The sequence below is a fragment of the Podarcis gaigeae genome (assembly GCF_964106915.1).
Source record: "Podarcis gaigeae genome assembly, chromosome: 7".
NCBI lineage: Eukaryota > Metazoa > Chordata > Lepidosauria > Squamata > Lacertidae > Podarcis > Podarcis gaigeae.
The window spans coordinates 10,447,336-10,946,525 of NC_139683.1; the positions used below are offsets into that span (position 1 = coordinate 10,447,336).

Genomic DNA, 499,190 nt, shown 5'->3' on the forward strand with positions numbered 1-499,190 from the left:
TTCAGTGTTTTCTTTTAGGGAACTCTTCCCCGGTTGAATTTCTGCCCAGCCGTGCAGTGACTGAAAGGTACAAGATCCCTTTAAAGGAGGGGGGAATGTGGTGACTGTGAGCATAGCCAAACACCGCATGGTATTTCTCTCTCCATAAAACACACCCAACCATAAGACACACCTAGTTTTTAGAGGAGGAAAACAAGAAAAAAAATATTCTGAATGAAACAGTGGATGTATGATTTTTGTGGTTCATGCTGTGGCCACAGACATGTGATTTGATGGTGAGTTTGGGGTAGCCCAATGCAAAAATTCTAGAATCCGTGTGGATATGTGCTTTGTAACCACGTTTTTGCGCCATTGCGGCCCCACGAAACAGTGGATGTGTGATTTTTTTGGTAAAGGCTATAGCCATGGACATGCTATGTGATCTGATGATGAATTTGGGGTGACCCAATGCAAAACTCCTGAGGATCCATGTAGATCTGTGCTTTGTAACCACGTTTTTGAGCCATTGCGGCCCCACACAACAGTGCGTGCGTGTGGGTTTTTTTGGTGCGGGCTGTAGCCATGGACATGCTATGTGATCTGATGGTGAATTTGGGGTGACCCAATGCAAAAATCCTGAGGATCCATGTGCTTTTACCGCCCCCTTCCCAGGCAGCCTCCTTTATTGCTAGCATCCCTTATCTCCCTCCCGATCACTTACTGATCAGCTGCTTCCTTTCAATTCCTTGTTTGCCTTAGTGTCTTTTCCTTAGCTGGAGCAGTTTTTTGCTCCCCCTTTTCTTCTAATTTCTCTCCTCATTGCTTTAGTCTTCCTGTCTCCTCTCCTTTCCTTGCAAGTTCGCTGTCTTTACCTCCTCCCTCCCAGGCAGCCTCCTTTATCTCTAGCGTCCCTTATTCTCCCTCCCAATCGCTTGCCGATCAGCAGCTTTGTTTCAACACCCACTTCCCTCTTTCAAAAAAAAAAAAAAGCATGATCTGCCTTTCGCCCCGGGCAATTCAGCTCCAGGGACCACGCATTCGCTCCATAGGACGCACAGACATTTCCCCTTACTTTTTAGGAAGAAAAAAGTGCGTCCTACGGAGTGATAAATATGGTAATTCTTCTCAACAGGTACACCATGAGGCTCTTAATCTCCGGCTTGTGTGTTCGAGCCCCACATTGGGCAAAAGATTCCTGCATTGCAGGGGGGTGGACTAGATGACCCTAAGGCTCCCTTCCAACGCTACAATTCTATGACTATATGATTCTCTTAGCTCAGATTTCTAGCCACTCTTTCTTACTAGCTTTGCTCTGCTCTCTGCACCAGATGAGTGAAAATTCAACCCAAGAGGCCTTATGTGGCAGCTCATTTGGAAGGAACTTTGCAAGAAAAAAAAACAAGCAATAAGCAATTCCGTGTGTTGCTATCTTCAAAATCCCTTTTGAAGATACATCTTGGTTTAATCATTCCTGTTTTTACTATTTATTTTATGCTTCCCACGTGATCCGCTTCTGTAGCAATCTTCCAGACGTTTCTGTCATAAGTGCTTGAGCAAATAACTTTTGTTGGATACAGTCACTGCCGGCCCAAGGTCTTCTGCAAGGCTGAGAACAGTGTGGCAATTTTCACCGGGCTCAGTGCCTTGGGGAGGGTAAAGATTTGCAACTGACCTCTTTGAAAGAGGCTTTGAGTTTAGATGTTGTGACGGTGAAAGTTCATCTTTTCCTTACTATGAAAATGAAACACGCAGGACAGAAAACAGACATTAGCACCAAGTGAGATCTTAATGATATTAGTCGTGCCTGCTCAAAGGCAGGTAACAATACAAAAGGAGGGGGAGGTAAGGAAGAAAACCCAATAAAGGCCAAATGACTTTGATAAGCTACAAAACATGTTAGCAAACTATCACCAGGGATATTTTATTTTATTTTTTTGGAATAGATATAGAATGTGTTGCGGAAATGCTAAGGAAACGCGTAAGGGAAACATTGAGCAGTTTTCACGTTACAAAATTAGTTCAAATGAGGATTCAGTCATGTGCCTATGTATTTGGACTTTGCACAAACTGTGAAATTGCAGGATGAGGAGAGATGCCAAGAGCAGTTTGCTCTGAAAGGGCTCGAGTATCAGAGTGTTTTTATTATTGCAAATCACGACGAGGATACAAATATTGCTAATGGTCCTTTGGTTCTTTTCATTAAACTGTTTCAATGTTTTGTCTGCTGCTGCTGCTGCTGTTAATAATAATAATAATAATAATAATAATAATAATAATAATAATAATAATTTATTTATACCCCACCCATCTGGCTGGGTTTCCCCAGCCACTCTGGGCAGCTCCCAACAGAATATTAATAATGACAATAAAAAGCGATAAAATATCAAACATTAAAAACTTCCTTAGACTTGCCTTTCTCTTATTGTTAACCCTGTTTTCGGTCACATTGTACTGTGTGTTTTGATTTTTGAAAAGTGCTTTTGCGTTCCTTTGGAGAGAAGAACGTAGTGAAACAACAACAAGTTGGAAATTAATACATGAGATTCAGGAAAAGATTTCTCCTGAAATTTGACTTCTACGTACAGCTGTGTGATTTAAACCGTTTACTTAAATGCAAGATACTTTACACCGGGGGCTCTAATTTGCTCCCCCACATCAAGGGGGCTGGTGTCACGTGACCCATAGGGGCCAGTACTTACCCAGGGGCAGCGGGGGATGGAGGCCCCCTCAAAATTTGGGGGAGAGCTTGGCACCCAGTTCAGAAATATTGAGGGGGCTGAAGCCTCTTTCCCCCCTATAGTTGGTGCCCCTGATTTATGCAAACTGCTAAAGATTTCGACCCAGAAGGCTTTAATCCTGTACCCCTTTGCTATTCTCTCAATTCCAATCAACTCAAATCCAAATTCAAATCAACTCAGCAATTTTCATAGGGAAAAAGCTCCCATTTAATGAATGTTAGTCCCCCCCCCTTTGCAAATTGCTTGCAATGCTGTGTGTTTGCGATAAAATCATAGCCATAGTGGGAGGCAAAGGATTAGGCCTTCTGAACCCCCACACTAGGCGCCCAATGCGGCAATTTTTGTAGAGATCACCAACAACATCCCTGTTTCCTGAGGACACAGAGATAAAACTAATACATCACCTGGTTTGGGTTCTAAAATATACTCTGAGTTGATTGTGAATTTCATGCTCTTTATTCAGCTCCTAGTAGCAATGAATGAAACTTTCCCCCAAACGTCTAGCTAAAGGTAAAGGGACCCCTGACCATTAGGTCCAGTCGTGGCCGACTCTGGGGTTGTGGTGCTCATCTTGCTTTACTGGCCAAGGGAGCCGGCGTACAGCTTCCGGGTCATGTGGCCAGCATGACTAAGCCACTTCTGGCGAACCAGAGCAGCGCATGGAAATGCCGTTTACCTTCCCGCCGGAGCAGTATCTATTTATCTACTTGCAGTTGACGTGCTTTTGAACTGCTAGGTTGGCAGAAGCAGGGACCGAGCAATGGGAGCTCACCCCGTCACGGGGATTCAAGCCACCGACCTTCTGATCAGCAAGTCCTAGGCTCTGTGGTTTAGCCCACAGCGCCACCCGCGTCCCAAACGTCTAGCTACACATACATTATTTACACAATGGGCCCTGCGAGATTGGCTAATTCCGAGCTGCTCCTGTAGGCCAATCAGGTTGCGGATTCACTTCCTCCAGAAGCCTGATTGGCTGCTCCTGCAGGCCAATCAGGTTGCTGATTCACTTCCACCTGGAGCTGGATTGGGTGGCTTCTGCGGACCAATCAGACTGCTGCATTCTGGATCCTATTGTTCTAGGATTCAGCTCAGTACATAACAGGTTCAAGTTTTGCTGCCTTGGGGCTTTGCTAAGATGCTGTAGGGCTGGAGCCAAATTTCCTTTTCTTCCCATTAAAACTGGTGCCACTCCTAGCTGGAGAGGTCACATAAATCAGGTGTGCAATTGTACAAAACCTCCTTTTGTGGGTTTCCAAATGGGCAAGTCATTTTAACCTCATAATTAATCCTTGGCACCCATAAACAACAGAGTCGTGTTTGGCAGCAACGATGCTCTGGAACGGCAGCAGCTGAGGGCCTTGACCTTTTCAGACAAATGCCTTTCTTGGGGCAGGAGACAATTCCTTTTGTAAAAACTAAAGGACAGGGAGGGAGGGAGAGATCTGAGAGGTGCCCTTTAGGAAGTCGTGCCCATCTCTAGTCTTCGGATCCATCTCAGGCCCTGTTCAGGCCAAGCCAGGGGAAGGTTTTGTTTGAACTGTCTTGCGGGCAACTAAGTGGGTTAGCCAAGACGCAGAGTTCAACGTTAACAGCAAGGCCTGCACAATGTTGCCTGCTGAACTTGGTCCATGTTGCAGTCTAATACATCTTCCTCCTGTTGTAAACAAAATCTGCCCTTTTTCCCTTATGGGGTACCCAAGAGCCTGTGTAGAGTCCTTAAGTGGGTTCTCTATCAGTAGGAGAAAATAACAGAAGCCAACAAGAGAATATTGAGATGCAAAACAGTTTAGTAATCCTGATCTTTATTGAACTGTTGCAACAGGGTCCTCACTCACCACATGAAGGAGGGAGGAGCAACCCAGAACAATGGTGTGCATGGCTTTATATAGACTTTTTAAATTGCCACCCTGCAGCCCAAGACCACCCCCCTAATACGTCATACATACATCACAGAAGGGGCATCTACAACAGAATCCTGTCGGGCAGGAAACCTGTTGATGTGTTTACATGGAGAGCCTGGCCATCCTTTTGTGATGTTGTTGTTGTTTAGTCGTTTAGTCACGTCCGACTCTTCGTGACCCCCTGGAGCAGAGCACGCCAGGCACTCCTGTCTTCCACTGCCTCCCGCAGTTTGGTCAAACTCATGTTAGTAGCTTCGAGATCACTGTCCAACCATCTCGTCCTCTGTCGTTCCCTTCTCCTTGTGCCCTCCATCTTTCCCAACATCAGGGTCTTTTCCAGGGAGTCTTCTCTTCGCATGAGGTGGCCAAAGTATTGGAGCCTCAGCTTCAGGATCTGTCTTTCCAGTGAGCACTCAGGGCTGATTTCCTTCAGAATGGATAGGTTTGATCTTCTTGCAGTCCATGGGACTCTCAAGAGTCTCCTCCAGCACCATAATTCAAAAGCATCAATTCTTTGGTGATCAGCCTTTTGTGATGATAAATACCCAATTCCTGAGTCCAGGTCACAGACTCACCCTATCCATATCTTAAATGTGCCCTTAAGGCAGGATTTGTAAGCAAAGAGACAATGGTTATTTCATTTCCTCCCTCCTTGCAGAGAAACATTTGAGGTCGGTTTGGGAGAGTCAAAATGGTTTCAGGACTGTCTTCCTGTACTGTTTCAGACATGTGGTTTGTATATTTATGTATGTGTTTGCCTTGTACATTTATGAACATTAAATTTATATATTTGAGACCTTACGTTCTTATAACATTTGAAAAAAGAGCAAAACAGCCTTTCAGAGAGGCTGTCTCCTCTGAGAATTTCTCTGACCCTCCAGACCAGAGAAGACCCTCCAAGTGTCCCTATTTTCCAGGGACAGTCCTGAATTTAAAGAAGCCACCCCGGTTTCTGGTTTGATCCCAGAATTGGAGAAATGTTGTAGGGTATTGGAAGACGTCCTCATTTTCATCAGTGGGTATGGAGTCAGGTGATCTCAAGTCAAGGAAATAGGCAGTGCTTTTTTCTATTAAAAAATGTTTAGGGGTACCCTCATTCTGACTCAAGAAAATCACCATTTTATAGTTCAAATCGGGGAAAATAAATACAGTAAATGAACAAAAGTACAAAGATTCACAAAATGTTTAGGGGTATGTATACTCCTGTGTCCCCCCCCCCCCAGGAAAAAAAGCACTGGAAATAAGTAACTATACAACATTTGGAAGACATCTGAAGGCAGTTCGGTATAGGGAAATTTTAAAATGCCTAATGTTTTACTATGTTTTTATATACAGTGGTACCTCAGGTTAAGAACTTAATTTGTTCTGGAGGTCCGTTCTTAACCTGAAACTGTTCTTAACCTGAGGTACCACTTTAGCTAATGGGGCCTCCTGCTGCTGCTGCGCTGCCATCATGCAATTTCTGTTCTCATCCTGAGGTAAAGTTCTTAACCTGAGGTACTACTTCTGGGTTAGCGGAGTCTGTAACCTGAAGCATCTGTAACCCAAGCTACCACTGTATGTTGGAAGCCGCCTAGAGTAGCTGGGGCAACCTTGTCAGATTGGTGGGGTATTATTATTATTATTATTATTATTATTATTATTAATTGAATAGGACATCCCTATTTGCATTAGAGAAATGTTGGAGGGTTTGAGTTAAGTGGAAGCAGGGCCCTGGAGGCAGCAAAGTAGGGAACGCTACAATGCCACCCAGGGGTGCAATGCCCCCCAAAACCCTATACACTCCTAAATAATCTTGGAGTTGATGACAACCACAAATAAAGGCAGTCAACATTTGTGGCTCCAGGATTATTATTATTATTTCTAAGTTAATCTATTGCATTCACATCCCACTTTTTTCTCCAAGGAGCTCCAAGTGGCGTCCACGGTTCTCCTCATTTAATCCCACAACCAGTGCTGGATTTACGTATAAGATAAACAAGCTGTAATTTAGAGCCCCACTCTCTTGGGGGCACCCCAAAAATATACTTATTCTTAATTGTATTTCAGGGACATGGGTGGCGCTGTGGGTAAAGCCTCAGTGCCTAGGACTTGCCAATCGTATGGTTGGTGGTTCGAATCCCCGCAGCGGGGTGAGCTCCCGTCTTTCGGTCCCAGCTCCTGCCCACCTAGCAGTTCGAAAGCACCCCTAAGTGCAAGTAGATAAATAGGTACTGCTTTATAGCGGGAAGGTAAACAGCGTTTCCGTGTGCTGAGCTGGTGCTGGCTCGCCAGAGCAGCTTCGTCACGCTGGCCACGTGACCCGGAAGTGTCTGCGGACAGCGCTGGCTCCCGGCCTCTTAAGTGAGATGAGCGCACAACCCTAGAGTCGGACACGACTGGCCCGTACGGGCAGGGGTACCTTTACCTTTACCTTTAATTGTATTGCAGTTCAACAATTACTTTGATAAAATACATATTTTGTTATGTGCAAATGGCTTTAGATACCTATTAGGTTCATAAATTACCATATAGCATATATTCAACATAAAAAACAGCAACAATTTGTTGTTGACAAAGGACAGCTGGACTCTAGGTCAGCCAGTGAGCTTCATGGCCCAGTGGGGATTCGAACCCTGGTCTCCCAGGTCCTAGTCTGACACTCTAAACACCGGTGAGATTTTATTTGTGCTTCAAGCCCAAAGGCACAATGCGCAGTTGGTGTTTGTGTGTGCTACAGGATCAAGATAATACTACTTATTCTAAGGCACCAGCTACCGGCCTGCAACTTGGCTTCTCTCGATCTGTGTCCAGTGGTCCTTTGAGGAATGGGGTCTCCATTTGAGGAAGGGAGCCACATGGGCCAAATCAGAGCAGCGTTGACGGGTGTTGCCCCCAACCCACTGAAGCATTTGGGGTTTTAGATGGAGGTTTGGGTACCCATGTTGGGTAGGTACAACGCCAACTGCCTGCGCTTATAGGAGAGGTGCCATGTGTGCATCCTTGGCATTTTTGAACTGAATGGATCACACACACACACACACACACACGATGTCCAAAGTCTGCAGTCTTAACTGATGGATCACATGGCTTGTTTTCCTACTGAAGCTCGAAGGTTTGGCAGCCCTCACAGGCTGACCCTACAATCATGCAAGCTTGCAAGTCCCGGGGGTGAGTTTTTGACCCACCGGAATCAATAACCCAACTCGGGTTGACTTAAAGAGGGTCAGAATTCCACCTCAGCCATGAAAGTAGTTGAAATCTTTACCAGATAAGCCTGAGACAAAGTAAACAAGCTCGGCAAATGATTAGCTCGCTCCGACCCATTCCCCCACCCTCACCCAGCTACAACAATGTCTTATTTGGAAACGTTTCAAACGCCCATGAACATTCGAGTGTGTGGCTGCAATTAACGTTTATGGTGGGGCACTTTGATCTCTGCTGCCTCCCCTTTCGTCGTCCTCCTTTTTTTTCTTCCAATTTAATGAAAAGGGTGGTTATAAAATGTAGTCACTGTTTAAACTTTTCAACTTCGTTCCACTGAAGGCAAGTTGCACTCAGAGGGCGCAAACCAGGATATGGGTGAGATGTTTGTTGCGCATGGAGGACATGATCCAACCAATGATAAGCACTGTTAAAAGTCCTATTTATAGGAGAGAGGGTTCACATTTATTTATTTAACAGATGGTTTTTGGACTTCAGCAAATTTAAATAGACTGGTTTTCCTGGAGAGGAGGTTAAATTAGGATTTTGTTTTTGTAGGTTTTTTCTTTAATTTTCTTTTTCTTTTGTAATTGTTGTTATATAATGGAAATCAATAACACCATATTTAGAAGAAGAAGAAGAAGAGGAGGAGGAGGAGGAGGAGGAGGAGTTTGGATTTGATATCCCGCTTTATCACTACCCTAAGGAGTCTCAAAGCTGCTAACAATCTCCTCTCCCTTCCTCCCCCCCAACAAACACTCTGTGAGGTGAGTGAGGATAAAAAGGCACACCTGTAATGCACCTACTCTCAGCAGCCAGAAACATCATAACCAGACACTGGAGAGACCTGTCAGGAGTAAGCATGGACCAATGGTACCGAACAGTATGGGAAACAGCCTTATTAGAGAAATTAACCAATAAACTGAAACTGACACGGGGACAAATAGAAGAAGACGCCTTCATGGTACGGCTTCCCTTTATCATATCACAGCACAACAAGACAATGACAAGAATCCACCAATAGCATATGAATTAATATGGCTAACCTGACTCAAAAACACCCACCCATCCCACTCAGACATGAAAACAAAGTTCACAACAGCCAATCACGAACAAATAACCACACCTTAGGCCAACCCCAACCTCTCTCCATATATATATATATATATATATATATGCTTTCGTAGATTTTCACGGGTACAGGAATGCAGGTTTTGGTGTCCTCGGGTGTCTTCCCGTGTAAAAGTTGGGGTGTCTAGGCGACGTTTCGACGAGGTCTCACTCGTCATCTTCAGGCTGGTGCTTTCAGCTTCTTGTTACTGGAACAGAGCGGGATCTCAATGTTTGAGTTCCTATAAATACTGTAGAGGGGGTGTGGTGTCTAGCCTCCAATGTTCTGGGCAGAGAGGAAGTTCCCAGGCTAGTGTGCCTTTTCTTCTTTTGTTCCTTAATTACTTGAGAGATACCTTGAGTGATTTCTTGAGTGATATCCTGAGTACCACTTAGGTGGGTCATTAGGTGTGGATTAGTTGCTAAAGTCTTTGTGTCTTGACCTCTTGAACTTTGTGAAGAGTTTTCCTGAGAAGATGGCTGTATTGCACTTAGTTGTGCTTTGGCTTGGCTTCGTGTATAGGGGCGAGCTGTGGTTTTGTGGCTTGTGTCAGCCAGATCTGTGTAGGGATTGCAGGGGGGTGCAGCATCCGGAGGTGCCACCATGGATTGGCTACTGGATGGTGTCAGTAATTCATCTGTGGAGAGGGTCTGGGTTTGGGTCTGGTGTGGTTGATTGGTGTTGGCGTTCTGTGTGCCTCTGGATCTGGTGTCAGTTTTTGTGGGGAGGGCTAATTTCCAGATGTCTGGCAAGCGGGATGTGTCGTCACGCTTGTTCATGTTGTGAGGGTGTTTCTCTATCTCGATGGCTTCCATGATTATTCTCTTGTGGTGATGTTCCGTGTTAAAGAGCAATTTGGAATCTGCAAAATTAATTTCGTGTCCTGTTTCTTTCATGTGTTGGAAAAGAGAGGAAGTTTTTTCTTCTTTTTTGACGGCATTCTTGTGTTCTGCGATACGTGCATTTATTCGTCTGTTTGTTTGTCCAATGTACGTGGCTGGGCAGACTTTGCAGGGTATTTCATAGATCCCTTGGTTTTCCAACTGGATTTTATCCTTGGGGTTTCTGAGGATATTGGCTATTTTTTGGTTGGTGCAAAAGGCTGTTTTGATATTGTGTTTATGGAGGATTTTGCTAATTTTATCTGTAGCAACTAATCCACACCTAATGACCCACCTAAGTGGTACTCAGGATATCACTCAAGAAATCACTCAAGGTATCTCTCAAGTAATTAAGGAACAAAAGAAGAAAAGGCACACTAGCCTGGGAACTTCCTCTCTGCCCAGAACATTGGAGGCTAGACACCACACACCCTCTACAGTATTTATAGGAACTCAAACATTGAGATCCCGCTCTGTTCCAGTAACAAGAAGCCGAAAGCACCAGCCTGAAGATGACGAGTGAGACCTCGTCGAAACGTCGCCTAGACACCCCAACTTTTACACGGGAAGACACCCGAGGACACCAAAACCTGCATATATATATATATATATATATATATATATATATATATATATATACGAAAGCAAATATATATATATATATATATATATATATATATATATATATATACATATAATTTTTACCATATCCTTTCCAACAATCATTTAACATATTTTCTTATCTTATACAATGTTTTGGACTACCATCAGCCACCTCTGAAGATTTTTCAATCTTTATCCCTTATCACTTATCACCTAGTCGTCCTTAACTAATAACTCTCTTCATAGTCTTCATTGCACTATTTCATGCAGTCCTCCTTACAAAACCTCTTGCGGTTCTACTAGCGTAATCTGTTTATTACAATTGCATTTCAAATAGTTCAAATATTTACTCCAGTCCTCTTAAGAATCTCTGGTCCCGCAGATTTCGGATCCTTCCTGTCACCTTATCTAATTCTGCATAGTCCATTAATTTCATTTAGAGAGCCAGTGTGATGCAGTGGTTAAGAGCGATAGACTCGTAATCTGGTGAACCGGGTTTGTGTCTCCGCTCCTCCACATGCAGCTGCTGGGTGACCTTGGGCTAGTCACACTTCTCTGACGTCTCTCAGCCCCACTCACCTCACAAAGTGTTTGTTGTGGGGGAGGAAGGGAAAGGAGAATGTTAGCCGCTTTGAGACTCCTTCGGGTAGTGATAAAGAGGGATATCAAATCCAAACTCTTCTCTTCTTCTTCATTTGCCACTCTTCTTTCATTGGTAGTTCTTCTTGCTTCCATTTCTGTGCCAATAATATTCGTCCTGCCGTTATTGCATATAAAAACAATTTGCTATCCGTCTATTAATATCCTGCCTTGTTCCAAGTCAGGCAACTGGTCCATCCACCTCAGTATTGTCTGAACTGACTGGCAGAACTCTATTCCTCAGCCCTAACTGGAGATGAGAGGCACAAATACAAGATGGGTGACACCTGGCTTGAGAGCAGTACATGTGAAAAGGTTCTAGGAGTCTTGGTTGACCACAAACTTGACATGAGCCAACATTGTGACGCGGCAGCTAAAAAAGCCAATGCAATTCTGGGCTGCATCAATAGGAGTATAGCATCTAGATCAAAGGAAGTAATAGTGCCACTGTATTCTGCTCTGGTCAGACCTCACCTGGAGTACTGTGTCCAGTTCTGGGCACCACAGTTCAAGAAGGACACTGACAAACTGGAATGTGTCCAGAGGAGGGCAACCAAAATGGTCAAAGGCCTGGAAACGATGCCTTATGAGGAACGGTTAAAGGAGCTGGGCATGTTTAGCCTGGAGAAGAGGAGGTTAAGGGGTGATATGATAGCCATGTTCAAATATATAAAAGGATGTCACATAGAGGAGGGCGAAAGGTTGCTTTCTGCTGCTCCAGAGAAGCGGACATGGAGCAATGGATCCAAACTACAAGAAAGAAGATTCCACCTAAACATTAGGAAGAACTTCCTGACAGTAAGAGCTGTTCGACAGTGGAATTTGCTGCCAAGGAGTGTGGTGGAGTCTCCTTCTTTGGAGGTCTTTAAGCAGAGGCTTGACAACCATATGTCAGGAGTGCTCTGATGGTGTTTCCTGCTTGGCAGGGGGTTGGACTCGATGGCCCTTGTGGTCTCTTCCAACTCTATGATTCTATGATTCTATTCTATGTTTAGGAGCATCATCATAATCATCATCCAGACTTTTAGTACTTCCAATATTTCCTAATATGGCTGCACATTGCCTTGTGTTTTACTATTCCATAATATAATAAAACATATTCCATCTTCCCACTAAACAGTTGCCTGTCTGCCTTCTTGTAATCCATTCAGGGCTCACTAATTGGATCATCAATGTCATGTCCCATCCTGTTAACAGCTACTCTCATATTGTAGCCAGAGGGATCAGGACACTTCCCTTTAAAAGCAGTTGCCAGCTGCTGCTGCTGCTGTTCAGGGATCGACCGTCATCTCTGGCCCATAACTCCCAGTAAGACTTTGGATTTCAGATTGCGACCCACAGGCTCTAAAGGCAATGTAAGGGATATGGGGAACAGCTGTGCTTCCACCAGTGAAATATTGGAAGCAGTGAAGACTGGTCCATTAGGATGAATGGACCGCTGCCCTGCCAACTTTACTCTGAGCTCAGCAAGCCCCCACCTTCCTGCCTTCTTTCTTACAACCAGGAAGCGGGATAGCTCTGCCCGTCATGGGCTCTAGCGCCACCTACTGTTGGCCTCCCTGCCTTCCACCCTACCAGACTCAATGAGCGCCAGCGATGACCTACGTGAGGCTTTGTGTTTTGGGTGTGTTCAGAGCTGTTTTCAGCTCTGTTATCACGTGTGCTTAAAAGTCCTTACAGTTTTTCTGACCTGGCTTCTACCCATCGGAAATGCCTATGAAGATATTTGGGTTCCTTAAGGAGCGCTGCTATCTCAAAAGCTTTGTTTCAGCTACATTTCCTGTTCTTCCTGTCCTGCGGAACTTGAAGCCTTGCTCCATACGCTATTGCAAATAACACATTCCTTTGTCAAATGGAATATACATCTCCTTACCTGATTTTTTATTTATTTTTAGCAATATTAGGCACAGAAGGAAACTGGCCTTGACACATTTGAATGGAATATCTGGCAATATTAGGCTCAGAAGGAAAACGCCTTGACTCATTTAAATTGAGGAGTTCTTTGATTGAATTTCTGGTTATCAAAAAAGCTTATGCCAGAAAAACTTGGTTAGTCTTCAGGATACCACATGACTCTTCCTCCTTCCTTCCATATTTTGTGAGCCTGCAGTCACAACAAGGAAAGAGGCAGGGCGGTGGTGATAACAAAATGAAACATTTCCATTTCTTATAGACTGATAAGCACCTGAGACTTCTGTGCAATGTTCATATATATTGCCGCTTACAAATTTACTTCCCCGTACATCATGACTTCTAGTCTAATTTCAGGGGTAGGCAATGTGGGGCCTGCCGAATGTTTGGAACTGCAACTCCTATTAGCCACAGCATGCAGATGTCAGGGATGATGAAAGTTCATAGAATTGTAGAGTTGGAAAGGACTTTGAGGGTCATCTAGTCAAACCCCCTGGAATCTCAGCTATGACAGATGGACATCCGACCTCTGCTTAAAAACCTCCAAGGAAGGAGAGTCCACAATCTCCCAAGGGAGACCATTCTACTGTTGGACAGCTCTTACGGTCAGAAAGTTATTCCTAATATTTTTTTAATAAAAAAAAATTATTGACTATTTTCACATAAAAAATTATTTCAACAATTGTATTTTCCCCCATTTCCCCCCTCCCACCCCACATATCCCCCTCTCCCTCCCACCTACGACTTCCCTCAGTTCCTCTTTCCGGTTTACTAACATATATTGTTCTCTGCATATTATAAAAATGTAAAAATCTCTAAGTTATCCATCTATTACTTTAACAAATAAACAAAAAAATTCCTTCCAGTAGCACCTTAAAGACCAACTAAGTTAGTTTTTGGTATGAGCTTTCGTGTGCATGCACACTTCTTCAGATACACTGAAACAGAAGTTACCAGACCCTTCTATATAGTGAGAAGGTGGGGAGGGGTATTACTCAGAAGGGTGGTAGGAATGGGTGATTGGCAGATAGCTGTGATGAGCCTGTTGATGACTCTTAACGACTGCAATAGGTCTTACAGGAAAAAGCAAGGGGTGAGAAGGTGAAAAATGGCTTTGTCATGTATAATGAGATAAGAATCTATTTTTTTTAATAATAATTTTTATTAAGGTTTTCCAAATTAAAACAAATCAAAACAAATTAAATCCAATCTATTGCCAATAACTAGGACTTCCCCTCCCTACCCCCTCTTGTGTTCCAAATCTTCCAAATAAGCAATTAAATTCAACAAATTCTTATCCCCAAGTTACACTCTTCATCAATAACCCAATTTATCCAAATTCTCATCCCCTAAGATCGATCTATACCCTTCCACGAGTTTCCCCCTTTCAAACATAGTACAGATGGAAATAAGATAAATATGAATAATAATTTTACAGCCTTTGGATTCCAATTTTCCCTCCCCTCTTTCCCCTTTGCGTTTCACCTATCCCTCCACTTCTAATATCTTCCTGGAGTTCCCACATTACACTATGTCCCTCCGGTTCTTTGCCAGTCTTTAATTACAGATGTCCAATCGTAGAAGGAGTCTATCAAATAAGGGCCCATTTCTTCTATCCAGGTTTTTATATCCAGGAGTAAAAACTCCAATTTTGTATCCATAAGCTTGTCAAACCTGAATATCCCAAATGTTGCCCCAGTTCTGTCCAGTTCTTGTTATTTCCTTGTTCTTATCAATCATTCTCCTCCTTTTTATTTCTCTGTTCTCCCACAGAAATGTTCTTTTTCCAAAAGTTTCTAGTGTCTCTGCAGAGGTTTGTTATTCATGGAGCAAAGCATTACATCATGTTCCTTTCATTTTCCAACAAATAGTTCCATTGTTTCCTGTAGTGTGTAGACCTCTGTAGACAAAATATTGTTCCATTCCTGCAGTTTCCCAGGAGATTGAAAGTTCCATTCAGCTGTTCAGATTTCCTGTGAAAAACACATGCAATGTCCCTCGGTTCCTCTAGGTGGATTGCAGTAACAAAGTTCCCTTCCAGAATCACCTCCACCAGACCAAGTAGCTTGTTGACCGATATTTAAAACAGTTTGTATTCAATTTGTAACAAATATAACCGGCAAAGTCCTCATAACAAAGTCTCTATTTTAATCTTCCTTTTTGACAGCTCTTTGACAGCTGTCAAAACCTCCATCACTTTTCTCCAGGCAGTTTCACGAATCGCTCCAGGGATTCCGGGGGGGTTGCTTTTTTTAAAACAATTCCACTTTTCTCCTCCAGCTCAATCTTATAATTTTCCCTCGCGAAGTTGCTGATTCGGCAAGATAAGGTTACACGCGATCTTAGTTGTCCAGTCCTTTGTTTTGGCTCTTCTACAATTTAGGGGTGGGCTGACTTCCTTTTTTCCACCTCCCCCGTTCGCTCCGAATTTTAAAAATTTATCCCCCTTTTTTTTAGTCCATATTCCAATTACTCACGGGTTCTTCTTTAGAGCCGAATTTTCAATAGAAGAAGTCAGCGCTCTCCGCCGGATGGCATGCGGCTGCGCTCGGCAGGGATAGCAGAGAACTCAAAGCACCACGCTTCTCCCCGGCACCCGATCCGTAGCCTTTAAAAAGGCTCCTTCACGAGTCGGGAGAGCGCTAACGGTGCCAGCCGAGTCTCCATGTCCACGGCCTCAATCTGGCCGTGGTTTTTAAGGGTCCCCGCATCGCCGGTGCGGTAGGACCCAGCCCCTGCCAAGCCGGCTCCCTCCGGAGCTCGGAGGGAGCCCGCCATTCGGCGATGGCGCCGACCCGGAAGTCTATAATGAGATAAGAATCTAATGTCTTTGTTCAGACCAGGTCTCTCCATGGTTTTAAGTTTGGTAATAAGTTGCCCAAGCCCCAACAACATCACACATACCATCTCGGGACTATTTAATTGCTCATCGTCTAACATTGTGTATGCCATCAAATGCCAACAGTGTCCTTCAGCTCTCTATATTGGACAAACAGGCCAAACCTTACGCCAAAGAATAAACGGACATAAATCTGACATCAGGAATCACAAGACAGAGAAACCAGTAGGAGAACACTTCAATCTCCCAGGACATTCTATACAAGATCTCAAAGTAGCTGTTTTACTACAAAGGAATTTCAGAAATAGACTGGAAAGGGAAGCTGCTGAATTGCAACTTATTACCAAACTTAAAACCATGGAGAGACCTGGTCTGAACAAATACATTGGATTCTTATCTCATTATACATGACAAAGCCATTTTTCACCTTCTCACCCCTTGCTTTTTCCTGTAAGACCTATTGCAGTCGTTAAGAGTCGTCAACAGGCTCATCACAGCTATCTGCCAATCACCCATTCCTACCACCCTTCTGAGTAATACCCCTCCCCACCTTCTCACTATATAGAAGGGTCTGGTAACTTCTGTTTCAGTGTATCTGAAGAAGTGTGCATGCACACGAAAGCTCATATCAAGAACTAACTTAGTTGGTCTTTAAGGTGCTACTGGAAGGATTTTTTTTGTTTTGACTATGGCAGACCAACACGGCTACCTATCTGTAACTTTAACAAATAAATTTGTGTATGTTTATTCAAAGCCTGCCAAGGAGTCCAACTCATTTAGTTGTTTCTTTAAGTACTTTGTAAAAGGTTCCCATTCTTCTTTAAAGTCACAGTTGTCCTTATCACGTAGTTTGTGCGTCAGTTTTGCCAGTTCTGCATAGTCCATCAATTTCTCTTGCTACTGTTCTTTTGTCAGGATTTCTTCATTCTTCCATCCTTGTGCTATTAAGACTCTTACCGCCATTGTCGCATACATAGATATGTTCTTCATTTCCCTTGGCAGGTCTTTCCCTACAATCCGTAACAAAAATGCTTCAGGCTTTTTTACAAATGTTAATCTAAACATTTTCTTTGACTCATTATATATCATTTCCCAATTTTTTAAAATTTCTCTACATTCCCATCACATATAATAAAAAGTCCCTTCTTTTTCCTTGCATTTCCAACATATATTAGGAAGTTATTCGTAATATTTAGCCTATTCACTCTCATCTGCTGCATCCAGACTCTGGTCAAGGGTCTACATCAGGGGTCAGCAAGGTTTATCTTGCCTGGACCGGATCGGTCCTGCGAAGATCCCTCCATAGACCGGTGCCACGGAAGCGAGTCCCCGCGCCGTGCTGCACCACTTTAGCGCAGCGTGCAAGTGGGCAATTCAGTTTGTGGGCAGCTCATGAGCAGTCAAACGACCTCTGCGGGTTGCTTCCGGCCCATAGGCCTTAGGTTTCTGACCTCTGGTCTACATGATCTCACCTGATTCAGATGTTGTGGAGAAACAGAGCTGAGTGTCATCTCAAATCTATGGACCACTCCCTTTATAGAGATCTTGAATAGCACTGGGTATAAAATCCTGCAGCAACCCATAGAATTAATACCAGGGGGAACAAATACCAAAAAAATCACAACCTTCCATAATGCTGACATAGTCACTCCTTTTTAAAGGTTAAATGCTTCCCCGAATATATATAATTTGTGGAATTGTGGACAAAGCCTTAAATAAGTATTGTTGGACTCTAAAGTAAGCACCGTTGGCTAAGCTTTCGAAAAGGCTATTTCCCCTCACCCCACTTCAAAGGCAAATGAAGACTTTTATCTTTGCAAGGAATGAGCCTAGAAGAGAACTACTAGATGTTTGAGCCAAAGTCTGTTCCAAAGCTCAGAACTGGCCAGAACAAACTCCACCACCGCTACTCTTGAAAGAACCAGATCATTTTTGCAAAGCCGGGAATTTGCTGACATTTTTGGTCCAAGTCAAGCAAGACATTGTCGAAAGAAAGAAAGAAAGATGCCATTGTAGCATTTTTCTCCTGCATGTGCAGGATCCACTAACTCATAAATTAGTAAGAGCCCTCATAACATTTATTCTGAATCATTGGGCAAGCAGCCTTTTAAGGGTATCAGCAAAGGAGCATTTGAGAGGTGAGCCTCTGTTGCACTGCAAAGGAACGGGATACATCTCTTGGTGCATACAGCACAACTCCTGGGTGATGCAACATGCCATTAAAAGGTAAAGGACCCCTGGATGGTTAAGTCCAATCAAAGGTGACTATGGGGTTGCGGTGCTCATCTCACTTTCAGCCAGTGTTTGTCCACAGACAGTTTTCCGGGTCTTGTGGCCAGCATGACTGTGGTGCAACAGAACACCATGACAAACCAGAGTGCACGGAAATGCTGTTTACCTTCCCGCTGCATGGTACCTATTTATCTACTTGCACTAGCTTGCTATTGAACTACTAGGTTGGCAGGAGCTGAGACAGAGCAATGGGAGCTCACCCTGTCGTGGGGATTCTAACAACTGTCCTTCTGATCGGCAAGCCCAAGAGACTCAGTGATTTAGACCACAGCGCCACCCGTGTCCAACCTTGATTAAGTGGTGAACACATGACCCTGGATTCTTATTTTGGGATATTTCACTCACTGTTGTAAAGTGTATGCAATAGTAACTAGGTGGGTGAAGATTTCATAATTGTAGAAACAGCATTTGACTTCCAGATGGCAAAGAACCCATTGATGGTGATACAGCCGTAAACAGCCGTAAGTCATTTGTGGAATGGACTCCCTTAGAAGTTGGTAATAATAATAATAATACCTTTATTGTCAATGTACAACCTGTGTACAATGAAATTAACTGAGCCTTCCTCCCCCCCACACAAACACTCAATCTCATTGCACTCTGTGTGTTGACGCACAACACACCAACCCCAAAAGTCAGTTGCACTATATTATTTTCCGTTCAACAGCCTAACAGCCCACGGATAGAAACTGTTGTTTAGCCTGTTGGTAGAACTAATTATACTTCTATATCTCCTGCCCAAGGGTAGAAGATTAAAGAGGTGCTGGCCCGAGTGTGAATCATCCCTGAGGATTTTTCTCGCTCTCCTAAGGCAACGATCCCTTGCAATGTCATCTAGAGGGCTCAGGGGACAGCCCGTTATATCATGTGCTTTGTTCACCACCCTCTGTAGAGACTTTCCTTCCTTGGAGGTTTTTAAGCAGAGGTAGGGTGGCCATCTTTCAGGGATGCTTTAGTTGAGATTCCTGCATTGCAGAGAGTTAGACTGCCAATCAGAAGGTTGGCGGTTCGAATCCCCGCGACGGGGTGAGCTCCCGTTGCTCGGTCCCTGCTCCTGCCAACCTAGCAGTTTGAAAGTACATCAAAGTGCAAGTAGATAAATAGGTACCGCTCCAGCAGGAAGGTAAACGGTGTTTCCGTGCGCTGCTCTGGTTCGCCAGAAGCGGCTCAGTCATGCTGGCCACATGACCCAGAAGCTGTACACCGGCTCCCTCGGCCAGTAAAGCGAGATGAGCGCTGCAACCCCAGAGCTGGCCACGACTGGACCTAATGATCAGGGGTCCCTTTACCCCTTTACCTTTTAAGCCTTGTCATGGTGCTATTTGAGAGACTTAATTAAAAAATAATAAATGTAAACAGGTTACGTATACCTGTTCTTTGCACATGAACAGTGGCTTTCAATTGCTTTATGCCCGCTGCTAAGGGCATTGATTATTATAGATTTTTTCTAAGTCAAACAAAAATGAAAGGGTTAGGAAGACATCGACACAAACAAATGACAGAGAGAACGTTATTGCCAGCCCAAGAAACAATGCTCCCATTTAGAAAACTCCAGCGAATAGGGAAAATGCTACAGTTGCTTTTTTTGAAACAAACCAGTCAAGGAGCTGATGTGCAGCGTTCACTAGTCTATAGGCTTGCTGTACAGAGGAAGGATGTGTTTTCTGCTGCAGAATACTTCCATCCATCCAAACCTTTATGTTTCTAACTCCACAGACAGATGGGTTGAGAATATGGAGGCAGTATCTGGCCACGACTCATTCCAGGTTTTGTTTTGTTTTGTGTATATCATGCTCTATTAATACCTGTTCCGCTTGCCTTTATACTCTACCCTTTCTGCAAGGAGCTCAGAGTGTTGTGACTGGTTCTCTGCTTCCTCATTCCATCCCACAACAACCTTATGGGGTAGGTTAGGCTGAGACTCTGTGGCTGGCTCAAGGCGACCCTGTGAGTTTCATGTAGGAGTAGGAATTTGAACACTGGTGTCTCAGGTCCTAGGGACACGGGTGGTGCTGTGGGTTAAGCCACAGAGCCTAGGACTTGCCGATCAGAAGGTTGGTGGTTCAAATCCCCACGACGGGGTGAGCTCCCGTTGCTCGGTCCCAGCTCCTGCCAACCTAGCAGATCGAAAGCACGTCAAAGTGCAAGTAGATAAATAGGTACTGCTCCAGCGGGAAGGTAAACAGCGTTTCTGTGCGCTGCTCTGGTTCACCAGAAGCGGCTTAGTTATGCTGGCCACATGACTCAGAAGCTGTACGCCGGCTCCCTCGGCCAATAAAGCAAGATGAGCGCCGCAAACCCAGAGCCGGCCACAACTGGACCTAATGGTCAGGGGTCCCTGTACCTTTACCTCTCAGGTCCTAATTCAGTCCTAACCACCACCCTGCCACAGCAGCTCTTTTGGTTTTCCTGCCTTTAAGCAACGGGGGTTGACAAGATGGATTTGCAAGGCTCTTTCCAACTCTTAAGATAAGACACTATTTAAATAAACAATAGGAGCAAGAGACACAAACTACAAACTACAAACATTTCTCTCTGGGGCTACACTTGCAGAGAAGAGTAACAAGAGGCAAAGAAACAGTGCCTGTGGTTTTCCAGGCAAAATAAACAGAAGATTCCACATTTTCAGAACCAAAATCATGTCCGCTGCCTTTCGATAGAGGGCTCTTGGATGCTTGACCATGAAAACCTGGTTGTCATCATTTCTTCAGGAAGTGCAAGTGGGGGCAGGGAGGAAACACATGCTTTTCTTTTGCAAACATCTTTCTCTTGAAAGTTAGATCTTTCCAGCTCACTTTCCCTGTAACCGGTGGGCCTACTCTTTGGGGACAGTTTCTGTGAAACGCTTTTGTCTCCAAGTACTTTGGGTTGAAAACCGGCCGCTGCTTATTTCCTCTGAGGTCTCTCCCAGGTCTTGATTTTTGAACCGGGTGCATTGCAAATTACGCACTTTCTCTACCGTAGACTGGCTTCCAAGGCAGCATGGATGAGTCATCCTTGCTTCCTTATTTCAGAGGAATGTGTCTGTCGTCCAGTATGTTCATTCTAGATTGTTTGTTGCTCATTAAGAAGCATGTGCAACTAAACCTGAAATAACAGTTCTTCTTGGGAGGGCTGCATTCAATTCCCATGCCTGAGGTTCTCCGCCCCTGACTTAAAGGCATAGCTCTGTTGCTAACATAACAAGTAGTTATGTTAATGGAGTCAGTCCGGTGTGGTAGTTGTTGTTGTTTAGTCATTTAGTCATGTCCGACTCTTCGTGACCCCCTGGACCAGAGCACGCCAGGCACTCCTGTCTTCCACTGCCTCCCGCAGTTTGGTCAAACTCATGCTGGTAGCTTCAAGAACACTGTCCAACCATCTCATCCTCTGTCGTCCCCTTCTCCTTGTGCCCTCCATCTTTCCCAACATCAGGGTCTTTTCCAGGGAGTCTTCTCTTCTCATGAGGTGGCCAAGGTATTGGAGCCTCAGCTTCAGGACCTGTCCTTCCAGTGAGCACTCAGGGCTGATTTCCTTCAGAATGGATAGGTTTGATCTTCTTGCAGTCCATGGGACTCTCAAGAGTCTCCTCCAGCACCATAATTCAAAAGCATCAATTCTTTGGCAATCAACCATCTTTATGGTCCAGCTCTCACTTCTATACATCACTACTGGGAAAACCATAACTTGAACTATACGGACCTTTGTTGGCAAGGTGATGTGATAGTTAGATCTGCACTATTGCTTGGGAGACCAGGTTTCAAATCCTCTATCAGTCATATATCCTCTATCACCCAGAAGCTCACTGCGTGACCTTGGATCAGTGGCGGCCCCTCAGCCAACTTACCCCACAGGGTTGTTGGGAGGATAAAATTGGAGCAGTGAACCCGGTACAGCACCTTAAGTTATTTGGAGAGGAGGTATATAAATGTGATGGATAGATAGATAGATAGATAGATAGATAGATAGATAGATAGATGATAGACAGAAAGTTAGTTTGGCCCTCATACTGAGTCAGGCAATTTGTTTCTCCTGCCCCAAATGGTCTTCTCTGCCAGAGGCTCTCCATATGTATTTACAGGACCACCTCTCCTGATATGCCCCGCAGAGGACCTTAAGGTCCATGAATAATCACAGTTTAGAGGTCCTGGGCCCTAAGGAAGTCAGATTAGCCTCCACCAGGGCCAGGGCCTTCTCAGTGACCTGGTGGAATGTTCTGTCCCATGAGACCAGGGCCCTGCAGGATTTAACTTCCTTCCACAGGGCCTGTAAGACAGAGCTATTCTGCCTGGCTTTCAATTTGAACTTAGCCTGATCTTTTATTCCCATTCCTTACCTCCCCCTCTCCTTTTTATGAAGATTACCCGCTCTGGGATCCCACAGCTAATTCTCCCCTGGTCTCCTCACTGGCCCAAATAGGACTAATTTAGCCAGTTAGCCCTGGTGATCATCTAATGTTTATTGGGTGGATTTCCCCCCTTAAATTGATTTTTGAATTCTGAATTTATTGTTATTCACGTTTTAGTATTTTATGCTGTTTTTTTGTTGCATCAATTAGGTGTTTTAAATTTGTTGTTAGCCATCCTGAGCCCAGTTTTTTATTATTATTATTATTATTATTATTATTATTATTATTATTATTATTATTATCATATATGTACCCTTGGGGGTAGGGGACCGTTGTCCATCACTGGAATGAATGAAGAAACCCAGATGCACTCTGTGTTGTGGAAACTGTGTGAAACACTTTGACACTCAACTGGGATCTTTTTGTTTGATTGCAAAACTACAGTACCCAGAAGATCTTGGAAGCAAGAATCTAGCGTGTTGCAACCTAAAATAACCCAACAGTTGGTTTGTTTTTCAGTCTAGTCCTTGTGGCGATGACATGGCAACTCTACTCCTGCCTGGGAAATGCCGTGGTTATATGAACTGAGCGCAAGCTTTGCGGACAGGCTTGAATTGGGTGTTGCTGAACACTATCCAATAACACACTGCTGCTGAAAAATGCTGCAAATACACTGCAGTAAGGAGACTAGGCTGGAGGGCATAAAATGACCCTCACAGCTTTGCAAAGTCCTGTAAACTTGCAGGTCACCATTCCTTTCCAAACAGGAAACAATGAATAGGAAAGTACCAGGTATGGAGATGAACAGGATACTGCAGACTTGTGCTAGTAAATCACCCTGATTTACTAACACAGGTATTCGGACTCTGTGCCCCGTACGTTCTGAAATGGTCCTCTCTGAGAGGGCTGGGCCATGTGCTTTTCCTAATTGCATGGACGGGCTCCTGTAGGAGCCTTCAAACTGGCGTCAACTGGTAATAGTGAAGCAAGAAAACTCCTGCCCTCCCATTACTACTAGGAAACAGCTTCAAACAGCTGTGGAAGTCCGGAAGTCTGCACAGCCACTTCTGGCCAAAGCCTATTTTTGTTCTTGGCTTGGGCTTTTTTGGATACAGTCGGCTCTGCATTTAACTTCCTCTCCAGGATAATGAACCAAACCTGTTGCTGAACTGTGGCCCCTAGCCTCCTTGAACCTAAAGAGTGGCAGTTCCAGATCTGTTCCCCGATGACTGCAGTGCCTGGAGACAGACAGTCAGGTCTTGCATCCATAGCAGTGACCAGAAGAGGAATTAAAGCTGGGAGGACCACAGAGAGAAGAAACGCCCTGGTGCACCTTCATCAGCACAACCGGGTGCCTTCCTCTGTCCCACCTGCAACAAAACATGTCTCTCCTGTCTCATCCTCTACAGCCACAGCAGGCGCTGTAACTCTCCAATGGTTTGACTTCACCCCCCCCCCAAAGGTGCAATCCTCCATTGTTGCATTCTCCCATACCATTTTGGAGAGGCAAGCCAAGTGAACCACACTGCTAAGGTTCGTCAATGTGTAATTTTCTTGCTTTTTTCAGCTGCTCATTTCCCCAGTCCCCTCTCTGCCCTGTCCACTATGCCACACGGACTCTTATCAAATGTCCTGACTTTGGCCCAATTCATAGCGATTTCTGCCTGTATCAATTCAATTCAAAATCCTTTATTAGGCATAGCACACCACACATTAACAAACAAACATCATATACAAACTGTATAAAATACAGGTACAGCAAACACAATTTATCCTAGTCCTATTCTTAACTCCCAGAAATTAAACAATGTACATGAATAACATAATACAATATAAAATAATAATTCAACGCAACAACATCACCTACCATTAACAACCACTAAGGCTCTTTATCATGGCCCATTCTTTTCTGCCTGTATTTAAGTGTGCAAAAGAGGAACTCCCTTCCTGTTCTATTTAGAGACCGAATGCATTCCGTGCAGAAGAGGTGATTTTATGTGATTTTTTTTTTATAGGACAAAGAAGTATGTGTTTGATTTGCTTATCAGGTCAGTTCAGGAACTGCTCTCGCTAAGGAAACCTAAATTAAGGACCCTTTGCATTTTGGGCTGTGATGGTCCTCGGTTTGACAAGCTTTGTCTAGCAGGGGTGTGTGTGTGTGTGTGTGTGTGTGTGTTCTGGAAATAATCAGGGTGACTCATCCGTACTTGAAAGCCTTGACTTCTTGCCTGCAACCCAGACACTCCTTCAAAGCTGAGGCAACGTGTTGCAAGGCAGTCCTAACGTCTTGCACTCTGTGGTGATTCAAAGCCCCATGACTGCCTTTGAAAGCCTTGGAGAGAGTTCCTGGGGCCGTTCCCATCAACCAAACTGATTCTTCACACTCGCTGACCTGCAGTGGGCTCAATTATGTCTTTAAAAGAATGGGGGGTGAGGTTCATGGCACGCTAACTCTCTGCTTGATGCAGGGAATCTAGAGTTACAGCATCCTCAAGATCAGGCATAGGCAAACTCTGGCCCTCCAGATGTTTGGGACTACAATTCCCATCATCCCTGACCACTGGTCCAGTTAGCTAGGGATGATGGGAGTTGTAGTCCCAAACATCTGGAGGGCCGGAGTTTGCCTATGTCTGCTGCTGCTGATATTTCGTTGTCCCCGAGAGGGGGCAATGACAATAAAGATATTATTATTATTATTATTATTATTATTATTATTATTATTATTTCTAACCCGCCCATTTGGCTGGGGTTCCCCAGCCACTCTGGGTTGCTTTCAGCATATATAAAACATAATAAAATAGCAAACATTATAAACTTCCTGAAAAGGGCTGCCTTCAGATGTCTTCTAAAAGTTATTTAGTTCTCTCTTTTTTCAGTTTTCTTCCCAGTTTTTTCATATATCATTTACATTCAAATAAAATATATTGGATTCCCTGAATCCTTAGACCTCCCCCTGCCCCATCATGGTTTCCATTGCAAAAGCTTTCCTACTGCATCTTAAAATATTCATCCAGATTTTGTTTATATCCCATTTTAACCATAAAATTCATACATTACAAGTGTTATATCAGTCCTGTTAACGTTTTTAGATGTTTACACTCTTTAAAGTAGTCTATAAACTTTTCCCCATTCTTTATTAAATTTCTTGATATCTTGGTTCCTGATTCTCCTGGTCAATTTTGCAATTTCAGCATAGTCCATCATCTTGATTATCCATTCTTCTCTGGTTGGGACCTTATAAAAGTTATGTACAGTGGTACCTCAGGTTAAGAACTTAATTCATTCTGGAGGTCTGTGCTTAACCTGAAACTGTTCTTATCCCGAGGTACCACTTTAGCTAATGGGGCCTTGCACTGTTGCTACACCGCCGCTGCGCGATTTCTGTTCTCATCCTAAAGCAAAGTTCTTAACCCGAGGTACTATTTCTGGGTTGACGGAGTCTGTAACCTGAAGCGTCTGTAACCCGAGGTACCACTGTAGTTCTTTATCTCCTTGACATCTGATGGGAGGGCGTTCCACAGGGCAGGCGCCACTACCAAGAAGGCCCTCTGCCTGGTTCCCTGTAACCTCACTTCTCGCAGTGAGGGAAAAGCCAGAAGGCCCTTGGAGCTGGACCTCCGATGGGGTGGGGGTGGAGATGCTCCTTCAGGTATACTGGGCAAAGGCTGTTTAGGGCTTTAAAGCCAACCAACACGTTGAATTGTGCTTGGAAACATACTGGGAACTGGTGACGATCCTTTACGACAGGTGTTATATGATCCTGGCAACCACTGCCAGTCACCAGTTTAGCTGCCTATATAGATAAATAGATAGATATAGCTGTCCAGCCTCTACAATAAGGTGTGAAGAACCTTTGGTCCTCCATTTATTGCTGAACTACAACTCCCACCAATGCTTGCAACGATGGGCAATGACCAGGCACGATGGGAGCTGGTTGTTCAGCAACATTTGGAGGGCCAAAGGTCCCCCACATCTAATTTAACTGAAAAGGAAGCTTAGTGCAATTGACCACCCTACCCTGAAAGTTCTGTGCTTGCAATTGAGTATAATATGCTAGCACTTCAGAGCAGAACAGCAGAGGAGAGCAAGCCATACACAGACTGAAGAGAAGGTTTGATTGAATTCAGGAAGGATGGAGAACATCACATGCAGAGTCTTCATCACGTGTGGGCAATCATTGGCCCTCTAGACGGGGCTGAACTTCAACTCCCATCATCCCTGGGAGTGCTGGGACTGATGGGAGTTGTAGTTCAGAGGCAGTGAGAGATTTTACTTTATTGGGCTCCATGATCACTACAGATGGTGACAGCAGCCCCGAAATTAAAAGACGCCTGCTTCTTGGGAGAAAAGCAATCACAAACCTAGACAGCATCTTAAAAAGTAGAGACATCACCTTGCCAACAAAGGTCCATATAGTTCAAGCTATGGTTTTCCCAGCAGTGATGTATGGAAGTGAGAGCTGGACCATAAAGAAGGCTGATCGCCAAAGAATGGATGCTTTTGAATTATGGTGCTGGAGGAGACTCTTGAGAGTCCCATGGACTGCAAGAAGAACAAACCAATCCATTGTGAAGGAAATCAGCCCTGAGTGCTCACTGGAAGGACAGATCCTGAAGCTGAGGCTCCAATACTTTGGCCACCTCATGAGAAGAGAAGAAGAAGAAGAAGAAGAGTTTGGATTTGATATCCCGCCTTTCACTCCCCTTCAGGAGTCTCAAAGTGGCTAACATTCTCCTTTCCCTTCCTCCCCCACAACAAACACTCTGTGAGGTGAGTGGGGCTGAGAGACTTCAGAGAAGCGTGACTAGCCCAAGGTCACCCAGCAGCTGCATGTGGAGGAGCGGAGACGCGAACCTGGTTACCCAGATTACGAGACTACCACTCTTAACCACAACACCACACTGGCTCTCTGGAAAAGACCCTGACATTGGGAAAGATGGAGGGCACAAGGAGAAGGGGACGACAGAGGACGAGATGGTTGGACAGTGTTCGCGAAGCTACCAACATGAGTTTGACCAAACTGTGGGAGGCAGTGGAAGACAGAAGTGCCTGGCGTGCTCTGGTCCAGGGGGTCACAAAGAGTCGGACACGACTAAATGACTAAACAACAACAACAACATCTAGGAAGCCAAAGATTCCCCACCTGTTCATTGGATGCCCTCATTGGGTTATATACTATTATGAGAGAAGGAGAGGAAAAAGTCTCTCTCTCTCTCTATTTTCCAGGCTCTCCTGTGTATTTTTATTCCAGAAAAAGAGTGTGTATATTGGATTGATTGAGGACATGAGATATAGCACCCCCTTTTTGAGGATCCAGGCAGAGGTTGACATAGCCCATTGTTTTGTGAATGTGGCACATGCAGCCAATGAAATTGTGGGCTCAGCATTCCCAGAATGCAAGCTGTTAATCAGGCTAAAGGGCTGCGTGTGAGGTTTTTTGCACAGGTGCCCCTGATGCAAAGAGCTACAGCGTAGCTTTCAAAGAGATGCACAGACAGCACTCCTGAACCATCTGGTAGATATTAGAAGACCTTTTTTTCTCTCCTGGTCCTCCTCTGCATCACCCAGCAATGGAAGCAGCAGACACCTCCTCCTGCAAACTCTTTCTGAAACTAGTCAGGAGAACCTGCCGGAAGCGGTTTGGCTTAAAAACTCGAGGTGGGAAATTCTTCGGCAGGGACGTGAGCAACTGCAGGTGAGTCTCTGACTCAAGAGCAGAACAGGGCTTTTGCATGCCATGACAGCCCTTGAGGGAGTGTTGTTGTTGTTGTTTTCCTGGCAGGTTTTGATTCCATAGTGAAATAATTTCGATGCTAGTAATTGAGGTCATCCTCCACCCTACGGATCTGCAATGGGTGTTTGTTAAAAGGGCAATTGATCTGATGTGTAGATGTCAGCTCCCCCCAGGCTATGGTGACAGGCTAGGCTCAAACTAGATGGTTCGAGAGGAAATCCTGCATTGTTGTTTTTTGAAAAGAGCAGTTTTAGCAAGGAGTAGGATTTACTTCAGGCTCATGTCACTAGAGAGAGGTTTAATTTTCCCCGTTACAAACATTTTTACGATGAAATCAAGACACCTATCTTTCTTATTAGATTCACATCCCATCTTTCCTCCCAAAGGAGGCCAGAATGTCAGACAACAAGTTGTTGCAAATGCATTTCTACCACACCTTTCTCCCAAACTGAGGTTCAAGGCAGCCCTGTATAGGGGAGTTTTTAATGTTTTGTTATGTTTTTATATATGCTGGAAGCCGCCCAGAGTGGCTGGGGTTTCCAGTCAGATGGGCGGGGGACAAATAATAACATTATGATTATTAAGTACTGTATAACAACATGAATGGACCCAAACAGCAATGAGAATTCCCTCTTCCATTCATGGTGCTGGAAATTTAAAATGTGGTTAGCACATGGAAACCCCTTGAATTTGCTTTCACGTGAGTGGAGTGAATCCATGGAGTGAATCTTCAGCGTTTTATATTGTCTCCCTGTGGCAAGAGAAGCCATGCTGAGTCATAAACGGTGGCATGCTCTGTAAACAGTATGGTCCCCATAACAGACTCGTGCTTAACCGAGACATGGCTGAGCAAACATCTCATTCAACTTGCAATATGCTGTCTAGTTAAACACTTGCTAACCGCAGCATCATTATGAATAAATGGAAAACTCCAGAGTTACTTGTGCAGAGAAGCTAATTGTGCTGGGTGTGAACGGTGCAACTTTTTTTTTAAAAAAGCAAAATATCCTAATGGGGAAGAGTTTCTGTGTTCGTCTATTTCTCTGCAATCTGACTTGCTGCTTTGCAGCTCGCGATAGCTACAGAGCGGAAATCTCTTTTGCCGAATGGTTTTGGAGACTTGTTATTTGCAAGGGGAGATTTCACAAAATGGGAAGCTCAACTTTTCCCACTACTGCCATCACCTAGAAAGGAATTGCACTCAAGGATGGGCAATCTGTGGCCCTCCAGATGTGGTTGTACTGCATCTCCCATGATCCCTGACCATTGACCAGGCTTGCTGAAGCTGATGGGAGTTGTAGTTCAGGAGCATCCAGAGAGAGACACATTTCCCATCCTTGAATTAGATGTTTGCCTGCTGCACAGACCAGACAAGGGCTGACTCTTCAGCAAGGATGCACAGCCAATGAATGAAAACAGCTGAGCCTTGCCCCTTGTTTTTCTGGTGAGTGATCTACATGCAGAGCAACCCAGTCCAGGCATTTGTCTCTGTTCGCTTGACAACACTCAGAAATTTGATGTTGCTTATAAGCACATAAGCACATAGGGACGCGGGTGGCGATGTGGGTTAAACCACAGAGCCTAGGACTTGCCGATCAGAAGGTTGGCGGTTCGAATCCCCGCAATGGGGTGAGCTCCCGTTGCTCAGTCCCTGCTCCTGCCAACCTAGCAGTTCGAAAGCACATCAGCGTGCAAATAGATAAATAGGTACCACTCTGGCGGAAAGGTAAACAGTGTTTCCTTGTGCTGCTCTGGTTCGCCAGAAGCAGCTTAGTCATGCTGGCCACATGACCCAGAAGCTGTATGCCGGCTCCCTCGGCCAATAAAGCGAGATGAGCGCCGCAACCCCAGAGTCAGTCACGACTGGACCTAATGTGCTGTCAAGGGGACAACACAAGCTGTTAAGGGGACAACACAAGGGACTTTCTAGATTTGAAAACTGGTTTGTTTTTTTAATATATATAAAATAAAAACCACCCAACAGGCTCATCTCCATGTTGTGAAGAAAATAATTATTGTGCATTATTTTCTATTCCTCAAGTTACTGTTGCAGAAACTTTTTCTATTCAGTTGGCCAGGCCCGTCTTACCCATTGAGGCTAATGGCGCGGGGTGCCAGGGCGCCAAGTTCTGCAGGGCGCCAGGTGAGAGTCCAGGGAACACCGAACGAGTGCGTTGAATGAGCAAGGGTGCATGCGCCGCTTCTGCTGAGCGTCGGCTCAGTTTTTCCCCTTTTACCCTGCAGGTGCCGAATTCTGCAGGGTGCCAGAAGGCTAAAAGGGAAAAAACTGATCTGACAGGCCTGCTCACTCGGTGTGCTGCCTGCAAGGGGCAAGGTCCCATATCCTCCTAGCAGCATCTTACCACATTTAGCTTCCAGTAGCACCTTAGAGACCAAGTAAGTTTGTTATTGGTATGAGCTTTCGTGTGCATGCAATTTTTTTTATTTTGTTTCGACTATGGCAGACCAACACGGCTACCTACCTGTCACCACATCTAGCTGTTACCCAGGAGTAAGTGAAGATTTAACAGATCTCGGAACAAGTTTCAAGTGAAGTCATCTTCTTCCCAACCCAACTCAAAAGGAACTCTTACTGACCTGGATTAGTAATAACACCCGAAACCAAGACAATATTATTTTTGTTTTCACTGCGGAAACTTTTATTCCATTTGTGGTTTCAAAAGAGGAATTTTTTCCAGCCACAGATGAAGTCTGAATCTGGAGGAATCCAAATCCTTTTCTATTTCTCATATATATATAAAATTTTCAGGTATACATTTTCCACAGCAGTACATCCAGCGACTTCCCTTCTTTTCCTTCCATGGTTACTTGTACCTTTAAAATTAACTGCATATTTTATTTCCTCTATTCCTTTTGTTCTCTTACCCTGCTAACTCTGCATATTCCATCATTTTCAGCTGCCATTACTCCTCCAGATCTGTTTCTAATTCTCATGCCAGAGTGTGCCTTGACCCACCACCTATGTTGTTGTTCTTATAATCCAGAGAGCTTTAGGACTGGGGAAGGAGGAAAGGGCATGTAGCTTGCTTTGGGTGAAAAATGTCTGTTTGTTCAGTCAGGGAAATGAACACATGGCATCTTACGCTCTTCTGCCATGTGATCCTGCCCCTCTGTTGAGTCCATCAGCAGAGGCCTTGCCTTGTGTCCTGCCATCAGCAGAGGCCCAACTCACAGTGAGAGCAAACATGGCCTTTTTTACAGTGGCCCTGAAGCTGTGGAATTTCCTCTCTCTGGGGGCAGATAGCAGCAGGCTGGGAGGTGGCGGCGATCTTTTCTGCTACATTGGCAGAAGAGCTGCGCATCAGAGGAGTCAGAAAGTTCAGCCAGCTAGCCCAGCCAACAATGGCTACTTTCCCGGGTTGTGTGTGTGTGGGTGTGTGTGGGTGGGTGGAGGAGCCTATTCATTTTGAGACTGACAGTGGGACGCTGGCCCTGATGGGGAATCTAGATTCCATGGAGTGACTGGATGCCGAGGAGTGGTGAGAGCTGGGGAACCCTAAAGGAAACCCCCAGGGGAAGAAAACTCAGAGCCAGTGGATTGATGATGAGATGATGATTTGTGGTCAGTGGGAGAAGATTGGGAAGAGAAGATGTTGGAAGCTGAAGGTAACAGGGTTTAGTGAGCGGGAAGAGGCTGTGGCACAGAGCAGTCCAGAATTGGAGGCAGAAGTGGAGGCTGGAGAGGGGAAGGTCAAGAGGCAGAGATTAGGCCTTCTGAAGAAGCCAGGGAGTCTTCCCCTCCTGCTACAACCAGCTACCCTCTCCACGTGGTCTCCCAGAACCCAAAGAGGTATGAAGAGGGCAGGGCAAAGACAGACAAGATGAAAGAGCCTCAGGATGAGGAGGAGGAAACTTAGAGAGCAGTGGGAAGCCGGGATCCTTCAGTCCTCGCCAATGCCTCATTGGGGCAAGACCCACTGGGAAGAGTGGCTGTGATCACTAGGCCTGTGCTGTTTGGGTTCCTTTGAATAAGGAGTTAACTTCACTGACATCGGCTTTTTTATTGCTGAGCTGCTCCTGAGACTACGGGGAGGAATGTGAGTTAACTTGGCTTCCAAGTGAGGCGTGGGAAGTTGGGGGCCTGTGTCTGCCATGAGACCACAAAACACAGTTCACACATGCAATGAGTGGGCACTTGCTGATTTTGCTGTTTTATATCGATCAATTGCTTTCTGTTTGTTTTACTTTTCATTTTGTACCAATATGCTGCTCACTGCTTTAGGGGGCTTTCGGAGCAAATAAGTGGAATACAAATGTCATTGTCAGACACCGACGCATTGCCCATACATTGCAGCCATTCTGATTTAATCTGTAAAAAATGCTTTGCTTAGCTGGGACTGGTGATTCTGGAGAGAATTCAACTAAGTTTTTGCGTGAACAGAATGAGCTCTGTTCATGCAATAGGATTTGATACTTATCCTCTGTGAATTTGCCTAACCTTCCAAGTTGGTGGCCATCCCTCTTGCGAAAGGAACTGATAAAATATTTCCAGAAAAAAAATGTTTTCCTGCCTAGTGTGTGTGTGTGTGTGTGTGTGTGTGTGTGTCTATCTCTCTATCTCTATCTTTATCACATTTGATGCTGGTGTTGCCAACATCTTGCTGAGAACATTTAATTCCAAGGTGTTATGTAATGAAGTTCTCACCCTGAGCAGCGGGGGATACTGTAGATAGTTATGCAAATGAAGGATCGAAAGTGACATTCAGTGATTGAATAGCTTGTATGCAAATGAAGGATCGAAAGTGACGTTCAGTTATTGGCTAGTTACAGAAAATGGCAAGAGCTCTATATAAGCAGGCTGACTGAGCTCCTCAGCTCAGTTCTGTTCTGGCCTCAGAATAAAGAAGAGCTGTTTGAAGAATGGCTGTGTCGTCTGATATGTTCGCCCACAACTTAACACAAGGAACTTTGCAGGGCCACTTGGGCACGATTTGCACGGACAACTCTATTTAAAATCAGAGCAAACACTTAGTGACGGCTGCTTCCCTTCTTGCTACCCTGGGGGGAAAAACCCTCAGCTGGCCAATAGCAGGATATGTAAACAGTCTGCACAGCCCCCAAAGTAGCAATACTGAAAGGAAAGTATAATATTGTGTTGTCTAGCAAGGAATTGTGTATTTTCATACTCCCCACCACCACCACCCATACACTTTAATTTTGTCCTGGCACCCACTGCTAGTTTTTTGAGATGCTTTTGGGCAAGATATTATTAGTTCCTTTTTACTTATAGCCGGCAGTGGGAGGTGTGTGTGTGTGGGGGGGTGTTGTTTGCTGCCTCCCATCTTAGCCTCACTTTTGCCCTTGTAAACTTCAGCAGGGAGGATGGGGACATAACTAGTCTCTTCCTGTGATTGGCAGGTCATTGTGTGATCCACTGTCTCTCAGCCAAACCTACCTTGCGGCATGGTTGTGAGCATAAACTGGAGAGAGCGGAGAACCAGCAGCACAGTTTGGATAGCTCAGTTGGTTGGACGCGGTGCTGATAACGCCAGGGTTGCAGGTTCGGTCCCCAAAAGGGACAGCTGCATATTTCTGCATTTCAGGGGGTTGGACTAGATGATCCTCAGCGTCCCTTCCAACTCTAAAATTCTGTAATTCTATGGTTTTAGACCACGATGCACTTCTTGGAGCAAAACATGGTATACAGTGCAACAGATGAATAAATTAAAATGCCTGTGTTAAAATGCACCATTCACCTGCCACACATGCGGTATCAAAGGAAGAGCTTAATCGGGGAACTTTAAAATCCTGGAAAGTTTGACGCGCACACCGCTCCACACGAGCGCTTTCTACTGTATTTTTCTTTTGCCTTGCCCGATCCTTGGGCGCGTTTACTCGTAGGCAAGTCCCACTTGAAAGCTACGGTGGGGATCTTCCAATAACCTGAATGATAACAATGTGCAGCCCCGATCCTCCTCGCTTTCGGTTCTACTCGAGAGCTAAATCTCCCCCGTAGAACTGCAGATAATTTCTTAAGATAAACGCGCGCAGACGCTGAATTCCAATTCGCAATCCTCTCTGCATGCCCAGTTGCTGTCGTTATGCTTTTATTTTGTTTGCAATACCCTCTCTGCCCGCTTACTCAGGAGTAACCCCCGGTTCAACTCAACGAGAAGGGGTAAACTTTTCCAAACAATCGCGCGCAGGCAGGCATCGCCTTTCAAAGTTTGCAAGCCTCTCTCTGCAACGCTTTAGCTGTTGCTTTTTTTTTTGCAATCTCTTATATTTTGCAAGAAGAGGAGGATTCCTCCAGGGCTGCTGTGAACATGCAAAGCAATCAAAAACTGCATTTACGCAGATGCCCGCGGGGAGAAAAGCCACGCAAAGGGCCCACGGAAAGAGGCGCTGCGCAGCTACAGGTTGAGCGGTGCGGAGAGATTGGGGCGGAGCTAGAACGATAGGCGTGGCTAGGAATAGGAGGAGGAGGAGGAGGAGGAGCCGCGGGGGAGAGAAAGAGGGACGTGCGTGTGGTCCAGTCTTCCCTCCAGTGGGCGGCAGGAGGGCGTGGCCACGCCCGAGGCGTCGCATTCAAAGGTGGGCGCGAGCGAGGGGGCGTGGCCCTCGGCCGGGAGTTAGCCTATAAAAGCTCGCGCGGCGCCCCTCGCGCGCGCCGATACGCAGAAAGTTCGTGAGGCGGTTGGACGTTAGTCTTTCTCTCGAAGTCTCCGTTTCCTCAGAGACCCCCGTCGACGTTTCTCTCTCTTTTTTTTATTCGTTTAAACTTTTTTGGTACTTTTCCCCCCCTCACTTCCTCGCCTTATTGGGAGGGGTTCCGGTTTCTGGCGCGGATTTCTTGTGAGGAGGCAGGTGCACCCCACCCCCAACACCCCCTGCCCAGGTAAGAGGCGAGGCGGCGGCGGAACGGCGGTTTGCGCATGCGCGTTTGTGGCATTAACGGTTCCGATGGTAGGGTCGCGAGTTCGAATCCCAACCTGGGCGGAGCCGTTGCTTTACGTTGGGGTTTTTTGGGTGTGTGTGTGGGGGGTTGGAATCGGGGGCGGGAGAGAGACGGGACATCCACCTGTCACCATCCTCTGTCGGATTCTGTCTAGTTAGATTCCCAACGACAGCAGTTTCAAATGGCTTTTTCCTTTTTTTTCTTGATCATCATTTTTATTAAATTTTCAAGTTTTACATTTCCAAATAACAAACTTTGAAATGATCCAATGGCTTCCCTTCTTCTCTTTCCATTTTACATGTCATATACATGTATTTGCGTGTTTTTTACCGTAACCATTTAAATCAGTTTTCCACTTTTACAGCCATCAAAAATCGAATTTACCGCAATGCTGCCAACGTTTTCAGCTGTGTACAGTTGTTTTCCACGTATTCAATAAACGTTTTCCAGTCTTTAAATGTATGTTAAATGGCTTTCTTTTGACGGCAAGTGCTCAGAAAAATCTCAAAATTTCTACTTTTAGTTTAGTATTTTTATCTATTTACTTGATTATTATTATTATTATTTTTTGGGGGGAGCTAAATTCCTCCCTGCTCCCTAGCTACACCCATGAATCCCACCCCAAGAATTTGACCGCTGTTATCGTTACATTTATTTATACCCTGCCTTTGCCCCCCAACAGAGACTCCAGGCAGTTTACAGATACAACTAAGAACTTTTCCTTCTCAATATTCTCTGGTTGGCCTCTGTTATTTTCTCCTATGGATAGAAATCCTACATAAGGACTCTATATGGGCACTTGGATACCCATAAGGGATAAAGGAGCATTTTTTTCTTATAACAAACTATAAAACATAAGCGTCAGTCACTTAGTTCTGTGAATGTTTAACAGCTATAAAGCAGAAATTGTCACTTTAAACAATTAAGCATAATAGAAATAAAGCTGTCTGTCCATGATCTATGAAAAACATGTGGCCGCAACAAAAACAACACACCTCACCTTCAGCCTGGCCCTACTCCACAGGGTTGCCGTGAGGACAATGTGATGGGTAGAAGTGGTGGGAAGGGATGCATGTAGCTTTGTGAGGAAAGGTGGGGGTGTAAGGATGATAAGTGAATCTTTCTCCCCAAGATGGGGGTTCTCCAAAGCAGAAAGGAGAGGTCCTTTGCTACGTTTCCCTTTGAGGGTGCCTTAAAAGTCCTTTCCCCTCCCATTTTATGTATTTATTTTCTGCCTTACCTGCATCCCCCGCCCCCAGCTCCCATCCTACTTCTCAAAAGTTGGTCCTGTTTTCTGCTGCTCTGGATCTTCTCTCTTTTCTTCCTTTCCGTCTCCCCTGGCCCAAACCATCCCAGTATGAAGATGACGGGTTTGATGTCTCTTTCAAGTCTTATTGTCACCTCAAATAATGGGCCTTTCATTGTTGCTGGGTTTTTAAAAACAAACAAGTCATAAACAGGTAGGAAAAGTCACATAAGTATCAAATAGATGATGGTAGCCCAGCATGATTACTGTTTTTTAAGAAAATACACAAGGTTACGGGTCATTACTGTGCAAAGGCTTCATAATAAACAATAGAGAATAGCAGATTGTCAACAGGGCTATTTGGATGACCCAAGAGAGTCTCTGTAATAGCAAACTGAATTCAGCTTCACAAAATCTTATCTGATGTTGCCTCAAATAACGGAACTTGCTTCTCTTTGGATGGTGGCAAAAGGGGACCCCTTCCCCAACTTCAGGTATTTTTGTTTGGAGAAGAATAGATCTGTTCCAGTCTTCTTCTTGTCTCATTCTCTTCCACTATCCCCCCACTTTCTTCATTTTAAAATGGTTTACTGTAATTGTTCATGACAGAAGAAACAGCCTGTTGGATTAGACCAATATTTCATCTTATATTTCATCTCCCTGCAGCACCCTGTATCCAACAAATGGTCATTTAGTTGTCTCCGGAGAGCTCATAATGCCGGGCAGAAAGGCAACAGGCCTCCTTTGTTGTTGTTTTCCCTACATCTGGTATTGAGTTATCCTGCCTTTGCACATGAAGGTTCTGCCTGGTCCTCGTGGTTAATGGATCTTCTTCTGAAAAGGCTATTTAGGTTTGGCAGTTTTCAGGTGTATGAGGGTCAAGAAGGAATTGAACCATCTTTTTTTCCTTGATTAGCAGAGGGGGAAAGAGAAAAAAAGATGGGGAAAGCTAAAATGATGAAGCATTCACAAATCCCTTGTGTTTAGGGGCAATATAGACTAGTTCAATATTCTGGGCATAGATGAGGTGTACTATTTCTTATTTCTAGGAAGGGAGCAGAATGCTCTACTAGAGTGGTCTGAAGAGCAAAACAAGTTTGTCACGACCTATGCAGGGGTTAAACACGAGCTTTCCCATGAAAGTTTTTGGGGAAGAGTTGGATTCAAAGTGGATGGGTGGCATCTTCATGGCTCTGTTCCATCCACAAAAATATATTGGTTGCAGTATCTTCCAGGTGCTTGTTCTTTTCGTGGGTAAGATGAAACTTGAAAATATACACTCCAGATCTTCAATTCCAGAGGTGTAGCTCTTAGTCTGCTACAGCACACATAAAAACAACATGTGGCATACGTTTTCATGGACTTGAGATCACTTTCTCAATTGAAGTCAGCTCTAGTCCACAAAAATGTATGCCACAATCCATCTGGTAGTCTTTAAAGTGCCATGGAATTTTAAAATCACAATTTTGAATAGTTCTAACGCCATTCCCTTATAATTATTTGTTAGATTCTTATTTTTATTAAATGAGACTGTTTTCCCGCTGCAACATGACTACCTCTCTAGGAATTTACTAGTGCATGTGGTTTGTTTGTTTTTAATTGATGTGGTGAGGAAAGTGGTTACTGCCTGAAGTAGAGTAACATATTTGTTGATGAAAGCATACATAGACTCTCATGTGCTAGAAATGGCTGCTTGTCTGATGAATGTTGACAAGTTTTCATAAAATGGGATGTTTGGGTGACTGGGGCTACCATGCAAAGCCCATTAAGTTGGAATCAACAAGTATTTTCAAGTCTAAACATGTTCTTTTCTGGGAAAGTGTATAACAACCAAATATATATATATATATATATATATACACACACACACACACACACACACACACACACACACACAACCACCCATGAGTTTCCAAGGGCAGCAGCTTGGGAAACAGTGATGCCTGCTCTTATTCCTGGCACTGTAGGCATACAGTAGGATGACTAGGCAGATGTGCTTTGTTATAAAATTGAAGTGTTTTTTTAGAATGGAATCGTATCAGTTAGTGGTGTGGAGGTGGATAGGAAGAGAGGAAGTGTTTCCCTTTAGAGAAAAGGGTAAAGAAAATGTCTTGCATCCTGGAGCTCTCCTTCTAGTGGCACTCCAGTTTTATGGAGATCCTTGGTGTAGGGTTCCTAACATTTGCATGTAGAGAAGAGAACAAAGACCTGGTATTCTACTAGTTTGGAAAGGACCTCTACAGGAAAGGAAATTCTAGCAGTTTGCGTTTTGACATCAAATGTTCTTCCTTGGAAAACAGTAGAAACAGCTGGAAACCTCTAGAAGTTAGCCAAGTGGGCTGGACTTGGAATAGGGAAACAAGTTGTCAGTCTGTAGGGAGGTGGCGGCAGACACTGAAATTAGAACTGGCAAGTTGCAAACATTTATAAGCAGAACTGCAAAAAGTTGCAGCAGACTGTTATTTATTCAATTTCATTGACTCCTTTGCTGCTGTTGTTGTTTACTAGTGACTGTTTGTTTTAAGAGTTATGCCCAGATCGTCAAATCAAAGAAAAACTCAAAAAAGAATGCATAATTATAGCACCCCTTAAACTCTGCCAGTGTTACCCTGTCTTCCTGTTTCCCTTTTCTATAAAAAGCTGTGTAAAGAAATGCTCCTGTTTCTACTAGACTATGGGGTGGCATTCTTAAGCGTTGTGAAGTCGTTTCTTTTTATAAAAATAAATAAAAATAAATGCAAAATGAGGTCCTCCAGTTGCAGTCAGATGCAGAATGGTGGCCAATTGAGTGTGTGTGGTTAGCATAGAATCAAAGAATACAGGGATCTATTTCTGGCAGCAAAACAGCCCAAAGTCTGTCACAGAATTCCGCTTCTGGTTTTCCCCACTTCCCAATCTTTCGTAATCTCAGCAGCTGTTACTTGGCCCTGTACTAGACTTCAGTGAGGAAAAGAAATTAAAACCTGTACTTTTAAACTGCTTTGTGATTTGAAAGCTTATTGCGGGTTTTTATATTGGTTAACAAGAGTTTGCATATATGACTCATAGGCAGGTTTCTAGTGATCATGATCACAGGAGTTTTGCTATAAATAGCAACCAACTCCGATAAAAATCACCCCATATATTAAGATCTTCTTCTGAGGCCTTAATTCATGTGATGCCACCTTTAGATCAAGTGGGAGAACAGAATCTGGCTTCATTTTCAAAAATATACATTATTAGGTTTTGCGGGGCCAGTAAAAAACCTTCATCTTTGCTAAGGTGATCTTGATTTGATTAACTGGCTGCTCCTTTTGTATGTTAGTGTTGATATGCATTTATCTTTAACCATTTTAATAGAATAGTTTTTAATAGTGCCAGCCATCGTGGAGATCTTCCTTGGGTAAAACAGCAGGGTACAAATATTTTAAAGGTAGTGGCTTAGGATATCTATGCAGGAACAGTAACCAACCCTGTCAAGCTGTCTCCTCTCCAAGGCTGACTTGGGGATCACAGCCTGATAGATCCTTTATGAGGCAAAGGGGGGCGGGGTCTGAAGCAGCCAGCAGTGGGTGTCGGGGGGGGGGGCACTTCTGGGTCCTTACCTTGAAGGATTTTTCTGGTACTGAGGAATTGCCTTGGGGATCTCTCCAGCAGTGCAAGTGCAGCCATAAGTGCACGCTTGAGAACTGAGTAATGGGTGATGTGGAAAAGTCAATACAGGACTGCATCCATAAGCTTTAGGAGGTTTTCTAACTTGATTGGTGGAAAAGTGAATTTCTGCTCCCTCTACTGGTAGCTCATATAATTATACGTATAGGAAGAGTGAATGCTGAAGCAAGGTCTTGTATTTAAAGGTGAACAAAAGAAAAAGCTTGTGGACAATGATTACCGGTAATTACAGTGAGTAAAGATACTTTGTGTGAGCACAATTCTTCTGTAGTCAAATGAAGTGTCTATATGGTATGCATCTTTTCTACCCAGTTGGGGAAAAAACATTACAACTATTTCTAATTGGTGCTGCTCAACTGAAACTTCTACTTACTACTCACTGACATAATTGATTTTACTGCTGTTGAACTCACTGATAATTACTATAGCTGTTAAACTTATTATAACAACTAATCTTTTCAATGTTATGACTACTAATCAACAGTATTTTTTTGAATTGAATTTATTGTTACTATTGACTCCACTATTGACCTTACTACTGCAGAATTTACCACTACTATTGATGCAGATTTTTATGACTGATGACTGATTTATTTATTTAACAATTTATTTATTTAGCAATTTAAATACTGCTTGGTTGTAAGAAAACCTCTAAGCAGTTTCTGACTTGGCTGTTATGGACCCATTCAGTGTCTTAATGCTTAATCAGTATTATTATTGATTTTGTGGGCATCTCATTGGCATCTGGTTGGCCACCATGAGAACAGGATTCTGGACTAGATGGGCCTTTAACTTGATGCAGTCCAATGTTCTTCTTACAATGTTGTTAATTTGCATGGATTAAGGAATAAGATAAGCAGTTATTTAGACACAACGTATTAATAATTGAATCTTTTTAAAAGTATTTGTCCACTTTGGTTCATGATCAGTTAGGTAGTTTTACTTAACATAGAATGTCTACTATATCAGATAAACCTAGACTCTTAAGCAGGTAAAATAAATTACAATCTCAAAATGGGTTGGGGAAGCTGCAACCATTATAGACATTGCAGGAGTATAGGGTTGAATTCAGACACAGTGAACTCAACAGAACTTAGTTATGGCTAACGTACGTCCCACTGATTTCAGTGGGTCTTCTCAAAGTATGACTTAAGTCACTTCCAGGCATATTATTTTTCCAGGTATAGACTTTTGCAGTGAGGAAATTGATAGGGAAATGCACTGATAACTGTGAGGTAACAATTGCTGTATGTGACATCATGTGACCTCACCACAAACAAACCAGAATGAATGGTGACTAAACAACAGGTATTGTATAACCTTACCACAAACTTTGTGCAAACAAATTGGGATTACTGTTCAATAAATGCAGCATTTGAGAACAGCCTAGCTCTGGATTCAACTCAGAGCTTCTAATTATTGAGGATTTGCTGCTGAAGATGTTTGGGCTGTATTTTCAAATGAATGTTTGCAGAGGAAAATAAAGGTAAAGGAAAGAGAAAATTATGAGAAGTGTGTCAGAAGAAAAGTTAAAACAAAATGAGGAAAACTGCAGAAAATGCAGGGAGAAAGATAAGAAATTAGGGAAGATAATCTGTTTAGTTAAAATGGTTAAAGGGTTTGAGTCAAAGGTGAATTACAAACTAAGCTATAGGATTATGAGAAAGTGAGATGCTGTGAAGGATTTTGGACAAAAATGAAAGTTGCATTACAGTAAAGTTAGGGCTGAGCCACAGTTACAAAGAGATGCTGTAGTGAAATTGAAGACAAGAGTAAATAATGTCATTTTGTAGTTAGAAAAGCAAGTAGAGAGGTCTCCTGAAAGTCATTATTTTTATAGAGCATTTTTAGACAGCTTTCCCCCCCTTGGTGTGCTGTTGAAACTGAAAAAGTGAAAGAAAATGCCTAGAGATACCATTGACATTTTTCAGCAGCGTTCCCTGACAGATGTCATCCAGATGTTTTGGACTACATCTCCCATCAGCCCTGACCATCAGCTATGTTGACCGAGCCTGATGGAGTTGTAGATAAGAACATCTGGAGGTTGCCAGGTTAGGAAAGGCTGTGTCAAGGTGAAAGGTCCTTTTAATGGATCGTTTTTAATTAGCCACTGGGGAGATCTGCCTTGACTAGAAAAGCAAAATATAAATACAGAATTGCTAATTGACAAGGAAATATATTTCTTTTGAATGTCATGCTTGTGACCTGCAGCTGTTAGACACGGAATGTTGTACTAAATGGACCATTGTCTAATACACAAAGGTAATTCTTGAGCTATGTCTAATCATAATTTATAGGGGGGAAAAGAGTGGGTGCTTTTATTTTGCAAGCTTTTGTGCTTACAAATCTTATAGCAGCAGCATGTTAGCAGAACTGACAGCTGCAGTGTTTTGCACAATGTTTATAGTTTTGCCTGAAACTGATCGGGGGCTGATTAAAAGAGACAAGCAAGAACCTTTTAATGGAAACCTGTTAGGGGGCAGTCCTAAAGATCCACCAGGATGAGCAAGTTAGGATGTAGCCCCTTTCTGGCTGAGTCCCCAGCTGTGGCTCAGCTGAAGATACACCAAAGCAACTTAGCCAGGTGTGCTGAAGCTGTCTGAACTGAGACTTGTGTAAATCTTCAAAAGCAGACATGGTGAGGACAGGACTTGGCAGGGGGAAACTTAAAGTGGATCCTGGTTCTGTTCACATGTCCTGGCAAGCTGGCAGAATATGCACCATCAAAAAGGGTAATGCAAGTCAAGCTATATTTTAAAGTCTTGTTCTCCCTCTGCTAGGCTTGGGCTGGCTCAGCTGGCAGTAGATTTGCTCCTGAATTTCAGGAGTTTGAATCTGGTTTAACTTTATATAAATTATTTGGACGATTATAATAAATTTAAGAGTTCCAGAAGCAAATTTGAAACCAAACTCATTGGGCAGCCCTAGGCAAGTCATTTCTTCTCAATCTCTGGCCCATAGCTACATATGGATACAATATTACTGGCTTAACTGCCATGCTGAGGTGTCATAATGTGGTATTTCTGCAACTGTAGATGTCATAAACAGCAATTGTGAAGCGCAGTGGTCATGATTAGCATAGACTCCAATTCTGGGATACAGTATACGTGTTTGAGGTTAGAACCTTTGCTGTCAAAGTGCAATGCAGTCTAGTTTCTAGAGAAGAAAAGTGCTTTCTGTCGCTGACCTTGGAGATGTGAAAGGCCATTGTGGCCAGACCTCATTAACATATAAATTATTACTGTCTAGCAGCCTTAATCTTAGCATATTTATATACTACGTGCAGTAAGCCAAACTTGCTGATAAGCGTATTGTGGCATTTCTGGGATCCCCCATAAGAAGCACTTGTCTTGCAGTGGTTACCAAGGTTAGTCTCTCTGCAGCTATGCTGAGTCCAGCCAGCTGGCACTACCTTCTGACTTGTAGAGAGCAGTGAGATTCTCCATTTATATTCTTACTCAAGTACATCTGTGCAAGACACATGGGTGAGATAAGTTTATCACAACATCCTACCAGAACACAACACAACACAACACAACACAATACAGTACAATTAAAATATTAGCTTATATTTACTTAGGAACATAATGTTCAGAAGTGGTCATTTTATTCCGAAATCTTGAGTTCTGATTTACTGACCTTTTATAATTGCTATTCCAACTCTTACATATGATTTCATTATTATTCCCATTTCATCCCCCCTTTCCCTCTCTTTCCTTTGCAACTACAACTCTGCCATTTTCCAAGCAACATTCCTTACCAGTTGTTTGCTCTAACTGCCCAATATTCCACCCCACTCCCCTACTGTCAATCATTCTTCCACTTGCACTTCTGTCACAGTTTGTAATAGGATGAATTGTTTGGTGGACTGGCTAAGTTTAGGTATATTAAATGCTGCTGTGTACATCTAGGTCATGTTTACAAAAGTGGGGTATTGAGAAGAGGAGTGATGGAGCTGGGATTGTAATAGATAAAGTAAACTCCTGATGTAATATTGCTGCTAAGAGGATTTTGATGTTTCAGCGGGCAAATGCAAATCTTCTAAAATGGTTGAATTGGAGAGAAAACATTCAGACTGCCAAGTGTATTCCCCTGGATTATTTCAGAATGTTTGTCACACAAGATGATTCCTGAATGTTGCAGAGCTGGCCAGCTCCGTGCGATAGCATTGACTAGTTGAGAAGCACACTGTTTTGCACAGTTGCCATCATGCTGAAGGTGCAAAATGGATCTTGAAAACTGCCAGGATGGGTTCATTGTTTAATAAACAAGTAGGATAACAAGTAGCATTTTCTAGAAAGCTAAGAAGCACTTAGTACGTTAACTTTTGGTTTGTTGGAAGTTTACTTATTCAGGCAGAAAATCAATATATAAATCTAAATATATAAATTATGGGCAAGAAGGTGAATCAGTAGCCTTGTTTTCTTCAGCTGGATTTTCCCCCAGTTGACTCCAGTTGGACTTGCATGTTTCGGAGGGTGAAATGAGAAGTTACGAAAAGCCACATGACTGCCACCAAAAACAGTGTGTTTCTGCCACTCATGTCTGGCTTTCTTTCTGCTTCTCCATGACATAATCTAATGAAATGTGTGGTGGGATATGATAGCATGGGTTCCCCTGCTCCACATCACTGGTAGACATGGGGAAAGAAATGTGATTTGTTTTTTGGCAGCTTGGAAGGGTATTGGATACATGGAGAGTGTTGTTCAACATCTAAGTTACACTCCCTGAGTTCATTCCAAGCACAGCTTCTTTAAGCCAGCATTTCTACAGCAGTTCTTGCACTAATTTGTGACTACAGAATTTAAAGCTAAGGTAGGAAGCACAAGCACAGTTGTTCCTTGAAAACTTTGTTTAGCCTAGGCTCACTTGAATGAAGTGCAGTATAAAATCAATTATAGAGGGCATATGATAATGTAAAGGCTGAACTGGTTTTTCGGGGGGAGTCGTGGTTAATGCTTTCACATGTTGGATGTATAGTGTTTGTCATGAATATTTCTGCCAGGTCTAGCTGTGCCTGCAAACTGAGGCTTGTTGGAACCAAGCTGAGCACATTCTTTTCCAGGTTACAGGGATTAAATTGAATTTTAATACTTGAACTTTATTTGCTTATACCCGAAGAAGCATCTCCACCCCCTTCGTTCAGCCCAGACACTGAAGTCCAATACCAAGGGTCTTCTGGTGGTTCCCCCACTGCGAGAAGCAAAGTTACAGGGAACCAGACAGAGGGCCTTCTCAGTAGTGGCGCCCGCCCTGTCGAACGCCCTCCCATCAGGTGTCAAAGAAATAAAGAACTGTCTGACGTTTAGAAGACATCTGAAGGCAGCCCTGTTTAGGGAAGTTTTTAATGACTGATGTTTTAATGTATTTTTACTCTTTTGTTGGAAGCCGCCTGTAGTGGGCGGGGTATAAATAATAAATTATTAATTAATTAATTAATTGCTTGTAAGATGGAGGAAACCTCAAAAGCTTTCAGATATTTTTTGCAATTATTCTTGAAGGGATAGCTCACAAAGCAAAGGGAAACTGAGTTAAATCACCTTAGTTCTTGGATACCTTGAAGGTGTTCATTATAGAAGGCCTAAACTGTTGCCAGAGAATATGTTGGTCGTAACAAAACTTGTTCCCGCCAGCTATTGTGAAGCAGCTGATACACTTAAAATGATAGATATGACCATTGAGACCAAATGGTGAATCAGACAAAAGGCCTATCTAGTTTACCCACAACCAGATGTCTAAGAGGAAGCGCAGGGACAGGACATGAGGGCAATAGCATTATTGTGCTGTTCCCCAGCAACTGGTACTTAGAAACATTCTGTCTCTAGAGGTAGCATATAGTGACCATGAATTGTATTCATTGCTAGGCTTATCCTCCATAAATTAGTCTAATCCTCTTAGAGCTATCAAATTAATTAGTGAAAGTTATAGATGTAGGTAGTGAAAGGTGGGTAGATGAATGAACATGGAAATTGATATGGGAACAGGAGTAACTTCTTACAGAAATGGCATGGGTTTTTTTGGTTCATTGGGATATTCATCAAGAAAAAGAGACTGGGTTTACCTTCTTATGTGATTCTATAGATTTGCCATACTTTTCAACTGTATAGGTCAATTATTTCTTGTCTTTATAGATGCACATTTGCTTGGTTTTATATTCTGTTTTCTTTCTTTCCCTTCAGTGTATTTTTTAAAAAACAACAGCCAATGATGTACAACCGTGAAATAATTACAGTACTGGAAAAAATAGCTTTATAACTTGCTGGGTAGAAATATATTTGGAGACATAATTTTTAAAGAGATGAAAGTGATTTGAGATATTGTGCTTCTCACGGTGTGCCTCTGCTCAGAGATGGTTTTTATTCTTTCAGAGGTGAAAGTGGATGTGTACACATTTCAAGCAGCAATTTTGTTTTCAAACCATATTCAACTCTTAAAAAAAAACCTAGCCCCTCTTCTTTCTTTTATTAGGATACTACTATTGGGGAAAGAAATAATACAGTGGTACCTTGGATTAAGTACTTAATTCGTTCCAGAGGTCTGTTCTTAACCTGAAACTGTTCTTAACCTGAATTACCACTTTAGCTAATGGGGCCTCCTGCTGCTGCTGCGCTGCCGGAGCACGATTTCTGTTCTCATCCTGAAGCAAAGTTCTTAACCCGAGGTAATATTTCTGGGTTAGCGGAGTCTGTAACTTGAAGCGTATGTAACCTGAAGCGTATGTAACCCGAGGTACCACTGTACTCCCTCGGATGCTGAAAAGCAGAAAAGGCAACTCTTTGTTGCGTGGGTGAATGGTCCCTTGCAAGCAACCTAAAGAAATACGATGGTACCTCTAGTTGTGGAAACAATCCATTCTGGGTGCTGTTCGCACCCTGAAAAGTTGCAACTAGAGTGGCTCTTCTGTGCAAGTGCGCAGAATGCTTCTGCACTTGGGCGCACGGGGAAACCCAGAAGTATACACTTCCGGGTTTTCCACGTTCGCAAGCCGAAAAGACACAACATGAACCTAATGCAACACAAGGTATGACTGTATTTCTAAGAATTCTGGCCAGTAACAATGTAGAAAATAGTGAAGGCAAGCACAAACCAAAGTGAAATAAGATGTCCCTGATATTAGCAGTAACAAAGTCCCAAAGAACATAGTTGAACAATAAACTGAAAGGGAAGAGGTGAAGGAGGTTGGCTCACAAGATCTGTGACGAAGTTCAAGGTTCTTGGAGATAGTAAAGGTATTTACTCTGGCAAAGCAAAGTTAGCAATGTGGTATGTGAGTTTTCAGGTTAGGGAATTCTTGGGCATAGTCATTTTTTTTTAAAAAAAATACTGAACAGAGAACTTGTTTTTAGACTTTGGTATGATAATCAAAAGATTTAAAAATAAATTTGCAGGTAGAGGATATTTCTCCAAGCAGTTACCTGTTCGTAGCTGGATTATGACTTTTGTGGTGGTGGTCCCAGATAACTACAGTTTTAACTGTTTTAACTTAGCTGATATCCTTATGATTATGGTGGTTTTGTTGATTTAGATGGATCCATACATACACAAATGTGTACATGTTTTTCATGGTGTGCATGTGCAGTTTCTAATGCAGTCCACAAACCAATTTTAATATACGCAAGGATAAAAGTGCAGATAGTGGGGAAAGGTAACTTACATAAACAGTGGTACCTCGGGTTACATATGCTTCAGGTTACAGACTCCGCTAACCCAGAAATATTACCCTGGGTTAAGAACTTTGCTTCAGGATGAGAACAGAAATCATGCTCTGGCAGCGCAGCGGCAGCAGGAGGCCCCATTAGCTAAAGTGGTGCTTCAGGTTAAGAACAGTTTCAGGTTAAGAACGGACCTCCAGAACAAATTAAGTTCTTAACCCGAGGTACCACTGTATCTGAAATAGTCTGCTTTGAGGAAGAATTGTTCTTGGGAATTTTATTGCAAGAAGGGGTGGGGGGAGCAAGTCATCAGTATTACAAGTCAATCTGTATCAGTGATTGGTAACAGTGACTATTTTAATATGGAAAACAAATAAAAAGCCCTAACTAACTATCCAGATAATCAAAAATACAAAGTAAAAAATACAAGAACTCTAGATATTTCACAAAGGTAAATGAAGCATCAGTAGTACCTATACAGTCTGCAAAAAATAGCTGATTCTGAGCTGTTGATGACCCTCCCTTCTTGAAGTCAGAGTTAGAAATCAAAATTTCTGATTTCTTTGTATTAATATTTGTAACATATTTCCAATACATAATTAAAGAAAGATTTTAACATGCCTCACAAAATATTTCTCAAATGTTCTGTTAAAAATGTGAGAAGGCAATAGCGCAAAGCCCATCCGCCTTTTACTTTGGGATATAATAAAGGATTAATCCAGTTACAATTTGGAAAACAGATTAGCGCTTGCAGATGAGAGATGTTGAAGTTCTGATTCTAAGGCTTTATTGTTACATAAACTTGGGAATAAGGTCTGTTGAATTCATTGGTACTTGTTTTCCACATAAACCAGGGAGAATTTGAGTTGAAATTGATTGGGTTAGGTTGATAACTTTTCAGTTACCCTATAAATTTTCATGTCAAAATAGCATTTTTTCCCCTTTGCATATTTTATTTACTTCTCTTTCAAGCCCTCTGATGAAATACTTTTCTGTGTCAAGTGTTGTAACTGTTTAGTAGCCTATGGCTTCAACTAATCAGTAGTGGCAATGGATGAAAGTTAACAGTCTGATTAAAGACATATCGATGCCACACTGTGACTCCTTGAAGAAATGGTTCCCCACATTTGAGTGTCTTATTAAAAATTCCTTGCATGTAGAAAACTATCATGTTAAAGAGAGAGAGAGTGTGTAGTCTTGCCTCTTGCAGCCCTGGGCTAGAATGTTGAAAAGGGGAAAACATTGACTTACCTAGCGTTCATCTCCACTGAATTCATTTTGGTGGTGAAATCAAGGAATGACTTCCCATAGCATTTGATTTGACTTCTGTGTAAAGATAAGCACCTTCAGGAGAAACATGTTAAATTACTGAGAAAAATGCTGTGTGTGTGTGTGTGGTCTATTTCGATAAGTAATTATGACAATGCCAATAAGGATCAGAAGGGAAGCACTTTTCTTATTTTGCCAAAAGATTATCTGTGTTTGCAGTAGCTATGGTCTGTCCAGCTGTCCAGCTTTCAGTGGGAAATGTCATTTCTATGGTTGCATATCAAAATGCACATACCCTTCCCATAGTGTGACTGCACACATTTGGAAAAATATAGGTGTTCTGATGCAGTTTTTAATAGAAGTATTTTGAAATTCTGTAAAATGTGCATAAAATGTGGATCTTTTGATAAATGGTGGCATATGAATCTAATTAAATAAATAAATAGATGAACTTCTGTGTGAGGGCAGTGAATCTGGATTAGCAGATTTTTGACACTTCCTAATTTGTTCATCCAGGCATTTTCTGGTTACTAGTACCAAGCTTTTAGCACAATTGTCTGGCTGTTATGGATTTATTTTATTTCGTCGATGATGTTGTATGTGTTGTATTTTAAACGACTGTCTTGACTAAGTCACCATAGACTCTTCTGTGTAGGGGTGGTATAGAATTCTTGAAAAAAATAAAATGAATTTGGTTTCTGTTTTTCTAGAACAGTTAGATAACAGCCTCTGGAAAAAATGTAGAATATGGGTATAATAAAGATACAGTTGAGAGACTAGTGAGGGTTACCCATTGTCCCTTATAATTGCTGGAATATGAAGAACCATGTTCCAAAATATATTTATTAAAAATTGTTTCCTGCTATTCCTCCCAGAGGAACCCAAGGTGGCAAACAGCTAAATGTTAAAACGGTACAATTTAAAATCAAATATAAACCCATTTAAAACCATTTGAAATCAGTGTTTTTAATTCACTGTTGCCACAGCCAGTATCTCTCAGCCAGCAGGGCTTTAATGTGGCTGCCCCCGTTTTGTGGAATATCATTTCTTTCCTACCTTGACAGACACCTGCACTGTCCAGAAACAATTGAAGACATCAGCCACAGATTTTCCCAACTGGATAAATAGGTCTTTATCATGAGTGTTTACTTTGTATGGTTTCAGTTTTATTTTAAATGTATTTGCTATTTTTGTTCTTTAAGCTGTTTCTGATTATCTTCAGTGTACATCGCCAAGGCAGTTTCTTAGAAGGTGATTGATAGATCAGTGACAGGAATAATATGCTTGGGTTAACAGGATGTTGTTAATTTTCAACTGAAGTTCAGTAATGAAGGGGACAGGCTCACCTCACTAAGGAGGGCATTCCACAAAAAACGTCACCAATACGTTAAATACTTTTCTATATATCCCCTCTCAAATAGGAGCTTTTAAACAAGATGTGGCTTGTAAGATTATAGCTCCTAATTCTAATTTATATACATTGTGGAAACAATGAAACAAATAATTTGGAAATTACTTGCATGACCCAAACATAAACCAGAAAAAGGTTGATTTGATTGGGTCACTTTCAGCTGTTGAAACTCTGTTGTACTTAAATACAAAATGAACTCTATTACTAGGTTCACTAAGTCTAAGCCACTAAATTAATAAAGGGTTAAAATGTAATTCATAATAGGTTTTAGAAGTCAACTATTATTAAAAGTTCATAACAAAAACCAGAATGGCAAATGTATACTCCTGATCTTTTAGGTTTTAATTGTAATATGCCTATAGATCGTAACTTAGTTGACACAAGTGATATAGCAGCCGAGAACAAGCTTGAAAGCAAGAAACTTTGAGAAAGTTTGGGGACTGAAAGTGAGGGTGTGTGTTGGCTGCCTTAAGTACCAGAGCTCAGGGTCCTACAAATGCTGGGAAGAATTATATTCACAGATGGCAACCTCCGCTCTTGGGAGGAGGAAGGCTCTACAGATGGAGATGAGAACTACACCAGTGGCATAGTTGGCTCTTGGAAGACCCAGCCTGTGGAGTCACAATGCCTAGTCATGCTTTTGGAGGTCGCATGGTGACTTTGTTTTCTCCTTACCAGTTTGGCATAAGTACGTGATCCATTTGAAGGGGAATTTGCTGCACAATTAAGGGTCATTAATTCTAACAAGAGTGACAGTGTTGAGCTTTAATCCTTAACTAGATTGGCCACAATTGCATTAATGAGACTGAGGTTGATGGGAACCTATTATGACTGCATAAGCAGGCTATTCTATTTAGAAGACCTTATGACCTATAAAGTAGCAAAAGGTGGAGAGGGGCCCCAGTAGAGAACCTTGTTAAAATCCATCTGTAAATTTGCTAGCATGAATAACTACAGATATAAAGCAAGTTTTGTATTTTGGCCTGTTGAACATAGGAATTTTTCTCAAATTACATATAATGCAAGTATTCTAATTATGCAGTTACATTTCTCCCAGCACCTCATTCTTCTAGCTGTATCTGTGTGCAGTGGATAGATAAAATAATACGCTTCCCACTGTGGCATCCATTAGAAGAGACAAGATCTAATGATTAATTGACATTGACATATCTTACTTTGGAGCTGAAGTTTTCAAATTCATCCTTGAATGACCTCCAACCATTTAAGAAAAAAACCACCTTGAGGTTCATATGCATTTGTACTCCTATTAACTCCATGGAAATGTAACATTTCCTTGTCAACTTGCTCAGGAGAGCAAAACTTTGCCTTTTGTTCTCAGTGCATCAGTGGTAGCTGGTGCCCATTACGATTGGAAGGGCAGAAGGCAGGGAGACCAAAATTGGGTGGAGCCAGAGCCAACAAACTTTAGTTTTGTCTTCAGCCTCCTGCCTGCTGAGTTCTACAAGAATAAAAAGGATGGTGCTGACAGCTAAATCCACCGCCTGGACTGGTTGCAAGTAAGAAGGCAGGCAGGTGGGGGCTGGATGAGCTTGGTGAGAACCAGTGCCCATTTCCCCTAATGAACCAGCTTCCATTGGTGGTGCATTGTAGAAAGACACACAGCCTTCCCATGTCATAGGCTGTTAAGCCTGATTCACTCACTCCAACAAACCCATCAGTGGCTATGGCATTGTATAAATCCTCCTCTATTTTATCATGAGATGAACTTGAAGAAGCATTCCTTTGACTTGCATTTATAAGATAAGTAGTTTGTCCATGTGCTCTTAACTCCCTCTAGAGGTTGAATCTTGATAGGGAGCCTTTGATGTTCAACAGAACACAAACTGCCATTTTCCTCATTATAAGTGGCACTTGATGCTAAACCAATTTTTGCAACTGACTTTCCCTTTGTGGCACATCTTTCACAGTTTCTTTAAATAATCAACAACCAAGTATTTCATTTAATCTATTTTTGTTTTGCAAGTTAACACTCCTTGGTTAAGATTGTGTAGAAATATGTAATCCTTTTTCAAAAGAAACCAGAAGCCATATAAAAAGTGTAACTGTTAAAAGCCAGTTCTTAATGCTTCAGTTCTTAAACCTATGTTGGAAAATTGCATTCCTGTTTAAAGGACATCCAGGACTTTGTAGCTGACCCAAAGCTACTGTGTCTAAACTTTGTTGTGTGTTACACAGGCTGCAGGCTTGTTCCTTTAGCCAGCTCCTGCTGGAAAACTGCAGGAACTTATTATTCAGCTTCCCCTCCTGTGGTTTCCTTCATTATTTTATGCACTTTACTTGAAACAAATAGACTGGCATGTTCCTTTCGGTGTACTAATAAAAAAACTAATAGTCCATAGTGTTCCTAATACTTTCTCTTAATCTAGTTTCTGTTAATTCAAGCAATCTGGGTTCAAGATGCCACGTAAGATTGATTCCTAGTATGAGTATATTCCTAGGTATTAAAATACAGAACCTCTGTGTAATCTTGTAACTCCAGATGAAAGAAACAATGATAAATTTCCATTGCCTCATGTAGTCTATGTGCCATACTTTTCATCTTTGCAGTGTTCTGTATGCCTTTACATTTTTCACTCTTGAGAAATTTCATAAAATTTTAGAAATCTATTTTCATATGCAGTAAAAATTAGTTGTAATCAGGACTGTTGTTCTTGACATTTTTAGGTACCAGCTACTGACAATGTCGGCAGACGGCCCTGACGCTCACATTACGGAGGTGAAACCATTAGTGGAGAGAGAAGAGGTAAGCTAAACCTGCTGATGATGGACCACTGACTCCCACATGAATTTGTCCTAAGGCGCAGGCTATCTTTTGAAGCCCTACTTCAGATGCCCCTGCCTTCTGAGGTTAGGTGCATGGCCACCAGAAAAAGGTCCACCATAGCCCACATGACCCTGAATCTTATGTCTTCTGCCATCAAATAAAGAATGTATTATTTGCCCAAGAATTTTATAACATAAGGTAGGCCCGTTTTTAATGTTTGTTTTACCCTGCCTTTTAAAAATCGCTTCACTTTCTGTTCTTATGCCACCCTGGGAATAAGAGAACCAAAGGACTCGGTTTACATAAGTGAAACAGAATAATAAAGCATCACTTCAAATGACTTAACCTTTGCTTTGGAAATGCTAGCAGCTGAATTTTCATGTTGGCACGCTTGCCAGGAGTGTTGACTGTGAGTGACTAGGAGCTCATGTGTCAGTCCATGTGCTCCCCAGGCCACTTCTCAACTACTCTGGACTGCCAACATCTCCTTGTCAATGACACAAGGGACAGCGGTTCACCAGTACAACTTCTTACCAAGGGTGCAAGGGAGCCTAGGTACCCTACTGGTGATAGTAGCATTGGTGTTGGGAGAGCACAAGATCACACTGGATCATCCAGTTGTCCTCCTGTAAAGCATAATGCTCTAAAGCAGCCTTTCCCAACTTGTTGCCCCTAGATTTTGGGCAAAGGAGACCACACTCTCAGTTTCAAATTTAATGTTAATATGACCTCTGTGAGTTGTGTCCCCACTGGGAGCAAGGAAGGAGCAAAGCAGAAATCCTCCGACTGTGTGCACTAACCATGGCTCGTAACTAATGTTACACTGAATACTACTATTCTCTTGGAGTTCCAAGTTTCACAAACCCTAGTTCTAAAAAGTAGAAATTCTGTTAAGACAAAATTAAACAGCAGTAGGGAACATGCAGCCTGTGGGTTTAATTAGTCCTGGCACTGGTTCCAGTTTGGCCCACATGGATGTTTTGCACAAACCACAGCCACCTGCCCTTCAGCTGACATTCTATATGACTTCAGGTGTGGGGCCTGTACGGACATGGATGCAAATGAATGATTAGGAACTTAATGTGAACTTCCAGTTATTCCTTTGCAAGTTGAGCTTTCTGTCATTGCTGATCAGTGCTGAGAGGAAGCCTCCCTGGGATCAGCTGCACGCAGGGAGTTCCCCAGTAGGGCTTGTTTGCTCCGTGTTGAAACAGTTTGCATTCAAAATGCTTCCTAAAATGGAGCTGTCCCCCCACTCTGCAGAGCAAATGGAGCAAGCTTCTCAGAAGGTATGTTCCAAGCGCCAGTTGGCAGAAGAGTGTGCCTTCAAAGTAGCTTGTCCACTTTCAAGCCACTTCCCAAATCAAAGCTTCATTCTGAGAAGCAGATTGAAATAGGAAAAAACCCTTTGAAAAAGGCACGCTTTGAAGTGCACCTTCAAAGGAGGTCACTGTAACTGTTGATCAGTTGATCAGCAGTCACAGTGAGACCTTTTGAATTTTGGCAGGTGCCATTTGCCCGACATCTTAATCTCATTTCCAATGACTGACATGTGGATTGTACACCCACCTGTTAAAGTTGACACAGGGAGAGTGGGGGAATTAGGGATCCATCCCACCAGGCAGATACAGTTCCCCATCCCTGATCTTCTAGCACCATCATATACAGTGGTACCTCGGGTTAGATGCTTCAGGTTACAGACTCCACTAACCCAGAAATAGTACCTCGGGTTAAGAACTTTGCGTCAGGATGAGAACAGAAATTGAGTGGCGGCAGCAGGAGTCCCCATTAGCTAAAGTGGTGCTTCAGGTTAAGAACAGTTTCAGGTTAAGAATGGACCTCCAGAACGAATTAAGTACTTAACCCGAGGTACCACTGTACTAATAATTATCTCTGTTCTCTTGAGTGCTGGTCCTTATGCACCATCAACACAGAAGAGAAATGTTATCAGCAGGATTGTGGGGGGTGGGGAAGCCTCAAGGTCTGCAATATGTATGGAGAGAGAGAGAGAGAGAGAGAGAGAGAGAGAGAGAGAAACAACATTTGCTGCATGGGGATTCAAACAGAAAGCAGCCCAATGAGGTCTGAGCATGCCCAGTGGTAATGGAATGCTGGATGACTGATGGAGGGGAGGGGGTGGAATACCAAAGAGGGGGAGAATGGAATGGAGTGTCCTGGAAAAGGGGAGTGGAGAGAGCCAGCTAGCCATGAGCAGGAGAATTCCACAATGAAATATTGTGTTGCTGCTGCTGTTTGTTTGCATTTTGAAATTGAAATCAAACCACCTGGATTCTTTTCCTCTGACCCCCTTCTGTATGATGCTTTTCTAGGCAATCACACATCTCCTACCTGACTTTGATGTTCAGGTAAGTGAAGCTTCCAATTTAGTAAAAACTTATTTCAGAACTCTTAAATTACGGACATACATATAATCAACTTGTAGATTCTTAACTATACTTTTTATTTATGCCCTGCTTAGCAAAACTAAAACTACTCCATTATTATTTTAATAAACCTTCGTAAATCTTGTCAAAACCATGTTATACTGTTCTGCTCCTTTCGGAACAGTTTTATGTTTTATGATTGTAATGGTTTTGTTTGTTTTCATAATTGTATATTTTATTGTTGTAACCTGCTCTGGGTTCTTATGGTGAAGGCCAGACAGAAAACCAAATGAAAATATCAATTTATGTAAAAATGCTGTTGCAGCAGCATGAGTTAATAAATTGCTTCAGGTACCCTAGTAGTTACTTTTCTAGCATGCTGTCTCTGTTCCATCTTATGTTTTTTCTGCCACACACATTTCTCATACTGGTTTCTAAAAACTTACAAATAGAAACAGCAAAGGGTGGTGGCTTGAGAACCAGTTGGCTGAATTGTTGATTGATTTGTATTAAATGTGTCAATGTTTGTACTGAAGAAAATAAATGTTTGCAAGATCTTTACTGGGTCAGCTTTAGGTTAAAGATTTGCTAGGCTTCAAATTACCCTAGAGTTAGGTAAACTACCAATTCCAAGTAGAAACAAATAATACATGGTTATACATGTTGTCAAAGCCTCAGAGCAGTCATGTATATTTGTACATTACTGATCTGGGAGTAACTCTAGTTATGATATAATGCAATATGATATGAGACAAGCCCATAGCAGGGAATCATTCAGAGATTCAGGAGCCTCTGAATGCTTTTATGAAGCTCACAGGAGTCCATACGGAAGTTATTTCTTGCGCTGTAGTAGTGTAGTCCAGCCTGCAATCTGAAACTTGTGCCTCCGCTACCACACAACTACAAGTGGTGAAGAGGAGTCAAGCAATCAGTTAAAGTAGCATAGCTCTTGGCCATTCTTTAATGACCAGCAGTTGAATTCTTCATCGTGTTGTGTGTTTAGTGAACCAAACCTTTCTTGTACTGTAACAAGATGAGTTCGTTCTGTTCTATTGAAATAGCTGTATTGATCTATCCACATGGCGACAGTGCAATGGGGGTGGGAGGAAGAGAAATTCTTGTAGTTAAATACCTAGAAAAAAATTGCACAACATTCCCGAAGTTTCAAATCAGCAAGCAACCAGGGCACATAAATAGGCACCTAATGTCTACCCTGTGTTATGCCCTAAGCATAGAAAAATATTAAAATTGTTAGATAAAGGAACTTAGAGAACTGTGTGCTCATTACATGCTAATCAAGCTTGTGATGTACTTTTTTTTCCTGCCCAAACTAGGCTTGTTTGACCATTTCCATAACAAGGCCTATCTGCGTCTAGACAGTAAAAGGCTTGCAGGACTGATTTCTATCTGTATGAAAGCATTCCCTCCATCTTTAAAACAGAAAAAAGAAGCATATTTGGAGGGAAAGGATTCTAGACTAGCCTTCTCACTAACACCTAGTAGTGTCTTCCTGGAAGGATTCTCTTCCATCTTTTTTTGAAGGAAATACCATCCCCCCCCCCCCCCCCGTAGGGAGCATTCAATTATTCAGTACAGCCTAGAGGTAGACTACGTTCATTGACAAGTAGACTTGAGTTGTGGTAAATTTGTATCAGATGCGTAACTATAGAAAGTGGTTATTATAAATGGGATGTCTTTGAAGTGTTAAGACCTACAGTGGTGCCTCGCAAGACGAAAAGAATCCGTTCTGCGAGTCTCTTCGTCTAGCGGTTTTTTCGTCTTGCGAAGCAAGCCCATTGACAGATTAGCGGATTAGCGCTATTAGCGGCTTTAAGCAGATAAGCGGCTTAGCCGCTTAGAAAAAGGGGGGGGGGGAGGAAAAAGACATTTTCGTCTTGCGAAGCAAGCCCATAGGAAATTCGTTTTGTGAAGCGCCTCCAAAACGGAAAACTCTTTCGTCTAGCAAGTTTTCTGTCTTGCGAGGCATTCGTCTTGCGGGGCACCACTGTACTTTGGTTGGAATGGGCTGGAGTTGCTGCTTGGTTGCAGGAGGAGGACTGGATGTAACTTTTGAAACGGCAAATCTACACTTTTTTTGTACCCATGATGCAAAAAGTCCAGTTAACATTACAGTAAATAGGTGAGAAATTTGCTGTATCTTGTTAGAACAGTATTTGTTCAACAGAATATGTGGGTGCTTCTGTTAAAAAATACGTGGCTACTAAATTAAAAATAGATCTTTCTGTAGCCGTATCCACACCAAGGCTGCGTGCTTTATGAGACAGACCTGACTGTTTTGATTATAGGATTATATCTGAAACTCCCTGGTTGTAGCATGGTGTGTTGTTTGATTCTTGGCTTTGTGCCACACATGCGCAACACTGACAAGTCTTAAAGGAGCAAGCTACAGACAGAGTGGGTATGTGGCTTTACATTTCAAACAAATATAGGTAATAACTGTTTGCAGGCTAGCTTAGGCATCTTCTTTGAGTCTCTTGCTATTGTTAGTTCTTTCTTCTGCTGAATTTAATTTGTTCATTGTTGTAAGTGTTGCATGCCTAAATTGACAGCTGCTTACTTTGTTGAGCCAGTTTTGGCTCAAAAGGTTGACTGTTACAATACTTTGTTTAAAACAAAATGAGGAATGTGCAGAGCCCCCTTGAGAAACATGGCTAGTCTTAAATGCTTGATGCTTCCTTAAAGCTTCCTCAGACATGGAGTATGCAAGTACAGCATGCTACCTACAAGGTAGGTTCCCCCCCCCCCCGCCCCCTTAGTGGCACAGTTTCTATCTCTTTGCCAGATCTGAAAGGCCTTCCTTTTCTTGTCAATCATGCGTTCAATTTCACTGTCATCCTCATCAAACCAGTCCTGGTGTTTCTTGGTTTGGTATCCAGTAGCTTAGTGACTGTCTGATTTCTTGCCAAATAAAAGTAGTTACCCTCCACAAGTGCCACAGCTCTTTGTGTATTCCTGCCATTAATGTGGTTGCTCATTTGGAGTTGACATGCAAATGTTTCCTGTAATGAAGACAGTTGCCAAAGTGTAACTGCTCCAGTCCAGTTCAAGCTGTGATGGCACCTCTTGGATGTGTTTGACTAATGCTCACGTGCAATTGTTTAGTCTAGTGAGCAGGAAACTGCCTCTTTAAAAGCAAGAGATAACGTGACCAGATGGCACATTTGTTTTTATCCTTCTATCGGATTAGTGTACCTTGGTCCCCCCCCCCATCCGCCCCCAAGATAGTGTTTTAATACAGATCGGTCAGTAAAGAGCCTCTTACTACAACACTGATGTTGATTAGGGGATGATGCCATCTGTTTTCAGTATGCTACATCTTTATTGAAAAAAATCTTCTCTGAAATCAGACAAACAGGTCAGTTGTGATATGAAGCTTGGAGCTTTGTTGTTGGGAAGAAGGCTTTGATTTGGCTGTACTTTGTGCTTGTCATGAATTCTTTTTGCAAATGTGCTCCTGCATGGGAAAGTTTTCAATCCAATTAACAATCTGGGGACATAGTCTTAAAATAAGCTGGAATTATGGTATTTGTGAGGAGGTAGGAGTTACAATCTATAGCTATGGGAGCCACGTGTTCTACAATAGAAAAAAAAAGTGTCTGTTACTGCACCTAAAACAAACAAAAAGGCGTTTTACACAACAATGTTTGTTGTACTATTTTTTATGCATTGATTTAGTTTGTTTATAGATGACTTCATTTTTCTTTCTTTTTAACAAATCCCAACAAGAATTCTTTAAAAGAAGCACAGTACAAATTCCATATTCAAAACCAATGTTTGTAACATTATTTTACATACTTTAAACTAAGTACCATAAAACAAATTGTATACAAACATCAAGAAACATAACATGCAACATAATTACAGTTCCAACATAAAGATCTCATAAATAGTTCAAGAAATCCAGTCACTTAGCTCATTCCACTTGCACAAAACCAAAGCACACAGCCCCCATCTATGCATGTCAATAAAACACTCAAAACAGTCCATTAACCACATACAGAAAAATAGATCCACCAAATAAAAACAACCCAAAAGCAGCAGAAAAAAGCAAACGCTTTACCATCTCTCACCTGGAACTATAATAGAGACATCCTCACACCTAGGGAGATTGAGTCCTTTCCAACCAGCAGGCAAATCACCTTGTGGGGAGTTGGGTTAAAGCAGCAGTGCACCTGATGCTCATCACCTCATAGGAGCAGTTGAGTCTCAGAAGAATAATCCGTCTACGTTAAAGAACAATGCCCAAGATCAAACAAGTCAAAAGGGGTGGATGTGCCTGCATGGTGGCCCCGAAGGAGAAAGCCCCTACTCTGTATGAAAGGGAGGTGTATACATCCACATCCTTTGAGAAATTCACTGGAGCACAATTTGGTTTTGGCTCTGTGACACATGTCTGTTATGTGTTTTTTAAAAGATGTAGAAAAGTTTGGACTTGATATCCCGCCTTTCACTCCCTTTAAGGAGTCTCAAAGCGGCTAACATTCTCCTTTCCCTTCCTCCCCCACAACAAACACTCTGTGAGGTGAGTGGGGCTGAGAGACTTCATATAAGTGTGACTGGCCCAAGGTCACCCAGAAGCTGTATGTGGAGGAGTGGAGACGCGAACCCATTTCCCCAGATTATGAGACTACCGCTCTTAACCACTACACCACACTGGCTCCTTGTATAGCTTCCTTTTTTTACTTCACTCTTGCAACACAGCAGACATTGTAGCATATTACTATGGATTGCATTACATGATATGGCTCTCCTGCAGAGGACACTTGAACATTTCTTCAGGGCTGCTCTTCCACGTTGCTCTTGAGTAGCAGCTTTACATGATTCTCTGCGCACCACTGCATTACTTGATGGTGTTGTAAAAATGAGATTGTGAATGATGCAGCTCTGTGGAAGTTGTTCTTAACTTTGGACCTTCATTAAAAGGCTCTGACATGCACCTAAAGCGCCAATTGCATGCATCTTTCCTGCCTAATAGTTGTAGTATTTGTATATGTCTCAGTGGAGTAGGGTAGCAGTCACTGCTTCCCTGTGCCTCAGCTGAGCAATCCTCCATGCTGCGCAGGCTCCTGTGAGCTGGGGGTTAGGAAACTTTGTTAAGCAGCAAGGCTTGCTGATGCGCTGGAAAGCAGTGACTGCTGCTGCGCTACCTCACAAATCAGCTATTAGGCAGTGAGGCTGAGTAGCTCAACAAAGCCCCGCTGCCCCTTCGGTTCACGAAGAGATCCTCTGTGGAGCCCGAACAGGTCCTCTTCGGGCTGTGGGATGAGTCTCCACATGAGCCACTAGGACTCTCCAGAGTACTCCCCATTTTATGCGATTTCACATATGCACATGGGGAGCCTGGATCGGAACCCCTGTGTATGTAGGGAGTCACCAGTATATAAAATATCTCAAACTGGTAACAGTAGCGGTACATTTTCCCCGAACAAGCCAGTTTGCACCTGGGGTTTAAGAGAGTGTTGTCGCAGTTTGTGATCCTCAGTAATTCCAGAGATTAATTTTAAAAAAGCAACTTCCAAGTGGAATTTGCATCAGATCATTCACCATAAGAACTGTATTTATGAGAAGCTGGTCCTACACACTGATTTCACCACAAGGGTCAGATAGTGTTCTATACTGCACTCTCCTCCCATATGACCTAAGTGATTTTCAGCTTACTTTTTGACACTTCTAAACACTTAGTCATTTACACTCTTGACTGTGTGCTCTTCCCTGTACCCTTGGAGCACCAAACCAGTGTTAGTTTTAAGACCTTAATCTTCCCCCATGCCCCACCTAGGCCTTTCATGAAACGGGGTGACATTGACAGAACAGAAGGCTTTCATAAGTAGGATCTTTCAACTGGGTCAAAAATAATCTGGCACATTGTGCTCGCCCAGTAGCAAGGCTCTCCATGCAGAAGGATTTCCTCCTTGAGATACTGTATGGCATTAGCATGTCTGTACTGCTACACATAAACCAAGGGCTATTCCAGACAGTAAAACCCAGTATTGCCTTGCCCCTTCCCTGCCCCCACTGTGGATGTCTGACCTGTATGGTATGGGCACTTGCGGTTAAACCGGCCTTAAATCCTACTTAAGAATGACGTCCTTCTGAACTAGTTTGTGTTAGTTTTTCTGATGGGGCATTATGGGAGTTGTGGGCTTAGGCAGAGCAACAGCTTGGCTATATAACCCAGCTTACCATAGGGTCCAAGTAAAATCTGATCCTTATTTCTCTCTGGACTCCTTGAGATTAATATCAAACTGCACTGTCTAAAAATGGTGCTGGATGTGGAAGATACTGCCTATTTATTACATAATGCTGTAAGTACTTCCAATGGGAAAAGTAAAATAAAAAGTAAAATGTATAGTTCTTCTTTAAAGACCGATATGGGTGTTCAGTATGTGCATACTGTAGTGCTTTATATGTGATAAAACTTTGGAGTAAGATGAAGCATCCTTTTATGGTCTGTTAGTTTCTTGAGGTTATGAATCCTAGATGCAGAGAGGTATACTCTTGAGTTATGTGACCTTGAGTGAGCTTTCTGTTTCTAAGGTTTATGTGCAGCAAGGAAAAGATGCTTGGTAAACAAGTTGTATCCTACATTTTGTAATGTCAGCCTTTCAGAATTCTAAATTGTGAGAGGTTTTGATTGTCAAACAATTGCATAATGGGCACTTTTCTGTCTACATATAAGAGCATGTTGTGGAGTGGAACGTATTTGTAGATGTCTGTTTTAAATTTTCATAGCAAGTAAAATTACTAAATTGCTGTAATTTGTAGGGTGAGGTCAGACCTACTTCTAAGCAGTTCTTATACTAATACCAGACAGTAATGGTAGCAAATAGATTACTAGAGAGTAGCAGTAGATTTGTCAGGGGTGATTATTCTTGTATGAAGAAATCTGTCCTATATACATATACAGTTTTACCACAGGAGGATAGCAGTCAACAGTGTAGGTAGCAGCTTTCTAAATGTGTACATAATAATTTCAGACAACCGTTTGAAAAACTATTATTGGTTGCAGGACTGGCAGTGGACAAGAATACTTGTTTATTTTTTTGTATATCCTACAAGAAGTCCTATGTATCCTAAAGCCAATACTTCTAATGGAAAAATATTTTTATTTTCAACCTTTCTACCAGGTCCACTTTGCTTCAGCAGGATTGCTATATCATATGCCTTTAGACCCATTCCCTTGCTAGAATAAGCAATGTAATTGCTGAATATTTTCAGCATAACAAGGTCCTGATAGTGTTCCACTGTGATTGTGTTCACAGGCTTCATTTTCCTAGTTTAGATTGCAGAATTAAGTACTCAAATCACGGTATCAGTTTTGAGTTGCTAGCACACAGTAGTCTTTTTAGCATATGTATGCGGGCAATTGATGTCTAAACAAAATTGTTGTAGTCCTGTGAAGGAATTCTGCACCATTTGAAAGTGCAAGTTGGTAGCCAATCAATGAAAAGTGAAGGATTTACTACTGGAAATTCTGGTAGTAGTAAATAGATCCATTCAACACCAGTCAAAAGTGGTGCTAGGTAGCTATCTGATGGTTAATTAAGGTACCATTTTGTTGAATGTAAAATCCTTATTTTTGCTGCCTACTAATGGTCCCCCTCTCCCCTACAGGAACAAGATATTGAGACAGTACATGGCTCTGTCCATGTTACCATGTGTGGGACTCCCCGAGGAAATAGGCCTGCCATTCTAACATACCATGATATTGGACTCAATCGTAAGTGTGATAATGTATCAGTAAGGTAGAGCACGCCTTCGCTGCTCTCATAACAAGTGTGCACAAACAGCTGCTTCTCTTGTGACAAAGTGCATTAGTTCTAGCTTAGTTCTTCTTATTCATACTGATCCATGGGACTGCATTTGCTGATTTATGTACATTGCCTGCACAGTAATTAAGCACTCTTTTAAGCAGGTCCAACTTCTACATGCACCAAAGCATTTTCCAGACATACCCAGAATACTACAGTGGGCAGCAGTGTCTGGGCGACACATCCAGGAAAATCCAGACGTATGGCAGCTCATGGCAGCAGTGCTGTGTTTCCTACTGTATATTTGTTTAATCTGGTCCTTAGCACTTTGCTTAGGACCATATAAAACAAATATAAATGAGGCATGAACTGAAATAGACAGTGGTAAAACCTTTATGAAAACCTGCTCTTAGAACTTGTGCTACAAAAACACATAGAACTAGAGCAGTGGCATTGATTTGAAAGGCCTCTTTTTACTTGGTACCTATCAAGCAAACTTACTTTTTCCTCTCTTTTTTTAAAAAAAGAATAACTTGTCTAAGTGAACTCCTTGTTTCGAGATTTGGGGGATGGAGGTCTCAATTTGCAAGGTGTCAAGGACTGACAACTGCTGTTCTCTCATTGATGTTTCTACCTTCTCTTCTTGCTCTCTGCCCTTCTTCCTTAAAGACAAAACTTGCTTCAACCCCCTCTTCAATTTTGAAGACATGCAAGAAATCACACAACATTTTGCAGTCTGCCACGTGGATGCACCTGGACAGCAAGATGGGGCAGCCTCTTTTCCACCTGGGTAAGTTCTGCAAACTTACTGCACAGTAATACAAAATCCAGTTTAAAAGAGAAAAGGAAACAAAATTCAATCTTCCGTTAAAAGCCCACTAAATGAAACCCTCTTTAACACAGTAGAAAATAATAATAATGGAGTTGGCCCCGGCTGGACATTTCCAGAGAAGGGAATTTCATCACTGGGGCTTCACTACAGAGATGGCTTTGTCTCCAGTAGCCACATGCCTAAACTCTGAATATGGGAGGTACCCTGAGCAGACCCTTGGAGGATGATTTTAAAGAGCAGACAGATTTCATAAATCATTCTTAGGGATAAACTTTAGGTGACATGAATACTTCATTGAATATTGACAGCATGAACACATGAGACTGTAGGTATGTTTGGAGGGTGAGTGGGGGAAGGGCACAGAGGAATTAAAAACTGTTGGTAGTGGAGATACATCTTTGTCCAAAATTGCTCCTTATGGTGCCGAAAGTATATGGTCTTGCATCCCTTCTTGTTGCAAATGCCAGCTTTTTCTTTCTTTTCTTCCTGGAGTAACATGCTTCATGGTGAGAGTTGGCATATGAATAATTTGGGCGTTTTGAACCAGTCCAGAATAACAGGCTTTTCAGGGCTGCTTCACATATTAAGTGGTAGCAAGCAAACATATTCCATCCCAGCTCCCTGCCACCGGTGAAATGTATATGCCTAGAAACAACTTGCTGTGTGCATGCTGCAGTTTTATGAATGAATAATGTTCTGTCCACAAAGTTCTTGCATGTGTGCGTCCCATCTGCTGTACTTGGCCACGTGCCTATATATGTAATGTCACAATGGCAATTATCTATTGTCAAGGTTAATCCTAGCTATCCTAGAATGAGGGAATGGAACTATTGCTGTAGAGTCAACCTCAGTTCCAAAACATGGAAATAATACTAATATTAATGAAGTGACCTGGCACACAGTATGTATGAATTGAGCTAGTTAAACCTGACATTTTGCTTCTGAAGAACATTTGCATAGCTGTCAAATTACAGATTTGAAAATAAGGGACCAGCAGCCTTGAAAATAAGGGACCAGCAGCCAAAATAAGGGACCTGCAGCCTCACCTGTTCCAGGCACTCCAGTCTTCCTGTCCTCCTGCAGTCTGGTCAAACTCATGCTGGTAGCTTCGAAAACACTGTCCAACCAACTTTGTAACCAGAGGTTCAACTGAATAGAATCTGAATCACATGCACCACAAGGCCTATGCAGCCTCAACTTAAGATGGCTCCCCGGCCTGGCTTTGCACTGCAAAGTTTGCAGCAGCACGTGCAACAAAATGGCATCCAGAATTCAAAAACGCCTCAGCTTGCATTAACTAGCCACACACAAGGCATGTAAACTCCACCCCCCAGTCATTCTTAGCTTTCTTATCGGGTGAGCAACACAGCCAAGCAACACAGTTGGAGCCTCCCTCCTCCCTGGCCGGCAGGGAGGGAAGCTGCTTCCTTTGAAATTTAAGGGACATCCTTTAAGGGACATTTAAGGGACATCCATCAATAAGGGACAGCAGCGGGACATGGTGCTGGAATAAGGGACTGTCCCTTCAAATAAGGGACACTTGACAGCTATGCATTTGTCTTGCAGATTATAGCCCCAGTGGAGGTAAACTGGTATAGTTTGTTCTCTAGCACCAAACTTTTGTTGAATGAGTTCCGGTGCTTTGTTCGTACATTGCCTTTTTAGAAGGCAACTGAACCTTGACTAAATTGTGTCTTCAATCATCACTGTTGCAGATACATGTACCCTTCAATGGATCAACTGGCTGAAATGCTTCCTGGAATTCTGAAACAGTTTGGGTAAGTAGCATCACTCAGGGTTTTCAGTGCAGATTGAAAAAAGTAACTTTCCCATTTCATGACAGTATTCCATGGCTGCCTCAGTTTACCACTTAGTGGACTCTGTCATGCTTATTTCTACCTTGCTGAGTTCTGTAGGGCTTATTTGAAGTGTAGTGGCTCTGGAATCCATTGTATGTCGAATCTTTCTGTAGTCTGGCTGTACAGGGAACCCACATCACTGTGGCTACAGCAGGAGCGCCAACTTGGCCCCATGACCGTTTAAAATTTGAAGCCAGCTCCCTCGGCCAATAAAGCGAGATGAGCGCCGCAACCCCAGAGTCGGCCACGAATGGACCTAATGGTTAGGGGTCCCTTTACCTTTTAATGCCAAATATATTGTTGGTAGATGTTACAGAAAAAGAATAAAAAAACACTGTAAAATGGCACTACACTGTTTTTCTTAATAACTAAAGAAACAAACCTATTGGACAAAGGACCAAACCTGTGTTGTTCCATTGTTGTAGCCATGTTAGCCTGTCACGGCAAAATCAGTTAAGAATTTTGTAGCACCCTTAGAGACTATTGATTACAGAATAAGCTTTTATAAGATGGATCCTAGTTTACAGAAGCCTATGCCATAAAAATATGCTAGTCTTTTAACATGCTACAGGGTCAGTGTGCTGTAAATTTAAGAAAACAATTTAATTTTTATTTCAGCTGCTTTTCATAGATTGCTGCAGATTCACTGCCTTTTACTTCAGCGCTCTGTGTAGCACTTTGCTCACAGCTGATACTAAATAGTAATATTGCCAATTTGTACATTCTGCTTCAATACAGGAATGTTTTCTGTGGGTGCCATGCAACGTTTTCTATGGTTAGTTACCAAGACAAATGCTAAGCAAACCAAATACAACTTTCCATACTTCTAATTGCCCTCATGTGAAACTGGCTATGTCCTGTAGGGCAGAATTGTGAAGCACAGGCAATGGATTAACCCAATCTGAATTACTTATGCTAACACGTATAGGCAACTTCTTTCCAACCCTGTGTATATTTAGTGGTGTGCACCATGCCTATTTGGGTGCATGGCATAAGGGTTATACAGTATTGAAGTTGTATCCTGTTCTTTAGTCCCAGAGATGGAGAGATGGCCTGTTCTGGGCAGGGTTGGGGAAAACTCGTGAATCCAACTTTCTACTGGAGGGTCAGTATGCTAGAAGTGCCCTTTCTGAGTACAGATGGTTCACCAGCTACACCCCCTTTTACACAGAGATGACTTTGCCACTGCACTCTTGTGCTCTGGTAGCTTCCACATTGGATTATTACTTGGAAATGTCAAGTGCAGTAGCAGTTCATTAAACTGGGTTCCATTTAGAACTTGCACAACCTCTGTTTTAACCCAGCTGCAATGGTTGCTAGGCCAGTTCAAGGTTCTCACATAGGCCCCACCTCCTTCCCTATGGGTCACCTTAGAAGTTCAGGGGGTGGCAGCCCAGGAGAGCACATTGTTTGGCAGCCCCTAAACTCTGGAATTACCTCCCCAAAGGGTTGTATCTGGGCACCTTCATTATGTAGTTTATGTTGGATGTTGAAGATGCAACTCTTCTTGGGACCATTGATACACAATATGTATTAGGAGCCACCTTATTCTCCTGACTGTAATCTGTTTTATCTGGTTTTAATATTGTGTATTCAGTTGTTGAAACCGTACCTGGGACCTCATGGCAAACTCTGAGTAAGAATAGTAATTAGTAACAGTAATACTGTGGCTGATACGCTGCATGAGGACAGGCCAGTGCTATTTGTTGCTCCATGTCTGAACAGACATGGAGCTGCTATTCAGTGTAGCTTAATGTAAAATAGATATGTTTGGAAATTGGGGGGGGGGTTTGCTGTTAGAAATCAGACCTTTTTTAAAAACATTATTCATAATTTCTTTATGTAGGTTGAAAAGTGTGATTGGAATGGGAACTGGAGCTGGTGCCTACATCTTAACCAGATTTGCTGTAAGTTGTTTGCTTGTTTCTATGTTGGGTAGGGGTTTAAAATCTCGATGCTATTGCCTGCCAATTACCAGAGTCTATGCTTTCAGTGGTTTTACAGCTTCTGTCATGCTGAATGAAAACTGGCTAGTGCATGGCTTGTTTTAAAAATCAAAGTCCATAGCTTCCTTGCATTTTTGGTATATTAACATCTGGGTAACAAAAGCACAGGGAACAAATTTATCCAAACCACAAGCTAAACTACTGTTCAAATTTTGCACATGGCCCCACTGAAAATTTTTCTCTGATTCCTGCTAGTCCAGGATTAATTGGCAGATGATCTGCCTTAGTTTGCCCTAGATATTCACATTAAATTTAGTTCTCTCCACTTGAACACAGTTACAGATAGGTAGCCGTGTTGGTCTGCCATAGTCAAAACAAAAAAAATTCTTCAGATACACAGTGTATCTGAAGAAGTGTGCATGCACACAAAAGCTCATACCAAGAACTGACTTAGTTGGTCTTTAAGGTGCTACTGGAAGGATTTTTTTTTGTTTTCACTTGAACAGAGTGACTGAAAACAGATAGGTTAAGGTACCTTTACAAAGAGAAATTTCACCTTTCACAGGCCTTCAAATTGAAAAGGGCTCTGTGTTTTCCCCCAAATTGATTTCCTAAAAGCAAAATCTTCCCTGTTTGTTGCTACTTCAGTGCATCTGCATGTTTGTTCATATGACTCTTCAATTTGCAGCTTAATCATCCTGATATGGTGGAAGGACTCGTTCTTATTAATGTCAACCCATGTGCTGAAGGATGGATGGACTGGGCAGCAACTAAGGTAAGATACTGCATCTTTTAAATTTAATTTTAAAACATGTTAATTCTTTTTCATAAAATACCAAATGCTTGTCATTGGAAAGATTTTGCACCGGCACCCAAGCATACCCCTGAGACCTATACGAATTTGTAATCTCCCCTTCATTGACTGATTGGAAAAATCCATGTTGATAGGCATCCTTTTTGAAGTCGCTTTGATACAACTGTACATTAGTTCCAGATTGGCTTTGAAACACAAGTGCATTGCATGATGGAGTTAAATTTACTTTGAACACCACGATTTTTATACATTGAATTGCATCAGCAAATGGTTAAACTGGTGCAATTTCTGTTGTGGTAGATTCTGAGCAAATCATCATGTTCTTAAAGTTGATTGATCCTACAAACTCATGGCAATATGGGAGCCATAGTGACACACAAAACACATACCCTTAAAAGGTCTAATGAATGAATGGTTAACACAGTACTCAAAGTAATTACTCTAGCATGGCAAAAATTGGATATGTAATTTGACTATGACTTGTTTTTGTGTGTGATGAGGTTGACTGTCAATCACTGGAGTATGAAAGACCGCTGTGCAAGACAGTGTGAGCTGTCCTAATGCATATTTTTCTGAATTCTGTAGATTTCTGGATGGGCTCATGCACTGCCAGATATGGTCATCTCCCATCTTTTTAGCAAGGTAAGTGTGTACAGTGGTGCCCCGCAAGACGAACGCCTCGCAAGACGAAAAACCCGCTAGACAAAAGGGTTTTCCGTTTTGGAGGCGCTTCGCAAAACGAATTTCCCTATGGGGTTGCTTCGCAAGACGAAAAAATCTTGCATCCCCCCGCGGGGTTTTTTCGCTTTTTTCGCCCTTTTCTTAAGCCGCTAAGCCACTTATCAGCTGTTCCGCTGATAAGCCGCTTAACAGCTGATCGCTGGAAGCCGCTTGACAGCTGTAGCGCTAATCCACTAAGCTGTCAATGGGCTTGCTTCGCAAGACGAAAAAACCGCTAGACGAAGAGAATCGCGGAACGAATTCTTTTCGTCTAGCGATGCACCACTGTATTATAACATTCAGATTTTGAAGACTCCTCCTGTTGCCTTTCTCATGTAGGGAAAAGGTACTAGTAACTGACATGCAGCAGTATCTTAGCAGTGTTTTGAATTCTGATACTTAAGGACATGGGCAGGTATATCTGTTTACATTTTAGTAGGCTTTATTATGCTAATCCCTTGGACAGAATTCCTCGCCCCTCACTTCATGAAGACTTCTGCTTTTAAATGGTGACAGGCTTTAGCTTGTGCACTTTGCTCCTTGTGGGTTCTGATGTTGAAATTTAAGAGCGCTACATTAAACCTGGAAGATTTAGACACCAGGCAGTTTGTGTAACTGAAATGTGGCAATACTGGCAGGAGTTCAACTGCTATTTTAGTGTTACTGTTCTAAAATGTCTATTGAAAAATAGCCCACTGTAGCATGTTGCTGTTTATCTTTCGGAGACAGGGCTCCATGTTGCATACTTTACTGTCAAGTATTTTACTGTCTGGAGGGGATGGGGATTACGGATGTATAGGGAGCACTTGGAAAAGAACATTTAGCTGTTATAAAAAGCCGGTATTGATCTACCAAATATAATGAGAGCTTTTTTTGAATTTAGGAAGAGATTCACAACCATCAGGATTTGATGCATACTTACCGCCAGCACATCATCAATGATATGAATCAAAACAATCTGCATCTCTTTGTCAACTCTTACAACAGGTAATCTGCTATTGGGGATCATCTGGATTACTTGGGATAACAAGCTGCACCCATTTGAGTCCAATCAGCCACAGAATGCCTTCCAGAATCCGCAGTGAAGAACCTTGGGCCCTCTAGATTTTGTTAAAGGGGACATAGCTCAGTAGTAGAGCATATGCTTTGCATGGAAAAGGTTCCAGATTCAATCCCACCATCTCCAGGTTAGGCTGGGAGAGACCCCTTTCTGAAACTCTGGAGAGCCACTGACAGTCAGTGCTGAGCTAAAGGGACCAATGGTCTGACTGTGTATAAGGCAGCTTCCTATGTCCCTGGATCAGTGGCATGCTAACGGGGTCAGACTGGAATCATAGGTCAGCAATGTCTGGAGGGCCAAAGATCTCTCTTGAAGACCGCTGCTGGCACAATCTTCGTTCTAAACATGAGCTTTGTCAGATGGACTTGCCGTGGTGGTATCCAACATATTTAGGTCTTTTCAAAGAACTGAAAGCTGAAATAGAGCCCAACTCTGACAAGCATCCATGGACCACATGCTTTAGGGACTCCATGTGGCCCTCAAATTGCATCTTATCAACTCTGAGTTATGGCTTCTCCTTGCCTTTTTATAGGAACAGTGCTTAGAAGTTAAATGGAAGCCTTCTGCTTACTTGTCCCCTGTTCATTTTTTTTTCCAGCCGAAGAGATCTAGACATTGAGCGGCCTATACCTGGAACAACTGTTGTAACTCTACAGTAAGGATTTTTCATATTCCATTTTAATTCTGTTGTAGTCATCTGGTTGTGGCTAATTTCTGAAACAAATCTATAGATAAAACTGGTATGTCAAACTGATTGTATAATTACAGATAGGTAGCCGTGTTGGTCTGCCATAGTCAAAACAAAATAAAAAAATTCCTTCCAGTAGCACCTTAAAGACCAACTAAGTTAGTTCTTGGTATGAGCTTTCGTGTGCATGTATCTGAAGAAGTGTGCATGCACACGAAAGCTCATACCAAGAACTAACTTAGTTGGTCTTTAAGGTGCTACTGGAAGGAATTTTTTTATTTTGTTTTGATTGTATAATTCTCATGGTTGCCATTTTTTTGCCACTAAATTGATAGCAAGAATTTCAGTGGCAGAATCAAGAGGCACAATGCCCTAGACATACCAGCTATAATTGTAGTATCATCTTCAAAGGGCTCTTTATGACTGTGTCTTGTCCTCCTTTTCATACCCAATCAAGCTCCTCCTTCCTCAGCTCTTTCTTCTATACCATTTCAAGTATTAATTTGAACAAACATAAGGAAGGGAATACTTTGCACTTTAATCTCGTTTATGAAGAACGTGCCATGGACATGTCTTAATCTCCTACCTTGTTGATGTCTCAACAAACCGAAGCTTACAGGACTTAACCGCTTAGAGGTGTATGTGGTTTATTCCTGGGCTGTCCCAGTTACTGAGGTACACAGCAGTGAGCTGTGACTTGAGAAACAAGTGTCATGGTATGGCAAGTTGTGCAAAACATTATCATGAAAGCTTAGCTGTAAATGGGTAAGAAACTAAACATTTGCTTAAGGCTTGAGAAGCAAAATAGAATCTTAACTACTGTGATTTAGTGACAGCTACCATTAAGGGTAACATCAGATGCCCACAAGCCACCTTGTTGGAATGTAGACCAGGCATAGGCAAACTCGGCCCTCCAGATGTTTTGGGACTACAACTCCCATCATCCCTAGCTAACAGGACCAGTGGTCAGGGATGATGGGAGCTGTAGTCCCAAAACATCTGGAGGGCCGAGTTTGACAATGCCTGGTGTAGACAGTTTCATCATGGCTGCCTTACTGTTTTCTGCTTTGATATGCATCTTGCTAAGGGATGTTTGTCTAGTTATTTTTCACCCTTCTCATAGTTCCATGTCCTCTCTTCCTGCTCGTTGTTACTTTGGGGCTGAGGTTCATTTGTTTGTTTGGATTATGTATTTTTGCTATTGCAAAGTAGTTCGGTACTGCAAGAAATTGGGTCCAGAGTGTTGGGGATTATTTCTTTGAACTATATGCCGGCTCCAGCTTCAAATAGTTCTGTGCATTCCTCTTAGTGACAGTTAACTCACCAACTCACCAAATATCTTGAGATTCTGTGGTTTATACAGAAGCTGTCTGTTTCTTCAGTAATTTGTTACAAAAACTTTTGTTTTAGAAATCTTGTATATTGAGAGTGAATTATATAGCAATGACTGCAATTTCAGTTACTTCCTTTCAGGTGCCCTTCACTGTTGGTGGTTGGAGACAGCTCTCCTGCAGTTGATGCTGTGGTACGTACAGATTAGCTTTAGAGGTGTGTCACAATAATCCATTGCTGGGAATCCATTACACTGATCGCACTGTAATACCAATCAATTTTTGAATTATTGAATCTTTTATCTCTCCTAATGTTCAAAGTGATTTATTGTACTGTTCTAAGCAAATCTGTAAGGTGGCCCATACTTCCAATTTGCAGATGGGAAAATAAAGTCTGGAAAATGACAGCTTATCCAGGGTTCCTTTAAAAACACACACACACACACACACACACACACACACACACACGGAAAGGGATAAACCCCACCCAAACACCATAGTCCCAATTGGTGTTGGTGTGTCCCTGCTCCTAATGTTTCTGGATTTAATACAACTACCAGTGATACAATGAGCATCACATGTAGCTTGGTCCTTAATTCTATGGTTTGCAGGCTTAACCACATTGTGGAGGCTCCCTTCTATCTGCAATATCACTGCTTGGAGGTTGCGGGATGCCTTTGCGAGTCTTTGCTTCCTGAGGCATTTTGAAGTCAGAGCCATAAGTGCTGTGTTGCAGACGTTTTTGCTGTTAAGCGTAAAAATAAAGCTCACTCTTCTCCCCTCCCTTTTCCAAACAGGTTGACTGCAATGCTAAACTTGACCCAACAAAGACCACACTCTTAAAGGTAATAAACATAAGCACTTTTCTCCACAATCAGAGGAGTTCATGTTTTCTAGAGTATTTAAACACACTGACTGCTGCTTGTTGGCAAGTGTCTTGCTTAGACAGGGAATGTTGTAGATAACAGCTGTAAAAAAATCACTGTAGGGGAGAAAGTTGCAGCTGCATTAAGGCCCCACCCCTTTGCTCTACTATAGACAGAATGGCTGGCCTATATTTTTGTACATGCATTAGGACTGTAAGCATTGTTAGACAGCAAACGATGATAATGCTGCCAGTACTACATCCAGAAACCCATTCCATAATGGATTTTAATCCTGCCAGTAGTTAGTTTCAGAAGGTCACATAACGAACTCCAGCAGTTCATCTCCTCCCATTGTTGCCCCCTGGCTGGTGAGAAGATATATCTATACCATGCCAAAGATGGTGAAAAATAGCTTAAGTCCTTGGCCTTTGATGGAGTTTTTCCAGTGTTTGACAGTTTGGTCATTTGAATGTCCTGTATCCTATAGTAATGCTGTTGTATAATTCAAACCATTTAATCAACAGCAGGGGTGGGGAGCCTGTGGCCCTCCAGAAGTTGTTGGACTTGAAACTCCCATCAGTTGCAACCTGCCTGACCAGTGGGTCAGGTGATGGGAGTTGTAGCTGAACATCTAAGAGATCAGATATTAGAGAACCCTGTTTTAAAGCCTTTCTGCATCTAAAGACTGCCCAGTGTGAGAGCTGTCTATATCAATATTGTCAAATCAAAAAGTCTGAACTGAGAGATTGGTAATCCTGGCTGCCTCTTTCATCATATGCAAGATCATTAGTTTACCCGAAGCTACTGATTTTTATTTGCAAGTAAACCAGCTTTTACCTGCATTGGCATTTCCTTATTGGACTTCTGGTGAGGAACTGAGAAATAATGGTCTCCACTAGATGATTCCATCCTCTTTTTATGAGAATGAATAAGTGTGCTGAATTTCAGTTACACATTGTAAATTTAATCTGTCTCCAGTTTATGTCTGTATTCTGGTTACTATTAGGGAAAAGTGGCACACGACACTGCCTTATGTGATTTTGTTTGGTTGCATGAGGTCATTTTGTATCTAGCTGCTCACTGAGGAATTTAACATTTAATGTCCATATCCTTCACTTTCAGCACACTCTTATCCCATGTTCCCATCCAGTCCAGAAATAAATAAAAACAACATGTACACTCTAAAACAGTCTGTTAAGCAGTAATGTGCAGAATCTGCTTCTGGACAAGGTGAATTACTTCCTCACCAGAATATAATAATAATAATAATTTATTATTTGTACCCCGCCCATCTGGCTGGGTTTCCCCAGCCACTCTGGGCGGCTTCCAACAAAGATGAAAGATGCACTAAGCAAGGTAGCTTTGTGCATGATGAGCCCTGACCTCTTGGTTTCTGTGGGATTGCACAGCTGAGTTGCAGTGCCCTTGTTAGTAAAAGCTGAGCATCTCATTCTTGATGAAGAGCAAGTTTATTGGTCAACAACATTCAGGGGATGATCCCCTCCCTGAGGTTACAGATTAATGTTATGCTCCCAGAACAGCCAAGGGATTTAACATGCTTGTCACTAATCTACAAAAGGACGCTGTGACATCTGTACCACAGTGAAACACTGTTCTAATTGTAAAGGCCTTTTTTAAAAAAAGTCTGGCTGATTCTAATTTGGTATGTATTTGCAAAAAGCCTAAACTCTTCCTGTGTGCAAGCTCTGGCATCTGCACTTCTCCTGCCCTTTCCATCGACATCTTGCACAAACATTATCCCAAGAAGCCTATTGCATCGTCCTTTTCACATAAGAAACTCCTTTTCACATAAGAAATACAAAAGTATGAGTCTTAGGCAGGGTGGATTTGATTTAAATCAAATTGATTTAAATCACTAGTCAGTAAGGCTTGAGTTAAATAATTTGTTTACAGAAAGGTTCAACCTTGCTGGCATCCTGTTAATATTTACAACCAGCAGAAGGTTTCATTTTTGGAATAATAAACTTCCAGAGTTTGTTTTTACAGTTGCATCAAAAATGATTGATTTGGTTATACTATCAGAAATACATAGATAATTATGAAATTATTGTTTATATTTGGATAACTTTTCTGCTGTACTTTATTGGAAGGAGAAAAATAACCATTTCCTTAATAACAACTTAAACAATTTATTTAACTAAAACAATAACATTATAGCATATGTATCCATGTTTGTTAACCAATGTGGTTAAACAATTAAAAAAAAAAAAAACTTAGACTGAGTTTTAGCACACATGAAAAACTTTAAACAAATCATTATTTCCTGAATAGCCTTTGGACTATAATGTCACTTAAATAGAAAACTATCTTTAGAAAGATTTTGCCTCCTAAAGCATTTTATTTTAAAAATCCGATTTAAATTTTTAAAAATCTATTTTAAAAAATCATTGATTTTTATCCACCCTAGTTTTAGGGGCTACTGGGGTGTTGCAGGGAATTTGTGAGTAGATTGTAGATCTGGCATAACAAAATAGGATTGTTTAATGAGTAATTCCTCAACACAAAAATAACCCGCATTTAGACATATATTTTAATCTCACTCTTAGGTCAAAGATATATAAATGTTCTAAGGCATTTAAGAGATTGTATTTGTGGGGTTGGTGAGGTAAGAAGATCTCCCCCATTATATAGTCCATTGTCAGCTCTATCAAACCCCCCAAAATTGATTTTTGGAACAGATGCTGGCACCGCTACTGGGACAGAACCCTGAAGTGAAAATACGTTGGCTATTATCTGACTGTGATCCGCATGTCACATACGAAACAGCCCTATTTGCTAAAGCTGGTAAAAGTATTTGTGCTAGCTATATAAAAGACAATGCTGTAAACTGTGCAGGTGATAAATTAATTTGACCTATTGTAAATGGATGTATATCTCTGGATTTCTTTTAACAGGTTTTAATTGACTTGCTGGATCTGTAACTGAATTTGTAATGGCTTTTAGTCGAACACAATAAATAAATAAATGATTGATTGATACTTTTATTAATTTTTGCAGATGGCTGACTGTGGTGGTCTTCCTCAGGTTTCTCAGGTAAGATCTTACTAAAGAGAATGCATGATGGGGTGGGGAACACAATGACGAGAGTGAAATCACACTCTTCTACGAATTAAAACCTAGTATTACTGGTTTGGCCTTGAGTACTATAGCTTTGCAGTGATGGGTTTCTTAGAAACCCTGTTACAGAATGCCAAACTCTGTTTGCAACGGCTTTCTGAAATATATATCCTTTCCAAAATGCTTCCATGGTAGCCCTGCCCTCCAAATGGTAGTCCCCACCCTCTCAATAAAAGATCACCATAGATGCATTGCACTTCTCTCTACGATGATGCAACACACATCAAAACCTCCAGTCTTCTTGCTCAGTTATGTGTACCCACTAGCAGGAGTTTGAACAAGCACACACTTTTTATTTTTTTATTTTTTTAAAATAATTTTTATTAATTTTCACAGCCAACAAAAAACAAAAAAGAAAACAACAACGCACACAAAAAGAGAAAAGAAATAAACATATACAAAACACAAAAAGCGTGACTTCCCCATACCTCCCTTACACTGCATCCTTGTTTTGCAATTTTTCAGCAACCCTTTAGTCCTTTTTTCTATTTGTATCTCTCTCAAATTTCTTAACATTATTATTTACAGCTGTAATTCTCTGTTTCTTACCCCCTGACATCTTAACAGTCCACAATCTTACAACAATTTTTAAGATATAATTTAAATTTTTTCCAATCCTCCTCCACTGTCTCTTTCCTCTGGTCACGGATTCTGCCGGTCATCTCCGCCAGTCCCATAAATTCAGTCACCTTCATCTGCCATTCTTCCAGAGTGGGTAGTTCTTGCGTCTTCCAATACTTTGCCAAAAGAATTCTTGCCGCTGTAGTTGCATACATAAAAAATGTCCTATCCTTTTTTGGTACCAGTTGGCCAACCATACCCAGGAGAAAAGCCTCCGTAAGCACACACTTTTTAAAGGAGATTGGCTTCTGGCCTAGCAGTGATAACATGCCATGGTAGCATTTTCAAATTTCCATGGCTTACTGTTACTGGAAGATTGGAGTCCAAAACTGAAAACAGTTTGGCATTGGTAACTTGCAGCTTTTAAAAAAAAATGTTATTTTCTTTTAACAGCCTGCAAAGCTCGCTGAAGCATTCAAGTACTTCATACAGGGCATGGGATACAGTAAGTACACGTTTGTTTCGAAATAAATGTGCCGTGTCCTCTCAAGCTGCCATACTAAACTGATCTTGCTTGTTGGTGAAAGTTATGTTCCACTATTGTTGGGTTTTTAAATGTACAAGTTTGGGTGCATCGGTATTGGACTCCCTTAAAGGGATATCAACTTTGTCCCAAACTGGAGCAGGACATTAGCCATGTTCAGGTGTTTATGGTGAATAATACTGTATTTTAATATTTTGTTGGAAGGAGACCAGAGTGGCTGGGGAAGCCCAGTCAGGTGGGTGGGGTATAAATAATAAATTATTATTATTATATACATTTGGGGAGACGGCATGTACACAAGCTGCACCACTCACATTTCTACATGTGCCTGCTTGGCTTAGACCTTCTGATATCAAGCAGAAAGGTCTAAAGTGTTGTGGTCAACACACTTTGAATCCGCCTCATGATTATCCTATTCAGAACTCCCCGTCTTGCTTCTTGATTTAGATTTACTTTTTGATTTACTCTGTGAAGTAGGTGAGACTGTGAGACAGTGACTGGCTCCAGATCACCCAGCGATCTTCATGGCTTGAGTTGTACTCAGTAGTCCAGCACCCTAACTACTACATCACAGTGCCTCACATGTGTCACACACACACAAAAACATCCCAGTGCCACTTTTGACCTCCGCACTGTGGTTTACTGTCCTTAGGCTTTCAAACCTCACTTCTTAATCCACTCCCTGCTGCAATACATTTTTGTTCCTAGGCACTTGGGTCAGTTTCCCCTCAAATCTTCCTTCAGGTTCTTGTTCCTTGACTTGACTGTGTGCTTTCCTTAAACTATTTCATGCAAGCACATCTTCCTTCCCCAGTGTTTCTTATTAATAGTCTATAAATATTCTGTATCTTTCTCCCTTATGGAACGCAGGTGCCACTGTGGGTTAAACCACAGAGCCTAGGACTTGCTGATCAGAAGGTCAGCAGTTTGAATCCCTGCGGCGGGGTGAGCTCCCGTTGCTCGGTCCCTGCTCCTGCCAACCTAGCAGCTCAAAAGCATGTCAAAGTGCAAGTAGATAAATAGGTACCGCTCCGGCAGGAAGGTAAACGAAATTTCCGTGTGCTGCTCTGGTTCGCCAGAAGTGGCTTAGTCATGCTGGCCACGTGACCTGGAAGCTGTACGCCGGCTCCCTCGACCAATAGCACCGCAACCCCAGAGTCGGCCACGACTGTACCTAATGGTCAGGGGTCCCTTTACCTTATCTTTCTCCCACCCCTTGGATTACATGCACTTCCATATCTAATTTTCTGTCTTGTGTGTTGCCTGTTCTGGTCACCGATCTTCATAATTTGCATTAACCAATACCGGAGGACTTTTTCTTTTTTCTTTTAATCTTCACCCGTCTCTTGCATTTCCTTTGCAGTGCCTTCTGCAAGCATGACCAGACTGATGAGATCCCGCACAGCATCTGGTTCCAGCGTCTCCTCCCTTGAAGGGGGCAGGAGCAGGTCCCACACTGGCGAAGGAAACCGCAGCAGAGCCCACACTGGCGAGGGTGCCAGGAGCAGGTCCCACACTGGCGATAACGTCCGGAGTCGTGCTCACACTGACACTCACATTGAGCTCACTCCCAACTCTGCAAACAACACTGAGCAGCCCAGCCCCAAGTCGATGGAAGTTTCTTGTTAAATGAAAGGGGCTTGAATTGGAAGTGAGACCTAACCACCACCTACTGTGTATCTTGATACTTAACCTAAAGTGTTTTCTGTAACACATGACTCTGTCCCCCACCTAGAGTTCAGCAGGGACCAATAAAGCAGGCATCTCAAGTTTCTCTGTTCCCTTAACAGAGGTTGCTGCTATTCTGTTCTCCAACTAATTCTAGATTGCTTTAAAACTTGTCCAGTGGTGAAGCTAACAGCATTTGATCACCAAGATTGAAACCTAAGCTACCTAGGATCTTGTTCAGAAACAAAGCCTTTGAAGATGATCCATCTCTTGCCCCCCTCCCTTTTTTACACTATTAAAAAAAAGCCCTTTCCCATTGTTATTTTAAATAATTTGCTTTGGGGGAAACAATGCATGACTTGAGACTTTTAGAAAAAGTCTGAAAGTCAGGTTGAAGGTGGATTTACTCAAATCTGTACATATTAATCGAATGAGATTTTGTCTCTGGCCTTGTGAGTAGTGTTCAAGGCCTGTTTTCCTACCTGATTATATATATATATAATTAAAATAGGGAATGTATTGCCATTTCAGGCAAACAAAATCTTAAGCCTTCATGCGATTTAGCGGCAGTCTTTCTCCTTTTAGAACTAAAACTGCTTGAGCAAGTAAAGGCCAAGGTTCAAATTATTGTCAAAAGTACGCCAGCACTTGGTCTTACGTTTTGGACCTCAAAAGGATGTTTGGAGATGACAAAATCAGTTGGCCTTGTGGCCACTTAGGGTAATGCGTGTGGTGGTTGGGGGACCAGCAGTAAATTGTCTTAGAAGGTGGAAAAGTTGTGTAATGATTATAAAGTGCTCTATAGTCAGCTGCCAGGTTGGTCAGCCCTTTACCATTTCAGGATTAAGACCTAGTGCTGGATGCATACTTTCCACACTATTCATGAGCGAGAAGTGCATGACTGCAATGGAGATTTTGATGACTGTGAATGTAGAGGTGTATTGATTCTGCAGCCTTTCCTGATGTCTGCAGAGCTGCATTTTGGGGAGCAGTGGGCATCGCAACAGATTTCCAGCATAGAATGGTTGTTGTTTTTTACAGATTATTTTTCACTGGCTTTCTATTTGCTACTTCACAATTTGTAATATGGTTCATGATTTTGGAGTATCAAGCATTTAAAACATCAAGCATCTCTACACCTGAATATCTTTGGTATTTCAAAGAGAACTAAACTCTAGTGTAGGCAAATCACCTATTTTTAAAATGACAACTGCAGAGTTTCTTAGGTGGTTCACGGAGAGGAGGAACAGATGGTAATTGAGAGGTGAAACTTGTCTATTTCAGAAAAGTTTATTAATGAATTATTTGTATTTATTTCAAAAATAAATTTGTAACTTTGCAGTGGTTTTGCATCTATTTTGTGTCCTGAAAATGATGGTGATCTTTGAGATAAGGATTAAAAACCAATGAGTTTGACTCTCCAACTTCAGTTGGCCCTGCACTTCAGTTGATCCTACACAACAAAAAGTCCACCTCTGGTGGTTGAAAATGCACCTCACTACTCGTATGGATCACTTAAACTGCCTTGAATGCATTCTCTTATGGATCATCAATGGGTTAAACATCAGGAAGCAGATAAATGGACCATTTTCACATTGCGGAGAAATTAGTTCTGTACTGGAGCTTGATAGTACTTTTAAAATGACCTGGATTGGGTGAGCCATGCCATAGATAAGTTTGCCGATAACAAAAAATTATTCAAGATCCAGAGTAGTCAGAACTATCCAAACTGGGAAACAAAATTGTGTTGCCTGGTTAATATAAGCAAGTGTAAAGCGTGTTGATGTTGAGAATTTCATATTTTAATGCTGATGGTGTGAGATTTGCTGTTTCTGGCCAGGAAAAAGTAACATGGCTGTTTGATGGACAGCTTGCTGTAAATGTCAACTTAGTTGGCAGCAGTGTAAAAGAAGAGAAAAAGCATGACCCTAATTTCCTTCATATAAAATGGCTGCAGTTCTGGTTGACCCATCTAAAAGAGGATAGAACATAGGAAAGGGTATAGAAAAGACCAATAAAATGACTTGTGAAATGCAAAGCCTAACGCATTTGGACTAGTTAGCTTTTGCTTTTTAAAAAAATGGTTATGAAAGCAGGTAATATGAATTGGACAGGCTGAGCAAATAGATTTCTCTCTGTCCCCAGCCCATGTTACTATAATGGTGGGTCACTCAACGAAGGAAATTGGTGGTAGTTTCAAAACAGAAAAGTGGAAGTACTAGTTGACAGCACATTTTTGGAATTTACTGCATACCCTGAGAAGTGATGTTGGCCACTAGTTGGGCATATTGATAAAACTATACCTATGGCCGTTGGCCACAATGCTAAACAGAATGCCCATATACAGAGTCGGATACTGACAGTCAGGTGTTGGAAATAAGTTTGTGGGTTCTGGATCCAGAAGTATCCAGTTGACAGGTTGGAAACAAGATACTGAATGATATACAGTCTGCATCGACAGGTGCTGGTTCTCCAAGGTGTCGGGTAGGAGTTGTTCCCACCTACCTGCTGATGGGACCTTTTCCAAGCATAGCATGTATTCTGCTATGGAAGACTTTCCCCACAACCACATTTATATTTACTCTTCGCCACCTGTAGGTTAGGGTGACCAGGCCCAAGGCAACCTCCAAACTCGCCAGGCCTTGCATGAACACTGGGATATGCACCTTTTGCAGTGACACAGGAAAATCAGGGATGTGCATAATTTGGGTGGATCTGGCTATGTTGAAGGCAGCATGTGCAACCATTAACTTCAACTGGGAAGAAGACAACCTTGAGAATCACGACTGATTTCATTTATGAATAATTTCCTAGGTGACATCTTAAAGTGATTTACAATAGGGTTGGTCGTAGGAAGCTGTCCTGTCTAGAGTCAGGTCACGAGTGGATCTAGCTCAGATTTGTCTACAGCATCCTTTCTCAGACATTGCACTGCAGTAGCCATCATTCCTAGCCAGCATGGTGAGTGGTCAGGGATAATGAGAGTTGTAGTTCAAGAACATCTGGGGACCTATGGCCTTCTAGCTGTTGGACTCCCAACTAGCAGCAGCTCCAACTAGCGTCACCAACGGTCAGTGAATATAGGAATGGGAGTCCAGCAGTAGCTGGAGGGGTTCAGGTCCCCCAACCCTAGTCTACACTGAGAAAAGTCCTTATCAGCCCAATCTGGGGGAGCCAGAGAATAAATATGGGACAATCCACATGCAAATTGCCTTATCTAGCAATGTTGCTGGAACCTGACTGCCTCAAGAAACAATGGAGTGCGCCTCTGGGGTGACGTTAAATCACTGTTAGCAGCACCTAAGTGACCTCCCCAGGATGCAAGCCTGGGCATCACCATAAAAACATTATTTATACCCTGCCCATCTGGCTGGCTTTCCCCACGCTGGGCAGCTTGCAGCATATATAAAAACATAATAAAACATCAAACATTTAAAACCTGATACAGGGCTGCCTTCAGATGTCTTCTAAAAGTTGTGTAGTCCTTTTATCTCCTTGATGTCTATGGGAGGGTGTTTCACAGGGAGGGTGCTACTACCGAGAAGGCCCTTAGCCTTTAACTTCTCGCAGTGAGGGAAGCAGCAGAAGACCCTTGGAGGTGGACCTCAGTGTCTGGGCTGAGCGATAGTGGTGCCCTGACGACAAGACCCACCTCTCAACCTCCCTGACTTGGTCCAAAGGAAAGCAGAGCAATGCATTTGGCACCAGCCCAGCTGCAGCAGTTGCCAGAATGAGACCTACAAGATGCCATGCAACCATCATAGGAATCAATTCTGGATTTGTGTAGGGTTTACACAGAACTGAGAAATTGCACAAAACAAATGAAATACCGTGAAAATCCCTGAAACAAGAAGTAATCGACTATAAATATTAACTTGTGGAAATCAACGAAATATTTAAATTAAAAAAGCTTAAGGAAAAAATTAGATAAACCTAAAATAGAACAAAGCCTTAACGGGATGCTGGCTACAAACCTCGTTTCACTGAACTATTCAGTTTCCTCAGAAGGAAATAGAAAAATCCTAAACTTTAAATGAGCAAAATTCAAACAAGGGTAGAACTCCCAAAATTCTGACGTATTATAATCCTAGCTCGGCCTAGGTAAGGCAAGCACAGTAATAAAGGATTGAGGACTCAAAAGTACAGTTTCTAATACTGAATTTACAAAAAAAGTTTGAAAACCTAAATAGCAAGTTTTAAACAAAGCTCAACTTGAAGAAAGCAAAGCACAATAATAAAGGGTTAAGGACTCAACTGTGAAAATTCTAGTGCTGCTTTTACAAAAATGTTTAAAAACCTAAGTGGCACAAATTCAAAGAAAGGAATACAAGATAAAGCTGTTTTAGATTTGAACAAACTCAAGAACAGGGCTGAAATGCTCCCGTGGTCTAGATGTTACTGCTGATGTTAAAGACTAGTTGATTTCCACAAGATAATATTTATAGTCGATTACTTCTCGTTTCAGGGATTTTCACGGTATTTCATTTGTTTTGTCCAATCAATCAGGTGTCCTGAGCTGCTTTAGCCATCCAGTCAAAGCCATTTCCTGGGGTGTGGCCGGTGTTGCATGCTGACAGATCAACACACATTTGACTTATGCATGGATACATTAATTTATCCAATTGAAGCCTGGATCTTTCAAGAACCTTAATTTTGAATGTATTCCTGACAAGGCAGGAGAGTTTTCCTTTCTCCATCCGTTTTGTTTCTAAAAATCTACCTGTTTGACGAAGCCCACCTAGAATCATAGAATCATAGAGTTGGAAGAGACCACAAGGGCCATCGAGTCCAACCCCCTGCCAAGCAGGAAACACCATCAGAGCACTCCTGACATATGGTTGTCAAGCCTCTGCTTAAAGACCTCCAAAGAAGGAGACTCCACCACACTCCTTGGCAGCAAATTCCACTGTCAAACAGCTCTTACTGTCAGGAAGTTCTTCCTAATGTTTAGGTGGAATCTTCTTTCTTGTAGTTTGGAACCAAACCTCTTCGTGACAGAACTCTACTGCTGTGGGGGGCAGCTCAGGTACAGAAGAGGAGAAGCACGTTCACATGTGCCGTCTGCTTAGAACAAGCTGCCACAATGTGACGCTTTCGCCAAGCGTACATTATGCTATTTCTGAGCCTTGTCCCAGATACAGATAATTGTCCCGTCTACATGGGCCCGGCTCGTTCTGTAAGCAGCTTAGCTTTAAGATGGGGCAGGATGCAATCAAATCCTCCTTGAGATAACTGGGCACACACCTGCTGCTGTGAAAAGCCCTTGGCAAGGCAGCGTGACGTGAACACCGAAGCCTTGTTGGCAGACCCACATTTGACACGGACCAAATCCTATTCCTGCCCAGGCAAAGGAGGACAGTCTGCGTGACTCGTGCCTGGAAGTACCCAGCAGGAGGTTACGATTGGGGTCAGCCTCTTGTGATGGTCTAACGGAAGCTACATTTGCCCTGCTGAAGGGCACCTTTGGATTCCATGATAAATGAATCGACCTGCTGTGTTTGGGGCAGAAAGCTGTGGGGAGCCACAGGAGATACTGCCTTAGTTGCTTTTAACAACCCCCCATTGCGGGATCAGTCAGGGCAGGGTAAGAGTTTATACAGCCATAACTTGGATTCCAAAAACATACCTTGTTTTTGTTCCCTAATGTCGCAAACCCAGAAGGGGGTGTTCTGGTTTGCGAACATTCTTTGGAACCCAAATGTTCCACACAACTTCCACAGCTTGCAATTAGTGTTCCCTAAATAGAATACCTTTTTGTGTTATTTTCACTATAATATGCATCATTACGTGCACTTTATCCTGATATAGACATTTCTGTACACACCGCTTGGCTGGAGAACCGCACCTTTAAATTTGCAGTAGTCCAGCACTTGTTGTTTCTGGAAGTGTGACTTAGGAAGAGTTTCCTTTAAGGGCAACCTTAAATCCAATTTCAGTAGCTGCCTGCCCCATTCATTTCCAAAACCCCGTTTAGCCTGAGACACAAGGAAAGCACAAAAGAGCTCTGTGCAACATGGGAATAAGTGTCCCTTCTCAACAACCACTTTGAACCCTCTCGCAAACCTTTGTCTGTCTCCAACCTCCTTTTGAGGGAGGCATTTCCCACTTAACCCAATCCTGGCCTCCTCAATGTTTTCCCCTTTTCTGTACCATCTCACCTTGGGAGCATTGTTTGCCGTGCAGATTTTGAAGAGGCATTTTGTTCTTCTGGGTCGCTCGTAGCTGCCCATTGCACAATGTGACCGTCATGCGCCATCTCACAATAGGGACTTTCAGAACTCAATGAATAGGGACTGCGCCCTGCTTGGGCAACGCTTTGTTGAGAAGTCTGTGTAGCATGAGATAATTGTGGTGCCTCTTCTGCTGCCAGACTCTCCTCAGATCACAGGCTGTTCCATCCCTTAAACGCAATTCTCCAGCCACTGGAATATTCCCGCATCATCTCTTGATCGTATAGTTTGGTTTCCCTACACCTGACTGCAGCACTTTGGGCTGAATCTGTTCCCTAAGAGATGGCCAAGCCCACAGAAGTTTTGCACATTGTTTAGGCACCGGTGTCTCCAGTTTAAAGGCTCTTGGGTAAGAACATAACCTGATTCTGCAGGATCGAGCCAATGGCCCATTTAGTCCAGTGCCCTGTTCTCACAGTGGCCAAACACATGCGTGTAAGAAGCAGTGACTACATTATTACATGAGCACTGTTCCACAGCATTTGATATTTTCGTTGACATACATTCATTTGAAATAAGATGGGTTTCTGAAGCAATTCTATATCCTCCCACCACGCTGATGAAGAATTCTACGAAACAGTAGTCAATATCCGGAATCACTGTTCAGTGTTGGACATCATATTTCCTGAATACACAAAGCTTCACAGCTTGTCTTTCATCGTACAAAGTCTGTGGTGATTTGGACTTGCTTCTTCTACTGAGCTGAGCGGGTGTTTCACAAGAGCAGCATGCCCTGTAAGCTCACAAAGAGAGTTGGCCCAAGTCACTGGGGAAGTGCTACCCAACTTGTGCTAGGTGCAAGGAATCGACCCTTCACTGTGGTTGCAAGTACGCTCTGGAACTCCCTGCCCATTGATACTAGACGGGTGTCTTTGCTGTACTAGTTTCAGCACCTGCTAAAAACATTGTAGTTTCATAGAATCATAGAATCATAGAGTTGGAAGAGACCACAAGGGCCATTGAGTCCAACCCCCTGCCAAGCAGGAAACAGCATCAGAGCACTCCTGATATATGGTTGTCAAGCCTCTGCTTAAAGACCTCCAAAGAAGGAGACTCCACCACACTCCTTGGCAGCAAATTCCACTGCCGAACAGCTCTTACTGTCAGGAAGTCCTTCCTAATGTTTAGGTGGAATCTTCTTTCTTGTAGTTTGGATCCATTGCTCCCTGTCTGCTTCTCTGGAGCAGCAGAAAACAACCTTTCTCCCTCCTCTATGTGACATCATTTTATATATTTGAACATGGTTATCATATCACCCCTTAACCTCCTCTTCTCCAGGCTAAACATGCCCAGCTCCCTTAGCCGTTCCTCATAAGGCATTGTTTCCAAGCCTTTGACCATTTTGGTTGCCCTCCTCTGGACACGTTCCAGTTTGTCAGTGTCCTTCTTGAACTGTGGTGCCCAGAACTGGACACAGTACTCCAGGTGAGGTCTGACCAGAGCAGAATACAGTGGCACTATTACTTCCCTTGATCTAGATGCTATACCCCTATTGATGCAGCCCAGAATTGCATTGGCTTTTTTAGCTGCTGCGTCACACTGTTGGCTCATGTCAAGTTTGTGGTCAAGTTTGTGGTTGGCGAGCCAACCCACACATGCAAATTTGGCATGCCGTTTAATATGTATTTTTTTTTAAACGAAAGTTTGTGTGAAAAATGGCTGATCTTATTTATATTTATAAGCCAACTTGTTTTTAACATCTGATTTAATGGGTACGTTTTAATCTCTATATAATGTGAAGCATTTAGAGGTTTTGAGGATTAAGCAGTATAGAAATCCTGTTTAAAGAAAATACAGTGGTACCTTGGTTTGCATACGTTTTGGATTACAAACACTTCAAACCAGGAAGTGTGTGTCCCGGTTTGCAACCTTTTTTTGGATTACAACCCATTTTTTTTGGATAATGAACAAAAAATTTTTGGTGAAAGTGTGCCTTGGGTTACAACCTGTTTTGGTTTACAAATGGACCTCCGGAACAGATTATGGTTGGAAACCAAGGTACCCCTGTAAACGGGCAAGAAGTGTTTTATGTAGATGAAGCCCTGCACTTTAAAAAGAGTAATGGAATCTTAGAGTTGGAAGGGACCCTGGGGTCATCTAGTCCACCCCCCTGCAATGCAGGAATCTCAGCTAAAGCATCCATGACAGATGGCCATCCAACCTCTGCTTCAAAGGAAATAATAATTCAAAAGGTCTACACTGCAGCCCGGAGAACAGAAAATATTTGAGAACCAGGGCATTCTGCAGAAAATCCTCTTGTTAAAAAAGCATTTAAAATGACAGGATGAATCAACGCAGACTTAGGCCAGGACAGAAAAAAAAGGATTTAAATCAATAAATGGTTTTGCTTTCACATACAGCAGACGGAAGATTCTCTTTTATTTTCAACCCTCTGTAAAATCAGAGCAATAAAACGTAGTAGTCCCCTCTTGCTCGCCTCCCTCCCTCCCTCCCTCCCTCCCTGCGCATGCCATCATACCCAGCCAACTTAATTAGCAACTTCGGAGTAATCGTGATAATGAGCTAAGTCAGCGAAAATGTCGTTGGGGCTCTTGCAGCTCAGGTTGCAAAAACAGGCGTTGATCCACATGACTTTCTTGGAGAACCCGGTCCCATCCGGGCACTCGAAGCTCACGTCGATGGTCTTTGACTTGTACGGAGTACAGCAGCGATTGTCCACACAGACGCCGCAGTATTTCGGCCGGTAAGCTGCCTTGCTCACGCATCCAGACATAGTATAGTTCATCAGTTCCTGCCTCCTGTACACTGCTAAGCATTTCTTTCCAGGCTAGAAACAACATGAGAGAGAGAGAGAGAGATGACAGCAATCAACTCGACCGATTAAAAATTTTTATTTACGCTTCCAGTAATAATAATACTCATAACAATTTATTATTTCTACCTCGCCCATCTGGCTGGGTTTCCCCAGCCACTCTGGGCGGCTTTCAGCAGAACATTAAAAACAGAACAAAACTTTGAAAACAGAATAAAACTTCTCCAAGAACTATGAAGAGGCTGGAAAGTGCTAGAAACTCTCAGCTCTCTTCATCGCTGACCATTGGCCATGCTGGCTAGCATCCAACAACATCTAGAGGTTTACAGGTAGACTATCCCTGGGTTATGTAGTCTTCGTTCCCAGTTGCAAAACCCCTTGATTAAAACCACAACTCCCAGAAGCCTCTGTGCTTCCATGTCAGGGACCGTGCTGAGGAGGGCTGCACTGAGGAGGAATGGTGGGAGCCTCTCCCTCCTCCTGCTCCTGCTCCGGATCCTGAATCTTCCCACAGTATAGATTTGGAACAGCGGTTTGCAGAGGGACATAGTTCAGAAGGCAGAAGCTGGGAAATACTGAATGGGGAACAGCTAGGAGGAGAAGCACTGGGAGAGAGACAGTTAACAGACTCACTGTCGCTGGAAAGCATTCACCGCTCAGCACAATGTCAAGAAGAGCAGATAAGGTGGCGGCACAGAAAGCACAGTGGTTGTGAGATCAGGTTACAAGATGCGGTAGTGACGTGGGTGACTAGGGAGGAAGTGGGTGAAACCCTTAATTAGGAGCACCGTCATTCCTAGCAATGGATTCTTTGTTCTCTCTCTGTGATCATCAAAGTTTCTAACTGGTAAGAGTGTCCTTTCTCTTTGTTCTGCTTATCTACTGCCAAAGGGGGGGGGGGAGGAAGCTGATTCCCTGAAGCCTCATCATGTTGTCCATCTCTTTGGACAGGATAGAGCTGCAATTGGATAGCCTAAGTAAATAAGGGACGCGGGTGGCACTGTGGGTTAAACCACAGAGCCTAGGACTTGCTGATCAGAAGGTCGGCGGTTCGAATCCCCGTGACGGGGTGAGCTCCCGTTGCTCGGTCCCTGCTCCTGCAGTCTGAAACCACGTCCAAGTGCAAGTAGATAAATAGGTACCACTCTGGCGAAAAGGTAAATGGTGTTTCTGTGTGCTGCTCTGGTTCACCAGCAGCGGCTTAGTCATGCTGGCCACATGACCCGGTAGCTGTACGCTGACTCCCTTGGCCAATAAAGCGAGATGAGCGCCCCAACCCCAGAGTCAGCCATGACTGGACCTAACGGTCAGGGGTCTCTTTACCTTTAAGTAAATAAGGAAGTGACCACACCTGGGAAGGGAATGCGGAAAAACACTTAGAAGCCAAGGACTTACTGTAGAAATGGCGTCATCTGGAGATGCCATAAAAAACTAGTGGCTGTTGCGGAGAAATTGTGGGAGCTTCTTGTGGGTGGATGGGGAAACGAGAGCAATCCTACAAGCAGTACCTTAGTGTGCTTAATGTGGTGAAGCAAGAGCAACAAGGAGGATTTCTGCCTGTATTATCCCATACCTTAATGTGCTTGGCGATGTCCTCTTCACATGGGCGCATGTTACAGAGCCGGCTCTCTTTTGTCAGACGGCACTGGTCGTTCTCGTTCGTGATTCTTTGGGACGTGCCCATCCCGCAGGTCTTCGAGCAGGGACTCCAGGAAGAGGTGTGGAGGATGCAGTTTTTCTGCCATGACTCAATTTCCCCTTCGTAAACTGTAAAAAAGAGAGGAAAGGAACACATGGCATTAGGTGAGCTTATGCGCCAGCCTCAGGAATTCCCTGTGAAGAGGAAATGGCTTTTAAACTGCTCTAATTGGAAAAAAAACATAAATATAATAGGCCATATAGTAACAATTGCAAAGCTATTTACTAGCAACTGCTTCTCAAAAGGGGGTGCGGGTGGCACTCTGGGTTAAACCACAGAGCCTAGGACTTGCTGATCAGAAGGTCGGCGGTTCGAATCCCCGCAACGGGGTGAGCTCCCATTGCTCAGTCCCTGCTCCTGCCAACCTAGCAGTTCGAAAGCACGTTAAAGTGCAAGTAGATAAATAGGTACCACTCTGGCAGGAAGGTAAACGGCGTTTCCGTGCACTGCTCTGGATTGCCAGAAGCGGCTTAGTCATGCTGGCCACATAACTCAGAAGCTGTACCTTGGCCAGTAAAGCAAGATGATCGCCGCAACCCCAGAATCGGTCACGACTGGACCTAATGGTCAGGGGTCCCTTTACCTTTACTTCTCAAAAATTAGATACAGCTTCTTATAATGTCAAAATCAACATTGTGACATAATATATTAAAATGTAGCTTTCCAGTTGACCACCAAGTCCAGTATGTACAAAATACAAGTCCTATATTGTCAGTGCTGTAGTACATTCTTTTCTAATTTTTTCATCTTCTCTTGTATTTTTCTGTCTGTCGTATTGCTTAGAAGAGTGGCATGAAATAATCTTCTAAGTGTCTAATGAAGATGATTGGGTTGGCAGACAAAAGAAACTGGCACTGGTAGATGCTGGCACAGGCAGACGAGACAAGGATTCCTAGATATTCCCCTGTTTCGCCCGAAGGGGCTTCATCAGCTGTGCGTGGTTCTAAATCATATAAACATAGACACTTTGTAATATACATAGCTACAAAAATTCCAAAGTAACATACAAAGATAGAAAAAATGTACATACCGATATTATGTATATATAGGCATTCTGGTGGTTTTTGGTTTTTCTTTTTTCTTTTTGTTAAACCACTCTGGCAATTGTAGCTCTGTGAGGGGACTTGGGGTCTCCTAACAACTCACAGCACCCTTAAAAAACTACGGATGCCAGGATTCTTGGGGGGGGGGGGGAGCCATGTCTGCTTAAAGTGGTACGATGCTTGTTTAAATGTACAGTGGATGCTTGGGTTGTGAACGTGATCCGTGTGGGTTGCACGTTCGCAACCCGTAGCTTTTGCAACCCGCATCTGTGCACACACGGGTTGGGATTCGGCACTTCTGCGCATGCACAAAGCGTGGTTTAGCATTTCTGCGCATGCACAACCACCAAAACCTGGAAGTAATCCATTCCAGTACTTCCGGGTTTTGGCAGTCCGTAACCCGAAAAAACACAACCTATAGCATCTGTAACCCGAGGTATGACTGTATAGTGCGAATGTGGCTTAAATGTGAGCTAGATGAAGCAGTGGTCTGCCCTTGTATAATACAGTGGTACCTCGCAAGACGAATGCCTCGCAAGACGAAAAACGCGCAAGACGAAAGAGTTTTCCGTTTTTTGAGTTGTTCCGCAAGACGAATTTACCTATGGGCTTGCTTCGCAAGACGAAACGTCTTGCGAGTTCTTGCGAGTTTGTTTCCTTTTTCTTAAAGCTGCTAAGCCGCTAAGCCGCTAATAGCCGCTAAGCCGCTAATAGCCGTGCTTCGCAAGATGAAAAAACCACAAGACGAAGAGACTCACGGAACGGATTAATTTCGTCTTGCGAGGCACCACTGTACAGCTTTTCTACCATTTTCCCTGCTGGAGGAAAACCACCTTGGAAGGGTAAATGTTGAGCTGGAAAAGGGCCAGCAGGTAAAAAATTCAGCACCTCTTCTCAATTCCCTCCAAGCCCAGCCCTCAAGTGGCTGTTGGTTTCAATTTGTTTTCTTTTCGTTGTAGAGAAAGGGTGGAACAAGTTATACCTGGGACTCCATGCTGCAGGGAGTTTGCCCCTAAAAGCTGTGGGGAGCTTCCTTCCTCCAAAGCCTTAGAAAGATGCCCCTCCTCACGTGCTCCACACACACACACACACACACACACACACACACACACACCGCCAATACCTGCAGAGGAGATGTGCCGTGGGGAAGTCTTTCTGATTTTCTTGGAGTCGTCGCAGACCCACTGTTCGCAGCATTGCCCCTTCAGCTTAATCTGTTTGGGGTTGGGGCACCAAACGAGGGGTGGCTTGGAGTCTCTGCAGGTGGGGACACAGCCCACTGCTCCTCCGATACAGGTGCAATTGTACTTGCAATTGGGCTGGAAGGACTGTCCGTTCTTGTACCTGACCCCATCGAGGATGCAGTCGAGGCCAACAATTTCTACAAAAGGAAGAGGGGAAATGCATAAAGAGAGAGAGAGAGAGTTTCAAAAGCTCAGGCTCACATGACATCTGATATCACAGCAGCAATCAGGTTTTTAATACACAGATTTTCCCTTTCTTTCTTTCTTTCTTTCTTTCTTTCTTTCTTTCTTTCTTTCTTTCTTTCTTTCTTTCCTGCCTTCCTGCCTTCCTGCCTTCCTGCCTTCCTGCCTTCTTGCCTTCCTTCCTTCCTTCCTTCCTTCCTTCCTTCCTTCCGCACCAGGCAAGGGCAGGTTATCTATTTACTTATAAGGGATGCGGGTGGCTCTGTGGTCTAACCCACAGAGCCCAGGGCTTGCCGATCAGAAGGTCGGCAGTTCAAATCCCCACGGCGGGGCGAGCTCCCTTTGCTCGGTCCCTGCTCCTGCCAACCTAGCAGTTCGAAAGCACAATAAGTGCAAGTAGATAAATAGGTACTGCTCCAGCGGGAAGGTAAACGGTGTTTCCGTGCGCTGCTCTGGTTCGCTTAGTCATGCTGGCCTCATGACCCGGAAGCTGTATGCTGGCTCCCTCGGCCAATAAAGCGAGATGAGCGCCACAACCCCAGAGTCGTCTGCGACTGGACCTAATGGTCAGGGGTCCCTTTACCTTTACCTTTACTTTTGTAAACTGCCCACTCCTTAAATTATCAAGGCGGGATGCAATAAATTAAAACACTGCAATGTAAAATCGTAAAAATGCAGAAATAATATAAATTAGTCAAATTTTATGTTGTGAAGCTCCCTGAGACCTACGGGTATAGGGCCTCATAATAATAATAGCAACAATACAGTCAAACCTTGGTTGTCAAACCTAATCTGTTCGGCTTCCGAAACGTTCGACAACTGAGTCACGGCTTCCGATTGGCTGAAGGAACTTCCTGCACTCAAGGGGAAGTTGGGTCAGATGTTCAGCTTCTGAAAAATGTTCAAAAACCGGAATGCTTACAGTAAGGGAGGAAAGTATTTGGTCCCCTGCTAAATTTGCCCGTTTGCCCTCTGATGAAGAAATGACCAGTCCATAATTTTAACGGTAGGTTTGTTGTAGCTGTGAGAGACAGAATAACAACAGGAATAACAACAGAATAACAACTGGTCATTTCTTCGTCAGAAGGCAAACGGGCAAATTTAGCAGGGGATCAAATACTTTCCCCCCTCACTGTACTTCCAGGTTTTTGATATTTGGGAGCCAAAAAGTATGATAACAGAAGCGTTCAGGAACTGAGGTTTGACTGTAATAATAATAGCCAGTTAAATTTTCTAATTAAAACTTGGTGAAACAATGACGTTTTCAGAAGGCAGTGAGATATATGGATTGTAATGTTAGAATTCCTGCTCCATGGTTGCAGTCATGGGATTATTGTCTGTCACATGACGGTATGTGTTTTGACTCCACAGAGTGGGAAGTGATGGAGACAGGATGTTTGTGTTACTGTGTTCTGTGAAGTGGGACTATTGTCCTTTGTTCTTTCTCTCTTTGCTGTCTGATGCTAGAGAGAGAGGGAGCCATGTTGCAGTGCTCCGTGTGCGTTTATATGTAAATAAAGTAGATTAGCCAGAATGCTGAGTTGCTGAAGTCTGTCACGCAAGGTGTGCAAACTCTGCATATCCCTAAGTGTGCCGGTGTCTGTTGGCATCGGTTGCTGTGATGTTCAGGCTGAATAAAGCTTTTGAAGCTCCCGAATGATTGACCAGGAGGGAACATGCCAGTCGGGCATGTGTCTCTGCCAGGGTCCTACTCGAGTGTAGGCTGAGCTCCTGACATGTAAGTACCCATCTGATTTACACAGATTTCCTTCTTCCCTGGAGAAAAGGAACTTCTTTACATAAGAACTGCCAGATTAAACCAAAACCCTATGGGGTCCATCACCTTCCTTCCTTCCTCAACAGCCAATCAGATGCCTATGGGAAGCCCAACAGGCAGAGCACAAGGGCAGTAGTTCTTTCTCTCTGTTGTTTCCCAGTTTGCAACTGGTACCCAGAGACATGCTACCCCTGATCATGTAAGGAGCATCTAATCATTGTGACTAGGAGCCAATGGCATTATCCTCTAGGAATGTTAAAGCCAGCTCCATTGGCAATAATAATAATAATAATAATAATAATAATAATAATAATAATACATTATTTATACCCCGCCACTCTGGGCAGCTCCCAACAGAGTTAAAAACACAACAGAACATCAAACATTAAAAACTTCCCTAAACAGGGCTGCCTTCAGATGTCTTCTAAAAGTCAGATAGTTGCTCATTTCCTTGACATCTGGTGGGAGGGCGTTCTACAGGGAGGGCGGGCGCCACTACCAAGAAGGACCTCTGTCTGGTTCCCTGTAATCTCACTTCCTGCAGTGGAGGAACCACCAGAAGGCCCTCAGAGCTGTACCTCAGTGTCCTGGCTGAATGATGCTACAATGCTACATCTCCGACCTTTCAGTTTCATAGTTGGACCCCAGCTTCCAATATTATGAGGAAGGGAGAAATCCACATTCATGTGCTGTTAGTACTTGCCTGGTGAGATTCATGTGCTTTTACATGCAGTACCACGCAGTACAACTTGGCTTAGTTACAGTGGTGAAAATCCCTAAATTATTGGTACAGGAACACAATAATGGCTTGTAAAGGCCATGCAGTCTGAACTTGGAGCAACCAGCCCAGACCTCTTTACATGCAGGAGTTCACATGGTAGACCGAAGGAACAATATCTTGGCTTCCTTTCTCCCAAGGTGAGGGGAAGTGATCTAGCTAAGCCTGGCAGGGCAGCTTACTCTATGGCATTAACCCCTTCACGAATTAATTAGACTTAAGCATGTTGGTTATCCCACACTTTTTAGCAACTCATTCAGAGTGAATGGCAATCTACTGGCAACCCAAATTTCCCTTTGTTCCGATTTGGCATTAAAGAGGGGGTTTTCGCGGGGTAAGGGGTGGGGGGTGGGGAACCTCCAAAAAGTGCTCAGATGCAGAGCTTTAAAAGTGAGGACTGTTATGTACTGAAGTTCTCACCCTGGGCCAGCAGGGGGATACTGTAGATAGTTCAGGTCCACATAAGCAAATAAGGGATCAAAAGTGACGTTCAGTGATTGGATAGTTACAGAAAATGGTTACTGTTGCGTTCTAGTGGAGCTCTATATAAGCAGGCTGGCTGAACCCTTCAGTTCAGTTCTGTTCTGGCCTGTGAATAAACAAGAGCTGTTTGAAGAATCGCTGTGTCGTCTGATATGTTCACCCACAACTTAACAAGGACTATGCCTATAAAGTGTGGGGCAAAAGGTAACTGTGGGTGAGCCCTTATACCGAGCCGAAGAATTGATCCTTCTAGCTCAGTATGGTCTACACTGAAGGATAGTGGTTCTCTCCAGGATTTCAGAAAGGGGACATTTTCAATCCTACTTCGAGAGGCCAGAGATCGATTGAAGCAGGGACATTTCATAAGCAAATGAGGTGTTCCAAAGGTGAAATACAGCCCTTTTTAAGGTAATGTGAAATCCACGGTGCAGGTTACGGCTTGTGCCACCGCAGCCTTTCAAAACCAACGCCTTTTGTCTTGAGTTCACAGGTGTTTGTACAAATGCTTACAGTATAGAACTAGTAGTTTGTTTTGCTTTATTTCTCTCCCACAGGAACATGCACAGCTCCTGTGGTTTTAATAGAATATCCTGTTTCAACTGCAGACAAAAATGGGACTGAGCCATTGAGTCTCTGTTTTTTCCATTTTTACAACAATGATCCTGCCCATTTGGGAGTGTGGGTGTGTGAGGGAGGTGCTGTGCTTGTAGGATTTTGTTTTAAATAGAGGGGAAATTCCCAAACTTGAGATCGAGTTGTAAGCAGATCTGCATGTTTTCCCCCACTCCTGGGTTTGCCAATGTTTTGCGCGGCTTCAAAGCCAAACCAGGTTTTCAATACCCCGGCGATCTTATTCCGACACTTGGAGTGTTTACTGTGTAACCTCAAACCTTACAAATTAGTTGGGAACTTGAATTTTCTGGAACAGCATGCAATAAATATTTTGGTCTGGATTTAACCGTGAGCTGGACCACCCAAAGAAGCAAAGAAATGATGCTAAGAAGAAAAAGAAGAAGCGTGAAAAGATGAAAACACAGAAGAGCAATGCTTGTACAAATTGATAGAGCTCACAGAATTAGCAAACAGCCAAAATAAGGAACTGGGACGAGAGGAAGACTAGGTGGGGGGAAACCTTATAGAATATCTAAAAAGAAATGACATTACAGTAAATCCGCAAGTAGGGGTAATTCTTTGAACAACAGTAAGAAAGGACGGGAATTAAAAAAGGGTGGAGAAATTAATGGAGATGCAGGAAATTAAGGCTTTTTTAGAATGCCACTGAAGTTCAGGTTGGAAAATCTGTGCAGAAACAATGTCAGATGAAATATGTATGGTGTACAATGAAAATTGGAAAATGCATAAATCAGTGGTTTTCAACCAGTGTCTTGTGGCACCCTGGGGTGCCTTGAATGATGGTCAGGGGTGCTGCAGGCAACACTGACCTCTGTTTCTCTTTCCTTCCCTCCCTTCTTCTGATGCCCTCTTGCATCTCTGGCTCCCAAAGGCTTGCACAGCTGTTTGTTGCAGCAGTCCTGGCTACAAGCTCGCCAGGCGATTGGGGCCTCTGGGGCTGGCCAGGGGGTGCTTCCCAGGGCCCTGTGGGGCAGTGTGAGGAGGCACCTCTTCTTTGGGGTGGGGAGGGGCAGCTGAGAGACAAGGGTCGGCAGTTGCAGCTGCCTAGAAGACTCCCGCCTAGGACTTGCTGATCAGAAGGTTGGTGGTTTGAATCCCCGCGATGGGGCGAGCTCCCATTGCTTGGTCCCTGCTCCTGCCAACCTAGCAGTTTGAAAGCACGTCCAAGTGCAAGTAGATAAATAGGTACCACTCTGGCAGGAAGGTAAATGGCGTTTCTGTGCGCTGCTCTGGTTCGCCAGAAGTGGCTTAGGCATGCTGGCCACATGACCTGGAAGCTGTACGCCGGCTCCCTTGGCCAATAAAGCGAGATGAGCGCCGCAACCCCAGAGTCGGTCACGACTGGGCCTAATGGTCAGGGGCTCCTTTACCTTTACCTTTAAAAGACTCCCAAGGATATGGGGCTGAGGGAACACTCCACAAGGGAGGGTGTTCGAAAAAGGGTGAGAGGCTGCTGGCTCTGCAGGCAAGAGATGAGATAACTGGGCTCCTGAGCCCCACAAGTGTGCCGCAGGAAGAATGTAGTTGGTTAAGGGAGTCGGGGACTCAAAAAGGTTGAAAACCTCTGGCATAAAGAAAAAGAAAAAGAAGCAACATCGCTAGATGTTGCTAGAGTGGAACAAGGCAAATCCAGAAGCAAAGGATCAAAAAGTGGTGGCCCAGCTAGAGGAAGAAAACTGAACGTTGCTTCACAACATCATTGTTGTGGTTATTCCTATTTTATTTATTGCATTTACAGTGGCACCTTGGTTTTTGAACGCAATCTGTTCTGGAAGACCAAGTTCTGAAACGTTTGCAAACCGAAAACTCAATAGCCGACAGCTAGGCCTCAGGATCCTGCACTCAGCAGAAGTCGCGTGGCATGTTCGACTTCCAAGGCGTGCTTGAAAACCGAAGCGTTTACTTTCGGGTTTATGGCGTTCGAAAACCGAAATGTTCGTCAATGGAGACGTTAAAAAATTGAGGTATAATAATAATAATAATAATAATAATAATAATAATAATAATAATTTATTTATACCCCGCCCATCTGGCTGGCTGGGTTTCCCCACCCACTCTGGGTGGCTTCCAACACAATATTAAAATACAGTAATGCATCAAACATTAAAAGCTTCCCTAAACAGGGCTGCCTTCAGATGTTGTGTAAAAGTCTGGTAGTTGTTGTTCTCTTTGACATCTGGTAGGAGGGCGTTCCACAGGGCAGGAGCCACCATCGAGAAGGCCCTCTGCCTGGTTCCCTGTAACTTGGCTTCTCACAGTGAGGGAACCACCAGAAGGCCCTTGGAGCTGGACCGAGGCTGTTTAGGGCTTTAAAGGTCAGCACCAACACTGAATTGTGCTTAGAAACGTACTGGGGGCCAATGTAGGTCTTTCAAGACCGGTACCACTGAATATCCAGCCTTTCTCAGTCTACTTTAAGAGAAGAAACAGCCTGGGATACGTTCAGACCGACAGGAAGCCCCATGACCCGTATCTCGGGCAAAAAGAAAGAGGTACATCACTTACGTGAACACACTCCTATTTCGTACCTAGGTCTGTCTCTGCTGTAGTCACAGTACAGCCCCCTGTGGACGTCGCAAGTGTCTGCCTCTGTGCAGTTCTCCCCCAACTGCTTGGCACACGTCTTGCAGCACTCACAGCCGTCGGTCATCAGGCTGACGCCTGCCGGGCAAATGGGCGGTGTCTTCGGACATTCACACGGCCACTTGCAGTACTGTGTCCGCACGTAAGCCTCGGTCGCGGAGGAGGTGACAGGGGGTGACATGGTAGTCGTGGTCGTGGCGATGTTCTGGGCAAAGACCTGGGTCAGAAAAGAAGAAAAAGCTTAGCAGGGAAACTCATGAAGTCTTCAGGAATCCAGCGACAGGTTCACTAATCTCTCCTGCTTCACAGATCTACCCGGTGCTGATATTGACTGGTATGGAGAACATAGAAACCTAGGACTTGTACAGAGTCAGACCATTGGCCTACCTTGCTCTGTATTGGCCAAACTGACTGACAGCAACTCTCCACGGTTTCGGGCAGGAGTCTCTCTCACCCATACCTGGTGATGTCAGGACTTGAACTCGGGACCTTCTGCTTGCAATGCATATGATATGCCACTGAGCTATGGTTCTTCTCTGCCATGTCTTTTCCCCACTGCCCATGACAGCCATTTTGTGCTGGCACCCACGGCACTATTATCAAGGTATTTCCACAAGGGTAGGGGAGGGAAATAGTGCAGATATGAATATTGCAGAGCTTGAGGCAGATAAAACAGCTAAAAAACAGACTCTTATTGCCTAAAAAACTGACTCTTTATACAGTGGTACCTGGGGTTACAAACGCTTCGGGTTACAAACACTTCAGGTTACAAACTCCGCTAACCTGGAAGAAGTACCTCAGGTTGAGAACTTTGCCCCAGGATGAGAATGAAAATTGCACGCCAGTGGTGTGCTGGCAGCGGGAGGCCCCATTAGTGAAAGCATGCCTCAGGTTAAGAACAGTTTTGGGTTAAGAACAGACCTCCGTAACAAATTAAGTTCGTAACCCGAGGTACCACTATATGCCCCAAAACTGACTCTTATTGGGGTAAAAATTGTCCAGACCCATAAATATGATACAAAAGCTTCACTCATATGCTTGTCCAAGCATAGGCTCATCTTCTTAGAAATATTAGATTACTCTCAACAGGCCTAGAATCAGAGGTCTGTCTCTCTCCACACAGACTCCATTAGCCTGTTTTCTCTTCAGGAGAGAGACCTCATAAGCACATCCTCTGTTCTCTGTGACTCCCAGACAAAGACTCAAGGACCAATTCCCCAAGATGGCAATTTGCAACTGAACACCTCTCTCACAAGACCTAAGGTTAAACACCACATGAAAGCTAACAGAGAACACCAACAGTTTATTATCAACCCATCTAGGTGCTTAGAGAGCCCTTCTTAGCTTTAGGATATATATACCCCAATGGAATTTTCCAGTTAAACTTTCAACAATACACATTCAAACACGCAGAGAGTTATTTCCATTTCAAGGTCAACTAAACAATTACGCTTAACAGGAAAGCACTGCTTCTATCCAATATTATGATGCTGAGCAGGACAGATCAATAGCCTGACCCAGTTTAAGGATGCTTCCTATGTTCCAGCCTGAAATTTGGTAGTATTCATCAATTTGGTAGCAACATCAGGATGCAATGCATTGCAATTCATGCTTTTGTTTGTTTTCCATGATGGTCTGGAAATTTCATCACTTTGAGATGGGGAAGGTGTGCAAGGCCACAATTGCTTGCCGTTGGGTCAATTGCACTGAGCACATGTTCCCCAGGTCATTGGGCGGTTCCGGAGGGATCAGTCCAAGGCCTGACCTATTTCCTCTGCTTATTCCTGTGAGAAGATTACGCCTGACTTGTGAGTTTGGACGGCTCCCAAGAGGAATAGCTTCTTGCAGTGCCTTTCTGCTGAACAATTACCCCAGGAGAGAGTTCTCAGGAGATAGAACTGGAATGGACGTCATCGTAGGAATTGAATATAGCCTGGTGTTCTCGCAGGCAATTTTCGGTCCCTTCCCCCTATTCATTGGTCTGTCTTGCATGCTAGCCATGGGTTTTGTTCACTTTCCTGGGATCTAAAGTTACCGTGGGTGTTCTGCATTTGCTTTTTCACCCTTAAAAGGCCCGGCCTTTAATGCCAAAATTAAAGCTTCAATTGCAAAGTTAATCATGTCACTTTCATAGGGACTAGAAAGGGCATTTCATTCCCATTGCTTAAAAGGCAGGAGTTCCCACAACCACAGCAATGGAATCTGTTGGTTCCCTTTGTTAATAGCATTTAGTTAATAGTTTTCAGGTTCTCTTGAAGCTTTTCATCTGAAGACCATAAGTGAATCCAAGGTCACGTAAAACATGCCATTCATTTTGATGCCCATTGATCACCGAATAATACTTTCAAATAATAGTTCTCCGCTTTTTCTTACTTAAACAAAAGCAAAGTATTCTATCCTTCCTCCAAGGAGCTCATGTGATGTAAGAATGAAACAGGTTATATCCACTTACAACAACCCTGCATGGTAATAATTTACAAATTATTTATAATTCACAAATAATTTATAATTTACTCAGTGTTAAACCACAGAGCCTAGGACTTTCTGATCAGAAGGTCTGCGGTTCGAATCTCTGCGACTGGGTGAGCTCCCGTTGCTCGGTCCCTGCTCCTGCCAACCTAGCGGTTTGAAAGCACATCAAAGTGCAAGTAGATAAGTAGGTAGCGCTCCAGCGGGAAGGTAAACGGCGTTTCCGTGCACTGCTCTGGTTCGCCAGAAGCGGCTTAGTCATGCTGGCCACATGACCTGGAAGCTGTATGCCGGCTCCATTGGCCAATAAAGCGAGATGAGCGCCGCAACCCCAGAGTCAGCCACGACTGGACCTAATGGTCCCTTTACCTTTAAGTATATAGAGGGACCTTAATTAAGAAGAAGCCTGCAACAGAATCATTCCTCAACCACCCCATACGCAGACAAGTAACACTGGGCATGTTGATAACTAGCTATGAGAAAGCTGTGTGTAGATCTTAATTAATAATAATAACCAGCATCTGATCTTGCTCAATGTATTTTGCTGCCTGAGGTCAGAGGCAGCCCAAGATATTTTGCTGTCTGATGCAAAGGACAAGATGGAAGCCTCTGATTCCTCATAGAAAACCCAACTGGGCTGACAAGGATGCATCCTCCACAAATCTGAGAATATTAGACTGGGATAGGGGTTGCAGGGCAGGTGACTTTAGGGGAATAGTAGGGGAAGCCCCCTGTCTCTCAGTATCTGCCAATGGTAGTGGCTGCCCCAACCTGCCTAATGGTAGAGCTGGTAGTACTTGAGATAACAGACAAGATGGCGAACTCCCCAATTCCCTCAACCGTTCCTCATCAGGCTTGGTTTCCAGACCCTTGATAATCTTGGTTTCCCTCCTCTGCACACATTTCAGCTTGTCAATATCCTTCTTAAATTGTGGCACCCAGAGCTGGACACAGTATTCCAGGTGTGGTTTCACCAAAGCATGAATAGAGCAGTACTATTACTTCCTCTGATGTGAACACTGTGTTTTTGTGGATTAGAAGGAAAGCACAGTTGCCATCTCTTAAAACTGACTCCCTTCTTTGTGCCACTAGAAAGCAAGCTACATTTAGCAAATGACCCATTTTTGTTGCAAAGGGTCAAAGCAAAGGGAAAACTTATTTTGTTGTTCCCCATTGTGCAAAGCACTGGAATGGGACAGTTGAAAATAATTGGCAATGATTACCCAGTAGTAAATAGTAGTACGACAGAGAGATACTTGCTGCAGGCTCCGTTGCCTTTTCTTGCGGCTCCACCTAGTGGTGCAAATATTTTCTGAGCCTGCAATTGCAAGTTTCACTAGCGGTGATGTCTGCAACCCTCCTTTTAGCAACCAAAATTATAATAGAAAAGTATGATCACCACCCAACAGCAGCAGATGCAACCCAAAATTTTAAAAAAGCATGAACCAGCCAAGCTAAAATCAGAATTACAAAATGTTATACTTCTGGAGGAATAAGACACCGTTCAATGTATCAGGGATGGGAACCATAGAACCATAGAATCATAGAGTTGGAAGAGACCACAAGGGCCATCGAGTCCAACCCCCAACAGGTCTCCTGATCTTGTACTCCCAGCTCCCATCATCTTTGCTATAGGCTTACTCACAAATTACACTGAACACAGGAACAAGCTGCCTGGATGAATGCACATGTGTTTGTAACATGGAGCGGACACTTGTTGATTTGTACAACTCTGTACAATTTCAAATGCCTGAGAAACAAGTCTAGATAAAGTCCAGAGATCAACTGGGATAAAAGCAGTGCTTTTTTTGCAGCCAGAACTCACCAGAACTCAGTTTTGGCACCTCTCATTTGGTTGCCATTGCCATTATAAGAAAACAAGGGAGGCGTTCGTGGTGAGTTCCGGCACCTCTTTTTCTAGAAAAAAATTGCACTGGATAAAAGAAGGCTTGCAGGGAGAGAAAGGTCCTCAACAGGCACAGAAAAGGCAATAGATAAAGGTAAAGGGAGCCCTGACAGTTAGGTCCAGTTGTGGACGACTCTGGGGTTGCAGCGCTCATCTTGCTTTATTGGCTGAGGGAGCCGGCGTACAGCTTCTGGGTCATGTGGCCAGCATGACTAAGCCGCTTCTGGCGAACCAGAGCAGCGCACAGAAACGCCGTTTACCTTCCCGCCAGAGCAGTACCTATTTATCTACTTGCACTTTGACGTGCTTTCAAACTGCTAGGTTGGCAGGAGGAGGGACCGAGCAACGGGAGCTCACCCAGTCAGGAGAATTCGAACTGCCGACCTTCTGATTGGCAAGCTCTAGGCTCTGTGGTTTGGATCCCTTCCAGTCAGGATTCAGGCCTCATCATGGGACTGAAACTGCCTTGGTCGCACTGGTTGATGATCTCCGACGGGCTAGGGACAAAGGTGAGAGCTGCTTCTTAGTTCTGCTGGATCTCTCAGCGGCGTTTGATACCATCAACCATAACATCCTTCTGGATTGTCTGGAGGGGCTGGGAGCTGGGGGCACTGTCCTACAGTGGTTCCGCTCCTTCCTCCTGGGCCGTGTTCAGAAAGTGGTGGTGGGGGATGAGTGTTCAGACCCCTGGGCTCTCACTTGTGGGGTGCCTCAGGGTTCTGTCCTCTCCCCCATGCTTTTCAACATTTACATGCAGCCACTGGGAGAGATCATCAGGAGGTTTGGGCTGGGTGTTCATCAGTATGCAGATGATACCCAGCTCTACCTCTCTTTTAAATCAGAACCAGTGAAGGCAGTGAAGGTCCTGTGTGAGTGTCTGGAAGCAGTTGGAAGATGGATGGCAGCTAACAGATTGAGGTTGAATCCTCACAAGACAGAAGTACTGTTTTGGGGGGACAGGAGGCGGGCAGGTGTGGAGGATTCCCTGGTCCTGAATGGGGTAACTGTGCCCCTGAAGGACCAGGTGCGCAGCCTGGGAGTCATTTTGGACTCACAGCTGTCCATGGAGGCACAGGTCAAATCTGTGTCCAGGGCAGCTGTTTACCAGCTCCATCTGGTACGTAGGCTGAGACCCTATCTGCCTGCGGACTGTCTCGCCAGAGTGGTGCATGCTCTGGCTATCTCCCGCTTGGACTACTGCAATGCGCTCTATGTGGGGCTACCTTTGAAGGTGACCCGGAAACTACAACTAATCCAGAATGTGGCAGCTAGACTGGTGACTGGGAGCGGCCGCCGAGACCATATAACACCGGTCTTGAAAGACCTACATTGGCTCCCAGTACGTTTCCGAGCACAATTCAAAGTGTTGGTGCTGACCTTTAAAGCCCTAAACAGCCTCGGTCCAGTATATCTGAAGGAGCGTCTCCTCCCCCATCGTTCTGCCCGGACACTGAGGTCCAGCTCCGAGGGCCTTCTGGCGGTTCCCCACTGCGAGAGGCCAAGTTACAGGGAACCAGGCAGAGGGCCTTCTCGGTAATGGCGCCCGCCCTGTGGAACGCCCTCCCATCAGATGTCAAAGCGATAAACATCTACCTGACATTCAGAAGACATCTGAAGGCAGCCCTGTTCAGGGAAGTTTTTAATATGTGACATTTTAGTGTATCTTTCATCTTTGTTGGAAGCCGCCCAGAGTGGCTGGGGAAACCCAGCCAGATGGGCGGGGTACAAATAATAATAATAATAATAATAATAATAATAATAATAATAATAATAATAATTAACCACAGCGCCACCCGCATCCTGAAAAGGCAATAGAGACTTCCTAATATGTAGTGGGACTAACTAATAAGTCCTGGGACTCAGCTACATTAGTAAAGAAACAACGATTTGAAGGCACTGTAAACATGCAACACCAGATGGCGCCAGAGAGCAGGAAATTTTTATACACCTTTTCCCATAGGGGTTTTTGTTATTATTGTTATAACGATCTAATGTCTGACTTATTTATAGAGTTCCCGCCCCCCCCTGTGTGTACATCCATCCCTGGATTACTTAAACTAAACGGCTAAAACTATACTATCTAAGCTTCCCTTTCAAGCTGCAAAGGGATGTATCCTGCTGAACTCACAAACGTGGGGAAGAAAGGATAATACCTAATAAATATATCATCTCCTAGCATGTATTCACATCCCAACAACCAGCCTAATTGGTCCAGATGCATAATCTGGAGGATTGTAGGATCCTCAGGAGCAATTTTTGGGACCACCCAGTGAGGCTGTAAGGAGGACAAGTGAAACGAGAGAAAGAGAGAGAGAGAGAGCTTTTTATTTTTTAAAAAAGCTACATTTGTTGATGCAATATATAGACTGGCCTATAGAGACTTATGGCTGGATTAGCCCAAGCTGCTATTTTTAACTGAGATGAAAGATGGATTTCTAGTTGCATTGTGCGGCAAAGATGTCTGTGGGAAGCATGTGGGAAAGTCTTTTTTGAGTTCCAGATTCCCACATACATCTAATTAAAATGAGAAATGAAGGACCACATACATTCTTCTTGGTCGAAAAGTTGCTTGGGTTGGCAGAAGCACTTAGTGCTTAGCATTCTTGTACGTTTTCCCAGAAGAGTCACCAAACTTATTTTCTTCTTTCTCTGTTTGGTCAGGGAGAAGGAATTCAGCGTTACTGGCAGGGGGAGACGAGAAGAGTTTGCTGTTGATTCTCCTTCCATTTGGGGTTTCTTCGCCAACAGTATTTGATTTATGTAGGAACTGGGGAATACCTGGTTCACTTTCCCACGTTGACAATTTACAGCCCTCATACCCCACAAGCTTCCCGAAAAAAAAAGGGACATCCATTTTCCCCCAACGAGAGCACAGCAGCCATTTTGGTTAGCGTGATCTCTCCTCCCAAAAAACACTTTGGGGGGACATAGTATTGTGTGCCACCCCAAAATATACATTTTGGGGCATCATGAGAGCACAACACTGAAAAAAGTGTATTTTTGGGGCTCCGTGATCTTGTGTGGATGACTCGCACAGGAAGACTTGCATCCCAGTTCTGGGACTCAACAGATTGGCCCTCCAACCTCTGGGAGTAGAGGCCACAATCTCCTGAGGGAGGCCATTCCACTGTCAAACAGCTCTTACTGTCAGAAAGTTTTTCCTGATGTTTAGTCGGAATTTCCTTCCTTGTAACTTGAAGCCATGGATTCGAGTCCTACCCTCTAGGGCAGGAGAAGGTGAAGTGTAGGTGGGTCACCACAAGGCAAGACACAGTGGTAACAGCAAGAGCCTTTATTGAACTACATAACTGGGAAACAGGGGCAAAGCTACCGCTTATATACATTCCTGAAAGCCTGGGCCACTCCCACTCCCAGCGTGATTGGCTGCCTAAACTTCCAAGCTGCGAATCGAGACTCAGAGTTCAAGGGCCAATGGCAGTGGCCCAAATCCTGAAATGTTCTGTGATTGGACATCTTGTCTCGAATCAGGAGCTCAGAATACTTAGTCCGGACTCAAGCTCAGGCAAACACAGACCACTGAATACATAACAGAAGGCAAGCTTATTCCCTCTTCCATGTGACAGCCCTTGAGATATACGCTAGCATATCTCCTCTCAGTCTCCTCTTTTACAGGCTGAATGTTGGAGGGTATGGGTGAATAATTAATAATTAATAATTAATAATAATTGGTAATAGGCCATTGAAAGCCTCCCCAGGTTACACCCCCAGCCCAAGGCAAACCCTTAACTGTTCCTACTTTGAACCTTCCTGCCTCCTCCCCTGGCTGTGGGACGACCCTGAATTCCCATGATTCCTCTGGCTTCCCTGGATTGAGAGCACATAAGTCTGTTTGAGCATGTGCAGGAATTACCCTAATGTAGAAAAGCAAGCTTTACGTCCATTGCTCCATCTCCTCCTCCTCCTTTTTTGACAGATATTCTGTTGCATGCAATAAACATGACCCTATACAGCCATTTCCCCTACCTGCTTAGATCTTTCTTCTGTTGAATTTCCCTGAAGATATGTGACTGGGGTGAGTGTTTCCTAAACTTAAGTGTTCCCTCAAAGCTCAACGACTTGATTACATGGTTGTCTGCAAAACGTCAGGGGCTGCAAGGAACGAAGGATGTTGCCAGGGTTTCAGCGTTGATTTTTGCGATGCCGTTCCTGTTAGCACATTACCAACTATTTTTACTAAGTATTTTGCAGTTTCTGTATTGTGATTTTATGTTGTGAACCATCCTGAGATCTATGGATGAAAGGCAGTATACAAATAATGATGAGGCTAGTGATAATAATAATAATAATAATAATAATAATAATAATAATAATATGGCCCTCTCAAAGTTGCCCAGAAGGAAATGTAGCCCTCTGGCTGAGAAAGGTCACCTACCCTTTGTACAAGGCTTAAATATCTACCAACTCAAAATCAATGGGAAGAGGGAAGCAATGAATTTTGACTGCATCTCACCCAGCATTAGGGCAGAAGGTTTAAGAAACGTTCTCCACTTTTAATGCCCTGTTTCTAGTCGAGCTGTTTATCTAGGTAGAACACATGTAGCTGTATCAACAAGAAAGTGCAACCTGAAAGCAAACAGTACATTTTTTTATTTTTATTTTTGTAATTCTCCTTTTCTTCACCTTGTAAAGAGCACTGAGATCTGTGCAGAAATAGCCCAGGCTGGAAATTTAGTCAACAAGGCTGCCTTGGCTGAGATTGCGGACTCTGGAAAAGGGCTCAGAATTGTGGCTTTTGGATTCTGCTTATTAGTTCTGGACTCCGTGTTTGAAAGAGAAACAGTGGGCAGAATTCTGGCACACCCAGACAGCTGTGGAGTAACTTGGTTTTCATTACATCTCAGTTCCTTTTGCATATGGAACCATTGCACTGGTTGTGGGGAACATGCAGTTTCTCTTTCGCTCCCACCCAGGAAGTGAGAGACTGGGAGAAGAGAGGGGCACTCCCAGAAAAGGCACACACTTGTCTGCATGGGACAAAAGTTAAGATGTATCTTTGAGATAGGATTCTGTGCTTATCCATCTCTTCTATCTTTTCTCTATTCTTTTCCCCCCTTCATTTTTACTTTTTCTTTTTTGTGTGTAATTAGTTGGCCTTTTAATGAGGGTGAAAGAGGAGAGCGCAAAATATGGTCCGAAGCTCAACATAAAAAAAACTAAGTTCATGGCCACTGGGCCCATCACCTCCTGGCAAAAAGAAGGGGAAGAAATGGAGGCAGTGAGAGATTTTACTTTCTTGGGCTCCATGATCACTGCAGATGGTGACAGCAGTCACGAAATTAAAAAACGCCTGCTCCTTGGGAGAAAAGCAATGACAAACCTAGACAGCACCTTAAAAAGCAGAGACATCACCTTGCCAACAAAGGTCTGTATAGTTAAAGCTATGGTTTCCCCAGTAGTGATGTATGGAAGTGAGAGCTGGACCATAAAGAAGGTTGATCGCTGAAGAATTGATGCTTTTGAATTATGGTGCGGGAGGAGACTCTTGAGAGTCCCATGGACTGCAAGAAGATCAAACCTATCCATTCTGAAGGAAATCAGCCCTGAGTGCTCACTGGAAGGACAGATCCTGAAGCTGAGTCGGACACAACTAAACAACTAAACAACAACAAACTTTGCCTTTTATTGTGATGCAAGAAGTGTTAACAAAACTTTATCATATAAAGCATGGGTAGGCAAACTAAGGCCTGGGGGCCAGATCCGGTCCAATCAGATTCTAAATCTGGCCCGCAGACGGTCCGGGAATCAGCGTGTTTTTACATGAGTAGAATGTGTCCTTTTATTTAAAATGCATCTCTGGGTTATTTGTGAGGCATAGGAATTTGTTCATTCCTCCCCTCCCAAAAAAATACAGTCCTGCCCCCCAAAAGGTCTGAGGGACAGTGGACTGGCCCCCTGATGAAAAAGTTTGCTGACCCCTGATAAAAAGAAAGAAAGAAAAAAGAAACATTTAAACATAAGGGGGCAGCATTGAGGCAAAATTGAGGCCACACTTTGCTTGAAAGACCAGACTGAGAATGAAAGAGGGCAGGGTGTCAGGTGAAAACTTTTGCTGGGGTATCTAGTTGCTTTGATTCACAGTCCACATCTTCCTTGAGTTTCACTTGAGAGCATAGCAGGATATGGTGCTGCTAATGTATTCTGGTCCAAAACCGGCAAGGTGCTAGCTTGATATTTGTGCCCTAAAGTGCAGGAGTTATTTTGGCACACAGGTTGCAAGCTCAGATATGGATCAGGATAGTAGCAAGAACAGAAGAGTTTCAATCTGCATAGGAAATTGAAGCAAATAGGGGCCTTGATCCATAGTGGGAGACAAAGCGTTATATCCCCCTAACCCTCTTCTCCCCACATAATATATCCCGCCTTTCCCCCAGAATCAGGACTCAAAGTGGCTCACAATTCAAACTCCCCTCCTAGCTACAAGCATATAAAAAGTGGCATTTTTTAAAAAAAATAATGAATTGCTTGTGCAATTAAAAAGCCCATATATACATGGCTCTCAGTCCAGATCAGTCCCAATTGCACTGGTGACCTTGAGGCAAGAGGACAACGATTAAGGCTATAGATACAGAAATTACAGAACCACAGAGTTGTAGAGTTGGGCTGGCCTCTTTTGAGCGAAGTGGGAGTTCCTCCACAGCAGCAGGGGGCGCCACAGCAATGCTGTAGAATGGAGAGTGAGAGCTGGGGGGGGGGGTGCACCATGTTTTAGCATCGCACAGGGCACCACTGAAATTTGAGAGCTCCAAAGTCCTGACCACTGCTTTACCTAATGGTAGGGCAAGAGGTGGATATTCATCATGGTGTTCCATTGCACCAGAAACGGTTTAGTCATGCTGGCCACATGAGCCAGAAAGCTGTCTGTGGACAAACGCCGGCTCCCTCGGCCTGAAAAGCAAGATGAGCACCACATCCCATAGTCACCTTTGACTGGACTTCAACATCCAGAGGCCCTTTAGTGTTTTTTTTACCTTTACACTAGACAGAATCTTGGGTATAGACTAGGGCTGGGCAATATTTGGTTTTCAGCATCGTAATACATCAGCAGCGGATGCCTGATTCCAAAGCAACAACTCTATTCTGAATTTAAAAATGGAAAGTGTAATTCTGGTGGTCAACAAAAGAAGTTTAAAGACTGTCTCAAGGCAAATCTAAAAAAAAAAAGTAGTATAAACACCGGCAACTGGGAAACACTGGCCTACGAGCGCTCCTTTTACCAAAGGTGTCATGGGCTTTAAAGACGCTCAAACCCAGGACAAAAGGGAGAAACATGCTAAGAGGAAGGCACACTTGGCAAACCCTCACCATAATCAACTTCTGCCTGGAAACCTATGTCCCCACAGTGGAAGGACATGTGGATCCAGAATTGGCCTCCACAGTCACTTACGGACTCACTTTTAAAACCATGTTTATGGAAGACAATCTGACTCGGCTATGAGTGATCGCCAAAGAAGATGTTGTTGTTTAGTCGTTTAGTCGTGTCCGACTCTTCGTGACCCCATGGACCAACCAAAGAAGATATCAGCATCTAATTACCACAATATGCTGATAAATCACGATGTCTGGAATGCAGCTCAGCTGCTCCGGATATAATTTATCAATATATCACCCAACTCTAGTATACACCAGCAGATCCGAGTTCAGATTCCACACTTAAATTCCACACGTTGCTCAAGACACTATCAGCCCTTTCAGAATGGTTGTGTGGATAATGAAACAACTCCCCATTTCTGCTCTTTGTAGAAAGGACTGGATCCAGCTCCGATTAACAGCAAGTGACCTTTCCCGCTGTTTGAATGTGGGATGTTTCAGCAGAGCCGAGGTTACGTACGAGGGAAATTTGGCACAAAATGAAAGGAGATTAGCAAGTGTGTTTGAAGTCCGCGGAGTGGGAGGTGCTGCCTTACGCTTGGGTAAAAATAAAAATAATGCCACATATTTACTCCGTCCTCCCCTCCCACTCACCGGCAGGATGTCTAGAGTATTTTCTGCTGAAATTGTTTAGTCTGCTAGATCGCAGACGTCCTGGAAGCGAGACAGAAGCTATGCCGGGGGATGTTTCGTTGCAAGAGTCAGCATGCTCCTCTGCCTCATTGGGCAAATCATCTATAAAAAAGAATAAACATTGTGTACCCAATAGCTGCATGTGTGTAGACTGGAGCTCAGCTGAATTCCTAAGTCCACTCCCCTTATTACGTTAGCAGGGCATATCGCGCTTTTCGCTGCTTGGTTTCCATTTAATAGTTTGGGTGCAATCAAATGCATGTCTACTCAGACATAACCCCTGTTTAATTCCCCTGCATTTATTTCATGATAAGCATGTATAGCAGAAACAGCCAGTGTGGGGTCCTCCAGATCACTGGCCATCATCCCTAACCATTGGCCATACTGGCTAGACTTATGGGAGTTGTAGTCCCTTGACATCTATTGGCTACTTCTGAGATTGCAGCTCGCGAATATTTTTATGTCTATATATTTTTATGCAGAAAGCTGATTTGGATGCTTTACGTGGGTCACATACTCAAGTCATGCCACACACTTCTAGCCTACGGTTAAGGAATTAAGTATATTCTAAGGGGAGGGGAAATACACATTTTACAGATGGGGAGGTCTGTACTTGAACTAGTCTCCAGAGCCTCTAAAATTTCCCCAATGAAAATAAGGACATTCTATTCCATACCCTCCAACATTTCTACATCGGAAATTGGGGTGTCCTAAGGAAAAGTGGGACATTCCGGGATCAAATCAGAAACCTGAGCAGCTTCTGTAAATCCGGGACTGTCCCTGGAAAATAGGGACACTTGGAGGGTCTGTAGTCTCTGCATCAGCCTGTGATATCCACGGAAGAGAAATCAACAGCACGTGCAAAGCTCGAGGAAGTGAGCCAAGCCCAAGGCTGTAGGTCTTGCTTTGCTACTGCTCCCCCCTGAAGAGAGAGTAAAGACGCTGGACCACCCCGAGGGAGAATGGACCCCCCCCCACCCACTGAGTTGCAACAGCTGGCCTTGACACCACACTTCTGGGTGGGAAGTTTAAAGGGGGGGAGATTTGTTGGCTGGAGGTTGAACGATTTTTGGACTAAGGGGAGGATGAGGTTTTGTTTATGTTTGTTTATTTGTGAATTAGTGGTTCTCAGAATTGCTTTGTTTGTTATTTGAGTTTTATGGTCGTTATATTATATGAACTACTAATATATTCCCCCTGCTTTCCTCCTCTATGGTAATATATATTGAATATCCCTTCCCCCTTTTCTTTTTTTGATGTAAGTCGTTTGGGAGATAGGCGACGAATAAGTCTAATCAATGAAGTGAAATGGAAAATGAGGAAGGGTGAAGTTGAGTCCGTAAAAATAGCTTCGCGTCAGGACTTGTCCCAGCTTTGGGATTCTCAATCTATAAAGAATGTAATCTGTGAATCTGCAGACATCTTGAACACAGAACAATGCCCCCCCTCTCTCTTTCACACACACAGACATATGATGAGCCACAAAGAGCCACCGCAGTGGAAGAACACTTGCTTCTATGCAAAACCAGGGTTGTACAGACTGCGGAGAGAATAATTGGGTGCACTCTTCCCACCTTGGATTAAATATATGCTTCCAGGTCTTATAAGAAAGCTGCAGAGATAGCGCAGGATAGTGCGCACCCCGGAAATGATCTCTTTCAGCTTCTGCCTTCTGGAAGAAGGTACAGGGTTATAAAGACTAGGACTAGCCGCCTGAGAAACAGTTTCTACCCAAATGCGATTTTTGTTTTAAATGCAGTGTAAGAAGTCTCTATGGGAGTATATTGTATTTAATTATCAGAGTTTTTAGGGGGCTAACCAGGCTGGGATAGCAGGGATAGCAGGCTTGTTGGTTTCCAAATGTCTGATGTAGATTTTCAATTTCGTTGCTCTGTATGGGACAATGACAATAAAGATTATCGTATCGTAACCCTGGAGAGCCACACCCAGTCAGGGGAACATTCCCAGCCCGAGATCCACATTCCATCCTGGGCAACTTGCCAAGGGCCACATGCCTGTGGTACGGGGGCCAGGGGTGAAAGAGGGCAGAGCAATGGATGCAACTCTCCCTTTCGTACACCAGGCTGCATTCCAGCCATGCGAAAACCAGAGGTTTCTACTCTCCATCCATCTCAGAAAGAGACGTGATTGCAATTCAAGGACACAGCCCAGTCAGGCAAAGGACCTGGCAGAGAGTGCAGAACAGAGCCTATGGAGGGCTAAGGACTGGGTGTGGTGGCAGAGAGAGAGAGAGAGTCCCAGGGGCTAAACACATCCAAAGGACCACATTTGGTTCACTGGTCTGAGGTTCTCCATCCTTGGGGTGGATGATGCAGAGCAAGAAGGAACATTGGTCTGATTGCACAAGGCAACTTCCTAGGTTGCCTTGCAATAAACTTCGTTCTAAGAAAGCACCGGCAGGATGCATGTCACTTCTCCAACCGCAAAGCACTGAGCCCAGAGCTGCTTGCCAAGGCCTTAAAAGCAGGCAAGCCACAATCCCATCAATAGAGAATCATGTCAAAAATCACAATGGCATGAAAGCAAACACTGAGAATTCAATAGCAAGTGATGCAGTTCTATACGTAATTGCATGGGACACGGGTGGTGCTGTGGTCTAAACCACTGAGCCTCTTGGGCTTGCCGATCAGAAGGTTAGCGGTTCAAATCCCTGCGACAGAGTGGGCGCCCGTTGCTCAGTCCCAGCTCCTGCCAACCTCGCAGTTCGAAAGCATGCCAGTGCAAGTAGATAAATAGGTACCACTGCAGTGGGAAGATAAACGGCATTTCCATGCACTCTGGCTTCTGTCACGGTGTTCCATTGCACCAGAAGTGGTTTAGTCCTGCTGGCCACATGACCCGGAAAGCTGTCTGTAGACAAACACCAGCTTCCTTGGCCTGAAAGTGAGATGAGTGCCACAACCCCATAGTCACCTTTGACTGGACTTAACCGTCCAAGGGTCCTTTACCTTTACCTCTACTGTATAGGTACTCATCTTGATTCAAAAGTAATTGATCGACGAGCACCAGGTGGACTTAACAACTCTGGGAGAAGCCTTCTTAGAAACCATAGAACTGTAGAGTTGGAAGGGACCTTTGAGGAATGCAGGAATCTCAGCTAGATCCTACATGGCAGGGGGCCATGCAAGCTCTGCTGAAAAGCCTCCAAGGAGGGTCTTCACCCAGTGCTCGGCCTCGACCCAGTATATCTGAAGGAGCATCTCCACCCCCATCGTTTTGCCTGGAAGCTGAGGTCCAGCACCGAGGGCTTTCTGGCAGTTCCCTCACTGTGAGAAGCCAAGTTACAGTGGCACCCGCCCTGTGGAACACCCTCCCACCAGATGTCAAAGAGAAAACCTATGAGACTTTTAGAAGACATCTGAAGACAGCCCTGTTTAGGGAAGCTTTTAATGTTTAATAGGTTATTGTATTTTGGTGCTCTGTTGGAAGCCGCACAGAATGGCTGGGGAAACCCAGCCAGATGGGCAGGGTATAAATAAATTATTATTATTATTATTATTATTATTATTATTATTATTATTAGTGCAGCAGGACAATCTCAGGGGATCACAGCTCCAGCCACAATGGAGGGAGGTCTGGTCGCAGCCCCGGATGAAACACAGGCTCCCTTGCAAACATTCTATGCCCCATTTAGAATAATAGAGTCATAGAAATGTAGAGTTAGAAGGGACCCTGAGGATCATCTAGTCCAACCCCCTGCAATGCAGGAATTTGCAGCTTTCCCATATGGGGATCAAACCTGCGACCTTGGTGTTATCAGCACCACACTCTAACCAACTGAGCTACGCAAGGATACATCATAATAAGCACTACAAAAAAGCTTAACTACACGACAACCTCTGGTTGTCAAAGTGGACTGCTAAGCACTTGAAGACATCTCTAGAGTATTTCCCTTAATGGGAATTCAGTTTATTCTAAAACCGGACTGCCTTCCATTCGGAAATTTTGTGTGTGTTTCAGAATGAACTCTTACGTTTTGAGAATAAACTTAGTGGGGCTGAATTGATGGCCAGCCTAGAAGCATCTCTTGAATGGCACTGAAGAGAGGTGCTAAAAACAGTGACTCCTGAATATAGATAAAGTTTACCTATGAGATGGCCTTACCCCACATGTGCCCACTCGACCTCTTCAGCTGGAGGAATCGGGTCTTCTACTGTTACCACATAATACCTGCTCTGCATTTGTAAGAACTCAATCGTTTGCTGCTGCAGCACCTGAACTTTGGAACTCCCTGCCTCTTGATCTAAAGCAGGCATCTTCACTGTGGTTTTTTTGGGCACCTGCTAAAAGCATGCTTGTTTAGGCAACCACTGAGCCTAGAGCTTGCCGATCGGAAGGTCAGCGGTTCAAATCCCCGTGACAGGGTGAGCTCCCGTTGCTCGGTCCCTGCTCCTGCCAACCTAGCAGTTCAAAAGCACGTCAAAGTGCAAGTAGATAAATAGGTACCGCTCCGGCGGGAAGATAAACGGCATTTCCGTGTGCTGCTCTGGTTCGCCAGAAGCGGCTTAGTCATGCTGACCACATGACCCGGAAGCTGTACGCCGGCTCCCTCAGCCAGGAAAGTGAGATGAGCGCCACAACCCCAGAGTTAGTCGTGACTGAACCTAATGGTCAGGGGTCCCTTTAACTTTACCTTTATCTTTTTGCAAACAGCTTTGAGGGTGTTTTGGGTTGTTTTCTTAACACTCAAGCAGTGTATACATTTAATGAAATGATTTTTATACACAGACACAACTGTTTTTGCCACTTAAAGGGATATTTCTAGAAATAAAGGGTAGAAGCAACGAGGGAGAAAAGCAGAGTGGCTCACAATGACTCTGCCCACAGAGCCAGCTCAACCATAGAGAACAAGTGGAGAGGCAGCTGTAGGGGAAGGGCCATAGCTCAGTGGTAGAACATCTGCTTTGAATGCAGACGGTCTCGAGTCTGACCCCTAGTGGTAGGACCAGGGAAAAACAGCTTCCTGGTATACCTGGAGGTCTGAGCTGGATGGACTGAGTATAAGGCATCGTCCCAGGCTGATGCTCTTTTTCATCAGTGCCCAGGAGGGAGAAGGAGGGAGGCTGTGTCATTGATAGAGGGGCTGCAAAGGTAGCTTTGCAGAGGCTGCTTTCATTGGGTCAGTGTTGCCTACGTCCCTCAAAGCACAATTGAGAGCCTTTTTGGTCTCTGCCACCTGCAGGTGGGAATCGGGAATCCCTGATGCTTAGGGAGAAAGCTTGCACTGGGGATTTTCATCAAGATTGTGGCTGGGGTGAAGGGTTAAACCTCCTCTGTCCGTGCACTGCAGTCTCAGTGCAAATGGCACTCTCCCATGCCTGCATAGCTGTCAACTTTTCCCTTTTCTTGCAAGGAATCCTATTCAGAATAAGGGAATTTCCCTTAAAAAAAGGGGAAAGTAGACAGCTATGCATGCCTGTCATTAAACAAGGTAGCAATGGCAGCCTGTTTGTAAGTACAGTCGTACCTTGGAAGTCGAACAGCATCTGTTCTGGAAGTCCGTTCGACTTCCAAAATGTTTGGAAACCAAAGCATGGCTTCTGATTGGCTGCAGGAAGCTCCTGCAGCCAATCAGAAGCCACAGAAGCCCTGTTGAATGTTCAGCTTCCAAAAGAATGTTCAAAAACCAGAACACTCGGTTCCAGGTTTCGATCGTTCGGGAGTCGATTTGTTCAGGAGCCAAGGTGTTTGAGATCCAAGGTACGACTGTAATGCAATTAGGGCCATGGATAGGATGCAGAAAGGACCTTAGTTCCCTTGTTCCTGGGACTGTGCCATCATTCATCATCATTCCTATGATTTTGAAAGCTCCAATTTCTTTTTTAAAAAAATCAAAGGTCTCCAGGAGCTATTCTTGTTTTGGCCCTTGTAAAGAGTTTTCGTTTTTCTCGCTCCTAAGATAGACTCTTCCTGCCGCTTGCTGCTCCACAATGGGTCAGTTTAGGAATGGCAGTATAAATAACTTAACTGGTGGCTGCTGTTCTTGTTCCTTAAGTAAAATCTGCCTAGTAGTAGTACACATCCCTAGCCCTCTCTTGCTCGCCAGTGATGGACGACGACTGAATGTGCTTTGCAGAGCCCCAGAGGACCTGCAAGACTGCCACTCCGCCTTGCCAGCTCTCCTGCCTGAGCATCCCAGGAAACTGATATATCACCTCCCACTGCAAAAGCATATTCCAAGCATAAAAGAAAACTGCACATTACTCAACATTATTTTAAGTAACACGTTGCATGCCCAGTGTCCAGACTGCATGTCATGCAGCAGTTTCTCCTATATCCCTACCTGGTTTTGACACTGCCCTGGGATGGGCATCTGGAAAAGCTTGCTGTCCGGTATAAATCTTCACGATGAACAAAAACACCGCCTGCTTCTTTGAACCGCTTCACTCTCCTGCAAGCTCTTTGGCCAGATCTCTTTTGCTTGCATTTCCCGGCGCTGCATCATCCCCACAGCTGCTGCCACGTGTGGTGTGTCTGGGGGCTCACTCACCCCCTCGCTCAGCAGCCAAACAATATTCTCCGTCTCCTCCTTTAGGCTCTGCTGAGCTTTCCCCCTGAATAGCACTTCTTGCATCTCCTGTTCTTTTTCTCAATTTTTTATTTTTTGAGGACACCAGGGCACTCTCAAAAGTCACCCTGGCATCTCAAGACCACCCCAGTGGCACAGGGCGAGATCTGCACAGAAATTAGATCTGTCCCTGAAGCAGCGTCTGAGTTCTTCCTTCCTACATCACTCAATCATCATTTGAGCTGTCAAGAAAACCTCAACATATTCCCTCTGGGGCACAATGCATTTTGCTTCCTCACCAGACCAGACATCTCCCCCTCTTTTCATCTGCTTCTTTCCCCAAACTCTATTGCTAGTAAGATACTCAGGGGTTTTGTTCTTGCATTCTCCGCCACCCATCCTGTAGAAAACAGCCTTTTGCATTCCTTTCATCCAGGTTGCAAAAAAACCCCAAACATTTGGGAAGCAAGAGGAAAAAGGAGAAGACCCACCTGCAGAATGCCGTTGGTTGCTAGAATCCAGGGCAAAAGCCACCTCATCACTGGAAGCCAGGATGAAAGACATTGATTGAACCCAGATCTTTTAAAAAGGAAAAAAAGTAAAACTCCTTTTGGAACAAATTAGGCACCTCTTTGAGGGAATGCGGAGCGCAGCCGAGGTTGACAGTGAGTCTGACTTTTCCCTTTGGGCTCCAAGGGAGGTTTTATTGAAGACAGATCTGACGTCAGGGTAAAGGACGAGCCCTGCATTTTTCTTCGGGAGTAACTTTTCCTGCCTTTTATTTTTTTTTTCTTTTCCCTTCCCCTTCCCACACCTCCTCCTTCGCACTGTATTGCCTTCAGCCAGAAGATCCTTAAAGGAAAACTCGCTGCACATCGGTGCGAGAAGCTGTAATTTCCACACCATGCTCAAATGCTCAGAGTTCACCCGTAATTATGGTTATTTATGGCAGCCCTTGGCAGCCAAGGTAGGTTTGGCTGTGTGGGAATAAATAATTTTTTTGGGGGGGAGACAAGAGCTCTGTAGCTCTATCTGCACTGTATATTTACAGCACTTTTATACCACTTTATTTTATTTTCAAAAAAATAAATTGGTTTTCATAAAATTATAAACAAACAAACAAACAAACAAAAATCCTAATCTTATTAGAATTGCACTTATTAGCATTGTTAAGTGACTTCCTCGCTTCCCCTTGGTTGAATTTGAATGCATATCCTTTTAACGGTTTTCCAAATCAGCATTCTTATAAACTTAACTTAATCACTAATTATCATTCTATCTTTTCAGTTCAGGATTGAATATATTAATTCATCACTTAACTTAAAATCCTAAGCCAATCTAGTACTTGCAAGCTATTTCCAGTTAGTTTAACTTAACGTATTTAACTAAATAGTCATAAAATTTCACCCATTCTTCCTGATACTCCTCCTCATTCTGGTCGCGGACTCTTCCGGTCAGGTCGGCTAGCTCTGAAAAATCCATCATCTTTATCTGCCATTCTTCTACAGTTGGTAGTTCTTGCATTTTCCACTTCTTAGCTAGTACTTTTATGCCACTTTAAACAATTACGGCTTCCCCCAAAGTATCCTGGGGACTGAAGTTTGTTATGGGTGCTGAGAGTTGTTAGAGGACCCTGGTTTCTATCACAGAACTAGAAATTCCAGAATAATTTAGCTCTAAATCCTTCATGCTAGGTCTGTGCTTCCCAATTAGCCAGGAGCTGTGGACCCCCTGTTTTTCAAAAGCCAAGCCATGAACTCCTGGCTTTTGAATATTCTGTTATCTCTGTGGTAGTTTTTGTTGTGTGAATGGTGCCACAGACCCCCTGGTGGGTTACGTGGACCACCAATTGGGAAGCAGTCTCCTAGGGAACTCTGGGAATTGCAGCTCTATGGAAGGCAGTTGTTGTTTAGTCGTTTAGTCGGGTCCGACTCTTCATCACCCCATGGACCAGAGTACGCCAGGCACTCCTGTCTTCCACTGCCTCCCGCAGTTTGGTCAAACTCATGCTGGTAGCTTCAAGAACACTGTCCAGCCATCTTGTCCTCTGCCATCCCCTTCTCCTTGTGCCCTCAATATTTCCCAACATCAGGGTCTTTTCCAGGGAGTCTTCTCTTCTCATGAGGTGGCCAAAGTATTGGAGCCTCAGCTTCAGGATTTGTCCTTCCAGTGAGCACTCAGGGCTGATTTCCTTAAGAATGGATAGGTTTGATCTTGCAGTCCATGGGACTCTCAAGAGTCTCCTCCAGCACCATAATTCAGAAGCATCCATTCTTCAGCGATCAGCCTTCTTTATGGTCCAGCCCTCACTTCCATACATCACTACTGGGAAAACCATAGCTTTAACTATACGGACCTTTGTTGGCAAGGTGATGTTGATAACCCTGCTCAACTCTGCATTCCAGCGGGCCACCACATTCCAAATGGCACAGCTTTACCTGCTCAGTGAAAATGAGGCCTTAGTCCTGAGAGAAGGCTTGAGGTTGTGGTGCAAGATGGGACCTAAGCTGTCATGCGCTTTATTTATCTGTCTGCAATGAAACCTCAGTGCTCTGCGACAAATGGAAAACTTTGACAATGCCAGAAAACTTGAAACCAGCATGGCCTGAGCCAGGCGGGGAGTGCCAAACCACGGTGGAGTCACCCTGTCCTCTCCTTGGGAAATGGGATCTTAGTCAAGGTTCTGTTCAAATATGACTTCACACACATTAAGTAAAGCATCCTCCTTGGTTTCGGCAAACTCCAAGAACATACCAGTATGCTCAGCCAGTAACCACAGGAGTCATTAATCACAGTTTTCCCCCTCAACTTGCTGTATGAGGAGACTGTTTACTTAAACTAAGTGTAGAGAAGTGTTTTTATCTGAAAGAGCTCATGTACCAAGATGCCAATATTAATCTTAATTATCACCGCAGAAGCTTACAAAAAGCTTGGCCTATCACTCAACATCCAAAAAACCAAAGTGCTGCACCAACAAGCACAAAATAACCCCTCTGCAGCACCACAAATCCAACTCAATGGTGTAACGTTGGAAAATGTTGATCACTTTTCCTACCTGTGCAGTTATCTTTCCACAAGGGCTGACATTGATGCCGAAATTCAGCATCGCCTGAGCTCTGCAAGTACGGCTTTCTTCTGATTGAAGTGCAGAGTGTTTGAGGACCAGGACATTCACAGGGAAATCAAAATGCTTGTTTACAAAGCTATTGTACTACCAACCTTACTGTATTCTTGTGAAACATGGACCACTTATAAATGCCATCTCCAACTCCTCGAAAGATTCCATCAACAGTGTCTCCGAAAATTTTTACACATCACTTGGGAAGACAGGCAAACAAATACCAGTGTACTGGAAGAAGCAAAGATCACCAGTGTTGAAGCAATGATTCTTCAACATCAACTTCATTGGACTGGTCATGTTGTGCAGATGCCTGATTATCTTCCAAAGCTACTACTCTATTCCGAACTTAAAAATGGAAAGTGTAATGCTGGTGGTCAACAAAAGAGGTTTAAAGACTGTCTCAAGGCAAATCTTTAAAAATGTAGTATAAACACCAACAACTGGGAAACATTTGCCTGCGAGCGCTCCAGTTGGAGAACAACCTTTACCAAAGGTGTCATGGGCTTTGAAGACACTCGAACTCAGGACACAAGGGAGAAACATACTAAGAGGAAAGCATGCTTGGCAAATCCACACCATGATCAACTCCCGCCTGGAAACCAATGTCCCCACTGTGGAAGAACATGTGGATCCAGAATTGGCCTCCACAGTCACTTACGGACTCATTGTTAAAACTGTGTTTATGAAAGACATTCTTACACTGCTATGAGTGATCAGCAAATAAGAAGAAGATGATTAATCTGTACATCACAGGCATATGGACTTCCACGTAATTTGCCGGACCAATAGATGTGAGAACTTGTAGTGGCAGGAGGTGCTACATTTTCCCTGTCATCCAGCTCATTTTGAAATTATTAATATCCCGGCAAAGTACCTCCAAAGTGGAGATGGCAGAGACTGTTGATTTTGGTTCTCTTGCTTTCTCATTTTTCCAGTCTTAAATTTAGTTCTCCACATTTCTTCAGGGGGTGTTGGTTGGTTTATGTTTTTGGAGAAAAAGCAAGCGAGAGATGACATGACAGGCATTTATAGCATCATGCATGGGGGGAGAAAGTGGATAGAGAAGTTTTGCTCCCTCTCCTATAACACTAGAATTCGATATATACGATATCTTTATTGTCATTGTCCCATGCAGAACAATGAAACTGAAAAACTACATAAAACATTCAAACCCTCCTAAAAACTCCGAAACCCCATTTTAAAATACAATATACTCCTATAGAGACTCCTTATAATGCGTTTAGAACCAAAATTGCATTTGAATAGAAACTGTTTCTCAGTCTTTATAACCCAGTACCTTCTTCCAGAAGGCAGAAGCTGAAAGAGATCATTTCCGGGGTGCACACTATCCTGCGCTATCTCTGCAGCTTTCTTATGACACCTGGCGGCATAGATTTGATCTAAGGTGGGAAGAGGGCACCCAATTATTCTCTCTACATAATTCAACCCTAGCATTGTTTTTTCCCTGGCCATGCAGCTCCCAAACCACACACACAGGCCATAAGTTAATACACTCTCCACAGTGCAATGGTAAAATGCCAACTACAGGTCCTTTGAGAAATTGTTTTTCCGGAGGATTCTCAGAAGATATAACCTCTGCTGTGCTCTCTTCATAAGGTCTTTGCTGTTTTCTCCCCAGGTTAGGTCGTCTCTCAACTCCATTGCCAGAAATCAAAACACCGTGGACATCCGTGAATGTTGGGAAGTTCAAGACAGAGAAAAGGACGCAAGTTTTCATGCAGCGCCATGTGGCACTCGCTCCCCCAGGACGTGGATGCTTTTAAAAGAAGACTCGACAAATTTAGGGTTAGCACATGTCTGGAATTTCTAGGACATAGCCAGGATCCGGCCATCGGAAACAGTGTCCAGTCGGAAATCGCTTAAATGTCCAGGGAAATCCGGACGTATGGCAACCCATGGCTACCGATCCACTGTTGGAGGCGATATGCTTCTGAATAACTGTTGCTGAAAGCTGCAGAGGAGGCAAGGGCTGTTGTTCTCAGGTCTTGCTTGTGGGAATCTCAGAGATATCTGTTTGGCCACTGTGAGGGAAGGATAAATAATAAATAAATATTTTTTTATTTATACCCCGCCCTTCCCGGTTCAGAAAACCGGCCTCAGGGTGGCTAATAACAAATTTAAAACACTTTGATGCAACAAAAAACATCGTAAAATACAGTATAAAACGTGAATAACAATAAATTCAGAATTAAAAAATCAATTTAGGGGGGAAGTCCATCCAATAAACTTTAGATGATCACCAGGGCTAGCTGGCTAAATCAGTCCCACTTGGGCCAGCGAGGAGGCCAGGGGAGAATTAGCTGTGGGATCCCAGAGTGGGTAATCTTCATAAAAAGGGGAGGGGGAGGGAAGGAAGGGGAATAAAAGATCAGGCTAATTTCAGATTGAAAGCCAAGCAGAATAGCTCTGTCTTACAGGCCCTGCGGAAGGAAGTTAAATCCTGCAGGGCCCTGGTCTCATGGGACAGAGCATTCCACCAGGTTGGAACCATCACTGAAAAGGCCCTGGCCCTGGTAGAGGATAATCTGACTTCCTTAGGGCCCAGGACCTCTAAACTATGATTATTCATGGACCTTAAGGTCCTCTGCAGGGTATACCAGGAGAGGTGGTCCTGTAAATACAGATGCTGGACTTGATGTGCAAATGACTTGATCCTGAGGGTACTTCATGTATTTATTTATTTTTGTACATGAAGGGCTAGGGAAGCCAATCTCAGGTCCTCTCCAAGGAAGGGCTGGTGAGCTGTCTCTCACTGGGGGTCTTCAGCCAGGAACTGGACACCTATTCTGTTGGGGACGCCCTAATTCTGAACTTCCTGTATCAAGCATGGCATTGGGCTAAACGTCCAAAATGTCCCGGCCAAATTGCAGTTCTGTGGTTTAGTGTGGTCCTGAGTGCACCAGATCAAGGGGCATGCATTCATTCAGGAAAAGAGACTCCATCATCGATCTGTGAAGTTAATCTGTGGGTTTGGACAGCTCCCAAATATTTGAACCCCAGTAGATTCCTGGCAAATTGGCCAGTCCTAGTAAATTACTGGCATTGTTTTTCAAGGTTGCACCCTACCGGATCATCTAGAACCACAGCTCCCATCATCACTGTCTCTTGGCTAAGTTAGTTGGGGATTAAAGGTCTGTGTAGTTAAAGCTATGGTTTTCCCAGTAGTGATGTATGGAAGTGAGAGCTGGACCATAAAGAAGGCTGATCGCCGAAGAATAAATGCTTTTGAATTATGGTGCTGGAGGAGATGCTTGAGAGTCCCATGGACTGCAAGAAGATCAAACCTCTCCATTCTTAAGGAAATTAGCCCTGAGTGCTCACTGGAAGGACAGATCGTGAAGCTGAGGCTCCAATACTTTGGCCACCTCATGAGAAGAGAAGACTCCCTGGAAAAGACCCTGGTGTTGGGAAAGATGGAGGGCACAAGGAGAAGGGGACGACAGAGGACAAGATGGTTGGACAGTGTTCTCGAAGCTACAAACATGAGTTTGACCAAACTGCAGGAGGCAGTGGAAGACAGGAGTGCCTGGCGTGCTCTAGTCCATGGGGTCACGAAGATTCGGACACGACTAAATGGCTAAACAACAAAGTTCAACAATATCTGGGGATCCAAGGTCCATTACCCTGAACCATGGTCACCCAACGAGAAAGCCAAATTTAAGCTACAAAGTATGAACAGTGCTTGCCCCCAAGCACAGCTGTTTTCTCTGAACGTACTCTGTATGTGAAAACACTCCCTGTTCTGTGGATCCTCTCGTCAGAAGTAGCCTAACAAACATTTCCCTTCCAAATAATTATTCTCTTCAGTAAATTTGTTCCTGGTATGCGAAGCAAATAACACGGTAACAAAGGAGCCTCTTTTCATGCTCTGACTATGTAGGGAAATAATTTTTAACAGGCTAAAATGCACCCTACCAACACAAACAACTCTCCAAGCAGAATATAACTTGGCAACGCAGGTATAGTCTCCAGTGCTGGTTTGTCCTTAAAAGACTGTTTTCTTAGTACACTCTGTTTGCAGAGTAAGACCATGGCTGCTTAATGCCCTGACTTTATAATTCTAGGGCTGTCTGATAACAGATTCTCATTGACTGTTGCAAGTGACGTACAGTGGTACCTCGGGTTACATACGTTTCAGGTTACAGACTCCGCTAACCCAGAAATATTACCTCGGGTTAAGAACTTTGCTTCAGGATGAGAACAGAAATTGTGTGGCAGCGGCGCTGCAGCAGCAGGAGGCCCCATTAGCTAAAGTGGTGTTTCAGGTTAAGAACGGACCTTCGGAACGTATTAAGTACATAACCAGAGGTACCACTGTATCTATGAATGTGAATGTATGGGGGATCAGGGTTGCATCTATTTACCTGCCCTGACACCTACTCATTGATCTAAAGCCTGTGTAGGCTGTGATCACACTTTGGGAGAAACATGGAGAAATCAATGGCAGGATCCAGACACAATCCCAATGTCCACACATTCCACACATATAGAAATCGAATAAATATAAATGTGTACGGTAGGGGTTATTTTTTTCGTTTGTTTCTATGTTATGCATTTTTGTGTGTTTTTTTATATTGTGAGATGCCTTGTGATCCTTGGATGAAGGGCTGTATTGAAAATTAATAAATAACTAATAATAATAATAATAATTAATAATACAGTGGTACCTCTGGTTGCGAACGGGATCCATTCTGGAGGCCCATTCGCAACATGAAAAGAGCGCAACCTGAAGCACCATATCTACACTGGTGCGTGGTGCGATTTGGCGCTTGTGCGCATGCACGAGTGGTGAAACCCGGAAGTAACCCTTTCCAGTACTTCCGGGTCACCGCAGGACGTAACCTGAAAGAACGTAACATGAAGCAAACATAACATGAGATATGACTGCAATAATAATAATAATAATAATAATAATAATAATAATATAAACAAACAAACAAACAAACATATAAGCATCCATATCCATGGCTCTCCTACTGAGCTATAGCCCTTTACTCAGAAATAAGTGTCACATGTTTGGTTAAATGCCTTTGCGGTCGTTTTGAAGAGGAGCCACAATGAATATTTTGCAAATTTCTGAATGTTCATGGCCTGGCTTGCACATAACACTAAGCCATGGTTTGTTTAGCCAAAGTTTGGTTTGCTGGGGCATCTGAAGCCTGTCCACTGAGCTTGCATTTCTTTACCTTTACCTAGAAATTAAGGATGGGGGGGGGGGAGGAGAGATTTAGTTTGGTTTGCATTTTTGTTCAAACCTATCTCTTTTGCACTTCCTGATAACGATAAGTGAACTAAAGCACAGCTATCCTTCAAAATCCCCACACTTCTGAATTTTATGATGCAGGTCTGTGACCAAAGAATGTGCATAAAACAGGTGTGTATTGGGTGTAAGTGTACATAAAAAAATGTGAAATAACATACAGAAATGCATGAGTTTAGATACAATTGCACACAGAAATGCATGTGTGTGTTTGTGTGCGTGTGGAGAGGGAGAAAGAGAGAGAAATGCACAGTAAATGCTCACTGAATTTTTGTGAGGACTTCTTTTTTAAAAAAATTCACAAATTGATGGGAGCCATAGTACGAAACATCTGGAGGGTGCCAGCTCTTGTACCCAAAGTAGCATCAAGTCTTTTGCTCTGCTGGCGCAAAGGGCTCCATTATTGCATGTGTGTATATGTCAGTAGCATAGTTTCTGCTAGGCTTCTCTCCTCCTTGCAAGACATTTTCTTTTTCATTCATCCTCCTCTCCAGTGCTGTATGGAGAAAGGTGGCTTTTTGCGGAAGTAGCTCTCTGATGAAGACCCATGAAAATGCTCATCAAAACTCACTCTAAGGAGCTCTCTCTCTCTCTCTCTCTCTCTCTCTCTCTCTCTCTCTCTCTCTCTTTCTCTGTGTGTGTGTGTGTGTGCAGTCTTGACCCTGAAAGCCAAGCTGAGCATTTTTAATTGTCCTGGATCCAGGTCAGCTTGGCTGGCCCTGTTTCTTCTCAGTCCTCTCCTTCTCTTCCCCCTTTTAAGCCTCTAATGTGTTTCCCTGGCATCGTAGCCTCTCCTTGGTCCTTGAAGTTGGACCCCAAAGAAGATGCTGGCTGCACTCCCAACCTCTCCCGGCTCCTTCGTTAAAGAAGAAAGTAATCGACACAGCAGCATTATTCGCAGAGAGAGGAGGAACTGCAGATCCACAGAAGTGATACCAAGCCACCCTAAGACTGTGCAAGACTTTCATTCCTGGCATTGGGTTACTTCTTGATAACACTCAGCTATCTTGATGGGCATAAGACGTATGGAGGCTGATGGAGAACCCAATCTCCATCTGACTAGACCAGCAACCCTCACCAGTTCCAGCTAGATCATTAGTCTGGGGTGCTGCTGAGTTATACTCCTAAATATCTGAAGGTCACCGTGGGAAGAAAGCCTGGTCACGCTACCCCTTCTCCAGTCCTGACCAAGAGGAGCAAAAGAACTTTGGGTTGACTCGAACATTGTCATTGTGTGAGTGGAACAATTTCTGCTCGGAATATTCAAGGATGGTGTGCGCTCCAATCCAATAACAGGCAGAGGGTTCCCATCTCTTCTATAAATGGTCCACACAGTAATGTTTACGGCAGCCTGCTGGATCAGGCCAGGCCAGCATCAAGTGGGAAGCCCATAGGCAGGACCTGAGCATCATCATCATCATCATCATCATCATCATCATCATCAATTTTATTTATACCCCGCCCTCCCCAGCCAAGACCGGGCACAGGGCGGCTAACACCAAATATAAAAACAATTGATTAAAATGATTAAAATACGGGGATAAAAACGTCAAGTCTTCACCAAGGCTAACTATCCAGACTGGTCCTACATAGGCCAGAAAAAAACCAGGGAGGACCCCAAATAGGAGTTCCAACAGAGAAGTAGAAAGGAAAAAAGAAAGAGGGGAGGGAATCAAATTGATTCCAAGCCAAAGGCCAGGAGGAACAGCTCTGTCTTACAGGCCCTGCGGAAAAAATCCGATCCTGCAGGGCCCTGGTCTCATGAGACAGAGCGTTCCACCAGGCCAGTGTTGAAAAGGCCCTGGCTCTGGTTAAAGCTAATTTGACTTCCTTAGGGCATGGGACCTCTAGGGTGTTGCTATTTATGGACCTTAAGGTCCTCCATGGGGCATATTGGGAGAGGCGGTCCCGTAGGTACGAGGGTCCTAACACCATTCTCTCCTTCTGTGGTTTCCAGAAACTGGTATTTGGAAGCATTACTGTCTACAACAGTAGAGGCAGAACATATCTCTCAGGGTCCAAAGCCATTGCAATCTCACCCCCCATGAACAGACGTAGGGCAAGGTGAGGCAGATGGAGCCTTTGTCCCCAAAACTCTTTTTATGTGGGCTGGAAAGTTCGCGCTTATAAGGCTGAGCCTACCACGAGCTTCTCCCTGAATGTCCCCCAGACTTACAGCCCTCCCCCCCCCCAAGCTAAATGGCTTGCGTAGGTGAGTCATAGATTGTCTCCTTCTGGCTGATGTCCTTTATAGCACATAAGGCGTTTGTTGCTCACCTTGCAGACCAAACGGTGCCGCATTTCAGTCTCGGCTCTTAACACCTTGTCCAAGAGGTCCTCAACATACCATTGCTAATGGTTTGAGGACAACCCTGGCTCCCTGCCCACCCCTTCCCCTCCTCAGTTTTTTAGCTTCCTGCTGCTGTTCCCCCAAAGCCAGCCAAGGTCACATGCCCTCTGTGCTTTCTCCATCTCTCCGCTAATGGAAAACACCTGCTCATTTCTCCGCACACAGCAAGGAGCACTGCACTGGAGGCCTTGCCAACAGGTCCTGGCTGGATTGGAACAACAATATTTCTTTTCCCTTTTTTTTTGCAAGCGAGTGATACAAATCTCATGCAAAACGCTTGTCAAGATGGGGGCTGTGCAGCCCAAGGCTCCCAGAAAGAGGGGCAACAGAAGGAAGGAGTCCACGAGAACAGCATGACAACTATCACATCAGGAGAGGTCAACCAGAGCTCCTTGCGATGTGACATTTGCGCACCAGCCCACACTGGTCAGCCCGGGTCAACTTCCCGCCAGACCAAGCCATGTCAAGGTGACATCCCACCAGGCCTCCTCTGCCCTCTCAAGATTGGGGGGAGGCTGAGCCCCCTTCCAGCAGAAATTGGAAGGGCTGTAGAGGCCTCAGCCCCATAGAGATGGCACGTCCGGCTTCCCCCAAAGAATTCTGGGAGCTGTGGCTTATTAAGGGTGCTGAGAGTTGTTAGCAGGTCTCCTTTCCCCCTCACTAGAGCTGCAATTCCCAGAGTGGTTTGACAATCAGTCGCTCTTCCCAAAGGAACTCTGGCAACTGTGGTTCTGCGAGGGAAATACCCGAAGACTATTGTTGCTGCAGGGATGTGGGTGGCGCTGTGGGTAAAACCACAGAGCCTAGGGCTTGCCGATCAGAAGGTCAGCGGTTTGAATCCCCGTGATGGGGTGAGCTCCCATTGTTCGGTCCTTGCTCCTGCCCACCTAGCAGTTCAAAAGCATGTCAAAGTGCAAGTAGATAAATAGGTACCGCTCCGGCCGGAAGGTAAACGGCGTTTTCGTGCGCTGCTCTGGTTCGCCAGAAGTGGCTTATTCATGCTGGCCACATGATCCGGAAGCTGTACGCCGGCTCTCTTGGCCAATAAAGTGAGATGAGCACCACAACCCCAGAGTCGGTCATGACTGGACCTAATGATCAGGGGTCCCTTTACCTATTGTTGCTGCAAAAAAATAAAGGAAGTGAAAAAGCAAATTCTGAAATGGTAGTATTAAATTATGAAAACAGACACATCTCAGAAACCTGTAAGCAGGACATCAGTGCAATAGCTGCCCTTCTGTCTGGTTCCCTGGCAACTGGATTTCAGAGATATACCAATTCTGAATATTCTCAAAATCAGTTATCATTATTAATCCTGATGGATATTCTCAGTGAATTTGCCCAGCCCTTAGTAAAGCCGTCAGTGACCATCACCACACCCTGTAGCAGCAGATTCTCTAAACTGTGTATTTTATGAGAAATTTGCACCAAAATGGTGGCGCATTTTCATGAGGACTTTTTTTCAAAGAACTCACAAACTGGTGTGGAAATGCATGGAACTGGGTGTAAGACTTCAAAAAATGAGAAACAAAGGGAAACCAAAATTGACAGATTCATCCATCTCTAAGTGAGCTCCATTTTGTCTTTCACCTCAGTCAGCAAAAGGGGAAAGGCAGCCTGTAGCTCACTGGCAGAACAGCCACACTGTGTCAGAAGGTCCCACGTTTTGGTACAAGGAAAAAATAGGTATAAAAAGATAATTCCTTTGGATGCCAAGATCCATTTTGGGACAAGTACTCTTTGGTAAGAGAACCCTTGTGAATTCTAAAATGTCCCTTTCCCCCCAGTATAGGGTGGAAAGTCCACACGTCTGTTGAGTTAAAAATTGGTTTTCTTACAAACTCTTCAAAGGTCGGGTTCATGTGCTTTTCCATACATCAGCCAGAAAAGTTGCAAAGGTAGTAAAATTTGGTTTCATTGCAAAGTGGTGAAAGTTCCTAGCACAAGATTGGCTTGTGAGAGCCATGCGGTTTGAGCTTGGAGCAACCAGCTGAGACCTCCTCACATGCTGAGCTTCTCAAGTAGACTAAAAGCTTTTTACTCTTCCTCCCAAGATGAGGGGGAGTGACCTAGGTTAAGTCTGACAAGACAGCTTACTCTATGGTCTTAACCCTTTCATGTATCAGTTAGACTTAAGCATCTTGGTTATATGAGGTTGGTTATCTCACGCAGGGTTCAGTCCCCAGCATCTCCAGGTAGGGCTGGGAAAAGTCTCCTGCCTGAAATCCTGGACAGCTGCTACCAGTCAGTGTAGACATTACTGTGCCAAATGGGTCAACAGTCTGGCATCAGTGGACAGCAGCTTTCAGTGCCTTGGGCCAGCCCTGGTTGTTAATAGAGAAGAGAAAGTGGTGAGTTTGGATTTGATATCCCGCTTTATCACTACCCGAAGGAGTCTCAAAGCAGCTAACAATCTCCTTTGCTCTCCTCCCCCACAACAAACACTCTGTGGGGTGAGTGGGGCAAAGAGACTTCAAAGAAGTGTGACTGGCCCAAGGTCACCCAGCAGCTGCAGGTGGAGGAGCGGGGAAGCGAACCCAGTTCACCAGATTACGAGTCCACTGCTCTTAACCACTACACCAGTGAGCTGGCCCTGGTGATGCAAGTGAGCATTCTGGCCCCTGTAGATCTGACAGCCAGATTGAAGAAAAGGACTGGTGTGAAGCCTTGTATGAGAAACACCCAAGGAATCAACAACAACAAACAGCAGACTTTCACTTGGACCGGCAAGTAAAATAATTATTTGTTTTAGAGTCAGGCAAGCATCCCGTTTGGAGAGAGTATGGCTTGGCCGTTCTAAAACCACCCCAAAATAATTCCTCTAAATCAATCTCTACTTGATAGTTGGAGAGCTAAATTCTGGAACGTTCTTTAGGAAACTGTTAGAAAGAGAGGGCTTTTTTTAGCACTTTGTGTTCAGCTGGCTTGCTTCAAAGGTGCATAGTATATATGTAAACAGGGATCACACACAAACACACACACACAAACACACACTCCACAGCCCCGAAATGAAATATGCACCGTGGATGCTGTCCAGTAGCTTCAGCCAATAAGTCATCTGCTTACAATCTCTTGGCCTTATTTCTGATTTACAAACAGGTCGCTTCATTCTTTATATGCTGTGACACACTTGAGTATCTCTTGGGAACATGCCCAGGACCACGTTGAGGAAGAACTAGGCTGCCACGTGGCTTTTGAACATTCACTGCAAATCTGTGTGCAGCAGCAATTCCTCTTTTGCAAAAGTCACCCGCTGTCATTTTTTGTTCCCTAACTGACTTAGTGGTCTGATGTACAGTGGTACCTAGGGTTAAGTACTTAATTTGTTCCGGAGGTCGGTACTTAACCTGAACCTGTTCTTAACCTGAAGCACTACTTTAGCTAATGGGGCCTCCTGCTGCTGCCGTGCCACTGGAGCACGATTTCTGTTCTCATCCTGAAGCAAAGTTCTTAACCCGAGGTACTATTTCTGGGTTAACGGAGTCTGTAACCTGAAGCGTATGTAACCTGAAGCGTATGTAACCTGAGGTACCACTGTATTTTGCATTTTTGATCTCCCTCTCTCCTCTCTGTTTCTCTCCTTACTGCCTTCTCTGTCCATCCTTCAGACTCCTGCGTGTTCCTGACAGCTGTGCATCAACAGCAAATGGCTTTTCCCCAAAGCATCCTGGGAACTGCATTTTCTTACGGGTGCTTAGGCACCTTAACTCTGTGAGGGGCAAACTACATTTCCCAAGATTCTTTGGGGCAAAGCCATGTGCTGTAAATGCGTGGCGCGTACACATCCAAAGTCAAATCGCAAAGAGTATCTGGTCTGCATTGCTGATGTCTTTGCCTAGTTTTCGCCTGTCAGTGGAGACCAGGAAGCAAATAGATTAAGAGGCTCTGCTTTTCCAGTCACACAATGTTTTGAAGTCAGGCTTCCAGCTATTCTCAAATCTCCTGAATGCCAAGAGCCTGCTGTTTCTCTGGACTCTACGAGGCTCCAACGAAGTCTCGACCTCTGCCTTCTAAGTAAATTAGTTCAGTGGCCTCTCTGCTCACGACATAGATAGGTTCATGGTGGTTCTGTTATTAAGCCTCTGATTAACCGTTTTGACCTCTTATGGAGGAAGGAGAGAGAGAGATTTCTCCAGGGTGTTAGATTAAGGTTACCAGATTTTTTTCCAATGAATCTGGGGACATTTTTCAACTTCAATGGATTTTGTATGGGGACTGATTTGTAAATCCGGGGATTGTCCTCAGGAAACAGGGACGTCTGGTAACCTTATGTTAGAGCACCCATGTGAGGGAATCCTTTTCATAATGGGACTTCCCTCCATGATCTTGCCCCACAAGATACCCTGGCAGATATAAAAATGGTTGTTCCTGCCAGACCTGGGTTTGTTTGTTTTTTAAATTATTGTTTATTCCGAAACATGTGTTTAGTAATTTAATTCACTGAAATGGTAAATGCTTGTAGGCGTTACTACGTGTTTAAATTTGGTTGGTTGGTGACTGAATTCTAGAGAGTTCTCTAGTAGTTCTCATGGGATTGGCTAACGTTGGTCACATGGGAGGTATCTAGTGGATGAGAGGCTCCATTTTATCTGAAGCAAGATGGCTGCGTTTTAGAATCCACTGTGAACACTGCAGGGTTGAGTAGAGTGTTGGGAGTGCTTCTTTACTTGAAAGAAAAAAGAGAGAAAAACTTCAGAAGAAGGTAAAAGTGGGCATCTTTCATAGCAGTTGCAAGGCATGGCCTAATTGAGATACAAAAGGTTGAGTACTGAGCTCTGGAAAGAGAGGAAAATACAGTTGTTTGGGAATTAGAAAAGGAGAAGGTAAGTCCATGCTTGAAAAAGCATATGACTGAAAATAATCTGTTTCAATTTGTCTATAGCTATAAGTTTCTGCAAGTACAGTTTTTTTGAATCTTGAAGTCTGGACCTTAGTTTAATTTCCAAAGAAGAGTGTCAGTCATATACATGATTTCAGCTTCTTAGCTCCAGTTTCGTTTCTCTTGACTTCAACAACATGCCATTGGTGCAATTAGTGGTGAATTTCTGCTGGACTGTCCACACATAACGCCATTCCACTTTCCACAGACGTTTCCCAAAGTTACTTCCATTTTGGCATCTGGAGGGGCACTCCTTGCACTACAGCACAACAAAAGCGAGACACCCACAAAAAAACACCTGACCTAGAACATTGGCGGTATGAAAAGTTACAGGGTTTCAGCAAGGAAGTTATGGAGTGGGCATCAGCTGGAGAGCATTGCGCATAATTACCCCGATATCACCATGAGTCCAGATAATCATGGTTATACAATAAAAAGGGTATCTGAAGGTGGTCCACAAAATATTCTTGGATATGTGTATAATAATCATAGAACTGTAGAGTTGGAAGGGGGAACTGGGGCAGGGTACTAGCCTGTCTTCAAGTTTAGAGAGTGAAAGAGGAACTAGGGGAATAAAATCTATGTGAATAAGCACGGGATCAAGATTTTTTAATAAGAAAGTTCCATTCTTAGACTTGGCAGTTTATGGGATCTTCTCATATGTGAAGCCCAAACAATGCAAAAGGTGTCTAAAAGATTCGGGATCAAATTTTGCTGAGGAAAATTCATGCCCAGAATTAGGAATGCGTATTTTGAATTTGAAATGCCTCATTCAACAACAAAATCTGCCAAATCTGCCTGAATGCTCAATGTCAACTTGGGATACCTAGCGTCAGCCAGAGCTGTAAACAGTTTTTGGTGTGTGCATTTTTTTTACATCCAAATATCAAATTCCTCTGCTACTGCAAACAATTTTTCCTGGAAACACACTTACATAATATTGATCTCTGGTTTCTGGTTTGGAAGAGAAATGCTTTTAATGAATTTATTTCTTTCGTAACAAACAACCATTGGAATGGCTGGCAAAGCAATGGAACTGGTTTGCAAACTATTCCAGTAATCTACTCAAAGAACACACAGCCTTTTTTATTATTGTTATTATTACTATTAGAAGAGGGAGTGTAAAGAAAAGCAGATATTTCTCCATTTTGCACGTGGCATGTCAGAATGCAATTCTCGAATCTCGAACATTTCGCAATTGCCTGGTTGAGTTTTACACCCACTCTATAGCAAAAGCGGTCTTCATGGCTTCAAAGGCAATGATGGGAAGGTAATTTTTGCTAGCTGAGTTACGAGCAGAGGAAGACAGCTGGAAATGAACTGCTCCTGTACATCCCTGATTTTGAACTGCTCTGAACCACATATTTCTGTTTATACTTTACACTCAGGCTTTTAAAGGAATTTTTATAGCAATTCCAGGAAATGTGCAAGGACGAACGGGCAGCCTTGTCAAATTTACAGCTAATTGATCATGTCTCTTCTGTGCCTCCTTTTATATCTTGTTTGTCTATAGCAAAACTGGCTGCTGGGAGCCATGTGCCCAGACCTTCATGGGTAGCATTTCAAATTATGTACTGTGTTTCTTCATTGTTGTTGTTGTTTAGTTGTTTAGTCGTGTCCGACTCTTCGTGACCCCATGGATCAGAGCACGCCAGGCACTCCTGTCTTCCACTGCCTCCCACAGTTTAGTCAAACTCATGCTGGTAGCTTATAGAATCATAGAATCATAGAATCATAGAGTTGGAAGAGACCACAAGGGCCATCGAGTCCAACCCCATGACAAGCAGGAAACACCATCAGAGCCCTCCTGACATATGGTTGTCAAGCCTCTGCTTAAAGACCTCCAAAGAAGGAGACTCCACCACACTCCTTGGCAGCAAATTCCACTGTCGAACAGCTCTTACTGTCAGGAAGTTCTTCCTAATGATTAGGTGGAATCTTTTTCCTTGTAGTTTGGAACCATTGCTCCATGTCCGCTTCTCTGGAGCAGCAGAAAACAACCTTTCTCCCTCCTCTATGTGACATCCTTTTATATATTTGAACATGGCTATCATATCACCCCTTAACCTCCTCTTCTCCAGGCTAAACATGCCCAGCTCCCTTAGCCGTTCCTCATAAGGCATCGTTTCCAGGCCTTTGACCAATTTGGTTGCCCTCCTCTGGACACGTTCCAGTTTGTCAGTGTCTTTCTTGAACTGTGGTGCCCAGAACTGGACACAGTACTCCAGGTGAGGTCTGACCAGAGCAGAATACAGTGGCACTATTACTTCCCTTGATCTAGATGCTATACTCCTATTGATGCAGCCCAGAATTGCATTGGCTTTTTTAGCTGCCGTGTCACACTGTTGGCTCATGTCAAGTTTGTGGTCAACCAAGACTCCTAGATCCTTTTCACATGTACTGCTCTCAAGCCAGGTGTCACCCATCTTGTATTTGTGCCTCTCATTTTTTTTGCCCAAGTGCAATACTTTACATTTCTACCTGTTAAAATTCATCTTGTTTGTTTTGGCCCAGTTCTCTGTCAAGGTCGTTTTGAAGTGTGATCCTGTCCTCTGGGGTGTTAGCCACCCCTCCCAGCTTGGTGTCATCTGCAAATTTGATCAGGATGCCCTTGAGTCCATCATCCAAGTCGTTGATAAAGATGTTGAATAAGACCGGGCCCAAGATAGAACCCTGTGGCACCCCACTAGTCACTCTTCTCCAGGATGAAGAGGAAACATTGATGAGCACCCACTTGGGTTCGGTCAGTCAGCCAGTTACAAATCCACTGAGTGGTAGCATAGTCAAGACCGCATTTTACCAGCTTCTTTACAAGAATATCATGGGGCACCTTGTCAAATGCCTTGCTGAAATCAAGGTAGGCTACATCCACTGCATTCCCTTCATCTACTAGGCTTGTAATTCTGTCAAAAAACGAGATCAGGTTAGTCTGACATGACTTATTTTTCAGAAATCCATGCTGACTATTGGTAATCACAGCATTCCTTTCTAGGTGCTCACAGATTGTTTGCTTAATGATCTGCTCCAGAATCTTCCCTGGTATTGATGTCAGACTGACTGGGCGGTAATTATTTGGGTCCTCTCTTTTCCCCTTTTTGAAAATAGGGGCAACATTTGCCCTCCTCCAGTCTGCCGGGACTTCGCCTGTTCTCCAGGAATTCTCAAAGATGACTGCCAGTGGTTCTGAGATCACATCTGCCAGTTCTTTTAATACTCTTGGATGCAGTTCATCTGGCCCTGGAGACTTGAATACATCTAAACTAGCCAAGTATTCTTGTACTATCTCCTTAGTTATTCTGGGCTGTGTTTCCTCTGCTGAATCATTTGCTCCAAATTCTTCAGGTTGCTCCAAATTCTTCAGGTAATTCTTCGAGAACACTGTCCAACCATCTTGTCCTCTGTTGTCCCCTTCTTGTGATGGCCTGGGAATCTGATTCAGAAGCTGGGGCTTGAATCTGAAAGGCCTGCACCTGTGCCGGATCCTCAGGAGCAGACACCAGATGAATCCACTCTGGGTACGGAGGTGATTGAGGAACCATTGTCTGCAGGTGCTCCTCTCCCAGCCCTGTCAAGGCAGAGAGGTGGAGGGAACTAAGTTCTCTCAGGTGGAGTGCTCACCTTAAGGCCAGGACAGGTGAGTCACCTGTGGGCTGGGGCCGCCCTATGTCTCAGAGGAGATTAAGGCCAGTCAGCCCAGGCCCAGGTTGCGGGAGCAAAGTAGTTGGAAACCTGTTTCTGCCAACACCCTGACCTGTTCTTCTGGAGTTCCTAACCACGCCTGGCTTCTTGCTTTGGACCCCGCTTCGCCCTTGGTGGACAGTCTCCAGACCCTCAGCTCAGGACTGGACTCTGACCACTCCTCATGGTAACCCCCCCCCCCGGGACCAGCACACTTCTCCTTGTGCCCTCCATCTTTCCCAACATCAGGGTCTTTTCCAGGGAGTCTTCTCTTCTCATGAGGTGGCCAAAGTACTGGAGCCTCAGCTTCACAATCTGTCCTTCCAGTGAGCACTCAGGGCTGATTTCCTTCTTCTTGCAGTCCATGGGAGTCTCAAGAGTCTCCTCCAGCACCATAATTCAAAAGCATCCATTCTTCGTGTTTCTTCACACAGATGCCCAATACATATTGTATCTTGACTGTGCAGAATAAAACAGAAAGACAACTACAGTGGAACCTCGACTTGTGGACATAATCCATCCTAGACGCATGTCTGCAACTCGAAGCATTCACATCCAGAAGTGCCACATCTGCACACACGCACGGCGTGATTTAGCGCTTCTGCTCATGCGCAAGCAGCGAAACCCGGAAGTAACACAACTTGAAAAGACGTAACCTGAAGCAGACGCAACATGAGGTATGACTGTACTCTCTCAACACTGTTGGTGGCTCTGATCCGATATTCCAAAAAACTACAGAGTCAAATCAAAAACGATTTGCTAGAAGCAGATGTGCTGTTCTATGATTGTTCTGTGGCATTTTAAGACACCCCACAAATGTATATTTACATTTTTTTTTCATTCACAATACTCAACCTCAGCGTAATGACAGAGTGTGTATCTTTTCCTTCCTTGATCATTTTAAAAAAGAGTAGAGAGGATGCACTAGAGGCTATTTAGAGTAAGATGCTCCTTAGAGTGAAGAATGAGGAAAGTGTCCATTTCGCAAGGGTTGCTTTGCACACAGCTGTTTTCCTGTTTGATACAATTTCCCTATTATTTAATGTTTACAATGCATCATGGGCCTGACGGGCCCTCACTGTATGTAAAATGATGGTTTCCAATTAAAAACATGCTCTTAAAAGTTTTCAACATCTGCATTGTGAAAAACAAAACAGACCAGTGGGAACTGCAACAAAATGTTGCAACATATTCACCTCTTCCAACAGGAATGCTCTTGTCCAGGCTTCCAGCCAACCAGCCAGCCATGCTCTACTCAAAGGATACTCTCAGTTGTGAGAGGTCAAGAAAACTCTTCCATCCCCAACTCATCTTCTGCTTTGCCTCCGCCCCCCCCCCCCAAATGTGAGGGCTCGGCCACACTTAGAAAGCACCTAGAAAACCCTGCTCCAAGAATTTCCCCTTTCCCCTCACTGTTTTCCCAGGGCAAACCTGCTCTTTAATGCTAAATTGGAGCAAACATCAGCCTGGAGAAAACCTGAATGGCTGTTTGCTCCGACTGAGCGCTAAAGAGCAGTTTTTCCAAGGGGCAAAGTGATAGGACGTGGGAAATTGTGAATAAGCCCACAGTCAACATTCTGTGGCTACTGAGCATGCCCAGTCTTCATCAGGACTGGGCATGCTCCCTAGGTTTCATTTTTATTTCAAATTGCATTTCTGCAAATCCCATTGTTCTCCCCAGCATGCCGGCCCCCTCCCCTTGTTTTTAGTGGGCAATCAATTACTGTCGGCACTCAATGCCTGTGTTTGCTGTCAGAGCGCCATCAAAACAAAACAAAACAATCAAACTAGAAGAGCCCTCCTAAATTGCATCACACATGCACATATATATATGGCGTGCCCCTATACTGCATCAGACAATTGGCCCAGTGGAGTCTGTTATGACTGGAAGCAGTCCAAAGTCTCAGGCAAACGGCCTTCTTGGAACAGCTGCATGACTTCCTATTCCACTGAAACCCGAATGTGGGAACTTCTGCATGTCGTGCAACGAAGGATGTGCGCTAACTCAGAACTTTCTCAAAAGTGCATCTAACCTTTCATTATGTTTCCAGCAAAGGACAGACACACATTAAGTGAAAACAAAGAATTAAGGCAGCCTTGGGCCAATCCAAGAGTAGCCAGCGCCTTCCAGATGTTGCTGGATCAAAGCCACCACAAGCCCTTACCACTGGGCATGCTGGCCTGGCTGGGGCTGATGGGAGTTGGAATCCAGCAACAATCAGGAGATTGCCAGTTTGGGAAAGGCTGAATTAACCTCTTTCTCCTTGGCGAGTACATTTCTTCTTTAATGTTCCAATTGTTGATTGTGCTGCGATTAAGACATTTTGCCTGGCAAGAAAGGCTCACATTTATTAATTTTTTTCCTAACCAACCTGATCAAATGACATCATTCTGAAACCCGTATCTGATTTATTTTGTTGGAACCTGAATACAGTTTTCTTTTGTTTTCCATCCAACTGTATATATATATATATATATATATTGCAAGAGCAAAAAGAGCACGAGGAGGAATGGTGGGGAAGGAAAGAAGAGCCAGGCAGCTCAGGAAACGTACAAGCAAGAAGGTGATAGCCCTCTAATAATAATAATAATAATAATAATAATAATAATAATAATAATAATAATAATAATTTATTATTTATACCCCTCCCATCTGGCTGGGTTTCCCCAGCCACTTTGGGCGCCTTCCAACAAAAGATTAAAAATACATTAAATCATCAGTCATTTAAAACTTCCCTAAACAGGGCTGCCTTCAGATGTCTTCTAAACATCAGATAGTTATTTATTTCTTTGACATCTGATGGGAGGGTGTTCCACAGGACGGGTGCCCCTACCGAGAAGACCCTCTGCCTGGTTCCCTATAACCTCACTTCTCGCAGGGATGGAACTGCCAGAAGGCCCTGAAAGGTGGACCTCAGTGTCCGGGTTGGACGATGGGGGTGGAGACACTGCTGCCCAGCGACTGATAAATAGAGGTACATTGCCTCTGGACAAGCAAGCTCCGTATAAGGACGGTCAAATCTGTCAATTTCAGTTTCTCTCAATTTCTCATTTTCCCAGACTTAAGTTTACTCATTTTCCCAGACTTAAGTTTAGTTCTGTCTTTCCGCATGGGTTTATGGGTTTGCGAACTTTTGAAAGCAGGGGACATGTGAAAATTCGTCATAATTTCAGTACAGATTTTGGCTAAAACAGACAGGTTCATATGCGACATACACATTTTCTTAAAGTCATTTCCCCCAATATGCATCTTTGTATATTATTTTCACCAATATATATACACTTTGCCCTGGTATGTGCATTTTTGTACACATCACTTAGCTGGAGAACTGCGTTGCAAAATTCGGAGCAGCACAAATTTCAAAGGACAGATTGTTCCTGAACTGTTTCAGAAAGTGAGAATCAGGAAGGTTTGCCTTTAAATGGGAACTGAATCTAATTTCTTAGTTCCCTAAAATCAGCAGCAGCTATTAGCCAATGCCAGGCCTATTCTATATGAATTGGTCGAATTCTCTGTCAAAGTTCATAGAATCATAGAATTGTAGAGTTGGAAGGGACCCAAGGGACTGTCAGGATCCGGGGGTCCTGAGGCCAGCTGGCTAGGCCGCAGCTGGATCGTCTCCCTCTCAGCCTTCACGCTGTGGAGATTCATTGACCTCTGGCTCCGACGTAAATCAGCACCTCAAGCTTGCTGCCTTGAGCACAATATATGTAGCAGAGTAAACTGCACAACAGAAGGGGCTGGAGGCTGTGTGGATACATACTAAAACTACGGATTTATTTTACATAAATCAGAACAAAGAAACATGTCGCCTCTCCTTGCCGTCTTCTCGGAGAGAGACTCGAAAACAAAAGCAGTACACAGAGCGGAAGTTCCGCTCATGAGACCCAGCAGTCTATGCTGGAATGTAAACAGACATGTGACGCACAACAATCCCATGTCTGCAACAAAAGGTGGAAAGGAATCTCGAACAGGGTCCTCTAGTCACATGCAATGGTCACATCCAGGCTTGACTACTGTAATTCGCTCTACGTGGGACTGCCCTTGAAGCTGTCCCAGAAACTCCAGCGGGTGCAGAATGCTGCAGCGAGGCTCCTCACGGAGTCTCTGCCATGGGAGCATATTCACCCAGTGCTTTTCAAGCTGCACTGGCTCCCGGTGGAGTACAGGGTCACATTTAAGGTGCTGGTTTTGACCTTTAAAGCCCTTCATGGCCTAGGACCCTCGTACCTACGGGACCGCCTCTCCTGGTATGCCCCACGGAGGACCTTAAGGTCCATATATAGTAACACCCCAAAGGTCCTGGGCCCTAAGGAAATTAGATTAGCCTCAACCAGAGCCAGGGCCTTTTCAACACTGGCTCCGGCCTGGTGGAACGCTCTGTCTCATGAGACCAGGGCCTTGAGGAATCTGATTTCTTTCCACGGGGCCTGTAAGACAGAGCTGTTCCACCTGGCCTTTGGCTTAGAATCAGTTTGATTCCCTCCCCCTCTTCCTTTTTCCTTTCTCCTCCTGTGAAGAGGCTGCATCCTAATGTTTTAATGTTGTATCTTAATCTTTTAAATTGTATTTTAATCAACTTGTTTTTATTATTGGTTGTTAGCCACCCTGAGCCTGGTATTGGCTAGGGAGGGCGGGGTATAAATAAAAAAAAAATATTATTATTATTATTATTATTATTATTATTATTATTATTATTATCATCATCATCATCATCATCATCATCATCAGTCCAACCACCTGCAATGCAGGAATCTCAGCTAAAGCATCCATGACAGATGGCCATCAAACCTCTGCTTAAAAACTTCCAAGGAAGTAGAGTCCACAACCTCCCGAGGGAGTCTCTTCCACTGTCAAACAGCTCTTGCTGTCAGAAAGTTCTTCCTGATGTTTAGTCGGAATCTCCTTTCTTGTCACTTTATTGGTTCGAGCCATTGGTTCGAGTCCTACCCTCCAGAGCAGGAGAAAACAACCTCGTCCCCTCTTCCATGTGACAGCCCTTGAGGTATCTCCTTCAAATCTCCTTGAGATATCGTATCTCCTCTCTTTTCCAGGCTAAACATACCCAGCTCTTTCAAATGTTCCTCAGAGGGCTTGGTTTGCAGGTCATCGAGGCCAGGGAAGGCTGAGAAAAACTCTTGCGTGAAAAGCCCTGGATAGCTGCTCCCAGTCCGTGTAGACAATAATGAGCCAGATGGACCAACAGCCTGACTCGGGATAAGGTAGCTTCATGCTCTGATCTCCTTAGCCAGACTAGGCAGCCAGTCTTTTGCTCTTCTGGCTCCATAACAAAAATGCGAAGTCTGCTTTGCCATAATGGAAAGTCCAGTACACTCACCCCATTCAGGAAACAGAAACACCAGCGCTTACCTTCAGCGAGCTGGCTTGCTCTTCGATCGTGAGCACAGGATGCCAACAATTTATTCTGGACCATCAACAGGCCCCAAGGCTTTGGGGTGTTACCTAAGGAGTATTCATTAAAAGCAAAACTGTTCCAGTGTGTACAACGTAACCTGGAAACCTGGAACCTGCCGCATTCCTTCAGTCCAAAATTATTGGGCCAGTGGCAGTTAACTTTGTCTTTCATGTATATTTCCTTCTCTGTGACTGAATCCATGGCCTCTTGCATGTGTTTGGCCTGGTGGAATAAACCATCTGAAAAAGCAATAGAACAGCAGGGAGATTGTTCAGTTTTTGCCCAATACCTCAGATTAAAGGGGCAGCCACAATATAATCATTATAGTAAAGGTAAAGGGACCCCTGACCATTAGGTCCAGTCGTGACCAACTCTGGGGTTGCGGTGCTCATCTCACTTTATTGGCCGAGGGAGCCAGCATACAGCTTCTGGGTCATGTGGCCAGCATGACTAAGCTGCTTCTGGCAAACCAGAGCAGTGTACGGAAATGCCATTTACCTTCCCGCTGGAGTGGTACCTATTTATCTACTTGCACTTTGTGCTTGCGAACTGCTGGGTTGGCAGGAACAGGGACTGAGCAACAGGAGCTCACCCCATCAAGGGGATTCAAACTGCCAACCTTCTGATCGGCAAGTCCTAGGCTCTGTGGTTTAACCCACAGCGCCACCCGCATCCCTCATCATTATAGTATAGACAGATAAATCCAGAACATAATCTCTATGGACAATCAACCATGTGGGTTAGAGTGCCCATTCGCACTCGTTGAAACCACTCGTTGAAACGGTTGGGTTGCATTTTGAAATCACCCACGATCACCCGGTTAGCTCCCATTATCAGTCTATGCCAAATATCCAAACTACGTAAAATGCCACTCCGGCGTGAAGATAAATAGGTACCACTCTGGTGGGAAGGTAAACAGCGTTTCCGTGTGCTGCTCTGGTTCGCCAGAAGTGGCTTAGTCATGCTGGTCACATGACCCGGAAGCTGTACGCCGGCTCCCTCGGCCAATAAAGCGAGATGAGCGCCGCAACCCCAGAGTCGGCCATGACTGGACCTAATGATCAGGGGTCCCTTTACCTTTACCTTGTTATGACTCTCTAGACTTCCATGGTCCCTATGGAACGTATCATTCACGATTTGCAACACAGCCTCCCAGTGTATCTGAAATCATTCACAAATTTCTGCCCAGAGCTCGTGATCAACACGGCAGCCGAAATCCAGCTCTACAAACTCTCCCACCCCCTCCATTCCAAATGTATGAAACTTAAGAGAGAGAACTTAAAACTTTCCTGATTCTGGTCCAGTAACTGGTGACTCAGAGCCTTTAAATGAAGACCTGGTCATAAGAGTCGTCCTCTGGTTGTTGTGTCCCCCCCCCCCTTTGCATAAGAAATCCAGACATCTCAGTGTCTGAAAATGCTGGGGCTCTTTCACTGGAGTCATTCCTCATTAATGTCATGCCCATCGAATTGCAGAACAGCAAGGTGATAAATAAGGCAGGGAAGGAAATCAAAGCCTGAGGGCATGTCTAGCCAAAGAGAAGCACACTCTGAGTGCATGCTCAACAATTCCACAAGTATGTGAGGAGAGCTTTGCAGGATCAGCCCAAAGACCCATCCGACCCAATATTCTGTCTTCACAGTGACCCACCAGATGCCTATGGAAAGCCTGCAAGCAGAACATGAATGCAACAGCCCTCTGCCTGCTTGCAAATCTCAGCAACTGAGACACGTACTCTGTTGATAGCCTTCCCCTCCATGAATTTGCCTAATCCTTTTAAAAAACCAATTACATATATATAATTTTATTAGTTTTTTAACATACCATTTTCAACAGTAATTAAACATTTACATCTTATTCAATTTTTTTACTTCCATCAGTCTAGTCAATCTAGTCTCTTAGTATGCATTTCTTACTTTCCCTATTACATTTAAGACTCATAACCAATATCTCTATCTTTTTCTACTTTGTAAAGGTAAAGGGAGCCCTGACCATTAGGTCCAGTCGTGACCTTCTGATCGGCAAGTCCTAGGCTCTGTGATTTAACCCACAGCACCACCCACGTCCCTAGAGAGTCATAGCTCTGCTCATTTGGAAGTAGCATTCAGAGACACAAGACCGGCTTTCCCTTTTCGCATGTGGAGGTGGAAATTAAATTTGATGGAGCTTGCATTTTTAGAGGTGGACCTACCCAATTTCCAAAAGAGTTCCATTCTCCAGCTATACAATGTGTGCATAAAAATAAATGTATTAGTCAAACTAACCTACAGCAATGCATCATATTAGAGAAAATTGCTTTGCAAAGGTGTATATTTGGGAAGATTGCATACGAAGATGTGCAGATTACAGTGGTACCTCGGGTTAAGAACTTAATTTGTTCCGGAGGTCTGTTCTTAACCTGAAACTGTTCTTAACCTGAAGCACCACTTTAGCTAATGGGGCCTCCCGCTGCCGCCGCACCACTGCTGCACGATTTCTGTTCTCATCCTGAAACAAAGTTATTAACCCAAGATACTATTTCTGGGTTAGCCGCGTCTGTAACCTGAAGCGTCTGTAACCCAAGGTACCAATGTAGTAGAAGAAATTCAATGTGCTCCTTGAATTCTCCTCTTTTTAAAACCTCTTACCTATTGATTGAATATTTTAAATTACATGCTGGTGGTGGGCAGGGCTGAAGCCAGTGTGTGGAGCAGCCGGAACCCAAATGGGCAGGGTCACCCTTCTTGCATTGCAGGGGGGGTCAGACTAGATGACCCTCAGCGTCCCTTCAAACTCTAAGATTCTGCAATTCTATTATTCTTTCTCCCTCTTTCTGACACTCTCTCTTTCTCTCTGTTTCTCAAGAAGTAGGTTAATTCTACTGGCTCTTTTACTCAGATTCTTTGGAAAAGGGAAGTTTGTCTGTATACACTGTCGCTTTGTCTCAGGGGGTGGAGTGGGGTTGATTCAGAAGAGACAGAACTGATCCGAGGGGACGCTGCCCTTGGCACTTCAGTGGCAGACTCGGGTAGATTTGGTGTCGCCCCCCAGCTTTTGCAGTGCCATCCTATAGATCAGTGATGTCCAACAGGTCGATCCCCGGGAGGCTCTGGTTAATCACTGCTGATCACGTGCTCCTTTTCCTTTGCTTTTGCCTAAAAGCAGCCAGCCCCGCCCTCTCCCAGCCCCCCATTTTCGCATGATTTCTGGAACAGAAGACACAGTGCGACATTCCTCCCTAAAACTATTCCGCCTGGCTTTCAATTTGAACTTAGCCTGATCTTTTATTCCCCTTCCTCCCCCCCCCCCTTTTATGAAGATTACCCCATCTGGGATCCCACAGCTAATTCTCCCCTGGTCTCTCCGCTGGCCCAAATAGGACTCATTTAGCCAGCTAGCCCTGGTGATCATCTAATGTTTATTGGATGGATTTCCCCCCGAAATTGATTTTTGATTTTATTGTTATTCACGTTTTATACCGTATTTTATGCTGTTTTTTGTAGCATCAATTAAGTGTTTTACATTTGTTAGCCGCCATGAGCCCGGTTTTCTGAAGCAGGAAGGGCGGGGTATAAATAAAAAATTATTATTATTATTATTATTATTATTATTATTATTACAGTGGTGCCCCGCAAGACGAACGCCTCGCAAGACGGAAAACCCGCTAGACGAAAGGGTTTTCCGTTTTGGAGGGGCTTCGCAAAACGAATTTCCCTATGGGGTTTCTTCGCCCTTTTCCTAAGCCGCTAAGCCGCTTAACAGCTGATCCGCTGATAAGCCGCTTAACAGCTGATCGCTAGAAGCTGCTAGACCGCTGTAGCGCTAATCCGCTAAGCTGTCAATGGGCTTGCTTCGCAAGACGAAAAAACCGCTAGACGAAGAGAATCGTGGAACAGATTCTTTTCGTCTTGCGAGGCACCACTGTATTATTATTATTAAAGCTCATCAATTTTGGCCTGACCCCCCCCCCAAAAAAGGGGTAGATAACTGCCAGTCCCCCCCCCCCTGTGAGTAGATCACAGTCTCTTGGGAGTTGGACGTCCCTGCTATAGGTGGATAAGGAGCCCCCCCCCCCGGCTCTAGCAAGGAGGTGAAAGGGCTCTGGCAGGGTCCTAGTGCTAACTACGTTTCGGGAAGGAGGTGGAAAAACTCTAGGGGGAACCAGTTCAGAGCTTCATGCCTCCTCCCTAAAGCCCTGATGCCCACTTACTGGGCTTTAAGGTGGCACCCCCTCAGCTCAGTCCCCAGTTTGTGCTCACTACCGGCATAGCCCTAAATCCGTCCCTCAGTAATCCAAATGCAGTCATAACCTTTAAAAAACTGGTGATTACTGCCTTAAGTGACCTGAAAACCCAAGTGCTTTGTAGGTGCAAGTGTAAAAGTTCTTGCATATTAACTTCCTCCTCTGCGGACTACTTGACCAAACCACAAAGCCAAGCAGATGTTTGCGCCCTTCCATGTTTGGTCATTCAGTTATCTTAGGTCACATCCACACCAAAGACGGAACGTGTGCAGAGGAGGGCAACTAAGATGATCAAGAGTCTGGAAACCAATGGTTGAAGGAGCTGGGTATGTTTAGCCTGGAAAAGAGGAGACTGAGAGGAGATAGGAAAACCATCTTCAGATATCCCAAGGGCTGTCACATGGAAGAGGGAACAAGCTTGTTTTCTCCTGGTCTGAAGGGCAGGGCTTGGAACCAATGGCTTCAAGTGACAAGAAAGGAGATTAAAGCTAAACATCAGGAAGAAATTCCTGGCAGTAACAGCGGAATGGTCTCCTTCAGGAGGTTGTGGACTCTCCTTCCTTGGAGGTTTTTAAGCTGAGGCTGGATGGCCATCTGTCAGGGATGAGATTCCTGCATTGAGGGGGTTGGACCAGAGGTCCCTTTCAACTCTACAATTCTGTGATTGTATGATCCTACTTAAGTGTCCTGTCAGCTCTATAATTTCCGCTTGTGCAGCCGAACTTTCCCCAGCAAGCATCATTCCTTGCATGCTCTGCACTGTCCCCAAATTTGCTCTGAAGGGTTGGGGAGCCCCCAGAACAGATGTAGGGATGTCCAGGGGAGGATGCAGGGATGGGAGTCCCATTGCAGCAGTGGACATCCTTGCACTGACAGCAGGCTTGCTGAGCACTATATTAGATACAACTCCATACATTTAAAGCATTTTACTTCCTCCAACCAATCTTGGAAACTGTAGTATCTCTCTCAAAGAGCTACACTTCTCAGCACCCTTCACAAACTACAGTTCCTAGGATTCCTTGGGAGAAGCCATGCATTTTAAATGTATGATGTGGGTGTTGGGAGATTCCATTCCAGCTTTTGTTGCAGACATGGGCTTGTTGCGTGTCACATGTCTGTTTACATTCCAGCACAGATTGCTGGGTCCCGTGAGCGGAACTTCCGCTCTGTGTATTGCTCTTGTTTTGATTGTCTCTCCGAGAAGACGGCAAGGAGAGGCAACGTGTTTCTTTGTCCTGATTTATGTATAATAAATCCGTAGTTTTAGTATGTAGCCACATAGCCTCCAGCCTCTTCTCTTGTGAAGTTTACTCTGCTACGTATAGTGTGCTCAAGGCAGCAAGTTTGAGTCACTGATTTACGTCGGTGCCAGAGGTCGATGACTCTACGCAGTGTGAAGGCGGAGAGGGAGATGATCCAGCTGGGGCCTAGCCAACTGGCCTTTTGACCCCCGGATGCTGACAGTGGGTGTGACCTTACCTTTTCCACAACTGTTTTATGTTGTTCTTTGTTCTTGTTCTCCATTAGGATCTAAACCCTCTCTTGGCTCCTTAGTGTACACCTGGTCAGGTAGTTGGGCAGTTGAATTTCTTTTTCTTTCTTTCTTTCTTTCTTTCTTTCTTTCTTTCTTTCTTTCTTTCTTTCTTTCTTTCTTTCTCTCTCTCTCTCTCTCTCTCTCTCTCTCTCTCTCTCTCTCTCTCATCCCCACTGTTCTGGATTGGGCACAGGTGAGCGAAACCAAACCACCATTCACAGGAAGCATTCATGTGTGGCATCCTCAGTGTGCACACATCAACTTTAGGAGCTTGGAAAAATCATTCAGATAAACAAATGGGCTCCCCCCCCCAAAAAAAAACACACAATCCCTAAGGAAGACTGTAAACATAGAGCCAATTCCAAATCAGCTGGGATAGCTCAGTTGGTAGGGCATAGGTTTCTTAATCTCATGTTCATGAGTTTGAGCCTCATGTTCAGCAAAAGATTCCTGCATTACAGAAGAGTAAAAGGTAAAGGACCCCTGGGTGGTAAGTCAAGTCAGAGGTGACTATGGGGTTACAGTGCTCATCTCGCTTTCAGGCCAAGGGAGCCGGCATTTGTCCACAGACAGCTTTCCGGGTCATGTGGCCAGTAGGACTAAACCGCTTCTGGCACAACAGAACACCGTGACTGAAGCCAGAGCACTGTTTACCTTCCCGCCGGAGCGGTACCTATTTATCTACGTGCACTGGCATGCTTTCGAAGTGCTAGGTTGGCAGACGCTGGGGCAGAGCAACGGGAGCTCACCCTGTCACGGGGATTCAAACCACCAACCTTCGGATTGGCAAGCCCAAGAGGCTTAGTGGTTTAGACCACAGCGCCACCTGCGTCCTATAGTGCATTGCAGAGGGTTGGACTGGAAGATCCTTGTGGTCCCTTTCAGCTCCATGATTCTATGCTTCTATGATTAACCAGATCACCTGACACCGCAGGTCACACGTTGAGTTTGTGGGTATGCCACTTTGAGAACGGTAAGAAGCCAACTCTCTTTAAAAGGTTTTTGAAGCTTTATTGAGTGCTACAATTTCAATTTGCTGCACCGATACCCAGCACATGTGATTCATTGAATGCTGCAGTGCCTGTATGCTTTTGGGGCCTGCCCATCTTGTGTCGACGGCAACCATACTTGAAATTTCAGTAATGTATTGCAGACACACTTTTGTGATTTAGCGAGATGATTTGCAACCCCTCGCAGATCTGTAGTGATTTGATTTCATCCAGCGGATCCAAAATCAATAGAAATGTCCGGTTCTATTTCTTGTAGGCCACCTTGTCTCCAAGTGGCTTCTTCTGGGTGGTTTTGGAAAGAAATCCACTGCTAGGCTTGCTTGTGCTGGGCGGCTCTCGTCTGCCTGCAACCACAATGCAAACAAGATGCATCACTCCGTGAAAAACTCATGCAAATCATTATTTCTCATTGAATCCAATATGGTTCGCTAATTATTGTGTCACATTAGTCCAGTGGCGTAGCGTGGGTTATCAGCACCCGGGGCAAGGCAAGTAATTTGCGTCCCCTAACCCGTGGATTTTAGTAGGGGCAGAGAGCTGCGAGTGCGAGCGCGCCCCCCCAGATGTTGTGCCCGGTGCAGCCGGGCCACCCTGCACCCCCCATGCTACGCTACTGCATCAGTCTGCTGGGCAGCTGTCTGGGAACAATGCAGCAAGCTAATAATTATTGAACAGGCTGCCAGCAGATTCCGCGGTAGAACTTATAAATCATCTATTTAATGCTAATTCAATTATCCACAAGTTTTCTGGCAGCAAAGGTCAAGCAAAACATTCCAGCGCAACAATATCACATGGACAAAGCACATCGATTTAGGGTTTCAGAAGTGTTGCATCAAAATAGACCAGAAAAATACAGTGCCTGGAAGAATATTTGGGGTTCCAAAGATTGTAAGTTCTTTTTCTGAAGTGCTGTTAACTTTCTGAATTTTTTTTTTAAACAAATGAGCATTATTTATAAGTGGGATCTGCAACAAAATGTTGCAGTGGAGAATGTACCTGACTCCAGCTACCCCATTTCACTCCATTTCCCCTCTTCTGTGGTTTTCTGAGTAATCTGTGCCCATTTTTTTTGTGGCTCAGTCCTCCTTGGGCTATTTTGGCTCCTGCCCTTAGTATTTTTCTTTTTCTGCTTTTGCAAAGTATTCATCTATGGTAAGAAAGCCACTTCCGAATTCAAGAGGAGGTGGTGTTGCAGGCTTCATGCCCTCTCCACGTACATGGGGGGCTGATCTCAGCCCCCGCGCCGATTGAGGGAATCCCCCGGTCACGTCATCCCCTAGCCAGCCAATCACCTGGTCTGGGGGGCAGGGTGTGGTTTGCCCTATATTACACTGAGGCGGCCGGGGATCTCCCTCTTTTCGTCGCCTCTGCTTCACCGGTTTCCCACCCTCCCACCCTTCAAGGTTTCCCTTCTGACCTTGCTATGGACCTTGGTTGGTCGCCGTTATGGGGCCTGGTAGGAATTTTTTCCACTTGGCAAATTGGAACCAGCCCCTTGGTTTTTCGCCTACCTTCTAGCAAATCGTCACAACTTCCTTGGCACTGGTGGTTAGGCATTGGTATTGTTATGTAGATGGGGGGGGGGGGAGGAAGTGCCATCACCTCCCCCACAGGTCGAAGGGTAGTCCGGTAAAGGATTCCGGGGTGTGTGGCCCTGTCTGAAGCCTATGGAGGTGAGGGCCTAAGGCACGCCCCCCAAGCGGTGACCCCAGGGGACTTCCTAGTTGATGTGCATCAGCAGGACTCCCCCAATTGGTGTTAACCCTTCCCGGACTTCAAGCAATCAGGCTGAAATCATACAGTCGATAGGACCAATGCCTAAGCCAATACCGCTCTTACCTGTAACCAATAAAGTTGTGGCCATTTTTTGCCCATTAACCTAATTAACAGTGTCTTGTGTCTTTATTTCCATTGGGGGGAGGCGGGAACTTGCCACGCAAACCATAGAAAAGGACCTGTCTCCTGTTGCTACCACAGACCTCAACAGGAAATGTCAAGAAGAGCAGGGTAGAACTTTGAACAATTTGCAATTCATCTTCAAGGTCATTGTCATACATGTGTTGTTGTTGTTCTTTTTAACGCTTTAGACACTTTGGGCCTTTAAGCTTAAATATCACAATTGTTGGGGAGAAATAAATCAGGCCATTCACATTCCACTGTGTGTGTATGAGCTGAAGTTTTATTCAGTATAACTTACACTTCAGCACAGTGGTTTGTCATATTCTGAAAGCTTGGACTCCACCCCCCTCTTCCAAGGATCATGTGAACGAACTTAAATTGGGCTGTGAATTGAACTAGTTTGCTTTGTAACAGGATGACCATGAACCAGAATTAGTGGGATGTGTTGGAAATGAACTTTCATATACAGAGGAACCTCAGAACATAGTCTGTTCTGGAAGACCGTTCGACTTCTGAAACGTTCGACAACTGAGGCTTAATGGGTGGTTAGCAATTTCAACGGAGAAAATTGAGAAATGTGCCTCAGGAGCCGTTCGACTTCTGCGGCATGCTCAAAAATGGAAGCAATTACTTCCAAGTTTTCGGCGTCTGAAAACCAAAACGTTTGGCTTCCGAGACGCTCAAAAACTGAGGTTCCACTGTACTAAAAGTCAGGGCTACCCCCCCCCCCAGCCAAAACTCTCTGAAACTCAGTTCCGGCACCTCTCAGGTGGGCTCCATTGCCATTATAAGAAAACAAGGGAGGAGTTCATAGTGAGTTCAGGCAGCCTTTTTTGCTAGGAAAAGCAGCACTGCTAAAAGGAGAGTTGATACAACCTTTCTGAACATCACTGCCCAAAGAGAGAAAAAGGCGTGTGTTCCACTGTACACTTACAGCTCAAGGTACTTTTGAGGGTTTTGATGTAATTGGACCAGAATGAACATTCGGCCTTCTTCAGCCCTTTGTGGTTCTCAAAGGAAGTGGTAAATTCTTTATAGTTGTCACCATCAGCATCTGCTCGAAACATAGGCCAAGAGGATGCAACCCCAGTCATTTTTCTGGAGAACTTATAAGGGCCATTTGGGTTTCTAAAGAAAGAAAGAAAGAGGAACAGCTGTTATTCAACCAGCCGGCATCATGAAGAGTTTGTGCAACAGCCTTTAACACACGAGCATATAGGCATGTATCTATACTCTCATGACCATTATTTACAAATAATAATAATAATAATAATAATAATAATAATAATAATAATTTTTATTTATACCCTGCCCTCCCCGGCCAGAGCCGGCTCAGGGCGGCTAAAACCAGTAAAATTACAGTAAAAACATAATGGGGGGGGGACCCAATTTAAAATACAGGTTAAAATGCAATTTAAAATGCAGCTTCATTTTAAAAGTAGGTAGCCCACACAAGAGGGGGCTTGCAACAAAATGTTGCAGTGTAGATTAGATGGACTTTGTTCTGACTCAGCAAAGGAATTATGTTGTTCTGCTAAAGTTGTGCCTTACACGAATTCTCTCCCTGCATTCATCCCTTCAGGTGAGTCGTCATTATCATTGTTTTCTCAGGTGGGGAGCAGTGGTTGAAAGTGGATGGCAGAAGATCAACCACGGCTGAGACGGTTCATTCCAACAAGAGCAAAACAAAAACAGAAACCTTCATCCGAACAATATTTTTCTTGGGAGAATCATCTCTTCTTTGGCGAGTTCTTGGCAACAGTTTCAAGGGTGCAGGGAAGTTGTGTTTTATTTTGAGGACTCTGTGTAATCTGCCTCATCTTTCAACAGTTCCTCTTCCCTAGTACTCACTGGAAATTGTCAGCGTTCACCAGCAGCTCAGGTTTAAGAAAAGCCATCCTTTTGCAAATGAGCTGAGCTGTCTTAGAATCATAGAATCATAGAGTTGGAAGAGACCACAAGGGCCATCGAGTCCAACCCCCTGCCAAGCAGGAAACACCATCAGAGCACTCCTGACATATGGTCGTCAAGGCTCTGCTTAAAGACCTCCAAAGAAGGAGACTCCTCTATGTGACATCCTTTTATATATTTGAACATGGCTATCATATCACCCCTTAACCTCCTCTTCTCCAGGCTAAACATGCCCAGCTCCCTTAGCCGTTTCTCATAAGGCATCGTTTCCAGGCCTTTGACCATTTTGGTTGCCCTCCTCTGGACCCGTTCCAGTTTGTCAGTGTCCTTCTTGAACTGTGGTGCCCAGAACTGGACACAGTACTCCAGGTGAGGTCTGACCAGAGCAGAATACAGTGGCACTATTACTTCCCTTGATTTGGATGCTATACTCCTATTGATGCAGCCCAGAATTGCATTGGCTTTTTTAGCTGCCACGTCACACTGTTGGCTCATGTCAAGTTTGTGGTCAACCAAGACTCCTAGATCCTTTTCACGTGTACTGCTCTCAAGCCAGGTGTCACCCATCTTGTATTTGTGCCTCTCATTTTTTTTTGCCCAAGTGCAATACTTTACATTTCTCCCTATTAAAATTCATCTTGTTTGTTTTGACCCAGTTCTCTAATCTGTCAAGGTCATTTTGAAGTGTGATCCTGTCCTTTGGGGTGTTAGCCACCCCTCCCAGTTTGGTGCCATCTGCAAACTTGAAGTCTTGCAAAGCTTCAAGAGGAACTGCAAGACAGCTTGCACAGCAGAGCGTTGCGATGTACCCAGCTCATCTGTTTACTGTTTACTGACAACAATACTACACAAGAAAACTTCCAGGAAAGCAAAACTGACAGAACAAAAGCTAGGATTGGGAAATCAGCTTTTGAACTGAGAAGCAGGTCTTGACTGACTGTAAAGTTTTTGCTCTTTTAATAACCACGAACTACTGATCTTGCTATATACCAGTGGGTGTCTTAAAAATACTTGTAGCCAAATTGCTAATTGGAGGCTTCCCTGCGCTTAAAGAGCAGCTTATTGGATGCCACAGATACACTGTCTGACAGTAACACAAAAAACCCTGCACAAACATTACACAATAGAATGAAAGATCAATATGCCCCTCTCTTTTCCCCCAACCAGTGGCGAAGCTGCATGCTCCACTACCGGGGGCGGAGAGCAGGCAGGGATGTGGCTGGCTTCTCCCGGGGGCGTGACACACATTTGGGGGGGTGCGTGTCCGGGGGGCGCCACGATGGCACCCCGGGTGGTGCCGGGGGTGGTCTGCTCCCTCCACACTCCCGTTCCTCCACCAGCACCCCCAACCACATAATGCAAATGACAACAGTGTCTTATCCTGGATGTAAACAAATGATGAAAAAGACATATAGTGCAGAGACTATATGTACAGTGGTGCCCCGCAAGACGAACGCCTCGCAAGACGGAAAACCCGCTAGACGAAAGGGTTTTCCGTTTTGGAGGCGCTTCGCAAAACGAATTTCCCTATGGGCTTGCTTCGCAAGACGAAATGTCTTGCGAGTTCCTGCGGGTTTTTTCCCCTTTCCCCCCCTTTTCCTAAGCCGCTAAGCCGCTTATCAGTTGATCCGCTAAAAGCCGCTAAGCCGCTAATAGCGCTAATCCGCTAAGCTGTCAATGGGCTTGCTTCGCAAGATGAAAAAAACGCTATACAAAGAGCCTCACGGAACGGATTGGTTTCGTCTTGCGAGGCACCACTGTACTTTTCTTTCTTTGTTACACAAGGACATCTTTAACAAACGCTAATTAAAAGAAGAAATGAGGTTCAGAAGCTTTGTTAGGGATGGAAAAACTGACTTCGCAGCCTCTTCCAAGTAACTCAATACGCACCCAGATCTTATGAAGTTGGCTAGGAACTGCATGACGGTTAAGGAGAGGGTCTTTGCTTCCGGAGTATACTGGTTTTCGTACTGGGGATGGAAAGGCAGCCCAAAGGCATACTGGACATCAGGCAATAACTCCAGGCTTGAGCTTGAAAGAAAAATAAGGGAAAAGACTGAATGAAAAACAACAGCAGTGGTCTTATCGGATGGAGAAAGTGAGAAAACAGTTCCATGGTTAGAAGCGGCAGCTACAGAAGACAAGGAGATGGCGGGAGACAGAACTCAAGTCATAGATTTGGCAAAGGATGCAGGAAGGAATTGACGTTGCAGGTCTTGGTGTGGACACACATGTGGGTGTTTACACTCTCCCCTTCCTGTGCTCTCCAGCAATGGATATTAACAGTGCCAGATTTACGTATAAGCCAAACAAGGTATAGGGCCCCTCTCCCCCCCCCCAAAAAAAAAAATTAAAGGAAAAAAACTGGATGTACATTTCCAAAATATAAGATAAAAAACGAATAAAATCTACATACAGCAGTGTTTTGTGTTGTGTAGGCTCCTACGATGTAAATAATAGGCTCCGCCTGCTAGCCTGCTCCCTAAAATATCACTGGTTTGCTCATTTCTGTATATAGGGTGCCTACATTCTGCAGGGACTGGTTGCAAGGCAACATGGGCAAATGGCTTGAGATACCTATTAGGTCCATAAATTACCATACAGCATATATTCAACACAAAAAACCGTGACAATTTGTTGTTGACAAAGGACAGCTTAGGGCAGCAGCTTAGGGCCTCATCAAACCTAAATCCAGCCCTGGGTATTAAGAAGCATCACTGTCTCCAACTGTGGAGGCAGAGAAGAGCCATCCTGGCTAGAAGCCACAGACAGCCTTTTCCTCCGTCAATTTGTCTCATCCTCTTTTAAAGTCATCCAAGTTTCTGGCCACCACTGCCTTCTGGGGGGTGGGGAGAAGTTTCATAGTTCAACTATGTGCTGTGTGAAGGACTTGATCTGTCCTGAAGTTTCCAGCTTTGGAGTGGGAACATAACTTCAGCATCTCATCAGAGCTTTCTCTGGTTCACTCTGGACCAGTGAGGTAGCTGGCTGAAGTGGAATGTGGTGCTACGGCTGGACTCCCTTTTCCCTTAAGGGTGGCATGTGTGCATGCAGGGTCTCCTGGTTTCTCCACAGCGAATAATCCTGGCACCGGCCCCTCTTGAAGACTCTCACTTGAGGCAACCCTTCCAGGAGCCATGGGGACCCCGATTCCCAACCAGGAGCCCCACACTTCTGGCCCTGTGCACCTCCAGTGCCCAGCAAGGGAAGGGCCAGTTTGGAGACGAGGTCCCCTCGAGAAGTTGCTCCACCTGCCCTGAAGGAAGTGAGGGGTGCCTGCCCAGCCGGGCTGTAGCCCGGTGTCTCCCCTACTAACCCCCCCCCAAGAAGCATTTGCTTCTTGTTCTGCCTTCCTTTTGCTGCTGCAGAGCTGGACCATAAAGAAGGCGGATTGCCGAAGAATTGATGCTTTTGAATTAGGGTGCTGGAGGAGACTCTTGAGAGTCCCATGGACTGCAAGAAGATCAAACCTATCCATTCTGAAGGAAATCAGCCCTGAGTGCTCACTGGAAGGACGGATCCTGAAGCTGAGGCTCCGATACTTTGGCCACCTTATGAGAAAAGAAGACTCCCTGGAAAAGACCCTGATGTTGGGAAAGATGGAGGGCACAAGGAGAAGGGGACGACAGAGGATGAGATGGTTGGATAGTGTTCTCAAAGCTACCAGTATGAGTTTGACCAAACAGCAGTGGAAGGCAGGAGTGCCTGGTGTGCTCTGGTCCATGGGGTCACGAAGAGTCGGATATGACTGAACGATTAAACAACAACAACAACTGTAACTGGAGCTGTTGGGGAGGCTGCACTGGGTTGCCATATGTCCTGGTTTCCCCAGGCGTTTTACTGCTTAACAGAATCCCCCCCCATGCAATTTCCGTGGGCTGAAAACCAGATATATGGCAGCCCTAACATATATACACACACACAGCAGTTTTGGGCCTTTCTATCCTTAGCCCCACCCCAAAAGCACCAATAACAACATTGCATCTGGAAAGCAAATTTACCAGCAGCTGAAGAGATCTGAAACCAGATTACAGCATATTTTCCCAACTCTGAATGTTTAGACAGGGATTAGACTGGATCGGAGCTCGCTCATTCTGCTTGAATAATAATGGGCTTGCTTCACTCCATGAGTATTGCAGTTATGTTGGCCACAAATAGTGCTTCTATAGGAGCAGGGATATAGAGGGGGGCACTAACAATGAGATGGTTTTGTTTGTCCACAGTACAAGTCTGTTCAGAGAAGTAACCGCAGCAATGATGTCAAATGAACTGATTTGCAGGGTCACATCAAGAGCTCAGGGAAGAGATACAACAAGAGGAAGAAGCAGCTGAGGTTGATTCCTTGCTGCTCATCTCTGGATTGAGTTTTCAGGGGTACACTGACTGAACATGGAGGCTTTATTAGGTTTCATCAATAAAAAAAACCCCAAGGATATCCTTTCCTGTATTGGTATCCAGTACACATCTGTACTGGAATCGTTTTTTAAGATGTTTTATTGCTTGTGGGTTTGCTGCCCAGGGCTCCTTTGGGAGGAAGCAGGGAAGCAATTTTAAATAATTGTAAGGGAAGAAAAAGTTTCTTTATTATAAAACATGAAACAAAAACCCAACAACCTCAAAGTGGTTGCAAAAAAAAGATAAACCAATAAAATCATTGGTAAGAAAAATTAATGGCAATGATTTAAAACTTTCAAAAGGTTGAAATAACTAAAAAACATCTTAAAAAACATCTTAAAACTCATGTCAGCTTTCTGAACATCTGGGTAGGTAAGAATGTGTTTAGCAGCTGCCGAAAAGAGTACAACGAAGTTGCCTGCCTAATTATCAATTGGCAGGGAGTTCCAAAGTGTAGGTGCTGCCACACTAAAAGACCCGGTTCTTAAAATACAGAAAACATATTACGTGGCCAGTTTTTCTCCTTTCCTTAGTGAGCATGAATCTTATGACATTACCTCAACCTGGGGATTTTTCCCTGGGTATCAGTGGCTGGCATTCCCAGTGAATAATCATAATAACCTCTTAACCAAAGCACTTTTCTCTCATTTCTGCAGAATCTTTCCAAACCTCATTGTCTCTTTAACACTGAATGATTTCACCTCTTAAGGTATTTGCCTTCTGAATTTTAGCTGCTCTTGTGAATAGTTTTGGTTTCAGCTGTTCAGAAAGAAGTCAAATGAACCAGAGAAAGCGATGATGAGATGCTGAAGTTATGTTCCCACTCCAAAGCAGCAGTCTGGAAACTTTGTTTTGCAACCATGTAAAGTCATCTTTCTTTCCTTTTTTTTAAGCAAAAGGAAACCATAATTCTGTTATGATTGGGGGGGGGGGAGTTAGGAATATATTTGAGATTAAATTAGAGCAAGGGTAGCCAATTTGCCATCATTCACAAATAGCTGTCATGAATGTGAGCCTTGTGCTCACTTTAGAATCTGAGCCAATATGGAACTTGTTATTTAGTCTTTTAGTTGTGCCCGACTCTTCGTGACCCCATGGACCAGAGCACACCAGGCACTCCTGTCTTCCACTGCCTCCTGCAGTTTGGTCAAACTCATGTTAGTAGCTTCAAGAACACTATCCAGCCATCTCGTCCTCCTCTGTCGTCCCCTTCTCCTTCTGCCCTCCATCTTTCCCAACATCAGGGTCTTTTCCAGGGAGTCTTCTTTTCTCATGAGATCTGTCCTTCCACGATCTGTCCTTCCACTGAGCACTCAGGGCTGATTTCCTTCAGAATGGAGAGGTTTGATCTTCTTGCAGCCCATGGGACTCTCAAGAGTCTCCTCCAGCACCATAATTCAAAAGCATCAATTCTTCGGCAACCATCCTTCTTTATGGTCCAACTCTCACTTCCATGCATCACTAATATGGAACTAATGAATTGCAAACATGCCTAGAGACAGGCAAGCTCTCTGAAGCTCATCTTGGATTAACTCAAATTCTTTAAAAGAAAATGGGGAGAACATGGGCAACATTTCATAGAATCATAAAACTGTAGAGTTGAAAGAGTCATCTAGTTCAATCCCTGCAATGCAGGAATCACAACTAAGGAATCCCTGAGAGATGATCATCGAACCCGTGCTTAAAAACCTAAATAAAGGTTCATCACCTTCTTACTGTCAAAAGGTTTAGCTGGAGTAGCAGAAAACAAGCTTGCTCCACCTTCCATGAGACAGCCCTTGAGATATTTGTGTTGAATGGCTTATTTAAATATTAAGGTTCATTATTGTTTCACAAGATGTGTCTCTCTTTAAAGGCCAGAGTAAATATCATGACCTAGTTTTACAGCTGTGAAGCAGTATATCAGGTGCTGTTAAGTTGTGTTAATTTAAGCTGTGCCAGCAACTGGGTATAGTATATAAAGAGGAGCATGTACCTCTCTCAGAACCCTGGTGAATGGATGGGTCATACTTATAGATTTAATGTAAGAAGAGTTTTTGTAATTAAAGCCAAGCAAAAGATACTTTTGAGTTTCTTCATTGTTTCCTGAACGTGTGGTCTCCCTGGCACACTTTCTGCAGCACAATTAATCTGCTAAATACGCAACAATTTGAGGATGGCTATCATATCTCCCCCCAGTTCTTCTTTTCCAGGCTAAACACACCCAGCTCCTTCAACCATTCCTCATAAGGCTTGGCTTCTAGACCTTTGATCATCTTGGTTGCCCAACACTGCACATCTTTCAGCTTGCTGATCTCCTCCTTAAATTGTGGTGCCCAGAACTGGACACAGCAATGTTCAGCAATAGTTTGTCCTTTAACTAAGTGCATCAATTTGCCTTTAACAATTTCAGCAACTACGCCTCCATATTGAATAATAGCAAATCTTTCCCCGTTGCGATTCCTCATCAGGGAAGCAGACTTGGTGCCATTGCTATCTCTTTTTAGACACCAGGCGAAAACATTCTCACGGGTTTTAATTGGGAGGGTAGCTGGAAAGCACTGCAAATAACAAGGCCAGTGGAAGTGATGGTATTCCAGCTGAACTATTTAAAATTTTAAAAGATGATGCTGTTAAGGTGCTACACTCAATATGCCAGCAAGTTTGGAAAACTCAGCAGTGGCCAGAAGATTGGAGAAGATCAGTCTACATCCCAATCCCAAAGAAGGGCAGTGCCAAAGAATGCTCCAACTACCGCACAATTGCACTCATTTCACACGCTAACAAGGTTATGCTTAAAATTCTACAAGGAAGGCTCAAGCAGTATGTGGACCGAGAACTCCCAGAAGTGCAAGCTGGATTTAGAAGAGGCAGAGGAACCAGAGACCAAATTGCAAACATGCGCTGGATTATGGAGAAAGCTAGAGAGTTCCAGAAAGACATCTACTTCTGCTTCATTGACTATGCAAAAGCCTTTGACTGTGTCGACCACGCAAACTATGGTAAGTTCTTAAAGAAATGGGAGTGCCAGATCACCTCATCTGTCTCCTGAGAAATCTCTATGTGGGACAAGAAGCTACAGTTAGAACTGGATATGGAACAACTGATTGGTTCAAAATTGGGAAAGGAGTACGACAAGGCTGTATTTTGTCTCCCTGCTTATTTAACTTATATGCAGAATTCATCATGCGAAAGGCTGGGCTGAATGAATCCCTAGCCGGAATTAAGATTGCCGGAAGAAATATCAACAACCTCAGATATGCAGATGACACAACCTTGATGGCAGAAAGTGAGGAAGAATTAAAGAACCTTTTAATGAGGGTGAAAGAGGAGAGCGCAAAATATGGTCTGAAGCTCAACATCAAAAAAACGAAGATCATGGCCACTGGTCCCATCACCTCCTGGCAAATAGAAGGGGAAGAAATGGAGGTAGTGAGAGATTTTACTTTATTGGGCTCAATGATCACTGCAGATGGTGAAAGCAGCCACGAAATTAAAAGACGCCTGCTTCTTGGGAGAAGGGCAATGACAGGCCTAGACAGCATCTTGAGAAGTAGAGACATCACCTTGCCAACAAAGGTTCGTATAGTTAAAGCTATGGTTTTCCCAGTAGTGATGTATGGAAGTGAGAGCCGGACCATAAAGAAGGCTGATCGCCGAAGAATTGATGCTTTTGAATTATGGTGCTGGAGGAGACTCTTGAGAGTCCCATGGACTGCAAGAAGATCCAACCTCTCCATTCTGAAGGAAATCAGCCCTGAGTGCTCACTGGAAGGACAGATCGTGAAGCTGAGGCTCCAGTACTTTGGCCACCTCATGAGAAGAGAAGACTCCCTGGAGAAGACCCTGATGTTGGGAAAGATGGAGGGCACAAGGAGAAGGGGACGGCAGAGGACGAGATGGTTGGATAGTGTTTTCGAGGTTACCAGCATGAGTTTGACCAAACTGCGGGAGGCAGTGGAGGACAGAGGTGCCTGGCATTCTCTGGTCCATGGGGTCACGAAGAGTCGGACACGACTAAACGACTAAACAACAACAACAACAACAACAACAACAACAACAAAGCTGGATATGCCAGTGGTCTTTTTGTGTGCTCATCAGTTCCTCTCCAAGAAGAAAGAGATACCCACAGGCAGCATGGATCTTTGCAAAGACATTTGGAAGAGCCTTTGATCTCAGCCGCACATCTTTAAATGAGAAAGATTATGGTGTCTAGCCATCTGTGTTGTTATCAATGAGCAGTAAACAGAACAGCATATAAGAGGGACACCAAAACCATTTATATATATGGATGGAATTCAGTTGTTCTCTTCATTTGTCCTGCCTCTTCCCCCCTCCCCCCCCACCTTTGGCCAAGTTTCCTGATAATACATATTAAGTAAATTACAAGGAAAAAGCAATAAATCCCCTCTGCTTCCTGAGCTGCGTTGCTGTGGATTTGGCAGTGCGGTGACCAAAGAACATCGAGGGCTAACAAGATGCTCAAGGCAAACACTGGATCAGTGGCTTATTTGGATATGCTTGGACACCAGACAACTTTTGATCCTGCTTTCGATAGGGAGGCAGATGGTGAGTCCCTCCTTGCCAGCGCTACACAGATCTGATCCCTCACACAATTACAACGGACGATAACAGGAACTGAGCAGGAAGAGCAGATAATCTCTCACGCACTGGGGACTTTTGAGGGAATCTTTACAGAGACTTTTCTTGGATGCCATAGCACATGGGTAGGCAAACTAAGGCCCGGGGGCCGGATCCGGCCCAATCACCTTCTAAATCCGGCCTGCGAATGGTCCGGGAATCAGCGTGTTTTTACATGAGTAGAATTTGTCCTTTTATTTAAAATGCATCTCTGGGATATTTGTGGGGCATAGGAATTCGTTCATTCCCCCCCCTGCAAAATATAGTCCAGCCCCCCACAAGGTCTGAGGGACAGTGGACCGGCCACCTGCTGAAAAAGTTTGCTGACCTCTATAGCAAGTCCTGGTGAGCTATTTTTCTAGAAAAAAGAGGTGCTGAAACTCCCCATGGACACCTCCCTTGTTCTCTTAGAATGACTGCTCCCCACATCAAATGGGGGGCACCTTTCACGTGGTTGTGCACAGCCCCCCGGATCCCAGTGTGGCTCCCGGTAGTTTGGGCTGGCTTCACCCTCCCCAGGCTGAATACCTGGAGGTCTCCGCCTACCTCAGCCAATCGCCCAATCCCGCCTGGGGATGCGTTGCCAGGGGATTGGCCAGGTAGGGTGAGGGACCGCCCTGCCCACACAACAGAAGGTGAATCTTACCTGCGAAGTGTCAGTTGGCTCCAGAGCTTCTCCCACCCTGCCCTCCCTCAGTTAAGTCTTTTTTTGCAGGTTAACCTCTTCTCCACAGATACGCGGGCGCTGCTACGTCAAGGTTTCTGTTGAAGGGCCAGAAAGGAATTTTCCTGCATTGGCAGGTTTTGCCTTTGCCGTAGCAAAACTTCACAACTTTGGCGGTTTCAGGCCTTGGGCGGAATCCTTTAGTCTATCTTCTTAAATAGGGTGTGTGTGAAGCTTTGACTCGCCCCCTTGCGGCGGTGATCCCAGGGTTCCCTGTTAAAGGGGTCTTGAGGGGAAGCATTGGCCGCACGCCAAGAGGTTGTCATTGGTCTCCCCTGCGATGGCGGCAAAACGGGGTTTGGGCTCTCTGCTTGAACATATGTTCTCCAGAGCCAGCCCAATCCCCACACATTCTGGGGTCTCCCAGATCCCTGGCTGGGGACTGGGAAGGATAAACGCCCAATGCCTGAGCCAAGGTCTCCTTACACCTGAAACTTAATAAAGTAAAGGTAAAGGGACCCCTGACCATTAGGTCCAGTCACGGACGACTCTGGGGTTGCGGTGCTCATCTCGTTTTACTGGCTGAGGGAGCCGGTGTACAGCTTCCGGGTCATGTGGCCAGCATGACTAAGCCGCTTCTGGCGAACCAGAGCAGCGCACGGAAATGCCATTTACCTTCCCGCCGGAGCGGTACCTATTTATCTACTTGCACTTTGACGTGCATTTGAACTGCTAGGTTGGCAGGAGCAGGGACCGAGCAACGGGAGCTCACCCCGTCACGGGGCTTCGAACTGCCGACCTTCTGATCAGCAAGTCCTAGGCTCTGTGGTTTAACCCACATCGCCACCTGAGTCCCGAAACTTAATAAAGTTGTGGCCAATTTCAATCCCATAACACCTTGTCTTGAGTCATTATTCCACTTGGGGGTCGCCTGGGGTTGGGGGGGACTCTGCCTGTCCACGCAATAGAGGTGCTGGAGTCCCGGCTGGGAAAAAAGCCCTGATGGTGAGAGGGACCAAAAGCTCCGATGCGATGTCAGGCAGCTTCCAATAACTGCAAAGCATAAAAACAGGAAGAGATGGCCAGGCCTGGAAGACCGTAGGCTAATCCGCAGCTATGCTAAGAATGTGGATGTGGTCTGGAAGAGCTGCAGAAAACATTGCTGATATTTGGAAGACTTTGGAAGGGGCCAGAAAGATGGCGCTAAGAAGAGGAATCGCTTCTGGCTTCTACTTCACTACTGTAGGGTTAGAGAACCAGAGCCGTGCCAAGTCTGCTTACCTAGTTTTGACCTCATTTTCCTGAGTGCCAAGCCACCTCCTGACTTCAGGGCTCTATTGACACCGAATGAACATATATTTAAACTGCTTCTAATGTCTCCCTTGTTACGCCCGCCATGAGCTGAGCCTGTGCTTTTTCTTTCTGCTTTCTCTAGCCCTTTTCTCACATAAAGTGAGTGCAAGGCGGGGGGCAGTGCTTTTAGCTTCAGCCCTGTCCTCACACTGGTAGCACTGGCTATGGCAGGAGTTCAGCTGCAACCTCTGCAAAAGGAACTTTCCTCTTTTCGTTGGAGCCCAGCATGCGATTTAGAACCTCAGTTCAGGTATCTAAATCACGCAGCGAGCTTCCCAGCCACAACAGCTAATAATAATAATAATAATAATAATAATAATAATAATAATAATAATAATTTATTTGTACCTCGCCCATCTGGCTGGGTTTCTCCAGCCACTGGGTGGCTTCCAACAAAGATTAAAAATATATTAAAATGTCACACATTAAAAACTTCCCTAAACAGGGCTGCCTTCAGATGTCTTCTAAATGTCAGGTAGTTGTTTACCTCTTTGACACTCCACAGGGCGTTCCACAGGGCTGGTGCCACTACCAAGAAGGCCCTCTGCCTGGTTCCCTGTAGCTTTGCTTCTCACAAAGAGGGAACCGCCAGAAGGCCCTCGGCACCGGACCTCAGCGTCCGGGCAGAATGATGGGGGTGGAGATGCTCCTTCAGGTATACCGGGACGAAGGCCGTTTAGGGCTTTAAAGGTCAGCACCAACACTTTGAATTGTGCTTGGAATTGTGCTGGATCAGACCAGAGCAATCAAGTCTCTTCTCCTCCAAACGCCTGCCCAAGAAAGGTGTGTCTTCAAACAGGCTACTAAAATTATAAAGAAATGGGGACCTCATTGGGGAAACAAAAGCCTGCCCTGGAAGAGGCACTTTTCTGGGCTGCCACACCAGGTAGCCCTCATCTACTGCATGGAGTGGTCAGTATGGAAGAAGATGTTCCTGGAAATATTTGGGTCCCAAGCCATTTAGGCTTTAAACAATCAAGTAAGCACCTTCAATCCTACCTGGGAAACAACTGGAAACCCATGCAGCTGTTTTTAAGTGATGGGTAATATGTTCACAGGGACGCAGGTGGTGCTGTGGGTTAAACCACAGAGCCTAGGACTTGGTGTTCAGAAGGTTGGTGGTTTGAATCCTCGCGACTGGGTGAGCTCCCGTTGCTCGGTCCCTGCTCTTGCCAACCTAGCAGTTCGAAAGCATGTCAAAAGTACAAGTAGATAAATAGGTACCACTCTGGTGGGAAGGTAAACAGCGTTTCCGTGCGCTGCTCTGGTTCGCCAGAAGTGGCTTAGTCATGCTGGCCACATGACCCGGAAGCTGTACGCCGGCTCCCTCGGCCAATAAAGCGAGATGAGTGCTGCAACCCCAGAGTCGGCCACGACTGGACCTAATGGTCAGGGGTCCCTTTACCTTTACCTTTAATATGTTCACAGTCTGCTGCCCCACCAGCATTCTTGCTCGAGAACCTGGAAAAAAGCAGATGATGGGAAAGACCTCTGCCTGCTCTGAGATCTTGGCAAAGTCACTGATAGTCACACCAGACAATTCTAAACTAGGTGAGCCAAGTGTCTGATTCAGTAGAAGGCGGCTTCCTATAATTGTGCAAAAGCAGCAGAGGAGGAATGGGCAGGGTGTGTGTGTGCTAAAAAAAAAAGTTTTAAACACAGGAAGCAATAGAAAGAGAAAGTAGAGAGGCCTCCTTTCCATCCAGTTATTTTAGCTGAGTGACTCCACATTCAAACCACAATGCAAAGGAACGGAAGCCAAGCACGCCTGGTTCCTTCTTGCACCCTCGGCCTGGGGCACATTGGCAACCAGATGCAAATATATAACACAGCCCGAAACACCAAAAGACTCAGAGAAAAGGAATAGAAAAGGACTGGAACACAGAACTGATGGTTGTTGCTGTTTGTAATCAGTTAATTGCCAGCTTGCAGGACTGGCAGATATGGCCCAAATCAAACTCTCATCCTTCTTATCTAGACCATTGTAAAAGTGACAGGGCAGAATTGGAGAACCTTAGGGCTGGGGGATGGCAAATGTGGTCCTCCAGACCTCTCAAGTCACATCCTTTCCTCAGTCATTTTCCTTATCAGTTTTGATTGTTTTGAGCATTTTTGCCAGGTTGGAATGTACCCCTAGGCTCTGATATTTCATTTTGCTTGTCTGGATGAGCGACAGAGAGGAGACCCTAGCTTACTGCAGAGGTTGGGTGGTCATCTGTCATGGATGCATTAGTTGAGATTACTGCATATTGCATACCCTCCAACATTTCTCCGATGAAAACTGTTGTTGTTTAGTCGTGTCTGACTCTTCATGACCCCATGGACCAGAGAACGCCAGGCACTTCTGTCTTCCACTGCCTCCCACAGTTTGGTCAAACTCATGCTGGCAGCTTCGAGAACACCATCCAACCATCACGTCATCCTCTGTCGTCCCCTTCTCCTTGTGCCCTCCATCTTTCCCAACACCAGGGTCTTTTCCAGGGAGTCTTCTCTTCTCATGAGGTGGCCAAAGTATTGGAGCCTCAGCTTCACGATCTGTCCTTCCAGTAACCACTCAGGGCTGATTTCCTTAAGAATGGATAGGTTTGATCTTCTTGCAGTCCATGGGACTCTCAAGAGTCTCCTCCAGCACCATAATTCAAAAGCATCAATTCTTCAGAGATCAGCCTTCTTTATGGTCCAGCTTTCAGTTCCATAAGGATGTCCAATTCCATAATGATGATCTTACTATTTATACCCCACACAGCTTACTGAGTTTCCCAATAAGCAGCTCTGAGCAGCTTCCACCATATATAAAAAGATAATAAAACCTTAAACATTATTTAAAAAAATCCTTCCCTATACAGGATTGCCTTCAGACGGCTTGAGGGTCAGATAACTCCATACCCTCCAACATTTCTCCAATGAAAATAGGGACGTCCTAAGGAAAAGCAGGACATTCAGGGATGAAATAAGAAACAGAGTTGGCTTCTCTAAATCAGGGACATCTCTGAAAAATAGGGACACTTGGAGGGTCTGGCATTGCAAGGGGTAGATGACCCTTGGGGTATTAGTAGTAGTAATAATAAAAATAAATAATAATAATTTATTATTTATACCCTGCCCTTCTGGCTGGGTTTCCCTGGCCATTCTGGGCAGCTCCCAACAGAATATTAAAAACACAATAAAACATCAAACATTAAAAACTTCCCTAAACCCGGCTGCCTTCAGATGTCTTCTAAAAGTCAAGTAGTTGTTTATTTCCTTGGCATCTGATGGGAGGGCATTCCACAGCGTGGGTGCCACTGCCGAGAAGGCCTCTGCCTGGTTCCCTGTAACCTCACTTCTCACAATGAGGGAACCGCCAGAAGGCCCTTGGTGCTGGACCTCAGTGTCCAGGCAGAACGATGGGGGTGGAGATGCTCCTATAGGTATACTGGGCTGAGGCCATTTAGGGCTTTAAAGGTCAGCACCAACACTTTGAATTGTGCTCGGAAATGTACTGGGAGCCAATGTAGGTCTTTCAGGACCGGTGTTATACGGTCTTGGTGGCCACTCCAACCTTCCAACTCTATGATTCTATAATTCTATTAAAGGTGTGTTTTGAGAGAGAGAACAGTTTTGAATGTGATTTTTTTTTTAAGAAAAATGAAGATTAAATGAGAAATGGAAAGGAATGGATTTATGGGTATTTATGTATCATCATTGTCAACAGCAGCAATGATCACGGACTGAAAATAAGAATGAACTGTGCATCCCTAGATCCATGACAACAGAACTCTGTCCATGCTCTTACCTGCTCAGGGAGGTGGTGTCTGGAACGTGGTACATGAAGACTTGCCCTCTGCCATTGCCAGCCCAGTAACGAGCCATGTCTATTGTGGGGCAAATGATGAACTGGTCCCTGAGAAACGGGAAAAGAAAACGATGCTATGGTCAAGAAACAATGGCCAAATGACAACAAGTTGCAACGAAGGTGCCTCAATTAGGGAAAGGAAGGAGAGAGACCTCATAACAGTGAACAATACAAGGACTAAGCAGCGCTGCTGAAACTTGCAAACTTCCTTTTATCCCATTATTCAAAAACAACAAATAATTAAACAAATAAACTTGCACAAATCTTATACAATCAAATAACCGCTCTTTTGTTTTGCTGAAACAAATCTGTTTATATAAAAAGAGTGCAGCCAAAAAAAGGAGGGAGGGGGAAACAATTAGGAAAAAGCTATTTTAAGTATCTTTCTCTTTGCTTTGGGACAGAAAGCCCAGCATGGGAGAAGGTTTAGACCAGTTGTTTTTTTTATTATTATTATTATTATTATTATTATTATTATTATTATTATTATCTTCTTCAAATTTCCCCACAGGCTATGATTGGGCGCGTGTGTTTCTGGGGAGATTCTGAAGTTGCCAATTTGTGGGTTGGGCTAAAAGGTTTTAAATACTGGGCACGCTCTTTTGAGCGTCCTCTTTTGCTGCGTGCATTGGATCACCCACCCATCCTCCCTGAAATGGAGATTTTGCGCTCGACCTTGCTATGCCTGTCATGGGATCGCCTGCTTTTGGGGCAGGGGCCTGGTAGGAATTTTGTCCATCTGGCTGATTGGCTGGAGCCATTTGGTTTTTGCCTACTGTGTAGCAAATTATCGCAACTTGTAAGGTTTGCGGTTAGGCATTGGTTAAAATTGGTTGGTGGAGGGTTGAATTGGTTGAATTCCGTTAAAGGAATCTGGGGGCTTGCCATGCCTTCGTCCAAGTCCCTGGCATCGGGCTTGGGCCACGCAAAGCCTCTGGGAGCATGTGGGGAGAGGTGAGGGTCTGGTGCCCAGCTTCATTTCTCCCCAATATTGTTTTCCCTGACTGGCTTTCGCTGGAATCCGGAAGTCAGTTCTGTCCCTGGGCGTGGGGACAGATAGTCGGAACCAATGCCTAAGCAACCACTCACAGCTATGTATTTAAATAAAGTTGTGGCCAAAAAACCTTAAACAAAAATTATGTGTGATGTGTGAGTTATTGGGGTGGCTTGGGGACCTCAACATGCAACATTCCTCCCAGATTTCATCCGTCCTTAGCATGTCACTGTTGTTCATGTGCAGATGTTTCCTGCAGCGACCCAGACACCTCCCACAAATCTCAACCCATGTTTAAAACATTAGGAGGTTTACAATGTTGCTGATCTGCTTGTTGGAGAAGGGAGCCACTAGCATGAAAAGCAGAACGACAAGTGTTCAGCTGCAAAAGAGTGTTGGACTTTGTAACATCTGTGGGAAAAGGTTCTCTGCACCTCAGCGGCTTTTCTGATTTGTGGAAAAGTTGCGCTGTAAAGGAAGTCTAGGAGCTGACATGCTGGAGAGTGAGGGCGAGGTGGTTTCTTATTATTAAGGACCTATATGGGGAACTGGCCAAATTTAAACCTGCGGAAACCACACAGGAGCGGCTCAAGAAAATGAAAGAAACACTCATAAACCACAAGACACGGCATGCAGGGGCTACAACTTAACCGCTCAGACCTCCTTCTTGCTGTTTATAACCTCATCTCATGTTTGCTAGAAGGACTGCAACCCACAATTCAAAACCAGACTATCTAAGGACTTTTTTCTTTGTTAAAACCTCTTTCATCTTCCATCCACACGCATAGGAACAAGTCAGGAACCCCATCTCTAGTTTGACCCCTCTATAAGGTAAAGGGACCCCTGACCGTTAGGTCCAGAAGTGAACGACTCTGGGGTTGCGGCACTCATCTCACTTTACTGGCCAAGGGAGCCGGCGTACAGCTTCCGGGTCATGGGGCCAGCATGACTAAGATGTTTCTGGCGAACCAGAGCAGCGCACAGAAATGCCGTTTACCTTTCCGCCAGAGTGGTACCTATTTATCTACTTGGACTTTGACGTGCTTTCAAACTGCTAGGTGGGCAGAAGCAGGGACCGAGCAACAGGAGCTCACCCCACCGCGGGGATTCGAACCGCCGACCTTCTGATTGGCAAGCCCTAGGCTCTGTGGTTTGGACCACAGCACCACCTGCGTCCCTGACCCCTCTATAGTAAGTAGCAAACACACAATGTGATGATGGCATCTCGACATCATCAGACTGTGTGTTTTGCTCCCCACCACTCAATTGTGGCAGTCAACAATGGACAATGGGGAACAGCTGGGGCAGGGGAAACACACAAGCTACCAACCTAAAAATGAGCATGAGCCCTAATTTCCCACTTACCCGGTGGCACTTCCAACATCATTTACAATGATCCTAAACAGAAAGAGAGAGAGAGAGAGAGAGACAGAGAGCAAGAAAGACAGAGAAACGGGGATCCTGTTGCCTTCCAGATGTTTTGGACTACAACTCCCATCAGCCACAGTCAGTACAGCCAGTGGTCATGGATAATGGGATTTGTAGTCCAATGTCATTCCTGACTGGGGTTGATGGAGTAATATGACATATGGAACATCACAAGTTCCTCACCACTGGTTTACAGTCTATACTGGCCCTATAGTAAACAAGCAAGCAGATGATAGAAAACACTTTTGTTCTGTAAATGACCACTGGGAGTGGAAGGATGGTGAACATCCAGATGTTGTTGGATTCCAACTCCCATCAGGCCCAGCCAGAATGGCCAATGGTCATGGATGATGGGAGTTGTAGTCTAACAATATCTGGAGGGCCGCAGGTTCCCCATCCCTAGCTGAAAATGGGTTTTCTGTGAACGTTTGTTTTCTCCTGAAGGAGTGGCTTCTAACTGCAGGGAAACCGAAAGGACTAGACTGGGACGTCAAACCACCAGCATCACGTGGAAAGGAGCAGAAGTCAACAGAACAAGGCAGTTTTGCTGCAGTGGCTGACTAAAAAGCTGCAAAATGTACACAGAAAAGCGGGGTTTCTACGCTCTGGATGCACATGCCTTGCAGACTTGCCACGCCTGTTTAGCCCCCTTCAAGGCCAAGACCACAGTAGCTGGTGGTGCTAGTTTGCTGTGGTACCCAATTGTGCACAGCACTGACGAGCTTGTGCCCGTGACGTCACAACCTCCTCTTTGTCCTCATCCATCAGAGCGGTTTATCAGCCTTTTAAACTCAATTCAAACAAATCAAGGTCCCTTGAGTGCTTAAACTTCTAAGCGTCGGATTGCTCTACAGCAGCGGTTCTCAACCTGTGGGTCCCCAGATGTTGTTGGACTACAACTCCCATCATCCCTGAGCTCTGGCCTTGCTAGCTAGGGGTGATGGGAGTTGTAGTTCAACAACATCTGGGGACCCACAAGTTGAGAAAGGCTGCTCTACAGCGAGGGAAAAACCACACTGAAATTCCCTTTTGATATACATTTGCAAGTGCTGCAAATGGGTATTAAGCTAAAAGGTAAAGGTACCCCATCCCGTGTGGGCCAGTCTTGACAGACTCTGGGGTTGGTGCGCCCATCTCACTCAAGAGGCCAGGGACCAGCGCTGTCCGGAGACACTTCCGGGTCACGTGGCCAGCGTGACATCGCTGCTCTGGCGAGCCAGCACAGCACACGGAAACGCCGTTTACCTTCCCGCCAGTAAGCGGTCCCTATTTATCTACTTGCACCCGGGGGTGCTTTCGAACTGCTAGGTTGGCAGGTGCTGGGACCGAGCAGCGGGAGCGCACCCCGCCGCGGGGATTCAAACCGCCGACCTTTAGATCGGCAAGCCCTAGGTGCTGAGGCTTTTACCCACAGTGCCACCCGCATCCCTAGTGAAATCCTAATAGCGAACTGGTTCATTATGTAGTCAAAACTGCCTTCCCACCACACAAAGGAGCTTCCAGCAGGTCTAAGGGGAACCTTAGCAGAAAAACAAAACAACTTTAGATTGGGGGGGGGGGAAGGGGGAGGCTTGGAACCTAAAAGACTTTGAAGATTGAGCATGCTCAGTGGTTGTAGAACTCTGGCTGGCTATTGAGAAGTTGGACACAAACCAGAGAGAGGGATGGAATGGAGTGTATTGGAAAAGGGTCTGGCTGGCTGGCTAGTACTCTGAACAGGAATGCTCCACACTGCCATGTTTTTGTAGGTCTCCACTTTAAAGAGTCACCGCTTGTTATGAGAAAACATTTTGTAGGTGAGGCTTTTCCTTCTCCACTGCCTTTAGAAACAGAAAACGGCATCCGAGCACCGCAGAAGAGTTTCTCACCGTGTGGCGTTTTCCAAAGCCCTGGAGAACGAGGCGTACTCGGTGGAGGAGTGCGTCAGGGAATAAAACCAGGTGGCTGCGTTCAGCACGGCAGGATCGGCGTCTTCTCCGCCCAGGGAGTTTTGGAGAGCTTGATAAAAGGCTACCTTGCTGTGGACGCGGACTTGGCTTACTTCGAATCGCTAGGTGAGAAGGAAAATGGGATTCAGAAGAACTTAGGAGCACAGCTTATATATTCAAAAAAAAACCACACAGGCTGCTGCCTTCCTTCCTTCCTTCCTTCCTTCCTTCCTTCCTTCCTTCCTTCCTTCCTTCCTTCCCTGAAGTCTAATCATGCAAGGAAGGTGAACAGAAACACCTTAGTTTGCACATGTATGAATCTCTCTGCCGATATTCAGGGTCTGCATGACTTCTCAGAGAATAAGCTGCTTGGTTTTGCTATTTCAGTCGAAAGAAAACCGCCCTCTTAAAATAAGCAGGTGGTATTCAGCGCTGGGACACGGGTGGCGCTGGGTTAAACCACAGACCCTAGGACTTGCCGAACAGAAGGTCGGCGGTTCAAATCCCCGCGATGGGGTGAGCTCCCATTGCTCGGTCCCTGTTCCTGCAAACCTAGCAGTTCGAAAGCACGTCAAAGTGCAAGAACATAAATAGGCACCGCTCTAGCGGGAAGGTAAATGGCGTTTCCATGCGCTGCTCTGGTTCACTAGAAGTGGCTTAGTCATGCTGGCCACATGACCCGGAAGCTGCACGCCGGCTCCTTCTACTAATAAAGCGAGATGAGCGCCGCAACCCCAGAGTTGGCCACGACTGGACCTAATGGTCAGGGGTCCCTTTACCTATTCAGTGCTACCCTTGCTCTGAACAGATCCGTTGAAGTTAATTGACATGGCTAACTCGGGTTCATTAATATCAGTGGGTCTACTCTGAGTAGGGCAATGTGAAACACAACCAAATGGCTCAGATTCAACTAACCTGGCATGCTAGGGGAAACCAGGGTAAGAGCAATGGGGCTTTCCACCCCTCTCCTGCCCCCTGGGGCCTGCTGTACCCCCCCAAATATGTTCTGAAGGGTCAGGAGAACTTCCCAAACAGCACACAGGGGGAGGAGACGAGGGTTCGTTCCATCCAGCAAGCAGAAATGCTTGTAGAGCCAGAACGGTCAAAAGACCATGGCATTGAATTCCCCACAATGTCTATAAATTGTCACCTATACTGAGATATGTGCTCATTTCAGGCTTAACAAGAAACCACAATTTCCTGCTTATGTGGACAGGTCACACTACTGACACAGGCAAATAAAAAGGTCGTTTTTAACAGCCAGTGGAAAGCATACTGCTGTAAGCTCCTGCCGTAACTCAGAAGAAAGATCGTTCCACAGGGCCGGCATCACCACCAAGAAGGCCCTCTTCCAAAATGCCGTAAGATCCATCTCTGCAGATGGCACTGCCACTAACAGGGCCTTGTCCAAAGATCATAGTGAATGAGGAGGTCTGTACAGGAAGGCCAGAGGCAGTCTTCCAAGGCATCTGGTCCCAAGTTGTTTGGTAACAAAACCTTAAATAGGAACAATAATTAAATGACCTCTCTCCTCTAAGGGGTAGGGTCAAAGAGGTTTGCACAGCGTGTTAGGAACACACACACCCCAGTTGACCTGAAATCCTTCCTTCCTCTGTTTGTGGGACTTGGCATTCACAGAAGCCTTCACGGAAGATGAAAGTTTGGGATCTCAGAATACAGTGGTACCTCGGGTTAAGAACTTAATTCGTTCTGGAGGTCCGTTCTTAAACTAAAACTGTCCTTAACCTGAGGTACCACTTTAGCTAATGGGGCCTCCTGCTCCTGCCGCGCTGCCATCGCACAATTTCTGTTCTCATCCTGAAGCAAAGTTCTTAACCCGAGGTACTATTTCTGGGTTAGCGGAGTCTGTAACCTGAAGCGTCTGTAACCCGAGGTACCACTGTAATGAATTCTCAGTATCTGTTTCTGTCCTTGTGCTGCACTTTTGTGGAATACATATATAGCTCTGCATATTATTATTATTATTATTATTATTATTATTATTACATTCATATTGAACCTTTTTCTCCAAGGAGAAACACATGGAGAGCATACATGGCACTTTTCCCGCTCCCCATTTTATCATCGCAACAACCCTGTGAGGTAAGTTAAGACAATGACTGGCCCAAGGTCCCCCAGGGAACTTCATGGGCAGGTGGAGACTTGAGGCCTGGCCTCCTGGGTCCTACAGCCTGACACTCTAACCACTACACCACACTGCCTCTCAGGCCTGCCATAGTTGCCCGGAGTACCATCAGGTAGCTGGAGCTTTCTGTGATCCTAATACAGCAGGTTATATTCTCTAGGAGCCACCTAAAGGGCTATCCTTATATTCGGGTGGAGTTCAATCACATACTAGCAAACTCATGTTGGGAAATACAAGCTGGGTTGGAGCTCTTGCACAACAAACCTGCTTGTCAGCCTTTTTTTTTTTTTTTGCAATAAGGAAAGTGATGGGGGAAAGTGTGAGATAACACCTGCTTCAACACAGCATTGTCTAATTTCTCCGCAAACAAATTGGAACAAATGCTTCTTCGTTAACCAGTGTGACCTAATCCCCATGCAAACCAAATGTTATGTACTGAGTTGAATAGGATCCAAAAGGCAGCAGTCTGACTGATCCTAGAACAATGGGATTCAGAATGCAGCAGTCTGATTGGTCCTAGAACAATGCAGCAATATGATTGGTCTGCAGGAGCCACCCAATCCAGCTCCAGGTGGAAGTGAATCTGCAACCTGATTGGCCTACAGGAGAATCCCAGAATTAGCCAATCACGTGGGGCCCATTGTGTAAATAATGTATATAAAGCAGATATCTTGGGGGAACTTTCATTCCTCCTCACCACTATGAGCTGAATAAAGAGCATGAAATCCACACTCGACTCTGAGTATATTTCACCAAATCAGGATGAATTTTCAGTAAACAGGTCATCTGGAAGCTCCAGAATTTGCATGAGTCATTCAGAAATCCAGTCAGGAACAATGAAAGCTGTCAACCACCCGCCCCCGTTCTCAACAGTGCCAAAAGTTTTGGGAGGACTCCCACACACACACATCTTTTAAGGAATAATATGTCTCTGAAATATAATTTCCTTTACCGTCTGTTTTTAAAGAGTAGATTTCTCCCACCCCCGAACTGGCTATAGAGTCATTTCCTGAAAAGCTGGAAAGCTGAGCATCCCCTCTGCTCCATCTTGTTGGCAGGAGACTTGCGACTGGCTCAAGTAAACTGCCTGGAATCATCTCTTTCCAAATAGTTCCAGAGAGCAGCGTTAAATAACTCACCATTTTTCTTTCTTATCATTGGCCTGACTCGAAAACAAAACAAGTTTGTGTATGTGTCAGTTTGTACACTCAAATGGATGTTTAGGCCTCAAACTCACAAATGGCAGATCCCTCATGGTCAACGTATGTTTGGAATGTAACAATTTACGCTGCTGACAGGATCTCACATGGGGGGGGGGGATCTCCCACACTAGAGCTGGACAGATCAGTTTCTTATTTTGCCAATCTTATATTCAGCCTGCCACATCCATGCCTGAATTTGTGATTTATTTATTTTTGAAGAAGAAAAAATCCTCACTAATTTTTTCCAACGTTTTAGTGAGCATTTCGCTTAACACACACACTTTTGCAAGCAATTTCCCCCCAGTATAATGCACACTCCCTTTAAAGGCACATTTTCATCTACAGCTTTCCCTTAATATTTTTTTTTTGAGGGGGCTGGTGGTTAGAGAACAGCCTGCAAAATCCGGAGAAGATTTCAAAAGATGTTTTGGTTTGCACCTGGTTTAGAGAAGTGTGAGTTAGGTAAAGGTAAAGGGACCCCTGACCATTAGGTCCAGTCGTGGCCCACTCTGGGGTTGCGGCACTCATCTCACTTTATTGGCTGAGGGAGCCGGCATACAGCTTCCGGGTCATGTGGCCAGCATGACTAAACCACTTCTGGAGAACCAGAGCAGAGCACGGAAACACCGTTTACCTTCCCACTGGAGTGGTACCTATTTATCTACTTGTACTTTGTGCTTTCGAACTGCTAGGTTGGCAGGAGCAGGGACTGAGCAACGGGAGCTCAGCCCGTCGCGGGGATTTGAACTGCGACCTTCTAATCAGCAAGCCCTAGGCTCTGTGGTTTAACCCACAGTGCCACCCGCATCCCAAGGTAGGCTTGTGTTAAAATTGATCCCCCACTCCTACTCATGATAGGAAACTAGTTGGTTAGGGAGGAGGTTGGACTAAAAGCCTTTCCCCTGATATCTAGTTCTCCACATTTTTTCCTCCGAGAGTGCAGTGGCTATTTTGGGTGCTGAGATCTTGCCCCCAAAAGCTACCTTGTGTGGTGCCCCAAAATGCACATGTTGGGGTGCTATGCTCTCATGTGTCTTTTAGGAATCTGTGATCTTATGTGGGTCACATGACTCACATGGGATCCCAGCTGAGAAGATGCACGTTACGATTTTGGGACTCAACATGTGAGAGGGTATGATGCTTTCTGGAGGCAGTGAGAGATTTTACTTTCTTGGGCTCCATGATCACTGCAGATGGTGACAGCAGTCATGAAATTTAAAGACGCCTGCGGCTTGGGAGGAAAAGCAATGACAAACCTAGACAGCATCTTAAAAACCAGATACATCACCTTGCCAACAAAGTTCCGTATAGTTAAAGCTATGGTTTTACCAGCAGTGATGTATGGAAGTGAGAGCTGGACCATAAAGAAGGCTGATCGCCGAAGAATTGATGCTTTTGAATTATGGTGCTGGAGGAGACTCTTGGGAGTCCCATGGACTGCAAGAAGATCAAACCTCTCCATTCTTAAGGAAATCAGCCCTGAGTGCTCACTGGAAGGACAGATCCTGAAGTTGAGGCTCCAATACTTTGGCCACCTCATGAGAAGAGAAGACTCCCTGGAAAAGACTCTGATGTTGGGAAAGATCTACTACAAGGAGAAGGGGACGACAGAGGACGAGATGGTTGGACAGTGTTCTCGAAGCTACCTGCATGAGTTTGACCAAACTGCGGGAGGCAGTGGAAGACAGAAGTGCCTGGCATGCTCTGGTCCATGGGGTCATGAAGAGTTGGACATGACTAAACAACTAAACAACAACAACATGCATGATGCTTTAGAAAGAAAGTTGCAACAGGTGAGTTGTCAGTCAGAGATACTGAAGGCAAAATGAGAGCTGAACTGGTGTCTGATTCAGTGACATGTATAGATATTCTGATTACCAAGTCAGAATATCCAGCTCACAGCATGGCTTAAAGGGCCTCATTTCTGGCAGCAAAGGTATGGATATGAAAACAAGCTGGGACTGTCATACCTAAAGCCTAGCAGTTCAAAGCTAGCACTGTTGTGCTGCAGTGAACTTGCCAGTATGTATAAGTATAATTCTGTGTTACCTGTTGCATTCACAGTTCCCTGGAGGATGAGAGGAACTGGAAGAAAAAGAGTAGGCTCTGCTCTCTTCTCCCAGGGAAGAATCAATAAAGATATTGAAAGGAAAAAAGAACGAGTGGTTGCCTAACTTGTTTTTGACATTTCGGAGCAACCAAGAGGCATTCTTTTCATCTGGTGATGAAAAGGCAGACAGTCGCGTGCAGTAAAACTGGCGATAATTGGCAACAGGTTGGCGCAGAGTGCTTCACAGGGGGGAAAGAGAAAGCAAGGAGCCATCGGCCAGGATGCTGAGATGAAAAGACTGAGCACAAAAGGAGTGGGCGCTGTTCTTTGTGGGGAAGAAACACTTTCAGGACTGTCTGCCTCCTGAATACTTCGGCACGCTCACAGACGTTTCGTCTCTCGTTATCTTAATTTGAAAAACATGGGCTTCTCTTTTGGCAGCTGGGGAGATGAAGCCCCAGGGACTCTCTGTTACACTGCCCACATCTCTGAGAGCAAATCTGGGATTACAGTCCCTAGTCAAAGTGGCGTCGTGTGGAATCTGTGTGCCAGGAAACCTGCAGGGACCGAGGCCCCCGAACGGCAAATCTGCAGGCAAATGTGTACAAGAGTCACCTGATATCAAGAAGAATCCCTTTTAGTGGGGGGGGGGGGTGGAGTGGCAAGAGGTGATTTATTCTGAAGGTCTGTAAACCACTTGATCAAAAACCTCTCTGGCGTAGAAATAAAACTGTAAACGGAAAACAGCTTAACCCACAAACCAGCTAAGAACAAATATACACAAAATCATATCTGAGCAAATATAAGCCATGGTTGTTGAGCAAAACACAGGCCATGAAAGTGGGACATTTTAGGCACGGGGAGGGCAGTATTACATTTCTATCCCCGTGAAATATACTCGGGGTCGAGTGTGGATTTCATGCTCTTTATTCAGCTCATAGTAGTGAGGAGGAATGGAAGTTCCCCCGAAATGTCTGCTTTATATACATTATTTACACAATCGTCCCACATGATTGGCTAATTCCGGGATTCTCCTGTAGGCCAATCAGGTTGCAGATTCACTTCCACCTGGAGTTGGATTGGGTGGCACCTCAGACCTATCAGACTGCTGCATTCTGAATCCTATTGTTCTAGGACCAATCAGACTACTGCATTCTGAATCCTATTGTTCTAGGACCAATCAGACTACTGCAATTTGAATCCTATTCAACTCAGTTCATAACACCCAGCTTTCCTCCAAGGACATTAAGGTGGCATAGATGGATTTCCCCCCACCTGTAGATCCTTCCAGCAGCCAGCAGCTGCCAGCTGCTATTTCAATTTCCTCAAAGCCATCAAGGGTGATGCAGCTGCACCATCAGGTAGCATCACTCCTATGGAAAGAAACCACAGGGACGGTGCAGACTGTTTAACACCAGTGCAAGGTTCTCTAGCAACAGAGGAAGGGCATCCGCTTCCTCCTCTCTTCTCAATCAGGCTATCTCCATTCTGGCAACTATAGTTTCACTTCCAACCAGGGCTGTCTTAAGTATATCCCGTGTTGCAAAGATCCCTCCGGAGCCCTGTCCCTTTCCCAGAGATGTCAACCTTTTTTTAGGGCTGGAGGAGATGGGGCTGGAGGGTAGCTCCTCTGGAAGGGAAGAGGCAGAGGCTGGACGCAGCGCCTCCCAGCTCAGCTGACCGCTTTGTGCCATGGTGGCAATGGCAGGTAGCACACCGAGCGAGCGGGCTTGTGCCAAGCGAGCAAGGGCGCCACTCCCGCTGAGAGTCAGCGCGTTTTTTCCCCTTTTAGCCTTCTGGTGCCCCGCAGAATTTGGCATCTGCAGGCCTAAAAAGGGGAAAAAACCTAGCCGACGCACAGCAGGAGCAGCACACACACCCTCGCTCTCTCAGAGCGCTTGTTCGGTGTTCTCTGGACTCCCTCCTGGCGCCCTCCAGAACTTGGCGCCCTGGCGCTCCACGCCACTAGCCTCTATGGGTAAGACGGGCCTGCTTCCAGCACAGCAGCCTACCTACCTTAATTGCCTTTGCTCTGCTGATCAGCCCATCTTGTTGAGCACTTCCGATCAGCAGGTCCACCTCCGAAGGTCGAGAATGTTGCAGAGCTGCTGCGAGAGGCTCCTGGAGGTAGACACCGTCAACGACTGGGCTCCAGTACTGGAATGGTCCACTTATAGCCAGGAGCTACGATATGAGTAGAGAGGCAGTCAGTGTTGGGGAGAGGAGAGAGGAACAACGTTAAGAACATAGCTGCTGAATCAGGCCAGTGGTCTATCTAGTCCAGCATTCTGCTCTCACAGTGGCCAACCCAACGCCCATGGGAAGCCCACAAGCAGGAACTGAGAGCAATAACTGTCTCCCCACTTGTGAATTCCAGGAACTAGCATTCTGTTGGCAGGTCTTCTTAGGTGAATTCTGCCAAATTTATTTTTTAAATGAACTGCAGGCTGATTCACCAGAGCAACTTAACGCAGGCATAGGCAAACTCTGGCCCTCCAGATGTTTTGAGACTACAATTCCCATCATACCTGACCACTGGTCCTGTTAGCTAGGGAATATTCCAGCCATGATAATGACAGAGGACTGGATTGATCTGTTAGCTTTGCTTGAGCACATTAATCAGCCGACCCCCAAATCTCTAATTCAGTTCTCCACATTTCCACAGCAAACTGATTTTTAAAAAAATATTCCCATGAAAATTTGCCAGTATTTTGGTGTGAATTTGTCCTAATAAACACATTTTTGTAAGCAGTGTTAATCAATATACACTTTTGGGGGGCAAACAATTCTCTCTAGCATTCTGTATTTTCATTAATATGTGCATTTCAAACACATACTCCACTATTACACATTTTTGTACATTGTTTTATTGGAGAACCGCATGGCGAACAGCCGTGTTTCAGTTCACAAAGTGCTTTGAGAAGTGCAAATTTGGTAGTTTCTCCTTTAAATGTGATTTATATTGTCACCATTTCTTCCTTCCTGGCAAATATTGATTCCCCAGACTAAAGGGTAATATTTACCCACACAAAATGAAATACCAATCTCTGCTACTGTTATGGGGCAGATCTGACCTCCGCAACCCACACATTTTCAGCACTGACAGCAAAACAAGAAAAGAGGCACACCCTGGTTTGTGCATCATTGAGGACTTTGGCAGGCAACTGGCGGAGGCAGGATACAATTTCTTCACTGCTGGCTGAAGGGCATCCCAGTTCATGAGCCAAAATGGAAGCTTGTGCCCGTGCTTTCTCCTGACTGATGGTTGACGCAGGAGAAAAAGCAGAACCTCCCTGAAAAGAGAAAACAGATGTCCAAGTCAAGGTGGTTGTGGATTAAGTTCTTCCCTGATGCATCTTAAATCCTGGAAAACAAAGAATAATTATTTGAAGCAGTAGGGTGGATGAAGCCACTGATGATTGGGAACAAGTAATGCTGGCCATTATCCAAAGGTCTCTCAGATCTGTGAGATAACCAGCCTCATATAACCAACATGCTTAAGTCTAATTAATGCATGATGGGGTTAACGCCATAGAATAAGCTGTCCTGAATGGATTAGCTAGTTTATTCCCCCTTCACCTTGGGAGGAAGGAAATCAAGGATATTGTTCCCCTTCAGTCTACCTGAGAAACTCAACATGTTGCTCCAAGCTCAGACCACATGGCTCCAACCAGCCTCCCTTGAGTTCCTGTACCAGTAATTGAGGAACTTTCGCCACGGTCACTTAGCCAAGTTTTACTGCCTGTGTTTTCTGACTGCTGCATGGAAAAGCACATGAACCTGACCTTTGAAGAGTTTGTAAGAAAACCATGTTTAACCTACCAAACATGCGGTCTTTTTCCTATGCTAAGGAAAGAGGGGAACTTTGTAAGGAACTTAGAAGGGCACGTTTCAAAGGCCTAACACCCTATATTTCCATAAAATCGCTGCCAGGCTTCTGTCACCAAAAGTACTTGCCCCAAACTTGGATTTTGGCATGCAGGGAATTCTCCTTTATATACTGTACTTTCCCATGTATAAGATATGGGTGTTTTTTTTTAACTTTAAAATAAGGTTAAAAATCTGGGAGCATCTTATACATGGATAGTGCATATGCCTATTTTCTAAATTTGGGCTCCCCAAAAGTAGGGGGCGTATTATACATGGAGGCGTCTTATACACAGAAAAATACGGTACCTATTTTTTCCTTGCCACTAACACCTAGCCATGATGGCTATGCTCTGCCTACATAGCTGGAAACAGCAATGTTTCTTAATTCCGTGTAGCTCTGGGAAGGGAATAGGGGCCTCCTAGCAACATTCAGCACCTTTAACAAACTGCAGCTCTCAGAATTCTTTGGAGAAGCCATGACTGTATATAGTATACTACTGTTTTATATGTACGGTGGAAGTGTGGTCTAAGCGAAATCTGCTTCCCCCCACCCGCTCAGGTCCTTATCACTAACATTCAGCTGCATCCTCTCATCAGGAAATTGTCAAAATTGTGAAATTGTGAAAGTATGAAGCCACATCTCACTGGGAATTGACAGGCCCATTTATACTAGTTAACGGGGAGTCAAATATGAGGGTTTCTCTTGCGGAAGTAGTCTCAGATTAGGATATCTCTCAACTGCCCCTAGCAGCTGGTTCACTTCTCTGCCTCCCTGGATAGCTGAATGACTTCTAAGACTGAGTTTCCAAAGTTCTGGTAGTTTGGGGCACATTCCCCCCCTGAAAAACGGATCTGGAACTATCAACTTGGTGTAAACATGACTCACAGCAGCTTACAACATTTTGAAATTAAAATTTTATAAAATAGCAATACAGTGGTACCTCGGGTTAAGAACTTAATTCTTTCTGGAGGTACGTTCTTAATCTGAAACTGTTCTTAACCTGAGGTACCTACCACTTTAGCTAATTGCTGCTGCACAGTTTCTGCTCTCATCCAGATGCAAAGTTCTTAACCCGAGGTACTATTACTGGGTTAGCGGAATCTATAACCTGAAGCATCTGTAACCCAAGGTACCACTGTATAAGAACAATCCACCAACACGATACGGTTAAAACCAGTTAAAAGAGTTAAAGCCAAAACATAAAAAAGCATTATCTGGAATAAAATGGTTGTTAACAACCAGAGATAAACAACATATTGTATTTTTTAATATTTCGTTTGAAGCCGCCCAGAGTGGCTGGGGAAACCCAGCCAGATGGGCGGGGTATAAATAAATTATTATTATTATTATTATTATTATTATTATTATTATTATTATTATTACAAGGGTGGGATGGGGGAGCAGTCAACCACAATTAACTGGACACAGCATTTCATAATCTGGGAGCAGCCATGGAAAAGGCTCCCTCTCGTTTCCCATTTGCATCCACCCTTTGAATGGACACAGAGCCATTGAGTCTTGGTATACGGAGCTATGGGACAAAACTTGAGAGCCACTATGGCGCAGTGGTTAGAGTGTTGGGCTAGGACCTGGGAGACCAGAGTTCAAATCCCCACTCAGCCTATGAAGCTCACCTTGGGCCAGTCACTGCTTCTCAGCCTAACCTACCCCACAGGGTTGTTGTGAAGACAAAAATAGGGAGGGGGAAACTATGTTAACCACCTGAAGCTGCTTGGAGGAAAATGGTGGTATATAAAATAAACTAATGCAATGCTAGGGGAGGATTAGTGCCTTGAAACTGAGAGAAAGGGCGAGCAAGCAAGCAAGAGAATCCTTCTTTTCCTTGGACTACTTGCATCCTTTCATGGGAGGAAAGAGCATGTTCTGGGACAACTACAAGAAATAAGCATCGATTGTCAATAATAATAATAATAATAATAATAATAATAATAATAATAATAAATGCCCAGGGCACTGGTGACACCATCTTCTACTCACTTTTTCCTGAAAGGGAGGTAAAACCTGTGTGATGTGATCCATGAGAGGCAGTCAAGTACAGCATTCATTGTAATGCTAGAGAAGACATGCAAGGGAATTTTTGGTCCAGCCAGTCAAAACTTCCTGTTTCCTCCTGGCTGGAGCATCCTTCCTTTTGCATGTGATAGAAGGTGGGTGTGACCTAACCTGTCCAGGTAACGAAAGGACGAGTCACGCAGCACACTTTCCTCTTTTTGACTTCTTCGTTTGACCAGTTTCTAGCTTAGCTACATATTTGTAACTAAGTCTGCCTTCAGGAATCCAACTGTGAACTGATGTGAGTAAACATATTTTACTGACTTTGAATAAGATTGTCGTGTCTTTATTCTTTTAAGAGGAATTCAAGGGATCTTACTAGGAACTGTCCCATTAAACTTTAATTAGTTTAATGTAAATGCCCAGTGCGCTTCCATCGTCACAAGTCCCACTACAGCAGAGTATTTCGCACAGCAGTTGAAGAAGGGCAGGAGAGGCAGTATCTTTTCAAAGAGGAGTCTTGGAGCATGCGGTTTGTAACTCAAAGATAAGGTTTATTTACAAAACAAAAAACAACCCTGGCGAAGAACCACACATCTCAGCAAACACGCCCAAAAAGGAGGAGAAAAGGGGAGAACAAACACACAGGAGACTATTTATACAAACTCATGTTCCTGGAAGCCTAATGACCTCCAGCTGCTCAGTGATTAGAGCGTTTCTGCTACCCTTTAACCCTTTGATAGCAACACCCCCTCTCGCTCGTAACACTGAGCTGTACCAACCTTAATTCAAATTTAAACCTGAACAGAAACATTTATGAGATTGCGGACTCAAAGCTTTCGTAAAACCGTCTGCGAGATTTTCTTGGCTTGGGCAGTACTTTAGTTCAATTAAACCTTGTTTTACACTTTGGCATACATTTTGATAACTGATATCCAAGTGTTTTGTGTGTGCCTTGAATTGACCTGATTTAGCTAGTTTAATACAAGGTTGATTGTCTTCCCACACTCTGATAGGTAGGGAACATTCTCCAAACAATTCTTGTACCAGTTGCTTATAAAATTCCAGTTCTCTACATACATCTGATAATGCATTGAACTCAGATTCAGTTGAACTTAAAGCTATAAGTGATTGCTTTCTTGATCTCCAACCAATTAGTGCACTTCCAAATTTTATCACCATTCCTGACACTGATTTTCTATCTGGTCCAGCATCTGCCCAACTGCTGTCGGCCCAACATTCAAGTTGTGTGCTGCCCTCTGCTGATAGTTTTAAGCGAAACCTTTTGGTAGTTTGGAGATACCTTAAAACTCTTTTTACTCCTTGCCAAGCATGCATTGATGGTTTTTCAGCTTGTCTACACAGCATGTTGACAGCATATGTTATATCGGGCCGAGTCCACTGTGCAATGTGGAGTAGACTGCCTATCGCTGACTGGTAAACCCCGGGATTACTGAACTCTGTCTGTTGCTCGGCTTGAGCATCCTTTATGTAACTTAGCTCCATTGGGGTTTTAACACCAGCACAGTTGTCCATTTTAAACCTTTCCAGCAACTGCTGGATCTTAGCTTCTTGGCTGAGCCAATAGTTCCCATTTTCATCTTGCTGAATTTTAACTCCTAGATAAACAGATACATTGCCTAGTGATTTTATCTGAAACCTTTCTCCAAGCTTTGTGGCAAATTGTTGTGCAAGTTTATCATCCTTTCCACTGTATAATAAATCGTCAACAAATATCAAAACTGCTTCTTGTTCACATCCCGAGCCTTTTAGATAAAGACACGCATCTGCTGCGCTCTTTCTGAACCCCATGCTCTCTAGAGCATCGTTTAAGCAGGAATTCCAATTACGGGCGGACTGTTTCAACCCATAAATGGATTTGTGTAGGCGCCAGACCTGGTTTGGCTTGTCTCCTTCAAAACCCGGTGGTGGTGTCATATAGACTTCCTCCTGTAAGTCTGCGTTTAAATAAGCCACATTGACATCAAAATGAAACAGCTTATTTCCCTTCTTAGCTGAAGAGGCTAAAAGCATTCTTAATGACTCCGATCTTGAAGTAGGTGCATAGATTTGAGAATAGTGAACACCTTTGCGCTGCGAAAACCCTTTTGCAACTAGTCGGGCTTTATATTGCAACTCCTCAGTTGTGGGCTTTAAACGATATACCCATCGACAACCTACAGCTTGTTGCCCTTTCGGAAGCTCTGTACTTGAAAACACACCGAGAGACTTCATTGAAGCCATCTCTTTTTCCATTGCTTCCTGCCACTTAACGGCTTCTGAGCTTGGAAGCTGTTGTACCTCCATATAGCTATCTGGCTCACACTGTGCCATATTTACGTATACACTTGTCACCTTAAACCGCTCGGGTGGCTTGCCCTTTGTGGCACGATTTGACCTGCGCAATTGTTCCTCTTGTGCCCCCTCTGACCGTTGGCTGTCAGAATCTGTCTCAGACTTTATGTGCCTCTAGGGATAAAGACCTCCGTTTAGATACTTCCCTTGGGCTTGGTGTTGCAGGCGACCTGCTTCGCTTTTGCTGTCTGCTAGGCCTACTGACTGGCGATGTTGGAACACCCCTAGATTTTGGCTTTTCTACCTTAGGAGAAGGACCTTGTGCCTGGTCAGAATCTGCATCTGAACCATGTGCACCATCCTCTTCTGGCTCACTACTCTCTGGACTTTCATTCTCAGCATAAATGCCTAAATCATCTCTCAAAATGTCAGGGTTAGCATGTAAGTGAGTCCATCCAGATTGCTCACAAAATTCAGCGCTCCTACTGAGGACCACTCTTGTAGTATCCCCATTTGGGTTCACGAACCTCCAAGATTTGGCGTGTGGTTCGTACCCACAAAAGATGAGTTTCCTAGCCCTTGGACCTCCCTTTTTCCTTAACGCTTTTGGGATAAGTACATAGGCTGGACATCCAAACACCCGAAAGTAATTAATTTTGGGCTTCTTCCCATATAAAGCAAAATATGGGGTAGTGGCAATTACCGAATTATATACTCGGTTCAGAATATGAGTAGCCGCCTGCCAGGCTTCCGCCCAGTAACTTTGAGGGAGTTTAGCATCAAACAACATAGAGTTTGCCAACTCTTGCAGAACCCTGTTTTTACGTTCGGCCACGCCTCCTTCTTGGGGGGAATAAGGTGTAGACAGACGATGCTTAATTCCCTTTTTCTTAAAGAAATTCTGCAACACAGACCCGGTAAATTCTGACCCTCTGTCTGTCTGAAAAGCAAGTACTCTAGTACCGAATTCAAGTTCTACTGCATGAACCCAATTTTTAACTGTTTCTGCAGTATCTGCTTTTGTTTTGAGAGGAAAAAACCATGTAACCTTTGTTTTGTCATCCAAGAGACACAGTGCATACCTCGAACCTCCCATGCTAGCAACAGGCATTGGGCCACATAGGTCCATATGCACAAGTTGGAATACTTTGTCAGATTTCCTATCTGAACTGGGATAGCTGCATCTATGAACCTTCGCCCTTTTGCATGCAGTACAATCCAAATACTTAGTACATTTGTTCATTTTGCACCCTTCTGATAATTCAGGTTGCCTTTTAACATACTGAAAATTAATATGTCCCAGACGGCGGTGCCATAAATGGACACAAGAATTATGGGTAGGTGAGTTCACACAACCAGCATGAACCTGTTCAACTTCATCTGGACTTGTCTCAAAATAATATAACCCATCTCTGCATTCCACCTGCAAAAGAGATACGTTATTCTTTGAAATAGTGCAAACCCCATTCTCAAACACAGTTTTAAACCCAACTCTATCAAGTTCTGACACAGACAAAATACACCCCTTCAATCCCTTTAGCACGTAGGTATCAATTTCTGTTTGCAAACATTTCAAGAACACTGTGCCTACGGTCTCTAAGGAACGTTTAGTTGAATCTGCCATTGTCACAACTTTAAGGGTTTGCAAATGTCTGCAATTCTGCAAACGGACACTAGATGGCGCCACCAGGTGGTGAGATGCACCACTGTCGATCAACCAGCGTAGATTGCTGCCTTGGCCACGCCCTTGCATCAACGCCATTACTGAAGCCATGTGCTGTGTGCTGTGGGAGTAGCCACGACCTCCTCCTCTTCTTCTACGTCCCCTGGAACTCCTTGTCTGGTAACTAGGGGTAACGGCCTTGGTGCTGTCTTGACCAGGTTCACGTGTGCAATTCCTAATTAAATGGGAAGGGGAACCACAGCGAAAACAGTGTCTAGCTGCAAAAGCATTTACTGTGTGCTCAAACTCAGCATCAACACTCTTAGGCACAGCATAACTCCCCTTTAAAGACAAACCTCTTTCTCTTTGCCTTTTATCCTGTTCATCTGCAAGCCGAGATGAAATGTATTCAAGGGTTAATTCAGTTGAAGGCATAGCTTCCAAGGTTAGAGCTAGAGTCTCATAGCTTTTATCAAGAGAAGACAACAATATGTATGACTGCTGCTCCATAGAGAAAGGAATGCCCAGCTGTCTTAGTTGATTAAAGGCAGACACCATTTTGGCAATATGTTCTTTCACACACGCTCCCGGTTGGAGACGTAAATCAAACAAACATCTTGTAGCATGGATCTTGGCCCCCGCAGTGTTTCTGGAATTTAGCCGCTGCAGAACCGTCCAGACCTCATGCGTGTTCTTTAACTCAGAAACATAAGGCATTTGCTCTGGTCCCACTGCCAAAACTAGTAGACCTTGGGCTTTCCTGTCACGTTTCTGTGAAGCTGCTGCTGTTGCTTTGTCTTCTGCAGACGCGTCTGCAGCTGCCTGTAAAGGCGGTGCTTCAGTACAACTCCACAACTCTTTTGCTTGCAACCAAACCCTCACTCTAGCCTTCCAATCTTGCCAATTTTTCCCATTGAGTTGCGTAAACGGGACAGAAAAACTTTCCTGGGACTCTGCCATCCTCCCTGGGGCTTAGGAACGATACTCACACACCTGTAGACCGTCTCCCAGCTGCTGAGGTGGCTCCTTGAGGAATAAGATGTCTTCCAGCGAGTACAAACTGCGCAGTGCCTGTTTAAAACTTTTCTAGGCACATTGCAGGACTCAAGCTGCTTTGAAAGCTTTCGTTGTCGGCAACCGCTTCTGACTTCGCTCCAGTCCTTTCATAAATCACTCTGAACTGCACTCCTTAGCTCCTTCTTGACGTACAAACATCCATAACCTGTCCCATTAAACTTTAATTAGTTTAATGTAAATGCCCAGTGCGCTTCCATCGTCACAAGTCCCACTACAGCAGAGTATTTCGCACAGCAGTTGAAGAAGGGCAGGAGAGGCAGTATCTTTTCAAAGAGGAGTCTTGGAGCATGCGGTTTGTAACTCAAAGATAAGGTTTATTTACAAAACAAAAAACAACCCTGGCGAAGAACCACACATCTCAGCAAACACGCCCAAAAAGGAGGAGAAAAGGGGAGAACAAACACACAGGAGACTATTTATACAAACTCATGTTCCTGGAAGCCTAATGACCTCCAGCTGCTCAGTGATTAGAGCGTTTCTGCTACCCTTTAACCCTTTGATAGCAACAGGAACGTACAATTCAATCTGAGACAGATTGAATTGTATAATAGTGAGAGGCTCACACGAGCCTGCAACCAGCTATCTGCTGTGCATAAAAAAGGGGGAATGTAACTCTGCTACATAAAGGATCTTGCTAGTGCAGGTTAGGAAGGATATTAATAAACAATATATCCTCTCCTGCCACCCTGAACATTCCCACAATACTTACAGAATAGAACCAGCACCTTCTGTTTCTGCTTGCGGTATCCCTCTACATCACCTGTGGCTCTTAATCTGATGCTATTTCTGAATTTACCATCTCACTGGTTCCTGGTCTATGATTTTGGAATCCCTTAGAACCCACTTTCAGCTACACACCTGATCCCTTGTGCCTGTTTTCCCCACGTCTATTGGCTATGAATGGCAGAACGATGCTTTTACACTTAAGACTGATGCTATTTAGCTCCTTACAAAGAGACGTTAACTTGATGTGAAGAAGACAATTGCAGACAGCAAGCAGATAGCATCTGATCTATAATACTAAAGCAGATTTAGTAAAAAGGGGGGGGGGGAGTGGTTTCACAAATGACTCATCCTAAATTTGAAACATTGGTTAACGCTCTGAGTTGTTGAAACTTCACACACACACACACACACACACACACACCACACACAAATAGCAAGACATGAAAAAGTCATGTACTGAGATATGGTTGACTTTGCCTGGAAAGTACTGCATTGATAACTCTGCAAAGAATATATATAACTGCACATAAATTAAGCACGCAGCCATTCATTCTGAAGCACGTAGCAACTATTTCAAATAAAACTTATGTATAATACTGTGGTGTCTTCTGGTTAGATCCCTGTCTTTCAGCATTGGAAACTCAAGAAAACAACACCCTGTTAGCTCCTCTGTGGCATGCTAGAGAATTTGCACAACCCTCCTAGCCAAATCATTATCCTAGAAGAAAAGGCTAAGGAATCAGCCCTATACAAATCCAGAGCGGAATCTTTAAGGCAAGTTGGGTGGCTCCTTGTACACCTCCCTTCCAGCAACTGTGGCAACCAAGCTGGTGCCAAACATATTGCTCTGCTTTCCTTTGGACCGCATCAGTGAGGCCAAGGAGGCAGGTCATGTCGCCTGGGCAGCCCAGGACCTCTAGGTACACTGCCCAGGCAAAGTCATCTTGGTGCTGCTAACATGGCAAAAACAATGAAGGAGGCATCAATTGCGAGTTACTGGTTTCTGCAGCCACAGCTGGCGCTGTGACTCTCCAGCAGTTTGGCTTCGCTCCTGGAGGCGCACTCTGGAGACAGACATGCCAACAACAAACATCTCCAGCTCAGCTTCCAGTCCAGTGGTAAGTACTGATGAAGAAGAGACGACGAAGAAGAAGAGTTTGGATTTGATATCCCGCTTATCACTACCCGAAGCAGTCTCAAAGCGGCTAACATTCTCCTTTCCCTTCCTCCCCCACAACAAACCCTCTGTGAGGTGAGTGGGGCTGAGAGACTTCAGAGAAGTGTGACTGGCCCAAGGTCACCCAGCAGCTGCATGCGGAGGAGCGGGGAAGCGAACCCGGTTCACCAGATTACAAGTCCACTGCTCTTAACCACTACACCACAACAGACTGATGACAGACAAGAACCCATTGATACGATCTGTCCGCTAGGCCTAGACTACTGCCATGTGAATTCCTGCCTGTTGTCCCCATGCCAAGACATCTGTGCATCCAAAACATCTGGGGTGTGTACACATGTGCATGTTGGCGCATGGGGTTGGAAGGATAGAGGGAAATTATCTTTGTGCTTTCCTATCAGTTGCTACTTTCTCTTCAAGGAGGCCTGATGTTCTCCCTCCTCTCTGTTACATTAGAAGTTTGGGGTGTATGGAGATTTTATAAGATGGTGCCAGTTATGGGTGATGGATTCATTGTATTCTGTCCCAGCCTTCATCCAGGTGGTTCCCTCAAGATGTTTTGAACCACAACTCCCTTCAGTGCAGTGAAAACATCTGCAGGGTACTACTTTGGCGAGGGCTGCAGTAGGGAGTTGGTGTAAGAAACTTTCCTCCCCACCCTACCCCCAGGGAGCAAGTCTGCATGTTTCTATAAATAAGGCAACTCATTTCCTTTTCTTCGGATTATGTCTATCATAGGTGTCTGTTATGTACTAAGCATGGATCCTAGAACAATAGGCAAGTAGGATCCTAGAATGCAACCACTGATTGGCTTGTAGGAAAAGACCAATCAGGTTCCAGGAGGGAAGCAGAATCAGCCAATCAGATGGGACTCATTGGGTAAATAATGTACAGTGGTACCACCGGATGTGAATGGGATCCATTCCAGAGCCCCATTCGCATCCTGAAGCGAAAGCAACCCGCATCTGCACGTGCGCAGGTCACGATTTGCCGCTTCCGTGCATGACGGTGACATCATTTTGAGCGTCTGCACATGCGCGAGCGGCGAAACCAGGAAGTAACGTGCTCCATTACTTCTGGGTCGCCGCAGAGTGTAACCTGAAAACGCTCAACCTGCAGCACATTTAACCCAAGGTATGACTGTACAGTACAGTGGTACCTCAGGTTAAGTGCTTAATTCGTTCCGGAGGTCCGTTCTTTACCTGAAACTGTTCTTAAGCTGAAGCACCACTTTGGCTAATGGGGCCTCCTGCTGCTGCCGCGCCACCGGAGCATGATTTCTGTTCTCATCCTGAAGCAAAGTTCTTAACCCAAGGTACCATTTCTGGGTTAGGGGAGTCTGTAACCTGAAGCGTATGTAACCCGAGGTACCACTGTATATAAAAGCCTGAGGTTTGGGGTGCAATTAAATTGCTGTTTTACAAGCTGCAACAACGAGCACAAAATCACTACAGGACTCCGAGTATATTTCAGTTTCCAAATATAATCAGAAAGAGGCGCTGATTCAATCCTGCACTCTCACCAGATGTGAAGGACTCCCAGGAGACCACTTACTTTTCTGCTGTCCAAGGATTTTGCCCTTCGACTGTCTGCTTTGTAGGGAAACTATTTTAGGAATCCTGAAAAGAAACAGGGAGCTATGTTGGAGCCTGACTCATCTAAGGACAACGGGTGTGATCCAAAGAACATCAGACACACCCAAGCTTTGGCCTGCACCTTATTTTACTGCACAGAGGCGGAGCTGTATTTTTTGCAAAGCAATGTTTCCTAATACAGTGGTACCTCGGGTTAAGTACTTATTTTGTTCCGGAGGTCCGTTCTTAACCTGAAACTGTTCTTAACCTGAAGCACCACTTTAGCTAATGGGGCCTCCCACTGCCGCTGAGCTGCAGCTGCACAATTTCTGTTCTCATCCTGAAGCAAAGTTCTTAACCCAAGGTACTATTTCTGGGTTAGTGGAGTCTGTAACCTGAAGCGTATGTAACCCGAGGTACCACTGTAAAACACAATTTTTTTTGTGCTCCTTTCACTAGTATTTGTGTATTCATGGGCATTTCCCTCAAATATATGCATTTTTGTGCGCTATTTGGCTGGAGACCTACGGTGAGAATTTTAAAGGATGGCTGTGTTTTGGTTCTTGCGTTGTTTTGAAGAAAAGTGTGAATTAGGTTTATTTGCCATTAAATGCAAACTGAACAGATTTTCCCCCACCCACACTGGACTACTGTAATGCCCTCTACATGGGGTTGCCCTTGAAGACAGATCTGATAAAAGATTTGCCTTGGAGGTCATTTTGCTATAAACAAGCATTTGCTTGATCTGGCTAGTTATAAGTTTGCAATACATTCAACAGTTTTGAGTGCCTTGCTGGTTTCCGTATTACAGGCCACTTCCCACATGCGAATGTTTTTGATAACTTTTTTTATATCCAGAAAAGTCTGTGTTCAGCTTTCAACTTTGCTCCAGGCTGCTGCAGTAGCAGCAGCTGAGTTCGCTTAATCCCTCAAAAATAAATAGATCTGTAGGCTTCTATTAAGGGGCTTAATATCCTTCTCTCATTCTTGATGGCAGCAATCTCGCTGGAGGGTTGCAAAAAGAAAAGGAAAAAAGAGCTGCAAAAACAAACACGCAAAGGGTGTCCTTTTTAAAGAAACATATACTAGCCGTGCTGCTAATCATCTTAGTTCTGCTGAGGACCTCAAGAACAGCCACGTGCGAATGGAAACTGCCTGAAGGGATGTTATCTCCACATAGACGAAGTCTCTCCCACCACAGAACTATATCTGCTTTGCCTTGAGGTTCGTAAATGGAGGGGTCAAAGGATATTTGTCAATGGGCTGGACTCAGCCCTGAGTTGATGACCTGCTACCAGGGGTCAGCAAACTTTTTCTGCAGGCGGCTGGTCCACTGTCCCTCAGAACGTGAGGGGGGCCGGACTATATTTTGAAGAAAGAAAAGAACGAATTCCTATGCCCCACAAATAACCCAGAGATGCATTTTAAATAAAAGCACACATTCTACTCATGTAAAAACACCAGGCAGGCCCCACAACTAACCCAGAGATGCCTTTTAAATAAAGGGACACAATTCTACTCATGTAAAAACACGCTGATTCCTGGACCACCCGTGGGCTGGATTTAGAAGGCGATTGGGCCAGATCCGGCCCCCAGGCCTTAGTTTGCCTACTCATGTGCTAACCCCTAGAATTGCTATATGCTCATTTGCTTTTTTAAAAAATGCAGTATTCCTGCATTTCACAAGGCAGCTGAGAGTTGATAGCACTCAGCCAAATGGGCAAATGATCTGACTCAACAGAAGGGAGCATATATAGGTTCACACTTATTGGGTTCACAACTCACTCCACTCATGAGCCCTGTCTATCCCGTTGCTGGATAACAGCATCCATCGGCCACGACAGCTGCAGCACCAGCTCGCTGGTTTGCATACAAACAGTTCCAGTTTCAGTCACCAACATCTCCAACAACAGCTGCCAGTGTCCCCAGTAACAATTCCATTGTTGCAGCCCATCCATGAGCGTTTAGGTGAATGGCAGGCAAATAATAAAGATGATAATAAACCCCACCAGTGTGAACTAGATTGTCATGGACTGGCTGGATGCTGAGGAGAGGCACAAGCTGGGGAACCCCCAGGAGAAGAAGGCTCAGAGCCCAGGAAGTGGTGGTGGGACGACGGTGGGTAGTCAGAGGGAGAAGGAGCAGACTGAGGTGTCAGAAGCTGAAGAGGTAACAGGGTTTAGTGAGCAGGAAGAGTCTGTAGCAGAGAGCAGTCCAGAATCAGAGGTAGAAGCGGAGGCTAGAGGTGGGGGTAGAGGCAGAGATGAGGCAGGCTGCTGAAGAAGCCAGGGGCTCTCCCCCTCCTGATGTGATCTGCTCACCTCCCCCTGGTCTCCCAGAACCCAAAGAGGTATGAAGAGGGCGGAGCAAAGGCAAAACCTTTGACAGAGTCTCAGATTGCTTGGGAAGGACCCATAGGAGGAAGAGGCAACTGTGGAAGGCAGGAAACTTCAGTCCTCACAACTGGCTCGTTGAGGCAAGATCTACCAAGAAGAGCTGCTGGGCTCGCGAGGCCTGAGCTGTTTTGTTTCTTTGAATAAAGAGTTAACTTCACTGATGCTGTGCGAGTTACTGCAGACGCCTGCCCTGACACCGGAGTGTTTTCACCTGGCTAAAATGTGTCCTTGAACTTTGGCAATGCCTCTTGCTTGTCTGGATGGATGATAGAGATGGATGGGTTTGAAGTAGAAGCAAGCCTACTGCGTAAAGGTAAAGTTTCCACTCCTTGCTCTGCCCATCTTTGCTGCTGCTCTAGCCCACAGCTGGTGCATGGACCTCATCTGACTGCACAGAAGAATGTGAAAAAGGTTCCCCTGATACAGGGATTGTGCTATACATAGATAGATAGATAGATAGATAGATAGATAGATAGATAGATAGATGTAAGTGTGTGTGTGTGTGTGTGTGTGTGTAAAGGGACCCCTGACCATTAGGTCCAGTTATGGCCGACTCATCTTGCTTTATTGGCTGAGGGAGCCGGCATACAGCTTCCAGGTCATGTGGCCAGCATGACTAAGCCGCTTCTGGCGAACCAGAGCAGCGCACGGAAATGCCGTTTACCTTCCCGCTGGAGCAGTACCTATTTATCTACCTGCACGTTGACGTGCTTTCGAACTGCTAGGTGGGCAGGAGCAGGGACCGAGCAACGGGAGCTCACCCTGTGGCGGGGATTCAAACTACCTACCTTCTGATCAGCAAGTCCTAGGCTCTGTGGTTTAACCCACAGAGCCACCAGCGTCATATATATATATATATATATATATATATATGCCTGGCTGACAAAGACCACTTGACAACTGAGTTACAGAATCTCTCAAATGTGTTAATTGCCAATGGATACCAGCAAAACAGGATTACGAAGCTAATCCAAAAGGAAACACCCCCCAAAAACCAAGACACAGAAGAAAACAATGGCATGGCCCTCCTTCCTTATATCAAGGGCACTACAGATAAAATTAGCAAAATCCTCCATAAACACAATATCAAAACAGCCTTTTGCACCAACCAAAAAATAGCCAATATCCTCAGAAACCCCAAGGATAAAATCCAGTTGGAAAACCAAGGGATCTATGAAATACCCTGCAAAGTCTGCCCAGCCACGTACATTGGACAAACAAACAGACGAATAAATGCACGTATCGCAGAACACAAGAATGCCGTCAAAAAAGAAGAAAAAACTTCCTCTCTTTTCCAACACATGAAAGAAACAGGACACGAAATTAATTTTGCAGATTCCAAATTGCTCTTTAACACGGAACATCACCACAAGAGAATAATCATGGAAGCCATCGAGATAGAGAAACACCCTCACAACATGAACAAGCGTGACGACACATCCCGCTTGCCAGACATCTGGAAATTAGCCCTCCCCACAAAAACTGACACCAGATCCAGAGGCACACAGAACGCCAACACCAATCAACCACACCAGACCCAAACCCAGACCCTCTCCACAGATGAATTACTGACACCATCCAGTAGCCAATCCATGGTGGCACCTCCGGATGCTGCACCCCCCTGCAATCCCTACACAGATCTGGCTGACACAAGCCACAAAACCACAGCTCGCCCCTATACACGAAGCCAAGCCAAAGCACAACTAAGTGCAATACAGCCATCTTCTCAGGAAAACTCTTCACAAAGTTCAAGAGGTCAAGACACAAAGACTTTAGCAACTAATCCACACCTAATGACCCACCTAAGTGGTACTCAGGATATCACTCAAGAAATCACTCAAGGTATCTCTCAAGTAATTAAGGAACAAAAGAAGAAAAGGCACACTAGCCTGGGAACTTCCTCTCTGCCCAGAACATTGGAGGCTAGACACCACACCCCCTCTACAGTATTTATAGGAACTCAAACATTGAGATCCCGCTCTGTTCCAGTAACAAGAAGCCGAAAGCACCAGCCTGAAGATGACGAGTGAGACCTCGTCGAAACGTCGCCTAGACACCCCAACTTTTACACGGGAAGACACCCGAGGACACCAAAACCTGCATTCCTGTACCCGTGAAAATCTACGAAAGCATATATATATATATATATACACACACACACACACACACACACACACACAATGCAAAGTACTTCAAACTAGCATGAACATTGGCTGCATCATGCAGGAATCTCCGCAATGCCTCCCTGTTGTGGAGGAGGGCGAATAACCTCCAGTGACTTTTGGAAACCTGCTCGACGTCTGACTCAAACCAAGAGAAAAAGGAACACCCACGTAAATCATGCTCTCTCATTTGGAAAGGAATCGAAAATAAAACCGCCAGTATCGTAATGCCATTGCACTAATCTGGGGTGTGACTGTGTTTAGAAGACTGCGTAGGGTTCTGGATGCCTCACCCCAAAAATAATATTCTGGGGTTTGAAAAGGTTCAGGAAAGGGCCAGGAAAGGTTGCAGCGTTTGGGGCTTTTAATTTAGAAAAAAGGTGAGTTAGATGCGACATGATAGAAGTTCATAAAATTATATGTTGCATGGAGAAAGAGGAGAGAGGACTCCCTCGGCCAATAAAGCACCCTGGTCCTGTTAGCGAGGGATGACGGGAGTTGTAGTCCCAAAACATCTGGAGGGCTGAGTTTGGGGATGCCTGCTCTGATGTTATCATGTTTCAAAATTAATTGCTCCAGTGGAGTGAAGCAATTCTGGAGCCTGCCCTCCTCTATGAAGTCCAACTTCAGCAGCAACGGACAGAAGCATTTGCGAATTATGCAACTCTGCGCACTGCGTTATGAATCAGGACACTTCGAGAAAATGCTCAAATTCTGAAGTAGCTGTGTTAGTACTGTGTTGCGTATGTAACACACTGTCCTTTCTGCTGCACTTCCGTGTACAGCTGTAGAATGGTGTTCCTTCCTTCCCTTACTGCCTTATCATCAACAGCACAAGCTCTTACTGGGGGAAAAGGGGATTTTTCCTCCGTTGCTACATTCCAGAAGAGGTCACAGTAGATCAGAACCAGAAGAATATCTGTAGCAGAAGGAGATAAACCAAAGAAAGCCTCGATGGTATTTATGTATGTGACTAGGTAATGGTAAAAGGACCCCTGACCATTAGGTCCAGTCGTGACCGACTCTGGGGTTGTGGCGCTCATCTCGCTTTATTGGCCGAGGGAGCCAGTGTACAGCTTCCGGGTCATGTAGCCAGCATGACTAAGACACTTCTGGAGAACCAGAGCAGTGCACAGAAACACTGTTTACCTTCCTGCCGGAGCGGTACCTATTTATCTACCTGCACTTTGACGTGCTTTTGAACTGCTAGGTTGGCAGGAGCAGGGACCGAGCAACGGGAGCTCACCCCGTCACGGGGATTTGAACCGCCGACCTTCTGATCAGCAAGTCCTAGGCTCTGTGGTTTAATCCACAGTGCCACCCGTGTCCCTCATGTGACTAGGTAAAAAAGGTAAAAAGGTAAAGGACCCCTGGGCAGTTATGTCCAGTCAAAGGCAACTATGGGGTTGTGGCGCTCATCTCGCTTTCATGCAAAGGGAGCCGGCGTTTGTCCGCAGACAGCTTTCCGGGTTATGTGGCCAGCATGACTAAACCGCTTCTGGTGCAACGGAACACCGTGACGGAAGCCAGAACCCATGGGAACATCTTTACCTTCCCGCCGCAGTGATACCTATTTATCTACTTGCATTGGTGTGGTTTCGAACTGCTAGGTTGGCAGGAGCTGGGATAGAGCAACAGGAGCTCACCCCGTTGCGGGGATTCGAACTGCCGACCTTCCGATCAGAAAGGCCAAGAGACTCAGTGGTTTAGACCGCAGCACCACCCACTCCTCTGCTGTATGTGACTACAGCGGCAAGGATTCTCTGTGCACAGAAATAGAAGGAAGAGATAACACCCTCAAAGGAAGAAAGGTTGGTGAAAATATTGGAATACACAGAGATGGCAAAACTGGTAACACTGATAAAGAGAAGCAAATTTAGAATCCTTTAAAGAGGACTGGAAACCCTTTCCAGTCTTTTAAAAAAGTTATTTCCCATATGCGAAGACCACAGCAGGATATGAAATAGCAGAATATATTAAGAAACATGTTAGCAAGGATGAAGTTAGATAAGGCAAAACCTTAAAACGCAACTGTATGTATTTTGGGTTATAAACCTCGATGTCACTAGTTTTGTTGAATTGGAATATAACTGTTGAGTAACAAAATGTAACTTTTGATATGGAAAAATAATAAAATATTATTTAAAAGAGAGAGAGAAAAGAACCTGAAGAATGTCTGTAGTAAAAGGTAAAGGTAAAGGTACCCCTGCCCGTACAGGCCAGTCGTGACCGACTCTGGGGTTGCGCGCCCATCTCGTTTAAGAGGCTGGGGGCCAGCGCTGTCTGAGGACACTTCCGGGTCACGTGGCCAGCGTGACGAAGCTGCTCTGGCGATCCTGCACCAGCGCAGCTCACGGAAACGCCGTTTACCTTCCTGCTATAAAGCGGTACCCATTTATCTACTTGCACTTTTTAAGGGTGCTTTCGAACTGCTAGGTGGGCAGGAGCTGGGACCGAACGACGGGAGCTCACCCCGTCGCGGGGATTCGAACCACTGACCATGCGATCGGCAAGTCCTAGGCACTGAGGTTTTACCCACAGCTCCACCAGCATCCCATGTCTGTAGTAGAAAGAGATAAAACAGAGATGGCTAACGTGCCTTTCAGGTGCTTCCAAACTATAACTCCCAACATCCTTGAGTAGTGACAACACTGGCTTGGGCTGATGGGAGTTTGATCCGATTTATTGTATCCTTTGCCTCAAAGGAATCCCAAAGCGGCTCACAAACAACAAATAACAATAACGTGATTGAACATTGCAGATACAGCATCACTCATATAGGACAATTATCAAATTGTCAGTGCAACAACTGCAATCTACAAAACACCGTTAGTAACTAGAAAACAAGCTAAGCATCAGCAGAAGCCATATGTTATATGATTAACAAATCAATGCAGTGTTTATAATCTATAAAACAGTGTTAGCAGCATTAACAAGAGAGCAGCTGAAAGATAAACAAAGCAGTCTTCAGACTCTACACACCCCCATGACTCGTAATATCTTTCACTCTATTCAGCTCAATAAAAGGTGTGTGCCCACAGAACATGTGGGATCTACCGCGCTGTTCTCCAGTACCTCACCAATGCCCCCTGTCTCTCAGCCTCTGCCACACTGTGGCCCAAGCCAACCAAGGACCAGAATACCAGATTCTGCATGATTAAAAACATAATCATGAACCGCCATTTGACCAAGCAATATTTAGAACTGCATCATCCCATAAAAACACTAAAAGACACAATTGCTTTGCAAGCGCCACCTGACAAATTATAATCAGTCCAACACCACCGGATGCCTGGAAGTAGAGGAAGGTCTTAACTTGGTGCTGAGAAGATGGTAATAATGGTGGTAACAGGGGGCTTCCTTAGGCTTCTCCTACCTCACAAGGTTGTTGTGAAGGAAACATGACCAGGAGTGTGTCAGAAGCCACCGGGCTAGAACAGAGAACCTCTGGATCTTCACGCAGATTTTGCTATCCAAATGATCATTATACAAAAATTCACTTATCCAAACACAAGGATTACGCACCACAGATTCAGATATCCAAACAGCTGGACATGCGTGTGGTACTGTAAACAGATAAGCAGCCTTAAACAAGCCTCACTTTCTGTGTCTTGATGTCCCATGGCAGCTGTTTCACCAGAAATCATGGTGGGAAGGAAGGGAAGAGATCAGACAAATAAGAGAGCATTTTTGCAAAGTTTCAGACAGTTTTCCGGGGGGGGGGGGTGTGGTCATTTAGGGGTAAAAATTCTGTGCTCAGAAACACATTAGAAACTTCCCCATAGGAATCAATGCAAAAGGTTGACTCATTATGTGAATGCTTGCCTAACATACGATTTCCTGTGTTTGTATCAAAAGGTCCCTGGGGTATCATACTACTGAATTCCAGCTTGCCTCCATTTGTGCCAGTAACCAATTGGTGTCCTCTGATTTTTGTAAGATCCAATAAAAAACGTTTCCAGGTCAGTCTTACTCTTTCCCTGAGCAATAATCTGCACTGACTGGTGTCTGTCTAGCTGCTAGACACAACTCTTATGTGAACAAGTCAGCAACGGGGGTCCCATAGCCCTTCAGATGTTGGGGTCCACAACCCCTACTGCCCCGATTCTTGGCCATGCTGGCTGGGGCTTGTGGACTCAATCAACATCTGGAGAGGCAGGGGGTTCTACATCCCAGTTCATCACATATCCAGTTCCCGGCACCACAATTTAAGAAGAATATGGACAAGCTGGAACACTGACAAACTGGAATGTGTCCAGAGGAGGGCAACCAAAATGGTCAAAGGCCTGGAAACGATGCGTTATGAGGAACGGCTAAGGGAGCTGGGCATGTTTAGCCTGGAGAAGAGGAGGTTAAGGGGTGATATGATAGCCATGTTCAAATATATAAAAGGATGTCACATAGAGGAGGGAGAAAGGTTGTTTTCTGCTGCTCCAGAGAAGCGGACATGGAGCAATGGTTCCAAACTACAAGAAAGAAGATTCCACCTAAACATTAGGAGGAACTTCCTGACAGTGAGAGCTGTTCGACAGTGGAATTTGCTGCCAAGGAGTGTGGTGGAGTCTCCTTCTTTGGAGGTCTTTAAGCAGAGGCTTGACAACCATATGTCAGGAGTGCTCTGATGGTGTTCCTGCTTGGCAGGGGATTGGACTCGATGGCCCTTGTGGTCTCTTCCAACTCTATGATTCTATAATTCTATGATTCTATGATTCTATCTGCAGAGGAGGGTGACCAAGATGGTCAAGGGTCTGGAAACCAAGCCTGATTTGAAACGATTGAGGGAGTTTAGCCTGGAAAAGAGGAGACTGAGAGGAGATCTCCATCTTCAAATATCTTAAGAGTTGTCATATGGAAGATGGAGCAAGCTTGTTTTCTCCTACTCTGGAGTGTAGGACCTGAACCGATTGATTAAAGTTGTAAGGAAAGAGGTTCTAACTAAACACCAGGAAGGACTTTATGATGGTAAGATGGTGGGAGGGACTCTTCCAAGGAGTTGTTGGCCCTCCTCCCTTGGAGGTTTTAAAGCAGAAGCTGGGTGACCACTTGTCATAAATCACATTGTATCATAAAACCTTTATTGGCATCACATACATCTTCCAAAACAAATCAATACAGAATTACCACTTCCCCAGTGGCACAAAACATTTGCTAAAAGAAAGGAGGCAGAGCAGTCTATCGTCACATCTCTTGGTCTCCAGGGAGATCAGACGTCTGCAGTGTATTTCGACGACAAAAAACGAAATAGAGATATTTAGCCACTAACTTGGTGAGCTCCTGATCATTCCCCAGTAATAGAAAATGTATGACCTCTCACTCTGGTTTCCAATTAGGGAAACAGAGTTGATCTAGAATTTGCTGGCAGAGATCAGCATATAGTTTACAACTGAAAACCATATGTGTAAGGGTTTCCACCAGTTGATCCTCACATGGGCAAGTTCTTTCTCCTTCCACCTTGTCTGAGAACCTTCCACTTGTCATAAATGCTTTAGTTGAGATTCCTGCACTGCAGGGAGTTGTCTCCCAAACTTGGGTTTCCAGCTGTTGTTGGACTACAACTCCCATCATCCCAAGCTAGCAGGACCAGCGGTCAGAGATGATGGGATTTTTAGTCCAACAACAACTGGAGACCCAAGTTTGGGAAATTCCAGACTAGGGGATCCTCAGGGTTCCTTTCCAGCTCTATAATTCTATGATTCCTGACACCGAAGCTTGCTTTTCTGCATGCCCACAATGCCAGTTTTCTGGGCTGAGCACAGCTGAGTATCATGATGCAACATGCCATTCTGGGCTCTGGGGAGGAAGGAAGGCCTGCAGCAAGCTATAAATACATAAACGGCACAAGCGAGCAACAGGCACTGGAAACCCGTAGTGCACAAAGGTTTCGTATGCACAGGGGGACCCCTTCCTTTGCTTTTCGTACAGCCACAGCCGCCGCTTGCACCGCCGCAGGCCCCCCAAAAAAACTTGACATGAAAACAGCTTGTCGAAAAAGGAGAGCAAAAGTGCCCCAGACCACCTCCCAGCCCAGCTAGCAACAAGCAACAGGAACTTATCTCGTGCAATACGCAGAGCCCTTCCTTATTTCTCACAGAGGAAGTATGCGCCTTGTTTAGCAAGAACGGGGCTGCATGATAGGCTGCCGAGCTCTCCTAAAGCCTCACTTCGCTCGGCTGTGTGCATCAGAACTGAACCTGCTTTCCCCTCTGGCATTTTCCAAGCGACATGGAAGCCAGGCGCCGCTGGTGAAAGGAAGAGGCAAAGGAAGAGGGCTAGGGCACTATGCCTGGCATCTAAACGCAAGGTAAGCTCTGCTGGAATCCAGGGCCGCGTCAGCCCCTTGCCGCACAGAAAGTTGAGCGTTCTTGCCCAACCCAAGGCAGCTGTGGTGGTTCTGCTTGAGAAAAGGTTGTGGGGGGTTATCAGTTCTTTAGGCTGGTACAAGGGAGAAGCTCCTCAATGAGGCAAAAATAGGATAGCAGGCAACCACATCTCTGTATTCACCGATTCCAGTGAAAGCAGTGGGCGAGGTGGGAGCTAAACCTGCCCCAATGCCTCACACGCTTTTCTGCACAGCCTGCCTCATAGGGAGCTGCTGTATATAGAATAAGACCTTTGGTCCATCTAGCACAGTATAGTCTACACTGATTGGCAGCTGCTCTCTGGCAGGGGGACATCCTGAGCCTCAGATGGAGATGCTGGAGAATGAAACTGGGACCTTCCACACAAAAGGCAGAGATGTTCTGTATCGAGCTACCTCCCTTCCCTCACCCATCACATACAGCAGTGTCCCCCAAACTGGGGTCTCCAGCTGTTTTTGGACTACAATGCCCATCACCCCCAACCACTGGTCCTGCTAGCTAGGGATGATGGGAGTTGGAGACCCCAGTTTGGAGGGACACTGTATTGGGGCTGGGGTGAAAGAAAAGGACAGGTGCATCTGTCAGGGCCTAAATTCCCTACAGGGGGCCCTGTGGCTCCCACACTCTCTCTGAGCATCCAAGCAGTGTGAACAGGAAGAAGATGGGGGAGCATTCTCCAATTGCCTTGCCCTGTTGACCAACTGGGTGACTCTCTGCCCAGACCCTGCTTCTTTTAGATTTGGAGGGGGAAAGACAAGATAAACTACTTCTTCACACAATGGAATTTACAGGATGTAATAATAATAATAATAATAATTTATTTATATCCCGCCCTCCCCAGCCAAAGCCGGGCTCAGAGCGGCTAACAACAATAAAAGTAACACAGCATTCTAAAATCAATTCATTTTAAAATCAATTCAAAATCTAATTAATGGGAACCATTGGGCTAGAGTTCTATGAAGATTACCAAAGGAGGGGGTGAGACTGTCCCTTGGCCAAAGGCCTGGTGGAACAGCTCTGTCTTGCAGGCCCTGCGGAAAGATGTCAAGTCCCACAGGGCCCTAGTGTCTTGTGACAGAGCGTTCCACCACAGCCGAAAAAGCCTTGGTCTGGTTGAGGCCAGCCTAACCTCCCTGTGGCCCGGGACCTCTAAGATGTTTTTGTTTGAAGGCCGTAATGTCCTCCGTGGGACATACCAGGAGAGGCGGTCCCGTGGGTACGTGGCTCCTAGGCCGTATAGGGCTTTAAAGGTTAAAGCCAGCAATGGACTCTGGTTTGGCAGGCTTTAAAGGAGCGTAATGCTATATCCAAGGTGACCAACCCTCGTGCCTGTGCTCTGTCGGAGGCAGTGATGCTTCTGAATATCAGAATACCACTGGAGGGGAAAGGACTGTTGTGCTTTGTGGTCTGTGTGCAGGATTCCTTTGTGCATCTGGTTGGCCGCTGTGAGAACAGAATGCTGGAGGGCTTGGACCACTGGTCCGAAGCAGAAGAGCTGTTCTTACCCCCTTTCCCAAATGTATTAGGCAGGGAAGGGGCAGGGAAGGGAAGGGGCTCAAAACGGAATAGGGCAAGCATGCGGGCATCAAACATGGCTGCGTCTAGGATGCCTCATTCGGCCCCACGGATGGAGGCAGAAAACCGTTTTCGCTTGCTTGTTTTAAGAAAGTCAGAAGCGGTTTGAGAGGCACATCACTTCCCATGGTATATAATGCACACATTTTTCTTTCGTCGCACCGCTGCCTCTGGCTACGTCAGTTTTGCTGGTTTCCGAAGCCATAAAAAAAAGCCTGCAAAACCCATTCAGCAGAGGCAAAAGCAGGGTGAATTTCCACACCACAAACAGCCTCTTTCAAATTGCCTTTGCAAATTGCAAGACATTGCAAGAAAAACGGGTGCATTAACTTCCTGTTCCAAAGCAGAGTAAGAAGTCCTTCGGTGAACGTGTTAAACGACAATAAAAGCCCTGCATTTCACAGAATACTTTGCGTGTCTTGACAAGGTCACAATGGAAGATACAAGAGGCAATTTCACTCCAGTATCTTGAAGCTGACCACTCTCTCTGGAGCCCTTTCTCTCTTCTCTAAGCCTACTTTTGGCTTGGGAGAAGGAGTCCATTTTCCTGACTTCCTCTGAAATGAATTACTTAAAATAAAAAAGACACTATACATTTAAAGCACTCCCCTGCCCAAATCCTAGAGCTGTCATTTGTTAAGGGTGCTGGGAATTCCAGGTCTGTGATGGGTAAACTACATTTCCTAGGATTCTAGGGAGGCAGGCTGTGTACGCAACTGGTGGGTGGGAATAAGATCGATGCTCATTCGGCAGCAAGTCTGGCTGGAGATCTCCTGTTATTCTTAAGGGTCTGCTCTATGCAATTGGAGAGGCAAGTTTAGAAGCCCCTTTTCATCTCCTGGAGGGTCACTGTGAAGAACTTTCCACCTTGACCTCAGGGTTGCATCCTGCCTTGGTAGTTCCTAGCAGCCTTATATCTAACCTGGTGTCCTCCATCTGTTGTTGCACAAACCCTCATCACCCCTGACTAGGGGTGGACCTGTCAATTTCTGTTCTCTCCATTTCTCATTTTCCCCAATCTGAAAATCCAGCTTCCCATATATCTGCAGCAATTTGTGAATTTTCTGTTCCTTTGAAAACTCTCGTGAAAATTCGCCAGCATTGTAGTGCAAATTTCTCCCAATAAACCCATTCCTGTCTGCCGTTTTGACTAATGGATGCATTCTAGCAGGCAGGTTCCTGATACAATGCATCTTTGTTATGCTATTTTCACTACAATATAATATGACTTAATAGATGCATGTAGAAGGGTCATCTCTTGGCATCTTCAGGAGTCACTGAGAGAGAACTCCCTTTCTGAAATCTTTTCTGAAAATGTAGACATTGCACTGAGCTAAATGTACCAACTGCCTGATTCGGTAAAGACCAGTTGCATCCTTTTCCCCTCTTTTTGTTGTTGCCTTTTGCTAGTATTTAAACAGCACAATCCTAGGCAAGATAACCCAGAGGTAACTCCCAATGGATTCAATGGGCTTACTCTCAAGTAAGTCTGGTTAGGCTTTCAGCTTTTTTCTTTCAATTAAGAAAAGAATTTCAGTTGACCTGGAGGGCAGGATAATAACATTTATAAATGACGAAACAATCAATACTGCATCAGACAAAATCCCACAGAACAAGGGAGTCCATACATACCTTTTCCCAAAAAGTATGATGAAGATTTGGTATGGAACAAAACAGTAGTTTGGGCTTTCAAGGTCACTATGTGAGACCCCAACAGAGTAAGTAAAAGTCCCTGATGAAAAACCAGAGCTGGAATTTGGAACAGATGAATATGCCAATTCGTATTTATTTATTTGACAAAAATTACCAGCTGATTGGTTTTAAAACTAAGCGGTTTACAAGAAATATTAAAACTATCAGTTAAAAAGCAAGTCAGATACAATTAATAAGGTTTGAAAATAGTTAATATTAAAAGTATATCTAAAAGAGAGAGGGATTAAAGCGCATCGACATTTATGTGTTCGGATAGATCCGCCTAAGCAAAAATATCATAGGTAGGTGTCAAAAAGCATACACAATAGCACCTGACAGATGTCAGTAGGCAGGAACTTCCAAAGTGTAGCTGCTGCCACACTAAAATATCAAGTTTGTTACAACTGTAGAAAGAGTATTATGTGGCACATTTATCAGATCGAAGCAGCTGAATGGGGTCATATGATACAAGGCGATCCTGCAATTTTAGTGCCTATCAATTTCTCATTTTTCAAATCTTCTTTCACCACATTTCAGCATGAGTTTGCAATATTTTTAAGTCCTCATTAAAAAAAAATTGCCGGCATTTTAGTGTGCGTTTTCCCTAAAAGGACCGTTTTTGTTTGCAGTTTCCCCTAATACATTTTTACTTTTGTATGTTATCTTCACTGACATATTTTTTTTTACATGCAAAATTATTAATGAAGAAACCACATGCTGGTTGTAGCCTAGCAGAAACATGTGACAAAAAATTAAAAGAGTTATTACATCAAAATAAAAACTTGGCCCATATAAGGAATAAAATATACAGGGAAAACAGAATCTTAGATCTCAAAGGAGGCAACATGGTATTGTCTCACTGCAAATACAGCTGTGTTAAACATTACATACCTGTCTGAACTGGACAACAGATATTTACCCTTTTCCATATTACTGTGAGGAACAACCACCACTAAAGAGTTCTCTAATTATTTTTGTCTGTTTCATACAATTTACAGTATAACATGTAGTGTTTGGTGTCTTCTACAAAGGGCTAATCTCTGGGGATTTTCTTGAATCACCCTTCCAGAAAATTAGACTTCATAGTCCAAAAAAAAATCCAGGGCTGTAACTGTTTTGCAGAGAAAAAGTCCTCAAATAAGTATTTCTCTTCCCCACAGTGTGATTTTAAGCGGGCAAAGTACTGGAAAATCTGGATAAAATCATGGTGTCCGTGTATTTTTCTGCAGACGGCTCTTAAGAGCCGTGCTTTAATACTGAATTGTAAGCTGCATTTACGCAGCAAAATGCGTCTCTCAGTCAAGTCCATATTTCCTCAGTAACAATTTACTGATAGCTATTCGGGTGTTTGGGGAGAATGAACGAGGCTGCCCTTCTGTACACAATTCTGCCAGTTCATTTACCAAATGTCTCAGTTTTTTAAAAAAACAATAGACGACAGCCTCCAACATAAAATAAATTTGGAATTACTCCAGTCACATGTGCTCTTGGTGGGAGACCCAATAAAGAGCAAATAAATCTGTTCTGCATTATCTCCAACTGTTTTGGTTTCAAAACGCCCCAGATTTCCACACTGAGGAATAACCTTAGCTACAAAAAGACCTCTTAGAAGATCCCCACCATTCAATCTGGTATATTATAACACGGACTCCATGGACTTTTCAGCCTTTTAGTTTTTTAGTCTGGCAGTGACTATTTCATAGGCCATTTGGGGGTGGGGGGTGGGGACAATTCCCTTGCAGACTCTCTCCTGATTTACACATTTTTGTACACATTTTCGGTCAGAGAATCACAAAATTCATAGAAGTGTGGGCTTTGAAGGCTAGCTGTGTTTCAGTCTGCATATTGCTTTGGGGAGTGCAAATTAGGCGAGTCTGTGTTAAAATCGGAACCAAGCCTCTGTCTCTTGCTGAAATTGTTATGAAACTAAGCTGTGCCTTATAAAACCAGCGCTGTCTGTTTTAATTCTTGAGGGTATGTGGATACATTTCAGGGAATGGTTTCCATCCCTCTGTGGTTCAACAGAGAGCAAACTGAGGCAGAGTGGGAGGGGGGGAAACCCTGGAGAAAAGAGACTGATTTGGGGAGACAGAGTGTGTATTTTGTATGCCTGAGTTTGCGTAGACTAAGTATATTGACGTCTTATTGTCCCTGGTGCCCCCAAACATACAAACACACACAGAGACACACACACAGACACACACACACTTTTCATGCTTTGACTGCAACTTCCTATTATGCAAATACAACATCAGTGGAAAATACTGTTTTATACATCAGTTCTTGGCAATGTTTCTGGTTGCGGTTTTCGGCCACTGTTGTGACAACTTCAGGGAAGTTGTGAGAACTTAAGCAAATGCATGTGTTTCTCAGACGTGCAGAACATCAAATAATTAAGAAGAAGGATCAATGCAAAGTATGTGCCTGCTTTCTTCTTCTTCTAACAAGCTACTAAATGTTAGTAAGCAAAGCAGGTGCTAACCTGAAGCTTTTCCATCTGTCTTTGCTACTTTAGCTCTGAAGCTAGCACTTTGAAGGAAGAACAATGGGGAACACTATAAGAACGACCAAAACCACGCCTGAGATCAATATCACACCTTGGCAATCTGGTAAGTGTGCTTAAATTGAATTAAATTACAATTTCAGAGGAGGAGGTGTGGGAAGAGAAAGGGAGACCAAAAATTGTTGACGAACAGCCTACATGACATGACATGAGGGGGGAAAAAATGTCTTTCAGAGACAGCATCAGCATATACAGTGGTACCTTGGGTTACAGACACTTCAGGTTATATACGCTTCAGGTTACAGACTCCGCTAACCCAGAAATAGTGCTTCAGGTTAAGAACTTTGCTTCAGGATGAGAACAGAAATCGTGCTCTGGTGGCATGGCAGCAGCAGGAGGCTCCATTATCTAAAGTGGTGCTTCAGGTTAAGAACAGTTTCAGGTTAAGTACGGACCTCTGGAATGAATTAAGTACTTAACCCGAGTTACCACTGTAGTGGCCTCAGGCAATTGTCAGCATCCCAAACCTCCAACAAGTCCCATTACTGACTCTGACCTGGGACCCCCCTCAAGCAGGACTCAAATCAATTGGGCAGCTGAGTTGGGGAGCTGCCATTTTAACTTCCCACAAGGCCCCCACAGTTGCGGGGTCACATTTTAATCCCCCCCCCCATATCACAGAGCAACACTGTGACATGATGGGGAATTAAAATCACAGTTCCATCAGAGTTTGGTCAAAACAGGGGGCATCTTGTGGATTTCATTAAGGGCTCACTTACCTACACCCATCCCCCAATAAACCTGAGCATTGCCCCGATCCTAAATCTTAGCTCTTGGGTGCTTCACACTTTTGATGCATCACTTGCAAGCTATAGTTTGCATCTCGCAGACCTTGGGGTCCCAAATTTCAGCGGCACCTGTGCGACGCCAAAATTCACACCCCACCCCTCTCACCTTCCATTCTATTTCATCGTTTCGGGGTCCCCTGAGGCCCTGCACCCAGCACGGACAAAACTGGTTGCATTCCCCTAATCTGCCTCTGTATCTCATACCAAAGTCAAGGAGTGCATTTCAAACTACTAAGTGTGAAAAAGGTTTTATAAGACTTTTTTTAAAAAGCACACCTTTAAGCAAAAGAACAAAGATATTCTTTACCTTTCAATTGTAAGGTCAAGCCCGGCCTGGGGCTTGGCTGTTCCCAAAGTTTTAAGAAATGTCAAAAAGAAAAGGAAAAAAACCTTTAGAGCAGGGGTAGGCAACCTAAGGCCCGGGGGCTGGATTCGGCCCAATCACCTTCTCAATTCGGCCCACGGGTGGTCCAAGAATTAGCATGTTTTTACATGAGTAGAATGTGTCCTTTTATTTAAAATGCATCTCTGGATGATTTGTGGGGCCTGCCTGGTGTTTTTATATGAGTAGAATGTGTGCTTTTTTAAAAAAATGCATCTCTGGGTTATTTGTGGGGCATAGGAATTCATTCATTCCCCAGCCACTCTGGGCGGCTTCCAACACAATATTAAAATACAGTAATGCATCAAACATTAAAAGCTTCCCTAAACAAGGCTGCCTTCAGATGTCTTCTAAATGTCAGGTAGTTGTTGTTCTCTTTGACATCTGGTAGAAGGGCATCCCACAAGGCGGGCGCCACTACCGAGAAGGCCCTCTGCCTGGTTCCCCGTAACCTCGCTTCTCACAGTGAGGGAACCGCCAGAAGGCCCTCGGCGATGGACCTCAGTGTCTGGGCAGAGTGATGGGGGTGGAGACACTCCTTCAGGTATACTGGACCGAGGCCGTTTAGGGCTTTAAAGGTCTGCACCAACATGTTGAATTGTGCTCAGAAACGTAGGGGGAGCCAATGTAGATCTTTCAAGACCAGTGTTATGTGGTCTCAGCGGCCGCTCCCAGTCAACATGCATGTGGTAGGAATTGACCCTGGGCACACAAAACTCACCATGTGTTAAACAAGACCAGCAGCCATGCAAGAATATCCTGCTCATGAGAGCCACCGGCTACAAAATCTGGTGCAATGGGTGGTTACAAAACCCTGACAGGCTCTTGGGTCATCTTAACTTGAGATGCCAAAGAGGGCAAGTTCCCAGTGTTCGCTTATTTGTCCCATGTCTGGTATGGAAATCGCTCCAGCAAATACAATTGGTATCCACTAGCTAAGTTAGTTCTAGGTATGAGCTTTCGTATGCATGCACACTTCTTCAGATACACTGAAACAGAAGTCACCAGACCCTTCTATATAGTGAGAAGGTGGGGAGGGGTATTACTCAGAAGGGTGGTGGGAATGGGTGATTGGCAGATAGCTGTGAGTTTTAAGTTTAAAACTTAAAAGACCAAAACTTAAAACCATGGAGAGACCTGGTCTGAACAAAGACATTGGATTCTTATCTCATTATACATGACAAAGCCATTTTTCACCTTCTCACCCCTTGCTTTTTCCTGTAAGACCTATTGCAGTCGTTAAGAGTCGTCAACAGGCTCATCACAGCTATCTGCCAATCACCCATTCCCACCACCCTTCTGAGTAATACCCCTCCCCACCTTCTCACTATATAGAAGGGTCTGGTGACTTCTGTTTCAGTGTATCTGAAGAAGTGTGCATGCACACGAAAGCTCATACCTAGAACTAACTTAGTTGGTCTTTAAGGTGCTACTGGAAGGAATTTTTTGTTTTGACTATGGCAGACCAACACGGCTACCTGTCTGTAATTGGTATCCACTGTCGTTGTTGCTCTTAGTCCAGAAACAATAGGCAATTCATCGCTTCCTCGCTCCCATTTGCACCATGCTTTCTTTGCACCGAAATGAACGGGGTGGAATAGCATAACGGCAGCTTAATTTATGTGGTTATGTAAATTATATAAGTTACGTGATGTCATTACAGCAGACAGTGAGGTGAGCAATGCTGTTTTTAGAGGAAGGTGAACTGCAGGAGAATGGAAACATTGTTGCATGTGGCAAATACATGGTGGAATGGAAAATGATGCCTTCTTACATTCTGAACTGTGCTGTTGAGCTACTGAAATTGCCCAATATATTCAACATCATCCTGTTCTTTAATAATAAATAATAATAATAAATTGTATTTATACCCTGCCCTCCCCAGCCAAGGCCGGGCTCTGGGTGGCTAACAACCAATAATAAAAACAAGTTGAATGAATACAACTTAAAAACAAGATTAAAATGCAACATTAAAACTTTAAAATGCAGCCTCATCACAGGAGGAGAAAGGAAAAAAGAAAAAGGGGGAGGGAATCAAATTGACTCCAAGCCAAAGGCCAGGCGGAACAACTCTCTCTTACAGACCCTGTGGAAAGAAATCAGATCCCGCAGATCCACAAAAAATCAGAAACCAAAAAAATACAAAGCTTATTAGTGACTGGAATAAATTTGTGGTATACATTGAAGGAAACTATAGAGACCTAAAAACTATAGCAGGTTTGATATAAGTCTTACGACGCGTAAACCATTAACAATTAATAGCTGCAGAAATAAGAAAGAATTTTTATGAAGAAGCCCGAAATCGGGAGGGAAGGAGGTCAATGGGTGTGTAGAGGAAAGGTTTAAATATCTAAAGATATAAAGATTCAAGGAAGAAAGCAAAGAACTGTAATGGATGTTATTTTTGTGCTATGTATGGATATTTCTTTTGAATTTGTTGATTTGTTTTTTTTTTCTTTTGGTTTTTTTTTAAGAGAAACTCAATAAAAAGAAATTTTAAAAAAAGATCCCGCAGGACCCTGGTCTCATGAGACAGAGCGTTCCACCAGGCTGGAGCCAGTGTTGAAAAGGCCCTGGCTCTGGTTGAGGCTAATCTGACTTCCTTAGGGCCCGGGACCTCTAGGGTGTTGCTATTTATGGACCTTAAGGTCCTCCGTGGGGCACAAAAAGGTAAAGGGACCCCTGACCATTAGGTCCAGTCATGACCGACTCTGGGGTTGCGGCGCTCATCTCGCTTTATTGGCCGAGGGAGCTGGTGTATAGCTTCTGGGTCATGTGGCCAGCATGACTAAGCCGCTTCTGGTGAACCAGAGCAGCGCACGGAAACGCCATTTACCTTCCCGCAGGAGTGGTACCTATTTATCTACTTGTACTTTGACGTGCTTTCAAACTGCTAGGTTGGCAGGAGCAGGGGCCGAGCAACGGGAGCTCACCCGTCGGGATTCGAACCGCCGACCTTCTGATCAACAAGTCCTAGGCTCTGTGGTTTAACCCACAGCGCCACCCGTGTCCCACCTCCCATGTGTCCGTGGGGCATACCACCTCCCCCAAAAAGAGTCTTCCAGAGCAGTTTACAGATCACTGCAAACAGGACAGTTTTTGTCCTCACTTTAACAGTCTAAAGACACACAGCACAAAAGGAAAACGTATTGGGAGGGAGAAGAAAACAAGCAAAAATGGCACGGCAACAAGGATGGACTGCAAACCCCCTCCTGAATGCAAAGCGCTATGTTGTGGTCTCTCCTTACAATCTCACTTCCCGATAAATTTACGCATGAGCAAACAGGACATGTAAATGTTATCTTGTGCCTTTATGACGAAGGTGTCCTTGTTTTCTCTGCCGATAGCAGCTGTGTTGCTGGTAGAGGAGCCAGCCAAGTCAAGAGGTACCCAGCCCAACTGCTAACTAAACAGGAAACGCGACCTTGATTTTTCTGACTTCCTGTGGTTTTGCATTTCCGCCCTGCGCTATTTTTAAGCCTCAAACTATTTTTAGACGATTGGCAAGACAAAGATGTACTGCTTGCTTGACATAAGAAGATCAACGTGTCATCGCCTGATTAGATTGTAGCAGCCCAGAGGCAGGAGATAGCAGCTATCGTGGCAAAAGCTGCCCTAGTCCTAGCAGTGAACAGGGCTGAATATGTACCTGAAATGTGTTGCCAGCTAGGCTTTGGGAGATGGCATTCAGGTGCCACATAAGTGATGGCAACTAAACAGGGTTTGACAGGATTTTATGCAGCTCTTAGGTAGAGGTAATGTGGGCCTCCAATGGTTCTCAAAATAAATTTCTCTGTGCCACACTTTCAGAATGAAAATTTGCTTTCACAACGCTGAATTTTTCATTGATTAAAAAAAAGGAAAACAAAAAGAAAGAACTCCCAGCAGTGTTTGATTTATAACACAGAAGACAACGATTTATGGCCAAAGATGGTAGGAAGAAACAATTCCGTCAAAGGAAGATTGGCAATTAAAATTAATGGGATATGCAGAAATGGTGAAACTCACCGGAAGAACAAGAAATCAAGGAGGTGGACTTTTTAAAATAGAATGCAGAAAATTCATTGACTCTTTGAAGACGCATTGTATACAAATTAAAACATTTGAGGGACTGATACGAACACATGCAGTAAGAGAGAATTAAGGGGAAGACAAAGGAAAAATTGTAAATATGTATGAATTGGATATGCAGTAATAAAACGATATGAAAAAAATAACCGCAGAAAGGAGGGGAGGGAAGTCGAGGGGAAGGTAAATTAGATTTGTAAAGATTCGGTTTTTCTTGTCAAAATATTTGCAAAAGCTGAAAATGAAATATAAAATTATAGATATATGATTTTATATTTTTTATAATTTTATTTATATATAAAAACACATAGAACACAACTACTTTATAATACGACCATGAGACATCCAGAAAGCAGCTACATATTCCACAATAATAATAATAATAATGACAGTATATTTTACTAGACAGTACTACACTGAAATGTTTACATTTTTCTTTGATTGTCCTTGAGTTTTCCCATCCTCGCCTGCCAGACCCTTTGAGAACCAGTTGGGAAGAGAGGGTTAGTGGGCAGTCTGAATAGCATTTAAGGGGTGCAGTTCATTCATTATGTTACACTAAGATCACATCGCCAATGTGAAAGCACATGGCTTTCCCCAGAGAATCCTGGAAACTGCATTTCTTTTAAAGGGTGCTGGGAACTGGAGCTCTGAGAGGAGCAAACCACAGTTCTCGGGATCCTTTGAGGGGACTCCATGTGCGTGAGGCCACACGGCCACAGGAGTTCTGTTTTTTAAGTGCTAGGGCTCAATTTAGGAACATGTGAGGTAAGCATAAATGCAAGAGAACCTTGGGCATGTGCAGAGTGCATTGATCTCCCCACTGAGTCACCACAGGGACTGAGTCCCCCCGACAACAGATATTAAAGGAAGAGCTTCCTGTTCAAAAGATGACATTTCCAGAGAGGTGTCAACATCTCTCAACAGACTTAAGTACTGGATTTGAATCTATCAGAAATGATAGGGACTTCGGTTTAAGAACGGTCCTGTTTACGAACAATTCGGTTTACAAACTCCACAAAACCAGAAGTAGTGTCTCGGTTTGCGAACTTTACCTCGGTCTAAGAACGGAAGTTCATAAACCGAGGTACCACTGTACTAGGATTCACGTTCGCCCACATCTTCTGAAACATATTCCTCTGGGATAATAATAATAATTTATTATTTATACCCTGCCGGGGTTTCCCCAGCCACTCTGGGCAGCTCCCAACAGAGTAATAATAATAATAATAATAATAATAATAATAATAATAATGTGATAAAATATCAAACATTAAGAACTTCCCTAAACAGGGCTGCCTTCAGATGTCTTCTACAAGTCAGATAGTTGTTTATTCCCTTCACATCGGGTGGGAGGGTGTTCCACAGGGTGGGCGCCACCACCGAGAAGCCCCTCTGCCTGGTTCCCTACAACCTCTTCTAGCAGGGAGGGAACCGCCAGAAGGCCCTCGGAGCTGGATCTCAGTGTCTGGGCTGAACTATGGGAGTGGAGATGCTCCTTCAGGTATAGTGGGTCAAGGCCTTGGATGCACCAAGGTTATGACTGGATTCTGGTGAACATATTGACTTCATATTTTGCATCTTTCACTCTTCTTCAGGTCATAGAAGTGACTTCCTTGCTGTCCTTGACAACTACCCTGATCCGGATATAAGCCAACCTATATTTCACGTCGGAGAAAAATTGCGTGTGATATCAGAGTGAGTACCTTCCTATTTTATTTTATTTTCAAAAAAAGAAGCTTGCATTAAATTGAAGGACAGCTGAGAAATTCACATTATTCAATGCTGTGCTGCCGGGAAGTGCGATTTTGGGTAGGTGTCCCCATCCCCTTCGTGCCACAAAAATTGGCAGCGGCAGCAAAATTGGTTTGCAGCATCAACGGTCAGGGGACATGTGAGGGTCTGAAGAGGAGACCCAACGGGCTCCCATGAGCTACTGGAAATAAAACATACAACTCTCAAGGTTCTAGTCCATTTGAGCTGGGGGAGAAAATGGTTTCCGAACCCTATCAATGGCAACTGATTTAAGTAGTTTCCAACAAATTCCCCCTCCTCTCTATCTCCGCATGTGAAACTGAGGGGGTGAAGTCACTTTTCCTATGTGTAAGAAACAACCGAAAGTCTCTGTTTTGTAAATAACTGGGCAACAAGGAAAGCTCCGCTCTTAAGGGGTTAGGGCTCTGAGGTGTTTTGCATGGCTCAGGTGATTCAGAGGGCGTTGCTCATAACAGGCATTTGCTTGTCTATAAAGAAATAAAAAACCGGATGGATTTTGCTCAAATTTACCTGTTGTGTACCAATCACGCATTGGAGACCGTAGCCCACATGCATGAAAGTCAGCACTTAGTGGAACTTTCCTTTTCCTGTTTTGATTCTGCTGAGGCACGAAAGAAAGCTCAGGGAACTTGCAGCCCGGGCCAAAAGCTGTAACTCAAATGAGAGAATGGGCCATGGGGCTGCGCTGCAAACTTCTGTACTGAGAGCTACAGAAAATGTTACTTCCCCTATCATTCAACAGTCTGCCTGTTAGAATCAGTGGTACGGGCGCTTGAAAAGTTTCTGCAAAGATCCCAGCTTTGCAGTCAAATATACAGGATGGTGTATATGGGATGGGACGTGGGTGGCGCTGTGGGTTAAACCACAGAGCCTAGGGCTTGCCAATCAGAAAGTCGGCGGTTCAAATCCCCACGACGGAGTGAGCTCTCGTTGTTCAGTCCCTGCTCCTGCCAACCTAGCAGTTCAAAAGCACGTCAAAGTGCAAGTAGATAAATAGGTACCGCTCCAGCAGGAAGGTAAACAGCGTTTCCGTGTGCTGCTCTGGTTCACCAGAAGCAGATTAGTCATGCTGGCCACATGACCCGAAAGCTGTACGCTGGCTCCCTCGGCCAATAAAGCGAGATGAGCACCGCAACCCCAGAGTCGGCCACGACTGGACCTAATGGTCAGGGGTCCCTGTACCTTTACTATACAGGATGGTATTAGGCTGACATACTCAGGGCAGACCCACCGAAAACAATGGACTTGAATGAGCCACGATTTGCTTGAGTTTGTCGATTTCATTGGCGCTATTTAGTATGGATTTTTAGTTAAATATCACCCAGAGCATTCAGGCCCTGCTAAAGTTAGCATGTGAACAATCACAGTGGCTTCATATTAACCTTAACATTTAAGCAACTCAAGGACAGTGTATTCTTCAATTCACTTCCCATACATCTGGGTTTTCCCGTACATATTGCCTATTCAGCAAAAATCCGCCATTTTTCAATCTGATTCGCGGATGTGTCCAGGAAAACCTGGACATATGGCAGCCCTATTTTATCCCTAGATAGTGGTGTGTGTGTGTCATTCTTTGGAAATGCTTATTAATATGCTAACAATGCCATCACCTTTAATTTATTCTTTTTATTTAAACAATGTAAGGTGAGTGCAAAGGGAAACGGGTGGCACTGTGGGTTAAACTACAGAGCCTAGGACTTGCCAATCAGAAGGTTGGTGGTTCGAATCCCCACGAAGGGTGAGCTCCCATTGCTTGGTCCCTGCTCCTGCCAACCTAGCAATTCGAAAGCACTTCAAAGTGCAAGTAGATAAATAGGTACCACTCCAGTGGGAAGGTAAATGGCGTTTCCGTGCACTGCTCTGGTTCTCCAGAAGCGGCTTAGTCATGCTGGCCACGCCGGCTCCCTCGGCCAATAAAGTGAGATGAGCGCCGCAACCGCAGAGTTGGCCATGACTGGACCTAATGGTCAGGGGTCCCTTTACCTTTAAGGTGAGTGCATCCTATTGAATGGTCAGCCATTCCCAAAGATTTTTGCCCTGACATGCATCTCTTGTTTACACTGGTGTGTGGCCTGGGGAGACTTTTGAGGGCCACACAGAGAGGCTTGGAGGGCCACATTAGGTCGCTGGACTTGAGATTCCTCATCCTTGACCTAAAGTAGCACAGAGAAACGATCTTCCTCTTGTAACGGGCATGTGGGTATTCCAGACAGATGACAGAGTTGTAAATTGCAAATCTCCGGCAGAGACAACAGCGAAATGAGCAGCTGACATACGATTTGGGGGGAAGGGGGAGATGTTACCTCATCTGGAAACAGGAAGTCTCATTAACTTTACTGAGTTTCTTTTTTTATACAACGGGTGGAAAGAGGAAGTCTAGTAGTTTCACTAATGATCACCTTTATCCCTCATATGTCTGTCAGAGTTCACAACCCACAGGGATATATTTTAGACCATTTTCCCCACTCGCCTTGTTTCGCTACAATGACTGTAAATTTCAATATGCATTTCATATCTATCTCTCTTTCTCTCTCTCTTGCAGCGAAGGAGGCTGGTGGAGAGCTCGTTCCCTCACTACAGGTCAAGAAAACTACATCCCGGAAAAATGTGTAGCAAAAGTTTACCACGGGTGAGGAAACTCCCAGTGTTGTCTTGGCACAGCTGTATTTTGTGCATCATAGAAATGTGTCAGGTAGCGTTGTCAGACTAGGACCCGGGGATCAGGGTTCAAATCACCACTCAGCCATGAAGCTCACTATATGACCTTGGGCCTATAGTCCTAACCTGCCTTACAAGGTTGTTGTGAGGATAAAATGGGGAGGAGAACTATGTAAGCCAACTTGAGCTCCTGGGAGGAAAAGTGGGATACAAATATAATTGATAATAATCATAATCTGTATAAAAAAGCTGGGCAGACAGACAGATACAGTAGATAGATGATGATAATAATAGATATAGATAGATGATAGATAGATGATAGATAGATAGATAGATAGATAGATAGATAGATAGATAGATAGATAGATGATAGATAGATGATAGATAGATAGATGATAGATAGATGATAGATAGATAGATGATAGATAGATAGATAGATAGATAGATAGATATAGATAGATAGATAGATAGATGATAGAGATAGATGATAGATAGATGATAGATAGATGATAGATGATATAGATAGATAGATAGATAGATAGATAGATAGATAGATGATAGATGATAGATGATAGATAGATATAGATAGATAGATAGATAGATGATGATAGATAGATAGATAGATAGATATAGATAGATAGATATAGATAGATGAGAGATAGATAGATGAGAGATGATAGATGATAGATGATAGATAGATAGATAGATAGATAGATAGATAGATAGATAGATGATAGATAGATAGATAGATGATAGATGATAGATGATAGATAGATAGATAGATAGATATAGATAGATAGAAGATAGATGATAGATAGATGATAGATAGATGATAGATAGATAGATAGATAGATAGATAGATAGATAGATAGATAGATAGATAGATGATAGATGGTAGATGATAGATGATGATAGATGGTAGATGATAGATGATGATAGATAGATAGATTAGATAGATAGATGATAGATAGATAGATAGATATAGATAGATAGATAGATGATAGATGATAGATAGATAGATAGATAGATAGATAGATAGATAGATGATAGATAGATAGATAGATGATAGATAGATAGATGATAGATAGATAGATAGATAGATAGATAGATAGATAGATAGATGATACATAAGGACCTGAATAATGTGTTAGGATATATAGTAATTTGGCTTGTGAGCCACTGTATAAAATGAACCTCTGTGTTTCTTTGCTTGCGATAATGGAGAATCTAAAACCAACTATGACATTCCCATCTTTTGACCAAAGTGGATGGAATTTACAGGCAGAGGAACCCAAACTTTTTGTGGGGGAAGCAAAATGAATTCCATCATCCCATATAAGTAGCAGGAGAGTGTGGGTCGTCTCTTGCTCAGGGGAGCAGAAATTATTTTGCTCTTTCCTACCTTAAAATAAATAAGAGGTGGCTGAGAGGTGTAAATTTTTGCATGCACTTTAAAAAAAAAAACTTTGTTTGCAACGCAACACTCCCTAGAACACTGCTAGGGGAGTTCTGAAGAGATGGGGTGGGGTGATAAAGAAGAGCTGTGTAGGAGTTTTTTAAAATTAAATGATGCCTTTAACTGAAGAAAGACTCCCTACTGCTGTGCTTTAACAACAACAAAGCAACCCAGAGTTTTCCAGTGCTTTGCAGGCGACATTTTGGACATCCTCAACGTCTTGCAAAGCCCGTGGACCTAGAGATAGATGACAAGGTAGATAGAGAAACATGTTGCAGGTTTTGGTGTCCTCGGGTGTCTTCCCGTGTAAAAGTTGGGGTGTCTAGGCGACGTTTCGACGAGGTCTCACTCGTCATCTTCAGGCTGGTGCTTTCGGCTTCTTGTTACTGGAACAGAGCGGGATCTCAATGTTTGAGTTCCTATAAATACTGTAGAGGGGGTGTGGTGTCTAGCCTCCAATGTTCTGGGCAGAGAGGAAGTTCCCAGGCTAGTGTGCCTTTTCTTCTTTTGTTCCTTAATTACTTGAAGTAATTAAGGAACAAAAGAAGAAAAGGCACACTAGCCTGGGAACTTCCTCTCTGCCCAGAACATTGGAGGCTAGACACCACACCCCCTCTACAGTATTTATAGGAACTCAAACATTGAGATCCCGCTCTGTTCCAGTAACAAGAAGCCGAAAGCACCAGCCTGAAGATGACGAGTGAGACCTCGTCGAAACGTCGCCTAGACACCCCAACTTTTACACGGGAAGACACCCGAGGACACCAAAACCTGCATTCCTGTACCCGTGAAAATCTACGAAAGCAGAAACATGTTGCTTTCTATACAGAAAAAACAGAGGGGCAGAGCACTCTGATTCAACTTGGGTGGGACGATATTGACATCACACTTCAGCTCAGGAGGAGGGCTACCCCTAAATCCCTCCAATCTGCTTCACTGTGATTTGGCTTGCGTATTGTCTCAGAAAGTGTGGATTTGATAGATATGACTTAAAATGTGTACTGAATTGAATTTCCCCTCCATCCCTAATGATGGGCGTTGGAGTCTAGCAACATCTAGAGGGCCACAGGTTCCCTGTCCCTGGCATAAATCTCTCTTACAAATGCTGAAAGCACTATATTTTGGGGGAACTCCCTTGCCATTCATAACCAGCAATTTTCCAGCTACTGGGGGATGTCCACATTCGCAGTGATATTTTTTTTTAAAGTAGCAGTACCAAAAATACATTACAGTGGTACCTCGGGATAAGTACTTAATTCGTTCCGGAGGTCCATTCTTAACCTGAAACTGTTCTTAACCTGAAGCACCACTTTAGCTAATGGGCCCTCCCGCTGCTTCCACGCCGCCAGAGCACGATTTCTGTTCTCATCCTGAAGCAAAGTTCTTAACCCGAGGTACTGTTTCTGGGTTAGTGGAGTCTGTAACCTGAAGTGTATGTAACCTGAAGCATCTGTAACCCGAGGTACCACTGTATATGGTACTTCCCTAGTTAAGTCTGCATTTCTGTGGACAAGACCAGTTTGCCTTTTCACTCATATAACCCCAGCCTCCTTTCTCCCACAGTTGGTTATTTGAAGGTCTGGGAAGAGAAAAAGCTGAAGAACTTCTGCTGCTTCCCAACACCAGAATTGGCTCGTTCATGATTAGAAAGAGCGAAACAACAAAAGGTGAGAAAATGAGATTTTGCTTTCAACTTTTCCCACTTCTCTGCCTGATACTTCCTCTTAAGGGCAGTTTAAACCGGACTTCGCAAACTTTGTGTCGTCCAGATGTTTTGGACTATGACTGCGTACACACTATATACCAGGCACAGGCAAACTCCAGCCCTCCAGATGTTTGGGACTACAATTCCCATCATCCCTAGCTAACAGGACCAGTGGTCAGGGATGATGGGAATTGTAGTCCTGAACATCTGGAGGGCCGGAGTTTGCCTATGCCTGCTATATACCTTTAAAGTCTTCCAACTCTACAATTCTATGATTCTAGGACAGCTTGAAGACTCAAAGAACCAGCAGCACAAAAACACCCAGTAGGGAAATGAAGTGCGGAACAGATACATTATAAAGACCTATTTGAAGGCGTTCACTGCAAGGACCATGTACAGTTCACCTGGAAAGAAGTTTCAGAACCACAGGGGCCACCACTGAAAATGCCCTATCGCTTATGCCCGCTAATCTAATTGATTTTACTAGTGGTAAAAGGATCAGAGCATCTGAGGTTGAGTTTAAATATTATTTCTTACCCACCCTAACTTGGGCGGAGCTACTAAGAAAGCCCATTTGGTTGGTTTTAACATCAAAGAGGGTCTGTAGGCAAGGAACGTGTCATGAAGATATTTAGAACCTGAGTTATATAGGGCCTCAAACACTAATGAGAGCACCTGGAATTGGGCCCAGAAACAAACTGGGCAGGATCATATGGGTAAAGGTAGACCTATGCATAACTCGAACCCCCAAAATTAAGAGCTTTGAAGGTTAACACCAGCCCTCTGACTTGGACCACATTAAGGCATGTCCAGTATTTCAAAAGTTGCCGCAGCTTAGCTCACTGAGCTTTTAATTTACGTGCCACAGCGATTGTGAAAATTCAATGGCAGCAAAAAGGTCCCCAGCTATAATTTATATAATTTATAATTTATATAAGATTTTGACTAGGGCTGGATCTACACATATATAAAAAAACCACTATGAAAATGCTTTTTAAAAACAAAACAAAAACCATTTTAAAGTATATATTGAATTTGCCCTTAGCTCACCATTGCCCTCTAGTGTTGCATTTCTATAATGTACTTAAAACACACTTAAAATGTTGTATTTGCAGCCATATAGCTGATTCCAGAGTCTGGGGTGAGTAAAATGTAGCCCTGCCTACAGCTGCTTTCATCCCATGTTAGATGGATCTGGGATCTGGAGAGCCATAGGCCCTGCAATTCCTGCGCTAGGTTAACAGTTTTTCCCTATCCATGGGAATCCTGGGAATATTTTTTTTTGGGGGGGGGGCTCTATCAAGGCATTCATAAAGCTAAAAGAACCCCTGACCATTAGGTCTAGTCGTGACCGACTCTGGGGTTGCGGCGCTCATCTTGCTTTATTGGCTGAGGGAGGTGGCGTACAGCTTCCAGGTCATGTGGCCAGCATGACTAAGCCGCTTCTGGCGAACCAGAGCAGCACACGGAAACGCCGTTTACCTTCCCTCCAGAGTGGTACCTATTTATCTACTTGCACTTTGATGTACTTTTGAACTGCTAGGTTGGCAGGAGCAGGGACAGAGCAACGGGAGCTCACCCCGTCGCGGGGATTCGAACCGCCGACCTTCTGATCAGCAAGTCCTAGTCTCTGTGGTTTAACCCACAGCGCCACCCGCTCCCATAGCACCTTATAATAAGGAATTATCCCCACCAAGCTCTAATTCCAATTATTCTTTAGAGGTTGGCATGACAAGCCAAATGGGGTAAAAACAAGGTGTGCTTGCAGTGTCTCTATCCCTCTAAAATGTCTTAACTGCTCCCGAGTTTCTCAGTATCCAGACAAATGGATGATTGTTTGACTTTTCTCCCTTCTCTAGGTTTATATTCGTTGTCAGTCCGGCACGTACAAGTGAAACATTACAGAATCTTCCGCCTGCCAAACAACTGGTATTATATCTCTCCTCGGCAAACTTTCCAGTGCCTTGAGGACCTCGTAAATCACTATTCTGGTAAGAGGGCTCATTCTGCTCAAAAACAAACAAGCATTTTCAATCTTTCAGAAACACAGCTCACTGCATAAGTCTGCTTTAATTCATACGGTTACCTTGGGCTTTTGAGTGGAGAGCATGATGCACAATAGCAAATGGTAATCCCATGGAATGCTCAGATATTCTGCTTTTTCAGTGATGGCTCTGACCTGGTGGAATGCTCTGTCCCATGAGACTAGGATTTAACCTCCTGGCTTTTAATTTGAATTCAGCCTGATCTTTTATTTCCCTTCTCTTCCCTCCCCCTCCTCTATTATGAAGATTACCCACTCTGAGACCCCACAGCTAATTCTCTCCTGGCCTCCTCGCTGGCCCAAGTAGGACCAATTCAGCCAGCTAGCCCTGGAGATCATCTAATGTTTATTAGATGGATTTCCCCTAAATTTCCAAACTTTGAATTTTATTGTTATTCATGTTTTTATAATGTATTTTATGCTGCTTTTACAATTAAGTGTTTTAAATTTGCTGTTAGCCACCCTGAGCCCAGTTTTTGAACCAGGAAGGGCGGGGTATAAATAAAAATTTATTATTATTATTATTATTATTTGACAAGGCTGCAGATCCAATTTCATATGTCAGCATGCTGAAAGATGTGCAGAGACACAGGGACACGATTTGCTCGCCCCTAGGTAGTGGCCATTGCATAACCGTCACCCAAGGGTCAAACTATGAGTCTGCAGGAAACAAATATCCAGTTTTGCAAGATGTTCTCTTCCTACGCTTCACAAGTTCGTGGATGTGCCAATATTGCGCCAAACTCTTATGTGCAATCATTTCTTACATGAACAGTGGACTTTTGGGAACTGTTTAAACTCCCCTACTTTAGAAATATATATTTTTAATTTTAGGAAAACTACCTTTCCTCTGAAAGGACCTGCCTTTTATTTGTGCAGATATGGTGCTTTTAAGGTATCTATCGATTGTTGCAGCTGGTTTTAGTGTTTGCCAGTTGCTTAGGGTGTCTTGCATGAAGCACGCAACTAATAAATCTAGAATAATAATACTATTGAGTCCATGTAGTTCAATATTGCCAGCACTGACTGGCAAGAGCTCTCCAGGGTTTCAGACAAGGGACACTTCCAGCCCTGCATGCCAGGGACTGAACCTGGAACCTTTTCCTGCTCCACCATTGAGCCAGGACCCTTCGCCCTTATTTGCAGCCCTAGAATAAAAATAATAGAATTGTAAAGTTGGAAGGGGCACCAAGGGTCATCTAGTCCAACCCCCTGCAATGCTGCTAATTCAGAGATTTCAAGAGGGTCCTTCATTGTGACTCGCCTGTCTACCAAGGTGAACAAGATCATGACCCAGAACTATTCAGAACCAAAGAGATTTGGCTATGTAATGATATCACTGGTGGTTAACTATGTATGTACAGTGGTACCTCGGGTTACATACGCTTCAGGTTACAGACTCCACTAATCCAGAAATAGTACCTTGGGTTAAGAACTTTGCTTCAGGATGAGAACAGAAATCGTGCTCCGGTGGCGCGGCAGCAGCGGGAGGCCCCATTAGCTAAAGTGGTACCTCAGGTTAAGAACAGTTTCAGGTTAAGAACGGACCTCCGGAACGAATTAAGTACTTAACCCGAGGTACCACTGTATGGTGCTGGAGGAGACTCTTGAGAGTCCCATGGACTGCAAGAAGATCAAACCTCTCCATTCTGAAGGAAATCAGCCCTGAGTGCTCACTGGAAGGACAGATCCTGAAGCTGAGGCTCCAATACTTTGGCCACCTCATGAGAAGAGAAGACTCCCTGGAAAAGACCCTGATGTTGGAACAGGGTGTTAACTGATGTTAAAAACAGTTTCAGGTTAAGAACGGACCTCCAGAACGAATTAAGTACTTAACCCGAGGTACCACTTTACCTCAGCGTATTTCGTGGCATTGCCATTGCAGGGCTAGTCTCCTCCATGCACTTCTCAGGGATTATGATGATGATTATTATTTATTTGCAAGCATGACACCTGTAATCTGAGCTACGTGAGCTCTGAGGCCGATTAGAACGCTGTGATGCTGAAAGCTCACTGCAGGCTCGCAATCTCTTGCCATCAAAAGGCAGCAGCACATCCGAGTGGCAGAATGTGCCCCTCAGAACAAAGAAAACGAAAGTGGGAGGAGCCTTCCTGCAGGGGAAACACAATGCTAACGTTTGGCCATTAATGCCAATATCGCATGCATTCTGCATAGTGTGAAGCCACAACATTTGCCTAGAAGCCATGCCTTTTCTCAGAACTCACTGGTGGCTGACACAATGCAGGAAAGGAAGATGGCACACAGCTTCACAGCTCAGCGCTAGATAAATATCAACAGGCAGCACATTTATATTTAGGTCATTTGGGTGGATAGAAACATCCAACAGCCCAAAGGCAGAGTGATAATCTCATTCTTCATCATGCATTTCAAAGCTGTTTGCTTTTTGCTTTTTTAAGTTTGCAATAGAGGATGTGAAAAAGTGGAAGAGACACAAAGATCAACAGCTCATTTTGTAGCCAGTTCTAGCCTGTTTTGCAGAGAGAGGTTTCCCCACCCCCACCCCAAACACAGAGATGCTGAATGGCCCTAGGTCACCCAGACAGCTTCCTGGCTGAGTGGGGATTTGAACCCTGCCCTCCTGGGTCCTAGTTCAACACTCTAACCATTATGCCACACTGCCTCTCTCTTTTGAGCATCAAAATGAAAGAGCAGCAGAGTTCTTGCTTTACTCCAGCTGTGTTGTAAGCAGTATGGTATGTATAAATCACAGTCACCTTTCCAACAGTATCCCAGTTTTCAAGAACCTAAGAAGAGCCTTGCTGGATCAAGAGGCCAATGGGTCATCTCTCCCAGCATCCTCTTCACACAGTGGCCAGCCAGAAGCCTGTGGGGAACCCACAATTGGGACCCCTCCCCTCTTGTAGTTTCCAGCAACTCTGCCAGCTCAGACAGAAAAACATTAAGGAATTAATTTCATCTTTAATGTTTTCCCTTAATCTTTAAGCTGCCCTGGGAGTTACTGAACTGAAAAGATGAGGTAGAAACATAACCAGAGAGAGCTCTACCTTTCTTTCAAATCAGAACCAGTGAAGGCGGTGAAGGTCCTGTGTGAGTGTCTGGAGGCAGTTGGAGGATGGATGGCGGCTAAACGATTGAGGTTGAATCCTGACAAGACAGAAGTACTGTTTTTGGGGGACAGGAGGCGAGCGGGTGTGGAGGACTCCCTGGTCCTGAACGGGGTAACGGTGCCCCTGAAGGACCAGGTACACAGCCTGGGAGTCATTTTGGACTCACAGCTGTCCATGGAGGCACAGCAATTCTGTGTCCAGGGCAGCTGTTTACCAGCTCCATCTGGTAAGCAGGCTGAGACCCTATTTGCCTGCAGACTGCCTCACCAGAATAGTGCATGCTCTGGTTATCTCCCGCTTGGACTACTGCAATGCGCTCTACGTGGGGCTACCTTTGAAGGTGACCCAGAAACTACAACTAATCCAGAATGCAGCAGCTAGACTGGTGAGTGGGGGCGGCCGCCGAGGCCACATAACACCGGTCTTGAAAGACCTACATTGGCTCCCAGTACATTTCCGAGCACAATTCAAAGTGTTGGTGCTGACCTTTAAAGCCCTAAACGGCCTCGGTCCTGTATACCTAAAGGAGCATCTCCACCCCCATCGTTCTACCCGGACACTGAGGTCCAGCGCCGAGGGCCTTCTGGCGGTTCCCTCACTGCGAGAAGCCAAGTTTCAGGGAACCAGGCAGAGGGCCTTCTCAGTAGTGGCACCCTCCCTGTGGAACGCCCTCCCACCAGATGTCAAAGAGAATAACAACTATCAGACTTTTAGAAGACATCTGAAGGCAGCCCTGTTTAGGGAAGCTTTTAATGTTTGATGTATTACAGTATTTTAATATTTTGTTGGAAGCCGCCCAGAGTGGCTGGGGAAGCCTAGCCAGATGGGTGGGGTATAAATAATAAATTATTATTATTATTATAACCAAGAAACAAACAAAAACATTGCAAAAGGCAGAGGCCATTTTGACTTGCAACTCATATTGCGCCCGTTTCTTCTTTCAGAGGTAGCTGATGGCCTCTGCTGCATGCTCACCACTCCCTGCCTCACCCAACACACGAGCAGCAACGAAGTTAGGCATCAAGAGCTGAGGAACCAAGAAACCCCTGTCGTGATGCGCAACAAGACCTTCTCGTGGAAGGATAAGCAGAGGTAATGTTTGGTCGGGGCAGCTGATGCCAGCCTTCCCCAGCTCAGCGCCCTCCAGATGTTTTGGACTATAATTCCCATCAGTCCAGGCCCAATGGTCAGGAATTAAGGGAGTTGTCATCCACAAAGGTCTGGAGGGCTATTTCAATGCAGATGGTGCTCTGAAATTCTGCAGCTACAAAACCCCAGTTCTGCAAATGGAATAAATTACTCTGTTTGACCAATATAAGCTTACTAAAACATTCATGCTTCGTACGATATGTGCAATAGAGGGATTCAGTTTTGGACTCCAGAATTTACACTTCTGTGCCTAGTTTATTCCTTGTCTGGTGTTGTAGACAAAAAAAAAAAAAAAAGGACGCGGGTGGCACTGTGGGTTAAACCACAGAGCCTAGGACTTGCCAATCAGAAGGTCGGCTGTTTGAATCCCTGCGATGGGGTGAGCTCCCATTGCTCAGTCCCTGCTCCTGCCAACCTAGCAGTTCAAAAGCACAAAGTGCAAGTAGATAAATAGGTACCACTCTGGTGGGAAGGTAGACCATTTCTGTGTGCTGCTCTGGTTCGCCAGAAGCAGCTTAGTCATGCTGACCACATGACCCAGAAGCTGTACGCTGGCTCCCTCAGCTAATAAAGCAAGATGAGTGCCGCAATCCCAGAGTCGGCCATGACTGGACCTAATGGTCAGGGGTCCCTTTCCCTTTAGACAAAAAAAGGGGGTGCTAAAATGAATACAGTGTTACAGACGCTTCAGGTTACAGACGCTTCAGGTTACAGACTCCGCTAACCCAGAAATAGTACCTCGGGTTAAGAACTTTGCTTCAGGCTGAGAACAGAAATTGTGCACGGCAGCAGGAAGCCCCATTAGCTAAAGTGGTACCTCAGGTTAAGAACAGCTTCAGGTTAAGAACAGACCTGCAGAACGAATTAAGTTCTTAACCCAAGGTACCACTGTATCTGAAAAGTGGGGTGGGGAATAAAGGGGTTGGAAACTGAAATTCGGAAGACAGCGACAGGCAATGGCTGATTATTTTGTTAAACCCACACCTACTCAGTGATACAATCATTTAACAATCCCTTCACACATTCTAAGTCATGTTCTCACCAAGGCCTGGTTCATACAGTATTCTGTTGTGTGGATATCAGAGTTATTATTTTTTACAAAGGGTTGCCTGCATGATTTATGTCAAACAAAACCTTGCCAGGGAAGCCACCTCACTTTTGTGGCATGTGTATATATGTGCATATACATGCTGTCCCCAACTTAGTTATAACCAGCCAAAACACTCTGGAAATGCTACATGGATACATTAACTTGATGGCTTGGAGCACGTGCATTTCTGTCTTCAAAAAACCAAAACAAAAAACACACACCACAATGACATCACTAGGGTAAGAAAGAAACCAGGTTTGGAAGCAGGATAAACCATTCTTCTTCAACGAGAAACCATCTCTAGTTCCAATTTCAGAAATGTTCGTGCTGCTTTCCTTCGGGTCCAAATGTTAGACCAGGAGTGGACCAACATGGGTGGCACAACACAAAATGGCCTGGGGACACACAAACCCATTTTGTGGCACATTCCCAGACCCATTTGTCTATCTTCTAGCACTGCACTAAGCCAAACTGCAAAGAAGCTAAGGCAGTTGAGGTACCTTATTGTGTATCAATATCTCAGACAATAAACAACCTTCTCCTTCTTCTTTTTAAAGATCAAATGAAGATAACAGTGACATTGTAGACATGCTTGGAATAGAAGACTCTGGCCTGAGCTTTGGGCTGAGGAACAGCATCAGTTCCTATCTTGCCCTAACTGGAGAAACTGACTCTTCTTACACGAACAACCGGAAGCAGAAAAGCAGGTCTGTCATATTACGGAACAAGTTCGAATCACCCTTCATTTATCACGAGAACCGATCCTGATAAAGCAGAAGGTGGCCAAGAAGAAACTTAAGATACTCCATGTTCAAACGACAAAACTTTTGCACTGTTGGGAGATAACGCGACCGCCATTTTGTCAGTCCACAAGAGACCACGTCCTCTGGGACAGAGCCTGGAGACTGGGCTTAAAGTGTACAGTGAAAAGCAGTTGATGCCGACTGATAAGGAAATGGCTCTGGTTGCGAGAACAAAGGAACGTGTATCCAGCAGGTGGTTTGGGTTTGGCCAGCTACTATTTCTATAGGCTCTTATCCAAGTCAAAGGCAGTTCTTCCCCCACATTGCACACTCTATTTATAATAGGCGCAAGTTATACACAGCAACACACCATCACGTGCATTTTGGGTCATAGAGCTGGAATATTACCAGATCTTAATCTTCTGCCCTGAGGAAAATTATTCCACATGTCAGGCTTTCCTCTGACCTGACCAGACCACACAGGACCTTTAGCAGAGTTCATCACACAAAGGAGCCTGTGGGATAAACAACTTCAGATAATCCAAAGCGCAGGGTTATTTTGCTTAGCAAAATCAGGTGGTACAGTCCTATCCTGGACCTCAGAATGTGGCCGGAAGAATCATTTCTTTTTTACAATTCCGTACATAAAATATTCCATGTAAGAAAAAAACTAACACAGGGAGACCAAGTGAGTTAGAACCTTTTCCCTGATGCCCTGGTTTTTGTTTGTTTTTTTTAATGTAGAGAAAATCTACGGTTTCAAGCAAAGTAGTCCAGCTGTTGCTGTGCTTGCAGACGTGCCTAAATCAAATCAGATTAGGTTCTGCCTTATGAAATCCAGAGCCAGCATGTTTTTAGTTAATAACTGGAGTTCATCCTCAACCTCTCAGAGGTCCCAGATATGCATATATAAACTTATTTATGTGGGTGATACCCTTGTATAATGTAAATTGTATTACAGTGTATGAGCCTTGAGTGAAGCTGAAGAAAACATGTATATAGGTGTAAAAAAAACACCCAAAAACCCAAGTAATAAAACATTATTAAACAAACAGATTTCTCCGGGTAAAAGACTACCATATGTTTCACATACATCTGAACTAAACTAAAGCAGCTGTCTTTGGAAGAAATGGCACTCTCCCATAAGGGATGGGCGAATACATATCAATTTCTCATTTTTCCACTATTAAGTTCAATTCTCACCTTGATTTATTTTTTTAAGCAAGTCCGCATGAAAATTCAGCAGCATTTTAAGGTGAATTTCTCATAATATACACAAATTGACCCGATACACACATTTTAATAATATTTTGACTAATATATGCATTTTTATGCACATTTACTCTTGAATATGCACCTTTGTACACGTTGCCCCTCTGAAGAACTGCACTGCAAAATTCACAAAAGAGCGAATTTTGAAGGGTGACTGTGTCTCGGTTCTTGTTTTAGAAAATGCACATTGATGGATTTGCCTTTCGGTGTGAACTGAACCCAACTCCTCACCCCCTCCCACTACCACAATCTGAGATAATTGGTACTCACCATTAGCAGCACCCTCTTGAAGAGCCCAGAATCCACAGTCCCTGTAACCAGGTGAATGCTAGAGACATCTGCTCCACTGCCATCAGCTGCGATTGTAATCTGACCAGGGTCTCCTCCAAAACTTGCAATGTTTTTCTGGGTCCATTTTAGAGCTGCTTCCTGGTCCAAAAGCCCCCAGTTTCCACTTGCCGCTGTGGAACCTACAGAGAGAGTTGGGGGAGAGAGAGAGAATATGAATGGGAAAAGATGTTATCACTGTACTTATAGGAGATAAAACACAACTACAAATATGTAAAGGCCAGAACTAACTGCAGCTAATATTGATCACAGTTGTGGGTCCAGACAACATGGCAAGAATCTTCTGCAAGAGGAGAGATGGGAATCCCATTGTAGCTTATTCACATTGCACTATACCATGGTTTAGTGTGACACCTGAGTTTTGAGAGGGAACTGAGAGGCTGGGACTTGAGGGAAACAGGGCCTATGTATAAGTCAGGCTGTAAGCAGATGAAGATGTCAGAGGATGAATAGACAAGCGGGAGAGGAAGAAACATCAAGATAGCAGGCTGGGCAGGGGGAGGAATGCACCAAATTTCAAATCTTGGCTGATTGTTTCAAATCCAACCTGGGTTTGCCGGTCTCAGGGGTTAACAAGGTACCTGAATATATTTCCGCACAGTCGGCAGAACAGAATCAGCATGGTCATCATCATATAATAAAGAAGCATTTTTATTATTATTATTATTATAAGGGAACGAAATTCCCCTGGAGTACCATGCCATTATGCTGTTTTCAGCCCGCAAGCAGGAGTATGCATTTAGGCTTTTAACTCTATATTTAGGCACATTTAAAATGGCTGGATTTAAAAGCAGCTGCAGGAATAATTAACATTGGCCACATACTTCTATCCTCCCTGTTAACACTTTCTTCTGCTACATCGATTTTCTTCTGGGCTCCTGACATGCAATTTACACCCCTTGGACACTCATGCTTCCTAAATTCAAATGCAGAGTTTGTACCAACGGTTGCATAGGAAATAATATTAGCTGTGCAGTTCCAACGGCAGCATAGAGGAGGAGATGCACCTGCGTTTCCCAATAGGAGAAGTTGGGTGCACTGGCCACACAATACAATTCTCCATTTGCTCTAATCATGAAACTTATCCACGGAGGTTCACCTTGCAAGTTCATTTCTCAAAATTAATTTCAGTTCTTGATTTCTCATGTATAAGAATACAAGGCAGGCAATGCTGGATCAGTCAAAAGACCCATCTGGTTCTCACAGCGGCCAAGCAGATGCCAGTACTGGAAGCCTGCAAACCAAACCTGAACGCAGGAGCATTTTCTCCACTTGCAGTTCCTAGCAATTATTCAGAGGCGCACTGACTCTGACAGTGGGGTAGAACAGAGTCAACACGTTCCAACTGTCCCTATGCAGCAAGGATAGTGTTATGTACTGAAGTTCTCACCCTGGGCCAGCAGGGGGATACTGTACAGTGGTGCCTCGCAAGACGAAATTAATTCGTTCCGCAAGTCTTTTCGTCTTGCGAGTTTTTCGTCTTGCGAAGCACGGTTTCCCATAGGAATGCATTAAAAATCAATTAATGCGTTCCTATGGAAACCGCCTTCAGACCAGGTCCGGGGACAGTCTGTCCCCCGACCTCTTCTGAAGGCCGGCGGGGGGCGAAAGTCTTTGCTTCCCCCCCCCCGCCTGCCTTCCCAGGACAGCGGAGACTTCTCCGCTGTCCCGGGGCGATCTTAAAATGCTGGTGGGCGGCAGCGAAGGTTTCGCTGCCGTCCCCCAGCATTTTAAAAGCCCCCGGGACAGCGGAGACTTCTCCGTTGTCCCGGGCTGATTTTAAAATGCTGGGGGGTGGCAGCGAAGCCTTCGCGGCCGCCCGTCAGCATTTTAAAAACCCCAGGACAGCGGAGGAATTCTCCGCTGTCCCAGGGCGATTTAAAAGCCCCCGGGAAGGCAGGCAGGGGGGACAAAGACTTTTGCCCCCCGCCGGCCTTCAGAAGAGGTCCAGGACCTCTTCTGAAGGCTGGCAGGGGGCAAAAGTCTTTGTTCCCCCCCCCCGCCTGCCTTCAAAAGCCGTCCGGGAGCATTTTAAAATCACCCCGGGACAGTGGAGGAATTCTCCGCTGTCCCGAGGCAATTTAAAAGCCCCCGGGAAGGCAGGCAGTGGGGACAAATACTTTTGTCCCTTCAGAAGAGGTCCAGGACAAAGAGGTCCTGGACCTCTTCTGAAGGCGGGCGGGGGGCAAAAGTCTTTGCTCCCCCCCGCCTGCCTTCAAAAGCCATCCGGGATAGCGGGAAGCGCTTCCTTGCTATCCCGGACTGCTTTTAAAATGCTGGCGGTGGGGAGCAAAGCCTTTCGGCCCCCGCCGGCCTTCCTGGAGGGGGGGAAGGCTTTGCTCCCCACCGATAGCATTTAAAAGAGGTCCACAGAGATTTCCCTATGGGCTTTCTTCTTGCGAAGCAAGCCCATAGGGAAATTCGTTTTGCGAAGCACCTCCAAAACGGAAAACCCTTTCGTCTAGTGGGTTTTTCGTCTTGCGAGGCGTTCGTCTTGCGGGGCACCACTGTAGATAGTTATGCAAATGAAGGCTCGAAAGTGACGTTCAGTGATTGGATAGTTTTAGAAAGTTGCTACAGTAACGTTGTACTGGAGCTCTATATAAGCAGGCTGACTGAGCCCTTCAGTTCAGTTCTGTCCTGGCCTGTGAATAAACAAGAGCTGTTTGAAAAATCGCTGTGTCATCTGATATGTTCACCCACAACTTAACAGATGGTGTCGTATTTTCTGGCACCAGTCCAGGGCACAATCTTGCCGCAGTTTGAGGTGACATGTTGGGACCTCCTCCTCTCCTTGGGAAACAGTCACAGCAAAGTGTAGACCATCTGCTTTGCATACAGACCTAAGCGCCATCTCTGGGGGACCGTGGGTGCCAGGCCACACACAATTTTTTTTTACTGTGGGTGCCCGGTTGGGCAACCCAATGCATAATGCAACATGTCAGGACACTCCGTCTGACCCTTCTGCTGAGGCGGGGGGGGGGCCTCCCTCAGGCCTTCCCACTGTGGCGGCGATGTGTGACATCACACACATGCGCCAGGCACTCACAGTGTTGGGTGGAATCCAGTGTGACTGCAGGCAGGAGATCCCAGGTTCAACTCCTGGCATCTTCAGGTAGGAGTGGAAGAGATCTCCTGCCTGATGAAGAGCTGCTGTCAGTCAATACTTAGCTAGATGGACCAATGATCTGACTCATGTAAGGAAGAAGAAGAAGAGAAGAAGAGTTTGGATTTGATATCCCGCTTTATCACTACCCTAAGGAGTCTCAAAGCAGCCAACAATCTCCTTTCCCTTCCTCCCCCACAACAAACACTCTGTGAGATGAGTGAGGCTGAGAGACTTCAGAGAAGTGTGACTGGCCCAAGGTCACCCAGCAGCTGCATGTGAAGGAGCGGGGAAGCGAACCCAGTTCCCCAGATTACGAGTCCACCGCTCTTAACCACTACAAGCCAGTGTGGTGTAGGGGCAGACATAATGATAAAATTTGGGTATGGAGGAGGTGCAAGTGTTTAAGAGAACTCTGTGTGTTTTTTTTTTTTTTTTTTTTGTGTGTGTGTGTGAGAGAGAGAGAGAGAGAGAGAGAGAGAATGAGAGAGAGAGAGAGAGAGAGAGAGAGAGAGAGAGAGAGAGAGAGAGATGGCGTAAGGAAATACTGCTTGTAGGTCTTTGCTGGACGAAATTCAGCAGAAGGAGAAGGAAGAAATTTCTCAGAAATAATAAAAGGGAAAGATGAGATAACAACAATGTGCCACAATCTATTGGACCAAGCTGAACTTAACTGTTGCCTTCTGGCTCACCACAGATCGACTCTGGTACATTTGCTGCCATTGATTAATGCAAGAGCAGAGAAGTCTACGCAAGGCATTCAACAAAGAATTCGCAAGGTGTTCATTGAAATGGGAAGGGAAGGTCAAAAATAACGCTTTGCAGCTGGAAAACACAATTGCCTGAGATCCACACAGAGTTGCGACACTTCCTTCTGATTCATACTCACACAAAACTGCCTTGCAAGCTACATTTATAGTGGTAAAGCATTGAGCGAGTGAACAAGGCATATATTTAATAAGTATCTTCATGACCAATAAGGACACACACTTGGGACAGTCTAAATAGGATGCTTATTTTGAGGGAGGGGGTGGAACCCACTGGTTCCCTGGTGATGACGACACCTGCCCTGGTTGGCTATGAACTGCCATTTTAAATATCCCACAATGCTTCAGAGCACCTGAGACACTGTAGTCCCAACTAACTAGTGTACTTCAAGTGAACAAGAATAAGAAACGTGTTCTCATTCCAGTACTGAAGACAGCTGTTGGCATCTGTCTGTCTTGAGAGACATTGGGATGCGCCTCTGGGGGTGAAGCCAAACAGCTGGAGAATCACAGCACCCGCTGTGGCTGCAAAGACCAGCAACTTGTAACTGCTGTCTCTTGTGCTGTTTTTTGTTGCATTAGCAGCACCTAAGTGACCTTGCTGGAGTGCAAGCCTGGGCAGTGTGAATAGAGGTTCTGGGCTGCCCAGATGACAAGACCCGTCTCTTGACCACATCTTGGATGTGGTCCAAAGGAAAGCACCAGCTTGGCTGCAGGAATTGCCAGAAGGAGGCATACAAGACGCCATCCAACCACGTTAGAGACTCTTCTCTGGATTTGTGTAGGGTTTACTCCTTGGCCTTTTGTTGTCCTGAAAACACCCCACAAAACTGGAGGCAAAGGTAAAGGACCCCTGGCAATTAAGTCCAGTTACGAACGACTCTGGGGTTGCGGCACTCATCTCGCTTTACTGGCTGAGGGAGCCGACATTTGTCCACAGACAGTTTTTCCGGGTCATGTGGCCAGCATGTCATTTCTGGTGAAACCAGAGCAGCGCACGTAAACTCTGTTTACTTTCCCACCGGAGTGGTACCTATTTATCTACTTGCACTTTGATGTGCTTTCAAACTGCTAGGTTGGCAGGAGTTGGTACCGAGCAATGGAAGCTCACCCCCTCATGGGGATTTGAACCGCCGAACTTCTGATCAGCAACCAGACTGGAGGTAAAGGTAAAGGGACCCCTGACCATTAGGTCCAGTCGTGACCGACTCTGGAGTTGCGGCGCTCATCTCGTTTTATTGGTCGAGGGAGCCGGCGTACAGCTTCTGGGTCATGTGGCCAGCATGACTAAGCCACTTCTGGCGAAACCAGAGCAGCGCATGGAAACTCTGTTTACTTTCCCGCCGGAGTGGTACCTATTTATCTACTTGCACTTTGACGTGCTTTTGAACTGCTAGGTAGGCAGGAGCAGGGACCGAGCAATGGAAGCTCACCCCGTCATGGGGATTCGAACCGCCGACCTACTGATCGGCAGCCAGACTGGAGGTGGTAGGCCTCTAAATACTAGCTACTGAGGAGCACAAGAGGAAGAAATGCTGTACTCATGTTCTGCTTATGGACTTCCCATAGGCATCATGTTGGTCACTGTGGGATCATGACATTGGACTAGATGGGCCTGATCTGATCCAGTTTTTTAATCCAAACCCCACAACTCCTACACACAGGAAAGTCCTGGTTTCATCTACCGCTTGTGGGTAGGTCTATGACATACCAGTGCTTAGAAAGCCAAAGACTCCAACTCGGTAGTTTGCAGTTACAACGATGACATTGCCAGTTCCAGCGAGGTATGAGCCATCAATGAGTGTCCTCTGAGCCTTGACATCCTCACCACTTACACCATTGTGAAAGAACACCAGCACTGGTAGATTTCCACCCTATGATAGCAACAGGCAGAAAAATGAAATCAGTTAACATTTGGAAAGCATCTACAGTAGAATGACTAATGCAGTGATGGCCAAACTTGGCCCTCCAACTGTTGCTGGACTACAACAGGACCAGTGGTCAGGGATGATGGGAACTGTAGTCCCAAAACAGCTGGAGGGGTGAGTTTGGCCATCACTGGACTAAAGAGAACTGAGGTTGACCTAAAGGAGCCACAGGTAATATCCATTCATGTTGTCCCAACCTTAAGGAGTCACAGATTATGGGTGATCTCCAGCATTTATTGTATTCAGAGCAGACCCACTGAAATAAATGGACTTGAATCTATTGGTTTTGATGGTTCTGCTTTGAGTATGACTACCACCCAATATTGCCTAATATATTTATTTTTATTGTAAAGACTAATGAGCCCCCTCTCTCCATCAAATGGGAGTTCATGCTCAATAAAGAGCCAGGTTGTGTGAGATCCGTGGTTGGACCTCTCATCATTTTGTAACATTAAAGAAGCTGAAGGAAGACTTACTTTTAATTGGGCCAGTCCCATAGGGTGAGCCCTACCACTGGACACAATGAGGGGGGGTAGTGGATGCGCTGGGGGGCTGTTAGGAAGTGGCAGCACGGTGTCAAAGGACAGAGCTGCATATACCATTTTCTTCCATTCTAAACTTCACTTCCTTACATTTCTGCATCGGTTTGCAATTTTATTTATTTAAAATCCCCCATGAAAATCCATCAGCATTTTTCTCATGACACAAATTTCTCCTGATATGCATATTTCCGCACACAATTTCCCCCAATGCATATAGTTAAGCGAGCAATTTCCCCTACTATCCTGCATGTTAGATTCATGAAAGTATGCAGTTTCACAAATACACACATTTTTTAGTTTCACTAGAGTTCCAAACTTCCCCCTAATAGGTACCCTTTTGCACGCATTACTTGGCTGACGAACTGCGCCACAAAATTCAGAGAAGGGCTGTTTCGATGGGCGACTGTGCCGAAGGGCTCACATATCAGTTCGAGGAGTGCAATTCATGTAGTCTCTCATTAAAAGGAAATGGGAGAACGAGATTCTCCCCCTCCCACACCAGCAGAGGCAGTTTTAGGGCAGCGCAACCAATTCTTCCACACTGGGCACTGCAGGTCTTTGCAGCTATAAGGCAGTGAATTGAGCCGAACAGGGAGGGCAGGGAGGGCATCAAATTTTGACCTCGCAAAGGGTGCCACTGAAAAGACCAAAATCTACCGCTGATAGCAGTGGCAGCCCAGTGCTGTTGTGCATGAAGAACACTGGAAAGAGGTATCCCTGATTTAGTACTAATCTGACATTAGGAACCACAAGACAGAGAAACCAGTAGGAGAACACTTCAATCTCCCAGGACATTCTATACAAGATCTCAAAGTAGCTGTTCTATTACAAAGGAATTTCAGAAATAGACTGGAAAGAGAAGCTGCTGAATTGCAACTTATTACCAAACTTAAAACCATGGAGAGACCTGGTCTGAACAAAGACATTGGATTCTTATCTCATTATACATGACAAAGCCATTTTTCACCTTCTCACCCCTTGCTTTTTCCTGTAAGACCTATTGCAGTCGTTAAGAGTTGTCAACAGGCTCATCACAGCTATCTGCCAATCACCCATTCCCACCACCCTTCTGAGTAATACCCCTCCCCACCTTCTCACGATATAGAAGGGTCTAGTGACTTCTGTTTCAGTGTATCTGAAGAAGTGTGCATGCACACGAAAGTTCATACCAAGAACTAACTTAGTTGGTCTTTAAGGTGCTACTGGAAGAGGAAAAAAATTATTTTGTTTTGACTATGGCAGACCAACACGGCTACCTATCTGTAATTAGTACTTACAGTATTAGGTGGGACATAAATGTTCAAATACAAGCAGTCTTCGCTGACGGAGGAAAGAGGAGCTCCATCATCCCCTGGTTGCCAGCAACTCGCCCTGGAGACACAAGGAAGTGTTATTACGAATGGGTGTCCATGTTTGCTTGCTTTTTAAATGAAAAATACTGGAATCAGATGGCCTGGTTCCCTACCAGTGGTGGGCTTTGGGTTTTAAAATGTCTGTGAGATGCCAAAAGTTGGCTCCACCACCCCGCCTCTCGCTCTCCGTTGTTCGTCATTGTTGTGGCACCCCCTGAGGCCCGTGCCGGATTTACGTTTAAGCTAAACAAGCTTAGGGCCCCACTCTCTTGGAGCCCCCCCCCCCAAGAAATTAAAGGGAAAAAACTGGATGTACATTTCCAACATATAAGATAAAAAACAAATAAAATAAAACCTACATACAGCAAGTGTTTTGTGTTGTGTAGGCTCCTGTGATGTAAGTAATGGGCCCCGCCTGCTAGCCTGCTCCCTAAAATATCACTGGTTTGCTCATTTCTATATATAGGGTGCCTACATTCTGCAGGAAGTGGTTGCATGGCAATATGGGCAAATGGCTTGAGATACCTGTTAGGTCCATAAATTTCCACATAGCATATATTCAATACAAGAACAGCGACAATTTGTTGTTGACAAAGGATAGCTGGACATATAAAGGGCCCCATTACCTTCAGTAGCTTAGGGCCTCATCAAACCTAAATCCGGCCCTGCCTGAGGCACATGCTCAGCGCAGGTAGATCGGCCATGTTCCCCTATAAATCTGCCCCTTCTTACAATATGCAAGTATAACTAAACCATATGGATCTTCCCGCTGCCTCATCTTTTCATCCTCTCTCTCTGTTACCTCTTCTCTGTTGAAGGTTAGGACTATGCACATTTAAAGCACACGGCTTCTCCTAAAGAACTGATTGCTTTGATGGATTGATTTGATCATTTGTTCTCTATACCTAAAGGGCTGTCACATGGAAGATGGAGCACCTGCTCTGGAGGTTAGGACCCAAGCCAATGGTTTCAAGTAACAGGAAAGGAGGTTCCGATGAAACACCAGGAAGAAGTTTTTGACAGTCAGAGCTGTTCAACAGTGGAACAGACTCCCTTGGGAGGTGGTAGATTCTCCATCCTTGGAAATTTCTAAGCAGAGGTTGGATGGTCGCCTGTCATGTATGATGATCTAACTGAGGTTCCTGCATTGCAGGGGGTTAGATGAGAAGACCTCTACCATTCTATGACTTTAGTACAAGGAGTATTTCTATAACATTAAATCATTTGTGCCACTACAGTGGTACCTCGGGTTACATACGCTTCAGGTTACAGACTCTGCTAACCCAGAAATAGTACCTCGGGTTAAGAACATTGCTTCAGGATGAGAACACAAATCGTGCTCCAGCGGCACGGTGGCAGCAGGAGGCCCCATTAGCTAAAGTGATGCTTCAGGTTAAGAACAGTTTCAGGTTAAGAACGGACCTTCGGGACAAATTAAGTACTTAACCCGAGGTACCACTGTACTTGAGTGTTAACAGCTCCCTAGAAGCATTTTTCCATGAGAAACACCCATGCTTTCACCTTGCCAGAGATATTTCATATTAAGAGCACAGCACCGTTGACAAAGGATGTCTGCAGCTGAAATCAAATATATGCGGAGCATAAGCACAGAACATTTTCTGAAGCACACTTTTTAAAAAAAGAAAGAAAGAAAAAGCTGGTGTATAAAACCGTACAATATTCTGTGTGTCTTAACCGTATGTTGCTGCACACCTGGATAAACAAGATGTTGACTCTCCGGTGGGGAACAGCAAGTCTGATGTGGTTGAGTCACCCACGCGACTCAGGTGCGCAAGAAATTAGGTCAGCAAAGGTCTGGGTTCTATCACCCACCAGTGACACTGTGCAGGAGGAGGGGGGCCCATGTGGTGTAGATGATCACCACATTTTTCTAACCCCCCTAAAGGAACGAGTATGAAACATCAAGCTGAAATAGACAAGCTGAAATAGACGTGTATGACTTACACTGTTATTTCTTCTTATAAATGCATCTCCTTGGGGTCAGAAAACATATTATGTCAGGGATGAGGAACCTGTGGCCCTCTAGATGTTGCTGCTGCATTCAGAAAACAATTTGCAAACCAAAACCCAGCCACTTTTGGAAATTCACACTTCTCTGAATTTTGCAGCGCAGTTCTCCACACCCAATAATGTGTTTATTATGCATTTGTTAAAGGTAAAGGTACCCCTGACCGTTAGGTCCAGTCGCAGACGACTCTGGGGTTGTGGCACTCATCTCACTCTATAGGCCGAGGGAGCCGGTATACAGCTTCCGGGTCATGTGGCCAGCATGACTAAGCCGCTTCTGGCGAACCAGAGCAGCACATGGAAACACTGTTTACCTTCCCGCCAGAGCAGTACCTATTTATCTACTTGCACTCTGACGTGCTTTCGAACTGCTAGGTGGGCAGGAGCTGGGACTGAACAACAGGAGCTCACGCCGTCACAGGGGTTCGAACCGCCAACCTTCTGATCGGCAAGCCCTAGGCTCAGTGGTTTACACCATGCATTTAATATGGGGAAGTGTACATAAAAGTTTCTTCTAAAAATATTAGTAAAAGTCACATCTAAAATGCATTATAATAAAGGAAACTGCTTTGCAAAAATATGCATGTTTTCTGCTTTGGAAAAAACTGCAGAAGTTCTTACTAAAATACTGAATTTTAAAAAAATACAATTTGATATAGAAATGTGAAAAACTGAATTTAAGACTGGAAATAAAATGAGAAACTGAGAGACTATTATTGATTGGGGGTTGCATTTCATTCCTGTTTAATTGCTTTTTATTATATTTTTATTACTGCTGTTTGCCAGCTTGTGCACTGTTAGCAACTAACAGTTAGGGGTGCAAGTTAACAACTAAGTGCTTGAATAGCCCTGCAAAAATCTGGTTGCACAAGCTGATCGAAAACTATTTTTGTTGGTGTTGTGCCACTGAATTAGCCATAAAAAGCCCAAACCATGTTGTTTCCTAAGGCAAAAGAGTCCAAATGGTGCCCCTTCATGGATAATAATAATAGTGATACCTCGGGTTAAGTACTTAATTCGTTCCGGAGGTCCGCTCTTAACCTGAAACTGTTCTTAACCAGAAGCACCACTTTAGCTAATAGGGCCTCCCGCTGCCACCTCGCCACCGGAGCATGATTTCTGTTCTCACCCTGAAGCAAAGTTCTTAACCCGAGGTAATATATCTGGGTTAGCAGAGTCTGTAACCTGAAGCGTATGTAACCTGAAGCATAGGTAACCCGAGGTACCACTGTACTATAATTGACAATCTGCTATTCTTTAACAGTATCCCAGAACTCATTATCTCACCTGCCGTATGTTAGGGACAGCCATGGAGCTACCAGAGATACTGGTTCAAAGAGGGGGCAACCATCAAATTCACCACCCTGCTTGTGAGTACACAGAGGCATATTGAGTAGGACTTCGATCTATACCAAGGGGACTTTGATCTGCTCCAACATGGAAGTTCTCATGTTCTTACAGTATGTGAAAAAGATTACAGTTGGCAGCCAAGGTGCCAAACACCTTCTCACCGAATTGCGGAAGCATTCCAGGACTCCTCCAGGATGAAAGCCTGTGGCGGACGGAACCGGTTCTCAGCCACTGGAGGACGTGCATAGGGAATCCCAAGGAACTGCCTGATCCTTTTCCAGCTGGAACCCACATGAATTGTTTGAGAAGTGCCAAACAAGGTTCCTTGTGATGGGATGTGGACAGAGGGAGCAGCACTTCTTTCAGCAACGGACAGGAATGCCTCTGTACAGAGCGAAGGGAGAATAAATCAAACCTTTACGAATCTGCTCCCGATTAACTGAAAGATTCCTAATAAGGCTGGGCTCCATTTGGGATGCCACTGTCAGGAGTGCATGCAGGAGCCAGGCCCTGTGACCAGTAGGGCTTCGCAGGACTAGGGCCTTCCTATGTTTGTTCTGGAGAGGCAAGGCATGGCCACACAGGTGAGGCCACTTGGTAACTCACTGCACCTGGTGGCAAGAGCCAGGAAGAGATATAAGGTCAGCATTCCCCTTCAGCTCTTTGCCACAGCAACACGTTTCCTGCCTCGTTGTGTTTGGCTTCTTGCTTCCTGATCCTCGGACCTTGGCTTCTTGACTCCTTGCTTCTCGACCCTCGGACCCTTGACTTTGTGATTCCTTGCTTCTCGACCCTCGGACCCTTGACTTTGTGACTCTCTGCTTCCTGACCCTTGGACCCCTGGCTTCTGGACTCTCATTCCTGCTCCTACCCCGCCATCTTGCCCCAGGTCCTGACATCCTCAGACAGAAGAAGAAGAAGAGTTTGGATTTGATATCTCGCCTTTCACTCCCCTTCAGGAGTCTCAAAGCGGCTAACATTCTCCTTTCCCTTCCTCCCCCACAACAAACACTCTGTGAGGTGAGTGGGGCTGAGAGACTTCAAAGAAGTGTGACTAGCCCAAGGTCACCCAGCAGCTGCATGTGGAGGAGCGGAGACTCGAACCCGGTTCCCCAGATTACAAGACTACCGCTCTTAACCACTACACCACACTGGACTTTGACCCACCCACAAACCGGACCGTGACAGCCACAAAGCAATTAAGTCTGTTTGAGAGCCTAGATCTAAGTCTGGCTTTGGATGGCTCAGTTGGTTAGAGCGTGGTGCTGATAACGCCAAAGTTGCAGGTTCGATCCCCGAATGCGACAGCTGCATATTCCTGCATTGGAAGGGGTTGGATTAGATGATCCTCAGGGTCCCTTCCAACTCTACATTTTTATGATTAAATCTGTTTTAGGGCCTAGATCTAGGTCAAAAGAAGGCTTGGGCAAGTCTGAGCATAGCCCTGCAGATGCAACGACTATTCTCAAACCAGGTTTCATGGGGAGACGTCTCAGAAAGCACTTTGAGATTATTCAATCTTGCAATTTCCAGTTAGGCTTGTTAACAAAATTCTGTTTCATTGATCCATCAGCTTATTTGGAGGAAGGTCCATTTGGAAAGAACGAAGAGTTTTCCAAACTCGACCCCCACCACACCCAATATGTCCTGTGGGTAGTCTAGTTTCTGCCACACTTATTTCATCTCTAGGCTCACAGTTTGGGAGAGGGGTGGATTTTAGCCTAATGAGCACTGGTTGTGGATCCCTAACATACATTGTTCCTAGAAAGTGTCTCAAAGCTGTTTCACTCAGGAAGAAGAAATAATGGTGTCAGTTGCTACTTTGGCTCATCACCATCACACCATTATTATTATTATTATTTTAATGGTGGTTATTTTGTGGGTTAAAATGGTTGCATCTGCAATGAGAGGATTTTATATGAGTGTCTGGGACAACCCAGTCAGATGCGTGGGGTGCAAATGTTGTTGTTGTTGTTTTCATTTTGCAATGAAAAAACATAACCCAACACACGCAAGTACCAAAGAACTTTCACCGCTAGGTTTAAAGAGTTAGAATCATAGAATTGTAGAGTTGGACTCAAACCCACAACCCTAAGACTAAGAATCTCATGCTCTCCCAACAGAGCTACCATCAATGAGCTGTTGTTTTTTAAATAGCGACTACAGCAAACTGTGAAGGTGGTACAAGCACTGCGTTGGCCACCTCACCCAGGATGCCTCACTCTGAGGAAGGACCCCTTTCCTACACTGAGGCAGGGAGAAGGTGTATGGGGCAGCAGAAAGCCACTACTAATGCAACGTTGATGGGGGGGAAGGGAAACGGGGGAGAGAAAATGGAGCCTGGAGGCAGCATGGGATGTTGGCGGCTGATACCCTTGCTCTCATTTGTCACCTTGCATAACTAAGAGTAACAGGTTTGCAGACCAGAATATTCCCTCCTACCTGAATCTAATATTCTCCCTTTTTGCAAGGTCATTGACAGTCACGCTGGTGTACTTCTGTCAAATACTCTGCTATTAAAAGGTAAAGGTAAAGGACCCTGGATGGTTAAGTCAAGTCAAAGAAGAAGAAGAAGAGTTTGGATTTGACATCCCACTTTATCACTACCGGAAGGAGTCTCAAAGCGGCTAACATTCTCATTTCCCTTCCTCCCCCACAACAAACACTCTGTGAGGTGTGTGGGCCTGAGAGACTTCAAAGAAGTGTGACTAGCCTGAGGTCACCCAGCAGCTGCATGTGGAGGAGTGGAGACGTGAACCTGGTTCACCAGATTATGGGTCTACCGCTCTTAACCACTACACCACACTGGCTCTCACAAGATGACTATGGGGTTGCAGCATTCATCTCACTTTCAGGCCAAGGGAGCTGGCATTTGTCCACAGACAGCTTTCCAGTTATGTGGCCAGCAGGACTAGACCACTTCTGGTACAACGGAACACCATGATGGAAGCCAGAGCGCACCATTTACCTTCCCGCTGGAGTGGTACCTATTTATCTCCTTGCTTTTGAACTGCTAGGTTGGCAGGAGCTGGGACAGAGCAACGGGAGCTCGCTCTGTCATGGGGATTCAAACCGCTGACCTTCCGATCAGCAAGCCCAAGAGGCACAGAGGTTTAGACCATAGTGCCACCTGCACCCACTCTGCCAACATAGGCAAATAAGAAAACACATGCATTCTTCCTCTGACCCTTCTGCCACAGGCTTACCTTGCCTGCGATAAATATAGGTAGCTGGCTCCTTCAGCAAAAGTCGACAGTGGGGGCCTTCAAGATCAAGTGTGCAAGTCTGGGTTTCTGGGTAAAATATACATCGCATCACTGAAGGCTGTGGTTCAAGAGTAGTCACCAAGCATGACTTGTCCTTGGAGCAGGCTGTTGAGAACGAGAGAAAAGGTCTGCGAGTTAGGTGGATGGATGGACAGACAGGTAAGCAATGAGAAGCACAAAGCTATTTTGATAGACCGATGAGGAGAGATATCATGATATATAGGTAAATGAATGGAGAATATGGCTGGAGTTGGCACCACCCAAGGTTGGGCATCTGCCAAGGAAAGGCCCTGTACTTGGGAAACCATTTGTGAAGGTGGAGTAAGGATCACAGAAGACAGGGTTGGCCCACTCATGAGGCAATGTGAGGCGGCCGCCTCAGGCAGCAGGAGCTACAGGGGGGCAGGAGGTCCCAATATAGATCATTGCTCAACCCTTCTTCCCTGGCAGGGAGGGGGATGCCATCTTTGCCTCAGGGGTCAAAATGTCTTGGGCCAGCACTGACTGAAGTTAATGAACAAAGCACTCTTGCTGAGCGCGAGACATTTCTGCAGGTATAGTCCAAGGAATTAGGCCCTCAGCAGATCTCCGCCAATGGCTCAATCATAGTGTCTTACCAAAAAGAAAATAGTAATAGTAATAATAATAATGATGATGATGATGATGATGTAATGGTTCTAGGGGTGGCTCGTTGTCACCACTCCTGGCTAGGTTACCTGGTTGAACCCTTTCTGTCTGGACAGCCTCTCACCCGTGGCTGTCTCAATCGCTGGCAGAATCCATCAGTGGGCATTTCTTGAACTTCTTCCAGCAAAGAAGTTCTTTGACGCCAAGTCTCCTCCTACTCTCCCTGCGCGGAAGTCTTCTGCGCAGGGAGGGTGTGGGCAGCGGAGGACCCATGCTCTCCCCGCTGGTCTCCGGTGAGGAGTCCTGGAGCCTCCTCTCCGATTCCCCCATCTGCCCCCCTTCTCCACTGGTGTTACGCTGATTTCCTTCCCCAGCAGATGGGCTGCCTCTCTCCCTACTGGGATCCTCTCCAGCATCCCTCTGGAGCCTTCCCTCCGCCTCTGGCTCCGATGGCAGTTCCCTGACATATAATAATAATAATAATTTTATTTGTATCCCGCCCTCCCCAGCCAAAGCCGGGCTCAGAGCGGCTAACAACAAGTAAAAATAGCACAGTGTACATAAAATCACACAGTCAATTAAAATACACTCTAAAATCAATTCAGAATCAAATTAATGGCAACCATTGGGTTAGAGTTCTATGAGGATTACAGGAGAGAGGGGATCAGACTGTGCCTTGGCCAAAGGCCTGGTGGAACAGCTCTGTCTTGCAGGCCCTGCGGAAAGATGTCAAGTCTCACAGGGCCCTAGTCTCTTGTGACACAGCGTTTCACCAGATCGGGGCCACAGCCGAAAGAGCCCTGGCTCTGGTTGAGGCCAGCCTAACCTCCCTGTGGCCCGGGATCTCCAAGATGTTTTTATTTGAAGACCGTAAGGTCCTCTGTGGGATATACCAGGAGAGGTGGTACTGTAGGTACGAGGGTCCTAGGCCGTATAGGGCTTTAAAGGTTAAAACCCAGAGAAAGATGGAGAAGCAAATGAAGGAAGGAAAATATACAGACAGCTGGATGAAGACAGGTAAAGAAATTTATAGACAGATTGATGGGATAAAGGGAAAAGGATGAACACAATCAAGTTAGGGAGTGGTTTTCGAATACAATTTAGCACTCACCTGTTAACAAGTCATGCATATGTCTATTTGTGCATGCACTCATTATCCCCCCCCCTTGAAAAAACAACAACACCCAAAACTTTTTTCTTTTCTTTTTTTTAAAAAAACTGCTCCAAGAATTGGTGGTGTGCTTTCGTGACATCACAGGCATTGACCAATCCATGGCATCCACAGCCAGCCTATGCTGCAAATGTGCAGAGTGATTTTTTCAGAGATCAACCCAAAAGGAGCAAAATATTTGGGCTGAAAAGTACGCTTGAAATGAGGGGACTTCCAAACTGACCCTGCTGCTCTACAGATATTACCATTTTCATCCTCAGACAAGCAGACAATAAGATTCAGCTGAGTCTGGTTTGGGGTTGCTGTTTTTTGGTGTGTGTGTGTTTTTATAAGCAAAAACCCTAAATAACACTAAGAAGCAGGCTCAAAAAGCTGAATCAAGAACTAAGGCCTAGTTCCTCACGGAGATTGGGGCTGTACAAAACACAGCGATTCGCCCCATCTGTTAGATATTCAGGCAAGACTTTATTTGTTCATACACAGAAAAGCACTGCAAAACTAAGGAAGGTTCTCAGTAACGTTTATCTGCCTTGTAGACCACAAAACCTTTGAACAAAAGGAGGGCAATGCAAGACTCCTACAAAGGAAGTGGCAGGAAACAAAGTAAATAGAACTTGAGGGAACTATATTGCGCTTTTAAAAAGTTGCACAATTCAGCAACTTATTTTGCCTCCTCTGTCGATTAATTAGCAGATCCAGTTTGAAACAGTTCATCTACGTCCCTCTCACTTTTTTAAAAGATTCAATCACCTCTGCAAATATCCTATTGTCCCAGAAGTGCTGGACCTATTAGTGCCAAAGGTACAGGCAATGACTTTCTGAAGCACCACCCGCTTAAGTGAAATCACGTATATTTGGAAAGCCATTGGAAAAGGCCAGAGAAAAAACAATGGGATTAATAGGAAGCTTCTCACCTGAAAGGCAAAAGTCCCGGAAGGTGGCAAAATCACTGGAACCATCTCTGCTGATGTGCAGAATGTCAATTTTTGAAATGGAGGGATCGATGAGAACTGAGGCCCTGTCCACACGCTGCCAGTTGTCCAAAATCACTAGGAATCAAAATGCAGAAGAGTAAAATTCCACAAAGTATTAATTGTTATTTTCCAGAACAACATAGAGCAACTTCAAGTATCCCAGTGGTCAAATATTTAGATGATAAAAGGATCCCTTTGCCCGACTCTGGCTTTGATCTAATAATGGAACTATTCTGTGGCTCAGCTGGGCAACACAGTAAATTAGGAACAGCTAACATGGCTCCCTCCAGATGTTGCCCAAATATAGCACCCATCATCCTTTATCACAGGGAGTCCAAAACATCTGGAGGGCGCCGTGTTGGTTACCCCTGAAGTAAACACAAACCGGATAGAGCTTTCTCATTATGCAGAGATAATACTTAGACTCAAGACCTTTTTATTCCTGGTTCAATAAGCTTTTATGGACTGTGTTCTGGATTTGCCAGGGCATTCACAAGAGCTATTCAGTGCATCAAGGTCGCTGAAGGGAAAACTACTTAATTTACTTTACAAACACTTTTAAGAGTAATAAAGGGTCCCCTAAGCATATAGGGAAGTACGGATCTGTACTCCCATCAGCCAACCCCTTTGAAAGAGGCCCTTGAGAAAGTTAGCCATGTGAATCAGATCTTTGAATTCCTTATCTCATATAATACTTATCTTATACAGTGGTACCTCGGGTTAAGTACTTAATTTGTTCCAAAGGTCCGTTCTTAACCTGAAACTGTTCTTAACCTCAAGCACAACTTTAGCTAATGGGGCCTGCTGCTGCTGCCACGCCGCCAGAGCACGATTTCTGTTCTCATCCTGAAGCAAAGTTCTTAACCGGAAGCACTATTTCTGGGTTAGCGGAGTCTGTAACCTGAAGCATATGTAACCTGAAGCGTATGTAACCTGAGGTACCACTGTACGATACTTAGTCCCAATGTTTTATTTCCAGAGTGAACTTTTGCAGAACTGGGCATTTCAAAAGTACACATTGGGTTTAAAAAATAATAATACTGCAATTCATGCATTCCTCTTTTGCCTTGAAAACAACAACAAAAAGGGGAAGCTTTTCAGCAACATGAATGTAAGCAACATGTTTTTAAAGTATAATTACACATCAATTTTCTGCAGTCAGCAACTGCGTTCCAAAGCGGTGGAAGTGGTATGTCTAGGTCCAGACACAAAGCTGAAAATGACTAGTTATGCTCTTTAGAAAAAGAATAGGCTTTGTCTGGATTCCATTGTGAGCCAAATTGTCTGGTTTCCTTGATGGTTTTCAGATGCATTCATTGCAATAGCGTTCCCATTCACGATCACGTCTACTGACTCAAGCAGCAAACTTGAGCAAGTCATGAAACCCCATGTACCACAATATTATGGCTACAGAGGCAAAAAATTTGCCTTCAGGCATGTTAATCGGGAATAATTCTGTGTGACTCAACTTGTCGATGACAACATGGCCAGAACAGTACGTTTGGGCCCACTTGAGTCTGTTTTACCATGAAGAAATGAGTCTTATTATTTGCTTTTCAACACATCAGAGACCACCTTCTATGAAAGTCTTAATACAGACTTTGCAAATGAGCAGAAAGGCCAGGGTGCTTTGAAATAGCCATGGCACAGGGAAGATCCAATTGCAATCCTACTCACAAGTAGGCAACCATTTCGCACATTGCCTCCTGGGGAGTCTTCCTGGGAGGAGGGTGGGCAAATGTCACTGGTGAGTGGGACAAGAGGCAAAAGCAGGCAAAGCAATGAATGTAAATCTTCGTACTGTAAGCCAGTTTCTACACCCATCCACACACCCCTCTGACTTCCATCCAAGGAAGAATGAAGCAGAGTTTGAGGGCACATTCCAGCTGGGCAGAAACACTCAAAGAAGTTGCAAAGCAGAACCAACGAAGGATATGGCTTGGGGAGGGGGGTGTAGCCTGAGGAGCATTTCAGGGGCCAGACAGAAAGGCTTGGAGGCCCACATTCAGTCCCACTCAGTTGTATCGTTCACATTTCATATGGATCTAAAGAAAACTACCAGTCCCATTTAGCAGAAAACTCAAAACCAGATTCTGCTACCAGCGGAAGTGAGTGGCAATGCTTTATCTGAACTGAACTGTAATACCATGTCGTGCTAAAGGTAGGGTATTGCATGTCTGGGCACACAGAAAATTCAACAAAAGCTCCCTACAAATAGAAATGCTGCAGAATAATGGGAAGACAGTCTGAACCTTTCTCCCTAGCATACTAATGACTGCCGTATGACACTCACCATGCCAAACCAGTCATGTTCTTCGAACCCTGATTCTTTAGCTCATGGTTACAGGAGAGAGCTTAACCCCAAGCCTTGGTTCAGAGTGTGGGAGCGAAAAGGACGGAAGAGAAGTGTCCCCAAGATCCCCTATAGTCACCTGTCTATTAACACTCCACTAAGCCATGGCGCTGTGGTCTAAACCACTGAGCCTAGGGCTTTCCGATTGGAAAGTCGGTGGTTCGAATCCCCGTGACGGGGTGAGCTCCCATTGCTCGGTCCCAGCTGCTGCCAACCTAGCGGTTCGAAACCACATCAGAGTGCAAGTGGATAAATAGGTACCGCTGCGGTGGGAAGGTAAATGGTGTTTCCATTCGCTGCTTTGGTTTCGCCAGCAGCGTCTTAGACATGCTGGCCCCATGACCCAGAATCTGTCTGTGGACAAACACCGGATCCCTCGGCCTATAGAGTGAGATGAGCGTCGCAACCCCAGAGTCATCTGCGACTGGACCTAATGGTCAGGGGTCCCTTTACCTTTACCTTTAATGCAGTGTGGCATCACTGCAAGACCATACAGAGAAATTTACAACCACAGTGTCTTGGAGAGAAAGAAAGAAAGAAAGAAAGAAAGAAAGAAAGAAAGAAAGAAAGAAAGAAAGAAAGAAAGAAAGCCTAAGGTAATTTGGAAGATTCAGAACAGATTTTAAAAAGTACTTCTTCGCACAACTCATTGTTAGACTACGGAACTCAATGCCACAAGAGGAAGTGACGGCCACCAACTTAGATGGCTTTAAAAGGGGATTGGACAGTCTATTGATGGCCACTAGCTAAGGTGGCTCTGTTCTGCGTCCACGACTGGATGCAGCAATGCTTCGGAATACCAGTTGCTGGAAACCACAGGAAGGTAGAGTGATCTTATGCTCAGATCCTGCTTGCTGGTTTCGCACAGGCATCTGGTTGGCCGCAGTGAGAACAGGATGCTGGACTAAATGGGGCTGACCCAAAAGGCTCTTCCAAAGAAGGCTGATCACCAAAGAATTGATGCTTTTGAATTCTGGTGCTGGAGGAGACTCTTGAGAGTCCCATGGACTGCAAGAAGATCAAACCTCTCCATTCTGAAGGAAAACAGCCCTGAGTGCTCACTGGAAGGACAGATCCTGAAGCTGAGGCTCCAAGACTTTGGCCACCTCATGAGAAGAGAAGACTCCTTGGAAAAGACCCTGATGTTGGGAAAGATGGAGGGCACAAGGAGAAGGGGACGACAGAGGACGAGATGGTTGGATAGTGTTCTCGAAGCTACCAGCATGAGTTTGACCAAACTGTGGGAGGCAGTGGAAGACAGGAGTGCCTGGCGTGCTCTGGTCCATGGGGTCACGAAGAGTCGGACATGACTAAACGACTAAACAACAACAACAACAAGTGTCTATCCAGGACTAAACGACTAAACAACAACATGTCCTTAACTTTCTGGCATTGCTTTTTCCTCTGGGTGGGACAGGTGTCTCTACACTCCATCCTACCCCACGTCAATTGGATAGTGCCTGACGTGACCACGACAAAGGGACTTTCTACAGCATCCCTGCAGGTGCCTCAACTCTACACAGCTTCCATGTCGCTGAGAAATTTCCCTATTCTACTCAAACCAGACTGTGCCAACCCGACCACATTTCAGCAGCTGCTTTTGTCGCATAATTGTAGCCTTCAGCGTCCAACGATGCCTGTAATTTTTATTGTTAAATTACAGGCATTCCATGAAGATGGTTACTGCTTTCCATATGTTATTTGTGCTGGAATGCAGGAAGTGTATCAAGAGCACAGTCGGGTTGGGTCATGAGTTATATGGGACTTATGGTGCTGGAGGAGACTCTTGAGAGTCCCATGGACTGCAAGAAGATCAAACCTCTCCATTCTGAAGGAAATCAGCACTGAGTGCTCACTGGAAGGACAAATCCTGAAGCTGAGGCTCCAATACTTTGGCTACATCATGAGAAGAGAAGACTCCCTGGAAAAGACCCTGATGTTGGGAAAGATGGAGGGAACAAGGAGAAGGGGACGACAGAGGACGAGATGGTTGGACAGTGTTATCGAAGCTACCAGCATGAGTTTGACTAAACTGTGGGAGGCAATGGAAGACAGGAGTGCCTGGCATGCTATGGTCCATGGGGTCACGAAGAGTTGGACACGGCTAAACGACTAAACAACAACAACAAGTGTCTATCCAGGACTTCAGTGTGAAATCATCATTCCCACAATCCAGAATTGCCTCCGTTTCCCACTAACAAGTGGTTTCTGAATACTCCGAAAGGTACTTTTCCATGCTGCACAAAGGATTGTGCACTGTTCAAAATATGTGGGTTGTTTTATTTTTTTCTTATTTAGGAGAAATTCAAACCGAATTACATTTATTTCAAGAATGCGCCCTGCACACATGTTTTTGCCAGTCAGTCTAGGTGGAAAGGACAGAATACACCATGTGCTATTCCCCCGCACACCCACACCCACAAAACTCTTCTCGTATAATAACTATAATCTTGCCCCTGGGAGTACTACTTTTCTCTGCACACAAAGCTGTTATTTCATGGCATGGAGAAGCTATCAGATGTGAAATGGAAGCCTTCTGCATTCCTTGGGTGGTGTCTGTTGTGGCACAGGGCATCGGGCACAGGGGAAAGTGAGAGCACCAGATGTTTATCTCCATTTTAAAATAGGCTGCTTATATATAGGGCAGAGCACTCCTCTCCGAAATAGGTACTTACAAGCCCAGTTATGCCGCATACCCACAGCCTATTTGAGGTTATATACCTGAACAATCTCAGCTGAATTACTTCGGCGCACGCTTCAAAAGGGTGTCTAAAGTAGGGATAGCCCTCCAGGTCCTGTCAGACTCCAGCTCCCATCAGCCCCAGCCAACATGGCCAAAGTGAGAGACGGTGGGAGTTGTGGTCTGTTCACAACTGGAGCGCCACAACTCCCCCCTCCGAGGTCTAAGGAAAGATTCAGTCAAGTTCCCATAGAGCCCAAATTAGTGTGTCAGAGATGAGAGGTGTCCTATTCTAACTTGAAAGTGAAGTACCTCATAAAAACCACAAAGAGAAAGCCCTCCTGGAGCAGACCAAAACATACCCTCCAACATTTCTCCGATAAAAATTGGGGCATTCCATTCTTTAATGATCATTTACTACAGTGGTACCTCGAGTTACAGACACTTCAGGTTAAAGATGCTTCAGGTTACAGACTCTGCTAACCCAGAAATAGTACCTCGAGTTAAGAACTTTGCTTCAGGATGAGAACAGAAATCGCATGGCGGTGGCACGGCAGCAGCGGGAGGCCCCATTTGCTAAAGTGGTACCTCAGGTTAAGAACAGTTTCAGGTTAAGAATGGACCTCCAGAACAAATTAAGTTCTTAACCTGAGGTACCACTGTATTTATACCCCACACATCCTACTGGGTTGCCCCAGGCACTCTGGGCAGCTTCCAACATACAAAAAAAATTAAACTTTTTTAAAAAAACAAAAACAAAACCCTTCCCTATACAGTTGTACCTCGGAAGTCAAACGGAATCCATTCTGGAAGTCTGTTAGACTTCTAAAACATTTGACTTCCAAAGTGCAGCTTCTGATTGGCTGCAGGAAGCTCCTGCAGCCAACCAGAAGTTGTGGAAGCCCTGTCGGACATTCGGCTTCCAAAAGAACATTCAAAAACTGGAACACTCACTCCCGGTTTTTGATCGTTCAGTAGCCGAAGTGTACAAGTTCCGGGGCATTCGAGAACCAAGGTACCACTGTACAGTATTGCCTTTAGATTGCTCGGGGGTCAGATAACTCCATACCCTCCTACATTTCTCCAATGAAAATAGGGACATTCTAAGGGAAAGTGGAAGATTCCGGAATCACATCAGAGACCGGGACATCTTCTCTAAATCAGGGACATCCTGGGGAAACAGGGACACTTGGAGGCTCTGCCAAAGTCCCACCTAGTCTAGCCAGGCATCCTGTTCCCACGGTGGCTTGTGGGGAAGCCCTCTAGCAGAATTGGAGCATAAGATCTAGGGTTTCCACCAACTGGCATTCAGATAATATAGTACTTAGCCACCGTGGCTAGCAACAGCTGAAGGCCTTGTCCTCCCCAAATTTGTCTACTTCCCCTTTAAAACTATCCAAGATGGCGGCCATCACCACAACTTGTAAGCATGAATTCTGTAGTTTAACTATGGAACCACGTGTGAAGACCTATCTCCTTTTACCTGTCCTAAATCTGTCAACCATCAGGCTCACTGGGTTGTAGTATTATGGAAGAATGGACACGAGTCTCTTCAACCACTTTTTCCACATGATACCTAATTTTAGCCATCTCTTATCATTCTTCCTCTTCACCCAGCTCATCTTTTTTCTTTCTTCCCTAAGCTAAAAAGCCCAAACATTGTAAGCTTTCTTTATAAGGGAAACCCCTTGATCGTTTTGGCTGTCTGAAAAAGCTGTATTAAACGTCATGAAGACTGTGGGGAAAACCAGCATTCTTAGGTTCGGAACAAACAAAAAAATGGAGGGCCAGCAATATTGAAAAGAGGAAGAACTAAAGGATGCTTCATTATTTCTATGGTGTTCTTGTTTTCTCCTTACCATTTTCTTGACTTCTTGGTAGAACAACAGGTGGACAAACGGTGGGGACTTTAGCTGTTGGAGGAGGAAAGAAGCCATTAAACATTAAAAAGGTATTTATTTGCAAAAAATAAATATTATAATCTTGGAGCACTTAAATCAATGGGACGTGGCAAAGTCCTTCTGTCCGATTATTGGTTAAAAATAAAGTGAGCAGAGTGCCTTTCTATTGCTGCGTCCGCCAAAGACAACGCCCACATCTGAGTGAGGCAAAGAGACCAAAACACTCATTAGGGGATGCATACTGCAGGTGGCGCTGTGGTCTAAACCACTGAGCCTCTTGGGCTTGCCGATTGGAAGGTCAGCGGTTCGAATCTGCACGATGGAGTGAGCTCCCATTGCTCTGTCCCAGATTCAGCCAATCTAGCAGTTCTAAAGCACACCAGTGCAAGTAGATAAATTGGTACCACTGTGGTGGGAAGGTAAACGGTGTTTCCGTGCGCTCTGGCTTCTGTCACAGTGTTCCATTGCACCAGAAGCAGTTTAGTCATGCTGGCCACATGACCCAGAAAGCTGTCTGTGGACAAACGTCGGCTCCCTCAGCCTGAAAAGCGAGATGAGCGCCACAACCCCATAGTCACCTTTGACCGAACTTAACCATCCAGGGGTCCTTTACCTTTTTACCATAATGCGAGCAAAAGTCAATGGTATTTGGAAGAAGGAATTGATGCAACAACATATGCAGGAGCTGATTGGACAGGTCTTATTTACAGTAACTTTGTGCAGTAAAACCTATTCTATGCATATTTATGCTACAGCCCAGTCCGTAGTGTACATGCCAGGCTGACATTATGTATTCATCATCAAATGCAGCCATATATTAAAGCCTGCAAGGTGCTTCTCAACCCAGCTGACATACAGAAGGTTTAGTCAGCCCCCTTGTGGGCTTTCTTCCATGTTCAGCTGGCAGGTTTGCATTCAGCGCTGTGCATGCAGGTCCTGCCACAGCTGACCTCAATTGGGTGGTACTGCCAGTGGATTCAACCACAGAGCCTAGGACTTGCCGATCAGAAGGTCGGTGGTTCAAATCCCCACGATGGAGTGAGCTCCCATTGCTCGGTCCCAGCTCCTGCCAACCTAGCAGTTCGAAAGCACGTCAAAGTACAAGTAGATAAATAGGTACCGCTCCGGTGGGAAGGTAAACAGCATTTCCATGCTCTGCTCTGGTTCGACAGAAGCGGCTTAGTCATGCTGGCCACATGACCCGGAAGCTGTATGCCGGCTCCCTCGGCCAGTAAAGCGAGATTAGCGCCGCAACCCCAAAGTCAGCCACGACTGGATCTAATGGTCAGGGGTCCCTTTATCTTTACTTTATCCTCTGGTACTGCTGCCACTCACCCTCCTCTGTTTCCTTTGCATCATGCCTCATCACTAAAATATAGATTCTTCAGGCTACATATTGCACACGGCTTCCTCCGAAGAATTCCCGTAACAGTAGTTTGCCCCTCGCAGAGCTACAATTCCCAGCACCCTTAGCAAATTGCAGTTCCCGGGATTATTTGGGGTGCTTTAAATGCACAGTGTGAACATAACTGCAGTGGTTGTTGTTTTTTTGCTAGCGTTGTACTATGAAGAACCATACAGGGTGATAGCATAGGTATAAAATAAATACATAAAAATACAACATTTTCCATTTCTGCTTCTCCATTTCTTTGAGTAAACAAAAGCCAGATTTGCTTGAAAGGAAATCTCAAGAAACTCCACCCACCCATACAGGATGCCATTGTGGTCAGCTAGATATACAGAACAGAGTTTCACTGCTCAATATAGTTTAAAGGTCAGCGAGAAGATGAATAAAATATAAACACTGTTTTAGGCTGAAATATGGGCGCCTACAGAAAATGCCATCATCTGCGAGCTGGGTTCTAATTATCTGCCCCACTCTATAAAAAGGCCCAAAAGTTCAGTGGTGTTCAGCTACAAAAATTTTTTTAACTTCTTTACATTCCAGATTGCCTACGCCTTTGGGATATTAAGCTATACAAAGGGAAGCTTTGCTGTCTCTGCGTTAAACAAATAATCGCTTACACATGTGCATCAGACAATATGAATGAAATCTTTTGATGCAGAAATGGGCAGGGCAGACCACACTCGAAAGCCGGGTGACGTGGCACATCTCATTGAATTCCTGGTGTGATTAAATGGAAGCAATTTTCAGGTTGGGGGTTTTTTTGGGGGGGTGTATTTGTGCATGAGTACATCAGCCTTCCCCAACGTAGTTCCTTCCATATGTTTTGAGCAACAACCTCAGCCAGCACAGTCAATGGTCAAGTTGTAGCCCAAAAAATTTGGAATGGCATGTTGGAGAAGGTTAATGTGTGTTTATACACAAACACCTGGGAACCAGGCAGAGGGCCTTCTCGGTAGTGGCACCCGCCCTGTGGAACGCCCTCCCACCAGATGTCAAAGAGAACAACAACTACCAGACTTTTAGATGACATCTGAAGGCAGCCCTGTTTAGGGAAGCTTTTAATGTTTGATGCATTACTGTATTTTAATATTTTGTTGGAAGCCGCCCAGAGTGGCTGGGGAAGCCCAGCCAGATAGGCGGCGTATAAATAATAAATTATTATTAGTAAAGGGAGGTAAAGGGACCCCTGACCATTAGGTCCAGTCGTGACCGACTCTGGGGTTGCAGCGCTCATCTCGCTTTATTGGCCGAGGGATTCAGCGTACAGCTTCTGGGTCATGTGGCCAGCATGACTAAGCCGCCTCTGGTGAACCAGAGCAGCGCACGGAAACGCCGTTTACCTTCCCACCGGAGTGGTACCTATTTATCTACTTGCACTTTAATGTGCTTTCGAGCTGCTAGGTTGGCAGGAGCAGGGACCGAGCAACGGGAGCTCACCCCATTGTGGGGATTTGAACCGCCGACCTTCTGATCGGCAAGTCCCAGGCTCTGTGGTTTAACCCACATCATCATCATCATCATCATCATTATTATAACACTTGTTGCTAGTGTCCATCTGTTGTCTTGAGAGGCAATGAAGTGCACCTCCAGGGGTGAGCATGGGGGTCCTGTGCTGCACAGATGACAGGACCCCTTTCTCAGCCTCGCCAATGTGGTCCAAAGGAAAGCAAAGCAATACATTTCACACCAGCTTGGCTGCAGCAGTTGCCAGAAGGAGGCGTACAAGGCACCAATCAACCACCAAAGGGACTCCACTCTGGATTTGTGTAGGGACGCTGAGGTCCAGCGCCGGACGCTGAGGTCCAGCGCCGAGGGCCTTCTGGCGGTTCCCTCATTGTGAGAAGCAAAGCTACAGGGAACCAGGCAGAGGGCCTTCTTGGTAGTGGCGCCTGCCCTGTGGAACGCCCTTCCAGCAGATGTCAAAGCGATAAACAACTACCTGACATTCAGAAGACATCTTAAGGCAGCCCTGTTCAGGGAAGTTTTTAACGTGTGATATTTTACTGTATTTTTGGTTTTTATGGAAGCCGCCCAGAGTGGCTGGGGAGGCCCAGCCAGATGGGCAGGGTATAAATAATAAATTATTATTATTATTATTATTATTATTATTATTATTATTATTATTATTATTGGGTTCACTCACTCCTTAGCCTTTTCTTCTCCCAAAGATGTCCCACAAGGCAAAGGAGGTTTAGCATCAGAGTTTTCCTCCTCCTTCCTGGGCTGCCTTCCCAAATTGACAAGCCCCATCTGCCTCTCACTCCCCTTTACAGCATTTGCAGAAATTGCCTTCGTGACTGTTGGACCCACTATTGGTCTCTCCTCTCAATTTGCCGTAGCTTGTCTTCGCATGCAGCCGAAGTCCCTAACTTGCCAAAGGTTTTAGCTACCCTCACCTGGTTTAGCCAGCCAGCCAAAGCCGTTTTCCAGGGTGTGGCTGCTGGCGCATGCTGACAGCTTCTAGGAGCCACAGGTGAGTGCAGGGGGGGGGGCAAACTACCCCAGAAGAAGCATTACACCCCACCCCTAACGTGGCTTATACCCCACTACATAATATTACAGTCAAACCTCAGATCCTGAATGCCTCCGTTTTGGAATGTTTAGGCTCCCAAATGCTGAAAACCCAGAAATGCCATATTTTTCGCTCCATAAGATGCACCTGACCATAAGACGCACCTAGTTTTTAGAGGAGGAAAGGGGGAAAGCCCCATTTTGGGGGGTATCAGCTCACAGTTGTGCAGCTTATTTTGCAAAGGGGGAAAGCCCTGTTTTTATGGGGCTCAACTCACAGTTCTGCAGCTTCTTTAGGAAAGGAAAGGGAGCCGTTTCTACAGTTTCCAGACAGATAATCTAATCAGCCAGTCACATGTTACTGGGGAAACAGTCATAGAAACCGTCTGCAGAACATACAACAATGGAGGCCTGGGCAAGGGGCTGGGGCCAGAAAGGGAGCCAGCGATTGACCACACATTTGCTCCATAAGACGCACAAACATTTCCCCTTACTTTTTAGGAGGAAAAAAGTGCATCTTGTGGAGCAAAAAATACAGTAAATGCTCCAGTTTTTGAACGTTTTTCGGAAGCCGAACATCCGACGCAGCTTCCGCTAATTGCAGGAAGCTCCTGCAACCAATGTTTGGTTGTCAAACATTTCAGAAGCCAAACGGGCCTCCGGAACAGATTACGTTTGACAACCAAGGTTTGACTGTATATATAAAATATTACAGCGTTCACGCTGTGACTCACCTGTTCTTTGATACCAACCAAAGGGATGGACCCTGGTTTCTGTTTCTGCAGATATGCAATCTGAAAGCTGCCAGTCGCTTCTTAATTCCTCACTGCATGTTTGGATTCCCAAACTGTTCAGAACCAAGCACAAGACCTTGCCTCCTGCAAGGGGAACGAATATGCATTAATGGCGGCCCCCTTTTCTACAGATGGGTGGAATTCAATGTGGCATTCTTACGATTGTTCTGACAGTGCAAACATTTCTGCTTACCAACGGAACAATCTCCTATCCCCTCTCACCATTTGCTGTTCTGGGGGGTTGTCCTGACCTCCCCAGAGCTGATTTGAGGGTGCATGGAGGCACAGGAAGGGACAGGGGAAAGCTTCATTGTGCTAAAAGGACTCATTGTGCTGGCTCCTGCTGTTTTGGGAGGAGGTCCAGAAATCAAGTTCAGAAAAAATGATGGGCGAGCATTTGTGAAATATTGACTATTTCAAAGGGATGTTTTATTAGCGTTTTTCGAATTTACTGCCTCCCTCTGTGTCTTTCAGATGTGGGAGGTCACACATGTAAATAAATCTGCATTACACAGCACTTCTGGCAGAAAAGCATCTGGCTCTGATTGGCTGAGCTGGTGTGGCAGGCTCAGAAGGTTTTGTCACTCAGGGAAGAAAGCAGTTTGCAGCTCAGCTTCTGTGAGGGAAGGGATAGTTGTCAGTTTGGTGGGGAATCCCATGCAAGATGGCCAGATCATCTTTTATTTTCCCTGTGAAATAAGATAACACACCGCTTATAGGTTTGCAGGGACACACACACAAACACACACACACACACACACACACACACACACACACAGAGAGAGACACCTGTTCCTTGGGAAGCATTTAAAAGTCCAAAGCCCAAGCAACAAGGATCAGCGTCGCAGAGATGCTCACAGTCGAAAAACCTGCAGGAAAGACAGAAAGTATTTCAAACACAAAAACTGAGATCATTTCACAACTAAGTTGTGAGCCATGGTTCACTTCTGTACTTGACTAACAGCATGATCCAATGTATATTTACTGTGTCCAGTGGGCCTTACTCTAAGGAAAGGAGGCATAGGATGCCTAAGGGGTGACAGGATGTCACTTTGAGCTGAGCGATGAAAACTGAACTGCAGCTGGACTGTTGGTGGGGACAGACAATCTCCAGCACATCATTCCAGTGCTCAGAAGTCTGCACTGGCTGTATAATGGTTAGTGTGTTGGACTAGACCTGGGAGACCAGAGTTCGAATCCCCACTCAGCCATGAAGCTCATTGGGTGACCTTAATCTCTCAGCCTAATTTACTTCACAGGGTTGTTGTGAGGAGATCGATAGATAGATGATAGATGATAGATAGATGATAGATAGATGATAGATAGATAGATGATAGATAGATGATAGATAGATGATAGATGATAGATAGATAAATAGATATAGATAGATAGATAGATAGATAGATAGATAGATAGATAGATATAGATAGATAGATGATAGATAGATAGATAGATAGATAGATAGATTAGATCAGTGTTTTTCAACCACTAGTGTGCCGCGAGATGTTGCCTGGTGTGCCGTGGGAAAAATTGAAAAATTCAAAAGATTTAAAAATAAAGTATTTTATAATTTTTCATATTTCTGTTTACTTACTATTTCATAATAAAGTAATTATAAAATACTTTCTTTGGGTTTCTTTGATTCCTATTCAAGAGAATTACTTTATATATAGTCAATATAGGCACAGAGTTAAATTTTTTAACATTTTCTAATGGTGGTGTGCCTCGTGATTTTTTTCATGAAACAAGTGTGCCTTTGCCCAAAAAAGGTTGAAAAACACTGGATTAGATAGATAGATAGATAGATAGATAGATGATAGATATAGATAGATAGATAGATAGATAGATAGATAGATAGATAGATAGATAGATATAGATATAGATATAGATATAGATATAGATATAGATAGATAGATAGATAGATAGATAGATAGATAGATTTTCACAGATTTATGCAAAAACAGGATGGAAGAAACTTATGAATAAGCACATGTAAAACTGACATGGAGTGGGAACAGAGTAATCCCATCTGTGGTCTAGAAGATGGGGTTAATTTAAGCAGGAAGGAAGTAGGTCTACTGCAACACACACAGAAGTGGCTTGGTGCATGCAGGAGATACTCCGTCTGGTCCTGGTAAGAAGCTCTGAGGCCTGTTTAGTCTTCTGATTTTAGTCTCCTGCCTATACAGGACAAATCTTAAATTGCTCAGATGAAGTTGCAAAGAGCCTCGCATTCCAAAGCAAAGATGAAACATTCATACCCGTTTGATACAGTTTTTCCAGACACATCCATCTTGTTGCTCACAGAGATTCCTGATACTCTACGGAATGGTAGGCGGGTGTAAAAGTTCTTTATGGCGCCTTCCAGAGAGACTGCAAAACAAACAACAACATTCACAATTTTAAAAATATTGAAAGCTCCTAGTTTGAAGCCTGCTCCAGTTCCCACTGGTCTCTTTGAGCAGGTACTTGCACTGTGCTACAGGGGCTGGAGCCATTGTAGGGGTTGTGTCCCACCCACAGCTAGGGGGACACGAACAGACCTGAGCCATGTTGTGACCATTGATTTTCCACAACAGGAAAGCTTTCACTTTAGGCTAGGACTTCCCTGGGCAGCAAAAGCCTTTTCTGGCTTCAGCGTGTTCTGTGACAGGAGCAAACCAGCAATAAATCACACCGAGCAAGTTGGAGTTAACTCTTTAATAGCAAAACAGGATCTTCACAGGAATGGCAGGCCTAATGAGCACAGTAACTCATCTCTGGTTGGTCTTGCCCCCATGAAGCAACTGGCGTGTGACTAGAAGTCCCTGCCTCCTCACAACTGTCCATGTCTCCTCCTCTCCAGAGTTTTTTCCCCCAAGAAACCGGAGACTGCACCCGTGTGTCTGTCTTTGCTCCACTTTATGCCTTGCCTGTCCTGGGAGATGAGGGTGAAGGGAAGCTGGTTGCGGCAGGAGGGGGAGACACCCTTGCCTCTTCATCAGCCGGATTCATCTCTGCCTCTTGGCCCCCCTCCTCCCCTGCTTCAGCTGCTGCCTCTGATTCTGAACTTCTGTCTGCCACAGAATCTCCCAGCTCACTAAGCCCTGTTACCTCTTCAGCTTCCAACATCTTTTCCCAGCGTTCTCCCTCTAACCACTCATTGTCATCCCACCACCAATCCCCGGGCCCTGAGCCTTCTTCCTTTGGGGGTTCTCCAGCTGGTTCCTCCCACCATTCCTCTGTGACCAACCAGTCCGTGACATGTTTATGCTTAGCTTTTCTTCCTTGGCCCTGACCTCCTAGGCTCCTGCTTCCAGCTCAGCAGTTGCCTACAGCTTCACCCTCAGATCCTTTCCTAGATACAATTCCTTACTATTTGTAGGATTCGTTCCTGCGCTGCAATAACTTTTTTTGAAAGGTAAGGCGCCGATTCACTCACACAGAGGGTACGGCGTGAATGTGAGAGAGACACCTGCTTTTAACTCACCTATCTTCTGATACAAAAGGTGCGGCTTCCGAGGCAACACCATGTTGCAGTTCTCAGGGACGTTGTTAATGAAATTGTCACAAAATTGGGCTGCTGGATAGAGGATGCAGGGGAAGTACGTTCCAGTTGTGTCGTTGTGCATGTCCACCAGTTGGCAGAACTCATCTTCTACACAACCTAGAAGAGATAAGGACCCCTCAGTAGGTTGTACTGAGAGCAGAGCCACTGAAAGAAATGGACCCAAGTTAGTCATGTCCATTAATTTCAATGGGTCTGCTCTGAGTATGGCTAAAATGGGACACAGCTCTTGGACATCCTATGCTCCACTTTTGCTACAACTCCCATATTCCTCATCCCACTGAGTCTTACTATCTCATAATGTAGAGGTCCCAAATTCTCAGTAGGTTCCCTTCCCCAAATTCAATCTCTTGCTGCTTTTCCTTCTCCCGTACCAATCAGGGAGAGAAAACATCTTCTTCTTTCTTTTTGGGCCAAAAGAAAGCACCTCTCAAAATTTCCACAATGGCTATTTTCTACCTCCACTCCTGGAAGCAGTATTGCCAGGAATCATAAAATTATTAATTATAATTTATTACTTATACTCCACCCATCTGGCCAGGCCTCCCCAGCCACAGAATATTAAAAACACAATAAAACTTCAAACATTTAAAACTTCCCTAAAGAGGGCTGCCTTCAGATGTCTTCTAAAAGTTAGATAATTGTTTATTTCCTTGACATCTGCTGGGAGGGCGTTCCACAGGGCAGGTGCCACTACCGAGAAGGCCCTCTGCCTGGTTCCCTGTAACCTCACTTCTCACAGTGAGGGAACCGCCAGAAGGACCTTGGCGCTGGACATCACTGTCACAGGTGGAGAAAAGCTCTGCTGCACTCGGGTTACGATTAAGGGCTTCCTGCAGGCATCTAGACAGCTACTGTGAGAACAGGAGGCTGGACAAGGTAGGCCATTGTCCTGATCCATCAGGGCTTTTATGTTCTTAAGAAGCAAAGGAGCAGCAGCTGGCAACAGCAGCAGTTGAATGGTGCATTGCCCAAGAGCTCCCCGAAACATGGGGCCACCACTGAATACGTCGTTTGCGAATGACTAGCCCCATGATCTAAGATTTCTTACGTGCAAGACACCAGTGAAGAGCCTGCTCCGCTGAATATCTGGGCTTGAAGAGCCAGTACTCTTGGGACGGTAGGGAACGATTGTGGTCGATCAGGATTTGGCTGCTTTCCATCAGAGAGAAGAGTTCCCTTGCAGAAGCTAATGAGCCCAAAGAGAAAAAGAAGAAGAGATGCTTTAATGCAGCTGGTCAGGATTGATGGAAGTGTTGTATTTCAAAACACCTGCAGTCCACCATATTAGTGGAAGCTGCTTTTAATCCAAGTACTAACCGGGCCTGACCCAGCTTAGCTTCTGAGATCAGACAGGATTGGACCAGGGTAGTATGGCAGTAGATAGGTGCTTTTATATACAGTATATAGCTATACGCAGTGCTTTTTTCTGGGGGGACACAGGGGGGCGCATACCTCTAAACATTTTGTGAATCTTTATACTTTTGTACATTTACTGTATTTGTTTTTCCCAATTTGAACTATAAAATGGTGGTTTTCTTGAGTCAAAGTGAGAGTACCCCTAAACGTTTTTTTAGAGGGGGGGAAGCAGTGGCTATATATAGATAGATATATCTGTACCCCATATTTCCATATTCTGTCCTCAAAGCAGCTAACAAGAATAAGTCGCAGGAATTACAATAAAACCACGTGTCTCAAAATTTCAGGGAAAGGAATTAAAAAGTATCCTGATAAAACTTTAAGACAGTAAAACAATAGACCAAGTCAGAGAAATAATCAGCCTTGCAAATCCAATGCCTGTCGGAACAGGAAAGTCTTCCCCCAGGGAGTTCTAGAATATTGACAACCTTGGGTATAACTGGACTAAACACTGAGAAAAATGGTTAAAAAGCAGTTGCAGTGAGAACTGTGGAGGAGGCCTCCATGGCAATATTGTAGCCACCTGCTATTTGCTATGTGCAAACTCGAGAGAAGTTCTTCTCAGTGGTGGTGCCTCAGTTCTTTCAAAAATATGGCTGGCACCAACTGTTTTGAACATATTTATTTACTTATTTGTTGGGCATTAGTGTCTCAGCCTGGCTGCTGATGAGTTTGTCATTGTCTGGTTCTCAAGAGTGGATTGGCACAATGATATTTTAGTATATGTTCCGTACTTGCTGCTAGAATTCCTGATCTATGATTGCAGTCATGGGATTGTTGTCTATCACATGACAGTGTAATGTTTTGACTTCACAGAGTGGGAAGTGATGGAGACAGGATGTTTGTGTTACTGTGTTCTGTGAAGTGGGACTATTGTCCTTTGCTCTTTTTCTCTTTGCTGTCTGATGCTAGAAAGAGAGGAAGCCATGTTGCAGTGCTCTGTGTGTGTTTATATGTAAATAAAGTAGATTAGCCAAAATGCTGAGTGGCTGAGGTCTGTCACGCAAAGTGCACAAACTCTGTGGATCTCTAAGCGTGCTGGTGTCTGTTGGCATCGGTTGCTGTGATGTTCGGGCTGAAGAAAGCTTATGAAGCTCCCGATTGACCAGGAATGAGGAAACATGCCAGTGTCTCTGCCAGGGTCCTACTCAAGTGTAGGCTGAACTCCTGACACTTGCAGGGGAAATGGGTCCATTTTATCCACTCCTGGTTAAATCCCGCCCCCCAAAGCCGAACATTGAGATTGAGGTATATTATTTTGAAAAGTCTGGCGCTAACTCAAAAACACAATCCGTTTCCCTTGGTGTACGTTGGCATACCTGAAAGCTGTGGCTCAGTCGGAGAGACAGCGCCATCACATGAGCTGGACCTCACTCGGGTCATCATGTCAGAATCTAGAATGAGACGGGACTCAGTTTGAGACACTTTGGTGACGTGATTGTCCTCCAAGACATTACTGAGCTGATAGCCCAATGAGAACTGAGCATGCTCAGTGGCGGCGGAATGCCGGTTGTGTATTGGGTGGGATGGAAAACCTGGAGAGATGTGGAATGGGATGGCATACATTGGGGCTGGAATCTGGGACAGGAGCACCCCAGATGGCAATATTTTGTTGCGGTCCCACGAATTGACCAAGTTCTAGCGGAATAAGCATACGCAATATTCCTTTCAGACTATCAGAAAAAGAAAGAGGGGGATGGGCAGCAAACTGCTTACCTCTCCATAGATAAACACGCTGAAAGCTGGAGAAGGGACTGTTGGCTTTTTCTGTTGGCTCAGAAGCTGACGAAGGAAGGAAACACTATTTATTTCTGCTTACAACTATCACCTGTGTCTTAGTGCTGGCCACAGGGGTCAAACGATTTCTGCACATCTTTAGTCCCCTCTTTGTAAAATAACTACAGAGGTACTTCCGGTTACGAACTTAATTCATTCCAGAGGTCCATTCTTAACCCGAAACCGTTCTTAACATGAGGCGCGCTTTCGCTAATGGGGCCTCCCACTGCCACCGCGCCACCGGAGTGCGACTTCCACTCTCATCCTGGGGCAAAATTCACACCCGGGAGCATCTACTTCAAGGTTAGTGGAGCTTCTTACCCAAAGCATTTGTAAGGAGGATGGTACATAACCTGAGGTTCCACTGTACCTACTTTGCATTGATCTTTATAGTATGATTTTATGTGGTGAACCGCCCTGAGATTTATGAGTATAGGGCAGTATACAAATTTAATAAATAATAATATATCACGGGTGAGGAACCTCAGGCCCAGAAACCTCTCTATGTGACATTTGGGACTCCCCACAAGCCACACCCCTCACTCGCCCTTTTTAGCAACCTTCTTGAGCATTTCTGCTGGAAGACATCCCTGGACTCTTGAGACTGCCTCCTCCTTGCCTGGATGGATGGCAGAGAACGGCACACAAGTCTCCTGATGTACAAAGGCAAAATGTGCATTCATCCCTCCAACACCGTTTGCCTCTGGCCCTGAACAACACTGTCATGTGGCCCCTGAAAAGTTGCCCAGAAGTGATGGGGGCTCTCGAGCTACAAATGGCTCCCCATACCTGCCATACATGAGCACTGCTTGAATAAGACTCTAACTTCAGTCCTTTAGAGAGAGGAGGGATATATTATATTTACACTGCCCATTCCTACATCTGAGTAGCAAACAAGAACAACAGTGCAGTATAAGACTGGCATACTTACACCCTGTGAGAACTTGGCCTCCCAAACTGAATGCATACTGCGTCTTCCCAGTATTGTACTTTACTTTTTGGCAGGAATCGCCTTGTTCACGCGTCGAGCTTGCATCCCAGCTATTAACGTTGCAGATTAATGCATCTGGGTAGCTCATCAGGCCGCATATGATGCTACCTGGTTAAAGCCAAGGAAAGAATTGCAAGTTTGCAGCTGCACCTCCTTGTTGAACAATCTTGCCTTGGCCATTATACTGTTATTTTGACACCGGCGGCCCAGTCTTGGAAAAAGGTCCTGTTTATAAAGGTAAAGGTAAAGGGACCCCTGACCATTCGGTCCAGTCGTGACCAACTCTGGGGTTGCGGCGCTCATCTCGCTTTATTGGCTGAGGGAGCCAGCATTTGTCCACAGACAGCTTCCAGGTCATGTGGCCAGCATGACTAAGCTGCTTCTGGTGAACCAGAGCAGCACACAGAAACGCCGTTTACCTTCTCGCCAGAGTGGTACCAATTTATCTACTTGCACTTTGACATGCTTTCGAACTGCTAGGTTGGCAGGAGCAGGGACCGAGCAACGGGAGCTCACCACATCACAGGGATTCGAACCACCGACCTTCTGATCGGCAAATCCTAGGCTCTGTGGTTTAACCCACAGCGTCACTGGCGTCCCTGTCCTGTTTATACATCACAGCAAACTGCTGCTCTTGGAGCCTGCTGTTTATCTTGCCCAGGAGCAAGTATAAAAATTATCCAAGTAAATAAAGATCAGGCTCTGCTGGGATCGGGGACGGTTCCTTTATTTCCCCTATAATTCCTCCTGTTCCAATAACCAGGAGACCCTTTACACAGCTACACCCCCACCCCCCAAAAAAAGGTTGATTCCATGCCAAACTTCCATCATTTAATAACATTTAATAAATACAAGTTGCCATGAGTGAAGATTAATCACTTAAAATTTTAAAACCTGGCTCCAATTTGAGATGAGATCAACAAGACCAACCATTTCTGCTTTGTTTTGCTTGTTTGTTTGTTTAAAAATGTTCTCATTAAGTGGGATAAATGGAAGGATGAACTTTGCCTTCCACATCTGTAGCCTGAGCAGAGTTACCTCCATCAAGTATGACCTGGCTCAAGATAAACCCATCACAGCAAGCATCTTGGCTGCAGGCGTGGCGGCAGAAGAGATGAACATCGGTCAAAGATGTACCAGCTGCTGAGAGGACCAGATTGCGGTACACGCCAGAAACAACATCCTGGAAATCAGTCCTCTCAAAAGTCTTGACTCCAGCTGTCGTGAACTCTTGTCCTGCGAGGAAATGGGGGGGGGATAACATTTTAAAGAAGGAGCTCCGCAATCCAAATTAGAGCTTCGGGGCAAATGACGTGAGGCAAATACCAGGTTGCTTTCTCAAGGCTTTAGGAAGAAATAGACCTAGAACAGCTGCAACAATCAGTTGCTAGGATTCACAAAGGAGGAGAGTGCTGCTGAGAACTTAGGTCCCTGCTTGTGGGTATCTGGTTGGCCATTGTGAAAACAGGATGTTAGACCAGCCTGTGCCAGCTCTTTTTATGCCCTTCCGATATTATTATCTACCTGAGAGACCGGGCATTTCCACCAAAAGACAATATGTAGACAAATTGTCAAAGTGGGTGTAAGGTTGTGGCCTGTATTCTAAGGCTGGATCTAAGCACCTAAAGAAAAAACATTTCAGGAAAACGTGTTGTAAACCTCAAAGTGGGAAATCACGTGGTCGAAAGACAGAACTCTGCAGCGCCATCTGGTGTCACAGTATTGTTGTTGTTGTTTAGTCAGTTAGTCGTGTCCGACTCTTCGTGACCCCATGGACCAGAGCACGTCAGGCACTCCTGTCTTCCACTGCCTCTCGCAGTTTGGTCAAACTCATGCTGGTAGCTTCGAGAACACTATCCAACCACCTCGTCCTCTGTCGTCCCCTTCTCCTTGTGCCCTCCATCTTTCCCAACATCAGGGTCTTTTCCAGGGAGTCCTCTCTTCTCTTGAGGTGGCCAAAGTATTGGAGCCTCAGCTTCAGGATCTGTCCTTCCAGTGAGCACTCAGGGCCGATTTCCTTAAGAATGGAGAGGTTTGATCTTCTTGCAGTCCATGGGACTCTCAAGAGTCTCCTCCAGCACCATAATTCAAAAGCATAAATTCTTTAGCGATCAGTCTTCTTTATGGTCCAGCTCTCACTACCATACATCACTACTGGTGATGTATGTCACTACGGGTCACAGTATTATAACGCATTTAAAACATGTTTTTTTTACTAATGTAGCTGAGTCCTAAGACAGTCCCCATACCATGTTGTGCTCCAGCTCCCTTCATCCCTATCCATTGGTTATCTTTGCTCAGACTGATGGGACTTGGTGTCCATCTGGAAAGCGAAAGGCTGAAGGACAGCAATAATATGAGAACACACACACCAATAATCTTTGGTGCTCTCTTTTGCTCATGTTATTTAGCACATACCTTTCTTCAGGTATACTCTCACTCCATCCTTATCTTGGCTTCTCACTTTAACCAGGCAGCTGAGATGAGCCACGCTGGCGGTGGCAGCATTATCCCAAGCACCCTGAACCTGTGGTCAAAAGATATGCACATAAAAATTTCTAATTTATGATGGTAAATAATGAGCATTCACACTTTCTAATGTGGGTGCCCTTTGTGGAATCACGCACGGTGCTACAGTTCCCAGGGAACTTTCTAGTAGACAGGGGGTTGGCCTGCCTCTCAGAGTTATTATTTGGAGGTTCACATCCAGCCTCAATATGACGTAGCGCTGTGGGTAAAAGCCTCAGCGCCTAGGGCTTGCTGATCGAAAGGTCGGCGGTTCGAATCCCCGCGGCGGGGTGCGCTCCCGTTGTTCGGTCCCAGCGCCTGCCAACCTAGCAGTTCAAAAGCACCCCCGGGTGCAAGGAGATAAATAGGGACCGCTTACTAGCGGGAAGGTAAACGGCGTTTCCATGTGCAGCTCTGGCTCGCCAGAGCAGCGATGTCACGCTGGCCACGTGACCCGGAAGTGTCTCCGGACAGCGCTGGCCCCTGGCCTCTTAAGTGAGATGGGCACACAACCCCAGAGTCTGTCAAGACTGGCCCGTACGGGCAGGGGTACCTTTACTTTACCTTTATCCAGCCTCAATAATCAAGTTTCTTGCTGGGATGTGGGGCCAGCCCCATTTATAAGTACGGGGTGGAGCCGACGATAGCCAGGCAGTCGGCTCTGGAAATTCACCCTCCCTACCCTCCATTTGTTTAATGTTTTCTTGTTTGCAGGTTAACTTTTTCTTCCTGTTTAGCGGGTGCTGCTATGGTCTTTGACTGGTTGCTATTGAAGGACCGGGAAGAAATTTTCCTGCATTGGCAGGTTTTGTCTTCCCTGTAGCAATTTGTCACAACTTTGGCGGTTATGAGAGCCAATGTGGTGTAGTGGTTAAGAGCGGTAGACTCGTAATCTGGGGGACCAGGTTCGCGTCTCCGCTCCTCCACATGCAGCTGCTGGGTGACCTTGGGCTAGTCACACTTCTTTGAAGTCTCTCAACCCCACTCACCTCACAGAGTGTTTGTTGTGGGGGAGGAAGGGAAAGGAGAATGTTGGCTGCTTTGAGACTCCTTAGGATAGTGATAAAGCGGGATATCAAATCCAAATCCAAACTCTTCTTATGGCCTTGTGCAGAATCCTTTAGTCTTTTCTTCCCTCTTGAGGGTGGGTGAAGTGGTGACTCACCCCCCTGCAGTGGCGATTCCAGGGTCCCCCCTTAAAGGGGTTATGTATATATGGGTGTCACTGGCCATACACTGAAAGGTCATCAGTGAACTACCCTGCTTGGCTGCCTGCTACACTTACGTCTCGCAGAGCACCCCCATATCCCACTTACCCTGATGAGCCCCAGTTCCGCCCGGCGGGGGGGCTGGGAGGGATACACGCCCAAGGCCAAAACCAAGGTCTTCCTACATTCGGAAGTTTAATAAATTCGTGGCCTAATTTTAATTCCATAACATCAGAGTCTTTATTCCTTTCTTATGATCTCTGAGGGCTGAGGCTGTTGCGCCTAGTCACCCAAAATACCTTCTTTCCAGCAGACTGGTACACAGCCAACATTTTGGAAAACCTAAAGGAGGATGGCTGGTATCCATCCAAGCTTCATTCCCCTGGAAGATTCATCATAAAAGAACTGTGTTCGGTTACCAGTCCAGAGGTGGAACAATTGTAGTTCTTCTCCCGAGCACTGTACAGCTCACACAGTGTCCCCGTCCCAGCAGTAGACAAGGTGAGGAACCCACACGACTCATCCTTCTCGCACTCTGAAAGGATAGAAAACTCCTGGCGTAAGCCTTGCATTGAACGTTGGCCAACGGAACCAGGCGTCTTCCACAGTTCAAGTTGGGTGAATGCAGTCTGTTTGTTGAGGATGTCAACTGAACGGGGGCACCGCTCCAGCAACTGCACTGGCTCCCTTTTGCTTTGGAGCATCAAAACTACAGCGGTCAATAAAGCGTCAAAATCAAGATGTGGAAAATATGGAAACAATGAGGAGAGGCAGGATTGAGATGTAGAGATATGCTTCAGAGATCCAGACCGTGGGGAGCTCCAAAAGATTAATAATTATAATCTGGACTATAATTTGGTCTTTTTTATTTTAGTTTTTTATTTTAATTGGAGTATTATGATTGGATATACAGTGGTACCTCGGGTTACATACGCTTCAGGTTACATATGCTTCAGGTTACAGACTCTGCTAACCCAGAAATAGTGCTTCAGGTTAAGAACTTTGCTTCAGGGTGAGAACAGAAATCAGGCTCTGCAGGAGGCCCCATTAGCTAAAGTGGTGCTTCAGGTTAAGAACAGTTTCAGGTTAAGAACGGGCCTCCGGAACGAATTAAGTACTTAACCTGAGGTACCACTGTATTAATTGGATGTTTTTCATTGGAAAATCAATAAAAATGATTTTTTTAAATAAAAAAAACTACAGCGATCAAAACCTTTCTCTAGACTGATGCTCTGAGACTTTACTGCATAACACAGAAAAGAGATCATCTTGCCCAGGAGTTTTGGAAGATCTTCTCCTTGCCTTGCAGGCCTTCCCTCCACCCCTGGCCTGGGTCACAGGGTTGCCATATTTTGAAGAGGACACAATTTCCAACTTCTACTTTTAACTCTGAATCGCTATGGCGACTCTCATTTTACACACCCATAGAAAAGAGGACGTGTCCTGGAAAAAGAGGACACATGACAACCCGGGCAGAGAGGGCAGGGCCCTGATTGGCTCCAGCAACAAACGCTGAGGCTGCATAAGAGGTCAGAGGTCATCTTGGTTGTCTCTTAGTGCAGACCCAGGTCACTGAACCTGAGCTTCTGCAGCTGCCAGCCGCCATCATCAGGACTGCAAGCAACAGCAGAAGATATGTTCTATTTTATTCTCTTGCCAGTTCTGCTGTTTTAAATGTGCATTTTATATTTCACTTCCTTTAATAATGTTTACTTTTGAAATGTTTAAGATAAAAATGTGGTATTGTATTCTCAGTTGTTTTCTGGGTTTTCCTCCCCATTGTACATCCTTTTTTTTCTATTTCTAGATGCATTTTTATCTGTCACACATACCACTTTTACTGTGGTTTCTATGTGTTCATATTAATAAAAATGAAATAAAAATAAACACTAAGTTGGCTGCATTAAATAGGCACTCTGTAGTTGGCCTGGTTTTATTTTGAAATCTTTAAGATGGTGTTTTCAGCTTCTGGTGAATTACGTTGCTTTGAATGTATATTTGACTTTATTCAGCAAAATTTTACTCTGGATGGTTTTATTTGATGTCTTAGTATGTTGTAAACTGCTTGGATACTTTTTTTCTTAAAAATATGAAGAGGTATAGAAATGAAAAATAATAAGATGCAGTAAGATGGGCACTAGCAGGCAGACAGACATCTGAGCAGCTGGGGAAAAGTACTTCTGATGCTGCCAACCTCCTCTGGAGGAGAGATGAGGAAGCCAGTGGTGAACCACCACATCTCACCCCATTAAACTATAATTAAAGTAGTCTGCTAGGGCCCTTTGGAGTGAGACCAGACTAGAATTAGCTGTGCATCTAAGAGTCCCAAGGAGGGAAAGTTCTCAGAAAAGTTGGAATGTTTTCCCAAACTGACTTTTGCAAAGAAGAAACGGAAATCCACTCTCTTACCTGCCATGCACTGTTGGAGCACACTCTCAGGTTCTCCTGGGATGGTTTGAGATCCAATCGTTTCTACCTCCTCTGTCCCGAAGGACAGTTTGGAAGCAGGAACTCTCTCAAAGCGCCTGAAGACTGAAACAAAAGCAGATCCAAGAACAATCATATTTGATCATGACCCGTCCGTTTTGAAGCACACATTTCAGAATGATGTGAAGGTCTTTACCAACTTAAATTCTGTGTATTCTTTGGAGATCCAGATAGCTCGGTGGTGATGGGGTGGGGGATCGGGAAAGAGAGATTGGGGGTCCAGATCCACCAACCTGTATTTGGCTACATACATGCTTCTGAGAATATGGATATCTGCTGATTAGGTCAAGGGCTATATTAGCTTTGATGACACCTATAAAAAGTTGGATGAGTTTGTGTGAAATCCAACACTCATACCTTAATAATAATAATAATAATAATAATAATAATAATAATAATAATAAATTTATACCCTGCCCATCTGGCTGCGTTTCCCCAGCCACTCTGGGCAGCTCCCAATCGAGTGTTAAAAACAATAGAGCATTAAATATTAAAAACTTCCCTAAGACAACTTCAGATGTCATTTAAAAACAGGATAGCTGCTTATTTCCTTGACATCTGCTGGGAGGGCGTTCCAAAGGGTGGGCGCCACTACTGAGAAGGCGCTCTGTCTGGTTCCCTAGAACTTCACTTCTTGCAATGAGGGAACTGCCAGAAGGCCCTCGGTGCTGGATCTCAATATCCAGGCTGAATGATGGGGGTGGAGACGCTCCTTCAGTTACACAGGACTGAAGCTGTTTAGGGCTTTAAAGGTCAGCACCAACACTTTGGATTGTGCTCGGAAGCATACTGGGAGCCAATGCAGATCTCTCAGGACTGGTGTTATATGGTCCCAGCAGCCACTCCCAGTCTAGCTGCCGCATTCTGGATTAATTGCAGTTTCCGGTTCACCTTCAAAGGTAGCCCCACGTAGAGCGCATTGCAGTAGTCCAATGCTATCAGACATGCCAGTTTAATGCTACTGTAGATGTTCATTGGAACTTCTGGAAAAAGCGACTGTTTGTTAAACACTATGGGGATTTTAGCTCTGTTAGAGGAATAGGGCCTCCTAACAACTGTTCGCATCCTTAACAAACGACAGTTCCTAAAGAAAATGATAACATTTCATCACCAGACAAGTAAAAGGTATAATGGCGCCTCCAGAGTAACACATTCCAATGGGTGTTGAATTAAACCACCATATAAAGGCTGCTGATTATTATTTTTCCTTCCAACAAAGCAGGCCTTTGCCTGTGAAACTTCATACCACAATAAATGCATTCGGTTTCAAGAGACTTGAACTCTTTCTTGATTCTTTTGCTACAACAGATTACCTAACACAGCTACTTGCTTGGAATCTGTCTCTTTTCTCCAACCTCTCTTAAACGAATGCCAGAAATTACATTAGGAGCGTGTTGAGGCAGACATTCAAGAGAAGAGCGGTTTGCAGCTTGGCCTCGAAGGATAGGAGATAGAAAGCGAAATTAACCTCTCATTAAAGCAATTTAGGCCAATCACTTCTTGGCCCTCAGGATCAAGTCTTGCCAAACTCCTCAACTTTGCCTCATAAAAGAAAGAAAAAAAGTCCACACGATTTGCCTGAAAAGCCATGTCTGGGAATTAGAACTTTTAAAGGTGTGAGAAGTAACAGCTTCACTCAAGAGACCGGGGATTATTGCCTCATTGCTATGGCTGACTTTAAATAGCTCTTGATCAGCAATGCCAATCTGCCAATCACTGATAAACTTATTTACCTCACAACAGGCCTTGCATCAGAGGATACACAGACAGCAAAAATACGTCAATGAAGGATATAGAAGCTACAGCAAATCACACATGCTCCAGTTCCAAAAACTGATTTTACTATTTCTTTCAGTTGGGACGCGGGTGGCACTGTGGTCTAAACCACAGAGCCTAGGACTTGCCGATCAGTAGGTCAGCGGTTCAAATCCCTGCAATGGGGTGAGCTCCCGTTGTTCAGTCCCAGCTCCTGCCCACCTAGCAGTTTGAAAGCACGTCAAAGTGCAAGTAGATAAATAGATACTGCTCCGGCAGGAAAGTAAGCAGCGTTTCTGTGTGCTGCTCTGGTTCGCCAGAAGCGGCTTAGTCATGCTGGCCACATGACCTGGAAGCTGTCTACAGATAAACGCTGGCTCCCTTGGCCTATATAGTGAGATGAGTGCTGCAACCCCAGAGTCATCCATGACTGGACCTAACGGTCAGGGGTACCTTTACCTATTTGTTTCAGTTAGACCAGACATAGCCAAACTTGGCCCTCCAGCTGTTTTGGGACTACAGTTCCCATCATCCCTGACCACTGGTCCTGTTAGCTAGGGACGGTGGGAATTGTAGTCCCAAAACAGCTGGAGGGCCAAGTTTGGCCATGCCTGAGTTAGACCTAAATTCAAGTGGAACAGAGGGATGAACAAGCAGGACAAACGGAACATGTAAGGCTTACTTGTCTCTCAGCCTGCCTTCCACCAATCTATGTTGGTTCAATCAAAAGGCACCATTTTATCGTTTTAGGGGTTCTGCTGCAACTCAGTGGTAGAGCATTTGCTCTGCATGCAGAAGGTGTCATGTTCAATCTCCATCACCTTGAGGAAGGGCTGGGAATGTGTCCTTTCTGAGACCCTGGAGGTTAACTACCAGTCACCAGTGTCAGAGGGATGATTCTTCGACATCAGCTTCGTTGGACTGGTCATGTTGTGCGAATGCCTGATTCTTGTCTTCCAAAACAACCTACCCTATTCTGAACTTATAAATGGAAAGCATAATGCTGGTGGTCAGCAAAAGAGGTTTAAAGATTCTCTCAAGGCAAATCCAAACGAATGTAGTATAAACACCGACAACTGGGAAACACTGGCCTGTGAGGGCTCCAGTTGGAGAACAGCCTTTGCCAAAGGTGTCTTGGGCTTTGAAGACGCTCGAACTCAGGACGAAAGGGAGAAACGTGCTAAGAGGAAGACACGCTTGGCAAACCCTCACTGTGATCAACTCTTGCCCAGAAACCTATGTCCCCACTGTGGAAGGACGTGTGGATTCAGAATTGGTCTCCACAGTCACTTATGGACCCACTGTTAAGACCGTGTTCATGGAAGACAATCTTACTCAGCTACGAGTGATAGAAGAAGAAGAAGAAGAAGAAGAAGAAGAAGAAGAAGAAGAAGAAGAAGAAGAGCCCTTCAGGTTCATCCACACTTCTTTTTGGTCTGAGATTCCCTCTACTTGTCCCATGACTTCTAGGTATGACCCCAAGCAGGTTTGTTGTTGACGATGTTGTCCTGCCACTTGCCCTGGGAAAACTCACAGCTGAGCTCTGATCAGAACCAACATCAACGTGTAGAAAAACTAGATGGACCTGTGTTCCTGCCTACTTTAGAAAGACTTGCCACTCCATTCTTCAATTGCACCCCTCCGTCTCCTACTCCTGGTGGCACCTGCTGTCTTCGTCCTCCGATACCTGAGCATTAGAAAAACCCGCAGAAACAGGTAACAATTCTGGGTGTGCTACACATCGGAGCCTTGTGGCGAAAACTGCCAGGAGGATCTGAGCAAAAGCAACACCACAAAAGAAAAGTCAGGGAGATCAACCTTTCCAAAGAATCATTTGTCTCCTCAAAGCAAAACCAGCCCACGCTAATCAGAAACAAACGGTCATTGTTGTCAGCGCTGCGGACGGCCGCAGGTGCTTTTAATCAAACCCTCATTTCTGCTTGGAAAGGGAACCCCAGGTTTGAGCCAGGAACAGAAAGCGGGTGGAGGGGAAGAAATAGCCCCGCATTTGAGACCAGGCAGAAAAAGGGCTGCAGACTTTAAGAGGAAGCAGTATTAATTATCACAAGTCATCATCGCCTGTGCAGCACTTCTTTCATTCTCGAAGCACTTCATAATTTTCATCGCATTTTCACAGCAGAGAAATCAGCAAATCTCCGGAGACTGATTTTTTTTGTTATTGATTGATTGGTATTTTATTAGAACAACAAGAGACAGCAGAGATAAATAAATAAGGTATAGAGGAAAAGGGGAAACCAACTGTGAAAAAGAAAGGTGCAAAAGTACTAAGACAGGTAAAATTCAATACATTTCTGTACATTGTTCTTTAAGAGAAAAATGATGTTGTACTCCTGATACAGAGATAAGCTGTGTGGGAATGTACATTTTAGAAGACATCTAAAGGCAGACCTGTATCAGAAAGTTTCAAATGTTTGGTATTTTATTGCCTCTTTATATGTTTCGGAAGCCGTCCAAAGTGACTGGGGCAATCCAGCCAGATAGGCAGGATAGAAATAATAAAATTGTTATTAGCATTAGTATTAATACTAATACTAATAACCTGGGGCTACCTTTGAAGGTGACCCAGAAACTACAACTAATCCAGAACGCAGCAGCCAGACTGGTGACTGGGAGCAGCCGCCAAGACCATATAACACCGGTCTTGAAAGACCTACACTGGCTCCCAGTACGTTTCCGAGCACAATTCAAAGTGTTGGTGCTGACCTTTAAAGCCCTAAACAGCCTCAGTCCAGCTCCAAGGGCCTTCTGGTGGTTCCCTCACTGTGAGAAGCCAAGTTACAGGGAACCAGGCAGAGGGCCTTCTCGGTAGTGGCGCCCTCCCTGTGGAATGCCCTCCCACCAGATGTCAAAGAGAACAACAACTACCAGACTTTTAGAAGACATCTGAAGGCAGCCCTGTTTAGGGAAGCTTTTAATGTTTGATGTATCACAGTATTTTAATATTTTGTTGCAAGCCACCCAGAGTGGCTGGGGAAGCCCAGCCAGATGGACGGGGTATAAATAGTAGTAGTAGTAGTAGTAGTAGTAGTAGTAGTAGTAGTATCACCACCACCATCATTATCACTGTGCAGATCTACAAGTCTGGGAGAGAGGCTCAGGGGTCAGCAAACTTTTTCAGCAGGGAGCTGGTCCACTGTCCCTCAGACATTGTGGGGGGCCAGACGATATTTTCGGGAAGAAAAATGAATGAATTCCTATGCCCCACAAATAACCCAGAGATGCATTTTAAATAAAAGCACACATTCTACTCATGTAAAAATACGCTGATTCCCAGACCGTCTATGGGCTGGATTTAGAAGGCATTTGGGCCCCATCCGGCCCCTGGGCCTTAGTTTGCCTACCCATGGAGCTGAATGGACAAGCCAAGGGGGGTAAAGACACAGGAATTTGCATCGTACCAAATTAGACGATTGTCAACACCAAAGGTGGCTAACCTCTTTGACCAGAATACCAGCATCCTCTTCTTGTTCCCTTTCCCAGGAACTGATAAGCCCACCGCCACAATATTTCCACAGCAAGGGGAAAATGGGAGCAAATAGGAGCAGCAGACATACATCACTTGCAAGCCACAGACATCCCTCCTCTCTGAGTGGCTAAAGCTGAAGTTTAAGTGGCCGCCGAGTGGCTAGCAGACTCACAAACCCACCATTCATGGGGACAACTGCTTGCGTTTCCAGGTTCCACCTGCATGGGATAAAAGCTTGTCTGGTCCACTCACCTGAACACTGGGAGTCTGTAAGTGGGCCTTCTGTTTCAGTCCAGTCCAATATGTTTCCAAGGCTATCCACGCAGAAAGATTTGTTGGTAGAAGGGTCTTCAAAGGAGGGCCTGTACTGACCGTTTTCCTCACACCGCACAGCTTGTCCATCCCTTTGGCAGTCAGTGACACCTTATTTGCAGGGAAAGTTAAAGAGAGAGAGAGTTGGTGTGCCATTTTGTGGAAGGGATTCAAGAGCACCCCGTTAATTTAGGTTTGTACGATTAAAGTGGGTTAAAGCTGTCTATTGCCCTAGTCAACTTATGCAGAATGAGGTGGTGCAGTTCACTGGTAGACGTCCTGGGAAGTATGTAAAATCAAAACAAAACCTTACACATCTGAAAGGAAGGTTTACTAGAGCTCTCTGTTTCACCTGCTAGTTTATCTTATGCAAGGAGTTTTTATGTGACAACTGTTGTGTTATGTACTGAAGTTCTCACCCTGGGCCAGCAGGGGAATACTGTAGATAGTTATGCAAATAAGGGATCGAAGGTGACATTCAATGATTGGATGATTTTAGAAAATTGTTACAGTTACATTGTACTGGAGCTCTATATAAGCAGGCTGACTGAACCCTTCAGTTCAGTTCTGTCCTGGCCTGTGAATAAACAAGTGCTGTTTGAAGAATCACTGTGTCGTCTGATATGTTCACCCACAACTTAACATGTGGTCTGATTGGCCACGGTCCAGAATTCTACATTCATATTGTTCAGTTTGGTTGTATATGGTTTTTTAAAAGTTTTCTTTACTGTTTATGACTAATTTTGTTATGTTGCAGTTATGCACATTTTTTCATGTTGTAAGCCACCTTGAGCATGGTTAGAACTGTGGAAAAGCGGCATAGAAATAAAATTATTTATGTATGTATGTGCAGTCTCATTCTCTATCATAGAATCAGTCTTCCACAAATGTATTGCTATAGGTTTGAGGGATAAGTCTGGATGATATCCTTCCTGGCCTGTTTATCTTATATCCGCTGAGGTTTAGAAGGTAATAAAAAAGACTGCTGAACTGGTCAGACAAGTTTCTTTGTAAGATAATGACCTTGGCTGGCCAGTTAAGTACCTTCACATGTCCTAAGAGGCTGCCATAGAGACAAGTTTGGTGGGGCTTTTCCCATCTCAGCTGGCTGGATGCCACACCATCCTAAGATGGAGAACAATAGACCAATGGGTTCTTGTGTGAGAGAGTCTGGCTGATGCTGGAAGCTGGAGACACAGAGGCATGTCTTGCCTTGTGCTGGACCTAAAGCTGTGTCTTGGGGCTTCCCTGGACCTAGGGAGTCCAAATCTGTTAGAGCATTCATGCTTTGAGCCCCATCCTCATCCTATGCTCGGGTTGTAATATATGTGTCAGTTTGCATTTCTTAGTGCAGAACGTATTGATCTGACGTGTAGAGATCTTTCCTCTTCTGGCTAATTCAAGAGGGTTTTGGAAGCTTCTCTGTGTGAAAGAAACAAGCAGAAGGTTCATGATGTTTGGGTTATTCCTTCAGAGAAGCTGAGTACAGCTGGCTTAAACTCTTTCAGTCAAGGTCATGCTGACTATAAAAGTAAGGCCAGAAGGAGCCTGGGTTTCACTTTCTCGTTCTATCTCTTTTCCTTCTGGTGTGGTGTTCTGCACACACTTAGTGTTAAGGTTTAGTCTTATTATAAGTTATTGTAAGTTTAAGTTAAGTCTGCTGCAACTGGATTCCTTATGGACGGCGCCAATCCTGAATGTATTGGATTTGTGACCATTATGCTCATTTGCCTTCAGTAGCAGTGAAGCTCCACTGGATGAAATATTGACTGCCTCTGGTCTATTTTGGGGGGAATCCTGCAACGTGTTTAAGTTGTTACTCTGCTAACGATACACTGGAATCTACTCTGGATCAATATTGAGTAGAACTCTATGACAATATGTGCCATTGACATTCATTCCAAGGAAGAGAATGAAGCCCTGAAATTGGAAGTTGATTGGGGTGCGTGCAACAGTATATAACAGCCTGGATACCAATGGAAAGATACAGAATGCAAATTTTCCCAGACCCTTACAGTGCTCGGCTCTGAAGGCTCCAGTAGAGGCAGTTGTTTTCCCGAGAGGACATCTGATGCAGGAGGAACTTCCGGCTTGATCTTGATAGAATCCAGAGGGGCATGGAAGGCAGCCATCGTTCTGGAAGAAGGTGCCTGGAGGGCAGACCACTGCAGAGGGGGGGAAAGATGTATTATTCCTATGGAATACAAGGATAATTTTAAATTCAACCAGAAGACACAAATGTATATGGATGGGAATCATGCTGCAGCATCTGGATGTCTGTAGCTCAAAACTAGCTTTTGATTAAAACTAACCTTTGCTTGCTTCTTGGGAGAAAAGCAATGACAAACCTAGACAGCATCTTAAAAAGCAGAGACATCACCTTGCCAACAAAGGTCCATATAGTTAAAGCTATGGTTTTCTCAGTAGTGATGTATGGGAGTGAGAGCTGAACCATAAAGAAGGCTGATCGCCGAAGAATTGATGCTTTTGAATTATGGTGCTGGAGGAGACTCTTGAGAGTCCCATGGACTGCAAGAAGATCAAACCTATCCATTCTTAAGGAAATCAACCCTGAGTGCTCACTGGAAGGACAGATCCTGAAGCTGAGGCTCCAATACTTTGGCCACCTCATGAGAAGAGAAGAGTCCCTGGAAAAGCCTCTGATGTTGGGAAAGATGGAAGGCACAAGGAGAAGGGGACGACAGAGGATGAGATGGTTAGACAGTGTTCTCGAAGCTACCAGCATGAGTTTGACCAAACTGTGGGAGGCAGTGGAAGACAGGAGTGCCTGGCGTGCTCTGGTCCATGGGGTCACGAAGAGTCGGACACAACTAAATGACTAAACAACAACAACAACAACAAACCTTTGCAACCAATTTAACGATAAATTATCAACATTTAGAACAATAAACATCATCATCATCATCACAACAAGTAGTAATAAATAATAATGCATTTCATTTCAAGCAGTAACATTTGCCTAACATGCTCACTTAGCGACTTATCTTACGCTTTACAACAAAAGTTTGAAATACCCTTGATATCTCCGTGAGAAATGTGGAAGTTTTGTCTGCTCCCAAGGATATATGTAGATGTAGCAGAAATAGCACAACTTCATTTGCACTTGCTTGGGCTTTTAAAAAAATATAAATGTCCGAATTATAGGGTTCTAGTTTTTCCTCACTCTTTATTTAACATTTAAGAGGGCTGAAACAAGGAGGGGTGCATAATTCACTTTTTGGTGGGTAGTGGTGAGAAAGGTCTCTTGCAAAAAAAGATCCCTATTCCAGCAACAAAGCAGGGTGAAAATATTCTCACAGGGAGAGAAGAGTTTTGTTGTCACACAGCCAAATCTGATTAGCTGTATAGCACCATGATGTCATTATACTGGCAATGGGAACACTTGCTGTCTGGATGATGCAGCCAGCAGGAGCCCTGTTTTTTTTGGTTTTTACAAAAAATGTGTGCCAATTCAGCTGCTGAGAGTTGATCACAGACATTTTGCTGCCAAAGATGGGCTTGATAGTTTCTCTCTCTCTCTCTCTCTCTCTCTCTCTCTCTCTCTCTCTCTCCCCTCTCCCCTCTCCCCTCTCCCCTCTCCCCTCTCCCCTCTCCCCTCTCCCCTCTCCCCTCTCCCACTTTCCATGTACAAAAGCCAACTGGACCAGTCACTGAATATTTCAAAGTTGGTTAGAGAGCATGGTGCCGATAATGCCAAGGCTGCAGGTTCGATCCCAGTGTTGGACAGCTGAGTATTCCTGCATTGCAGGGGGTTAAACTATCTGATTCTCAGGGTCCCTTCCAACTCTACAATTCTATGTTTCTAAAACTTTGTCCTTCAGCAGAGGAAAATGGCCAGAGATCTCAAGAAAAACAGCCAGGGGGTTAACCTCAGAATCTGCTGCCCAGGGCAGTCACTTCACATTGCCTAATGGTAGGGCTGGCCATATAAGAATGACAGTGAACAGGGGGAAATGGTATGAAATGGTAACACCAATAGCAAAGGTGAGAGGTCCTTCAAATAACATAAGGTCTCCTTTTAATTGAATTGTTTTATTGTGTTCAGTGATACCTCTGGTTGTGAACAGGATCCATTCCGGAGGCCTGTTCACAACCTGAAAAGAATGCAACCTGCGTCTGTGCATCTGCGCAGGTCCCGATTCATCACTTTTACACATGCGCGTGACATAATTTTGCACATCTGTGCATGCGCGAGCGGTGAAACCCAGAAGTAACCCTTTCCAGTACTTCTGGGTCGCCGCAGGATGCAACCTGAAAAGATTTAAACTGAAGCAAACGTAACAAGAGGTATGACTGTATTTTAATTCTGAAAGTTTATATTTTAACCTTTGTGTGAACATTTTTGGTGTTTTTTGGAACTGAATGGTGTATATATATATATATATATTTGCTTTCGTAGATTTTCACGGGTACAGGAATGCAGGTTTTGGTGTCCTCGGGTGTCTTCCCGTGTAAAAGTTGGGGTGTCTAGGCGACGTTTCGACGAGGTCTCACTCGTCATCTTCAGGCTGGTGCTTTCGGCTTCTTGTTACTGGAACAGAGCGGGATCTCAATGTTTGAGTTCCTATAAATACTGTAGAGGGGGTGTGGTGTCTAGCCTCCAATGTTCTGGGCAGAGAGGAAGTTCCCAGGCTAGTGTGCCTTTTCTTCTTTTGTTCCTTAATTACTTGAGAGATACCTTGAGTGATTTCTTGAGTGATATCCTGAGTACCACTTAGGTGGGTCATTAGGTGTGGATTAGTTGCTAAAGTCTTTGTGTCTTGACCTCTTGAACTTTGTGAAGAGTTTTCCTGAGAAGATGGCTGTATTGCACTTAGTTGTGCTTTGGCTTGGCTTCGTGTATAGGGGCGAGCTGTGGTTTTGTGGCTTGTGTCAGCCAGATCTGTGTAGGGATTGCAGGGGGGTGCAGCATCCGGAGGTGCCACCATGGATTGGCTACTGGATGGTGTCAGTAATTCATCTGTGGAGAGGGTCTGGGTTTGGGTCTGGTGTGGTTGATTGGTGTTGGCGTTCTGTGTGCCTCTGGATCTGGTGTCAGTTTTTGTGGGGAGGGCTAATTTCCAGATGTCTGGCAAGCGGGATGTGTCGTCACGCTTGTTCATGTTGTGAGGGTGTTTCTCTATCTCGATGTAATTTGGCCACACGGGAAGGAAAAACTGGATAGCTTCCTCACACATCTCAACAACTTACACCCCAAAATACAATTCACTATGGAAATAGAAGCCAACAACCAACTTCCCTTCCTTGACGTCCTAATCTACAAAAAACCTGATGGCTCCCTAGGACACACTATCTACCAGAAAAAAACACACACCAACCGCTACTTACATGCACAATCACACCACCACCCTGCACAAATAAACTCCGTAGCCAAGACTCTCATCTCCAGAACCAAACGCCTGGCTGACAAAGACCACTTGACAACTGAGTTACAGAATCTCTCAAATGTGTTAATTGCCAATGGATACCAGCAAAACAGGATTACGAAGCTAATCCAAAAGGAAACACCCCCCAAAAACCAAGACACAGAAGAAAACAATGGCATGGCCCTCCTTCCTTATATCAAGGGCACTACAGATAAAATTAGCAAAATCCTCCATAAACACAATATCAAAACAGCCTTTTGCACCAACCAAAAAATAGCCAATATCCTCAGAAACCCCAAGGATAAAATCCAGTTGGAAAACCAAGGGATCTATGAAATACCCTGCAAAGTCTGCCCAGCCACGTACATTGGACAAACAAACAGACGAATAAATGCACGTATCGCAGAACACAAGAATGCCGTCAAAAAAGAAGAAAAAACTTCCTCTCTTTTCCAACACATGAAAGAAACAGGACACGAAATTAATTTTGCAGATTCCAAATTGCTCTTTAACACGGAACATCACCACAAGAGAATAATCATGGAAGCCATCGAGATAGAGAAACACCCTCACAACATGAACAAGCGTGACGACACATCCCGCTTGCCAGACATCTGGAAATTAGCCCTCCCCACAAAAACTGACACCAGATCCAGAGGCACACAGAACGCCAACACCAATCAACCACACCAGACCCAAACCCAGACCCTCTCCACAGATGAATTACTGACACCATCCAGTAGCCAATCCATGGTGGCACCTCCGGATGCTGCACCCCCCTGCAATCCCTACACAGATCTGGCTGACACAAGCCACAAAACCACAGCTCGCCCCTATACACGAAGCCAAGCCAAAGCACAACTAAGTGCAATACAGCCATCTTCTCAGGAAAACTCTTCACAAAGTTCAAGAGGTCAAGACACAAAGACTTTAGCAACTAATCCACACCTAATGACCCACCTAAGTGGTACTCAGGATATCACTCAAGAAATCACTCAAGGTATCTCTCAAGTAATTAAGGAACAAAAGAAGAAAAGGCACACTAGCCTGGGAACTTCCTCTCTGCCCAGAACATTGGAGGCTAGACACCACACCCCCTCTACAGTATTTATAGGAACTCAAACATTGAGATCCCGCTCTGTTCCAGTAACAAGAAGCCGAAAGCACCAGCCTGAAGATGACGAGTGAGACCTCGTCGAAACGTCGCCTAGACACCCCAACTTTTACACGGGAAGACACCCGAGGACACCAAAACCTGCATATATATATATATATATATATATATATATATATATATAGCCCCAACCCAACCCCAATCCCCAACCCACCTTTGTGCATGAAAAAAGTTAATTCGCGAAAATTCAGCTCAGTCTCTGTGGTCTCTGCTCAATTCTTTGAAAACTTGAACTGGGTGTGTTTTTATTTTCACAACCTAAAGCATATTGCGATTCTGTGAATTCTTTTTATATGCTAATGATGGGAAGAGGAGGGGGAAATCCAAGAAAAATAAGTCATCAGGTCATCTCCAGATGTCAGGAACTGAAGTTTCTACCTGGCAAGGCCTTCTAACTTTATATGTGAGTTTTGCGCTGGCAAGATCTCTGGGACTGAATGTCCTTGAAGCCTTATTTATGCCGAGAGCTGTTGAAGAAGGGGAAAGGCTGGAATGTCCAGGTTCCCAAATGTTCTGCATGTACACATGGCCAACACCACACTCAGTTTGCTATCAGAAGGAAGAACTGGGGTTTTTTGACAACACTGAAAGAAATGTGTCATTGATGGACCACAGCAGTGCTCAAACTCATGACCTCAGGGATATGACACAGGTACTTAACCTGTACCCCAAGTCCAACAGCTGGAGGACCAGCCTTGTCTGTAGGCTATGAATGCAAGGTCATCATATTGGTACCAGCTATGCTCTCTGTCCACTCTCAGAAGCTACCTTTGATGGTGACTTCGAAACTACAACTAATCCAGAATGCAGCTGCCAGACTGGTGACTGGGAGTGGCCAATGGGGCCATATAACACCGGTCCTAAAAGATCTACATTGGCACCCAGTACATTTCCATGGACAATTCAGAACGTTGGTGCTGACCTTTAAAGTCCTAAATGGTTTTGGCCCTGTATACGTGAAGGAGCATCTCCACCCACATCATTCAGCCCGGACACTGAGGTCCAGCTCCAAGGGCCTTCTGGCAGTTCCCACACAGCAAGAAGTGAAGCAACAGGGAATCAGGCAGAAGGCCTTCTTGGTAGTGGCACCCACCCTGTGGAATGCCCTCCCATCAGATGTCAAGGAAAGAAACTACTATTTTCATAGACATCTGAACACAGCCATGTTTCAGGAAGCTTTTAATGTTTGTTGTTGTTGTTGTTGTTGTTGTTGTGCCCTTCAGTTTCTATTGGGCAACCCAGTCAGATGTGTGGGGTACAAGAATATTATTATTATTATTATTATTATTATTATTATTATTATTATTATCTGTTGGTCAGAAACACAGTGAGGAAGGCGCTATGCCTAGGTGCCAATTCCCTGGGGCCCTGAGTGCCCGAGCACCCACCAAATTCCCCATGAAGTGGCCGGGCACCCACAATTTTGGCACCAGGGCCATGCACGCTGCATGTCACCCACGGCCCACGGTCGCAGGGCCAAGGTGGCATTCCTGGCGCTATGATACTCAGTCCCTGCTTTGGGGCTTCCTGTGAGCATCTGGCCACAAGGAGAACAGGATGCTTTTCTAGGTGAGTTGCCTTTGGCCTGATTCATCTACAGTGCTCTTCTTATGGTCAGAGTAGGTCAGGCAATATTCCCTAACCATCTTACATATGATAGCCTGGACCTTTAATCACTGTGTATAAGAGGGCAGTGCTGGATTTAGGGTATGCAGGAGATTTCCCTTCACAGGGAGCCGAGCTGAGGTGGAAAAGAAGAAGAAGAAGGAGAAGGAGAAGAAGAAGGAGGAGGAGGAGGAGAAGGAGAAGGAGAAGGAGAAGGAGAAGAAGGAGAAGAAGCTATATTTATACAAGTACCAACTGAGAAGACCCATAAAAACATTGCTACCAAAAGGAATTACAGTCATACCTCGGGTTACAGCCACTTCAGGTTGCGTTTTTTCGGGTTGTGGACTGCCGAAACCTGGAAGTACTGGAATGGGTTACTTCCGGGTTTTGGCAGTTGCGCATGCGCAGAAGTGCTAAATCGTGCTTTGCACATGCGCAGAAGCACCAAATCGCAACCCACAAGTACGCAGATGTGCAGACGTGGGTTGCGAACGTGCATCTGGCACGGATCATGTTCACAACCTGAGCATCCACTGTATTGTGAAAATAAGAAATATTTGGGGTGGGACCAAATTTGGTCCTCACTCAGGACACCATATTATCCAAGTGTGTCCCTGAAGAGGGAATTTGCATGATAGGCTACAGAAACTCAAATTGCTCCTTCTGCATGACAGCTGAAGTTGCAAGAACCCTGTCTTCTCATCTGGCAACCCTCCCTTTATATGAGCTTCGGAGTCAGGCTTCCTCGCAGATCTGAGCAACAAGCAGAACTGGCTATACTGCCTCTCCCTTTGCAGCACTAAAGACCAGACAACGCAGGAGCCTAGTCTGCCATATTTCTCAAGCCCTTTTCAAGCGTTATCCACGGGAAGAAGTGGAGTGTGAATTTGCACCAAAGGTCCCAACTTCAACACCATGCAGTCCACTGCCCCCACCCTAGACATCTATGCTTCGATGCAGACATATTCAATTCTTTTCGCACAGGCTTCCAAGAGAAGTCCCACACCTTGGAGAAATGTGGATTTGCACAGCTTTTAAGAACACCAAACACCTTCCTGAGTCTCTCAATCATTTGTTTTCATTGTCTTCCTGTAATTGTCAGCCATCTCCTCTATCTGCTCCATCTCAGCTTCCCGACATGTCAACACACTGCTTTAATCCACATCTGCTTAGTGATCTGCACCATTTAGCACCATGTGCTCCTTGCTCATGAAATGAGTGTTCCTTTCGTTGATGTCTTACCATACGCCTCTTTAATTTTCTTGCCCGGCATTCCGTATTTTAATTTTACCATTTTACACTATTTCTTCTGACACAAGCAGAACGCGGCTCTCCTTGGGCTCGCAAACGGCTAATTTCCTAATATATTTAAAGTATGGATAATGAAAAGCTCAAGGCTGCTATGTGGAAACAAAGCAAATGGCATGCACCCAGCAAATGACTTGAAAAAAGAATCTAAAGTCTTGGACACCTCTCTGTTTAATTCTTGGACGAAGAAGGGCCTGAACTCTAAGCACTTTCAAATAAAGTTGGCAACAAATTATTTAAGCATTAATCTATCAGTTGCACCTCTGGGAAGTGGAAGAAGGAAGCAGCTTTGAAGGTAGGCAAAGGAAGGCTGATCGCTGAAGAATTGATGCTTTTGAATTATGGTGTTGGAGAAGACTCTGGAAAGTCCCGTGGGCTGCAAGAAGATCAAACCTCTCCACTCTTAAGGAAATCAGCCCTGAGTGCTCACTGGAAGGACAGATCCTGAAGCTGAGGCTCCAATACTTTGGCCACCTCATGAGAAGAGAAGACTCCCTGGAAAAGACCCTGATGCTGGGAAAGATGGAGGGCACAAGGAGAAGGGGAAGACAGAGGACAAGATGGTTGGACAATGTTCTCGAAGCTACCAGCATGAATTTGACCAAACTATGGGAGGCAGTAGAAGACAGGCGTGCCTGGCGCGCTCTGGTCCATGGGGTCACGAAGAGTCGGACACGAAGAGCTCAGAGAAGAAATGTTTCCGAACTTTGCTCAGAAGTGACTGATAACTGCAACACATTAAGAAAACAAAACAGATAGAAATGAAGATGGACCATACCACATCCTTGGAGACTTGGGGCAACTTCTCCAGCATTAAAAACCTTCTGGAAGCCACTCCTGCATCCCAGGTGGACTTCAGGAGATGTACCATTCCCGAGGAAACTGATGGAAGTGTCTGCTTGGAATTGCTCAGGGCCCAATTGGAGGACAAAGCCGCCACTCTTGACCAGTGCCTCAAAGCGCCCAACGAGATTGTCCCCAACCATTGCTCTTTCTATAAGGAAATGAAATACAACAGGGCATTAAAGGAGAGGTTGCTGGGAGTAAAGAATCAGGGCTCAATATTCTGCACCATTTGCAAAACACGTGTTTGTAACACAGGTTTCCATAGACGAAAATATTACAGCAGGATTTATAACTTGGAGATCCCAATGCAATGATTTCAGAAAACAAGATAAACAAGTCTAATCAACAGTTGAGTTCCGTTCACCTTGAAATCATTACACCATATGGAAAGATGGGACACCAAGATTGTTATTCCTTCATTTTCTGTTTATGATATTTTGATAATAATTCTTTGTGTAGGCAGTGAACAGACTCAGATTGTCCTCATGGTGGTCCAGAGAAACTTCCAAAACAAACATTCAATCCGTGTCTAAACACCACTTGCTCTTTGATACATAGGATGTACTTGATACACACAAACATACACCTATAGCTGCTTCCCCACATAATCCAGTCCAGATGCATAAATGTAAACACAAATAGATAGCAGAACTGGATACTACACATAATCATTCCTCCCAAAGCCAGCTTTGGGAGATGTTTGCATTTGGTCCTCATTAAGAAAATGGGGAAGACAGATATACGAAGTCCAGGAGATTCCAAAATGGAAAATGAACGCATGCAAAATTTCTGGGAAGAGCTGTTGATGGGGTCTGGCACCTAATCCAGGCAGTAGCATTAGTTTGAGGGAAGCTACACTTGGAATTTATGGCCTGCCTGGCTTCATGATAACCATCTTTAAATATCTCAAGGGCTGTCACATGGAAGATGGAGCAAGCTTGTTTTCTTGCTCTGGAGGGTAAGACCATAACCAATGGATTCAAATCACAAGTTATTCTGACTAAATATCTGGAATAATTTTCTGACGGTAAGAGCTCTTGGACAGTTGAACAGACTCCTTCGGGAGGCAGTAGGACTCTCCATCCTTGGAGGTCTTTAGGCAGAGATTAGATGGCCATCTGTCATGGATGCTTTATGTCAGGGAACTGCCCTCAGCTCAGAGGCAAGAGGGGGAAGGGCAGATGGAGTACAGAGAGCCTCCAATAATCATGGGAAGCAGCACTTCCTCAGCGGAGGAAGGAAGCCCTGCCTCTAGGGAAGAGCTGCAGGGCTCGGAGGATGCAAGGCAGTGCCAGGACACCTTGCCTGAGCAAAGTGGGGAGGAGGGAGGGAGGTCCCCTTTTACCCAAGCCTTCCTTGCGCAGTAGGCTTTCGCACAGAGAGGGGAGGCATCGCCTAGGGGTCAAGTGACTACTCTGCTGGGGAAAGTTTAAGGACCGCCCACTCTCAGATTCTGCTAGTGATTGAGCAAGACATGAAATAGAGGCGTTCTGCATTGTAAATGTTTAGCACCAATAATAAAGCCTTTGAAAAGACCAGTGAGGGATCTTGCCTAATCACTCTCGAGCAACCACACCAATAGGCATAACACTTTAGATTCCTGCATTTCAGGGGGTTGGAATGGATGACCCTCGGGGTCTCTTCCAACTCTACATTTCTGTGATTCTATTACTTTTTAATGGATGGATAGTCTTTGGCTTGTGCAAGACCATAGGGTCCTTCTACAAGGACTTCACTTTGTCAGATGCACCAGACCACCAACTGATAGCCCAGTTCCCCATGTTATACACTACAAGTGCGGGTGCTATTACTGTTGGTCTCCTCCCAGTGCTGACACTCCCATCCCAGTAGCTTATGCCTCTGGGAATGTGGAACTAGATATATTTTAGTTAAAGGCCGATTAGAAAGAGCAGAGGAGGAAAACCCTCAGTGATGATCATATTTAAGCACGATTCCGTCCCAACTGGATAGTTAAACCAGATTTTCCTCTGCAGTGTCAAATTTCAGGTTGGTTGTTTTTCCAACATTCCTTTAGTTCCAGGGAGAAACTGAAAAAAATAACAATCAACAACCTCACAATTTTCCTGGCAGTTTTCTAGCACACGTCTATGAATAGGGAGACAGGAATCATTTTGGAAGAACGGGACACATTAACAGCTAAACCCACCAATGTTGTGCAAATCTGGAAGCGAAGCAGCTGGGACTTCCTCAAGAAAAGCTCTCCATGTGATGTTCACTCCTAGACTGTCAGCAGCAAGGCACTGGACCAGCACAGAAGAATCATCGCAGACAGGAACAGACACCAGGTGTTCAAAAGCATTTACCTTAAAAAAAAGAAGCAGCCAAATGTTTTGATGCATGACATTTTCACCTGATGCGTGTATTACAAATGGGTAGATCATGGTGGGTTTGCCTACCTAGCAAATGATGGGAGGTGAAGGGCTTAACCAAATGAAGTTGATGGCTCTGAGTAGTCTTTTTCTTTGTGTGTCACAGTTTGAACAGAAAGAGACCGAAGCAGAGAGAGACTTAAGACAGCGGGTTTTTAGCAGAGGAAGAACAGTTGGAGTGTAGTTGCTCTGTGGGCTATTGATGCAATATTATGGTTATGCTGCCTATTGGAGGAGTCTGCATCTTTCCACTATGCTCTGATTGCATATAGTAAACTAGGTAAAGGTAAAGGGAACTCTGACCATTAGGTCCAGTCGCAAACGACTCTGGGGTTGCAGCACTCATCTCGCTTTATCAGCCGAGGGATCCGGCATACAGCTTCCGGGTCATGTGGCCAGCATGACTAAGCCGCTTCTGGTGAACCAGAGCAGTGCACAGAAACGCCGTTTACCTTCCCACCAGAGCGGTACCTATTTATCTACTTGCACTGGTGTGCTTTCGAACTGCTAGGTTGGCAGGAGCAGGGACTGAGCAACGGGAGCTCACCCCGTCACGGAGATTCGAACCGCTGACCTTCTGATCAGCAAGTCTTAGACTCTGTCGTTTAACCCATAGCACCACCCGCATCCCTTCCAGTAAACTAGGATATATGACAAAACACCAGAAAACTCCAGTGCTTTCTATCACTGTAGCATGTAAACAAACTGCTCTTGCAACTTCCTACCACAGGAGAGCAAATCCCTCTTTATGTAATAATTACCGCTCATCCATCTAAGCTATGGGCAGGGTTTGTGACCTGGCGTGGGCTTCCTGACCCTGGGTGACACCCCTCCTTGCTTGCTGGCCATCGCTCTACCCCCTTCCCATTCAGCCAATCAGCTGCTGGCTGGGGGGCGGAGTGAGCTCCAGGTAGGCCAGGCTCCAGCCGCCCGTCTCTCCAGTTGGTCTTTGGAGAGCAACAGGTTGGGAAAAGCTCTCCTGCAAGTTTGCAGACTGTTCACGGCTTTGCTAGCTGGACCTGATGGGAGTTGTAGTCTAAAACATCTGGAGGGCACGGTTTGAGGAAGCAGCTGGAGGGAATGAATGGGATGCTGAACCAGTTTCAGCCAAAGCAGGGCGAGATGACAATCCTACCAGCCTTCCCCATGAATTCTGAAGCGCTAAACAAGGCACATGCTAAAATAAGGCAGGCCAAGTGGAAAACCTTTTATGTGACTTGGCAATCTTTAATATAATGACCATAACGCACTGGAATATATATCCTTCTACATTTTTTTGAAGCTGCCCAAATGAGCTAGGTTTTTCGGTGCACATTTGTTTTCTTAATTATCCCAAGCTCTGGAACAGCAGATGTAAAGGAAAAGGGGGAAATGTATTTCGCAATGCCCCCAAAAGTTAGTTGGTTCTGCTGCCAAACTTGACAAAAGTTGCTTCTTTGTAACATTTAGCTGAGGACCAAATTAGACACGATGAGGCACTTCCCCAATGGATATTGGGAAGGGTGATATTAGTTTACTTGTGCACTGACCCGTTCACATCCACACCTATTTAAAGCACCATTATATCACATTAACATTCATGGTATCCCTCAAAGGGCCATGGGAATCATAGTTTGCTAAGAGGGCTGAGAGTTGTTAGGACTTTCCTAGGACAGTTAGGAAACTAGGGATCTGTGTGATATTGTGGTGCAAAATTCAATCCTGGACTGACTGCAACGGCTGCCAATCGGTTTCCAGGTGCAATTCAAAGCGCTGGTTTTGACCTATAAAGCTTAAAGAGCAGTTCAGGACTGCAATATGGTTAAGAATCGCCTCTCCCCATATGAACTAACCCGGGCCCTGCAATTATTACCCAAAGTCCTTATTTGTGTGCTTCCTCCACGAGAGGCCCAGAGGTCAGCAACACAAGAATGGGCCTTTTTGTGGTGGCTCCCTGTTTGTAGAATGCTCTCCCCAGTGAGGCTGGCCTGGCACATTCAGTACATATATTTAGACACCAGGCAAAAGTATTCTTCTCGTCCCCTTCCCCCGGCCATTGACATTTTAAACTGGGGGAGGGGGGAGATTGTTTTGCTTGTTATTATGTTACTGTATGTATTTTTGTGTTTTTACACTGTAAGCAGCCTTGTGATACCTGGATTATTATTTTGTGTGTGATCCTTGAATTAAGGGTGGTGTGGCACTGTGGGTTAACCCACAGAGCCTAGGACTTGCCGATCAGAAGGTCAGCGGTTCAAATCAGAAGGTCAGCGGGTGAGCTCCCATTGCTCGGTCCCTGCTCCTGCCAACCTAGCAGTTCGAAAGAATGTCAAAGTGCAAGTAGATAAATAGGTACCACTCTGGCGGGAAGGTAAATGGCGTTTCTGTGCGCTGCTCTGGTTCGCCAGAAGCAGCTTAGTCATGCTGGCCACATGACCCGGAAGCTGTACGCGGCTCCCTCGGCCAATAAAGCGAGATGAGCACCGCAACCTCAGAGTCAGTCACGACTGGACCTAATGGTCAGGGGTCCCTTTACCTTTACCTTTATAAATTAAATAAATAATACGTTGACCCTTGGATTGCCTTGGAAAGCTGCTGTGAATTATTATAATTATCATTAATATTATTGCCGAACTTAAAAATGGAAAGTGTAATGCTGGTGGTCAACAAAAGAGGTTTAAAGACTCTCTCAAAGCCAAAACTAAAAAAATGTAGTATAAACACTGACAATTGGGAAACACTGGTCTGTGAGCGCTCCAATTGGAGAACAGCCAACGGTGGCATGGGATTTGAAGACGCTCGAACTCAGGATGAAAGAAATGAGCTAAGAGGAAGGCATGCTTGGCAAACCCTCACTGTGATCAACTCCTGCCCAGAAACCTATGACCCACTGTGGAAGGATGTGTGGATCCAGAATTGGCCTCCACAGTCACTTACGGACTCATTGTTAAAATCATGTTCATGGAAGACAATCTGACTTGGCTACGAATGTTTGCCAAAGAAAAAGGAGGTATGAATACCTGAATATGACAAAAGCCACGGGCCTTCATCTCATCCAGAATAAAGATCTGGAATGCCCCTAGCAACTTGGAAAAGTCTGGACCACAGGTCTTCTCAGGAGGCAAGACGAGCTGGAAGTGGGTTTGAGTTTGAACGCTCTGGAACGGCTGGAGCCCTTGAAGGAGAACAAAGGAAACCAGTGTTATACAAAACACCCAGACACATCGCCTGTTCTCTCTATTATTATTTTACATACATTTTTCAATCTCCTCATCAATGGGGGCAGGAAGCCAAGAATTCAGACTGGACTAGCAGCGAGTGACTAAGACAAAACCCAGCCTTCTCTCTCATTATCCATATCTAATGCTGGAACAAAGGCATTTCACATGCAAACCTGTGCACCTTAGGAGATATTTGCACCATAAAGCTGATGAGGACTAATGTGTAAACTAATGTGGAAATGTGGAAAAGTGAACTGTAGGCTGGAAAAAATGAGAACTCAAGAGAAACCAGCATTGACGGATTCGTTCATCCCTAGTGCTAAGAATCCAGCTGCCCACTAGCTGAGGGATACACCCAGTGATGTCATCTTATTACAAAAAGGACTTCCACCTGCACTATGGCATTTCACCTCTCGCTCCTCTCTCTATGAGCATCACCCCAAAAATGCTCCAGAGGGTCAGGAGCGGGACCTAGAACCAATTTGGGGGTTGTAGCATAGAAGGGAGAGTGAATCTCAATGCGCAAGCAGAAGTCCTTGTGCTAACAGATTGACTTGGTTGGATCCAACCCATAATTTCTCCAGAGGCATCTAAACATATACATTAGTCTGTGCACATTTTAGGCTAATTTGTACATGAACCTGTGTCCCAAGTTCTTTTAAGTACAGTCATAGCTTGGTTATCAAACAGCTTAGCTGCCAAACAAATCGTCTCCCAAACACCGCAAACCCGGAAGTATGTGTTCCGGTTTGTGAATGTTTTTCGGAAGCCGAACTTCCAACGCCGCTTCCGCTTGAGTGCAGGGAGTTCCTGCAGCCAATCAGAAGCTGCACCTTGGTTTTCGAACAGTTCCAGGAGTCGAACGGACTCCTGGAATGGACTAAGTTTGAGAACCAAGGTACCACTGTACCTAGCAAAAGCCCTGTTGGAGACAGAGTGACTTGCTTTTGAGTAAAGATGCAGAGGACAGAACTATAAAAAAGATCAGCTTAGGCTGTTCTGTTCTCATACAGGTTTAAAAGGCAGATTCGTTACAAACACAGCCAAAAGGTGAATGGAGATAAACTGCATGGGAGGGGAAAGTCCATTTAACCTGATGTGCAAATGCAAAACGCATGTCTTCTGCTGTTATATGCGGGTCACAACTCCTCTCTATTCAAGAATGTTGACATGCCCAGATGGTTCATCACGTGCAGCCAGAAGGGTTAGTGGTGTGTGCCAAGATTCAAAACCCCCCCTCCAATATTTGCTTTTATTCTTCCGGGGGGGGGGGGTGACTCAGAATGCCAAGTGGCTGGGAAGGCAGTAAGGATAGCAATAAACCTGGAGGACCAATTGCTTCCAGCAACAGCAGGAAAATAAAAATAAATCTATATACAGAAGTCACCAAATTCTGGAGATTACGTGAACTGACAGTAGCTGCCAAGTTCAAACATCTGGTGCTCATCTGTTTAGCTCAGAGTAAGCACCTCCATCAGATTCGTCCAAAGCTTGGAGGCAAATCTCACTGAAGTCACTAGATCTTTGTTTCAGGCAAACACATTGAGGACGAAGGGGCTGAGGTTTTTAGGAATTGGCGATTTTGGAGGCCACAGGCTAATCCTTTGTCCCTCCTGCGGCAACTCAGGAGTAGCTACATACCCAAAGCAACTCTTATTAAATCCTCTGATTTTCCACAATGTTGTTCATTTGGAAGGTGGAGGTAATAAATGCAGGGGGAACAATTAAGGATATTGGGCCACATCCAAAACTCAGGCTGGAGCAACAGAGCTTCCTCTTCCATCTGCTCCTGTAGACTTCTAAAACATTAGCAAAGGGAGCGATCTTAAAAGATAGTGGACTGGATCAGGGCTTAGGTCGTACTTTGAGTAGACCCATAGAAATCAATGGGACTTGAATTCAGTGTTACTCTAAGCAATAGAGGCTAGTCTGTTGTGATTGTTAATATTATGCATGCGGAAGCTGCTGGATGAATAAAAACTGACTCTTGCATTGAAATAGAAAATCTCCAGTCCAAAAATATGGTTCAAAAGTTTTACTCACAGAGTTTAAAACAACTTAAAACAATGAAAATTGCATTGTTAGTTGCATAATTTCTGGGTGTCTTTGCTTAGGGGGTGACATTTGGCGCGCCGCCCACCTGCAGCTGCCAAGCCTACCCTGAGCCATCGGGGAAAGGGGTGCTATGCAGCTTTGCCAGTCGCATCCCCCCTTTCCCCCTTCATTTTGACAGCTTGGGGGAGGCTTGGGAGTTGCAGGCGGGCGGCACGCCGAATGTCCACCATGGGCGGCTCACTCTGCCCCTGACTGCAGGGTGCGTGCACCACTCCGTGAACCCGAGCGGCCATCCCGCGCCTGGGAGGGCACTCTCTGTTGGGATCTCCGTTCGATAAAGCTCATCTTCCTCCGGCCGAGTCCCGCGACGTGATTGATGACCTGAGCCTCTGATAAGGCTCCAGGCACATCCCCCATTCAGCAGAGAATCAAAGCAGCACGCGGAAGTGATGAGATTTATGGGTACATTGCAAAGAGTTTTATTGCTAACTATGCAGACCAAAACCACATCCTCTCTTTGTGAGAGCAGAGAGCAACTGAACAACAAAGGAACAAAGGAACAGGAAACCAGTATGTCACATCCGTCTCCCGTATCGCAGGAGACTTCCAACAGTATGGAATGTGTGGAATGTAAACAGAGTCTTGTGACTCCAAAGCACTGCTCAGTGGCAAACGGAAATTAACATCCTCCGCACCCCGCCACTTTCGGGAGCGTGCCCATCCCAGGCACCCTCTTTTATTTGTCCCCGTGTCAGTGTCAGTCTGTTGGTTAGCTTTTCTAGTAAGGCTGCTTCCTGTATGGTTTAGTACCAGTGGACCACAGTCACTCCTGACAGGTCTCTGCTCCAGAATCCCACAAACCCCCTCGACGCAATCAAAAAAGAATGGGAGCACAATGAAGGCTACAAAATAAACCCTACCCAATGGACTAAAATCTAGTTTTTTCATGGTTAATTCTCTACTAGCCACAGTCCAGCAGAACCTCCAACCAACTCAGCAAATGCTTAACTTCTGCACTTACAAGGGACGGTATCCGCAATATACAAAATACTACTCCAAAATCCCACAAACCCCCTAGACGCAATCAAAAAACAATGGGAGAATGACATAGGCTATGAGATTAACCCTACGCAATGGACCAGAATGTGGTCTAAACCCCCCTTTAAATCCATATCAACGAAAAGAAAAGAACTCACACTGAAACTCACCTACAGGTGGTACCTAACACCAAGGAAACTAGCGCTAATACGCCCAGGAACCTCACCAAAATGCTGGAGAGGGTGCACCTCCACAGGCACATACCTCCACATGTGGTGGGAGTGTCCCAAAATCCAACTATTCTGGGCAACAGCCATACGAGAAATATGTAAAATAACTAAACAAGTATTAGATATCACCCCAGAATTGGCCCTACTAAACATCTTCCAAGACAACAACGCCCATTTACACCACAAAGAACTCATAACCCACCTACTTTCAGCAGCCAGAAACACCATAACCAGACACTGGAGAGACCTGTCAGGAGTAAGCATGGACCAATGGTACCAAATATTATGGGAAACAGCCCTACTGGAAAAATTAACTAATAAACTGAAACTGACACGGGGACAAACAGAAGAAGACACCTTCACCCCGGTATGGCTCCCCTTTATCACATACACAGCCCAACAGGACAATGACAATAATCCACCAACAGCATACAAATCAATATGGCTAACCTGATCCAAAACACCCACCCACCCCACTCACACACGAAAACAAAGATCACCACAGCCAATCACAATCAAACAATCACACCCGGGCCAACCCCAACCTCTCTCACCACCAAAGAAACACAAGTGAACAACAGAAGCATGCTGACACCAAACTCTACATACATTAAGCATAATAGAAACACCACCACTTGACCCCACCCACATGCATCTTCCCTCCCTCTACCCCCTTTCTTTTTCCTTTTTTTTTCCTTCTCCCCCTAATGCCTCAACAAATGAAACGGATTTGTAAAAATGTTACATGGGGGAAAAAAACAACGAGGCATTACACTTCTGTAAAACAAGAAAATCCTAAATAAAATATTTTTTTTAAAAAAACTTCTGCACTTACTCTGGCAGGTCTGGGAATGGGCTGGATCTCCAAGCCAGAGGCCAGTCTCCGTATCACAGAGCAGCATCTCTTCTCCGACACTGTGGAAGCCTGGAGAGCAAATCACTCGGCATTTCTGAGTCATCGGAGCGTCATCGGAGACACCGCAGAAAACGCCACCGTTGGTGACATAAGGGGCATCGAAAGGCAGGCGGCACCGAGGACCTAGGAAAGACAACGACAGTAACAGTTATACACAAGTTGTCTCAAATCGAATTACGAAGCCGTGAGTGGCAAAAGCAGCTTAACAATAATTCAGACCAAAGGCATACTTTGAGAGAAATGCAATCAGATTTCCTAAAAGTGTTCCCACAATGTTAACTATACACAGGACAAATCCTACGCCGTCTTATTAACAGATGAAGGCCGGAAATTACAGCATGGGCTGTGATCCGAGCTAATGAGAAATAGCCTAGATGAACAAGAATGATATTGTTTTCATAAATGGGTTAATCGCCTTCCATATGTGAATCTCAAGGTGATGTACAAGTTACAATAAAAATGGCATAAAAGAGTAAAAAACCATGGAAAACAGCAATTATTTATTATTATTTTAAAAAAAACCACTGATGAAGTAACCATGCTTCACCCTATCTTCAGGGTGCTTTAGAATCTAAAATTGTGTACGAGAGAGAAAAAGTCCTGCTAATTTTTACAGCAGCTCCCAGTTCTTGCACATTCCTGTATCATTTAGGCCTGCAGGAATAGTGTTTTTGAAACATTTCCACACGAGAAGATAATCCCTTACAAACAAAAAAAGGTAGCAGAAGAATGAGATGGCTTATCAGGAACACGTCTCCCTGTTGTGCTAGCTTTCATCTTGCGAGGATCCGTGGGAGAGCATTCAGAAATGTGCTCTCTCCCACCTAACCTTTTGTAGGCTGCAGTGGTACAGTTTACTCAGCCACCTTATCATTTTTCCATCCCATTCTCCCTGCATCTGTAGATCATGACTTCTTTAATTTCCTCTCCTGGCAAATGTGCACAGCGAGTGGGGATGTGGGTGGTGGTGTGTGTACTAAAATACGTGGCGTTAAAATCCCCAACATGTACAGCAACATGAAAATGCTGGATTTTCCTAACTAGGCTAGATGCACAGAGCAAAATGGGGGAATCTGCCTCATACGGAACTGATTAGTTTAATGGAAACCTCATTGGACACAATGGGCATTCCACAGTTACTACTCGTCTATCTTAAGATGCCTCTTGTGATAAAGAGGATGGGTTTATTGTTCTTTCCCACCCAAGCTGTCACATCTGCCGACAGCCCGTGTTCCCATCTTCAGGTCATGCCCAGAATTGCAATCAGGCTTTTGCCTCATTGCTGGCTTTCTCCTCAGAGTAAACTGAAAGAAGAGTTTGGATTTGATATCCTGCTTTATCACTACTTGAAGGAGTCTCAAAGCGGCTAACATTCTCCTTTCCCTTCCTCCTCCACAACAAACACTCTGTGAGGTGAGTGAGGCTGAGAGACTTCAGAGAAGTGTGACTGGCCCAAGACTGACCCAGCAGCTGCATGTGGAGGAGCGGGGAAGCGAACCCAGTTCACCAGATTACGAGTCCACCGCTCTTAACCACTACACCACACTAGCTCTCCACACTGGAAGGGGTGGGGGTGGGGAACATGACAAAATAAGAATCTCATACAGATCTCGGAATTGAAACCTTGGTCAAAACTGGCCACTGAATAGGATTTCGAAATTTGGATTTTTGGTGTTAGAATAACGAAGCTTCAGATTAATTGCAGGAGAACCCATAAACTCATTTCCAAAACCCAACAGATTTACAGCCCCTCCAAGTGTCCCAACTTCCTAGGGACAGTCCAGGATTTGCAGAAGCCGTCCCAGTTTTTTGTTTGACCACAGAATGTTTCGCTTTTCCTTAGCACGTCCCTATTTTCATCAGAGAAATGTTGCAGGGTCTGGAGTTATGTGACCCCCGAGCCAAGGACATAAGCTGGGGGGTTTTCTGAGGGGACGGAGGGGTATGCATACCCCTAAACATGTTGTGAATCTTTGTACTTTTGTCCATTTACTGTATTTATTTTTCCCAGTTTGAACTATAAAATGGTATTTTCGTGAGTCAAAATGAGAGTACCCCTAAACATTTTTTTTTGGGGGGGGAAGGACTGGACATAAGTAACTGTGCAACCTTTAGATGAAATCTGAAGGCAGCCCTGTACAGGGAAGATTTTTAAAAATGTTCAGTGCTTTATTATGTTTTTATATATGTTGGAAGCTGCCCATAGTAGCTGGGACAACCCAGCCAGATGGGCAAGATAAATAATAATAATAATAATAATAATAATAATAATAATAATAATAATAATAATAATGGAATAGGGCATCCCTATTTTCATTGGGAAAATGTTGGAGTGTATGGATTTAAGTACCTTCATAAGTCTGTACTGCAATCAGATTTTATAGGGCTTACAAAGGGGTCTATGTCATCTGTTCAGGATTATATGCAAATTAGAATAATAGCTTTGGTTATATTGGAAGTCATTTAGTCCAAGGAAGGAGTTTGTGCCATGCATAGAATGGGAAAATAGTATACCAAGGAGAAGGTTAGGTTGAACTCTTCCCACTGAGGGGAGGGATTTGCAGGGCAAGAGAGCATTTTGACCACATCAACCTCCACCTGTAGTCTGAAGTACTACAGTCCAGGAAAAAGCTTTATCATTTGGTTCTGCTATACATATATATATGGACTGGCCCTGAGAGCCACCAACTGGCATGTCCCCACTGGATCCAGGGAAGGGTCACCTGACAGCCTTCCAGCCAATAGCAGCTTCCTGGGCCAGCCAAGTGAAGGGAGGGCTCAAAGATGCTGCTGAGAGCCCAAGCGCCTCACCTAGCCCAGCTGGCCAGGAGGCACACATGCCATTTCCGTCAACCAACTTGCGCAGAGGGGTGAAATGTAACGAGGGGAGGCGGAGATTTGGGGTGTCTAAGTTCTTATGTTGGGGGAGAAACCGGAAGGGGCCACTCCCGGAATCTGCAAGTGACTAAGACGGACATGAACTTTGTGGCTATGCACTGTAAATAGTTTGCACCAATAAAACCTGTAAAAGACAGGTTACTCATGAGCCTGGTTACTCACGAGCAACCACCACCAGCACAGGACAGCAGGTCTCCCTATTTCAAGTCTGGCACTGCGTAACTAGCTTTTCAGTCAACAAGCAGAAAAGTCTCATTGTCAATACGTTCTCCGGAATCCTAAGCGTAAGAACTCCTAGAACTCAGACATCTATCTATCCACCCACCCATCCTATCAATCCAGATCTGGATATATATATGTATCATTAAATTCTCAAAGTTCCCCCATGAATCCACGCAATGCAAACCAGCATTTCCCAGTGTGCAGATTGGCCACAACCGCTCCAAGGAAAGCACAAAACTGCCCAGACTTCCAATTTCACTCACGTTCGCATGAAAGCTTCTTTCCATTGATTCGTGTTCCAGGAACCTCCTCTCCGTTCTCAAAGACACACCAGCTGCTTTCCTGGTCTTCGGTCCGTTGCACGGGTGAGAACCCCCCACTGCTGCTTTCACACTGAGGGACGTAACCTCGACCCATTTCCCGCAAGAGAGCCTTGGACTCCAGCATCTTGCAGTAACTGGGGCCTTTTGAAGAGGAAGAGAGAGATGGTGAAAAAGAGCCCTATAAGGCTAAATGCATGGGTAAAGATGAGTTGTGCATCTGGGCTCGGGGGGGGGGGACACTAACAGTGAGTCCCCCAAAGAGCTCAATGATTAGGCAAGGATTTAAGGGATTGGGTGGTCCTTGACAGACAGTGTACCTAAATATTATCATTATCATTAATTAAATTTGTATACCACCCTCTACCCACAAGTCTCAGGGCAGTTCACGAGATAAAAATTCATCCGTTAATGGAAATAACATACAGAAATGCATTATATTAGGTAGAATTGCTGACAAAAAACATGTATACAGTGGTACCTGTTGGAAAATTCTATTTCACCTTAAGTTGCAGACGTGTGAGATTGTTACATGTCACATGTCTGTTTACGTTCCAGCACAGTTTGCTGGGAACTTCCGTTGTGTATAGCTTTTGCTTTTGACTCTCTCTCTGAGGAGACGAGAGATGACATGTTTTCTTTGTCATGATTTATGCTTAATAAATCCATAGCTTCATAGTATGTTTCTACAAACCTCACGCCACTTCTGTTTGCGCAGTATGCTCTGCTAGTATAGCCTGCTCAGGATTTGAAGTCTGAGTCGCTGATTTACGTCGCACCAGAGGTCGGAGGTTCATCACGGCTGGAAGGGCATAATTCGGAGGTCTGTTCTTAACCCAAAACCGTTCTTAACCTCAGGTGCGCTTTCGCTAATGGGGTCTCCCACTGTCGCAGCACCGCCACTGCACGATTTCTGTTGTCATCCTGTGGCAAAGTTCACAACCTGGAGCAGCTACTTCTGGGTTAGCCAAGTTTGTAACCCAAAGTGGTTGTAACCCAAGGTGCCACTGTACAGTGATATTTTTCTAGTAAAAAAGGTGGTGGAACTACCCATGAACACTTCCCTCCTTCTTTTAGAATGGCAATTGGCACCCACCTGAGAGGTGCCAGAACTGAGTTCCAGAGAGTTCCGGCTGAAAAAAAGCCCTGCAGGCATATTAGGAGAAAGTAACTATAACACACTGACAAGAAAAGTGCATTGAGTTGCTGAAGAATTTTCACAAATAAACTGAAATTGACAGGTTCGTCCATCCCCAGACCAGAAGGAAAGGTAAAGAAGGTACTTACAGTGAGCTCTGCCATTTGCATCAATGTCGCTCTGGTGAAAGGCTTCGCCAGATGTTGGATCCACACACCAGGCCCTGGTTTCTGACTTCTGTAGCACAGCATAGGCACCAGTCTAGAAGAAAGCAGCTGTGTTATCGTTGCAGAACGAGAAGCCTTCTGTAAGGCTGCTATTTATCTAAGGACCGTTATCTGAGAAATGGTGGGTTGCATCTAACAAATTATCCCTTTTGCTCAAAGACTTCTGCTTACGCTATAGGATTCTGCTCTCTCTTCAACCTCAAATGGGCAGCTTGTCATGGAATTCTACTCAATATTGGCCCAGAGCAGATTCCAATGTATTGTTAGCAGAGCAAAAATTTAAACACGTTGCAGGATTCCCAAAAAAACAGACCAGAGGCAATCAATATTTCATCCAGTAAACCTTTACTGCTACTGAAGATAAATGAGCATAACGGTCACAAATCCAATACATTCAGGACAGGCACTGTCCATAAGAAATCCAGTTGCAGCAGACTTAACTTAAATTTACAATAACTTATAATAAGTCTGAACCTTAACACTATCTATGTACAGAACACCACACCAGAAGGAAAAGAGATAGAGAAAGTGAAACCCAAGGCTCTTTCTGGCCTTATTTTATAGTCAGCATGACCTTGACAGAAAGAGATAAGAGAACCAGTTTAAGCCAGCTGTACTCAGCTTCTCTGAAGGAATAACCCAAACATCATGAACCTTCTGCTTGTTTCTTTCACACAGAGAGGTTCCGAAACCCTCTTGAATTAGCTAGAAGAGGAAAGATCTCTACACATCAGATCAATCCTTTCTGCACTAAGAAATGCAAACTGACACAGCTTGCCAATAGCAACCACCACCAGCACAAGAAGCGAGAGGAGGGAGGGAGAGAGGGAGAGAGGGAGGAAGGAAGGAAGGAAGGAAGGAAGGAAGGAAGGAAGGAAGGAAGGAAGGAAGGAAGGAAGGAAGGAAGGAAGGGAGCCTCCTAAATAGTTCATTGGATTTGTGTCCTTCTTAAAAATGGGTGACTTATCCCTGACTTCACTATTTACTAAGGTGGAGGTGAATTGTAAGGGACACTTTGTTCCATCCCACAAATCACCAGGACTGGATTTATTTCATCCCTACCCAAAAACGAAATGCACATTTTCCAAAATTCAGATTGGAAATGTGCACAGTTCAGATTGCAGTCCGATAATTCCTATAAACCAGAGTAGAAAATCCCCAAGGTTTCAGTGCTACTGGACTTGCCTCTGCACAGGAGGGAGCAAACAGGTCTGCTGAAGTAACATTAAACGTCAGTCCAGTCCGTCTCCAGCCAGAGATTAAGGCATTCACTTGGGAGCGTTGACATGGCGTCTGACCTGCATTAAAGTAAAAGTCTTGGTCAGTCATGAAAGTTCCAGTCAGAATATCACCGTACATATTCAGTCGCTTGTTCCCCCATGCAGATGGGATGACAGCTGCAGGGACTGAAAACTAAGGATGCAATCCAGCCAAGTGTATTATCACAGCAAGTAGTTGCAAATTCAGACACACAGGGAAAGCAGTAAGGAGTCAAACCCATCCCTAGAGTAACTTTGATGACTTCAACAGAGCCAGAGGGAAAGGTGTGTGTGTGTGTGTGTGTGTGTGTGTGTGTGTGTGTGTGTGTGTGAAATATGCTCCCTGAATCTGCACTGAAACTGACTCTCAGAACAAAGAGGTTAAAAAATACATCTCATGTATCATGTACATCTCATGGCCACCAATGGAATTTCTAAGGCATGGCATTGGTCCATTGATGTGGGTTGTCTTATACATGGTTAGCAGCGGGCCAATGGGTGATCGGTGGCAACAGCCAGCAGGAGATTGGCAGCAGCGATTGGCGTGTGAATGGTTGCTGCGGCAAGGGCTGCTGGTGATTGGCTGCAGCTGCGGCAATTGGTTGTGGTAGTTACGGCAGCGGCAAGGCGTGTGTGCAACCAATTGCGGTCACACACACACACACACCCGAAAAAGCTCAACAGCTTTGGGCAATTTCCTCCCCATAAAATTTTGTTGCGGTTCAAAAAAATAGGTGTCTGCTTGTACATGAGGACGTGTTATACACTGAAAAATGCGGTACAGATTCCTGCCTTGCAGTGGGTTGGCCTAGATGACCCTAGAGTCAGTGTGGCGTAGTGGTTAAGAGCGGTAGACTCATAATCTGGTGAACTGGGTTTGCGTCTCCGCTCCTCCACATGCAGCTGCTGGGTGACCTTGGGCCAGTCACACTTCTCTGAACTCTCTCAGCCCCACTCACCTTACAGAGTGTTTGTTGTGGGGGAGGAAGGGAATGGAGATTGTTAGCTGCTTTGAGACTCCTTAGGGTAGGAATAAAGTGGGATATCAAATCCAAACTACTCTTCTTCTTCTTCTTCTTCTTCTTCTTCTTCTTCTTCTTCTTCTTCCTTAGGATCCCTACAATTCTAAGATTCTATGACAAGGACAAAGCTTTGAAAGAGGAATACGACTTACACTGGGGCAGCTGTGTTGAGCGCGTCACCAGGGAATCCGATATATAGCGTCCTCTCTCATCCACACACCAGCAGTGACCTAAGATGCAACAAAACATATATCTAATATATGCGATAGTCATATACCCTGGTGCATTCAATTGCAGTGGATGGAATTGGACAACAGGATTGAAATAATGGAATAAATTGCACCGAACTAGCCCTCGGCATCATCTCAATTGGTTGCTATGCCCACAAGCATCCTTTCCTAACTTGTCTATTTATAGATGAACTGATACTACAAAGGCACCGCTTGTCTCCATTTCACTCTCTTCCAGCGGAAGTCAATCCTGCAAAGGATGTGCTGATTCCCCAACATTTGCAACATTTCCAGGGGCCACATGCTGGTGGTAAGGTAAAGGTAAAAAGGTAAAGGACCCCTGGACAGTTAAGTCTAGTCAAAGGCGACTATGGGGTTGCGGTGCTCATCTCGTTTTCAAGCCAAGGGAGCTGCCGTTTGTCCTCAGACAGCTTTCCGGGTCATGTGGCCAGCAGGACTAAACCGCTTCCAGCACAACGGGACCCCATGACAAATGCCAGAGCGCATGGAAACACCATTTACCTTCCCACCACAGTGGTGCCTATTTATCTACTCGCACTGGTGTGTTTTCAAACTGCTAAGCTGGGACAGAGCAACGGGAGCTCACCTCGTCACACAGATTCAAACCGCTGACCTTCCGAATGGTAAGCCCAAGGGACTCAGTGGTTTAGACCACAGGGCCACCCGCATCTCTTGGTGGAGCCAGAGGGAAAAGTGGGCAGAGTAATGGTGGCAACCCTTACCAGTGTACAATAGCTGATATACCAACCACAGAAAAGTTAGCCAGGGTATGGAAAAAAGGGCCAAATGCAGTCCTCTCCAGGCTTCTATGTCCAGGTCTTAAGACTCCCCCATCATATCACACCCCTCACCAGTCCTATCCAACCCCCTCCTCAAACGGTTCTTCAACAGAATCTTTTGCGGGTCAGTAAACAAAGAGGGGCCACAGGCACTATCTATGGCCTAGGACTCCTCAGCTGTCCTAAGTGCTGCCAACTGGCTTTTTTCACCCTCTCTCTCACCTGAGCTGTCATAACACTGGACAGGTAGCCAGTTCCCCAGCCCATCGCACTGGGGGATGTAAGGCTGAAATTCCAAGCGCAAGGCCTCTCCTGAGGAACTCTGGGATGTGGAGAAACTCCTCCAATAGAAATGCAAGGCTTCAAAGAAAAACAAGGAACAAAAGCACACAATCTCAGCAGGTATATTCGGCATGCAGAGGTAGACAAGCAAGCTGCTTTCCTGCAGATTCATAAATAGTTGTTGACAACTAATAAGGTATTTGTTGCATCTGTGGCATGACTTCCCTCCAAGGTCAAATGACACCTTTTCTCCAAGGCGACCTGCATGGTTCTTCCCCTCTTCATTTTATCCTCACAATACCTTTGTGAGGTACATTAGCTGGAGAGGCCATGACTGTCCAAGGTCACCTGGCAAGCTTAATGGCCGAGTGGGGAATTTGAACCCAAGTCTCCCAGGTCTTAGGCTCAATGCTTTAACTGCTACCTCACACATTGTTAACAGCAGTTTATTAATTGCCATCCACAACATCATCTCAAGGCGATGTACAATCAAAATGGCAAAAAAACCAGTTTTTTGTTTGTTTTTTAAAACCCAGATACATTTGAAACAAAACTAAAACAAGACAAAATGGACACTGGTGGCAAAGACTGATTTATCTAGCTGAGAAAGCCTGGAAAAGTGGGAGTTTGCCATGGATATCTATTTCCTATTGTATTTTAGCCCCAGTAGCTGTTTCCCCCAGTTTCGGGAGATGTTCAGCAGAGCAATGGCAAGGTGCTTATGCCACCTTGGGCTCCATGGAGAAAACGGTGGGATGAAAATGTCATATATACATATATATACATACATACATAACAGCCCTCAACAGGGTACCACATTGGCTGTCTTCATTAACTGGCAATGGCTCTCCAGGGTTTCAGAAAGAGGTCTTTTCCAGCCCTTCCCTAAGATCCCATGGAGCGTCATCTTTTGCATTATTCCCCCACCCCCCTGGCAAATGGGAAACCAGAACCAGCTTCTTCAAGATCCCCCAAGGCCCTGATTGGTTATCTAACTCTCCCATTAGAGTCCACCTGGCCAACAAAAGTTGAGGTCCCTCTACCAAAAATAACATCTGTTTCACCAGATCGACAGAAACCATTCTCCCCACCCACCCCCATTCCAAACATACTCGATTGCGCAGCCAGCCGAATGGCGTAATCGCTTCCGGTCAGCAGCCCTTCTGAAATCGTGATGCTCGCCGATGGAGAAATATCGCTCAGGAGCTCTTCGTCTGTCAGTGTGATGCCTTTCGCTACTAAAAAACTCTGTCCAAAAGGGAAGTGGGAGCTGTTGGAGTCCTTAATGAGTTGCTCCACTTTGCTAACGAATTGCATGGCGTCTCGCTTGGTGGCTTCACACTCTCCAGGGCCTGTCAGAAGGGGAAAGTATTGTTACGGGTGTAAGAAGGCATTGCTTTCCGTTCCTCCCTGTATATATTGCGTGCAACGCTGTCTCCCTTCCACTGCAGTTTGCTTTCCGCTGAAAATTACAATATTCACTTCTCTGTTGGCAGTGGTTGAATTATACTATTTACATGATTCATTGTTTAACTTACATTTTCAGCATGTTATTCCACGTTATTCATTTCAGCGCAATGGAAGCACAATGCAAATCACGGGAGGCAGGAAAGGGAATAATTTTTTTGGGGGGAGGCTAGGAGAAAGGGAAGCTCTCAGGTGAGAACAAGGAGGGTCTACCCCTCTCTGTGTGAGATAAAGGTTAAGATCTACCTTTGAGAGAGGACTTTGCATTTTCCTTTCTCTTTCTGCTTTTGCTTTTGTTTAGACTATTTTGTTTTATATTGCACTGTATTATGAAAAGCCTTAATAAAATCTTGTTTTAAAAAGATGGCTACTAGTCCTAACTTTAAATCTAACTCTATGAGCTGCCCTCCGAGCCTGTCAGCAGCCCTCGGTATATGAGTGCCATGGAAGGAGAGCTGGAGAAGGCAACTGCCATCAAGTGGCAGTCTATAAATGTGGAAAGCAGGAACATATTTTCATCATGGGAACAGTTATGGAAAGAGGATTTGAAGTTTACAGCCTGCTGTTCGTTGAAAGAAAATTACAGTGGTACCTCGGGTTAAGTACTTAATTCGTTCCGGAGATCCGTTCTTAACCTGAAAATGTTCTTAACCTGAAGCAACACTTTAGCTAATGGGGCCTTATGATGCTGCCGCGCCGCCGGAGCACAATTTCTGTTCTCATCCTGAAGCAAAGTTCTTAACCTGAATCACAATTTCCGGGTTAGTGGAGTCTGTAACCTGAAGCATATGTAACCTAAGGTACCACTGTATGTAACCTAAGGTACCACCAGAGGCTTTTTTGTTAGGTATTATAGGTGCGGAACTACCAAAAGAAAAGAAAATACTGTTTGTGTATGCAACAACAGCAGCAAGGATGCTTCTAGCCCAGAGATGGAAAAAAGAAGTACCGAAAGGAGAAGAGTGACAGACCAAGCTGGTGGATTATGCAGAAATGGCGAGACAGACAGGAAAGATCAGAAACCAGGAAGACCAAGTATTCTTAAAAGACTGGAATAATTTTCTAACATAACCGAGAGACCACTGTAAACAGTTGAAATCATTGGCAGGAATAATGACACTTATAAAGTAATATGAATTTTGGATACTATGATTATATGACAGATAAAAAGGTAAAGGGACCCCTGACCATTAGGTCCAGTTGTGACCGACTTTGGGGTTGCAGCGCTCATCTTGCTTTATTGGCCGAGGGAGCCGGCGTACAGCTTCCGGGTCATGTGGCCAGCATGACTAAGCCGCTTCTGGCGAACCAAAACAGCACATGGAAATGCCGTTTACCTTCCTGCCGGAGCGGTACTATTTATCTACTTGCACTTTGACATTCTTTCGAACTGCTAAGTTGGCAGGAGTAGGGACCGAGCAATGGGAGCTCACCCCGTCACGGGGATTCGAAAGATAGTTTATATGACAGATAGATTAGTAAAAGATGCAGGAATAAAATTTAGAATTGGAACCCATGGAAGGAAGGAAAGAGGCCTGAAATTTCAAAAGAACCCTTTTTTAATGTTGATTATGTTACGTTTGTTGTGTAAAACTAATGCAAAAATTTATACATATAAAAAAGGAAAACAGGAGGCTGGACTAATCCGCCACAGCTCTTCATATGCCAGTCCAGAATTAATTGTAGAAATCCTCCTAGTTAAACTGCTGGTTAGGAGGAACGGAATAGCAATCAGAGTGAACTCATGGAACAAAGAGGAAATGTTCTTGGCCTCAGATTCTCATTTATTCCTACATTTCCTTCTGTTTCCACTGTCTGGATATAGATCCTTAGCGTTCTCATGGAGATGAGAGACTGCCACAAACTTTATATTAATCTGGTATGTAGCACTGCAGACACAACTGTCACATATCCTGTGTCAGAGCACACCCCAGAGGACTAGGAAAGAGATTCCTAAGGACTGAATATCCCTTGTTCACTCCTTGGTCCTTCCTCTTTAAAAACAATGCAAGGCTATATTCCCAGCCCTTATTATATGAAGGCACGTTTGAAAACCTGCAAGCAATTTCCAGCAGTTGCGGAGTCAGGCTCATGTATTTATTCCTTTGCAATGTCCACTACTCTGAGCCCTCTCAGCAGCTTAGGTCATCCAAGGTCTTCCTCCAAGTCCAGGTACCCAATTCATAAAATGCAATACTGCCTTGATGCCTTGATTCCACTTCAGCAAAATCGCTGTTCATCGTATTACGGACCAGCAGCCTCATACTTGGTGCTGCTCAGGAATTCTAAGAAACCTAAAAAATCGGCGCAGTTCTGAAAGTTTCCATGCACCACATCAATTCAAAGTGGCACCCAACCGAATCTAAATACAGACGGACACCTGATCCTTGATCTCAGGAGCCATCATGCTAATTTGGTTACCATATCTTAAGAGGTGTCCAAATACATAGGAAACAAGAAACTCTCCAAAATATAGAGTACAGTGGGTAACCTCGGTTTTCGAACGTAATCCATTCTGTAAGACCGTCTGAGTTCCGAAATGTTTGAAAACTGAAAACTCAATAGCTGACAGCTAGGCCTCAGGATCTTGTGCTCAGCAGAAGCCGTGTGGCATGTTCGACTTCTGAGGCGTGTATGAAAATTGAGGCATTTACTTCCAGGTTTATGGTGTTCAAAAACCGAAACGTTAGTCAACGTAGATGTTTGAAAACCAAGGTACCACTGTAGATGTTTTGCCCAGTCCAGATTTGGTCTGGATCCCAGTCTTCACTAACTTGGTGTCCTCTGGCTGTTTGGGACTACAAGTCCCCTCATGGCTATCCTGGCTGAGCCTAATAGGTGCCAGATTTACGTATAAACTAAACAAGCTATAGCTTAGGGCTTCACTCTCTTGCCCCCCACCCAAAATAAAATTCTCTATTAATATACTAATAGATGAGATGGTTGGACAGTGTTCTCGAAGCTACAAACATGAGTCTGACCAAACTGTGGGAAGCAGTGGAAGACAGAAGTGCCTGGCGTGCTCTGGTCCATGGGGTCACGAAGAGTCGGACATGACTAAACGACTAAACAACAACAACAAACAATTAATATACTTCTTCTTAATTGTATTTCAGTTCAACAATTACTTTGATAAAAGACATATTTTGTTATGTGCAAATGGCTTTAGATACCTATTAGGTCCATAAATTACCATCTAGCATATATTCAACACAAAAAACAGCGACAATTTATTGTTGACAAAGGACAGCAGGACATATAAAGGGCCCCATTAGCTTCAGTAGCTTAGGGCCTCATCAAACCTAAATTCGGCCCTGATCCAAATCCTCAAGTTGGCCAAAGTTGGCATGAACATTTATAGCGCAATTTAAGCACAAGGTCTAATGACTAGGGTGAGTTACTTACAGTCCGGGATCTTGTTCACGTCGGCTTCCTTCCCCTGCATTTGCCCCCTTTCATCAATGCACCAGCAATTGCGAAGGTCAAAGTGTCCTAGCGGGGTGCTGAAATCACTGAAAGATCCTGGGTAATGACTGAGGTGTCCCTGAAGGAGCTGCCAAAACGTGAACGGCTCCAGCAAGACATTCTGTGATGGATCTCCTGCGGTCTTGCCTTCCAGCACTTCTTGAGGAACTACATCGAAGGAAGAAAATTTGGCAAACTCTGGAAAGACCTTCTGGTGGCCGGCATCGTAAAGGATTTTAACGAAGTCTTCAAAGCTTTGCTGAGATCTCTCTTTATAGTTGAGCAGGATGCCCACCAAGTCACCGAAAGGAAGAGCCCTGCCGTTATTATTCTGGCTGATCCACCTTTGATACCACTCAAAAGTTTGTTCCGGCGGGCCATTGCATTGGACCTGCCTCCACCGACCGTCGAGACTGCACTGTGGGATGTAGACGCTGGACAGCTCAGGCAAGGACGAAGGTTCCAGCAGAAGTTGCTGCACAGTTCTCAGGAAAGCCCGACCGCCTGCCAGCTGGCAATCACTTGGACCTACAGGAGGCAAAGGCAACACGGCTTGCTAAGCACGCAATAAAGAGTTGAAGGTAGCATTGCAACATTCAGTTGTGTCATTGGTCAGATTATTTCCAGAGGGTGGCAACACGAGAACGGGCCTTCTCTGTGGTGGCTCCCCATTTGTGGAATGCTCTCCCCAGGGAGGTTTGCCAGATACCTTTATTATATATTTTAAGGTACCAGGCAAAAATGTTCCCCTTCAACCTGTCCTTTACCTTTACCTTTACAGCATTTTAAATGTGTTTGTGGGAAGGGGGGGGAACTGTTTTGCTATTTTGTTTAACTTATTTTAATGTTTTTATCCTGTATTTTATTCTGTAAACCGCCCTGAGATCTTATCCAAACTACAAGAAAGAAGATTCCACCTAAACATTAGGAAGAACGTCCTGACAGTAAGAGCTGTTCGACAGTGGAATTTGCTGCCAAGGAGTGTGGTGGAGTCTCCTTCTTTGGAGGTCTTTAAGCAGAGGCTTGACAACCATATGTCAGGAGTGCTCTGATGGTGTTTCCTGCTTGGCAGGGGGTTGGACTCGATGGCCCTTGTGGTCTCTTCCTGATTCTATGATTCTATGATTCTTATGAGGAAGGGTGGTATATAAATCTAACAAATAAAATAAGAAAATGAAAATTCATGAGGTAAAAAAAATCATGAAAAGGTATGCCTGATTAATTGGGGGGCAGACAAAAAAAAAGATGGTGTGGCAGATATTATGTTGAAAAGAGGATTGCTTCTTCTCTCACACGTGGCTCCTAGTCTGTTCCTCATGTGTGTCATCAAACAAAACCTGTATTTCCTACAGAAAAATTGGCTCTATTTTTCTGTAGATCTAAGAGACTGTCAGCTCAGCTAAGATTTATTTGGGACGTGTGTGGCGCTGTGGGTTAAACCACAGAGCCTAGGACTTGCCAATCAGAAGGTCAGTGGTTCGAATCCCCACGACGGGGTGAGCTCCCGTTGCTCAGTCCCTGCTCCTGCCAACTTAGCAGTTTGAAAGCACGTCAAAGTGAAAGTAGATAAATAGGTACTGCTCCGGCGGGAAGGTAAACGGCGTTTCCATGTGCTGCTCTGGTTTGCCAGAAGCGGCTTAGTCATGCTGGCCACATGACCGGAAGCTGTAGGCCAGCTCCCTCGGCCAATAAAGCGAGATGAGCGCCGCAACCCCAGAGTCAGTCACGACAGGACCTAATGGTCAGGGGTCCCTTTAAGATTTATTCAGTCATTTGACAGACATGATTTTATCCAAATATGAACCTGCTTCACAGCAGAAGTGCTGGAACTCAGCCAGAGGGATTTCAGCACTGGTAAGCTCAAAACCTGATTACTGCAATTTGCTCTGTGCGGGGCATCCCTTGGGCCTGGGTCCATGCGGAGCAAAATGCTGCAGCTAGACTGCTGCAAGAGGCGGGCTTTAAAAACTAAAAAAACAAGAATCTTTTAGCAAAAGAAAAATCAGAGCATGTACACATGTGGAAATACAAGATAGGGAACTTACACTGCAAGGGCTGTTCAGCCGTTGCACCTTTTCCGGGAATAGTCCTGCCTTCAGAATCGAAGCAGACGCAATTTCTTCCATGGCACTGAACCGGCAGGAAGTTCCCCTCCTGGGTACATGAAGGAACAAACAGCTCAGAACCGGCTGGCTGGAGTCTTTGCAAGCGTTGCAGATCCTCCCTCTGCTTTTCGCATAGAGTGGGGCACCTTGGGCGCGAGCCACGGACTCTGGATCCCGGGATCTCTTTGCCACGTGAGTCCACACACCAGCAAGCACCCGCATAGCACTGCACTTCTTCGTAGTTCCCTGCTTCTGTGCAAACCGGGACAAACAAACTGTCGCCTTCCTCTGCGCAGTCTTTGGATCTCAGCGCGATCCTCACAACGTCACCCAAATCTTCGGCGATGCTCTCGGGGACTGAAACCACGTGTTGCAAAAACACAAAGAACTCTGGGGCTTCAAGGAGAGAAGCTAGAGATCTGACGGCATTCTGGTTATCCTGCAAATTGACAGTGCGGCCAAAACTGTCTACGACAGGTTGGCTCAGATTGAACCTCTCCGGTGGGATTTCCAGAGAAAGTCGTCGAGCCAGCTCACTGAATCCACCGCTCATCCCTCTCTGCCGGAAATACTGGTCCAAATTAAATTTGCCATTGGGGCCAAGGGCTCCTGTGAAGTTGAACTGGACCACGTTCTTCAAGAACTTCCCGCCAAACAGGTTTTCTTGGAACCGCTTGGGGTTGCCGGTGAAGCGGAGGGCAACGCGAACAAGATCTCTCGAAGGAAACATCCCTCCGATAGCTTCGCTGATGGTGGATTCCAGGGCGAGCAGCTGAGAATCGCTTGGTTTGTCTATGATGGAAGATAGCAGGCCAGAATCCACAAACAGCTCCTTGAATGATGGAGGACAAGATCTTGAGGACTCGGCTATCTGCTGCAGCTCTTGAGTGGAGAAGAATAAATGGTCCTGGCCAAAGCGTCCGATGGGGCCATAGAACAACCAGGAGAGAGCTCGCCGTCTCTCGGAGACACAGGTAAGTTCCTTGCCTAGACAAAGGAAAAGATGCCACAGATGTAATAGTTGTCCAAGCCAGATTACAGGGAAGTTTTCCAAAGGAAAAACATCATGGAAGGGGTGTTTCTAGGACTTTAAAGCTCCCTTGTTATTTTTGCAATCATGTTTTATTAAGTTGTTTTTGTTTTTATTATGCATTTTATGTTTTTATATTGTGATTTCCCACCCCTTTGAATCGCCAAGAGACCCGTGGGTAATTAATTAATAAATAACAATATATAATAATACTTAAGTGTTGCTTTTTTTGGTATGCTATTATATTTGCTACTGTGTTGTTTTGCTGCACTGTTGCAAAATCGTTTTTACATTGCTCAGCTTCGAAATGCATTCCTGCTTTCTTTGTGGTCAGCTGCTTTGAGCATTCATGTGGAAAAGTGGTATACAAATGAACTGAATGAATGGATTCTGATGTGTTTTCTTAAGAACAGAAGAAGAGCCTGCTGCAACAGGCCAATGGCCCATCTAGTCCAGAATCTTGTTCCCAGGGTGGCCAACCAGATGCATTGCGGAAATCTATAAGTAGGACCCAAGAACAAGAGAACTCTCCCCTCCTGTAGCTTCCAGCACCTCTCTCACCCTGACCTAGGCACTGTGATCCACGTGACAGTCACCTCCAGGCTTGATTATTGTAACTCGCTCTACGTGGGGCTGCCCTTGAGACTGACCCAGAAACTCCAGTGGGTGCAGAATGCCATGGTGAGACTCCTTACGGGGTCCTCGCCGCGGGATCACATTCACCCTGTGCTATACCAGCTGCACTGGCTCCCGGTGGAGTACAGGATCAGGTTTAAGGTGCTACTTTTAACCTTTAAAGCCCTATACATCCTAGGACCCTCGTACCTACGGGACCGCCTCTCCTGGTATGTCCCACAGAGGAACTTACTGTCTTCAAACAAAAACATCTTTGGAGGTCCTGGGCCACAGGGAGGTTAGGCTTCAACCAGAGCCAGGGCTTTTTGGCCGTGGCCCCGATCTGGTGGAATGCTCTCTTACAAGAGACTAGGGCACTGCAGGACTTGCAAGACAGAGCTGTTCCACCAGGCCTTTAGCCAAGGCACAGTCTGACCTCCTCCCTCCTTCTGTAATCCTCATAGAACTCTAACCCAATGGTTGCCATTAAATTGATTCTGAATTGATTTTAGAATGAATTGATTTTTAGAATGTATTTCAATTAATTTATTGTGATTTTATGTAAACTGTGTTACTTTTATTGTTGTTAGCTGCTCTGAGCCCGGCTTCGGCTGGGGAGGGCAGGATATAAATATATTATTATTATTATTATTATTATTATTATTATTATTATTACTATTACTATTATTATTGCTGCCCCCATCTTTGGAGTCAGAGAACAGCCGTCATGGCTAATAGCCACCAACAGCCCTTTCCTCCATGAATGGTCTAATTCTCTTTTAAAGCCATCTGGGTTGGTGGCTTTCACTGACCACATTTGGGAGTATCTTCTTTTGTAAGTTCTGTCTACCTAAAGCGTATAGAAATTCATTCATGTATGTTACTACAGAGGCAAGAATGCTACTTGCCCCAAAATGGAAAGAAGCAGAAGTCCCAACAAAGGAAGAATGGATACAAAAACTTACGGAATATGCAGAAATGGCAAAACGTACCGGAAGAATTAGAGATCAAGATAACATTTTTTTTCATAAAAGAACGGAAATTGTTTATTGAAGCAGGTAAATTGTAACCAGTTAAAAATATTGGCAGGATTATTGTAATACCCTGCAGTTTCATAAGAGTATGTATTTAAAGAAGATGACTAAATGAGCAAATTACAGTGGTGCCCCGCAAGACGAATGCCTCGCAAGACGGAAAACTTGCTAGACGAAAGTGTTTTCCGTTTTTTGAGCTGCTTCGCAAGACGAATTTCCCTATGGGCTTGCTTCGCAAGACGAAAATGTCTTGCAAGTTTGTTTCCTTTTTCTTAACACCGTTAATACAGTTGCGACTTGACTTTGCGGAGCAACTCATAGGACGCAGTGTACATAGTAGCCTTTTTTAAGGTTTTTAAAGACTCTGGTGATTTTTGAAGCTTTTCCAAAACTTCTTTTGCAGCCATTTGGTAAGTTAAGCTTTTAAAACTTTTGGGGGGGGTTGGATTTTGGGTTGGGGTGTTTGGTATTCAAGGACTTGGTGTTGGGGAGGGGTTTGCAAGAATCTGGAAGCTTGTGTGTTTTTTTCTGCATTTTTATGATTTTTTGTGACCATTGGGGCACTTTGCTGTTTTTTAAAAAAAATTCTGGATTTGAATTTCTGTGTGCTGGGTGGCTGGGGGAACAGTTGGGGAGGGGTTTGCAAGAATCTGGAAGCTTGTTTCCCCCCCCCCCTGCATTTTTATGATTTTCTGTGACCATTGGGCCACTCTGCTGTTTTTTTAAAAAAAATCTGGGTTTGAATTTTGAAATGCTCTTTACAGTATGTGTGACTTTAAAGAGCACTTAATAAACTCTTGTACCAAATTTGGCTTTGTTTGGACTTTTTTTGACCATAGGAACGCATTAATTGATTTTCAATGCATTCCTATGGGATTTCGTGCTTCGCAAGATGAAAAATTCGCTAGACGAAAAAATTCACGGAACAAATTAATTTCGTCTTGTGAGGCACCACTGTACTGTATTTTTCGCTCTATAAGACACACCTAGTTTTTGCAGTAGGAAACAAGAAAAAAAAAATTCTGAATCTCAGAAGCCAGAACAGCAAGAGGGACCGCTGTGCAGTGAAAGCAGCAATCCCTCTTGCTGTTCTGGCTTCTGTGATAGCTGCACAGCCTGCATTCACTCCATAAGACGCCAACACATTTCCCCTTACTTTTTAGGAGGGAAAAGTGAGTCTTATAGAGCAAAAAATACGGTAAGTTAATTTGGATATGCAGAAGATATTAAAAATAAATTTAAAGAACCGTAGAAAGAGGGGGAAGGAAGTCAAGTTTTGAAATTCAAAATGTATAACCTTGAAGTGTGTGTGTGTGTGTGTGTGTGTGTGTGTGTGTGTGTGTGAAGTACAGTTGTACCTTGCATCCTGAACGCATGTTCTCGGATGTTTTAGCTCCTGAATGCTGCAAACCCAGAAGTGAGTGTTCTGGTTTGTGAATGTTATTTGGAACCCAAATGTCCAATGGGTTTTGGAAGTCGAACGGACTTCCAAAACTGATTCCGCTCGACTTCCAAGTTACGACTGTCTCTTCTTTTATCTATCCTGTTGTTCAGAATGAAGCACAGGCCAGATAACCCAACAGAGGTGTTCTAAGGCTCTAGTTTTACATACCACAGGATAAATCCTGCCCTTTCTTTCTTGTGCCAAGAAGTTCTTGCCCATTGGCATCCACACACCAGCACTGCCCATCCAGCTGGCACTGGGTTGTCTCATAGGCTCCATTATCATCACAAGATGGCCTGTAACTCTGTTCAAAACGAATAGCAGTGGATCTTTCGGTTTCACACTTGGAGGGACCTGCGAAGGAAACAAGAGGAAAAGATGGGAGCTAACCAGAATGATTTGCACTCACTTCTGTGTTCGACCAGCAATCTAAAGAGCTTAGAACCCATTTGCTTGCTATTTATATTTACATATTCATAACTCCACGTTCACTTAAGATATCACAGGGCAGAAAACAGACTAAAAATGCAGTATTACAATAAAAACATCAAACACATCAGCAAGACCCGCTTGGCAAAGAATCTCATGTTTGAATGGTCTGTCTGAATAATAGAGTTTTTTAGAAGGTGCCTAAAAGCAACCTCTAGTGGCAAGGAGTTCCATAGGGCAGGTCTTGCCACACTAACGTCTCAGCCAAACCTCAGGACCACCAAAAGTGACCCCATGAGAAGAACTCAGCAGTCGAAGTGGAGGGTAAGAAAACAGGCAGCCCTTACTTTGCACTTAGGGTGAATTAGATGGAAAAGGTCACTTACAGTTTATGGAGTTCAAAGGTTTAGTTCACACAGGAACTATTTAGAGGACGAGTGGAGATGAGAGAGGGAAAATAACAGGCATACTGTCCAGAGCCAAACAAAATGGCTCAGCTTTTAGAGGTGGTTAACTAAGACAGAGAGGCTTACAGAGAAGTGGTGGCTAGATTGCTACATAAACCCTTATGTGGTATAAACTAACACATGCATTAACTAGAAGTTCAGGAGGAAGAAATGTATTTGCTTTCCTCCAAGATTCTGAATTTACACAAAAACCTTGAAGTTGGTAGCCTATTGGTAACTACAGTATAACTAACTTCAGGTGATGTGCTGCCTCTTTTCTGGAGACGCATAAATAGCCACCTGCCAAAGACCATGTGTCAATACTTCATCTCCTAGTGGACAGCAAACAATATACCCTTCCTGGTGCTGCTGACTACAGCCCCCATCAGCACAGCCAATGGCCAGGGAAGACAGGAGTTGATGTAGTCCTGTTGTAGGTTAATTCTGTTGTAGGTTAATTCTGTGTCCAGGGCGGCTGTCTACCAGCTCCACCTGGTATTTAGGCTGAGACCCTACCTGCCCGCGGACTGTCTCGCCAGAGTGGTGCATGCTCTAGTTATCTCCCACTTGAACTACTGCAATGCACTCTACGTGGGGCTACCTTTGAAGGTAACTTGGAAACTGCAATTAATCCAGAATGTGGCAGCTAGACTGGTGACTGGGACTGTCTGCCGGGACCACATAACACCGGTCCTGAGAGATCTGTATTGGCTCCCAGTACATTTCCAAGCACAATTCAAAGTGTTGGTGCTGACCTTTAAAGCCCTAAACAGCCTCAGTCCTGTATACCTGAAGGAGCGTCTCCACCCCCATCGTTCAACCCGGACACTGAGGTCCAGCGCCGAAGTCCTTCTGGCGGTTCCCTCATTGTGAGAATTGAGGTTGCAGGGAACCAGACAGAGGGCCTTCTCGGTGGTGGCGCCCACCCTGTGGAACGCCCTCCCTTCAGATGTGAAGGAAATAAGCAGCTATCTTATCTTTAAAAGACATCTGAAGGCAGCCCTGTTTAGGGAAGTTTTTAATATTTAATGCTGTATTGTTTTTAACAATCGATTGGGAGCCGCCCAGAGTGGCTGGGGAGGCTCACCCAGTTGGGCAGGGTATAAATAAATTATTATTATTATTATTATTATTATTATTATTATTATTATTATTATTTAGCAGCATCTGGAGGGCTTAAGATTGACTCCCTTTGTTTAAATTTAGTGCATTCAAGTTACCAAGCCTTACAGTCTTAGGTGCTACGTACATCTGAATCTGCCAGTTGTAGCCAATTGAACTCCCAGAAAGCGTCTCTGCAGGATCCTGTACATGCTGGTTTCAGCGAAAGAGGGAACAGGCTCCAGCGATGCAAAAATAGTGTCATAAACATTCTCAAGTAGCATTTCTAGACCTGGAAAGGGAAATAGTATTGTAAGTACAGTACCAGATCATGTGCTGAGATATTGCTCCCCCCTCCACAAAAAACAAACCAACCATGAAGGTAACAAGCCTAAAACAAAATCTGTTGTTCTCTTTTATAAAGCTTCATTTGCACAACAGAGCTCCCTGTTCTTCTCTAGTTCCCACACCATCAAATTCCCCTATAGAAGGCTGGGGGCCCCTCCAGAACAGATTTTGGGGAAGGAGCAGAAAAAACAACCCATAGCTCACACTGTGCTGGATGCATCCCATAATTCCCTATGTTTATAAGAAAAGCAACAAAACTGTTTACATTTGGCACATGCTAAAAGTCTTTTTTTTTCTTTTACCCAAGCCTTTTCTGACGGACGCGAACTATATTCATTGTTCTTGGTTTCATTCATCTGTATAGAATATTGTTCTTGAGACTTAAAGTTTGTATGTAAACCTGCTTTGCAGTGTATTTATTGATTTCATGGCACAACCACCTGGCTATGCCAATTTAAAGCGTTATATAAAGAAAGAAAAATTTCAGCATGCGCAATTAGGAGACAACAACAGGAAGATTCTAAAATCTGAACTCTGAGACATTAACATTTTGTTCTTCTTAGTCACGTTGGCGGGGGACGGAGCAGGTTTGAGGTGTTAGTGCTGAAATTTTCGGCTGTGAGATCTGAATTTTGCCACACACACACAACCCAAAGTTCCAAAGTTGAATCTGACTTTCTCTTCAGCCATTTTGAATAATGGAGATTCGCCACATGTCAAATGATTGTGCAAAATTTTGTATTCAGCAAAAGACCGGACTCAGCGAACACCTACCAGTATCCTCCAGCTCTCGCCCAAGACTGTCAGCGCAGTAACAGTACCCAGAGACTTCTGGGAACATGCGGCTGAAGGATCTGAATGTCAAGAACGCTTCTGGGAATCTAAAAGGAAAACCAACATGCATCACAGGAGACATGGCAGCCCCTCTCAACACTTCCACACTCCATCTGATTTTGAGGGGGAAATGGCATTAAGATACTAGATTTGGGTTGGTCGGACATGCTAAACCTTCAAGGATTCATCTTGGGAAGTAAATGAAATGAGCTTTGAAGGACACGATCACCAGATCCTGTATGAACAGAGAGTTTGGTGGCAATGTGCCTGAAGATTTGCCCCTTACTGGTTTGCCCAAAATATGAGGATTTAGCAGCATTCTCATTGAAAGATTTACATTTCTCAGTTGGGAGATTGAGTGGTTATTTGATTAACTTTTTATTATTTTTATAATATAAAACTTTTTATTATTTTTATAATATAATATAAAGATATAACTTTTTATTATGTTGTCCCTACACCTCCAGAAAAGTGGCCTGTTCTGCCTTTAGACCAGCAAATTTAGGGATAAATGTTTTTGGAGGTGTTAAGTTAAATTCTCCAGGGGAGCAAACCCTTATATGACGTAATGCATTTCATTCTGTTTTATTTTATCTTTCGTAATGGCTCGGGCTAAATGAAAATGAATAAAGATTAATAATAATAATTGTCTGGTTGTGGAATCTCGATAGCTAGAGAACACCATATGAGCAATTTAATCTTTTGGGGGTTATTGGAAACCTCACTCTCTTCCTCACTGCAGCAGGCAGGTTCAAAGAAACTCAGAGGAAGACAAGACACCATCTCCCATAATGCTGGTCCTGCGGTCTTCTACAGTTGCTGAAAGAGCAATTCATTTCTTTGGTTTCGCCCCAGTTTGGATTGATTAGAAAGATCAACTTCATTCAGCCAGCCGCGGTGGCTGCAACATTTAAGGCTTTCCTGCCCTCTAGTGTCATCTGTCACTTTTAACGTATTTTCTCTGTGCCATTGAGCGAAAAAGCTCTGCTAAGTTCCTTTAGGTCAGGGATGGTGGCCTCCCATCTGCCCCAACCAGCACAAGGCCAATGGTTGGGGATAATGGGAGTACTAGTCCAACAGAATTATGGTGCTGGAGGAGACTCTTGAGAGTCCCGTGGACTGCAAGAAGATCAAACCCATCCATTCTGAAGGAAATCAGCCCTGAGTGCTCACTGGAAGGACAGATTGTGAAGCTGAGGCTCCAATACTTTGGCCACCTCATGAGAAGAGAAGACTCCCTGGAAAAGACCCTGATGTTGGGCACAAGGAGAAGGGGACGATAGAGGACTAGATAGTTGGACAGTGTTCTCGAAGCTACCAACATGAGTTTGACCAAACTGCAGGAGGCAGTGGAAGACAGGAGTGCCTGGCGTGCTCTGGTCCATGGGGTCACGAAGAGTCGGACACGACTAAACGACTAAACAACAACAAGCCCAACAGCAACAGGAGAAGGAGCACAAGTTCTCCTCCCTTGACTGCATTTTCCACCGGTCCCAGCATCTCGTGTTCTTCCTTTCCACCACCAATGTCCCAGCCCTGGAAATGTGTGCCATCTCTCCCACAACACCCAGGCTCTTCGTGGTCACAGACCAACCATGAGGGCTAGAATGCCTTCCCACATTTACTAAAGTAACGGCATGTCTTTTACTCCTACCTGCTAAAATGGTGAAGAAGGTCAAAGACCATCCTGTCCGTTGTGTTGATAAACTTGCACTGGACAGGCAGGAATTCTCCATCAGCTGAACACTGGGGCGGGCTCTTTTCTCCGACGTTGTGCAGGATGCGGCGGTCTCGGATCTCACATTTCCTAGGGCCTGGCAAGCAAAAGGCATAGGGGTTTGCTGAGACGTCACCTTCGTACATGGAGTCTTTGTGGGAGGGGAAAACACTCTTGCAGATTTCATCTCATTACTACAGAATTCTTGTTCTTGCCATCTGTCTGTCTCGAGAGCCAGTGGAGTACGTCTTCCTTTTGGGACGCAAGCCTGGGCAGTGTGTCTAGAGGTCCTGGGTGCCCAGATGACAAGACCCCCCTCTCGACCTCACTGACGTGGCTCAAAGGAAAGCAGGGCAATACATTTTGCACCACCTTGGCTGCAGGAGTTGAAGGAGACGTACAGGATGTCATCCAAACACCTTAGGTTTACTTCTCAGACGTGTCTTCTCACAAGGCAGCAGAGGTTTAGGATCAGAGTACTCCTTCTTTTAGATGGGCTACCTTCCTAGCCCCATCTGCCCCTAACTTCCCTCTACAGAACATGCAGAAACTGCCTCCTTGACCATTAGGAGTCCACTCAATCCACCAGAGCCTGTCTTTGTATGCAGAGGAAGTCCCTAGCTCACTGAAGGTCTGAGACCCATCAGCTACCCTCACCTGGTTTAGTGGGCCAGTCAAAGCCGTTCCCGGCGTATGGCCGCTGTCTCATGCTGACATCTTCTAGGAGCCACAGGTGAGAGCAGGGTGGGGACCAAAGGTGACCAAGCTGCCCCAGAAGGAGCATGACATGTCCCCCACCAGAAGTACTACCCCTCCCATAACACCCCATAAAGGTAAAGGGACCCCTAACCATTAGGTCCAGTCATGACCGACTCTGGGGTTGCGGCACTCATCTCACTTTATTGGCCAAGGGAGCCGGCGTACAGCTTCTGGCCAGCATGACTAAGCCGCTTCTGGCGAACCAGAGCAGCGCACGGAAATGCCGTTTACCTTCCCGCCAGAGCGGTACCTATTTAACTACTTGCACTTTGACGTGCTTTCGAACGGCTAGGTTGGCAGGAGCAGGGACTGAGCAACAGCAGCTCACCCCGTCGCGGGGATTCGAACTGCTGACCTTCCGATCGGCAAGTCCTAGGCTCTGTGGTTTAACCCACAGCGCCACCCACGTCCCTTCCTAACACCCCATACTGCGCTGCAAACTGGGATGACCTCTGTTTAAAATCTTGATTCTGCTATGAATAGTGGCTGGCTGGGAAGGAAGGAAGGAAGGAAGGAAGGAAGGAAGGAAGGAAGGAAGGAAGGAAGGAGGTATTAATGGACAATCCCATTTTAACAGAACACAACTTACATCGCTTGGGCTTCCCTCTCTGCCTCGTGCCGTAAACCTCCATCCCTTCAGCATCCACACACCAGCACTGACCCAGGCCAGAGTCACACTGTATGGGGTCAAAGTCACCGGAATCCAGACATTGTGGGATGTAGGATGCTGTGCTTCCGTTGACGACCCGGCCAAGCAGGATCTGCTGCTTCTGCAGCTGGCAGAAGGATAAACCTATGGCAGGGAAGAAACGTCATTAAATCTGGGGTATTTCCAGGCTTTGAGATACCACCCCCAAATTGTCCTTATTGTCAGGAGCGGCCATGTGGCCCTTGGAAGTAGGGTTGCCACCCGTCCCTAGGAAAACAGGATTGCCCCGTGTTGTTTTTTTAAGTAAATTTTTATTGTTTTCCTTACCTATTCTTTTCCAACAAACCATAATAAAACCATACATTCCCTTTGACTCTGCCGAGTCGTGACTCCCCTCCCTCCCTACAATTGGTATATTTAACCCCTTTCTATTGCGAACATCATTCTCATAATAATACTATTATACATTGGAGGTATTATGTCAATCCTGCTAGTGTCTTAACCTCTTTACAATTCTTCTTTAAATATTCAATAAATTTACTCCAATTATTTTGGTATCTTTGATCTTCCTGGTCCCGGATCCTCCCTGACAATTTGGCGAGTTCTGCATATTCTGTCAGCTTCACCTGCCACTCCTGGGTAGTTGGTATGTCTTGTATTTTCCATCTTTGGCCCAGGAGGGTTCTTGCAGCAGCCGTAGCATACATAAACAGATTTTGGTCTCGCATTTTAATTTCTGTTCCTATTAAGCCTAATAGACACGCTTCCGGTCTTTTGGGGAAGGTATACCTAAATATTTTTTTGAATTCATTATAAATTGATTCCCAATTTTTTTTAACCTTGTCACAGGTCCACCACATATGGAAATAATCCCTGTCTACCTTTTTACATTTCCAACATTTTCTTTCTTTTTTTCTATACATTTTAGCTAATTTTACTGGCGTCAAGGGCCATCTATACATCATTTTTAGCAGGTTTTCCTTTAGAGCCATACAGCCTGTAAATCTCAAACCCTCCTTCCATAGTCTTTCCCACTTTTCCAATTCAATATTGTGCCCAATATCGATCGCCCTTTTTATCATTGATTTCTTTACTTCTTCGTCTTTTGTATACCACTCAAGCAGTAAACTATATATTCTAGATAAGGTTTTACCTAGGATTTATCTAGGATTGCCCCTTTTTTGGACAAAAGTGCCCCCTGTCCCATTTGGACTTCAAACAGGAAGCCTTTTTCCCCATATCTGAGCTCAACCAGCCAAGAATGCCCTTTGCATCACTCTTGGTGTGGCAGAAGACAAGCCCAGCCAGGCACTCGTGGCAATAAAGAGAATTAAACCTTGCATGGTTTACTCACAAGCTACTGAGGATCTGGTCTGCTTGCTCCCTGCTATTTCAGCTCCATTGCCATCTACACACCAGCAGGAAGTATCTTTCTTCTTGCACTGGATGTTCCTGGTGGACAAATGATAGATTTCCAGTGTCACCAGGCAGTAATAGCTGCCGATCAGAGGTTCTCAAGCTTCATCACTGTAGATGAGCCCAAGAGCTGTCACCAAGTTTTTAATGTTTGAAGTTTAGGAATGTTTTTAATGTTTGAAGTCTTATTCTGTTTAATATTCTGTTGGATGCCGCCCAGAGTAGCTGGGGAAACCCAGCCAGATAGGCACGGTGTAAAGGTAAAGGGACCCCTGATCATTAGGTCCAGTCGTGACCAACTCTGGGGTTGCGGCGCTCATCTCTCTTTATTGGCCGAGGGAGCTGGCGTGCAGCTTCCGGGTCATGTGGCCAGCATGACTAAGCCGCTTCTGGCGAACCAGAGCAGTGCACGGAAACGCTGTTGACCTTCCCGCCGGAGTGGTACCTATTTATCTACTTGCACTTTGATGTGCTTTTGAACTGCTAGGTTGGCAGGAGCAGGGACCAAACAACGGGAGCTCACCCTGTCGCGGGGATTCAAACCGCCAACCTTCTGATCGGCAAATCCTAGGCTCTGTGGTTTAATAATAAATTATGGTGGTGATGATCAAACACCTTCAAAAAAATTACCTGGCCACACTACAGCCTTAGTGAAACCCTCCTGCACCCTAGGGACAAATGTAAGAGGGGCTGAGGAAAACAAGGCAGCGGGTGCCAACTATGTGGTAGAGTCCCTGTATGTGGTAGAGTTCTTAAAGTGGTAGAATAGGCTGCACCACTTTGCAATGCAGGCGGCGGGGAATCATGTTTTCGAATGTAAAAATGCAAGGCTCGTCACATGTAGGGATCTAGCATAGCAAGAAGGAAGCCTGGATAAAACCTCTCTCCCTGGTATGACTGGAGAAACATTACTATTGGGATTTTATTTTACTACAGAACTCTTTTATTAAAAATGGCATCTCCTACCAGTCTCAGGATGAGGATTCTACCACCTTTCTTCTGTTCATGTGCACCAGGCCTAGGTGATAAACCTTGGCATGCTAGGCTGGGAAATGGGGCCATGGGTCAGTGGCAGAGCGCATGATTCGAACGCAGGAGGTTTAGTCTTCATTCTTTGCATTCCATTCATTCATTCATTTATATACTGCTCAATGCCAAAATAGACTTCTAAGCAGCTTGCAAAATATAAAAACCAATTGCACAACGGTAATTAAAAATGTGCAGTTATTAAAACAGAAATACAATAAAATAATAATGTAAAATCATTAACATATAAGCACCCATAATCAAAACATACAGTAAAACACTCTCATTAAAAGAGCACAGTGATTAAGGCAAGAGACTCAGGTAGAGTGATCAAGGGAACACCTATGTACATATGTAAACAGGTGCATCTTCAAATGCCAGCAGAATGCCAATACAGATGGGACATCTCATATTTCAGGAGGGAGAGTGTTCTACAACACCAAGGCTGTCAGTGAAACATTCTGCCTCTATGTCACCACAACCTGATCTTCATCAGACCTTGGTAAGACTAGCCAGGTACTATTGTTCATCTTAACGCCCTTATATTGGGATTCAGCATCATTGTCTTCCTGCCTGAAACGTCTCATCATACTATAAGCTCATTACCTGAACCGGCCATCTTCCAAGCACTGAGGGACATAGTCTTCACCTTCTTGAAAGGCCTTTGCCCTTCGAAGCTCACATGGGCGAAGAGGTTGGCTTTCTGCCTGGTACTCTGAATGCAGGAAGAATGTGCACAATTATTGGGGCAGCTGATCCCAACTTCTTTCCGATAGAGCTGTTACACCTTTTGCCCACCATCCTACAGCAGGAATGGGAAACCTGTGGCTCTCCAGATTTTGGTGCACACCAAACGCCATCAACCCCAGTCAGCATGGCCAGTAATTGGGGGTGTTGGGAGTTGGACTCCCAGCAACATCTGGTGGACCAGTTTTCCACATCTTGCTCCTATGGCCGGTTGAAGGATGACCTTATCTCAAAAAGGACATGGTTTCTAAGCCTTCAAAAGACAGGGATTGAGAACCTGTGGCTGTTCAGATGTTGTCGGACCACAGTTCTCATCATCCTTGACCATTGACTGCTGCATGGATGACACATGAACCTGTGACATTGATGATCACAGGTTCTTCATCTTTGCTGTACCTGTTCCAGTCCTAACCTTTCCTTCTGCCTTTCCTGGAAGAGTGGACCAACAGCAGTAGCAAGTCCATCTGGCCATTCCATTTCTCAAAATACATTGTCCTCTGCATCCGTGGACTTTTGTAATGGCGACATTACAATTCCTGCAAACGTTGACCCATTTTTGACTCCTACGTTCCTTTCTCCTCCTGTAATGGAACTCCTATTTGGGGACTTCCCTGGCTTTTTTTCTGGCCCATGTAGGACCAGTCTGGATAGTTAGGCTTGGTGAAGATTTGACGTTTTCATCCCCCCCAAAAGTTTTTGATTTGAGTTTCCATTGAAAAGAGGCTGCATTTTAATGTTTTAATGTTGTATATTTTTTTAAGTTGTATTTCAATCCATTTGTTTTTATATCGGTTGTTAGTCACCCTGAGCTCGGGGAGGTCGGGGTATAAATAATTTATTTTATTTTATTATTATTATTATTAGTGGTAGTAGTAGTAGTAGTATTGTTACGATCACGTGGAAGTTGGAGCAGGCTTGTTTTCTCCTGCCCTGGAGGGTAGGATCGAACCAATGGCATCAAGATGCAATAAAGGAGATTCTAACTAAACATCAGGAAAAACTTTCCGAGAGTAAGAGCTGTTTGACAGTGGAATGAACTCCCTTGAGAGGTTGTGGACTCTCCTTCACTGGAGGTTTTTAAACAGGTTGGGTGGCCATCTGTCAAGGATTCTTTAGCTGCCATTCCTGCACTGGATTAGGCGACCCATGTGGTCTCTTGCAACCCTACAATTCTCATCAGTGTGAAACTGCAAGTATGCATGCAATTGATGCAGTTCTTGGTGTACAACAGTACACAAATAATTAGGAAAATGTAGGTTAAGTGTACTTACTTTCTACCCTTTCCCAAAGAACTTGGGCTCACAGTAGCAGCTTCTTGGCAATCTTCAAATCTAATATCCTTTTCTACAAGTGCATACTTAAAACGGCTTTTGCTATCTCTGTACTTCTTTTTTAATTGGTATTCACATATTACATAACAATACAAATATACCAAAGCCGACGCCATTTCCTCGCCATCCCCCCATACATTTACATTTCTGTTTCCTCAATCCACATATTATTCTTTTCTCCTTCCTCCCACTTCCCTCCATCCCCTCTCGATTTCCTCCACATTATACAATTTACAATAATCTTTGCATTCTACAACCTTCTCAAATCATCTATATATTCTTAACTTTCCTTACTAAATTTTTCCATCCAGTACTTCACATTTTAATCTAGGCATACTAGCATATCTTTTTTTTTTTTTTGAGCAATATTTTGCCATATATTCATCAAAACATTTCCACTCCTTTTTAAATTTTTGATTCAACTGATTTCTTATTATATCTCTGTACTTTTAATTCAAACACAAAACCTATAACATCCGGGTGTTTGAAGTGACGCTCATGCCTACATCACATTTAATTTGTTGTTAATGCACAAATTCCATATTTTCAGCTAAAAGGCATTCTTAGAAACTACAACTAATCCAGAATGCGGCAGCTAGACTGGTGACTGGGAGCAGCCACCGAGACCACATAACACAGGTCTTGAAAGACCTACACTGGCTCCCATTACATTTCCGAGCACAATTCAAAGTGTTGGTGCTTTAAAGCCCTAAACAGCCTCGGCCCAGTATACCTGAAGGAGCGTCTCCACCCCCATCGTTCTGCCCGGACACTGACATCTAGCGCCAAGGGCCTTCTGGTGGTTCCCTCACTACGAGAAGCCTAGTTACAGGGAACCAGGCAGAGGGCCTTCTCGGTAGTGGCACCCGCCCTGTGGAATGCCCTCCCATCAGATGTCAAAGAGAAAAATAACTACCAAACGTTTAGAAGACATCTAAAGGCAGCCCTGTTTAGGGAAGCTTTAAATGTTTAATAGGTTATTGTATTTTAGTGTTTTGTTGGAAGCCGCCCAGAGTGGCTGGGGAACCCAGCCAGATGGGCGGGGTATAAATTAATAATAATAATAATAATAATAATAATAATAATAATAATAATAATAATTAGCACTGGGGGATTCAAACCAAGCTCTCGCCACCAGCCAAACACAAGTCGCCCATCCACCAGTCCAGCTTTTGAATAGGGAAAGGCATAGCCTGCATTCCTATTTTTTCTAAAATCAAGAGACACCTGTAAGCAAAGAAGAGGGAAGCGTCACTTACCAAAGAGGTCGGCAGATGCCGTATTAACAAAGCAAAGCAGAGTGATGAGAAGTAAGGGCCCCATTGTGGGGGACAGTAAGACTGAGCCCCTCTGAGCAGGTAGAAGGATCTCGCTCAGCCCATCTTTTGGACCAAGCTTTAATAGCTGATGCTGCCAAGATACCTTCAGCTACGAAGTGGAAGACTGGGCACTAAAGTGGGCTAATGACGCAAATTTTGTTTCACAAGGGCCATTGAGTTGGCCCACTCCCACCTGAGATTTCTTCCTTGGTTTCCCTCCAAGCAACTTGAGTGCCCCCCCCCAGCCACTTAGGAAAAAAGGACAGATCTGGAGAAGCATCACATGCGAAAAGCGCAGGGGTCACAGGACTCAAATGAATCAGCAAAAAATGAGAACGGGTAACAACACAATGCATACAACTGCCATATGGGTTAAACCACAGAGCCTAGGACTTGCCAATCAGAAGGTCGGCGGTTCGAATCCCCACAACGGGGTGAGCTCCCGTTGCTCAGTCCCTGCTCCTGCCAACCTAGCAGTTCGAAAGCACGTCATGTGCAAGTAGATAAATATGTACCGCTCCGACGGGAAGGTAAACGGCGTTTCTGTGCGCTGCTCTGGTTTGCCAGAAGCGGCTTAGTCATGCTGGCCACATGACCCAGAAGCTGTATGCCGGCTCCCTTGGCCAATAAAGCAAGATGAGCGCCGCAACCCCAGAGTCGGTCACGACTGGACCTAACGGTCAGGGGTCCCTTTACCTTTACCTTTGGATCCAGGAGCACAATCCCAATAATTCAGAACGAAAGACCATGTGCCAATTGCATCTTTGTGGCTTCCATTACTGAATAGTTAGTACAATAGAGATCCAGGGCCCACGGAACTTGCAATCCTTGCAAGATGGCCATGGGTCCTTGTGTGTGGAATGTGCACTGATCCTGCTCCCACTGTTAGCTTAACACAGAGCTTTCCAAATTGTGTGCTGTGACACTAGTGTGTAAGTGTGTTGTCCGATCTTCTCCCGGAGCTGGAAAGGGGGCTAGTTTAACCTCTGGTTTGCTAGTAAAAGTGAATTACTGTGTCGCGAAATGATGCATGTCTGAAAAGTGTGTCACTTGAGAAAGCTCTGGTTTAATATTTCCCAGACCAAGACACACATCAGGTTTCATATTCACATGACAAGGGGAAAACCCAGGTGTAGGGAAACTCAGAACAATGACATGGTTCTGGTGGAAACTGTCCTAGTATTTTCCTGCAACTACAGATAATGGATTTCCCTGGCTTTAAGCTGCTGCTTTATATATTGAGTCAGACCACTGGCCCATCTAGTTCAGTGTTACTTAATGCAAGCTGGTAGTGGCTCTCTTGAGGGACGCGGGTGGCGCTGTGGGTTAAACCACAGAGCCTAGGACTTGCCGATCAGAACGTCGGCGGTTCGAATCCCCATGACGGGGTGAGCTCCCATTGCTCGGTCCCTGCTCCTGCCAACCTAGCAATTCGAAAGCACGTCAAAGTGCAAGTAGATAAATAGGTACCACTCTGACGGGAAGGTAAACGGCGTTTCCGTGCGCTGCTCTGGTTCACCAGAAGCAGCTTAGTCATGCTGGCCACATGACCCGGAAGTTGTACGCCAGCTCCCTCGGCCAGTAAAGCAAGATGAGCGCCACAACCCCAGAGTCGGTCACGACTGGACCTAATGGTCAGGGGTCCCTTTACCTTTACCTAGTGGCTCTCTAGTGTTTCAGATAGGAAGCTTGCTCCATCTCCACCTGGAGATGTTGATGACTGCATCTGGAGCCTTTTTAATCCAGAATGTGGCAGCTAGACTGGTGAAAGTCCTACATTGGGTCCCAATACGTTTCTGAGCACAATTCAAAGTGCTAGTGCTGACCATTAAAGCCCTCAATGGCCTTGGCCCAGTATACCTGAAGGAGCGTCTTGACCTCACCCCACCCCGGACACTGTCCTCTGAGGGTCTTCTGGTGATGCCCTAACTGCGAGAAGCGAAGTTACAGGGAACCAGGCAGAGGGCCTTCTCGGTAGTGGTACCTACCTATGGAACCCCCTCCCATCAGATGTCAAGGAAATAAACAACTACCTGACTTTTAGAAGACATCTGAAGGCAACCCTGTTTAGGGGAGTTTTTAATGTTTGATGTTTTATTGCAGGGATGTCCAACAAGTCGATCACGATCTCCTGGTAGATCCCCGCGAGGTTTTGGTAGATTGCGGTCAATCCCTGGCTCCCTTTCCTTAGTGTTGCTAAAACTGACTCCTGCCCCATCTCCCCCTCCATGGTTGTATGATCTCTGGAAGGGAAGACAGAGCTTTTTCTGTGGTGCTTTTTCGAACCATAGCAATCTTTTTGTGACTGACTTTACCTCTTCATCCCTTGCCTTTAAAGGTAAAGGGGCCCCTGACCATTAGGTCCAGTCGTGGCAGACTCTGGGGTTGCGGCGCTCATCTCGCTTTATTGGCCGAGGGAGCTGGTGTACAGCTTCCGGGTCATGTGGCCAGCATGACTAAGCTGCTTCTGGTGAACCAGAGCAGCGCACGGAAACGCCATTTACCTTCCCGCCAGAGTGGTACCTATTTATCTACTTGCACTTTGTGCTTTCAAACTGCTAGGTTGGCAGGAGCAGGGACCGAGCAACAGGAGCTCACCCCGTCGTGGGGATTTGAACCGCTGACCTTCTGATCGGCAAGTCCTAGGCTCTGTGGTTTAACCCACAGGACCACCCGTGTCCCTTGCCTTTAACCCCCCTCAAAAACGAAACTTCTCAATGATTTTGAGCTGAACCCCTCAAAAGCAGGGGTAGACCACTGCCAGTTTTTAATTCTGGAAGCTGATCGCAGTCTCTTGAGAGTTGGCCAACCCTGTTTTATTGTGTTTTTAATATTCTGTTGGGAGCCGCCCAGAATGGCTGGGGGCGGATGAATGAATAACTGACTGAATAAATAAATAAATAAATAAATAAAGCGAACTATTTTCTCTAACATGTCATTAAGACCTTCCCACTTTGACTAGGCCCTAGCCTAGGAAAGCCATGCAGAGCATTTTAAGTATTGCTTCATGAACACATTTTAAAGCTTATCCAAAATGTGAGATACACTTAAGACATAGCAGAAGCAAGAGTGGGCATCAAGACTCAGCCAAGTCTCTTGGTACAGTGGTGCCTCGAGTTAAGAACTTAATTCGTTCTGGAGGTCCGTTCTTAACCTGAAACTGTTCTTAACCTGAAGCACCACTTTAGCTAATGGGGCCTCCCGTTGCCGCTGCGCTGCCGGAGCACGATTTCTGTTCTCATCCTGAAGCAAAGTTCTTAACCCGAGGTACTATTTCTGGGTTAGCGGAGTCTGTAACCTGAAGCGTCTGTAACCCGAGGTACCACTGTATATGGATTTTAAAATCCAAGGGAGGAACTTCTGTAAACCTCAGCAAGGAGGTCACTCCATGGCTTCAAGGCAACTGAGAAGTACACTGGTGGAGCCAATCTGACGTGTTTGCACCACAATGACCTTGTCCCACCCCTTCCTAGTAAGCGGCAACATGGCTCATGGTCAGCTGAGTGCTGCCAGCCATCTGCCATCAAGCAGGTCACATGACTGGGCTAGACAGAGCATTAGCCTGACTCATCATAAGGCAATTCCGTACTGCAAATTGCAATTGTCACACGAACTGCACATTTCTCAACCTCCTGAAAGGCTTTGGCAAATCTGATGATCTGTAAATTGAAAATAAAATGTTAAGCAGGCCGTGAAGAGTGAAAGGATGCAGAGTATGCAGAATATTTTAATAAACAGCTTTACATACAGTACCTTACATATAGAACAGTGTATCTGCAAATTTAAATACATTTTTTTTTAAAAAAAAAAATGTACAGTGGCTTGTACTCTTATCCCGGGGGAACTTCAAGTTTATGGCCTGTCATACAGTTCTCGTATGCTTTTATACATATCACCAGCACTGAAATTGCAAGGGAGGCGTAAAGAGTTCAAGTATCGTGCTGCCGTTGGTTACACAACCTCTTCTGAACAGTCAATATTTTAAAATTTTGCATTTCATTTTCTCTTTCTTTTTTACAAATTTCAAAACCTGTACATACATTATTTTCATCTTCTTCATCTCTTTCTCTCTTTTAGAAACTCGTGTTAAAAGGCAACGTTTTAAGTATTTTGTCACCAAGGTCTTAGTCCATTGCAATAAAACTAGACTTGTCAATATAAATATGTCTCTAGATTGTATTATGTATATGAGCGCCTGTATGTGCGTATCACACCAACACACAGAGAGACATATACACATAATAAAAGGTGTATTGTAGCAGAGGGTAAAGCAAAATTGCAGATGAACAGAAGTGAAGTGAAGGCTCTGGACTCGGTGCAGAAACAATAAAAAGAAAAACAAAAACCGCACAGCAACTAGGTTGACTTTGGTTTCACAATGCTTTGCAAACTCATAATTAAGCGTCCCTAACAGATAGCGAAGTTGCTCTCCGTTAGAGGCGCTCAGTACAAGTAATAGGTTTTTCGCCATATACGCTCTACAATGGCAGCTACCAACACTCAGATTTTGACTCATAGGGGGTGATCCTGCAAGTCACTCCAGGGCAGGGGTTGGCTAAGTTTTTGTGGCATGGGCTGGTTCACAGTCCCGCAGATGCCGCAGTGGGCTGGAGTGCGCATGCACGCGCAAATGTTATTTCCGGCATCCTTCCGGTGCACAGGAGGCATGCACAGCTTCCCACTGGCTGCAGGAGCTTCCTGCAGCCAATGGGAAGCCAGATAGCATCGAGGAAGGCGGTCCCCGCTCTGCTCTGCGCTGGTTTAGTGCGGCGCATGGGAGCCAACTGAGCGAGCGGCGGTTAAATGACCCCCATGGGCCGCTTGTGGCCCACGGGCCTTAAGTTGCCGACCCCTGCTCCAGGGTTAAAATAAGCGTGGGAAATGTTTATTTGGAAAAAATGACAACGGTACAAGCTGACCCATTCCAAGCTCCTTGGCATGCAACACAAGTGAATCCCATCGGGAGACACCTGCGCAGATGTTGGAATTCCATTCTGTGCTGTTCCCGACCCCCAAAGGGTTGTCTGCAAAAACAGCACCAAGTCATGGTCCCATCAGCGTGAAGATTTCTGCAGGCCTCCCCCACTTCTCACCACACCCCTCTAAATCTGTTCTAGGGATTCCCAACCCTTCAGAGCAGATTTGGGGACGATGCAGGGGAGAGGAGGCAGGTGCAAGTCTTGCTGCAACAAATGGAAATTCTTGCACTGGCGGGACACATTGCTTGGATGCTACCCAAAATCTAAAAACATGTTAACACGGGAAACGGCCCGATTTCACGGCCCATCCGCTGGCATTCTGAATGTTCTGGTCATTCCTCAATCCAGCTGAGGAGCAACAGTAGTTCAGAGAGCTAATGCTAAGCAGTCGTCCAGGACAAAAAAAGTTCTTTTAAAAATGCACTGTAGCCCTGAATACTGTTGCAGCTAAACGCAAATATGATTTAAGTACAATATTGGATGGTTTGCTGGCTGGCATTATGGAAGACTCTGCTAAGGGAGCAGGGGAAGAGGAAAAGGGAGCAACACACGGCAGACGACTCTCATCCTCCCATTTCAGTGGTTTTCGAAAACTTTATTTGGCACTTCTGACAATTACCCTCCCCATACCTGTTTCTAACAAGGAGCGCAAGATCCCCGCAAGGAAGGTTTAGCTTTAAAAAATAATATTTGTGAAGAGGCCACCACAGAAAACAGTCTCTCTTTTTTTCTTTTTTAAAAAGGGAAGCTAGTAATTTTCATTTTTTCCTGGGTAATATTTGTTGCACCAGGAAAAACAGGCATTGGCTCCATTTTACCTATCCTTCAAGATGCCAGGGGGTGCAAATCTTTCTCTACTACCACACTGAAAGAAAATGTTGCGCTTTCATTCCTTCTCCAACACAGCTTCTTAATTTTTTTTTCCCCCTTAAGGAAACACCAGTCTGAAGATTTCCCCGACATGGCCTGTAGGAACATCCTGGCAGGCCATATCGTGTGCCCCTTCCTTGATGCTTTCCTCCTCTTCCCCCTTTTCTCAAGACCTTCGGGATAACAGGACATCCAGCACAGAACAAAGGAATAGTGTTCAAGCGTCTTTTTATTTTCGTATTTCACCCCTTCATCAGTCTCGCGAAGAAGCGCAAGAAATCCATTGTTAAGAGCCTATCTGCGTATTCCTTTCAGCTTCTGCTTTGTCATACGGAACAAAAGGTTGCTATTTGCTGGACTTTCCCCATGTCAGATATGAGCTGCTTGATCCGGCGCTTGAGCTGAGGCAGCCGTGCAAGGGGGTCCGGCGGCTCCAATTCCCCGGTGAAGTCAAGCCAGCTTTCTAAAACTGCACAGACAAAAGGGATACAAGCACAGTTAGGGATAGCAAGATGCGGCAATATTTAGGCCTGGTTCTGGAGTCGCACTAAACCGGGGAGTGTCCAAGCTTCTCAGCTTTCTGAGAATAAGCCTGATCCCTTTTCCGCTCTGGGACAGCTGTGGGGAGATAGGAAGCACCTACTTCTGGTTTCAACTAACTGTATTGTGTCATTTAATCTGAACAGATCGCAAAAGGACAAACACAGGGCATTCAGCTATTCTCGGTTGGTTAGAGCATGGCGCTGATAATGCCAAGGTTGCAGGTTCGATTCCTGTAAGGGACAGCTGCATATTCCTGCATTGCAGGGGGTTGGACTAGATGATCCTCAGGGTCCCTTCCAACTCTACAGTTCTACAATTCTATGATTCCTACAGCTGTCAACCAAACTGAATACATCCCATCGTTCAGCCCGGACACTTAGGTCCAGCTCCGAGGGCCTTCTGGCAGTTCCCTCACTAGAAGAAGTGAAGCTACAGGGAACAGGGAACCAGGCACAGGGCCTTTCAGTAGTGGCACCCGCCCTGTGGAACACCCTTCCATCAGATGTCAAGGAAATAAACATCTATCTGACTTTTAGAAGACATCTGAAGGCAGCCCTGTTTAGGGAAGTTTTAATGTTTGATGTTTTACTGCATTATTATTATTATTATTATTATTATTATTATTTTGAGAGCCACCCAGAGTGGCTGGGGAAGCCCAGTCAGATGGGAGGGGTATAAATTATTATTATTATTATTATTAACAACAATATTATAAGAGGTTTGCTCAAAAAGTGATGATTCTGAACCTTGCATTGCACATTACGCACCAGTTTCATGTTACCATTCCAGAAACTTTGGAATGGGGCAGGTTCCAAATTTCAATATATGCGCTTATTGCTTTAAGATAGTTACCATCCACTTCCTTTTCGATAAGGTCCATTCTGCTAGCAACTTCGTTCTGTACGTTCTCTATGTGGGTGAGGAGGTTTAGCTGCCACTGAAGATGGGAGTCCACATGTTCTTCGGCTCCTCTTTTTTCATTAAATACAAACACAGTGTTCCCTTCAGCCAAATGCCTCTGTTTGATATCCACAAAACAAAGATTGGGTGGTGGGGAGAGAGAGAGAGAGAGAGAGAGAGAGAGAGAGAGAGAGAGAGAGAGAGGAATTAGCAAAATGCATAGTCACAATTTAAGGCTGTCTCTACACCACACCTGCCCACAGATACAGCCTGATTGAAGATGCTTCCCAGTAGCTGAAGAGTGAGATTAAACAAAACCGCTGCTCTTAAATGACACAGCATAACAAGAGAGCATTGGAGGTGATTTGTTGAGGACTATACGACTACCGTATAGGTTAATACAACTTATAATAATGGCTGTAAAGCAGCACTACACACTATAAATCATATCCTCGTTAATATGCACTTGACGTTGTCCAGCAAAATATGCTGGTAGTAAAAATGTAAGACACAATCCAGCAAATGGATTATGGGCACCTCTGATTTTCAAAGTTTTGGTGAGAGTTAAGCACATGCTTGAATTTTCCCAGTGAAATCAACAGGACCTTAAAGAGTTAGCTCTGGCTAGCAGCTTATTATTATTATTATTATTATTATTATTATTATTATTATTTAAGTGGCATACTTCTAGACCTCATATTTGTAAGGAACGGCCCAGCTATCTATGGTAAAAATTTCACAAGGCAATGGGGAGTATGCACAGACTTCCAGTGTTTGTTTGTCAGAGATTGATATTTTGGTGAGAGAAGAAAGAAAGAAAGAAAGAAAGAGAAGGAGGCTAGCAACTAACATTTATGTTTTGCACATTTCAAAGGGAGTTTGTGTGGAAGAGAAGGGGACGACAGAGGACGAGATGGTTGGACAGTGTTCTCGAAGCTACCAACATGAGCTTGACCAAACTGCGGGAGGCAGTGGAAGACAGGAGTGCCTGGTGTGCTCTGGTCCATGGGGTCACGAAGAGTTGGACACGACTAAAGGACTAAACAACAACAACATAAATTCAAAATGTTGGTGCTGACCTTTAAAGACCTAAATGGCCTCGGCCCAGTATACCTGAAGGAGTGTCTCCACCCCCATCATTCAGCCCAGACACTGAGGTCCAGCGCCAAGGGCCTTCTGGCAGTTCCCTCCCTGCGAGAAGTGAGGTTACAGGGAACCAGGCAGAGGGCCTTCTCGGCAGTGGCGCCCTCCCTGTGGAATGCCCTCTAGTCATATGTCAAGGAGTTGAACAGCTATACAACTTTTAGAAGCCATCTGAATGCAGCCCTGTCTGGGAATGTTTTCAATACTTGAAGTTTTATTGTGTTGTTGTATTTCCTGGAAGCTGCCCAGAACGGCTAGGACAACCCATTCAGATGGGTGAGGTACAAATATAATAATTATTATTTCCTGTACAGTCCATGTGCTGCTATGTGCATCTGGTACATAACTGTAATATGTGCAGATAGATAATTTATTACGGTCAAAGACCAGCTCGCATAACACAATAAAAACAGCGTTCAGAAGGATAAAATATACAACCAGAGCAGATTGCAGCAATAGCTCATGAATTAAAATTGAGATATATACATACACCCGTACAACTGAGATTTGGGCTACCATAAAAATTGACCCTGAGGCACCCCAAAGGGCGACTTCAGCATTTCCCTAGTAAGCTATTTTATTCTAGAGGATGATCTGTGCGGTGTAATATGTGTAGAAAAATCTTTGCGCTCCACACAGCTCTCCATGCACTGTTGATCAGTTACAGAAAAAGATAAACAAGTTTCAGGTTTTGTTGATTCAAGACACCAGGTGAAGTACAATGAAAATTAAAAGTGCTAGGTAGAACGTCAAGGTTCAGCTGTTGTTCGCTCTCAACCTACCAAGCACACACAGAACAGGGCTCCATAGCAGATGACCACAAATGCAAAGGTCGCTAGTAAAGGCATAGACTTTTAACCCCAATGGTGCATTATAGATTAAGTACACATTACACCATCATATGGAACAACTGATTGGTTCAAAATTGGGAAAGGAGTACGGCAAGGCTGTATATTGTCCCCCTGCTTATTTAACTTATATGCAGAATTCATCATGCGAAAGGCTGGGCTGAATGAATCCCAAGTCGGAATTAAGATTGCTGGAAGAAATATCAACAACTTCAGATATGCAGATGACACAACCTTGATGGCAGAAAGTGAGGAGGAATTAAAGGACCTTTTAATTAGGGTGAAAGAGGAGAGCGCAAAATATGGTCTGAAGCTCAACATCAAAAAAACGAAGATCATGGCCACTGGGCCCATCACCTCCTGGCAAATAGAAGGGGAAGAAATGGAGGCAGTGAGAGATTTTACTTTCTTGGGCTCCATGATCACTTCAGATGGTGACAGCAGTCACGAAATTAAAAGATGCCTGCTCCTTGGGAGAAAGGTGATGGCAAACCCAGACAGCATCTTAAAAAGCAGAGACATCACCTTGCCAACAAAGGTCCGTATAGTTAAAGCTATGGTTTTCCCAGTAGTGATGTATGGAAGTGAGAGCTGGACCATAAAGAAGGCTGATCACCGAAGAATTGATGCTTTTGAATTATGGTGCTGGAGGAGACTCTTGAGAGTCCCATGGACTGCAAGAAGATCAAATGCATCCATTCTTAAGGAAATTAGCCCTGAGTGCTCACTGGAAGGACAGATCCTGAAGCTGAGGCTCCAATGCTTTGGCCATCTCATGAGAAGAGAAGACTCCCTGGAAAAGACCCTGATGTTGTGAAAGATTAAGGGCACAAGGAGAAGGGGACGACAGAGGACGAGATGGTTGGACAGTGTTCTTGAAGCTACAAACATGAGTCTGACCAAACTGCGGGAGGCAGTGGAAGACAGGAGTGCCTGGCGTGCTCTGGTCCATGGGGTCACGAAGAGTCGGACATGACTAAACAACAACACCATCATTAGTACTCTTTCAACTGGGTGGATGGGCAGGAAACTGGAGCCTGGGAGCCAGTCCTTGCTCACATGGACTATGGGGAGAGCATCAGCTGAAAAACAGCTATGGATTTGCAAAAAAGCTGAAATGGAAGACCGAGCAACTGTGGAACTGCCTGTGAAACGGGCAAGTTTTAGCAGGAAGAGAAATAAAATGCAGGAAAGGAAGTGGAAACTACATCTTTTAGGAAAAGAAAAAATCATGATATTATGTCTGCTGCTGCCTACAAACAAACAAACAACAAAACACTGAGCATGAGTTCCTAAAATGCCAAGCTGGAAATGTAACTGTCGAGTAACAGAAGAGAAATTTTGAAATGAATTTCACTCCTCTTACTTGAGTGGATGGGGGGTGGGGAGGCATAGTGTGAATAGGAAACAAGTCTGGATAATGTAGTTTTATGCGTTAAGTCATGGAGGCAACCTGCAGTGGGGGAGGGACACAAAGGGAGCAAGCGGTAGGGAGATGTGGCTGTGACTCCTTTTGCTTGAACTGCTTCTATAGACAAGGAAATGCTTTCTGGTGCGTCCAGCCAAAATTTATCTCTGTAGCGTTATCTATTGTTATCACTGTTACAGTGATCGTTAATTCAACTTCTGACCCTCCCCTCACCAAAAGGTCCCAGGGATGGGCTACAGCAATCTTAAAAAGCAAAATTAAAATCAGTTTAAAAGCAAATGCAATCAAAATAACAGAGTGGGTCCTAAAACTATGCATTTCAGGTGTCAAAGGCCAAGGTAGGTAAAGAAAGGCGTCTTCAGCATGTGATGAACAAGCATAAAACTTCCCAATTCAAATTCTGTCCTTCTGTCCAATGCTGGAATGACCCATCATTCCAGCTGCTCTTTCCAAGAAACTTTTAAATACTGTAAAACTGTCAGCATGCTCCTTTGCCCACACCCTCTTTTCTCTAGGCTGAAGATACTAGACTTTTCTCCTCTGATATCTGAAGCTAATTTTGCCTTCATAAAAATTGCCAGAAGGGCAGCCAGGATAGCCTGTCGCAGCAAAAACAAGTTAGGAGTTATGTAGCGCTTAGGAAGTAACCAAAATAAACACAGCACACGTTTTTGTGGACTAGGACACTTGTCTTCAAACTGGTGAGTCAGGATACACTAATGCAGGTTGGGTCTCTGTCTGTTTTTGGACTACAATTCCCATCATCCCTGATCACTGGTCCTCCTAGCTAGGGATGATGGGAGTTGTAGTCCAACAACAGCTGGAGAAACCCTGCACTAGAGGGGCATGGCCTGACCCAAGGTAGGTTGCAACAAGAGGACTACCGGCACGCAAATATATAGGAAAAGGTTAAGAAATGGGTCCCCAAATGCATGTTTGGGTTAAAAGGATGCCCTGTATCTGAAAAGGTTGAAGATACCTGGACCAGAGTCTACTTCAGGCATAGGCAAACTAAAAAAGTTATTGTTGCCTCTGATGGAAGTAGACCAGGCATAGGCAAACTCGGCCCTCCAGATGTTTTGGGACTACAATTCCCATCACCCCTGACCACTGGTCCTGTTAGCTAGGGATGATGGGAGTTGTAGTCCCCAAACATCTGGAGGGCTGAGTTTGCCTATGCCTGGTCTACTTCCATCAGAGGCAACAATAACTTTTTTTAGTCTTTAGGTGCTATGGGATTCTTTGTTGCTTCTGCCTTCACGCCTAACCACACTTACCTGGGAGTAAGTCCCCATTCCCATTGAGTTACTTCTGAATAGTCATGGTTAAGATTGCACTGTAATTCTTGGAAGGTTGCACAAACAAATGGGTAGTTTTACCTGATGGCTGAAACCATCTTCTTTAGATGAATATTGTAAACAGTTTTTATCCTCTAAGGGAAGCTCCTGATCGTCTTCAAAACTGCTGGTGTCGTCGTCTGAGCTTATAGGATCGGCCATCATTTTGCAGTCCTGACTGTAACTCTGGGGTTTCTGGTAACTGTGCTCGCTCGTAATGTATGTTTCCTCCATCTTTTGGGGTAAACTAGGGGGCTCTCTATGGTTTTGACCATGATACGTCCTTTCAGGGGGGTTAAGGGTATCTGGCACAGCCAATGCCCTTCTTTCCACTCCAAGAGTTATTTGGTCTGGATCCTTCCGCACACCTGTGCAAGCCCACAAATGAAGGTCAGGATGGTGCTTGTTCCTGGGGAGAAAAAAAAGAAAAATAAAGGGGTCAAAGCGGTAGAGAAACCAAGTCGATTTAAGCAGCCTGAAGAGGGAATCTGTGTTGACATTTTTTACGAAAGAGATTTGGGTAAGCAGTTCCACGACATGTGAAGTCTGCAGTGTTCACAAGTCCATCAAGTGGAACCAAGTTTGTCTCATGATACACATTAAGTCAGTTGACGTGGGGGCGGCGGCGGGGGAACTGGCTCAAATCTCTGTACGTCAACACTTCTGTCTCCACTTATGGAGGCAGCGAACCAGAAAATGTCTGGTTCGACGCCTGAATGCAAAGCAGGGCCTTTTGTCTTTCTGGAACTCAGTCTGATGTGGCACAGGGGGCAACTTGTCAAAACAAATTACCGAAGTCCTGCAACGACCAGGCATGCTCACCTGAGCACCCAGAGACGGTACGGCTGAACAATGTGACACTGAAATTGGAACACATTGTAATTCCTCGTGGCAGGACCATGTCACCTCTGAGCGTTGCACGGAGCTCAGCACTTTGTTCTTCTTAAACAAATACCTAACGGCGATAACAGCTGGTCGAAACCATCAGGGGAAACTATGGTAGGAGAGCTGAGCACCTCCACATCAAAACTGACCCCAGTAAAAAACCGGAGGCATTCCTTTTAGGTATAATCACAAACGATATTCCTGACAATCAAAGGAAAGTATTCCTTTATGCAATGACAGCTGCCAGGATGCTTATAGCAAAAAATTGGAAAGGGAGAAAAATTCCAATGAAAGAATGGCAAATTAAATTTTGTGAATATATAAATCTAGCAAGACTCACAGCATTTTTAAGGGGACAATCGGACAAGAAATTATTAAAAGAATGGGGATGTGCTAAAGAGTATATGAAAAAACATTGTTTTGGAGTAAGCATATAGGTATGTAATGAATGCTGCTTTACAGGGTTAAAGAAAAATGGTGTAAAAAGTATAAAGATAGAAGTAATCTACATTAGACACAACAATTTAGAAAGAGTAAAATTTTTGAGGTCTTAGAACAAAGGAAGGAAGTCAATATGTGTATATGTATGTAATGACTAGATTAGAATGAAAATATGTTTTTATTTGTAGATGTTTTTCTTTTCTTTTTTCTGTTTTTCTTTCTTGTTTGTATAGTTTTATTTTAGATTCAGTGTTTGTAATTTTTGTTGTAATTTTGCATTGAAAATAAAATTTATAAACAAAAACAAAAACTGGCCCCTGCTCCCCTGAAACCATTCTATCCCTGCCACGCAGCTACCCCAATTTTTAAGTGTCTTATTGTTCTACCAAGGTAAAGAGAGCATATCCCTAAAAAGCAATATGCAACACCAGAATGCATGCTTACTTTAGTATCCCAATCTTCAGCTGCAGCCCGCGCAGTATTTCCGTAACACCATACACGTCAGCCAGGAGGTGGTGCGTCGACACAATCTTTTTGGCATTCAAATGAGAGTAGTTCTCTTTTAAAAACGACAGACCACACATGTGGCCGTTATTCAACCAATCTTTATCGTAGAGATATTTGGCACTCCATCTCTGACCTAGAGACAACGAGGGATTCAGATCTTATTCTCTTGCTATTGCTGTGGAAACTTTTTGTTTTCTATCGGAGGGTGAATAATGCAAAAGGGTGGATGCACAGGTGTATATCTGCACAAGTGCCACCACAGCTGCAGTTACAGGCAGTGAGAAACCATGCCCTCCGTTTAATAAACAGACGAACTAAACACATTCATAAGCCTATATAGGTTTAAAACTCATAAATGGGAGAAGAAATGTGTGAAGGGGCCCTCAAATGAATGTCAGTATTGGTGCCGGGAAGGCTTATGGGCTGTTACTATAACTTGGGTAGGTTCCTATCACAGAAGAGATTTGCCTGCCTGCCCAATCACCTGGTTTTGCAACTTTGGGATGTTCCTGGGTCTGCACCATGAAGCCCCATTTGTGGTTGTTTTGAGGGGTGGTGGTTTGCTAAATTTGGATCCTGAGCATCTTCAGGATTTGGAACACCAGGGGAAGAATTAAAATGGCAGACAGATTGAATTTTTTTATTTAATTGTATCCGTTTTATTCTCTTTCACTGGGACGTACAGCCTTTGGCTGTACAGTGGATTATAAATCATAAATAGAGCAAGAGAGAGGAAGCATTGCCCTGGAGGAAGGGTAGAGAGCCTCCGACCCAAGGGCCTAATCTGGCCCGTCAGGCCTGCTCATTTGGCCCACCAGGCCATTTGGCCAAGCCACACCCACCTGCCACATGATGCCACTATTATTATTATTATTATTATTATTATTATTATTATTATTATTTATATACCGCCCTATACCCGGAGATCTCAGGGCAGCTCACAGAATAAAATCAAAATATAAAACCACGAAATACATAATCAAAATAAAAGCAACCCAATAACCCCCCCCCAAAAAAAAAAACCACACACACCTCACATTTTAAAAGGACATAGGATCCTCATCCTTTTAAAGCAAGACAATTAACAAACCTGGACAGGAGCCATATGATCCAACTCCCCACCCCTCCCTTGCCTTAGATGCATTTAAGGGTAGAATATAGCATTAGGCCTCCACAAGGATGGGACAGGAGGGCAAGGAAAGGCCACACGTTAGTGACCACAAAACTCTGCAGACAAACCCAGGAAAACAACTGCAGAAAGTGTCACACTTCCTTGAATTTACTGACCACATCACAAAAATCTCCCCTTTAAGAAACAACAACCGAAACATATCTCTGTAGATGGAAAACTAGCATGTTGGAGAACTGAGCTAGAAGTCAGAGCAACAACTGCACCATGGATTTCTGCTGACTGCCTAGGCCAGATCCTAGACTATATCATCACAAATGCTGGCTATAGAAACACACCCTTAAGTGTGTGGGAAATGGGAGCAGTGGCGGTCATGTGAGCTACTACAGGGGCTTGGAAACGCTGGGGCTTAGCTTGAAAATTTGCTCCTACCAGGTGGGTCCCTGCAAATGTAGCAGATGTATTGCTCTGGAATGCTGTCTTCCAACAATCCCATGCACACGCTGTGCTGCCAACACAGGCACTCTTCACACTGTGGCGGTGATTAAAAGAGAAAGGAAATAATGCATCATAACGTGAGAGGGAAATTCAGGTCCAACCCTCGCTTGGTTAAAACAACAACAAGAAGCAGCAGTCATGGCTGTTGGAAGCTTTGGTTCAAAGTATCTAAGAAGACACCAGTCTCTGGATGCATTGTCTAGAAAAAGCTAAAGGTAAAGGGACCCCTGACCATCAGGTCCAGTCGTGACCGACTCTGGGGTTGCAGCGCTCATCTCACTTTATTTGCCGAGAGAGCCAGCGTACAGCTTCCAGGTCATGTGACCAGCATGACTAAGCCGCTTCTGGCAAACCAGAGCAGCGCACGGAAACGCCGTTTACCTTCCCGCCGGAGTGGTACCTATTTATTTACTTGCACTTTGATGTGCTTTTGAACTGCTAGGTTGGCAGGAGCAGGGACCAAGCAACGGGAGCTCACCCGGTCGTGGGGATTCGAACCACTGACCTTCTGATCGGCAAGTCTTAGGCTCTGTGGTTTAACCCACAGCACCACCCACGTCCCTAGCTTGTCTAGAAAGATGACTTATAAATACTGAAACAAATAACAGTTAGCGATAAAGAGAACCAAGGACCGTCTCTCACTCATGTTTATTTCACATCTGATTTCTCAGAACCTGCTCAGACCTCAGGAAAACTGCTGGCTGGAGACTGCCTGGAGTCAGAAGGGCCAATAGCAACTCCAGTATAAGGTAGCTCCAACTATTCCCCATAAATTGCATGAGACAGAACTCTTACAATGGTCTCTGGCAGAAGAAAAAGTATCAACTGTGCCATTGTAAGAATTAAAAATATGTATTATCTCCCCCCTCTCCACTGGGGATCTCCACAGAGACTGAATGGAGGGCACAGTGCTAATTCAAACCAGCCTGAATCATACCATTCTATAAGGTTTTTTTTAATATATATATATATATTAATATCCCAAAGGGGGAAAAGTTCTGAATAACTGCATAAAAAATTCCATAGAAAACTGTACTGCGAGCAGACTCCTTACCTGAATCATGAACCCATTTTCCTCATCCATTTCACAGATACACCTGACAATTTCATTGAGAGTATCCTCCTCATCCTGAGATTCTTCAAAATTGGTTGAATCAAAGTCCTGATTGTACTCATCGCCACTCAGCAGCAAGCTCTCGGTAGAAGAGTCGTCTAAAAACTCCATATCAGAGAGGTCTGAAAGTTGAAAACATTACAGAAAACAATACAATTTGGCAAGTGGGTAGCATTGGATTAGATTGTGTGCATTTGGAACAGCAGACATGCAAACTTCCTCTTTGGATGGACATTGGTATGATGCTGTACTCACAAAAACTGCCTACTTCAAAAACAGAGTATCAATCTTATTATTTTACAGGTTAAAAAGATTTAATACCCCCCATGCTTTCGTTCAGAGATCTTCCAACTCAGTTTACTATAAAGCAGGAACTGAAATATAAAACATCATTCCACAGTAAGACACCAATAAACGCCCCCCCCCCCAAGCAGTAGTGCAATCAAAACAGAAAGGACTGGGATTTATTTTTATTTTTTTTAATGAAGTCTTTACCCAGTGCCCAGAAGTTGTAATATTCAACACTAGGTAAGCCTCGCTGGGGAGAGCATTCCAGATATGGAGGCAACAAAACTGAAAAAGCCTTCTTCCTGTTTGCCACCGACAGAAGAAAAATAGGGGTATGCATTGCTGTAGGGAAGCATTTCTTTAACAATAGTAGCCAAAAGCATGAGCAAACTTTGCTGATGAGTTCACTGGATGAGCTCAGGCAAGCTACTACCAAAAGATGTGGCGAAGACATCTAGATAAGAGTTGGGTTTTCCCCCCTACATAAGCAAAGCAAAACAATTAGGTTTATAGAATATATAAGGGCAAACTAGCTATGCTGAGCACTTGTGTTCAGAGGCAGAATCTCTGAAATCATGAGATGCTGGAGCAGAAACAACAGGAGACGACAATCTGCAACGTGTCCTGTTTGCAAGATTCCAGAGGCATTTGGCTGGCTTAGGGAAACAAATGGGAACAGGCTGCTTTTAGAGGGCTGTTATTAGGTTTAGGGGGGAAATCTACATGAAGCACTTGGCTCATTTGAAGAGTCCTTTATAAAGAAAGAAAAAATTACTCTTCAGAAATGCAAAAACAAAAAATTGATAGATAAATCAGAACATATTTGGTTAATTCCTCAATTTCTCTAGATGAAAAACGAAATTAAGATTTAAGCAGAACAACACACAAGACAGGAAACCTACTTTCACCACTAAGGTCGACAGACAGAATAGCCCTTGGGTACTGATAGGATGCGTTCTTCTCCACGGTTGTGCTCCGTAGTGTCAGTGAGCTCCCAGAAGACCTAGTGAATGGAGAGGAGCACCTGTCCAAGGACTCGAGAGAACTATCGTCAAAATCCGAATAATCTGCAAAGTAATCACAAAACACGACCACATGGTACCACTGTCTACCTACATCAAGATGGTTTTTGCTAACACACACACACGCACCCCAAATATAAAAGGTAAAAACAAAAACCACCCTTGCTTAAAAAGTCACTTCTTTTAGCACTGTATCCACATAGTCAACAAAAGAGGTTTAAAGACTGTGTCAAGGCAAATCTAAAAAAATGTAGTATAAAAACTGACAATTGGGAAACACTGGCCTGAGCGCTCCAGTTGGAGAACAGCCTTGACCAAAGGTGTCCTGGGCTTTGAAGACACTTGAACTCAGGACGCAAGGGAGAAACGTGCTAAGAGGAAGGCACACTTGGCAAATCCACACCGTGATCAACTCCCGCCCGGAAACCAATGTCCCCACTGTGGAAGGACGTGTGGATCCAGAACTGGCCTCCACAGTCACTTACAGACTCGTGATTAAAACCGTGTTTATGGAAGACAATCTTACTTGGCTATGAGTGATCACCAAAGAAGAATAAGCACATAGCTTCTAAAACTAACAAACAGGAAATAGCTACCTTAAGCAGATTCACATGGTTTTAGAACACTGCTAGCCTCCAAAAGGCATTTCTGGATATGTTTGCACATTCAGGTAAGAAGTGATGAATTACAGCAGCATGAGTCACTTGCTCTTCCCTTTCCTGCGCTGTAACACGCAAAAATGAAACTTGCATGTCTCCATTACAAGATGTATGAATTCTTGTATGGATTTCATACATCTTCCCGTAGGGCAGGTGTGGAAGTGCTCCCTTCACATGCTACCCAGATGCACAAGTGATTCCTGCAATAATTTCTCACTCCTGTGAATGTGCAACGCAGGTCTGTCGCAGGGTTTTCAGTAAGCGCCCACTCCAGTCCCTGATCACCAAATCTCAAGATGCCAAGATGATTGACAGAGACGTTTATGAGCAGCACATTCAAAGAGCAAATGCCCAAGAATAAGCACTTGATTGACATCCCATGTGTCAAATACAGAGGATGCAACATGTTACCCTTGCACGTAACGCTAAGCCAAAGTATGGCTTAGCATGAATGAGCAAACATGTTGGTGCACATTTAGAAAACAAAAGTTTGGCTCAGTGCTACATCAGAACCTTGGCTCCTGGTTTTTCATGCTCCAAACAAACCATGATACCACTTCTCATAATGTCAAAATCAACATCGTGACATAATATAATAAAAACGTAACTTTTCGGTTGACCACCAAGTCCAGTATGTACAAAATACAAGTCCTATATAGTCAGTGCCGTAGTACATTATTTTCCAATTTCTTCATCTCTCTTGTATTTTGTATTTTTCTGGTATCTAATTTTTTAGAAGTAGTTCTAGTAAATAACTTTGCGATTGTTACTATACGGCCTATTACGTTTACGTGTGTTTTCAATTGGATTTGCTTAATATAGGCCTAGGGACACGGGTGGCACTGTGGGTTAAACCACAGAGCCTTGGGCTTGCCAATCAGAAGGTCAGCGGTTCGAATCCCCGCGACGGGGTGAGCTCCCACTGCTCGGTCCCTGCTCCTGCCAACCTAGCAGTTCGAAAGCACGTCAAAGTGCAAGTAGATAAATAGGTACCACTCCGGCGGGAAGGTAAATGGCGTTTCCGTGTGCTGCTCTGGTTCGCCAGAAGCTGTTTAGTCATGCTGGCCACATGACCTGGAAGCTGTAAGCCGGCTCCCTCGGCCAATAAAGCGAGATAAGCACCATAACCCCAGAGTTGGCCACGACTGAACCTAATGGTCAGGGGTCCCTTTACCTTTACCTTTAATATAGGCATTCTGGTGATTAATGGTTTTGTAATTTGCCAAACAAACCATGAACAAAAACCAAGGTTTGTTATTGGCTTACCATTTGCTGGTTTGTTTATAGAATAACAAAGCATGAGCCCAAGCTTGCATGCAATACTAAGCCAAACCATGGCTAATGTCCTGGTAGAAACAGAAGTAACTGGACCTGGCAAAGGAGCAAAATGGCTATAATGATCTAAATAGGCACCAGCCTGCCTGTCCTTCATGCTATGCCATAGATTGGCTTAGTGTTGTAGGTGAATGAGGACACTGGGGCATGATGCCAAAAGAGCAATTTGGTCAACGGGCAGTATCTCAACAGATCTAATAAACACATCCTGAAGCAAGACTGGAGTAATTTATGCTTAAAGCTCATAATGCATGGAGATCAAACTAGCGAGCAAAGTCTGAAACAACAGGCAAAATCTTTAGCTAGATTTACTATATTCTAAACTGTACCATGCTGCTTTGATTTCTTCTTTTTCTTTTTCTTCTTTTTCTGTTTCGACTTGTGATCTTTCTCCTTCTTCTCCTTCCTTTCTTTATCCTTCTCCTTCTTTTTACCTACATTGCAAATGGATCTTTATTAAACAAAAGGCATCAGTGTAAAACAAACGCAGCCTGTTCCAAGATTAGGTCATGTGCTTCCAGCCACCTGTCTGAGACTGGAACTGTTCGCTTGCAACAGTACTTATGCCTATTTACTCAGAGGCAAGCTCTACGGAGACATACTGGGCTTACTAGTAAGTGTATTTAGGATTGCAGGTGAAGTGGCCAAACGTTTTCGATTTTCAAAGAAGAGGGAGTTTTAGAGATGAACCAAGAACTGAGCTTTGCAAAAAAATAATAATAATCTACAGAGGCAATGAAATTTAATGACAATGACAAGTTGTAACTCAAAATTACAGTCATAGTTCAAGGTTAGTTGTGTTTGAACGAAAGCAGCTAGACAAGGAGGACCTGACTGCAACAGCACTCTCCTCGCCTGCAATTCCTAACAGCTGGTATTGAGAGGCATGCTGTCTTCAACAATGGAGCTATGTTACATATATCTACACCACTTCTACAAATTTATTTAATCCCCTTTTAAAGCCATCTAAGCTGGCAGCCTTATGGGAGCAAATTCCATAGTTTAACTATGTTCTGTGTGAAGAAGTACATTCCTTTGTCCTGTGACCCCTTAAAACCTTAAAAAGCGTTAACAGGTGGAAATAATAATAATAATAATAATAATAATAATAATAATAATAATAATAATAATAATAATAATACTAATATAACAGACAGGCTACATTCCTGCTCTCTCAAGCTACAATTTTGTTTTGTTTTTGCTGAAAATGTTTTTTTTTTGTCCATACCAAGCAGCGACGAGCATCTGTCTTCCAATTTCATTTTTCTCTCCGTTTTCAGCATTCCTGTGGATGTAAGAAAGGAAACAGAAGATTAGGAGAACACTGCTGGCAACAGTGTGTTAAGTCTCTTGGTGGCAAGCACTAGGGACCAAGCTTTAGTTCATTTATACTGCTAGATCTGAAAAGATTAAACAACGGAGGATGAGAAACAAGGAAACAAGGAAACGAATTGAAGAAGAAGAAGAAGAAGAAGAAGAGGAGGAGGAGGAGGAGGAGGAGGAGGAGGAGGAGGAAGAAGAGTTTGGATTTGATATCCCTTTAAGGAATCTGAAAGCGGCTCATATTCTCCTTTCCCTTCCTCCCCCACAACAAACACTCTGTGAGGTGAGTGGGGCTGAGAGACTTCAAAGAAGTGTGACTGGCCCAAGGTCACCCAGCAGCTGCATGTGGAGGAGCGGAGACGCGAACCCAGTTCCCCAGATTATGAGTCTATCGCTCTTAACCACTACACCACATTGGCTTTCACATTCACTGTTCTCTGAATAAGAGATGTAAGTGGGAAATGTTTATATCTGTTGTAAAACAAATTTTTTAAAAAGCATTTGCCATACTAACGAAAAGGAGCACTGAATTATGTTACTCTGAAATTTCCATTTCTAAATTAGCTGCGGCCTCCATGTATGACTATGATCCATTTCATGTGTGATCCTCTGGGCTAAAGAAGCTGCTAGAGATTATTATCTGAATACGTTTTGCACAGAAGGTAGAGTAAAGAAGGTGTTGCAAACAGGATGAGAGGTCCTGACATTAAAGAAGAGATGAATTCTCCAAGCCAGCACAGTAACCAACTTATCCTCCTGCATCTTTTCCTAATTCTTTGCATCCCAAGAATTCTGTGAGGCCTGAACAGCACTGAGAAGACAGATGTGATTTACTTTTAGATAAAGGGTCAGCAATCTTTTTAAGCCAGATTTTTTGAGAAAGTGCCATGGGAATCTCCCATTCCACTTGTCTCCCCCCTCCTCCAGAATTATTTGTTTCCTGAAGTAAACTTCAGTTTTCGTGTATTGCTTTGCTTCTGGAAAAGACCGGCACAGTTTATTTGCAGTCTCCTTATGCTGTATACATTGGCAAGTCATCATGCTTCCATTTCAGAAAACTGGGTGTGGCTGGGTTGCCACCAACCACGCAGAGCAGTATCAGAGATTTAAGCTGTTTCCAAAATGGTTGCTTCCGAAGATAGCTGAATGAAGGTGTAAGCAGAACCATGGCTAACTACAGTGGGTGGAATCCAACTACATCACTGCCCGAGTGGAATGACTTCTGCAAGCACAACTGAACTTCCCCTCCCTCTCTACCTGCCAGAACAGATTTGGGGCAGGGGGTGCGAAGAAGGAGGAGGAGAAGTTTGGTGCGCACAATGACTTAGTTGGATACACAGCTTAGTGGCCCAAGGAGTGGCCCAAACATGGCCATAACTAAAACAGCAAATAGCAGGGTCCTTTTCATACACAATATGGCATGAAAAGTGGACCCACGCACTGAAACAAGAGAATTCAACCAACCTCTCCTTACAGATAAGTGCACCTGAATGATACACACACACACACACACGCTCGTTGCATTCACACAATGTATTTCCTATATGAGTTAACATACTCTAAACATATGCAACGCCAGCTGCATGGACGTTGCTAGCCCAGGGATGGAAAGAAGACTAAGTCCCTACCAGAGAAGAGTGGCAAATTAAACTGTTGGACTATGCTGAAATGGCAAAACTGACCGGGAAGCTCAAAAACCAAGAAGACCAAAACTTTAATAAGGAATGGGAAAGATTTATAATTTATCTTGGAGACCACTGTAAGCAGATGAAAACGTTAGCAGGACTGCAATAAAACTTGTTTTGTAGCAAATATAGTGGAGACAACGGAGTAATATAAAATATGGACTACTGAATAATATGCAGTTGAAAGGGTTGACAATGGGACTTATGGAGGGGAGAGGGTGGGAAGTCCAGAGATTCAGAGGAATCTTTAACTTATACTTGAAAAATCCAATATATTTTTTTCAACCCCCGCCCCACATACTCTAATATACATCTAGACAGCATCTTAAAAAGCAGAGACATCACCTTACCAACAAAGGTTTGTTTAGTTAAAGCTACAGTTTTCTCAGTAGTGATGTATGGAAGTGAGAGCTGGACCATAAAGAAGGCTGATCGCCAAAGAATTGATGCTTTTGAATTATGCTGCTGGAGGAGACTCTTGAGAGTCCCATGGACTGCAAGAAGATCAAACCTATCCATTCTTAAGGAAATCAGCCCTGAGTGCTCACTGGAAGAACAGATCATGAAGCTGAGGCTCCAATACCTTGGCCACCTCATGAGAAGAGAAAACTCCCTGGAAAAGACCCTGATGTTGTGAAAGATGGAGGGCACAAGGAGAAGGGGACGACAGAGGGCGAGATTGTTGGACAGTGTTATTGAAGCTACTAACATGAGTTTGACCAAATTGTGGGAGGCAGTGGAAGACAGGAGTGCCTGGCGTGCTCTGGTCCATGGGGTCAGGTCACAAAGAGTCGGACACGACTAAACAACAACAACAATATACATCCAGAAATGTTCTAAACGCAGTGGCCTATAGCATTCTGCATGACCTAATACACTCTTGAAAGCCGCTGACAAACGTTTTACCTGATGCCACTGGGGCTACTCTGCCATCAGTTGCCGCTTTAGAAGAATGGCACAACACCATCTGATTATCTTCCTTCTCTTTAATGGGGTAGTCACTGCGGAAAGCAGCCTCCGCAGTTAACAGCGCCGACACATCCAAGTTGCGGCTTAAGTCAAGAGGGAGGCAGAGTCCGCGCTTCTCAAGGGAGACATGAGCAACATTGGGAACTACATAAAAGAAAGAAGGGGATATTAAACGACAGACAAGCACCGCGTTCCTTGAGGTCGCTGAGTTACACACCTAACGTGGCACAGATCTCGTCTATTAGCCAGAAGCTCTTGTCTGGCAGGACATGTCTTGCGAAGGTCCTATGTTTAACACTTGGATTCTCTCTGGTTCTTTACTTTAGACTGAAATACATTACCCTCCAGTAATGCTGGCGGCTGATTTGGGGCACTGATGGAGAACACTTTTCTATCAGTGACTGGAGAGGGAGAAGGAACTTTTTCTAGTGAACCATGAGGCAACGAACCAGTCGCTAAGCGCTGTGATCTTCTTCTCCGCTGGCTATTTTTGAAGGATCTAAGGGCACTCACTGGCTGTGATGGACCTAAAAAGAGACCTTGCAATGTTCATGAAGCAGACACAGGTCATCATCTTACTCTAATATTTCTAAGGAGGTCATAAGGCGCTTGCCTTAAGTGGTTCCCCATCTATCACAGCATCGCTCTTTATAAATAGAAAAATGGGGGGTACCAGGAGACTAGAGGAATGGCTTTTAGCTTCAGTTAGTAGAAGCAGGCTTTTAATGAAAAGGCTTGCAATGGGGGGGGGGGGTCCCTTGTGATGGAACAAATCTGGCACAAAAGGTCATAGGCAGCACTAATATACCTAATCTCCCTGATACATTTGATTTCTGACTCTCTCACTTCCTTCTTAACTGCTAGGAGAAAATTATAAACCAGGGATGCTGAACCTGTGGTTGTCTGTGTGTTGTTGGGGCTTCAAAACCCCATCAGCGCAAGCTGATGACCAGAGATGATGGGAGCTGGAATCCAACAACAACTAGAGGACCATAGGTTCCCTGTTCCCACAATAGGATGTTATAAATAAATGCAGAGTATACCATTTCTTAACATTCCTGAAGCAAGCAAAAAAATGATAAACTTTCTGATACAAAACTGTTCCATTGTTTTTGCAACAATGCAATATCTGCTGAATGCCCTCTGTGGGATTGCAGGGCCTGGTAACTTTTCGGCAACTAATATTAACTTATTTGTTGCGCTAGCCTTTCGGTTAGGTTTTGGAAAAGCACTCACAATGTGCGTATTGTTCTTTTACTTCGGTCTGAATGTACTAAATCGGTTAAATCCTGTTTCACTGTTGATTTTTATAGTCATTTATAATTTCAATAGCATGTAAGCTACCTTGGAATGAAGGTGTGTGCACACACGCATGTGTTCCAGCTTATAACATCCTTGAGAAATTAAGTATGGTAGGTTTGATAATGCACTAAGCAATCGTTAGTTAAAACCAGGGGGTAAGTCAACATGCTTGCCAGGTGCTGTGGACTAGAACTTCCATTAAAACACAGGAGCCTGGCGAAGGGTGAATGACAACAAGATCTGGAGTGCATCGTATTAGCCATGCCATTGTAAGCCATTATCATATCACTGATTCAGTGAATCCCAATACTGGGCCTTTGGATTCAGAGTTTTAGAATTTTGCTCCTCACCCCCTTCCTCCAACACTACCACTAATACAGCAAGCTGTGTTTGCTATGCATATTGAAATGATCTCATAATCATGCGTATGTGAGTGAACTATGCTGGATTTGATTTATACACAAGAGTTATACATAGGGAAGTTGCTAAAAGGCATGAAGGGTCCTTTATTTTCCTTTGGTCAAATTCCAGGATTTTTAATTTATTTTTGAGAGGGGCGGAGGTTTACAATGGGTTCAAATTCAACCAAAGCAAAGCACTTTGCAATCTCACTGATTTCAGTGGAAGAAATTCAAGTCCATGGTTAACTCTTCTGCTGAAAGCAACGGGACTGCAATGGTTTGGAGGAAGTGAACTCAGCAAAGTTAATTTCCACATATCTACATTCAAGCGATCACTTTAAAAGCTCGCACCACAAAGTCTAATTTGAAAACCTACCTCCTTTCAACGGCTTTCAATATACAGGGGATTTTATGTTGTGCATTTTTAGCTTCTGTTGTTCTGCTCTTTTATTTATTAATTTGTGGAATGGATGCTTCTTTTATTTTATATATTGTAAACAACTTTAGATCCAATGGAAGCCACTTTATGGAAAATGTTTCTCAAAAAGCAGTGTATAAATTAAAATAAACACAGCTTAAGAAGCTTCATAATTGGAAAAAATATATATAATCCCCAGGTTTAAAAAAAATGAGGAAACAGGGGGAAGACCTGCAAAATGCTCAACTCTCTACAAAAGCTATAACTATGGTTTTCAAGTCTACCACAATAGCTGCAGATTGTTAAGAGGGATTTCCTTTACAGTCCTATCTTTGTATTGTTAAAAGGTACAAATCATCCTCAGTGAAGGTTACTTACCGACATCATGTGCAATCGCAACAAGTGTGGACGGCAACATTTAATGAGGGAAGATTTAGAGTGCCATTGACTGATGAAGCGTTTCAGTGCAAAAGGGGGCAGGGGGAGAGAATTACATTTGCACAAGCTGTTTCCCCCTTCTCAATTAATTAGCAGCACAATCCAACCAGACGTTAGGTGCGTGCAAGTCCCTTTCAAATCAGCGAGACTTGTTAAGTAGCTATGGCTGGATCATAACATTCAGCGGAAGATAATTTTAACTCGGAGATGGAAGAAAGCAGCCCTAGGAAGTTTTTTGTGTGTCATTCTTCATTTCCCAGAGAGATGCAAAAGATCTAGAGCAGCGCTTGACAGAATCCCCCGTTCTCTACTTTACCGCTGACAAGGGATTAAACCCTCTGGCAGGGAAATGTTAAATGGTACGGTCTGAAAGGGGGGGGGGGCAGAAGAAAGCAAGTATTATCCTCATCCATTTCCCTACCAAAGGGATTTGGACATTTCTACAATTGCAAACATTTCACTGATCAGTTTTCTTGCAGTTTTGTACATTCCTGTTCCTCCATCTAAACCAGCCTCTTTTGGACCGTCATCCCAGGGACTGAAACCTATTTTTTTTTGTTTCTCTTCTATAGCACTAAAAGTAAGAGGAATTGTCACACAGAGAGCAAGAGCCAGTAGGTCCAGCAGGCAAATCATGCCAGTAGATTTTCTCGAGGATGAGGGTGGTGGTGGTGGGGGAACAAAAAAAAACAAAAACACCAACACCACACAAGAGTGGCTCATCTTCTTTTGAAGAATCAGGGCCTCCAAAGCAGATCAGCTGTAGCCTTTGCTGCTCCATGTAACATGACGAGTTGGGCTCTTGCCATGAATTTCTGCCATTGTACAAGTGCCATACTGTGTGTGTTTGATATTTCCGTCTTGGGAACAAATGGGTTTACAAAAAAAAAAAAAAAACCACACACAAAAAAAACCCACACACACACAACCCAAAACTTACAGGCAACCATATAGGAAAACTTTTGGAAGCGGCAAAAAGAGTTGGTTTGGGTTTTGTTTCCTTCCTCCTTTCAGATGACCGATGTGCAAGGAGTTTCCAGTACTGGCTACTAAGGACTTGGCGGGGGGGGGGGGGGGGGATAACTTCAGTGGTGAACTTAATTCCATGTACTATCCCATGTCACACTTGCATTCCACTCTCCCAGCCCCCCCCCCCCAACCAGTCTGTTAAAAACAAGTCACATTCAAAAGAAAAGAAAAGAAAAAAGGAAAGAAAAAGAACCACCCCAATGATGATTATTTTCCCAATATGACTGTAATAGAAGTAATTATGGTATGTTTTAAAATGTCTGTGCTCACTAGTTTTATTTATCACAGAAGAAGGAAGCTGGGAGACCAGGGTCAAATCCTCCACTTGTATTAACTCTGGGGAAATTGGTGATTTAAGGGACTTTATACACCCTGCAGAATCTCCAGATTCTTGTTTGCATTTCTTGCTGCGAGCCTTTCCTGAAGACAAAGTTGAGGGCAACAGTGCAGATTTCTGAATGTTGGCAGAACTGCTAATATCAGCTTCATTTTTTTTCTGACTTTGAGGCTTAGGTGATATCTCCTGAATAAATAATAAGAAATTGATACTTTTATTGCAGTTTCTTCATTGCAGCTCTTGTATTCTATTTCGATTTATTTTTTTTTAAAAGCAACTTCAGTACTTAACAACAGCACATTTTCAGAACATTCCCCACCCCCACAAATAAATAAATAATAATAATAATAATAATAATAATAAACAAAGTTAAGAAATAAGCAAGCTGAAACTTCAAAAAGGGGACTCAGCCAAAGACCACCATCCCAATCCAGTGAGCTGCTCCAAGGTGCAGGAGCCAGGATATGACCTTTTAATTTCCTTTTCTCGATTCCCCCCTCGTTTCAACAGAGAAAGACTGATCTCCACATGCAGTCCAATGAATGTGGATGGGCTCATTCTCTATAGAAAGGGGAGGTGGAATCTACACCTGCAGCCTACTACACATGGATCTCTGGATCAGGATTTGAGGCCGAAAACATGTCTTCAGTTCTCATAAACTGAACGCGTAGTGGCTCTTCAATCATACTAATACATTCAACAAAACCAATTTTTTTGCCATGTTTCTGCAGACACCACTACCATAGCAACTTTACCGCTAATTCTTCAAAGCACTACCCGCCCCCCTCAGAAAGCAAATATTCTGCTTTAATTGTTGTCAGCCCCAACAGCTTACAATTAGGTGTGTGGTTGCAGTGTCCCTGATTCTCTGCAAATTCAGTTCAATTTTAAAACAAGACATGAAGAGTCTGGCAGTGTCCCTTTGTTATTATTATTATTATTATATTTTAAAAAAACAACAACAATTAAGGATTTCCACCCCCGAAGTAATCTGAATGTCACCACATGTATTTGCATTAGGATATCACCCGTTTTCTCCAACAACAACAAAAACATAACAAAAGCGTTGCAGGCTAATTAATTTGGAAAAGAATCAAAGCATACTGCATTTTCGAACATGTGATTGTCTGCATTGTATTTTTGCCCAATAAACGTAAAGGATAATTGTGTCAAGACAGACCTATCTATGTTTAACAAATACTAGCATTTTAGGTTTGTAGCTACTTTCCCACATGGAGTTAAAAATGATTTTCCCTCTGGTAGGCAAGATCGCTGTGCAAGTAAAACCTTTCATCAAACCATAGAAGAAATTCAGATTATGTGTCACCGCTTTTGGTAAAAGCAAACAAACACAGCTGAACACCACGCAAGAAGAGCCGCCACACTCCTAATATGCAAGAGCGTTCTCCAATTTTCAAACCTTTGTATACGCAAGTAATGTAATTTTGGTATTGACTGCTTTCTCTTCCGGTGGTTCTGGACATTCAGAGTAAGAGAAGAGGAGTGGACAACTTCTAAAGTGAGCCATTTTTGCTATAGTCTTCTCAAATCACGCACCCGACCTGTCCGTGCCACCAGATAAATGTGCAAACCAGGCACCCAAGTGGGTACAGGCCTTTGTCAAAAGTACAGTAAGATTAATGTTGCATTTGGCATTACGGATGAAAGTCAGGATGGGGTGGGTCTGCAAACGAGTATAAAGTCCTTAAGTTGTCCACCACTCGTGCTCTAGACACTAAAAAGCCACACTGGAAGTACCATATAAGGGCCTGGTGGTGTGAAATGTCCCGTCCAGCTACCAATGAACCAGCAATTCATGCACATTGAGAGTATAATTTATTCATGTCCAGCAAGGATTTGAAGGATTGCAGAACATATCTAGGCTGATTGAGAAACTTATTTACCAAAAATTAATTAGAGCCATAACTTGTAAATAAATGATTTTATTGTTTATCTTCACATGTGTGAAAGACATCACTACAGCAACCATTACTTTCAAAGTTACAAAATTATTTAAAACAAGGTTTTAAAACTTGTTCTAATAAGGTGCTTAACCTCTTAACAAGGACAAAATTAAACATTAGAAAAAACCTTAAACGAATGTTACTCGTTCATCTAAGCAGTTGTTGCTCAAAAGGAAAGAAAACATGGCCCAACCCTAATACAGTTAAATAGACTACTGTACCTGCTTCATGTAACCTGAGGGTTTAGGGTTAAAACAGTTGTAAACCAGAAAAGTGGGGGGGGGGGGGATCAGCAGCCTAATAAGACTGCTGGCCTGAAATTCTCCTCTGTATTACACTTGGGGGTGGGGGGGAACTGAGCCATAATTTAACCATAAATGTTATCGCTGTAGACAGCTTAGCCATTGCAAAGTCATTCTGGCCCGAGACGGATTAATGCTGGCTCCCCTCAAAATACAAATTGGGAACCAGACTCATGAAAGAATGCTCTCCCTCCTCCATTCCTTTCCCTAAATTAACCATAGTTTAGAGTCATATATGCACTGATGCAGACCGTAACTAACATGCACTGGGGTTTCCTATAACCATGGTTTGAAAACCCACTTAAAACCATGGTCACGTGGGTTCTAAAGGAACCGTGGTTTGCATTTATTTAGATGTAACTTTAAACCATGGCTAATACTAGGTGGGAAGGATCACTCTGAGGTGCTCATGTCTGGCTTCCAATCTGCATGCCTTTATCATTATTATTTTTTGCTGGGAGCCAGTGTTACATCTGCCCAAGACCTCTAAGGTTTCACTCCTCAGTCGTCGTTTGTTTCAACGGCGCTAGTGGCTAACTTTAAAAAGGTGTGCAAATTCAGAATTTTCCCTACCAAAAAAGAGAGGGGGAAGCAAAAAGCTCAAGTTTGGTTTCCCGTGAGAACATTTGCTAATAACTAAACAATTTATAAAAGAGAGTCCACATAACCAAAGTGTTTGCAAAGACACATTTCATAGGCTGTTAATTTGAAATGCTGACAACAACCTGTAGATACGCAATTGTAAACTTCCGACAGAAACAAAAACCAGCCATGTTTAGTTTAAAATACACAAGTATTTTGTTGCTACAGAACAAAGTCTGCAAAACTGAGATAGTTTCAATAGTGGCTCTGCTTGGTAAGTTAAGGTTAGTGCTGCACTGTTTGTGGAAGAGTTATCAGGTTGTCAATCATTCCGTAACTTATTTTAATTGGGGGGGGGGGCGCATGTCTACACTGTAGAAGGAAACTGGCTGCAATGCCCCAAACTATTTCCTAGGGGGCAGATTCATTGGGATGCCACAAAAAAGATTGCTTTTCCATTATGTGTTGCCAGGCACATTTGGTAAGAAATAGTCTGTCTAACTCCCTGTTTCTTGCATACTGTGGTCTTGGAATATGTGGGTTTCTCTGCAGAATCAAATCCAGGTTTTGTAAGGGTGTGGAGCATTTGGTGTGGGCGTGGTTAAGAAGTGAGCAAGAGAAGAGGGCTTAAGGGGCTGGGTTTTCACATTTTGAGTGCCTTCCAGCACCTCTGCTTTTATGATGCCTACAACTACTTGATCAGCCAATTTGGGGGCTGCAGCCTTTATCCTTAAATACACGAGAAGAAAAAGGTAAGGGTGGAACTACATGTTACAAAAAACACAACGCTGCCACTGGAAAAATACTAATTCCTATGCTGAGTCTCGCCCCACACCCGCCAACACAAACACACATACCTTCCATAATGTCTATTTCACTTACTGCATGTCCTGATGTCACTTGCAATGTGCTTTCCTCCCTGCTCTTGCAGGGAAAGCACACGACATCAGGACAAGGGCTACAATGGCAAAGCCTTCAAATGGTGGGTCATGAGTCATGCTCCAAGTGCCACCACCATATTACTTTTTGCTTGTACAACTTTGGTTTTTTTAAACAAAAAACCAAAGTGGAAAAGGGGTGGGGGTGGGGTGGACAGTAGGAAAAGCAGAGGGATAGGGAGACAGGAAGTGGAAAAAGAAAAAGAGCGAGAACAGTAAAATAAATTAGAACTGTGTCCATCTTGCAGACTGGAGCTAAACAAGAGCTCTGGATGCAAACAGTTTGAAGGCCACTAGGCTAGATGTTAAGGAGGTGACTCAATAGAAGCCTGCCATTTTTAGTGGCAGCCATGTGTTCTTTGAAACATGCAGTACTGCCTTAAGAAGCTGCAACGCATAGCAACACATTCTCAGCTCTTAAGCAAAAGAAAAAATACATTATGGCAATGCATTGACACCGCAGTGACTCAAAAAGGGCTGTTAAGACCTAGTCACAACTCACAATTGAACCCTAGTTTAGGGATCGGGAGAAGTTGTGGGATCTCTTTCTCTCTCACACACACAAACATTTCCCCTCAAACATACAAGTGAGTTAAGGAGAGTATCAGATCCATTTTCATCTGGCTTGGGAGTCACACAGCTCCAAAGCCAGTTACAGAAGGGCAGGGGGAAATTGACTCCCAGTTCCACGGCCCAATTCCTAAATCCAGGCTCAATGGTGAAATCTGCACTGGGAGTAAGTGAAAGTTGCACATACCATAATTAATGAGCTACCAAAACCAGCACAGGTTTAATGAGGGGAAAGAGTGGGGAGGAAATGCAGTTGCTTGTATAGGTTACTTCCTTTGACCCAATTATTTAACGCAATATGGAGGTATGTTTCAGAAAAGGATTGGGGTTTGTTGGGGGGGGGGGGAGTGGTAGACGAAAAGCACTCTTCTTAAAAGGGGGGTCTTTTTTAAAAAGAAAAAAGAAACGAACTACCCACTAGACAACAAAAATCCACATTAAAAACTATATTAAGGCTCTGATCTGAATAAATTAAAAAGGTGTATAGATTTAGGGCTCTCTTTAGCTACCTTTCGGGCAGAATTAACTAACACAGAAACACTTCCTTGATTCATTCTTGCCTGAAATGTGCTGAACGTGGTAGTTTATGGGAAGGTGAACAGGAGTCCAGGAAACAACCCACATGCACCTGTGACATCATCCTGTGGGTGTTTCCACCCATCCACAAGGGAAGCTGCCAGCAATTGGGTGGGTGGGGTTGCAACCTATGTGGCCAAAGTGAGCAGAACACCAATTCTTGTCCGCCTTCACTTCCTGTTTGATGCACAGGCTTCAAAACAGAACAGGAAGTCAAAGGCACCATCATGCAATGGGTCTGTAAGTGACTCCAGTATGGCTTTTAGTTTGCGGGTTCTGGCCAAGCAAAGGCGCACGTGTATAAACCCCGGGAGGGATCAGTGACCAGAGCTCTACTTGCGGGGGGTGGGGTGCTGCAGGTAAAGTGAATTTAGAGGATTTCCCTCTTCTTCAAGAATGAGCGGGCAGGCTAGGTGAGCTATGTTGGCTCTGTTGACTGGGAAGCACCCAGTTTAAAGAGTTGCAAGCTGGAAAGAGCTTGGTTTTAAGCTGGAGACTGAAATTCTCCCTGACAATACGCCTACTCGTGAGTTAGAAGGCTGGGTTGCAACCACATATGGCATGGGAGGCTACCTGCTTATGGATAGTCATTCTTCTTCTGTTTCTGCAGACCATGAGAATGTTCTGAAGAAATGGAATTAATAAGCATGTAGGGGCTTAGAAGAATAGTTTGTCCTTCTCTGTGTGCACATGCCTATAAACTAACATATCTAGCACATTTTCAGATACAGGCTCATTCCTGGAAGTCATTCCTATGTGTCAACTAATAGCATAAAAGCAGCACCTACGACTGTGGTTACTTATCAAGACTTGTTAATAGTAGGCACAGCCATGCACAAAATGCGTGACCGGAGAAAAGTCAAGTGAGTGGAACAGGCTGGAGACAATGTGGCCATCCTCCACTTTAGATGTGGACTCAAACCAGACCCCTAAGATATTTTTAATGTCTTCTTTTTTCCTCGTATTTATTAAAAAATATACATCCTAGCAAAAAAAGGTATGGCTCATTGAACAGTTTCATAAAACACATACACGTTTACAACACCAATTCTTACAATAGAAAGGAAACTTCTTACAAAAGAAGTTCTGGCAGATGTAAAAAAAGAAACCCCCAAAAAACCCTGTGTCGAAAAGCACAAACTGAATTTGTGTCAAGGGTCTTCTAAGCCACTTGTGGGCACAATTCCAGCTATATTGAAACGGTACCTGGGGACAGACATCTCTGAGCTTTCGATTCTCGGGATGTTCGCTTATGAAAATAAAGGTAGCCACGATCTGGGACATCAAGCTGTCTGATCCAAAAGTCCATACCACAGAAGTCAAGCCCAGACTTAAATCTGAACCTGCTTCCATGCTATGCATCCTTAGGATTGCAGACTTACTTTCATTAACTCCATTTATGCAGAAGTGTAAACATAATTCTTTAGTCCCCTATTTACTTTCTGTCTGGCAGGCAGAGCAACGTTAACATCATGGACCTGATATTTCCCATGGTACATTCCAGTAGGACCCTTGCAAAAGAATCAAACTCTACAATTTCATACCTGCTCCAAGACTGGAGCTGCTTGTTTGTTGCCTTCCTTTTTTTCAGCACCATCAGCGCTGACGGCTTTGGATGCCAACAACCCTGCAAAAGAAAAAGGAACACAGAGATAGGATTGTTTTGAATTCACTTCCGCAAACTTGATGACAAGTATAATCTTACGGGTGGATCTGAGTAGACTCCATCTACATGCTTTATGGAAACACAAGGTTTAAACGGCAAAGTCTGGTGCTTTATTACTGACTGGTAGTTTTACGCTGTCCTGACATTGGCTTGGACAGAACCCTTGGTGCCCAAAGCCTTCTCTATATTCAGGTAAATGCATGCTGGCTTCAAAGTGAGGAGGGAGCATTCACTCAAGCCCTGCCATCAACATCCCTGCACCTGCCAACTCTGCTTCCAAGCTTCAGAAGTTGAGAGCCAAGATATGAAAGGAGATGCCAACTACATTCAGCTGAATAAGCTTAGAAGTGGCCTGTGATTAGGAGCCTTGTTTTCCAGGACCTCTGCTGGACGTGAGAACATCTAGGAACATGGGTAGGCAAACGAAGGCTCGGGGGCCAGGTCAGGCCCAACTGCCTTCTGGATCCAGCCCACGGATGGTCAAGGAATCGCTGCATGGATTGCCAGGGTGCGTACTTTCCCTCTCCCTCACGTGGCGGTGGCGCCTCCTCCTTCCCTCCTCCTGGCTTCTCCCTGACCTGCCTAGAGGAGGAAGGGGGCTGGGCTTTGTTGCTGCCAGCAGCAGCTACATTCATGCGCCGCTAACCGTCCCTCCATCACCGCCGCCAGACCCTGCCGCTCGCAAGACACAGGGGCTTGTGGTGCTCTTGCATCAATCCCCCCCCCCCGAAATATAGTCCGGCCCCCCACAAGGTCTGAGGGACAGTGGACCCGCCCCCTACTGAAAAAGTTTGCTAAACCCTGTCTAAGAGGGTAAGAAGAGCCTGCTGAATCAGGCCAGTGGCACATCTAGTACGAGACCATGTTTTTATGGAATTATTATTATTATTTATTTATTTATTTATTCATATGCCGCCCATCTGGCTGGGCTTCCCCAGCCACTCTGGGCGGCTTTCAACAAAATATCAGAATACAGTAATGCATCAAACATTAAAAGCTTCCCTACACAGGGCTGCCTGTACATCTTCAGTGCAATCCATGTGCACTGGGATACTGGGGTCAGGGCTTCCACACATGCCCTCGACCCAGTTCAAGCCTGCATGCATTCTGACAAACACGTGAATAAGAGTGCAAGGATCTTACAAAAATCAGACTTAGTATGTTCTCCAGCAGCAAGACCTGGGTTTGACTAAAGCTGCAGGAACCCTCCCAGGCTGGTTTCTTTCTTTTTTTAAAAAATGGCACCCCATAGAGGAAAGTCTTCTCTTCCTTATACACCTACTGCTACTGCACTGCAGCTGCAGTATGAGCAAGCACACATGAATTCCTGAAGGGCGTCTGCCAAAGCAAATTTGGCATGTTAGATGTCACTGGGCCCTTCTCACATCGCTTGTTTTATAGCCCTTTGTACAGTGATCTAACAGGTAAGCAGCATCTAATTATAACTGTTGCAACAGTCCATCACAGGTAAAACTGTTGTTTTTATTCAAGGTATTTTATTCAAGGTTTTTATTAAAGGTACAGTGGAACCTTGGGTTTTTGAACTTAATCTGTTCCAGAAGACCATTCGGCTTCCAAAACATTTGAAAACCAAGGATCAATGGGCTGGCTACAAACTCAATAGCAAAAAAAGAAAAAAAGTCTTGGGAAGCCATTCGACTTTCAAAAATCGTTCAAAAACAGAAGCGTTCACTTCTGGGTTGTCAGCATTCAGGTTCCGAATTGTTCGGCTTCCGAAGCATTCGACAACCGAGGTTCCACTGTAACTGAGATGAATAATAACGTATTTCTTTGTTGCTCATAAAATCTGTTAATCAGTAGTCAATCAGAGTTTGAGTTGAATTATAAGGTTTATAATAATAACAATTATTATTTATTATTTGTACCCTGCCCATCTGACTGGGTTGTCCCAGTCACTCTGGGTGGCTTCCAGCATATATAAAAACATAGTGGGAGTGTAGCTTTAATGCAGAGTTGCACTTTGATGCTGTCTTATTTATGCATGATACAAGTAAACCTTGACCTTGATTAAAAGTATAAGGTTAATAAAAGCAGAAAGAGCAGAGCACATTTATATGCTGCCTTCCAAAATATATTTGGATGTCCATGAAGTCAGTTTCTTATTATAAAGGAACAGGGTTTATGTGGTTTTCAACTTGAATTAGAAAACCCAGCAGGCAAGATAACATTTTGGCCTCTTTTTGATGGAGAAAAGCAAGCCAGAAGCCCAAAGCAATTAAACATGCTTTTCAGCTGAGCCTGCTTGTAATTTTCCCTAGATTTCTTCTAATCAACAGAAATTTCCAGTCGTGAGGAACAGCACTAATTGTTTATTTGAAATAATTTCTACCTTGTTCTTTCTCCTTAAGGAGAACTGAGTGGTGTATATTGAAAACAGTAACCAAACATGGACAAGCAGTGAAGTAACCTGATCCCAAGCCATTTAAGGATTTATAGGTCAAAATCAGAATTTCGGATTGCGCTCACAAACGAATAGGCAGTCAGTGAAGTTGGGGTAACATGAACCCTCCTATATCCCAGCCCCATAGAAAGCCTGGCCGCAACATTCTGAAGCAACTCAAGTTTCTAAATGGTTTTCAAACACAGGAACCCCACAGAGCATATTACAATAATCCAGGTATCCAGGTGAGAGGCAACTTTAAGGCATGGATCACCATAGGGTCAAGAAAGGGATGTAGGTGGCAAAAACAAAAAACAAAAGCCTATTTTTAATTATGCAAAGGTCTCCTGGTCACAGTCAAGGCCTGGAAAACCAGGTCTAAGGCTGGGTCCAAGAGAGCCAGAGTATTTGGAGGGAGAGCAACCCCTTCTCACTGTCATTTCTTAAAACGTGGTCCCCAGAAATTTAACGGAGAGTAAGGATTAGACGAAGGAAACAGGGGCATGTCAGAAGTGACTAGGCACTCCCAAGTAATGGAATCCCCTCCACTGTTAAACATATTTCTAACTATAGTACAGAATGTGGAGGGCAAACATCACTTTCATATCCTGGCTGCTACTGAGGACAGAAAGCTGGACTTGATATACTTTTTGTCTAGTCGGTTCTTATCCATCTAAAGAACAGCTAATCAACATGGCAATATGACCAATGCCACAGACATAAAAAAGATCCCATTGTATCCCAATACACACTTGAAGTGCACCTTATGTGAAAGACCCAAAAGCACCAAACCAATGAACAATTCACTTTTCAAAGACTTAGAAAGCTCCCCGACAATGCAAAACAAGTACAGCATGTGAGCATGCACACAATGCAGCACCTTAGAGTAGAAGTATGGATATTTGTAGCAAACCAAGGCAAAAGCAGCCACAATGCCAAGTCTTAAAGGAGAGCTTACCAGTGATCTTGTTAAGCCGAGCCCTCTTTGCCTGAAATGAGTTGCCTAGGTTATTTTTCCTCTTGTGCGCCAATGCATTCTCTGCCTGTGCAAAGGCAATCTTTGGGACGTCCACTAGAGGGAATCCTGCGTTTATAAGAGATGAAACCACAGAATAAGGTCATATCTCAAAAAACCTTGCCCAAACACAAATACTGCATTTTTTGCTCTACGACTCACTTGTTCCCTCCTAAAAAGTAAGGGGAAATGTGTGTGCGTCTTATGGAGCGAATGCAGGCTGCGCAGCTATCACAGAAGCCAGAACGGCAAGAAGGATTGCTGCTTTCACTGCGCAGCGATCCCTCTTGCTGTTCTGCCTTCTGAGATTCAGAATATTTTTTTTCTTGTTTTCCTCCTCCAAAAACTAGATGCATCTTGTGGTCTGGTGCGTCGTATAGAGCGAAAAATACAGTACTTAAGAAATATATTGTACAGCACAGTAAGACATCAGAAGATTTATTTACTGATTTCTGAAAGAATATTCAAAAGTGTGCGAGAGCTTTATCTGATGTTTTTAAACATGGAAGTTCTTCTGCTTGCAGTTGCTGTTTCATAAATCTAAATCACACAGGGAGGTAATAGACAGGTTGCTAACACCCACCCACACAGTCTACTTTTTCTGCGGCAGGGTGGGGAAGGATGTATAAAAATTTAGTTGTACCAAGTGTCTCACTGGATGTAGGCTGCTCTTCCTTCTTCTGAACTTCCTGGACAATTGCTGAGGTTGACGTTTCTTCCTTCTTTGAAGGAACTTTAAACCACTTTCTCTCCTCTTTGTCTTTATTGCTGTTCGCGCTGGTCCGAGGTTTAACTCCCGCTTTGTTTTTGGCAGCGGCCACCGCCGCAGCTTTGACCAGAGCGATCCAGTCCTTTCGCCGCAAAGGAGAAAAGAGGGAGAGAACAAGGGGGTGAACTAGGCCAAAATGAAATCCAACTGTGGCTAAGAGGGTCTTGGGAGAAAGGGAACTTTTTTCATGTTAAATGCATTTTTATAGATTTGCGCATTCAACTGAGCTTTCCATTTTCCATGCAAACTGAAAGGAAATAGATACCCATCACATATTTTGTACAGGCTGCTACGTAACATATAACATGTACACATGCATGCAAAAAAAAGAGAGAAGCAATTTGGGGGGGGGGGAGGTTTGTGGCAGCCGAAAACACCAGTTTAGCTTAGTCATTTTTGTCCCTGGCACTCAAAGATGCTAATCATATTTCTTAAGAATCTATAAATTTGGCACTATACAAAGCAAGACATAGAAAAGGTGCTTTATACTAGATAAGACTATGTGTCCAGCTAGCCTAGCTATGTCTATTTTGACTGGTAGGAGCTCTGCAGGGTCTCAAGGAACTTTCACATCACCAGTGTTCAGAATGAACCTAGAACCTTCTGCATCAGTGACATGCATTTTCAAGAAACTGTAAACTGGGGGGGGGGGGTCCTATTTCAGGGTAATTTGTGTCGGATAATATTCAGTTTGCTTTGGAAATTTTTCTTACGTCCTAATTTGGCATGTTTTTTCACATTTTGTAAACAAAACTTTAAGTTCTGAAACTGCCAAACTTGTGTAATGTTGCATTTGCGAATGGCATATGTTTATTGTTAGCAATGAATTTAGGAAGAAGAAAATGTTCTGTGGAAAAATAAATTTAGAATTTAAATTTTATCCCCCCCCCCCCACTGAAACATCCCTGTTCTGCAGGGAAAACAACATCTCTTATGATTCTATCGTCTCAACTATCTCCACAATTTGCTAAGGTTAGTGCTTAAAAAAGGGAAACATACTTTGATAATTTAGCTAGGTTTTCCTTAAAGCAAGATTACTGCATCTCACTGCAACATCAAGGCTTAATTTCTCCCCAGGCTTTTAAGCTGTTCTTTGAAGGAAAACATCTGGAGCAGTTAGTGATAAACTAGCATCTCCTCTGTTCCATGACCTACTGTTTTGCAAGCACCACAGAGATCTGAGAATCTTTAAAGGTAGCATCAAGTAAAGGTAGAATCAAGTAATGGCTTGATAAACACAGCATGTGGAGCCTGCACATGGATGTACCCATAGTACATGTAATCTAAACACACCTTGCATGAAGAAAGAAAAGTTTTCTGGGTGGGATTATTTCACACAGAGTTCAATCTCTGACAAACTGGCTGCATGTTATTTTTCCAACACCACATCAAAAGAGAGCTTTATTTTACAACAGCCACCTTCACAAGATCAGCTTTGCAAAGGAAGTTTCAGATGCACAGTAAAGCAGACAGCAATCTGCTTTGCACATAATGTTAAGCCATAGTTTAGTTAAATACAGTGGTGCCTCGCAAGACGAAATTAATCCGTTCCGTGAGGCTCTTCTTATAGCGGTTTTTTCATCTTGCGAAGCAAGCCCATTGACAGCTTAGCGGATTAGCGCTATTAGCAGTTTAGCGGCTTTTAGCGATCAGCTGTTAAGCGGCTTATTAGCGGATCAGCTGATAAGCGGCTTAGCGGCTTAGGAAAAGGGGGGGAAGGGGGAAAAACCCGCAGGAACTCGCAAGACATTTTCGTCTTGCGAAGCAAGCCCATAGGGAAATTCGTTTTGCGAAGCGCCTCCAAAACGGAAAACCCTTTCATCTAGTGGGTTTTCCGCCTTGCGAGGCGTTCGTCTTGCGGGGCACCACTGTATCTGAACCTAGCTCCAGCAGAAGAGGAAGAAGAGTTTGGATTTGATATCCCGCCTTTCACTCCCTTTAAGGAGTCTCAAAGTGGCTAACATTCTCCTTTCCCTTCCTCCCCCACAACAAACACTCTGTGAGGTGAGTGGGGCTGAGAGACTTCAGAGAAGTGTGACTAGCCCAAGGCCACCCAGCAGCTGCATGTGGAGGAGTGGGGAAGCGAACCCGGTTCACCAGATTACGAGTCCACAGCTCTTAACCACTACACCACACTGGCTCTCTAATCATGAAGCAAATCATGAAGTCATGGTTTTTTGTTGGCTCACAAACCATGGCTTGTTTTTAGCTATGGTTTGGCACTACTTAACAGTGTTGCTTAACCACTGTTTGATCACCACACCTCAAGATGCTTGCCAAGCAACTTTCCCAAGCTCTGAAAAAATAAGCTGTGGCTTGTATGCTTATCTGACAGAGCACCCAAGGTTTGCTGAACAAACCACAGGGAAAACAAACCACAGCCAGTGATTCCATGCCTTCCAGACACTTATTCCCCAAACTAAAGCTGTGTCACATGAGAGCTATTTTACAGAATGGCAGCATGTGTATTTTGGTGCCATCTGAGTGACACTGAAGGCAGACTACATTACCATTTATGTTTATGGTCCTAAAGTCTATTAATTAAATATATCTGAATAAAAGCAGCCAGGCTGAATCAGACTTGACAGTCCACTTCTAATCGACTACCCTGTTTCCTATAGCTGCCTGTCATATGTCTCACAAGCAGGGCATGAAAGTGACAGCACGTCCCTGCTGTTGCCCTCCAGTAACTGATATTGAGAGGCAAACTGCCTCTAAGCAGAGACCATAGCATTCAAATCTGCTTTTATTGGTGTTCTTTCATTTCTTTTCAATTCAGTGTTTTGCTACACAGTCATCCTGAGGGGAACATGATACTGGAACGATGAGAAGAGGGATAGGTTAGTAATGGAAAGGAAGATAGAAAACAAGCGACTTGATGGGAAACAGAAGTTTTTCTGGCAGGTGGGATGTGTGTATTACTTAGAACTACATGTTTTAAGACCTGTATGAGAGACCTGCTCCTAGATTCCTATTTGGGAGCTACACACACTCAGCATATCTCTACCATTCTTCTTAAAAATCTGCTAACATATCCTCTTCGTGCAAATGTTTGGCTTTATCACATCTCCACTGTCTTTAAATTTTAAAAAATGTACATTTAAATGCAAGACCTGGGAAAAGGAAACAACTGTTAAGACACTATAATAGCAAGTTTAATCAGGAAATAGATTATACTATCTTTAGAGTTGGTGGCTGATAAAAGTCATCTAAGAACCATTTCCCTACGTAGGTTTCATGGTGAATCTGCATACAAGAAATCACTGTAATTAACCCTCAGATAAGAGTTATCACACTGTTTGAAGCTGCCACATGTTTCCTGTGGGATTATGTCAAAATCAATCCAGAGCATGACAGCACCTGCATGTTAAATCTGCATGCAAACATCAGGATGCTATGGAACCCAAACCTTATCTCACCTATTCATAGCGTTATTTCAAAAACCCACATATATCACTAAGGCAGGGAACCTACAGCCAATCCTAGCTCCATGACACATATATCTATACAGCAACACATTTGTCACATTCACACTTTACATATTTAGGCATACATCTAAGTGTCATTGGAAAGCTGCCTATAACCGTCCACTGGCACAGGCTACTCAACTACTATTTTGGCTTCTTATATTCATAAATTATCTCAAAGTCTAAGGCTATTTAGAGGCAAGCTATGACATGGCTTCTCAGGACAAACGTGAACTGAATTTTCAAAATAATAACTAAGATTTGTTTATGGGAGATCTGGTTTCACTTTGATTTTGTGAACTGAACTAAAAAATGTCCAACATTAATTTCCCATGCTGGATAAATCAATAGTTTTTCAAACTGCCAAAGTATTTGAATTGAAATTTGTGTTTTGAAGGGGCGGGGGGAGGGAATAAAGCATACCTAATGTAGTTTACATTTTATATTTAAAAAACTCAGCTTGCAACAATTTGCAACTTAGCTTGCCAATTATTTCTATTGGAAAACTTGCAAATATTTTTAAGAGATGCCAAATCAATACAAACACTTCCTTAAACTGTTTAAATTTTAAAGGCACTAAAAAACTGTGCAGTTACATTTTATATGCATGCATTATTCCCAATGACAGCCACCTGAAAAACATTACTTACACCTTTGGGGCTGCCAGGTTTTACTGGTATTCTATCCCCTGAGTTGAATCCAGGCTAATTTATTTAGCTTCTGCTGAAATCAATGGAACAAGCCAATTAATGACTAACTTGACCAACTGATTTCAATGTGACCTGCAACCAGTAACTCGATTTGGATATGACCCATTCATTGTTATGAATGGATAAGGTTGCAGCAAGACCACTGCCGGATCAGATCAAAGGCTCAACTAGTACAGCAACCAGTTCTCATTGTGGCCAGCCTCTGGGAAGCTTGCAAGCAGGACCGGAGGGCAGCTGCACACTTGTGATTCCTAGAAACTGGTATTGAGAGGCAGTATAGGAAACATGGTTGCCATGGCTAGTAGACACTGCTAGCCTTATCTTCCATGTATCTGTCTAATTCCCTTTTAAATTCATCTAAGCTGGTAGCTATCATCACATGGGAGGGAACTGCCTTGTTTAACTATGCATACTTCAGCATAATCCTATGAAACAATGCATTTTTTGAAATGGGTTATTTTCTGTATGAAAGCATAGCAGTGGGAAAGTTTGTGGGACATTTCCACTCCATTATCACTGGCTAGGGGAAAAGGTCATGTCTTATATAACACTGCCCGGAATTCCAGCTGCTGGGTGATAGTCATCTTGCACGTGCTTTTCCCACCTATGTATTAAGAATCTGTGCTCCAAAATTAAATGTATTCAGATATGCTCATAATTTAGATGCCCCCCACTGTGAATTTTAAAAGAGCTGCATTATGCAGGGCAAAGAGTTTCCCCTCTAAAAGTTGCAAGGATCCACAAGCCTAACCTCTGGCACCTGTGCCTTTATAATGCAAGCATCTGCAGAAATGTGCTTGCATATTAAAATATTTGCCTTCTGCACACACACACGCACACACAATTATGTATGGCAGAGTAGCCAAAAAGCAGCATGAATTCACAACACTTCTCTTGAATGCTACAATGAGTTTGTGTGCTGCATTGGAACGGGAGACCAACCACATAAAGAATGGAAGGAGATAACTTTTGAGGAGCAAATCTCTGTAGAGAATTGTGCAAACCTGAGAGCTTCCTGACAGTTATTTGCAAAGCTTGGATGATCTGACCACCCAAAATTGATCATATGCTACTCCAGATCATCTATTTCTTCAATCACTTAGCATCTCTTTCCTACCTCCGCCATCCCAGACATCTCCAGTGACCCAAACAGCTAGCCAAGAGATACATTTAATAATTTTGATTGTTTGCAAAATCTGAAAGCTGCTACCGTGAGTCAAAGTACAGGAAACTGCATAAGCAAGGCACAGAAACCATGAACTCTAACCCAGAACCTCAAAGGCTGTGCAAAATCCCTTTGTCTTAAGATAAAGCTACTACTTTGTTTAGTTTTCTTACGTTCCTAACCGACCTTTCTTCCACTATGGAGCACAAGGTGGCATGCATGCAGATCCAAGGTCCTCCACCCAGGCACTGACCAGGCCCAAACCAGTTTCACTCCACTGCGGTGGTCTAAGCAAATTTTGCTAGAGGCACATTTCAGAACCACCTTTCAGCTTTACAAGTGAGAAAGCAAAACAGAGAGCGACATTCCACCACCAACAGTTTCATCAGTAACAGATAGCTACCTTTTTGTCACCTTTCAGATGTTTGTCCTCTACAAGAAGCTTTCGTGCTCGCTGGAAACATTATGCCTACCTGAAACATCATCCATCCTGGGCACACCTGAACCAACACTGGACTGCTCGCTCTCACCTTCTGAGGGTCTACACAGCTCTGCCCCACCTCTCTGACAGCTCTCATTTTCCACCTTACTGTCACCTCTTCTGCTGGTCCTGGCACAACCGGGTTTTCATGGCATCTCCTCAGCTTCCGTTTCCTGTGTGCCAAGAGCCCTCCCTCTCCTTCAAGTCCCTCAAAACTCACTTCATGTGGATCGTTATCCGTCACTAATCTCAGCTCCGGCGCTATCTGCTGCCACTCACGCGCCTAATTATATCGAAGATAAAACACAAACATGGAAACAGAAAGAGACAAGTTATCATAAACGTCTCTCCACCAGAAGACTCCGTGCACACATCTTTCATAATACCTCGTATCCCTCCCGCAAATATCTGCCTCCAAACGCAACAGTTTAAATCTTTTTCTAAATAAAAACATAACCTGCAAAATCTATGCAGTTAATTCACTTTGCCGCGCCCACTAGTCATGGTTTGGGGCCAACCAATGTCAGAAAATCAACAGTACCCCAATGCTAGAAAACGATTGGAAGAATAATATTTTCTTCTGCAAAATTAATACAAGGTATTACAACTTCTACATTAAGTGACACAGGGAGAGAAATTTTAATAACGCATAGTATTTTTGTTAATTGGTGGCTTATATATCTATGTGCATATTGTTGTATCACTCATGTAGTTGCTCTCAATCAAATGCAAGAAAATTTCTGAGATTGAAATGAGAGAAAATAGGTGAGGAATCTAAAAGTGAATACTGAAATGCATAAGCATGCCGTTTTAAAGGCTCAGATACTACACCCAACCAAGTTTGCTCCCAAAAAACCCCATTTCTGTTGGATACATACATATTGTTGGACACAAATGTATCTAGTGGTGGTACATTTGCCATTTCATTTCCATATTGCAGCTAAATACTATGAAGCAGCAAGTTGAAAATAGTAGACAGAAAAGTAGTATTTTTGGCAACATAGCAAAAACAAAATTTTGCTGCGTTTATCTATCTGAAATGCTCCATCACAAAATGATTTGAAAGGCATTCTGTCCAACTTCTCCTGCTGGTTTTCTTTTATACAAGTTTCGCGCTGTTGGGCCACATCCTAATCATTTAAAAGCCCTACTCCTTCAATAACTTTTTTGCTATGGCTAGTTGCACCCTGCATTATTTTACAATATAGGCTTACTTCATGTTCAAAATTTCCCACAGCTCTATGATGATAACACATTACGCATAAACAACATTTTTATTGACGGTGGCTCTACCACTGTGCATATCACACGTGCATCTAAGATGGAGCACGTTCTCGAGAACAGAAAGCCTTGTTTCCACCACACGTTTCCAAAAATTAAGAGTGGCTATTTTCCTCTGTTACGCATTGGGGGCCCATGCAATTGTATCACACCGGTTTGCCAAGACAATGGTTCACAACCTACAACCGAGGAATGCAGCCAACATTACATTGCACAGATGCACGTGAAATACAAGGACTATTATTTTGACATCCTGTGATGTTCAAGAGATGTTTGAACTATGGAACATTTTCAGAATCCTGCCTCAAAATGGGTGCCGCTCAACCCTCAACCCGCTCAACTCAAGGGCATCCTGATCAAATTTGCAGATGACAGCAAACTGGGAGGGGTGGCTAACACCCCAGAGGACAGGATCACACTTCAAAACGACCTTGACAGATTAGAGAACTGGGCCAAAACAAACAAGATGAATTTTAACAGGGAGAAATGTAAAGTATTGCACTTGGGCAAAAAAAAAAAAAAAATGAGAGGCACAAATACAAGATGGGTGACACCTGGCTTGAGAGCAGTACATGTGAAAAGGATCTAGGAGTCTTGGTTGACCACAAACTTGACATGAGCCAACAGTGTGACGCGGCAGCTAAAAAAGCCAATGCAATTCTGGGCTGCATCAATAGGAGTATAGCATCTAGATCAAGGGAAGTAATAGTGCCACTGTATTCTGCTCTGCTCAGACCTCACCTGGAGTACTGTGTCCAGTTCTGGGCACCACAGTTCAAGAAGGACACTGACAAACTGGAACGTGTCCAGAGGAGGGCAACCAAAATGGTCAAAGGCCTGGAAACGATGCCTTATGAGGAACGGCTAAGGGAGCTGGGCATGTTTAGCCTGGAGAAGAGGAGGTTAAGGGGTGTTATGATAGCCATGTTCAAATATATAAAAGGATGTCACATAGAGGAGGGAGAAAGGTTGTTTTCTGCTGCGCGGACACGGAGCAATGGATCCAAACTACAAGAAAGAAGATTCCACCTAAACATTAGGAAGAACTTCCTGACAGTAAGAGCTGTTCGACAGTGGAATTTGCTGCCAAGGAGTGTGGTGGAGTCTCCTTCTTTGGAGGTCTTTATGCAGAGGCTTGACAACCATATGTCAGGAGTGCTCTGATGGTGTTTCCTGCTTGGCAGGGGGTTGGACTCGATGGCCCTTGTGGTCTCTTCCAACTCTAGGATTCTGATTCTAACCCTGACCTCATCCCCCTGCTCAGTGCTGCTGCCTCTATCACCATTCGCTCTGCTGGTTTGGGTGAACTTCTCCCAGCGCTGCAGTGGCACTTTTGGATGGAAGCCAAGTAAGCTTCAATCTTTTTGTGGGAAAGTGCCGTATTATACTCCTAAAAATGCAAGACCTGACACAGACGTCAAGCGCTTCACTGCAGGGAATCTAAGATGAGTTCCGTCCACTGAAGAGGGGGTGAGTGACTAGTGGGGGTAACATCTAAGCTATTCCCAATATGGAGATGCAGTACAGTTGCTCCTCGAATTTCATCTAAAATGAAATTTGAAGGCTTCTCCACAGACTCAACAGATCAGGAATGCCCTGAGAATCCAAGAGACTTTTGCTAAGTGTTAACAAAATTTCTCAGAGGCACTCTTCACACTTCTAAATAGCCATAAAGTTTTGCTTAAGGGATAACTCAAAATTTGTAAGTGGTTCCTTACATATGAGAAAGACTTGGGGAAGACTGCACATCATCATGACTCATTCTATGCTAAGATTTTAAAGTCAAGCCAATCCTGTTGAAACGGAAGTCCCTGTATCAGGACTGCTGGCAACCATTTGACAATCCTGTGCTGTTATGCTTAAGAAGGGACCCCATTCTGCAGAGAAAGCATAGGTGAGAGGTACAAACCCTCTAGTTTTCTCCCCTTTTTTTTAGCACGCATTAAAAAACACTGTATCTGAAAGACACCTGGAAATTCCTTTTTTGCCCACTTTAGGTTTGCAGTTTGGCTGCATGGACATCATTCCATCAATCACGTCAGAGCAAAAAGTCAGCTGTACTCAAAAAATGGGCGATGACAAACGGTGTTCGGTGTTTAACTTTCTGCTTGTTACAAAGACATATTTTATCGGAAAGCTCAGCCCGATAGTTCGTTTTAGACAAAGTGAAATTGTACTTCAGAAACAAAATGAATCTAGCTTTGCTCGTCTTAAAAATACCACCAAGAAAATACTAAACAATAATAAAAATTAAAAACCCCAAATGCAAACTCTCTCTGAATCGTTCTCTCTACCCTTCCCAAGGAAGATTGGTCCTTATTTTCCAAGCAATGTCTACTTGAATAGACATTCAAGTAGAATGTCAGTGTATCTACTCAGCAGGCAAAATTTCCACTTTCCTGGGAAAATATTCTACAGTGTCTTGAAGGCCCACATTAAAAAACAACAACCCAGTTCATTCTTAGTGCACTGCATAAGTTCAAAACCTAGATATGAAGATAAAGAGCTGCCTCATGTCAAGTCATATCATTGATCTATCTGGAACAATTTTTATTTACTCTGATTGGCAGTTGCTCTTACAGGTCTCAAACAGAGGTCTTTCTTTACCTGCAGTTATGATCTTTTAACTGGGCATGACAGGGAAAGAAAAGGGACTGCTCTATACCAGTGAGCTACAGCTAATCTAAATCTTGTTGTACTTTTGAATGCCTGTGTAGACCTTCTGGTGCAGGCAGTGCTTAGCAAACTGTAGTTCTACATAGGTAAGCAAAACTTCAATAACCACAACTAGAACATATCCTAGTGTCTACATCTACCATGACAGGCAGCGGAAATCCAAGGAGAGCAAAGAAGGAGAAATATATTGTGTGGATACTATATCTGTGGACCAATGTCATGCACACTTCTAAACCAAGCAACGAATCAGATCCTCTTCAGGATGAGTATTCCCTAGCAATCTCCAAGCAAAGGTGACAGGCTGGAAGGCTTAGCTCATTCCTTGACTCTTCTAGATAAAGAATTCTAGGTAGAACCATGGCAGAGATTTCCTTCCCATGTGACAGCTATGTGTGAGAACCATCTGCCTGCTGATAATGCCAGGCATAAGCAAGGAGAACCAAATGCCAGAAATTGCCTAGCGAGAAACAACGGCCTTCCGCATGAAAACCGGGAACTTTTTTTTAAGGCACACAATGGCAAGCAAGGAAAGAAGCCTTCTAATCAAAATGCTAAATTCTAAGGATCGTCTGATGTTAACCACCTTGCAGACTTCAACCAGAGTGATTAATAGTTGGTTAGTGGGATAACATAGTTTCCTCACTTCCTCACATCTGTGGATGACAAGCAAGTAACTGGAAATACAGAATCCGAAGGGTCTGATCACTCTGGATAGATGAATCAAGAGTGAAGGGGTGTGATTTATATTTTCCACAATTGGACTTATACAGCTTAGAAGCTGCTTTGGCAATTAAGCAGTATATGAATAAATAATATGTAGTGATAATCTAACATGGATGTTCTCTTACCTGACCTTTGGCATCTTCTGGCATAGATTTTATATGCATTCGTTTAAGACACCGAATCACTCCATCGTAAAACTGTACAGTAAAGGTTCCTAGAAAAAGAATGATATGGAGATAAGGAAGTACATTTTAAGCTACATATTAGCACACCACCTCAGAGATGTCACATGGTGCTATACCAAAACTAAAGGGAAAAGGGAAAGGACCCCTGGACGGTTAAGTCCAGTCAAAGGTGACTATGGGGTTGTGACACTCATCTCGCTTTCAGGTCAAGGGAGCCGGCGTTTGTCCACAGACAGCTTTCCAGGTCATGTGGCCAGAAGAACTAAACTGCTTCTGGCACAACAGGACACCATGATGGAAGCTAGAGTGCATGGAAATGCCATTTAACTTCCCGCCACAGTGGTACCTATTTATCTACTTGCACTGGCATGCTTTTGAACTGCTAGATTGGCAGAAGCTGGGACCAAGCAACAGGAGCTCACCCTGTCACGGGGATTTGAACTGCCAGCCTTCTGAACAGCAAGCCCAAGAGGCTCAGTGGTTTAGACCACAGTGCCACCCGCGTCCCTCATATGCCAAAACTACAACAGCATTAAACAGGCAAGATCAGCAATGAAATGAAATTTCAATTACCAAAACCACAACAGCATTAAACAGGCAAGATCAGCAATGAAATGAAATTTTGGAGAAGGGACCGATGGTTTAATTGTCTTTGGGATAAACAAACCATGGTTTAGCATTATGCATGAACCAGTCTAGTGACAAATCCAGGATTGTGAATTCTTGAATTTTTCAGACATGCAACCCAAATAAGATTTGCAGAGTGCAATCACAAATTACCTGGATTTTACATCCATTCGTGTAAAAAGATGACAGTGCATTTCTTTTATTGGGATTCTGTTCTTAAATTCATTACAAACTTGGGGCCAGCAACTGCTAACAACAGTCACCTTCCATAAAGGGTGGGAAGGATTAACCAAAGATGCACTTCCTTTTCAGACTAAGTCCAATTGCTGCATGTATATATGGGGTGGAAATAATGTCTGCCAATGAATACTGGATGTAGTGACTTCAAGCAAAAACAAAACAAAGCACTTGTGGAAATGGAACAGTAGACCAGATGAACTTTTGGTTCAAGCCAGTAGGCTAAGTTATACATACCTTCTTTGTTAATTGCTTCAATCTTTGCAGGATAATATCGACAGTCTGTCCAACGAGCTAGAACCTCTTCTCCAGGTTGAAAATCCTGTTTTAAAAGGTTTAAGAAAATAGTGTGATAACATGACTGAAAATGTATTCAATGCTATTATATAGGGAACTTAAATACCTGAACAAATCATATGGAAGATCTCCTTATTTCTCTGCTTTCCATGAAAGCATATTTATTATTATGACCCAAGACTTCCATATGAAGATATTCTCATAGGGGGAGAGATAAATACTTACAATAAATTCATCATCATCTTTCAGACCCTCTTTCCTCAGCGATGGCCGTTCAAGGGGTCGCAACCGATTGCTGTCCCAATAAATCCATTCATCATAACGATGACTCCAGCGCTCAAAGTGGACAAGCATCTTCCCCTCTTCATAGTCTATCTTCTCAATGCGTGAAGGATACCTTCAAGAAACAAAACAAAAGATGCTGTTTTGGCAGGCTATAACCTCTGTATTTCAACGTACTAAAGACTCACAGGCCTGTTTGGCTGCGCATATCATTTTCCATATAAATGGTTAAGAGAGTTCAGACTGAAACTGCAGTAATTCAAAATGGAAGGCATCATACATCCCAGATCTACACAGCCAGTTGCACCCCCATCAAATGCACCCAACACAAATACTACTGACAGCATAAATATTCAGAATATTTTTGTACAACCAGAAAGTTTCTGAAATTACAGGTAGAAACATGCACTAGTTATCTATTTGGGTTAGCTCTGTAAATGGTCGCAGGACAAATACAGCCTACCCCTATATCTTTTATTTCTCCACCCCAAAGAACTATCCAACTAAATTAAGCATGAACACAGCCAGAGTAGCTGTAACACTGATGATTGGAATAGATAATGTGTACAGCCCATACAAAGGACAATCCTAACCATGTCTACTCAGAAGTCAGTCCTGTTTTATTCAATGGGACTTGCTCTCAGGTAAGTGGGGTTAGGACTACAGCCGTAGTCTCATAAATATGGCCATGGCTTGAATCAGAGATTCACAATACAGTGCTAACAGTGGGAAAATGCTACAATGGTTCAGTGGCGTTATTAAGCCATATCAATGGATCTTTCCTCTCTGCCCTCACTCACTGTAAATGAATACAGTTGTACCTCGGAAGTCAAATGGAATCCGTTCCGGAAGTCCGTTCGAATTCCAAAATGTTCAGAAACCCAAGATGCGGCTTCCGATTGGCTGCAGGAAGCTCCTGCAGCCAATCGGAAGCCCCATTGGACATTCGGGTTCCAAAGAATGTTCATAAACCGGAACACTCACTTCCGGGTTTGCGGCATTTGGGAGCCAATATGTTCGACTTGCAAGGCATTCATCAACCAAGGTACGAGTGTAGTTCAATTACGCATAATGCTGGATAACCATGATGGTTATGTGGTACCTACACAGACAGAGGCAGTATGCCTCTGTACAGGCACCTGTTGGTGGGAATCACTAGCTGGAAGAGTGCAGTTATACTCAGTGTCTGATTAAGGGCTTCTGATACGCATCTGGTTGGCCACTGTGAGAACAGGATGATGAACTAAATGGGCCTTAAATCTGATCCAACAGGGCTGTTCTTGGGTAGTTTCCCATTACATGAGAACAGGGGAAATACAGTTACCAGGTTCAGAACCTGGCTCTAAAACCCATTCCAAACTCTGATTTCAGACCCTGATTTGTCAAAAGCTAGGAGCTTAATTTAAGCTTAATTTACCCAATTAGGTATACAGTGCACTAAGAAAGGAGGATGGAAGGCGACGTAGGAAAACAAGAGTGCAGGGTAGAAAGTTCATTTACATTTCAGCTTAATAAGCTGTATGTATATACATCAAAAATGAGCCACAGCATAGAAAGCCGTTAAAAAAACAAACACGCTTGGCAATAGATGGAAACAAATGTTGCAATAATATTGTGGAAGATTAACCTTGCTAAACAACCATGCTGTCTAGAAAGCATTAACATTTTAAGTAAAAATATGTGGTTCAATGGTTTTACAGCAGTATTTTTCAATGGAGTGGGTTCAAACTTTTAGCTGCTAATTAGCAGATGAACATGGACATGTGGACCAGCCATGTGTATAAATTCTACTTTTTTGCCTATGCAAACTTTTAGAATTACACAAAGATGTGCTAATATTTCCATAAAGTATTTCTTAAGATACTACTTTCTGAAAAAATTTAATCACAGGTGCAAAAAAACAACCCTGAAGCAGAACATCCCTGACAATAAAAAGGTGTTTCTCAATGATGTCTTGACACATACATATATTTGGGTAATTTCCTTCCATATTCATCATGTATGTCAGGTCTAAAGTTCTTAAAGGAAATCTTTTATACTTGCAAAACATCTGATGTACCATAGTACTGACATCAAAGGTAGTGAGTGCAAAACCTTTACTTTTTTGTTAGTAAGAATGTCTTACAAATGTGTGTGAAATGTGTCTGCTACTGTTCCACAAGATACTGCCTAAAGTGGTTTACAACCTACTGAACATCAGCAGCAATAAACAATACAGACAATGCAATTCAAACCGTAACCAACAATTACAAATATCAATATTCATCAGCAGCAGCCAGAAAAAAATGTCATTAATTCAACACATACTATCAAGAAATCTCAAGCTAAAACAAGAATAAAGCAATATAAAAATATATATCAAATGAAAACTAATCAGGAGACAGAGAAAAACCCATGGAATCAATCCCATACACACTGACCACGGAGTAAGTCCCACTGAAGTGTATGGGGTGTTTTTTTTTCTGAGAAAACATGTACAGTGGTACCTCGGGTTACCAACTTAATTCGTTCTGGAGGTCCGTTCTTAACCTGAAACCGTTCTTAACCTGAGGTACCACTTTAGCTAATGGGGCCTCCCGCTGCCACCACTGCGAGATTTCTGTTCTCATCCTGAAGCAAAGTTCTTAACCCGAGGGACTATTTCTGGGTTAGCGGAGTCTGTAACCTGAAGCGTCTGTAACCTGAGGTACTACTGTACAGGGCTGTGGTGTAATACAGAACTAAAATAGAGTACAAACAAGACCGTATACAAATTTATTTCACTAAGGAGGCTGTATCAAGGGGGGAGGGGGCTCCTCCACAATTAATCTACACTCTATAGCTGGCAGTCTCCATCCCAGCTTTTACCTGGGACTGCTCTCTCAATCACTTCACCATCTCTCACCTAGGATGAACAAACCACCGGTCTTCCTTCAAACCACAACATGCATAGCCCCTTGATATTCCTTCGTCTCTCTCCCAACACCCTTTCAAGGCAACAGCATATCAGGCTCCATGGCAGATGAGCGGGAAAGGACGGGTGAAAAGGCTCAGCCTCTTGATGTTACCCAGACTTCCTCCCCTAACTACCCCCACCCCAGCATTTTAGGTTGCCTATTGAGATGTATTCATGCTGTAGTTAGGATTCTTCTGAGCTATCAAATTAGCAAGGATGGAAAAAGACAAAGCAACTAAGATGTCATTTTGTAAATATAAAGCTGTATGCCAGGATTTGTGTACAACTGTCACTGCCCCACAAGACTTTTACTGGTCAACGTGCCAACACACCCTAATGTTAACTCTATGTGGCTTGCAAATGGAAGAAAATGAATTAAGTTTATCTTCCGGGCTACTCTGTGCTGAATCTTACAAACCATAAGCAATCAGGAGAGTAGCTATAAGCCTATCTTTATGTAAGATTGAATACAAGACTTTACACTATAGAACATTTCAGTTCTGCCTTCTTAAAATTTACAGTAAGCCTATTATTTATTTACTATCTTCCCTTAACAGAGTTATTTATTCAGACAACCACCTTTCTAGTGCATAAATCATTTTATCCCTTTTACAGGTGGGGTAACTAAGGACTACAACAATCTTGGCCAGAAAAAGTTACAACCAAACTGCATCCTAACTTATCACGATTTAGAGATGCAGGAATCAGGTAAACAAATCTATTAAATACATGATAACAAGCACACCCAGCCATCCCAATTCCCTAAAATGGCATAGACTTCAATAACTCCCTGCTCCCTGTACAAAAGTCACTCAATCTTACTAGACCTCATTCATTTAAACTAAAAAAATAACAACCCAACAACAACCCTCCATACAGCCATAGTCAGCTTCTGGAATATCTTGAGAAGCTATTTCTTTGCTGTTGAAACCAGTCCCACCCCCGCCCGGCGCCTAAAAATACTTAACAAACTATATCCTACACATAGCTCCACCTGTGCAGGGGATGTTTTTTCACTCCTCTTCTTAACATATTCAATAGATGAGTGCGCACAGATACACGGCTTGGGGAATTTCTTTCGAATATGTGGTTTATGAATATCCAAGTAAATAAATAATAAATAAATGAATATCCAAGTAAATAAATAAATAAGTAAATAAATAAATAATAACACTTCTTCACTGGAATTATGTAGAACAGAAGTAAATAATGTGATGCCCCCCCCCCCCGAGCCTGTTGGACTATAAATCATTCTAGACCAGGGGTTGACAACCTAAGGCCCATGGGCCACAAGCAGCCCATGGGGTCGTTTAACCAGCCCATGGACCCCCACTGCCTGCTCGGTCGGCTCCCGTGCGCCGCAATAAACTAGTGCGGAGCAGAGTGGGGAACGCCTTCCGCGATGGTGGCCGGCTTCCCATTGGCTGCAGGAAGCTGCAGGAGGAAATAGTGGAACCACTGCATAACAGTGTCCTCAGCTCCTCTAGACAGTTCAAAAGGATGTCATGGTCAACGGTATCAAAGGCCGCTGAGAGATCCAGCAGAACTAGGAAACAGCTTACACCTGTATCCCTAACCTACCAGAGATCATCGACCAGGACGACCAAGGCAGTTTCAGTCCCATGATGAGGACTGAATCCCAACGGGAAGGGATGCAAATGGTCCGTATCTTCCAGACGTGCCAGGAGTTGTTCAACGACCACCCGCTCAATCACCTTGCCCAGAGATGGAAAATTTGAGACTGGTTGATAGCTGGCCATATTGACCAGGTCCAAATATGCTTTTTTAAGAAGCAGTTTAATAACCGCCTTTTTCAGCGGGTCTGGGAAGGCACCTAGTTTTAACCACAGTATGGATCGACTCACGAACGGACCTCGGGAACGGATTCTGTACGTGAGTAGAGGTTCCACTGTACTGTTTCCACAAATTGTTTCCAAGATCAGAAAGTGTGGGGACGCAAAGGAGGCTTATACCTCCAGAGAATCTGATGGTATTGACTGAATCACTCAAACCACATAACTAAGTTTAGCTGATGCTTCAGTATAAAAATAAAATCAACCTATAGGTGGTGGTAGTAGTAAATAAATGAAATAGCAAATAAAGTAGTAAATGAATTTTGAGAAAACAAAAGCATGCAAGAGGCTTTGGGCATAGGAGCTTCCATTCACCTGATATGTGAGAAAACCAGATTTTTTTTCCCCTGGAAGCAATACATAGATATCTATTCAAGATATTAACAGCACAGTATTAACCATATCTACTCAAAAGCAAGTCCTATTGAATTCACTGGGATCTACTTCCAGCTAAGTGAGGTTAGGATAGCAACCTTAGTAAATAAGCAAGGATTTATTTTAACTGAATTGTTTTACGTTAATGTTTCCTTTTAAAACAAAATGTGCTATGTGGTTTATAATCAAAGAAAAACAAACTGTAAAGATAAAAGAGACACCAAAAAGAAATGGCTCCTAGTCTAAGAATCGCAAGTCCAACACTGGGCAAGTCCAACACAGTTGGATAGCAAAGTAAATTCAACCCCAACATTTTGAGACACCCCCCTTTGTTTTTACACAGTAGGAACTTTAGTGGGCTACACAGCAAACTCTCTTCCTTCTCATTCACAAGGTAGGGTAGAGGCACCTTTTCATGCCAGCTCCATTATACATCTCACAAACCTGTAGCGTTAACAATGAAACAAATCTTATTGAAATGGACTGTAGAGGATGGGGGAGTACTTCAGTGATGATACACCAAGAGAAAAAGGTAGAAACTTCCATCTGTCTAAGAATTTAAAAATGACACCAATCATAGCCTAAAGCATAAAATTAGAACAGTAAAATATGCACAGCAAGGGAAAATTAACTGTCCCTAGAAGATCCTTTGTCAGGAAAGCGTATAAGAAATCTATCCAAAATTCATTATGGTCATGGGTCCTTTCCTACCAAAATGTGCTCTTATCCAACAGATTTACTTTTAGTAGGATCTTCAACACAATAACCCTCTACTCTACAGAAACACTTCAAATTACCTGTGTCACACAGGCATGTCCAAAGTCTGTTTCAGGGGCCTAATCTAGCCCCCATGACAGTATATGTCCTGGGATAAAATCCAAAAAAAAGCTCAATAGCCCTCACGCATGTTCACTTCATCAAACCTGGCCCTCTTTGTTTGGGCACCCCTGGTATAAAAGCTACATTCCAGCCTGATGTACTGAGCTAGATGGCATGTCCTAGATGGCGTGTCCGCACATGCAGGGCAGAATCCAAAATTGCATGGATGGACATCTGGTTGTGCAGGGGAACTCCTTCCCCCTGCAGTCCTCCACATGTCTCCAAAATCTAACCCTGAGGATCTCCCTCAACTCTCCAAAGTAATTTTAAGGATGTGTGGAAGTATGCAGGGGAAAGGAGAGGAAGGTGAAGTTCTGTTGCATAAGCAGACACCCTTTCCTCTAGTGCGTGGACAGCCATGGAAACAACCTGCAGTAGAAAAACATAGCATCCAAGACTGGCGATGTGAGCAGGCAAGCCAGAAAAGCATAAAGGTACCTCTGACCGTTAGGTCCAGTTGCGGACGACTCTGGGGTTGCGGCGCTCATCTTGCTTTACTGGCTGAGGGAGCCGGTGTTTGACCACAGACAGTTTTCCGGGGCATATGGCCAGCATGACTAAGCCGCTTCCGGCGAACCAGAGCAGCGCACAGAAACGCCATTTACCTTCCCGCTGGAGCAGTACCTATTTATCTACTTGTACACTGACGTGCTTTCAAACTGCTAGGTGGGCAGGAGCTGGGACCGAACAACGGGAGCTCACTCCGTCGCGGGGATTTGAACCGCCAACCTTCTAATCGGCAAGCCCTGGGTTCAGTGGTTTAGAAAAGCATAGAAAGGTGCAAATGGGAGGAGAAAGCAGAGCCTTTGCAAGCCGTTTAAAAAATTTGGACGCGCCTGATGTGGTTCACAACTTGCCAGCTGAGGTACAAAACTCTATAAACAAATCCCTCATGGTCTACATGCCTTGTCAACTATGAGCTGTGTATTAATCTATCACAAAATTGAAGCAAATGGAAATCTTGAGTATCTAGAGGTCTATGGTAGCTCTCTGCAAAGGATAAGCAAATATGTAGTATGCTTTTGTTTCTCAACGCAATGGCAGAAATTACTAAAGGCAAGGGGGTAAAGTGTTCAGGAAGTGATATCATTCCCACTTTGTTTCAAAATGGTAAACACACCAACATAATTAGTTATTTAGTAAATTTATAAGACACCCATCGGCATAAAACCCGCAGCTCCATGTACATTTTAGAACAGCAAAAACTAAGAGACATACAATAAAATCAATATGAAATTGCAAAAGCATCAACTACAATCAATATAATCCATCTGAAACCATAAAACAACCACAGTACATCTTTGAGTGCCTGGGAAATTAAAAGGCTTCAAACTGGTGAAGAAGGAAAAAAAAAAAAAAGCAAACTGGGCAACAGGTAGGATGCCTGGTGAAAGCACTCAATCTACGAGATGCCACAACTAATGCCACCTGCCGAAGCATATTTCTGCATTAGAACCCTATAACTAAGAAGTTCCACATATTTCATAAGGTAAACTCTCATGAGTGCATAAGAACCAACTTTATTTCATATATCTCTTACACGTGCCACTTCAAAGCATTATGTTCTTACTCCCCGCAAAAGTCACTTCGCTCTATGTCAGGGAATTAAATGCGTCTCAAGAATTTTCTGATAGAGAACACAGTGATATTGCAGCTTAATTCTGAAGTAATCCAAGGGACATTCCTGAGATCACATAGATTTTCTTTACCACTTTACCTTGTGATGCAAGTGGCTGCAATTATTCATAGGTTTTTACGACACTTTCTATAAAACTGTCACTCCTGATTCACTATATTACTACAGATAATTAACAAAATGTGGTTACTTCTAAAGTCACACGGGGAGATGGAGAACAGGAATTTGCCTAATACAAAGTCAGGCCACTGCTCCATCTAGCCTGGTATTGTCCTTGGTGGCTGGGACTAAATTTCCAGGGTTTCAGAGAGCAGTCTCTCCCAGCCCTCTCTGGAAAAGCCAGGGATTGAACCTGGGAGATGCTGTACCACTGAGCTTCAACCTTGTGGGTAGGAAGAGGAGAAAAGAATGACAGACAATATGGACTGGATTGACATCTGGAGAACGAAGAACCCCTTGGGAAAAGAAGGAACATTTTTCTCTGAAGCCCAGCTGACTTGGACAAGAATCGACCAAATATGGATAACTAGAGGTCTGGCACCCAAGGTCAGAAAGGTGGAAATCTGCCCAAAGACATGCTCCGACCATAACGCACTGAAAATGGACATGACACTATTACCAACCGGCTCCTTTAGATGGAAGATGAATGACAATTTGTTAGAGATCAGGAGATTATTAAGAAGGCCCAGAAAGCTTTGAAGAACTACTCTGAGATAAATATGAACACTACGGTGGAAAAAAGAACCATTTGGGATGCAAGTAAAGCTGTGATGAGGGGGTTCTTGATACAACATAATGCTGTAAAGAAAAGGATACAAAATGACAGAAAAGACAAGATTTTGGAGAAAATAAAAGAATTAGAGAAGAAGTTAAGATTAAATCCGAAGTCACAGCCGATTTTGAGAGAAATCAAACTCCATCAAGCACAATATTCCAAATTGATAAATCAGGAAATAGAGTGGAAGATTAAATTAATGAAACAAAAAACTTCTGAATCGGCAAATAAATGTGGGAAACTGCTAGCTTGGCAGTTAAAGAAGAGACAAAAATTAAATACAGTTACAAATCTGGAAATTGAAGGAAGAAACATTCAGAACCCCACGGAGATCAGAAAGTGCTTCGAGAAATACTTTAAAAAATTATATACTCAAGGGCCGCAGGACGAGGTTGAGATTAAACATTTTTTGGAGAAAAATGGACTTAAAAAATTGTCACAAGAAAATAGATCACTCCTGAACAGCAAAATAACATGTCAAGAGATTGAAAAAGCCATTCAGAATATGCAACTGGGCAAATCTCCAGGGCCAGACGGCCTGACCTCCAAGTACTATAAGACATTAAAAGACTATCTGATTCAACCAATGATGGAGGTCAGCAACGAAATCATGGAGGGGAAGAGGGCGCCGGAATCGTGGAAGGAAGCTTTCATCACATTGATACCAAAATCGGAAACTGAAAAGACACAACTCAAGAACTATCGGCCCATCTCCCTTTTAAATGTGGATTACAAAATATTTGCAGATGTTTTGGCAAGCAGACTTAAAAGAGTTTTAAATGAAGTAATCCATAAAGACCAGGCAGGCTTTCTCCCAGGTAGACACATGTTTGCTAATACAAGGAACATTATTGACATCTTGGAACTTTTGCAAACAGACATACATACAAAAGCAGTGTTAATTTTTATAGATGCGGAGAAGGCCTTTGATAATATCTCTTGAAAATTTATGAAGGGAAATCTAAAAGAAATGGGAGTGGGACGGGGTTTTGAGAATGGGATTGATGCAATATATTCAGAACAAAAGGCTAAATTGATAGTTAACAATGTGGTTACAGAAGAGTTTAAAATTGAAAAAGGAACACGACAAGGCTGCCCTATTTCCCCTCTGCTATTTATATCGGTTCTGGAGGTGCTCTTGAATATGATCAGAGGGGACCGGTTGGTGGAAGGGATCCAGGTCGGAGCGAAACAATATAAACTTAAAGCTTTTGCAGATGACCTAGTTTTGACTTTGCAGGAGCCAGAATCTAGTACAAAAAGAGTATTGCAACTGATACAAGACTTTGGTCGGGTAGCGGGATTTAAATTAAATAAACAGAAAACCAAGGTGTTGGGGAAAAACTTGACAGATACAGAGTCAGAACGGTTTCAGAGAGAAACAGAACTGTGGTTAAAAAAGTAAAGTACCTAGGGGTAAACATTACAGCAAAAAATCTGAGTCTGTTTAAGGACAACTATGAAAAATGTTGGTCTGAAATTAAGAGAGACTTGGACAGTTGGACAAAATTGAATCTTTCTTTGTTAGGCCGAATTGCTGCTATTAAGATGAATGTATTGCCAAAAATGTTGTTTTTGTTCCAAACATTACAGATTGTGGACAAGACGGAGTGCTTCCGGAAGTGGCAGAGAGATATTTCTAAATTAGTCTGGCAGGGCAAAAAGCCCAGAATTAAGTTTAAGATATTAACTGATGCGAAAGAAAGAGGGGGCTTTGCCCTGCCAGACTTAAAGCTGTACTATGAAGCCGCAGCTTTCTGCTGGCTAAAAGACTGGCTACTTCTCGAAGACACTGATGTACTGGACTTGGAAGGTTTTAATAATGCTTTTGGTTGGCATGCATACTTATGGTATGATAAGGTTAAGAGCAATAAGGCCTTTAAGAACCATATTGTCAGGAAAGCAGTATTTAATGTCTGGATAAAATACAAAGACTTATTGGGAAATAAAACTCCGAGGTGGCTTTCACCTCTGGAAGCTAAGGCCCGAAAAAGACCCAATATGGAGGCCAAATGGCCAAAATATTGGGAAATATTAGAAAAAGATGGAGACAATTGGAAATTGCAGAGTTTGGAGAAAATGAAGGGTAAAGTGCGAGACTGGTTACACTACGCTCAGATTAAAGAAGTCTTTAAAAATGATAAAAAGTTAGGGTTCCAGGTGGAGAAATCGAAGTTGGAAACAGAATTGTTAGAACCAAAGACTAAGGTATTATCAAGAATGTATAACCTGCTGTTAAAATGGAATACACAAGACGAAATGCTTAAATCGGCTATGATAAAGTGGGCTCAGGACATTGGGCATAACATTATGTTTGAGGACTGGGAAAGGTTGTGGACCACTGGGCTGAACTTCACTGCATGTAATGCTCTGAAGGAAAATGTAATGAAAATGATATATAGATGGTACATGACCCCAGTTAAACTTGCCAAAATATACCATTTGTCTGATAATAAATGTTGGAAATGTAAAGAAAATGAAGGAACATTCTTTCACCTCTGGTGGACCTGCCCTAAAGTGAAGGCCTTCTGGGAAATGATATATAATGAGTTGAAAAAGGTGTTCAAGTATACCTTTACTAAGAAACCAGAGGCCTTCCTTCTGGGCATTGTCGGCCAGAAGGTGTTAAAGAAGGACCGAACATTCTTTATGTATGCAACAATGGCAGCAAGGATACTCATCGCTAAGAGTTGGAAAACTCAAGATCTACCCACGCTGGAAGAGTGGCAGATGCAGCTGATGGACTATATGCAACTGGCCGAGATGACTGGCAGAATCCGAGACCTGGGAGAAGAGAGGGTTGAAGAAGACTGGAAGAAATTTAAGATTTATCTACAAAAATATTGTAATTTGGTTGAATGTTAAGAAGGATGCTAGATCATAAATAATTGCCTACCACTGAATTAGATCCGAATTTGACGATAAGTGAGATTAAGGAAAATATAATTTTTTTGGAGAACTGCTAGATTCTATTTAAATGAGCGGATATAAGATTGTAAACAAGATGGTAATTTGCTTAGAAAAACCTTTTTTAACGATGTAAGTGAGAGCGGGTGACGTGAGGGAGTCCAAAGAAGTGATGCAATTATGCTATGATATAAATAATGTTGTTTATTATTTATGCATTTGTATTCGAAAATCTTAATAAATTTTTTTTTTAAAAAAAAAAAAGGAAGAGGAGAAAAGACGAGGCGTCGTCCAAGTGACTTGGGCCTCCCAAGAATAAGGCAGTCCAAGGGAGGCACATCAGTAACCGTTTATTAAAAAACCAGAATAGCCCTCTTCGGGCATCGTTCAACAGTGCCAATCTGCTAAGAAAGGGAGCACACCAGCTCTCCCCCACTGCCCTCTTACTTGGGAGGGTGAAGCTCTGAAGCAGGGAGATAGCTTCCCACTAATCCCCCACATATATTAGAACACTGGAAACAGTGATGGGGCAGACCTACCATGCTTGTTTCCCCGACTGCACACCGCCCCCCCCCTTTGATGTTAATGTAACACTGAAGTAAAAAATCTAAAGGGCTAATATCTAACATATATGTAAGTAGATTTTATTAATGACCACTGTTTCCATACTCAAGCCTACGACAATCAACAAATCCTTCATACTATACAAATAAGAAAATTCCTGCAAACCAGACCCTTCCTGCTGCTTAATTTCAATATCTGATCTATCTAATTTCCGCCAATTTACAGCCACAGCTATTTTATTGCACTGTGTTTTTTATTAATGTGGGGGGGGGGGGTTTGCCTCAACAATGTTATGAGCAGCTATGTAAAAAGTATCTTAATAAATAAACAAACAACCCCCTCCTAAAGGCAGAAAGGGAAGGAAATTTGTCATGGGTTGAGAACACATTCCAAAGTCTCAGGGCAATCACGGTGGTTGACCACAACTAATACACTGAAGTAGAACCTGATCTGAAGACTGCAGATGGCACAGAGAAACAAAATATCTGGGTTGTGAACCTCAGGCTGTCTAGTTTTAAGAGTTAAAACCAGGTCTACAAATTGGGCTAGGAAACAAGCAGAAAGCCAGTGCAACTGGTACAGCACAGGCTGAACAAGCACTCATCTCCCAAATTTCATTAGGAAACAGACAGCATTATTATTCACCACCTGTAGTTTCTGAGTGATCTTCAAGGGCAGCTCCAAATCTTCCAACATGCCACCTTCAGTGCAACTCTAATTTCAGTCTACCAAGTTAATGATTCCAGATACAGCCCTGTGAAATCTCATTGTCCATATCCATAAATATTGCCTATTATCTAGTCTAGTGTCAGGGTATAAAGGTGTTATTTGCTGAATTGCTAGTAAGGAATCTCTCATAGGAGAGATAAAACACATTCATGTGACACCAGAATCCACCAGTACACTTTTCAAACAATCAACCAACATGTAAACCTGTGGTTTATTTTAGTTGTAAGAACTATTTTCTGAACAAGTTCTTTTCACAAATTGTCCTGGTACCTTAACAACTCTTTTTGGAAGAAGTGACCATATTTTAAGTTAGTTTATGAACAAGGAATGAAAATGCATATATATGAAAACAGAAGTTCAAGGCACATCCATCATGCATCACGTGTGAAATAATTTCTGATCTAAACCAGGCACCGTTATCAACTTCCATACCATTTTTGTAGGTAATCAAGTGCTTCCAAACGAGCACCGATCTCAAATGTGATCCCAGGACGATTTGGAGGCTTTCTGCTCATCTTGACAGCTTCTACTCCTCTCTCCTCTTAGCTGTAGAAAGAAAAAGAAATAAAAGGTGTTATTGCGACAGAAAATATTGTTTAAGGTGATATTCCTGTATTTGTCCTTTAGACAGTTGGGTCGCAGTCAAAAAAGCAGCAAATCGAACACGAAAGCATAATCTTATGCATGTTTACTCAAATGTCCAGATGAAGATAATGATGCTTACACCAAGGTGAGTGGGTGACAGATTGCAGTCTTAACCCAAAAACTGTAGCACTGATTAGTTTCTAAAGTCTGCTGGCTAGTGATAGGGCAATCATGTAATGCTCACTTAACTAGTGTATTTCTTAAAGCAGGAAACCACATGAGTTTACACTATGGTGTTATTATCTTTGTCAATTCAGAAAACTGAATGCAGAACACAAACCTCGCCTGCTTAGGGGGCCTCAGAACTGATACATGTCACTCTCCAATGCTTGCTATCTACTGCATATACAATCCCATACATATTAAACCAGCTTGCCACAGAAAGGGTTCCCGTGGCAGAAGGTTGCACTTAACTCAACAGAATGGGCAAAAGTTGAAATGTATGTATCTCTAAGCAAGATCTTTCACTGAACCGTTACTGTGCCAATGACTTAGGTGGAATGGTGCAAGCACTCAGAAGGTATTGTAGTCCTCCGAGTCCACCACAGGAGAACCTGTAGGAACTTGGATTCAGAGGGTCCAGCAGAACCCAGTTTTCCTGGGAAGCCAAACTCCACTATGCATTACGTAAGGAGTCATGGCAAACAGTGATCTCCAGGTCCCAGTTGATACTAAGGGCAAAGACTTCTGGACAAAGGAACATAGGAAGTTGCCTTATTCCTAGTCAGAAATTTGCTCAATCTAGTTCACTATTGTATATATGGGCAGTAGCTATCTAGGGTTTCAGAGATGGAGCAGGAGCCAGGAATCGAACCTGGAACTTTCTGCATGCAAGAAAAATATCTTAACACTGAGCCATAATCCTTGTCCTCAAAAAAGAAAGAAAAGACTACAGCCCCACTCTTTATTTAATGTAACATTCTCACCCTTGCCTTGGCCTAAGCACTACAACAAGTAAAACCACAATCCCTACCAACTTGAACTTACGTCCCAAATGTGCTTTAGAAAAAAGCAGTGTAAGTTTATAAATAAGCCCATATTTCAGACATTGGCTTTCTACCTATGTCAATTTGTGCAAAAATCATCCAAGCTAGAACGGAAACTCCACTGTTAAAAATGGTCTTTAGGGATAAGAGACAATGCACGCTTTAATTTTAATTTTTTTTTTAATAGAGATCCTCTTTCTAATAAACAATCCTTCCTTATTTTATTCTGCCTGGTTTTTAATAACCCCCAATATCTCTCTGGCTGCAACTCCAATTGTATGTGGCTAAATTCACGGCCACCTACAGAGCCTCTGGCCAGATGAAATTTCCCACAAATATATATTAATGCAAAAAAAAAAAAAAAGCAACTTCTGGGAGTCCCAGAACTATCACAGCCACTTAACATTTATTCTTTTAAAAAAATGAAAACCATCTTTAAGATAAAAACGAAAAACTGCTTTTGACATAGTAGAACATGGCATACAAATTAAGAAAGAGTGGTGCAGTGGGGCTTCCCTAAACAAAGAGTGGAATTCATTTAGGGCAAAAGGGGGCAAAACTATCACATAGGGCACTTGAGGGCATGCGCAGAATGAAAAGGGGGGACACAAACCAAATTCTGCCTTCGCTCAGGGTGCCGTATTACCAAAGTCCTCTTGGGTTACAGTAACCCTGCAACTTGCACTCGCTTAACTCGTGTGCATTACAGTGGTAAGTAAAGGTAACATGTAAAGGTACCCCTGGCCGTGCAGCCAGTCTTGACAGACTCTAGAGTTGTGCGCTCATCTGATTCTAGAGGCCGGGAGCCAGCGCTGTCCGCAGACACTTCCGGGTCACGTGGCCAGCGTGACGAAGCTGCTCTGGCGAACCGGCACCAGAGCAGCACACGGAAACGCCGTTTACCTTCCCGCTATAAAGCAGTACCTATTTATCTACTTGCACTTAAGGGTGCTTTCGAACTGCTAGGTGGGCAGGAGCTGGGACCGAACGACGGGAGCTCACCCCGTCGCGGGGATTCGAACCGCCGACCATGCGATCGGCAAGTCCTAGGCGCTGAGGTTTTACCCACAGCGCCACCCACGTCCCTTTTGCGTTACAGTGGCACCTCGGGTTAAGTACTTAATTCTTTCTGGAGGTCTGTTCTTAACCTGAAACGGTTCTTAACCTGAAGCACCACTTTAGCTAATGGGGCCTCCTGCTGCCGCCGGAGCATGATTTCTGTTCTCATCCTGAAGCAAAGTTCTTAACCTGAAGCACTATTTCTGGGTTAGCTGAGTCTGTAACCTGAAGCGTATGTAACCTGAGGTACCACTGCATTCTTTATTGAGAAACTGGAAAGGGTGTGGGTGTCCCAGGGGAAGAAAACCCAGTGCATTTTGACTATACGCGGCGTTTGGCTTTAGGCACGACCCCTGGGGGAGCACCTCATTGCCTGCACTGATATTTATGCCGCTTTTCTCTCCCAAGGAACTCAAGACGGTCCTGCTCTCCGTTTCGTCCCACAACAACCCTGTGAGGCAGGCCGGGCTAACCACCAGCCTTATTTCTCCCTCCCGCGCAAGTTGCGGGCTCGAAACCCTCCGCAAGCACCGAAGAGGCCGCTTCCCCCCACCCCACGGCCTCCCTTGAGAGGCGAGAGCGGGCCTAGAGCGCCTCACTCGCCGGGGGACGGGAGGCGCCGCCACCGGAAAGGCCCCGCTCCGCGGCCCCGGCCTGCCGGCCTCCCCTGCTCGCGGGCGCCTCCGGGGCAGGTCCCTGGCGGGGTGCGGGCGAGGGGGAGCCCCTTCGCGGGCCTCGGTTCCCCTCCACCGGAGGCCGCAGCTGAGGCGCCGCTCTGGGGCCTGCCCGCCTGCGAGGCGGCTCCGGCCTGTCCTTACCCGCGGGCCGCTACCAGGCCCCGTCGGGGCAGCGCGGCGTCCCTTCTCGCTTCCCCCGGAGGGAAGGCCCTCAGCAGCAGCAGCGCCGCCGCCTCCGACCCGCTTCTTCCTCCTCAGCGGGACCCATCGCCAGTCTCCTCCCGGCCCCGCCTCTCGCGTCCCAGCGACGGCGCGCTCGCGTCACTGCTGCGCGACGCAAGGAGACGCCGTCTTCCCCTCCCCTTCCGCCACCGTCACGTGACGCCAACGCACCCACCTTTCCACCCGACAGAGGGAGGGAAAGAGCCAAAGCGGGCAGGTCACCGCACGGCGCGGAGGTGATATAGAACACTTCCGGCTGCAGATCGAAGGCAGGGTGGGCAAGCTGCGGAATGCGGGCATAGCCAGACATGGGGTGGGGGGGCTGCTGGTTTTTAGTTTTTGTTTCAATGAATGCCTGCACAAGCGAACGGCGCGAGGTGTTTTGGGGGAGGGTGGCGGTGAGTGGCGGAGCTTTTGCCGCCCCACTCAAGTAGAGGCGGTCGAAAGGAAACCGGGAGTGGCGGCTGCCCGCGCCGCGCTTCTCCTCGTCTGACCTCTTTGGCCGTGACCTGGGAGCCTCGTGCGGAGGCGTCGGATTGCATGCCCTGGTCGGGTTCCCGCGTTGGGCGTAGGTGGGGAGGCTTTGCAGGCGAAGGAGCTCCGCGTTTGAAAGCGGCCGGTTGCTTCTTTTCGCCTCTAAAAGTTTAAGGCGGCCAAAACACTTTCCAAAGGGCACCTTGAGGTCCTCGAGCGCCTAAGCTTTAAAGAGGAGTTGTCATCATCGTTATTTGTATTATAGATTAATTTATACCCTGCCTTCCTAGGCAGGGATTCGAGGTGACTTACAGGTAGAAATAAGATTTTAAAAATTCCTTCCAGGTGCACCTTAGAGACCAACTAAATTTGTTATTGGTATGAGCTTTTGTGTGAAGAAGTGTGCATGCACACGAAAGCTCATGCCAATAACAAACTTAAGGTAAAGGCAAAGGGACACCTGACCATTAGGTCCAGTCGCGGATGACTCTGGGGTTGCGGTGCTCATCTCACTTTACTGGCCGAGGGAGCCAGCGTACATCTTCCGGGTCATGTGGCTAGCATGACTAAGCTGCTTCTGGCGAACCAGAGCAGCGCACGGAAACACCGTTTACCTTCCTGCCGGAGCGGTACCTATTTATCTACTTACACTTTGACGTGCTTTCGAACTGCTAGGTTGGCAGGCAACTGACTGAGGTTGACTGAGCAACAGGAACTCATCCCGTCGCAGGGATTCGAACTGCCAGCCTTCTGATCATCAAATCCTAGGCTCTGTGGATTAACCCACAGCGCCACCCATGTCCCTTAATAACAAACTTAGTTGGTCTCTAAGGCTCTACTGGAGGGAATTTTTTTATATTGTATTGACTACGGCAGACCAGCACGGCTACCTGCCTGTAGGTAGAAATAAATACTGAAAACAGAGTATAGTTAAACATTGATAGAACTACGAGCATGCACACAAATGAACACTTTTATAAACACACGTATAATTATTAAAACCATGCCAATAATTACAATAAAAGCAGAATGGCACTAGCCCTTTCAGTAGAACCATGTTCTGATGAAGGTTTGTGTACAACCTTAAATAAGTAAAAAGGTAAAGGACCCCTAGGTGGTTAAGTCCAGTCAAAGGCGAATATGGGGTTGCGGTGCTCATCTCGGTTTCAGGTCAAGGGAGCTGGCATTTGTCCGGAGACAGCTTTCCGGGTCACGTGGCCAGCAGGACTAAACCGCTTCTGGCGCAACAGAACACCGCGACGGAAACCAGAGTTCATGGAAACACTGTTTACCTTCCCTCCGCAGCGGTACCTATTTATCTACTTGCACTGGTGTGCTTTCAAACTGCTAGGTTGGCAGGAGCCGGGACAGAGCAATGGGAGCTCACCCATCAAATGGATTTGAACTGCCGACCTTCTGTTCAGGAAGCCCAAGAGGCTCAGAGCTTTAGACCAGAGTGCCAACAACGTACAAACTTATATAATAATAATTAGAAGCAGTCCGTTCCAAAAGCCAGTGGAAGGACAGCAAGGAAGGAGCCAGTCTGGTCGGCACAAAAATATATATAGTTAACTGCTGATTTTGAGATGGGTAAAACAGGAGATAGTCTGTGTCAATTTGGTCCAACCCTGATGGTGGAACTGATAAAGCTATTGGTTGTAGCCAACTAAGTTTTGTTGAATAATTGGCGTAGCTAATTGGATTGGACCCCAATTAGGCGCAGCTGCTTGAATGGAAGCCCGGCACACTTCCGCCTGGCGCCTCTACTCCCGGTTCTCAGTCCTCCGTCAGCCACTGTTGCAGAAGTTTCCCGCAGCGTGCTGTTGCTCCCCGGTGTTAAGCAGATCAAACACACTTAGGCGTCAGTGTGTTTATAACTCAGTCTTTATTCAAGCAGTTAAACAATTACAGAGATTTCCTGGACTCAGCTCGCACATTTTGCTTCTGTCTCTTTCGGAAGCAGAGACAAACAGGCAGTGAGAAAAGCCACTCCTTCCTTCTAGTCACGCCTCAGGAATGGAGAGACGTCACTCAGAACTCCTTAACCCTGTGAGTTCTGAAACTAGCCACAAGTTTTACTCAAAGTAGTTGTGCCAATATTAATGAACCCAAGTTAGTCATGCCTATTAAATTTCAATGAGTCTACTCTTAAGTCAGTGTCACACTGACTACAACCTTAACAATTCCACCAGGCTATTCTGACTTCACTGCTAAGAAGAGCAATAGCTTTTATCAGTTTCACTTTCTGTTTAATGTAGCAGCAACAGTGGACAGGTGAAAATGCCACTGGGGGTGATGGTGCAGGATTTGGCAGAATCACCAGCCACTCCTCCATCCTAAGGCAATTGGACAACAGTCTGCACTGCAATTGTGCTTATTTTTAAATTGCATTTAATCTGAAGGGTGGGGGGTGATGACAACATGGAAACCTTGGAAATGTAGCAGTTTGGGAGAATTTTGACTGAATAAAACTGTGAGCAAATGGTGTCAATAGCAGAGAAGCAGATTGATGTGGAAGCACCCAAAGAGAATGACACTTCCTTTCCTCATGACACCGTTTGCTTTTTGTTCATTTGCACGTTTTCTAATTGCCATATGCTTATGTTGAGAGCTGGCGTTTCTGGGGTCGCAATAGGGCTTGAGGAGAAATTTGATTCAGTCTGAGGGTGAATCCACCTAATTCACACTTCTTGAAGAAACGCACCAACTGAAACATCCTTCAAAATGTGCAGATCTCTGGATTCTGCAATGCATTTCCCAACCATGTAACAGATACAGAAAATGCATAGGCTAAGCAAAATAGCATAGAAATGTACATATTGCAAAAAAACCATTATATTAGGGGAAATTGCTTGCAAAAATATGTAAATCAATAACTTTAGGAGAAACTGACATTAAAATGCCAGTGAACTTTTTTTTAAAAAAAGAATTTGCAAATTGTGAAAAACCAAAATAAAGATTGAAAAACTGAAATTGTCATTATTCACCCATCCCTGGGCAGCAATGATTCTTTTCTTGACAGGTGGAGGTGGGCATGAGGGAGTGGCATATGGAGCAGGGCACAAGACAACAAATGCATGCATGTATAATATCACTATTTCTCAGATTATCTCTCCCCTCACACCACTCTCACTGACACCTGTTTTGATAGTAACTTATCCAAACCAGACCTTTCTCTTGGACCTAGTGAACTCTTCATCCACCACCTCCCACTGTTTCTGAAATTTGTTCTTTGCCAAGAACAATGCAACAAGCAAGACCCTTCTATTCATAGCTGAAGATACCGTAACATCTAAATTCTCCAGTGGGCTAATCTCTAATCTGCAACCGACTCTTCAGAAAGAATGCTTGTGATGCGAAGCTAGACTTAGCAGGAAACATGACCTCATTCTGCTTCTGTGCTTCCTATTGCACAGTCTGATTTCAAAAGGAAACAAGCAAGCTCTTTAGTGCTCCTCCTGCACTTTCGAAGACCCATTGCTCTTTCGGCTGCAGGAAGCAAGCGCTAACAGGCACTCAACAGTGACAGTCGACAGTCTCGTCTGTTGGATGGATCAGCTGCTGGTGGAGTCTCACCAATTGGCAACATGGCTCTTCCAGGTCTGCAAGATTTTTTACCATGTCAGATGCTTTCTTGATACCAATATTGTAAGAAAGGGTTGCTTCAGAAGCCATTAAAAGATGGGAACTTTTTATCTGCAGAGAGAAAGGATTTAAGCGGGATACACAAGTCACATCAATTGCAATGCTGTACGAAAATAGGTGCAAAGATGTGGCAGATGTGATAAATATTTGAATAATGTGCATGTTTATTGGGAAATAAGTACGATTGTTTTAGGTGAGATTTACCACCAGGAAAGTGTGCGCCCCAAAGCAGTTTTGTATGGTTAGCAATGTTGTTTTCTTCTTTGGTTTTTGTTGTTGTTTTAAGGAAAAAGAATCTCAGCTTTCCAAGATCAGACTTTTATCTGTCACGGTAAACTAAAGATGATGATATGCCAAGTTAGTTTTTCTCCCCCCCCCCCATCACATGACCTAGTTCCCATTGTAAATGCTTGCAGTGCAGAGTGTGCCGTGTAAAGAAAGTAGCCTGGCTGCCAGTTGTGGGGCATTGTCGGTTTAGAAATCAGTTTTACGTAGTAAGAAAGGTGATCAGAACAAGCGAAAGAGGGGAAGCAGCTTCTGCACACTTAAGTGTGCAGAAGAGTGAACTTCACTCCTGACATTCCCATTTCTGCGCTGCTTTTCAAGGTGCAGGACAGGAGACATGTCCTCTTCGGCTTCTGCCCACCTTATCATGAATTATGCCCTCCAACCTGGCTGTTTGCAGCTCAATACTATAGGTGTCTCCTCATAAGTAAGGCCCACTGCAGTTTACTCACTTCCTGCTCTGTGTGCCTAGGGGTAAACAACCTTAACAGTATGTGGCTTCAAGCATATATATCTATCTGATTTTATTTTTTTTAAGAATAATCACAACCCACTTCAACCAGTACCATTTAAATCCGTATACAAAATACTGGCACTGATCTTAATATGAAAATTGGAATGGGGGCATGTTTGATGTAAATGTGAAAATTAAAGGCTTACTGGGCTTTGTCGTCTAGCAATTTCTGGAGGGCTGCAGGTTTCCCATGTCTGAAGTATAGAAGTGTTCTGATTATTGGTTTTTAAAACAACAGGGAATCTTAGGGTACCTTGAAGACCGAGAGATTTGTGATGGCATTAGTGTTTGCGAACTATGGTCCCCTTCATTCATCATATATCTGTTGGTGGATTGTGGTTTATAAAAGGTTATGCCAGAATGCAGGGCTGTTTGCCTCAGCGGCTCTCCTTTCAGCACCAGTGTGGCAATCACACAGGGCCCCCGGTCTATTGACCCTGTGCCAGCACTGCGATTGCTTTTTTCGCTACCACCACCCCATATCTCACGGGGACACACGGAGTCCAGTCCATTGTTAACATTAACAAATAATCAAGTTTATTTTTAAATGCAGGAAAAAGCTTATGGTTACAGTTAATTTTTCTTGGCAGTTTCTTAATCTTAGTTCCTAACAACTTCAAACTGATTATTCCCAACTATCTATCTGACTCCACCTCACAATTCCTCTCACGCTCTCACAATACAACTCTACCAACCCACTGCCTAAACCCACTCCCTCTTCCTTCTTCAACTCCCAAACCCCAACCCACTCAACTGACTGACTTTGAAAACCTCCCACTCTAACTTTTATTCCCCCCTTGCATTCTCACTGGCCAATCACATCACACCTATTTTAACCCTTTCCTTATGACCCATCCTAGGAGGCAAATGCCACAACAGGTTTAGCCTGGAGAAGAGGAGGTTAAGGGGTGATATGATAGCCATGTTCAAATATATAAAAGGATGTCACATAGAGGAGGGAGAAAGGTTGTTTTCTGCTGCTCCAGAGAAGTGGACACGGAGCAATGGATCCAAACTACAAGAAAGAAGATTCCACCTAAACATTAGGAAGAACTTCCTGACAGTAAGAGCTGTTTGACAGTGGAATTTGCTGCCAAGGAGTGTGGTGGAGTCTCCTTCTTTGGAGGTCTTTAAGCAGAGGCTTGACAACCATATGTCAGGAGTGCTCTAATGGTGTTTCCTGCTTGGCAGGGGGTTGGACTCGATGGCCCTTGTGGTCTCTTCCAACTCTATGATTCTAGGTCCTTGAAAGGTGTGTGCATGTGAAATGCCCCTTTGAAAGGAATTTCAGGCAGACCAGCTTTAGTTATGTTCCTCTACTTCTGGCTTTTCAAGGACACAGTGCTGAAAGAAGCATTGCACAGAGGGGACTAAACAGCAGCCTCGGCTATCTTCTCTATAACCTGGTAAAGTGTAACCTGAAGTGTTTTGAGAAACTGGTGCGCCGTCACATTATTTCCTGTCTTCCATCAACTTTTGACAACTACCAGTTTGCATACAGGGCAAATAGATCCACGGAAGACGCTATCACTACTACTCTCCATGCTGCTCTGTTCCATCTGGAGCAGCCGGGGAGTTATGTGAGGCTGCTGTTTGTGGATTTTAGCTCTGCTTTTAACACTATCCTCCCCCATAGACTGGTGTCCAAGCTAGAGGCGATTGGACTCTCCAACTCCACCTGTCTCTGGGTTTTGGACTTTTTGTCAGAACATTCTCAGAGGGTTAGAGTAGGGTCACATATGTCCACAGCCCTTAGCCTTAACACCGGCTCACCACAGGGTTGTGTGTTGAGTCCCCTGCTCTATACTCTCTATACGTATGATTGTACAGCCATTTATTCCAGCAACAAAATCATCAAGTTTGCTGATGACACTACGGTGGTGGGGCTCATTTCAGGAGGGGATGAGTCCGCCTATCGGGACGAGGTGGAGCGGCTTTGTGCTTGGTGTGGAGAGAACAATCTGGCTCTTAATACGACTAAGACCAAGGAATTGGTGGTGGATTACAGGGAAAAAAAGGCGGACATTCAGCCCTTGTATATCAACGGGGAACGGGTGGAGAGGGTGGCGGAATTCAGGTTTTTGGGAGTGACTATCGATCAGGGCATGACTTGGAGCGCAAATACCACTGCTCTGGTGAAGAAGGCCCAGCAGAGAATTTATTTCCTCAGACTTTTAAAGAAGAACAATCTGAGTGAGAGACTGCTGGTGTCCTTCTACCGAGGCTCCATAGAGAGCATTCTCACATACTGTATTTGTGCCTGGTTCTCCAGCTGTACAGCTAGGAAGAGGAAGGTGCTCCAGAAGGTCATAACCACAGCCCAAAGGATTATTGGTCATCCCCTCCCATCTTTGGAAGAACTGTACGGTTCCCGTTGTCTTAGGAAAGCAAACAATATCCTGCAGGATGCATCTCACCCGGGACACAGTCTGTTTGTACTACTGCCTTCTGGCAGGAGATACAGAAACATCAAGTCAAGGACAAATAGACTGAAAAATAGTTTCTATCCAAGAGCTGTGGCCTTCTTAAATGCAGTAACTCGATAGTGTGACCTGGGAGTTTGATGGGTGTGGGTGTGGGTGTGGCTGGAATGTGGTTTGTTTGGTTGTTGTTGTTGTGTTGCTTTTGTTGTTTTTAAGGGATGGCATCCAATTTCGTTGCACTTGTGCAATGTTGCACTTGTGTAATGACAATAAAGAATCTATCTATCTATCTATCTATCTAAACCTAATGGGGAGTATGGTAGAGGTAGAGGTTGCCACCTGTCCTGTGCAATACAGGACCATCCTGTGTTTCAGTGTAAAGTGCTACATCCTGTATTGATGCAGTTTTGTCCTGTATTTCAGATCTTCTCTCCCTCCTTCCGCCAAGTTAGGGGTCCTCTCCAAATGCATGAGCTTGAAAGGGTGTTTGAAAGGTCATGCATTTATACTCTGGGTAGCCAAGCACAGAGAGATTTACAGATTCATGTTTATGTGTGTGCACGCACATATGTGTGTGAGGGACAAATTCCAGAGGGGCCATCCTGTTAAGCTGCAATAGATTGTAATGGATTGTTTTGAAGTCACTTCAACACCAGATGGGGGAGGAATGGTTCGTCAATTGCCCCGACCTGTATTTTGCCAGAACAAAGGTGGCAACCCTCCATACAGGATCACTACAAAGGCCAACAGCAGGGCTGGCCCACACAGGAGGGTCTCCTCAGATGGCAGAAACCCAAGAAGCGGCAACCTTGCAGGTGCCCTGCTACCTGCTGTAGCAGCAGCAGCAGGTTTCCAGCAAGATCTCACAGAAGTCTCGCTGGATCTCATGTGCTCCGTGAGATCTTGGTGGAACCCACCGTTGTTGCCATTTCGCAAGCACTGCCGCACAACCCAGGTAAGGGAGGCTGTGGCAGCGGGGGAACGCAGGCCGTCAGGGGAGGGAACTGGACCACCCTGAAGGATCTCCGAGGGAGACACTAGCCCCCGCACTGGGCAACTTACCTGTGGAGCCCTCAAACCTGATCCTGGGCTTGGAAATATTATGTTTGTACAGTGGTACCTCGGGTTAAGTACTTAATTCGTTCCGGAGGTCCGTTCTTAACCTGAAACTGTGCTTAACCTGAAGCACCACTTTAGCTAATGGGGCCTCCTGCTGCTGCCGGAGCCCAATTTCTGTTCTTATCCCAAAGCAAAGTTCTTAACCTAAAGCACTATTTCTGGGTTAGCTGAGTCTGTAACCTGAAGCATATGTAACCTGAAGCGTATGTAACCCGAGGTACCACTGTACTATGTATTACTATCAGGGCCGTCTTAAGCATATCCGGCGCCGTGGTGCAAAAATCCGTCTGGCACACCCACACCCCCGGCAACTCCAAAACAAGGGAGGGGGTGTAGAAAATGTTCTCTGCCTCCCCCATCGCTCCGATCCCTGGCATGGTGGCAATGATCAAGCAGGAAAACATGCTGGCGGACATGCTCTCCAGCGTCAGGGCGCCCGAGAAGGCAGCCTGGGAAAGCTGTGTGTTGCCTTTTGCCAGGAAGCAGGAGGAGGGAGCAGAGCTGTCTTTAGCAGATGCAGAGGCTTGGGAGGGAAGCTGTGTGCAGCTTCCATCCTAATAATAATAATAATTTATTATTTGTATACCCTGCCCATCTGGCTGGGTTTCCCCAGCTACTGTGGGCGGCTTCCAACAAAGGTTAAAAATACATTAAAATGTCACACATTAAAAACTTCCCTAAACAGGGCTGCCTTCAGATGTCTTCTAAATGTCAAGTATATCTCTTTGACATCTGATGGGAGGGGCCACTACCAAGAAAGCCCTCTGCCTGGTTCCCTGTAGCTTTGCTTCTCGCAATGAGGGAACCGCCAGAAGGCCCTCGGCGCTGGACCTCAGCGTCCGGGCAGAACGATGGGGGTGGAGACACTCCTTCAGGTATCCTGGGCCAAGGCCATTTAGGGCTTTAAAGGTCAACATGAACACACTGAATTGTGCTCAGAAACGTACTGGTAGTCAGTGTTCGTACTGGTTCAAGACTAGTGTTATATGGTCTCGGCAGCTGCCCCCAGTCACCAGTCTAGCTGCCGCATTCCGGATTAGTTGTAGTTTTCGGGTCACCTTCAAAGGTAGCCCCACGTAGAGCGCATTGCAGTAGTCCTAAGCCTGTGCGTGGATCGCTTTCCCCTACCACGGAAGCTTGGGAAGGAAGCTGCACATCCGCCAGCCATATACTTGGTGGGGCACAGCTGGCGGGTGTGCAAGGAAAGGGGAGGCTGCTGGCAAACCACGCAGCTCCCCCACTCTCTAGGGTGTCCCTGAGACGCTGGCGCCCTGGCGCAACGAACCACTAACACCAATGGGAAAGACGGCTCTGGTTACTATAGGTGGGATCTGACTTAAGCAAAATGTCCTAAACCAAAAATACTATCTTTTAGTGTTGGCTTTATATTATCCTTTCCATGGGTATGACCCCTGCCTTAACAGCCACAAGGCACTGGGACTTCCCATTTCTCACCCATGCATTGGTCCATAGGGACTTAGCTCAGTTGTTTAGAGCATGGTGCTGATAATGCCAAGGTTGCATGTTTGTTCCCCTATGGGACAGCTGCATATTCCTGCATTGCAGGGGGTTGGACTAGATGATCCTCAGGGTCCCTTCCAACTCTACCATTCTATGATCTTTTCGTAAACACTCCGCCTGCACAGGGGAGGGCTTCCTTGTATATGTATACCTTTAGATGTATCAAAAATTATTTAAGAATACATGTCAGTGTGTTATTAATTCTAGAGAACCCTCATAAGCAGATATATATGTGCCATAATTATTTTAAAAAATAAGTACTTTTAACCAGTGTTAGAAACTCAAGATATGTCAGCTAGGTGCTAAATGGCTCCTTAAACCAGGGTTACAGTCGCCAAAATGGAATGCCTAGTTGCCATTTTGGAGCCAGACACCTCAAAGGTCGTATTTTTTCAAGGTGACTTTTGGTTCCTGAAATTCATTCTGATTGTGCAGATAAAACATAGTGGATAGAATTCTACAGGATGTGTTGCTAGTGTGTGAAAACAGCCCAGATCCAAGAATCCCCAGGCATGAGCCGCCAGATTTCGGAGATGTAGGTCAATTGGTCGCAAGAGGCCGATAGCCAGGTGCAAAATGCACCCGGTGGCTGGCGAATTTCTAACGCTGCTTTTAACGAAATTCTCTCTTACGGATAGGCTTAATGCCCTGTTTTGGCAAAGCAAAAGGAGAAGGAACACGAGGGCTTTCTCCAAAGTATTTATAAGGCAGCAGCTAGACCTAACCCCAGACCCCCATTCGCTGGCCTCCTCCTCCTCCAGCTTCAAAGAACATGAAATCGACAAGGAAGGCAGCGCCAAGCATGACAGCTTTGATTTTAACATCAAGGTCCAACGGGAACTGGATCCCAAAGTTGTCAGTGTCGGTGAAGAGCTCTTTCACAATGCCAGTCCAGTGCTTAGAAATCCTTCCAACCGCTGTCTGTTCATCCAGCGACAGCACCTCAAAATGAACATCTTCACAAAAACTGCATGCTATGCAGGGCCCGGTGATTTTAAGGACATCCTGTTGGAGTTCATTTTGGATAGTGAACTTAGGCAGAAAGGGGTGCCATGTCTGCTTAATGTACCCCACAGGGGTGCCTGGAGGGGCATGGACTTCAAGCTCTTGCAAGCAGCATGGAAAACAGCAGCTGGAGCACCGGAGAGGTCGCTGGAGCTCAATCACTTCCTGGCCCACGTTGTCCATGATTTTAATGGTAAATGGCCGATCCATTCCACAGCAGAGTCGCGTGCAGCAGTCGGTATCCTCAGCTGCAAAGTAGATCCTTTGCCCCCAAGCGTTTTTCACTTCATACCTGTTGCTGGTTTCAAAGCCAATTATGATTTCCACAAGCTCAATCTTTTGCTGAATTATCATCTGATCAATCTGGCTTAAATATTCCAATCCCGGGGGGCAGTTGGGAGGCGGAATTGGAGCTGGCATCCACACAACACCCTGAAGCGCCTGACCGTGAACAGGATGAGCTCCTGGGGCATGTGGAACATATCCGTATGCTACCTGTGGTGTAGGGCCACGCTGGGGGGGTTGTTTTGGTGGCATTTCCGTGGGTCCGCATGAATCTTTTGTTTCTTGAGGAGCTAGGCCATGTTCTGAGGGTGCCTCTTTGCAGTTAGTGGGCTGCCCAAGGAGGAGGAGATTGTTTTGTGAAGGACGGTCATCCAGGTGGGCTGAGCCACCACCTGGAGGCTGAAAGAATGCAGCCCATACAGAGTTTTAACCACATACTACACATCAGTGGGCCTATTGTTGAGTCACGATAGAGAGGACAATGGCAACTGCAACTATCAGTTCCGAAGCTGTACACATGAGGCAGCGGTGAAGAATCTTTCCTTCTTTTTTTAAAGGGTCATTGAGCTCCACCACAAAAACCACTTGTGGCCTGGGGCAGCCCCAACCAAGCTGGCCCAGTAATAAGATTCAAGAGTCCCGGTTGTTGCGTGCTCAAAGTCATCTCCTGTTGTGTGTCTGTGTCTGTGTCCCTCAATGAATCCTGGCTGCCTGCAGCAGAAATTTTTTACTTGAGGCATTCCAATGTTTGGAGGGCAGGATGAATCTACAATACCCAGGGAGCAAAGTTTAGCCCTTTTGAAAAGGCAACATTTAATTCATTGCGTGATACCTTTAGGCAGCCTTCTCAATGAGGTTTCTGTTATGTACTGAGTTGAATAGGATCCAAAATGCAGCAGTCTGATTCGTTCGCAGGAGCCACCCAATCCAACTCCAGGTGGAAGTGAATCCACAACCTGATTGGCCTACAGGAGAATCCCAGAATTAGCCAATCACGTGAGGCCCATTGTGTAAATAATGTATATAAAGCAGATTTGTCGGGGGAACCTCCGTTCCTCACTACTATGAGCTGAATAAAGAGCATGAAATCCACAATCGACTCCAAGTATATTTCAGTTTCCTGCTTGCTTTTGTTCTTCCCTCTTCCTCTTCTCAGTCAAACCCACTCTCACCTTTCTCCTCCAGCCTCCGTTTTGTATTCAGATTCCTCTCCTCTGTCGCTCCCTCCATTCCACACTTGGCTTGTATTCCTCCATCTCCCTCTATTTCTTTGGCTCTGTGTCCTCTTCTGATAACTCCAGGCGATTCAATATCCTGTCACCATTTTCTGTCCATGGCTCCCTAGTCTCATGACACTGCTCTCCACTGCTGCAAGCCAACTTCTGGGTTGGGCTGCAACATCCTGACTCTTGCCACAGAGATAGAAAAAAAATCTACCACACCCACTAGAGTCTGCTTCTGCTCCAGACTCTCATGGGTACTAGCAACCAACGCTACATATTTTTGAAGGGGAAGATATATTCTTAGAAATAAAGCTTTGGGCAGGTAACATGAAAGGGGGTCCAGATGTGGCCCATAGGCTATGGGAGTTACCTACCCCAGCTGTATGGGAAAGAAAGACAGTTTAGATAGGGATCTTCCATAGGTGAGTGCAGGGGGCATGCCAGAAAACCAAAATATGCAGCTGCTGTCACACAATTTTGCCTCTTCAGAGGAGTTTGGACCCAGAGCTACTTACTAATGGGTCTTTTGTTAAGTGGTGGCAGTTGTCATTGCGAACAGGAGACAGTGGCCAGGAAAGACTTGCAAAGCAGTTCCTGCCTTGCCGAAGAAGTCCTGCAAAAATTCCTTTATTGTTTCCATTTTATCCCGATTGGAAGCCAGATTAAAGATTACACCACAGTCCAATACTGTTGCCCGTTGAAGACCTGAAGGAAAATAAGCCAGGCTCAGCCACTGTGAGCTTTTAAAAATAAGTGATTGAACTCTATGACCTAGGAGAGTATGTACCATTGTGAAGGTGACTCAAGTTTTTCATCTGCTTCCATTATGGCAGAGGCTGGAAAACCCTCTGGTTATATGTGGATATACAGCACTGTAGCCTCTCTTTGTGGCAATTTATGGTGAAAGAGAGAGAGAGAAACCCAGGTTGAGACTGAGAGGCACAGGGCGATAATAGATTCAGTGAATTGTAGAGTTGGAAGGGACTGTGAGGTCCATTGAGTCCAACCCAGGCAATGCAGGAATCTCTTCTAGATCGTACATGACAGGTGGCCATCCAACCTGTGCTTAAATTATCTGAACCATCAAGACAGTTTTTCCTAATGTTTAGTCAGAATCATCTCCTTTCTTGTAACTTGAATTCATTGGTTCAGGTCCTACACTCCTGAACTTCCCCAATGGCCACTGAAATAGACGAGGCACCCACACTCTCACCAAGCCCAACACTTCCCAGACACATATTGAACACACAGTGGCACTCCACACACAGCCAGCTAGTCAATAATAACCATACAGAAGTACTAATAGATCTGACAATTGATGCCAAGGGACATCAGACTAGGAGGTACCTTCTGCATAAATATGCCAGGTGTGACTCATACACAGAAAAATACATACATTTAATTGTTGTTGTTTTTTTTTAAAAAAGTGATTCCATTTCAATGCATTATGAATTCTAGAGCAGCACCCATAAATTGGAATGTCCCACCACGATAGGTGCAAGAGCTGCAGCCGCAATTCAAAAATATGTAGTTTTAACAAGAAGCCCTCTTATTCACCAACTTAACGCTCCATCTTAGCAAAGGAAAAGTAGAAGTAGCAACACGAGGGCGTTTCTTCGCAGCAGCTTCCAGGTCTATTATCAGACCCCCGTTCTCTGCTGCCCTCTTCCTGCGCATTCAAAAAACATGAAATCCACCAGGAAGCAGGCCCCCAGCAGGACAGCTTTCATTCTAACATCAAGGTCCAACGAGAACTTAATTCCAAAGTTGTTGGTATTGGGGAAGGCCTCTTCCAGAAAGCCAGACCAGTGCCTAGAAATCCTTCCAACCTTGGTCTCCTCGTCCAACAACATCACCTCAAAGTTCATATCTTGACACAAGCTGCACAGTACACAGGGCCCGGTGATTTTAAGGACATCCTGATGGAGTTCATTTTGGATTGCAAATTTAGGCAGAAAGGGGTGCCATGTCTGCTTAATGTACCCCACAGGGGTGCCTGGAGGGGCATGGACTTCAAGCTCTTGCAAGCAGCACGGAAAACAGCAGCTGGAGCACCGGAGAGGTCGCTGGAGCTCAATTACTTCCTGGCCCACATGGTCCATGATTTTTACTGTAAATGGACATGCCGCTCCACAGCAGTTTCTTGCACAGCAGTCTGTTTCCTTAACTGCCAAGTATATCCTTTGCCCCCAGCCATTTTTTATTTCGTATTTGTTGCAATTTTCAAAGCCCATTATTATTTCTAGAAGCTCAATCTGCTGGTGAACGACTATTTGATCCAAGAGACTTAAATATTCTAATCCGGGAGGACAGCTGAGATCTGGAATGGTTGCCCGCATCCAGGTTACAGCCTGGGGGATGCAAACATCACCCATTTTTAGCTTACAACAAGATAGGGAAGATCCATAAACTCCGGGATAACCTTGCTTTATGCTCATCAGCTCTCCTGGATAAAGTAGCTCATCAGTGCTGTTCTGTACACAGTGTCCAGGCATTCTCACTGGTCTGGGGCCAGCTTTTCTAACTGCTGTGGGGAAATGTTTTTGTAGCGTTTTTGTGGGTCTGTGTTCATCTGTTTCTTTGGGAGCCATGCCAGGCTCTCAATGTGCCTCTTCACCGTTACTGGGCTAAGGTTGATGCCCAAGGAGGTGAGGCTTACTTTTTATTTTGCAACAGAGGACCATTCAAAGGATGTGAGTCTCCAACCAGGAGGCTGGAATGATACTAAGTTGAACTAAGTTCTAAACATCCATGGACCTATTGTTGAGTCACAGTGGTTGTGTGGACATTGAACTCCCCCAGAAGTCTTAGGGTTCTCCAGAACCACACCAGATATCACTGGGAAGCAGAGCGTGCGACACATCATCATCCCCTTCCCCAATCTGTCCCTTGGGGCCAACTTCAGATGGAGGGGTCTCTGTGACGTTCCAGTGTTTGCATATAATAACGTATGTACTGTACATTGATAGCAAATAAGGTGATATTGTAATACAGTGGTACTGTGATGGCCTGGGAATCCGATTCAGAGGCTGAACCGGAGGAATCCCAGCCTGCACAGGAGTCCCCGCCTCCAGGGCCGGCTGAACTGGGGCAGGGCCTTGATTCTGAAGCGCCTGCACCTGTGCCGGATCCTCAGGAGCAGGCACCAGGTGAATCCACTCTGGCTCCGGAGGTGGTTGAGGACTCAGTGCCTACAGGTGAGTCTCCCCCTGGGCCCAGTAACCCTTCAGCCTCTCCTGAACTGCAGAGGCTCAGGGCAGAGAGGTGAAGGGAACTGGTTTCTCCCAGGAGGAGTGCTCGCCTTAAGGCCAGGAGAGGCGGGTCTCCTGGGGGCCGGGACCACCCCTGGCCTCAGAGAAGATAAAGGCCAGTCAGCCTGGTCCCAGGTTGCGGGAGCAACGTCGTTGTTGAGTACCTGTTCCTGCCCGGACCCAGACCTGACCCTCCAGTGTTCCTGTCCCCGCCCGGCTTCCGGCTTCGGACCTCGCCCCGCTCCTTGTGAACTATTTCCAGGCTAGTGACCCAGGACTGGACTTTGACTACGCCAACGGTAACCTTCCCCCCGGGACCAGCACAGGTACCTTGGGTTACAGACGCTTCAGGTTACAGACACCGCTAACCCAGAAATAGTACCTCGGGTAAAGAACTTTGCTTCAGGATGAGAACAGAAAACACGTGGTGGCAGCGGGAGGCCCCATTAGCTAAAGTGGTACCTCAGGTTCAGAACAGTTTCAGGTTAAGAACGGACCTCCAGAACAAATTAAGTTCTTAACCAGAGGTACCCCTGCAGTGGTAAGTAAATAATAGAATTAAGGTAATGTTAGATAGGAAAGGGGAGAGAGTGAGCTGGAATGGAGGACTGGCTAAGAATCTGAATGCGAGGGAGAAGACAGTTGAGAGTCAGTTGGAAGTTTAGCCAGTTGGGATATGAGGCAAAGTTGGCTAGATGAGTATAGGATCAGCAGTAATACAGCTACTGCTACACTGGAAATAAAGCAACAGATAAGATACAGGGGTGTTAGCTACCATAATGCTTATATACACAAAGTCACCATCATCATCTTATATATGAATTTATACCCCACCTGACAGAGACTCTAGGGTGCTTCTGTGGGTTAAACCACAGAGCCTAGGACTTGCCGATCAGAAGGTCGGTGGTTCGAATTCCCGCGACGGAGTGAGCTCCCGTTGCTCGGTCCCTGTTCCTGCCAACCTAGCAGTTTGAAAGCATGTCAAAGTGCAAGTAGATAAATAGATACTGCTCCGGCAGGAAGGTAAATGGCGTTTCCGTGCACTGCTCTGGTTCGCCAGAAGCGGCTTAGTCATGCTGGCCACATGACCCGGAAGCTGTATGCCAGCTGCCTCGGCCAATAAAGCGAGATGAGCGCCGCAACCCGAGGGCCGGTCACAACTGGACCTAATGGTTAGGGGTCCCTTTACCTTTAAGAAAATTCTGCCTCTATAAATGCAAGAGCTGCAGCAACAATACAAAAAAAAACCTGGTTTCAACAAACAAAAAAACCCTCTTGTGAACAGGCTTAAGACTCCATCTAAGCAAAGCAAAAACAGAAGAAACCGGAGGACTTTCTCCAAGGCATTTATAAGGCGGTAGCCTGGCCTAACCCCAGACGCCCATTCGCTGCCGGCCTCCTCCCGCGGATTCAAAAAACATGAAATCCACCAGGAAGCAGGCCCCCAGCAGGACAGCTTTCATTCTAACATCAAGGTCCAATGGGAACTGGACTCCAAAGTTGTCAGCGTCGGTGAAGGCCTCTTTCAGAATGCCAGACCAGTGCTTAGAAATCCTTCCAACCGCTGTCTGCTCATCCAGTGACAACACCTCAAAATTAATATCTTGGCACAAGCTGCACACTATACAGGGCCCGGTGATTTTAAGGACATCCTGATGGAGTTCATTTTGGATAGTGAATTTAGGCAGAAAGGGATGCCACGTCTGCTTAATATACCCAACGGGTGTGCCTGGAGGGGCATGGACTTCAAGCTCTTGCAAGCAGCAAGGGTACAAGCAGCTGGAGCACCGGAGAGGTCGCTGGAGCTCAATCACTTCCTGGCCCACGTTGTCCGTGATTTTAATTGTAAATGGCCGCAATGTTCCACAGCAGTTTCGTGTGCAGCAGTCGGTGTCCTCAATCGCCGAGTAAACCATTTGCCCCCAAGTGTTTTTTACTTCATACTTGTTGCTGGTTTCAAAGCCAATGATGACTTCCAGAAGCTCAATCTGTTGATGAATAATCATTTGATCAATCTGGCTTAAATATTCCAGTCCTGGGGGGCAGTTGGGAAGTGGAGGTGGAGCTGGCATCCAAGTTATAGGACGTGCATATCTTTGACCTGAAGAGAAGAAGAGATTGGATTTGATATCCCGCTTTATCACTACCCGAAGTAATTTCAAAGCGGCTAACATTCTCCTTTCCCTTCCTCCCCCACAACAAACACTCTGTGAGGTGAATGGGGCTGAGAGACCTCAGAGAAGTGTGACTGGCCCAAGGTGACCCAGCAGCTGCATGTGGAGGAGCGGGGAATCGAACCCGGTTCATCAGATTACAAGTCCACTGCTCTTAACCACTACACCACACTGGCTCTCACTGACCTGGGGGAGCTCCATAAGCTCCTTGAGGACGCTGGGGTGTGTTCATTAGCGGTCCTGGATAATGTGGCCCAGGGGCTTGTTGACTGTCCCATCCTGCATTGCCTGTGGTGTAGGGCCAGCTTTTCTATGAGCTTGCGGGGGAAATTGTCTTGGTGGCATTCCTGGGAGTCTGTCAACATCTGTTTCATTGGGAGCTATGTTGTTCTCTCAATGCACTGTTTTGCAGTTACTGGGTTCAGGATGCTGCTAAGCAAAGGGGGAATGGTTTTTTGAAGGAGGACCATTCAGATGATGTGAGCCTCCACCTGCAGACTGAAATGGTATAGCCCATACACAAGTTGAACTAAGCATCCATGGGCCTGTTGTTGAGTCACAATGGTTGCAACCGTCACTGTCCTCTGTCGATCCTTGAGCTGGACCTATGAAGCAGTACCAAGGAACTTCTCTCTCTCTCTCTCTCTCTCTCTCTCTCTCTCTCTCTCACACACACACACACACACACACAAATGTTTGCATTCATTATAAACATCAAGTAAACAAATAAAGCATTTGAATGAAACACTGCATGTCAAATTAAGGGTACCTGATTTCCCTCAGGCTTGCAAATGAATAACTGATTTCCCTCTGGCTAGCATGGCTACAACCATTAATCAGTAAACGCTGTGTAAATGTTTGCAAAGTAATAATTTAGCACCGTCGTGTGAATCAACAATGCAATCCATCAGATGATTTGCCCATAATATGACTGTTAATCTACATTTGGCATTGCTAATTAAACTGGGTTTTGCAGAAAGCAAGCCCCACTGGCACAGGAAAGAAGTAGCTGAGAAAAATTAACTTATTGCAAATGGAAGCTGTATGCGTGTGTGTGCGTGCGTGCGTGTGCGTGTGCACATTATGCCTATTTATGGATTATGTAACGCCACTCATGCAAATGGGGTTTTACAGAGTAGAAAAGAGAGGCTGAACTATAACATGATACCCATTAATTTGCAAATAATTTTGTGGGTCAGCTTGGACCAGAAACTATTTAGGTTGCATCGCACACTTTTATGCCATCCAACAAACTTATTCTATGGAACCGGTCCACCAACCCTCTTTCAGGTGCTCCTGCTTTTGGAGGTTAGGTGGATAACTACTAGAACAAGATCTTCTCTGTAGTGGCACCCAAATTACCCACAAAAAGCTGCCTTATATTATGTCAGACCATTGGTCCATCTAGCTCAGTATCCTCCATTGGTTCAACTGGTGAGTCACCAGGACCCACTACTAGATTGCAACTTGATCTAAGGTGAGGCACAGCAGTAGTACTGCCACCTTGCAAATATACGGTAGTAATAATGATGATGATGATGATGATAATGATGTTTTGGCTAAAGGTGGGGCCCAGATATGAAATTGTTGAAGACTCTGCTGAAGACAGTGACTCTCCAGATTTTCCAATAGGTCTCTCTTTCCAGCTCCACCTGGAGATGGCAAGGATTGAACCTGGGACTTCCTGTAGATGGACCATGGCCCTACCTGTATCTACCTAACACCTCCTTTGCCATCTTTTAGGCACAAGCCATCCCTACCTTGCTCTGGATGGCTGTTGGAGTACAATCCTAAACATGCCTACTCAATCAGAAGTGACCTTCATTGAATTGACCTTGCCTTATGAATGGTGCATGGCTGGTCCTTCCACCTAAATGAGAGAGGGAGATAGATAATGCGTATATTTCATGTGCATAATATCCGCAAAAGGATATATGGCTTCAGCTATGCATCTTGTCCCTGAGGAACAAATCACAACTGACCATTCTGCTTATCTGCTCTCTGCTTTAGCAGGTTCTCCACTGCTTGAAAAGGAGCCCAGGAAGAAGGTGACATCAGAACTCATCACACCCAGGTTACTTATACATTTTTATATCACCAGTCTGCAACAGTACTAGAGATGGTATGCTAAATGCACATGTTGCCCGTCCTTATTTTCCCTGGGCCAAATCAAATGTTGCAGTCTCCTGCTCATGGCTGCTACCAAAAAGCCATTTCCTATGCTGGTCACTGACATGTTATGGGGGATGGGATGTAATGTTTAAATGTATGCATTAGGAAAAGTAATGTTTCACTCATGCATATGCCAGCGCTATGCATGGATAACATATACTACAGGGCAAAAAAGCTGTCTTTTGCAGTAGTGGAGCCTAAGCTTTGCAACTTCCTCCCACAAAGATCCACCTGTTGCTGTTTAGTTGTTTAGTCGTGTCTGACTCTTCGTGACCCCATGGACCAGAGGACGCCAGGCACTCCTGTCTTCCACGGCCTCCCGCAGTTTGGTCAAACTCATGTTAGTAGTTTCAATAACACTGTCCAACCGTCTCATCCTCTGTCGTCCCCTTCTCCTTGTGCCCTCCATCTTTCCCAACATCAGGATCTTTTCCAGGGAGTCTTCTCATCTCATGAGGTGGCCAAAGTATTGGAGCCTCAGCTTCAGGATCTGTCCTTCCAGTGAGCACTCAGGGCTGATTTCCTTCAGAATGGATAGGTTTGATCTTCTTGCAGTCCATGGGACTCTCAAGAGTCTCCTCCAGCACCATAATTCAAAGGCATCAATTCTTTGGCGGTCAGCCTTCTTGATGGTCCAGCTCTCACTTCCATACATCACTACTGGGAAAAGAATAGCTTTAACTATACAGACCTTTGTTGGCAAAGTGATGTCTCTGCTTTTTAAGATCTACCTAGCACCATGTAAAGATGTGGGAATTCACCCAAGTCTTGGATGTGGTAGGATGCCAGGTGGAATGCTTTTTGTGGCTGTGATTTACTTGCCTTGTTTTATGCTGTTATCTTTTATGTTGTGTGTATCTTATTGATACCTACTTCAAAATTGTCGCTTGAAATGAAAGAGCAGGCCAGAAACATTTAAAATAAATAACAGCTGCTATGTGGCTGGGGTATTTCTAGGTGGGTTGGACAATGTAGAACAAGTTAGAGCCACTTGATTGCTCGAGGAAGCAGGGATGCATGGGTAGCTCCATGTCTAGTCTATGTCAATTTTGCATGTGTTTATTCCTTCTATCCCATTTCTACATTAATACACCATTTTTAAAAACCTACATGAAAACCCATACTCATATTTTTCACATGGTTGTCTCATTTTTTGATATATTTTATCCAAAAATGCCCATTTTCGTGCATTCTAGTACATTTTGAACCCATAACTATTTTGCTAAATTTTGGAAAAGCATGTAGGGTAATTTCGTTTGCCCTAGGCATTATAACCCCTTGGAAATATCATGTGTATGTTGGAATGTGATTATACATGCCTTAGCATAGATGCCAGATAAAAACAAGGTCACTGGTCCATCTGGCTCAAAACTCTCCACATCAGAGGTAGGGAACCTGTGGCCCTCCAGATGTTGCTAAATGTTTATATATTTTCTGTATAAATAAGTAACTATAAATCCGTCCGTCGTAAATGTTCCACAAGGCTTCTTGTTGCACTAACTGCAACAGACCAACAGAACTACCTGCTCGGGAACTTGCTGTCTTGTGGTCTTGTGCCAGATGTCTGAGTAACAGGATTTTTGCTATTATTGTCATAGATGCACAGATGCTTTCCTGGACCATGAGATGTCCTACGAATGTTGTTCCACCAACCCCTGCACAGGCTGTGTCTTGGCTTGTCGCCGGAGCCCTCGGCTTCTTACTAACGGCTACTACTTACTCACGGAGGACAGTTTTCTGTCTGATGAAGACGGCAACGTCACACTGAGTCTATCCCAAACAAGTGTTACCTATAAAGAGAAATTAGTTAGGTAAATGTGACCTCGTGTATAAGTTCTATTGGAGAAGCAAGTGCCTTCCACACATTCTGCAAAACCAATGTTACTGAGTCCTGTTCTGTTACTTTCATGCACCATCTCCCTGCTTATAGGAGGCCTTTTCAAAGGAATTAACTACTATATAAACCTGCCTATGAGTTCACTGTTATGGTTTGCTGCCTCTGGTAGCTTGTTGAGAATCTATATTCTTTACAAAAGTGCAGATTAGGAGTGGAGAACCTTTTTCAACCCAAGCAACTTTCACTCATAATTAGCCGTCTAGGATCACATGCCAGTGGCGGAAGAGGCCAGAGGGAAAATTGAGTGGGGCCCAGGGCAAGAGTGTGTGACTCTTACCATTGTACAACAAACTACATTCCAGGCACACAAAAGTCAGAGGTCTCAACATACAGACATCTTGGAGCAAGAAAGAGATACAATCACAGCTCAGTGACAATTCAATACCTGTAAAACACTTGAGGAAGACCCAGAACAGGGGTTTGGGCTGAAGAGAAGTGGGAAACAAAGAGAGCACTGGAGGGCTGCATTTGGCCACCACATCTGAGGTTCTCCACCCATGGTGCAGATTCTCAAGAGATAAATCTTGGTTCTCTGCTCTGAATCATGTTGCTGTTGATAACAATGAAAATTCACCATCAGTAGGACAGTGCTTTGCAAGGGCCATTAACAATAGAGACCTCTCTGCCATGAAGCTTACAACCTAAATTCTGGCAGGGAGGAATAATAATAGTAATAATTTATTATTTGTACCCCACCCATCTGGCTGGGTTTCGCCAGACACTCTGGGCGGCTTCCAACAAAGGTTAAAAATACATTAAAATGTCACACATTAAAAACATCCCTAAACAGGGCTGCCTTCAGGTGTCTTCTAAATGTCAGGTAGTTGTTTATCTCTTTGACATCTGATGGGAGGGCGTTTCACAGGGTGGGGGGCCACCACCGAGAAGGCCCTCTGCCTGGTTCCCTGTAGCTTTGTTTCTCGCAGTGAGGGAACAGCCAGAAGGCCCTCGGCGCTGGACCTCAGTGTCCGGGCAGAACAATCGGGGTGGAGGCGCTCCTTCAGGTATACTGGACCGAGGCTGTTTAGGGCTTTAAAGGTCAACACCAACACTTTGAATTGTGCTCGGAAACATACTGGGTGCCAATGTAGGACTTTCAGAACTGGTGTTATATGGTCTCAGCAGCTGCTCCCAGTCACCAGTCTAGCTGCCACATTCTGGATTAAATGCAGTTTCCGGGTCTCCTTCAAAGGTAGCCCCATGTAAAGCGCATTGCAGTAGTCTAAGCGATAGATAACCAGAGCATGCACCACTCTGGAGAGACAGTCTGCAGGCAGATAGGGTCTCAGCCTGCGTACCAGATGGATCTGGTAGACAGCTGCCCTGGGTACAGAATTGAAAACAGGAAAGAAAGAGGAAAGAAAGAAAGAAAGAAAGAAAGAAAGAAAGAAAGAAAGAAAGAAAGAAAGATGAGGGTAGCAGAAGAATATGTGTAAAACTTAATTACATGTAAGTTAAGTACTTTGTTTCTGTTACAGATGAGAACTTAATGGGTTAAATGCTTCATAGGCATTTGTAGATCAGTTTTGTACTAATGTTCTGGTTTATTTTTTCGTGCCAGAATATTTCGGAGAAGAAAGAGAATCCGCCGATCCCTTGCTAGTTTGTTCAGTATTGGAGCCTCTAAATCATGGTTGAACAGCACCACTATTGACTTACCTCATGTAGAGGATGCTTGGTTTGATGGAGACATGAAGGGGGACGCCAATGAATATTATGACACTGGTGAGCATTGACTTTGCTCAGGAAAGCCAGCAGCTATTCTAATAGGTATTGTACTTAAAGGAAGACTTGTGACAAGGCACAAACATCTGTGCTTACGATATATGTTTTTCAATGGTTTTTTCACAGGTACCGTTGATGCTGCTTTCAACTGCAAAGCCCAAAGGGCAGAGAGACACAGTCTGGTACAAAAGAAGCCCTCTTCTTCGAAAGATGCAACTTGGACAAAACCCAGAAAAGAGCAGCATTATTCACCTACTTGTATCTTTCCCCCAGCAGAAGAAGAGTACTTCTATGAAAAATCTTTGGACTGTTCAAGTGAGTTAAACCCTTCTCTGTGTTACAGAGCTCTCTGTTTATGATATGCCTTTCCTTGTACAAACTATCCTGGGTTTTAAGATTGGCATGGGAGGTTCTGCCTGTCATGCCTTTGATGACTGCAGCTTGTGGGGCTGCCACATGAAACAGAACCTTCTCAGTGGTGGCACCTCAGCTGTGGAACTCTCTCCCAGTGGAGATCTGGTTGCCACATATGTTGGGCTCATTCTTGCAGACATTTGGTACATACTTGACATCTTGTTATCTGCTGCTTATTGCTGACCATCATGGTGTATTTTGTATTTGTGGTTTTAGAACTGGGATTTTAATTGTTTTTTATTTTTGGTTTTTATGAAGGTTGGCAGCCACAGTATGTTCTGTTGTGAGGAAGAGCAGGATAGAAGGGAAATAAATCCACAGCCCCACTTACGATCATTAGAAAGAAAGAAAACAAGCAGAAGTTGCTAGGAAGATGCTCTTTAATTTTAAAAAAGCCCAAGAACATAATAACAGTAGCTAAGATGAATACATTGAATACATTCTGTAACATCTGTCATGTCGTATTTGGTGGGCTTAAAAAAAAATCAGGAGGATTAAATCAGCTTAATTATGGCCTAATTCTCCACTTACATTATTATGGCTCCAGGAATGCCTGAGCTCTGCAATATGTAACCTCATTTATACAAATGCTTTGGTGCACTGTTCATTCCCTATCAGTCATTCTTTACTGAGGCCTTGCCTGTACTAGGTGTTTTGTGCTGGTCAAGGTGTGATCTAGTCTGGAACAGGTCTTCTGGATTAAAGCTAGCACAGCACTGGAATTTTCTCCTTCATTCTTTACAATCCTTCTTCATTGATTAATGAGAAAAAGGAGCATTAAAACATCACTAAAGGGGATATAACATTTTGGGGAGATGCTCACAGGCGAGATGCAGAGTTTTAGATGCCCTTACCTTACTTTTGGGGATGCGGGTGGCGCTGTGGGTTAAACCACAGAGACGACTAGGACTTGCCAATCAGAAGGTCGGCGGTTCGAATCCCCGCGATGGGGTGAGCTCTCGTCCAACCTGCTCCTGCCAACCTAGCAGTTTGAAAGCACGTCAAAGTGCAAATAGATAAACAGGTACCACTCTGGCGTGAAGGTATACGGCGTTTCTGTGTGCTGCTCTGGTTTGCCCAGAAGTGGCTTAGTCATGCTGGCCACATGACCCAGAAGCTGTACGCCGGCTCCCTTGGCCAATAAAGCGAGATGAGCGCCGCAACCCAGAGTCAGTCACGACTGGACCTAATGGTCAGGGGTCCCTTTACCTTTACCTTACTTTTGAGGTGGCCAAAAGTCTCTTCTTTCAATCTACAAATCATCTCACCAACAGGCTGTGCTCTGCAGCCTTTTTCAGGGACCCATGCTACAGTTAAATTCCAGGGGAAGATATAATGAAAACTCCTTGTGGAAAAATGGCATTAAGGGGTGGAAGGGACCATGGCCCAATGGCAGAGCATATGTTTTCATAGAATCCTAAGACTGTAGAGTTGGAAGGGATCCAGACGGTTACCTAGTCCAACCCCATGCAAAGCAGGAACCAGAGTTTGGGATGCAGAAGCTCCTAGGTTCAGTCTCCAGCACCTCCAGGCAAAAGGGACAGGCATCATGAGATAGGAAACACCTCTTGCCCAAGATCCTGGAAGGCTGCTGCCAGTCAGAGTAGACAGCACTGGGTAGACAAATAACCTGACCTGTGGCTTCCTGTTATCGGGAAGGTAACATTCTTGCAATAACTGTTTCTCTCTCTCTCTCTCTCTCTCTCTCTCTCTCTCTGTGTGTGTGTGTGTGTGTTCTAAATAGAGCCTTTTACAGTAAGGCATGACCTCTGCCCGGTTATCGTGCTGTCCATGTGTTTGATCATTTCCCTCTGTGTAAGGTAAATCTGAATGTCTTTTATATATAGCAGCACTTTCATCTCTAATGCAAAGAGTTTTTCAAAGAAGCTATATAAACTGTCCTTTGGCAAATCATGTGACCAGACATGGGAGCTCAAGGGTCCTTTGGACTAACAGCAGCCTCTTGGTTCTGTTGCACGGAAAATTCAGGCAGGCTTCAAAATCAGTTTGGGAAATGATACTATAGTGTGTTGCTCTAGTTCAGGTTGAGCTTTTTTAAAAAATCAAATACTAATGAGTGGCAAATCCCAGATGACCACCCACTTCCTATTTAGCCGTTTAACAGAAAACTGATCTCCAAGTAGAGCCAAATGAAAGCCATTTTGATGCCCACTTACCAACTAGTGACAAGGGTGAATTTCTGGGAGAGATTTGGAGAATGCCAAGCTGGTTGTAATCTTGGCTCCTGATGTGAAAAGCCACCAGCTTAGCCTGACCTTGTTGACAGGCTCTTGAGTTCATGGCTGGAGGGTGAATGAAACACATAGCTGTCATTGCTCTGCAGATCTCCCTGCCTGATTTAATATTAAGATGATGTGACTTTGACATAGAAGGGAAATGAATTAATTATATTTGCATTGGTTATTGACTATTTGAGCCTTTCCTGCTCTGAGCTTTTTGATCCATCCTGTTTTATTAATATTCAAGAAATACGCTTATAATAAAAGACTAAAATAAGGAGAGGTCTATGGTGGGAATATAGTGGGAGGACACTATCTTTTTGAGTGGGTTTGCACTTAAGTGAAGTAGTTAAAACTGGAAGAGCCCTCTGGGTAGGGAGAGGACTCAGCTGTAGAGAAGCTGTGGCTTCCTTTAACAAAGACTCCTCATTCTGTAAGTACTTCATAAACTTTACCTTATGTATAAAAGGTAAAGGGACCCCGGACCATTAGGTCCAGTCGTGACCAACTCTGGGGTTGCAGCGCTCATCTTGCTTTATTGGCCGAGGGAGCCGGCATACAGCTTCCAGGTCATGTGGCCAGCATGACTAAGCTGCTTCTGGCGAACCAGAGCAGCGTACGGAAACGCCGTTTACCTTCCCGCCGGAGCGGTACCTATTTATCTACTTGCAGTTTGACGTTCTTTCGAACTGCTAGGTTGGCAGGAGCAGGGACTGAGCAACAGGCACTCACCCTGTCGCGAGGATTCAAACCGCCGACCTTCTGATCGTCAAGCCCTAGGCTCTGTGGTTTAACCCACAGTGCCACCTGCGTCTCAATACCTTATGTACAGGGACATTCTAAATTCTGAAAGTTATTAATGTAAGGACAACACACTAGGGAATTGCTCTCTCTCGGGTAGGACATCTCTGCCTCTGACAATGTGCAAACCTTTGAGGGGCATCTCAAATTGGATTGTTGTCATATACAGTAAGCCCACAACTTACACAAAGATTGCATTCTGGGGGATCACACCTAAGGGCAAAATTGTGTATAGTCAAAACACATTGTGTGCAATAGCAGGTAGGAGTGAGAAAGTCTTTTTTCCTGGGACACCTGCCCCCATTCCCCCTTTTTATTTTTTCTATATTTTTTTGCCAAGTGATTAAAGCTGAATACGCACAAGTTAAATGCACATAAGTTGCAGGCTTAGTGTAATACCAAAGTAAATGGTGGTGTGAATAAGGTGGGCTTGCAGGATCCCATGCTCAAATCCAAATAGGGTTTGAGGTCAAAACTGTTTTGAATGTCAAGAAAAGCATATGGAGTATTCATCTGAATTTGGGCACAGTTCCTTACCCCACAAACAGTCCCCATACAATCTTACTTTAATTTATAGTCCATTCTAATTCAATTGCACTGTGGCTTAAATTTGAATTTTAGCAATGTTGTGCATTTTTTAAATGATTTGCAAACTGCTTAGAAGCCGCCTGGGCATTTAACCAGAATATAAACAAATAAATAATGCTTAATATGTGATTAATGTTGATTCTTGTCGTTTCAGATTCTTTCTGGGAGGACTGTTTACAACTCTGCTGAGCTTCTTGCTGTTGATCATCATTTTAATTTGTAAGCAAAAAATAAATGTTTATCCTTGCTACATGTCGGATGATTCCTACATTGCAGGGGGTTGGACTAGATGACCCCTGGGGTCCCTTCCAACCCTACAATTCTATGATTTGTGGGATTGAGGGTTCACCCATACTTCCTTTTGGCCACGTTTTTAGGCACATGGCCAAGGTTTAAAGCTCTGTGCCTGAGTGGTTTTCTTTTTGTCCTGGCGCATTCCCCAGGAAAACCCCCATTTTCCCACTGAATTGGAGCAAATGGCAAAGGGCTTCCCCATGGATTGCCATTTGCCATTCAGTGGTAAAATGTGGGTTTTCCCAGGGAAAGCGCTCAGACAACAAACAAACCGCTTGGGTATGGAGCTTTGAAGTGCAGACCCACACCTGGAAAGTGTGGCACAAAAGTCTGCATGAGTCCTCACTTGAGGTACCTAATTCTTCTGAAAACAAGTGTGTGCTGTGCCCATTAAGCAATCATCATAATCATCTATATTTTATTTATTAAGAAAACACCAAAAGCTAGAATAGGTTTATGAACTTATTTTGCAGTGCTGTTTCATACCTATTTCACTGCTAATTTGGACTTCATAATAATTTCTTAACCAAGACATAAAACTTCCCTAATCAAATTTACCAGGATGTTTATTTCCATCAACTTACAGACTGCTGCATGACTAGGAATAAACATGCCTAAATGATTGTGCCTTAAGTTATACTGACAAATGTGAGAATGTTAGAGGGTTTTCAGCTGTGTAATACTTGTCATTCTTTCCCCTTCTTCTATCAGGTTCACTGGCACTTTTGTACTAGTCCCTTCGTGGGACCACCTGTCAGTTCATGCGATCTGCGGAGATTAATCATCCTTTCCCTTCAGAATCTTATTTGTTTCCACATTCTTCTGGAAGCCTTGCCTAGCTACCTGTAGGAACATCTGCAATGGTTTTGCACCCTCTTTGCTGATCAAACTGCTAATCTCGGAAAGGATGGAGTGCCTGAGCAATGAATAGATGCTGCTAGCAAACTAGCCTCATCCTATAGCTCTGTGTGCATTGCATGGGAAAGACAGTCGGTGGTAGGCAAGTGACCTTTAAGAAATGCTTGCCCACTATTTCTGATGTTCTTGTTGCGGAACCCAGAGAAGCTTCCCCACACAACACAGTTTGAAAACTGCTGCCCTCCCTTATTCCAGTGCGGGACTGTTCGTTCACTTTGTTTGCCAGTTTATTAGTAGACAGGATACATCCAAACTGATTTTATAAAAGGTTGATGTTTGATGACCTGCATCCAGCTTTCCAAACTGGGTTGGGAGTGGATATGGGGAAACTTAAGTTCAGACTTCCCACTCAGGTCTGGAGGGCCTAGACGTACCATTGTCTCCCTCAGAATATGCCTACCTTACAGGGCTGTTGTGAGGATAAAGCACCACTCTGATTTACTTGGAGGAAAGGCAGGCTGTAAATAACTCAGTAAATTAGAATAAATAATGTCATGCATTCAGTCCAGCTGTGTCACTCTGATTCCCTGCACTATAAACTTCTTGGTCAAGAAAAGTTCAGGATTTTTGTATCATTTGTGCTCCTTTCTTACTTGTAATACTGTATAAACTACAATAAGAGCAAATCGCCACATTTTAGTGATACTTATCACCAAGGCACCTAATCCTGAAACTTAAACTGTACTTGTATTTGAACACATATTTTACAATAAAGTTGTTGATGCACATTAGTGCAATTATAATTATTTTTATGTTGCAGATACACTTGTTATTTTGAAATCTGAAGAAATTGCTTGGTTCCAAGTTTGTGGGGCAATGCAGAGCACTACACATTCAACTTGGTGTGCAAAATTGTGGCAGGCAAGAAGGTTGCATATGCAACCATGTACCTGTCCATCTGCTTTTCCTCATCTTCCATCATCCTATTACTCGTCTGCAGTGGGACCATAGCTCAGAGGCAGAACACATCCTTTGAGCCCTCAGGTTCGATCCTTGGCCAACACCAGTCCAAAAGCAGCCCAGGGAGTAAGTGCTAGGAAGGTATCCCTGCAAAAGACCACGAGGAAGTGTTCCCTGCCAGACAGATGCTAGTGACTAGTGCAACTGTTCCCTTTTTTTAAGGGAAATTCCCTTATTCTGAATAGGATTCCTCAAAAGAAAAGGGAAAAGTTGGCAGCTATGCTAGTGCACTGTATTTTTGTACTTCAGCGTTTCCAGCCTGTGATGCTTTATGGTTTACATTTTTGGTTCTTTGCTTTCTGTGTGTTATGCTCGCACTTTTTGTTTTGTTCACACACACACACAAGCAGAAAGGATTGTAGAAGTTAGACCGATTCTCTATAAAGTGCACCTTGAGCCACCAGATGGTGCAATTTTACAGCTGAGTTTGTTGTCTTTCCTGCAGGTATCCTCCATGTGAACCCAAAGGCGCTAATCCCTTCCCTCTCTGCCACAACTGCCCCTTAATAGAGGTATGCTTCTTCTGGACCTGGAGGTTCCATTTAGCTGCCATGGCCAATAAGCCATAAAAGCGCTGAATCAGTCCAATCTCAGGAGGATTTTAAAGCTGTGAGTTCCATAGGTTTAATTAAGTCCACGAGTTCCATGTACAGTGGTACCTTGGGTTAAGAACTTAATTCGTTCGTGAGGTCCGTTCTTAACCTGAAGCACCACTTTAGCTAATGGGGCCTCCAGCTGCTGCTGTACCGCTGGAGCACGATTTCTGTTCTCATCCTGAAGCAAAGTTCTTAACCCGAGGTACTACTTCCGGGTTAGCGGAGTCTGTAACCTGAAGTGTCTGTACCCGAGGTACCACTATATGGATGAAGAGCAACCTAGAAATTGAATAATAAAATAAAATCGCACAGATTCAGGCCCCAGCGAAAATGTTCCTCTTCAACCAGGCCTCCTGTTGATCAACATCCTGTCCTTTTAAGGGTGTGTGTGTTACTGGCTTCTTTTGTATTTATTTGTTTTTTGTTTTGCATTTTCATGCTGTGAAATTCCTCTTTAAGATCTTTGGGTGAAGGAGTGGTATACAAATTTGACAAACGACACTACTTCCCTTTTAAAGCCACAGTGGGGCGTTGTTTAGCATGCCTCCCAACCCTAGCGAAGCCACTTTCGAGATTAAAATGCTTATTTCGCAAAGCGCAGGTGAGCTGCATTCGTGTTGCTCTACAATGTTGGCGTTATCCGTTGTTTTTTAAGCCGCTTTGAGATTCATGAATGAATCTGCCGTCCTACACTTCCGGCACAAAACCGAGCTGCCTCCCCACTTTCTAACCCCCTCTCCAAGTCCAGATAGCGAGCCCGGGGCTGGCTAGGCATTTCGTTGGCCTACAATGCACCCCCCTCGCCCCTGTCAGCTTGTCTGTGCATTCGCGTTGCTGGGAGCCAGCTCTGGAGCCTTAGAATACAAGCGTGGGCAAAACCCCCGCGAGAAAAGCCACTCGGCGTCCTCCGGTTCGGTGCCGGAATTGTACGGAGAGAGTTCCATTTCCCCGCCCCCTAAGCCCTTACCTCTTTAGCCGCCGCGAGCAAAGAGGAACGTAATATAAACCGCCGGCTAGGCCCCGCCTCCTGCGCTCGGTTGCCATGGCGACGGCGTCGCCCGTGAGGAGGCGGCCGCCGCCGAAGTAAAGCGAAGGCCCAGTCAGCGACCATGGGGCGCAGTGAGTCCCGCTTTCCTCGCGTCTTCGCCGGCGGGGTGGTGGTGGGGAGGGGGTGCGAACCGCTCGGCGCCGAGCCTGAGGGAAAAATGGGACGGAGGGTCTGTTTTTTTTTTTTGGGGGGGGAAGGGAGAAACCCCGGAACCGGTTTTCCCTGAGAGAACAGCAGGGGGCCTTGCGGTGCCTTTAGAGCAGGACCTCGCCGTGCATTTAGAAGGCGGCCAACCGTCGTTTGTAACGGTTGCTCAAAGCACGTGACCCTGTCCCTGCCCCGCGCGCAAAGCCTCCTGGGAAATGCAGTTCCCACGCCCTTTCCTCACACCCCCTGCGCCTCGTGGCTTCAGGTGTTTGCTGCCACCTCCCGCCTCTCTCTGGAGCATGTGCAGAGGGCAGGGAGCTTTCTTTCTCCCCACACCGTAGCTAAACTGCTGCATAACCTTTAGAAGACATCTGAAGGCAGTCCTATATAGGGAAGTTTCTTCTAATGTGTCGTGTTAGCTGGGCGGGGCCCTATTATTATTATTATTATTATTATTATTATTATTATTATTATTATTATTATTTCCCAGAGTGCCTGGGGCAACCCAGTCAGATGGACGGGGCCTTATTATTATTATTATTTCCCAGAGTGCCTGGGGCAACCCAGTCAGATGGACGGGGCCCTATTATTATTATTATTATTATTATTATTATTATTATATCCCAGAGTGCCTGGGACAACCCAGTTAGATGGACGGGGCACTATTATTATTATTATTATTATTATTATTATTATTATTCAGGGCTGGATTTAGGTTCGATGAGGCCCTAAGCTACTGAAGGTAATGGGGCCTTTTATATGTCCAGCTGTCCTTTGTCAACAACAAATTGTCGCTGTTTTTTATGTTGAATATATGCTATATGGTAATTTATGGACCTGATAGGTATCTAAAGCCATTTGCTCATAACAAAATATGAACTTTATCAATGTAATTGTTGAACTGAAATACAATTAGGAAGAAGTATATTAATAGTGAAATAATTATTAAAATTTTATTTTATTTGCATTTTATCTTACATTTTGGAAATGTACACCCAGTTGTTGTTTTTCCTTTAATTTTTTTGGGGCCCCTAAGAGAGTGGAGCCCTAAGCTATAGCTTGTTTAGCTTATACGTAAATCTGGAACAATATTATTGAGGAGGCATTTCCTCCCAAGCCAAGAGCATGTGCAGAGAGTGCTTCTCAAGCCAAGGGGGAATGACTTTGAAGCCGGTGGGCCTGAACACGTGCAGAGGACATCTTCCTGTACAGGGAGCACGTGGAAAGGGGATGCTGAATAAGCTAAGGAGGCAAAGGCACCTGCAGGAAGCCTTTTTCAGCCTGTGGAAGGAGAGCTCATCTCTGCGCATATGCAGAGGGTGCTCCCGGTTCTGACAGCCCAAAAGCACGTGCAGAAGGGATTTCCAAGTCAAGAGCATGTGCAGAGGCAAGGGGGCAGTGGTGGTGGTGGTGGGGATAGCTGTCCCCCCATCAAGTAAATAAATAAAAAAACTAAATGTTGAAATTGTAGAAAGGTTTAGACATATTTTTTCTGAGCACTTCGGATCAATAGAAAATAATTTAAAACTACTGAGCGCTCACAATGTGCTCCCCCGCCTCTACCCCTCTCTCATAGTGAATAGACTACAGTACAAACTTAAGTAAGTTTAAACGCTTTACCTATGGTGACCAGAGGTCTCATTCATGCATTGTTCAGTGTTACAGCAAAAACAACACAGGTAAAAACTTCTGCAGTACAAATTCCATCAGTTAGTTTAAACATGGAGTCTGGCACTCAGGAGCCCCAGTCTCATTCCCCTGGTCAGTTACGTGGTTCAAAAAGAAGAGAAAAGAGAGCAAAAGGAATAGGAAACAAGCCTTCCTCCCTCCCCCAAAATATGGGAGCATGACCCAGCTGAGCCTTCTCTAGAAATTTACAGCTTTGTGGTCTTTATTTACTAATTAGCATAGACATGCATTGTTAGGTTTAATTGCAAAATCTCCCACAAAAACAGCATTGGAATGCATTCTTATGAGATCAGTTCTGCGCATCATTTAACCAAGCTGATGTTGTTTTTTCCTGTGATGAAATTAATTTCCCCACAAAACACATATTTTATACACCACAGAAGATCTCAGGTTCACTCCCCAGCATCTTCAGGTAGGACTAGGAAAGAGTCCTGTCTGAGACTGGAGAACTGCTGCCAATTAGTGGCAACATTAATGAGCTGGATGGACCAATGGGCAGCTTCTATTTTTCTATGCTATTGCAAGAAGTATTGCCTTAGAAAAGTATCAAATGCAGAAGTGAGAATATAAAACTCACTTCTGGATTTGATATCTTTCTAAGGCAATGAATGTGGCCTTACTTTATGGAAGGAATTGCTTCTGTATTTACTATGATATCTCTTTCAGTCACAGAAGAGCTAGTTAGACAAAGGGCAGAACATAACAACTGTGAAATCTTTTCCTTGGAAGAAATTTCCTTACACCAGCAGAATATAGAGAAAATAGAACATCTTGACAAATGGTGCCGGGATTTGAAAATTCTGTATCTTCAAAATAATCTGATCCCCAGAATTGGTGAGTAAACTCAGTGATGTGTTAATCTGTCTGACAGCTGAAAATGGTCTAAGATGATATTGGGAGGGGGAAAGTTTTAAAAGGGATAAGCTGTTCAAGGCCCATAACGTTTTAAGAAGAGAAAACAGCTTTCAAAAACTCCTTTCTGTTTTGTCCTATACAAATACTTCACAAGCTATAACTAGGAAGTTGTTCATTAATTTACCTTTCTGCTTCCTCTGAAACTTACAAATGCGGTGAGTAAATTGTGTATAGGGTCACTCCCTTAATCTCAAGAAGCTGGTGTAAAGCAAGCTGTCATTTTAAGCCAGCATAGAGTGATGCCAGATCCAAAACTCCTTCAGGAGCAAGCCTTCTGCCTGCTGAGCTGGTTCAAGCCTATCAAAAAAGAAAACAAGCCTTTAAAATAGCTTGTCTTACACTTCCATTTTTTGCCAGGTCATCTGAGCATCCTGCTTAAATCCCTGCTGCCTGTTCCTGCTCCCAGAATGCTGCTTTTGGGGGACAGAGATCCAATCTCATTCTTAGCAGAGCCACTGTCATCTCAATTCCCCTTCCATTTGAACTGAATTCATTCACTAGTATTCTAATTTTTCTGAATGAAATGGTAATGCTTTGATTCATCCCCTTAAAAATATAGAGAGATGTGCAGAAATGAAATGAATAATAATAGTAATAATAACACGGTGGTCTTGGCTTCTTGAAGTTTTTTTTTTATCTGTTTTCTGTTTGGTTGGTAATTTAAAAACTATTACTGTATCTTCTTCATTAAGCCTAACCTTGCAGATTGACGTGATCCGTAATAAATTCTGTTTCAGAAAACGTTAGCAAACTGAAGAAGCTTGAATATTTAAATTTGGCTTTAAACAACATTGAAAAAATTGAGAATTTGGAAGGTAAGATCTTTGCCTTACAAAAAAAAATGTAAGTCATGCTTGTTAATATGGAAAAGGATTCATCTTTTTATGATCGAGAATGGTACTGCTGAAACCCTGCTGGATTCTGGGCACACATGGATTTTCTGTTTCTCAGAAGCAGACATTTATTAACTTGTCTAGGTTCAAGTTATTGAACCTGTCAACAGAAGGAATATCAAGCAGAGATGTTTGCATTCAGCAAGTGGAACAAACTTTATCCAGCTTGAGACACCTCCTTGAATTGATAGGTGATGCTCAATATAAGTACTTCCATGCCAGGCTTATTCATTAGTCTGGGTGAGAAAGAGACCTGCTCTCACTTTAGTTTTGTCTGCAGGGGATCCTTTCCCAAGAGTCTGTGACATCAAAACATTGTATGTGATCTTCACACATTAGGTTCTCCAGCCCACAGAATTTTGTTGATACGTTGTTTGAGTGAGTTGGCACAACACTAGATTGAAGCTTGGAGTACAGTGGAACCTCGTGTTATGGACAGGATCCGTTCTGGAGGCCTGTCCATAACATGGAACTGACGCAAGCTGAAGCGCTGTGTCTGTGCATGCGCACGGCGTGATTTAGCTCTTCTGCGCATGCGCAAGCAGCAAAACCCTGAAGTAACCCGTTGCAGTACTTCCGGGTTGCCGTGGGACACAACACAAAAACACGTAACCTGAAGCGGACGCAACATGAGGTATGACTGTATTGTGCTTAAATAGTAATGGCAGTATAATTTAAGTGATTGCCCAATTCTCCAGTGCGGCAGTTGGGCTGCTGGACTATGCAAGCTAGCCAAAAGGTAGCTGTGCAATCGGACTGGTTAATCAAATATCTTCTGTAAGGTAAAGGTAAAGGTACCCCTGCCCGTACGGGCCAGTCTTGACAGACTCTGGGGTTGTGCGCCCATCTCACTCAAGAGGCCAGGGGCTAGCGCTGTCCGGAGACACTTCTGGGTCACGTGGCCAGCGTGACAAAGCTGCATCTGGCGAGCCAGAGCCGCACACGGAAACGCCGTTTACCTTCCCGCCAGTAAGCGGTCCCTATTTATCTACTTGTACCCGGAGGTGCTTTCGAACTGCTAGGTTGGCAGGCGCTGGGACCGAGCAGCGGGAGCGCACCCCGCCGCAGGGATTCGAATCGCCGACCTTTCGATCGGCAAGTCCTAGGCGCTGAGGCTTTAACCCACAGCGCCACCTGCGTCCCACATCTTCTGTAAGGCTGCACATTTAAATGGTGGTAAGGTTAATTTAGAGCCAGTATATTCTAGTATGCCTGCCTCACCCTCATCTCTAGAAATGGATCCTTGGCTATGCTGTTTCTAGAATTCTTGGGGTGGGGATGACTTGATTTTGAGAACAAAATGTGAGCTTCTAACAGTTCAAGCATGTCACTGTTTCTCTCCTACAAAAAGCAGGAGGCTCCAGGGGAGACTTTTATTTTGAGGAGAAAATGCTGGAGACCTGGGTTTTTTGTTTATATAATGTGCAGGTTGGGCAGATGGAAAGCAGGTGTGCACGCAAGCAGAAAGGAACATAGTTTCTCCCTTGGAATCTCTGCTTTATGTCTGAAATCTTGGAGGGCTACTGCCAGCTAGAGTAGATGCTGCTGGCTCAGTGATGTCCTGACTATACCAGGTGGCAATAGAGTCAAGGCCAGCCAGCCATGGGTAGATCCAAGTGAGCAGCTTGCTCCAACAAAGGCTGGAGGTAAACAGGCTTTTATGAGTACTTTCCTCCACTCTGCCCTTTCCTGGCTCTAGTCCTTTGGCCTGAAGACTATGGATCTTAGAGGGTTGTCTCCTTGGCTTGAAGACAAGTGCCTCTCATTCTTTCTGTGAACCCCCACCTGGTGTGCAGACACAGCAGTGCAGGAAGGACTAGATTCCTCCAGCGAGTCAGGCTCAGAGAACAGCATCTGTGAGTTTCTTGACTCAGGCTCTACAAGTTCTTGACCACCAGCCTAAGGTTGCATGGGCTCCAAACCATCATCTTTGAGAACCAGGTCCAATTCCCCAGCTGGTCATGCAGCAGCCCTAGACTTGGCCAGCTCTTCTGCCTCTGACTCTAAGCTGGAGGCTGTGGCCATGAAAAATGGACCAAAGATCTGGCTCAATATCAGCTTTATATGTTAATCTGATTGTGTAGGAGGGCAGCCATTTGAAAACTGTAGCACCTTTAATAGTTGTGTAGAAGAGGGGACTTTAGCAGGTGCAGCTTGTATGATGTGCGTCATGTGCTGAAATCCACTTTTCTATACATCTCTTAAAGGTTCAGGAGCCCTGTCCACCTTTTCATCTTGTTATCCCATCTTTCAGCAGAGTAAATCAGTTCCACTGAAAACTGTGGAGTTTGCTTCTCAGTAGACCTGTGTAAGATTGCAGTGTGAGGCTGTGTTCTAGATCCATTTGCCCAAAATTAAGTCTGACTGAGCTTAGGGGGAGTCACTTCTGAATGTTAGTTACATTCTTCACAGCGCAAGCCGGTTATGAAAGAATGTGGAAAAATCACAGACCAATTTAGCAACCAATTGCAGGAGAAACATTCAGTGTGCAAGGCAGAAGCATATTGCTGTAGCTAGAGTCTCTTTAAAAATGGAAACTGATAACAGCCCAAATGAATGCTAAGATTAATCAGAATATAAATGAAGTTCCCAGTATATTGTTGCATATAACTCTGGAGAACTACTGTTTCTCCCTTCTGCTTTCATCCTGCTTTTCTGTGAGACAACTGTATCGACGAAAAAATTTCCACCTTGGAAGCTCAGAGTTGCAAAATTAACCCTCTAATCATCTGGGTCACATAAAACTATAAATCTTAGACGTATTCTATATAATCTGATTGAATTTTTCCCTTTTTTGAGATGGGGTCCACCCCAGGCTAAGCACCTCTAATAGATTATATCCTATAAGAACATGCCTACGATCAAAGGAAAGCAAAAGTTCCTAGTGGCCACATGTAGAGAACAGGAGGGAACAAATGGTCTAAATACAGGAAGCAGGTGCAAGACAGAAATGATAGCAATTACAGTTCTGTATTATTCCCTCTGCTACAGGAGTGTTAAGGCTAAGATTTCTTGTATGCTGGCTGGGCAAAGCAGCAGTTCAGCAAAGGAGCAATGTTTCAGGGCAAGGTTGCTAAAACAATTTAAATAATCCTGCTGTATATGATCCAGAAAGGTATCTGCTATAAATGGGATTATGGAATAGCAAGTTGGTAGAGAGATGTTAATTGTTCCATTTATTTAGGGCTACAGATGTGTTCTTGTTAAGGCTTTTAAGATGGATAAATAAATAAATATATAATAATAATAATAATAATAATAATAATAATAATAATAATAATAAATAATATATATATATATTTATACCCCACCCTCCTCAGCCACGACTGGGCTCAGGGCGGCTAACAACCAATAATAAAAACAAGTTGATTAAAATACAATTTAAAAAAATAAGATTAAAATACAACATTAAAACATTAGGATGCAGCCTCTTCACAGGAGGAGAAAGGAAAAAGAAAGACGGGGCGGTAACCAATTCTAAGCCAAAGACCAGGTGGAACAACTCTGTCTTACAGGCCCTGCGGAAAGAAATCAGATCCCGCAGGGCCCTGGTCTCATGAGACAGAGCGTTCCACCAGACCGGAGCCAGTGTTGAGAAGGCCCTGGCTCTGGTTGAGGCTAATCTAACTTCCTTAGGGCCCGGGACCTCTAGGGTGTTGCTGTTTGTGGACCTTAAGGTCCTCCGTGGGGCATACCAGAAGAGGCGTAGGTACGAGGGTCCTAGGCTGTGAAGGGCTTTAAAGGTCAAAACCAGCACCTTAAATCTGACCCTGTACTCCACCAGGAGCCAGTGCAGCTGGAAAAGCACTGGTTGAATATGCTCCCATGGCAGAGACCCTGTGAGGAGCCTCACTGCAACATTCTGCACCCGCTGGAGTTTCTGGGACAGCTTCAAGGGCAGCCCTGCGTAGAGCGAATTACAGTAGTCAAGCTTGTACTTCTTCACACAGTACATACTTAAACTGTCGAACTCGCTCCCACATGAGACAGTGATGTCCACCAACTTAGATGGCTTTAAAATTCATGTAGGCAAGGGCTAGCAATGGCTGCTAGTAATGATTCCTATCCTCCACCTGCACAGTTGAAGGCAGCAATGCTTTCTGAATACCAGCTGCTGGAAAGCACAGGAAGAGAGGGTGCTGTTGTGCTTGAATCCTGCTCATGTCCCACAGGCATCTGGTTGGCCACTGTGAGAACAGGATGCTGGACTAGCTAGGCTAGAAGCAAACTCTTCACGTAGTTCTCATTTTTTCAAATGAACATTTCAAATGAACATCATCTTTAATTGACTCTTTTGTTTTACAAGAAGTCTGAATTAAAAACAAGCACGCTGTCCTAATTTTTAAGATGTCAGTTGTCTTCTTAGAATCTGACGTTTCTGTTTGTGAAATGAAAGGCAAGCAGGAGCTGTGTCCCATGATGACTCGGAGATGAGCGGGTGTGCTTATTAAATGCAGAGTTAATAATGATTTTTTTTAAAAAAAAAACACCCTCTCATATTTGCCAAATAGGCTGTGAAGAATTGCAGAAGCTGGATTTGACAGCTAATTTCGTTGGAGAATTGTCCAGTGTTAAGACCCTGAAAAACAACATACACCTTAAAGAGCTCTTCCTTACCGGAAACCCCTGCACTGATTTTGAAGGTTATAGGCAGTTTGTCGTTGCTACCCTTCATCAACTCAAAGTACGTCTCATGTAAAATATTAACTGCAAGCACCTTTGTGTCAAGGGCCAGGTTAATCCAACACACTAAAGCAAAATATAGATTAGAGATGTAGTATTAATTTGATTCATTTGTTTTACCAGTTGAACTCAGTAGGGCTTAGACACGAATTAATTAATTAATTCAAAGTCTTTATACTCTGCCCTTCCTCCAGATTAGAGCACAGTGTGGCTGATAATACAACAGGCAGTATAAACAGTAATATAAAACAAAGCAAAACCATATATCCACTGTAAAAACAGCAGCACTAAGCCTCCACTCTAACCAGTATCCATCACTATCAGGTTCCAAAGGCTGGGACAAATAATTATGTTTTGACCTGTTTTCTAAAAAGAGCTAACGTGGAGAGTTGTCGTATAGGTTTGCATAGTATAGGTCTGAACTGTTAATCAACTAAAAACATGCATTTGATTCATTGGGCAGGATATAATTTCTTAATTATTTTTAATACATGTGCTTATAAATATGCATATTGCCAGTACCATCCTAAAAGAGGAACATAGGATGGATTTCCTTCTCTAAGATGATACTTCTTCCAACACATGGTGTCAGGGAACTGACATCAGAGCGAGAAGCGGAGGCAGGGCTCCAGAGCGATGCCGGAGAGGGGACCAGCATGGGGGAAGGAGTTCAGCGTAACACCAATAGAGAAGAGAGGGAGATGGAGGAATTGGTGACAGGGCTCCAAGACCCTTCACCCGAAACTAGTGCAGAGAGTGCTGGCACGCCCCTGCCTTCCCCTTACTTGTGCAGACGCGTTCCGCGCAGGGAACATAGGAGGAGACTCGGGGTCAAACGGCTTTTATGCTGGAAGAGGTTCAAGAAACGCCCACTGACGGATTCTGCAAGTGACTAACAGGTCACGGAGGGCGAGCTCTGACCCTAAGCATGGTTGGGCAAGCAAACTAACTAAACCGAAGGCAATTTACGCACAAGTAACCCCTCACAACCATTACACATGGATACATGATCTAAAAATAAAGGAAGTATGTTAAAAACTATGGTTTTTAACCAGAGGCAAATTTTGCATATTTTAATCTTTTCACCTGATATTTACTAGGCAAGATGAAAAGAAGGAAGTGGTAAAAGTCAAGTTTATGACCACTGACTGACTTGCTTTTGATTTTTCCTGGAGCAAAATATAACTATATGCACACCAGTCTTGTTAATAGGTTGTAAAAAGTAGTCCACATGTAATTACATTTTAGACTCTAAAACTTCTATTTCCTTCATGAAGTTAAAAATGATTTGCGTAAAGTAACTTTAAGAAACATATACAGTGTGGCATCAAGTAACCACCACAATGACCCAGTTCAGGTATAACAGGAAATCATACTTTGCCGTGATGTGAAAGAGCCACAATAAGCCACTTTGGGTGTACAACTCTGGAAGGGTTTGCAATAAGCCGATGTGATCCTTGGCCTGAAGAAGATTAGTCACCTGGGCTATAGTTTGCTGAGGTCAAGCATCATGGAGAAACAGTGGGTAGTTTTTATTTCTATTGTATACTAAAATGGATTTAATAAAAATGATTGAATGGGGGATGGATTTCTTTGGTGTTTGTATTGAGCTTTTATTTTGCTCCCTCCCTTTAAGTTTTTGGATTCTAAAGAGATAGGACGTTCAGAGAGGATTCAGGCTTTACAGAGCTACCCTGAGGTAGCAAAACAAATCCAAGAGCAAGAGAAGGCCTACCTGATTAAAAGAAGACAAGAAAAAGAAGAGGCACAGAGAAGGATACAAGAAAAGCATGAGAAGAAAAAGAAAAATGAGAATCAAAAGAAATATAATCCAGGATACGATGGACGGTGGTACACAGACATCAGTAGCAGCATGTATGTGTTTTTATTAGCCTATTTTATATCTTTCTCTTGATACAGATTTTTTTTCTGCCCTGGAAAGACGTGTGTATAGCATAATGGTAGGCTATCATATGTCTCTTTAGGTCACATGGGGCTCTCATGTGCTGAGAATCTCCATCAGTATCTGCCCTGCCATCTGAAGCAAAATGGGTGTAACCTGGAGAAATAGCCTTCTCTGTGGTGGCACCATAATTATGGAATTACTTCCTCTATGAGACTTGCCTAGCGTCCACATTGCTAAACTTTAAGCGCCTGGTGAAAACATTTTTATTCCCAGACTTTTATATTTTTAGCTGCCACTTTCAATCATATTTTATTACAATGTAATGCATGCCAGAAATATTATTGAAAAGCGGGGTATGAGTTAAAATTAATAAAGTTTCAAAGATACTTTGTGTGCGTGTTGCTTTTTTCAGCCCATATTCTGTAAGAGAGAAAGAGAACCAGCAGAAGGCTGAAGAAGGAAATGAATACCGTGATTTAGTGATAAAGGAAGATGACGAAGAAGAGAGAGCCTTTTGGGAGGAACCTGTGCCTTATACTCCGGAGGCTAGGTTAGAAGCTCACAGATATATTGAAGAGAAAAATAAAGCAAAAGAAAGCAGGTATAATTCTAATGCACTTTTGTCATGTTTGCACTGATTTTCACTTATCCACAATACCAAATATTGTTAATCTTTGCCCCTTCTATCTCAGCGACATTCAGCATCGCTTAGGTCTAATGACTATAATCTGCACAATATCTTTATTGCAGAAATAAAAAAGTAGAGATAGCTGTGTGGGACTGTAAGGAAAGATCCAGAATCCTTATTAGGGCAATAACTATTATGCCACAAAAATATTGCAGATGTTGCCTATGAGTGTCTGCTGTAGATTGTACCCATATAAATGCCCCGTGGTACCCTGCAGTAGTTTAAAGCAGTGGTTAAAGCAAGGTGCATGGTTACAGGTAAAAGTTAAGGTAAGTGAGGTGATGCTTGAGTACAGGAAATGGTAAAAGCTTGGAAGTGATCTTCCTCCAGTAGAGAAGGGGATCTGTGGGTGGATTGCTTCCATTCGCTCCACTAGACGGGACTAATCAAATTCTCTCATGAGACTGGCTGAATGGTGACTGAGCCATGAAATCTCAGGTTCAAATCTTGTATCTGTGCCAGAATTGCACTCTGGTTCTGCCCAGGTGGTTAAGTAGTTTAAAATTTATCCCAGTGTTGCAGGAGCTACTCTTAGATAAGATACTCCCATGTAGCTGGGAGAATAGGCAAGATGTTCTCCTTCAGCACCAGTGTGTTTGGTGGGTGGGAAATAATACTGGCCTACTTTGCAGTGTCTTTGTGGAGGTTCCTGAGATAATGAATATGAAGCACTTCATATACTCTGTGCTCTAGATCTGCACTGGTTGCCTATTTCCTACTGGACCAAATTCAAGGTCTTACTATCAGTATATTAAGCCCTTAATACAGAGGTTTTCAACCCTTTTGAGTCCATGGCTCCCTTAACCAACTACATTCTTTCTGCAGCACTTCTGTAGGGCTCAGGAGCCCAGTTATGTCACCCGTTGCCTGTAGAAATGACAGCCTCTCACCCTTTTTCAAATACACTCCCTTGTGGAGTGTTCCTTCAGCCACTTCTCCTCTCCCCTCTCCTTGGGAGTCCTTCGGGCAGATGCTGCTGTTGTCCCTGGTCTCTGAGCTGCCCCCCCCACCCCAAAGAGAGGTGCTTCCCAGAGGCACCATTTGCCTGCAGAGCTTATAGCCAGGGCTGCTGCAATAAACAGCTGTGCAAGCCTTTGAGAGGCAGGGACATGAGAGGGCATCAGAGGAGGGAGGGAAGGAAAGAGGAACAGAGGCCAGTGTTGTCCGTGGCACCCCTGACCATCATTCAACTCACCCCAAGGTGTCATGGCTGGCACACAGGTTGAAAACCACTGCCTTAATAGATTGGGACCAGTTTACTTGCGGGATTGCTTCACCCCATATATGACCACTTGATCACTTTGATCTGCAGAACTGGCACTGTTATAAGTGCCACATACTTCTCATTCAGCACCTGTAAGAAATCAGTCTTTAAGTGTGGCAAAACCTATGCTTTGGAACCTATCCTTTCCTCTTCAAATCAGGCAGGCATTTTCACTGTATTTTTCACTGCCTTCCGTTAAGAGTTTGGGTGTAATCCTTGATGCCTCCCTTTCCATGGAGGCGCAAGTTACAGCAACAGCCAAGGCGACATTTTTCCACCTTCGCCGCATCAAGCAGTTGGTCCCTTACCTTTCCCGCCCCAACCTGGCCACAGTGATCCATGCGACGGTCATCTCCAGGCTTGACTACTGAAATTCGCTCTATGCGGGGCTGCCCTTGAAGCTGTCCCAGAAACTGCAGCGGGTACAGAATGCTGCAGCGAGGCTCCTCACGGGGTCTCTGCCATGGGAGCATATTCACCCAGTGCTTTTCAAGCTGCACTGGCTCCCAGTGGAGTACAGGGTCAGATTTAAGGTGCTGCTTTTGACCTTTAAAGCCCTTCATGGCCTAGGACCCTCATACCTACGGGACCGCGTCTCCTGGTATGCCCCACGGAGAGCCTCAAGGTCCATAAATAATAACACCCTAGTGGTCCCAGGCCCTAAAGAAGTTAGATTGGCTTCAACCAGAGCCAGGGCCTTTTCAACTCTGGCTCCGGCCTGGTGGAATGCTCTGCCTCATGAGACCAGGGCCCTGCAGGATCTGATTTCTTTCCGCAGGGCCTGTAAGACAGAGTTGTTCCACCTGGCCTTTGGCTTGGAGCCAATTTGATTCCCTCCCCCCCCCCCCTCTCTCTCTCTCTTTCCCTCCTCTTTCTTTCTTTTCCTTCTCCTGCGATGAGGCTACATTTTAATATTTTAATGTTCCATTATTTTAATGTTGTATTTTATTTTTGTTTTTAAGTTGTAATCATTCATCTTGTTTTTATTATTGCTTGTAAGCCGCTCTGAGCCCGGCCTTGGCTGGAGAGGGCGGGGTATAAATAAAAAATTATTATTATTATTATTATTACTTTTGCAGACCCATTGCACAAAATACATGCTTGTGACACACTTTCCCCATGGGAGGGCATAAGTCTTTCAGTTTTAAAAAACACTGACTTAAACATATGGAGTACAGTGGTACCCCTAGTTGCGAACTTAATCCATTTCAGGGTGCCGTTCGCACCCTGAAAAGTCCGCAACTAGAGCACCTCTTCCGTGCATGTGTGCAGTGCGATTGAGCGCTTCTGTGCATGCACGAAGTGCGCAGATCGCTTCTGCACATGCGCGTGTGGCAAACCCGGAAGTAAAAGTTTGTAAGTTGAAAGTCCATAACGAGCAGAACGCAACTAGAGGTACCACTGTATATTCCAACATGCTTATATTTTGCTAAGGGCAGGAGGGGAAGATTTTGCAGAGAGATTGGGGATTAGATTCTTGCAGTTCTGTTCGTGGAATATTTGCTCGCTCCAGTGCTCACAAAGAAGCAGCCACCATCTCTACATTAGAACTCGCTGCGATAACCATATATGACTTGCTTTCAAAGTACCATGGAGAGCTCCTCTTTTTAAGGTTCCATTGCATGCATTGAAATCAGCCAAGCACTCCTTCTTTACAATGTTATCCATGCACCATGTTCAAACAGCAGGGGCACAGGCACCTTGGTTATAAGTATACTCCTTTGGGAGTAAGTTTCATTAAAATTAGGTGCTTAAGACTAGCATTGATAGAGCAGTTATTTTGAAACAGCATAAGATCCTTCTGTTTGGACTGGCATTTATTATCCAAGAACTGAGCCAATTGGGGGATGACAACATAACTGACTGCAGTTTTAACTTTATTTGCATTTCTAAAGTAGAGCAACGTGCCAGGTGTTTCCCTTGCATTAAGCAAATGTTTTTGTGTTTTATTTAAAAGCCCAAAAATCTTTCTCTTGTCTTCTCATTTCTGTCTTGGTTACCTCACAGAAGGGATGAGAAAGAGAAAAAAAACCAATAAAATACTGAAAATCCTTTCCTCACTTTTCTTTGTTAGAGAACAAACCAAGAAAGAGAAACCACCGAGGACTTTAATCACTCCAGAAGGAAGAGTTCTGAATATAAATGAACCTAAGTATGTAAGGAGGAATGTTCACTTGGGTTGTGTGGCCTTTTAGTGATGGAATTGGTTAAGTTATACACAGAAATTGTATGTGTCAGTTTACCAGAAATTGTGTCAGATTCTAAAATATCATGATATAAATGTATATGCACATATGAATTTTCCATATTTCCCCAAATCCATATGCTGCATACACTTGTTTCAAGGTATGGATAATTTTTGAATAGACATCAATACCCCACACTTTGGTTCCTCCAATGCCTTAGGTAGGATTTCCACATTAAAGACCATCTGGCCTTTACTGCTTTTCTTTATTCAGATCAAGTAAGTCACAAAGAGAATGAATAAATCTTTGCTGCGTACCTGAGTGCCATGAGAAGAAAGAAGAATAGTGGCAGGAAGGAAATATTGATGTTTACCTACAGTGTCTCACAAGAAACGCACCGTTTTATCGATGTCTCTGCTTTGCTGTAAAAATGTGTTGACAGCTGTACAAAAATAGGAGTAGCTTGCTTGTGTGAAGACGTCAAGTGTGTAATATCTTAAAATGTTGTGTTGACAGATCGGAATTATGGTTCTGGGAGCTACAGACATATTGAAGAAAGCTCTAGAGCCCCAGAGACTCGTGTTGTCAATAGTTACTGAATGATATGTACTATTGCCTTCTTTCAATGGATTCATATTGAGGGCCAGATTTTTATAAATGGTTAAGCAGGTTTGTGAGAAGCAGTAATATCCCCCCCACCCGGTGCAACTCAGTTTCACAACGTCGTTTTAATGCAGAGATGATTTAATGCATTTTAATGCTCTCTTTGGCCCTTCTATTTGCTGGTCTACAATTGTTCCTGGCCAGTGGACATGGGGGCTGAGGCTGATTTGAGTTAGAGTCCAATAATATGGTTCCCCTTCCCTGTTTGAATGCATGTGAAAAATGTTGGATTGGTGAGATCGAACTATACCAAGGTTATTATTATTCTTAGCATTTAAATAGCACTTTGGAGCATTCCAAAGGTTTTACAAACGGTGGGCAACATCCAACAATGTAGCTCCATTTGCGCAGAGATTTCTCTTTGTGCCATGAAACTTCCCCTCCCTCTTCTCTACCTGTGTGCCCTTCCTAAATGTGCTCTGGAGCGTTAGGGGAACCTTTCCAGAACAGATTTAGGGGGCATGTGGGGATTGCTTGAGGAGAAGGAGGAGAAGTTCCATTGCACAGCCAAAAGTCCTTGACTTTGGTTGGATACTGCCCATTATATTAGCTTACATTGCAGAGCAGGGGTTGAGACTAAGAAAATAAAGGCTTCCCTAAGGCTATCAAGAGGCAAGATACGAAACAGTTTTTTAAAAAAAATTATCAGTCTCTTAGCTACTATACTAAACTCTCGCTCTTCTCGCTCTGGTATTATAACATCCCATGTGATAACCTGACCTGTACTGGTTGGAGAACACTGAAACCAAAACAGATCTATCAGAGCTATAGAGAAGGACCATGTTTTGCATGGAGGAAGTCCCAGGTTCAGTCCCTGGGTATCTAGTAGTTTCTGTGTGAGAGACTGGAGTGCTGCACTGGTCAGAGTAGACCAAAATGGGCCAGATGGCAGATTCGTATGTTCCTATCCCAAATTCTTGTATCATCTTTTATACTGATTTTCTCAATTGTTTGCTCAAGGATTTCAGTTTATAGAACAATGCATAGCTCAGTAAAGCTTGTTGAAATAATGGGACCTGGAAAGCACTTTGCAAAACAAATTCTGTTCCTGATAGAAGAATAATGTTCGACCGTCACCCCTTCTTGTTAGTTTTTGGCCAGCAGGTGTCTCTCTTCCAGCACTGATATATAGCTTTGAATTAAACTGACCTCATGTCACTCATAAGCAATAAACCAGAGCACAGTTTGTGTGATATTCTGTAGGATTCTGCAGATATGTTAAAAGAAAGATGTATGTCTTGTTAATGCTAAATCTAAAGCAACTAGCAGTTGAAGTCTGCAGACTGTTTCTTTCAATTCTAGTAATGTTGTGCAAATCTTTTTGCTATTATTGCTAGGCTTCCTTTCTCTTTAAAAGATGATGAAGCAAACAACCAATTCATCCTGGATCTTGCTGTATACAGGTCAGAAAAAAATCACTATATTTGCACTGCTGCTGTGCCTGCTTTTGGACACTGCTGAACGTTATTAGTTACTCAACTGTTGGCTTTCCATTCATACTTTCATATGCACAGTGGATGGTGTTAAATTGACTATGTGAAGCAGCAAATATTATATTGCACATGTTTGCCTGTTTGTTTTCCGTAACTGGGCCAAATACCAGTGTTTTGGGAGAAGGGAGAGTTTTGACATCAAAGAAAATGCTTCAGGGCAGAGCATTAGCACACTCACACAAGCCTCAACCCGAGTCCTGCTCCCCCAAGGCTGCTTTAAAAAAATGAAATAAAGAGATGGGCGATCTGAAGGCATCTCATCTACTTTGGCCCTTAGTGCAGAGGTACTGAACTGGATTTCATTTGCAGGTTTGATGCAATTTCATCAACCCTTAATCCAGACAGGTTTGTTATCTCACTACAGCAGTAAACATTCTCACCTGTGGTTTCATGCAAATTGAGACCCAGTCTGTGTTGACTGTTGGGTGTGCCTGTATTCTTCTATGGATGATTTGCTTCTTGGGTTTGAATCTTGTTTCAGTCGCTTGAGTGATATCACTGTTCTCTCTCTCCCCTTCCCCGTTGGGTCTGGTCTGAGTAAAAGTGTCGAATGCAACCATGCGACTCTTGGTGTAACATGAGCCATGCTAGGAGGGAACAGAGAGGAGTTTAATCCTTAGGAGGCTCATAAATTAAGGAACTACTAAACTAAATGGACTCCTTTCCCTCCCCATTTCAAAGACATCTAGACACCTCCCTACTTGATATTGATGTACAGCCTACTTACGTCCGAGTAATGATCAAGGGAAAGGTTAGTATGCTTTGTTGTTATTGCTTTTATTTTATGTTTTTCAGAAGTTTAATTTTGACTCCTTTCCACTTCCTAATACTGGCTCCTTCAACATGTCAATCCTGTACTTGTTCTATGGATGTTATTGGCCTGGTGGGAAGAGTTCTAGGAGTGAAGGAGGAAACCTACTATTATCTCACCCTTCCAGTCTTATCACTTCCATCTGGGGGACTCAAAGAAAGCAAAGAAAGCCTGCCCTCTTTCTTCTCTCTTCAGTTCCTTGTCAGTTTCCACTCTGAGACCCAAGTCTAATGGACCCTGATAGTTTTCGCATCTCATGATGTCAGTGAAAATGAAATAAGGTGACAGGCACCAAGACATTGTGGCAAGAAAAGGCTTAGTCCGTTTGTTATTTGCCATGCAAAGTTGCATTTGCACTCACTTTTTTGGGCTCAGTATACTTCTTAGCGAACTTTTGGAACATTGCATCAGTTACATTCAGGTGGGCTATCTTAACTTTTGAAATTAGCCATTTCGGGAGTATTATGCAAAAGCAAAATTGGAAGATATATTTAACTGATGATGTAGAAAGGCCCTAAGATGGGGAGTCAAGTTCCCCTTCCATGCCATTTTTGTTCTTGCTAAAACTTTTATTTGGGATAACTTGAAGTTGAGTTATCATCCTAAGAGCTGTAATATATCATGAATAGAGAGATGGAGCGTTTTTTAAAATCCCTGTAGATCTTGCATTTTCTTCATTTTTTTTATTTTAAAAATGCCAGTGCTGCTAAGCTAAACATTAGAAGCTCTATTCGTAATCATACTACTAAATGCAGATTAAAAATTACTTTCAGTCTAAAATAGACTAGCATAATTATTCTCATTTAGTTGCCAATATAACCTAAGTACTATGCTATAACCTTCTTTAAAATGTCATACATTTCACTGGCAACACAAGGCATACGTGTATGTTTGAAGGCGCGCACACACACACACATACTCATCATACTTACAACGTAAATGAGGACTGTTTAAGATGCAAATCACCCGTTAGGATTGGTATTAATATATACCACAAGAGAGATTTAAGTCAAAAAAAATCCTCTCGGATCAAAGACATGTTATTCATATAACTGCACGTTTTTCTATCTGGGCCACAAATGCTTTATTCTTCCTGATTCATACTTCACATCCCTGTAAACCCACAAAAATAAGTCTGGTAAACTTATGATTTTTGTTGTATCTATATCACAAATGGCGTAGTTCCTTGTCTGTGTGTTTTGGGTTTTTCAGGCGTTTCAACTTGTGCTTCCTGCAGAAGTGAAGCCAGATAACAGCACTGCTAAAAGATCTCAAACAACTGGACATTTGGTTATCAGCCTACCAAAGGTAGGGCAAAATGTTCCTACGATGCTCAGAATTCAGTTTTGCCTTGGATCTGCTTGCCTGCACATTCTTCTTCCTCTCCCCGTATGTTCTGCCCTTGAGGCATTGCAAAACTCAGAGCAAAATGTCCCCCAGAGCACAGTGCTACCGCCAAAGTGGAACAACATCAAACGTGAAAGACTGGATAAACAACATAGCCTCCGAAAAGAAGAAACATGGCAAACTTGAGCCTCAGTTCTGAGTGGACTGCCTCTTCAGTAGCACCTTCAGAGCTAAGCCCATGCTGTCACGATGCTGATTTGATGCCTTGCCTGTTTCTGAAAGCATTTCAAGGCCTTTTCACAACATAGTCTTTAGGGCAGAGCTTCCCAAACTGTGCGTTGCGACACATTAGCGTGTCGGCTGCAATGTATAGGTGTGTCACGCAAACGCAAACTGCACTTCTCCTGGGGCTGGAAAGGGGTTAGTTTAACCTCCGGTTTGCTAGTAAAACTGTATTACTGTGTTGTGAAGTGGGGCATGTCTAAAAATTGTGTCACCAACATGAAAAGTTTGGAAAGCTCTGCTTAGGGACTTGAGATCTTGCTCTCTTAAAGCAGCTTTGGCAGAAGCAGTGATACCTTTTAGTAGACTAAGGATGTAGGACGCTGCCTTACAGCAAGTTCAGACTATTTGTCCTGGCTTAGTTTTGTCTACTACCCAGCATCCTTTTTCCTGGAAATGACAGGGATTGAACATGGGATGTTCTGCATCCAAACAAAGCATGTTCTCAGCCGCTGAGCAGAGAGCTCATCAGGAGCGTCATTTTCCAGATGGATGCGGACTGCAGAGTGGAACTTTGGTCTGCCGTTTTATTTAATTATTTTATTCCGTGTCATACTTGAAACATGCAATTAAGTGGTTGTGCCTCATCTTTGGGACGCTCTCCCCACAGCAGATAACAGGAGGGACCTTCATTGGTGAAATTTAGGTGTCGGGTTAAAAGCTTTTTATTTAATAAGTCTTTTAATTGTGTTACTCTTTTACTCTTTCTGGTTTGTGGGTTTTAATGGCTGCTTAATGCTTGTTCTGCTTTTTGCTCTTGTTTTTATTGCCTCAGTTCTCCAGTATCTTCATTGCCGATTTTATTTTATTTTTTGCAGCTTTTCTATACATGAGTTCAGACATGCAAAGTGTTCAATAGATGCCTGAAATCAGTGGTCACCAATGTGGCTGTCCTACTGGTAGTGTTGGACTACAACTCCCATCACCTCTGGACATTGGCTATAACAGCTGGGACTGATGGGAGTTTGAGTCCAACCTGATTTGGAGGGTACCACGTTGGCCACCCCTGCTTCAACAACAAATGATTTCTTATTTTATTTTCTCGTGTGGGTATTTTTGAACTGGCTGCAATGAAAATTAAATAAAAGCTAAAGTTATGGAAAGCAAGATTTTGCTCTAGTAGCAGGTTGCACAGCTGCAGTTTGTATTCCTGGTCTGGAATAAACATAGAGGCGTTTTAGCTGTTTTAACTGTTCTGATGTTGAAAACTGCTCCCGAGCTGCCTTTGGGACATATTTTCTTCCCCTTGAGCCATGAATCCTTGCAAAGCTAATGCATCAAAATGCTGGCCTTTTCTCCCACACCCCTAAGTTATTAACGGAAGGCATTAGTAAGATAGTGTGTTCCTTCTTTACTTTTTTTTTTTACATTTGTTCTTAAATCTTTTTTTAAAATATGACTCCTCTGCTGAGATGTATGTAGCCAGTCTCCTTCAAGTTCATACCATCTGTCTTGTCTTGCTGGGCCTCTCATTAATTCCAACGGTTCATCTGTAATGACAGGTTTGCAGCCTCATCAGTAGCTGGAATTGTGCCTGAAATGTTATTCATCTGACCAAAATCCACTTCTCCAAAACATTCAGAATACACTTAAAATGAATATTTACCACACTTCTAAATCATAGAATTGTAGAGTTGGAAGGGATCTCAACTAGATCATACATAGCAGATGACCATCCAACCTCTGCTTAAAAACCTCTTGTGGGAGTTTGTTCCACTATTGAACAACTCTTACTATTGGGCAGATCTTCCTGATGTTTAGTCAGAATCTACTTTCTTGTAACTTGAAGCCATTGGTTCAGGTCCTGTCCTGTGGAGCAGGAGAAAGCAAGTTTATTCCTTTTTCCATGTGGCAGGCCTTCAGATATTTGAAAATGCCTATCATGTCTCCTCTCAGTCTCCTCTTTTCCGGGCTAAACATATCCAGCTCCTTCAAGTGCTCTTCATAAGGCTTGGCTTCCAGACCCTTGATCATCTTGGTTGTCCTCTTTGCACATGTTCCAGCTTCTCAATATCCTTCTTAAATTGTGGCACCCAGAACTGGACACAGTACTCCAGGTGCAGTCTGACCAAGGCTGAATAGAGCGAGACTATTACTGTTGATGCAGTCTAGAATAGCATTAGCTTTTCTTGCTGCTGCATCACACTGTTGCCTCAGGTTCAGCTTGTGGTCTACTAAGATCCCTAGATCCTTTTCACATGTGCTACTGGCAAACCAGGTGTCCCCAATCTGATATTTGTGCAGCTGGTTCTTATTGCCTAAGTGTAGAGATACTATGGATAGCAGCCACATGCCATTGTAAGCGTGTTCATAAGTAAACTTCACAGAGATTTACCCCCAAGTAACCATGCATGAGACACGGGTGGCGCTGTGGGTTAAACCACAGAGCCTAGGACTTGCTGATCAGAAGGTTGGCGGTTCGAATCCTCGCGATGGGGTGAGCTCCCGTTGCTCGGTCTCTGCTCCTGCCAACCTAGCAGTTGGAAAGCATGTCAAAGTGCAAGTAGATCAATAGGTACCGCTCCGGTGGGAAGGTAAATGGTGTTTCTGTGCGCTGCTCTGGTTTACCAGAAGCGGGTTAGTCATGCTGGCCACATGACCTGGAAGCTGTACACTGGCTCCCTCGGCCAATAAAGCGAGATGAGCGCTGCAACCCCAGAGTCTGTCACGACTGGACCTAATGGTCAGGGCTCCCTTTACCTTTTAACCATGCATAGGACTGCAGCCCACAGGACAGGACAATTGGCAAAGGTGTCTGGGAAGAAAAGTCTACAATGAGGGAGCCTTCACAGAAAAGGCCTTGTCCGCAACTGCCGCTGACTTCACTGCCCAAGAAAGGGCATCCACAGCAGAGATTCATAGTGGTCTCTTCAAATGAACAGGCTCTTCCAGAAGAATACCTTGATAACTTGGAGGCCTGAGGAATGACAGGTGAATCTCGACATTTGCAGTGCAGTGATGTACTACTGCCTGGCCGTGCAATACAGAGAGCTGGTGTAGCATAAGGCTGAAAGACACTCTTGGTCCAAATGTCAACTGCTGCAAACTTAACAAGTTCTGCTAGGGTCTTAGATATCCACCCCCCCCCCCCAGTAAAATGCTACTTTTTTCCAATATGGAACTCAGTCGGTGAATGTTGCCAGGATTGTTACCAGAATAGGGCCATTGAGAAGCAGGAGTGAAGTATCAACATCCTTTCAAGGTTTGTAGAAGTACAAACAAATTCCAACCAACCCCTCACAAAAAAAGTCCCAAAATACAGCCAAAAGAGGACTGAGTATGCTAAATAGCCAGGAATGTAGATTGACAGTTGGAAAACATTAGAATGGGTGGAGAGGAGGAGAGACTCTGGAATAATTTATCTGGAGGGAACGGCCGGCTGGAACCGTGAATTGGAACACTCCTTTTAGGAGGAATGATGCACTGCAACATTTTGTTGCTTGTGTCATTTGCAAAGAATAACACCAGTCTACCTTACAGAGTTGATGCGTGTCTTACAAGTATGTGACGTGTACTGGACTCTCAATTGCGCCATACAAATATGTGTCAAACCCAGTGTCTGGAAAGGAACCTTCGCTACGTTCAGAGCTGGTCTTCTTGGCAAGCCTTTGCAAAAGTGTAGGGTCTCATATGTATTCACTACGCATATCTGAGGACTCTGGATCTATGGTCATCCAAAGTGCACATGCAGCACAAGAATAGTAATTCCTCAATTGTATTGATTCATAAGCATCCTGTTTGAAAGTTCTTACATCTCAGTGCAAGGCCTACATTGGATAGCTTGTTAATTTTGCAAAACTCCAGCTTTTCAGAACTTGCAGTCCTTTAAAAAAATAAAAAAATAAAATATTGCCTTTCTAGTGACCTTGTGGTAGCAAAGATCCTGAAGAGAATAAATTTCTGCGTCAAGTAAATGAAAGCATTTCATGTTCCCGGACACACTTTTATTAAGTCTGAAAATTAATGTCCTTCCCTTCTTCCAAAGCAAGTAATAAGGGCAGCAAAAGGTTTTAGACAAATAGAACAGGACATTTTTCATCACGAAGCTAACCAAAAGGGAGACTTTCAAGTTTTTGCATAGGGTGGGTTTCCATAGACATTTTATGTTTCACAAAGTCAATGCAAGTTGGCTTCCTGAGTTATGTATGTACTCGGCTAGTCTACTTCAACCCACTTTTCAAAGTATTATATAAGTGTGCTGAGTTGAGATTGAAAAATGCATCGGTCCGTTGGCACACTTATTTGTGGTATGGAAAGGTGAAAGTACATAAAGGATTCACAAACCAAATAATTAAGAAAAAAGGTATAGAGTATGGGATCAATATAAAAAATTATTGGAGACAGAAGCACCACTTTGGCTTTCACCATTGGAAGACACAGTGGTAAAGAAAAGGAATATGATGGAAGGTTGGGCAACTTATAGAAATTTATTAAGAGAGGAAGGAGGAGAGTTTAAATTAAACGAATTTAAGGAATTATCAGAAATGTTAACAACATGGGTGCAATATCATCACTTGAACAAAATGTTTAAGAAAGATAGGAAACAAGGATTTGGTGAACAAAAATCACAATTGGAAAGAGACCTGTTGGAATGTAATGTTAAAGTGCTGTCTAAAATGTATAAGATATTATTGGAAGGGGAGACAAAGGATGAGCAAGTAAAATCTTCAATAATACGTTGGGCCATAGATACTTGTTATAATATAGACATGGAAGCATGGGAACGATTGTGGAATATGGATATAAAATTTAAGAGAAAATCCTGAAAATGTTATATAGATCAGTGTTTCCCAACCTTGTGCCTCCAGATGTTTTTGGCCTACAACTCCCATCATCCCTGACCACTGGTCTTGCTAGCTAGGGATGATGGGAGTTGTAGGCCAAAAACATCTGGAGGCACAAGGTTGGGAAACACTGATATAGATGGTATCTAACACCTAGCAGGTTGGCAAAAATTTATAAATCAAAATCAAGAAAGTGTTGGAAATGCAAAGAAAAAGAAGATACTTTTATCATATGTGGTAATCTTGTAGTAAGGTTAAAGCTTCCTGGGAAATGATGTATAATGAATTGAAAAAGAGGTTTAAAAAAACACAGAAGCTTTTCTCTTGTGAATTATAGATGTAGAACTACCCAAACAGTATAGAAATTTATTTATGTATGCAACTACAGCTGCAAGAATGTTACTTGCCCAAAAATGGAAAGAGGAAGTCCTGACAAGAGATGAATGGATACAAAAACTTAAGGATTATGCAGAAATGGCAAAACTTACCAGAAGAATAAGAAATCAAGATTTCAGCAGCATCAGGTCTGCTAGCTTTGTTGTTTTTCATTTGTTTAATAGCTGTACACAACTCTCTCAGATTTGGAGATACTGCATGCTTATCTCTAATCTCATCCCTAATCAGCTGCCCAGATAAATTTGTGACTATCCTTCAGCTCCTCCATGATAATATGACAGCAACAATCGCAGATTACAGTGGCTCTTAAAGTGAACCATTCACAGTTGAATCAGGTGTTAAACAGGTTTGTGTTATCGCCCCAACTCTATTTATTATTTTAATTGCCACGATCTACACATTTGTCAAACTCCCCACCAGAGTAGAAATCATGTATCGAACAGATGGAAAGCTCTTTAACTTGAGTAGGCTGAAAGCAAAGACTGAGGTTACCATAACTTTTGTCATAGAGCTTCAATATGCTGATGACAACATAGTTTGTGCACACTCAGAGGATGAGCTCCAAACCATTCTAGATAGCTTTGCAGAAGCTTACGAAAAGCTTGGCCTATTGGCCTATTGCTCAACATCCAAAAAACCAAAGTACTGCATCCACAAGCACAAAATAACCCCCCTGCAGCGCCACAAATCCAACTTAATGGTGTAACATTGGAAAATGTTGATCACATCTTCTACCTGGGCAGCTGTCTTTCCACAAGGGCTGACATTGATACCAAAATCCAGCATTGCCTGAAATCGGTGAGTGCAGCTTTCTCCCTATTGAAGTGCAAAGTGTTTGAGGACCGGGACACTCACAGGGAAGCCAAAATGCTTATTTACAAAGCTGTTGTACTACCAACCTTACTGTGTGCTTGTGAAACATGGACCACTTAAAAACGCCATCTCCAGCTTCTCAAAAGATTCCATCAGTGGTGTCTCTGAAAAAAATTGTTGGAAAGACAGGTGAACTAGTTCCAGTGTGCTGGAAGAAGCAAAGATCAACAGTGTCAAAGCAATGATTCTTCAACATAAACTTCATTGGACTAGTCATGTTGTGTGGATGCCTGATGATCGTCTTCCAAAGCAACTACTCTATTCTGAATTTAAAAATGGAAAGTGTAAAGGTCAACAAAAGAGGTTTAAAGACTCTCTCAAGGCAAATCTAAAAAAATGTAGTATAAACACCAACAATTGGAAAACACTGGCCTGCGAGTGCTCCAAGTGGAGAACAGCCTTTACCAAAGGAGTCATGGGCTATGAAGATCCTCAAGCTAAGGATGAAAGAGAGAAACGTTTAAGAGGAAGACACATTTGGCAAATCCTCATCATGATCAACTCTCACCTGGAAACCTATGTCCCCACTGTGGGAAGGACATGTGGATCCAGAATTGGCCTCCACAGTTACAGACTCACTATCAAGACTGTGTTGATGGAAGACATTCTTACTCAGTGACGAGTGATCACCAAAGAAGATTTGTAAGAATTACCCCAAACAAAGGAGCTGATGAATCTGTAGTGAATTTGTACAGAATCACTATGAGGGAAATGCATTGCAGAGTTGCAGCCTTCTTTGTTTCTGACACCAGATGCCCAGTTGATGACAAAGGAAAACATTAAAAATGAAGATAATTGTCTCCTAGCAACATCAGCTTTCACAGCTGTCCAGGTTTATCATCCAAAAAAGCAAAGTTCAGCAGATGCATTTGTAAGGAATGTTGCTGTACCCATATTTTGATCAAATTCTTAAGGAGGCTTGCAACAGACTGCAGTGATTTAAATAAAACAAGAACCAGCACATACACAGATAACCCAGCAGCCCTTAGTTTTCTGGCTGATGGATGGGGCCAGACTGTACAGTTCCCACTGGGAAACCAGTTGCAGAGTTATTCCTGGCTGGGATGGGGGGGAATCAGCTCTCAGCAGCTTCTCCTTCTTTGTCTGATGAAAAGGACTAGGTTGGTCTTGACCTTGCCACGATATTCTTCCTGAGAGGCATGGGTTTTGACTTCCCAGTGGTTTGTGGTCCTCTGGCTGATGGGAGTGGCTGGCCAGAATGTAGATCTGTTTTGCTTAACAGCCCTGGGACAACTTGGAGCCTAGTGTTCCTTCTAGCAGAGAGGGGGAAGCAAGCTTCCTATGTTTGCTTCCCTGCTGGCTGAAGGTTGGGCTATACTTCCTCTTGCCATTCTGTTCTTCCTTGGAGGTAGAAGATGTGATCCCCCAGTAGATCTTTGACCTCTGATGGATGGGACCAGAGTATGCTTTCTCCCAGTTCTGCAATACTGTTGTTGTTGTTGTTTAGTCGTGTCCAACTCTTCGTGATCCCATGGACCAGAGCACGCCAGGCACTCCTGTCTTCCACTGCCTCCCACAGTTTAGTCAAACTCATGCTGGTAGCTTCGAGAACACTGTCCAACCACCTTGTTCTCTGTCCCCTTCTCCTTGTGCCCTCCATCTTTCCCAACATCAGGTCTTTTCCAGGGAGTCTTCTCTTCTCATGAGGTGGCCAAAGTATTGGAGTCTCAGCTTCAGGATCTGTCCTTCCTGTGAGCACTCAGAGCTGATTTCCTTAATAATGGATAGGTTTGATCTTCTTGCAGTCCATGGGACTCTCAAGAGTCTCCTCCAGCACCATAATTCAAAAGCATCAATTCTTCGGTGATCAGCCTTCTTTATGGTCCAGTCTGCAATACTAGGCAAACTAATAGGCAAATTTATTGGTCTTCAGACGCCATTAATAAACTAAATATCTAAAAATTAATGGCAGTTGAACTCTGAAAATCCAGACCTATAATTCATAACAAAAATATACAATTTCCACCATTAAATTGAATGATCATTGACATGCTGGTGCTCTATAATTCTGGGAACATTTTGTGCAGATATCTTCAGAATTTGCATAAAATGTTACTCAACTTGGAAGTCCAGAACAGTTTTTGCATTAGACTCAGAACATAAATAGCATATTCTTTATCAAACACACAATCTAGCTAAAATGGAGCACCTCTAAGTCTCACTGATTTAAGTAAGAGAGAGGGTGAAGCATAGGCATAATTCTGCTATTGAAATCATTGGGTTATAGATGTGCATAACTTTGGCTGCATTGTGCTCCATGATTTTTAAAGAATACAGAAGGTTTGGACTTCATTCTTTCTGAATCATTGTCTGCTTTAGGCAGCAAATATAACTGTGTGTGTGTGTGTGCGCGCGCGCATGTGTGCGTGCACACACCCCCTTTATTCAGAAGATTTCATTTATTTTCAGTGCCTGGAGCTGAACTGAGATAATTTGTGCTCCCTAACCTTGATGTTCAGATATGGTGGACTGAAATGTTAAATAAACACATTTTACCTGAATGATGAAACCAATATACTTTTCTTTTCAGGCTAAAGAAATAATTGTGGCTAAGCAAGACGTATCCACTTCTAAGAAACCCTCTGACACCACTAAGCTTCAAAAAAATCTAAGAAGGTAATAGTTATGATTAATCTATCTAGCACCTCAGTTTTTATATTTGCTGGAAATGGGTTTTTCAGTTGCGAGGATATTTCTTCTCATGGAATGCACAGTTGTATGGAATAACAAAAATAAATATTGATTTGTATGAAATATAGCTTTATGTGGAGCCTTGTCCAATGCCTTTATAAACGTCTGCTTTGGTGGCCAACCCGAGAAAGTTCTTACAGCCGCAAGTCAGATTTATTCCATTGACTGTCACTTGGCCTCTTCTACAGCGTTATGAATTGAAGCTCAAATTCTTCTTTTTTTATATAATTTTTTTTTATTCAAAGTTATAACAAAACATATTTTCCAAAAACATATCCTTATTCCCTCCCCATTTTTCCTCCCCTCACAAAAGCCATACCCCCCACCCCACCCCCCGACTTCCCTCAGTTCCAGTCTTTGGAACCCCCAGGAACCTGAGAGCCTCCAGTAGGAACACGGGCAGATTTTTAAAAACTTTAATTAATCATATTTATGACATGTACTGAGCTTAGGGAACAAGGTGACCTAGACAACATGAATTGTGACTAAGACCTTGTTTCCCATGATTGATGTCTTCCTCTAAATAATACTTGTAAAGGCATGTTCTTCCCAATCAGACCCTGATTTTAAAAGTCATAGGTGTCCTTGCACTTCCAGTTCAATGGATGTTCTTCAGTGGATGTTCTTCAGACTGCTGCTTGATTGCAAGAGTCAGACAGGCTCTTGTAAACTCATATCATATGCCTTTGTCTTAAATATCTATTTTCCTTGTGTAACAACTATACTAAGACATTTTCAAAGACCTAGATGGGAGCCTAGTCCTGTGTTCATCTGCCAGTAAACACTGCCAGTCAGACTACTGTTCTATATGTACAAATAGCTATACCAAGTCAGGCAAGATTCCTATAAAATCAAATGGGGGTGGGGGGGGAGAGAAAGAGAGCACAAATTCTGGGCCTGAACTGGCATGTCTGCTTGTGCTGTCGGCTTGTAATCTTTTTATGGTCTCATGATTACTCTCAGTTAATAGCAATAACCTCACTGGGTGTAAAGACGAATGAGAATGACTGTAAAGCACTTAGAGGTATTAAGATCGCTACATAAATGGCAAGAACCACAGAGCACTAACATTTCATAAATGATATCGTTTAAATAATAGTGTAGATTTAATGAGAGGCTGTGGCTTATACAAAATCCAGCTTTTCATAGACTTCAGCTTCGACAAATTCTCCAGGGACTGCAATGGCAACCTGTTGCATTTGGGGAACAATTCAAATTATCCGTTGGAGGGAAGCCATAGCTCAATTCTGGGTTCAATTCCCAGCATCCCCAGTTAAATTATCTGTGTCTCAAGTCTTCAGAGGTGCTATATTACTGAATACTGGAAAAGCTGCACCAATGGTCTCACTCAGTATAAGGTAGCAGCTTCACATAGCTGAAATATATTTTGAAATATAGATTATCTGCATATCCAGGAAACAGATTCTCTCTTCCCCATGATATCACAACCATAATCATTATCATCTGCTTACAGGCAGATAAACAAATTAAGGGGAATAAGACCCAAGGGAGAAGGACTTGCATAGAGAAAAAAACACACATTGTGCTTGCAAACTTATGAGCTCTAGGAGGCCTCTCCTTCTCCAAAGCATTAGACCTCCCTCTCTGAGAATGGAGAAAAAGAGTTCCAACCTTAGAGAGGAAGATCTGATGTTAGCTTCCCCCTTCCCAGTGTCCTAGCAGCTTGCACTCCATAGAGCAGAAAACTGGGTCCACTAGGAACACATTGGGGGCATGCCAGGAGAGGACATGGTGAAAGCTTAGATCTGAAGGATCCAGTGCCTTTTCAGTCCCCCAACATGCCCCCAAACTGGAGATTGAATTACTCCAGCCCTGGAGGGAGCTGGTGTAGCTCACAACTGTTTTATCTCCTCCCCATCAAGGAAAGACAAAACAGGAAGCAGGACAGAGAATTGCAAAGCACCCTCATTTCTATCCTGCCACAATGCAGTAGATAGACTGCTTTCTGTTTCCTCCAAAACAAAAAAAATTCCTTCCAGTAGCACCTTAAAGACCAACTAAGTCAGTTCTTGGTATGAGCTTTCGTGTGCATGCACACTTCTTCAGATACACTGAAACAGAAGTCACCAGACCCTTCTATATAGTGAGAAGGTGGGGAGGGGTATTACTCAGAAGGGTGGTGGGAATGGGTGATTGGCAGACAGCTGTGATGAGCCTGTTGACGACTCTTAACGACTGCAATAGGTCTTACAGGAAAAAGCAAGGGGTGAAAAGGTGAAAAATGGCTTTGTCATGTACAATGAGATAAGAATCCAAGGTCTTTGTTCAGACCAGGTTTCTCCATGGTTTTAAGTTTGGTGATAAGTTGCAATTCAGCAGCTTCTCTTTCCAGTCTATTTCTGAAATTCCTTTGTAGTAAAACAGCTACTTTGAGATCTTGTATAGAATGTCCTGGGATATTGAAGTGTTCTCCTACTGGTTTCTCTGTCTTGTGATTCCTGATGTCCGATTTATGTCCGTTTATTCTTTGGCGTAAGGTCTGGCCTGTTTGTCCAATATAGAGAGCTGAAGGACACTGTTGGCATTTGATGGCATACACAATGTTAGACGATGAGCAATTAAATAGTCCCGAGATGGTATGTGTGATGTTGTTGGGGCCAGTAATGGTGTTGTCCGGGTGTATGTGGCAGCAAAGTTGGCATCTGGGTTTATTGCAGGCTCTGGTGCCAGTGTCCGTTTTAGGTCTGGTTGTAGTATTATTGTGGGTTAATATAGAAGGGTCTGGAAACTTCTGTTTCAGTGTATCTGAAGAAGTGTGCATGCACACGAAAGCTCATACCAAGAACTGACTTAGTTGGTCTTTAAGGTCTACTGGAAGGAATTTTTTTTGTTTTGACTATGGCAGACCAACACGGCTACCTATCTGTAACTGTTTCCTCCAAGGCCAACTTCAGTATTACATGGTAAATATCCTTTTCAATTAATATTCAATCACGACATTAAAGAGTGGCCAAGAACATTCTTTTGGTGATCGGTCTAAATTTTCATGATCTTCTAGGCAGGCCAGGAAGACAGAACCTAGCACATTCATTTTCACATGGTAACGGAGAAACAATCATGGACCTCACTTTCTTTTTAATACGGAGAGTGTGGAGATGCGCTGCTCAGAACATCATTACAGTGGTACCTCAGGTTACAGACGATTCAGGTTACAGACTCCACTAACCCAGAAATAGTACCTCTGGTTAAGAACTTTGCTTCAGAATGAGAACAGAAATCGCGCGGCGGCAGCGGGAGGCCTTATTAGCTAAAGTGGTACCTCAGGTTAAGAACAGTTTCAGGTTAAGAACGGACCTCCAGAACGAATTAAGTTCTTAACCCGAGGTACCACCATATTCGTCAATGGATTTTCACTAAGTATCCCACAAGGTTCTGTGGGGAAAGGACAGAACTTGCAAGAAGATGTTTGAATTTCTTGAGGCTAGGGAAGAACTTCTTTTTCAAGAAAAGACACTCTTTTCTCCACAGGGGGTTTGCAGGTAAAGGAAATATATTTCAATGTTGTTAAAGGCATGAGAACAGAAGCCAAATGAGAGTTCCGGCCTTCTTCAAGTAGGAGAGGAAAATCAGGTTGTTCCCAACTGGGGGATACCATTGTTCTTTGGAAAGATGTGTGATGGCCTTTGAATGCTGCCCCCTTCCAATACCTACCATGCTAAGAGAAAAAGCTTGGCTCTGAGCTTCCAGGTGCTTGATATATAACACCTCAGAAGTGCTGATGTTTAAAGACTAGATGTTCCAGCAGGCTGCTCGTGTCTGCAACGAGGCAAAAAATTCAGGCTGGTTTGAGAGGTGGGTAGTAAACCCAGGTGTCATTGCAATTCAGCGGCAGGTGATGTAGCCTGATTTTGTAATCACAAAATCAGTTAGCTTGACCATTTTGTGTGGGGGGCAGTTAGAAGAGAAGAAGAGGAGTTTGGATTTGATATCCCGCTTTATCACTACCCGAAGGAGTCTCAAAGCGGCTAACATTCTCCTTTCCCTTCCTTCCCCACAACAAACACTCTGTGAGGTGAGTGAGGCAGAGAGACTTCAGAGAAGTGTGACTAGCCCAAGGTCACCCAGCAGCTGCAGGTGGAGGAGCAGGGAATCGAACCCAGTTCACCAGATTACGAGTCTACCGCTCTTAACCACTACACCACACTGACTTAGTAGACATGCCACAACAGGCCCATTACAGACAATTATATTGCAGCACTTTGGTACATCCAGAATTTCCTTGGGCAGTGGGGGATGGGATGGGAGACGATTGCAGTTCCTTTCACGAGACTTTGTAGTACCCAGCATCGTCTTCCCATGTTTTAAAAGGGCTTGAACTTCTGAGCATCGTAAAGCTTCCAATAATCTTTTCGAAGGAAAGCACCTGAGCCTTGAGGTCTGAATTATGACCAGCAATGAACATTGCTGCTTTTGATTTTGTGTGCTTTCCACGTCTCCAGAATTGTGTGCGTATAATGTAAAAGCAGAGATAAGTACGTATATTGCAAGTAAACATAAAGTCTGTTGAACAAAGTAGAACCCAATTCAGTTTCCCTGAGCAACGTTTCAAGTGGCTATAAAGCATTGTGGCCCTTTTCACTGTGGTCTTCTGGCACCATTTCTAGATGATGGACAGAAACTCCATTGTGAGTCGGCAAGGAGAGCGTTGGGATAGTGTCTTTTATTTTGCTGCTGCTGTTACGGATAATAAATGCTCTTGCCCTTGGAATCCTCTCTTGCCTCTGTTTTTTATAACTTAGAACATGTTCACATTTAAAAAAGAAAAAGTAGGAGGTAAATTTGGAGGCGGCAACCCCTTGTCTATTTGGTTTTATCTATACAGTGGTATATATTGCGGGACGCGGGTGGCGCTGTGGGTTAAACCATAGAGCCTAGGACTGGCCGATCAGAAGGTCGGCGGTTCGATTCCCCACGATGGGGTGAGCTCCCGTTGCTCCTGCCAACCTAGCAGTTCGAAAGCACGTCAAAGTGCAAGTAGATAAATAGGTACTACTCCGGCAGGAAGGTAAACGGTGTTTCTGTGCACTGCTCTGGCAGCTGTACGCCGGCTGCCTCGGCCAATAAAGCGAGATGAGCGCCGCAACCCCAGAGTCGGTCACGACTGGACCTAATGGTCAGGGGTCCCTTTACCTTTACCTTTACCTTTACACAGTGGTACCTCGGGTTACATGCACTTCAGGTTACATACGCTTCAGGTTACAGACTCCACTAACCCAGAAATATTACCGTGGGTTAAGAACCTTGCTTCCGGATGAGAAGAGAAATCGTGCTCCGGCGGCGCAGCGGCAGCAGGAGGCCCCATTAGCTAAAGCGGTTCTTCAGGTTAAGAACATTTTCAGGTTAAGAACAGACCTCCGGAACGAATTACGTACTTAACCCGAGGTATGTATATATGTATGTATGTATGTATGTATGTATGTATGTAAGTAAGTTCAAATAATCTGTATTGGAATGGCAAAGATAAAGATGAACATGCAAGGTGCTTGTAGATATGGCTCATATATGGCTAGGCTGCCTTTACTCATGAAAGGGAGCAGGTGGTGCTGTGGTCTAAACCACTGAGCCTCTTTGGCTTGCTGATTGGAAGGTTGGCGGTTCAAATCCGCGCTATGGGGTGAGCTTCCGTTGCTCTGTCCCAGCTCCTGCCAACCTAGCAGTTCGAAAGCACACCAGTGCAAGTAGATAAATAGGTACTACTGCGGCAGAAAGGTAAACAGTGTTTCCATGTCCTCTGGCTTCCATCACAGTGTCCTGTTGAGCTAGAAGCGGATTAGTCATGCTTGTCACATGACCCGGAAAGCTGTCTGTGAACAAATGCTGGCTCCCTTAGCCTGAAGGCGAGATGAGTGCCACAACCTCATAGTCGCCTTTGACTGGACTTAATCATCCAGGGGTCCTTTACCCTTTTTACCTTTACCTTTACCTTTTACTCATGAATACTTTTCTTTCATATTTGTGTTAATATTAGGCATTCCTATCCCAGTCCCACCTTTTAATCCTGTGGCTTCATGAGGTGCCAGGCCTTGTCCAAGTTCAAAGACAGCCTGCAAATGGGGTTAGATTCTGGCAGATGTAGACAGCACTAAGTGCAGCTTCTGAAGAGACTACATAGCCCTACATGGAATGCTTAACAGTTAATGTTAGCATCTTATGAGTATAGTAGTACCTTGGGTTAAGAACTTAATTCGTTCTGGAGGTCCGTTCTTAACTTAAAACTGTTCTTAACCTGAGGTACCACTTTAGCTAATGAGGCCTCCTGCTGCCGCTGTGCCACCGCTGCACAATTTCTGTTCGTATCCTGAAGCAAAGTTCTTAACCTGAGGTACTATTTCTGGGTTAGCGGAGTCTGTAACCTGAAGCATCTGTAACCCGAGGTGCCACTGTAGAAGCATTTTCGATGACTCCTACAAATGGAGCCAATCTCTCCTGGTAAAATTTAGGGTGCCAGGATGGGCAACAGCCCAGGTTGTGTGCAGTTGCCAACGCTTCACCAAGCACATTGTGTTTTCCTCAGGTTAAGAAAAACACTGATCCAAGTAATTGTGATAAGATGCTAAGGACATCCTTGTCTTGGACTCTAGTTTAACTGTGATACCCACATAGAACTGGATAATGATTTCAGATAGTTTGGGGAAGTTATGCCCTGACATGGCATAAATTTGTCAGGAATTACCAAACAGCCATTGTGGTTCTCTTCCCACCCCCACACAATTGCTTTCCAAACTTTGCTGAACAAGTCTTTCAATTTTTGATTCCAAAAATTGGAATCAGAGTTGGTTAAAACCAATTTTCTTCTCTCTATTGTTTTGGCTTTGCTTGGAGAAGTATGGGGTTGGATGGTTAGTCTAGAATATTAAATTACATGATAGATGCAGAGGTGTGGTTGTAGAGTAAGTGTCTTTAGCGCCTGTCTCAAAGCGACTAATAATCTGAATCAGAATCATAACACATTCTTGCAAATGAGCTGGGGAGACAGCAGTTAATTACCTCTCAGAAATGTCCATTTGTAGTGTGCCTACCGTAATATTAAATCCACTTTATTAAAGTTGAACAGCATGAAAGATCTGTACGGCTAAAGTGTGTTCAGCAAAAGAGGGGGATGATTGAGCTTCCGCCTTTCTCACTAAGGGTGAAACTAAACATGATGTTAATTACATGAATGCAATTAACTTGCAAGTTTCTGTTTTATTTGGGTTTTTTTTGTTATGCATTCTGCAAGTAGCTGCTGAGTAGCCTCCAGACTGGGCAGGAGGGTAGGGAGTACTGAGGGGGAATTTAGCTTTTTCTGTCCTTGCTGTGGGATACCAACAAAAATAACTTCTCCACAGCTCCTATTTGCATGCCTAGGAAAATCAGTGGGAGTTTCCCTTGAAATGCAAATACTTTTTAAAGTAGTTTAAACCATAACAATGTGTGAAAAGCACCTAGCTTTCTCCTTTCGGAGTCTTCTGTTTCATCAGGCTGTCCCTGAATAAGTCTGGCCCAACTCATAGCCACGGACATGCCTTAGACTTGGTGTTTACCTCTACGGATGTTGGTGATCTGACATTAACTAAAAGCGAAACAAAAGAAGTGCCATGGTCAGATCACTTCCTGGTGCAACTGGACTTCTCCGCAACCCTTCCCCTCCGCAGGGAGGTGGGACCGATTCGGATGGTCCGCCCCCGCCACTTAATGGATCCAATTGGCTTCCAGAGAGTGGTAGGGGATGCTTTATCCCAAGTTGATGGCCTTTCAGCTGATTCCCTGGTGGCACGCTGGAATGCGGAGTTAACCAGGGCTATTGACTGTCTGGCTCCGAAGCGCCCTCTCCGATTGCATGGAGCCCGGACAGCCCCGTGGTTTTCCCCGGAGCTGAGGGTGATGAAACAATCGTTGAGACAGCTAGAGCGCCGGTGGCGGAAAACTCATTCTGAATCAGACCGGACACGGGTTAGAGCTCAACATCGAGCCTACCAAGTGGCAATGGCGACGGCGAAGAGGGCCTTCTTCGCCGCCTCCATTGCATCTGCAGAAAACAGCAGCAGGAGACTTTTTCAGGTGGTTCGCAATCTATCAGAACCACCTGTTCCACCGGGGCCTGGTAGGGACCCCAAGATCTCCTGCAATGCTTTTGCAAAGTTTTTTGCAGATAAAATCGCTCAGATTCAGAAGGAGGTAGACTCCACTGTGGGAGCAGGGCCGGGGCGGGAGAGTACTAGAGTTCTGTCTGGTCCTGTTACATGGGATCAATTCCAATCTGTTACCTCCGAGGATGTGGACAGGCTGCTTGGACGAGTGAAACCGACCACCTGTCTCCTTGATCCTTGCCCATCCTGGCTGATAAAAGCGAGCCGGGAAGGGCTGGGCGATGGGCTCTGCGGGGTGGTGAATGCTTCCCTCTGTGAGGGAGCCTTCCCAGACCCGCTGAAAGAGACGGTCATTAAACCGCTTCTTAAAAAAACATCTTTAGACCCGGCCAATTTGGCCAACTATCGCCCAGTCTCAAATCTGCCATTCTTGGGCAAGGTGATTGAGCGGGTGGTTGCTGAACAACTCCAAGCACGCCTGGAGAAAACGGACCATTTGGATCCCTTCCAATCGGGATTCAGGCCTCACCATGGGACTGAAACTGCCTTGGTCGCGCTGGTTGATGATCTCCGGCGGGCTAGGGACAAAGGTGAGAGCTGTTTCCTAGTTCTGCTGGATCTCTCAGCGGCCTTTGACACCATCGACCATAACATCCTTCTGGACCGTCTAGAGGGGCTGGGAGCTGGGGGCAATGTCATACAGTGGTTCCGCTCCTTCCTCCTGGGCCGTGTCCAGAAAGTGATGGTGGGGGGTGAGTGTTCAGACCCCGGGGCTCTCACTTGTGGGGTGCCTCAGGGTTCTGTCCTCTCCCCCATGCTTTTTAATATCTATATGAAGCCGCTGGGAGAGATCATCAGGGGGTTTGGACTGGGTGTTCATCAGTATGCAGATGACACCCAGCTCTACCTCTCCTTTAAATCAGAACCAGTGAAGGCGGTGAAGGTCCTGTGTGAGTGCCTGGAGGCGGTTGGAGGTTGGATGGCGGCTAACAGATTGAGGTTGAATCCTGACAAGACAGAAGTACTGTTTTTGGGGGAGAGGAGGCGGGCAGGTGTGGAGGATTCCCTGGTCCTGAATGGGGTAACTGTGCCCCTGAAGGACCAGGTGCGCAGCCTGGGAGTCATTTTGGACTCACAGCTGTCCATGGAGGCGCAGGTTAACTCTGTGTCCAGGGCAGCTGTCTACCAGCTCCACCTGGTACGCAGGCTAAGACCCTACCTCCCCGCGGACTGTCTCACAAGAGTGGTGCATGCTCTAGTTATCTCACGCTTGGACTACTGCAACGCGCTCTACGTGGGGCTACCTTTGAAGGTGACCCGGAAACTGCAATTAATCCAGAATGCGGCAGCTAGACTGGTGACTGGGAGTGGCCGCCGGGACCACATAACACCAGTTCTGAGCGATCTGCATTGGCTCCCAGTACGTTTCCAAGCACGATTCAAAATGTTGGTGCTGACCTTTAAAGCCCTAAACGGCCTCGGTCCTGTATACCTGAAGGAACGTCTCCACCCCCATCGTTCAGCCCGGACACTGAGATCCAGCGCCGAGGGCCTTCTGGCGGTTCCCTCATTGCGAGAAGTGAGGCTACAGGGAACCAGACAGAGGGCCTTCTCGGTAGTGGCGCCCGCCCTGTGGAACGCCCTCCCATCAGATGTCAAAGAGATAAAGAATTACCTGACGTTCAGAAGACATCTTAAGGCAGCCCTGTTCAGGGAAGTTTTTAATATGTAATGCTGTACTGTTTTTAACACTGATTGGGAGCCGCCCAGAGTGGCTGGGGAAACTCAGCCAGATGGGCGGGGTATAAATAATAAATTATTATTATTATTATTATTATTATTATTATTATTATTATTATTATTATCATCATCATCATTTTGGCCAGTGAATGACCTTTCACCATCCTTCAGTGGAACTTCATGATTGTTTGTTCTTTCTAGATAGAGAGAACAAGCAGTTGTGAAGCTCCGCTGAGCAGTGACTCTGAGAATAAATACATACTGCATCCAGTGGAAGACTTCATTTTTTGTTGCATTTCACTCTGGGCTCTTTGGCTGGGGTGATGCCTCAGATGAACAGTCAGCACTGCTAGATAAAATTAAAGTATCAGGGTCATTCAAGGAAAAAGAATGCATAGTTGCTTTTTGAACACTGTAAAATTAAGTTCTGTTTGCATGTTCCTGGCATCTATATAACTAGTTTTTTTAGTCACCTAGTCAATATGTAACTATTTACATGTCTTGGTGGCCTTTGAATTTGTGCATTTATGAATTTTCTTGACTGTTTTGCATTGCTATTTTGGCTTTTCCCATTGGTTGCTGTTGCTGACACTGCTGGACAGCTCCCCTAACCTGGCTTGGGATGCTGCATGTGGTGCTGTGGTCTAAACCACTGAGCCTCTTGGGCTTGCCGATCAGAAGGTTGGCGGTTCGAATCCCCATGACGGGGTGAGCTCCCATTACTCTGTCCCAGCTCCTGCCAATCTCGCAGTTTGAAAGCATGCCAGTGCAAGTACAGTGGTACCTCGGGTTAAGAACTTAATTCGTTCTGGAGGTCTGTTCTTAACCTGAAACTGTTCTTAACCTGAGGTACCACTTTAGCTAACGGGGCCTCCCGCTTCCACCACACTGCCGCCACACGATTTCTATTCTCATCCTGAAGCAAAGTTCTTAACCCGAGGTACTATTTCTGGGTTAGCGGAATCTGTAACCTGAAGCGTCTATAACCTGAAGCGTCTTTAATCCTACCACTGTAGAGGAATGGGTACTGCTGCAGTGGGAAGGTAAATGGCGTTTCCGTGCGCTCTGGTACTCGTCACAGTGTCCTGTGCTCCAGAAGCAGTTTTGTCCTGCTGGCCAGCATGACCCAGAAAGCTGTCTCTGGACAAACGCTCTCTCCCTCAGCCTGAAAGCGAGATTAGCGGCCGCAACCCCATAGTCGCCTTTGACTGGACGTAACCGTCCAGCAGTCCTTTGCCTTTACCTTTCACCTTATGCAAGGAGACCCTCCTGAAATGTGTGATGTAGTTCGTGTGAGCAGCATTTCCGATCACCCCTTTTTTTAGTGTTGTTCTTCCAGCAGTAGGTAGTGTGTGGTTATAACAGCAACTGTGTCCTGATTGGCCTGGTGGCAGAAGGGCCAGTTAAGTGGACCAGCTCCATTCTTCCCAGTTGCACAGCAAGCAGTGGAACTGTACTGGAGTGGACTGGGACATGCTTCCGTATATGTCTAGTCTGTTTCGCAGCAACTTTGAGTTCATATTCTATGCACCAAGCACTCCATGTACATACTTTCCTTGTTGCATTGGCCCTGACAAATGAGAATAGTGAATGCTAATCTGTTGAATGCTGTTTTAATTTTGTTCGGGGTTGAAGGTGGAACTCTTTGCAGGAGACGAGTTTAGGTACTACTGTTTTTTACTGTACAGTTTTGAATCTCATTACTTAACAAAAGGACATAGAAAAGCAGCCAACTGAAATAAGCATGAACTGATATAAACATACCATTCAATTTAAATAGCAACTAATGTTTTGTTTGTTGTCAACAAAAGGTTTGGTTTTTATCACTGCTTTCCAGCATTTTTGTGTAATTGGGATGTTGAGAAGAATAAATTGCTGGATTGAAGCAAGTGGGATACATCTGCAATGAAAATAATGCATTTAAAATAGGTGCTTTTTCAGAAGCTGGCAAATTATACCTTGATGCATATTCTTGGTGCAAAGTAAGTAACTGGATTAAAATGAGTTTGAAAAATATAAAAATCAGTATTTGTAGACCTTCTATGTATTACATCGTATATAGTTTACATATGTGAGTAAACCTATGAAAACACACACACACAGTTTGAGCTGTCCTGGTTTTAGAACCATTCTTGATTTAACATTCTTGATTGTGAAATTGTTGTCTCTGGAGATTTGAAGAAGCTACAGGATGAATATCTGTCTGTCTTGGATAAAATTGTCCAAATCCTGCTAACGTGGATAAATCTTAGAAGTCTTTTCCAAGCGAAATGTCTTCTAGTCCATTTTATGTTAAGATAAAATAATGCATATAACTATTCTTCTTCTTCTTCTTCTTCTTCTTCTTCTTCTTCTTCTTCTTCTTCTTCTTCTTCTTCTCCTTCCAGAAATGAGTGTACAGAGAAGCTGGAAGTGGACCCTAGCAAGTATTCATTCCCTGATGTAGCAAACATTGTCCAGGAAAAGGATCGGATTGGACAAGGGCCTATAAGGCTTCAGCGGCAGAAAACTGTAGATGCTAATAACATGAGCTTTGATGATGACCCAGATGTTCCTCCTTTAATTTGAAAGATTGATATGCAGTTTCTTTTGACTTTAGAACACCATAGACCTGTCTAAAGATAAGTGCCTTGCCTTTTAGCTGATTCCCTTATTCTGTTGTACAAACAAATGGATGTGCTTCTCTATAAACCCATCTACTTCAGCTGTCTCTGGTGGTAATTGAAATCCCTGTCGGAGTGGAGTTCTGCTTTACTAAACAGCACATCAGTTCCAAATTGCACAGGCCTTTTTTCACATACCGTGCTTTGCCAGCATTCTTACATCAACCTTGGAGATGGTGTGAATTGTTTTCGGGGTCTGAAGCAAATCTCTCTCTCTTGCATGTACTGAAATTGCCTCAAGACTCAAGGCCAGGCTTGTTCTAAGCAGCTGAGGTGGGGAGGGGGAAAGGAGGCAAAGCGAATCCATTTTGTATCTTTTTCTGCAATGGTTTAGAAGGGAAAGAGAAAATTTTGATCGTTGTTCCAAAGTTCAGAGTCAAGGGGACAGTGGTGAACAGTTTCTAGATGTCGAGCACTCATCAGAGTCCTAGCCAAAGCACCCAGGTCAATAATTTTTTGAGCTAGTGGGATTCTGACCAAATACTGGAAATGGGTATGGAAATATGGCTGCAAAGATGGGTTGTAAATGGTTGGGATGGGTGACTTAGCTTGGGATAGGTGAGTTAGCTTGGGATGGGTGAGTTAGCTTGGGATGGGTGAGTTAGCTTGGGATGGGTGAGTTAGCCTGCCTAGTTAGCTTTGTCACTCCAGCTTTCTCTTCTCTCTCTCTTTTTCTCTCCCCCGCAATGCCCTCCCTCCCACCTCTGCTTCCACAAATCCTACACTGTGTCTCCGCTGTTCCTCTGGAAAATCACTATGAAGATTGTTATTTACTTCTACAAAAGTGCACTAATTCCTGAACTGTTAAGTGAGGTGAAGGAAGTACTGTTGCTTTCCATGCTGCAGCAGTTGGCAACTAGATAGGCCAGTGACCTAATCCAGTGCAAAACACCTGGGGGGGGGGCAGCCTGGCCACAGCACACATTCCTCATCTTTTTTCCCTTCATGCATCCCCAATCCTAGGCAGCGACAGCATTGCTGAGACAACTCACAGACAAAAGGAAGTGGTTGGTCATAATCCTTCCCTTCCCTTCCGTTGTCCTCCACCACTTCAGATTCACAGGGAATCGTGCAACATGCCTGATGTTTTCATATCAATGGGATGAGTGAAGATTAAGCCCAGGGGGGGTGAAATCGTCTGTATGGCTGCTTAGCAACCACACAAACATCTTCTATGCTTCCTGCTAACCTAGATACCAAAATGAACACTTGTGTGGTTGCCTAGCAACCATACTTGTGATTTCCACCCCCATTTCACTTTCCCCTACCTTTCTAGATTACCTTTACTAGCCCAGTTGAAATGAGCGGAACTGTAAAGTTGTGGCAGCTCCTGCTGCTGCTGCTGCTGCTGCTGGCCTTCAAGCGACGATGGCAGCATCCCTGGAGGTGGGAGGGAATAGGGGTAGTGGACAGCATCAAACTTCCCCATCCTGTTGGCGCAATAATGGTTGCTTATGCAACGGGGCTTTCTCCCCTCTCCTTCCCCTGCTGCACATACCCCACACCCTCCCAAAATCTGCTCCAGAGGGTTGGGGAAAACCCCAGAAGAGTTTAGGGTGTGTGTGGAGAGGAAATGGGGGGAAGTCTAGTTGCACATGCAGAAATCCTTGCACTTGTGGGAGGCTTACTGCATTGGATACAAACCATAACCTCACCCCCTTTTTTCTCAATATCACCCTGTGGCTAAGGTTCTGCTCAGTCCCCTGCCTTTGTTGGTTGCTAGGCATGCTAATAGGGCTAAGATGATGGGGAGCATTGGATTAACGTCTGCACATCTCACAATGTCTCCTAAAGGCAGGGGGAAAGCATTGCCACTTTGCCTTGTGTCCTCTGTGCACTCACGGTTTTGGACATCCTACCATTATCAATCTGAACTGAAGTATTGGAACAAATAGGCCAATAAGCTAACTCACTTTGCGGCAGTTATAATTTCCTGCAAGACTTGGCCTGGTTCTCTCTGAAGTGGTATACCTGTGTCAGCACTGCAGCATCTGAAGAGGGCAAACATCATTCTTCCATGTCTGGGAGAAGTATTTTAACTTATCCTTCTTCCTGACACTCCAGTTTTTATTGTTTTGTGCAACTCAGAGATGCAAGTGATCAGTTTGTGCAACACATCCACAGAAGAAAGGTGGGATATAAATGTAATAACACATGGAAATCCATGCACCCAGTGCAGTGGCCTCCTCATGCCACAATAAATAAAGTATTGCAGTGCTATCATTTATTTGAATCATCTTAGTCTTCTGGGATTTAGGAAGTCATCTACTTTTGAGGGTAAATCACCTCTGAAACATCTTTAACTTTTTGTTGGTGTCCAATCAATTTCCTACTCAAAATGTTTTGCATTTTCATTAAAGCCACCTGTGATGTTACGAGGGATGGTTCCTGCTGTTTGTACGGGATGAGGATACACACTCCCAGGAGGAACTCATCAGCTCCTTATTGGTTAATGAATTTTAAGGTGTTGCCTGAAGGTAACCTTGGCATCGCTTTCTGTCAGAACACCTGCTGAAGGCAGGTTAGTTGTCAGAACACCTGCTGAAGGCAGGTTAGTTGTCAAAGCAAGGCAAGGACCAGACCTGTGATTTCACTTCTGTGCTCAGGTCTACTTTTAACTTTTTTTAATTACTTCAGAGAAGAGTATTTGGCACAAGATGTTCTAGATTGGGAAGGACCCTGGAAAACTGGGAGCAGACATCCCCCTGGAGCCTTACAGTACACATGGAAGGGACCACACTAGCCTGCTTGCCCTTCATTCTCAAAGAGCAAGGTCAGGTAATTGCTGAGACCCTGCTGGCTCAAGGGAACTTGGACTGCATGTTCATTGCAGGTGGGAACAACTCAGAAGTAGGCATGACCTACTGGAGTGGTGTAGAGTGATGCCAAAATGCTCTGCCCCATACTGTCAGTAGGTCTATCAGTGGGTATTAGTCATGATGGCCATATGGAATCTCCATGTTTATGCCGTTGAACCCAAGCCACTGGGAAGAAACACAGGAGAAAGGTATGGCCTTCAGAACCTACTTGTTGACTTCCTGGAGGCATCAGCTTAGCCACGGTGAGAAGAAGGAGGGTAACTGAGACCTGTAGTTTTCCCTGAGCACGTACATTGTGTGCAGAAGGTCTCTGGTTCAATCCCCATCTCCAGGTTGGGCTGGGGGGGGGGAATTCCTGTCTGAAACCCTGGAGAGCTGTTGCCAGCTAGCATCAGCAGAACTGTGCTAGATGGATTGGTGGTCTGGCTTAGTGTAAGATAGTGAATGGGTTCAGTCTGATCCATGAAGCTTTGCATTTTTAGGGGTCTGTAAAGTCTTTGCGCTTTGCTGTGTCACAGGAGACATTTGATGTTATTCTTCCCAGAGGGCACCTTCCCTTTCCCATGGAAAAACACAATAGCCTGGGGCTCATCTCTATGGCCCCAAGAAATACAGAGGTTGCTACTGCTCTGGAACACACATCAATCAGTCCATTTCATACATTACTGCAGAAGCTGCTTCTCCATACCTTTTTCTCAAGGCCTCATAGTAGCATGTGGAAACAGGAAATATGTGTCCTGGGCCAATTGTACTTTTCCTTCCCAGAATGCAGTTGCCCTCCCTCCTGGCTGGGACATTATCGAGCGGAAGGAGCCATGCACTTGGGTCAAGCTATGTAGTTCCAGTTTCCAAATGTTACCATGGCACTAAGGGGTGAAATTACAGCGAATCATCTCCCAGGTTGCCACAATAATGTGTGAGGGCTATTGCTTTTAGGGTTCACATCGCCTTGGTTAAACCCCGACATGAAAACCTAAGATGCTACAAGTGGTCAGTCTCCAGTACGTAAACAGAACAAGACTGAGCATTGGTTCTGTCATATCCCACAAAGGGAAGACTTTTACGTTAAAATAAATTACATCAGCATTGGGGCTCTGCATCTTGCAGAAGAGCGATAAAAATAAATGTAAACAAATAAAGCATCCTATAAATCTAAACACAATTCAAATAACGACATATCTCTCTCTCTGTGATGTGTCTTCTCTAGCGAGCATGAATAAAGGTCAATGAGGAATGATTGATTGTGTTTTTTCAATGGTCGCTGGTCTCCCACCAGATTTATTGCCGCCAGTCTGGGAGGTGACTCAAGCCTCCTCAACTTGCCCTTGAAAGGGTAATGCAAAAAGATGGCTTGTCGTTTTTAAAAAGCGCTCTTTTACTCAAGGAAACTTGCACGATTTCTATGTGAAAGGATATTGTAATCCCATGATGACTTCACTTTCTAAAAATAGCTCCTGTGTTGGAGCTGCAAGGTTTGATTAATGAAGATGAGGAGGACAAATTAGCAGTAGATAACCCTCTGAAGGCAAGCGCTGGAGGCGGGGGTGGTCTTGAGCGTGACCCGGACTGTCTTTACAATTAGAAAATCAGAACTGCCTAGAACGATCCTTTCAAGGATATTTGGGGATTACGACTGCTGCAGGGCATGGCTGTTGGGCTCTTACTAGAGATTTTGTCCCTTGGAGCATAGTTGTAAACCACACTTCAATAAAGAAGGACAGCAGAGTGATACAAGACATAATACATTACATAATACAATTACATTAATCTGTCTGAACAATGCAATTTTTAAAAGACATCTAAAAGAAAATGGGTACAACACTTGCCTTCTTTTACTGGTCAGAAGTTTCCACAGGGCAGGACCTGATACATTACAGGCTCAGTCCTTAGTGATGACTGACCGAACTACAGGGACACTGGGGCCTACTCAAAGGGTCCCATCAGAAGATCTCAGTGATTGAGCTGGAACATAAGGAATCACATGCTCCGTATGTAGGACAAAGCTGACCGCCTAATACAGTGGTACCTCTACTTGCTTTCACCTCTGGTTATGTATCCTTCGGGATAGGTATGTGGCAAATTGTGCCGTGCGCATGCACAGAAGCACTAAACTGCACCATGCGCAGAAGCGGCATCTCCGGTTTCGAATTCCTCGGGATGCAACCAGAGCTCCGGAACGGATCCCGTTTGCAACCGGAGGTACCACTGTAATATGTCAAGAGATTGGTCCTTTGAAATTTGTACAGCATTTCACTGAATTTTGCAGTGTAGTTCTTCAACCAAAGAGTATGTACAGAGATAGCATTATACTCGAGAGAGATGTGTGTAAAATGCACATATTATGGAATGTAGCGCAAACATGAATGATATGGAAAATTGTTTGCAAAAATGTGTATTATAGTCATAACAATATATAAACATGTTTATTAGGAGAAATTTGCTTTAATGATGGATATTCCTGAGTATATTTTTTAAAAATGCAAATCACCGCAGAAATGTGGAGAAGAGAGTTTTTGTACTGGGAAAATCAGAAATGCAGACAACCAAAACTGATTGTTTCCTCTGTCCCTACTCATGAGTAAGTCTGCTAAGGCTTGGGCTGCATGGGTAGTTGCTGAAGCTCTGAGGGGGAAGAAAAAAGAAAGCATTTGCCGAGAGAGCAGAGAATGTTTAAACTGGCCTAATTCTCTGAAAGGCCCATTTTTTGCTCAATTTCGGTGAGCAAAATGGCTTTGTTTAAACTTCCAGTAGAAACCATGTCGCCCATTAATCTCCTTATCGGATGCCTTCAGTTTCTGCGATATGAAATATATATATGAAATCTTTGAAATGGATCCTGCTGGATTATGAAGAACACGAGATGCGTCTCTTAAAGCATCGCAGTGGGTTTAGCTATGTGTCTGGTTCTCTCGGCTGTGACGTGCAAGAGATATATTTTTAATAGCTCAGCATGCAGAGTTGGAGCTGGATAAAAGGGAGCTCTTGTGCTGTTCTCAAATACTAATTCGACAGCTCTTGCTCCAAATGCATCTCACTGCCTGGTGACAGCAGTTCAGTCTCGCTAACACCCTCAATGTATTCAGCTCGGGTCCCTGATGCTATTTCTGACTCCTGTCTGTGAGGGAGAAGCGGGTACTGTTGCTTTGTAGTTAATTAAAAAGACCTACGTTCTCAAGTGCAGATCTGCCTGGTCTACAGGCACAACATGATGAGCCTCTCTTGATGCCTCCTGGTCCTTTTCTGGTGGTGACACTTTTGGTAGGGTATAAGATAAGATCGCTGAAGAATTTATGCTTTTGAATTATGGTGCTGGAGGAGACTCTTGAGAGTCCCATGGACTGCAAGAAGATCAAACATGTCAATTCTTAAGGAATCAGCCCTGAGTGCTCGCTGGAAGGACAGATCCTGAAGCTGAGACTCCAATACTTTGGCCACCTCATGAGAAGAGAAGACTCCCTGGAAAAGACTCTGATGTTGGGAAAGATGGAGGGCACAAGGAGAAGGAGACGACAGAGGACGAGATGATTGGATAGTGTTCTCAAAGCTACTAGCATGAGTTTGACTAAACTGCAGGAGGCAGTGGAAGACAGGAGTGCCTGGCGTGCTCTGGTCCATGGGGTCACGAAGAGTCGGACACGACTAAACAACTAAACAACAACAACAACAAGAAGATAAGGTCTCACTGCTAAGGAGCAAACCTAAGGAGGAACAGGCAAGAGGTTCAGAGGATACTGCAGTGAGTAACAGTTTCTGGAGATCTACTGCCTTCATACCCTGTTGAGAAGCTTCCCAGAAATATGTGACTGACCACAGTGGCAATGACAGCCCTATCTTGAGGCAAAGTGGCCTCTGCAGGTGACAGATGCTGAAAGTGATGTCAAGGTGTTGGGACGATACAGCTGTGCACCTTCCTAAACTAGACAGTTTTCCTCAAATGCAGCGGACAGCATTGCTCCACCACCAAAGTAGAAGCAAGACTCAACTGCTGGCCCAGCTGGCTTCTGTGAGTGACACGAAATGGCATGTGGCTGCCATCTTGTTCTTCATCCCTGGCAACAAAATGTCTTGAGCCGATCCTGCACTGTGGGATGCAGGATGCGGAACGATAGATGGATCTCTGCTCTTTGGTGACATAGACGTTGTGCATGGCACATGGAGAGAGTGGATGGAAAACAGTTTCTCTCTCACTAGAACTCATGGGTGGCCAATGATGCTGGTTGTTGGAAGATTCAGGAGAGAGAAAAGAAAGGACTTCAACACTCAGTTCCCAGGATTGATTGGAAGAAGAACATGTGCCTTAAATCTGAGTTGTCTGTGCTTTAAATTCACATGTTTCCTCAAACCCAGCTGGAACTGGTTAGTCCAAAGTTTATTGCTTCCTAGGAGGTCCCCACTTCCATGTTTCCTGGTTCTTCTGGGCCTCGAGGCTAGCATGCTGGAGATGGGTGTCCCCAGTGCTTTTTTCCCCTAAAAAAAATGTTTAGGTGGACTCTCATTTTGACTTGAGACAATCACCGGGAAAGGAAATGAAGCCACCATCGGAAGTGGTAACAACAGAACTGACCAATCACCATGCTATATTCTAACTCCTACTTCACACATTAAACGCTCGCTTCCGTCTGAGACTCAGGAAGCACCATGACAGGAAATGAAGTCGCCATTGGGGGCAGCAGTGGAACTGACAATTCACTATGGTGGAGAAGAAACTAAAAATTTTAAATCATGTAGTTTCTTCTCCCATTAGATTCACAAAATGTTTAGGGGTATGCATACTCCCCCCAGAAAAAAGCACTATGTGTCCCTATACCTTCAGATGCCAGAGCTCCCTGGGGTTGGGACGTTGTTCAACACCCACCTCTGATTCTGCAAGTATTTTTTTTAAAAATCCTTTTAAATATTTGAAAACCCTCATGATATGCGCCCCCTCTCCTTTATTCTTCAGTCAGGTTTGCATGCAGAATTCTTAGGACACCTGCTCAGTTCAGCCAGCCATTTAATTTCTCGACTGATATATGTAGCCTACTATTTATCTACTTGCGCTCTGGCGTGCTTTCGAACTGCTAGGTTGGCAGGAGCAGGGACCGAGCAATGGGAGCTCACCCCATCATGGGGATTCGAACCGCCAACCTTCTGATTGGCAAGTCCTAGGCTCTGTGGTTTAACCCACAGCACCACCCGCATCCTGGTTTGCTTACCCATGGTTTAATCCATGATGTCTAAAGGAAGTGGCAGAGAAGCAGTTCTGTGAAATTGTGCCCGTGTTCTTTGCCAAGCGTCTAAATGCCATCTCTAAAAATTAATAGGCATATAGCTCAGCATACGGCAGCCTTGGCACAACTGCTAATGGTGAGGAAATGAAAGATGAGAAACAACTGAAAAGAAACACGTTGGCTCCAAGGATCTGCGAGGGTGCAGATGCTTCAACGGTCCTTGCTTATCTGGGGCAATCTCCTATTTCCTAAATCACTGTTCCTGCTTTGTCCTGTGAAAAAGATTCGGCAGGTTCCTTGGAAAGGCTTTGCTGGTGCGATTTAACATTGCAGGGGATCAGTCTGTCAATGGCTACTAGTTGTGATGACTATAAAGATTCTTAGGCTGTATGCTATTGAGAAACTTTATTGGGGGGGACAGCAGGAGAAGGCTATTTTCCTTACGTCCTGCTTTTCTGGCGTCCTGAAGGCATCTGGTTGGCCACTGCGAGAAACAGGCTGAGATACAAATCCAATGAAAAGTACAGACCCTCCAACTGTCCCTGTTTTCCAGGGACAATCCCAGATTTACAGAAGCCATCCCGGTGTCTGATTTGATCCCAGAATGTCCCGTTTTTCCTCAGGACGTCCCTGTTTTCATCAGAGAAATGTTGGAGGTTATGGAGTTTTGTGACCCCTGAACCAAGGAGATAAATAACTATACAGACATCTGAAGGCAGCCCTTTATAGGGAAGTTTTTTATTTTTATTTTATTTTTTATTTATTTTTGCATTTTCGATTTTACAAACAATAGCAAAAAAATCAAACAGAATACAAACAAAATATCCCCTTTGACATCCCCCCACTTTGTGGATCCTTATGTTATTATTTTTCATCTGCATCTCCTCAATAACTCCAATGATTATAAATCCTTAATCAACCCATAATTCAAAATTTAATGCAAGTTTTCTGTCAATCCTACCGATGGTTGTAGTTGTCTACAATAATTTTTCAAATACATTATATACTTTCTCCATCCTTTATTAAAGTTTGATTCTTCCTGGTTCCTGATTTTTCCTGTGAGTTTTGCCATTTCAGCATAGTTCATTCATTTTATCTGCCACTCTTCCTTGGCCAGGACTATATTTTTCCATCTCTGGGCTAGCAAAGTCCGGGCAGCTGTGGTCGCGTACATAAACAGATTCTTCTTGTCCTTCAGAATCTCTACACCTAAAATTCCTAAAAGAAAAGCTCCTGGTTTCTTAGAAAAGGTTATTTTCAACCTCCCCCCCCTCATTAAATATCTCCCAGAAAGCATTCACCTGTGTCAGGAAGTGTGTCTTTTTTAATGTTTAATGTTTTCTTATGTGAGCAATCTGGCCACCAAATTCTGCACCAGCTGAAGTTTCCGAACTGTCTTGAGAGGCAGCCTTACATATAACATGTTGCAGTAATCTATCCTCCAGGTTACAAGAGGATAGACAACCATAGTTAGGCTATCCCTGGCAGATAAAACAAGACAGTCCCTACCTGCAGGCTTACAATCTAAGAAACCTACAGTGAACAAGGGGAAGGGGACAGGGAGAGGAAAAAATTGAACCCAGACACCAGTTTTTAAACAGCTGTTCTTATAATGACTGGCTGGCGCAGTTCAGTGGAAAAGGTACCCAATTCAGCTAGTGTTTTTTTTGACAAAGCCAATGGAATGAGCCCAGCACCCCATCTCTCCCACTGCGGCAATCAGATGGAATGGCTACCCCAATGGGCCAGTTGAAGGAGAGGAGTTGTTGAGATGATGTTCATGCCTTGTTATGTACAGTAGGGCTCTGCTTCTGAACGACTGAACTGAGTAGCCTGGATCCTGATCTACGTTTAAGCCGTGCGCTGACTTGCAAAACAAAACCTTTGGGGAATAACCGTGCCCAGAGTCTGAGTGCTGTGTCTGAGAGTGGGAGGCAAAGCAGTGGGTGACATGATGGATAACGTGGTGCTCATTGGGATGAATCACTGCAGCATGCTGGAATGAGACGGCAAAGAGTGAGGCAGCGGTGAGGTCAGCGCAGGGCAAGTGCAATGGCGGAGCCTATCCATCACTCCTGCTGGAGTGTTTGCACCATGCAAACTTTGCCATCTTGGCATCCCTCCCCCACTCCATCCAGGTATGCAGTGGCAACTCGGCAGGAGGAAGATCAACTGAGCAATGCTGCCCTGCCCAACAGTGGTGTGGGGTCAGTGGACTAGGGGGACTAGACTAGTCCCCTAAATGTTCCAGGTAAATTAGAGTATTAAAGTATTAAAGCCTGGTGCCTCCTTCCCAATGCCTAGGAAGCTTTTGTCTGGCTTAGGGAGGAGGCACGATGCTCCATTGGGGCCCAAGACACCTCCTGCCACCTTCCCAATGCCTGCCCAGCTTTGGGGAGGAAGCAGCAGGGCATCAGCATCGTGTCAGAGGCCTGGCATCTCCCTTCCAAAGCCCGTGAAGCTTCTCCGTGGCTTAGGGAGAGAGGCACAATGCTTGCACTCGTGATGTCAGGACATTGCAATCACCCTCACAAGCTAACGCCTCTGGACCTAACTTTGAGAGCCAGTGTGGTGTAGTGGTTAAGAGCGGTAGTCTCGTAATCTGGGGAACCGGGTTTGCTTCCCCGCTCCTCCACATGCAGCTGCTGGGTGACCTTGGGCCAGTCACACTTCTCTGAAGTCTCTCAGCCTCATTCACCTCACAGAGTGTTTGTTGTGGGGGAGGAAGGGAAAGGAGATGGTTAGCCGCTTTGAGACTCCTTCGGGTAGTGATAAAGCAGGGTATCAAATCCAAACTACTACTACTACTACTACTACTCTTCTTCTTCTTCTTCTTCTTCTTCTTCTTCTTCTTCTTCTTCTTCTTCTTCTTCTTCTTCTTCTTCTTCTTCTTCTTCCCCAACAAACAATTTCATTGCCACTGCTACCCTGCTGTCTGCTTCTAGTTGTAACCCTCCAGAAGTTCTAGTTACAGGTAGGTAGCCATGTTGGTCTGCTGTAGTTGAAACAAATTTTTTTAAAAAATCCTTCCAGTAGCACCTTAGAGACCAACTAAGTTTGTTATTGGTATGAGCTTTCATGTGCATGAACACTTCTTCAGATACACTGAAACAGAAGCCACCAGACCCTTATATATAGTGAGAGGGTGGGGACTTCCTCTGACCACCGACTATACTGGCTTATGTTGATGGGACTTGGGATTCCTACAATATCCAGACAGCCAAAAGATGGCATGGCTTGTGCTGTCCCACACTCATGCAGAACCCTGAATAGCCAGATCTCTAGTTACCAAATAATTTTGTTTGGACCAGTAATTGCTGGAATTTTAATTTTTTTTATTATTATTTTCAATGCAAAAATTACAACAAAAATTACAAACATAAAATCCAAAAAACAAAGCAAAGCAAACAAAACCAAAACAAAACACATATACAAAGAAAACCATGCCATAATAATCTTTACATACATAAACACATATTGACTTCCTCTGTTTTGAGAGGATTTTTTTTTGGCACTCCTTTAGGAAGGAAACGCAGAAGGATTCTTTCGAAGCCTTTCTGGGAGATCTGGGAAGCTTCCTTCTTGCCTGAAGCACCAGAGCTGGCCTCCCACTCTGTTTTCCCTCTTGCCATTCTCAGCGCTGTGCAGCAGAAGGTGACTGGATCCATGGAGAACACCCTCCAGAACGCACCCTCCTTGCCAGCCTGTCACATAGTGCTACACGCGCCTCCAGTTTTAAGCATCCAGTCTCTCGTTTGGTACATCCCTGGAAGGCAGTGGGCACATTATGTTCAATTAATCCCTTCTCTGTCTGCCAAGAGGGTAGCGTTGCATGGTGCAAAGGGTCCATCTTTACCTGCCAGTCCCAGGTCTGCCGAGGCTTCTGCAGCCTCTCTGCTTCTGGATCGGTGCAGCCAGAATCCAATCGGTAGGATGCTTTGAAGCCCACGCTTCTCCTCAGTTGTGCCACCAAGCAGAGGCATACCTAGGTTCCCTTGTGCCCGTGGCAAGAAGTTGTATCAACACGCATCCTTTGCTCCCTTGGCACGGACCTCTATTGGGACCCTCATCCCTTGCACCCTTGCCAAGGAGATGCATTGGTGCCTCCAAAGCCAGGAGAGACCATGGACCAAAGTTTTCGCCCCTGTGATGGCCTGGGACTCCGGCTCAGACTCGGAACCAGAGGAGTCTCAGTCTGCACTGGATCCTTTGCCTCAGGCATCATCTGAACCAAGTCTGGAGCCTGATCCTGAAGAGCCCCAGTCTGCACAGGTTCCCCTGCAACAAGCACCAGATGGGCCGAGTCAGGGGCTTGAGCCTGCCCTGGCTCCAGATGCAGGGATTACCTGGTTGCCTTCAGCTGGGCCATAACTTACAGCTGCTCCACTACCGGCTTGGTCAGAGGAGGCTGAGGTGGCCCCTGGGTCTAGTAACCCACCGACGTCTCCCGAGCTGCAGAGACTGAGGTCTGAGAGAAGGAGAGACCTGAGTACTCGCAGGAGGAGTGCTCACCTTTGGGTGAGACAGGGAGGTGAGTCGCTGGGGGATCAGGACTGGCTGTTACCCCAACAAAGATAAAAGGCTGTCGGACCCTGCCCCAGGTTGCGGGAGCAACATTGCTGTTTGCTAGAAGCTGCCTGAGATCCTGTGCCTGACCTAGCCTGGTTTCCTGCCTTGGTCCTGTCAGAGTGACTCCTAGCGGAACCTTCGGATTCTGGACCGGACCCAGACCGCAGTTCTCGGGTTACCCGCGGGCCCAGCACAGTCCCCTTTCACACTCCGCCAGTGGCTTCCTCCACAGCTATTGGGGTCTGCTCTGCTCTGCTCTCCCCTTCCCCAGCTCTATCAGTCTATCTGTCTGCCTTCCTCTCCCCTTCCACTTTCTCTTCTGCCTTGTTCCTCCCTTTCTCCTCCTCCTAAAACTCTCACCCACCCTCTCTGTCTTCCTTCCTCCACTGAGGCACCCAGAGGAGCCTGTGTGCCATCCAGCTGTCCACAGCAGGACTCAGCAAGGTTTACCTAGCCTGGGCCGGTTCACTCCAGCAGAGATGCCTCCATGGGCCGGATCGCATGCGCCCGTGATTTCCGGTATCTGTGCAGTTTCTGGCGTCTGCACAGATGCAATTTTCGGCGTCTGAGCATGCACAGACACGATTTCCGGTGCCACGGAGTGAGTTGCCGTGCCACACTGCACCACTCCACACCAGTTTAGTGCAGTGTGTGGGGGCTCACCGAGCGAGCAGCTCAGTTCAGGGCTGGCTTGTGGGCCGGTTAAATTACCCCCGCAGGCTGCTTGTGGCCCATGGGCCTTAGGTTGCCTACCCCTGGTCCAATACAGAACAGTAAAGGAGCTGTCCAGGAAGCATGCAGACGGGGTCCTCAGCCAATCCAAGCCAGAGTGAACAGGCATGATTTTTGCACCCACCTGGGCCTCTATCCATACTTCCTTCCTCACATTTGTGAGTTCAGCAGAGTACACCCCTATGCAGCTTAAAAGGGAAGCTTAGATAGGATAGTTTTAGCCGTTTGGTTTAAGTAATCCAGGATGCTTTAAGGCATATTGGATTCTCCTAGTATGCCCCCCTTTTCTCCCCCTTAAAACAACAACGACACAAACACATTTACTCACTCAGAATACAGATACAGAAGGTTTAAAATGGCAATTCAGTTACAAAGACATACTTCAGTCAAGTTCAAAATGGTGTCTGAGTTTTGGAGTTCAGACACAGCAGATGTTCTTCACATTTCTGGATTGATGGGATTGATAGTGAAAAAAGAGGATGCTTCCAGGTAGGTAAGGAAATAAAAATGGCTACCCCCTCCCCCGTCAGGGAACAGTGGGAATGTCTCTCACAGAGTTCTTTCTAGCAAACTTACAGGAAAACTCTGTGAGCTCCAGCTCCTGTCATGGGCCTATCTAGAAAAAAACCTAATTGTTGGTTTTGACTGCATTTTACACATCCCACATAATATCCATAAGGACTCTGCAAGCCCTTCTCCGATTATATCTCTATGTCTCCACTATGTTAATTCTGAACCGCCCTTCATCCAATCAGATCTCAATGAGATATGTAATTCATGAATTCCAATAAAAGCAAAGTATTATTTATTTACTATTACATTAAAGTCCCGCCTTCTTTCCAAGGAGTTCAAGAGGTCAGCACCAACACTTTGAATTGTGCTCGGAAACGTATTGGGAGCCAGTGTAGGTCTCTCAGGTTATGTGGTCTCAGCGGCCACTTCCAGTCACCAGTCTAGCTGCCGCATTCTGGATTAGTTGTGCTTTCTGGTTCACCTTCAAAGGTACCCCCACATAGAGCACATTGCAGTAATCCAAGCGGGAGATAACTAGAGCATGCACCACTCTGGCGAGACAGTCTGCGGGCAGGTAGGGTCTCACCCAGTGTACCAGATGGAGCTGGTAAACAGCTGCCCTGGACACAGATTTGACCTGTACCTCCATGGACAGCTGTGAGTCCAGAATGACTCCCAGGCTGCGCACCTGGTCCTTCAGGGGCACACTTACCCCATTCAGGACCAGGGAGTCCTCCTCACCCGCCTGCCTCCTGTCCCCCCAAAACAGTACTTCTGTCTTGTCAGGATTCAAACCTCCCTTGTTTGTTGATTCCTTTTGAACGGGAAAGTGTTCTTTTACTAATGTATTTATATTGCTTGTCTTTATCTAGTGACGGCGGAAATCCATAGACTCGTGCCTGTCCAAAAGATGGCATACATGGTCCTCCTCTCCCCATTGGATCCCCACAACAACCCTGTGAGGTAGGTTGCACTGAGAGACAGTAACTGACTCAGGTTCACCCACTGAGCTTCATGGGGATTCGAACCCTGGACTTGCAGGTTCTATCCCAGGACTTTGGCCACTACACCAGAAGAGGTGGCTTTGCGGGAATCTGTCATAAAACCACAAATATGAAAAGGCAGCAGGTAGGCAAAACCTACAGATGACAGCTCTGGAAGATGTGCAAGGAGCATGTCAAGAGTCGGGTTTCTGCTCTGCGACTCCGTCTAGCTTTTGATGCTAGAGTTACGCTGTGTGCCCTTCGTCCCTTGTTTGTTGATTCCTTTTGAACGGGAAAGTGTTCTTTTACTAATATATTTATATTGCTTGTCTTTCTCTAGTGACGGCGGAAATCAATAGACTCGTGCCTGTCCAAGAGGCCAAAATGCATCTTACCGTGCTTCAGATATTGAAACCTTTGTGCCAGGAACTTGCGCTGTTCTGCATGGCTGCAAAGATACAATCTGTACCAGCTGCAAGAACTTCAGTATCAGAGATGATAATAATAATAATAATAATAATAATAATAATAATAATAATAATAATAATTTATTATTTGTACCCCGCCCATCTGGCTGGGTTTCCCCAGCCACTCTGGGCGGCTTCCAACAAAGATGAAAGATACACTAAAATGTCACATATTAAAAACTTCCCTGAACAGGGCTGCCTTCAGATGTCTTCTGAATGTCAGGTAGATGTTTATCGCTTTGACATCTGATGGGAGGGCGTTCCACAGGGCGGGCGCCACTACTGAGAAGGCCCTCTGCCTGGTTCCCTGTAACTTGGCCTCTTGCAGTGAGGGAACTGCCAGAAGGCCCTCGGAGCTGGACCTCAGTGTCCGGGCAGAACGATGGGGGAGGAGACGCTCCTTCAGATATACTGGACCGAGGCCATTTAGGGCTTTAAAGGTCAACACCAACACTTTGAATTGTGCTCGGAAACGTACTTGGAGCCAATGTAGGTCTTTCAAGACCGGTGTTATATGGTCTCGGCGACCGCTCCCAGTCACCAGTCTAGCTGCCGCATTCTGGATTAGTTGTAGTTTCCGAGTCACTTTCAAAGGTAGCCCCACATAGAGCGCATTGCAGTACTCCAAGCGAGAGATAACCAGAGCATGCACCACTCTGGCGAGACAGTCCGCAGGCAGATAGGGTCTCAGCCTACGTACCAGGTGGAGCTGGTAGACAGCTGCCCTGGATACAGATTTGACCTGTGCCTCCATGGACAGCTGTGAGTCCAAAATGACTCCCAGGCTGCGCACCTGGTCCTTCAGGGGCATAGTTACCCCATTCAGGACAAGGGAATCCTCCACACCTGCCCGCCTCCTGTCCCCCCAAAACAGTACTTCTGTCTTGTCAGGATTCAACCTCAATCTGTTAGCCGCCATCCATCCTCCAGGTGAGTTGTGCGTCAAGACCCTGCAGCCACCCCCTCGTTGGGAAATAACTCACACAAGGACACGGATATTAGGTTTATGTTATTGGGCAAATTTGGCCACAACCTAGATTACAGAATGTGAGCGGTATTGGCTTAGGCATTGAATGGACCCAACTATATCTGACTCCTGCCCGATGCGCAGGAAGGGGGTAAGGGTAAACCACCGGAAGGGGGAGCCCTGTCGATGCAAATGAACTCAAGCTTCCCCTGGTGTTCCCGTCAGGGTCGTGTCATGGCCCCAGCCCCTGACCCGGGCTTCGGTCAAGATTAACACCCCCAGATTCCTTTAACGGAATACACTTAAGCTTGGAGGGTCAGGTGATGGCCACACCTCCCCTCCCCCACCACAAGGTCAAACAATGCCTAACCGCAACCCTAACAAAGTTGTGACGATTGCTATGAGGTAGGCGAGAACCACCAGGCCAGCGCCAATTTGGCAAGTGGAAAAATTCCTATCAGGCCCCTCAACGGTGACCAACTGAGGTCCATAGCAAGGCCAGTGCCTAAACCTGAGAAATAGGGAGGGAGGGAGGGTGATTGAGGAAGCAAGCCAAAGAGGAAGCCCTCTGGCTCGCTCCTCAGCAGATTGGCTGGCCGGGCTCTGACGTGGCCAGGATCTCCCGGTCAATGGGGGCAAAGTCCCCTGCCCCCGGTGGGGAGTGGGTGGCCACGCGGTCCACCGCAACTCCTCCCCACTGGGAAGTGGAGCGGATTTGTAAAAGTGATACATAGTAGATCCATGTAGAAAGTCATTGCAGGAGTGAGGATCCTAGACCTTGTAGAGTTGGAAGGGACCTCGAGGGTCATCTAGTCCAGCCCCCTGCAATGCAGGAATCTCAACTAAAGCACCCATGACAGATGGCCAGCCAAACTCTGCTTAAAAACCTTCAAGAAAGGAGAGTCTACGACTTCCCGAGGGAGTCCGTTTTACGGTTGAGCAGCTCTTACTGTCAGATAGTTCTTCCTGATGTTTATCAGAATCGCCTTTCTAGGAACTTACATCCATTGGGCTGGAGACATCAGTCCATTTTGGTTTCCATCTTAAGTTCAGTTTTCCACATCAGTTAGTTTGTGATTATTATTTTTTTAAAGTCTTCCTGAAAATTCAAGAGCATTTTAGCACAAATTCCCCCTAATACGCACATTCCCCCCCCAGGGAATTTCCCCTGGTATCATCCAGTTTTGCATGTTTATTGGTTTTTGTTTTTATCTTCTTGTTTTTATTATGTAATTTATGTTATGAACCACCCTGAGAGCTACAGGGGAAGGACAGGATACTACTTCTACTAATGATAACAATAGTTAGCTCTGGTCTCTGAGAAAGAAAGGGAAGAAACCTCCAGGTGTATGAGGAAAAAATGGGGGTTTTTTATTCCTCTTGATGCATTTTGAACCAAGTTCTTCCTCAGGGACCTTCTGGAATGGCAAGTTTCAACCTGGTGAACCCTTTGTTGCATGGGTTTGATCACGGGCTGAAAATTGTAATGGAAGAGTTACCCTGAGGAAGAACTCTCTTCAAAATGCTTTGGGCCTTATACAACATTTCCCCCTTCCTCTCTGTATGATTTGTTCTTCCTGTGTAGTTCTTTTGTAGTTCTGTTCTCCGGGCAGGTAGGAGACTTCCCTGATTTTTCAGGGCCAACCCGACGCATTTTGCTGCCTGAGGCAAAGGACCAAATGTGCCAGTTCATGTACAAAAGCCAAGCTTAATTTCAGCAATGGTAACGGGCTAGCTTAGGGGGTGCAAGAAACACACAACCGTGTCCTCCACCAGGCCCTTGGGATCTGCCGTTTGAAGCAGCCGCCTCACTCTTCTTGATGATAGGGCTAGGCCTGGCTGGCTTTCGGTTTGTGTCCAGGGCAGCTGTTTAACAGCTCCATCTGGTACGCAGGCTGAGACCCTATCTGCCCGCAGACTGTCTCACCAGAGTGGTGCATGCTCTGGTTATCTCCCGCTTGGACTACTGCAATGCGTGTTATGTGGGGCTACCTTGGAAGGTGACCCGAAAACTACAACTAATCCACAATGCGGCAGCTAGACTGGTGACTGGGAGCGGCCGCCGAGACCACATAACACCGGTCTTGAAAGACCTACATTGGTTCCCAGTACGTTTCCGAGCACAATTCAAAGTGTAGGTGCTGACCCTTAAAACCCTAAACGGCCTCGGTCCAGTATATCTTAAGGAGCGTGTCCACCCCCATCGTTCTACCCGGACACTGAGGTCCAGCGCCGAGGGCCTTCTGGTGGTTCCCTCACTGCGAGAAGCCAAGTTACAGGGAACCAGGCAGAGGGCCTTCTCGGCAGTGGCGCCCGCCCTGTGGAATGCCTTCCCACCAGACGTCAAAGAGAAAAACAACTATCAGACTTTTAGAAGACATCTGAAGGCAGCCCTGTTCAGGGACGTTGTTAATGTGTGATATTTTAAAGTATTTTTAATCTTTGTTGGAAGCTGCCCAGAGTGGCTGGGGAAGCCCAGCCAGATGGGTGGGGTATAAAATAATAATAATAATAATGATGATGATGATGATGATGATGATGATGATGTACCCTGGCAACTGCCTGACCTGTCCAACCACCCGACCCCAGATTTATTCAGTCCTTTCCCCCCTGGTTCTACAGAGATCTTGAAGGATGCCACATACAGGAGCAAGTGGCAAGCATCAATGTGAAAGGAGGCAATGATAGGACAGGGGTCAGAGCCTCAGGCCCTGGGGGCTGGATGTAACCCTCCAGGGCTCTTTATGCCTCCCCTCAGAACACACCCCAGGCCATGCCTGTCCTGCATCCCATCTGTCACGGCACTGTCAGGCGACAATTTTCTCTGCCTCCATATTTCTCTGCCTTATCTCTGCTCCCAGGTTGGGGATAGTTTGCAAGGAGAGATTCCCTTGCTTAGTCGCTGGCTGTCCCGACTCCTGTCCCGAGCACTGGCAACCCACGCTAAGCCCCTGAACCATAACATATTATTCTTGAAGTCTTAAAACCACAGGGCAGCTAGTACTGGGCAATTTTTTTGCCAGCAAACACTTTGCAGAGCTGCTGGTTACTTTTTTAAAAAGAGCCACAAACCAAGATGGCTGCCTTTGCGAAGGCCTCAGTTATATTTATGAGGTAAGAAAAGAAGAAGTCATCAGCTTTCCAGAGTAGGGTGCCAGAGCAGAAATCCATCCATCCATTCTCTTAATTGAATTTAAAGATAATTTCCCCTTTATGCCATCTAAAATTGCTGTTTTATTTTCCTAGCAGCAGTCACGAGGCTGAAAATAATAATGAATCAATTGTGAGAGGAATATGAGTTCCAGGTGCTGAGATATTGCAAAGGAATGAAACCAATAAATGCCTTGATATATAAAATAGCCATGAAGGATCAATACTTGCTGAAACTGGAAATTACTAAGAGCAGACCCACAGGGCAAAAGCCTTAAACAATCTTGTGTCCCGAGGGGCAGTGATAAGAACTTCTTGCATTTGGCTGTGCATAGTTAACTCTCCTCAGACTAGGATATGTAATTGCACTGTAAATCTTACTCAGAAATTAATTTGCACCTTGGTTTAAGGTTGATGCAGGTGAAAATGTGAATTTTCCAGAAGTGTGTGTGTGTGTGTAGTAATAATATTTTTTTCCATATAGAAAGTTACAGTTGTTACTCAATAATTATATTCCAATTCAGCAAAGCTAGTGACTTCCTGCTCACCCACCATTGCTGTTTCTAACTCAAATTACATACAATTGCATTTTAAGGTTCCATCTTACCTAATTTCATCCACTCTAACATGTTTCTTAATATATTCTGCTGTTTCCTTACACTTCAGACCCTGCTGTGGTCTTTGCATATGGGAAACAACTTTTAAAAAAGACTAGAAAGGGTTTTCAGTTTGGATTTGATATCCTGCTTTATCACTACCCTAAGGAGTCTCAAAGCAGCTAACATTCTCCTTTCCCTTCCTCCACCACAACAAACACTCTGTGAGGTGAGTGGGGCTGAGAGACTTCAGAGAAGTGTGACTGGCCCAAGGTCACCCAGCAGCTGCATGTGGAGGAGCGGAGACGCAAACCCGGTTCACCAGATTACGAGTCCAGTTCTCTTTAAAGGATTCTAAATTTGCATCTTCTATCAGCGGCGTCAATTTTGCTATCTCTGCATATGCCAAGAGAATAAAGAACACCTCTTCTAGAAATTGTGGTGCTCCCAATTAAGGATCACACCCCCTTCCGTCCCTATTAATCTACCTCACTCCTATGTCTTGTAATCTGAGTTTGTACCCTCTGTGCTTTCTGTTCTGCCACTTCCTGAGCTCTTCTTGACCTTGGGCTGAGTGGAGGAATGCTGTCTAGAGACTGTGAATCTGTTAACTCTCTTTCTCCCAGTGTTTCTTCTCCTAGCTGTTCCCCATCCAGTATTTCCCAGCTTCTGCCTTCTGAACTATGTCCCTCTGCAAACCACTGTTCCAAATCTATACTGTGGGAAGATTCAGGATTTTGAGCAGGACCAGGGGGATGCTCCCACCATTCCTCCTCAATCCAGCCCTCCCCAGCACGGTCCCTGACCATCATTTATAACTCATCACGTAAAACTGTGCTGTCTGGCATATTTACGGATGGTTTTACGGAGGATCCCATCCATGCAGGGCCCATGGCAAGAATCTGCATGGCTGAGCATCTGCTGAGGATTCACTCCCACCCAACCTGCTGCAATACAGGAGCAGCTCACCTGTTGGGGGCAGAGCACAGAAATAGCCTCCTGGCAGTGGTGTCACCACTGTTTACCAGGAGGGCGAGTGGGCTGTGCTGGTGACTGGTTCACCACACCTTAACCAGGGTGATGTCCTTTTAGGATTGAACCTGGGACGTTCGGCATGCAAACCCGGTGTGTTCTTCCCATTGATTCAGGTCATTTCTCTCCCACTCGCCGCAAGACTCCTGAGCACAGACATATCCAGAACAGTGTTCAAATAGTTTTATTTATTTATTATTATTTATTACATTTGTATACCACCTTTAGGGACATGGGTGGCACTGTGGGTTAAACCACAGAGCCTAGGACTTGCCGATCAGAAGGTCGGCGGTTCAAATCCCCACGACAGGGTGAGCTCCCGTTGCTCGGTCCCTGCTCCTGCCAACCTAGCAGTTCGAAAGCACGTCAAAGTACAAGTAGATAAATAGGTACCACTCCAGCGGGAAGGTAAACGGCGTTTCCATGCGCTGCTCTGGTTTGCCAGAAGCGGCTTAGTCATGCTGGCCACATGACCCGGAAGCTGTACGCCGGCTCCCTCGGCCAATAAAGCGAGATGAGCGCCGCAACCCCAGAGTCGGCCATGACTGGACCTAATGGTCAGGGGTCCCTTTACCTTTATACCACCTCTATCTTCCAAGAATCTCAAGGTGACTTACATGGTTCTCCTCCTCTCCGTTACATCTTCAAAACAACCCTGTGAAATTGGTTAGGCTAAGAGATGATGACTGGCCCAAGGTCACCCAGTGAGCTTCATGGCTGAGTGGGGATTCGAATCCTGCTCTCACAGGTCCTAGTCTAGCACTCTAACCATTATGCCACCCTGGATCTCAATCATAGAATTGTGGAGCTGGTTGGGCCTGTTAGGATATTTCCGTTCCACCTTAAGAGGAAGCAGGCTGTGTGAGTCAGAGTCTGCGTATTTCCTGTTCATAGGATGTTTATGTTTGGTATTGCTTTCATTTCTTTCTCTCGGTGCCTGAACACGCTAGCAGGCGGTCATGTTTGTTCTTTGTTCTGACCAACGCTGAATAAACATTCTAAATGATACTCTCCTGAGTGCAACTTTCGCTGTGTGAATTCTGCTGATAGAGTGTGCATCAGCCCAGGAATGTGGCAATCTATTTCTGGAGCTCGTGCCACTAATTGCTGATACTGTATCTACGGGAGGTCGATGGACGTCCGGAGTCCGGAGTTGGCGTGGAGGCAGTGATGGCCTATGTCTCCCTGGCAGTATCCCAACAGGGCCATCTAGTCCAACCCCCTGCAATGCTGGAATCTTTTGCCCAACGTGGGGCTCAAACCCACAGCCTTGTGGTTAAGAGTCTCATGCTCTACTGACTGAGCTATCCAGCTCTGTGTATTTACCCAGGCTTGTTTTGAGTCACAATCGTTCTGGGCGGCTGCTTGGCTATGTCTTTAAAAGCAGCTGCTGAAGACGGCTTGATCAGCAGTGAAAGAAACAAAATCCAGCCACTACAACGGAGCCATCTGGTGAGGAAGAAATGGGCAGATGTGACCCCCTTCCTTTGCTAGATTCCAATTCTCCCATTCTTCTGCAATGCCTAATATTTTTTACCCCACTGAATACCATTGCATCTGGCTTCCAGTAATTTGATTGCCTCTCCAACTTGATGGATGATAACATCCTTAATTCTGATAGCTGCATCACATTTTCCCTCCCCCTCCATAAAGTTCAGGGAGCAGACTCTGATATTGATGATACAGCCTCATGCTTCGTATGCAGGAGGTCCAAAATTCAATCCCCAACATCTCTAACCTCAAGGATTCCAGGTAGGAATATTAAGACTTACCTGAGACCTTGGTGAAACACGGAAAAAGCAAGAAGTGTGCTCTGAACAGGTTATCACAGTGTGTTCTGATCTATAGGAAGCTGGCTTGTATTGACTCAGACCGCTGACCCACCTAGCTCAAAATAGTCCACACTGACTGGTAGCAGGGTTTCAGACAGAGTCCTCTCCCAGTCCTACCTGGAGATGCTGTGGGACTGAACTTGTGCATGCAAAGCAGATGTCCTACCATTGAACTACATCCCTTCCCATTGGTACCTGCCAATGACCAACATCCAGGCACAATCAATACATGAAGGGAGGAGGCAGTTGTGTTGGCTGACCTCATCTGTGAGTGCCACACATTCATCAGATCTTCTGCGCAGAGCCTCCATGGATGTTGATTGCCTTCGTGAGATTATCGTCCAGTGAAATTATCGTGTTACATACAAAAGCTGGTGAGAATGTGCAGAAGTTAAATCCTACACCACACAACCGAAGATGATGGAAACACAGCCCAGACAACGTCAGTGCTAGACCACATCAGTACAAGGGTTCTTTGAAATAGTGATAGCCAGACCCACTCAGATCTACTCCAGTATTAATCCAGTGATCCAGCCTCTGAACTGGGCATGAAACAGACTGAGGCCTGTTGTTATTGCTGTTAATTAAATTTATATACCACTCTTCATCTGTGGATTACAGGGCAGTTTACAATATTAAAATGCAAAAATACATAACAAACACCGTCCCACGCATACAGTTTAAAAGGCTGGAGATTGAGGTTTTTTGTCACAATTTTTTTATTGATTTTCATACAATTTAACTAATTCAACTCAGTTTCCATACAATATTCCCTTAGCAACCTCATCCTTACTTCCAGGATGCTTCTGTTCAAATCCTTTTATCTGCTGCCTTAAATGTAATACAGTGGTACCTCGGGTTACAGACGCTTCAGGTTACAGACACTTCAGGTTACAGACTCCACTAACCCAGAAATAGTACCTCGGGTTAAGAACTTTGCTTCAGGGTGAGAACAGAAATCACACGCGGCAGCAGCGGGAGGCCCCATTAGCTAAACTGTTACTTCAGGTTAAGAACAGTTTCAGGTTAAGAATGGACCTCCAGAATGGATTAAGTTCTTAACCCAAGGAAAAAGTAAAGGTAAAGCGACCCCTGACCATTAGGTCCAGTCGTTACCGACTCTGGGGTTGTGGCGCTCATCTCACTTTATTGGCCGAGGGAGCCGGCGTACAGCTGTCCGGGTCATGTGGCTGGCATGACTAAGCTGCTTCTGGCGAACCAGAGCAGCACACGGAAACACCGTTTACCTTCCCTCCGGAGTGGTACCTATTTATCTACTTGCACTCTGACGTGCTTTCGAACTGCTAGGTTGGCAGGAGCAGGGACCGAGCAACGGGAGCTCACCCTGTCTTGGGGATTCGAACCTCCGACCTTCTGATCAGCAAGCCCTAGGCTATATGGTTTAACCCACAGCGCCACCCGCGTCCCAAGGTACCACTGTACTTATTTCTAGAACATATGTCCTACATTAGATTCCTTTATCGTTCTCATTCCTTTGCTTATATTTCCAGCCCTGCCTGCCGTTTCATTTGACTATAATATTTCCTCAGAGAATGCTAGAGATTGTTTAATTAGTTAGAGGCCTGGGAGAAGAGGGATGCTTTTGACTGGTGCCTAAAGATTTGACATGTGTCGGAATCAGAGGGACTCAGTTGCAGCACTGGTATAGTCCTCCTTGTCACCTCCCACCTTCACCTTAGGAGAATAGTAAGAGTCCTGTTGGATTAAAGACCCATTATTCCAGCATCCTATTCCTAAAGTGGCCAACCAAAAGCCCAGAAGGAGCAGAACCTGAGAGCAACACACTCTCCCTCCTTCTGCTTCCTGGCCACTGGCATTCCTAGGCATATCACCTCTGGTTCTGGAGGTAGACCAGAGCCATCATGGAGAGCAGCAGTCGATAGCCACGTCTTTCAATGGTTTGTCTAATCCCCCTTTAAAGCCCCCCAATTGGGTGGACATCACAACGTCTTGCTGGAGCAAATTCCAGGGCAGAAATCTGTGCTGTGTGACGTCCCCTTTCCCTCTGCAAAGCTGGACAAAATTGACGCGTGAGTCACCAGCGAAGGACTCCAGGGAACATGAGCTCCCAGATGGCTTGGGGCTCATCCAAAATAGAAACAGGGAGTGGGGTGGATATGGAAATGTCCCCCTAATTTAAGAATAAGATGCATCACTAGTTAATTATAATTTATATAGTGCCATCTGAGTACAAGGGGCCAGGTCCCTGCCGTTGAGTAGTTTACTATCTAATACAGTGGTACCTCGGGTTAAGAACTTAATTCATTCCGGAGGTCCGTTCTTAACCTGAAACTGTTCTCACCTGAGGTACCACTTTAGCTAATAGGGCCTCCTGCTGCCGCCGCACTGCCAGAGCACGATTTCTGTTCTCATCCTGAAGCAAAGTTCTTAACCCGAGGTACTGTTTCTGAGTTAGTGGAGTCTGTAACCTGAAGCGTCTGTAACCCGAGGTACCACTGTATTTGACACAGGAAGCAAGAAAGGGAAGGATAGCGTAAACAGAGAAGTGATGGGTCAGTTGCACATGCTTAGGTTTAGTTAGAGTCATGAAAATGACCGTATCGGTACGAACTTGGGAGAGCCAGCCTGGATAATATCATTGGGTCCCTTCCAGTCCTGTGTTTCTCTTTATCCATGGTGGGATGATGATGATATTCATGTCCACACCATAAAAGCAGTGTATAGCTGCTTTGCAGGACATCTATAGTAGAAATGTCTAAAGAGTAAAACCCTACACCATGGGTAGGCAAACTAAGGCCCGGGGGCTGGATCTGGCCCAATCACCTTCTAAATCTGGCCGGCAGACAGTCCGAGAATCAGTGTGTTTTTACATGAGTAGAATGTGTCCTTTTATTTGAAATGCATCTCTGGGTTATTTGTGGGGCATAGGAATTCGTTCATTTCTTTTTCTTTTTCAAAATACAGTCCAGCCCCCCACAAGGTCTGTGGGACAGTGGACCAGCCCCCTGCTGAAAAAGTTTGCTGACCCCTGCCCTACACCAATCTGAAGTGGAGTTCCTAAGATGGTGCCTTGTACACCTCCTTGTGGCAACTCCTGCAGCCGAGATGGTGCCAAACGTATTTGCTCTCCCTTCCTTTGGACCACATCAGCGAGAACAAGGGAGAATCTTGTCATCTGGGCAGCCCAGGACCTCCAGACACACTGCCCAGGCCTGCGCCCCAGAGAGGTCACTTTGCTGCTGCTAATGCAGCAGTTTGACTTCACCCCTGGAGACACACTCCATTGTTTCTCAAGACAGAATCATAGAATCATAGAGTTGGAAGAGACCACAGGGGCCATCGAGTCCAACCCCCTGCCAAGCAGGAAACACCATCAGAGCACTCCTGACATATGGTTGTCAAGCCTCTGCTTAAAGACCTCCAAAGAAGGAGACTCCACCACACTCCTTGGCAGCAAATTCCACTGTCAAACAGCTCTTACTGTCAGGAAGTTCTTTCTAATGTTTAGGTGGAATCTTCTTTCTTGTAGTTTGGAACCATTGCTCCGTGTCCGCTTCTCTGGAGCAGCAGAAAACGACATTTCCATGCCTTTGACCATTTTGGTTGCCCTCCTCTAAGCCGCTTCTGGCTAACCAGAGCAGTGCATGGAAACGCCGTTTACCTTCCCGCCGGAGAGGTACCTATTTATCTACTTGAACTTTGATGTGCTTTCGAACTGCTAGATGGGCAGGAGCAGGAACCGAGCAAAGGGAGCTCACCCCGTCATGGGGATTCGAACCGCCGACCTTCTGATCGGCAAGCCCTAGACTCTGTGGTTTAACCCACAGCACCACCTGCGTCCCTTGTGCATACGTATGCATAAATGAAACCATATATCTGAAAGGCACCACAGTCTCTGCTAACCTTCATTCCAAGGAAGCCAAAACCTGGGTTAAGTGCAGGTACCCCTGGAGTCTCCAAGTGCTCAGAGTCTGGGATAGCAAACAATGGTCATGGAAGACGTCATGGAAAAGGTGGAATTGAGGAGGGATCTGAATTATGTTAAGACCAGTGTCCTGGGGTGCAGTTCCAAGCATACGAGGCAGCAAGGGAGAAAGGAAGGATAGGTTTGGACAGTGGAAGGTGGCTGAACTCGAGGAATTAAGATCACAGGCATTGATATAGGTGGGTGGGGGGTAATAATAATAATAATATATTTATACTCCACCTATCTGGATGGGTTTCCCCAAAGGCAGCACCTCTGCTGTCTGCTTGTTCTACCCTGCTATCTAGGTGTGTGTAGACAGCAATAATAAAATAAATACAATTGCTAACTAAAAATAGCGTACAACCAGAGTGGCTATAATTTTCAGAATAGCTTTGAGAATTTGTTTCTTTATGCATAGTGAAAAAATATCTTTGCAGTCTGCTGTAGACTAGCATTTTTCTTCAGTAAAAGTAATTTGGGAACAACCACAAGGATGTGTGTAGATTTATCTGTCTGCAGTCTACAAGTGGTTGCTGGGATGCCCTGTTCTGTGGTCAGCGCTTGGGTGCGACAGCCCTTTCAGACCGCTTCTGATTCAATATTAGGAAAGGCTGAGGTGCGTGTGGTTGGTGGAGCATTAGTCAGCGGGGATTACGTTTGCATCTTGCTGAAGAAATGTTACCTTGTGTTCTTTTATCACCAAAACTGATAATAAGATCATCGTTTTGGCATTGATGCTGCCATTTGTTATTTGGATACGGCGGGGGGACGGGGGACGGGGAGATAAGGAAAAATTAATAATTGGCTGGCTACATGCAGAAAAGCCCACGTTCTGCTCTGATGCACTACCCGCCATCTGGCAGCCATGAGATGTTGCTGGCAATGTATGGGCCATCCATCTAGTTTGGGAGCCACGGTTCTTGATAGCTTTCTTCTCCCATTTCCAATCCATCCTTTGGGCCATAACATACATTTATTTGACACTGATATTGGTTATATACATGAGTGCAATAGGAGAGTCCCAGGAATAATGGTTTATTACCCGACTGCCTGATTTGCTCCCATGCATGTTTACTCAGAAGCAAGATGGAAAAGATGGAAAAGATTCTGTGGCCAAACCCCAGCTCCTCCAGAACAACAGAGTTGGATGGGACCCCAATGATCATCTAGTAGTTTCTAGTCCAACCCTCTGCAATGAAGGAATATTCAATTGCCCCATACCTGGATCGAACCTGCAACCTTGGGATCATCTGCACCACACTCTAACCAACTGTGCTATCCAGTCAACTGAAGGACTTCAAGTAGAAGGGTCAGAGCACCGCCAGTCCATATAAAGCCCAGAGGTAGCCAATGTGGTACCCACTAGATGTGTCTGGATTACAATGTTCATTATCCCCGACCATTGGGCATGCTGGCCAGGGCTTGTGGGATGTTCAGCAGGACACATTGGCTACCCCAGGAAAATAATAATATTGCTGGCCCAGATGGGCCATTAGTCTGAATCAGGTTTTTTTTCTTTCAGTGGGCTCAGCTGGAATTTCCCCCAAGTAAATGTGCACAGGGTTGTTGCATCGTGCTGTGAATAGACCACAAAGGGCAGTTGATGGATTATACACCTCAGTCTAAGAACATGTTTTTGGTTTTTTGTGTATGATTACATTCTAGCTCAATTGGTTAGTTAGAGCATGGTGCTGGTAACGCCATGGTCACAGGTTCGATTCTCCTATGGACAGATGCACATCCCTGCATTGCAGGGGGTTGGACTAGATGATCCTCAGGGTCCCTTCCAACTTCACAGTTCTATCATAACAGGTTCACATCCTGGCACCTCACAAAAATGAGGGGAGGGCACTCTGCATGTCCCTTTGCAAATTCAAAAGAGGGCACTCTGCATGTGCTTTGGGGCACTCTTTGCAAATTCAGAAGAGGACCCCTACGTGTGTTTTAGGGACACTTTCTCGCAAATCCTCCTCTTGTGACCGAGCCCTGGAAAAACAGGCGTCATCACACACCGTTCTGAAAATCGTACCGATGAACGCGGCTCCTTTCGGGATCCAGAAGCTGCAGCTGTGGGCTTTTTGGGAGCGTTGGGAACGAGGCAGGGGAAGAAGGTGATCGTGCAGGTGTGTGTCTGTGTGTGACGCCAGCACCCCTTCCTCTCGCAGCCTCCCCGCACCTCCTCCCAGCCCGAAAGCCGCGGGGAGTCCCGGCAACCCCCTAGCCTGGCCTCCTCCTGCTCCTCGCGTCTCTTACCAGAGCCAAGCCTGGAACGGA

The 499,190-nt window shown here is 44.5% G+C and overlaps 8 protein-coding genes, 4 long non-coding RNA genes and 2 pseudogenes across 35 annotated transcripts in view; 5 read left to right on the top strand and 9 right to left on the bottom strand.

The window, feature by feature from the left end:
- Positions 1-80,595, top strand: part of NDRG1 (N-myc downstream regulated 1) — an 83,864-nt gene extending 3,269 nt beyond the window's left edge. Inside the window, exons 1-16 of one of the 8 annotated variants that reach the window (XM_083749288.1) lie at positions 34,754-34,997; positions 52,972-53,050; positions 55,402-55,437; positions 63,091-63,196; positions 63,897-64,017; positions 65,775-65,837; positions 67,765-67,825; positions 68,553-68,639; positions 69,264-69,320; positions 70,282-70,385; positions 71,057-71,113; positions 72,620-72,671; positions 73,275-73,322; positions 76,362-76,397; positions 77,496-77,547; positions 78,950-80,595. In XM_083749288.1, coding sequence (XP_083605414.1) covers positions 52,988-53,050; positions 55,402-55,437; positions 63,091-63,196; positions 63,897-64,017; positions 65,775-65,837; positions 67,765-67,825; positions 68,553-68,639; positions 69,264-69,320; positions 70,282-70,385; positions 71,057-71,113; positions 72,620-72,671; positions 73,275-73,322; positions 76,362-76,397; positions 77,496-77,547; positions 78,950-79,215 — 1,209 coding nt within the window. In that variant the 5' untranslated portion in view covers positions 34,754-34,997; positions 52,972-52,987 and the 3' untranslated portion in view covers positions 79,216-80,595. The other 7 variants (XM_083749291.1, XM_083749285.1, XM_083749292.1 and 4 more) reach the window with 7 other exon arrangements.
- LOC310849341 overlaps positions 1-121,420 on the bottom strand; it is a 462,163-nt gene extending 340,743 nt beyond the window's left edge. The window contains exon 1 of the long non-coding RNA XR_014566877.1: positions 121,062-121,420. This is a non-coding gene — a long non-coding RNA (uncharacterized lncRNA). The remainder of the gene's footprint in view (positions 1-121,061) is intronic.
- CCN4 (cellular communication network factor 4) lies at positions 87,947-118,351 on the bottom strand. Its single transcript, XM_083749334.1, has 5 exons — positions 118,098-118,351; positions 98,603-98,897; positions 92,123-92,380; positions 89,831-90,024; positions 87,947-88,272 (listed from the first exon to the last, which is right to left on the bottom strand). The coding sequence occupies exons 1-5, from the start codon at positions 118,143-118,145 to the stop codon at positions 87,973-87,975; spliced, it is 1,095 nt and encodes a 364-aa protein (XP_083605460.1). The 5' UTR covers positions 118,146-118,351; the 3' UTR covers positions 87,947-87,972.
- Positions 121,421-149,078: 27,658 nt separating the features above from the next.
- Positions 149,079-328,627, bottom strand: TG (thyroglobulin). Its single transcript, XM_083749557.1, has 47 exons — positions 328,525-328,627; positions 326,831-326,928; positions 325,417-325,620; positions 324,006-324,165; positions 322,292-322,398; positions 321,318-321,461; positions 319,362-319,547; positions 315,011-316,057; positions 312,906-313,493; positions 309,146-309,385; positions 307,974-308,111; positions 306,874-306,951; positions 305,626-305,738; positions 304,363-304,474; positions 303,019-303,219; positions 299,555-299,758; positions 295,196-295,350; positions 291,974-292,130; positions 289,739-289,954; positions 281,499-281,648; positions 279,424-279,594; positions 273,852-273,974; positions 271,862-271,977; positions 270,145-270,253; positions 268,765-268,962; positions 267,667-267,834; positions 266,676-266,741; positions 266,279-266,353; positions 264,592-264,729; positions 263,463-263,639; positions 262,255-262,366; positions 260,783-260,862; positions 259,934-260,077; positions 255,239-255,292; positions 248,287-248,421; positions 245,515-245,679; positions 242,470-242,692; positions 238,856-238,949; positions 236,820-236,982; positions 231,158-231,357; positions 180,652-180,816; positions 179,540-179,707; positions 172,066-172,247; positions 167,716-167,823; positions 154,799-154,939; positions 151,932-152,125; positions 149,079-149,442 (listed from the first exon to the last, which is right to left on the bottom strand). The coding sequence occupies exons 3-47, from the start codon at positions 325,457-325,459 to the stop codon at positions 149,342-149,344; spliced, it is 7,809 nt and encodes a 2,602-aa protein (XP_083605683.1). The 5' UTR covers positions 325,460-325,620; positions 326,831-326,928; positions 328,525-328,627; the 3' UTR covers positions 149,079-149,341.
- On the top strand, positions 202,333-230,671 carry SLA (Src like adaptor). The gene is made up of 8 exons (XM_083749419.1): positions 202,333-202,778; positions 208,619-208,712; positions 215,503-215,602; positions 218,223-218,309; positions 221,358-221,461; positions 223,359-223,490; positions 227,578-227,725; positions 229,430-230,671. The coding sequence occupies exons 2-8, from the start codon at positions 208,649-208,651 to the stop codon at positions 229,638-229,640; spliced, it is 846 nt and encodes a 281-aa protein (XP_083605545.1). The 5' UTR covers positions 202,333-202,778; positions 208,619-208,648; the 3' UTR covers positions 229,641-230,671.
- A 6,395-nt stretch (positions 328,628-335,022) lies between the features above and the next one.
- Positions 335,023-398,458, bottom strand: PHF20L1 (PHD finger protein 20 like 1). 5 transcript variants are annotated; one of them, XM_083749070.1, is made up of 21 exons: positions 398,220-398,403; positions 395,144-395,257; positions 382,002-382,173; positions 381,717-381,801; positions 380,556-380,644; positions 375,971-376,033; positions 369,802-370,009; positions 369,102-369,227; positions 365,621-365,703; positions 359,078-359,330; positions 355,669-355,746; positions 355,157-355,363; positions 352,471-352,527; positions 351,572-351,676; positions 349,129-349,293; positions 347,879-348,060; positions 346,759-346,858; positions 345,135-345,330; positions 343,407-343,773; positions 338,560-338,725; positions 335,023-337,633 (listed from the first exon to the last, which is right to left on the bottom strand). In XM_083749070.1, the coding sequence occupies exons 2-21, from the start codon at positions 395,224-395,226 to the stop codon at positions 337,491-337,493; spliced, it is 2,928 nt and encodes a 975-aa protein (XP_083605196.1). In that variant the 5' UTR covers positions 395,227-395,257; positions 398,220-398,403; the 3' UTR covers positions 335,023-337,490. The 5 variants fall into 5 exon arrangements, with proteins under 5 accessions (XP_083605196.1, XP_083605200.1, XP_083605197.1 ...); XM_083749074.1 differs by having other exon boundaries at positions 355,561-355,746; XM_083749071.1 differs by lacking the exon at positions 375,971-376,033 and having other exon boundaries at positions 398,220-398,402.
- Positions 356,427-359,071, bottom strand: LOC310849315. The gene is made up of 2 exons (XR_014566845.1): positions 356,872-359,071; positions 356,427-356,836 (listed from the first exon to the last, which is right to left on the bottom strand). It is a non-coding gene; the product is annotated as an uncharacterized lncRNA (long non-coding RNA).
- A 3,399-nt stretch (positions 398,459-401,857) lies between the features above and the next one.
- TMEM71 (transmembrane protein 71) lies at positions 401,858-427,213 on the top strand. Of its 6 annotated transcripts, none has more exons than XM_083749422.1 (8): positions 401,858-402,374; positions 418,230-418,293; positions 419,990-420,202; positions 421,850-422,013; positions 422,140-422,328; positions 424,172-424,247; positions 426,211-426,275; positions 427,062-427,213. In XM_083749422.1, exons 1-8 carry the CDS (start codon positions 402,362-402,364, stop codon positions 427,082-427,084), a joined length of 807 nt encoding a protein of 268 aa, XP_083605548.1. In that variant the 5' UTR covers positions 401,858-402,361; the 3' UTR covers positions 427,085-427,213. The 6 variants fall into 6 exon arrangements, with proteins under 6 accessions (XP_083605548.1, XP_083605549.1, XP_083605553.1 ...); XM_083749423.1 differs by having other exon boundaries at positions 418,233-418,293; XM_083749424.1 differs by lacking the exon at positions 401,858-402,374 and adding an exon at positions 413,614-413,742 and having other exon boundaries at positions 418,233-418,293.
- Positions 408,965-410,186, bottom strand: LOC310849257 (phospholipid scramblase 1 pseudogene; annotated as a pseudogene). The gene has a single exon. The product of its transcript is annotated as a phospholipid scramblase 1 pseudogene (transcript).
- Positions 412,174-413,517, bottom strand: LOC310849242 (phospholipid scramblase 2 pseudogene; annotated as a pseudogene). Its single transcript has one exon. The product of its transcript is annotated as a phospholipid scramblase 2 pseudogene (transcript).
- LOC310849261 (phospholipid scramblase 1-like) lies at positions 415,376-418,130 on the bottom strand. Of its 2 annotated transcripts, none has more exons than XM_083749430.1 (2): positions 417,980-418,130; positions 415,376-416,146 (listed from the first exon to the last, which is right to left on the bottom strand). In XM_083749430.1, the coding sequence occupies exon 2, from the start codon at positions 416,115-416,117 to the stop codon at positions 415,413-415,415; it is 705 nt and encodes a 234-aa protein (XP_083605556.1). In that variant the 5' UTR covers positions 416,118-416,146; positions 417,980-418,130; the 3' UTR covers positions 415,376-415,412. The 2 variants fall into 2 exon arrangements, with proteins under 2 accessions (XP_083605556.1, XP_083605555.1); XM_083749429.1 differs by lacking the exon at positions 417,980-418,130 and adding an exon at positions 416,406-416,845.
- On the bottom strand, positions 422,790-423,371 carry LOC310849326. Its single transcript, XR_014566858.1, has 2 exons — positions 423,282-423,371; positions 422,790-423,176 (listed from the first exon to the last, which is right to left on the bottom strand). It is a non-coding gene; the product is annotated as an uncharacterized lncRNA (long non-coding RNA).
- Positions 427,214-429,786: 2,573 nt separating the features above from the next.
- Positions 429,787-470,138, top strand: DNAAF11 (dynein axonemal assembly factor 11). Of its 5 annotated transcripts, XR_014566788.1 has the most exons (13): positions 429,787-429,943; positions 432,375-432,542; positions 433,361-433,438; positions 438,028-438,200; positions 439,836-440,074; positions 440,518-440,706; positions 444,132-444,209; positions 446,244-446,309; positions 447,081-447,150; positions 448,423-448,518; positions 457,444-457,529; positions 461,981-462,068; positions 469,822-469,977. XR_014566788.1 is itself a non-coding variant. In XM_083749265.1 (12 exons), the coding sequence occupies exons 1-12, from the start codon at positions 429,934-429,936 to the stop codon at positions 470,000-470,002; spliced, it is 1,434 nt and encodes a 477-aa protein (XP_083605391.1). In that variant the 5' UTR covers positions 429,787-429,933; the 3' UTR covers positions 470,003-470,138. The 5 variants fall into 5 exon arrangements, 4 of the variants coding, with proteins under 4 accessions (XP_083605391.1, XP_083605393.1, XP_083605394.1 ...); XM_083749265.1 differs by lacking the exon at positions 461,981-462,068 and having other exon boundaries at positions 469,822-470,138; XM_083749267.1 differs by lacking the exon at positions 461,981-462,068 and having other exon boundaries at positions 469,829-470,138.
- Positions 433,446-436,732, top strand: LOC310849336. Its single transcript, XR_014566871.1, has 3 exons — positions 433,446-433,707; positions 433,739-434,298; positions 434,674-436,732. It is a non-coding gene; the product is annotated as an uncharacterized lncRNA (long non-coding RNA).
- Positions 470,139-499,190: the final 29,052 nt, after the last annotated feature.

What these genes read in the sequence shown, in the direction of transcription:
- CCN4 (XM_083749334.1), bottom strand. Translation starts at nt 118,145, where the DNA reads ATGAGGTGGCTTTTGCCCTGGATTCTAGCAACCAACGGCATTCTGCAG. An exon ending in CGAAATAGGAGTGTGTTCAC is followed by an intron (nt 92,381 to 98,602) that starts GTAAGTGATGTA and finishes TTCCTTTTGTAG; the next exon opens with AAATTGTTGGCCTCGACTGC. An exon ending in ACATCGCCAAGCACATTAAG is followed by an intron (nt 88,273 to 89,830) that starts GTATGGGATAAT and finishes TGTTGTTTCTAG; the next exon opens with CCTGGAAAGAAATGCTTAGC.
- SLA (XM_083749419.1), top strand. Translation starts at nt 208,649, where the DNA reads ATGGGGAACACTATAAGAACGACCAAAACCACGCCTGAGATCAATATC. An exon ending in CCTCGTAAATCACTATTCTG is followed by an intron (nt 223,491 to 227,577) that starts GTAAGAGGGCTC and finishes TTCTTCTTTCAG; the next exon opens with AGGTAGCTGATGGCCTCTGC. An exon ending in TCGTGGAAGGATAAGCAGAG is followed by an intron (nt 227,726 to 229,429) that starts GTAATGTTTGGT and finishes TTCTTTTTAAAG; the next exon opens with ATCAAATGAAGATAACAGTG.
- TG (XM_083749557.1), bottom strand. Translation starts at nt 325,459, where the DNA reads ATGGAGGTTTACGGCACGAGGCAGAGAGGGAAGCCCAAGCGAT. An exon ending in CTTCTTCACCATTTTAGCAG is followed by an intron (nt 322,399 to 324,005) that starts GTAGGAGTAAAA and finishes TTTTCCTTTTAG; the next exon opens with ATTCCCAGAAGCGTTCTTGA. An exon ending in TGGTTGGTATCAAAGAACAG is followed by an intron (nt 255,293 to 259,933) that starts GTGAGTCACAGC and finishes CTCCTCCAACAG; the next exon opens with CTAAAGTCCCCACCGTTTGT.
- PHF20L1 (XM_083749074.1), bottom strand. Translation starts at nt 395,226, where the DNA reads ATGAGCAGAAAGCCTCCAAATCGTCCTGGGATCACATTTGAGATCGGT. An exon ending in CGGATAACGATCCACATGAA is followed by an intron (nt 370,010 to 375,970) that starts GTGAGTTTTGAG and finishes TTGCGGCGAAAG; the next exon opens with GACTGGATCGCTCTGGTCAA. An exon ending in CAGATGCTCGTCGCTGCTTG is followed by an intron (nt 351,677 to 352,470) that starts GTATGGACAAAA and finishes TTTGCAATGTAG; the next exon opens with GTAAAAAGAAGGAGAAGGAT.
- TMEM71 (XM_083749422.1), top strand. An exon ending in AAAATCTTTGGACTGTTCAA is followed by an intron (nt 422,329 to 424,171) that starts GTGAGTTAAACC and finishes TGTTCTAAATAG; the next exon opens with AGCCTTTTACAGTAAGGCAT. An exon ending in GTTGATCATCATTTTAATTT is followed by an intron (nt 426,276 to 427,061) that starts GTAAGCAAAAAA and finishes TTCTTCTATCAG; the next exon opens with GTTCACTGGCACTTTTGTAC.
- LOC310849261 (XM_083749429.1), bottom strand. Translation starts at nt 416,451, where the DNA reads ATGAACACACCCCAGCGTCCTCAAGGAGCTTATGGAGCTCCCCCAG. An exon ending in AGCTTATGGAGCTCCCCCAG is followed by an intron (nt 416,147 to 416,405) that starts GTCAGTGAGAGC and finishes TCTTCTCTTCAG; the next exon opens with GTCAAAGATATGCACGTCCT.
- DNAAF11 (XM_083749265.1), top strand. An exon ending in AATAAAGCAAAAGAAAGCAG is followed by an intron (nt 440,707 to 444,131) that starts GTATAATTCTAA and finishes TTTCTTTGTTAG; the next exon opens with AGAACAAACCAAGAAAGAGA. An exon ending in TGGTTATCAGCCTACCAAAG is followed by an intron (nt 448,519 to 457,443) that starts GTAGGGCAAAAT and finishes TTTTCTTTTCAG; the next exon opens with GCTAAAGAAATAATTGTGGC.